Source organism: Ornithorhynchus anatinus, chromosome 15, assembly GCF_004115215.2.
Source record: "Ornithorhynchus anatinus isolate Pmale09 chromosome 15, mOrnAna1.pri.v4, whole genome shotgun sequence".
Classification (NCBI taxonomy): domain Eukaryota; kingdom Metazoa; phylum Chordata; class Mammalia; order Monotremata; family Ornithorhynchidae; genus Ornithorhynchus; species Ornithorhynchus anatinus.
Window position 1 is genome coordinate 9,423,979 of NC_041742.1, and position 509,690 is coordinate 9,933,668.

The 509,690-nt window shown below is 46.4% G+C and overlaps 3 protein-coding genes, 2 long non-coding RNA genes and 1 other non-coding gene across 12 annotated transcripts; 2 read left to right on the forward strand and 4 right to left on the reverse strand.

Moving 5' to 3' along the window:
* Positions 1-3,560: 3,560 nt before the first annotated feature.
* On the forward strand, positions 3,561-211,224 carry TBCD (tubulin folding cofactor D). The gene is made up of 40 exons (XM_029080077.1): positions 3,561-3,636; positions 5,931-6,167; positions 9,524-9,574; positions 10,168-10,265; positions 12,716-12,817; positions 13,580-13,726; positions 14,576-14,631; positions 19,245-19,377; positions 37,822-37,867; positions 39,866-39,998; positions 43,446-43,582; positions 44,941-45,001; positions 45,659-45,733; positions 57,468-57,562; positions 112,820-112,976; positions 131,407-131,464; positions 141,504-141,533; positions 148,735-148,820; positions 157,781-157,861; positions 163,083-163,156; positions 163,625-163,742; positions 164,986-165,046; positions 166,230-166,252; positions 176,498-176,529; positions 178,876-178,938; positions 180,253-180,329; positions 183,398-183,479; positions 185,656-185,774; positions 188,487-188,578; positions 189,608-189,748; positions 198,619-198,702; positions 198,896-199,054; positions 199,161-199,299; positions 201,304-201,425; positions 202,797-202,874; positions 204,275-204,364; positions 206,524-206,611; positions 208,016-208,125; positions 210,174-210,258; positions 210,938-211,224. Exons 2-40 carry the CDS (start codon positions 5,975-5,977, stop codon positions 210,950-210,952), a joined length of 3,591 nt encoding a protein of 1,196 aa, XP_028935910.1. The 5' UTR covers positions 3,561-3,636; positions 5,931-5,974; the 3' UTR covers positions 210,953-211,224.
* On the reverse strand, positions 61,128-71,341 carry ZNF750 (zinc finger protein 750). Its single transcript, XM_007666499.4, has 3 exons — positions 71,145-71,341; positions 63,381-64,952; positions 61,128-62,689 (listed from the first exon to the last, which is right to left on the reverse strand). The coding sequence occupies exons 2-3, from the start codon at positions 64,829-64,831 to the stop codon at positions 61,966-61,968; spliced, it is 2,175 nt and encodes a 724-aa protein (XP_007664689.2). The 5' UTR covers positions 64,832-64,952; positions 71,145-71,341; the 3' UTR covers positions 61,128-61,965.
* LOC114817101 lies at positions 84,304-84,441 on the reverse strand. The gene has a single exon (XR_003764951.1). It is a non-coding gene; the product is annotated as a small nucleolar RNA SNORA7 (small nucleolar RNA).
* Positions 204,358-213,444, reverse strand: LOC120638840. 2 transcript variants are annotated; one of them, XR_005660835.1, is made up of 7 exons: positions 212,459-213,444; positions 212,254-212,312; positions 211,407-211,558; positions 210,289-210,497; positions 209,275-209,430; positions 208,060-208,211; positions 204,358-205,243 (listed from the first exon to the last, which is right to left on the reverse strand). It is a non-coding gene; the product is annotated as an uncharacterized LOC120638840 (long non-coding RNA). The 2 variants fall into 2 exon arrangements; XR_005660834.1 differs by having other exon boundaries at positions 211,407-212,312.
* Positions 213,445-213,485: 41 nt separating this feature from the next.
* B3GNTL1 (UDP-GlcNAc:betaGal beta-1,3-N-acetylglucosaminyltransferase like 1) lies at positions 213,486-468,855 on the reverse strand. 6 transcript variants are annotated; one of them, XM_029080078.1, is made up of 13 exons: positions 468,825-468,855; positions 456,994-457,110; positions 456,785-456,884; positions 450,568-450,632; positions 435,042-435,107; positions 396,288-396,383; positions 265,182-265,277; positions 258,759-258,883; positions 237,393-237,528; positions 224,832-224,900; positions 223,812-223,886; positions 217,251-217,350; positions 213,486-214,116 (listed from the first exon to the last, which is right to left on the reverse strand). In XM_029080078.1, exons 1-12 carry the CDS (start codon positions 468,825-468,827, stop codon positions 217,270-217,272), a joined length of 1,029 nt encoding a protein of 342 aa, XP_028935911.1. In that variant the 5' UTR covers positions 468,828-468,855; the 3' UTR covers positions 213,486-214,116; positions 217,251-217,269. The 6 variants fall into 6 exon arrangements, with proteins under 6 accessions (XP_028935911.1, XP_028935912.1, XP_039770157.1 ...); XM_029080079.2 differs by lacking the exon at positions 213,486-214,116 and adding an exon at positions 215,090-215,107; XM_039914221.1 differs by lacking the exon at positions 213,486-214,116 and having other exon boundaries at positions 216,791-217,350.
* On the forward strand, positions 412,824-418,426 carry LOC120638858. The gene is made up of 2 exons (XR_005660865.1): positions 412,824-413,154; positions 418,350-418,426. It is a non-coding gene; the product is annotated as an uncharacterized LOC120638858 (long non-coding RNA).
* Positions 468,856-509,690: the final 40,835 nt, after the last annotated feature.

A 509,690-nucleotide genomic window follows, 5' to 3' on the forward strand; every position in this document is an offset into this window, starting at 1 on the left:
ATCATTATTATTATCATTATTACTCTTCCTGCTCAGGTGCTAGCAGTTTAGTCCATTGCCTGGCCCGCTGTAAGGGCTTAACAAATATTATCATTATTGTTATTGATAGTAATACTGGTTGTTGAGAGTAATCATGAATAAAGGTATTTATTGCATTTACCATGAATAGTAATAACTAATGAATACCATTATTATTTTCATTATTAGTGTTACTGTCTTCCTCCTCAGGTGGTAGTAGTTTAGTCCATTGCCTGGCGCCCAGTAAGGGCTAAACAAATATTATCATTATTGTTACTGATAGCAATACTGATTGTTCATAGTAATAATGATTAAATGTATTAATCGTTATTACCATGAATGGTAATAGCATTAATGAATACCATTATTATCATTATTATTATTATTACTGTCCTCCTGCTGAGGTGGTGGCAGCTTAGTCCAGTGCCTGGCTCGCAGTAAGCGCTTAACAAATAACATTATTATCATCATTTTCATTGATAGTAATTCTGGTTGTTCATAGTAATGATGAATAAAGGTTTTTATTGTTATTACCATGATTAGTAATAACTAATGAATACCATCATCATTTTTATTATCATTATTACCGTCTTCCTGCTCAGGTGGTAGCAGCTTAGTCCATTCATTGCCTGTCCCGCTATAAGCGCTTAACAAATAACATCATTATCATTATTGTTACTGATAGAAATACTGGTTTTGCATGGTAATAATAAATAATGGTATTTATTGTTATAACCATGAATGGCAATAACATTAATAAACATCATTATTATCATTATTATTGTTATTGTCTTCCTGCTGAGGTGTTTGTCAGCCAAGTCCAGTGCTGGCAAACAGTAAGCGCTTAAAAAATATCATCATCATTGTAATTGTAATTGATAGCAATACTGGTTGTTCATAGTAATAACAAATAAAGGCATTTATTGTTATTACCATGAATAGTAATGACTAATGAATACCATTATCATTTTCATTATTATTGTTACTATCCTCCTGCTCAGGTGGAAGCAGCTTAGTCTAGTGCCTGCCTGCAGTAACAAACATCATCATCATGATTGTTATTGATAGCAATACCTGTTGTTCATAGTGATAATGAAGGTATTTGTTGTTATTACCATGAATGATAAGAGCATTATTAAATACCATTATTATTATTATTATCACTATCACCATTATTACTGTCTTCCTGCTCAGGTGGTAGCAGCTTATTCCAGTGCCTGGCCCACAGTGAGCGATTAACAAATAACATTATTATCATTATTGTTGTTGATAATAATACTGGTTGTTTATAGTAATGATCAACAATGGTATTTATTGTTATTACCATGAATGGCAATAAATAATGAATACCAGCATCATTATTATTATCATTGCCTGGCCTGCTCTAAGGGCTTAACAAATATTATCATTATTGTTATTGATAGTAATACTGGTTGTTCAGAGAAATCATGAATAAAGGTATTTATTGTATTTACCATGACTAGTAATAACTAATGAATACCATTATTATTTTCATTATTAGTGTTACTGTCTTCCTGCTCAAGTGGTAGTAGCTTAGTCCGTTGCCTGGCCCCCTGTAATTGCTTAACAAATAATATCATTGTTATTGATAGTAATACTGGTTGTTCAGAGTAATCATAAATAAAGGTATTTATTGTATTTACCATGAATAGTAATAACTAATGAATGCCATTACTATTTTCATTATGATTGTTCCTGTCTTCCTGCTTAGGTGGTAGCAGTTTAGTCCATTGCCTGGCCCAAAGTAAGGGCTTAAGAAATATTATCATCATTGTTATTGATAGCAATTCTGGTTGTTCATAGTAATCATAAATAAAGGTATTCATTGTATTTACCTTGAATAGTAATAACTAATGAATACCATCATCATTTTCATTATCATTGTTACTGTCTTCCTGCTCAGGTGGTAGCAGCTTAGTCCATTGCCTGGCCCACTGTAAGAGCTTAACAAATATTATCATCATTGTTATTGATAGTAATACTGGTTGTTCACAGTTATCATAAATAAAGGTATTTATTGTATTTACCATGACTAGTAATAACTAATGAATACCATTATTATTTTTATTATTATTGTTACTGTCTTCCTGCTCAGGTGGTAGCAGTTTAGTCCATTGCTTGGCCCCCTGTAAGGGCTAAACATATATTATCATTATTGTTATTGATAGCAATACTGGTTGTTCATAGTAATAATGATTAAATGTATTTATCGTTATTACCATGAATAGTAATAGCATTAATGAATACCATTATTATTATTATTACTGTCCTCTTGCTGAGGTGGTGGCAGCTTAGTCCAGGGCCTGGCCCGCAGTAAGCGCTTAATAAATAACATCATTATCGTCATTGCTATTGATAGTAATACTGGTTGTTCACAGTAATGATAAATAAAGGTATTTATTGTTATTACCCTGAATAGTAATAACTAATGAATACCATTATTATTTTTATTATCATTATTACTGTCTTCCTGCTCAGGTGGTAGCAGCTTAGTCCATTGCTTGGCCCGCTGTAAGGACTTAACAAATATCATCATTATTGTTATTGATAGTAATACTGGTTGTTCAGAGTAATCATAAATAATGGTATTTGTTGTATTTACCATGAATAGTAATAACTAATGAATGCCATTACTATTTTTATTATCATTGTTATTGTCTTCCTGCTCAGGTGGTAGTAGTTTAGTCCATTGCCTGGTCCCCTTTAAGGGCTTAACAAATATTATCATCATTGTTATTGATAGCAATACTGGTTGTTCATAGTAATCATAAATAAAGGTATTTATTATTACCATATATAGTAATAACTAATAAATACCATTATCATTTTCATTAGTACTGTTACTGTCTTCGTGCTCAGGTGGTAGCAGCTTAGTCTAGTGCCTGCCTGCAGTACAAACATCATCATCATCATTATTGTTATTGATAGCAATACTTGTTGTTCATAGTGATAATAAAGGTATTTATTGTTATTACCATGAATGGTAACAACATTAATCAATACCATTATTATTATTATTATTATTATTATTACCCCTCTCTTCCTGCTCAGGTGGTAGCAGTTTAGTACATTGGCTGCCCCGCTGTAAGCGCTTAACAAATAACATCATTATCACTGTAATTGTAATTGATAGCAATCCTGGTTTTTCATAGTGATAATAAAGGTTTTTATGGTTATTACCATGAATAATAAGAACATTAATCATCGCCCTTATTGTTGTTGTTTGTGGTGGTGGTGACTCTCGCCCTCCTCAAGTGTCGGGCAGTCTAGTCCATAGTCGTGATGATGGTTATTGGGAATATAATAAATAAAGAATAACCGGCGGGGCGGTCCTTCCTGTCACCATGGCGATGGGCGGGGCAGTGGGACGGTCCGGTGTCGTGGTTTGTCTCCGGCGGCGGTCCGTAGCGGGGTTGCGAGCGCGTTTTGGTCCCGGGGCGGGTGTTTTGTCCTTGTTGGCGGCCCGTAGCGGGGTGGGGGAGGCGGGGGCATGACCGGGGTCGATGTGACGTCATTCGAACGTCAGCGCCCCCAGGGCGGGGCCGGTGTGCGGGCAGTGGCGTGCTGGGCACCATCGCCGGGACCGTCGGCCTGCAGGTTGTAGCTCCGAGCGCTTAGTTCAGTGCTCTGCACATCGTGGGCCCCCCGCAGGACGATGGCAGGAGTGAATGCGTTAGGGGAGGGGGAGCTTTTGGGGGGTAGGGGGGCTGTTCATTCATGTATCCAACAATCGGCTTTCTTGGGCGCCTCCCATTCATTCATTCAGTGGTGCTGATGGAGCGCTGCCTGGTGCACAGCACTGCGCTAAGCGCTTGGAGCATGCGGGGGGTAACAGAGAGGGACCATCCCTCCTTCTGCTCTAAAAGGGGGGCTTAGGGGAGGGGGCGAGGCTGGGGGAGGGGGGAGCCACTGGGGAGGGGGCATAGCCGGGGGAGGGGGGATTAGAGGAGGGGGCACAGCTGGGGAGGAGGATCCATGGAGGAGGTGGGATTAGGGGAGGGGGTACATCTGGGGCGGGGGGGGGGATTGGAGAGGGGGGATTAGAGGAGGGGGCACAGCTGGGGGAGGAGGTCCATTGGGGGGGGATTGGGGAGGGGGATTGGGGAGGGGGCACAGCTATGGGAGGGGGGTTGGGGAGGGGGCACAGCTGGGGGAGGGGGCACATTTTGGGGAGGAAAATCTATGGAGGAGGGGGGATTAGGGAAGGGGGCACAGCTGGGTGAGGATGATCCATGGGGAAGGGGGGGGTTAGAGGAGGGAGCACAACTGGGGGAGGAGGATCCATGGGGGAGGGGGGATTAGAGGATGGGGCACAGTTGGGGAAGGGAGATCCATTGGGGGGGATTGGGGAGGGAGATCCATGGAAGAGGGGGGATTAGGGGAGTGAGCTAGGCTGGGGGAGGGGGGAATCTATGGAGTAGGGGAAATTAGGGGAGTGGGTGTGGCTGGGATAGGGGAGATTAGGGGAGGGGGATCAATGGCGAGGGGGGATTGGGGAGGAGGCACAGCTGGGGGAGAGGGGATTCATAGGGAGGGGGGATTGGGGAGGGGGCACATCTGAGGGAGGGGGGATCCATGGGGGCAGGGTGGATTAGGGGAGGAGGTGCGGCTGGCCGGGGTAAGTAGGTTTAGGGAAGGGGTTGTGGCTGGGAAAAGGGGGATTTCTGGGGAAGGGGGTGTTTGGGGAGGGAGCCGTCCCCAAGAGTGGGATTGTGACGGGGATCCTGGGTGGGGAGATGATTTCACGGGAGGGGCTCGCCCTAAGGGTGAGAGGTGCATCTGGGGGATGAGGGGGCCCCATGGGGGTTAGGGCTGCAAGGCTAGGGTCATAGTTGCGGGATCCCGGAGGGGGGCTGGGCAGGGGGCTGCCCCCATATGGGGCTCATGGCCTGAGGATGGGAGGGGGCTAGGGAATGGGCTGCCCCAAAAGGCAGGGGTCCTGGGAGGCTGGGGGACTAGGGGAGAGGTCACCCCCTGAAGTTAGAGCCACAGCTGGGGATCCCAGCGGGGGTTGGGGGAGGGGGCTGCCCCCCATGATGGGGTCTTGTTGGGGGATTCCCGGGAGGTGACTTGGAGGATGGGGGACACCGCTCCCCCACTTCAGAAACCCACCAGCAGGGCCCCAAGAAATAGGGAGGGGGAGCCCCAAGGGACAGGTCAGCCCCAGAGCTGCTGGGGACGGTTCTAGGCCCTGCAGTAGATTCCATCATCATCAGGTTGGATCTAGTCCGTGTCCCACATGGGGCTCCTGGTTTTAATTGCCATTTTACAGATGAGGGAACTGAGGCCTATTGAAGGCATTTGCCCAAGGTCTCATAGCACACAGGTCGCAGAACTGGGATTAGAACCCAGGTCCTTCAGACTCCTAGGCCCGGTGCTTTAGTGCAAATGTGATGGGTCCTGAAAAAACGAGGCTCTGGATAACGGAGTGTCAAGGTCTATCTCCTCCAGGAGGCCTTCCCTGACTAAGCCCTCCTTTCCTCTTCTTCCACTCCCTTCTGCCTTGCCCTGACTTGCCCCCTTTATTTATCGCCCCCCTGCCAGCCCCCACAGCACTTATGTCCAGCTCTATCATTTATCGATTTATATTAATGCCTCTCTCCCCCTTTAGACTGGAAACTCGTTGTGGTCAGGGAATGTCTGTTTATTGTTCTATTGTACTCTTCCAAGTGCTAAGTACAGTGCTCTGCAAATAGTAAGTGCTCAATAAATATGACTGAATGAATAAATATAACTGAATGAATGAGTGTGGGGGGTTCTTTTGCCCTCTTCCTAATGCCACCCACTGGGGTGGATCTCTGGGGCTAGGATTGAAGTCCCGGTTGAAGGAGGTGGCCTCATGAAGAAGGGGTGAGCAGCACATTTTTAGCAAACCTTTTCCTTCATTTCAGACCCTTCTGCCTGACTGGACGGCTGCTGCGTCTCCTCTTCAAAAATGGCTTTTAGCGACATGAACGGCGATGGCTCAGAGCCCGAGGAGGGAGCCACCGTGGAAGGCGAAGTCATCTCTGTGGGCAACATGTTGGAGACCTTTACTGAAAGCCAGCAAACCAGAGGGTTGATCGGCAACTTGAGAGATGCCTGCGGAGATCTGGTCACTCAGGAGGTTACCATTGAGAAATTCCTAGGTGAGTCACTTCTCTCGGCCTCAGTTCCCTCTTCTGTAAAGTGGGGGTTAAGACTTTGAGCCCCACGTGGGACGGGGACTGTTTTCCACCCTCTTGTCTTGTGTCTACCACTTTGAACTTGGGATACAGTAAGCGCCTAGCAGATGCCACAGTCATTATTAATTTCTTTTCACCAGGTGTTCTGCTGTTGGCTGAGGGAGGAAAAGAGAAGTAGCCTCAGGTGGAAACACTTGCCTTCCCTTGGATGGTGGTAATTAACCACCCTGTTGACTTCTAAAAAGTCATTAAAGATGCACTCCATTTGTGCTTGGGTGGTGTCCAGTCATGAGGATTTAAGGAGAGAGGGAACCCCTGGACACATGACTCCGTGGGGGACAAGGTGGTGTTTTTGGTTACAGGCAAAGCGACTCATTCAGTCTCTTTTAAAGACCCCCAGCCAGTAGAAAAGTACTTTGTGAAGTTAAGAGAAACGGAAGAGAGAAATGGTAACTGTTTTTTAGAGGAGAGGTTGGGTTTATTCCATGGAAACACTTAGCTCTAGGTAGGTCTGTCTTTGTGTTGTATTTTTTTTTCCATCATTAGCTCTTTCAAGGCCAAGTTGTGTTTTCCAGAAGAACTTCACAGGGGTGAAGTTGAGAAAATTCGAGACTGTCAAGCTGTCAGAAAGGGAGTGAGTTTTCTTGGAGAAGGAATGGGTGGATGAGTTTGCTAGCTGAAGGTGAGAGAGTGGACTCTTCCCATTTTACTTCTAGATCATTCAGTAGTATTTATTGAGTGCTTACTATGGGCAGAGCACTGTATTAAGTGCTTGGAATATACAATTTGGCCACAGAGAGAGACAATCCCTGCCCAATATCAGTAATAATGTTGGCATTTGCTAAGTGCTTACTATGTGCAGAGCACTGTTCTAAGCACTGGGGGAAATACAGGGTAATCAGGTGTTCCACATGAGGCTCACAGTCTTAATCCCTATTTTACAGATGAGGTAACTGAGGCCCAGAGAAGTGAAGTGACTTGCCCACAGTCACACAGCTGACAATGGCAGAGCTGGGATTCGAACCCATGACCTCTGACTCCCAAGCCCGGGCTCTTCCTGCTGAGCCATGCTGCTTCTCTTACTGTGAGCCCAATGATGGGCTTACAGTCTAATGCAGAGCAAAACAGAAGGAAATAAAATCAAGCCAAAGCTATTAGGATAAATAGAATCAAGGGGTTGTATACCTCATTAACAAAATAAATAGATTTTGCTCACTTACCTTGAGATCACTCATCTTGAGATGGTAGAAGGAAATTGTCCAGACAGGTGGCTAGGATTAAGCTTGATAAGGCTGATATTGTGCAGGTGTGGGGAACGCCCCCCCCCCCCCCCCCCCCCCCCCCCCCCCCCCGCTGTGCATTCTCTGAAAGAGTGGTTCACCTCGTGTTTTCCTCGTGCACCAGCTCTTCCAGTGGCTTGCCCGCAAATCCACACGGCAGAAAGGCAGAAGAAAGTGACTTGCCTTGGGCTACTGTTCCGGCCAGAGGGAGGCAAATCCCTTTGCACTTGGGAAATTGTTGATTGATTTTTCTCAGGACTTGGCTCTCTCTCCACCCCACTTTCTGCTCAAGCTTGTCCCTTTTTTATGCTATTTGTGTTTTGGTTTCTTTTGCGGTATTTAAGTACGTGATATGCGCCAGGCGTGGGGGTAGGTACATGCTCATCAGTTGGACACAGTCCCTGTCCCCCATGGGGCTTGCAGTCTTAATCCCCATTTGGCAGATGAGGGAACAGTGGCACGGGAAGGGAAGGGCTTGCCCAAGGTCACAGCAGACAAGTGGCGGAGCTGAAGTTGGAACCCAGGTCCATCTGACTCCCAGGCCTGTGCTCTCTCCACTGGGCCACACTGCTTCATGAGGCTCTTCTTGTTCCCGCTGAATGCTGTCTGTAAGTAGCTGGTCTCCAGGACTCCTTGCTAATGCCCCCTCACCTTTCTTCCTTTCTGTGTAATCTTTCCTGCCCCCAGGCTACAGTCCTAAGCGCTTAGTATAGTGCTTTGTACACAGTAAATGCTCAGTAAATACGATTGAATGAATGCCCCCTTCTTGCTTCCAGCCTATTCCCTTATACATGGAGTGCGAGCCCCATGTGGGACAGGGATTGTGACCAACCTAATTAATTTATGTCTACCCCAGTACTTAGCATAAAGTAAGTGCTTAGCAAGTATCACAATCAAGTGTTGGGGGCCTGAGGGTTGAAGTGACTATCATGATGCTTGAGAGGTACAGATCTAGTGGCTTCAGTGATGCGGAGAGGAGGGGGGAAAGGGGAGAAGAAGACTTAGGGAAGGCCTCTCGGAGGAGGTGTGATTTGGGGAGGGCTTTGAAAGTGGGGAAAGTGGTGGTATGTTGGAAATGAAGGGGCAGGGAGTGCCAGGCTAGAGGGAGGATGTGAGTAAGGGGTTGGCAAGGGGCTAGATGAGCCTGAAGTACAGAGACCAGGTTGGCTCTGAGCTTGTGAGGCTGTGTCGGGGAGGGGGAAGAGACCCCTCAGGCTGAGCCTGGTTGGATGGTTACCACGGATAATCCTTCTTACAACCCTCCCCCTTGTGAGGTTTGGTGCCTGGAGGGGCCACAGCCCTGCCATGCTTGGGCACGAGTTGTTATCCCTGGGCTAGTGGAACTAAACTCCCAGAAACCGCTGTGGTACGGCCCAAATCTACTTGTGGTTCACTCCGGGTCCTTTTCTGGCCTGGGGTACCAGTCAGATAGTACAATCTATGGATCAAGCTCAGGTCCAGCTGGTCCAGGCTTGGCCACGCAGGCCGGTATAGGAGCTATTTAGGGGTGCTAAGTACAGTGCTGTGCACTCAGTGGGCCCCCTCCCCTCCATTACCTGGGGACTTTTTCCTTTTGCTGTTATGTTAAGAAGCAAGAGTTTCCTTGCATTACTGGCCCTTGTGTTGGATTTTTATGCATTTCTCATGAGTGTTCCCATTCCCTTTCCAATGTTGCGAGGCCTAGTGGGTAGAGCACAGGCCTGGGAGTCACAGGGCCTGGGATCTAACTGTGGTTCCCCCACTTGTTTGCCGTGTGACCTAGGGCAAGTCACTTTACTTCTTTGGGCACTCAGTTCCCTCATCTGTAAAATGGGGATTAAGACAATGAGCCCCACATGGGACATGCACTGTGTCCAGCTTGATTAGCTTATATCTACCCCAGCACTTAGTACAGTGCCTGGCAGATAGTAAATGTTGAACAAATACTATTAAAAAAACCCAAAAAAACACGATGGCTAAACTTTCCTTTAGCAGAGTTGGAATTCTAGTGCTGCGGTTGATATTCCTCATTTGAGTCTTTTTTTTGTGTGTCTTTTTCAGTGATTATGGACAAGTACCAGGAGCAGCCTCACCTACTGGACCCTCATCTAGGTAGGCTTTCCCCCCACCCAATCTCCCGATGTCATTGTCAGACGTGTTTATTGATCTCTTTCTGTGTGCACAGCACTGTACTAAGCTCTGGGGAGAGTGCTATCCGATAACTGAATTGAAAGGAGCTCTCTGGGTCAGTAATCTCGGCATTGTTTGCCTGAGTTTCAAAATTGAGAGTTAAGGGGCTGTGAAGTATCTCACCCTGGAGACTTTTGGGGAAACGCATATCAAAAGAAGTCAGAGTGTGTGTGGGTGTGTGTGTCTGTCCATGTCTTGTATGCATAGTGTTCCTGTCTGGGAGTAGACTAACTTGCCATGGACCTGGCCTCTAGTTATCAGGTATTTGTGGTGTTTTATCCTGTTTTCCAAGGGCTTAGTACGGTGCTCGGCACTCAGTAAGCGCTGGGTAAATACCAGTGATTATTTCAAAAGTGGTGATTGCTTTCTGCTTTGCATCCCCTAATCTCCCAACGCCAGGCTGAACGGTGCCCTTGGTGATCTCCACACGCCATTTCTTTAACCTTCACCCCGGGCAAAGTTGCGTTGTTTGGAAACGCTCATGCCTGGTGTGGGCCCTCTCTCCTTCCTTCTAGAGTGGATGATGAACCTGCTGCTGGAGATCGTGAGGGATAGAGCCTCTCCTCCTGTCCTGGTGCACCTGGCTTTTAAATTTCTCTACATCATTACCAAGGTAGGTTCAGTTTTAACTGTGTTTTTCTCGTCCGTGTCTTCTGCTGTGAAAAAGAGGCTGGGCATGGTCTAAAGGAAAGAGCGCGGGCCTGGGAGTCAGAGGACCTGGGTTCTAATCCCGGCTCCGCCGCTTGTCTGTTGGGTGGCCTTGGGCAAGTCACTTTGCCTCTCTGTTCTTCTGTTCCCTCATCTGCAGAATGGTGATTGAATATTTGTCTTCTGTCGTATTTGGACTGTGAGACCCATGTGGGATGGGGACAGTGTCCAATATGATCGGCTTGTGTCTGCGGGCAGGGAATGTGTCCGTTTATAGTTGTATCATACTCTTCCAAGCGCATAGTACAGTGCTGTGCACACAGTAAGCGCTCAATAAATCCAACTGAGTGAATGAATGACTACCCCAGTGCTTAGAATAGTGTGTGTCACAAAGTAAGCGCTTAACAGATGCCATAAGAAAAAAAAACACAATGGCAGCTGGAGGCCCAGACGACTGTAGGAGGGGATGCGTGCGGTCAGGGAGGGCAGAGCAGAAGCTGAGAGACGGTCTGACACTGGGTGAAATAACAGTAGCAGGAGCGCAAGGATGAGGGGTGACTCTCTTAGAGCAGAGACTTCCAGAAAACCCTGACAACAAGACCCCCATTTGGGTTTTGCAAGGCGCAGCAAGTGAAGCCCAAGATTCTGTTTAAGGAAGGTAAGAAGCACGCATGATATTCTCCTCTAGACTGTTAGCTCGTGTCTCCACCTCTTTTGTAGTCTCTCAATCGCTTAGTACAGTGCTCTGTGCATTGTAAGCGTTCAGTAATACCACTCATTCAGCCCCATCTGCACAGGCACCGCTGGTGGGGCTGTCTTTGAGGAGGAAGATCCTCTCTGTTGCTCTCTGGAGGTGTGAGAATGACTCAGTTAATAGTAGTAATAATGATTGTAGTATTTGTTAAATGCTTACTACAGTGCCAGGCACTTTACTAAGCTCTGGGGTGGATGCAAGAAAATCAGGTTGGACAAAGAACTTGTCCTATGGGGGACTAACAGTCTCAATCAATCAGTCTCAGATAATAATAATTATGGTACTTGTTAAGTGCTTACTATGTGCCGACCACTGTTCTAAGCTCTACTGGAGTAGATACAGGGTAACAGGTTGCCCCACGGGGGCTCACTTTTTAAAAATTTTAAAACATGAATTTAATTGGATTGAAATGCAGGTCTGGCCACTGATTCAGTCAATCGGTGGATTTATTGAGCGCTTGCTATTTGCAGCACACCGTACTAAGCGCACGGGAGAGTACAGTATAACAGAGTTGGCAGACATGTTCCCTGCCCACAAGGAGCTTACAGTCTAGAGGCAGAGACAGTCCTTAAAGTAAATAATAGATATGTCCATAAGTACTCTGGGTGAATAAGCGGTACAAATCCAAGTGCAGAGGTGACCGCAAAAGGGAGAAGGAGTAGAGGAAATGAGGGCTTAGTAGGAGAAGTCCTCTGGGAAGAGATGCCATTTTAAAATCGGACTTTGAAGGTGGGGAGACTGATAGTCTGTCAGATATGAGGGGGAGGGATTTCAGGCCAGAGGCAGGACACAGGCAAGGGGTTGGCTTGGTGGCGAGATAGATGAGATTGGAGGTAAATTGGTGTTAGAGTGAAGTGTGTGAGCTGGGTTGGAGTAGGAAACCAATGAAATAAGTTAGAAGGGGCCAAGGGGGGTATTTTAAAGCCATGGGTAAGGAGTTTCTGCTTGATGCCAGACCCATTGGAGGTTCTTGAGGAGTGGCGAAACATGGACTGAACAATTTCTTAGAATAGTGATCCAAGCAGCAGAGTGAAGTAGGACTGCAGTGGTGAAAGACAGGAAGCAGGGAGACTGATGCAGTTGTCAAGGTGGGATAGGATAAGTGGTTGGATCAGCTTGGTAGTTTTGGAAGGAGAGGTAAGTGTGGATTTTAGCAATATCATGAAGGTAGAACCTACAGACGCTGGTGACAGGTTGTTTGTGTTCTAATCCCAGGCAAGTCACTTGACTTCTCTGTACCACATTCGTCTCATCTGTGAAATGGGGATTAAGGCTGTGAGCCCCTCATGGGTAATGGATTGGGTCCAACCTTTTTATTTCATATCTACCCCAGCACTTAGTACAATGTCCGGCACATAGTAAGCGCTTAACAAATGCCATTAAAAATGTGGATTATCTGCCAAGAAATCTTGACTCTCTTGGGTACCACAGAGAGAGTCAGGATTGTACTTGCAGGTAGGCTACATAGAGAAAATCTCCTGACACTTGAAGAAATAACTTAGTTTCATCTGGGGTCGTTTCTATAATGTGATGACCACGCTATTTGGGGGAGGGGAAGGTGACTTGATTCAGTACCCCGAGTGGAGGAAAATTAACATGAGTTCTGTGTGGTCTCTAACTTTGGTTTTCAATTGATTTATTTTTTTTTGGGGGGGGGGTAGGTACGAGGATATAAGATCTTTCTTCGTTTGTTTCCTCACGAAGTCACCGACGTCCAGCCCGTCTTAGATATGCTTGCAAGCCAAAATCCTAGAGACTATAAAGTGAGTATTTTTTGACCTCTGTCAATCAGTTGTATTTATTGAGCTCTGACTGTGTGCAGAGCACTGTACTAATAATTGCTGTCTGTAAGTGCTTACAATGTGTCAAGCACTGTACTAAACTCTGGGGTTGATATAAGATGATCAGGTCACATGGGGCTCCCCATCTAAATTGGAGGGAGAACAAGTATTGAAGTCCTGTTTTGCAGATGAGGACACTGAGGCCCAGAGAAATAAAGTAACTCACCCAAGGGCGCACAGCAGACAAGTGGCAGAGTTGTGATTAGAACCCAGGTCCTCTGACTCAAGGCCCATGCCCTTTCCATTAGGGCAAGCTGCTTCTTCCTTCCTCAGGCAAACCGATTCAGTCCTCTGTTATCTCTCCCACCTCCAAACCCTTGTTTTTGTCTTGCCTCCTGCCTGCAGATCACCCACACTTCAAATCTGTAGCATGGGGATTCAATACCTATTCTCCTTCCTTAACTTCTCCGTGCCTAAATTATCTCAGCTGTAAAATGGGGATTAAGACTGAGCCCCGTATGGGACAGGGACTTTGTCTAACCTGATGTGCTTGTACAGTGCCTGACGTTTAACAGATATCCCAATTAAGACAACACTGCCAGGGATCCTAGAAATCGCTCCCTCCATTCAACTGAGGCGATCCAGTGCCGTCGGCTCTTTTCCCGGATTCTCGTTTTCACTCCTCTACTTCTTCGTTGTCAGCACCTGCTGCTTCCTGATGGTTTAATTGCGATTTCTCCCTAGACCTGGGAAACACGTTACATGCTCTTGCTGTGGCTCTCCGTGACCTGCTTGATCCCCTTCGATTTTTCTCGCCTCGACGGCAACCTCAGCTCGGAAGAAGGGCAAACCCGAATGTCCATAATGGATCGCATCCTCCACGTGGCAGAGGTAACCAGCTTTTTCTGAAGTTCTGTCCCTCTCGCTCGTGAGATCGGGGAACCCACATGCCAATGAAGGCAGTGAGGCCTGGTGGGAAGAGTATGGGAGATCCAGACATTTTGCCCAGTTCGGTTATTGGTCTTCTGCGTGACCATGGGCAGGTCACCTAACTGCCCTGCACCTCAGTTTCCTCATCCATAAAATGGGCTGAAGGTCTCTACTCTCCCTCTAGATGAGCTTGTATCCACTCCAGTGGTCTGCATAGCACCTTATTTTTTTAGTGTTATTTGTTAAGCACTTAGCAAGTGCCAGGCACTGTTTTAAACAGTTATATTTATTGAGCGCTGACTTGTCTTACACTGAGTTGTCTCCGACCCATAGCCATTCTGTGGACACATCTCTCCCAGAAAGCTCCACCTCCATCTGAAGCACTGGGAGCCACAGCATGCTGAATATTAAGGGCTTAATACATACCACAAATATTGTTATCATTAATAATATAATAATAGTGGTATTTAAGCACTTACTATGTGCTAGGCGCTGTGGTAGATACAAGATATTATTACAGGTCCTAAAGGCGTCAAAACAGCCAAAGATAGCGTGGAGATATGAGGGAATAGAGGAAGGAAGGAGGGTCTCCTAGGGGGCCCTCTCCCACAAAAGCAGGTCCTCTGTCCCAGGACCCAGGGAGACTGGTTATGCTGTCGGGGTGGTGCGGAGGGCCCGGGCTTTGAAGAGCGGTCAAGCGGCCTCCTGCCGTGGGCCGGGCTTTCCGGCTGTACCTCCGGCTCCTCCCCTTCGTCCGGCCAACCCGTTACCGCTGTCCTTTGTCATTGCCGCCGTCCTTTGTCATTGCAGACCTACCTGGTGGTCAGCGACAAGGCTCGTGATGCAGCTGCCGTGCTCGTTTCCAAGTAAGTAATAATGGTGATGTTTGTTAAGCGCTTAAAGTGTGCCAGGCACTGTGCTAAGCACTGGGGTGGATCCAAGCAAATCGGATTGGACACAGTCCCTGTCCCAGGTGGGGCTCACAGTCTCATTCCTCATTTTAGAGATGAAGTACCTGAGGCACAGAGAAGCGAAGGGACATGCCCAGGGTCACACAGCAGACAAGGGGCAGAGCTGAGATTAGAACCCCTGACCTTCTGACTCCCAGGGCCATGCTCTAGCCAGCTGCTCGTTGGCCCCGACATGGCCAGTGACCTCACCTACCGGGGAGTGAGTCAGTCGTATTTATTAATAATAATGATAATAATAATGTTGATATTTGTTAAGCGCTTACTATCTGCCGAGCACTGTTCTAAGCGCTACGGTAGACACGGGAATCAGGTTGCCCACGTGGGGCTCACAGTCTTAATCCCCATTTTACAGATGAGGTAACTGAGGCCCAGAGAAGTGAAGTGACTTGCCCACAGTCACACAGCTGACAAGTGGCAGAGCTGGGATTCGAACCCATGACCTCTGACTCCAAAGCCCGGGCTCTTTTCACTGAGCCACACTGCTTCTCTTTGTGCAGAGCACTGTACTAACCACTTCGGAGAGGACTCTATAACAATAGAACAGACACATTCCTTGCCCACAATGAGTCTAGAGTTGGTGAGACAGACATTAATAGAGACCTGGTCTTGTTGGTTGCTTCTTGACCTCTCCCCATCAGACCTTGAATTGTGAAAAGAAAATTCTCGCCTCCTTGCCTGGGAGGGCAAAATAGGGAAGATCTGGCTTGGGCCTAAGTTTTAGGACTCAGGTCTGACAGGAAGCTGGTGCCGGCTTCTGGCAAGCTGCAAAAGATTGGGCCGGGATGTTGGCCCACTGAGGTTTGCTTGGTACGGCGGGGACAAGGAGTGGGGTGAAGAGAGGTTTGTGGGTTAGCAGGGACTTGACTTGGGCTTTACTGGAGGAAAAGAGTCACCCTCTATGGAAGCCAGGCCCTATGCAACCCTTGACCTCTCCAACTTGCGGCAACCGGGGGGCATCTGAGGGCTTCCATCCCAACTTTTTCTCATTGTAAACAAGGCCCTCCTAAAATCACACCTCCTCCAAGAGGTCATCCCTGACTATGCCCTCATTTTCCCCAACTGCCTTCTCCTCTATGTCTGTACACTTGGCAGTGTATCCGTAAAGTACTTTGATACTCACACCAGCCCCATAGCACTTAAATAAATATCTTCAAGCTCTGCTATTTCTCCTATCCATAATTTATTTTAATAATGGATTAAATCTCCCCCCTTGGATTATAATAATTGTGGCATTTTAAGTGCTATCATGCCAAGCATGTATAAAGGCCTGGGGTAGGGTAGGTCACAAGATAGGTCCCACAAGGGGAGGGAGAACAGGTATTGAATCCCTATTTTACAGGAACTGAAGCACAGAAAAGTGAATTGACTAGCCCAAGGTCACCAAGCAGATGCGTGTTGGAGGGAGAACAGATATCAAATCCCTACTTTCCGGGAACTGAGGCACAGAGAAGTGAAGTGACTAGCCCAGGGTCACCAAGCTGATACGTGGCGGAGGGAGAACAGGTATCGAATCCCTATGTTACGGGAACTGAGGCACGTAGAAGTGAATAGCTCAGGGTCACACAGCAGATGCGTGGCGGAGGCAGAAATAGAACCCAAGTCCTTGTGACTCCCGGACCACCAGGCCTCCCTGCTCCTCTAGCCGCCCCTCCTAAGGCCATGACTAGCCACTGGCCTCCGAGATCCGAAGGTAGAGGAGAAGAGCGGCATTTCCAGCTATGGGTCCCTTGAGTTGGAGAGTGAGCGGAGAGTTTCTCGGCACAGATGTTTATTTGTAGAGTTGGTTTATTGTGGAAGGGGGGCCTCGGTGAGATGGGGCGCAGGAGAAAGTGTCGTGGTGCCATCTAGTGGAACGGTGAGTTTGCTCACTGAGCTGATGACTCTCCAAAGCTTGTACATAGAACAGGGGCTGGAACTCTTTTTTTTTAAATAGTATTTGTCAGCCACTCATATTTATTGAGCACTTACTGCATGTGGAGCACAGTACTAAGCACTTGGGAGAGCACAGTGCAACAGTAAACGGACGCATTGCCTGCCCGCAATGAGCTAGACACTGTATTAAGTGCTGGGGTAGATACAAGTTAAGTGGGTTGGTCACAGTCCATATTTCATTCATTCAATAGGATTTATTGAGTGCTTACTATGTGTAGAGCACTCTACTAGGCGCTTGGAATGTACAAATCGGTAACAGAGACAGTCCCTGCCCTTTGACGGGCTTACAGTCTAATCGGGGGAGAACAGGTAATGAATCCTTATTTTACAGGAACTGAAGCACAGAAAAGCAGCCATATCCTGCGTGGGGCTCATAGTCTTCATCCCTAGTTTGTAGATGAGTTAACTGAAGGCCCAGAGAAGTGAAGTGATCCGCCCAAGTTGACACAGCAGGCGAGTGGCGGAGCCAGGACTAGAACTCAGGTCTTTCTGACTTCCAGGCCTGTGCTCTATCCACTAGGCCGTGCTCTTGAGTGGGGTTTGCAAGCAGAAGAGGATTTTTCTGCCCCTTCTTTCTGACCTTTTCAGATACCCAAAGTATCTTGGAGTCCAGAATAGCTCTGGTCCTGAACGTTTTGGAAATGCCTCTAAGGGTTTGCAGTATGCTTTGCATCTAATGTATCCCATCAGTCAGTTGTATTTATTGAACGCTTAATGTATGCAGAGCACCGTCCTAAGTGCTCGGTAGAGTATGATGGAACTGAGTTAGTGGAAACATTCCCTTCCCACAAGAGGCTCACATTCTAATGTGTTAATTTCTGAAATTCTGAGTTTTCAAACTGATCAAAATTTGGATGAAAGCTGGGCAAAAAACAAAACATGCATGCTACTTTGAGTAATACCTGCTAAAGGGGGTTTGTTTGGTTCCAACAAGAGATGGAAATTCAGCTGCAGCATAAAGAAATTCAGTGTTTGAGCATTGTTTGGTTTCTTTAGGTTTGGGTTTTCTAGTTGGGTCTGTACATGCTCTGTGAAATAAGATTTTTTTCTGATTCAAAGGGGCCTTTTTTTTGGCATTGGAAGAGGCCAAAATCTTCTTGCCTTTTTAGTTTTAGAATTTAAATCCATTAATCAGTGGTATTTGAGTGCCTTTTTAAAAATATTTGTTAAGCGCTTAATAGCTCTCTCTACATAAGCCAGGCCCTATGCAAGCCTTGGTCTTTCCAACTTGTGGCAACTGGGGGAGGCACCTGAGGGCTTCCTCAACCTTTTTTTCATAGTAGACGTGGCCCTGCTAAAATCACACCTCCTCCAAGAGGTCATCCCTGTACTAAGCACTCTCCTAAGTGCTGGGATAGATACAAGCCAATTAGATGTGGACACAATCCCTGCACAAGGGACTATGCAGTTGTAAACCCCATTTTAGAGACAAGGTAACTGAGGCACAAAGAAGTGAAGTGATTGGCCCAAGGTCACTCAGCAGACAGGTGGCAAAGATGGGATTAGAACCCAAGTCCCTCTGACTCTCAGGCCTGTGCTCTATTCACATTAGGGCATACTGCTTCATTTGTGCAGAACACTGTTATACACGTTTGGGAGAGTATAATGCAATGGAGTTGATAGACTTGTTTCCAGCTGACAAGGAGCTTGCAGTCTAGAGGGGGAGATAGGCGTTGAAATAATTTCCAGATAGGGGAACTAGTGGGCTATAAGGGTGTTTTTATCTTTGTTTAGAGCCCAGAGGCTTGACTTAAGCAACCTTTAAGCATCTGTCCAAGTTGTGGTGGCCATTTAATACTGTCCTCTTTGCTTGGAATTTTTTCAGATCTCTTAGCTATAAAAGGGGCTTTGGGTCGAGATCCAAGAAGTAATTGCACATTTCCATTTTATCATTCGATGTAAATGGTAAAATTCACTGTAGGCCAGTGTGTGAACCCGACAATTCCCTGAACTGAGAATTACACTTTTAAAATCTTTAGAAGTGAAATAATTTAGCGAGGCATGTGTTAAAATGAGGCTTGACCTCATTTTTTTTGTTTCACTGAGTATAAGGAGCTCTTGTGAGCTTGCTATAGCATTGACTAGATTGTCTCCTCATCAAACTGCCTCCTTTTTTTTAGATTTAGTTTTGTGTGGGGTGTTTTTGTTTCACAGAAATTCATTTTGTGATTCTTGGCACAGTCTAGTCTAACAGATCAGAGGTGTATCTGGATCTTTTTATCATGAAGTCTAAGGGATTCCTGTGATGTTTAATTGGCTGCATTAAAAAGATGGTGTGGGTATAAGGAGTACTTGAACCCTTAGCCATCTGTCTGTTTTTCTGTTTCAGAGATTAGGATAATTGTTAGGCGAATTTTAGTTTCTACCTGGTGGGTTGGGAATGAAAGAATATCGTTTGGGGTCATGACCCTTCTTATGAACCCTAAGTCAGAGGCCAACGACTGGAATGTTCCCACACCAATTTGGACAGTCTCTATTGGACTCTCGTTTCAGGAATACCAGTCATTCTGAGAAGATCAAGCCCAAACCTGATCCTCTGCTGAATAAATAACCTGAAATGTTATTTTCCGTGACAGGTTCATTACCCGTCCTGATGTCAAACAGAAGAAGATGGCCGACTTCTTGGACTGGACCCTCTCTACACTCTCCAAAACTTCTTTTCAGACCATGGAGGGGACCATTATAATGGATGGCATGCTTCAGGCCCTGGTAAGTACATTTCTCAACTTCAAAAACCATGTGCTACATTTAACAACCAGCAGTTTGTCACCATCTTACTTTTCTGACTCTATTAGTGAGGTTTAGACCCTTGAAGGAGGCTATCTGTACTTTTGCCTGCGAGATTTGCAGGTGATAGGTTGTTGTTTTTAAAAAAAAAAAAAAACAAAAAAAAACCAAGTGTTCAAACCTGGGAAAGGGGAATAGGGGTGGGAATTGAGGCGATAGATGCGGTCACTTAGAGAGCAGGTGTTGGAGACTTGAGGCCTTAATGCAAAGAGGAAAGCCTAGCACTGGTAATCAGTAAATGGTATTTATTGAGCACTCGCTAGGTGTGCAGAGCATTGTACTAACCACTTGGGAGAATGCAGACAACAGAATTGGTAGATGTGTTCCCTGTCCACGAGGAGCTTCCTGTCTTGGGTGGGGGGGTGTCTTTTGGTCTGAGGGGGCGGAAGGTGTTTACATAACTGGGGGTAACCGATAAAGTCACTCGGAGAGGAGCTGTTGGAGCTGCTCTGTGAGGCCCTAGTCCAGTGAGCGAGCCTAGCGTCGCCAAGAGCCGAATAAGAAACCATCAGAAAGGTCACTGGGCATCAGCTTTTATTCAGTTATTCTCAGCCTGTCAACGAGGCCAGTCCTTGATCCTAGTCCAAAACTTGAGTCCTACAAAAGTCTTTGGACAATGGAGATCACAGCTGATCCGAGCCAGAGAGGCCCCAGCGATTGGAATTTGTCCCTGGATTAGCCCACCTAGCTTTAGGTGATTTGATTGGAAATTTACCGTCTGAGAGAGAGAGAGGCTCCATTCAGTGTGTGTGTCTACTTTGATCATTCTCTGGAGACCTGGCAGGCTTGGGTAGTGAATGGAATTGCCGTCTTCATTCTGGTTGCTTCCTTAATTTTTTTTTTTTTGGTGGTATTTGTTAAGTGCTTATTATGTGGCAGGCACTGAACTAAGCCCTGGGGTAGATTCAAGGTTGGACACTGTGCATGTCCCATGTGGGGCTCAAGTCTTAATCCTCGTTTTACCGGTGAAGGAACTGAGGCACAGAGAAGTGAAGGGTCTTGCCCAAGGGCGCATAACCTACAAGTGGCAGAGCCAGGATGAGAACCCAGCTCCTTTTGACTCCCAGGTCTGGGCTTTTTCCACTAGGCCACAAACCCGAAGAGAGAAAATGAGGCAGAGACTACCTGCAGGAATTGGGATTGTCATAGAGGACAGCCCCCTAGGGCCTCAATTTAGCCAGGTGTTTGAAGAACTGTGAACTGTGGGATCCTGAGTCTGGCTGAATAAATTCTTCATGTGGGAACACCTCCTTCTCCCAGCCATGGTTAGCATGAACAGTGAACGAGTCATTCAGTGATATTTATTGAGAGCTTACTATGTGCAGAGCACTGTGATAAGCACTTGGGCATGCAGTGCAGCAGAACTAGCGGACACATTCCCTGCCCATCCCCGTTGTCCGGAGTCTCCCCTCAGCCTCCCCCTCCACTTTTGAGCAAAGAGATTCCATTCATGAGGGCCTGCCAAAGAAGATAAATGACTGTTGCCAAAGGCCTAGAGAAGCAGCGTGGCCTAGTGGAAAGAGCTGGGCCTGGGAGTCAGAGGACCTCGGTTCTAATCCTGGCTCTGTTCTTGTCTGCTGTGTTACCTTGGGTAAGTCATGTAACTTCTTTATGCCTCAGTTCTCCTGTTCTCCCTCCTACTTAGACTTGGGAGCACCATGTGGGACAGGGACTGTGTCCGACCTGATTAACTTGTATCTACCCCAGCCCTTAGAACAGTGTTTGACACATAGTAACTACTTAACAAATACTATAAAAATAATATTAATTGTGATATTTGTTAAGCACTTACCGTGTACCCAGCACTCTTCTAAGCGCTGGTAGATACAAACTGATTTGGTTGAATGTAGTCCCTGTCCCACATGGGGCTCACCCTCTTAATCCCCATTTTGTAGATGAGGAAACTAGGCCCAGAGAAGTGCAGTGACTTCCCCAGGGTCACACAGGGACAAGTGGCAGAGCCAGGATTAGAACCTAAGTCCTTCTGCTTCCCAGGCCCTGCTCTATTTACTAAGCCATGTTGCCTCCTCCAGAGCATCTCTGGGATTCCTTCATCTTTCCTCCTCCATCTCCACCTCTTCTTCTCTCCTGGCCCCCCTCCCCCCCCGAGACCTTGATTTCCCGGCGTCTTTCCTGGCTGTGTGGTCAGGAGGAGTCAGAAGCCATGGAATGCTTCATGGACATTGGAGTGGGCTGAGCCACGTGGCTACTGTTGAAGACTCCTGGGGATCCCTGGGGCCTCTTGCCGCCCTGTTTCACATTTTTGGGTCCCCTATGGTTGGGGGCACAGGTCCCAAGAAGAACTTACTTGTCTGCCTCCCAAGGGACTTCTGCCCTTGAGACTCTTAAGTACCAAACTCATTCCGAGGGTCAAGTCGTGGGGTGTTGATACAGGTTGCTTTGTCAATCATGGGAGTCTTGATAAGGGACGCTATGTTTTGGACGGGGGTTGGAGGTTATAAATAGGCACAAGGCATATTGGACCCGTCACGAAAGGGTTGGCCTGGGTCTGGAAGCATCTTCATGTCCTGACTTTCAGGATCAGTTCTGGCGCACTCACTTGTCTGCTGTATGATAAAGCAGCCTGGCATAGTAGATAGAGTACGGTCTTGGGAGTCAGAAGGTCATGCGTTCTAATCCCAACTCTGCCACTTGTCTGCTGTGTGACCTTCGGCAAGTCACTTTACTTCTCTGGGCCTCAGTTACCTCATCTGTAAAATGGGGATTGAGATTGTGAGCCCCATTTGGGACAGGGACTATGTCGAACCCCATCTGCTTGTATCCACCCCAGCACTTAGTATAGTGCCTGACACATAGTTAAGTGCTTAACAAATACTATAGTTATTATTATTAGAGGAAATGCCATCTGCGGAGCTCACACCCTGTACAGTTAATGTCTCTATTCTCTTAGGCTTTAGAGGCAGCAGAGAGCAGGGACACCATTAAGCAATCGATCAATGGTATTTATTGAGTGTTTAGTATGTGCAGAGCTCTGATCTCAGTGCTTCCTCTCTTTCATTTCCAGTGGGTCAAAAAATGACAAGTTTTTTTTCTATAAGGCATTTAATCCCTTACTATGTGCCAGGCATGGTACTAAGCGCTGGGGTGGATACATGCTTATCATGTTGGACACAGTCCCTGTCCCACATGGGGCTCAACGGTTTTATTCCCCACTTTTACAGATGAGGTAACCGAGGCGCAGAGAAGTGAAGCGACTTGCCCCAGGTCCCACAGCAGACAAGTGGCGGAGCCGGGATTAGAACCCGGGTCATTTTGGCTCTATCCACTAGGCCACGCTGCTGCTTCCGAAGTGAAAATTCTGCTCCCTTGATCCAAAGTTTCCGGCCTGAGTCAAACCCGGAAATCTTCCCTTGGTCAGGAGCCAGGCCCGGTTGTTCCAGTGCCCTCTACTGGAACACATTTCCATAAACGATTCTGGAAGCTTCATGCTCCCTCTCTTGGCTGTGGCATTCCTGCCCCATTCCCTTCCCAGTGTTTGGTTTTCCAATCCAGGTTCCCTTGTCGGGCCTTGTCCTGATGCCCCTGAATTACATCATGCTCAAGGCCGGTTGTAGGAGCGGGCTTCTGAGCACTTGGTCCAGCCCCCTGTCGCCAGGCCCGTCTACCCCTCAGCACCTGTAAACGGGGTTGTCTGTACTTCGAATGGGAGGGAAAATAGGGGTTTCGGCTTGTTCCGTGAGATATTTTCTGACCTGGATCATGGAATGAAAACTGTGGGGCTTGAAGTGGGAGGGGAGAGGGGAAAGAGAAGAAGAGGGGCTGAGAATGGGAAGGGGATGAGGAAGGGGGCAGACAAAGAGAGGGAGGGGGTGGGCAAGGGGGAGAGGGGCAGAGAAGGGGGAAAGGGTAGAGGAGGGGAAGAGGGAGAGGAGTAGAGAAGGGGCAGAGAAGAAGGGGGAGGAGAGGGGAAGGAGGAGAGGCAGGTGCAGAGGGAAGACAGAGGGAGGGAGGGGAAGGGGGTGTGGGGAGAGAGAGAAGAGTGCCCTAGAGGAAGCTAAGCCACACGCCCAGCCCCGCTTGGGGCATCCTCACCGAGGTCTCCTCGGCGGGCAGTCTGGCACCAAGGTAGCTGGAGAAAGCCCGGAGGCAGCTGAGTCCCCGGGGCAGGCGCCAGCACGCGTCCTCTCGGCTGGATGCGGGACCTCCTCCAGCTTTCTCTCCGGCTCCAGAGCTCCCAGCCACCTGGGAGGTTTCGGCCTTTCCAAGTCATCACCCGAATTCCCGAAAGAGGGCATTTCAGCTCCACCCGAGAGCGTCCTGGCCTCCGCCGCCTCGACCGAGGCGAGAGGAAGTCGTGGGCTCCCCGGGCCGCGGCGGGGCCTCCCTAGCCGGAGAGCGGGAGTTTCGTCAGCGCCTTGTCAGATCTGGAAAAGCCAAGTCTTGGTTGGAGTAACCCTCCTTGCGTGATGAAACTTGCCGGGGTATTTTACATGTGGATTTTGTCATTTTCCTTTGATGCCCTTGGCTTGGTTTTTATCCACCTGTTCATTAGTGTGGGTTAAGTGAAACAGGTGAACACTTAACAAGTTACATCGAAACCAGAGTGATTTCCCCCCCCCCCCACCCTTCTCCCTTTGGTGCGGGGTCTTTTCACCCCCTCCCCCCTGCATTCAGGCAGCGATCCCCTCCCTCCAGGCGGGAGAGAGGGCGGGGAAACATGTATTTGGCTAACTTTTCTTCATGAAAATCTCCCCCTAGACAGACAGCAGCCCTCTCAAACACCCCTTCAGCTCTTTCCTCCTTTGAGGATTAAAAGGATTGGTATAATTTACAGCAACAAGGCAGGTGGAATTAAAGGAAGAAGGAAAGCTCGTTTGGAAAAGGTAGCCTGGGCCCAGGAGTCAGAGGACCAAGTTCTAAATCCGGCTCCACCACTTGGGCTGTGTGACCTCAGGTAGGTCACTTCACTTCTCTTGGCCTCAGTCCCCTCATCTGTGAAATGGGGATTAACACTGTGAGCCCCATATGGGACAGGGACTGAATTCAGCCTGATGAGCTTGTATTTACCCCAGCACATAAAACAGTGCTTGGCATTTAGTAAGAACATAACAAATTCCACAATTATTTTTTCTAATCCAATCTGCCCAGGAGGAAACGGAATGAGCCACAGTTCTGTATTGGGCAGCTGTCTCTGAGAGAGGAACCTGAGCTCCGCTCCTAAAAGAGCAGGTGGGCTTGTCTTCCTTTTGGAGCGGCAAATCCCCCATTTGCTCTCCGTCTTCTCCATCAGGTAGTTGACACCATCTTCCCCACTCCGCGGCCTGAGGCAGGGAGGAGAAGTGTTCTGTTTGTCCCAGCTGAAAAAACAAAAATACAAAACCCTCAAGGGGTGAAGATTAATCAGGGTTTGTGGGACTCTTTGAAGATGGAAAGAAGTACAGGTTACCAGATTCACCCTAAACGTTTCTCAACCGGCCTTGGGCTTGCTGCAGCCTCTCTGGAGAGCCTTAGCAATCCATTCATTCCCTCACATTTATGGAGTGCATACTGCCTGCAGAGCACTGTACTAAACGCTTGGGAGAGTACAGTAGAACAGTAGACACCTTCCCCACCCACAACGAGCTGACAGTCTAGGGGTATCGATCAGTGGTATTTATTGAGCGTTTAATATGTCCAGAGCTTGGTACTGAGGGCTCGTAACGGAGTTGGTAGACACATTCCCTTCCTGCAAGGAGCTTACGCCTAATATTTTGTCTACTAACTGTTTAGGAATAATTGCTCCTTTCAGGAGAAAAACCTCAGGGAAGAGGGAGAAGGTTATGGAGTTTGTAACTTCCCACACACACATCTGGAGGCACAGTGTTATAGTGGAGGTAAAAATGGGTGGTTTTAATTATTGCTGCCCAGTTTCTCCCTCCGTTTAAAGGCACATTAAGCAACGCGACATGATACTGTTTTAATTTCACCCAACTCAGCAGTTCATACGGAGCAGGTAGCGATATGTCACGAGTCTTGTCGAAACATGCCCTGTGCATTACACATCTCAATGCCATCGAAGGGCTGGGTTTTTCCACCTGTTTATGGTAACGCATCCTCCCCAGCAGGTGCGTGTTAGCAGGTAGCTCATCTTTTCGCTGTCGCCGGGGTTCGGATCGAGTTTTGCAGAGCAGGTTGCTGTGTTCCCTGTGGCTTTTTCAAACCGCGTTCGTTTGGCATCTGCTTCCAGGGTGTTTCGGGGCGGGAATCTTTCTTTCCCCAGGGTGGGATTGGAGGTATGTCAGGGGCTCTGACTGTAATATGGCGCAACATCCGTCTTCCCTGCTAGACTGGAAGCTCCTTGAGGGCAGGGATCGGTTCTAGCGAGTCTGTCGTTCCTTCCCCAGTGCTTAGTGCAGTCCTTGGCACGTGGAAAGCACTAAGTAAATGAAATTGGTCCCTCCTCTGATCAACAGTAATAATAATACTTTTGGTATATGTTAAGCACTTACTGTGTGCTAAGCACTTGTCTTCCACACCTCCAAACCAGTTCCAGGTAGCTATAGACCAGTTAGGTTCCCCCAACCCCTGTGGCAGGAAATCAGCCTCCAGGCCCTTCCACATTAGGCCTTATTATGATTATGATGATGATAATACTTGTTGAGCGTTTACTATGTGTCAAGCACTGCTCTCAGTGCTGGGCTAGATACAAATTAATCAGATTGGACACAATCCCTGTCCCGTATGGGGCTCACACTCTCAATCCCCATTTTACAGATGAGGTACTGAGGCCCAGTGAAGTGACTTGCCCAAGGTCACATAGCAGTCATGGCAGAGCCAGAATTAGAAGCCAGGTCCTTCTGACTCCCTGGCCCGGGCTCTATCCATTAAGCCACACTGCTTCTCATGGGAACGGTTCGGGTCTCACCTGCCTCCTGCTGTTGAAGCCTCAAGAGCCGCCGACAGTGGGGGTTGGCGCGGGAGAGCTAGGTGCTCTTCCCTCCCCCGTTCCCAACTATGAAATTCCATGCTGCTCGAGGTTCCCGACTGCCCCCGTTTCCCCGGCTGTCGGGCAGCGGCCTCCTCGGAGTAACAATGACCCTCCCTGTTCTTGCGTGACCGGGATGGCGTCATATTCAAGTAGCCCGGGGCCCTCAAACTCATCCGAGTCAAACGTTAGGAAGGTCTAATAAGAGACCTAATGTGCAAATGACTTTAAAGCCAACCCCGCAGTGGCCGCTCAAAGCAGCCAAATCCTCATTGATGGGGAAAATAAAGGTTGGCATTAATGGGGCATTTCTCTGAACTCCCCTGAAGGAGGTTTAGCAATAGTCGTGCATGAATCATGCCTCGGGGAAGCTGGAGAGAAGGCAGCCTCGGCCAAGGAATTGCTGGAGCCAGAGGCAGAGAAACAGACCTCTTCAGGATGAATGGGGGCCTATTCTTGCTTTGGCACGGTGGTAAAATTAAGGACCCGGGACCCCATGTCTCTCCCTGCTTCCTCCTCCTCCTCCTGGGAAGAATCCATTTAAGTTAGGACCTACTGGACAAGAAACACTCTGTGCCAACAAATGCAAATTTCTTTTATGTTCACTCCGTCCTGTACCTTTTGTTTAAACGGTTGAATTTTGTGTTCTTTCTCCTCGTCGCCGCGGCCCCCTGTGTAACAAGCTGTTTGGTCAGCCCGACTCCCATGGGGATTACTTCCGGGGGCCCCACCCGGCCGGTCCGAAAGCTGCATGGTTGGTTCCTCCCAGGAGCGGGAAAATAACTCCCGGTGGCATTCTTTTGGCCCTTTGGAAGTGGGCCACTTGCATGTTTCCTTTCCAGCTCCATTTGGGTTGACCGGGCCTCTGTATTGGGCAACTCCAGGATGAGCCCAGCTTGGCTGGCCCTCCCCTCTGTAGACTGGAAGCTCATTGTGGGCAGAGAACATGTCTACCAACTCTTATTTTGTATTCTCCCAAGCTCTGAATACAGTGCTATGCCCCCAGTAAGAGCTCACTAACTGGCTAGAGCATGGGCCTGGGAGTTAGAAGGACCTGGCTTCTAATCCTGACACTGCCACTTGTCTGCTCTGTGACGTTGAGCAAGTCACTTCATTTCTCTGTGCCTCCATTACGCCAAGTGTAAAATGGGGATTAAGAATGTGAGCCCCATGTGGGACATGGATTGTGTCCAAACTTGTATCTACCGTAGTGCTTAGTTCAGGGCCTGGAACAAATATCATAAAAAATTACCATTAATTGATGCGAAGCTTCAGGTGGGGTTTTCCTTCATAGAGCTCTGGAGTCTTCTGCACATGGTGGACAACTTCACCGTGCTTTTCTGGGTGCAGTCCTTGGGGCTTTTTTTTTCTTCTATTTAAGCTCTTACTATGTGCCAGGCATTGTACTAAATTCAGGGGTAGATACAAGCTAATCAGTTTGGACACATTCCCTGTCCCAGTAGGGCTCACAATCTTAATCTCCATTTTCCAGATGAGGGAACCGAGGCACAGAGAAGTGAAGTGACTTGCCCAGTGTCCCCCAGCAGACAAGTGGAGAAGGTGGGATTAGAAGCCCGATCCTTCTGACTCTGAGGTGCAGTTTGTATCCATTAGGCCAAGCTGCTTTACTTTTTATGTCAGCCTTCCCGAAGCAAATGGGGCTCTTATTTCTTCTGAGTTTTTCATCTGTCCACTCTTTTCCTGTCTTTTATTCCTCCATTATTTGCCTAAAATAAGGGCAGAAGAAAGGGAAGCGAAATTCCTTGGGAGTTTCTTCAGAAGTCCCGATGTGACTTCAGTGAATATTGGCTTGCCTGTTGTTGGGTGAAAATTTAGCAAGTTCTCCATGAAATGTGCCAAAGTGTTAAGGCTTTGGAAGCTGTAGTGTTCCAAAGGGCTATTTTGACTGGTTTCCCAGTGCCTCTCTTTTAGGGGAGTCATTGCAAAGTAATAATAATAATTCTAATAATAATAATTGATAATTGAGATATTGGTTTAGTGATTTTAGGATAATGAGGTCCTCGGAACCATCAAGTTGTTCAACAGTCTTAGTTGAAATAAGTAGGTCTTGACAGCAGGACAGCAGGCACATTGGATCTGCCCAGAGAGTAGAATGACATGCATATTTTATCAATTTGTGGTATTTGAACGCTTGCTATGTGCAGGGCACTCTACTAAGCGCTCGGAAGGGTACGATGAAATCTCTTTCCTTCGAAGCCTGTCTCCAGACTGTCACCCTGACACTGATCCACTTGGTCACCTAGGGCAAGTCATTTAATTTCTCCGGCCCTCAGTTTCCTCATCTCTAAAATGTGGATCCAATACCTGTTCTCTTTTCCCCATCGGATTCCATCTTGTACCAAATGAGCCAGTCCCGAAGTGAGCAGATGAGTCCAGATCTGGGTGGTAGGAACACCAGCCTGACTCTGACACTGACTCTTGGCTCCTAGCCTTGGGCTACTCTCTGCGTCTCAGTTGCCCAAACTTTAAAAGGAGGAGGGTAATGATAATACTTACCTCACAGGGCTGTTGAGAGCATAATTAGAGTTTGAAAAAGCCATCCAGGAGAATCTCTCCGCATTGTTGTTCCTGACAGCGTGGCCTAGTGGATAGAGCATGGACCTGGGAGTCAGAAGGACCTGGGTTCTAATCCCGGCTCTACCACTTATCCGCTGTGTGACCTTGGGCAAGTCATTTCAGTTCCCTGGGCCTTAATTTCCTCGGTAAAATGGGGATTCAATGCCTCTTCGTAGACTGGGTGCTTCTTAATTGGGCGGGTTCTGTGTCTGATCTGAGTGCATCGTTTCTCCCCTGTGTTTAGCACAGTCCTTGACCCCTAGTTCAGGTTGAATAAATACGCTGATTGTGACAGTCACCGTTGGCAGCTGAGGGAACTGAGGCCCAAAGAAGTGAAGTGACCTGCCCAAAGTCCCACACCAGACAAGTCCTCCCGACTCCCAGTCCTGGGTTCTATTCATTAGGCCGTGCCGTGCTTAGCGCTGGGGTAGATGTGTGGTGATCAGGCCGGGCATAGTCCCTGACCGCCCGGCTGCCCGTCTGGCAGAGAGAGCCCTTTCCCCCACATCGCCAAGACCTCCCACCTCCGTGACCTCGGCCTTGCTGGGCATGGCCTTGCCTCGTCAGTGCCTCCAGGTGGCCTGAAAGGAACGTCTCCGGCCTGGCTAAGTAGCCGGAAGCGTCTGGTGGGAAGCGGGCCGGGCGGCCCACATGACGAGGATTTCCGTAGCTTGGGGAACGAGCCCCCGGGGCGGGGGGTGAAGCGGGTTGGCCCAGGCCCCAGAGGCTAAGCCTGGGTGGGTCGGTCGGGAAGATTGGGAGGTGCGGCAGCTGTGGCACGATGACTGAGAAACTCGTTCTGGTTGCGCCGGGCACCGTGTTATTTTTCCAAAATGATCCAACCGGTCCGGACCGTCGGGTGGCATTAAGCTTCCCCGGCATTGGTTGGCTGGACTGGGTAGGTGGTCTACTTCTATTTAAGCCCCTTGGGGCATCTGATTGGAATGGAAGGAAGGCCATTGGGCTTTTGCCAATCTCAAGGTGGCCAGAAAAATCCATCTCCCCTCCCTCGCCTCCCACCTCTTGCCTGCTGTGTGATCTTGGGCAAGCCACTTCACTTCTCTGTGCTTCAGATCCCCGCGCTGTGAAATGGGTGTTAAGTGGCTGTTCTTCCCTCTGAAGACTCCCCTTGACACATAGGAAGCACTGAAGAAATCCCATGATTGTTACTGTTATCGGTTACTGTTATCTTCACTTGCTGCTGGGTGACAGGCTTCGGCTGCAGAGTGTGAAGCTTGAGGAACCCATCCTACTGTCTCAGAAAACCCCTAGAGCCAAATGGGGCCCTGCCTAGGGTTTGTTTTCCTGCTTCTGCCCAGTGAAGAAAACCCCCTTTTCCTATTTGTTTAATCTGCTTTGTCTCTCCAGCTGTACCCTTCCTGCATTCCCCTCCCACCCATTCTGAGAGATTCTCCAGGTCTTTCTCTCTTTCTCTGGGATTCTCTCTGGGTCTCTGCATCTGTCTATGGGACTCTCTTTTTCTGGGTCTCTTTCTCTGGGACTCTTTCTATGGGACAGACTCTCTCTGGGCCTCCGCATCTCTCTCTGGTCTTCTCTCTCTGGGTCTACCTTTCCCTGGGTCTCTTTCTCTTTCTCTGGGATTCTGTCTGGGGCTCTTTGAGGATCAGTCTCTCCCTGTAGGTCTGTCTCTCTCCATCTGGGTGTGTCTTCCTCTGGATCTATCTCCCCCTCTTTCTCTATCTCTCTGGGTCTCTCTTTCTGTCTCTGAGTCTCTCTCTCTGGTTCTCTTTCTCTTTGGATGATTCTGTGGGTCTCATGCTCTCCCTCATGCTCTCTCTCTGCCTGTCTCTGCCTCCCCCGGACTCCATCAACCTCTTCCTCTTTCTGGTTGTGTGGTGAGGCAGCCTGTGGAGCCTAGCAGGAAAGCCTTTGACCCCGAGGCAGATTTTCCCTCCCCGGGTTCAGTGTCAGGGACTCAGAGTGTGTATCTGCTGGAAAGTAGAAATCTAAAGCAAACAGAAAGAAGGACTTAATCTCCTGCAACAAAGAAACAGGGTGTTAGCCCTTAGCCCCGAATCCTGGCCAGCGGCCTGACCTCATTCCTCAGCCCTTTCCACTTGTGTGGGTGGGGGCTGCCACAGGCTCAGCCTGGGAGTTTCCGGAGCCTCTGTGTTGTCCCATAATCCTCTCCTCCAGAAACTGTCCCACGCCCCTCGTCAGAGGCCGGGCCTTGACTGGAGAGGGCACTTTATGGCTCCTGGCCCCTACTATTCTCAGCGTCTTATTTTCTCATCTTGAGTGATTGGCCGTATTACATTTCACGGAGTTAAAGGAAGGGATGTGCCTGTGCTTCGTTTAAGGGAGATCTTAAAAATCTCTCCTAGGTCAGCAGAGGACTTCGAAAGATCTGTGACTCACAGAACTTTTGAGATGTCAGATCAGCCCAAACGGGTTGAATTTCAGCATGGATTTGTTTGGTTAAACTGGGATTTTATTGGGTATTTATAATTATCCTAGTGATTTTCTAAAGTTATGGGAATACCAGGCCCGTGCTCTGTCCACCAGGCCATGCAAACACTGTCCCTGTGCCACAGACTAAGGGAAAGGGACAACAGGTATTTAGTCTTCATGGGAGTCAGAAAGCATGGGAGTATGAAATCATTTCTGTGTCCAACCTGATTTGTTGGTATCCACCCCAGCGCTTAGTATGGTGCTTGGCATATAAGTGCTGAACAGTTAATATCATTTAATGAATGCTTACTGCATGTAGAGCACTGTATTAAGCTCTAGGAAGAAAATACCACAGAGTTGGTAGACATGGTCCCTGCCCACAGTGATCCAGTGGAAGACTTTGTCCTGGAAGTTGGCGTGGGTTGTTTGGATCTTCACTCCCCAAATCCACCCTCTGTCCCCTCTGATCCACCCAATCCCCGCCGGTGTGGATATCCCAGATGATGGATATCCCAGATGGACCTGCTTTGGACGTTTCGAACGTCGGTTGGCCATTGACTACCCACAGGAATGTTACTGCCTCTTCTCCTGTGATGTCATGTTTGGCGAGAGAATCTTGTTTTTCTTAGGATTAAAGTGTCCATTGCAGAGCACTGTACTAAGCGCCTGGGAGAGGACAACATAATAAACAGATACATTCCCTGCCCACAACAAGCTTACAGTTTAGAGAGGACAGACATTAATATAAAGAAATAAATGACAGATATGGACATAAGTGTCATGGGGCTGGGAGGAGGGACGAATCAAAGGAGCAAGTCAGGGTGATGCAGAAGGGAGAGGGAAAAGAGGCTGTTGGGGGAGGCCTCTGGGAGGAGTTGTATCTTCAATAAGGCTTTGAAGGAGGCGAGGGGGAGAGTTATTGTCTGTCAGATCCAAGGGGTGAGAGTTGCAGGGTGAGGGTGAACCCTGGACCCCCGACTCCTTGGAACCCTAGTATTCCAAATGTGTCAGTAAACCTTTGCCCCTGAACAAGACTGGCCCGGAGCGGAGACCTCTTTGAGCTTCTCCCCCAGGATAGTGGATAGCCTCCTTGTGGGTAGAGAACATGTCTACCAAGTGTTTTCTACCAAGAGAAGCAGCAATGCTTAGTGGCAAGAGCCCGGGCTTGGGAGTCAGAGGTCGTGGGTTCTAATCCCAGCTCTGTCACTTATCAACTTGTGTGAAGTTGGGCGAGTCACTTAACTTACCTGGGCTTCAGTTCCCTCTTCTTTAAAATGGGGAATAAGACTGTGAGCATCTTGTAGATTACCTTGTATCTACCCCAGCACCTAGAACAGTGCTTGGCACATAGTAAGCGCTTAACAAATGCCATCATCATCAACTCTACTGTATTATATTCCCCCAAGTGCTTAGTACAGAGCTCCTCCTCTAGGTTGTAGCCCCTTGTGGGCAGGGAACGTGTCTACCAACTCTACTGCATTGTACTCTCCCAAGCGCTTGGTACAGAGCTCCACCTTTAGCCTGTAAGCTCCTTTTGGGCAAGGATCGTGCCTGCCAATTCTTTTGCATTGAACTCTCCCAAGCAGTTAATATGGTGGCATTCACACAGGAATCGCTCAATAAATAGCACTCATTGATTGAGACGATCCTCCCAGGGCCATTTCTTTTGACTCCAGAAGGATGCCCCAAAATCCAGGGCCGGGAGATGAGATTTTTATACCAAGAGGGGGAAGAAAAAAAATACAGGTGCATAGCTCGAGGGCATTTTGTTGCTTTTAATCCCCGAAATGACACGGTCCTGCAAATTGCCATGGATGGGGAAATGGAGGTGTGGGCGGGGTCGGTGGCGGTCCCCGAACTTGAACTCGAGTCTCTCCCGTGTCTGACGAGGCTGGCGTCCTAAGCAGGATGGAGGAGGCCTCTCCCCTTTCGTGCCTTAATCTCTTGTAGCTCTCTAAGTGCTTTCTCGGCTGTGCGCATCAGGGTTTCTTCTTGGGACCCTACCAAGGCGGAAAAAAGGCCATGCCAGGTTCATCTAGACTGTAAGCCCAATGCGAGTACTGATTGATGTATTCCACTGGAAGACTTCCGGGGGTTCCCAAAGAGTACCTGAGTCATCCTCTTAAAAAGAAAGTCAAAAAGTATGGCATCAAAACTTTCAGGAATTTCATGACAAGCTCGAGTGTGTGTGTGTGTGTGTGCATGTGTGCGCGCATCCCCGCACGTGCGCTTGTGTTAAGGGTACACACCAAACCGGTTGAGTTTGCCTCAGGACAAAATAAAAATTCTCCCCGGTTTTAGTGCCCACACAGTAAAAGCCAGCTGGTGGCATCCAAGCCGGTTCCTCTGTCACACCGGATTGCCGCGTAGACCTCACCCGGGTTATGGAGCCCGGGATTAGGGCAAGTTTGTCATCAGCGAAATGGCTTTGGGTCTTGGCGTGGAATCTTGTTTTTCTTAGGATTAAAGTGTCCATTTCAGACCAAGATCCCTATTATGAAGGGGGAGGAAGGACCGGGGAAAAAAAAGTCAGTCTTCCCCGCTCCAGATCGGTGAAAATCAGTATTTCCTGCAAACGCTAGCGAATGTGTCCCGCCTCCAATTTGTCAAACCCCTCTTGGGGTTAGGAACTCTTAGCCTCCAAACTCTAGATGTAATGGAAAAGTACAAGTGGTAGATGAATAAGTGGGGATATGTTATTTTAGAGGTAATGCTCCTAAATCAAGCCTACCATAGCCTGAAAGCTCCCAGTATTTTGATGGTTCAAAAGGAGAAATGATTTCATACTCCCATGCTTTCTGACTCCCATGAAGACTAAATACCTGTTGTCCCTTTCCCTTAGTCTGTGGCACAGGGACAGTGTTTGCATGGCCTGGTGGACAGAGCACGGGCCTGGTATGCAGAAGGACCTGGGTTCCAATCCCAGCTCTGCCTCTTGTTTGCTGTGTGACCTTAAGGCAAGTCACTCCACTTCTCTGAGCCTCAGTTCCTGTAAAATAGGGATTAAGGCTCTGAGCCCTAAGTGGGACAGGGACTGTGTCCAATCCGATTATCTTGCATCTACCCCAGTTTTAGAATAGTGCCTGGCACATAGTAAGCACTTAAATATCACTATTATTATTATTCTTTCTACCCCAGCGTGGAGGACATTGCTTGGCACATAGTGAGCATGCAACAAAAATATGAGGATGATGATGATGAAGATTGATCTGTGGGACAGAGCTGGGTCTGGGGGAGTGGGCCATCAGCCACAACAGCTCAATGTGTGATCTGCTGTTTGAGGTAGGGGCCGTAGTTGAGCAGTTGGGGCTAGTGCTAGGGTCAGTAATCCGATGCACTGCACATTGTAAAAGCTCAATAAATCCCATTGATTGACTGATGGATGGGTGGGCTGAGCCGAGCTCAGATGCGCACTTCGCTCCTCTAATGCCAACCTCAATCTCATCTGTCTTGCCGCCGACCCCTCGCCCACATCCTACCTCTGGTCTGGATTGCCCTCCCTCCTCATATCCGACAGACACTTCTTCTCCCCCTTCAAAACTTTATTGAAGGCCTATCTCCTCCAAAAGGCCTTCCCTGACTAAGCGCTCCTCTCCTCTTCTCCCTCTCCCTTCTGCGTCGCCCTGACTTGCTCCCTTCGTTCATCCCCGCTCCCCACCCCCCAGTCCCCATAGCACTTTGGTACATATCTGTCATTTATTGGTTTAGATTAAGCTCACTGTGGGTGGGAATTTGTCGGTTTATTGTTGTATCATACTCTCCCAAGAGCTTAGTGTAGTGTTTGGCACAAAGTAAGGGCTCAGTAAATGCGAATGAATGAATGACGCTGTGACAAAGCCAGGCCAACCCCACAGCTGCTTTCCCTTAGCCTGTGCCAGAATGGGAGGAGGCCAAGAAACAAACACGACTTCCTTCACCCAGATCGGGCTGACTTTTTCCTCCCAACCGGCTTTGACGGACCTCAGGCACGGAATTTTCCCCGCCCAGTGGGAGAAGGGAAGAGCTGATCTACAGGAGCCAGCCTGGGAGGGAGTCGAATTCGGATCGCCTAGCATTTTGTTTTCCACTCACTCGGCCTCCTCTCGATTCCTGTCTCCTGGGCAAGACTTAAGCTCTAGCTACCAACCATTTATTTTCCTAGCCACGCCGGGGTGTTTTCCCAGTGAGTAAGGGCGGTAGGACCAGGTTGCGGCCCGGCCGGCCGGCACTCCCTGAAAGCTCGTAATTGCCCTTCCCCACTTAGCCCGAGGGGCTACCAGAGAGCCACTGAGTCACTCCTTCCTGGAGCCCAACACGCTTTCCCCACAGCACTGGTTCCTGCTTCTGCCCTCGCTCCCGGCCCAGGGCGTGAAAGGGGAGATAGGATCAAACGTCACAGCCTCCCATCTTGGTCATTCAGTCGTATGTATTGAGCGTTCACTGAGTACAAAGCACTGTACGATGTGCTGGGGAGAGTACAATACAACAGCAGACATATTCCCTGCCCACAGAGCGTAGTCTTTGTCCCAACCAGCGTGTTGATTAATGGGGTCCCTGAAGGTTGTTGCCCGCCATTTTGTTGTCAGTTGGTAGGGTTGATTGAGCACTGAATGTGTGTAGAGCAACATACGGCGCCCTTAGGAGAATACAATAGAGTCTTGCATCAAGATCTCTGCCCTCAAGAAGCATACAATTGAATCAATGTCAGGGATGTTTATCGAGTGCTCGTTGTGGGTGGAGCACTGTGTTAAGCACTTGGGAGAATACAAGAGAGTTAGTAGACACAACCCCTGCCCTTAAGGAGCTGAGTGGCTTAGTGCATAGAGCAAGGGCCAGGGAGTCAGAAGGACCTGGGTTCTAATGTCAGCTCTGCCACTTGTCTGCTGTGTAACCTTGGGAAAGTCACTTAACTTCTTGGTGCTTCAGTTCCCTCATCTGCAGAATGGGGATTAAGACTGTGAGCTCCATGTGGGACATGGACTGTGTCCAACCTGATTACCTTGGATCTACCTCAGTGCTTAGAACAGTGCCTGGCACCTAGTAAGCGCTTTACAAGTAACATTAAAAAAAAAACCTACCTAGGGTGAGGGACATGAAAAGAAATTACAAGCGAAGGAAACAATGTATGTACATAAGGGCTAGGAGTTGGGGTGGGGTGAATTACCGGTGTACTTAGGGAGTGAGGACTCAAGGAGGTGACACAGAAGGGAGGGAAAAATAAGGTGGGGAGATGAGAGCTTAGGGAAGACTTCCCAGAGGAGATAGGATTTTTCAAGGGGCTTTGAAGTTGGGGAGAGGGGCGAGGGCATTCCAGGCAGGAGGGAGGGCGTGAGCAAGAGGTCAGTGGTGAGAGAGATGCCACTGAGGCACAGTGAGTTGGTTGTGTTGGAGGAGCAGAGTGTGCAAGCTGGGTGTAGTAGAGGGAAGCGACGATAAATAAGAGGGGGAGAGCTGATGGAACTCCTTAAAACGGACAGAGAGGAGTTTCTGCTTGATGTGGAGTTGGATGGGCAACTCCTGGAAGTAGATGAAGCATGGGGAGTTTTGTGTGTTTTTTTTAATGGTACTATGTGCCAGGCACTATACTAAGTCCTGGGGCAAATACAAGTCATGTCCCATGTGGGGCTCACATTAATCTCCATTTTACAGATCCAGTAACGGAAGCACAGAGAAGCAAAGTGATTTGCCCAAGGTCACAGCAGACGAGGAGTGGAGAGGGGATTAGAGCCTGGGTCCTCTTATTCCCAGGCTTGCGGTCTTTCCACTCGGCCAGATAGTGGTTTCCATATGTGTGTGGAACAAATCTTTAGGAAAATGACCTGGGCAGCAGAGTGAAGTGGGGACCGGAGAGGGGAGAGTCTGGAGGCAGGGGGTCAAGGAGGAGGCTGATGCAAAAGTCGAGATGGGATATCGGAAGGGTCTTTGCTTTAGGGGAAGGGGACGTGTCTTCTGCAAGACGAAGACCCCATTAGGGGGTCCTTGGGCAATATTCCTTGATGAAAGTGAGGGTCTCCCTCTCCCACAGTGGAGCTTTCTGCCCTTCGAAAAGTGTCCATTTCTTCTAGACATTCATATTGATGTCGGTCTCCCCCTCTAGAGTGTAAGCTCATCGTGGGCAGGAAATGTGTACCCTAATTTTGTTATATTGTACGCCCCCAAGTACTTAGTTCAGTGATCTGCACATAGTAAGCACTCAAAAGATATGATTGCCTGATTTAGCCTGCCACCTTTAGAAGTGGGAATATTCAAGTACAGGGAAATGAAATCAAGAAGCTTGGGCCTTCCCCCAGCTTCTTCAGAGCCTCAGTGGATGAGAGCTACTTGTCTTTTTTATTTAAAAAAATAGTGCTTGGGAAGGAAGCCTTTCAGGCATTTCCCACCAGGTTCAATGTGCCAAATTATGTTAGCAATTTGTTCTCAGGGTTTGAAAAATGTACCTGTAATATTATAAAAGGAAATCTTTTCCCCTTTAGGCACAAATGTTCAAACATGGAAAAAGAGATGACTACTTGCCCTATGGTAAGATTAATCTTTGGAGATCTTTCAAGTATTGGGGGACATTCACCCCCTCACCCCGCTCCCCTCTTCCCCTACCCAGGGCTGGCTGGCAGTTTTGATTAGAATAGAAAGCTAAGAGTTTTAAGTATTTGGGATTTTGGGTCCCGTAGACCTTCAGCTCTGTGTATCTAAAGTGTTTCCCGATGCTTTTTGACTAGAGGAACCCAGATTCAATATTTGCATCCCCACTATTTTGGCAGCTTAGCCAAGCATTGGTTCAGTGTGGCAAACTTGGGATGAAAATAAACGGGAATCCCTATAACACTGAAGTAATGTGAATTGTTAATGTCTGCTGACCTAGATTTTTCAGAGGTAACTTCTAAGACCAAATTCCAAGAACAGGAGTTTTAGAAAGAGGCAGATAATAATACAACTAATAATAATGGTAGTGGTATTCTGTTAAGCCCTTACTGTGTGCCAAGCACTGTTCTAAGGAGATATAAGATAATCAGGTTGGACCCAATCCATGTTTTACCAGGAGATCACAGTCTAAATAGGAGGGAGAAGAGGTATTGAATCTCCGTCTTAGAGATGAGGAAACTGAAGCAGAGAAGTGAAGGGATTTACCCAAGGTCATACAGCAGGCAAGGGTCAGAGCTGGGATTAGAACTCATGTCCTCTGACTCCCGAGCCTGTATTCTTTCAACTATACCACCCTGCTTCTCTTGTTAGAGACTTTTCGGTATTTTTACAATGGGTGTCCGTTCTCTGACAGTGGCACTAAAGGATTTTCTGGAGGATGGTCACCTTGTCTTTATTTTAAAATTATAGTATTTGTTAAGCACTTACTATGTGCCAGGCACTGTTCTAAGCGCTGGGGTAGGTGCAAGGTAATCAAGTTGGAGAGAGTCCCTGACCCACATGGGGCTCACAGTCATAATCCCCATTTTACAGTTGAGGTGATGGGCGCACAGAACTGATTTGCCCAAGGTCACAGTAAAGTGATGAAGCTGGAATTCGAACCCACATCCTTCTGACTTGCTGCCATGCTGCTGGACTCATAGTCCAAGGGAGGTGGTAGAATCCTCCTTTTATTCATTCAGTTGCATGTATTGAGCACTTACTGTGTGCAGAGCACTGTATTAAGCGTTTAGAAGAGAACAGTACAACAATAAGCAGATGCATTCCCTACACACAGTGCGCCTACAGTCTGGGGGGAGCCAGACATTAATATAAATAAATTACAGATGAGGAAACAGAGGCACAGGAAAGTTAAGTGACTTGGCCAAGGTCACAGAGGAGGTAAGCGTCAGAGCCGGGATTAAAGCCCAGTTTTCAGGGCTCCAAATCCTGTGCATTTTCCACTAGTCCATGGTGCTTCTCTGTGCTGTATGCTCCTTCACTCCACACGGGTGCCAGGATTGAACCGTTCAGAGTGAACTTCTTTGCCAGAAGTTTTGTCGGAGCTGCTATTTTGGCTCAGAGCACTGCTGGCTTTGATTAGCTCCCTTCCTTCCAAAAAATGAAGCAGTTCTCCTTAAGAACAAGGTGTCTGATGGGAATTCCAGGAAATGGGTGAAATTTTTTTTATCCTTGATGGAGGCAAACATGTGGAGTTGATCACTTCCAGTCTTCTGTGAGCATAGTCTCTTCAAATTTAAGATAGTGAAGTTGGAAGGTCCCATTCGTGGTCATCAGTTCTAATCCTGCTCTGCCACTTGTCTGCTGTGTGGCCTTGCAGTTGGAACAGTGCTTGACACATGGTAAGCCTTTAAGAAATATCATCGTTATTATCATTTATTATTCTCTGTGCCTCAGTTAACCTTATCTGTAAAATGGGGATTGGGATTGTGAGCCCTGTATAGGACAGGGACTATGTCCATCCCTATTTGCTTGTATCCACCCCAGCACTGAGTATAGTGCCTGGTACTTAGTAAGTCCTTAACAAATATCATAAATATAATTATTAAACATTTATGTTGTATAAAAATGGTTTTTTTAATTCTTTTTCTCATGCAGCTTCTGTGGTACTTACGTGTCTGGATAACTGCAGACTCTCCGAGAGTAACCACACCCTTCTCCGCAAACTCGGGGTGAAACTGGTCCAGAGATTGGGTTTGACCTTTCTGAAGCCCAAGGTAGCCATGTGGAGGTAGGTAACTGAGTCCAGCCTGGCATTCTTTTATTTTAACCTGGTTGAGATTGAAACGGTTGAGACCCTTTGAAGATTGCAAGCTCATTGAGGGCAGGGATCATATCGAATAGCTCTGTTTTAGTGTCCTGAGTGCTTAGTACAGAGCTCTGCACACTGTAATAATAATAATAATAATGGTATTTAAGTCCTTACTGTGTGTCAAGCACTGTAGTAAACTCTCGAGTGGATACGGGTAATTTGAGTTGGACACAGTCTCTGTCCTACGTGGGGCTCACAGTCTCAATCTCCATTTTACACGGTAACTGAGGCCTAGAGAGTGAGTTGCCCAAGGTCACCCAGCAGACATGTGGCAGAGCTGGGATTAGAACCCATGACCTTCTGAATCCCAGGCCTGTGCTTTATCCAACTATGCCATACTGCTTCTCTAATGAGCTGTTGTACTCTCCCAGGAGCTTAGTACACAGTAAGTTTCTTAGGGCAAAGGATCACGTCTACCAACTCTGTCAAACTCTGCCAAGTTTCTTGTAATCACCCCAGCACTTAATACAGTGCCTGGCACATAGTAACCACTTAACCAATACCATAATTATCATTATGATTATTATTTAGTACACAGGAAACTGTAAGCTCCTTGGAGGTAGGGATCCTGTCTACTATCTCAATTATACTCTCCTAAGTGCTTAGTACAGTGATCTCCGCAGAGGAAATGCTCAATAAATTAAGCACTCAATAAATACAGTTGATTGACATTTTTGTACTTTAAAGAAGCAAGGCAGCCTAGTGGAATGATCATGGTCCTGGGAGTCAGAGGGCTTGAGTTTGTCACCCACCTTTTATTCATTCAATCATATTTATTGAGCGCTTACCTGCTGGGTGTGTGACCTTGGGGAAATCACTTCACTTGGTGCCTAAATTCTCTCATGTATAAAATGGGGATTTAAGATTGTGAGCCTCATGTGGGACATGGACTGTGTTCGGGCTGATGATTTTGTATCTCTTCCAGTGCCTAGTACAGTGCCTGGCTCATAGTAGGTGCTTAACAAATACCATTAAAAAAAAGTCAGCCCTGTGAGTCAGGGAAGAGTCATGTGTATGTTCCAGGGTAGGGGAAAATAAGGAATTTAATTTGACATTGGCAGTTTAGACTGTGAGCCCCATGTGGGGCAGGGACTGTGTCCAACCTGATTAGCTTGTATCCAACCCAGTGCTTAAAACAGTGCTTGACACAGAGTAAGTGCTTAAATAAAAACAACAAAAAAAAAAACCCTAAATTCACTCTTCCTTGTCCCACTCAAAATACATTTTCAGAACTCTTTACAACAGTGCTTGATACATTGTAAGCATTTAACAAATACTATAAAACCCCATGAAACTAAGCCCATTCTTCCTTGTCCCACTCAGAATACATTTTTCAGAGCCCTTTGTCCAAAAGTTAGTTTTACCTTTCCCCTTGGTTTAGCTTTACTCTGTGCCTCAGGGCAAACCCTTTTGGAGATTTCTCTTGCTGATATATGCCAGTGTCGCTCTCACAAGTGTGCACTCTCTCCCTCTTTTTCTTTTTCTCTCTCTCTCCCCTGAAGGCTCTCCCATCATGGAAACACTTCTTTTTGTCCTGCCAGTCAGAATTTTTCTGGCTCCAAAACTCATCTCAGTTCCTCCTGTCCGGGCTCTCTTCCTTGCCGAATGAGGCTGAGGAAGAGCCAGAATCCTTTTTGTCTGGTTTGGTACAGTCAGCCTCTTCCTTATTATTGTCTCGTCTCTTGCCTTTGTTCTTTTTTTTTTTCCTTTAATGGTATTTGATAAGTGTTTACTATGTGCCAGGCACTATACTAAATTCTGAGGGAAAGACAAACTAATCAGGTAGGACACAGTCCGTGTCCCACATGGACCTTAACCTCCACTTTACAGATGGGGTAACTGAGGCCCAGTGAAGTGACTTGCCCAAGGTCACACAGCAGACAAGTGGCGGAGGAGGAGGGATTAGAACCCAGGTCCTTCTGAGTCCCAGGCCCACGCTCCTTCCAGTAGGCTGTGCCGGTCTAGTCTTTGCACTTTGAAAAATAACAAATGTGATATTCGTTCAACGTTTACTACGTATTAAGAGCTGGGGTTGGTTCTGTTGTTTTCCTCAAATGCTTAGTCTGGTGATCCTGACTCAATTGACTCTGGACTGTAAGCTCGTTGTGGGCAGGGACTGTGTCAGTTTATCACTGTATTGTACTCTCCCAAGCACTTAATACAGTGCTCTGCACACTGTAAATGCTCAATAAATACAATTGAATAGAATTAGCTCTCAGGAAATATCTTGGATAGATATTTGTGGTTTTGATGGATATTATGAGTATGATTTATGGATGAAGGATAAGCCAGCATATGTATCAATTACTCTTGTTTATTGAGCGCATACTATGTGCAGAACACCATACTAAGCAATTGGGAGAGTACAGTACCATGAATTAGCAGACACATTCTAGAGGGGGTATCCCATGAGATAGTCTCTTCAGCCTAAGGGCTGTGTTCAAATATGAGAAGCAGCCTGGCCTAGTGGAAAGAATGTGGGCCTGGGAGTCAGAAGGACCTGAGTTCTAATCCAGGCTCTGCCACTTGTCTGCTGTGGGACCTTCGGCAAGTCACTTCACTTCTCTGGGCCTCAGTTCTCTCATCTGTAAAATGGGGATTAAGACTGTGAGCCCCATGCGGGGTAAGGACTCTGTCCAACCTGATTAGCTTGTATCTGCCTCAGTGTTTAGAACTATGCCTCTCACATAGCGCTTAACAAATGCCACAATTATGATTCTTATTATTACTAAGCGCTTGGGAGGGGACAACAGAATTAGCAGATACATTCCCTACCTAATGAGCTGACAGTCTAAAGGGAATATCCCATGGGATCAAGTCTCATCAGCCTAAGGGTTGGGTTCAAAACTGAAAAACCGCCCTGGTTCAGGCCTTCTTGTGTGAGTGTACCCCAGAGGTCATTTGGTGTGGGCCTGACTGACCAACCGGTCTTCAGGATGGCAGCACAACACACCAGAAACCAGAAGAGAGGGTTGCCATCCTGAAGTCACCCTCTGTCATTTTTCCTCTTTCTGGCGATTCCTGGATAAACTCTTCTGCTGGACTCTCAGCTCTCGGAGGGCAGTGATAATGTCCATTCATTCCGTCGTGTTTAGGACAGTGCTCGGCCCATTCACTCATTCATTCAGTCGTATTTGTTTAGCTCTTACTGTGTGCAGAGGACTGTGTGCTTGGGAGAGTACAACAGAACAATATCACAGACACACTCCCCGCCCACAACGAACTCTCAGGCTAGAGGCCCCAAAGAGGTGCTCATTAAATGCTGCCGACCGATTGCTCACGGGAATTGAGAGTGGGACAGAATGGAGATCTCCTCCTCCCCGGTTCCCCTGTCGAGAGTATGAATTCTGGGATGCTTTCTTTCAGGTATCAGCGAGGTTGCCGCTCTCTAGCCGCCAACCTGCAGCTCTCTTCCAAGGGCAACAAGCCTCCTTCCATGGGCAATGTGGCCGCCAACAGCGAGGAAGACTACGATGTCCCAGAGGAAGTGGAGAATGTGATTGGTGCGTTGAGGGCCTGTTTCTGGCTGGGTGGGGTTTCTCCTTGGGGCTTCCATGGGGAGAGGGTAAGACGTCCCTACCACCCACTCTTATGGAACAGGAAATAGCTGGACCTTGTATAATAATAATAATAAGGATGATAATTATAATTATGTCAATCGTGTTTATTGAGCGCTTCCTGTGTGCAGAGTCCCTTAACAGCTCTGTGCCTCAGTTTCCTCACCTTCAGGGTAAAGGAGGGTGGGGATTTAGTATTCTATACAGTACTTTCTAGATTGTAAGCTCATTGTGGACAGGGAACTTGCCTGTTATAACGTACTCTCCTAAGCGCTTAATAGAGTGCTCTACGCGCAGTAAACGCTTAATAAATAAGATTGATTGCCTGTGAATCCCATGTGACACAAGGATGGTATCCAATCTGATTATCATATCTACTTCAGCCTTCCTACAGTGCTTGGCACATAGTAAGCACTTAACTAGTATCGTAATTCTAATAATAATAACTGTGGTATTGGTTAAGCGCTTACCTGGTAAGCACTGGAGTCGAAACAAGATAATTAGGTCAGACGAGGTCTTTGTCTCGCATGGGGCTTTCGGTTTTGGGGGAAGGAGAACAGATTGAATCTTCATTTTCCAGATGGGGAAACTGAGACCCAGAAAAGTGACTTACCCAAGGTCACACACAGCAGGCAAGTGGTGGAGCTGGGAATAGAATCCAGGGCTGCTCTCAGCTCTGTGCTTTATCCAGGAGGCCCTGTTGCTTCTCGAAGGGAAAGGGAATAAAGGCAGGGAAAAGAAGGGTAAAGAGGAAGAAAGAATAAAAGGGAAGGGTTGAGGGAGGCCAAGAAGAGGAGGCGGAAGGGGACAGGCAGTCTTGGTTGTTGGACCTCCGCCTTTTCCTCTTCTACCCCCGCCCTTTCCCTCTCCTCACATTTTTCCTCTTCCACTGTCCCACCAGCCAAACGGCAGCAGCTTATAGAGTCTGGATGGGTGGCCTACCATCACCAGCCCTGCCCTATGAAACAAAGCCATTAGCTTGGTACCAAGTCCATGGGGATAAGGGTCCCACTTCCCCCTTCAACTTGACAGGTGACTGCGACCCCTTCAAAAACAATGTGAGGATTTTGTTTTCTTGTTGGTTTCTCAAAGAAGCCCTCCCATCCCTACAGAGGAGGCTTCAGCGGGATGTGGGCGAGTGTGTTTTCCTGAAATATATATGTTAAGTCCAGAGCAATTCAATCCAACCACGTTTACAAACCTTCCGCGGGAGATGGTTTCAGAATGGAAAAGCAAGAATTGGACACTGTAGAAAAATAGTTGAGAACTGGCTGTGAAATGTTCTTGTCTTGTGTTGTTTGTAGAGCAGTTGCTGGTTGGATTGAAAGACAAAGACACAATCGTCCGGTGGTCTGCAGCCAAAGGGTAAGTTGCTTGTGGTGTTCCTCACAGGGAACATGAGAATTTTGGGTAGCCACTATGACACACTTACCCTGATTCTCCCGTATGGAGATACAATTCCCCCGATTTGGGAGAGGAGACCCACAGGAAGTCACACAGCAGACACATGGCGGAGCAGGGATTAGAATCCTGGTCCTTTGGACTCCTGGGCCCTGTACTCTATTCATTATGCCACCCTGTTTTTTCTGGGCTCTCCCTTTCTCCAGGTTGGGAGTTGGTTATTTGAATCCTTATCTGTCTCCTTAATAGGAAACCACTGTGATTCTTGGATCAGAGTAAGATTTTGCCTCTCCCGGGGTAGGTTCAGAAATAAAAGTAGCCCTATCACCCCAGGATTAGGGTATCCAAAAGGTATACACTCCCCCGGAAGCTGGGTAATCTGGAAACACGAGCAGCTTTGGACAAATCGGGAACTAAGCGGTTTCCTTCTCAGTCACCAGAGGACGCATTAGGGATGGCCTTCGGAGAGTTGGGGTCGGAAGTCGTTGGAGAGTCTGGTTCTGCACTGTGAGATGAGACCTCCATTGTTAAAAGCTGAGCCCAGGTAGAGCTCAAAAAAGGCATCCCTTTAATGTTCACAGTTCAACGTCCTTTTCTGAAACGTTGGGTCTTCTCTTGCAGGATCGGCAGACTAACTGGAAGACTTCCAAAGGAGCTGGCAGATGACGTGGTCGGTTCTGTGTTGGATTGTTTCAGGTAAACCTTTAATCTGAAACCTGAAAGAGACTTGGTCTGGGTACTCTTAGCGGCTGACTTTTTTTTTTATTGTTGTTGACCCAATTTCCTTAGCCCAACAGAACAGCTTTAGTCCTGCTGTTTACTCTTTATGGATCAGAGGTGGTTGGATTTGAGATTTTTTTTCCGTCAAGGGGTTTCTTTAGAGATATGGCTTATGAGCTGGTCAGTGGGTTTGCCATGTTTTGCATATGGTATTTAAGTGCTCCTGAAGTCTTAGCAGTGCACTGAGTTTACCAATTGTAATTTCCTTTCATTTTTTTTTTTGTGTGTGTGTCCGTGTAAGAGTTTTGGGAAGAGGTCACTAGAATCTCTGGAGGGAGAAGAGAGGATTTTTAGGGCAAGGCCCTTAGGGGTCCAGGATGCAGATTAATTTGAATGTGCTGATCACTGTCAGGTGCTTTTGGGTAGAGTTTTCAAGATCAGACAGTGAGCATGGAAACCCTAGGAGAAACTGTAAGCTCACTGTGGGCAGGGAACGTGTCTACTAACTCTCTTGTAGTGAGGTAATGATGATGGTATTTGTTAAGCACTTACTGTGTGTCAAACACGGCTGGGGTAGATAGAAGCTAATCAGGTTGGACACAGTCCCTTTCCCATATGGGGCTTACTGTCTTAATTTCTGTTTGACAGATGAGGTTACTGAAGCCCAGAGAAGTGAAGTGACTTGCCCAAGGTCACACAAGTCAAGTGGCAGAGCCTGGATTAGAACCCAGATCCTTCTAACTCCCAGGCCTTTGTTCTGTCCACTAGGCCATGCTGCTTCCCTACATGTCTTTATACTATATAAAATATATATATTATTCAGATTAATACCTGTCATACCCTATAAGCCAATTTGTGTGTGTCGTACGCTCCCAAGCATTTAGTACAGTGCCCTGCGCCTAAGAAGTACTCAATAAAAACCATTGATTGATTATTAAGTAGGACATAAAGAAGACTGGTCATCCCATAAGTGTGTATTGAAGACCAAGGGAGCTCTCAGATGTTTTTACCACTCAGACTAAGTGGGAATATATTTTACCATAGCACATGATTTCAGGGCAGTCGTTTGGGTCAGCAGTAGTTCATATCAACAGCTTCCAGGATAATTGGCTTAGAAAGAGTAATTAGAGAAAGGAGATTTTACAATCCCCCTCAAAGGCTCCAGAAGTCTCCTCGGGCCCAGTAGTTTAAGGGAGGAAAATGGAGACACCATAGGTGTAAAAGGTAATAAATAATAATAATTGTGGTATCTTTTAAGTGCTTCCTATGTGTCAAGCACTGTGCTGAGCTCATGGGTAGACACAAGATAATTGGGGCTCACAGTCTGAGGAGAACAAGTATTGACTCCCCATTTTTCAGATGGGGTACTGAGGCACAGAGAAGTTGTGACTTTCCAAGATCACATAAGTACGTGGTGGTGGCAGGATTAGACCCCAGGGCCTCTGACTCTTAGGTCCATGCTCTTTCCAGTAGGCCACATTGGTTCTCAAGACTGACATTGCTTGAGGATACCCAAAGCTCATTCTCTAGACTGTAAACTCGTCGGCAGGGAATGAATCTGATCTGTTATTGTATTGTACTCTCCCAAGCACTTAGTGCAGTGTTCAACACACAGTAAGTTCTGAATAAATAAGATTGACTAACTGACCCCACTGAGGGTCATCTTTGCTCCTCTGACATCTGCTCTGTGGACTTTTCATTGGAGGAATCACTTTCCTTGAGAGGCTGTCGGGAGTCCAAACCTAAAACCTTTTTAAAGCAATTTATTATCTTCTTGGTTAGCTTTGCTCCAAGCAGATTCTTCTGCTGCTTCCTCTAGGGGCCCGGCTTGTTGGGTGAAGCAGATGGTTTAGAGAAAGCAAACCTGAGGTAAGGTGAGGGCAGAGGAGTTGGGAGCTGAGGGGGAGGCCGAATGAAACTGTAGTAGGCCTGAAGAGGGGTAGAATTAAAGGGTCTGGAAGGGCCCTTCATTCGGTCATATTTATTCAGCACTTACTATGTGCAGACCACTGTACTAAGCACTTGGGAGAGTACAATGCAACAATAAACAGACACATTCCCTGCACATTGTGAGCTTATAGTCACTGCTCTCCTCCCTTCGGGGCAGAAACAGGTGGAAACAGCACAGGTCTCTAGTCCCTGTTCTGCCACTGGCCTGCTGGGTGGCCTCGGGCCAATCACTTAACCTCTCTGTGCCTTAGTTACCTCATGTGGAAAATAGTTCTACTAATCTCTATCTCCCCTTGCCTCCCAGCGATTTTGTGAGGGCAAAATGAGATCATTAATGTGAAAGCGCTTTGGGGAAAAATGAAAAGCACTCTGCAGAATCAAGCTCATTGTGATTTGGTGGTGGCATGATGAAAAACCTCCAAAGAGATTTTACATCTTCCCTGAGTAACTCTGGCCAAGGTTCAGTCTGCACCTCTTCCCCCCCATCCTTTTCTCTCTCTATCCCCCTCTCTCCCTCTGTTCCTCTCTCTCTCTCTCTGTCCCTCTTTCTCTCTCTCCCCTCTCCCCTTTTCTCTCCCCCATTTTCCCTCCTCTTTCCCCCTCCCCTCTCTCTCCCCCTCATCTCCTCTTCCCTCCTTCCCCCCTTCCCCCTCTCTCCTCCTTGCTCTTTCCCTTTCACTCTCCCTCGCACTATCTCCTTTCCCCCTTTCTCCCTCCCTCTCCCCACTCTCTCTTTCTCCCTCTCCCCTCACTCTCTCCCCCTCTCTGTTTCTCCCCCTTCTCTCGCCTCACTCTCCCTCCCCTTCTCTGCTTTTCCTCCCCACCCTCCTCCCTCTCGCCTCCTGCACACTACCAGCTCCCCCCCCATCTTTTAATCTGAGTTCCCTGTGCTGCAGTGTTGTTCTTTCTGACTTTATTGGAGATGGAGTGTGGCTGCTGGGGTCCTCCCTTCTGGGTGAGAATCTGTCTTGGGTCTATGGTGAACCGATTAATGGTATTTATTGAGCTCTTACTCTGTGCAGAGCACCTTAATAAGCATTTGGGACAGTGATGAAGACCATGCAGTTGCCTGGACACCCTTTTCCTCTTCTTTCTCCAACTGCTCCTGAATGCCAGTATCATTCTGTCTCCCTGAAAGTGGTTTTCTGACCCCCCAACTTGGGCTCTCTCTTCTGAAATCCAGCCCTTTGCCCGCCCGGCTTGCAAGAATCAGGTGCCCCTGAGGCTTCCTCTGCCTCGGTACCAAATGATGGTGTGCACTGCAGAACCCGTTTGGCAGGCTGGAACCTGCTAGTCGAGTCGTCAGGCAATGTACTGGTTCTTCGAGTCCCGGTCAGCACAGTCCCAGACCCCACAGCTGGAGAGAACAGCCCTGGACTTCTCTTCCCCTCCACTGGGCTCTAAAAAATCCTTGCTGGGAGATTTCCCCCTCCCTCTTTTCCTCATTCCACCTAACTCAGAAACTTTGGAGCTAGAATGAACTTCCTTCTTGGATCTGGTGGGGCACAGCTGATCGCTAAATTAATGCTAGTAAGAAGAATTATGGTATTTGTTAAGCACTTACTTTGTGCCAGGCACTGTACTAAGAGTAGGGATGTATAGAAGCAGTAGTTGTGGTAATAATTATTGTTGTGGTATTTGGCAAGTGCTTACACTGACCTAAGCGCTGGGGTAGATACAAAGTAATCAGGTGGGACAAGGTCCCTTCTCCCACATCGGGCTCACAACCTAAGTGGAGAGGGACTAGTAGGAGTAATTTTGGTTCCCGGCACCGGGATAGATAGGAGATAATTGGTTTGGACACAGTCTCTGTCCCATATAGGGCTCACAGTCTAAGTCGAAGGGAGGAGAATTGAATTCTCATTTTCCAGGTGATTTTGAGGTCTGTCCTCATCCTGGAACTAATAGGTGCAGTCCTTCCCCTCAAAGAGCTTCCAGTCTAGCAGGAGAGCAGGCACTAAAATAAACTGCAAGTAGGAGGAAGCAACTGATTATCAAGGTAGCTACATAAGTGCTGAGGGATGAGGGGTGGAGTTAGCTTGACAGGAGCCAGATGTGAGGCTGTGGGATTTGGGCATCCTTTAAGTCATTTGGCTCTTTTTTGGATGTACTTTACTTTTTTAAATGTTATTTAAGCACTTACCGTGTACCGCAGGTACAGTACTAAGCTCTGGGATGGTTATAAGGTAATCAGGTTGAACACAGTCCCTGTCCCACTTAGGGCTCATGGTCTTATTCCCCATTTTCCAGCTGAGGTAAATGAGGCCCAGAGAAGTGAAGGGACTTGTCCAAGGTCATACAACAGAAGAAGTGGCAGAGCCAGGAATAGAAGCCAGGTCTTCTAACTCGCAGGCTCGGACTCTTTCCACTTGGCCGCCACTGCTTCTTGCAAAGCTAGATTCTACCCTAAACCTGTGGAGCAAAGAGAACAGCTCCGCCCTTTCTCGCTCCAATATGTACCCGTTGAGGGCAGTGGCTTCCTCAGTTGGCTTTTTCCCCAGGCAACTGAGAAGAATGCAAAGCCGGGAGCTGGCTTGGCTTCAGGCTGTCTGATGCCTTACCCAGGGGGTAGCGTTCCCCGGGGAGTTGTGCCTTCGCCAAACTGAATATATGAGGAAGTAGGGGGAAAAAAATATTTCATCATACTGACTATCGATCAATAGAAAGCGACTTCCTGGAGTCTCACCTTAAGGGTTGTAGGAGATAGAGGGACAGGACTGGGATTTCCTTGTTCCACTTTAGAAGAGAACACAATACGATACTCTTTAAGTAGTCGTGGGCACGGTAACGTGCCTACCAACTCTGTTCATTCGGGTGTATTGAGTGCTTACTGTGTGCGGAGCACTGTACTAAGCGCTTGGGAGAGTACAGTACAACAATAAACAGACATATTGCCTGCCCATTCTAAGTTTACAGTCTGGATTCTAGAGTCTTCAGTCTAGAGTCTCTGTTATATTGTACTCTCCTAAGCGCTTAGTACAGTGCTCTGCACTCAGTAAGCACTCAATAAATACGATTGTTGGATTGATTAATGTCAGAGAAGCTTGTTTTTCAGAGAAGCAGAGCTGGGATTAGAGCTCAGGTCCTCTGACTCCTAGGCCCGTGCCCTTTCCATTAGACCGTGCTGCTTCCAGCTGAATGGTTTATGCGTGTCCTGAAAGTGGAAGCAACTTAAAACATTTACCTGAGTTCAGTTAGTGCAGTAAAAATATGGAAAAGCAGTGTGGCCCAGGGAATAGAGCAGAGGATTGGAAGTCTGACGAAATGGATTGTAATCCTGCCTCCACCTCTCTCCCCAGGTCACCCAGCAGGCAAATCACTTGACTTCTGTGCCTCAGTTTCCTTATCTGTAAAATGGCAATTCAGTACCTGTTCTCTGTTCCAGACTGAGAGTCCCAAGTGAGACAGAGAATATGACCAATCTGTATTCTATCCCAGTACTTAGTACAGTGCTTGGCACATAGTAGGCACTTAAGTATCGATATTATTATTATTATTGTTATGGGACTCACTGTTTTAATCTCCATATTACAGATGAGGTAACTGAGGTTCAGAGAAGAGTGATTTGCTCAAGGTCACACAGTGAGCAAGTGGTGGATCAGGATTAGAACCCAGGTCCTTCTGACCCCCAGGCCTGACTGTGTCCCTAGGCCACGCTGCTCGTTGTGTGCAGGGAACTTGTCTACCAACTCTGCTACACTGTACTCTTCCAAGTGCTTTGCACAATGCCCGGCAAAACAGTAAGCGCTCAGTAAATGTAATTGATTGAGCCCTATCTGGGACATGGATTTTGTCCAAGCTGATTAGCTTGTATCTACCCCAGTGCTTAGTACAGTGCCTGCACACAGGGAGTGCTTAACAAATGCCATATAAAAAATTGACTGTATGTCAAGAATATTGCTGTGTGAGGTGGTCATTCCAAAGGCTTTCCACTTGGACTCTGGGGAATTAGTAATCAACTTTGAGACCCTGTCTGCTCAGGAACAGTTTGGAATCAGATAGGCTAGTCTGTCAGTCACTCATATTTATTGAGCACTTACGTAGTAAGCGCTAGGGAGAGTATGATATACTACTAAGCAGTCACATTCCCCACCCACAATGAGTTTATAGCCAGGGAGACATGCAAGTAAATAAATTACAGATGTAACAAATTGCAGATATAATAAATTACCCTGTATCTATTCCAGCGCTTAGAACAGTGTTTAGCACATAGTGCTTAACAAATGCCACAATTATTGTTACTATTAAATTACTGATAGAGTAAATAAACTACAGATATTTGGCAGTGAGTCAGCAGCTTCCCAGCCGTTGCAGTGACCAGAATCCACTGGAGCATCAGCTCAAGAAAAAGTACCTCTGGCCCTTTCTCCTTGGGCAGTGACCTGCACTTGGCCATGGGTCTAGTTGGGGCAGTTACCTCCTGAGACCCCACACCCCCAAACCTGTCTGATGTCGGAGACTGGGTTTGAGGCCTGAGCATGGTTGGGGTGTGGAGGTCCATTTTCTGGGAGCGTTGGGGCCGGGAGGCTGGAGGCAGTACACTCTCTAGGGGACCCTAGAAGACTCCCCTTTCTTGGTGAGCTGCTGTGCTGTCGGAGAGAGGGGCTGGGTGATCTCAGCAACTGCGCCCCAAGTTGTGTGAGGGACGCAAGGTTGGGGGCAACAGCGGCACAGGAGACAACCTCCTGGGCCGGATGGTGGGGGGAAGATAAATGAGGAAAAGTCGCCTCCCCTTTGACCCTCTCCAAGCGGGGTCCACGCTGGCCTAGAGGTGCCTGGAACACCGAACCCTGTGACCATGGCTCCCCTTGTCCACTAGATCTAATCTCCAAAAGGCGGGGCTGGATTCAGGCCCAGAAGAGCCTGCAATAGGTAACGTGGGTGGCCGGGTGAGGAGACCGGGGAGAGGAGGAACGAGAATTGATACATCCCCCCTGACACCGTGTTGTCAGCATATCACCCCCAACCAAATGGCCGCAGCTACCTTGTTGGCCCAGGGGTGTCCGATTCAGCTAGGACTGTTGTCGCGGGGAGACTGTGAGCTCAGTGTGGGCAGGGAATGTGTCTGTTATTGATTCATTCAGTCATATTTACTGAGCACTTTTTGTGTGCAGAGCACAGTACTGTGCACTTGGAAAAGTACAATATAACAGTCAACAGTGACGTTTCTTGCCCACATTGAGCTCACAGTCTAGTTGGGGAGATAGACATCACTACAAATAAAATTACAGATATATATCTAAATGTTTTTGAGCTGGGAGAGGGGAAGAGCAAAGGGATAAATAAAATTGCAGATATGTACATAAGCGCTTTGGGGCTGGGAGTGGGGAAGAGCAAAGTCCTCTCCCGTGCACTTAGTTCAGTGCTTTGCATACAGTTAGCACTTGGTAAATGCCATTGAATGAATGAATGAGGCATACACTCGTACTTGGATTTGCTCCCTTTTTCCACCCCGCCCTCAGCCTCCCACAGCACTTATGTATGTGTCCGCAACTTGCATTAATGTCCGTCTCCCCCTCTAGTCCATAAACTCCTTGTGTGCAGGGACCCTGTCGGTCAACTCTGTTGTATTCTATTTTCCCAAGCGCTTAGTATAATGCTTTGCAAAATACCATTGATTGATGGAAAAGAAAGAGGGAGGGGATTCTGATCTTGCAAGCAACATTGTGGCTCTCCAGACTGGCAGGAAGGTAGCCAGACAGAGACAAAGAGGTAGCCCCTGAACTGGACCCACTGGCCCTGGGGGCCGGATTGGAGAGAAACCACTCGGATTCTGGAGGGCCGGGAACAGGATGTGCAGTTAATGCTTGGCTGTCAGGTGATAGTAGGTCAATCATTTATTGAGCGCTTACTGTGTGCAGAGTACTGTAATAAGTGCTTGGGAGAGTTCAGTATAACAGACACATTCCCTGCCCACAAAAAGCTTACGGTCTGGAGGGGGAGACAGATGTTAATATAAATGACAGATTTGGACATAAAGTGCTGTGGGGCTGGGAAGGGGGATGAGTAAAGGGAGCAAGTCAGGGCAACACAGAAGGGATTTGAAGGAAAGGAAAAGTGGGTTTAGTCAGGGAAGGCCTCTTGGACATGTGCCTGATGTCTGTCAATCAGTCAATTTTAATGAGTGCGTACTGTGTGCAGAGCACTGTACTAAGCACTTGGGAAAGCATAATAGAACAATACCCAAACACATTTCCTGCATACAGTGATATAGCAGTCTTGCCAGTTGAAGCCTAAAATGCTGAGATTGGGGTGAGGTCCCTGACCTCCCTGGAGCATGGATTTCATTTCCCACAATAATAATAATGATGGTATTTGTGAAGCACTTACTATGTACCAAGCACTGTTCTAAGAGCTGGGGTAGATACAAGGTAAACAGGTTGTCCCATTTGGGGCTCACAGTCTTAATCCCCATTTTACAGATGAGGTCACTGAGGCACAGAGAAGTGAAGTGACTTGCCCAGAGTCACACAGCTGACAAGCAGAGCCCGGATTAGAATTCCCGACTTCCCCAAACCTGTGCTCTTGCCACTAAGCCATGCTGCTTCTCACTAAGCCATGCTACACAGTGAACTGGTGTCCCCGCCCCCCCCCTTTTTTTTTAAATGGTATTTAAGCACTTACTTTGTACCAGGCATTGTACTAAGCACTGGGGTAGGTAGAAGCTAATAAGGTTGGACACAGTCCCTCTCCCATTTAAAGCTCAGTCTTAATCCCCATTTTACAGATGAGGTAACTGAGGCACAAAGAAGTGAAGCAACCTGCCCAAGGTTAGACAAGTGGCCAAGCCGGAATTAGAACCCACATGTCACATTAGAACCCACAGGCCGCTTCTCTATCAAGTAGGCCATGCTGCTTTTCCCGCCGCCCATGATGGAGAAAGCCCCACGCCCAGAGGGGACCAAGGTTCATGTCTCCCAGCCCCCTCTCTTTACCAAGAATTCTCACCAAAGAGGGGAAATTTCTCCTGGCACCGAATCAGCCGCCAATGGAGAAGTCCCTACCCAGGAGGTGCCTGCCTAAGCTAGAATGGATTTTTCCCAGGGTGGTTTGGCTCCAGGCCATGGGAGCTGGAAAGTATAGGAGCATCTTACCTGAATCATTGTTTTTTTAGGCAGAGATCTGCTTGAATTATCCATCGGCCCAGAAGCAGCATGGTTCTACTGGATAGAGCACTTGTTATGGGCAGCGAATATGTCTGCTAATTCTCTTGCATTGGACTCTACTATGTGCTTAGTTCAGTGCTTTGCACATCATAAGCGCTCAGTAAATGCCATTGATTGATAGAGCACGACCCTGAGATGCAAAAAGCCCTGGTTTCTAATCGTGGCTCTGCCATTTGCCTGCTGTGTGTCCTGGGGCAAGTCACTGAACTGCTTTGTGCTTCACTTTATCTCATTTGTACAGTGGAGGTGGAGATTGTGAACCCCAGGTGGGACAGGGACTGTGTCCAACTCGATTAGCTTGCATCTACTCCAGTGCTTAGTACAGTGCCTGGAACCTAGTAAGTGCTTAATAAATACTGCAAAAAAAAAAAAAGTCTGTTAGAAATACTGATTCTTAGTTGTTAAAACCATAAAATGGCATCTTTTTGGTTGGAGGAAACTCTTTTTAGTGAGTTTTCTTAATCCTGGAATATTTGATATATTGCTTCACTTATAATGTCTGATGTGTTATCTGCGTGGTATGTGTATTATATATGAAGTATATAATATCTATTACATGCTTTATAATGTCTGATAGTGAGATTCTGTTAAAGACATTTGGGGTGAATCCTTTAAAGGTCATGGATATATACATGCTTTTTTAATTAAAGGGAAAATAAACTCTTGTAGGAATTTGATCATGAAAAAATGAACACTACTTCTCTCACTTCCTACTATGTATAGTAATCATATTTGTGGTATTTATGTGCTTACTATGTGCCAAGGCATCAGGTTAGATACAAGATAATGGGGTCCGCATTGGAGGGAAAACAGGTATTGAATCTCCATTCTGCTGAGGAGGGATGTGGGTCACAGAGATGTTAAAATAGCAGACAGTGGGCCCAGCTGGGATTAGAACCTAAGTCCTCTGACTCCCAGGCCTCTTCTCTTTTCATTAGAGACGAGAATTAGATTAGTCTCCGATGCTTCTATATTCGTATTCACTTAATAGTTTGACATGAAATACTTTTCCTAGCAAGTCCTAGAGCATGCCATGTCACCTCTTTGCATGGGTCTTCATATTTTACAAGGCAATTTATGGAATGGGTAGCCTCGAGAAGATAGATTTTATTTTTTCCAGTGAGAATCAATGGATGGTTTGTGAGTGCTTACGTGGGCACACCCTGCCTAGCGCATGGGAGAGTACAATAGAGATCTCAGTGAGATATCTAGATTCAGGCAGGCTTCGAGTCCAATGTTGTTACGATGATGATGGTATTTGTTAAGCGCTTACTATGTGCCTTGCACTGTTCTAAGTGCTGGGATAGATACAGGTTGTCCCACATGGGGCTCACAGACTTAATCCCAATTTTACAGATGAGGTGATTGAGGCACAGAGAAGTGAAGTGACTTGCCTGAAGTCACACAGCTGATAAGTGGCGGAGCTGTGATAAGAACCCACGACCTCTGACTCCCTAGCCCAGGCTCTTTCCTTTAAGCCACACTGCTTCTGTGGCTTCCCCACGGTCACACAGCAGGCAAGTGGGGGAGTCAGGAGTAGAACTCAGGGCCTTTGACTTCCAGGCCCGTGCTCTTTCTAGTAAGGCTAAGCCAACTCCCCCAGTCCATGTGGTTAGAAACCAGGAAGTTAGAGTGCTATCGTTGCTGCTATTAAATACCTGAGAAAAGTTTATAGCGTGAATCTAACCCCTCAAGTTCCCTGACCTCTAATTTAACCATCCTCTTCACCCTCCCTTTTGATTCATTCATGCACTTGGGAGTGTATCCTTTAAGCGCTTTTCTACTCACCCCACCCCCAGCCCCATGGTACTTAGGAACATAGCCTTGTGCTGTGCCGCTTCCCTTAATCTGTGATTTGCTTTAGTATCTGTATCCCCCACTAGATTGAAGGCAGGGATCGTGTCTTCCAACCGGTATTTTGCCTCCTACCTTACTTCCCTGATTTCCTACTAGTGCCAGCCTACTCCCTGTACCCAGATCTCGTCTATCTTGCCGCCGACCCCTCACCCACATCCTTCCTCTGGCCTGGTGCGCTCTCGCACTTCGTAGCTGACAGATGATCACTCTCCCCACCTTCAGAGCCTTATTAAAAGCACATCTCTAAGTGGCTTTTCCCGACTAAGCCTTCATTTCCTCTTCTCCTACTTCTCTGTTGCTTTTGCTCTTGGATTTGTACCCTTTATTCACCACCCTTTAACACTGATGTACGTATATGTAATTTATTTATTTGTATTAATGTTTGCCTCCCCCTCTAGACTTTAAGATCACTGTGGGCAGGGAACGTGTCTACCAACCCTATAATTTTTAATGGTATTTAAGTGCTTACTATGTGCCTGGAACTGTACTAAGCACTGGGGTAGATTCAGGCTAATCAGGTTGGACACAATCCCTGTCCCACATAAGGCTCACAGTCTTAATCCCCATTTTACAAACTGTAATGCGGTATTCTCCCAAGCACTTAGTGCAGTGCTTTGCACACAGTAAACACTCAATAAATACCCCCAAGCGCTTGGTACAGAACTCTGCACGCAGTTAGTGCTCAAGAAACACCACTGATGGATTGATTGGTGAATTGACTTTCTGCACGTTGTTAGTTTTCAGGAAACGGACAACGCATGGCACGGCGGATGCCTGGCTTTAGCTGAACTAGGCCGGCGAGGATTACTTCTGCCCTCTCGACTCTCAGACGGTGAGTACCGCCGCGTTTATCGGTTGATTTGGGCAGCCCGGGAAATTGGGTGTGGAATATTCCAGCTCATCCGGCTGCAGGCTTTGGACGGGAGTAGCAGCTCTGAAACCCCGGTCGTGAGATTCAGAGTAACCTAGTTGGACTTTGTCATACCCCGTCCAGTTTTCACCTCCGTGCTCTGGGAACCCGCAGCTGACCCCATACGAGCGGTTGGGTGGCGTCATTGTGTTTTAAGCTAGTTGTGTCATGTAGGCGGATATTTGCCCTTGAAGTTGAACCTACCAGTTGTATTTATCGAGTGCTTTCTGCGCGCGGAGCACTGTACTAAGCGCTTGGCAGAGGGCAGTACAAGAGAGTTGGTAGGAACGTTCCCTGCCTACGATGAGCTCTAAGTCCAGAAGGGGCTACTCTTAGCTCTAGATGGATCCCTAATCTTAGGCCCCTTCCAGGGCATGGTTCAGTTGCTGTTATACTTTCAGGTTCTACCCCTCTAGACTGCGAGCTCGTGGCAGGCAGAGAATATATCCGTCATATTGTCATATCTTACTCTCCCAAGCCCTCCGAACAGTGCTCTGCACAGGGTAAGCGCTCAATAAGTACAATCGAATGACCGACTGACTTGAAATGTAAAATGTGTTCCGTGATCCAGTGAGAGATGAAACAGTGCGGCAGGCGGAGGAAGGAAAAAAACAGAGGCAAGTTGCCTCAAGATGAAGGAAAATCCTGGGAATGATGGGATTTGAGAGGCTTTTTTGCTATATCACCTAGGACCCTCCCTACTTCCAGTCAATCCATCGATTGAGGGTATATATTGAGTGCTAACTTCTGTGTCATCTGTGCATTTGAATCTGTGACCTTTGGACTCTTGATATTTGTCCCAACCACAACCCCACAGCACTTGCAGTGTGGCTCAGTTGAAAGAGCATGGGCTTGGGAGGGTCATGGGTTCTAATCCTGGCTCTGCCACTTGTCTGCTGCATGACCTTGGGCAAGCCACTTCACTTCTCTGTGCCTCAGTTACCCTTTGGAGTCAGGGCTCATGAGTTCGAATCCCAGCTCTGCCACTTGTCAGCTGTGTGACTGTGGGCAAGTCACTTAACTTCTCTGGGCCTCAGTTCCCTCATCTGTAAAATGGGGATTAAGACTGTGAGCCCCACGTGGGACAACCTGATTCCCCTATGTCTACCCCAGCGCTTAGAACAGTGCTCGGCACATAGTAAGCGCTTAACAAATACCAACATTACATTACTCATCTGTCAAATGGGATTAAGGCCTGTGAGCTCCACATGGGGCAGCTAAAGTACCTTGTATCAACTTCAGTGCTTAGAACAGTCCTTGGCACATAGTAAGCACTTAATAAATATCATCATTATTATCTCTTTAAATTATACATTACAAACTGTATTAGTGTCTGTCTCCCCTTCTAGACTGTAAACTCATTATGGGCAGGGAATGGGTCTGCTAATTCTGTTAGTCCAGTAGTTTGCATACAGTTAGCACTCAAATACCATTGACTATGTGCAGAGCACTGTACTAAACACAGTACAAGTCACCCTGAGTAAAGGAAGAGCCACAGGATTTTTAAGCTATACCTGGCACCAGAGTCTCCATCTCTCTCTGGTATTTTATCACTGATGTTTGTGGGCTATAGGTTCCCCAGTTAACCTAAGCAACTCCCAGACCCATGCCATTTGTGACATATGGCTTATATATTGGCATGCAGTCTCCCCATCAGAAGCTTCAAATTTGGAGAAGAAGCTTGGCCTAGTGGAAAGAGCACAGGCCTGAGAGTCAGAGGGACCTGGATTCCGATCCAGGCTCCGCCACATCCGCGTGACCTCGGGCAAGTCACTTCACTTGTCTGTGCCTGGTGCCCCATCTGCAAAATGGAGATTAAACCTCTGAGCCCCATGTGGTACAGGGACTGTGTCCAACCTGATTATCTCATATTTACCCCAGCGCTTAGTCCAAGTGCTTGCCCCCTAATAAGTGCTTAACAAATGCCATTAGAAAAAATGCAAAGGGCAGTGTTCTGTCTCTAATTCAGGACAGATCCCACCTGCTGGACCTCATCCGAGATGCCCTCATTGTAGAACCCACCCAGCACAGAGTAAGGGGCAGGATTGCTAGACTTATTCAGGTGCCTTAATTTCTGCAGAAACCAGAAATTCCCTCTTGCACACCCGACCGCTGCTCTGGCTTTTGAGAAGGGGAACTGAGCCCTTCTCCTTTTTTGCAGTTGTTTCAAAGTGAGTAGAATTATAGCTCCCCAGATCTTTCTGGATGTCCTTAAATGGGAACGATAAAAATCGTGAGTTGAAAGCGAGACCTGGAAGAGAAGTGGCCAGTCCACTCCAAACTGAAGAGAAGGCGAGGGTCATTTTGATGAGCGGCCAGGGTTGAGACTGGAAAGAGGTGTGGAGGAGGCGACCTGAGGAGTGTGGTTGATAAAGAAATTTATGAAGCAGAGAAATCGGAAAAGTTCAAATACTAGCTGCCTGAGGCCAGGCAAGGGGCTCCCTCATTCTCCCCATTCAAAAGTGATCAGAAAAAGTGGCCAAGTTGAAAAGGGAAGTCGGATGGTCTCGTGGATGCCCATACCATGCTCTCCCTCCTACTTAGACTGTGAGCCCCATGCCAGACAGGGACTGTGTCCAACCCAATTGGCTGGAACCTGCCCCAACTCTTAGAACCATGTTTGACACACAGTGCTTGACAAATATCATTTAAAAAAAAAAAAGACTGGAGAGACATTCTTGTAAGCACAGTGGGACATCAAAACGAGGGTTAAGTTCCTTGTGTTGCCTTCCATTTTGCTTCAAGGTTGGGAAGAAATCCACCTCCTCCCCCTCAACCCCCAGGGCCTCATATTGCACAATTAATCATACAATAGATACCTCGCCTCATTTCCGACCACCTTGTCTTCCCCACAATTTGAGCCTGTGGAGGCCGGAAAGGCCGAGTGAGCCCTTTTGCAGTGGTGGTTGCCATGGGCTGCCTGGTTAGGGGGACATTTGTCATTTGTGAAGATATGGGACCGTTCTCTGCAATTGACTGTGAATCGTCACACTACCCAGGTGGTGGACTCTGTAATGAACATCCTTTTTTTTTTCATGATTAGAAACCATCTTTATGTCGAGGAAGTGCTGTGTGTGTGTGTGTGTGTTTTTTGGAGTTTTTCAAACTAATGGGGCGTTTTCCGCAAACATAGACTGGTGTTAGAAAACCAATGAAATAAATGGATTTTGTACAAGTTCGAACAGGACGGTGTGTGAATAACAATGGAAAATGCATGGGGCTAAATATTCTAAGCCTTGCCAAGTTGCCAGTCTCAGGTGGGAGTTGAAGGAACTGTCTCCATTTCCCCCCCTCCGAATTCATTGTGACCGAGAGCGGATTCATTTGTCTCAGCTTTCCGGAGCAGGAAACTTTTTGAGGTAACAGGTGGCTTTGAACTGTAACCTTGGGCTCCTTTAAAGTTCTGTCTTGGTGGCTGGGCTTCTTTTAATCTCACCCAGATTTGATTTGAGTAAAAGTTACAAAATCAAATGCAACAAGCGTCTACTTAATGTAATCATTTTATATATCCATAAGTAGAGTACACAACTTTACTTGAAAAACGAACAAGTAGGACCGATAGGCTGAGGAATTAGAAAACAAGATGGAAGGCACTGCAAAACATTGAAGCGTTATAGCGAAAGAAATGTTCCCAATTCACATTGCTGAAATTATGCCATCACCAACGATGCTTTTCCCTTGAGAAATAAATTATTTATATAAATATCCTTTTGATATTTGTGGATTGTCTCCAGTAAAACAAATCCCAGTATTTTCACATTCCATACAGAAAGAAGCTTTTAAACAGATGTCTACATTTTTTTTTTCTTTTTTTTGCTGATGGTGATTTTTTTCCTCTACACCTAAAGTAAATCATCTGCAAGACATGAACACCTAGTTTTAATGAATTCTGAAATTCAAGTCCACAGTATCTTACAGTATCTTACAGCCACTAGAAACAGTGAATTCTTTCTGAAGCAAACAATGTGGTAGTAAAAGCATATATATAAATGGCCACCACATGGCTTACACCTAAAACATCCATCTTTACGCACTTTCACCAGCTTCTGTTTTGAATGCAAACGTTGATGCTTTGTACAGCGGAAACCGATCGTTCTAAAACGTCTAGTACAAAATTAGAAGCACCTTTAATATTAACACTTTCTATTTACAACATCAAAGCGAGGGGCCGCTTTCTGGAGTCCCAGAAAGCCACACGAGACAGCCGGCCAACCAGAGAGCAAAGGATGTCAGGTCTGGAGAATTGCCAAGGCCGTGGAAGGTGAGGCATAGTGGGTGAGCTGACTGGATATTGCCCTCTCGATAGCACCCGAGAAAGTTCAGCGTTAAGACAGCCGCGTTCTCTTTCTTAGAGTAAACACTCTGCCACTGTCATTCGGTTTCCCTTTCTTAGCCCCGGACTGAGATTTCGCTGCTTCTTTTTGATTCGTCCTTTTGGGGGCTTTTGTTTTGGGGAGACTTGGACTCTCCTGAGCGTCTGAGGATCCGACAGGGGCTTCCCCCGCCTGTGAGGCAGGGTCCCGACAGTCTGCCTCTTCACTCTCGCCTCTCCCCTTGGCGGGGCTGTAGGCGGCCAGCTGACACAAAGCCACCGCCGCCGTCTGCTTCTGGTCGTCGGTGCTGTCCACGATCCTCAGATCGTGGGCTTCGGACGGAGGGGCCGGGTGTGAGGGGTCACCACAGTCACTGTTCCGCTGGGGGTGGCTGGGCGGGTGGCACTCGGCTTCACAGCTCCCACCCCCGGCCTTTTGATGAGCGGCGGCCTCGGCCTCTCGCGGCGGGCTGTGGAGCGGGGGCTGCAGCCTGGCGGAGTTACAGGAGTCCCTCACCGAGAGGTTCAGAGGCACATCCTGCAGGACCATGAAGTCCCGGCTCTCCAGGGGAGCGGTGCTTTTATACCCCCGGTCCTGGATGCCTTTGGCGGACGGCTTCTTTGAAAGGTTGAGTGGCGTTATCCCGGGCTCGTCTTCCGTGTTCAAAGAGGAGTCCTCGGGAACGTCAGAGGGGCTTCCAGACTCAAGGTGCCCACCCTCGTCGGTGACGTTAATGCTAGGGGGGAAAAGCAGAGACTGGTTAAATTCCTAGTCCCTCTGGGAGAAGAAAATGAACGGAAGTTGGTTGGGAACTGGAGTGCTTTTCAGGGCACATCAGATGTGGCTCAGCTGTGCAAACAAGTTTCTATGTAGTTATCACTGTGATATTTGTTAAGTGTCTATTATGTGCCCAACTCTGTACTAAACTCTGGGGTAGCTGCAATAGAAGCAGGTCAGATCCAGTCCCTGTTCCACATGGGACTCAGTCTAAGGGAAAGGGAGAATGGGGATTGAGCCCCTTCTTCTTAGACTATGAGCCCCTTGTCTAATCTGATTAACTTGTATTTACCCCAGTGCTCAAAACAGTGCTTGACACATAGTAAGCGCTTAACGAATATCATTTAAAAAGTGCTATAGTTATTATCGTGCCTTCATTTTACAGATGAGGAAACTGAAACCCAGAGGAGTCAAGCGACTTGCCCAGGTTCATACAGCGGGCAAGTGCCGGAGCTGGGATTCGAACCCAGATTCCCCTACTCCCAGGCCCCTTCCTTTTTCCACCAGCCCCTGCTGCTTCTCTTGAAAATCAGTGCCATCCGGAAGTGATAAATTGGCCTTTGGGAATGAGCTCAAGTCACTGGAAAGTTCTTTGGGTCCGTCCTGCCTCCCCCGAGGAATTGATTGTTACGTCCCAGAGAGGGTCTTACCTTTCGGGAGAGGCCTCTCTACAGGGCTGCATCTCGGGGTTCGGGGGCTCCACGCTCCTCCTCAGGGGCTTGCAGGCCACAAAGGTTTCTTCAGCCTGAGGCGGCTTTCCAAGGGGGCCGGAAGAGGGTTTACTGGAGAGATCAAAGAGCCCTTCACAAGCGTGGCTCGTCTGAGGGAAGTTGGTGGGGCTAGGTCTTCCCGGAGAGCCGGTGGCCGCAGTCCCCGCCCGTGGGCTCATCTTGGCCCCTTCCCTTTCATTCTGCTCGTCTTTGGCAAGGTCTTTGGCGGGGAGCAGCGGGTTTTCCTTCTCATAGTCGGCCGGCCTCTTGTGGGAGGCCAAGGGGTGCGGTCTGGATGGGCTGGAAGAAGCTGGGTAGAGCAAGGTCGTCTCCTCGAGCAGGTGAGAACTTTGCTCCCTGGTGATACTGGCTACGTGAGGAAGTTTGAGGCTGTAGGAGGAAAAGGCGGTCTCTGTTGGTCTATAAAATCCATATGGCATTGGGAGATTAGAGTGATATTGCTGGAAAAACCTGTAGTGCTCATAAGTGGCCGGGGATGGATTTAAGGTTTTAGGGAGAGGCCCGGGGTGAGGGAGAAAGTGCCTTTGGTCGTGGGCACCGTAGACGGAGAGAAGCGAGTTTTCACACTCCGGCGAGTTCCCTGGAAGCAGATACGGCGAGTAAAGAGTGGCCAGTCCGTGCTCCGTGTAGAAGTGGGGCGGGTATTCTGGGATCATCGGCTGAATGTAAGGGGGGACGGAGCCGAAGCCTTTGGCCGAGGGAATCTTCGGTGGGAACTCTGGAGGGAGAAAAGTCGAGCCGGGTTTCCACGGGTGACCAGGAGCATGAAACGCCGACTTGGCATGAAAAGACGAGCTTTTGGAAGCGGAGTTGGATGCTGACAGCATTTCGGACACGTCGTGGCCTTCCGGACCCTTGAGCCTGTGCTCTCCGACGGGAATAAACGCCGAAGGGCGGACCACCCCTTCCAAGACAGGCTGGATGATGCCGCCGTTGATGGCGCCTTCTGGCCCGGGGGGTGCTATGTCCTTTGGAGGGCCAGCCTTCTGCTCGGGGGCCTTCTTGCTCACATGATTTTGGAATTCCAAGTTCTCTTTGACGTCCTCTTTGGCAAAGCCCGGGGGAAGCTTGGAATCCAGACTCGATAGTCCATTGGGGGTCGACTTGGAAGCGGTTGGCTTGACCAGAGCTTCTATTTGGTTCGTCTGTTTCGGCTCCAGAGAGTTGGACTTGGAGCATTTGGGGCCCCGGTCCTGCTCAGACACGAGGGTGATGGAGTTCTTACACAGCCCGTACTTCATGTGGTTGAAGAGGTGGGACTTCTCGTTGCACGTGAAGGGACACTGAAAACACTTGTATTTGAAGGGCTTGCCTGGCGGCCGGGGGATGTAATGAGGTTTCTTCGGTTTTCGTTCCTTGAGGAGACTCATGTTTCCGCCTCGTAACTTATGTCTGGGGAAACAGCCTTCTAAGCGTTCTGCTCCAAATCTTCCACCTTGGGGTCCAGCTTCGGCCGGGTTTGAAGAAGGGAGGGCCTCGCTCTCAATCGGGCTGGAACAGAAGAGCGAATTCATGAGTGTGGGGTACCTCCTCCTCAGTCACGCCCACGCCCACACAGACGCACAGATCCATGCACGAGCACACAACTCCTATCATATAGTCCTGAGACTTAAATAAGTCTCTGGGCCGGAGAGAATCTTTCGGAATCGCCCGTAACTTTCATGTTATTCCTCGCTCCCTCCGAGTGCCGCTACCTGGTGCCGGGATGACACCAGCCGTGCCCATTCCGATACCTCCCTCACCCCCAGAAGGATCCAAAGTGCCAATCCTGTTAGAGAGAGAGGAAATTGACCAACTTCATCGTGGGCTGCTGAGTTAAGAAGATCTTAGGTTCTGTGAGCTGTGGCGACTACCATTGTAGAACCCCTGGACCAGACTCCCAGCTATGATTTTGGAACATCCCCACCCTCACTGGGTTGAATCTAGTGGCCCCGGAGGAGCCTCCGGAGGCTGTTAAAGAAACATCCCCGATCAAATACAGGTCCCGGTAGAATGTGGAACTGTAAAGCAAATCCTGTATTCCTACCTCAAGTGTGGGAACACTGGCAAGAGATTTTTCCCCCTGCCCCAGGGAACCTTTTAAGGAAAGGGTAAAAGGTCGCTAGGTGAGGTTGGGGGGAACAAGTTGGTTTCAGAAGAGAAGGGATTTCCGTGAATCCTTTATTGTTTCCTTCTAATAACAGGACATGGATCTCTGTAATCAGACATGCTCACGGATACAATTTTCAAGACCTCAAAACTGTATCCAAAGAGTAAGTTCTAGTAACAAGCAGGATGGTGGTGTCCATTACAAGATATTTTTAAAAAAATCATGCCTTGGTTTAATTACTACTGCTATTAAAATTTTGCAGGTGGAAATTTTAAAGAAAAGCAGACCAAAGTCTTGGCTCCGTTTTACTGCATTCAAACCAATAAAATGAGCAAGGTAAAAGGAGAGTCATCTCACCAGTACTAACTTTGCACTTACAGGATGGCTGTTTTTCATCTGTAACCCTCAAAGCACTTTATAAACATTCTTAGGGATTAGGTCACTTTTTTCCCCCCCTGCCTTTCTGGAAGAAAACGAGGCTGGCGAGGAAAGGACTTGCCTGAGGCCGTCTGGGGGAAGACAGAGAGAGATAATGAGAGAGAGAGCATGAGTGCATGTGTGTGTGCACACGTATATGTGCACATACGCATTCTTGTTCATATATATGTGTAAAATCATATATATATATATCTATATATATCTATAGATATATATATCTATAATCATATTTATGATTACAATTTTCATCTTCAGGCTTTCCACCCTGGGCCCAGTTCCTCTGAAAGTAGCGCCTAAAAGGAAAGAGGGTGCCGGAGGGGCAATGGAGGAGTAAGGCTGAGGTTAGGTATTTGTGTTGGATTGCAAATATCTTGAATGGGAATGTAAGGGAGCGGGTCCGCTAATTCTGCTGTATTGTACTCTCCCAATTGAATGCCATCAATTTGATCGATTGAAACAAGAGCAGCGTGCAGTTCAATAATGGCTGTGAATCAACCCTCTTGGATGAGAATCTCATTCAGTCATTTCTTGAGCGCTTACTCGGTGCAGAGCACTGTACCAAGCACTAAGGAGAGTACAATAGAACAATAAACACTTGGGCAGGCACCTTGAGTCCCTTCCCTTAAGATGGCAATGACTCTTTGCTACCTGGGGGGCTTCTCTGAGGCTGAAGATTCAGGCCGGTGAGCCCCCCCCCTCCCCCCCGGGGGGTTGGTCTCTCTCCCGTAGTTCACCGAGGCAGACTGAGGCAGAAGGAGCGTTACGTGGTTTGCCCAAGGTTCCCAGGGTGAGTCAGGGCTGGGATCGTCAGTCAAACTCCCGTTCCCATGTATGCCGTCCCAACTCGATTATGTCGGCTTGGCTCTCCCCGCCCCCAGGACCCCTCTCCTCACTTCTTGCAAAACTTTGGAAGTGTTTCCCCAGAGAACGTAGAAATCTAAGCAAGCAGCCCGTCGCAAAGTCCAGCCGGTTGGAAAGCCTCGGTTCCCCTTCCGATCTCTCTTCTGCCTCTCCTCCGTCAATCCCAACCGGCTCCCTAGGTCGGTTTTATCTAACACACGTTCAGCTTGCAGAGTACGGCGGGCTGTCCGTCCCACCCCCACCCCGATCTCTGAAATTGCAACTCCCGTGCCTCGTTTCAGGAAGCCGAGGGAGACGCGGATGCATTATCCAGCCTGATGGTTGGCTGGGTAGATAAGTCAGTGGGGCTTGTATCGGCTTGTCCCATTATGCTCACTGATTCTGAAGGCGTGAGAACCTCTTCAAGTGCAGTTCCCATGATTGTATAGGATGTGTTATGGCAGAGATCTAAAAACTGATGATTTCATCACTAGCTATAAGCATCATGATCAAAATGATGACTGTTGCTAAACATTTATCAATTGTGTGTCCCGAAACTCTAGCGATACTCATTGTGAAAGTGAATAGAATACCTTGTGCCTTTTTCTCCAGAGGCCTTTTTGTTACTTTGAACAGTGAGAGGTTTGTGGGCTTTTAGGACTGGTTATTCTCCGATTCCCCTTCCTAAGAGCATTGTTAACATTTCAAATTACAGGTGTTTGGCTAAACCGACAAACTCTCTCCTGCCTTTTATTGTTTGTTTTACGGTCTTTTACATCGGATCTTTTTTTTTAAATAGGTGTGACCCGAGGGTTTTTTCTTTCTGGAGAGGGGATTAATTATGTGTAAATCGCTATTTTATCGAGGAGAGAATTGTCATTTGTCAGCAGGTTCGTTTCAGTTAAGGGTAGCGTAGAAATTGGACTATTGTTCTCTGCGGGTGCCTACCGAGCGAGGCGAGGTTCTGAAAACCTTGGAAAGGAATATTTTAGGGGAAAAAAGAGTCAAGCCCTCCAATTTGCTTCATGAGAGAGCATTCTAGGATTTAATTGTCTTAAGCGAAGCCAAAGATGTGGTTAAAAGTTTGAGCAACTGCAGGTAAACTGGCCTCCCCTTCGTGCTGGCTAATTAAAACCCAAACTTGCCAAACTCTTTCTGGGTCAGATGGCTGATGGGTACCGTACACTCCTGCAGTTGCACAAACGAGGCACTACTGTGGAAATTCCATTCGGCAAGCACTTGTTTTCCCTGCTTTTGCTGCAAGATTGGATTCTTTGGGGACCCCAGCAGCCGACTTAGTGGGGCTTGGTAGTCCCAGAAGTCTGTGTGGACAAGGGCCACTTGAGAAAAGGGTATTAGAGCATGTGTGTGCGTGTGGGGGTGTTTCTCTCCCCTCCTCCCCCCCCCCCCCCCCCCCCCCCCCGACACTTCACCTGTAGGTGAAAGTGAAATCAAACTTACTGCCGGGATTCTCAGTCACGATACTGGGACAGAAGCAGAAGCCTTGTAATAGCCATGGTCGGTCAGTTTATTCCTGTTGCACTTCGTACTGTCTTGAAAGTGCCAGTGCTAATTACTCTGGAAAAAAGCAGCTGTTGCCAAAACAAAGCAATCCTTGCCTCTCTCTGTCTTAACTGTGTACGACAGCCCTTTGCATTCAGTGGCAGAGATTCTTCCTCCAGATAGCGAGAATTATTGTATCCCTTGTTTTTTCCTCACTCTACTGTAATTCATTTCAATTTTAGTCCCACTGCTCCTGGGCAGTGATAAAAGAGAATCTCAAGTTGTTTTTGGGGATTTTGGGTGGGGATATGCATTAAGTATTATTAGGAAGGCACATTTGAATGGAGGTTACTAATCACAAACTTATTTTCATTTATTCTTTCTGCTTTCAATTTGCCTAAGCAGTGGTCAAGAGCAGAGTGCTTCTCTCTTCATCTGACTTTGTCCCAGGACACAGGTTGAATTAGTAGCCTTAGTACTGTGGCACAGCAGGTGGGGAAAGTTTGATTTTTTTTTCTCCCCCCCCCCCCCCCCCCCATTGCATTTTCATCTGCTTTAGGTCAGCTTTCCCCATGCACTCCCTTCCCCTCCTCTGCCTTTCTTTCTCACTTTTCAGACATTTCACATTTCTTCACATTTTCGCTCTCCCCACCAAATTGATGACAGGTTCTATTTCTAAAAGAGAGAGACTCTATTTTGCATTCACTGCAAAGGCACGCTACAAATCCAGATTTCGTCCACTCCCCTACTCATTTTTTCCCGTCAGACTGCTTATGTGACATGTCAATGGGATTAGGAGATTGATTTCTCCAGCTAAAATTTCCAATTTTAGGATTGGTAGGGTCCAGCTTAATTTTATGTCCTTACAAAAGTGGACTGTAAATATATTAAGAGCGTTTATGCCGACTTGAACTTTAAGTGCAACTCCAGATTGCTAACAAAAAAAGAGAAACTAAATTTGGGAGGTGTTGGCAAGAGAGCTCCATCAGTTTCAATTTTCTATAAGGAAATGGAACAGGGTGGCCATCAGAAAGTAGCACTAGGAGTTCTGAAGTTGGGTTGGAGCATTACAGCAAGACCCAGTATCGAAGGAGCGTTACAGCAAGACCCAGTATCGAATGAGCGTTCCCTAAGGAACCGGAATTAGATTTGGAAAACAAACCTGGAAGTGATATTGAGGTTGAGGTTCACGGTTGGAGATTCCAGGGTACGTGAACGAGAAGTTCATTTAATTCAGAGGGCCGGAGATGATCTTAAATTGACTGCCTGGATCCCTCCCTGCAGGACTCTTGTTCACGTTGAACCCAACCGTGTCACCTTGGCAAAACAACCCACGCAGGTCTCTGCGTCAGTGTGTGTGGTTTCGGTTGGCCACAGGCTTATTGTTTGTCTTGTTCAGAAGCCCTGAGTTGCCGGCGGAGCCCAACAAGCATTAAAGCCCCAAACGTTGGCCGATTCGTCGGGCTAGCTTGGGCGATGGAGTTTAAAAAATGTTTCTGAAGAGTCCAAGCTCTGGGCAGGTCCCGTGAAGGAGTAGCTTTTAGACTGGACTTTGATAGTTGAGGGTGGAGGGACGGATAATTATAGTTTAACTTTATGGGACACTGCTGTGACAGGCTAGGTAACTATGTTTGTCATGCACATTAACCTCTGTACTAAAGTAATGTTCCAGTATCCTTTGGTGGGGTCCAGCTGGCCGGCGAGCAGTTTGAAGGGCATACTATAATTAAAATATTGTGATGTGGCATGATTGCGTAACTCAAGGACGTGCCACTGTCGCTACCAATCGGGGTGTTGCAAGAACGAGATCTGTGGGTTTTATTCTAGTTGAGTTTTTCCAGTGATTAAGCGCCTCTCCCTCTTAGTCTCTCGGCCCTTTAACGAAAGATAAACTTGAGCGGGGCGGTAACCCGACAGAAGGGAAACCCACTTTGCCGGGTGAAAATGTGGAGTGAAAAAGGAGCGAGGAAATCATCTTGACCTTTCCCAAAGACCCATGGATTTTTTGGACAGGTCAGGGTAAAGTGAGAGAACCTGTAAGCATCTGACTATAAATGCTCAGGTTCATTAAGAGTTTACGCGGAAGATCACCTACACCTAGGGAGAGATTTTTTTTTTTTCTTTTTGCTCTTATTTTTCCTTAAGCGCCTATCAGTTTAATCTTTGTTACATTTTTGTCATTGATAATCAGTGAAAAGATGTTAATAAGTGGAGAAAAGTGGTAGAAACATGATTCCCAATTTTTAAAATTCTCTCATAACCAGATCCTTCGTGTGCTTGTCAAAGAAAAGTTGAATATTGTGGTTTAGATTTTTTTAAAAATAAGCTTTTGGTTTGACATATGTTTAAAGTGGCTATTGTCTTTCTGACTTGAAAGGCATCTCTCAGAAATAAAAGCTCTAGAAACCAAAATAGTAATATGGGGTCCTGCCAATATTCTCTGTGAGTCGATGCTTTAATATGAAAAGTCCACTGTAGTTTAAAATTTTTAAAAATCAGGGAGGGACAGGTGGTTAAGGTAAAAATTTCTTAGAGGAAAGTTAAATTTTCATAAGGAAAAGAGCAGAGGGGATTTAAGTTCCAATAAAACCCCATTCTGAAAATAAAACCCCAATCTTGTTAAAACTTTTATAATAATGGCTCTCCCCCGAGCTTTGCACCTGCTAGGTTAGAGTAGTTTTCAGAGAAGAGGGAAGAGCAGAGGGAAAAACAGCTGGCAAGGCGTTCACTTCATTCAGTCGGCTGCTTCAGGAAATCTCTGAAGGCAAGTACGAAAGAAAACTTGCAGTTGAAAAATATCTTAAGGTACTTACCAGAAAAGAGGATGTGCTGATCTGGAGCAGTTGGTCTCAGGCTGTTCAACTGCAGCTTGTCAGTGCCCAGAAAGAAGTACCTGTTCTCACTCTGATTGCTAGGTGAAACTGAAGGCGGCTGTTTCAGTGGGAGGGATTTAAAGAGTAGGAGTTGAGCCCTCAGGGTGTAGCGATGCCCCTGATATTATTCCTGCCTGGAGCTACGATTCATGTGTTTGCATCCACTGTACTGTTTTAGTTCAGTATTACCTCAGCACCTGATCTATCAAACAAAACTTATCACTCCCTCCCCCCCCCCCCCCCCCCCGCGTGGTCTTCAAACAAGCAAACGGTTTCAAGTTTTACTAGGAAGATCCTGGGAGCCACCAAGAGAACGCGGGTGTCAGAGTTGCAGCGGGTTGGGGGGCTTTTTTGGAGTGTTTTCAGTTTCGGACCTTGTAATCCAAATGGGTTCCGGGAGGTGGTTTTGGCCTTTCAGTCCGGGGTCTGTGAGACTTTGCTTCAGAGGAAGCTCAGTAGTGGGACCGAGTTGGGGATTAACCAAATTATTGTGAAACAAATGGCACTGCCCATTTGCTTCACTGCTTGCTGGGGAATTTGCTTGAGGGTTGTCCTAGGTTTTTATCCGCCACCAATTCTCAAGTCTGCGTCTTTCCTTTCCCCCTGGACTCCATCCTCATCCTTTACCACTCTTCACTGGGAAAGGCAGAACAGAAATCTTCCCCGGGCCCTACTTGCCAAGGAACCTGCCAAAGCATGTCTCTTAATCAGCCGCCAGGGCACAGGTACTGTAAAGGAAAAAGAGTCACCTCCTAAGGAAATTGATTATAACATCTCACATTCACTACTTTCTGTAGCTTCAATTTTATAGCTGTTGAGCAAACGAAATTACAAGCCACTTAGTCCAAACTCTACCTGCTGAATTTACATTAGGCAGGTTCTTAAACAGCACACGTTTGAGAATACAGGCAGCAAGATTTTTTTTTAAATGCCCTCCTCCACCCAAATGGAGAGACGTAAAGCAATGCATTGTTGATTACAAATGATTCCTTTTCAGTGGCTTCTTTCACAGTTCTTATACCAAGTTGTCTCGGGATTTGTCGAATTTGGATGAAGCCACCGATGGCTGTTCTTTTGATTTAATTAAGATCGTTGTGGGCAGGGAATGTGCCTACCAGCTCTGTTATTTTGTGTTCTCTCAAGCGCTTAGTACAGTGCTCTGCGCCGAGCACTAGATAAATACTACTGATTGATCGACTGATTATGGTAGGCTACCATGTTGCAGTCAGTTCTCCTGGAACTCAGGGGTTCAGACTACACTCAGACCAGACTAAAGTCTTGTCAAAACCCGTGTGAGAGAACATGGGCCCTGGCCAGTGCCATGCACATCAATCAACCAATCAGTTATGGTTCTAACCCCAGTGCTGCCACTTGTCTGCTGCATGACCTTGGGCAAGTCACTTCACTTCTCTGTGCCTCAACTCTCTCATCTGTAAAATGGGGGTCGACTCTAAGCCCCACATGGGACAGGGACTGTGTCCAATTCGATTTGCTGGGACCTATCCCAGCACTTAGTACTGTACCTGGCACATAGTAAGTGCTTAACAAATGCCATCATTATTATTATTTACTGAGCACTTCCACAGCACTGTACTAAGCACTTGGGAGAGTACAGTAAAAGGGAGTCATTAGACACGTTCCCTGCCCACAAGTAATTTACAAATTTAGAGGGGAAGACTGATGTTGGTGTAAATCAGTAAATTCTGAGTATGTTGGTAAGGGCTATGGGGATTATTCTGGGTAGTGCACCGTCCGGGTCTAACGCACACTGTCTGAGGAATGTTCCCAAATTCCTTAATAGCATCCCATCGTAACAAGTGGGGAAAACGCACTGTAGGAGAAAACTGACCGATCAGTGGTATTTATTGAGCATTTACCACCTGCAGAGCACCGTACAATACCACAGAATTAGCAGACACATCCTCGGCCCAGAACGAGCTACCAGGCTAGAGGCCCATAGTAACCAGTGGAGTCAAATAATCTGTAAGCTCCCTCTAGACTGTAAACGTCTTATCGGCCAGGAATATTTCTACCAACTCTGTTATATTGTACTCTTCCAAATGCTCAGTGCAGTGCTCTGCACACAGCAAGCACTCAGTAAATATATGTGATTGGGTGTGGTCTCCATTAAGTTTCAGAGACTGAGCTAAGGATAGAATTGGGGAGTCCACTTAGTACATGATGGAGTTGATCCCTCCTTCCCAGGCCCATCCTATTCCACGTGAAGATGTTTATCACAGTTACCGGACAGTTAGGACTTTGGGTGGGAGGTGAGTTTCACCTTTATTTGAGAGGCCTGTTGATAGATGGTTGGGCATTTAGGTTAATCCAGTGATGCAGGAGTCTGCTGCAGAGGAAAAATATTTAAGCCAAGCGCTTGCCTCCAGGAGAGATCCGCAAAACAGCCAGGGTAGATCAGGGCTATCGAGATCCCAGGATTCATGATAAAGTTGAATTAATCGCATTCCCCCCTTCCAGCCCCACAGCACTTATATCCTCAACTGTAAGTTATTTATATCAATGTCTGTCTCCCCCTCTAGAGTGTAAGGTCGTTGTGGGTGGGGAATGTATCTGTTTATAGCTACTCTACCAAACGCTTAATCAGTTTTCTGCATAAAGTAAATGCTCAGTAAATACTGACGGACTGACTGGACTTTTTCGTAGGACAGATGGTCAGACTGTGGATGATTTTAGAGAACTGATTTTAGTGGAATATTAGGTGCTCCCCAAGAAATTGGATATTTTTAGCTCTCCGAGGCAGCTACCTCCTCTCTGTGTGCACCACGGATGGGGTCTGATCCGATTCTCTCGTTTCTTCTCCAAAGCTGAGCACATCCAGAAGGCCCTCGATGAAAACCATACTTGTATTTATTAGCTAGATTTCCTCAATTGACCGATCTTTTGAGCTTACAGTGTGCAGAGCACTGTACCAAGCTCTTGGGAGTATAACAGAATTGGTAGGTATGTACCCTGCCCGCAAGGAGCTAAAGGCTAGAGTGAGAGAGCTCATTGAGGAACTTAATGACCTGATGGCATCCAGACAGATTCATGTCCATTTTCTGAGATTGGTGATAGTGATAGTTGGTGATCTTGAGTTGTCTTTTATTGGGAAGCAGCATGACCTAATGGAAAAAGCATGGCCCTGAGAGTCAGAGGACCTGGGTTCCAGTCCCGGCTCCACCAATTGTCTGCTGTGTGACCCTGGCTAACTCACTTCACTTTTCTGTGCTTCAGTTACCCCATCTGTAAAACGGAGATTAAGACTGTGAGCCCTCTTTGCGACAGGGACTCTGTCCAACCCGATTTGCTTGTATATACCCTAGCGCTTAGTACAGTGCCTGGCATATAGTAAGCGCTTGACACATACCATAATAAAATAAACAAGACTGTGAACTGGACCAAGCAGAGGCCCTGTAGAGACAAAGAAAATTGGCAGGAGCAGTTAACCATTCAGTGACATTCATTGAGCACTCACTGTTTGCAGAGCATTGTGCTAAGCACTTGGGAGTACAATAGAACTAGTAGAAATGACGCCTGCTCTCAAAAGAGTTTGCAATCTAGTGGGAGAGATGGATACTAAAAGAAATTACAGTTCAGAGCTAAAAGGATAAGGGGATATGTATGTTAATTAGTTTTTAAGTACTTGCATATATAAGATACGTAGAAAAGCGTGATGAGGGATTGAGTACTTACATGCTTAGATACCACAGAAATGCTTGAAATGCAGTTAGTGTGTTACAAGCAAGAGAAATTGGAAATTAATCAGGGCATGTGTCTTGGAGGAGATGTGATTTTTCGGTGGTTTTAAAAATGGAGAGGGATCTCGTCCAAAGAGGGAGAGATGTGGAGTCCAGAAATTGGACACGGCTTGTTTCTCTGTCTCCCTCCCTGACTATTCCTTGTGTCCAAGGACAGGTCACCTCCCTGACCTCATTTTCTCGGCCTGTGAAAATGAGATTATTAAGTGCTTACTTCATTCTTGGGGGCGGTTGAAGGCACTGAATAGGTTCCCTGAAAATTTTTGGGTCCCCTTGTGTGAAATAAGATGTTCATTGGGTTCTTTCAGGAGAGGATGGATTTGGTGGCAAGAGGTCTGTTTTCTAATCACAGTACTTGTGCTATTTGTTAAGCGCCGACTATGTGCCACACATTATGCTTAACGCTGAGGTTGATACAAGCTAATCAGGTTGGACACAGACCCCGTCCCAAATGAGGCTCTCAATCTAAGGAAGAGGGAGAAGAAGTATTGAATCCTCATTTTAGATTGAGGAAACTGAGGCACAGAGATGTTAACTGACTTGCCAAGGTCACCCGGCAGGCAAGTAATAATAATATTGAAAATAATAATAATGATTATTAAAACAGTGGTATTTGTTAAGTTCTTGCTTCGTGCCCGGCACTGAACTAAGCACTGGGTAGAGACAAAAATAACCAGATTTGACATAGTCCCTGTCTTATGCAGGACTCACAGTCGAAGTAGAAGGTAGTGATTAGGTATGATATCCCCATTTTATAGCGGAGACAGTTTGAGGCGCAGGGAAGTGAAACGACTTGCCCAAGGTCCCAGAGGCAGGACTAGAACCCAGGACCGCTGACTCCCAGTCCTGGTGCTCATCCCACCAGGCCACGCTGCTTCTCGAGCCGGTCCTCAGAGCTGTGGACCCTGATCCGGACCGCAGCCATAGCAAGGCTGTCTGATCTACTGAAGTGAGCCGACAGGGTGGCTAGACGAGGGGTATTGACTGAGGAGCTGTGCTTGGCAGAGTCTGAAGGCAGGGCCTCAAAGAGCTTTTGCTCTATTCCCCCCCCCCCCACCCCACTGCACTTGTGTATATATGTACATATCTATAATTCTGTTTATTTACATTAATGCCTATTTACTTTTGATGTGTATATATCTATAATTCTATTTATATTGCTATTTTTATTGGTGCTATTGATGCCATTTTGCTGTTTTGATGTCTCTCTTCCCCCTTCTAGACTGTAAACCTGTTGTGGGCAGGGATTCTCTCTCTCTATTGCTGAATTGTCCTTTCCAGGCGCTTAGTAAAGTGCTCTGCACACAGTAAGCACTCAATAAATATGATCGAATGAATGAATGAAGGAAGAACCTGCCAGGAAACAATCATTCAGTTCTATTTATTGAGTGCTTACTGTGTGCAAAGCACTGTACTAAGTGCTTAGAAGAGCACACTGTAACAATAAACAGACACATTCCCTGCCCACAGCGAACATACAGGCTCCGTGGTATTATTTATTAAGCATGTGTGCAGTGCTGTGTCCTAAGCACTAGGGAGAGTCCAATACAATAGAGTTGACAGATGTATTCCCTGACCACAACAAGCTCACAGTCTAAAGGGAGCAGGAGGGAAATAACCAGCTCTATGGTATTTATTATTATAATTAATATTTGTGGTATTTGTTAAGCACTTAGTATGTTCCAGGCGCTGGGGTAAATACAAGCTAATCAGGTTACACACAGTCCCTGTCCCACATGGGGCTCACAGTCTTTATCCCCATTTTCCAGGGAACTGAGGCCCAGAAAAGTGAAGTGACATGCCCAAGATCACCCAGCAGACAAGGGGCGGAGCTGGGATTAGGACTCAGGCCCTTCCGACTCCCAGGCTACAGTCTTAGAAGCGCTTAGCAAATAGATATCATTTAAAAAACTATATACAGCAAACAGGAATGCCTGGAATGAAATTCTTTCTCCTCTCAGGAGTGGAGGTTCTCGCAGGGATTTTCCTGGGTCCTCCTCTTTGATCAGAAAGGCAAAACAAGTCCAGCTTTTCCCTTCCCACCAACCCCCCTCCCTCTCACCAGCCACTCTGGGCCTGGAGTCGGGTGTGGGCAATTTCAGCTAAGGATAATGGTACTTTGCAAGTGCTTACTGTGTTCCAAGCAGTGTACTAAGCCCTGGGATAGAATACAAGATAGTCGGTTCTCCCCGTCCCAGAGTCTAAGGGGGAGAGGGGAACAGGTATTGCATCCCCATTTGACAGGTAATGGAACTGAGGCCCAGAGAAGTCGTGACTTGGCCGAGGTCACCCAGCAGGCAAGTGATGAAACTGGTCCCCTGACTCGCAGGGTTGAGCTGTTTTCACAAGATCACATCACTCACCCCAAACTGTTCTTTGAGATGGGAAGTCTCCTCAGGCGGTCAGAATAGGGGCTCAGGGGGCAAATGAGCCTCTTATTTAGCACCAGTAAGGCTTTCCATTGTTCCATTGGGTGTATATGGTATCATTTGGGCATTCTAATCTTTCATTCCCACAGAGAGAGCAGTCCAGACTGAGTTCTTAAGTTATAAAAATGGCTGTATCTGGCCCACTTAGCTGTGGGATCCGTGTAGGACAGAGTCCATGTTCATTATACTTTTATTCCATGTTTCAGTATTTACTACAGTGCTTGGCAAGTAGTAAGTATCCAATCCTAGAAATAATAATTTCGTTACTGGCGGTGGTGATTTTGATGCCACTGAACCTTCTCTGGGTAGCATTTGCCTGATGAAAACACTGAATGAGAATCGTTTGTACTTATTGAATGCTTACTGTGTGCAGAGCAGTATACTAAGCACTTGGAAGAATCCAGTAAAGCAGATCTGGTGAAAACGTTTCCTGTCTACAACGACCTGACAGTCTAGAGATTGTAGAGTCTAGAGAGGCCAGCCGTTCTCTCTGGGGCCCGCCCCGGGGGACTCTGTGTTTTTTTTACATGTCTCTAGATCCTAAGCTCCTTGTGGGCAGGAAATGGAAGCACTTAATCGGTACCATTGATTGATTGATTGAGAGGCCTCCCCGTTGATTGTGAGTTGCATCTAGTGGTTTCCCTCTCTTGAGAGGCCCGGCCATTTGAGGGTTGGGGGAGAGACAATGGGGTCTCTCCCCTTCTTTCACCCCCACCCCCAACAACCCAGGGCTCCAGGCTCACGAGCTGCAGGGACAATTTTCAGACCCATCTCTTGGGACCAAATGGAAACCAAGAAGCCCCAGGGTGAGATGATTTGGGTTGACGAACTTCGCCTCACCTCTCCCACCCTCAGTGCCATCTTTGGCTCAGCCTTAGGGCTGTGGTCTCGCCAAGTAGACTCAAGGGCAGAAGACCTTGACCACCTGAGGGACTTAAGGCTGCTCTAGGGTGAGGTTTGGCCTTGGGTCTCCCTGAAGTTGACTCAACCCACTGGATCGGTTCCAGGAATTTCCCAGGATCCTCTGAGAGAGGCCAACCCCTCAAGTCTCTCTCTCTCCATGGCTTTTGTTAAGCACGTGCTATTTGCCAGGCACTGTACTAAGTGCCGGGGTAGATAGAAGCTAATCAGGTTGGACACAGTCCATGACCCACATGAGGCTCACAATCTTAATCCCTCTTTTATGATCGATGGAACTGAGGCACAGAGAGATGAAGTGTCTTGCCCAAGGTCACAGAGCAGACCAGTGTTGGGGCTGGGATTAGAACCTAGGTCCTTCTGACTTCCCAAGCATGTGCTCTATCCACTAGGCCACACAGCTGGACTCTGTCTCTGGTAGCGTTTCTGTCTTCCTCTCTTCACCCCCTGCTCCTGAGATGACTCTGGACCGGAGCAGCCTCCCTGACCTGGGCCTCAGTTGAGCCAGGAAGCAGACCGGAAGCCAGGCAGGGCGTAAGAGAGGAAGGGAGAGGCCGGTGGTTGTCATCACTCCTCTCCTCAGCCTTCAAGAGCTGGCCACATAGATGGCTTGATTTCCGGGCTGGGGACAAGTGCACGCGTTTGATGAAGCCAGGTGTCCAGTAGAGCCAAGCGGAGACCGAGTCCCAGCTGCCCTGGGACTTGGGGACCCCCACACTCCTCCCTCAGCCTGATCTCCCAGTTCAGAAAATGGGAATGGCAGCATTTGTTACCACTGTTCCCTCGCCCCCCCCTCCCGGGAATCGTGAGGGTTAATGAGATTGTGTTTCCAAAACGCTCTGCCCGCCTCAGAAGAAAAGTGCTATGTAAACAGAGAGCATTATGATGATGCCGATGACTAAGTCCAGAAATGGAACCCTTGGCACCGAGAGCATTACGCAGCGACCCACCTCAGCACCTACCTCAGGGAGCAGATTTAGTTTCCACATAGGGGCGGGCCTCTGATCCACAGGTTTTAGCCTGGGGCACCCGTGGGCAACAGCCTCCTGTCGCATGAAGCGCACTACCGGCCGAGTGAGATTTTTGGGTTTCGCCGGCTCCGCCGCTTGCCGCGGGGCGGGGAGCCGCGTGAAAGAGGCCAGCGCGCCCAGGCGCGGACGGCCAGAGGCCGGCGGCCGAGGAGCCGGACGCCCTCGGAGCTCCCGCCCTAAGTGGGAAAATTGAAACCCGGCTCCAGGGAGCCGCTGGAATGCTGGGGGAGAGCCAGAGCCGCTCTTCCGGTTCTCCGGAGCCGTGCCCGTTTGGGCCGAGGAGTTCGGGTCCCGCTTGACTCATTTTTGGGGCACAGGCTACTCCTTTCGGCTCGGGCGGGTCAAAGGCGGCCCGTCCCCGCGGCCTGCTTCGGGGCTGGGCGGGAGCGGGCTGCCCTGGCGGGTGGGAAGCAGAAGCCAAGAACCTGTTTGCTCCGGGGAGCTGGGCTCCAGAGAAGGTGCTGCAGTGTGGGAGGACTGAGTAGCTCTAGGTTTCAGGGTGTGTGTGTGCGCCTGTGTCTGTCTGTGTGCGTGCAGTGTGTGCACACAGGTGCCTTCCTGTCTCCCGCTTGTGTGTTGGGAGCAGAAGTAATACAGGGAACGTGTCTACCAATTCTGTGCTCTCCCAAGGGCTTAGTATGGTGCTTTCACGTAGTAAGTACCCAATAAATACCACCGATGGTGGTGATGAGAGAAGCAGCGTGGCCCAGTGGATAGAGCCCGGGCCTGGGAGTCAGAAGGAACTGGGTTCTAATCCTGACTCTGCCACTTGTCTACCGGGTGACCTTCACTGGGCCTCAGTTACTTCATCTGAAAAATGGGTATTAAGACTGCGAGCCCCATTTGGGACAGGGACTGCGTCGAACCCGATAATCTTGTATCTATCCCAGCTCTTAGTACGATGCCTGGCACAAGGTAAACACTTAACAAATACCATAATATAAAGTCCCAGGAAAGAGAAACAGGTGGGAATTAGCCCTAGTCCCTGGCTCTCGCGACTCTCACAAGCTAAAAATGAAAAGAAGAGGGAACTGGTAACATTCATAAGGAGAGATGGAATCGAACACTAAGACACCCCAGAGAGGAAAACAAAGTTCTAGGGGGTGCAGTAGCCACAGGAGCAGAATTTCAGGCCCTTCACAGCTCCGAATCTACAGTCACAAACCCGGCCACTTTGGTTCCCTGGCTCCCAGCAGGCAGCTGCCACCATGGTCACTCCTGAGGTTTTGTGGACGCGGCTCCAGGTTGTGGTTGCTGCTTCCCACCAGGGAGGTGCGGGGAAGGTCAGGACGGTGGTTCCCCGAGGACGAGTCAAGTCCGTACTTCGCTCTGCTGCCTGGATCATTTTTCTACAAAAATGTTCTGGTCACTTCACCCCACTCCTCAAAAAATTCCAGTCGTTGCCCATCCACCTCCATATCAAAGAACTCCTCTGTTGGCTTTAAAGCAGTCCATCACCTCGCCCCCCTTCTACCTCACCTTGCTTCTCACCCAGCCTGCACACTTCACTTCTCTATTGTTCACCTTCTCACTGTGCCTCCATCTCGCCTGTCTTGCTGCCGACCCTAGCCCATGTCCTGCCTCTGATTTGGAATGCCCTCCCTCCCTCTAATCTGACAGACAACCGATTTAAAGCCTTACTGAAGGCACATCTCCAAGAGGCCTTCCCAGACTTAGCCCCACTTTTCCTCATCTCCCACTCCCTTCTGCGTCACCCTGACTTATTCCCTTTGCTCATCCCCCACCCGTCCCCCCCAGCCCTAAATCACTTATGTACATATCTGTAATTTTACTTCTTTGTATTGCTGTCTGTCTCCCCTCTCTAGACTGTGAGCTCGATGTGGGCAGGGAATGCCACTGTTTATTGTTGCATTGTGCTTTCCCAAGTGCTTAGTGCAGTGCTGTGCACACAGTAAGTGCTCAATACATGCGATTGAATGAATGAGGTGGGGAGCCGGGGCAGGATCTGCAAAGGCAGTGTGGCGGTCCAGGAGTTCGGAGTGAGATTTCTTTCAGCCCCTCGATCTGCGTCCTGTGTAATGGGCTGAGCGATGGGAATGAGCGTCCCCACTTGGGCCTGAGGGCAGGAAGCAGCGTGGCCTACTGGATAGAGCCCTGGCCTGGGCGTCAGAAGGACCTGTGTTCTTATCCTGGTTCAGCCACTTGTCCCCTGTGTGACTTCAGGCAAGTCACTTCACTTCTCTGGGCCTCAGTTCCCTCATCTGGAAAATGGAGATTAAGACCATGAGCCCAATATGGGACACAGTCTGTCTCCAACCCAATTACCTTGTATCTACCTCAGCTCTTAATATAATGCCCGGCACATAGCAGTTAACAAATGCCACAGTTATTATTATCATTATCATTATTATTAAGAAGTAAGGGGTCCCCGAGGTTGAAAGCCTCAGGGCCTGCGTCCCTGCCTCAGGCCATAGCCCTGGCTACCTCATCCTGTACCCCCAACTCCTTCACTCCATAGCCCTTGGCTCCACAGTTTTCTCCTCTGTCAAACCTGAAACTAAGCAGCTGGTTTGTTTTTGGCTCTGATTGGGAAGCAAAAAAAAAAAAAAAAAAACTTCACCCCGGGGAGATCCAGGGCCTAATTTGAGGAATTCCTACATCCTTTTTTCCCCAGTCCCCTTCAGCTTGAAATCTTCTTTCCTCAAGAGTCAAGCAGGCTTCTTCACTTCAGTAGTTCTGCCTTGGGTCTCTCCCTGAGATCCTGCCACAGGACTTGCCTTTTATTTTCCCAGCGCAGTATCCCTTCCATCTCATTTTTCTCTTAAAGTAACCCTCCAGGTGGGGGGTCAAGGGCACCACATCCCAAGCACCTCGAGCAGGTGTCAGAAAATCTCCCCTGAACCTTCGGGGCCATTCATGAAAAGAAGAAAACACGGACACCACCCACGAAGGAGGAAGCTGGGTTTTGCCTCCTGCCTTGAAGGCAGTCCCGCTCTGAGGCGGGGGAGTTCCCCACTGGAGAAGCCTCCCCGGGAAACGTGGCACCTCTGGTTCCCCAAGTTTTAAAGCTCAGCTGTACGAGGCGGGCTGGGGCCGCTTTGGAGCCTCCTAATTGCCTTAATGGCAGAGGAGGAGAGGCCGGTCCCTCAGGTGACCAGGCTCCGGCCACCCAGGAAAGGAAGGATAAAGACGGTCCTTTAGTAGGGGCGAGGCTGGGGTGAGGCAGCTTGTTGAGGGAGAGCCAAGGTGTAGCGTGTGGGTTACATGAAATGGTAAGATGTAAGCTCCTTGAGGGCAGGGAACGTGTGCTTTACTGCTGCCGAACTCTCCCAAGAGCTTAGCTGTGGCACTCAATCAGCTCGTCCCCTTCTGCCTCACCTCACCAATGGGCTACTGCCCAGCCCGCACACTCCTCTCCTCTAGTGCCACCTTACACATAATGCCCCGATCTCATCTATCTCACCGCCAACCCTTTTCCCACTTTCTCTCCCTGGTCTGGAACTGCCCCCCGACCATATATACCAGATCAGCACTCTCTCCACCATCAAAGCATTATTAAGGTCACCTTATTCAAGAGGTCTTCCCCGATAAAGCCCTCTCTTCTCCCCACTTGCTCTCCCTTCTGTGTCATTTAGCCACTTGGATTTGTGATCTTTAGACATTTGATATTCACCCCACCCCAACCCCACAGCACTTATGTATGTATATTTAAGTGGCATAATATAATTTATGTATTCATATTAATGTCTTTTTTCCCCTCTAGACTGTAAGCACATTATGGGCAGGGGATGTGACTGCTAATTCTGTTCTATGTCCCAAGCGCTTAGTACAGTGCTGTGCAAAACAGTAAGCCCTCACTGATTGTGATTGATGGATTGGTTGACCAGTCTTAGCTGGTGTTGCCTCCGTAGTCCTCTGGGAAATGTTGTGGGGAATAAAAAATACATTTTATTCCTTAACACCTTGCAAGGGTTCACAGCCTCATCGCTAAGGCCCGAAAACATATCTACCAATTAATCAGTGATATTCATTGAGCATTTATTGTGTGCAAGGCACTGTGCCGAGTGCCTCAGTACAGTGCCCTAGAATTGGTAGATACGATCCATCCCCTCAAGGAGTTTATAGGCTAGAGGAGTCAGATGTTAAAATCAATTACATATAGAGGAAGCAGCGGAACGCAAAGATAGGTACACAAGGGCCATGGACTTGGGATACATATTAAAACGCATAAGGAGAATACACTCAGGTGCACAGACAGTGACGAAGGGAGGGCGGGTAGGGTGGAGAGATGAGGTGAGTCAGGGAAGGCTACCTGGAGGAGATATGATTTTATTAAGGCTATGAAGATGGTCTGTTGAGTATGAAAGAGTTCTAGGTTGGGGAGGAGAGGAGCAAGGGATCACAATGGAAGAGGTGAGATCGAGGTGCAGAAAGTAGGTTGGTGTTTGAGAAATATGGTGCCCTTTTTGGTTTGTTTTTTTTTAATGGCATCTGTTAAGCACTTCCTATGTGCCAGGCATTTTATTAAAAGGGTGGGCTAGATTCAAGGTAATCAGGTTGGACACAGTCAGTGTTCTACATGGGGCTCAGAGTCTAAATCTCCATTTTACAGGTGAGGGAACTGAGGCCCAGAGAAGTGAAGTGATTTATCCAAGCTCACACAGCAGACAAGTGGAGGAGCTGGGATTAGAATCCAGGTCCTTATGACTCCCGGGCCAGTACCCGTACTCTAGCCACTAGGCCACACTGGGTCGTAATGGGAGATGGTTGTTGTTATTGTCTTATGTTATCGAATCGTGTCTGACCGATAATGATGCCATGGACATACCTCTCCAGATTTCCCCACCTCCATCTGCAGTTGTTCCCTTAGTGGATCCAGAGGGTTTTTTTGATAAAAAATATGGAAACGATTTACCATTGGCTCATTGTTCTGTACATTAAACCCCAGTCTCCACCCTCGATTCTCTCTCATGCCACTGCTGCCCAGCACAGGGGAATCTTGACTTGTAGCAGATTGCCTTCTACTCGGTAGCCACTGCCCAAGCTAAGAATGGAGTGGACAGGCCTCTGCTTGATTCTCCCTCCCATAGTCGAGGCTGGTAGAGTACTGGAAACTCTCCAGGTGCGACCCTGAGAGGTGGTAATGGGAGATGAGTGAGGTTAATTAGGAGGGAAGAGCTGATTGAGTGCCCAGAGCCAGAGTATCTTAACCATGACAGCTAGACATTGCAGAGAACGATCATCTTCCCTTTTGGAGCTTGGGGTACATTGCTTGTCATTCATTCATGCATTCAGTCGTATTTATTGAGCGTTTACTGTGTGCCGAGCACTGTACTAAGTGCTTGGGAGAGTACAGTATAGCCATAACAATACAACAGTAAACAGACACATTCCCTGCCCACAATGAGCTTACGGTCTACAACGGAGCACCGTATGACTTGGCTCCAGTCGGTCGAAGGGGATAAATCTAACTAAGCATATGAAGAACAGGGATGGCAGAAGAGTAGTTTTCATTGTACGGCTTCTAGCAAAGAGCCCTCCTTTACAGGTGGCTTGATTTGGTACGTAGTTCCAATTTGGGATGGAGAAAGAAGGTTTAGTTTCCAGCGAAAAACTTGATAGAAGGTTAAGAATGGTGTTTGAATTAATCAGTGGTATTCAGTGAGAGCTTACTATGTGCAGAACACTGTTCTAAGCATTTGGGAGAGTACAATACACCAGAATTAGCTGACACATTCCCTGACCACAGTGAGCTGACATGTGTATGTAAGGTTAGGTGTTTAACAGGAAATCACCCTCCTAGTCTGAAATTGGCTTGCTATTACAAACATCAATCATTGTTATTTATGGAGCATTTAATGTGTGCAGAGCACTGCACCAAACGTTTGGGAGAGGACCATTCAGTAGCGTTGACAGACATGATCCTGCCCTCAAAGAGCTTACAGCCTAGGGAGTGGAGACATATATTACAATAAATTACAGATTATGTGGGAGTCAGGAGGACCTGGGTTCTAACCCTGGATCTGCCACTTGTCTGCTGTGACCTTGGGCAATTCACTTGACTTCTCTGTCCCTCAGTTCCCTCGTCTGTAAAATGTGGATTAAGACTGTGTTCCCCACATGGGACATGGTTAGCCTGATTAGCTTGTATCTACCCCAGTGCTTACCACAGTCCCTGTCACACATTAAGCGCTTAATGAATACCAGGTAAATAGAAAAGCGGCAGAGTATGAGGATATGTGCATAAGTGTGATGTTGGTCTTCTAACTGTGATTTCCAGATGAGAACCCAGCATGGCATAGTGGATAGAGCTGGGAGTCTGAAGGATCTGAGTTCTAATGCCATTTCTCTGCTGTGTGACCTCGGGCAAGTCACTTGCTTCTCTGTGCCTCTTAAATGGGGATTAAGACTGTGTCCCCCAAGTGAGACAGGGACCGTGTCCAACCCAATTTGCTTGTATCCACTCCAGTGCTTAGTACTGTGCCTAGCACATAGTAAGCACTTAACAAATACCAGTTATTAAATGCCCCCATTTCCACAATCTGACACACTTGTTGTTCTGATTTTTGACTTTTTCCAATCAAGCCCTCTCTGTTGCCTGCCTTGGGAAAGACCAGGGCAGTGGAATGTGCAGTTTCCCTTCCCATAGTGGCAGCCCCTGGACACAGACCTCTTGACTATATGCCCTTTGTGGATAGGGAATGTGTCCGTTTATTGTTGCATTGGATTCTCCCAAGTCCTTAGTAGAGTGCTCTGCTCACAGTAAGCGCTCAATAAATGCCATCGAGAAGCAGTGTGGTTTAGTGGATAGAACCCGGGCCTGGGAGTCAGAAGGACCTGGGTTCTAATGCCAGCTCTGACACGTTTCTGTGGGCAAGTCACTTCACTTCTCTGGGCCTCAGTTCCCTCATCTGGAAAATGGGAATTAAGAACAGGAGCCCTGCATGGAACATGGACTGTGTCTGGCCTGATTAACTTGTATCTCCCCCAGTGCTTAGAGCAGTGCTTGGCACATAGTAAGTGCTTAACAAGTACCTCAGTTATTGATTTCTAGGCACAGGATGACACTTGCGTCGCCAGGGTGTGGAGCCCGAATAACAATGATGGTATTTGTTAAGCCCTTACTATGTGTCGAGCACTGTTCTATGGTTTTCAGGGCAGGGGTCCGCTCGGCCCGCATCCTGGCCTGGGGCCTCCACTGGCCAGGGAGAAGTTGTCCGGTGGTCGATGTGGCAGTTGGGCCTCGTGGTCCGGGCCCGAGACGGTGTTGGGTGTGGAAAGGCTCTCTGCTTTCTGGGACTACAAGTCCCAGCAGCCCACTAGGACAACCTGGCATGCAGCGCCACATGCAGGGCTGAGTTCGCCAAGACTTCCCGCCGGGGTATGGCTGCCCATCCTGGCACTTGGCCTAGGGCTGGGCTGGGCCCAAGGAAGAAGGATTGAGTCAGCCAACATGCATTTTTGCTAGTCTTCTGGAGAAGGCCTCTATCTGGGCACCGAAGAAACCTTTTTTTAATGCTGTTTGTGTTTACTGTGGTATCCTAACACCTGTGAGCTTTTTCTTTCCAGTATTTGCTAAGTGCTTACTGTGTGCCAGGTACTGTCCTAAGCACTGGGGTAGATACAGGATAAGCAGGTTGGATGCAGCCCCCCGGGGAGCTCACGGTCTTAATCTCCATTTGATAGATGGGGGAAGTGACTTGTCCAAGGTTACACAGCAGACAAGTGCTAAAGCCGGGATGAGAACCCAGGTCCTTTTGACGCCCAGGCCCTTGCTTTATCCACTAGGCCTCGCTGTTTCTTGCAGACATATTTATGTCTGCTCAGCTTCTTTTTGTTCATTTTACTTGTCAATCTATTTCTGTCTCCCCTGCTGAGATCCCCGAAGGCAGAGAGTACGTCTCCCTGCATCATTTTATGCTTCCCAAGCATCCAGTACAGTGCACCACACCAAGTGGATGTTCAACAGATGCCGCTGCTACGTCTCTCCTGCTGGCTCAGCTGCACTCTCCCAAGCCGCCTTTTACTGTCCAGGGCCAGTTGAGGAGAATTATCCACATGAAAACAAAAACACTGACCCTTCCCAAGAAGCCAAGGCAGGGTTGAAGTCTGCTCAAGACTCAAATGGGTTAAGATAACAGCCCTTCCTTGGCGATTTCTGGTCAGATTTGCAAAGATCCCTCTCAATCGCTCAGTGGTATTGGAGTGCTCACTGTGTGACTGTAAGCTCGTTATGGGCAGGGAACTTTAAGTTTGCTGTGTCCTCTACCAATCGTTTAGTTCAGGGCTCTGCACAGAGTAAGTGCTCAGTAAAAAGCACTGATTAGTTGTTCAGAGACCACTGTAGTCAACACTGGGGAGAGAACCGTAGGAAAGAGAGGGTTGATGGGTTTGTGGCGCTCTAAGAGCTTCCAGTCCAGCTGGATCTCCAGTCTGGCTTTCTTTTGTGGCTATGGCGGTTCATCCAATTTCCTACTGGATGGTCCTGCATGGCATAATGGATAGAGCACGGGCCTGGGAGTCATACGGTCATGGATTCTAATCCCAGCTCCCACCACTTGTCTGCTGTGTGGCCTCGGGTGAGTCACTTTACTTCTCTGAGCCTCAGTTCCCTCATCTGTAAAACGGGGATTGAGACCGTGAGCCCCATGTGAGACAGGGACTGCGACTTACCTGATTTGCTTGTATCCACCCCTATGCTCAGTACAGTCCCTGGTATATAGTAAGCACTTAAAATATCTTTTCAGTTTTGTGTCCTCTATCTGTCCCTGTTAGGCTGAGCTTCCATCTTAGTGGGGGCTCCAGCCTGGCCTTCTCATGTGGCTAGAGTGGTCTTTCATTCTGTTCCACACTGGGTAGCCCTGTTTTCAGCTTTGTTTCCCCAGCCTGGCCCTGACAGGACACCGAAACCCTTTATGTCCGGCAATTGTTTTTTATTTCAGTGCCACTCTATAGGCTCCACATATTTCTGTCACCAAGTTTTTCGAGTGTGACCTTACGAAGTCTTTACACATGTTAACATGTTTCATCTTTTGCTTGCACTCCGATCCAACAAGAGCCGTAGATTTCCTATCCACTGTGAAACAAACCCTTCACTCCATCGGTCATATTTATTGGGAGAAGCAGCTCTCCTATGTCATCGTCTAGAGCATAGAGTATTAGCTGGGGAAGGCTTCTTGGCGGTTATGTTTTAGTTTTGCTTTTTCAAAAGACTTTGTAGATGGGTAGGGGTGTGGTCTGGCAGACTTGTAGGAGGGAAAGAAATTCTCTCTGAAGAATAATAATAATAAATTGTGGTATTTATTATTATTAATAATAATGGCATTTGTTAAGCACTTACTATGTGCCAGGCACTGTATTAAGTGCTGGGATAGATCCAGGTAAATCAGGTTGGGCAAAGTCCCTGTCCCATGTGGCGCTCACAGTCTCGAGCCCCATTTTACAGATGAGGTAACTGAGGCCCAGAGATATGAAGTGAATTGCCCAAGGTCACACAGCAGACAAGCAACGGAGCCAGGATTAGAACCCATAACATTGACTCCCAGGCCTGTGCTCTATCCACTACGCCATGCTGTGCAAGGCACCCTTCTAGATTTTGGGGTGGATACAGGATAATCAGGTTGGACACAGGCCCTGTGCCCTAAACCATAGGGCTTTGTACAGTGCTTGGAACAAAGTAAACTCTTAAAAGCATTTATTGAGTGCTTACAGAGGGCAGAGTGTGGGAGAGTACACTAGATCAGAGTTGGTTTAACAAATCCTACACTTATTTGCATCCTTATCACGGTTGAAATTGCATAGCATTAAAGCTCTTGAAAATAAATGAATGACGTGTATTGGTATGGCCTTGAGATCGTCTCTTTAAAGAGGGGAAATACATCCCAGTTCAACCCAACCCAAAACCAAGTTCGTTCATTTATTCATTCAATTGTATTTATTGAACACAAATACTGCGTGCAAAGCCCTGTACTAAATGCTTGGGAGAGTACAGTATAACAATAAGCAGCCACATTCCCCGCCCACAACGAGCTTACAGTCTAGAGGGAGAGAAACGTACGAAAGTGTGAAAATCCTGTTGTGTGGCCCTAGTGAGAGAAAAACATTAAAAAAAAAAACAAAACACCCCAAATGGTTAAGCCTTCAAAAATGTCATAAAGGGAGGAGTGGATGGGTCCTTAAGGGGTGGAACGCCTGTCATTATTCTCTTTCCAACAACCTGTTTTGTGCCGAGGCCAAGACAAACCTCTCCCAGAATATCAGTCAATCGGTGGTATTTATTGAGCGCTTCCTGTGGGCAGAGCACTGTACTGAGCGCTTGGGAGAGTCCAGTATGACAGAGTTGATCGGATCCGTCCCCTGCCCACGACGAGAACCCTCCGACCCGCCGGGAAGCGTCGCCCCATGGTTTTCTATGTCCTCGGCCTCGCTGGAGTCTTGTCTCTCGGCCGGCTCTCGGTCTCCTCTCCAGTTTAGCCCACGGGTCGGTTCATGTGGGCAGGGAGGCGTGTCACGAAAGCCAGCAGGAGAATCCCAGTTTACTTGAATTTCAGGTTTGCTTGTGAAAGTGCATTATTAAAATATCTCCCGATGACAGCAGCGCATGAACTGTCTAGTTAGTTAGGTGTGTCAGATTTAGGAGTCTGAAACTACCCAGGCCTTTCTTAATGCGCCCAAGGAGAGATGTTAAAAAAAAAAAAAAAAAGAAAAAGTTTGCATTGTGCCCTGTCTTCAAACTCCCTTGACCCCCTGGGCCGATTCAAAATCATCTCAGGAAGTGTGAAGGAGATTTTTGATGTTTGTAGATAATTTTAATAAGCACACTCCCCTGCAGTGAAACAGGGATGTGTTCTCTGGGTGATTGTTTCACATTTTGGGAATCAGAGACAATGAGCTTTGGGCGGGGAAGGAGAGACAGAAGCCTCTCCGATTTTACACAGTTGAACCTTGCTATAAGATTGATGGTTCTCTGGCTTACCTGCCACCTGGAAAAACGTTGTCCCCGTCAGATTTCTTTGTGTTGCCATCTTGCAGCCGAACTTCAGAACTACAGATGGACTGCGTGGTAATTGGCCATTTTGCTGCATGTTAAAAGCCTGTTTGCCCACTCCAGTTTCTCACAATGTATATTGGAGGTAGATTGTAGGAGTCATTGCAGGACTGTGTAGATGAGAATGAATGTCTCCTTCCCCAACTTCTCGTCACACTGCCACTTTGGACTAAGATTTCTCAACCAATCCATGGCATTTATTAAGCGCATACTGTGTGGAGAGCACTGTACTACTCTTTTTTTTTTTTTAAGGTATTAAGCACTTACTATGTGCCAGGCACTGTACTAAACACTGGGGTAGAAACAAGCTAATCAGGTTGGACGGAGTCCCTATCCCACGTGGGGCTCAGTCTTAATTCCCACATTCCGGATGAGGAAACGAGACACCGAGAAATAAAGTGACTTGCCCAAGGTCACAGAGAAGATGTATGGCGGAGCCAGGATTAGAACCCAAGTCCTCTGACTCCCAGGCCCGTGTTTTATCCACTAAGCCATGCCGCTTCCCACTCCTGCCCTGGCAGGCTTCACAGGACAGCCCCGGAATGTAGGCCAACTGGCAGGAAGTGAAGGAACAACCCAGAATAGTAGGCGCCTGTAGGTGACAGCTGTCCACCGTGCAGATTCCGGGACCAGTGAAGAGGCCCGCACAAGGAAACACTCTTATGGCCAAACCACTGTATCAGTCCCCGCTCAGACACTCAGGCAAGCAGCCAGTGGTATTTGCTGAACACTAAAGCACTGTACAAAGCGCTCGGGAGAGTACAGTAGAACAGAGCTGGTAGACACATTCCCTGTCCGGCTTACAGTTTGGAGTCTCCCTTTGCTGACTTGCGACCAAAAATACTAGTACTTTGAGATCCCCCTAACGTGTGCCTACCCTGCTTGTTAGAGAAGCAGCGTGGCTCAGTGGAAAGAGCCTGGACTTGGGAGTCAGAGGTCGTGGGTTCGAATCCCCAGTCCGCCGTTGGCCAACTGTGTGACTTTGGGCCACACACTTAACTTCTCTGGGCCTCAGTTACCTTATCTGTAAAATGGGGATTAAAAACTGAGCCCCATGCGGGGCGACCTCATCAACTTGTATCCCCCCAGCGCTTAGAACAGTGCTTTACACATAGTAAGCACTTAACAAATACCACATTATTATTATTATTTGGGTAGAAAGTTGTTGAGGAATTTGGAAACGTTCTTCTTTGCCCATGTGTACCTGTTGGGATTCATGGGCTAGTGGGGAGGGAGCGCAGGCCTGGGACTCAGAAGTTTGTGGCTTCTAATCCCGGCTCCATAACGTATCTCCTGGGTGGCTTTGGGCAAATCATTTCATTTCTCTGTGCTTCAGTTACCTCAGCTGTAAAATGGTGACTGAGATCGGGAGTCCAGTGTGGGACAGGGACTCTATCCAACACGATTTGCTTGTATCCACCTCAGTGTTTAGGACAGTGCCTGGCAGGCAGTAAGCACTTAACAAATACAATTATTATTATTATTATTATTGTTATTGTACAATTTTGTTGGGAGTAGTTTGTATCAGAGTGCATTAGAGAAGCAGCGTGGCCTAGTGGATAGTGCCTGGTCCTGAGAGTCAGAAGGGCCTGGGTTCTAATTTCAGCTTCACCACTTGTCTGGCCTCAGTTACCTCATCTGGAAAATGGGAATTGAGACTGTGAGTCCCATGTAGGGCATGGAATGTGTCCAACCTGATTAACTGTGTCTACCCCAGCGCTTAGTATAGTGCCAGCACATAGTGAGCACTTAAATACCGTAAGAAATTGGTGAGAACCATCAGTCAATCAGTGGTATTTCTTGAGTGCTTACTGTGTGCAGAACAATCAATTTATTAAGTCCGTCAGTAAATACTGCGTGCAGAGCAATTAACTAAGCACTTGAGAGGGTACAATACTACAGAGTTGGTAGACACGTTGCCTGCTCACAAGGAGCTTACAGTCAAGAGGGGGAGATAGACATTAATAGAAATAAATTAAGGATATGCTCATAAGTGCTGTTGACGTGAAGCAGGGAGGGGGTCATGAAAAGCAGGTAAAAATTAGGAAACTATTAGAAGCACCATGGCCAAATAATTATGGGATTCGTTAAGCTCTTACTGTGTGTCAGGCAATGTCATGGGCACGGGAGAAAGTACAGATTTTCCTAAACTTGAGGCTTAGCCAAAATGTAACTCCTGCGTTAGAGAAGTGAGGGCATTAAAAGACTGTAGTGAAAGCAGCCTACTGGTCTCATATTGTCGGTGAAAGGGCGATCCAATAAATATTTTCCACCTTCTATTAAATTAGTCTCAGGGCTTGCCCCATGATGTGAATGCTTTCTGGGCATAATATCTCCCACGCCACTCACTCTCCATTATTCAGAGGATGATTATTCAAATTGTGGATCATCCAGGCCCTTTATTTCCACCCCCTCTTTATCTCTGGCTGCTCCTGAAACTTGAAGTTCATTTTCTTTTCCCCAGTTTCTAACCATTCTAATGAAAGTTTGGGTGGAGGAAGAGGTCATCAGTATAGGGTGAAGCAAGGTGTTGAGACCATCGGTGGATTCAGTTCTCCAGGCTAGAGGAGCACGGATAATTGAGGGTCTGCAAGATGGGTATGTGTTGTTTTAACCAGTGGCAGGTAAGGGAGGTAGCCAATTTTGCCACCCTGGCATTCACTACTCAATCGATCAATCAATCAATCGTATTTTTTGAGCCCTTACTGTGTGCAGAGCATGGTATTAAGGCGTTGGGAGAGTTCAGTATAACAGAGTTGGTAGAAGCAGCGTGACCTAGTGGCAAGAGCGCAGGCTTGGGAGTCAGAAGACGCAGGTTCTAATCCCGGCTCCATCACTTGTCCGCTGTGTGACCTTGGGCAAGTCACTTTATTTTTCTGTGCCTCAGTTACCTCCTCTGTAAAAAGGAGATTAAAACTGTGAGCCCTGTGTGAGACAGGAACTGTGCCCAGTCTGATTAGCTTGTACCTACCCTAGCGTTTAGAACAGTGCTTGGCACATAGAAAGTGCTTGACAAATGCCATTATTATTGCAGTCCCTGTCCACAGTGAGGTCAGCGATATTTATTAAGCGCTAAGTATCATAACCCTGCACCATCTCGTCCAATGCTGCATCATGTCGTGCACAGACAAGTGAACCGTGCCAGAGGAACATTCCCTAATCCTGGCATCACGTTCTCGCCAAAATGCATAGCACAGAAGTGCATTATGGCAGCATTCGGTGGGTAAGCGTAGTACCCAAGGGAGATAACTAAAATGCTCCTTTACTCCCCATATCACTACCATGTGGCGGTCGGAAAGTTGCAACCCCCAGAGTTGAGGATAAGGGAACACCCCTGATTCTATTTATTGCTATTGTTTTTGTCTGTCTCCCCCGATTAGACTGTAGCCCCACCAGTGGGCAGGGACTGTCTCTATCTGTTGCCGATTTGTACATACCAAGCGCTTAGTACAGTGCTCTGCACATAGTAAACACTCAATAAATACTAAATACTATTGAATAAATGTTTGTCTTGTCACCTGACAGTTCTGCAGGTCTCTGGAGTTTATTGTCACACAATGATCCAATCCCCAGGCTCTTGGACCCATTCAGGGTGGGAGTGTGGTGGGGGGGGGGATATGAAAGGGTTTTGCAAATGGGTTCAAACCAAGCCTGTGTAAATATTGACCCAGTTGACGCTTGAGGGTATCTCTGGATAGGGTTTTGAAGGAGAGTGGGGGAGCCCCAGTATCACCTAAATAGTTGGTGCCACTTTTCAGTTTACCCATCGTTGCCATTCATTGAGTACCTTTTGAGTACCAAGCACTACTCGTCTCCCTCTAGGCTGTCAGCTCTTTGTGGGCAGGGAACGCGTTTGCCAACTCTGTTATATTGTACTCTCCCAGGCACTTAGTACAGAGAAGCAGCGTGACCTAGAAGATAGAGCACGGGCCTGAGAGTCAGTAGGACCTGAATTCTAATCCCGGCTCTGCTGTCTTTTCTGTGACCTTGGGCAAGTCACTTCACTTCCCTGTGCCTCAGGTACTTCTGGAAAATGGGGATTAAGACCGTGAGCCCTGTGTGGGGCAAGGACTGTGTCCAACCCAATTACCTTGTGTCTACCCTAGTGCTTAGTATGGTGCCTGGCACTTTGTCACTTCACAAAAATCACAGTTATTATTAATATATCTGATTGATCAATACCCTAAGCATTTAGAAGAGAACACCTCACACCTTCGGTTCTTTACGACATCGCTAGAATCCCCCCTTTCCACATCATCCAAACCGCTACTGTGCTGATCCAAGCACTTATATCTGATCTACTGGATCACCTTCCTCTTGCACTTCCCTTTCTTCCATCTCTCCCCCCTCCAGTCCATACTTCAGTTTCCTACCTGGATCATTTTTCTAAAAAGGTGTTCAGATCGCATCTCCCCACTCCTTAAGAATCTCCAGGCTTTGTCCATCCTCTTCCGCATCAAACAGAAACTCCTTACCTCTAGCTTTAAAATGCTCAATCAATTCCCCCGCTCCTTCCCAACCTCCCTGATCTCCTGCTAAAGCCCAGCCCACACACTCAGCTCCTTTAGCTTGGTCAATGTTTCCTGAACTCATCAAACTCAACACTGACCACCTCCTCTATGACCTGGAACTGTCTTCCATCGTGCATATGTGACAGACCATCACTTTCCCCACCCTCAAAACCTTATTAAAATCACATTTCCTCCAAGAAACCTTCCCTGATTAAAACTTTTCCCCTACTCCTTTCCATTTCTCTGTCATCTATGCACTTATATCTGTACTCTTTAAGCACTTGATTTCTCCTCACTCTCAGTCCCATAGCACTCTGTCCATCAAGCACTTAGTACAGTGCTCTGCACACAGTAAGAGCTCAATAAATGTGATTGAATGATTATTTGTAATGTCTGTCTGTCTCCTCTAGACTGTAAGGTCCTCATGGGTAGGAATGTGTCTACTCCCTCTTTTGTATTGTACTCTCCCAAGCATGTAGGACAGTGCTGTGCACACTGTAGGTGCTCAAACAATATCATTGATTGATTCCCTGCCCTCCAGGAGTATACAATCTAAAGTTTTCCATTAATGATTGCTGTTGAATGTGACTTGAAGTGTGGAGAGGGTAAAAGATTACGCCTCACCAGCGGCCAAGGATTTTAATTGGAAAACATGGACTTGGTTGTACCGAATTCTGCCACGTTAGTTTTAGCAAGACAAGCTTCTCTCCTGGACGGCAGAGTATGAGTAGACTGAGGGCCTGTTTTCTCTCGCCACTTCTAAGGGCTAGTCAGTCGTTCTTATTTTTTGAACGATTACTGTGTACAGAGTACTGTACCGAGGACTTGGGAGAGTACAGTATGAAATTATAACCGACACATTCTCTGCCCACAGTGAGCTTACAGTCTAGAGGGAAAGACAGACAGTAATATAAATAAATAAATGGCAGATAAGTGCCTAAGTGCTGTGGGCCTCGGAAGGGGGATGAATAAAGCGAGCAAGTGGGGGCAGTGCGGAAAGGAGTGGGAGAAGAGGAAAAGAGGGCTTAATCAGGGAAGGCCTCCTGGAGGAGGCGAGGTGCTAAAGAGGCTAAAGCTGGGGGTGGGTTTTGGTCGCGGTGGAGTAGCTTAGCCCTGAATGGAGAAAGGCCTCGCTTCTCAGACAGACTGGCCTCATACACCCTATTATGGTGTTACGTGAGTTGTGCTGTGGAGAGGCCCCCAAGCAATTATTTTCAAAAGGCAGCCAAAATTGTGTGTGTGTGTGTGTGTGTGTGTGTGTGTGTGTGTGTGTGTTGGAGGAGGTGGTCCTTCTTGCCCACCTTCATTCCCCGTTAGGCTCTGGTTCTGCATCCTTCACCCAACAGCCCAAGCAGGGAGTTAAACTCATCTTGGAAAAGACCGGAGAAACTCAGTTCAAAACAAAGTAGGTGGCAGCCTTCTCATTAGCAATAACAATAATAATATCCTGTGGTCGCGGTGCCTCTTTGATCTTGGGAGCTCAAAAGATTACTCTAGGGCAAGTCGCATTCTCCACCTTTTAACAGGTGGAGAAACTGAGGCACAGTAAGGTTATGTGGCTTGCCCAAGGGTCACCTAAGCATGTGAGTCAGCGGCAGAACTTGTCTCCTGACTTCCTGTCTAGGTCTCTCCTGCTACCGAAAGCTGCCTTGCCAAGTCTCCCCTTGATCATTAGCCGTGGGTGTTGAAAATGTCCAAACTGTATCATTAAAGGGCTGAGCAAAGGGAACAGGAGGGTTGGTTTTCTGCAGGAGTTAATATGTAGTGGGTTTTTTCCTTTTTAATATGATATATTTGCTAAAGCTCTTACTGTGTGCCAAGCTTTGGGGCACATAAAAATTAATCAGGTTGGACCCAGTCCCTGTCCCATGATGGGGCTCACAGCCTTAAGGGGGCTAATGGGTGGGTCAAACTAAGAGATTTTCTGAACCGGATGATAGAGGCAGAGTGCCTGGTCAGTGGCTTTGCCGTATTGGACCCTTCTGGACTGAGGAATCCCCGATTGCTCCCAGCATTGTTTAAAAAAAAAAAAAAAGAAGGAAAGGAGACATTGAGGGCAGCATGATCCCTCTTCCTGACCCCTGATGAAAATCGATCAGTCGGTGGTATTTATCGAGCGCTTACTCTGTGGAGAAAAATGGATTAGGGCTGCCCACCTGCCTGGTTTTTGGGAAATGGGGATACTCTCTTTCTTCTTCAAAGAGCAGATGTTCAGGGGTGCTCGCCGGAAAGCCATTAAGGGGACAGAAGAAAACAATATCAGATTTGGCACCTGCTTCATGAATGAATCAGCATCCACATGGGTGACTCACTGGAGCCTGAGAGCCCGAATCTGAAACCGAAAGGGAAGGCGGGTACGGTCACCCGCCTGGCATGGCGCAGAGCTCTGTTCACATCACACCGTGTATGAGGCACAGATCCTGAAGGGAACAGCAACTCCATAAGAAGAACCCATCCGAGGGGAAATGGAGAAGTGGCGTGGACTAGCGGAAAGAGCCCCGGGCCCGGGAGAGGACCTGGGTTCTAAATCCGGCTCCGCCATTTGTCTGCTGTGTGGCCTTTGGCAAGTCACTTCACTCCTCAGTGCCTCATTTCCCTCATCTGCACGATGGGGATTCAAAACCTGTTCTCCCTCCTATTTAGACTGAGCCCCCTGTGGGACTAGATGATCTTCTATCTACCCTAGCGATTAGTAGAGTGCTTGGCACATAGTAAATCCTGAACAAATAGCACAATTATTAAGAGTAATAATAATGGTATTTGTTAAACGTTTACTATGTGCCAAGTACTGTACTAAGCGCTGGGGTGAATACAAGCAAATTCAGTTGGGTACAGTCCCTGTCTCACATGGAGCTCACAGTCTCAATCCCCATTTTACAGATGAGGTAACTGAGGCCCAGAGAAGTTAAGTGATTTGCCCAAGGCCACATAGCAAACAGGTGATGGAGCCGGGACTAAAACCCTTGACCTTCCGGCTCCCAGTACCGTGCTCCATCCACTATGCCATGCCATTATTGTAAAAGGACCCCTGCCTGAGCAAATCTAACAGAGTTGTAGTACGGCTTTTGGGTTTCCCAGAGTGCCATGGGAAAAGCCCCCAAATCCAGCCCCGTGAAGCTTCTGGCTTGTCAGAAGTGGGCTGCACTCTGTTGCGTCCTAGTGCAATCTGTGGCCCCAGGAAAGTCCCGAATGCTGTTCCTCTCTAGAAACCTGTGGTCCTTTCCCATTTGGTTCATCATCCTCTTTTTATTTTTGAGGTAACTGTTGACCGCTTTCTACTTGTCAAAGTAGACCAATCAATCTTGACCGATCTAAGCACTTGGGGTAGATAGAAGTGAATCAGGTTGGACCCAGTCCCTGTCAGGCATTGGCCTCACCATCTAAGTTGGAGGGAGAACAGGAGAACCGAGGCACAGAGAATAATAATAAATGTGGTATTTGCTAAGCGCTTAAGGTGTGCCAGGCACCGTATTAAGCGCTGGGATGGATACAAGGTGATCAGGTTGTCCCACGTGGGGCTCACCTTACCTTACCTTACCTTCTACCTTATGTCCCTTCTAACTTACAGCCCTGGTTATGTGCTACAACCCCTCCAGCACACTTCACTCTAATGCCAACCTAATAATAATAATAATAATGTTGGTATTTGTTAAGCGCTTACTATGTGCTGAGCACTGTTCTAAGCGCTGGGGTAGACACAGGGGAATCAGGTTGTCCCACGTGGGGCTCACAGTCTTAATCCCCATTTTACAGATGAGGCAACTGAGGCACCGAGAAGTTAAGTGACTTGCCCAAAGTCACACAGCTGACAAGTGGCCGAGCCGGGATTTGAACCCATGACCTCTGACTCCAAAGCCCGTGCTCTTTCCACTGAGCCATGCTGCTTCCCAACCTACTCACTGTACCTCGATCTCTTCTATCTCGCCACTGACCCCTTGCCCACGTCCCTCCTCTGGCTTGGATCTCGCCCCCTCCCTCCTCATATCCGACAATCATTCCCTGTCCCAACTTTCAAAGCCCTATTAAAGACACATCTCTTCCAAGAGGCCCTCCCTGACTAAGCCTCATTTCCTCTTCTCCCACTCCTTTCTCTGTCACTGTGGTGCTAGAATTTGGTCCCTTTTTTCACCCCTCCCTCAGCCCCACAGCACTTACGCCCATATCCTTGATTTATTTCTATTAATGTCTGTCTCCTCCTTTTGACTCTAAGCTTGTTTTGGGCGGAGAATGTGTCTACCACTTCTGTTGTATTGTGCCCTCCCAAGTTCACAGTACAGTGCTCTACACATGGTAAGCGCTCAATAAATAGCATGGATGATCTGTTGGCGGCCCAAAGTCCTAAGGGGCTCATTCATGCCTGATTTGAGCCGTCATCCATTTCATTGGGGCGGACTGCCTTGGACTCCCTGAGACGGGCTGTTGTTAAATTAGATGCAATGTGTAGGTCAGCATCAGCGGAGAGGGGAGGAAGATCTCTTCTGGCATTGCTCCAGGCACGGAGGCAGCAGTGTATCTGCCGATGTCTCTAAAATAATAGCCCCATCCTCTTCTCTCCCCTCCACAATCAATTTATTCTGGTGCTCCAATTCAGCTGGAAGTGTCAAGAAACCTATCTGTTTAAGTAAGGTCACTGTCAAAGTCTGTCATGGAACAAGGGAAAACATAAGCCATGTGGAAAACTTTTCCCCTTATTATAACCCAGGTTACGAACTCCCGTATTAATGAAATTCTTTATCGTGGACGGTTTTTCTTCTTAAAGAGGCTTCGTTACACTTAGGACCTAGAGCGGCGATCAGCAGTTGCCCACAAGAGTCCAGGAGTGTCCTGTTGAATAAAGTCTTTCTTAAGTTCTGAATGTTGCCAGGAAAGCAAACTCGTACAGCTGCAATCTGACTTTTTTCTTTCCTGTGTAAGATTTCAAAATTAAGGCCGGTCAGGCCAGCCATGTGAGGGGAACCCCTTACCCAGATCCTGCCTCTGGCTTGGAACTCCCTCCCCTCTCATATCCGACAGACCTCCCCGCTCCCCACCTTCAAAGCCTTATTAAAATCACATCTCTTTGAAGAGACCTTCCCCGAGTAAGCCTATTTCCCCTACTTCCTCTCCGTTCTGTGTCGCCCTTAGACTTGGATCTTCACCCTTCATTTACCTCTTCCTCAGCCTCACAGAACTTATGTGCATGACTGGAATTTATTTTAGACTGTAAGCACCTTGGGGGCAGGGAACCTATCTACCAACTCTGTTGGACTCTCCCAAGTGGTTAGTACAGTGTTCTGAGCATAGTAAATGCTTAATAATACCATTGATTGTGGGAACTATAGGTTCTTTAGTGGAATTACAATCCATTTCCTGAGAAAAGGCATCCAGTTTTTTGTTATGGTTTTTGTTAGCACTTTCTATTGGCCAGGCATTGGACTAAACACTGGTGTAGATAGAAGCTAATCAGGTGGGACACAGTCCATGGCCCACATGGGGCTCACCGTCTTAATCCCCATTTTACAGATGAGGTAACTGAGGCCTGGAGAAGAGCAGCGACTTGCCCAAGGTCACAACACAGCAGACAGGTGGCAGAGCCAGGATAAGAACCCCGGTCCTTCTGACTCCGAGGCCTGTGTTCTCTCCACTAGGCCACACTGGTTTGAATTGAAATTGAGAAAGGAAAAAAAAGGCTTTCATAACCCTTTGGTGGCAATATTTGGGTTAAGTGGGTCCCTTTCCAAGGACTTTTCCCAGGAAATGGTATTAACTGTAAGCTTCTTGAGGACTCTAGTTGTACACTCCCAAAGGCAGATTCAGTGCTTCATGTGCAGTAAGGCCCCTGTACAGTCTTCCGTACCTAGTGTTCTCTACACAGGTGTCCAGTATAGTACTCTGCACAGAGTAGGTGCTTGATAAATATCTTTGATTATAATGTGCACTTTGTATGAGGTCTTCTCCAACAATATCCCCCGTTTCCTCTTTTCCCATTCCCTTCTGCAGCTCCCTTACACTTGAATTTGCTCGCTTTATTCATCCCACCCTCTGCCCCACAACACTTTCATACATACCCATAATTTATTTATACTAATGTCTGTCTACCCCTCGAGAGCTCCTTGGGGTCAGGGAATGTGTCTGCCAACTCTTTTAGATTGCACTCTCCGTGTGCTCGGTACAGTGCTCTGCACACAGTAAGCACTCAATACGATAGATTGATTTGTAATCAAGAGAGTCTCTAGAGCACGATTTTCACCGTCCCCCTCATTTAACAGAGGTGCTGAGACCTTTGGACCTGGTTCACTATGGGATTTAAGGCTAACAATCGTCAGCGGGGTACGCTATACCTGGACTTAGTGGCAACTTTGCAACTTTGGCAAAGTTGAACATTTTGTTTCAAATGGAATCTTTGGCCCTTCATATAGGTCCATGACTATGAAACCTAGAAGTCAACATTTTCATCCGTAATTGTTGACAGTCATGTGGTGGTTTCAAGGCTCTTTCCCTCCCACTCTGAGTGTAACATACTGTTGACTTTTTCCCAAAATGCTCAGCATAACAGGTCCTATATCTGTGGGGCCCTGAGAACTGCCAAAGTTGAGACACCTGTGAAAATGTACAGTGTGCAGTTTGGCTCACTTTTCTTCAGGGAATCAATCCATTGGTGGTATTGATTGAGCCCTGATTGTGTGCAGAGCACTATACTAAGCACTTGGGAGAGTCCAGTACAACAGAGTTGGTAAAACTGTTCTTGCTTACAGCTCCCCTAAGTAAGTGGTTTCAATGTTTGCTCGCGCAGGGAACTGTATTTGGTCTGCTCAGACAGTCTAGATAATATTTGGAGCCTGTGTGTAACGTGACTTGTAGGATGAGAAGCAGCGTGGCCTAGTAGAAAGAGCAGAAGCCTGGGAGTCAGAGGACTTAAGAACTAATCTTGATTCTGCACTTGAGCCGGTCACTTCTCGGTGCCTCAGTTTCCTCATTTGTAAAATGGGGATTCAGTACCTTCTCTCCCTTCTCCTCAGACTGTGAGCCCCATCTGGGACAGGGACTGTGTCCGACCTGATTATCTTGTGTCTCTCCCAGCACTGAGTTCAGTGCTCGGCACATAAGAAATGCTTAATAAGTGTCATAATCATTGTTCTTTTATAAACGTTCCTCTTTGCTTCCAGGCTCTTTGATAATGAACTAGAAAACCTTGAACTCCCAACCCCTCTCCCCCCACGGCACTTTATATACATACCTTTAAGTTTGGTTGTGTCTCTTACCTGTAATTTATTTTAATGACTGTCTCTTCAGCTGTATTGTAAGCTCCTTCAAGGTAGGGATCATATCTACTTACTCTACTGAATTCTTCCCAAGCTCCGCGTACAGTGTTCTGCACATAGTAATCGCTCAATAAATACCACCAATTAATTGTACTTTTAGGTGATGTAAAATGACTGAGAAGCCAAGTTTTGCCAAGTATTCCCAAATCAATCAGTGGTATTTACTGAGGTCTTAATATGTCTAGACTACTGTACTGAACGCTTTGGAGAAAACCCTACAACAGAGATGGTAGATGTTTTGGTCCATAATTGTTGACAGACATGTGTTGGTTTCAAGGCTATTTTCCTCCCACTCTGAGTGTTTCATCCGATTGACTTTTTCCAAAAATGTTCAGCATAACAGGTCTATGTCTACGGGGCCCTGGGAAATGTGGAAATGCACAGTACAGTGTTCCCTCCCCTTAAGGAGCTTACAGTCTGGGGGGGGGGGCAGACATTAAAATAAATTATGGCCCTGTACCTAAATGTTGAGGGGAGTATCTGCTACTTAAGTTTCTTATCTCCTGTTTTTCTGCTAAGCTCGTGAGTGGTGTTGATTTCCTCCACTTCACAGGAAAGAGCTCTGAGATCCAGAAATGTTGAGTCTTCCTTGTCCTCACACAGCTCAGTTGCATTTGCCACCCTCTCAGTACTTCAGACGCAGTCGAGAAGTAGGATGACCTAGTGGATAGAGCACGGGTCTGGTAATCAGAAGAGCTGGGTTCTCATCCTGGCTCCATCACTTGTCTGCTCTGTGACCTTGGGCTTTGGTTTTTTCAGGTAGACTTTGGCATGTTTTCCACAGAGAACCCTCTATATCAGAATACACTAACTGGAGGGTTTCATTGATGTCTAGTTCAGTGGAATTGAGGCTGTGGACAGTCTCTTCTTATCCCTCCAACTTTTAATGGGTTTAGCTCTGGATCTTGGCGTTTGTGACTGGGGTGGCCAAACTCATCTGATGTTTCCCAGGTAGATAATAGTACCCCAGGGGTCCGGGCCCGTGCAGAAAGCTGACCCCATGGCTTATAGCAGAACAGATGCTGGAGAAGCCGAGTGCCAAGTTTTCTTTAGGAAAATAGTGCTCTCTAATAGAAAATATTTTTAGGGTTCAAGACTCAGTTTCTCCTAAAAATCATCAGAAGTTTTAGACGTCATGTTTCCCTCAAAAGATTTTGGGTTTGGTCTTTCTATGCAAAGTGAGTTGCTTAATATTTGCATGGCAGGAAGGCCTTGGGCCTTTTTGGAGGGTGAAAGGATCAGGAAGTGATGTTCCTAGGTAAATGGGTAAAATCTCCTTGCTGGTTAGCTTGTTATGTGGCCTCAGGCAGAGCTCAAGGACTGTTCAACTTCCCCGCTCTGAAAACAAACAGAATGGAAAGATTTATCCACCTTGGAGTCAGAAAAGGAGCAATCTTCCATTTTGGGGAATTCAACCAGTGGTGTTTATTAATAATAATAATTGTGGTATTTAAGTGCTTACCCTGTGTCAGGCATGGTACTAAGCGCTGGGGTGGATACAAGCAAGTCGGGTTGGACCCAATCCCTGTCCCATGTGGGGCTCACAGTCTCAATCCTCTTTTTACAGATGAGGTAACTGAGGTCCAGAAAAGCGAAGTGACTTGCCAAAGGTCACACAGCAGGCAAGTGGCGGAGCCAGGATTAGAAACCACTACCGTCTCACTTCCAGGCCCCTGCTCTATTCATTCATTCATTCAATAGTATTTATTGAGCACTTACTATGTGCAGAGCACTGTACTAAGCACTTGGGATGAACAAGTCGGCAACAGATAGAGACAGTCCCTGCCGTTTGACGGGCTTACAGTGCTTGCTGAGCACTTACTGTATGCAGAGCACTGTACCAAGCACTTGGGGAGAATACAGTTCAACTAATTTGGTGGGTGTGTTCCCTGCCCCCAATAAGCTTACAGTCTCAAGAAAGGTCTGCTGACCTCAAAAACAGCTTATTCCTTGAAGCTTTGGGGCCCCACTGGAGCTTAAAAAGCTCTGGAAACCAGAGATCTTGGAGGAGAGGTTCACACTGCAACTGTCAAAGAGCCCACTTGGAAATGAGGATTCTTCCCCACATCCATGCATTTTAGACCTCTTGAAAGACATTCAATTAGATCTTTATAGCATAGGAAGCAGCGTGGCCTAAGGGAAAGACCACAGGCCTGGGAGCCAGAGGACCTGGGTTCTAATCCAGATCCGTCACTGGTCTGCTGTGGGGCCTTGGGCAAGTCACTTACCTTCTCTGTGCTTTTATCTACCCCAGCACTTACTACAGTGGCTGGCACATAGCGCTTAACCAGTACATTTAAAAAAAAAAAAAAATGTTTCCACCTGAAAGGAGATTTCTCAGGTTGCTAGGGTGCCACTCTGGAAATGGCACCCTCAGGGTACTAAACCGTAGCGACCTGGAAGAATGAATAAACTTCCCAAAACGTTGGACTGACATCCACAGGACAACTCCCCATCTGGAAGAACTGGCCAGATGGTAAATGAAGATCATCTTGTGGGCAGGGGGCCGAGGTAGAGGGCAGCCAGCCGAAGAGGAGAAGCTTCTAGACAGGCTGGGAACATCAGAATCATTCAGGCAATATGTCTACCAACTCTGTTGGATTGTATTCACCCAAGGGCTTAGTACAGTCCTCTGCATACAGTAAGCACTCAATAAATGCTGTTGATTGATTGGTAATAATCATGGTATGTTAAGTGGTAATCATGGTAGGGAAGCAGCATGGTAGGGAAGAGCACGGGCTTGGGAGTCAGAGAACGTGAGTTCTAATCCCGGCTCCACCTCATGTCTGCTGTGTGACCTCGGGCAAGTCACTTCACTTCTTTGAGCCTCAGTTACCTCATCTGGAAAATGGGGATTAAGACTGTGAGTCCCCATGTGGGATGACGACTGTGTCCAACCTGATTATCTTGTATCTCCCCAGAGCTTAGAACAGTGTTTGTCACAAATACCACAATTAATATTATTAAGTGCTTTCTTTGTGCCAAGCACGGAGCTAATCCCTGGGGTAGATAGAAGATAATCAGGTCAGACACAGTCCCTGTGTCTTGTGGCAGGCTCGTCTAAGAGAGAGGGAAATCAGCCATTCTTTCCCCGAAGGTTAGATATTCACCCCCTGTATGCACGAGGCTTTTAAACCTTTTGGGGGCTTTGGGAGCCTCGGATGATTCTGAAGCAGATGGAGAGATTGGGCCATGTGGTCAGCATGCCCCGGAGAGGGCAGTGAGGAACGTCAAAGCCTGACCTTGATTGCCACCTTCTGTTCTGTTTCCTCAGGCTATTAGTCTGTCTGGGCCTCAGTGGCCTCACCAGTAAGATGGGCTACTAACACCTACCTCAGGGCCATCGGGGAAATTAATGAATGCTTACGGGGAGCTCTGAGATCTTAGGGTGAGAGGCTTGGAGCACTGTGTTATTACAATTATCATTTTAATGTGCTTTACTTGGAGCCAGACGCTCTTCCTCGTGTCCTTCCTTTTTCCAAACCTCGAGAACAGAGTCAACTTCAGGGCATAAGAGACGTCCACAGCACAGCTTTGATCTAGGGCATGGCTTTGTTGAGAAATTTGAAATGGGAATTAATAGGGACTTTGGCACCGGTTTCAGATTTCTTTGTATTTGGTCAAAAAAGCATCCTCTTCTAGGTCCTTGTAGTCTGTGTATTCTCTTTAAAAGACACTTGCTATATAAAATGGGAAAGGCCAGATCTATCCTTAAATTTCATTTCATTATGATACTTATTAAGGACTTACTATGTGCCCAAGGTCCCAGAGCAGATGTGGTGAAGGTAGGATTAGAACCCAGGTCCTTCAGACTCCCAGGTCCCTGCCCTTTCCACTAAGCCACGCTGTTTTTGATTTCAGGAGTGGGCTAGCTCGTTAGTATTCCATTTGAGGAGTTTCCCACAGAGGTATGAGCCTTTGAATCAGGTGACCTGGGTTCTAATTCAGACTCCGCCACTTGTCTGCTGTGGGGCCTTGGGCTAGTCACTTAATTTCTCTGGGCCTCAGTTACTGCATCTGAAAAAAAAAAAAAAAGGAGATTAAGACTGAGGGACTCCTTGTGAGATATAGACTGTGTCCAACCTGATTAGTCTCTATCTAACCCATTGCTTAGTATGGTGGCTGGTATATAGTAAGCACTTAACAAACATCAAAGTACCAACACAAAAAGCAAACAGACCAAAAAAAAAAATCTTCCCTCTGACAGTTATTGACTAAATTTGCTCACCCCCCTCTTGAGAGGAGACTTGATCTACAGGATACATTCAGAAATTCAAGAGAATGCTGAATTATAATGATGCAGGGGACATAGACGATTCCGAGGTTAATGCAGCAAATAAGGCCATTCATTGACATTTATAGAGGACTTACTGGTTGCAGAGCGTGTACTAAGGACTTGGGAGAATACAGCATAACAGTAGGTAGACGTGTTCCCCTCCCACAAAGAGCTTACATATAGGGGTCTTGACTAATGCCCGTATTTAGGTATCTCGCTGAGCCAGAAACATAAGATTCTAAGAATATTTGGCACCCTTTCCTTAAAGAAAGCACCTGAAGTGTTTTTCTAGTCTCTGAACACAGTGCACTGTGGGTAAAGAGAAGGAAAGAGTCCTTTTTCTGTTTTCCCAAGGCTTGGTGAAGTGTTGTGTTGCAACCTGCAGTTACGTTGTTAAGTCAGGTAGGGTGGAGTGTAACAGGTGCTTATTAATACCTCTAGGCTACAGCTAAAGTCGATTGAATTTTTTTGGTCGACAGTTCAGGGAACCGAATCCAGCACTGACTCTCTGCCATTCAGGAAAGTATGATTTTAAAGTAAGTACTTGCGCTGATTTACATAAGAGTTCAGTACTGGATCTGGAAAACTGCCTTTGAATTATTTTATTGATCAAGTTAACCCACATTTTTTTGGCAGGGGGGAGGGTGTTCACTTAATTTTTTAAAGGAAAAAATCTGCCCTTCCAATGTCTTCAAATCTAATGAAATGGTTCCTTACTTTTTCTTTTTTAAAACTTTATATTCCTTCCCCTCCCCTTTTTGATCAAACTTAAAAGTCTATTACCTCCCTCAAAAGTCCCCTACTTGACTGTGGTGATGGCATTTTAGTAAGGAAAATAAATAACAAATTATGATTACTTCGTGGATCACAGACAAAAGCTTATTGTTAACAATTGACATCCTCTGATTCTAATTGCCAGGAGACAATCATGACTGACTCCCCAAGTCTGATCTCCGTGCCCGACTAAGAGAGTCGCACAGCACGGACATGTGAGCAAGGAATGTGTCTACCGACTCTGCCCTATTGTAGTCTCCCAAGCGTTTAGGGCACTGCTCTGCACACAGTAAGTGCTCCATAAGTGTGATTGATTGAGAGCAGAATCTACTGGGTGATTATTTAAGAAAGCACGTGGTACGTTGGACCGAAAGGTGTGTAATAGAAGGCCTTGTTAATGAGATTGGGAATTGTCTGGTCTCAGCATGGAAATGAAAGAGATGCACAGGTAGAGGTAGAGAAGCAGTTGGGCCTATTGAGTAGAGATGGGCCAGGGAGTCCGAAGGATCAGGATTCTAATCCCGACACTGCTGCTTGTCTTCTGGGGTGACCCTGAGCAAGTCACTTCACTTCTCTGTGCCTCAGTTACCTCATCTGTATGATGGGGATTAAGACTGTGAGCCCCATATGGGGCAGGGACTATGTCTAACCTGATTAGCTTGTATCGACCCCAGGGCTTGACACATAGTAAGCACTTAATAGATACCATCATTCTTATTATTAATAGAGTTATTGAAAACAGGACAAAGTGGAAAAATGCCACTTTCAAATCAGGATGGGTGGTTATAAGGTCAACTGTGTTATGAGGACTTTAAACGAGCTTCGAGAAATGGACATCTTTCAGGTGGCCTCTTCGTGGGATCCGATTGGTTCCCCGGGGGGCATCTGGTCATTGGCCCGAAGGACTGAAACTCCGGATGGTGCCATTAATCTACTCCTTCCTTTCTAAACTGGTCCCCCATTGGCCATTACCCCTGTCCCAGCTCTAAGGCCCCAAGCTCCTTTATGTTCGTCCAACCCACATTTCTACTTTTCCCTGGTAAGCAAGCCATATAAGTGACTTAAAAAGGAGCACGGTCAAACTCCCCTTGCCATTTGAAGACCTAGAGCTACAAACGCTGAGCCTGCATCTAGGCAACAAGCAAAAACACACATCCGCTGGGTGGATTTGTGTCTCCGTTAAACAGTGTCAAGCTGAGGACTCTGAAAACTGTTGCCTCAAAGGTGATTACTGAAATGCCCTTTAGCTTGGGTGTGGGCAGGATCACTGCGATACTGCAGTCACTTTCCAAGAACAAGCCTCTATCGATCAGTGGTATTTATTGAGCGCTCCAGTGTGCAGAGCATTTTACTAGGTGCTTAGAAGAGTACAAAACAACAGAATTAGCAGGCAAGTTCCCTGCCCGGAATGAGTGTAGAATCTAGAGGTAGGGGACAGAGATTAGTATAAATGAATAATAAATTTATAATGCACAATTTAAAGATATGTAGACAAGTGCCATGCCGTGGGGTTAGGATTTGGGGCGAATATCCAATACCATTGGTCACATATCTAAGTATGTTAGCTTCTGTGAATTAACATAATTTCATACCTTTTCTTTCTTAAATTGGAAATGATCAGGATCTGGATGATTGAATATTTCTAGAAGGGTAGGGTTTTTTGTTCCTTAACTTTGCATCGTGATATTAGCATATTGCGGCACACCGTAGTATATATCTGGAACAAATAATGAATCTGAGCAAGGACCCATGTACTCATTATCTTGTCCTGGTTTAAACAAAGCATAGAGAAAGAGTCGAACCTCATTCCTTGGGCCTCCACTGATCCAGTTTTCTAGTTAAACCCGAAGTCCTGATCTCCCGCCTTGTATCACTGGGCATTAGACCTGTTAGAGTAATAATGCCAATAGTAGAATTTATTAAATGATTACTATATGTGCCAGTGTAGTCTATATCTAACCCTCATGTATATAATGTTTTGAGGGTAGAGACATTCCAGTCACGTCGGCAACCTTCCCTGTCCCACGTGGGACTCAGTCTAAGACAGAGAAAGAACAGAGAAGCAGTGTGGTTAAGTGAATAAAGCATGGGCCTGGGAGCCAGAGGTGTTGGGTTCTAATCTCGGCTCTTCCTGTGACCTTGGGTATGTCACTTCACTTCCTCTGTGCCTCCATTTTCTCAGCTGCAAAATGAGGACTCAATACCTGTTCTAGACTGTCTTCTAGACTGTAAATTCATTGTGGGCAGGGAATGTGTCTGTGTAAGCTGTCAATAAATGCCATTGATTTAGGCTTTGAGGCATAGAGAATGTCGAGAGGGGAGAGCTGGAGATATCAATGTCATAGAGCAGAGTCCTCGAGGTGCAGCCCAAGGCTTAAATGGCAAGAAAGAGAACTGAAAGGCCATTGTAACCATTTAAAATAGGTTCCTTTTTATTTGAAGTTCATTTTCTTCTTGCATAGGAGCCATTCAGAATGATCTTTGTTTCTCAGTCCATGCCGTCTCTAACTTCTGTTCCCCACCTCACACTCCATCCTCTGCGTGGCATGAGAGGGGAGATTGGTTCCTCAAGAATGTTACATTAGAGAAGGCCAGGTTCAATTCAGTTCATTCATATTTCCTGAGCGCTTACTCTGTGCTCGGGAGATATAGCTCTGCACTTTGGGAGCCAGTTGGTCTGCCTTTTTTGTGGACTCCTGATTTGGGGGGGGGTTGAAAAAGAAAATTTTGCAAATGACAGATACTTGTGGTTCCTGTGAAGTTGGGTATTTGCGGAGCTGGTCAGACCCGGGAGCTTGACGGAGCGCTTAGAAGGGGTTGTATTGGCTGGTTTGCTCTGCCCTCTCAGCAAGCTCAGTTGCTGAAGGAAGTTGAACATTCAACTCGCGGGGTTTCCTGGCACCTCAGACCTGTTTTAACTTGAAGCAACTGACAGAAACCAAACTTCCGTGTGTTGGAATTGTAGGGATTTTCAGAGGTTGGTGATTATTACCTTGGTACCTGTTAAGAGCTCACCATGTGCTAAGCACTCTACTAAGCGCTGAGGTAGTTAAAAGAACATTAGATTGGATGTAATCCTTGTCCCCCATGGGGCCTACAGTCTTAAGTAGGAGAGAGTAGGTTTAAATCTCCATTTTACAGATTAGGTAACTGAGGCCCAGGGAAGTGAAGGGATTGAGCAGGAGCACACAGCAGACACGTGAAAGAGCTGGGATTAGAACCCAGGTCCTCTGACTCTCAGGTCTGTGCGCTGTGCTGCTTTTCAAATGAGAGGCATTACTTTTCAGCCATTTGGTGCGTTCCTTGGGTCAGGAATCGAGGAAGCCTAGTCTCTGTGAAAATCTCACTCCCGGATACTTCTGGGTCAGCAGGAGACTGGCATATGTGGAATAGTGCTGCCCTAAAAGGCGAATGGAGATTTCAGAGTTAAGCGACTTCTGTTTCACCTGGAGGCTGTTGTTTCTGTAGGCAATTGGATCTGAATAAATGACATGCTGTCTGGAGAGGAGTGTGTTTAAATTATATTGCTGGTCTTCCAGTTGCCAAAAGGAAGCCCTCTGGGGAATCTTCTCTATGTGACACGCATTTGGAGGGTGTAATTGGAATCATGTGAAAGGTTCCTGTTCAGAGCTCTCTCTGGGCCGGAGTCCTTATCTCCGAAAGCTGCTGAATTGGGATCTGGGTGCTGTTCATTTCTGCACCATTTCCCGATCTGAATTTTCCAGGGTTGGCAGAAGGTGGCACCTGCTTTTCCTTAATTTTCTAATCCCAACTCTGCCATTCGCTTCCTATGACCTTGAGCAAGTTTCTTAACTTGTCTGGGCTTCAGTTTCCTCCTCTGAAAAATGGGGAGAAAATACCTGTTGTCCCTCCCCCTTAAACTGAGAATCCCACAAGGAAGAGAGACTGTGTCTAACTGGACAGATCCCTTATATCTACCCGAAGACTTAGTCCAATGCTATGCACATTGTGATCACTTAAATACCACAAATTATTATTATTACTATTACTATAAACAGAAGTGATAAGGAGCAGCATAGCAGAGTGGAAAGAGTACGGGCCTGGAAGTCAGAGAAACTGTGTTCTAATCCTGGCTCTGCCATGTGCCCACTCTGTGGCCTTGGGCAAGTCACTTAACTTCTCTGTGCCTCAGTTATCCCATCTGTAAAATGATGATTCAGTACCTGTCCTCCCTCCTATTTGTGGGACAGGCTCTGTGTGTAACCTGATGATCTCATATCTTTCCCAAAGCTTCAAGCAGGCTTGACACGCAGTAAGCTCTAAACAAATTCCACAATTAGAAGCCCCTCAGCCTAGTCAGGCAGAGCTTCCTGTTTATTGTCCTAAGGGGTTGCGCCATTCTTGGCTTTTCCAGAAATGTTCTGTGAAGGGGGCGGCTGTCTGGGAAATGGAATTGCTCCCTGTATGTTCAAGCTCATGTTTTTTTCGTTGTGGTGGTGGTGCGAGAGCACTCCCATGACCAGGCCGCAGGTGCCCACGGTCACTTGTGCTTGAGGGCAAAGTATCCGCTGTCTACCCAGCGGTCTCTCTTCTCTCATTCCCCCTCCCCAGACCAACTGGTGAGTTGCCACAGGCTCTGACGGAGGTTCTGCTGATCTGATTTTGGGGTTCAAAAATGGCAGCCCCAGATCCCAGTGAAGTGAGCCACAGCGGGGGCTCCCTCACTCTCTCTGGCTGAGGCTCGAGGCCACAGGCTGCACCCTGGAGGGCCGGAGTCCAGTTGCAGGACTGTGAGGAAGCCACTTCTACTGTGTTGGTGAGGCGATTCTAGGGACACTGCATTTCAGCTGCCTGCTGGAGGCCTAAACTCGGTAAAAGCAGGCCCTCCTTTAGTTGTGGTATTTGTTAAGGGCTTACTATGTGCCAGGCACTGTAGTAAGAGCTCGGGTAGATCCAAGATCATCAGGTCTCACATGGGAGTCAGAGTCTAAGTAAGAGGGAGAACAGGTATGCAATCCCTTGTTACAGATGAAGTAACTGAAGCATAGAGAAATGAAGTGACTTCACCAAGCTCACCCAGCAGACAGGTGGCACAGTCAGGATTAGAATGCAGGTCCTCTGACTCCCTGGCCCGTGTTCTTTCCACTAGGCCACGCTAACATTAAGGTGGGCTCACAAAATTATTCTCCTGTGGTTTCAGAGGGACTCCCCCAGATATTCTTTTAATTTGACTTGATTACTCTTCATGTGGATGGATAATTATAAGAATGGTGGTATTTGTTAAATGGTATTTTGTGTGCCAAGCTTGGATAGATACAAGATAATCAGATTAGAGTCCACATGGGGCTTACAGTTTAAGTAGGAGGGAGAGCAGGTTTCAACACACATTTTACCAATGAGGCAGAGACCTGGTAAAGTCAAGTGACTTGCCCAAGGTCACACAGCAAAGTGGCAGATCTGGGGTTACAGATTACCTGTGTGGGAAAGAGACTGTGTCCAACCTGATTTGCCTCTCTCCGCCCCAGCACTTAATACAGTGCCTGGCACATAGTAAAAGCTTAACAAATACCACTGTTATTCTTATTAATAAAGCCACTTTCTGTCAGTGCATTCATGAATCTAACGTGTTTTTTTCCCTCTTTCTCCAGTGGTTCCTGTGATCCTGAAAGCGCTGACGTATGATGAGAAGAGGGGCGCCTGCAGCGTAGGTTCCAACGTGCGAGATGCCGCCTGTTATGTCTGCTGGGCCTTTGCTCGAGCCTACGAGCCTGAAGAATTGAGGCCCTTTGTTCATCAGATTGCCAGGTAAAGACTTGGGAGCAATCTAAAACCATGAAGTAATAATAATGATGATGGTATTTGTTAAGCACTTACTATGTGTCAGCCACTGTTGTAAGCGCTGAGGTAGATAAAAGATAATAGGGGTGGACAGAGTCCCTGTCGCACCTAGGAAGAATCCCGTCATGCTTCACCATAGGGCCTTGTCGTTCTAAGCCTGGGAAAGAGAGTTGGTGATTGTAGTAGCTCTCATAGTGATTAGAACTCAGCGGATGTTCACTAATAGAGCAAAGGTCTGATTTTTCTTTTTCATTTTAAAGAACCCAAACTGTTAATCGATGGTAGGCAGATGGGTTTTGGAGAGGCGGTCATAGGGCATTTTCCAAGGAGGCAGGAGCGGGAGAAATCTGGACGGTGACCTCCTGGTTTCTCATTCAATCAGTGGTATTTATCGAGCCCTGTGTGCAGGGCACTGTACTATGCTCTTTGGAGAGTATATTACAAGAGAGTTGGTAGGTGTGTTCCTTGTGCTCAGTGGGCTTCCAATCTAGTGGGGGAGATGGACAGTAATAAAAATAAATATATTTATATCGAGATTTGAATGGCTCAGAGGGCATAGGAGGTGGTTTTGCCAACCACTCCACTTACTTGTTTGAAAGGTGAGATTGTCACCCTGCGTTCTGGTCCTCCTCTGCCCGCCCCGGGCAGAGTTCTGATGATAAAACGATAGATCAGAAATGACCAGGTAAAAGGGTATCTGTTTTTTCTTTAATGAGGATTGCCTTATGCACAGACTAGACTTATCTGATTTGGAGGATAAGGGTTTGACTGTGGTTGGCTCTACCAAGAAGGATTCTTTAGAAACATGAAGCAGAAAAACACCTTCATTTGGGTCTGAGCTGTTACTATAAAGTGTATCCCAGCCCAAGTGCTGATATTGCCCTCTCTATCCTCTGCTTCTAATTCTGACCTTCATGCTCAAGTGCTCAATAAGTACCTTCGATGGATTGATTGATCGCTAGAAACAATTCCTTCCCCCAATTTTGATTCCTGAAGTGTCAGGGAGGTCGTTCCGTCTCATTTGATGGGGGCAGGGAGGGGACTCTAGCAGTTGCCATCACCGTTGAGTTATGACATTTAGACTGTAGCCGTGTCAGGTGACTCAGGTTGTAGTAATGGAAAGGGCTCAGCAGAGACCCCCAGAGATCCAACACTGAGCTTCGAAGCTCTGAAGGGATCCCGTTTCTGACTACATCTCTGGGAGCGGTGATCCTACCTGGTCTTCCGTCTCCAGGTTTTCAGGATTGGGTTTCAGGCCTGAAATTGGGGCCAGTTCAGTTAGCCCCAAGAAGAGGGGCTGCCAGGTTTCAGTCCGCTTTTTCCCAAACGCTTGTTTTCTGGGACTTTTAAAAATCCAGTTAATCGCCTTTCAACATAGTAATGTTTTATTTACACTTAAAGTATCCGAGAAACAGAGTTGGTGAATTAGGATCTTGTCTCTTTTCTGCTGATGGCATTTGCTTCATCAGTCAATCAGTTGAATTGATTGCATGCTTACTGTGTGCAGAGCACTGTATGAGGCGCTTGAGACACTACAACATAGCCATCTCTGCCCACAACGAGCTCCTTTGGATTCATCAGGAATCAGGATAATTGGGTTCTACTCCTGGCTCTGCCCCTTGCCTGCTGTTTGGCCCTGGGCAAGTCATTTTGTTTTTCTGCACCTCAGTGTCCTCATCTGTAAAATGGCAACTAAATCCTGTTCTCCTCCTCCTTAGCCTGCTAGCCCCATGTTGGACAGGGCCTATATCCGATGTGATTGTACTGTAGCTTAGCACAGCCTTGGTAAATGCTGAGTGCTTAAGAAATGCCTCAGTTCTTCTTTTTTTAATGGTATTGGTTTAACTCTTACTATATTCCAGGCAACATACTAAGCGCTGGGGTAGATTCAAGCTAATCAGGTTGAGCACAGTCCCTGTCTCACTTGGGGCTCACAGTCTTAATCCCCATTTTTTAGATGAAGTGACTGAAGCACAGAGAAGTGAAGTGACTTGCCCAAGATCACACAGCAGACAAATGGCGGAGTTACAGGATTAAAACCCAGGTCCTTCTGATGCCCGGGCCTGTGATCTATCCACTAGGCTATGTTGCTTCTCCTTATTTATTGAGCATCAACTGAGTGCAAAGCATCGCAGAAAGCTTGCCATTTTAGCTATCTCGGCACAGCTAGTTTTTTCTTTCAGGGTTTGTGTCCCCATCAGCTAACCCCTCTTCTGCCAGAGTAGCTATCCCCCTGCGGTGCATCTAAGGACCTGACAGGGTTCATATGAATACTCCCCCTCCCACCCCCTACCGCCATTGATGACCCCTGCTCTAGGAAAGGGCCTTCTGGAATTAACCTTTGTGCCACACAAGCAGTTGCTGCATCCACTGGGCTCTGGGCTCTCTAGACCGGCACTTGAGCAGCACTTTTAATCTTCAAAGTCCTTGACACACATTAATGCGGTCTTTGATCAATCCTTTTGGCCGCCTTCTGAGAAGTGGGGAAGCGTGTGTCTCATTATCCAGATTTACAGAGGGAAAAATTGAAATGGGCCCTCAGGGTCGAGCTCGGGCCGCCGGAAGAGTCGTGGCCAGGGCCGGGCCACCAACTTGTAGCTCGCCGGAAACCCTGGGCCCCAGGGAGAGGACAGGGGAGCCCCCCCAAATCCGAAAGCGGCCATCCTGTGATTCATTTCCAGGCCAACGTGATTCCTGGAGCGTGGCTAGCCGGGCCCTCTGCCTGAAGTGGCCTATCTTTGGGCTTCGGTTTGGTTTCCTTGTCCCAGAACAGTTCTGGTTTGGAGTCATGGCCTCTTTCTGGGAGTTCGAGGAAAAGGCAGCCTAGCTCCGCTAAATTACAGAGCCCCTTTTCATTTCTTTTCTTTTCGGCTCAGTTGCGAACCATCCTCATTGGTGGAGAGACTTGGAGGCCTCCTTCTATACCTAGATCATGTTTTGGCATCCGAGTAGCTCCAAAGAGAGAAGCAGCAAGACCTAGTGGATTATAGAGCACTGGTCTGGGAGTCAGAAGGAGCTGGTTTCTAATCCTGCCTCTGCCACTTGTTTACGGTGTGATCTTGAATAAGTCACTCTTCCTCTCTGTGCTTCCGTTACCTCACCTGTAAAATGGGGATTAAGACTGTAAGCCCTATGTGGAACAGGGATGGTATGCAACCTGATTAGCTTGTATCTACCCTGGTGCTTAGTACCCTAGCACATAGTAAGTGCTCAACAAATGTAATTTTTATTTTTAAAAAAGGGGGTGGTGGGTCCTCGGTCTCTCTAGTCCCTGGTTACTGGTGAAGGTGATGATGTTCAGAAACAACACATTATATGGCTAGTAACAGATATTGAAAACATTTCACCTTTCAGTAAAGGAGCGTTGTTGCTGTTGTGAGGTAGAGAAAGGGAGCCTTCTCAATCCATCACTTCTCTCTCCACCACGCCATTTCTTAGACTTGTTTGATGTCAAACAGCAAAGAAATGACTTCTGTGACTGTGGAAAATGGACTCCTCAGACTGTTTTAAGTAAGTCAGAGCAGGATTGAGCGATAGAGCATTTCCTTCAACTCATCCTATCCCAGCTTGCCTACTGCATCAGCCTTTCTGCTGACCTCCTTGAGTCCTACCTCTCCCCACTCCAGTCCACAATTCTCTCTGCTGCCTGCATCATTTTTCTTCCAAAAATGTTAAGTCCATATTTCCCCCCTTCTCCAGAACCTCCAAAGGTTGCCCCTTAAGACAGAAACTCATTACAATCAGCTTTAAAGCACTCATTCATCTCACGCCCTCTAAACTCACCTCCCAGCTTTCCAACTACAACCCAGGCTGCACACTTCACTCCTCTAATGCCACCCTACTCACTGGACCTCGATTTTGTCTATCTCACCACCAATCTCTCGCCCCCATCCTGCCTCTGGCCTGGAGCACCCTCGTTCTTCATATCCAACAGATGATCACTTTCCCCATCTTCAAAGCCTCACTGAAGATACCATTTCCCCCGAGAAGTCCTCCCTGACTAGGCCCTCCTTTCCTCTTTTCCCAATGCCTTCTGCAAACCTTCCTAAGAAGTTGCCTTGACTGCGAATCATTCAGCAGATACAACCCAACCCATGTAAGACGCCTAAAGGGGAGGGAAGATTCCAGCCTATGCCCAGAAAACTCTAAACAGAGACAGAGATTATCGCTGGCATTTCAGAAGTTGTTGCCATTACTGAATTCTATTGCCCGGGAGACACTGCATCCCATAGATGAAGAAATCATGAATTGGCTCCAGAAGACCAGCATGAGTTTTGGCAGTTAGGTGGACAAAGCTTGGTGACAGCAGTAATAAGCTCCATATCAAGCAAAAGATCTCCAAAGTTGTCGTGAGTGTCTGGTCTTTTATACATACTAGGTACTTGTTAAGTGCTTACTATGTGCCAAGCACTGTTCTGAGCACTGGGGTAGTTACAAGTTAATCAGGTTGGATGCAGTTGCTGTCCCACATGGGGTCACACTCTTAATCACCATTTTACAGATGAGGTAAGTGAAGCCCAGAGCAATTAAGTGACTTGCCCAAGATCACACAGCAGACATTTGGCAGCACCTATGGGGGTGACATCTGGACCTACCGCAGAAACCACATCCACCAACACCACCTGTGGGCTGTATCAAATGGCAGAACAAGACCTTCAATCAGTAGCACTTAGTACAGTGCCCGGCACATAGTAAACGCTTAGCAAATACCATAATTATTATTCTTAGCATTTATTGAGTGCCTACTGTATGCACAGTATGCATAATGGAGTCATAGGCTCTTATTCCGGCTTTGCCACTTGCCTGCCGCATGGCCTTGGGAAAATCGCTTCACTTCTCTGGGCCTCAGTTCCTTCATCTGTAAAATGGGGAATGAGACTGTGAGCCCCACGTGGGCAGGACTATACGTCCAATCCGTTTAGCTCGTATCCATCCCAGCGCTCAGTATAGTGCCTGGCACTTAGTAAGCACTTAACAGACGCCATGGTTATCGTTATTACCGTGTGACGATTGGAATCCCAACTGTTAGAGACAAAGGCGACGGCTCAGTAAAGCACTATGTTTATGATGAGGATGGTATTGGTTAAGCGCTCACTATGTGCCAGGGACCATACTGAGCTCCGGATATGTGCGTATGCACAACGTGGAAGGGAATATTGTTCGCCCTCTGCCTTTTCAGCCCCACTCTGGGCCTCCCTGATGGGAGGTGTCATCCTCATAATTGAAGGCCTGCGATCTCTCTGCATCTAGATATCCACCTCCCCACATATTTCCGTATATTTCCGTGGTTCTATTTTAGAAGGAGCCTTTCATCTCCCAGCTGGCCCCACCCAGTTGTGTGACCAATGCAGTTTGCCTGCTCCGAAGGAGACTTGCTGAATTTGCATGCTTGTGGTTACTTGCAACAACGATAAAGAGCCCTTTAGGGTCAGGACGGCTTTGTGCTCTGGGGTTGAGGAAGCCTTTCAGCCAGGTACGTTTCGGCTGCAATAAATTTCTCGCAAAGGCTCCTGCTCATCAGATTATGGACCTCGTTTCCTTCCCTGGCCGTAACGACTTAGCTGGAGGCCCTGGAGATCAAGTTGCTGCCTTAGAGAGAGAAAGCAGGTAAAATACAATAGGCAAACAGAACTCAACACACAATTTCATATGGTGTGTCAGCAAATATTGGTGGAGGGCCAGAGCGGTGATCATGTGATAGGGCTTTTTTTTTAAATCTAGCCTTAGGTGTGTCGCTTCTTCACTTCATGAAGAGTCATAATTTTAGCCACAAGCAAATTGTTCCTGCCTTTTGAAAATGCAGAACTCAGCAGCATGAAGCAAAGCAGTAAAACCTCAATTTGCGAAGAAAGCAAACTGGGCATAAATAGAAATGTCACATTGGCGTTTTTGGCCGGAGTTGAAGCATTCTGGGTAGTGAGGGACATGGTTGCGGGGTGGTTAAGGCTGTTTTTCCAAGCATCCCTCAGGCTGGGCCTTTTGGGTACCCTGCTGACCTTTTTTAATCTTTCTGCTACTGAATTTGCACAGGGCTGGATCTCTTCTTTGGCCTTGGGAGTAACTCCCGACCCTTCTAAGGGACTCATTAGTTGTCAGTGATTATCCAATCCTGAATGCAGGGGAGCGGGGGCGCGGAGTTTGTTGTCCTTGCTGCTCAGAAAACCCAGAGAATCCCACCAACTTTTAAACCAGAAATTCCTCTTTCACATCTTATGCAATTCTGTCTGTAAAGGAAAGGCTGACTGGAAGTTTTAGGTGTTCCTCGGGCATATTCCTTCACTCATATCCACCCCAGGGCTAAGCACAGTGCCTGGCACATAGTAAGCACTTAACAAATACCACCATTATTGTTATGACTAGTTAGAGGAGATCTTGATTCATCCTTGGCGTTTAAGGGGCAAGTGTCAGTTCAATCAGTAGTATTTATGCAGTGCTTACTTTGTACTAAGCACCTGGGCAAGTACAGTTGAGGTAGTAGACCCGTGATCCAGACCCCTGAGGAGCTTACAGTCCAACAGGGGAGACAGTAAAAATAAATTAGGGGATGGAAAAAAAACAAGTGTAAAAATATGTATAGAAGCGCTGTGGGGAGAAGGGGTAGGTGAGTATCTAAGTCCTTAGGGGATGAGGACTCAAGTTCCTTGGTGACACATAAGAGGGAAAATAGGGTGGGGAGATGAGAGATTAGTCATGGAAGGCTTCCTGGAGAAGATATGATTTCGTAAGGCCTTTGACGATCGGTAGAGTGATGGTCTTCCGGGTGTGAAGAATGGAAAGCGTTCCAGGTAGGAGGGAGACCTCTTGTGAGCAACAGTTTCCCGGCAAGAGAGACGAGAGAGAAGCAGTGTTGCCTAGTGGAAAGAGCCCAGGCCTGGGAGTCCGAGGACCTGGGTTCTAATCCTGGCTCCACCACTTGCCTGCTGAGGGATTTTGGTCAAATCACTTAATTTTCCTGTGCCTCAGTTACCTCATCTGTTAAATGGGGGTTAAGACTATCCAGCCCGATTAGCTTGTATCCACCTCAGTGCTTAGTACAGTGGCTAGCTCATAGTAAGGGCATAAGAAATACCATGAGAAAAAAAAAGAGCGAGATACAGTTGTAGACTCATTCCCAATAGACAACCTGGTCCAATTAAGGCAAAGAGCAGCCGAGCGGAGAAAGAGGATAGGATCGAAGTTGGGCCCCTCCAAACCATCATGGATGCCCTTCCGGCTCTTGCGGAGGCCAGAGGTGGAGCTGGAGAAGGAGGTGACCGCAGCACTGCCCCCCACCAAAAAAACCTAGGACTCAGATTCCTGAGCGATCACTCTGCCCTTCACCCTTCAAGCAATTTGCACTTCACCTGCCTCCGTTTAGTTAAAAGGTGGGAGAGTTGGAGGGGAAACCTTATAGGCCCATGTGTTTTGGCTTTGGGAGCACCCCTGAAGGCTACTCCTACTTGACTTCGCAGCTCCCTGCGTTCAGATAGATTTCCCTATCCAACAAGAGTGGCTACCTACATCCCTCCCGCCGGGATCGTCTTCCCTAATTAGTAATCTGAATGGGCTAGAGGATTAACATCCTCTCGGCTTGAGAAATGCGTCCTTCTCCCTTCCGGAGGGATGTGACCTCCCCGTTCTGGGCGTCCCAGTTTGGCGATCCGACCCCACGCAGGCGTTGTTTGCAGCGGGGCTGGTGATTCTCTTGGGTCCAGTCTAACTGGTTTCTTAGCGGCGCTGGTTCTACCCTCCCTGTCCCATCCCAACTGCAACACCACATTCCGTTCCAAAAAAGTTGGCAAAGTGGGTCATTCAGAGTTAGGTAAACCCCCGAGGCTGATGCTGGCACGATGGGCCAGCCCTCCCCGAGAGCACCTTCATTCAAGTATCCCGTGGGGAGCGTACTTTGCGGGTGACTTTTTTTTTTTCTAATATGGTCTTTGTTAAGAGGTTTTTATTTACCAGGCCCTCGGGTAGGTACAAGATAATCAGGTTGGACACAGTCCCTGTCCCCCATAAGGCTCATGGTCTTAATCCCAACTTTACAAAGGAGGGAACTGAGGCCCAGAGAAGTCAAGTGACTTACTCAAGGTCACACAGCAGACAAGTGGGGGAGCTGGGATTAGAACACAGGTCCTCTGACTCATCTTCTATCCACTAGGCCAAACTGCTTCTTGAACCTGTTGATAATAAGCTATCCGTTCTCGCTGGGAAGGGGAGCCTTTCCGTCAAGTTTGAGTTTTCCTTTCTGCAGCCTTTGGGGTGTATTAGGTCAAATAGAAGAAGTGACCAGAGAGCACCTTAATTTTTTTGTTTTGTTTTTTATTTTGAGTTTTTTGTCCTTGCCTTCTACGGTGCTTTAGTGTTCTTTTGTTTCACCGCTCCTTCTGTGTCTGGTGACAGTCTCCTCTTCCTGTTTGGTATTCTTAGATTGTTCACTCGGGAGGGCTAATGGCCATGTCTGATTCTTTGCCAGCGTTTAGTAAACTGTTCTGCTCCCGAGAAGCGCTTAGTAAATACTATTACTGTTTCTCCTACCACCTCGACATTGACCCCCTTTTTATATTTTATTATTTTTAATGGTGTTTGTTAAACGCTTACTATGTGCCAGGCACTGGACTAAGAGCTGGGATAGATAGATAAAAGCTAATCAGGTTGGGCACAGTCCCTGTCCCACGTAGGGCTCATAATCTTAATCCCCATGTTGCAGATGAGGCAACTGAAGCACAGAGAAGTGAAGTGACTTGTCCAAGTTCACACAGCAGGTAAGTGGCAGAGCCACAGGTTCTCTGACTCCCAGGCCTGTGCTGTATCCACCAGGCCATGCTGCTACTCCTGACAATGTAGCCTGCTGCCTCATCAGTCCATCAGTGGCATTAATCGAGTGCTTACTGTGTGCAGAGCGCTGTACTAAGAGCTTGGGAGAGGTCAGTGTAACAGAGTTGATAGAGATGTTCCTTTCCCAGAAGGAGCTCCCAGCCTAGAGGAACGTAAGCTCGTTGTGAGCAGGGAATGTGTCCGCTTATTATTAAATTATACTCTTCCAAGTGCCTGGTTCAGTGCTTTGCACACAGTAAATGCTCAGTAAACACAATTGAATGAATGAAACTGCTGACTAGTCTAAGTAGTTGGAAATTGGGCCTGAAATTTTGTAGTGAAAATTCAAGAGCCGGGTGAAACCGAGATTGGGATTGAAGCTGTTTTTTTCAAACCTACCTCAATCTCTGAGCTTTCATGCCCGCTCTGCCGTTAATCTGAATTTAATCTCTTGGGCCTTCCTTCCTTTGGCCAGCTGGGAAAAAGATTTTCCAACATGCCCAGTGTGATAAAGCTTTGCCTGCCCATGCCCCAACTCGTTAACTTTCAACCCCCCAGGGAGTCTAATTTTCACTTGTCTCCTCTCCCAGCCCTTAGTACAGTGCCCTGCACCCAGTAGGTGCTTAATAAATATCCCTACTACCAGAATGGGGCCTGTTGGGGGAGGGGCTTTTTTTCCCCTGTCGGACCCCCACCTTCGCTCTACCAGTTGAATATAGAGGATTCGTTCAGTTCATTCAGTTGTATTTATTGAGCACTTACTGTGTGTAGAGCACCGTATTAAGCACTTGGGAGAGTACAGTATAACTGTAAATAGACACAATTCCTGCCCACAGCAAGTTTACAGTCTAGAGGAGGAGACATATATTACTATAAAAAAAATTACTGCAATAAGTGTATACTTCAGTTAGAGTGAGGGAAATTTAGATGTGTTTTTTGGCAGTAAGAACTCCCCACAGAATGTAGAACTAGTACCTGTTCTCTCAAAAGGTTGGGGGCAAAGTCTGGAGTGGGAGAAAGCGGTGATATGGCAGAAATTCCATATCAGTGCCTTGGTTTCTCCATGGGGTTATTCTGTTTTTGTCACAAACTACCTACAGCGTGGCATGGTGGATAGAACACAGGCCCGAAAGCCAGAAGGACTTAGGTTCTAATCTCGGCTCTCCCCTTTGTCAGTTGTGTGACCCGGGGCAAGTCACTCTGCTTCTCATTGCCTCAGCTCTCTCATCTGTAAAATGGGGATGAAGACTGTGAGTCCCACATGGGACAGGGACTGGATCCCACCTGATAACCTTGTATCTACCCAGTGGTTAGAACAGTGCTTGGCATATAGTAAGCACTTAACAGATTCCATAATTATTATTACCGGAGATGGACCTACATAGTAAGTGCTCAATAATTACTGTTGATTGATTGATGTCCGTACTAGGACATTTTGCATTTATAAAAGTAGAAGCTCCTGGAAGGCAGAGTCAATGCATTTTCTGAAGTCCTAGACAACAACTCACTTTCTGTAATTCTTCAATGGCATTTAAGTGCTTACTGTATGTGCCAGGCACTGCCCTAAATACTGAAATAGGTACAGAATACCCTTTTGGATGCAGTCCATTTCCCACATGGGACTCACAGTCTTAATCCCCATTTTACAGATGAGGAAACTGAGGCCCAGAGCAGTGAAGTGGCTTGCCCAAATTCACACGGCAACTGGGATTAGAACCCAGGTCCTCTGACTCCCAAGCCTAGGCTCTTTCCAGTAGGCCACACTGCTTTTCCCTTTTCCATTTGGTTGGACACCCACAGTCTTCCTCTACAACAAGCACTGGTGCCTCAGTGTGAGGAATAATGATTTCATTGAAGAGGACCTGTTCTTTGCTGAGAGCAGTGTGTAATTTAGAAACAATGAGGCACTTAAAGTTCCTTCCCACCTACTCTAAACACCTGTTCCAAGTGGAAATGAATTCAAAGGAGTATTTGGCAAGAAGTCCCCGTGCATCACAACTGTAGATATTCAGTCAGAATATCCCAGAGCCATTTTGCAAAACGGCAAAGAAAAACACAGCGCTCCAGATTGAGGTTGCTAAATTGGGCTTCAGTGTCACCTCTGAAGTAGATTTCATCACCTGAAACTGTCAGGTAATAATCCGGTTGCTCTTGCCACCCCTGCAAGGAAAGCGAAGGAAACGCCAGGATACTCATCTTTCATTCATTCATTCAATAATAATGATAGTGGTAATTGTTAAGCACTTAATATGTGCCAGCCACTGCATTGAGCGCTGGGGTCGATACAGTCCCTGTGGGCTCAGTCTCAATCCCCAGTTTACAGATGAGGTAACTGAGGCACAGAGAAATAAAGTGACTTGCCCAAGACTACACAGGCGGCAAGTGGTATTTATTGAGCACTTACTGTGCGCAAAGCACTGTACTGAGTGCTTGGGAGAGTACAACACAGTGATAAACAGCCTTGACACCCGCTCGTGCTCCCATGAGGAAAAGGCTGGCAGTGGGGTTTTCCTCCTGCTCGGTCCCACTGAGGACACACAGCGCATGCTGTGTGGGAGTGCGGGCAGCTTCCCCCTCCCTGGGGTGGTGCCCTGTTTGTGCCAAGGAGAAGGAGTGGGTGTGGCGGTCGGTTCAACCCAGAGATCTTCGCTGCAGGGCAAGAGTGGCTTGCCGAATCCGGAGCCGTGGAGCGTGGCTCAGAGCTACGTCTTATTCTCCACATTACTTTGTGGCACGGCCGACACGGGTGAAAAGAAATCCTTTCGCGGGTGGAACTCGGGCGTTCAGTACATCCCGGTTGCTGATGTGGGCCAAGCCCAGAGACTTTACTGTACCCCGTTTCCGGGGCACGAGTGCTATCTCCTCAGCTTTTTTGGGGGTGCCGCTTCCAGGGGTTGGCAGCTCCGGTCCCGTCCCCCACCACGTTCTCCTTAGAAAGCCACAGATCTCGTATCCCATCCCAAATTCATGGAGCCGGCAGGAATGGATGATTCTAAGGCTAGACGCTAAAGATGAAGTAAAGATTCCCTGGGAGAAAGGCCTGACCTATCCAGGGAAGTTCGTAGCTGAAAAACTGGAACAAGTCCTGGTAAACTGGGGAGGCAATGCAGTGGACGTTTTGTTGAACGAAACTACCGACGAAAGCTTTGAAAAGCGGGCTGATGGGTTATTCTTCTTCAGACCCAGCTGCAGATCAGGCCGTGTGAGCCACAAGCAAGTTGAGGCATGTGCCTTCATTTGACTTTAACCAAAAATCCTCCTAGAGTTTGACACAAACTGTTCCTCTCTGTTAGGAAATCCTGGTGGAGTATCACATAAACTCCTCCAGCGAAAGCAAACAGGTGAAGACGCCTTAAACACGTTTCGGCTTACACCAACGTCGCTTTCATGGCGAGCCTGCCGGATTACCGCCTTTTAAGTGTGAAACGAACCCAAATGATTCACCAGCAGGTTGGGTTTTTAATCTTTGGGTTTCCAACTTTAGAGGGTAAATGTGACACCGGGGTTGCTTTGTGGGTGCAGCCGAACCGGAGCGAAATTGTCAAGCGCTGCCACGTCCTGGTTTAATCAAGGTTTGGGGAACCTGGGTGCGCTAAACATAGAGCGGGGGCAGAGTTCAGAAACCCGACAGCCGGCGATTAGGGAGTCACGTTGGCAGCAGTTTGGCAAGTATGGGACTCCAGGAGATTACAAATAGTCTAAAGCAAGACAATGTTGGTGGCCTGATGGCCTCTTATGGGCACGGGCCTGGGCGTTGGAGGACCTGGGTTCTAATCCCGCTCTTCCCCTTGGCTGCCGTGTGACTTTGGAAGTCACTTGACTTTTCCGTGCCTCAGTTCCCTCGTCTGTGAAATAGGCATTAGGACTGTGAGTCCCGTGTGGGGCAGGGTCTGTGTTCAGCATGATAAACTGCTGTCTACTCCAACGCTTAGGATGGCGCTTGACACAAGAAGCGGCATGGCCTAGTGGAAAGAGCCCGGGTGTGGGAGTCAGAGGCCATGGATTCCAATCCCAGCTCCACCACTTGTCAGTTGTGTGACTTTGGGCAAGTCACTTCACTTCTCTGGTCCTCAGTTACCTCATCTGTAAAATGGGGATTAAGACTGAGCCCCTTACATGGGAGAACCTGATAACCTTCTATCTATCCCAGCACTTAGAACAGTGCCTGGCACATAGTAAGCGCTTAACAAATACCGTCATCATCATAGTGGGTTCTTAAATTCAGTAATACTGATAATAAGAGCTCAGAGGGACACCTGCAGGCAGGGAATAGGAGGCAGAAGAAAAACCAGTGAAAGAATCCGAGCAGATAAGGGGAGAAGCAGGAGAGAAAGGTGCTAGTAAAGCCGAGGTTAGTATATTCAGGAGAAGGGAGTGATTCACAGTGTCAAAGGCTACTGAGAGGTCATGGTAGATAGGATAGAATCAACTTATTTGAAAATTCATTTTAGATGAGTTGGCTCTTTAAAGCCTTGAAGCCTAAATTTGTCTCTTTAAAGAAACATACCATAGTTAGTCTCATAATTGCCTTGAGTGCATAATTGTCTCCCTCCCCCTTGATTTTTCGGGGGGAAATAAACGATTATTTTTATAAGCAGTGATAGCACTGAATGCTTGAATAGGAAGAGAAGAGTCAGAATACACTGGGTTGCACTAACTCCCTATAAACTGTGAGCTTCTTGTGGGCAAAGAATGTATCTCCTAACTTGGTTATAGTGCACGCTTCCAAGCTCTGCAGGCAGTCAGCATCCAACAATTAGGATTGATTGACTGATTGGCAGTGAAGGGGCGGGACTTGCTTCACTGAAAAGGCAAATTCTAGGGAAGGAAAACAAGAAGGGTGGGGTATTGCTAAAATTCACTGAGTGCCTACTGTATGTAGCACTTGGGAGAAGGGAAGAGAGATTTATCCTCAAGACCTCTCTTGCCTTACTTTTCCATTTCCCTTCCTTTCTTTCCCCTTTTCTTTTTTTCTCCTGCTTCCCTTATTGCTAGATTTAATTCTTTTCTGAGTTAAATGTAATAGCCCCTCCCCTATTTGGTTTCAAAAAGTGGGGTAGTTATGCCAGTGAATATGGTATCTTTCCATCTTTGGGGGGAGTCTGCTCATCAGTCCATTGTATTTAGCTTGTGCTTACTGTATGCTGAGCACGTTACCAAACACTAGGGAGAGTACAGTATAACAGAGTTGGAAGAACATGTTTCATGCCCACAATAAGGTTACAGTCTGCAGTGAGGGGCAGACAGTAATATAAATAAATAGTAATGCTCATAATAATGATAATGCTCATAATAGTAATGACAGTATTTATTAAGCACTTACTCTATGGTAAACACGGAAGATAATATTATTAGATCAGACGTAGTCCCTGCCCTATATGGGGTTTGCAATCTTCCCAGCAAGTACTCTGTCCCGTTTTACAGATAAGGAAACTGAAGCACTCAGGGTTAAAGTGACTTGCCCATGGTCCTGCGGCAGGCAAATCAGCAGGCAGGTAGCAGGACTGGGACTAGAACCCAGGTCCCCCGACTCCGAGTCCCCTGGTATTTTCCCGAGGCAATTGTGCTCATGATTTTTGGACTTGCCATGAATTTCTTGAAATAGACTTGTGTCTACCAACTTAATGCCATGCCCACAGTACCATGCTCAATACCATCGATAGAAAAAACAACCAAAAATGTTAAGTGCTAGGGTAAGCACCACAAAAAACAGGAGACCCATCTTTGGCCTAGGGAGAGCTCACCCTGTAATAGGAGATGGAGTTTGAAACAGCAGAGTTAGCTGATGTTTGGGTGTGACTCAAGAGTCTGGGAGTTAAACAGAGAAGGCTCAGAGGTGGCAGGACTTTGGGGGGACTTGCCTGAAGGGAGCTGTGGTCTGTTAGATTGGGCGGAAGTTAATTTCAGGTGGTGGTGGAGGGGATGGCTAAGAAAGTTGGCTTCAGAGGAGCCATGAAAGCAAGCTTAGGAGTAGTGGATGTGTGGAGCTGATGCGTGAGGTGGGGGCGGGTCGATGCAGAGCCCGGCGCTTAGGTGATCGTGTGGAGATTTGGCTTGATGCTGAGGGAAATCGGGAGGCTGGCCCTCTGGAGTTACGTCAGCCCGCTGGGGCTAGGCCAGCGGTGGTATGGGTTTCTGATCGGACACCCACCTAGAGTGTCTTGTGAGTTAGTCCTGGGAAGGAGGAGGAGGCCAGTGAAAGAAGGTGATGCAGAGGACAGTGGCTGCCGGATCACAGTGTTGGTGCTAGGCCATGGTCACTTGGCCCACAGATGAATCCTGTACTTAAAAATCAAACCTTTGTGTGGACTTGGCAGTGTGCTCACCCCTGACTCTGTATCTGTTATGCTCCTCCCCTGCAAGAGTAGGACAGGCGGGGAAGAAAGAGTGAATGGCAATAATACAAACTACCCGGCTATAATCATTCATAGTAGCATAATAACTGTGGCATGTGATAAGTGCTTTCTCAGTGCTAGGTGCTGTACTAAGTCCTGGGTTGGATACAAGATTCTCACATCAGACATAGTCCCTGCCCCAAATGGAGCACAGTCCAAACCCACATGGATGTCGCAGAGAAGCAGGGTGCCCTAGTGGTTGGATCACGGGCCTGGGAGTCAGAAGGACCTGGGTTCTAATCCCAGCTCTGCCACTTGCCTGCTTTGTGACCTTCGTCAACTCACTTAACTTCTCTCTGCCTCAGTTCCCTCATCTGTAAAATGGGGTTTAAGATTATGAGCCCCACAGCCTGGTGTGTGCTTAACAAACACCATTAAAAGAAAAAAAAATGGGAGAACAGGTATATAATCCCCACTTTACAGATGAGGAAACTGAGTCACAGAGAATAATTATGCTACTTATTAAGTACTTAATAATAATGATGATGATGGTATTTGTGAAGCACTTACTATGTGCCAAGCACTGTTCTAAGCACTGGGGTAGATATAAGGTAATCAGGTTCTCCCACGTGGGGCTCAGAGATGAGGTAACTGAGGCACAGAGAAGTGAAGTGATTTGCCCAAAGTCACACGACTGATAAGTGGCCGAGCTGTAATTAGAACCCATAACCTCTGACTCCCACGCCTGTGCTCCTGCCACTAAGCCACACTGCTTCTCAAGTGCTAAGTGCTGGAATGGATACAAGCAAATCAGGGTGGATACAGTCCCTGTCCCAGGCAGTTGTCCCAGGAACTGTCCCTGTTCCATGTGTCAGGAATTCTGCGTAACTGATTCAGGCAAAATGGTGATACATCTTGAGGAGGGTTGAGGAATGTCACTGGTAGGTTTCTAGTGAAGCAGCAGGGCTTAATCGGAAAGAACCTGGGCCTGGCATTCAGAGGACCTAGGTTCTGATCTAATATAATGGGATTGGGCTATGGGGTGAGATCCAGCGGTCCCATTTAAAGGAGCATTTATCAGTAGGACTGACTCCCATCCAGGGGATTGCTTATGGTACCTGCTCTCCACCCCAGAAGGAATCCATTTCCTTCCAGTTTCTGGTTACCGGATGATCCCATCTTTAAAAATTTGGTATTGTATTTTCTGAAACAGTCCCTCAGTCACTCCTCACCTACTGAAATGCTGCTCAGCTGGTCCCAAGGCAGATGAGGCAGGCTGTTCTGCTCAAGCCTCCAACCTGCCATATTAAAATGATTAAAACATTTCTGTTATGAAATCCGAAGCCCTTCCCACAACTCCTCCTTCCGCCCTCTTATCCCAAGCTGGGTGGTTTTTCCACTCCATCCGCCACTGATTTTGTGCTTGAGGGTATTTAAGAGACACGTCAGTGGGCCACTTGGCTTCTGCTGGATCATTTGAGATGAATTCTCTCTTGGTTCAGTGTCTGATTCTTGCCTGTGCCACGGGGATGGTGATTAGTTTTATAAAAGAAAAGACCGCCACCTTAAAGACTTACCTCTGACCCCCAAATCAGAAAGCAGTAAAAGAGAAATACCAGGTCACCAGCTCTGAAAATCCCCATGCAGGTTGTGCAAATCCATCTTTTCCCTCAGTGGATTTTCACCCTCTGCCTTTGGATCTCAGCTCTTCCTTTCCCTCCCCGACACCAGATCTATTGGGCTGGGCTCATGCCCACGATCAGGACGTTCAAACCGTGCTGCCCCGAAGAGTGCAGACCTATCCTTTAAATGGAATTCAGCTTCCCCAAGCCCCATCGCCATCGTCTGACATGAACCAATCTCCACCTGGCTCGGACATATTTATTTGGGGGGAACTTAAAGCCCCTCTCACCCCTTCTGGGCCACACGGAGCTCCGGTAGGCCCACACCCCAACATGTAGGGGTTGGCAGGAATTTCAGTGGTGATGATGACCCTGCAGACTGTGAGCTGGGTTTGGGCAGGGAACGTGTCTGACAACTCTGTTGTACTCTCTCAAGCATCTCATATGGTGCTCTGCACACAGTAAGCGCTCAATAAATAGGATTTGATTGATACCTCTGTGGATTTGTGGCCCCTGAAGTATTGCCCCAACGTGTCAAGCGGGCCCTTGGTTGCTTTTGAGGGTGCCAGGCACAGGGAAGGAAAGGTTTTCTTTGGTCTGTGCTGCTCATGGCACATTGTGCAACTCTCTTCTTTTGAATAGACCTTTGTGCTTCTGAGTGGGTTTTATTTTCTCCACCTGCATGCTCAACTGGCCATATTTATTGTTAATAATAAACAGAGAACAAAAAGGACTTATTTTAGATTTGGATCTTCTAGGAGCGGATTGGCGGCAGGAGTAGGTGAATGGTGCTTTTCTATTTTTTTATTATTATTTTTTATTTCTTTCTCACTGCAATAGCTGGAGGACAGACCTTCTCAACCTACAAAAAGCAGGGTGTCAAAAGAGACACAGGCATTCTGCATCTCCTCTCATTTGAGAAACAGCGGTGTGAGCTCCTAGGCTGAAAGTTCTTTGTGGGCAGGGAATGCGTCTGTTATATTGTTATGGTGTCCTCTCCCAAGCACTCAGTGCAGTGCTCTGCACACAGGAAGCGCTCAGTAAATACCATTAATTGATGGATTGATTGGGGAGAGTCAAATACATTTGGTGGTCCTGTCCTCACTGTCTCATAATAATTTTGTAATATTAAGGATCACCTCAAACATTGCTCAGTATGCACTGACAAAGAATGATGATAATTATGGTACTTATTAAGTGCTTGCTATGTGCCAAGCACTGTTCTAAGCACTGGGGTAGATACAGGTTAATTAAGTTGGACACAGCCCCTCTCCCACATGAGGCTCACACTTAGTCCCCATTTTGCAGATGAGGTCACTGAGGCCCAGAAAAGTGAAGTGACTTGTCCAAAGTCACAAAGCAGACATGTGGCGGAGCTGGGATTAGAACCCAGATCCTTCTGATACGTAGGCCCGTGCTCTATCCACTGAGCCACGCTGCATCTGCTTTTAATATCTCTCCTACAAAATATTAAAATGAGTATATTTCTTCACTCTTGCCGGTCAGTACATTTCCCTACGCTTGCCAAATGATTGGGAAGCTGTTCCCTCAGGGGAAATACACTATTTGGTTACGTTCGTTCGGGCCCACACTATGCATTTCTAAAGTGCTTTTAAGTTTACGATGTCTTTTTCTCCTTTCTAGCGCTCTGGTGATAGCTGCGGTATTTGATCGGGATATCAACTGCCGAAGAGCTGCCTCTGTAAGTCCCTTCACGTTCAAATTTCATTTACCTTCAACAAACAGTTTTCCTTCCGTCTTCTGCCCTGGTTCGAGGAGCAAGAAGGCCTAGCAGAAAGAGCCTGGGTCTGGGAGTCAGGTGACTTGGGTTCTAATCCCGGCTCCACCACTTGCCTGCTGGGTGACTTTGGACAAATCACTTTGCTTTTCTGGGCCTCAGTCTTCTCATCCGTAAAATGGGGAGTCAGTACCTAGTCTCTCTTCCCCTTAGACAGTGAGTCCCATCTGCGTAGACGGGCTCTACCTCCTGCGATTGGTACAGGGTGTGTGGCACCTAGTATGCACTTAACAAGTACCACAATTTTTGCTATTGATCATTGGCGAGATGAAGTTGATGGTAGGTTTTGGATTTCCAGTCGACACTAAGGACGACTGTATCATCGTCATTACAGCATCATTAATAAGGGGGACTGTTGGGACCGGTCACTTCTGGCTCCTGGCTTGATCCTTGATGTCCAGTTCTATCGCCCCGGGCGTTTGGATACCTGTCCAGCCCTAAATGGGCAGCCTGGGCTATTCACAGATGACTTCTCAGTGCACGAGAGTGTCCATGGTCTACCAACTCTGTTGTGTTGTGCTTTCCCAAGTGCTTATTACGTGCTTCTCCCACAATAAGCACTCAGCCAATATCATTGGTTGAATGATAATCTTTTGGAGCTCCCTGGGAAACAGCCCTCCCTTCTAATAGGGCCTTGGGTGGGAAACCAAATTGTATGCCAACCCGTCTGATGAATAGTAATAGTAATAATGATGATATTTGCTTACTGTGTGCAGATACAAGCTAACCAGGTTGAACATAGTCCCTGTCCCACTTGTGGTTCACAGTCTAAATCCTCCTTTTACTTCTAAGGTAATTGATCTATAGAGAAATGAAGTGACTTAACTGATCTATAGAGAAGTGAAATGACTTGTCCAAGGTCACACTGACAAGTGGCAGAGCCGGGATTGAAACCCAGGTCCTTCTGACTCCCAGGCCTGGGCTTTATCGACTAAGTCATGCCACCTCACTGTATTGAATTAATACAATACCTGTTCTTATTCCCCCTTAGAATCAATCAATCAATTGTATTTATTGAGCACTTACAGTGTGCAGAGCACTGTACTAAGCGGTTGGGAGAGTCCAACAGAACAATAAACAGATACATTCCCTGCCCACAACGAGCTTACGAGACCCACCGTCTCCCTCTCTTGGCTCTGCCCCGTGCCCTTTTGCCTTGACTGTGGCCTTGACTCTGCCCCAAGGAGAAGGTGGCAGGATAGGCAAAGTGGCTGCCTGTGCCCTGCAAGATGGAAGTGGTGATGAGGGGGAGATATCTAAGTGGATGGGCGTCCAGCCCATCATGCTGGAAGGGACGCTCAGTCTACCCCACAGGTACCTTTAGCCAAGTTGAGGCAGTGGACGTAGTAACTGTAGAGTGTCAGTCCATCATATTTATTGAGCGCTTACTGTGTGCAGCACACGGTACTCAGCTGTCCTCCAAGAGTACAATTGAACAATAAACAGACACGTTCCCTGCCCACAATGAGCTGAATATCTAGGGGACTGGTAACCCTCCTAAGCTGCTGTTTTAGATAAACCTTGAGCCATTTTACCTGGGGAAACTTTAATCTGCTCCTTGGCACCAGGTAGGGTTTTCGAGGGCAAACTTTAGGAGACATTCCCGGCCTTTTCCGGCACTTCCTCTCAGCCATCTTGGCCACAGATGAGGATGGAAAATGGCAGTCTTTGGAGGAGCCAGAAGCGTCGGAATATTCTGATCAGTAAATAGTCCTGCAGGCTGTATTCTCGTCATAGCTTCAGGCTAACCTTGCATACACCAGACCTTTTAGGGCCAGCCTTAATTGCATTCTTCTGCTTGTTGATGAAAACCTACAAGAGGAAGTGGCATCTATTCAAGGAAGAATGAGGAAAACCCAGGGAGACCTTCTGTAATTATGTTTGGAATCAGGCAGACCCTAAATCAGATGGGAAGCAGCCTGGCCTAGAGGAAAGAGCACAGGCCTGGGAGTCAGAGGACCTGGGTTCTAATCCTGGCTCCACTGCTTGTCTGCTGTGTGACCTTGGACAAGTCTCTTCACTTCTCTGGGCTTCAGTTTCCTCATCTGTAAAATGGGGATTCAGTCTGAGCCCTGTGTGGGACAGGGACTGTGCTCAATCTGATTGTTTTGTATTTAGCCCCATCCCTTAATTCAGTGCTTAGCAAATAGTGAGTGCAAAATAAGTACCATGAAACCAGAAAGAATAGGGAACCAAACCTTAGATGGATAGTATTGATTGAAGGTGGGCATGCTCTGAACAGCTCAAGGTCCTGTGGCTGGCTGTGGATTTGCACATGTCCACGGTTTTTTATGGTATTTGTTAAGCTTTTACCATGTGCTAGGCACTTTCAGCGTGGGTTAGATACAAGGTAATCAAGTTGGACACAGTCCCTGTTCCACATGGGGCTCAGTCTTAATTTCCATTTTCCAGATGAGGTAACAGAGGAACAGAGAAGTTAAGTGACTTGATGGAGGTTACACAGCAGACATCTGGAAAATGGGGACTAAGACTGTGAGCCCCGTGTGGAATGGGGACTCTGCTAACACAGTAAGAGCTCAAATACCATTGATTAATTTTGAGGATATTATTTTGTTATATCGGCCCAACAGTTCTTCAGTAAAGTCTCATGGTGACTATTTGGAAGAGTTGTTAAATCTGGATTTGTTAATTAATATTGACCTGTTTGACTTCTCTGTCTCCTTTTTGTTCTGGACTGTAAACTCCCTATGGGCAAGGTTTGTCTCTACCAGTCACTCTCCCAAACACTTAGCACTGTGCTCCACACACAGTAAGACCTCAGTAAATGCCATCAATAGATTGATGACAGGAGAAAACAGAATCTCATATGGAGCACTAATAAAATCAAAGCATATAGGAGAGTCAGAGTGTAGGGAATAAACTAATCAAATAGCTTTTTCTTTTAATTTTAAGGAAAGAAATGGTCCTTTCTTTTGCAAAAGTAGGTAGAAACAGTATAAAAAGTCAGAAAATCAGTGCCTGTTTTCTGTCCTTGCTTCTTGGAATATATGGTTTCAAATTAGAACTTCTTTGTGGAAAAGCTTGTAATAATCTATAATTTTGGCATTTATTAAGCACTTATTATATGTCAAGCACTGTTCTAAGCTCTAGAATAGGTACAGGTTTATCAGATGAATTGATATCGCATTACCTAACATAATTGAACTACCGACTCTGCTTAGAATTCTTTTTTTCTTTTTTTTTTTCAAAGGGCATATGACTTGCTAGATCTCAGTTTAAGAATATACTAAAACTTGGGGCTGTCTTTGTGGTTTATGCTGAGTAATATTTAAAATAAAAACTAGCTTTTATTTTTTTCTGGTTCTAGTAAAACTAGTTCCTTCCTAAAATACCTTTCAATCAGTCATGGGTTCTTTCACTTTGAAGTGAACCTAGTGAGAATATTCAGTCTTTAGAATTGGACAAGCACTCCTCAGAGTTAGGGATCAGTATTTCTGGGGAAATAAAAAAGGAGGATTTAGAACCCATTTAAAAAACCCAAAAAACAAACCTGTGCTCATTTGTCAAATAGTCTTTTCAGCTTGTTGTGGCTTTGGTATGGTGGAAAAAAAATGCAACCCTGTCTGGAAGGTATCCAAATGGCTGTGAAGGTGTCAGGAAATCTGAATAAAATGTTTGCCCATTCCTTAAACCTGGTGGCTGACTGAAAAGTCACAGACTTTTGCTGGTCTGGGTTGCTGTCTGATAATAACGGGAAGTCCGACATTCTTCATGTGGCATAGAAATCCAAACCCTGTGGGCTGGTTTTACGCTGAAGAGCTCAAATCTAGATATTGTGTGGTTCAAAGTTCAGTCAGCTACAGATGAGGTAGCTGAGGCACAGGGAAGTTAAGCCACTTGTCCAAGGTCAAGCAGTAGACAGGTGGCAGAGGCAGGATTAGAAGCCGCGTCTACTGACTCCCAGACCCATGCTCTTTCCATTAGGCCAGCTTGCTTCTCCCAAGTGCGTAGTATAGTGCTCTGCCCATAGCAAGCGCTCACCAAATATGATTGATTGGCTGATTGAAATTCTTGAAAAAACAAAGGAGAAAAAAACAGTAACACCTCCAAAGGTAAACACCTGGAACTCTTTGATGTCATGCCCGTAGAATGCCACCACCCTCAGGGCAGGGAGGATTTTGTTTGTATCCTCCGTTCCCTGTGGTCTAGGACTGGGCAGGTATATCGAGAATGGTCGGGGATTGGTGATAGGGGTGATGGTGACGAAATGCCCCGAGTTCAGGTAATTCCGTCCCCAAGTCAGGTTCAGAATCTCACCCCACCGACTCGGGCGCTTCAGCCTAGACACACCCTGTCCTAGTTGTTTTAGAGACTCAAGTGTCCCTGAAGGGTGCATTGAGCAGACCCAAGGGAGAAATCAAGACTTGGCGTCTGAGAATCCTTTCCCCTCCTCTTGGTTTCCCTGCAGGGCCCCCACATGGCAGAGAACTTTGGTTCTGAGCGTGGACACCTCCAGAATCTGCAGAGCATCACGGCCTGGTGGAAAGGGCATGAGACTGGGGGTCAGGAGACCTGGGTTCTAATGCCTACTCTTAGCAGGTCACGTAACCTCTCTGAGCCTTGGTTTCCTGATCTTTAACTCATAGTCTGTGGGCCCTGTGGAGAATAGCGGTGTATTCCACCTATTCATCTTGCAGCTACCCCAGGGCTTAACATGGGGGTTGGCATATAATTGACTTTTAAAAAATTCTGCTAGGGTCATTGTCCTTATTCTTACTGTAGCACTTTTAGGGATTTAGGGAGCAATAGGAACCCGTGTAGCTTGAGCACAACTGTGTCAGAAGGAATGCATGCCTGCCAGGGGTCTTGTCTTATGCCGTTCCCGACCCATAGCGACACCACGGACACCTCTCTCCCAGAACGCTCCGCTCTCCATCTGCAATCATTTTGGTTGTGGATCCACTCCCTCCTCACGCAAGTTCACTAGTCCACAGGTCTCCCCATCTTCGAAACACACCTAAAATCCCACTGCCTCCAGGAAGCCTTCCTGATGAATCCACAAAACCACAGGTGCACTCTGACATCCACCATGCATTATTATAAAACTTTGTGAACAGGGAACGTGTTTACCACCTCTGTTATATCATACTAGCCCAACCACTTTGTACAGTGCTCTGTGCACAGTAAGCACTCAATAAGTATGTTGTATTATTATTATTATTATGGTGTTTGTTAATCACCTACTACATGACAAGCACTGTTCTAGGACCTAGGGTCGATTGAATTTAATTGGGTTGGATACAGTCTCTGTCCAACATGATGGTCACAGTCTAAGCAGGAGGAAGAGTGAGGTTTTTTTATATATATTGTTTAGGATATTTGCTAAGTGCTTACCATGTGCCAGACACTCTACTAAGCGCTTGAGTAAATACAAGCTAGTCAGGTTGGACACAGTCCTTGTCCCACATGGGGCTCACAGTCTTAATCCCCATTTTCCAGGTGAGGAAACTGAGGCCCATAGAAGTGAAGTGCTTTGCCCAAGATCGCATAACAGAGAAGGGGCAGGCCACCACCAATAGAAGACAGGTCCACTGACTCCCTGGCCTGGGTTCTTTCCACTAGGCCACGCTGCTCTTCATCTAAGTCTTTTTTCCCCTATCCACAAGGCTCATGTTCATATGCAGATTGTATTCGTTCGTGTATTCATTTATACATTCAAGTATTCAGATATTTGTCCTACTTTCTGCTATGTTATCAGTATTATGATAGTGTTTGTTAAATGCTTGCTCTGTGTCAAGCACTGATCTAAGCACCAGGGTGGGTAGAAGTTAATCAGGCTCGAAACATTCCCTCTCCCACATCGAGCTCACAGCCAAGTCAGATATTGCATCCCCATTTTACAGATGAGGAAACTGAGACACAAATAAGTTAAGTGACTAACCCAAGGTCACATAGAAGACAGGTGGCAGAGTGGGGATTAGAACCCAGGTCCTCTGGCTCTCAGGCAGGCCTGTGCTTTATCCATTAGGCCAAGATGCTTCTAGCTGTTGGATGTGGAGGTGGATGGGCAACCACCAGAGGTTCTTGAGGAGTGGGGAAACATGGACTCACGTTTAGGAAGTTATTTCAATGGATCAATGGTATTTATTTAGCACATGTTGTGTGCAGATCACAGTACTAAGCACAGGGGAGAGTACAATAGACACAATACCCGCCCTTGAGGAGTCTAGGTAAGGCGGGGGAGATGGACATTAAAAAAAATTGCAGTAAAGAGATGGAAGTAAGTGCTGTGGGAAGAGGGGGTGGAGATCCAAGGGCAGAGGGCAGAGGAAGTAGGGTGGGGAGATGAGGGATTAGTCAGGGAAGGTCTCCTGGAGGAGATGTGAATTCAGGAGGCCTTTGAATCAATCAGTGGTATTTATTGAGTGCTTAATGGGCGCAGAGCACAGCACTAAACACTTGGGAGAGTTGGTAGATCCGTTCTCTGCCCAAATGAGTTTACCCTCTAGAGGGGAGACAGACATTAAAGATGAGGAAAGGAGTGTTCTGCTGGATTCTAAGAAGAGGGAGCTTGTGGCAGAATGAATGAATTGACCACAGTTATTGAGTGTTTTCTGTGTGCAGAGCACTGTACTAAGTGTTTGAGAGTACAGCACAGTATAGCAGGCACATTTACTATCCATAGTAGACTAGCTTATAGTCTACGGGGGCAAACAGACATTAATATAAATAAATTACGGATATGTATGTAAGTGTTGTGGGCTGAGTGAGGGTGAATAAAGGGATCAGGTCAGGGTGACAAAGAAGGGAAGGAGAGGAAAGGAAACGAGGTCTTAGCAGGGAAGTCTTCTTGGAGGAGCTGTGCTTTCAAACAAGGCTTTGAAGATGGGGAGAGTAATTGTCTGTCAGATATGAAGAGGGAGGGCATTCCAGGCCAGAGGTAGGTCATGGGCAAGAGGTTGGCAGCAAGATAGATGAGATAGAGATATAGTCAATAAGTTGGGATTAAATGAGCTAAGTGTGTGGGCTGGGTTCTAGTAGGAGAGCAGCAAGGTGAGGTAGGAAGGGGCAAGGCGATGGACTGCTTTAAGGTCGACGGTAAGGAGTTTCTGTTTGATGCAGAGGCAGTTGGGCAACCACTGGAGGTTCTTGAGGAGTGGGGCAACAAGGACTGAACGTTTTGGTAGAAAAGTGATCTGAGCAGCAGAGTGAAGTATGGACTGGAATAGAGACAGGAGCCAGGGAAGTCAGCGAGGAGGTTGATGCAGTAATCAAGGCGGGATTGGGGTAAGTGCTTGGGTTAAAATGGTAGCAGTTTGGATTGAGAGAAAAGGGTGGATTTTAGAGAATGGAGGCAGAAGGGCGGGAGTGAGTGAGAGGTCGCTTTTTATGGGAGGCTCATAAACCTCGTCAAGTTATTAAAGCTTTGAGGAGGCCGCTGATCGAATAAACCGAGGATTGAGTAACTGCACCAGCACCAGTTAGATTCAGGGGGCACATCGAAGGAGTCATTCAGAGCGATCGAATGTGCATCAAGACAGTGACCAAGGCCTCCCACCTCTGCTTTGCTCTTTCCATTCATCCCAGTGGTATCTATTGAGTGCCTATTATGTACCGAGCACTGTGTTGAGTGCTTGGGAGAGTACAGTCCAACAGAGTTGGCAGACATGTTCCCTGCCCACAGTGAGTTTACAGCTTAGAGAGGGAGACTGTAGGGTTTTTTTCTGACTTTACCTTCTTCTCAACTCAAAGAATTAGTACGGATTTTGAGGCCCAACAAATTATAGGGACAGTGTCCCCAGTGACCCTAGTTTAAACAGGAAATGCCTCTAATTACAGATGCCTGAGTGACACTGTAATTTTCAACCCGGTTGGACAGCCACCATTCTAATCTGGGAGACCTATTTGAGTAGTTTTGCTTTGGTTTAGTTGGGAACACATCGCCATGTTTCAGACATGAAGGTGGGAAGTCTGGCAAATCCTTATTTTCACTTGTCCAACCAGAGCATCAGGCTTAGACATGTTTTTTGGGGGGAGAGAAGGACCTTCCAAAGAAGAACTTAAGAGGGATTGGTCAAGAATGACTTGGCTTTATTGGGATATTTTGCAGCGGGGGCGGGGGAGAGTGGTTCAGTTGTCCTAATAATATGTCATTCTTTCATTCATTCAGTCATATTTATTGAGCACTTTCTGGGTACACATAATCTCTGTTGTGTTGTACTTTCTCGCAATCAGTCAGTGATATTTATTGAGCACTTACTGTGTGCCCAGCACTATACCAAGCTCTTGGTAGGGTACAATACGACAGAGCTGGTAGACACATTCCCTGTCCACAACATGCTTACAGTCGTATTTATCAAGCGCTTACTGTGTGCAGAGCACTGTACTAAGCACTTGTGAAAGGACAATATAATCGAGTTGATAGACACATTCCCTACCCAAAAGGAGCTTCTGGTCCAGAGGGGAGAAACAGACATGAAGTAAATAAATAAATTATGGCTATGTCGGTAAGTACTGTGGGGCTATGGGAGGGGTGAATAAAGGATGCAGATCTAAGTGCAAGGGTCATGTGGAAGGGCGTGGTACAAGAGGAAATGAGGGCTTAGTCAGGGAAGGCCTCTCAGAGAAGAAGTGCATTTACTCAGGCTTTGAAAGTGGGGAGAGTGATCTTCAGTTGGATATGAAGAGGGAGGGAGTTCCAGACCAGAGGCAGGAAGTGGGCAAGGGGATGGTGGCAAAATAGATGAGATCAAGGTACAATGAATAGGCTGACATTAGAGAAGTGAAGAGGACGGGCTGGGTTGTAGTAGGAAATCAGAGAGGAAGGATCGGAGGGGGCCTATGTAAGGAGTTTATTTTTGATGTAAAGGTGGGTGGGCAACCACTGGAGGTTCTTGAGGAGAAGGGAAACTTGGAATGAACAGTTTTCTATAAGAGTGATCCGGGCAGCAAAGTGAAGTATGAACTGGAGTGGGAAGAGGCAGGAAGCAGGAAGAAGGCTGATGCAGTAATCAAGGAAGGACAGGGCGGATTTCTCTTTTATACTTTCCCATGTGCTTATTACTGTGCTCGGCACACAGAAAGTGCTCAATAAATATCACTGACTGAATGATGATAATTGTGAAGGGCTTACTATGTGCCAGGCACTATATTGTGAGGTAAAGAGGTAGAAAATGAGCAGATCAGACCCACTCACTGCCTTCCATGGGGCTCGCAGTCCAAGGGAGAGAGAATGAATATCCCCATTTTTACGGATGAGGAATGCAAGGCACGAGCTAATGATTTGCCCAAAGTCATTGAACAGGCCAGGGAGGGACTGGGTTTAGAACCCAGAACTTCCATGCCCTGGGCTCATGCCCTTTTCACTAGGCCACACAGCTTCTTCTGTCATAAGTGGTTGACACTGACATTGCTTCCTGGCAAAATTGTCCATTGATAGGACACTTTATTAGCCGGAGCAATTCCAGTCCAACTCAGGGATGCCATGGACGTGGAAGACACTAAGGAAGGAGACATTAAAAACACAAATCTGTCGGGGATAAAAGGGGGAATGGAAAAACATATTCTCAAATTTGAAAATGGCAGACCCTCCAGAAAGTTCTCCCCACCCTCCACCACCCTTGTCAAGCAGCCAAAGCAAAGAAACCTCTCTCAATTTGGTCATCTGAGGGCATCAACTTTGCTGGTGTATATCCTGGTCGGAACAATCAACAGCGACTCTCTCCGGGCGCGTCTGTTTGAATCAACTTGAATTCTCAAACTGCTGTCTTGCAGCAGACTCATTTTAGAACGCATTAGGACATAAAACAGCAGTGACAAACAACCCCCGGGGCCCTGTTCCCCGAACAATGCGGACTTTATTTCGAAAAGTAAAGCCATGGGTCATTTATACTGCCATATGTTTGTTTTGAATTTATCTTCTGATGTTTAGCAAAAAGCAAGCCTGACTCATTTTGCCCTGTTTGTTCTCTCTGTCCTTTAGGCTGCCTTCCAAGAGAATGTGGGGAGACAGGTAAGTCCACTTTGAACCTTCATTCATCCAGCTTCCTGTAAACCTAGTTTGGAGTGCTTAAGCTCGTCCCCCTCTACCATCCGAATGGGGCGAATGGATTTTTGTGTCCAGGGAGGAACTCTTCCAAAAACACTGTTTTAGCCATGTCAGCCCGTGAGGTTTTCAGCTTTGAAGAAGGAGAAAATGTCAGGTTGTTGAAAATGTCCCAGAAGTAAACTGGTCTCGGAAGCCACGCTGCATCCCTGAACTCCCTTTTAATCAGACGCACCTTTTTAGAGAAGGTGCGAAGAACAGGTAGCATCATTCTGCATTGGGTCTTTGACTCAGTTTCCCACCTCCTCTTCTCCTTCCAGGGCGAATTTATCAAACAGACCCCACACATAGCTGAGCAAAAGAGCTGGTCATTCTTGGTGGCTAGAAAGAGCTCAAGGAAGCCTTTGGGGTTTCTCGAAGCGAGGATTAAAGACGCAGATCCCAAACAGTTTATACGGTTTGGGATTGAAATGTTTGCATCTAAAGTGATGGCAACTAAATACTAGTTTTCCATTTTGTAACCCAGGAGAGTTCCTGAATAATCTGTGTGTGGAGAAGCTTCTAATTCAAGAGATTCACTCTCACAGGGAATGAATTATCCTTCTTATTTGAGCAGCATCTCACAGTGCGTGGGGGTCAGATAGTGATCTCCTAGTGTCTCTTTGTGCTTTTTGTAGGAGTACTGAATCTAAGAGTCGGGGGATTCATACACTCAGTCATATTTATTGAGCTCTTAGTGCGGGCAGAGCACTGTACTAAGCACTTGGGAAGTACAATTCAGCAAGAAATAGAGACAATCCCTGCCCACTACAAGCTCACAAGTCTAGAAGGGGGTTACTGGCAACTCTTTCCATTAGGCCACAAGCAGCAGGGTGGCTTAGTGGAAAGATCATGGGCCTGGGAGTCAGAGGACTTGAGTTCAAATCCGTGCCCTGCCTCGTGTCTGCTGAATGACCTTGGGCAAGTCACTTCACTTCTGTGGGCCTCAGTTACCTCATCTGTAAAAATGGGAATTAAGAAGACTGAAACGCCCCATTTGGGACATGGATTGGGTCCAACCTGATTATTTTATATTTACCCCAGCGCTTAGTACAGTGTCCGGCACATAGTAAGTGCTTAACAAATACCATTTTTTTTAAAGTTCCGTTCTAGCTGTAGGGCAGCAGGCAGCTTCTTGAGTAACCTTGAGTGAGTCTTTTCAGGGTTTCATTGGGAATCAGATTGCTTTTGAAAATTGTAGTATTAGCCAAAACCTAATTGGGCTGAGCAGGATGCAGGAGTAGTTGGGGGCTGCTGTCACATGGAACCCCAAGAGAGAGCTACAGTAATGGTCCAAGGGGTGAGAAACGGGGGTCCAGACTCACAGAGATTCGCAACACATTGCAAGAGGCCGCTGGACACAGTCGCAAAGGGCGCATTGCTAAATGATAACAACAACAACAGTGGGGTTTATTAAGTGCATATTATATGCCAAGTAGTGTACTAAGCGCTAGGGTAATGCAAGATAATCAGGTTGGGACACAGTTCCCTGTCCCACGTGGGGCTCTCAGTCTAAATAAGAGGGAGAACAGGATTTGGATCCCCATTTTACAGATGAGGAAACATAGAAGTGAAGTAATTTGCCCATGGGCAACTCAGAAGAAAAGTGGCGGAGCTGGGATTAGACCACGGGTCCTCCGACTCCCAGAACCCGGCCCTTCCAGTCAGTCAGTCAGTCACTCAGTTGTATTCATCGAGCACTTACTGCTTGCAGAACACTGTATTATGCTCCAGGAAGGGTACAATACAACAATAAACAGACGCGTTCTCAGCCCTCAAGAGCTTCCCTGTAAGCCACAAGATTGTAACCACCTTGGAGTGCTCACCATCTCTGCAGTGAGGGAGAAACGTGCTCTGAGAGCACTGTTGTGTAAGTCACAAGCAAACCCTGCCACGTTTCCAGGTTCATTATCCATCCTATGCTTTAATTCTAGTCTTTTTGGAAAAAAAAAAGGGGGGGGTGGTGGGGGGGCGTGGAGAATAAAGCTTATCCATATAATGAAATCATTCCATTTCCCTCTGGAAGAAGCTTTTACTGTTTATGGTAATTACCATTCCGGCAGCATCCTTCTCCCAGAGACCTCAAAGTGCTTTTTGTCCTTTAAGCTGTGGAGCTAGAGGGTGGATGAGCGGAGATCTCATCACTCCACACTCAAGGGTCCTCTCCTCATGGTGTTATTTGGTTGCTCTTGAACAGAGCCCAGTGGCCTCACAAAGGGTTTGGGAGTCGGCTTGATTGTGGAGCTGTAGAGCAGGGCGTTTTGACCTGCTTTTGGGAAAGGATCCTAGGGGACAATTTTAACATAAAAGGAACAGCAACAAGCGTGGAACTGGAGAGGGAAAGAAAAGTGGGGAAAGCAAATGGAGAGAAGAGGAGAGAGAGAGGGGAGGCAGCATGGCCTAGTGGAAAGAGCCCGGGGTTGGTAGTCCGAAGACCTGAGTTTTAATCCAGGCTCTGCTGCTGGCCTGCTGTATGTCCTTGGGTAAGTCACTTAATTTCTCAGTTTCCTCATTTGTAAAATGGAGAGCTAATACCTGTTCTCCCTCCCCCTTGGATTGGGTGTCCAATGAAGGACAGGAACTCTGTTTGACCTGCTTCTCTTGTACCTACCCTAATTTAGTACAGTGCATGGTACATTGTAAACGCTTAACGGATACCACAGTTTTTGGCAGTTATCATTATTATCATTATAATGCCAGACCAAAATTGGAACTGGCCCATCCTGGGATGCTGCTAATCTTCCGATATTCCCAGCAGTCGGAACCTGCGATGGTCATCTTGACCTCCACCAACAGAGCTTTTTTCCATCCATGATTTCTCTTTGGATGGTGGGAAGGGTTTGTTTGTTTCATGGTACTTGTTAAGTGCTTACTCTGTCAAACACTGGGGTAGGAACGAGTCAATTAGGTAGGACATGGGGACTCACAGTTTTAAGTAGGAGGGAGAACAGGTCTAGAATCTCCATTTTCCAGCTGAGGAAACTGAGCCCTGGAGAAGTTAAGGGACTTGTCCAAGGCGACGTAGCAAGCAAGTGGCAGAGCTGGGATTAGAACTCAGGTCCTCTGACTCCCAGGCCTGTGCTCTTTCCACGAGGCCACGCTGCTTCTCTAAAGGTAATGCGAGCACTGTTTCACCACCTGGAGTCAGACGCCTCTGAGCACGGGTGGAGCCTGCTTGGGCGGCTGGAGCTTCTCCAGTTGCCCTGGCTCCGGGCATAGGGAGCTAAGCTTTCTTCTCCTGTCTGGAGGGCGTCTTGCCCTGTACCATCTCGAATCTGGGTCAGCCAGTCAGAACGCAGCAGCGTTGACCCTTGGTGGAGCCATCAGGGCCAGGCTGTGTTTCTGGTCAGTCGCTGCTCACCTCAAGTGGGGTTACAAAGCCAAAAAGTTAGAAACCAGGTGACTAGTCATTCAATCAGTTAATCATATTTATTGAACACTTACTCTGTGCGGTGCCCTGTACTAAGTGCTTGGAAGAGTACCCTATAGCATTATGACAGATACATTCCCTGCCCACAATGAGCTTACAGTGTAGAGGGGGAGACAGACAACATAAATAAATAAAATGACAGATATGTGCATAAGTGGTGTGAGGCTGAGAGGGGGGATGAATAAAGGGAGCAGGTCAGGTCAATGCAAAAGGGGGAGGGAGAAGAAGAAAAAAAGGCTTAGTTGGGGAAGGCCTGTTGGAGGAGATGTGCCTTCGATAAGGCTATGAAGCCGGGGAGAGTAATTGTCTGAAGGATAAAAGGAGGAAGGGCATTCCAGGCTAGAGGCAGGACGTGGGCGAGAGGTTGGCGGTGAGATAGTTGTGATTGAGGTACAGTGAGAAGGTTGGCATTAGAGGAGTGGAGTGTGCTGACTGGGTTGTAGTAGGAGAGTAGTGAGGTGAGGTAGGAGGGGGTAAGGTGATTGAGGGCTTTAAAGCCAATGCTGAGGGGTAGCCAGAGGTGAGGGAGGAGTCTTTGGGCTTATATAAAGGCAGTTGCCTCTGAAAAGTTGTAGTTGAAAAGCCCCAGTGGTTTCCTGTCACTTGCAAAGATCAGACTCTGTCCAAAGATCCAAGAGAGTCTCTTATTTAATGACAGATAAAAACCTACCTCTTTGGACTGTAACAATTAAACTCATACCCTGGCTTAATCCATCAGAAATGCTTGTGACTCATTTTGTAATTGGTTGCAATGAGGAACTCTCTGCTCTTAGCCTATGGACTTGGCTGATCAGTCAGTGGCATTTATTGGGAGCTTACTGTGTGAAGAACACTCCACTATGCACTTGGGAGAGCACAGTAGCTGAGGGCTTTTTAAAATTTGCCTTGAAAACATCTGCCCATTTTCTAGAAGTGCCTAGATTCTCTGATCCTCAGACCACGTTCACAGTCCTGGAAATTGTGCTCTTCCAAGCGCTTAGTGCAGCGCTGTGCACGCAGGAAGGGCTCAGGAAATACAAATGATTGATTGTGAACAATGCTTCTTTCAATAATGTTAGTAAGTTATCGGATTTATCAAGCACGGACTCTGTGCCGAATACCGTGCTAAACTCTCCGGTGGATTAAAAACATATCAGGCCATGTCCCTTCTGGGGTTCACAGTCCAGGGACATGATAGACTGTAAGCTCACTATGGTCAGGAAATGTGTCTGTTACATTGGACTCTCCAAAGGGCTTAGTACAGTGCTCTGAACTCCGGAAATAAATACAGTTGATTGACTGAGTGATGAAGATAATGATAACGATGGGCCACAACTACAAGCAGCAACCAAATCAGGATGAACAAGGTGGTGGAAAGGGCGGATCTCGGAGATGGACATCCTCAAGCAATCAATCAATCTTATTTATCGAGCACTTAGTGTGTGCAGAGCACTGTACTAAGCATTTGGGAGATTTGGTAGTCATGTTCCCTGCCCACAAAAACCTCACAGCACCAATTAAATACCCATTCCCCTTCCCATTTAGACTGAGTCCCAACTGAAACGGGGACTGTGTCCAACCTGATTAACTTGCGCTTAGATCAGTGCTGAAGAAATATTAAGCATTTAGCAGTTATTACAATAGTAATAATAATAGTATTACTAACTAAAACAGCATTAGCTTCCCAGTCTCCCCATCCCCAGGGGACATCAGTAAGCACCCTCTCTAAGGAAAAAACTAATGAAGTGGTTGAAATGGTTCTCAGAGAGCTTAGTGAGCTGACGGTGGGTTTCTCTAGTGCCAGATCAAGGTCGTCGGAATTACAAAACCTTCTTGGAAGAAGAGACGACCCCAAGTTGCTGGGAAGTTTCTGTATATATCTAAAAAAGATGTAATTGTTGCAGGTGAAGACAGAGTAGGCAGTTGTGTTTAGACATGACTGGTTACAAAGGGAATCTGTTGCAATGTGAAATTGTGGGTATAGGTCAACCTAGAAAACAGTAATGGCGTTAAAGTAGATTGAAACCCAGGGAGAAAATACCAGATATTACCATCAGAGTTGATGCCTGAAGGTTTCCAAACTCGTTTGCATTGAGCCTGACTCACCCTACTATGTTCAGAGAGAGGGCACTTAGGTGCTTACTGAGGGAGAGCACCATCTTGGTTGGGCCACATTAAAAGGGGTCACCGTGGGCATGCAGGGCAGCGGTGGAATGTGAAACCGCTCTTTCTTTGCCCAGCCAAGGACATTTAGAGTTGCTCTGAATGCAACTCTAGACCGTAAACCCGTTGTGGGCAAGGAACATGTCTACCTACTCACTTGTACTGTACTGTCTCAAACGCTTAAGACAGTGCTCTGCACAGAGTGAGTGCTCTGTAAATACCATTGGTTGATTGCTCTGGTACTGGGTGTTGCCCCTGTGCCACCTGGGCCTTCCGTGCTGGGTGCGGGAAATGGCAGCTGACAGGAACCAGCAGGCATTTTACCACTCCCTCCAGCCCTGTCTGAGAGAGTCACTTTAAAGGGGGTGGCAGGCAGCAGAATGAATCCGTAGTATTTTTGGCGCACTCGGTATGGGCAGAGCACTCTACTAAGCACTTGGGAGAGTACTATGCAACAGAGTTGGCAGGCATATTCCCACAGAAGTCAGTCATACTTATGGAGCATTATATTTGCAGAGCACTGTACTAAGCACTTGAGAGAGTACAGTATAGCAGAACTGGTAGATGTGTTCCCTGCCCAAACTGAGCTTTCAGTTTAGAAGGGGAGATAGAACAGAATGATCAGTCAGAAGCTAGAAGAGGAGAATAAGGATTCTCTTCCCCTCTTTGGGCCTCTGACAGGAGACTTATGTTCAGTCTTAATAACTGGAGAGGAACTTAAGTGATTACTATGTGTCCAATACTGTCCATCCACTGAAGTTGTGTGCCCACCTCCTCTGTCCAAGAGCATGGGCATAGGACAAGCTGTGCCAGCCAGCCTCATAGGTCAGATTGCATGTGCCATGCCCGGACTTAGAGAGTTGATTCCTTTCCATTGATAGATTTTTATGTCCAGTGTCTGACAAATAATAAGTGCTTAACCAATACCATTATTATCATGTCCCCTTTTCCACTAGACTCTACGTTTGTTGTGGGCAGGGATGTGCTAGCTACCTTTGGTGTATTGTACTCTCCCAAGCACTTAGTACGGTGCTCTGCACACAGTAAGTGCTCAATAAATATTATTGATGGATTGAGTTCCCTGAATTTTGGCTTCCAAACATACATTTCATTGTCAGCAGGCAGATGACATTACTCTTCTTAGAACGTTACATATGATTTTTGAATCATATGTAAAAAGCAAAAGTTTTAAAGTTTTAAAAAGCAAAATCCAGTTGGTGTACGTATTCATTCAGTCGTATTTATTGAGCTCTTACTTTGTGCAGAGCACTGTACTAAGCACCAGGGACAGCACAATATAACAATAAACAGACACGATCCCTGCCCACAACGTGCTTACAGTCTGCGGAGGAGACAGACATTAATATAAGTAAACAAATGACAGATCTGAACATAAGTGCTGTGGGGCTGGGAGGGGGAACTGAATAAAGCAAGTCAGGACAACGTAGAAGGGAGTGGGAGAAGAGAAAAGGAGGGCTTAGTCAGGGAAGGTTTTCTGACATTGCTTCTGAGAATTATCCTTCCTCAGTCATTTTTCTCCTTTCCCCCCACCTCCAGGGCACCTTCCCCCATGGCATCGACATCCTGACTGAGGCTGACTATTTCGCCGTTGGTAACAAAGCTAATTGTTTCCTCAGCATAAGGTGAGTTTCCATCTTTGCCATTTCCAACTGTGAAACTTGGGCTTCAGGACAGGGCCTGCCAAATTTCCTGCATTTCCTGCTTGCTGGGAAATGCCCAAGCATCAGCACGATGAACATTGGAAAAGTTAAGAACAGAAGTTGAAGCTGTTCCTGGCCACTCCACCTCAGGTTTCTTAATAATAATAATTGTGGTGTTTGTTGAGTGCTTACTTTGTGGTGGCTCTGCATTTAGCATTTGGGTAGATATAAGATAATCAGTTTGGACATAATCCATGTCCCACATGGGGCTCGCAGTCTAGGTAAGAGGGAGAACAGGAGAAGTGAGACAAAGAGAAGTTAAGTGAGTTGCCCAAAGTCATACAGCAAGCAATTGGCAGAGCTAAGATTAGAACCCAGATCCTCTGACTCCCAGGCCTGTGGGGCTCCCAGTCAAGGTAGCAGGGAAGCGGCATGGCCTAGTGGAGAGAGCACGGACCTGGGTTCTAATCCCGGTTCTGTCATTTTTCTTCTGTCTGAGGCACTTTTTGGAGCCTCAGTTCCTTCAGGTGTAAAATGAAAATTAAGACAGGGACTGTGTCCAATCTGATGAACTTCTACCCCAGTGCTTAGAACAGGGCCCATCACAAAGTAGGCACTTAACAAATACCATTAAAAAGTTGGGGAGGTTAGTTAGGTTCTGTTTGTGCTTCTTCTGACACTAATGACCCCAGCTGGGGCCAAGGCTGCAGGTGAGATGAGGGAGCCCCTCTTACCCTTATAGCAAAAGGCCTCTCTTCCCAAAGACCCTGAGATGGGCCTAGTGGGAAGGGAGCAGGTGAACGTTCTGTCATTCTGTTCTTACCAGAAGGAACAAGTCATTGGCTCTGAGCTGCCCAGACAGGCCAGAAACCTGGGCCTTTCATCATTAGTGTCCCCTTTTTTGTATTGTATATGTTGAGCACTTACTGTACGTCAAACACTTTTCTAAACTCTGAGGTAGATGCAGGTGAATTAGGTTGGGACACGGTCCCTGTCCTATATGGGGCTCACAGTCAAAGTAGGAGGGTCAGCAGAAGAATTGAGGCAAAAAGATTAAGTGACTTGCTCCAAGTCACACAGCAGATAATAATAATGAGATGGTATTTGTTAAGCACTTACTATGTGCCAAGCACTGTTCTAAGCCCTGGGATAGATACCGTTTATCAGGTTGGATGCAGGCCCTGTCCCACGTGGGCCTCACAGTCTTAATCACCATTTTACATGAGGGAACTGAGGCACAGAGAAGTTAAGAAAGTTGCCCAAGGTCACCCCGCAGACAACTGGCAGAGCTGGGATTAGAACCCAGGTCCTCCGACTCCTGGGACCATGCTCTTTCCACTGGGCCATGTTGCTTCCCTAATGAAAAAATTTTCAAACGACTTAATTTTTTCATATATATTTATGAAGCCCTAGTATTGGTTTTTAAGCTCCACTTTTCTGCGCTAGAGCCATCCTGTGAGTTAAAGGCATTTCACAGCCCAAAACCGAAATTCTTTCCCTGCGGGATACGATGGTTTCTGCTGGCTAGTGGTTACTTGACTTTGAATCCCAAATGAATTCTAAGAGGAAGGGAAGAGTAGCATTTTTTGTTGCAAAGAGTTCTCTCCCATGCCTCTGCAGATAGTTTGGGAGAAACGTGAAAGAGATGGATGTTGAGTGGTGAGTGAGAAACCTGGAGTCAAGGAATTAACAAGCACCGTTTGACATGCATCTTTTTTCACCTGATCTAGAAATCGGGGCAAGAGAGCTATTTCTGTTATTTCAGTTTTGTCCATGGTTCTTTATGTACCTGTTCTGAGTGGGTGGCTTCAGCAGAAAGTGCGTAGGTCCATTCATTCATTCAGTCATATTCATTGAGTGCTTACTGAGTTCACAGCACTGTACTAAGCTCTTGGGACCTTACAATAGAACATTAAACAGCCTAGCCCACAACAGAATCACAGTCTAGGTGACCAGAAGTCAGGGCTTTTAATAATGATTGTGGTGTTTGTTAAGAGCTATGTGCCAAGCACTGTACTAAGCACTCGGGTAGAGAGAAGATAATCAGACCCAAGTTGTATTCCCAGTGCTGCTACGGCCTGGTTATGGGCATGGCACTTAGCCTTTCTGGAGCTCAGTTTCCTCGCCCAGGGTAAGGGTGAGACACACTGCACTCTCTGCGATTGGGTCCTGTTTATCTAACTTTTCAGGACTCCGCCCAGGGTTGTATCCATTGCTGGGCACACGATAAAGGCAAGGGTTATTTATTTCAGGAGGGATGAATGTTAAACTTTAGACTCTTTCATTTGAACTCAGTTGAACCAAAGATCTACTTCGGAGGATCATTTTATCTAGGCTGTTTGAAGGATTGAGAAGCAGCGTGGCCTAGTGGAAAGAACGTGAGCCTCAGAGTCAGGGGACCTGGGTTCTAATCCCAGCTCCACCACTTGCCTGCTGAGACTCCTTGGGCACTTAATTCCCTTTCCTTTCCATCCAAACAGCTACCTTGTTGATCCAGACACTTATCCTATCCTGGCTTGGCTATTGCATCTGCCTCCTCACTCACCTACCTGCCTTCTGTCTCCAATGCATACTTCAGTCTGCTGCCTGGATCATCCTTCTACAAAACCATTCAGTCCACATTTCTCTCTTCCTCAGAAACCTCCAGTGGTTGCCCATCCACCTCTGCATCAAGCAGAAACTCCTTGCCATCTCCTTATCACCTTACCCCCTCCTATCTTACCTCACCGATTTTCTACTACAGCCCAGGCCGCACACTTCACTCCTCTAATACCAACCCACTCACTGTACCACATTCTAATCTATCTCGCTGCCAACCCCTTGCCTATGTCTTGCCTCTGGCCTGGAACTCCCTGCTTCATGTTTGAGAGACAGTCACTCTCTCCACCTTCAAAGCATTATTAAAAATCACATTTCCTCCAAGAAGGCTCCCTGACTTAACCCTCTTTTACCCTATTCCCTCTCTCTCCCTTTTGAATCGCCCTTGCATTTGAATTTGTGCCCTTTATTCGCCCCATCCTCAGCCCCACAGTCTTCTTTATATTAATTTGTCCCCCTCTCTAGACTATAAGCTCATTGTCAACAGGGAATGTGTGTGGGATATTGTTAAACTGTACTCTTCCAAGCGCTCAGTACAGCACATGGAACAAAGTAAGCGCTCAATAAATACAATTGATTGATTGTAAAATGAGGTTTAGATAGTAATTCTCCCTCCTATTTAAACTGGGAGCCCCATGTGGGACAGGGGACTGTTTTTGATCTGATTTTCCAATATCTTCTACCCCAATACTTCGTGCAGTGTTCAGTTTAACAGATACCAAAATTATTAATGATGTTATTTGTTAAGCGCTTACTGTGTGCCAGCCACTGTTCTAAGCACTGGGGTAGATACAAACTAATGAGGTTGGACACAGTCCCTTCCCACCGAGGGTTCAAAGTCTTAATCTCCATTTTACGAATGAGGGAACCGAGGCACAGAGAAGTTAGACATCTTGCCCAAGATTGCACAGCAGACAAGTATTATCATTAGTGTTATCATCATTATCATCTATGGGTAAAAACCTGGTTTTTATTTGTAGGCAATATGGAAATAAATGAATTGGGAAAGCTAGACATATAAACTGGCACGAGATCATGCCAAGACATGTGAGGCTGAAGTTAAATGTTTGTGGAAAACGAACCAAACCTGACATACAGGATCAAGGCCCTGCAGTGGCATTGAAGGGGCAGTGTTTGTACTTTGGCTAACTCCCTTCCCGAACAATGCACACTAATAATCAGTGCCTAAAGGGACAACCAGTGTTTAAATGTGACTCAGTGCAGCCACACTAGCATAGAACCGGAACGGATACAAGACTTTGGTTTGTGGAAAATAGAGCATTTGGAGAAGGACAGTTTATATCAGAATCACCAGGGCGGTTTTGGCACGTTTCTTGAATTTCTGGTATTTTGTCAGCATGTAGCCACCTTCTGGGTGAGAGGTGTTCACTTGTATTTTTGAACCCTTCAGATACATTTCTAGAGAAAGTAATAGCAATGGCGATATGTCAAGTGCTTATGAGGGTGGATAAAAGATAATCTGATAGGACACAGTCCCTGTCCCACATGGGGGTCACAGTATAAAGGGAAGAGAGAACTTTCCTATGTGTTCCAACTGCCCTATGTGTAAGGAGTCAAATTCTTACAACTAGTGGAGGTTGAAAATTCTGCTAGCCTTATGCCGATGGCCAGTAGTAAGGACCGGTTGCAAATTGTGGTGGGCTTTTTTATCAGAATTTCAGTGTGGTTATTTGTAGCCCATTTACAACATGGAGCACTGTGGTCTAGTGGAAAGAGCACAGGCCTGGGAATCAGAGGACCTGGATTCTAGTCACGGCTCTGCCACCTGCCTGCTATGTGACCTTGGGCGAATCACTTGCTTTTCTGTGCCTCAGTTGTCTCATCTGTAAAATGGGGATTAAGGCTGTGAACCGATGTGGGTCAGGGGCTGTGTCCAACCTGATTAGATTGTTTCTACCCCAGTGCTTAGAACAGTGATTGACACATTTGCACTTCACAAATACTATCCTCATCATCATCGACAAATACGAGAACAACATTAGTAATAATAATAATCTACATTGAAAATGGGAGGTTTCTCGGCAGGAAGGTACGTTAGACCTAATGGATTCTAGGCAGTTGTCTGGGGGTTATCCAAAGTAAATTGACTAGCTTATTCAGGGAGCCCAATTTTGAGACGTGTGTATTTTCTATAATCACCTAGAGGGCAGGGAATGTGTCTGTTACACTATTGTATTGCACTCTCCCAAATGCTTAGTATAGTGCTTTGCACACAGTAAGAGCTCAATAAATATGATTGACTTCCAAAGTTTTGGACTGTCCAGGCAAAATCAGGTCTAATTTTGGCTCCTATGCTCTTTCCACTAGGCTACCCTGCTTCTCCTGCTTCTTCATAGCCCCTCAGCTGTGGGTTGAGTCTGTGCCTGGTTGGCACAGTCTTTTTTTTTTTTTTTGCACAGTAGATAGTAATTATAATTATGGGATTTGTTAAGTGTTTACTATGTGCAAGGCACTGTACAAAGTGCTGGGGTAGATACAAGCAAATCAGGTTGGACACAATCCCTGTCCCAAGTGGGGCTCACAATTTCAGTCCCCGTTTTACAGATAAGGTAACTGAGGCCCAGAGCAGTAAAGTAACTTGGCCAAGGTCACAGTGGCGGAACCAGGGTTAGAACCCATGACCTTCTGACTCCCAGGCCCGTGCTCTATCCAGTACATGATTTAGTCAACTGGAGCAGCTAAATACCATACACAGGCTGTCTTTTTCTTTTCTCAAAACCAAGCCCCTTTTTCTCGATTTCCCATCCTTTTACTGTCTTGGCTATTCCTTCCTTTAATCGGTGGACTAACTTATTTGCCATCTCCCTCTGCAAACAAGACCTGGCATTAAATAGCTCAAATTTCAGTTGTCATCAATTCTGTCGGTGGGTTCAGTGGCAAGAGACGTGACGTGGGTGTAGAAACAGCTAATTTGATGCCCGTGACCATATTAGAGCCTGCCACCCCAGCGTTCTGTTATTAATAATGACAGTGATGGTACTTGTTAAGTGCTTCCTATGTGCCAGGCACTGTACTAAGTGCTGGTTGTAGATAGTGCTCTTGAGCACCGTTATTTTAAAACAGCATCAACCTGCTCCCTGCTATTCCCCACCTCCAGGAAATGATATCCAGGTTCCTAATGGCACTTGGCTTGAAGGAGATATTGCTCTCTGCCTCTCGGTTAATGGAGCCTTTCCTTTGAGATTCCCGGAGGGAGTTTGGTATTTGGAGAGTGTCGCCTTCTCAGACAAACTGGTCTTTTCAAGTGGTAAATGACCAGAAATCAGTATTTATTGAGCACTTTTTGTGTACAGTCCATCAATCCATGGTATTTATTGAACACTTATTGTGTACAGAGCGCTGTATTAAGTACTTGGGAGAATACAGTTGCCCATCTGCATCGACATCAAACAGAAACTCCTCATCACTGGGTTTAAAGCACTCAATCACCTCACTACTCTCCTTCTACAGCACACCTCTCTTCTCTAATGCTAACCTTCTCACTGTACCTCGATCTTATCCATCTCGCAACTGACCCTTTGCCCACATCCTGCTTCTGGCCTGAAACGCCCTCCCTCCTCGTATCTGATGGACAATTACTCTCCTTCACTTCAAAGCCTTATTGAAGGCATATCTCCTCCAAGAGGCCTTCCCTGACTAAGACCTCCTTTCCTCTTCCCCCCACTCCCTTCTGTGTCACCCTGACTTTCTCCCTTTATTCATCTCCCCTCCCAGCCCTATAGCAGTTATGTCCATATCTGTAATTTATTTAGTTTTATTAATGTCTGTCTCCCCCTCCAGACCCTAAGCTTGCTGTGGGCAGGGGATGGGTCTGTTTATTGTTGTGTCGTACTATCCCAAGAACTTAATATTGTGCTTTGCACACAGTAAGTGCTCAATAAATGCAGTTGACTGCTTGGCTGACTTGAGTTTGTAGACACATTCTCTGCCCACAGTGTGCTTCTGGGGAAGGGTGCCCAAAGGAGAAGCAGTGTAGCCTAGTGCGTAGAGCACAGTTCTGGGAGTCTGAAGGACCTGGGTTCTAATACCAACTTCGCCACTTGTCCATTGTGTGACCTTGGGCCTGTCACTTAACTTCTCTGTGCCTGTTACCTCATTAGACAATGGGGATTAAGACTGTGAGTCCCATATTGGACATGGATTGTGTCCAACCTGATTATCTTATACCCAGAGCCTAATACAGTGCCTGGCATATAGTAAGTACTTAACAAACACCATTTAAAAAAGAAGGCAGCCACTTTGAAAAGCAATACCCATTGAATTTCAGCTAGAGAACTGCACCAGTGATGGAAAATCTTGACCAGTTGTCAAGGTACCGTGGGTTTGTTTGTGTGTACCTGCAGGGGAAGGCGGCGGTGAGATAACTTTGAGATCTTGGCCTCCTTTTGGCAATACTCAATTCCGAAAAAACACATGGGAGCGTGCTAGTGAGTGTGACTCACCTCACCCTTCCTTCAGAGCAGGTAAATCCAGGCCGAGATAGATCAGCGGGTGGAAATATTTGCTATCATCCCTGCGAATCCAAGGGCGTTTCAGCTCTGCAGTTTTTTGTGGTATAGGTTATTCTCTTATTATTTGCCAGGCACTGTACTAAGTGCTAGGGTAGATATAAGATAATCAGGTTGGACACAGTCCTTGAGCCACATGGAGCTCACATGCTTTATCTCTCTTTTACAGACGAGGACAGTGAGGCACAGAGAAGCTAAGTGATTTGCCTGGGGTCCCAAAGCAGAGAAGTGGCGAAGCTGGGATTATTTATATGAATGTCTGTCTCCTCCTCTAGACTGTAAACTCATTATGGATGGGAAATGTATCCACTAATTCTGTTGTACTCTCCTAAGCACTTAGTATAGTACTCTGCACATTAGTAAGCACTCAATAAATACCATTAATTGATTGATTAATTTCCATATCACTTTACTTCTCTGTGTCTCAGTTCCTTCATCTGTAAAATGGGGATGAAGACTGCAAGCCCTATGAGGGACAACCTGATTACCTTGTATCCACTCCAGTGCTTAGAACAGTGCTTGGCACATAGTAAGTGCTTAACAAATACTATCATTATTATCATTATTACTATTATTTGCTAGGTGTTCACTATATGTCAAACACCAGAGTAACTGGAGTAGTTAAAAGACAATCAGGTTGGACACTGTCTCTGTCCACATGGGCCTCACAATCTAAGTAGGAAGGACAACAGTTATTGAATCCCCATTTTACAGATGAGGAAACTGAGGCACTGAGAAGTGAAGTGACTTTCCCAAGGTCATACAGCAGGACCTGGGATTAGAACCCAGCTCCTCTGACTTCCCAGGCCAGTCTTCTTTCCATGCTGCTACTCAGCTTATGGATACATGTTTATTCAGTTGTATATTACTTTATCTATTTGGTTTTGTGCCTTTTCTTTGCTCATTGTGTTTATTGTTTCTATTTCATCACTTTTGTTATTATCTTGTTTTATATGGTTTCCTCTTTTTAAAAGTATTTACATACCTGCCTCCCCATTAGGGTGTAATCTCTTTGACTAGCTAGTTGGACACACCTCTCCCATACAGAGCTCACAGTCTTAATCCCTAGCTGGCAGTTGAAGGAACTGAGACCCAGAGAAGTGAAATGTCTTGCCCAGGGTCACACAGTAGACAAGTGGCAGAGCCAGGATTGGAATCCAGGTCCTTCTGACTCCCAAGCCTGGGCTCTTTCCATTGGGCCATACTGCTTAAGCCATTCATTTATTCAGTTGTGTTTATTGAGTGCTTACTGTGTGCAGAACACTGTACTAAGCGCTTGGAAAGTACAGTTCAGCAACAAAGAGGGACAGTCCCCGTCCACAATGGACTTATATCACAACAGAAAAATTAGGGAATATCCTTCCTACAACACCTGCCTGGGCTGGTACAACATGATCCATGGGTCGAAACAAGGAGATTTGGGGTGAGACGAAGCAGGAATGTAGATGGATGCAGCATTAATCGAGGCCTTCTGCCTCCACCGTACTGTCCAATATTTCGCATTTCTTCATTCTTTTGCAACGTTATAAAGCTTTGTAATAGTGCTGGACCCATCAGTCAGGCAATCATTGGCATTCGTTGAGCGCTTACCGTGTCCCAGGTACTGTACTAAGCACTTGGGACAGTACGATACAACAGCGCTGGTAGCCACATTCTCTTCCCACAGTGAGCTTTTATCTAAACACTTTGTCTCTCACAACGGCAGGGGCGGTTGAATCTCGGCACCATCTAAGGGTTACAGGAATGCAGTTTTCTCTCCCAAGCAGCCGGCTCCGGCTTTGCACCAGAAATAACCGTATCCGCTTTCCGTTTCAGCGTTTACATTGCCGGCTTCCCCGAGTACACCCAGCCCATGATTGATCACCTCATCAGCATGAAGATCAACCACTGGGATGGGTATGTTCATCGTGGAGGGGGGCGTTCGTTAATCAGTCAATCGGTGGTATTTATTGAGCACTTACTATGAGCAGAGCACAGTACTTAGCTCTTGGGGGATTACAGTATGTGCCAGGCACTGTACTAAGCGCTGGGGTGGATACAAACAAATCAGGATGGGCACAGTTCCTGTCCAGCATGGGCTTACTCTTTCTCAGGCAGCAGTTGGTTCTCACCCCCCTGACAGCCTGCAAACCAATATCTTCTTGTTCTTCCCCTTTATGAGGGAATGAATCTGATCGGGTATCAGGAGCTCTGACTGCATCACTCTTGCTCCCTTACATTCTTGGTGTACTTTCATTTTCATTTTTTGTTATGGTATTCAGCACTTAGTAGGTGCCAGGCACTATTCTAATGCTGGGGTAGATGCAAGGTAATGAGGTTGGATTCAGTCCCTATCCCAAGTGGGGCTCACCATCTTAATCCCCATTTGACAGATGAGAGAACTGAGGTCCAGAGAAGTGACTTGACCAAGGCCACAAAGCAGACAAGTGGAGGAACTGGAACTAGAATTCAAGTCCTTCTGACTCCTAGGCCCAGGCTTTATCCATTAGACCCCGCTCCTTCTTTGGTATTTGTTAAACACTTACTACGCTCCAGGCACTGTACTAAATGATACACTAAACTTCCTAAAACCCCTAGTCATCTGCCACACTTGCAAAAGCTTGTTTGAGGGTAGGGTTTCAAGTTTGATCTTTTTTTAAAAGAAAATTATTTTCATGGTATTAGTTAAGCCTTACTATGTGCCAAGCACTGCTCTAAGCACTGGGGTAGGTACAAATTGATACAAATTGTCAATCAAGAGGCTCACAGTCTAAATCTAGAGAAGCAGCATGGCTTAGGGGATAGAGCATAGGCCTGGGAGTCAGAAGAACCCAGGTTCTAATCCCAGCTCCCCCACATGTCTGCTGTGTGACCTCTGTGCCTCTGTTCCCTCATCTGTAAAATGGGGATTAAGACTGTGAGCCCCATCTGGGACATGGACTGTGGCCAACCTGATTACCTTATGTCTTCCTCAGCACTTAGTACAGTGCCCGGCACATAGTAAGCGTTTAACCCATGCCATTTTTAAAACAATCGTTTTTATTGAATGCTTACTGTGTGCAGAGCCATGCGCAAAGCACTGGGGAGAGTACAACCCACCAATCTAGCAGTCAGATTCCCTGCCCGCATAAGTGGGAGAACAGGACTCAGTGGGCTGGCACACAGGTTGCAGAGACGGCCTCCCTGCCAGGGCCCAAAATTCAGTCTTTTCTCGTAATGACGTGAAGGCAGTGGTCTTGTCAAAGGATGGCCGCCCACATTGTCCAGGGAGACCTGAGGCACACACACGACGTGTAGTGTACATCATCCAAGCTGCTGTGACAGCCATCCTCCGTCAAGCTGTGTCAGAGCAAGATAAGCAGGCTCTTAAAGCCATTTCGCTAATTACAGTAGCAGTCCGAAGGTAGCTCAGCCCTTCGGAGGCAATTAAACCCAGCACTTCAAAGGGAGAGCGTAGAGTGTCTAATCCAGAACACAGCCAGGGTGTTAGCGAGGGCTGCCAACCGTGAACACAGCCAGAGTTGGGTCAGATTTTCTCCTGACGAAGCAAGTCAGACCCTCTGGCCATCCAGCCAGACGGCCTGTTCAGCCATTCATTCGCTCGGTCAGTTGTATTTAGGGAGCGCTTACTGTGTGCAGAACACTATACCAAGCGCTTGGGAGAGTACAGTGTAACACTAGACAGACACGTTCCCTGCCCACAGTGAGCTTACGGTCTAAAGGGGAGTTACAGCCACAACTCTCAACGTGGAGAGAGTGGTGGCAGATCAGCAACGGGGCAGAGGGTGGAAGCTGGGGATCAATGGCATTGATTATCAATCATTCAGTGGTGCAGAGCATTGTACTATGTGTAGAACACTGTGTTATGTACTTGGGGTATAGGACAAAAGTAATAATTTTGGTGTCTGCCAAGCACTGTTCTAAGCTCTAGGGTAGATACAAGTTAATCAGGTAGGACACAGTCCCTGTTCCACAAGAGGCTCACACTCTTAATACTGAGGTCCAGAGAAGTGAAGCGACTAGCCCAGGGTCACGCAGCAGACATGCCAGAGCTGGGATTAGAACTCAGGCTTTTCTGAGGCCCAGGCCCGGGCTCTATCCACTAAGCCAAGCTGCTTCTCAGTAGAATTGCCAGAGACCATCCCTGTCCCGAGGGAGCTTACAGTCTAGTTGGGGAGACATAAAAATACATTTCAGCTAGGGGAAAAGGCAGAGTATAAAGATAAGTCCTGTGTGGTCAGGGGTGGGGTGATCGGCAAAGTACTTAGGTGCCTAGGCAACTCCAAGGGAGTGTGTATAAGGTGCGGAAATGAGAGATTAAGTCAGGGAAGGCTTCTTGGAGGAGGTGTGATTTTTAGTAGGGCTTCAAACACTGGGTGAGTGGCTAGTGTCTTTGTTGTCCCATCCTCGGGAGAGCTGGCTTGTTTTTCTTCTGCTTATCCTTGGCCTCAAGTTGGAGTTAAAATTGCCAGTCAAATGAGGATGGGCTCAAAAGGAAGGAAGCACAAAGTAAGCTGCTGTGGGACAGTCTGCTGGGGGACAAGGAATAATTGAAATAACATGGAAATTCAGCCCACCTCATAGCCCTGATAGGAAAGTGCCTGTGCTATCCCAGGCAGCGGGTGAGACATGCCCAGACACACTCTTTGATCAATCAGTGGTATTTGTTGAGCGCTTATTGTGTGCAGAGCACTGTACTATGTACTTGGGAGCGTACAATACAACGAAGTTGATAGACACCTTCCTTGCCCACAAGGAGCTTACAGTGTAGAGAGGGAGACAGACATTAATATAAACAAAGAGGTTATGGATATGGACATAAGTGCTGAGGTGACTAAGGAATGCAGTTCTAAGTCTCAGAGCAGCATGGATCCTGACGGGCAATAGAACCCAACTCCCGGCCTCTCCTCAGGGCCTCACCTGAACCATTCGCAGCTCAGAATTCTCTTCCCAAGGATCTCCAGGAAAATATGCTCCATATTCTCACAGTAACCCTTCTCTTGCTAGGTGAGACCACCATTCTCAAATTTCCATGCTTCCTGTTGGTAACGTTACAGTGACGAGGAAGCTTACCACTCAGTCACGGCCCAAAAGAAATGGTTTTTCGTCAAGTTGGTGCCGTGCCAAATAAATGAATGGTCTTTATTGGGTGCTTACTAAGTGTGGAGCACTGTACTAAGCGTTTGAGAGAGTGCAGTAGAAATGACAGGAAAAGCATCAACAAGATTTCCAAGATATTGTGTTCCAGAGGCCAGTGGTGGTCGCCCAAGCCAGTTTCCATAATAATAATAATGACAATAGTATTGATGGTATTTTTTAAGCACTTACTATGTGCCAAGCACTGGGTTAGGTGCGAGGTGATCAGGTTGTCCCACGTGGGGCTCACAATCTCAATCCCCATTTTCCAGAGAAGAAAAATGACTTGCCCAAGGTCGCACAGCAGTGGAGTGGCAGGTCTCGGATTAGAACCCATGTCCTTCTGATCCCCGGCCTGTGCTCTTTCCATTAGGCCATGCTGCTTCTAGGGTTGGGGAATGACAGTAGCAAGAATCGTGTTTGAAGTTGTAGAAACCTTAGCAGGCGTCCATAATCTTGGGAATTGTTGACAAAAGGTGCTTTTCCCAAATTATAGTCTGACCAGGCTCTTGATGGTCTGGTCCCATCCATCGTGGCTTGTTCCATACTTTTGGTTTAAACATCCTTTTTTGGTGTGTTAGTTTGTAATCTAAGGATCCTGGTTCCCAAATCTGCTGTTAGGCATCGAAGAAAAGCCACTCTTACCTAATGCAGCACATGTATTGGAGGGTAAACATCGCCCCCATATAATTATCTTTAATTAAATGGCGCATACCCATGAAGGATCAGGACCATAATTGTGTCATGTACAGATTAAATGTGATCAGGTATTCCAGAAGATGATCCTATCATTTACTTTGTTCTCTGAGTCTTTTCTTTCTACCATCCTCTCGGCTCTAACAGGCTAGGTTCTCCACTCTCTCCCCTCAAGAATTCTCCCAAAGTTTCAAAGAATGGAAATTTGATTTTCTATTTGGGTAGCTAATAATTGTGTCTGGAGTACCCTCTGGCCTTTGGGATATTTTCCCAGAGGGAATTGATTCTCTGTCATAGTCGGTGAGTTCCCTACCTCACATCATTCAGCAGGTAAAAGGTTCATAAAATGAGCTTTCTAGGAAGAGGATCAATTTTCTCCATGTTGAAATTCTCATGATTGAGCTTATCATCGCTTTGATGTTCTGCCACTTTTCTATATTGTTAATTTTTTTATTATTTTATTTTTTTGGAAAGCTCCATCTCAGCCTAGAAATGCTTTTGAGAAAGAATGTTCGAAGGTTTAGGTCTCTCAGTGACACCCAAGAGAAGACTTTTCATTGTGTTTGCCCAGAAGTCAGGACGAGGCAGGTTCACCCAGTCCCCCTTCAGTGGGAGACTTGGCTTCTGGGAAAATGTGCTATTCTGAGAAGCAGCACGGCCTAGTGGAAGGAGCATGGGCTTGGGGGTCAGAGGACCTGGTTGCTAATCCTGGCTCTGCCAATTGCTTTCTCTCAGAGACCTATGCACATTCCCTCAGAGTTTGGCATGATGGAACGAGCCCAGGCCCTGGACTCAGAAGTACATGGGTTCTAATCCTAGCTCTGCCACTTTCCTGCTGTGTGATCTTGGGCAAGTCGCTTGACTTCTCTGGGCCTCAGTTTCCTCATCCATACAATAGGGATTCAATACCCATTCTCCCTCCTATTTAAATTGCGAGCCCCATGTGAGACCTGAACATTTTAGTCCAATACTCTGCATATAGTAAGCACTCCATAAATACCATTGATTATCCCATTGCCTAGTATAGTGCTTGGCAATAGATTCTATTATTATTATTACAGTGCTCTGCACACAATAATTGCCCAGTAAATGCAGTTTATTGTTTGACTGATCATTTTTTCCTTCCCTTTGTTCATGTGTCTGGGAGAATAAGTGGTTGCTTATTTTTCCAGACTGTAAAAAGAAGCTAAGGGGCTCGTTCTCGTACTCTCCCGAGGCACTTCATTCCCTACAGTCTCTTTGCTGTTCCTGGGGATCTTTCACCAGAAAGTCAGTTGGGACTATAGGAATATTTTCTACCTTACAGGGTCATCCGAGAACTGGCCACCAAGGCTCTGCATAATCTCACCAAGCAGGCTCCAGAGTACATGATCCACAGCGGTGAGTAGCCAGTCCTTGTTTTCAGAGAAGCGGTACGGCCTAGCAGCAAGACCATGGGGCCGGGAACCGAGAGACCCGAGTTCCAGCCACTGGCCGGCCGTGAGACCTCGGGCAAGACACTTCACTTCTCCGGGCCTGAGGTTCCTCATCTGTAAAACGGGGATTCAGTCCCTCTTCTCTCTCCCCCTCCCTCAGCCCCACAGTACTTAAGTACACATCTGTAATTTATTTTTATGTCTGTCCCTCCCTCTAGATGCTATGCTCCTTATGGGCAGGGAACGTGTCTACCAACTCCTTTGTACTCTAGTCTCCTGAGTGCTTAGTACTGTGCTCTGCACGTAGGAAGTGCTCAACAAGTGCCAATAAGTGGTATGGCTTAGTGGTTTCGAGCCCCGAAGGAGGGGCCGGTTGGGTTTGCTGTATGCGTTGTTCTTGCCAGGTGCGTGATGGGCCACACATGTTTTCCAGTGTTCCCCAGGCTTCTGCCCTCAGCCGTGGGTCCAGACCTACATACTCGCCATGGGGCCATCCTCGCCTGCGCTGAGATCACCTATGCGCTCTACAAGCTGGCGGCCGAGAACAAGAGGTATCAAGGCGAGATTACACGCCGAACAGGGTCCTTTCGTATGCAAGCTGTCCTAGGAACCCCTCTGTGTAATTAGGAAGATCTCATGTTTGGGGAACATTTTAGCCATCATAATTTGTGTTTATTTGTATCAGTGATGTAAGGTTTTCGAGTTCCTACAATTGCCTGGTAACATTTCTGTATCCCAGTTTTCTCTTTCAGACATTCATCCTCATTGTCTGTCTCTGTCTCTCTCTCTCTTTCCCTCTTTCCCTTTTTGTTTCCTTTCTTCCCCATCTTCCTTCTCTCCCCCTTCCCTCTTGTTCTTCCTCTCTACCTTCCTCTCTTCTTTTCGTCTTCCTTCCCTCTCTTTTATCTTCCTCTCTGCCTTTCTTCCTTTCTCTCTCTTTCTCTTCTCCTCCCCCCCTTCCTCCTTTCCTCTCTCTCTTCATTCTTTGCTCCGTTTCTTTCTTCTTTCTTTCCTTTGTCCTCCTTCCTTCTTGTCCTTCCTTCTTCCTCCCTCCTTCTCTCCTTTTCTTGTTCCTTCTCTTCCTTTTTTTTTCCTTCCTCCTTTCCTCTCTTCCTGCCTTCATTTCTTCTTTTCTCCCTCTCTTCATTCTCTTCCTCTCTTCTTTCTCCCTCCATCCATTCTTTCCTTTTGGGATCATTGTACTAAGCGCTTGGGAGCATACGGTACAGATGCTAGGCCCTGCTTCCTCCTCTTATGCAGTCTAACGGGGGAGGCAGACATTAAAATAAGTTGCAGGTAAGGGAAGCCACTGAGTATAAGGCTATGGACGTAAATGCCCAGAACGATGAGAACTGCAACAAGTTCCCCTCCTCCTCCCCCCATCTCAGAGCTCCCATTTCCTGATGAGATTCTCCTCTTCAGGCAGTGGGAAGCATAAACACTTGTCTTCCCAGCCGGATCCCCTGGTCTTTTGGGCAAGAAGAAGGAAGAGAGTTTCTCCTCTCCTTTCACTGGACAAGCAGCATGGCCTGTCTGAGAAACCACCTGGACAGGAAGCCTGATGTTCATGCTGCTGTTTGTTTTTAACCAGCTAAATCTAGCTCCTCAGCTATTGGGCTTCGGTCACGCTGGGTCTGGAATGGTTCGGCAACATTCTGGCCATTTTGAGTGTGTCTCCCCAGATGTGACGTTCCCATTGCCGTTGGCTAACCCGTTGGCCCAGGGTGGGATGGAGCAGTGGGTATGGCCATAGGGGCAGGGCTCACAGCCTCACGCTCTTTTGTACTCCCACAGACCAATCACGGACTATTTGGACCAAGCGACGTTGGAGGGCCTTAAACAGATCCACCAGAAGGTGCGTGTATCTTCACGATCCACGTCAGGCCCGCGATATCCCCTCCTTGCCCTGAGGCTGGGGGAAGGGGAGGTGTTGCTCCTGTCAGAGTTTTCAGGGCCTGAGAGAGGCCTCGCCCAGAAACCTCAAACACTCACCCCATGTGAACTCTGCTTCAGCCACAGCCGGGAGGCAACTCCTTACCATATTTTTTTTTAAAAAAAAGGTCCATCTCCCCACATCTGGTCAGGCTGAACTGTGGTTTAGCTGTGCTGAGACCCATGGGTCAATCCATCCTATTTACTGAGCGCTTACTGTGTGCACAGCACTGTACTCAGTGCTTGAGAAAGTACAGTAAATCAATAATAGAACAGACACATTCCCTTCCTACAATGAGCTTACAGTCTGGGCGGGATGGGGGAGAGAGAGAGAGAAAGAGAATACACAATTCAGGTTACTGAAGGGTTTAAAGACACAAACAAATTAGTACTGCAAATTTAGTGGTCGTTTGGGAAATGACGACAGGTCACCCTGCCATCTTCCCCATGGAGCAGCAAGGCGCTGGCCAGTGTGGGAAGAAATGGACACAGGCGGGGGCTGAGGGGCGGGAGGCAAAGAGAGGCAGCAGCGGTGATGCTGTGATTGATTCGTGTGGGGCAGCATCCTCCAACCTTACCTCCACCCATCTTCCCCAGACCAGGGCCCAAAGCTCCCATCCAACCCCCGACGCTGGCGTGGGTGCCTGGGGGTCGGACCGGATCAGGTCGGGTCCATCATGACTCACGCAGCCACGCCTCGCTTTCACCCAGGCCTCTGTCTCAGTCACAGGCCACCAACACCCACATACATATCCCTTCCCTACACACACTTTCCCTTCACATACCTCTCTCCCTCCCCCACTCCCCTCTTCCTCTCTCATGCACCTTTCATACTCTGTCACATACACTGCTCTCAATGACACACACCCCTCTTTCTCCTACATAACATAGAGGTTAGTGTGGTTTATGTGGAAGGAGCACTGGCTTAGGAGTCAGAGAACATGGGTTCCAATCCCCGCTCCGCTACTTGTCTGCTGTGTGACCTAGGGCAAGGCACAGAGCAGAGTCCAGCTCTTTGGAGTGAAAACTAATGGTTGGAAAATGTTGGTGGGGAACAGGAAAGTGTCTGATGTAAATACTAAAATCCTTTCACTATTTTCTTTCAGCTCAGTGATCACCAGCTCTACAGGTAAGAGGATGTCACAGATCCTAGTTGTAATTTGGTTTTTTTCTGTGCCACATTTGAATTATTTTACAGTAAGTGCTCGGTAAATACCATTGTGGGTGGAGAACGTGCCTCCCGGCTCTGTTTTATTGTACTCTCCCAAGCACTTAATACAGTTCTCTGCACATAGTAAGTGTTCAATAGATACCATTGAAAATGGTGATTTATTGATTTGCTGCCCTGCAGAGTCCATTTGGGAAAGAAACGAAAGTGGCTTACTATTGCCTTCTTCTGGCTTAATGCCTGTGAAATGAAGAGGCTACTGACATCGTGTTTCAACCTATAAAGCTTACTCCCCTCCAGAGCAGAACCAGAGTCCAGCAGAGAATAGGAAGCATTTTGTGGCCGAGTTAATAATAATAAGAAGAATAATAATAATGTTGGTATTTGTTAAGCACTTACTATGTGCAGAGCACTGTTCTAAGTGCTGGGGTAGACACAGGGGAATCAGGTTGTCCCACGTGTGGCTCACAGTCTTAATCCCCATTTTACAGATGAGGTAACTGAGGCACAGAGAAGTTAAGTGACTTGCCCACAATCACACAGCTGACAAGGTAAAGAGAAAGGAAAAAAAAAACGTGGCAAAGCATATTTTCTCAATCAGAAGGGAGCTGTCAGCCAATGGTCTTTATTCAGAGGTTACTGTGTGCGGAGCCCTGCACTGGGAAGCAGGATGCCCTAGTGAATAGAGCTGGGGCCTGGAAGTCAGAAGGGTCTGGGTTCTAATCCCGGCTCCACCACTTGTCTGCTGTGTGAACTTGGGCAAGTCACTTCTTTTCTGTGCCTCATTTACCGCACCTGTAAAATGGGGATTAAAACTGTTAGCCCCCATGTGGGACAGGGACTGTGTCCTACCCAATCACCTTGCATCTACCCCTGCACTTAGTTCAGTGCCTGGCACATAGTAAGTGCTTAACAAACCATGCAGTTGTTATTATTACTGCTAAGCATTTGGAAGAGGAGCTTACAGTCTACTGAAATGTTTTCACAAAAGGTCTAAGTTGTTCACCCTAGCTGGATGTTTGTGGCTGCACTTTGAGACTTGGAATCGGGGCTTATTACAGAATAGCCAGTAGGTTTGGGTGGCTCTGACCGTTTTGTCTCTTGAACCTGGAAATTGAATAATAATAGTTGTGGTATTTGTTCAGCGCTTATGTGCCAAGCACCGTACTAAGGTCTGGTGGTGGATACAAGAAAACCATGTCAGACACAGTCCCTTGTCTTATGTAGGGCTCCAAGTCTAGGGGGGATAACGGGTACTTAGTTCCCATTTTACAGATGAGGAAACTGAGGCCCAGAGAAGGGAAATGACTTTCCCAAATTTTCCCAGCAGAAAAGTGATAGATCTGGGATTAGAACCCAGATCCTCTGATTCCCAGTTCCTTGCTCTTTCCACTAGGCAGTGTTGCCTAAACAGGAAAATGAGCTCTATATTTTACAGTCGGTCACAAACCGGTGATTTGGATTGAACTGAATTTGGGTTCACCTTGTTCTTTTCAATTTGGGAGTCAGTCACAGGTTATTAATGCACATTTCCTGTCCCATATATTTCGGTAAATGCCTACAAAAACAAAGATCCAATTAGCCAGGGTGAAACGTTGGGGAAACGGCTTTATAAAAGGGTGAGTGAAGAAACCAGTGATTGGAACTGTGTTCAGCCATTGGATAATTAATATAGAGGCAGCAAAGGTGCAGTATTTCTGTCATTGATGGGTTTTTTGTGGAAGCTACCTGGAGTAGGAAGCACATAGGTCTCATTAACACCTTAAATTGTCAAGGCCAAAAGTCTCGACAGGTTCTAGAAGGGTTTGGAAAGGTCCATGGGTGAGCAGGCCATACCAGGACCCAGAGGAAAAGATCAGGAGGGGAGATTGGATATTGGGCAGTACTTCTCTCACTGTTTATATAAACATCTGTCTCCCTGTCTAGACCAGAAGTGCGTTGTGGGCAGGGAATGTGCCTACCAATTCTGTTGCATGGTAATCTCCCAAGTGCTCATTACAGTGCTCTGAGCACAGCAAACATTCACCCAGTACCACTGATGATGATAGGATGGGAGTCTGGGGGGACAGCTAGAATATATATAGGGTGGAGACTCAAGTTTACTGCACAGAAGGAGGCAATGGTAAACTGCTTCCAAATTATTACCAAGAAAGCTCTGTGGATCCCACTAACAGAACGATTGCAGATGGAATTGGAACGTTTTGGGAGGGATGTATCCATGGTGTCGCTATGGATCGGAGACGACTCATCTGTATAAGACAAAACGCTTAACAAATACAATGAAACAAACAACCAAACTTCCTCCCTGTTAATGTCTGTCTCCCCCTCTAGTCATAAATTTGTCATGGGCAGGGAGCGATTCTGCTAATGCTGTTGTAGTGTACTCTCCCATGCACTTAGTACAGTGCTTTGTACATAGAAAGCGCTCAATAAATATGATTGATTGCATGCTGATCTCTAGGGCGGGCTGCGGGTTTGAGTCCAACCTTTCCAATGAGGGAGAGAGGGTTGCCATTAATGGGGTACAGTGGATAATGGTGGTTGTCCCCGTGTCCAGAGACGCACCTCTTGTATGCCCGAAATGTAAAAGAAGAAAGCTTCACTATCCGTTGTTTGGGGTCCCTCCGAAAATAAAGGAGGAATCGAAGGCAGAGAAGTGTGGAGACTTTGACCCATGCTGGTCTCTTCACTCAATCAGTTGTATTTACTGAGCGCTTACTGTGTGTAGAGTATGGTACTAAGCTCTTGGGAGAGTAAAATATTGCAGAGTTACATATTGTGGATATATATGTGTGTGTGTGTGTGTGTGTGTGTGTTTATATATATATATATATATATATATATATATATATATATATATATATATGTATAAGCACTGTTGGGCTGGGGTGAATAAAGGGTGCCAGTTCAAGTAGAAGGGTGAGAAAGAAGTGAATAGGAGTGGGGAAATAAGGGCTTAGGAAAGGTCTCTTGGACAAAATATTTTAATAAGGCTTTGATAAGTCTGGCAGATGTGAAGGGGGAGGGAATTCCAGGACAGAAGCAGGACTTGGGTGAGGGGCCGGAGGGGAGATAGATGAGATCGAGGTACAGAGAGTAGGTTGGCATTAGAGGAACAAAGTGTGTGAGCTGGGTTGTAGTAGGAAATCAGCGAGATAAGGTAGGAGCAGGTACGGTGATAGAGTGCTTTAAAGCCGATGATAAGAAGTTTGTTTGATGTGGAGGTGGATGGGCAACCACTGGAGATTCTTGAGGAGTGCAGAGACTGGACTGGACAATCTTGTAGCTTAGTGGATAGAGCATGGGCCTGGGAGTCAGAAGGACTTGTCTGCTGTGTGACCTTGGGTAAGTCATTTAACATCTCTGGGCCTCAGTTACCTCCCCTGTAAAATGGGGACTAAGACTGTGAGCCCCACATGGGACAGGGACTGTGTCCAACCCGATTTGCTTGTATCCACCCCAGTGCTTAGTTCAGCATCTGGCACCAAATACCACTATTATTATAATTATTATATCCATGAACCGGGAATGAGAATGAAGTATGGACTGGAGTGAGGAGAGACAGGAGGCAGGAAGGTCAGCAAGGAGGCTGTTGGAGTAATCAAGGTGGAACAGGATAGAAGCTTGGTTCAACATAGTAGCCGGTTGTATGCAGAGGAAGGGGTGGATTTTAGCGACTTTATGAAGGTTGAACTTTACCATGGGGGTTAAGTGTGTTTACTTCAAACTTCCGATCCACCAGGTACCTACTGTGGGTGCGGGACTTAACGCACCTCGGTTGAGAAAGATGACATCATGTACACACCGTGGCTCTGTGGGTGGCTGCCTTGGCTGGTGGAGATTCGGTTAAGGGCAGGGTGGAGCTTGGGGTGTAATCCTGTTTTTGTCTTAAAGTGCAACTCTTGCATATGCCGGTATTATGCGCTGCTGTTAAAGTGCCGGCATGAGAGATAAAGACTTCTAAATTTGACTCATTGTCTAAAGGTCTCTTCATCTGTCGGCTTGCCTTAAGGCACTTTGTGGGGGGAAAAAAAATCACTGAGAAAGAAGACGACTCTCATTTAGGCAAATCTTTAAATAACGATGATCTCCATGCAGCCAAATGTCCTGAAACTGGGCTAGAATAATTACCCACCAGGGAAGATTAAGTAAAGCAAGCTAACAATTTGACTTTTCAGGCGAGCAATCTGTAGAACAAGCTGAACTCGTTTTACAGTGAGCAACAGCAACATTCATAGAGTCCAGGATTTGCATCGGACCGAGAGCTCTGTGGAATCTTAAGGGTGCTAACCCGATCCCTTGAGAATGTAGAAAGCCAAGTGTGTATGTGTGGTCTCCATCTCAATACAGTTTTGTATCGCTAAAGCGAGTTAACAGAATCCCATTAGATAGGTCAGCCCCAACAGTAACCATGAGGATTCCTCCGAGAGAAGCAGCGGGGCCTAATGGTTATGCCCCATGTGGGACATAGACCGCGTCCAACCTGATTATCTCATATCTACCTGAGAATTCAATTCAGTGCCCGGCACATCATAAGCACTTAACAAATAGCATTAAAAAAAAATCAGGGTGAATATGAACAAGCTAATTTAGCCATATGCCTTTGCTGGCTTGCCAGAGGGCCAGAAGAGTTCTGTAAGAGTTGGGCGTACAAATAATCACCAGAGGTCAAAAGGCAGGGCTTAATTGGGTCAGATCAAATGGTCCATCCAATCCCGTATTCCAGCTGCTTAGTAGAAGGAAGTGACGGATTGCCTTCCCTGATTTCCTTCCTCGTGGTTAGGGATGAACACCCAGTTGTCCTATAGCCTGCAGTGGAGGTGGGGTTACGTTCTTGACTAACACCACACTAAGAAATAGTCAGGTTACAGTGGGTATAGTGGAAACACGTTACACCCATGGTTCTAGCTAAATCCTAGCTCTTCCTTCTGTCGTCACTAACCCTTCCCCCTCAAGAAGGTCATCATGAGGCCAACACCCACGATTCTAGCAAAGCCCTTCTCAAACTTTGTAAAAACCGGACCTTTTTCTCCAACTGATATGAGTGGAGTTGACTGGGATCCTTGCTTTCAAATGTCCCTCAATAATTGGTGAAAACCAAGTTCTTCCACTCTTCCCTCGTTCTATTGTATTGTGCCCTTCCAAGCAATTAGTACAGTGCTCTGCACATAGTAAGAGCTCAGTAGATACGACTGATTGATTCCTTCGATAGAATCCACGTGGTAGAGAATTGTGAGCTCAATAATAATGTTGGCATTTGTTAAGCGCTTACTGTGTGCAGAGCACTGTTGTAAGCACTGGGGGAGATACAGGGTAATCAGGTTGTCCCACGTGAGGCTCACAGTCTTCATCTCCATTTTACAGATGAGGTAACTGAGGCACAGAGAAGTGAAGTGACTCGTCCACAGTCACACAGCTGACAAGTGGCAGAGCCGGGATTCGAAACCATGACCTCTGACTCCCAAGCCCAGGCTTTTTCCACTGAGCCATGCTGCTTCCCTACTTCTGCCAATACTTCTGCCTAGCAACATTGGATTAAAGTCATTCTTTTTATTACCATGATTTTTAGTCCTAAGCACGGAGGAGAGCAAACAGATGTAGATTTAACTTCGTGGTCTTCCCAATTTAGAACTTTAAGGGCTGTTTTTTCATTTTGTTTTTATGATGGTATTTGTAAAGTGCTGCATGCCAGGCACTGTACATGCCTCTGAGGTAGATACTAGCTAATCAGGTTGGACACAGTTCGGGTCCCACATGGGGCTCACAGTCTTAATTCCCCATTTTACAGATGAGGTAACTGAGGCCCAGAGAAGTGAAGTAACTTGCCCAAGGTCCCACCGCAGACAAGTGGCACAGCCAGAATTAGAACCCAGGTCCTTCTGACTCCCAGGCCCATGCTCTATCCATCAGGCCACGCTACCTCTCAGGCTAAGGCATTGATTTCCAATGTCAATTCTCTGTGTGTATTATGGAAGAACTAGGTTCAGGCCTATTTTTGCTTCTCCATTTTCCTCACTCCCCCAGGCACCTGCTTTACAGTATTGCTGCCTGCCGTGGGTGGGCCAGAGGGTAGAGCGAGGGAGCGGAAAAGGAAAGTCTTCTCCCCTCCAATAGCCCTTGGGCAACTATTACCTGAATAGGCTGACTAAGCCCGCTTGCCAGGGTAAGGGCCATGGGAAGGATGTCAGATTTTCTGGTTCCAACATGATCTGTCATGGCGATGGCATGGCTCCATGAGCAGCAGGCCTGAAGGGTCATGAAAACTCTGTGGTTTCGGGCCAGGTAGCAGTATTCATGCAGCCCGTTGTTGGCTTTGAGGGAGACCAGTTCCAACTTGGCAAAAAAAAGACATCCTTGCAAACGACTCTCTCCTGTTCCCCGCGGCCCACAGGAGCGATAGTTCTGCTGTCACCGGGCTTTTGCATCACGGGAGGCAGTCCAGTAATGGTATTTATTGAGCGCTTACTGTGTGCAGAGCTTTGGATGATGTGTTCGGAAAACTACGAGGCAGTAGAGTAGGAGAAGCAGCAAGATCTAGTGGATAGAGCACAGCTCTGGGAGTCGGGAGGACTGGGTTCTAATCCTGGCCCCACCACTTGTCTGCTGTGTGACCTTGGGCAAGTCACTTCACTTCTCTGAGCTTCAGTTCCCTCATCTGGAGAATGGGGATTGAGACTGTGAGACAGCGACTGTGTCCAACCTGATTTGCTTGTATCCACCCTGGCACTTAGTACAGTGCCTGGCCCGCAGTAAGCGCTTAACAAATACCACAATTATTATAATTATGAATTCACTTACCCCAAGCCCGCCTGAATAGACAGTGCTCTGCCTTCAATAAGCGCTCAATAATTATGATTGAAGGAATGAGTATACAAGTCAGTCCGCTGGCTAGGTAAGGAGAAGGAAGGTCTCTAATAACATAGCCTGAAGTCACAGCAGAGTCAGCCAGTTTTGCTGAAGTGTATAGGACTGAGGGTGATGGCGTGTTTTATAAAGTTGGAAATCAAAGGGGTGTGTGTGTGTTGTGGAGGAAGGGAGAGCCTGGAGTCCCTGCAGCTTTTGGGTGTAGGGAATGCATGGCCAGACTTGTTTAATAGTTGACATTATACCGAGACTGCTTAAATTACCATTAAACCAAGACTAATGCTCAATACTGTGTGTCAGCAGCGGCTCTTACCTTTCTGGAGAACTTCCAGGAGGAATATCTTTTGACACCCGAGTCTATGGTAAGCTTTATTGCTCGGGATGGCCCAGTGCCAAATCCCCATTCGGCACCGAAACTCTCCACCTGACAGTGCTCTCGCAAAGCGAAGGAAGTAGCTCGCTCCTCGCAAGAACGGGCCAGTTGTCTCAGAACGAAAAGAGACAAGCCCTGAATGGAGCTGCCACTGTAGTAAAAAGCCTCTGCTGTAAACTTTGGAACAGGTGAAAGGCTCTTGAAAGGCAGGGTCAGAGCCTCCAAAAGGAAGGTGGGCCTTGGTACAGTGCTCTGCACATAGTAAGTGCTCAGTAAATGCCACCGATGGATTGAACTGTAAGTAAGAACACAGAGGCTGGTGATGGAATTTGCTGAGTGCAGTTCATGGAGGGAGATAAAGACCAGAGAGTGAATTAAGCAGGTGGTCAGGTTTTGGTTTGTTTTTGTTGGGGTGGGGGGATTTGTCAGTCAGTCAATCAGTGCTATTTATTGATCATTTAGTGTGTGCAGAGCGTTGTAATAAGCGCTTGGGAGAATACTATTTAACAGAGTTGGTAGAAACATTCCCTGCCCACAATGATCTTACAGTCTAGAGTGTGCTCACTGTTATCAGGTTGGACACATTCCCTGTCCCACATGGAGCACAGGCATTGATTTCTCATTTTACAGATAAGGAAGCTGGTACATAGAGAAGTTAAGTGATGTGCCCTTCTCTGGCAGGTTTCCACTGGGTAAGTAGATGGCCAGAGGTGGAACCTCTGAACATGCCTTGGAGAAGCAGTGTTGCCTAGTGAATAGGCCTTGGGCCTGGGAGTCAATAGGACCTGGGTTCTAATCCTGGCTCCTCCACTTGTCTGCTGTGTGACCTTGGGCAAGACACTTCTCTTCTCTGGGCCTCAGTTACCTCATCTGTAAACTGGCAATTAAGGCTGTGAACCCCATGTGGGATCAGGGACTATATCTGGCCTGATTATCTTGTATCTACCCCAGTGATCAGTTCAGTGTCTGGCACATAGTAAGTGCCCCACCAAAATCAATTAAAAAACATGAATTTGGGCTGTTAGAAAGTTTGAGAATTCTTAGCATAGCCTTCTTCCACTGAAGTACACCCAGCTGAAAACTAGGGTCACCTTCCCTCCTGGTTTCAGTGACTGTTAATAATAATAATAATGTTGGTATTTGTTAAGCGCTTACTATGTGCCAAGCACTGTTCTAAGCGCTGGGGTGGATACAAGGTAATTAGGTTGTCCCACATGAGGTTCTTAGTCTTAATCCCCATTTTACAGATGAGGGAACTGAGGCACCGAGATCTCCTTGATCTAAGAAGTTTTTTTTAAGGTGTCAGTCCTTCAACTGATGGTATTTATTGAGCGCTTATCAGGTGCAGAGCATTGTATTAAGCCCCTGGGAAAGTAGGATACAACAGAGTTGGTGTCCTTTGTGTTTGAGAAGTAGCAAGGCCTAGTGGAAAGAGCCGGGGCCTGGGAGTCAGAAAATACGATTCTGATGCTGGCTCTGCCACTTGCCCCTCTGTGACCTTGGACAAATCATTTCACTTCTTTGTGCCTCAGTTTTCCTTATCTTTCAAATAGGGATCAGTACCTGTTCTCCCTCCTACTTAGGCTGAGCACCCCATGTGGGACAAGGATTATATCTATCTGCATCTACCCCAGCGCTTCATTTAGTGTGGAGCACATAGTGAGTGCTTAAGAAATATCACAATTAAATGTGCCTACTACCTTTTCTGATTGGGCTGGCGACCATGTGTTGGCAGTTGATTTCTCAGGTCTATTCTCCAGGGATTCATCTTTCCAGCACCTCAAGTTCCTTTACTTTTTTTTAGAAAGCACTAGAGTTGGCAAATAGAGCACAAGTCTTGGACAGCCTCTGCCCACGTATTCTGTTAGAAACAAGTTTCTGCCACAGAAGCCACCTGGGTTCTAATCCCAACTTGCCTGCTACATAACCTTGAGCAAGTCACATAACTTCTCCGTGCCTCAGGTTTGGGGATTCAATTCCTCTTTTCCCTCCTACTTAGATTGTGAACTCCCTGTGGGACAGAGACTGTGTCCAACCTCATCACCTTGTTTTTCCACAGCACTTAGGGCAGTGCGTGTCACTTAGTAAAAGCCTCACAAAGCCACAATTATTATTAACAGTAGTAGAAATGGTATTTACTGAGCACCTTCTAAGTGTAGGTCCCTGAGCTAAGCTGATTGATGAGATGGACAGAAAATGTCTACTAATTCTGCTTTACTGTACTCTCCAAAGTGCTTAGTACAGTGCTTTGCACATAGTAAGCGCTCAATAAATTCCATTGATTGTTTAACAAATAGAATAATAATAATAGTAAAGATGGGAATGAATAAATATGTGCTAGAGGTGGCTGTTGGGTTGCTGGGGCTCAGGATGTAGGGAATTAAACAGGGAAGGCTTGTTGGAGGAGGTGGAATCATAGGAGGGCTTTGACCTTGGAGAGTTCTGTGGTCTGTTAGCTGAGGGAAATCCAGACCTGGGGAGCAGCCTGGGTGAGAAAACCATTCATTCATTCTGTTGTATTTATTGAGCACTTACTATGTGGAAAGCAGTGTATTAAACACTTGAGAGAGTACAGTATAACAATAAACAGACACATTCCCTGCCCACAACTATTTCACAGTCTGGAGGGGTACCAAGGCAGGAGAGGCGAGAATCAGTTAGTCAAGGGGATCTACTGAGTGCTTATTGTGTGGGGAGCACTTATTAAGCACCTGGGAAAGAATAATGTTAGTAGATGTGATCCCCACCAGTTAGGAGCTTATCACGTACCCCTCGAAGTTGGTGTAGGGAGGAGTGATGAGAGTGAGTCGGGAAGTAGTGGCTGGAGAGAGCAGAGAGGTAAGATGGAGTGAGTTGGTGAAGATCCTTGAGTAATTTTCCAGAATGAGTGGTTTGGAGTTGCACTTTTATTGCTCTGCTGTAATTCAAAAAAGGATTAACCATGGTTCTACTGATTGATTGTTTTGCAGAGGATTGGGTGGTGAACTCATGAGGCAAGCAGGTAAGTCCGAGCATGGAGATTGGGTGGGGGCTGCATTTCGATGAAAAGAACAACCCCCGGGAGTATTTTTTTACCACATTTACTTTTCTTACCTCAGTCAATCAAATGGTGGTATTTATTGAGTGCTGACTCTTTGCAGTCCCCTCTCAGGTTTGCAACCTGGAGGGAGAGTCAAGCAGACGCCTATCCATTCCATTCCTAGCTTGGCCAGTGGCTAGCAAGTGGGAGGCAATCTGCTACGAGTCAAAACTGACCCGTGCTGGAGGCAGTGGCGTGGAAGAGAGTCGAGGGCGGAGAATTGAGTTTACTGCGCAGAAGGCGGCAATGGTAAACCACTTCTCTATTTTTACCAAGACCAGATACACGACCAGAACAATTGCAGATGGACAGCGGGGCGTTCTGGGAGAGATATGTCCGTGGTGTCACTATGGGTCGGAAATGACTTGACGGCATAAGACAAGACTCTGTGCAGAATGCTGTACTAAGTGCTTAGGAGAGTACAAGGAATTAGTTGACACATTCCCTGCCCAGAAGGAGTTTATGGTTTAGAGATCTGTACTTACCTGCCCACTTTCTGTCACTCCTCTATTCCACTGATCTGCTCCACCTCACCTCCCCAACTCAGCAACTTAGATACACACTCGATCTCATCATCTCTAATCACTGTATGATTCCTATCCCCACTAACTCCGAAATCCCTCTATCCAGTCACAATCTCCTCACCTTCCTTCTCCCCACACACCTCCTCCCTGCAAATCTGTCGTGATCCCTCACAGAGACCTCTGGTCTTGGACCCCATCCAATTTTCTCAAGTCATCATACCCCATTTTGTCTCCTTACGCAGACTACCTTCCCTTGATGATCAAACTGACACTGTCAAATTTACTGTCTCTACTGAGCTCAATTCACTCGTTCCCCTATCCCTTCATCGATCTCGTACCACTAACCCATAACCCTGGATCCACCTCCACAGTCCGCTTTTTTTCTCTCCTGCGTACGATCCACTCCCCACTCCAATCCATACTTCACTCTGCTTCCCAAATCATTTTTCTACAAAAAAGTTCAGTCCATGTTTTCCCGCTCCTCAAAAACCTCCAGTGATTACCCATCCACCTCTGTAAAACAGAAACTCTTTACCAATCATTCAATCACCTTTTCCCCTTTTCTTACTTCCCCAATTTCCTATTCATTCAATCGTATTTATTGAATGCTTACTGTGTGTAAAGCACTGTACTAAGAGCTTGGGAGAGGACAGTATAACAATAAGCAGACACATTCCCAAGCCATACACTTCTGTTCCTCTAATGCCAACCTACTCACTGTACCTAAGTCTTGAATATCTCACCACAGACCTCTCGCCCACATCCTGCCTCTGTCCTAGTACACCCTCCCTCTTCATATCCAGCAGATGATCACCCTCTACACGTTCAAAGCCTTATTGAAAGCACATCTCCTCCACAAGGCCTTTCCTGACTAGGCCCTCATTTCCTCCTCTTCCCATCCCTTTTGTGTCACACTTGCACTGGATTTGCACCCTTTATTCACCTCTGCCTTAGCCCCATAGCACTATGTACAGATCCATAATTCATTCATTTACATTAACATGTCTTCCTCTCTAGACTGTAAGTTTACTGAGGGCAGGGAATGTATCTACTAACTCTGTTATAGTATAAACTCCCAAGTGCTTACCACAGTGCTCTGTATATAGTTTGTGCTTAATAAGTACGATTAATTGACTGAAACCGTTTGTTCCCTGACACGGAGTCTTAGAAGTCTCAGCATCAGGCAGCCAAGTAGGTGACGTGAAAACCCCAGCCATAGTTTTCAAGAGAAGCAGGGTGGCTTAGTGAATAGAACACGGCCCTGGGAGTCTGAAGGTTCTGGGTTTTAATGCTGGCTCTGCCAGTTGCCTGCTGGGTGACGTTGGGCAAGTCACTTCACTTCTCTGTGCTTCATTTCCCTCATCTACAAAATGGGGATTCAATGCCTGTTCTCCCTCCTACTTCAATTTCGAGCCCCATTTGAGACCTGATTATCTTGTATGTATCCCAGTGCTTATTGCAGTGCTTGGCTCATAATAAGCACTTAACAAATACCACATTAAGCACTCAATAAATACCATCAATTGATTGATTACTAGTAGTATTATCATCATCATCTCTGGAAGCTGCCTAGGCAAAAAAAAAGCTGAATCTTAACCTCTCTGCAGGGTTCTTTTTAGCCAGAACCTTGGAATTAGTTACTCTGATTCTGCCTTTGGTTACTTTGACCTTAAGTAATTGCTAGCTGTTTTTTTCTGTAGGGTTTTTCAGGAATGCTCAAATAGATTTATCTTTTCCTTTGCAGTGTGCACTTTAATAGAGAAGTTGTCACTTTCAAAAATGCCTTTCAGAAATGATCCAGTAATAGGTTTGTAATATTTTCTGTGATTCGCCTCGTCCTGTGGTGGTTTGCTGGGATAATTTTTCCTCTTAGTTTACTGGGCTTTGAGAACTGGAATGAGTTGATTTGCTCGAGTGAGTCTGAATCTTGGAGTTGGACAGTAGATAGAGAGGAAGGCCTGCAGCCCTGAAGAATGGATTTCAGGTTCTGCTTCTTTGTCAGGATGAACAACTTTAGGAAGCTGCCCCATAGACCAGGAAATGTGCAATGACTTCAAATATGACACCTAAATGAAAATGATTTTCTTTGGAAGACTGTATTAGTGTCAAGGAGGGCTCATTTAATGGGCTATTTCAAATTTCCCCCAACTGGAGGTACCTCTGAGGTTCTTCCCTGCCACCTCACTTCTCTTTTCCCCTCTACCTCTCTCCTTTCCCCAACTCCCCTTCCTCCCCATGCCAACCCTTCCTAAAATCTTCACTCTTCTCCTTCCCTCTCCCCTCCTCTTCCTTCCCCTCCTCCCCTCTTCCCTCTCCTTCCTTCCCCTTCTCTCTTCTTACACCATCCCCCTTCTCTCCCTTCCTCTTCCCCCTCCTCTTCTCCTTCACTCCTTCTTCCCCTTCTCCTTTCTCTCCTCCAACCCTGCCTTTCACCTCCTCTTCCCTCTCCCCACCACCCCCAGCTCCAAGATGCCTTGTGGAAATCAGTAGCACACAAATAACGTTCAAATGGGAGGAGCTGATTAGCCTTCATTTCAGCACTGCCCTGCACCTGCCTTGTTTCAGATTCAAGAGCTGAGCCCCAAGGTTATCTCCATTCGCTGTCCCAAGATCTGAGCCTGTGGGTTTGTCTCTTTCTTAACACTCCTGGGGCAGGAGAATAGGGATGAGTCTGAGTGGAAAGCATATATTTTCTCAGGAAAGTGGGTGTCTTCCATTCCAACCCCAAATCCTACCTTGCTGTCACCCTGCTGACCGAAGAACCAGTTTCCGGAGAAATGTTCAAGTTTGCCACTGCCACCCTGCTGACCGGAGAACCAGTTTCTGGAGAAATGTTCAATTTTGCCAAGTGTGCTTTTTAAGAACAAAACCAAAGTGGTCATTGGAGTACAGCATACACCTGACTGGATTTTCCCAAGCCTGTTGTACCTCAGTTTGGGGGGGCAAGGGGCGGGGTTCAACGTCACATATGAAGAAACCAGACATAAAATCCGTAGGCCGGTAAAATTGGCTTGACCGCAACTTGAGAACCAAGAAATAAGCGGGGAGATTTCTTCAAGAAAAATGATTGTGATGCAGGTTATTTTCCGAGTTAATCTGAATTCATGTCGTGCTCCGACAGGTAGCTGGCAGTGCCTGATTAATGACAGTTTAAAAAGTCTCCACCTGATTTCCAGCAGTGCAAGACAGCAGATCAAGGTACAGTGCTGTTGACCCCTCTTGTTGTTTGATTGCAGTAAGCAGGTACATGACGGCAAACAGGCCTAGTTGTTTTCTCTTGGGTTCCTCTCCACATAGCATGATCCCCTGGACTTCTAGGGAAATGATGTGCTCTTTTGGGAGTGGCGGGAAGTGAGCTTTGGCTTGGAATTTTTGATCCTCTGTGTTGCCGCTGCAGATGTCCCAACACAGCCAATATATCAACATCAGTCAGTCAGCCGATGGATAGGATTTTTTGAGGGTCTGTGGTCTTCAAGGTACCAAACTAAACTCAGGGGAGAGAATGTTACAGGTAGATGTCACAATCCCTTTCCTCAAGGAACATGCAGTCTATCCATCATGTCAGATAGGAGCCTGGGAATCTGAAGGCCTGGGTTCTAATCCCGGATCCATCACTTGTCTGCTGGGTGACCTTGGTCTGGTCACTTTACTTCTCTTGGCCTCATTTACCTCATCTATAAAAGGGGGATTAAGACTCTGAGCCTATGTAGGACATGAACTGTGTCCAATCTGATTAGCTTGTATCTACTCCGGCGCTTAGTACAGTGCCTGACCTGACAGAGAGTAAGCGCAGAACAAAGACCATAAAAACAGTTACACGTATATAAACTGACTACAGTTCCTCAGCTAAAAAAGGCATGGTTTCGGATTTGTTTCTGTTGCCTGAGCTGAAACCTCTGCTCTCTTCCTTTTTGGGTCTGGGGTTACTCGTCATGGCTGCTTGACTCCTCCATGTTCCAGAGTAGCACCGCCTGTTTATCAGTGGGCTGTTTATAGGATGACCCCCGCCCCCCAGAATTTGGCTCTTCCACTGTGGCATTGGGTAAACCAGTGAAATAAGCAGGGCCGGTTACTGGAGCCTGAGCTTTCATTCTGCTGTTCCCATCACAGTCCCAGCGACTGTGCGAGCTCCTAGGACAACCGGAGATCAGGCCTCAAGATGAAAGAGCCGGCGGGAATTTTCCTCCCAGCCTGCAAACTCTTCACCTCTTCCCGAACCTGCCACGGCCCTGGCGATGATGCATCTGCCAGCAATGAACACCCGTCGCCCGAAGAATTACAGTGTCGCTGCTGGGAGCCATAAATTACATTTTTACGATCACTCTTGATTGCCTGGAGCCCGATTTATTTCTTTAATTATCATTAAGAGGGAGCCCTGCTCCTTTCTTCCTTCTCCCCTGTGAGGATTTATAGTGTTTCACAACCCAGAGGTGGGACACGGTGCCCTGAGGTCTGATGGGTCGTTCTACATTTAACACTCTTCCTCTCAACCTCCCCCACAGCCCTGCCCCCTTGCCATCCCAGGGTCCAAGATTTGGGGGCCGAGATCAATTTAACTCATGGCCTGTAGGAATTTTTCAGTCAGTCACCTTACGCTGCCTGGACCGGAAACCCGTCGTGGGCAGGGAATGTGTCTGTTTATTCTTATAGTGTGCTCTCCCAAGCTCTTAGTGCAGTGCTCTGCACACAGTGGGCGCTCAATAAATAACCAGTTTTCCCCCAGCAAAGTCATGTAGAAGTGAGGACCTCCACCCCACTGCCCCTCCCATACTCCTGGACAGTAAACTGAAGTCGGACATCAAGCAGAAACATAGCACCGCAGTTCGGCCTAGAGGAAAGATCTCAGGATCCAGGAGAGCTGAGAGTCAGAAGACCTGGATTCTCATCCAGCTCTGCCAATTCTTGGCTTGCTGTGTGGCTTGGGTCATGTCACTTCACTTCTCTGGGCTTCAGTTTCCTCATCTGGAAAATGGGGATTCAGTTCCGACTGTGAGTCACGTGTGGGACCGGGACCGAGCCTAACCCAGTGCGTGGCACCTGGAAAGCGCTTAACCACAATTATTACTGTTTTCAAGTTTGCGCCCCAAGGGGCAGAATTTTTTAAGTGGACTTTTGGACTGTGAGCTCGTTATGGATAAGGAACACGTCTGCCAATCCCATTGTGTTTTTCCCTCCGAAGCACTTAATACAATGCTCTGTGCAAAGTGATCAATAAATACCAATGATTGATTGATTCTGCGTAGACTCTGCAGATGCTACAGTGCTGTTTTTTGAGCTAGTAGTAAGTAATTGTTTAGAGGTATTCATTAAGCACTTAGTGGTTGCAGAACACAGCAGAAGTGGTGGAGTGGAAGAAAGCTGGATTGGTATACAGGCAGCCTCTACTTTTAAAGGTATAGTGAATGGCAATGACTGCCTTTTTTAATTTACATACTGTTTCAGTCACTAATATTTATTGAGCACTTAATGTGTGCAGAGCACTGTATTAAGCGCTTGAGAGAGCACAACGTAATATAACAGACACATTCCATGCCTACAACGGATGTCAGATTTACCACACTGGCCTCCTTCATGGCACTATGTCTTGGAGAGCAAATGGTAGGAGGAGGCGTCTGAGATGGGCAGATCAATCTGCCGATCTACCAGTGGTATTTTTTGATCACTTACAGTGTGCAGAACAGTGTACTAAGCCCTTGGGAGAGTATAGTCCAACAGAGTCAGTAGTCATAGTGTCCCCGCCACCCCCCCCAACAAGGAGCTTAACCTTGGACTTCCAAGGAAATAAAAATGGGTTGCCCCTTCGTGAAACTTCTTTGCTCATTGTAAATATATTGATGTAGGTGAATTATTCCTCTGTGATTTGTTGAGTAAACAATTCTGGATCATTTTGGTGAAAATGCAGTAACCCACCTCGGATCAGGAACAAATCACCCATCTGTAGCTTGCTTCTTGGAGAAAATTCGACCCAGCCGACGTCACTTCCCTTTGACCCAGTTTTCAGGGACCAAGTAGACTGTGTCCAACCCAATTGTATCGTATCTATCCCAGCAGTCAGTACAGTGTCTGGCACATAGTAAGCGCTTAACAAAGACCACAGTTATTATTATTATTGTAATAATAATAACTGGGTCGAAAGTCCAAGGACATAAAAAGGAATGACCTCACACATGGTAGGCCCATGTCATTTCATCTTTCCAGTGAAATCACCGTGCCTGAAGCCCGGTGAAGTCAGCTTTATTAAGCTCACAGTCTTGCCTTTATTTTAGGAAGCCGCTGTGTCAGCTCTGACCGCCTTGTGCAACGAATATTACCTGAGTGAACAGGGAGCAGCAGATCCGGCCATCCAGGGTGAGTGACTCACGCCTGCCTGTTTCCTTTCATGAGCACCACTGGTCGTTCACTATGGTCATTCAGTTCGGAAAGACCCAGAAAAGGCAGACAGATTCCTCCAGCTTCCCCATCGCGAATGGGCCGATCCCCAGCCCTGCCTGAGTGCGGTATACTGAGTCATATATCAGATGCACACCCTTAGATGACGATCAACATTTCCTCCTGGTCAAAAGAAGGCCCCGAAGGGATGGAAGGAGCATCTTTTTAGGGTGTCTCCATCGGCTACTGTTGAATTAGGGCCCCACTTTTAGTCCGTCCCGTCATCGCCATGGACAGTAAGATCCTCTCTAGACTGTAAACCTGTCTACCAAGTCTCTTGTATTGTGCTCTCCCAAGCATTTAATATAGTGATCTGCACACAGTAAGCACTCAATCAGCTGACCAAGGTCCCTCAGCTGATCAGTGGCATAGCCGTGGTCTTTCTGACTCCCAGACTTGTGCTCTGTCCACTAGGTCACGCTGCTCCCTTACCCCTCTCCCCTCCCCGGCTTTCTGTGTCTGTGGGCAAGAGCATTTCAGGGAAGCTGGAGGGACGGGACACGGCTTGGCAGGTGGGAAGCTTCGTGCCGCTCGGATTGGCGGCCAGATGCACCTGAGGGAGGGAGATGTGGGAGCGAGGGCGGGTCCGGGGCGGAGACGGCACCGGTTTCTCCAGTTCCGTGTGCTGATTTTGCCATCCGCCGTGCAGACCTGCTAGTCGTCCCTCCCGGCCTGGCGTGGGGTGCCAAGTCATCTCCCGAGAAGGCAAGCCGCACCCGCAGCCGCTGGCCACCCCAGGAGCACTGATTTAGCCACCCCTGCCCAGGGGGCCCAGGACGCTAGGCAGTGCTGGGGTGGGGGACCATTTCCCCATGCAGTCTTACCCAACTTGGTTTTCTCTACCACCTGCCTTTCTTTTTTTTTAATGGTATTTGTTAAGTGTTTGCTCTATATTAAGCACTGGGTAATCATAATAATAAATATGGTATTTGTTAAGCACTTTGTGCCAGTCACTGCACCTAGCGCTGACACAAAGTAATCAGATTGCACGTAGTCCCTGACCCTCATGGGGCTCATTGTCTTAATCCCCATTTTACAGATGAGGTAACTGAAGCACAGAGAAGGGAAGAGACTTGCCCGAGGTCACACAGCAAGACAAGTGGTGGAGATGGGATTAGAGTCCAGACCTTTCTGACTCCCAGGCCTGTGCTCTGTCAACTAGGCTGTGCTGCTGCTTCTCTTTCCTTTTTTTCCTCCTCTTTTTCTTCCTGCCTCCTCTTCGTCGTCTTTCTTCATTCGTCTGTACAGCTTTGGGTGCCCTAGCTCCCTTTGAGGCCAGATTAGTTGGAGATAAGCCTTTCAATCCATCAGTGCTATTTTTTGAGCTTTAGTGTGTGCGGAGCACTGTGCTCTACACTTGGAAGAGTACAGTGGGGTCAGTAGGCACAACCCCTGCCCTCGGATCTTGCAGGCTACTGTGTGCAGAGCATCATGTTGAGCGTTTTAGAGAGTATAACACCACCCCTGCCTCTAGACTGTAAGCTCCTTATGAGAAGCAGCATGGCCTAGTGGCAAGAGTACAGGCTTAGGAGTCAAAGGACATGGGTTCTAATACCAGCTCTGCCACTTGTCTGCTGTGTGACCTTGGAAAGTCACTTAATTGTTTTGTGCCTCAGTTCCCTCATCTGTAAAATGGGGATTAAGACTGTGAGCCCCATGAAGGACAGGGACTGTGTCCAACATGATTAGTTTGTATCTACCCCAGTGCTTAGAACAGTGCTTGGCACATAGCAAGCACTTGACAAATACCATAATTATTATTAAGGGCAGGGAATGTGTCTGCTAATTCTGTTGTATTATGCTCTGCATTGCTTAGTACAGTGCTCTGCACGTAGTAAGCTCTCATAAATCCCATCGATTGTTTGATTGCCCGTTGGGAGCTTCCAGTCTACTGCATGCAGAGCGCTGTATTGAGTGTAACCTTCTCACATTGCAAATGGTCTGTAGAATCCATGTCATTTATTGGAGATGCCCCTTTAAGAACAGCCAAACGGGTGATCTCTCCTGTGCTGAGTCCAAGGGGGTTCTGGACCATTTCCCCAGTTCAGGGCCAAGCCCATGTTTACAAGTTTTTGGGGCGATCGCTTCGTTCCAGATGAGCTGGTGCAGCATTTCCTCTCCGAACTTCAGAGTGCCGAGGAGATGACTCGCTGTGGATTTTCACTGGCCTTGGGAGCCCTCCCCGGACCCCTCTTTCGAGGTCGGCTCCAACAGGTAAGCGAGCACCCATCGCGATGATGTTTGAGGAAGGTGACAGGCCTCCACCCCTCCCGCCCCCCAAAACCACCCAGACCCAGGTGGCGGCAGACTCCAGGTTAGGGGGAGGATGGACGGATTACATGAGGATAATCCCAACAGGCCTTACAGGTTGGGGTTCTTCTGCAGAGTCATTAAAGGGAGAGGGGAGGGGAGTGAGGGGTGGGAGATGGAGTGAGAGAGAGAGGGGAGGGCAGTGGCAAAGAGAGTGAGAGGGAAGGAGATTAGTGATAGGAGAAATGGGGGTGAGGGGGATGGGAGGGAGAGCAGAGAAATGAAGGGAGGGAGAGCAGGGAAATGATGGGAGAGAGAGTCAAGGAGAAGAGAAGAATGCGTGTGTCTGAGAAATTATTTTTACCTCTCCTGTGGAGAAGTTATTTCTAGTTGGGGTTTGAGGCATCGAAAATGAGGTGGCGAGAGGAGGGCGGGAGCACAAAGTTGGTGGAGAGAAATCTGACCGTGCCAGGAAAGAGCATCGGCCCAGAACGGTCGAGTCCAGTGGTTTTCCTCTGTCCCCTGAAAGTCGGTTCTGCTGCTGGTGGGGTGATCAGCCTTACTTCATCAGAAACCACCCCAGCTCTGCCCCCCAGCTCATTTTCTCATGGTTCCTAGATAATAACGAAGATCTGGGATTAGACGAGTGAGGACTTGCCCGATCCTGTCAGGTTCGTTGCCCCGAGCTGGGTGCTGATGGCCAAAGAGGAGGCCTGGTTTGAGCGGTGCTTTCACTCCCCCAGGCCACCTCTCCCCGAGGAGCCCCAGGTGCCCAACTCACCCAGCCACCCCCAGGAAGAGCTCCACCTGAGAAGGAATGTGGCCTAGTGGCTAGAGCACAGGCCAGGGAGTCAGAAGAACCTGGGTTTTCAACTCGGCTCGGCAACTTATCTCCTCTGTGCTCTTTGGCAGGTCACTCTGCTTCTCTGGGCCTCAGTGACCTCATCTGTCAAATGGGGGTTAAGACTGTGAGCCCCACGAGGGACAGGGAATGTGTCCAGCCTGATTAGCTTGTATCTACCCTAGGGCTTAGTACAGTGCCTGGCACGTAGTAAGCACTTAAGGATTACCACTCGAAACAAAATCACCAAGAGTATCGCCAAGCTCAGCAAGGCCTGAGGGGTCCCTGATACCTCAGGGTGAAAGGGGAGACTTTCCTCTCCTCCATCGCTCCCCATCCCATGGCATCAGGTTCCCTACTTCGGGTAAAGGGGCCATGTGTCCCAGAGGCCAGCATGTAGTCAGGCAGCCATATTTATTGAGTGCTTACTGTGTGCGAAGCACTCTACTAAACACTTGGGAGAGTACAGTATAGCATTAGACATACTCTCTGCTCACAACGAGCTTACAGTCTATAGAGGGAGACTAATGGAAATAAATAAATTACAGTTATGGACAAAAGTGCCGTGGGGCTGAGAGGGGAGTTGAATAAAGGGAAGCAAGCCAGGTTGATACAGAAGGGAGTGGGAGAAGAGAAACAGAGGGCTTAGGCAGGGTAGGCCTCTTGGAGGAGATGGGCCTTCAGTAAGGCTTTATTGAAGCCCAGGGAAGGACGAGCTGGGCGGGGGAGGCTGTGGAGAGAAAGCCCTCTTGCCCAGGATGGCTGAGGCTCGCCAACAGAAGTCTCAACCACAGCATGGGTGTTGCGGCCCAGAGAGGGTCTTGGAGACCCTCTCCCCTCCATAGCAGCAACCGAAGCAGTTGTTTCCCTGGCCTCACAGTGCCCCCAACACCAGTTAGCTCGGAGCAAAGCAGTGCAGATGAGGGCCTCGGGTTCTCTCACCCCTGCGTGCCAGGAGGAGTTCTTGAGAGGAATGCAGTGGCCACTTTGGGGAAGGGGTCTTCAGGCCTTTAAGGTGGCCACCAGTCCCTCGAGGCTGGACCATTCTGAGGCTACTAAGTTGTCCTGGTGCCATCTGCCTTCTGAGTTAGAGCGCATCCCCATTCCATCGTTCAAGACAGCAGTGTTGGCATACGTTTATCCCAGTATCTGTCGGAGTCTTCAGTCAGACAGTCTTATTTATTGAGAGCTTACTGTGTGCAGAGCACTGTTTTAAATGCCAGGGAGAGTACAATATAACAGACACATTTCCTGCCCACAGTGAGCTTGCAATGCAGATGGGGAGACACACATTAATGTAAACAAGTAAACAATAATATGGACCTAAGTTCTGTGCAACTGGGTGGAGGGGATGAATAAAGGGAACAAGTCAGGGCAATGCAGAAGGGATTGGGAAAAGAAGAGGGTTTAGTCAGGGAAGGCCTTTTGGAGGAGATGTGCCTTCAATAAGGCTTTGAAGGGAGAGTAATTAGCTGTCAGATATGAGGAGGGAGGCCGTTCCAAGCCAGAGGCAAGACATGGGAAAGAGGTCAGCAGTAAGGTAGACAAGATAGAGGTTCAGTGAGAAGGTTAGCATTAGAGGAGCAAGGTGTACGGGCTGAGTTGTCGTAGGAGAGCAGCGAGGTGAGGTGGGGGTAAGGCCATTGAGTGCTTTAAATTCTTGATGGCGAGGTTCTACCCACGGGTGGGGCAAGACCTGGGCACTGCCAACATTCAACTGAGGGCATGAGAACCCCATCCTCGTGCTCTGGTGCCTGCCTCTTGCCCATTGCTTGTTCACTGTGCGATCTTTCCCACTTTGTAATCACACCGGTGCCTTTCCTATTGCATTTCAGGTGATTGAAGGCTTAAAGAAAGTCACCCACATCTCTCCCAAGAACGTGAGCTTTGCTGAAGCCCGAAGAGATGCCCTCAAAGCCATTGCCAAGTAAGTCTAAGTCACCAGTTCTCAAATGTCTGAAAAGGGGAGAGCTCTCCCGCCCCTCCAGAAAGAGTGATGCCAGCAGGTGAGGCTCAGAGTAAAGCAACATGGCTTAATGGAAGGAGCACAGGCTTGGGAGTCAGAGGACGTGGGTTCTAATCCCCGCTCCGCCACTTGTCTGCTCTGTGACCTGGGCAAGCCACTTCACTAAGAACCTAGGTCCTGGTGTCTCCCAGGCCCATGCTCTTTCCTCTAGTCCTCGCTGCTTCTCTGTTGTATCGTGCTCTCCCACACACTTAAACTAGTGATGTGCACATAGAAACTGCTCAGTAGCTGCCAATGATTTTTTTTTAATGGCATTTGATAAGCACTTACTGTGCACCAAGCACTCTTCTAAGTGCTGAGGTTGATACCAGGTAATAACAATAATCGTGGTATTTATTAAGTACTTACTGTGTGCCAGGCACTATACTAAGTCCTGGAGTGGATGCAAGCAAATCGAGTTGGATAAAGTCCCTGTTCCACATGGGGCTCACAGTCTTAATCCCCATTTTACAGATGAGGTAACTGAGGCCTAGAGAAGTGAAGTGACTTGCCCAAGGTCACAGAGCAGACGAGTGGCATAGCTGGGATTAGAACCAGGTCCTTCTAATTCCCAGGCCCGTGCCCTATCTATTAGGCCGTGCTGCTTCTCACTTGACTGATTAACTCAGCAGCGGCAGCCTCTAGTTCCTTCTTGTAACCACAGGCCTGTTGGACCAGAGCACAGCGGAAAGCCACGTTTCAAGCCCTTTGGTCATTTTTACTGACCCTGACCCTGGACTCTGACCATCTTCCCCTCCCCATGAGCCTAAAAGAGTTTCAAGGACCATTTTTATGAGAAAAACCAAGAGGGGAGATGTGGAAGGACAGGAATATGATGGCTCACCCTCTGGGGAGGATCCCAGTGCCCCAATGCTCTGTGGGGTGGATAGGTGTGGGCTAGCAGCCGGATGCGGTCTCCGCTGATTCCTGCCCCTCCCTTTTCTCTTTCAGGGTCTGTCGGTCGGTCGGCGTAAAGGCAGACGGCTCCCCGGCTGAAGTTGTGTGCGCAGAAAATGTGGCCCTGATCTATTCCACACTGCTCGGCTGCATGAACGATTACACCACGGACAGCAGAGGGGACGTCGGAGCATGGTAAGGCAGCGGGCTGGTGGGTGGATACTGTGGATGTTATATTCATTCATTCAGTCGTGTTTATTAAGCGTTTATTGTGTGCAGAGCACTGTACTAAGCTCTTGGGAAAGTACAGTACAGCAATGAAGAGTGACAATCCCTGCCCACAACGAGCTCACAGTCTAGAGGAGGGGAAATAGACATCAGTACAACTATATGGATATATACCATCGAGATATGTGTATAAGTACACACGCATGTACATATTTTATAGTAGTTGTGAAGGGTTTACGGTGTACCAGCCATTGTACTAAACACTGGTGGATACAAAGTTGCCAGATTGGATACAGTCCCTGTCCTGAACGGGGCTCACAGTCTTAGTCCCCATTTTACAGAGGAGGTAACTGAGGTCCAGAGAAGTGACATGCCCAAAGTCACACGGCAGACAAGTAGCAGAACTCAGGTGCTTCAGACTCCCCGGCCTGTGCTCGTCTGCTAGACCACACTATATGCTGTAAATATATGTAGTATTTATTGAACACCCGCTGAATACAAGGAACTATACCAAATACTTGGGATGGTTGAGCAAAAGTCAGGCGGAGCACGCATTCCTGGCCCTTACGTAACCTACAATCTACTGGGAAGACAGACAAAATGATTTACAAATGGCATGAACAGAAAGGAAAACTAAGACCGTAATGGATAGTTTTTACAAATATGACAGGTTGTAAGAGCTGAGTGTATAATTGCAAATACGTGTGTGCCGAAGAGGTAAAGATGGGACTGTGCTATGTAAATCTAAAGGTGGAGTTTATGGGTTGGTTGATGTCATTTGGGATGTGTGACTTAATAGGGGAAGACTCCCTGGAAGAGGTGGGCTTTTAGGGGAAAGCAGAAAGTCATGGGCTGGTGGATTTGGTTGATGTGTTTTAGGGTATGTGAATTACTTAGGGAAGGCTCCTTGGAAAAGGTGGACTTTTAGGGGAAGTTGGGAAGGTGGGAAGCTGTGGATTTGGTAGGTGAAGAATTTTCAGGCTGGGGGAACGGTATGAGGGTTAGGCAAGCAAGGTTTCAGGAAGATGATCCAGGCAACAGCTTGGAGCATTAGTCAGTCAGTCAATCAGTGGTATTTACTGCACGCTTATTAGTGCAGAGCACCTTATTAGCACTTGGGAGAGTATAATACAACAGAACTCATCCCGTTCCCTACCCATAGTGAGCCTTCACTGAGGGAGAGGAAGTCTCTTTGTCCTTATGACTTCAAAGATAATCCCTGCTTGCTGATGGTTTCTGTTGGGAGACTTTTTAAAGTACTTTGTCTTCAGCCTTTCCACTTCTCAGTGACGTGCGTTGTTCCAGGCGTTGGAGGGCTCGCAATCCCTCAACCTCAAAGAAAAACAATATCTTCTAATACTTCCCTGGAGCGGGAGCCTTGTTGAAAATGCACACGGGGGAGGAATTAAGGGGAAAGGAAATTGAGATCTGGATCCGGGCAGGGTTAAAGAAATAGAAATAGATGACCTCATCCCCTGCCTCTGGGACTAGCTAATTAATGTTTATGTAGGTCTTTGAAGATGAAACACTTGAAAGGACCGGTCTGTTTTTGCTAATGATCCTGCTATCGTCTCTCCCTATCTCCAGAGGAGGGCAGCAGGGTGAAGTCTAAGGGAATTTCTCTGGCGGGTGGCGTGAGGGCAAAGTACTGTTCAGGCCACTCTGGCGTTGAGTTTGTTTCTCGGACTCAGTCTCTGCTCTTGAATAAACATTCCTTTCGAGGCTATGGATGTGTTTAGTTAAATCCCTCTCCCCCCTTTCCAGCAGGGGTAGTAGTTGGATAGATTTCCATTTGGGAGGAGCAGCCTGGCGCAGTGGATGAACCTCGGGCCTGCCAGTCAGAAGGTCGGGGGTTCTAAGCCCAGCTCCGCCACATGTCTGAAGTCAGGGGTTCTAATCCCAGCTCCGCCACATGTGTGCTGTGTGACCTTGGGCAAGTCGCTTCACTTCTCTGGCCCTCAGTTACCTCTTCTGTAAAATGAGGATTAAGACCGTGAGCCCCACGTGGGACAGAGAAACCCAATTTGCTTGAATCCATCCAGCACTTACCACGGTGCTTGGCGCACAGTAAGCTCTTAATAAGCACCACACATTATTAGTAGTATTAGTAGTAGTAGTAGTTATCTTAATCCCCTTTTTCCAGATGAGGTAACTGAGGCCCAGAGAAGGGAAGTGACTTACCCAAGATCACACAGCAGACAAGTGGCAGAGCCGGGGTTAGGACTTACTCCCAGGCCCAGGCTCTATCCTCTAGGCCACTCTGCTTCTGTAAAGCAAATCGATTTTGCCATTTCACAGTCCGACACTGAAAAATGTTTGGGATTCAAAAACGTACGTGCTACGGTTTCTCAGTCAGTTGTATTTATTGAGTGCTTACTATGTGCAGAGCATTGTACTAAGCGCTTGGGAGAGTACATTATGACAATCTAACAGACACATTCCCTGCCCACAACAAGCTTACAGTCTGGAGTGGGAAACAGGCATTCATATAAATATCAGGTGCTTCTTGGAGAGTTTTCCAAATGCCCTGGCCAACTGGGTGAGTCAGAACTGGCCTCAAATTTAGGTGGATTTTCAGATCAACTCTGGGCTGTCTTCCCACCCCTGGTTAAGTATTGTTCTTTCTAGCAATAAAACAGTGAGGAGGTGTCCTCATTTTCCCCCAAAGCCCAGCCGCAAATGAAATAGGGAATCTCTGAGTTCATAATTTGTCTTAGGAGTCATTACCCCTCTGCCTCATTAAAGGTGCCAGATGATGCTGCGTGATTGGCAGAAACCAAACTGTTGGAGTTTAGGGCAGAAGGGACTGTGAGGAGACACTATTTTATTGGGCGTCCGCTCAGGAGGAAGGGACGGTCTGTTCTGTTCCTTCGGGCCACGGGAGGGCCCGGCAGTTTTACTGCTGTGCTAATTAAAGGCCTCAGATGGTGGTGGGAGTGGATAGATGTGCGCTTCCAGAAGAGGGCCCAGCCCAACCTGGTAGTCAAAGAAAACTTGAAACCTCGAGGATCTTGTGTCGGCGATTCCCGAGCCAGAGCGGGATGTAGGGAAATTCAGGGAATTTGGGAGAGATCTGGAGGCGGGTTGGGTAGGGGGAGGTGGGACCTGGAGCTCCGCTTTCACGTTGGGGTGACGGGAGGCTCAGAAAGGAGCAGAGGTTCAACCCTGCCCTGAAGAAAACGAGCCCACGTCACAGCTTAGGAACATGGAATGTGTGGGCTGGAAAGCCCTCTTTGGTCGAGACTTCATTCTAGCAAAATGATAATTATGGTATTTGTTAAGCGTTTTACTATGTGCTAAGCTCTGTCCCGAGCCTTAGGGTTGACACAAGTTAATCAGGTCTCGCATGGGGGACCCAGTCCAAGTGGGAGGGGGAACGGGAAGTTGGATTGTCTGTTCCTTGGGGCACGAACCACCTCTTCTGCTTTTTCGGTCTGTTCTTCAGTGTCTGATATCAGTGCTCCACATGTATGAAACACACAATCAGCACTCTCTCAGGGAGTAGAGCTACCCCCAGAAGAGGCTTCTAAGGTAACATCTAAATGTGTGAACTTTGGAGAAGCCATTCAATAATATTTATTGGGCGTTTGCTTTGGGCTGAGCACTGCACTGAGCCCTGGGGAGAGTACAGTAGAGCCGGTAGATGTGATATCTGCCCTGAAGAAGCTTTTAACCAGAAGGAGTCAGGCACTAAAATAAATTACAGGTAGGGGGAAGGAGTAGGGTGTAAAGATACAGGCATAACTGCTGTGGGGAGAGTACTCAACTACTTTGGTGACACAGAAGCTTGTCTTATTTAAGCATTTTCCGTTTGTCAGATACTGAATTAAATGCTGGGATAGATACAAGCTACTCAGGTGAGACACAGTCCATGGCCCACATGGAGCCCACAGTCTTAATCTTCATTTTAAGCTTGAGGTAACTGGGGCGCTGAGAAGGGAGGGGACTTGCCCGAGTTCACACAGCAGACAAGTGGCAGAAGCCATGTCCTCTGGCTCCCAGGCCTGTGCTCTATCCAGTAGGAAAGTGAGAGACTAAGCTTCGTATACCTTTTTTATTTTCACCTTCCTACTCGTAGAGTCTGTGTTACTAGCTCATAAACCTGGGAAAGAAGCAGCATGGGAAAGAGCCCAGTCCTGGGAATTGGAGGGCCTGTGTTCTAATCCTGGCTTGGCCACTTGCCTGCTGTGAGACCGTGGACAAGCCACTTCATGTCTCTGCGCCTCATTTTCCTCAACTGTACAAGGTGGGGCGTTAAACACCTGTTCTCCTTTCTATTTAGACTCTGAGCCCAGGGTGCAAAATGGACTGTGTCCAATCTGATTAACGTTTGTGTAACTTGCGCTTATTACAGTGCTCGACGCAGAGTAAGCACTTAACAAATACATTATTATTATTATCGTTATTATCATTGCGTGTTGCCTCACGATAGAGCAAGTTGCTGCTTCAGATGAGAAGAGCGGTGAATCATAGGTTCCCCAATCCGGTGCCATTGTCACTGAGAGGGCAGGCGTCATGGCCGAGACCGAATGAGCCGTCTCTTCGGGTCTTTGGCCGAGAATTTTTCCATGCTTTACCGTGGACAGAGCCCAAGCTGGGCCGGATCCATCTTTTCAGAAACAACCTGTTTAAAGAGTTAAGGCAGACTTCCAAATTCCTTCTCATCTCATGGTTGTTTCAGGGAGTGACCACGGGGTCTACTCTGGTGAGACAGACGCCATCAGCACGTTGTTTATCACCAAACTGGGTGGAGCCTCCTGATTCTGCCCCCGACCTTGATCCTCGGTCTACCCCGTGGAGCGGAAAGGCCGAGAGAATCCCCAGGGTTCAGGAGAGCGTCGGCATTTTGATGAAGGGAGAGGAAGGAGATCGAGACATCAGATTGAGCCGGGCCCCTTGTCCCTGGTTAGTGGACACGTGCTTAACTAATACCACACTGAGCACATTTTTATTTTTGGTAAGCGCTTACTATGTGGTAGGCACTGTTCTGAGCCCTGGGTGAATACAAGATAATCAGGTCGGACACAGTCCACTTCCCACGTGGGACCCACGGTCTTAATCTCCATTTTACAGATGAGGTTATGAAGGCACAGGGAAGTGAAGTGATTTGTCCAAAGGCACACGGGCAGACAAGCGGCAGAGCAGGAATTAGAACCCATCTCCTTCCAATTCTCAAGCCTGTGCTGTATCCACTAGGCTATGTTGCTTCTCTCCATTTATTATTAAACAAAGGTTCATCCAGTCTCGGCGCTCCAGAAGGGAAGATGAAGTAGCTTTCAGTGCATTGGTCGGGAAGTGCTAAGCGGTAACCCAGATCAGCCAGCGTTCAAGCCGAAAGTGAGGTTCAGAAGTCTTGTCTCCTTCTGACACTGTCCCCTTTCATTGAGCCGGACGTCTTCGGGTTCACCGATGTTTGTTGTTGAAAGCCCTCTCCCCCTCCCTCCGCACCCGCACTGGGGCTGGGGCGTGGGTGGCCTGCTCTAGCCTGAAGGCATTTCTGCCCCTCCTCTCCCTCACCGACCCGTCAAGGTTTCCAGACCCTGTCGCACAATTCATCCGTCCAAGACGGAGGCGTCTGTGAGGTCATCTGCTCCCGCTGACCCTTGGTGACCTGCAAGCTCTCCTGCTCCTCAAGTCAGCATTAGGCTCTGATGATTTTGGGGTGGTGGGAACGCAGCCGGTTATAGTTCTAGCGTGAAAAAGACTTCTGCTTCTGAGAAGCAGCATGGCCTAGAGGATAGAGCAAGGGCCTGGTAGTTGGAAGGACCTCGGTTCTAATCCTGGTACCGCCACTTGTCTGCTCTGTGACCTTGGGCAAGTCACTCCACTTGTGTGGGCCTCTGTTGCCTCATCTGAAAATGGGGATAGAGACAGTGAGCCCTGTGTAGGACAGGGACTGTGTCCAACCTGATTATTTTGTATCTACCCCTGTGCTTAGTACAGTGCTTGGTATGTAGTAAGTGCTTAAATACCATAAAAACAAAAACGAGAGCAGAAGCTTATCAAGGTGTCATCTGGACTGTCGGTTTTGTGTAGGAATGAACAAGTCAATCATCATCGTGGTATTTCTGAAGCGCTTATTATGAGCCGAGCTCCGTGCTGAGTGCTCAGGCCGTAAGCTCATTGTGGCCGGGGATTGGGTCTGTTTATTGTTATACTGTATTGTCCCAAGTGCTTAGTACAGTGCTCTTCACACAGCAAGTGCTCAATAAATATGTTTGAATGAATGAGTGAATACTAAGATTATCAGATGGGATAAAGTCCTTGTCTCACATGGGACTCCTAGTCATAGAGGAAGAGAAGGGGAGTATTTTATCCCTATTTTACAGGTGAAGTCACTGAGGCTGAGCAGTTAAGTGACGGGTCCAAGGTCACCCAGCGGCAGTGACCGAGCCTGAATTAGAACCCAGGGCTCCTGACTCCCAAGTCCGTGGTCTTTTGACTTAGTTACTCCAATCCCTGGAGATTTCCCTGGGGTCTCCTTTTCAAATGGTTTAAGCAGAGAACAAGAAACCCTGTGTCCTGGGCAAAATACCAACTGATGCATGACTGCTTTGGGGTCTGGAGGCAGTGGGGTCAGAAAGATCTGGGTTGTAATCCCAGCTTCTCCACTGGTCTGCTGTGGGACCATGGGCAAGTCACTTCACTTCTCTGGGCCTCAGTCCCCTTGTCTGTAAAGTGGGGATTAAACCTGGGAGCCCCTTTGGAGACACGGGCTGGGTCCAAATTGATTTACTTGAATCTATTTCAGTGCCTAGAACAGTGCCTGGTACATAGTAAGTGCTTAGTAGGTATCATAAAAAAAAAAACTTGTTTGGTCACCAACGTGGGAATCAGGCTTTCGTCCTGGTAGCATTATTCTGTTGGGTTCCCCAAGCGGAACAGGGATTGTGTCCAATCTCGTAACCTTGTATCTATCTCAGGGTTTAGAACAGTGCTTAGCGTGTAGTAAGTGTTTAGCAAATATAAAAAAACCGATGCCAACCTACTCACTGTACCTCACTCTGGCTCTCCCCATCCCAGCAGGAAGCAGGTGACTTTCCCCTGCGGTCCAACAGCTCTCGTTTGCTTTGGGTGGGTTTCTGTTTGCCTTTTTTTGCAAATGAAAGTTGATTCTGTGGGGGAAATACTCCTGAAAGACAGGGAAAATGGCCTGGGAAACCTTCACCCTCTAGTTTGTTCGGTCGAAAGAGTCCTACCTGTTTCACTCCGGGATTTACGAGAAATGTGTGTGTCTCCTCCCATCAAAACACAGAGGGCAACAAAGTCAAACCTCGCGTTCTAAAGCTAGACGATCAAGTCACTAAGACTCAAAGAAAGGCAGCTCTCCTCAGCTCAGGAAGTAATCTCCAATGTGAAGGGTCTTGTAAGCAGGCTTTAGAGCCTTTAAATCTGTATGTCACAAAGATTTACCTTCCCACCGAATTGTCAATAGGCCAGGGAGTTAGAGTACTCTCCTAGTTTTCAACCTCTCTAGGTGAACCTTAAAATCCTACCCTCTGAGTGAGACTTTTGTCAGCTTAAAATAAAAGAAATAGATTCCCGCCCCCTTCCCTCATCCACCTTGATGTCGAAACAGGCGACATCCGGACTCACTAGACTGTCAGCTCCTTGAGAGCAGGGATTGTGTCCCCCAGCGTTACTATCTTGTTCTCTCCTCAGTGCGTAGGGAAGCAGTGGGGTCTGATAGAGCACATGGAAGTGGAGAAAGACCTGGGTTCTAATCCCAGCTCCACCCATTGTCTGCTGTGTTTCCTTGGGCAAGTCTATTCACTTCCCTGTGCCTCCGTTACCTCATCTGTAAAATGGGGTTTAAGACTGTGAGCCCCACGTGGGACAAGCTGATAACCCTGTATCTACGCCAGTGCTTAGAACGGTGCTTGGCACATAGTAAGAAGCGCTTAACAAATACCATCACTATCATCACTTAGTACAGTGCCTGGCACACAGTAAGTGCTAAACAAATACCACAATGATTGTTTTCATCATTATCAATACCTCCTTCAGACACCCACTGCTGTCTCTGAATTGGCTTCCTCGGGGCTGCGGGGAGAGTGCAGGAATGTGCTGGCCTTTTGGCCACAATCCATTATGGGTTTTTGGTTCCTTCTAGGTCATTCTATCAACTAATCACATTTATTGAGAGGTTACTGTGTGAAGAGTGCCATTATAAGTGGTTGGGAGAGTACATTGCAACAGAGTTAGTAGGTGCTTTCTCTGCCCACAACCATCTGGGATCTTTCCACAAAGCAATTCCACTGACGTGGGCAGGCTTGGACTTTCCCAGGAAGGCTGGCCTGGACCACCCCTGGCCCTAGGGAGTTTGACTGAAGGATTTTTAGCATCTGTCTGTCTCTCTTGACTGCACATTCCTTGTAGGCAAGGATAGTGTCTAGGAACAGTTCCTGGCAAATAGTAAGCGCTTAACAAATATCATAATTATTATACCATACTCTCCCAGGGTCTAAGTACAGTCTGTGCACATAAAAAGCGCTCGGTAAATACTGTCGTTATGTGAATTTTATTTTTGATGGTACTTATTAAGCTCTTGCTATGTGCCAAGGACTGTACTAAGCACTGGGATAGATTCAAGATAATTCATATGTATGTCTCCCCCTCTAGACTGTAAACTCGCCCTGGGCAAGGAATGTGTCTGTTAAACTGTTATAATGTATTCTCCCAAGTGCTTAGTCTGGTGCTCTGCACCCAGTAAGTGCTCAAAAAAGACGACTGGCTGACCGACTGATTAACAGTCTGAGTTTCTGTCAGGGTCCAGTCTGGGAAAGGAGGCAGAGTGTCTGTGCTCCTCTCCCAAGACTGCTCCTCTCTGCCCTCAGGGTCCGGGAAGCCGCGATGACCAGCCTCACGGACCTCACATTGCTGCTGGGAAAGGCACAGCCGGAGCTGATCGAGGCCGACGTGTAAGTCTCGAAACCCGCCCCGCTTCCATCTTCTAATGACGAGTATTCCCTCCGGCTCCCCCTCCTAACCCCCGCAGACAGAAGGCTCACCTTTAGAGCCCGGGGGTGAGCCGGTGGTGACCGGAGGATCCCCAGGGGTGCGGGTCCTGGGCCTCCTCGGGGCGAAGGGTGAAAACGGGTCCTTGTGTTGCAGGTGCCAGCGCCTTCTCTGCTGCGTGGCCCAGCAGGCCAGTGAAAAGATCGACCGATTCCGCGCTCACGCCGGGTCCGTGTTCCTGACGCTGCTGCACTTCGACAACCCCCCGATCCCCCACGTCCCCCACAGGGAAGAGCTGGAGAGGATCTTCCCCAGGTAACTGGAGGCGGGATTGCTGTCCTCCCCTTCTCCCACACGGGTCCCCTCTTCCCCGTTCCTGCAGCAGTGGGAGAGGCTGAGCCCTCATTGTCTGCCTTTCCAGGTCGGAAGCAGCTACGCTGAGCTGGAAAGCCCCTTCCCAGGCCTATCCCTACATCACACAGCTCCTGGACCTGCCGACCTACCGCTATCACGTGCTCCTGGGCCTGGTGGTCTCCGTCGGCGGCTTGACCGAGTCCACGGTAAGAAAGTGGCGGGCGTCGATCGGTCGGAACCAGGGGCTATGCACACCCTATTGAGATCTGGGGGTGGAGCGAGACAGAAGCCCCAGAGGGGCTTTGCCTTTTGTTTTTTATGGTGTTTGTTAAGCGCTTAGTATTTGCCAGGCTCTGTTCTAAGCACTGGGATAGGTACAAGGTTGGACACAGTCCATGTCCCACGTGGGGCTCACAGTCTCAACCCCAATTTTACAGATGAAGTCACTGAGGCACAGAGAAGTGAAGTGACTTGCCCGAGGTCTAACAGCAGGCAAGTGGCAGAGTCAGGATTAGAACCCAGGTCCTGGGCTTGTGCTGTATCCACCAGGCCGTGTTGCTTCTCCTCTTGACTCCAACCTGGCCTCAGCCCCTGTGGGGGTTCCCTGTCAATGAGCATAATCTCTCACTTGCCTAGTGATTAGAGCATGGGCCTTCTGGGAATCTAAAGGATCTAGGTTCTAATCTCAGCTCCACCACATGTCTGCTCTGTGACCTTGGGCAAGTCACTTTGCTTCTCTGTAAAATGGGGATTAAGACTGTGACCACTGTGTGGGACAGGGATTGTGTCCAACCTGATCATCTTGTATCCACCCTAGGATTTAGAACAGCTTGTGACACATAGTGCTCAACAAATACCATAAGAAAAAAACCAATCTGGGCTGCTGCCTATCTGAATGCTGTCACTCCAGGACTCAGTTTCCCTCCCCCGTTTCCTTTTTTTCTCTCCTGAGCCACCTCAGAGATCCGTTTTGCGGCCCAAAGATCCACTTTGATGTCAGATGCTCAGTGTTTGGGGCGTTGAGGTTTTATGGTCAGGAGCGGGTGGGATTTTCAATGACTGGTTTCCTCGAGGAGGATGCGTTTCTGGGAGAGGGGCAGCGACTGAATCGGCCCTCTTTAGCTCTCCAGGAATCCAGCCAGCAAAGAGGCACGGGAGGCCGAGGTGACAATAAGGGATTTCACAGATCCGTTTCCAAAATGTTTAATAGGCGCCGTCTTTGAAGTCCACTGAAAACTTTAAATGTCTCTAAGCGACATCTGACTGAGAGGCAGAAAGAAGCTGGAAAGGGTTTGTGGATTGGGTTCATTTTATTTAAGGAAGGAAAGCAGCACAGTTTCTTTTTGCAGAAAATGGCTGGAAAGAGTCTGTAATTGAATTACTAGTTCTCGAGACAAGTTTGCGTTCCGTGATTGAGTCCTGAATGTACATTTCTTCTCTGGGTCTCTGACCAAGCCCCGTTGAGATGTTGACAGGCAGTGAACAATTTTTTTAATTATCGGAAAATAACAGATTAAATCACCCTATCCTTTGGTGACCGTGGAATTAAATTCATTATCTCCTTCAGCCTTCATGTGGCCTAACTGGAAAAGAGCACAGGACTGGAAGTCAGAAGACCTGATTCTAGTCTCATGCCACTGGCCCACTCTGTGTCCCCTAAGCAAGTCACTTAACCTCTCTGTGCCTCAATTTCCCCATCTGTAAAATGGGGATAAAATATCTATTCCCCTTTAGATCGACAGTAATAATAACTGTGGTGTTCGTTAAGCGCTTACTATGTGCCAGGCACTGTGTTAAGCACTGGGGGTGGAGACAAGCAAATCGGGCTGGAAATAATCCCTGCCCCACATGGGGCTCACAGTCGTAATCCCTGTTTTACAGATGAGGTAACTGAGGCATGGGGAAGTGAAGTGTCTTGCCCAAGGTCACACAGCAGGTGAGCGGCAGAGGCAGGATTAGAACCCAGATCCTTCTGAATCCTAGGCCCATACTTTATCCACTGGGCCGCACTCCTTCTAGATTCTTGAGGGTTTGGGTCTTCTTCCTCTATTTTACTCTCCCAAGCTCCTCCTAGAGAAAATAAATATATATGGTCCAACCCATTGAGGAACTCAAAAGGTGGTCCTAACCATCTGCCCAGCCCGGCGGGCTTGGCTTCTAACCTCCCGCCAGCCCCACATGTCTCACCTACATGTCTCTGTCTCTCCTAGGTCAGATATTCAACTCAGAGTCTGTTTGAGTACATGAAGAAGATCCAGAACGACTTGCCGGCTCTGGACAACTTCTGCGGGACCCTGCTGCAGGTGTTTGAGGCCAACCTCCTGAATCCCAGGTAATAATAATAATGTTGGTATTTGTTAAGCACTTACTATGTGCAGAGCACTGTTCTAAATGCTGGGGTAGATACAGGGCAATCAGGTTGTCCCACGTGAGGCTCACAGTTAATGCCCATTTGACAGATGAGGTAACTGAGGGACAGAGAACTTAAGTGACTTGCCCACAGTCACATGGCTGACATGTGGCAGAGCCAGGATTTGAACTCATGACCTCTGACTCCCAAGCCTGGGCTCTTTCCTCTGAGCCATGCTGTTTCTCTAAGATAAGGGACCGCCCTTCGCGTGGGCTGAAGCCAGGGCCAGGGCGGCCATTGTCTCCTCCAAATGCCAACATCAAGGCCCACTGGAGACGGACGGATGGGGCAGGAGGGGTGAGGCGGAGACATCCCCATAAGGAGAAGGCTTTGGTTTCAATCGATTTGGAGAAACAGCATAGCCTAGCAGAAGGAGCCCAGGCCTGGTCAGGGGGCCTCAGTTCTAATCCCGGCTCTGCCACGTGTCTGCTATGGGACCTCGGGCAAGTCACTTCACTTCTCTTGGCGTCAGTTTCCTCATCTCCTGGTCCTTAGGCCCTCCGAGCTGAAAGTTCATGAAACCATTTGGTTTCCTCAGTTTCCACATTTCTGAGGCAAGCACCTTTCTACCTGGTCCCTTACCAGTCCGGCTGGAGTGGGAATCAGGATCTCATCCAAACCACGGGACAGAAGCGGGGTGGTGGAGATGAGTTGTGTCCGGGCTTTGTGGATAGAGGCCCAGAGGCCCAACCACTCCCCCTGCCTAGCCAGTGCTCATTCCCTGCTCCCAAGGATGCTATTAGGCTGACTCCCTCTCTACTGAGAAGTGGCATGGCCTAGCAGAAAGAGCACGGGCCTGGGAGAGAAGAGATCCGGATTCAAATCCCAGATTCACCCTGCTGAGTGACCTTCAAAAAGTCACTTAACATTTTAGTGTCTCAGTCTCCTTTTCTGTAAAATGGTGATTAAATACCCGTTCTTCCTCTCCCTAGACTGACAGCCCCATGAGGGATAGGGAAGGGGTTTGGTCTGATTGCATTCTATGTACCCCAGCGTTTAGCAAAATACCTAACCCAGAGTAAGTGCTTATCAAGTACTATAGTTATCATTAACCGGGGAATTCATCCAGACCTATTCTAAGCCTGGGACTTGATTTCAATCAGTCAACCAATGGTATTTGAGTGCTTATCTGTACTAAGTGCTTAGGAGAGTACAGTACAACAGAATTGGTAGACATTGTCCTTACCCACAAGAAACTTACATTCCAGAGCTGGGAGAACTCTCAACAAATGTAGAAAAGGGAAAAATTTCTGTCCAACACCATCCTCACCTTGTCTCTTTCTCTCCCTGTAGGGTCTCTGTCCCACTCCTGAAAATGCTGGATCAGATGCTGGCTAATGGCTGTTTTGACATCCTGACGGCTGAAGAGAAGTAAGTAGGGGAATGGTGTTTCGGCGGAGGGCTCATTTTTACAGTCAGAAACTTCCATCCCGTCCTGCCGCGGCCAGTGGCTCACATTTCCAAGGGCCAGCAGGCCAGGGAGCCCACCGTCCGGGGAAGCGGTCTCGGGGTCTGACCCCCAGGGTGACCTGTGGTCCCGGGGTATGGCCATCACCGGCCTAGTCAGGAGGGTGGGCCCGTGCCCTGTCGCCGGCCACCTGGACCAGGTGGGAAACCTCTCCGGGTGCCCAGGCTCCCAATGAACCACCTGCTCACCCGCCAGCCAACGATGGAGACGTTCCCTGGGGGACTCTCTAGGGCTCGGTTCACCGAGGGTGGCCAGGCTTTTGAAACGGCATACGGTTCACAAACGTTCCCTGTCATTTCCTCATTTTTCCACGCTTTTCCGACAGACAGCGGACGACAGGTGGGCCCGGGTCGGGAGGGTCTGGTTGGGAGCGGCAGGCCAGAGACGGAAAGGGGATGGTAAACATCCCGGCCTCCCCGCTCCGCGTGGAGCGGTAAATCGGAGTTACCCGGGGCCGGCGGCCCCCCGGCTGCTTCCGTCTGGGCCGTGGGAAAGTGTCGGGGGCGGCGAGCAGGCGGCTCCCGCCATCCACCCGGGCATGGGTGAAGGATTGGTGAGGAAGCGTGAGCCACAGCCGTCTGGAGGCCGTTCTCCGAGATAGTCACGGAGGTAGGGCGGGATGAGCTCTGCAGGGTCAGCATAGCTGAGGGAAAGGAAGCAGCAAAACCACCTCCTGTGGAAGCCCAGGAGAGAAAGGACCGACTCAGACCCGGGAGACCTTGTTGGAGAGTCTTTATTGAATCTATCAGATGAGGCCTGCCCATTTTGCCGCCATCCCGGACGTTTTCCAGCCCCCTCTCCCTGCCCTCTAGGACCTTCTTCTCCGAAACGGACATTGCTCGTTCCTGTCGCATCCAGGAAAGCGCTGGGTACGCGTAGGTATAACCGGGTTTCACCGTCCTCTTGGGACGTCACCCGTGGGGAATTTCCCCATTTCCCACCACTCCGAAGTGGCAATTACAAGGCCACAGAGGTAAAGCCGTGGGAGCCTTCACCCGTTGCTCTGTCCAGAGGTGTGTAGGCTTGTGGTTCTCGGCTCATCACTCGCCCCTTGCCCTGGGCCCAGTGAACAGGCCGTGGGGCTGGCAGCCAGAAAGACCAGGTTGTCCCCACAAGTTCCCAGTGGAAGCATCTGAGTGAGCAACAGGACAGAGTGTATCAGGATAAATAGATAAATTAGTAAGTGTAAGGTAAGTTAATCTGCGTAAGTGGGTGTGAGGTGTGGAGAGAAGGTGCCCAAGTGATTAGACCTCAGGGGGAAGAGGAATGTCTTGTTACTAAGCTAATTGTTTTTTCCTTTCAGCCACCCTTTTCCCCTGAAACTGCTGTCCCTGTGCAAAGAAGAAATCAAGAAGTCCAAAGACATCCAGAAACTTCGCTCCAGCATTGCCGTGTGAGTCTGAAACTTTATTTCTTTTGTGCCAGAAGAATCTGTAGAGGGCATAAATGCCCCAGAGTCTCCACAGGTCAATTACACAGCATCCACAGGAAGGTCAGAGAGGCTGACCTTATTAGAGCCATTTGACAGATGGGACAACTGAGGCACCGAGCAGGTAAGTGACTTGCATGAGGTCACAGAGATGGGGCAAAGCTGAAACTAGAACCCAGGCCTCATGATTCCCAGGTCTGGGTTCTTCCCATTTGGCCACACCGCCTCATGGGGATTTGAAGTGGACTCAAGATAGTGGATTTTTTATTAGACACTGGGATTTTCAATATTATTATTACAGCATTTGTTAAGAACTTAGGTTGGACACAATCCCTGTCCCACCTGGGGCTCACAGTGAGGAGAGACTGTAAGCTGGAAATGTCTCTATCAACATTCTGTTGTATTGTACTCTCTCGCAAGTGCTTAGTACAGTGCTTTGCTCACAATAAGCACTCAATAAATACCATTGGTGATGGAGAGGGTTGTTCTTATTGGAACACAAAAAAAGCATGTCCTACCTTCATATTGCAATCAGTCCACTGGTGGGATTTATTGAGGGCTTACTGGGTGCAGAGCACTGTACTAAGCGCTTGGGAGAGTCACTGTAATAGAGTTGGCAGACTGGATTCCTGCCCAGCAGAAGCTTCCAGAGTAGAGCAGGAGACAGTAAAAGGAATTACAGATGGACCTGTAGTGGGGGTGCAGAAACCAGGGGAAAGAGTTTCAGGTGTCAGCAGAGGTTTCCGAGTGTTGTCTCAGCTTCTTTCTTTCCAGTGTCCAGAGGAAGTCCACTTGGCTGGCTCACGCAGGTAGAGTTGGGAATCCAGGAGAGGAAGGCCAGTCCTAATGATGATAATAGTAATGATGGTGTTTATTAAGCAATTACTCTGTGCCAGGCGCTGTTCTAAGTGCTGGGGTGGATACAAGCAAATCGAGTTGGACACAGTTCCTGTCCCGTTTAGGACTCACAGTCTCAATCCCCAAGCGCTTAGTACAGTGCTTTGCATGCGGTGAGCTCTCAATAAATACGATTGATTGAATGAATAAATGCATTTGTGGAGCCCAGAGAATGCACAGCAACCAAGTAAGTCACCAGGGTTACCGCCTCTCCTCACCTGGACAAGACATCGACTCTCGCATTTCAAAACCGGGGGCTCGTTCAATCAGTCAGTCGTATTTATAGTGGGCCTACTGTGTGCAGAACATTGTACTGAGCACTTGGGAGAGGATGAGATAACAGAGTTGGTAGACACATTCCCATACCATAATAATAATAATGAAAATCCCAGTCTCTGCTATATATCCGTAAACTCAAGTCCACTTCATCCCTCCTAATCCCCGTGAGGTGGTGTGGCCAAATGGAAAGAGCCTGGGTCTGGGAATCATTCATTGAATCATATTTGTTGAGCACTCACTGTGTGCAAAGCACTGGACTAAGTGCTTGGGAGAGTACAATAGAACAGTAAACAGGCAGGCACATTTCCTGCCCGCAACCAGCTCAGTGTAGAGGGAATGAGGGAGTGTTCTAGTTCCACCTTTGCCCCACCTCTGGGAAAGTCACTTACCTGTCCCCAGCAGTCTAGAGAAGTAATGAAAAGTCAGTTCCATTTACAAGATACAGAGGACACTGGGACCAGAAGTCACAGCGGAAGCACGACAACTTTACACGTAAGACGCTCGGGGTTCCAGCCTCCTGGGGATGCCAGGAGGAGAGGATTCAAGGTTATATGCAGGCCAGCTAGACAGATAGGTAGCCCGGAGCAAAGTTCACAGCCTCTCCTAAGATGGAGATCTGGTTTCACTTTGGGGGAACCGCCTGTCGCCAGCTCCCAGGTCCGTGGCACCCTCTCTGTCGACCAAGCGTGTCATGGCGGTATCAAAGCATTGTTTGCCTCTCTTTATTGAGATTGTCTCTGCTTTCCCTTGATGTTTGCTTTCCCACAGCCCTTCAGAAAAGGAGACACGGCCAATGCATTGTGGGTTCACCCGTTATTTGCCCCGATAAATCCTGGCTTCTCGGGACTCCCACAAAGGGGTCTAAAACGTTGCTTGGAAATTCTCAGTTGACAAGCCCTATGGTGTTATTGTTTAATTACCGATCGTCCGGAGTCTTGTTTTTCCAGGTTCTGTGGGATGATTCAATTTCAAGGGGAGCTGAGAAAGAAAGTGTTCTTCCAGCTGTTTCTTCTTCTCTGCCACCCATTCCCTATTGTGAGTAGTGCGGGGCATTCCGGGAATCAAGGAATTTGTAAAACTGGCTCCTCAGTGTACACAAGTTGGTTGGAATGACTATCACTCTGTGTCCGTTTTCAAAGCGGGAGTTCAATTGAGCCCAACCTCAGGATCCAGAGCTGACGGGGGCCTGAAGATGTCATTTAAGCCAGCCCCCTGCCTCCAGGAGGGATGGGATCAAACGGTGTTTGACTCTCATCAATCAAATTTCTCCTGCAGTGCTTGAAATAAGAATAGCGGTGTTTGTTGTGCACTTACTATGTGATAAGCGCTGGAGAAGATACATTGCAATCAGATGTCTCACAGTCTAAGTGGGGGAGAGAACAGGTATTCGGTCCCCATTTTACTACTAATAATAACTGTGGTATGTACTAAGCATTTACTGTGTGTCTAACACTGTTAAGCCCAAAGGTGGATACGATACGATCGGACACTATCCCCTTCCCATTTGGTGCGCACAATCTAAGCATGTAGCAGGAAGCTGAAGGCCAGAGAAGTGAAATGGTCACACATCTGGCTAGTGGTGGAGCCAGGATTAGAACCTCGATCTCTTGGCTTCTAAGTTCATGCCTTTTCTACTAGGCCGTGCTGCTTCAATCAAAATTCCTGGTATTTATTGGGCATTTACTATGTGCAGAGCACTGTACTAAGCATTTGGGAAAGTATAATGCAATAGAGCTGGTAGACCTGATCTTTCCCTCCAAGCAGCATGGCCTAGAAGAAAGAGCAGGGGCCTGGAAGTCAGAGCACTTAGGTTCAGATTCAGCCTCCACCACTTTGCTGCTTCTCAGTTCCCTCATCAACAAAATGGGGATTCAAATCCTGTTCTCCCGCCTACTTAGACTGTGAGCCAGCCCTTGTGGGACCTGATTATCTTGTGTCTACCTTAGGGCTTGACACATAGTAAGTGCTGAACACTTACTGCATGCAGAGCATTGTATTAAGCACTTAGGAGCGTACGATATAACAGAGTTGGTAGACACCTTCCCGGCTCACAATGCACTAAGAGTCTGGAGAAGCAGCATGGCTTAGTGGCAAGCGCCCGGGCTTGGGAATCAGAGGACTTGGGTTCTAATCCTGGCTCCGCCATCTGTCTACTCTGTGACTTTGGGCAAGCCACTTAACTTCTCTGCGCCTCAGTTACAGTCTTAAACCCCATTTTACAGATGAGGTGAGTCCCATGTGGGACAACCTGATTACCTTGTATCTACTCCAGTGCTTAGAACAATGCTTGACACATAGTAAGCGCTTAACAAATACCATTATTATTATTACTACAATGAAGGAAGACATGTGGGAAACCAAATTCCCTGCCGCGGGCCACCCGGGGATGTAGGAGGGAAAGGCCCTGCTCAGCCGGGTAATCGACCCTTCACCTTCTAGATCCGGATGGCGACCGCCAGCCAAGTGTACGAGACAGTACTGACCTACAGCGACGTCGTGGACGCAGCCGTCGCGGACGAAGTCATGGCGGTGCTCAGCGACACAGCCTGGTAAGGAGGCGTCTCCGGGAGCCGGATAGGAAGCGGCGGTGCAAACAGGTAGACACCTCATCCGATGATTCCCTCCTGGGCCAGTCCTGTGGAGAGAGGAGGCGGTCGGCCTTGAGATACAGTTGTCCGGGAGTATTTTCCGTTCTCGGGGAGCGGCCAACTCCTGCGGGGTCCTTGAGCAAGGAAACCCCTTGGCCACTATGTTGTCTTTGGCAGGAAGCGTCCTGGAAAACTCAGTCTCCCCCGACAGCTCCGGTCAAAGCAGTTGGGGTTGAAAGTCATGGCCAGATTAGGGAGGATTTACCAGTGCTTCAGCTTTGCTCGTCATGCCTCATCCCTCCCTCCGTCCCCCGGCAACCCGGGCTGGGATTTGCGAATCGTGCGTCTACCCACTCCACTGTATTCTGTACTCTCCCACGTGCTCTGCATACAGTAAGCACTCAATAATTCCCATTGATGGGTTGGTTGGTGATGGCAGAGCTCTGTACTAAGCACCTGGAAGAGTACAGTGCTTTGATGAGCAAAAGACGGAGATAGTCAAAAACAAATAGCTTTATCTAGTGGCTAGGCCTCAACTGGCCAACCAATGAATCCTGTTTGAGTGCATACTATGTGCAGCGCACTGTACTAAGCACTTGGGAGATTACAAGAGAGTGAGTACTAGAGTTTACTCACAGTCTAGCTGGGGAAGGCCGACATCAAAATTGTAGCCAGGAGGAAGTAAAAGAAATGTACAGACATGCTATGGTATACTTAGGAAGCACTGAAGTGTTAGAGTGATGGTAAGTAGGAGATAGAAGAGGGCAAGATTAGAAGTGATACAGGAGAGGCCAGTTGAATAATTGTGATTTCAGAAGGGCTTTGAAGATAGGGTGAGCTATGATGTGCAGGCGGTGAATTGGGAGGAAGTTCCCAGCAAGGGAGCTGGTGGGAGTAAGAGGCCAGCAGCAGGAAAGAAGAGCAGTGGGAAGTGGGAAGGAGATGGAGTGGTCCATCAGGATCACCAGTGGACTGTTTGGAAGCCCCCATTGATCAGGAGTTTCTGCTCCGAGAGGAAGAGGCAACCACCAGAGGCTTTTGAGCATCTAAGTGAGGTATGCAAAACAATGTTACAGAAAAATCGATCCAGGTAGTAGAGTCAGGTATTACCTGGAGAAGGGAGAGGCTGGAAACCAGGAGGTCAGCGAGGAGGCCGATTCAGCGGTACAGGCCAGCCTGGTCCTCTCAAGCGAGGTTCCGGTCCCTCCGTCCAGGCTCGATCCTCTGGGTTTAAAGATTCGGAGGATGCAGTCGGTAGGTGCGTCACTGTGTTGGGGTAGAAGATCAGAGCTTTGAGGGGGAGATGGCGTCAGTTCCCCCTTCAGCCCCTCTCTGGCTCAGAATAAACTCTGGGGGGGTCGCGGGTCGGAGGGGGTAAGCAGCAGGCGCTCGACCAATCTCAAATATTTGGTCCCGGGATACACATTTTTGAGATGTTTTCTCTGTGGGAGCTACTGTGAGTTTTAGGGCTGGAAGGATTACTTTGGCCGGGACAAAGAGCCTTTGTTGCTCAGACAGGCCCAGGGAAAGGTTGCCGAATAAACTGCCAAGTCTCTTCCAGAGCCAGCTCCCCTGAGCGTGAGAGCCACCAGGCTCTGGGCAATGCCCTCAGAGACCCCCGGCGTTGGAACCGGTCCTGGGAGCGAGGGGGGCAACCTGGGTGCATGTTGGTGAGGGAGGGGGAAGGTGGAACGTTCCACCCCTCTGTCCACGGCCGACAGGAGTGATCCCCCACTGGAAGCGTGCCAGCCGAAGCTCTCGCATGACCTTGGCATGAAATCTCTGAACGAGTATTTCCCCCTCTTGAGCTTCTGGGAGACAAAAAGAAGAGCCTCAGAGAGGGGAGATTTAACTAGGGATCCGAACAGCCAAGCCCGCTCTCCACCGGGAGGACTAGACGTGCTGAGGCAATTGAAATTGGCTCCGCTTGCGTTTTCAGCCACTATCAGCCTCTCCCTTGCCTTCTCACAGTGGGGACACTTAACAGCTCTGCCTTCTCCCCCACACAGGGACGCCGAGCTGCAGGTCGTGAGGGGGCCCCGAAACTACCTGTGTGACCTCCTGCAGGTGCCCAAGCCCCAGCTGGTGTCCAAGGTGAGCCCCCAAAGGCAAACCCAGGCCTACCTTTGTCCCGGCGGGCGGTCATTTCCACATCCCCGCTGGACTGTTTCCAGTTGTGTTGCCTTGCCCGAGCCGGGGGCAGGTAGTCCTCCTGCCTGTTCCGGGCTACAAATGGGCATGTTCAGCCGCTACACCTGAGTCCCCGGCCAAAGGTCTTTTCTCACTCTTCTTTGGGTGGCAGCTGTCGTGCTGGAGGTGCCGGCTCCGATGACCTTGGGGTGAAAAAAGGGAGAAATACATTAGACGCTTGATTGCCAGATCCATTTGCAGAGACAGCAGGGGGAAAGCGGGGTTCTAACCCCGGCTCCCCTGCTTGTCCGCTGCGTGACCTCAGGCAAGTCACTTCACCTCTCTGGGCCTCAGTTCCTGCACCTGTAAAATGGGGATTAAGATGGTGAGCCCCATGTAGGACAGGGACTGTGTCCAACCCAATCATCTACCCCAGAGCCCTTATCGAATCAAGGCTGAGCCTACTTGCCACTTTCCCAGGACGACTCCCGAGACCGTGGACCTGAACGTTCACTCCAAAATCCGGCCCCTACTCGTTCCCAATCCTGGGGGAAGAAAGGGGATTTAGGGGTGGGCATGCGGGGGATGAGTCCCCCTTCAAGAAGGGAAGCTCTTTGACTCTTTGTCTCTCCATCTCTCCCAGCCTTCATCTGGTTGAAGCCCCCTTTCTGGAAGCAGGGAGATGACTTCCCTAAAGCTCACGGAGCCACATGGACCACCAGAAGCAGCCACCGGGAAAATGGTCTTTCCTGCACTCTAGGTCCAGGGTGAAAAAGGCCATCTGTCTGTTCTGTGACCTTCGAAACTGAGCGTCTGTAGCCACAAGATGGCAGTTTGTCTTCATGGTCTTGGTGTTAGGGTGAAGGGCTCACGCTTTGCTTGTCTGCTGAAAACGTGGAGGAGAAAGCCCTATAAAATCTTCTAGCTGATGTTTGCATGTTGCTGTCCTTTGCTGGCCAGGAGGTAGGGGAGGGAGAAGCAATGAGGGGAACCAGCTGGGGAGGGATGGAGTTGGTCTTTCCAGCTTAGAGAAAGAGGAGACGCTTATTCTACATCACTCAGGAGCACCTGCTCACTCTGAGGCAGAGGGGAGGAAAAAAAGAAAGTCTGACCTTATTTTGTTTTTTCAAAAACAAGTGCAAAAGCAACATCTTGACAGGAGCCCCGGTCATCCCGCGAGAGGAGTGTCAGATCCCCGGTCCTGGTGGAAGCTGGGTATTTTCTGGTCTGACCCATGACATCTCTGAGCTGGAGAGTTCATCATCTAAAGGGGGAAAGTGCTGAAGGTTTCTGAGCTTTCCCCCTCCCGGCTTCACCTGACTCAGAAGTAAAAAAGGCCAGGCGATGGGATCTTCTCATTCAGAAAAAGGAAAACAAAGCCAGGGCAGCATCTGAACCAACTGCTAATTGGTAACAGGCCTGGTGAGGAGGGTGGGGGATGCCAACTCAGGATTCTGGGCTCTGCTGCCAGTCCCTAACGAGCAGCCCCAGCCTCAGGGGATTACTCATCTTCCAAAGTTTTTCAGAACAGGCTTCCTAAAGAAGCTTGGTACTGTAATTCAGATTCCTCCCAGGGATCTACTGCTTGAATACTTGAGGTCATGAGGAGGAAAGGGGTGGAGTGGAGGGAGAGAGCTGTTTCCAGGGCCAGTTTTCATCCCTCCCCACACATCAACTGAGTGGCATGACACCCTTAAAGTCTAACACTGTGACCAGGCCCCAGAGTAAAGATGCAAAATTTGGGCCTTTTGTCAAACACACACACTGAAAACCAACAATGGCTACAGGTAAGGAAAGAAAACAGGAACATAATATCATAGACACAAAATTTGAATAAGGCAAACACATCTCTCCAACCAGACTGTCACTTCTTCTCCCCTGACATTCCCCCCCAACACACCCCACAGCTCTCTCCATCCTCAAAACCCTCCTGGAAAAATGAAACAACCATATGCCTACCTCCTTCGGGGCTCCGGGCACTGCAGCAGTGGCTCAGGTAGCAGGAAACCAGGAGGGCTCTTGAGGACGCAGCGGGGGTGGGAGGGAGCACAGGCCAGCGCTTAGTATAGTGCTCTGCTCACAGTAAGTACTCAATAAATACGATGGATTGAAGCACATGTTCTAGTGGCAGGACTTCCTCCAAGAAGTAATGTTAAAATCAAACCTGTGGGAGAATCTGGGAGGACGGAGGCTTTTTCAACCGATGATCCAGAATGTCGGGAGAGCCATCCCGGGTCGTCCATCAGAGGGGCTGAGCTCAGTCGACGTCGCCAGAGCGTTGTCCGTGACCCTCGGCCCCGGAAACGGAGGGTCACTCTGGGGTTAGAGCCTTTGGTGCTTTTCGGGACACACACATGAACACACAATCCCAGCCAGGATTCCGCATCTGCCCCTTTGACCCAGTGTGATGTGGAACGGCAACAACGACCAAGCAGCAGCCATCAGAAATGCTGCCGGCCCTTACTTTTACTCCAGAGAGATTCTTGTTTAAGACCCTTTTCTGCCCTTTCCCCCCTGAGCACGTGGGGTCAGAAGACAGGCCTCCTCGGCCCGTCAGAGGCCCTGTAGAGAGAGAGAAGGCCCAGCGGGGAGAGGGACATCCAGAAAGGCTTACCTCATGCCAAGTCTCTCAGAACGACCAGCAGCGGGCATGGACCGGGACCCGGATGAGTGGATCGGCCTAAGATGGAAACCTGTAATGTCCTCTCCCAGACCCTTTCCTCCACTTACTTCTTTCAAATGGCCAGTGCTGAAGGCCCGCTTGAAAAACCGGAGAGTTCTTCAACACAGACTGGGGAGAGAGGCAAGTCAAGTCTCCTACCCTGCTAGTCGTACATTAAAAACATCAGGCCCGCTGGCAATGTTTTAGTACCAATTTCAACCCAGTCTCATCTACCTCATCCCTGTCCTCTGAGCTTGAGGGAGATTTCCTCTGACGCAGAACTCCTTCTCCCTCCACAGCTGAGAGACCACCACCACTCTCCCCTCCTTCACAACCTTATTAAAATCACATCTCCAAGAAGACCTTCCCCTATGAAACCCTCTTTTCCCTTGTCACCTATGCACCTCTAAGCATTCAATATTCACTTCACCCTCAGCCCCACAGCACTTATGTACATATAAGTAATTTATTGACAGTAATGCCTGTCTCCCCCTTTGCACTATAAGCTCCAATTCTACCAATTCTATCATTTTGTTCTCTCCCAAGCACTCGGTACAGTGCTCTGCACACAGTAAGTGCTCAGTAAATACCATCGATGGGTTAGAACCGGGAAAGGTAGAGCTCCTAGTGGAAGGGGAGTGTTCAGACAGCTTTCCTCCTCTAGTGGTACATTCCAGACACGGTACACAGCCAAACCTGAGAAATCCACTACAGTGTTGGCTGTCCTACAGGAAGTAATCCATAATATAACAATCATCATCATCATGGTGGTGGTATCTGTCACTTACTCGGTGCCAAATGCTGTGCTCAGCCCCGGGGTAGCTACAATACCAACCGTTCACTTTGATTGGTGTTGAAGAAAGCCTAAAGTCTGCTCTGTCGTTCGAAGTGCTACAGCCAGGAGTCCAGAAAATCTCAATGAGGGAGTCGTACCCTGAAGCAAAAGGCCTGGAACAAAACTGAGGGTGGAGAAATGGGGGCAAGCAGACCTGTCCCCCTCCCCCAGTGAGGCCACCGGCCAGCCACAAAGGGATTTAAGTCAGAGGAGCGGTTGAATGCCTGGCCCTTGAGCCTGCTGTCTTCATCTCATCGAGAGGACCGGGCCCATGGTCAGGAAGTCTCGCTCCTACGGTCCTGGTGCTCTGCGGTGACAGCCCTGCCTGTGAAAATGGGCCTGGGAGTCAGAAGGACCTTAGTTTAAATCCCTGCTCTGCCACTTGCCTGCCGTGTGACCACGGGCAAGTCACTTAACTTCTCTGGGCCTCAGTTACTTCACCTGTCAAATGGGGATTAAGACCGTGAGACCCGGGTGGGATATGAACTGTTCCAACCTGTTTAGCTTGTATCTACCCCAGCGCTTGGTACAATGCCTGGCACATATTAATTACTTAGCAAATATTAAAAAAAACAAATTCAGAGACAGGAAGACAGATTCTGGCTGGCTACAGAACTCCCCCAAATCTCCGGCCACCACCTGGGCCCTGCTCCTACTGCCTTTTCCTGTGTCCCTTTACAATAGTAACTGTGGTACTTAATCCTTCTCCATGTGCTGGGCACTGTACTAAGCGCTGGGGTAGATACAGTACATATCAGGTCAGACACTCCCTATTGTCCCATGTGAGACTCACAATCTAAGAAGGAGGGAGGATAGATATTTTATCCCCAATTTAGAGATGAGGAAACTGAGGCACAGAGAAGTCAAATGACTTGAGTAAGGTCACACAGCAGGCAAGCAGCAAAGCCGGGATGAGGACCCAAGTCCTCTGACTCCGGCCTGGGCTCTATCCGCTAGGTCAAGTTGCTTCACTTTACCTGTTTTTAGCCTCTTGGACAGACTTGGAAATTGTGATCTGCCCATTGGGAACTACTCAATTCGATGTTAATCTTTTATCTGTTTCTTTCCTGAGAAACTTTAATTTGAGGTGATCTGTGTTTAGAAATTTCCTGGCGCCGAGGACTGCTCTGTAAGCAGAGGTGTGACCCAGGGAGTCTGGACTGGAAATGGAAACCAGAAGAGAAGCAGTGTGGCCTAATGGATAGAACGTGGGCCTGGGTGTCAGAAGGACCTTGGTTTAAATCCCAGCTCTGCTACTTGCCTGCTGTGTGACCAAGGGCAAGTCACTTCACTTCTCTGGTCCTCAGTTACCTCACCTGTCAAATGGGGATTAAGACTGTGAGACCCGGGAGGGACACGGACTCTGTCCAACCTGTTTAGCTTGTAACTACTCCACTGCTTAGTACAATACCTGGCACATAGTAATTATTTAACCAATACCATTAAGAAAAAGACAAAAAAACTCAGATATAGGAAGGCTGGCTACAGAACTCCCCCAAATCTCAGCGTACCTCTCTGATCCACCCACCTTCCCCCAACCTCTTCATTAACTCTCTCATCTTTACCTATATCACAAGAGATCTTTTCAAAATCTATTCCCATCACCTGCTCCTCCGAGTCCATCCTTTCACACCTTATTAAAGTAGACTAGACTGTCAGCTCGCTAGGGGCAGGGAATGCGTCCACTAATTCTGTTATATTGCACTCTTCCAATCTTAATACGGTGCTCTCCACATAGTAAGCACTCGATAAATATTACTGATTGATCCAAACTACTACCACTCCATCTTGACTACTGCCTTAGCCTCCTCAATGATCTCTCTGCCTTCAGTCTCTCCCAACTCCAGTCCATACTTGACGCTACTGCCCCCGTTTTGCTAAAAGTCTGTTCTGCATATGTCTCCCCACTCCTTAAAAACCTCGAATGGGTGTCCATTTAGATTCCAAATCAAGCAGATACTTCTCACCACTAGCTGCAAGGCATTCACCTGCTCACTGGCCTGAGTTCTTGTCACAGCCCGTCTTGACTACTGCAACGGTCTCCTTGTTGACCTCCCCGTGTCCAGCCTTTTCCGCTCCCAGATGCTGGGCATGCTGTACTGCCCAGACCATTTTTCAACAAAAATGAAAAAACATTCCGTACCTGCCTCCCAGTGCCTCAAACACCTCAAATGGATACCCACCATATCAACAGAATACTTTCAAAAAGTAGTGTGGCAGAGCACGGGCCTGGGAGTCCGAGGAACTGGGTTCTACTCTTGTCTGCTATGTCAACTTCTCTTTTTCTCACTTACCTCATCTGTAAAATGGGGATTAAGGCTGGAAGCCCTATGTAGCACAGGGACTGTGTCCAAACCAATTACCTTGAACCTACCCCAGTGCTTAGTACAGTGCCCGGCACATAGTAAGCGCTTAACACATACCATTAAAAAATAACAGTCATATCTTCTGCTGCTTCCCCTATGATTTATTTTATTGTCAGCCTCCTCCATTAGACTAAGCACACTCCGAATTGCTTAGTACAGTGCCCGGCACATAGTAAGCGCTTAACACATACCATTAAAAAATTACAGTCATATCTTCTGCTGCTTCCCCTATGATTTATTTTATTGTCAGCCTCCTCCATTAGACTAAGCACACTCCGAATTGCTTAGTACAGTGCCCGGCACATAGTAAGCGCTTAACACATACCATTAAAAAATAACAGTCATATCTTCTGCTGCTTCCCCTATGATTTATTTTATTGTCAGCCTCCTCCATTAGACTAAGCACACTCCGAATTGCTTAGTACAGTGCCCGGCACATAGTAAGCGCTTAACACATACCATTAAAAAATTACAGTCATATCTTCTGCTGCTTCCCCTATGATTTATTTTATTGTCAGCCTCCTCCATTAGACTAAGCACACTCCGAATTGCTTAGTACAGTGCCCGGCACATAGTAAGCGCTTAACACATACCATTAAAAAATTACAGTCATATCTTCTGCTGCTTCCCCTATAATTTATTTTATTGTCAGCCTCCTCCATTAGACTAAGCACACTCCGAATTGCTTAGTACAGTACTCGGCACACACTAAGTGCTCAATCAATACCACTTATTAATTGATAGATTGCTCTTTTGGCCAGCTTAGAAGGAGGGTCCAAGGAACCCCCTTGGAAAAGCCGGCTTCCAAGGGACCTTAGAATCCCCCTGCCCCCTAAGCCCCACAGGAATTATTCTGTCCCAGAAAGCCCTGCCAGCCAATGGCTAATCAGTTGACCAAGCAATCAGAACCAGTCCCAGCAGCCCTGCAATAGACTGGGCTAATTAATCTGTGGCCTGCTCATTTCTCGATGAGAAACCAGCTCCCGATGCCTCCTTTTTTCCCGCCCTCTCAGAGATCGGTGATAACAGAGCCTCATTTGTTTTCGGCGAATGACCTCTAGGATGGATCCCGCGGAGCGTCCGGCTGACTGACCGGTAGCCCCTGGTGGTTCTCAGCTGAAATGGTGGTAATCCAGTCCTTCCTGCAGGCACAGTGTCTTCAGGTTGTCCTCAAACTCTCCTCCGGTCAGGTCCTGGTGGGGGAAGAGACCTGGGGGTTACATCGCATGACCAAACTCATCCTGACTGCCCTCCACCCCGGGAAACCTGCAGGGACCCATTAGGAGCCTGAAGGGTTACTGACTTTACCAAGGCAAGCCCAAGGCAAGTTCTGTTCCCCACTCTCACTTTCTGGTCAGGAGGGCTCACCCTAGCCCCAGTTCACTAGTCCAGAGTCACTTGGCCTGTGCAGATGGAACCCTATTACTTGACTATTGCCTTTATTCCTAATTCACTTGAATGTCTGTCTCCCTGTATAGATTGTAAGTTCCTTGCGGGCGGGGACTGTGTCTACCAACTCTATTGTGGTGTATTCTTCCAAGCCCTTAGTACAGTACTCCACAATAATAATAAATTGTGGCATTTGTTAAGCGCTTACCATGCATCAGGCACTGTACTAATCGTTGGTGTGGATACACACAAATTGGGGTGGATAAAGTTCTTGTCCTACATGGGACTCCGTCTCAATCCCCATTTTGCAGGTGATATAACTGAGGTCCAGAGAAGTGAAGTGACTTGCCCAAGGTCACCCAGCAGACAAGTGGCAGAGCTGGGATTAGAACCCACAACCTTCTGACTCCCAGGCCCGTGCTCTATCCACTGCACCATGCTGCTGAGCGCTTGATATTACTGATTGACCCCAGTGAGAATGCTACCTACTTTCTCCAAAGTTGAGGGGGGTCCTTCAATCAAGCCAAGGCAACAGGGTGGTCTCCCAGGAATAGTAATTCCAAGCCATTCTGGGATCTGAGGCAGTCTTAATCCCTGTTTGACAGATGAAGCAACTGAGGCCCAGAGAAGTGAAGTGACTTGCCTAAGATCACACAGCAGGGAATGTGTGTTATATCGTAGTCTCCCAAGCACTTAGTCAACTGCATTTATTGAGCACTTACTGTGTGCAGAATACTGTACTGACTGTCAAGTGGCAGTGTCAAGATTAGAACCCAGGTCCTTCTGACTCCCAGGCCTGTGCACTATCCCTCTGCGCCCATCTTCAGTTGGTCACCAAATCCCGCCAGTTCTTTCTTCGTACCATCTCCACAACTCACTCCGTCCTCTCCTCCCAAACTGCCACCACACTGGCCCAACTCCTTGTCAAATCCGGTCTCTACTATTACAATGGTCTCCTCATTGACTTCCCTGCCTCCAGCTTCTCCCCGCTCCAGCCCATACTGTACTGTCCAGATCATTTTTAAAAATGAACAAAAGTATTCTGTGCCTCCTCCAAACTCCTCAAATACCTCCAATGGATGTCCATCCACAGCCCTATCGACAGAAACACCTCACCATTAGCTTTAAGGCACTCAATCGGCTCTCTCCCCAATTCTTATCCTGGCTCTGTTCCCTGCACATTCATTCAGTAGTATTTATTGAGCGCTTACTATGTGCGGAGCACTGTACTAAGCGCTTGGAATGTACAAATCGGTAACAGAGACAGTCCCTGCCCTTTTCCGGGCTTACAAGCTTACATACATTATTTCCTCCCAAGCCAACCTATTCTCTGGACCTCACTCTCATCTCTCTCACCTTTGACCTCATGCCCTACTAATAATTACATCTCCTCCAGGAAGCCTTCCCTGGCTCAACTCTGATTTCCCCCCAATCCTATTTGCCGCGATACTACCACATCGCTAAAGCACTTGAGTCCTCACTCCCATCCCTCACTCCACTTTTGAACTGATTTTTTCTCTTTGTTGCTTCTCCCTGCCTGAAATGTATTTCAGTCCGTCTCCTCCTGCTAAAATACACACTCCTGAAAGTCAGGGATTTTGACTATTGACTCTACTGTATTTTCCCAGAGTAAGTGCTCAAGAAATAATACTGATTGATTGATTTTTGAGGGGCAGAAAGGGGGAGGTACTCCTAAAATGAACCCCTGGCTGCTGGGAGGGTCAAGGTGCTGGGTGGAAGGGAGTGGAAGTTGGCAGGGAGTGAGAGGGTACTTTGGGAGAGGAAAAGAATTGGTTTTACAGGTTTCTGCAAAGTAAAATGCCCAAAGCCCTTGAACTCAAACTCTGCTGGGAGAGGGTGAGGGGGTTAAATTACAGCTAGGGGAAGTAGCACAGCCTAAAGGATACCACACAGGTTTGGGAGTCAGAAGGACCTGGGTTCTAAACTTGACACTACCACTTGGCAGTCAGTCAATCGCATTTATTGAGTGCTTACTTTGTGCAGAACACTATACTAAGTGCTTGGGAACCTACAATATAACCGACACATTCCCTGCGGTGTGATCTTGGGCAAATCACTTTCCTTCTCTGGGCCTCAGTTACCACATCTGTCAAACAGGGTTTAAGACTTTGAGCCCCATGTGGGACAGGGACTGTGTCCAACCTGATTAGCTTGTATCTGCCACAGCACTTAGTACAGCGCCTGGCACATAGTAAGCATTTAATGAATACCATTAAAAGAAAGTGCTGCCGGGGGGCATGCATGCCCAAGCCCTTAGGGAATATACTAGTAGGTACGTGTTACGGCAGTGCTAAAGTGGCATTTAATGGGAGCTATCAGGGAAGGCTTCTTGGAGGAGAAAGTCACCCTGTAAAGGTGAAACTGATGCCTCTGTCTCCTCAGTGTTTTGGGCAGATGAAGCTAGCTTGCTTGCCAGGGGTCTCCTCTTCAACTTACATATCTATTTATAGCCACCCTCAGCATGCGAGTGTGTGTGTGGTTTGCATTCGCTTATTTTTGATTACTCTGTAAATACTTTCATATCTTTTTCCCCTGTTAGAGTGCACGCTTCCTGTGGCTCTCGGGGTTCTGTTGTACCGCACCGAGCTGTGAGTTTGGTAAGTCACACCCAGCGTAAGCGTCCCGATTACCTCCTAACTAGATGCCCAGCCAGGTGGCATTCCTAGAAGCCCCTGGGAGAGAGATCTAGGTCCCTTTGCCACGCCCAATTTGAGAAGAGACTTCCTTCTCCAGCCCCCATTCCCTGACTTCCCTCAGGTGGAGAGGAGGATGGAAGAGCCAGGATAACTAGTGAATAGAGCTGAGGCCTGGGTTCTAATTTCAGCTCTGCCACTTGTCTGCTGCGTGACCTTGGGCAAATCACTTCAGTTCTCCATGCCTCAGTTCCTCCTCTGTAAAATGGGGATGAAGACTGTGAACCCCACATGGGACATGGACTGTGTCCAGCACGATTAGCTTGCCTCTACCCCAGCGCTTAGAACGGTGCCGGGCACATAGTAAGTGCTTAACAAATACCATTAAAAAAACCCTTCTGGGATGCGGCTGATTCTCCCCATGACCGGAGCAAGCAGTCCCAGGTCAGGGATGAGGCGGGCTGGAAGGGAAGGCTCCTGGAGTAGGAGCGGGCAAATCTCAGCCTTGTAGGATGGTCTAGCCTCAGCTCACACCCAAAGAGAACCTCCGTGTTGGAATGTAGCGGTCCAATCTGGGCTCTCATCCACAAGCATGTGCTCGAGATCTGCAATGGGATTTATTAGCCGGCTTGTTCTGTTCCCGGGCTTGGCTAGGAGCCCTTTCGTGAAAACGATGTTGAGTTTGAGCATTCTGGGCTGAATCTGCTAGGCAGTCCACGGCTCCTCCCTTTGCCTCTCGGCAGATTTCTTACTTTCAGGATTGCCTGAGGACTTCATCCTGCCAAGTTCCAGGGGTGTGGTTATCATTATTAATAATAAATAAAAAGAATAATAATAATGGTATTTGCAAAGTGCTTACTATGTGCCAGGCACTGTACTAAGCACTGGGGTGGATATAGGCAAATTGGGTTGGACACAGTCCCTGTCCCTCTTGGGGCTCACCACCTCAATCCTTATTCTACAGATGAGGTAACTGGGGACCAGAGAAGTGAAGCGATTTGCCCAAGGTCACAGAGCAGACAGGTGGCGGAGCCAGGATTAGAACCCATGACCTTCTGAGTCCCAGGGCCGTGCTGCTTCATGCTGGTTCTCACATAGGCAGTCCTGTGGACTCTGGCTTGGCCTAGAGCAACTACCTTCCACACAGCCCCGACCCTACCAGTCCATGAGGAAGGGTCTTGGCGGAAAGACTCCCATGAAGCCCCCCAACTCTCACTTTCCTCAAACCCCACCAGTGATCCCTCAGGACCCCTCTAGACTGTCTGATGCATAGTGAGTGCTTAACAAGTACCATCAAACAAAACGAGCTTACACTGTTCTAAGCACTGGGGTAGGTACAAGTTCATTAGGTCGGACATAATCCCTGTCCCCCATGGGGACTCACAGTCTTAAGTAGGAGGGAGAAGGCATCTTAGAGTTGAGGAAACTGAGGCCCAGAGAAGTAAAGTGACTTTCAGAAGGGTCATACTGCAAGCAATTGGCAGCGCTGGGATTAGAACCTTGGTCCTCTGAGTCTCAAGTCCGTGGTCTTTCTACCAGACCACGGTGCTGCTCTTTGTGGGCAGGGAACATGTCAACCAACTCTGTTTTGGTTCGCACACAGTAAGTGCTCAATAAATGCTACTGACTGATTGATTGACTGAAGTACTTAAACTGGACGGGTACCTGCCTCAAGGCCCAGCGCAGATTTAGACTGAGTGAGAAATGCCCCCTCCATCACCAGCCTCTGGAAGACGAGGTGTGCTTTTAATAAATGGCTGCTGCATGGGGAATTCTCCCATTTGGCTTTTTCAGCAGCTTTCTGCCACCCAGAGCTTCCTAACCGAGGGAAAAGACAACTCCATCTGGGCATGCCCTTTTGGGAAAATGGCTTTCTGAGAAAACCGCACTTGGAAGGAGCTGTGAATTCCTCCTCTCCGGGGGCTAGATCCAACAGGGGCAAGCCCTGGCAGGATGGAGGCGGGAGAGGGGAAACATGGCGGTCGTGCTGCCGGCCAAGCCCAGGGCATGGAGCTTTGGGCTCTGGGCTGGGTCATCTCCCAGGAAGCCCCAGTTCAAGGTGATTGTTCAGGCCATGTTTCCCCACTCCTCGAGAACCTCCAGTGGTTGCCCATCCATCTCTGCATCCACCAGAAACTCCTTATCATTGGCTTTAAAACCCTCTTGCCCCTTCCTACCTCACCTCGCTACTCTCCTACTCCAACTCAGCCCACACACTTCGCTCCCCTAATCCTAACCTACTCACTATACCTTGATTTCATCTCTCACTGCCGACCTCTCGTCCACTTCCTGCCACTGGCCTGGAACTCCCTCTCTCCCTCCTCACAACCGACAATTACTTTCCCCTGACACTTCAAAGCCTTACTGAAGGCACATCTTCTCCAAGAGGCTTCCCTAAGCCCTCCTTTCCTCTTCCACTCCCTTCTGTGTCACCCTAACTTGCTCCCTTTATTCATCCCCCGCTTCCCGGACTCCCTGCACCTATCTCCATATCTGTAATGTATGTATTTATATCCATATCTGTCTTCCCCGCTAGACTGTAAGCTCGTTGTGGGCAGGAAATATGTCTTTTTTTTTGTTATACTGGACTCTCTTAAGTGCTTAGTACAGTGCTTTGCACACAGTAAGCAACTGAATGAGTGAATGAACTGAACTCGGCCTTCCCACTGCACGGGGAGGAGGATGAGAAGCCCAGGGAAAGAAAGATCAGATCCGAGAGGCCGAAAGCCTGCCTGGGAGAGAGGTGGGATGACCAGAGCCCAGGATGGCCGGATCCCGGTCCAATTTCCCATTCTGCCATGAACAATAAGTAAACACATGAAGTAAAGAAACACGAGAGCCGCTTGGGACAAAGGATCTCAGCCAAAAGCGACTCCTGACAAAAAGCAGGCTGGGGAGTATTTGGAAAATGTGACTATGTCCAAAGGAGCAGATCTAGGAGAGACATTCCAGGGACAAGGGAGAAGGCTAGCAGTGACCTCGGCCTGCAGAATCAGCTTGGCGGCAGATGATGGAGAAGGCTTTGCCCCAGGCTTTGTGATCAAAATTCAGCTCTGTGGACTATGGCTACCTACATTTCAAGCAGCGTAGCTTCACAGAAACAGCACAGTCCTGAGAGTTGGAGGCCCTGGGTTCTAATTCCAGCTCCGCCACTTAATGCTGGGTGATCCTGGGCAAGTCACGTAACTCTGTGTGTCTCAGTTCCCTCATCTGCCAAATGGGAATTCGATACCTGTTCTTCCTATGAGCCCCATGTGGGACCTGATTATCCTGTCTCTACCCTCTGCTTAGTACAGTGCTTGGCGTATTGTAAGTGCTTACCACAGTTATTAGTCAACCTTCAGAGTCACTTCCCGCTCCAGTCAGGGGGCTATTTCTGACAGTCCCCACTGCTCCCCCTCCACTTATTTCCTGTTTGGGGGCCCTCAGAATTCAGTCACATCATGGACACAGTGGACTGGGGGTTTTCCCTGTGGCTGAAGAGTTATGCAACACACTACGGGGTTGGGTTGGCTTCCTAAATGTCCCCAAATCGCCCTTGACATCATTTCCACCTGCCAGGACAGCCTGCATATCCCGTGCTGAGCAGTCGAAGAATTACGCCGACTTACCAACTTAACGCAGATCACAAAAGGAGGCTTGGCATCTTGGAAATGCAGTATTGGTATCTTGGGTTTGGGTCTCTCCTGTAGGAAATAAATAAAGGAGAATTCAGTTAACGGTCACCTGCCCGGTTCTCTAATACAGGTAGGTGCTTGCTGGCAGTTATAGCCAAAGGGAAAAACATTTTCAGCATACCAGTGCATTAGGAGAGGGTGACAATCAATATCTCTCTCTATATGTCTTCTCTCTATCTTCCAGCTAACTCACTGAGAGCTGACAAGGCTAAAATATAGAGAAAGGCTATAGAGAGGAGACTACTGAAGGATTTCAGCTGAGACAGCTGTTCATTCATTCAGTAGTATTTACTGAGCGCTTACTGTGTGGAAAACATTGTACAAGCGGTTGAGAGAATATGCTATAACAGTAAACAGACGCATTCCCTGTCCACAGTGGGCTCAACAAATAGGGGATATTTGGCAAAGGGCCAAGGGGAAGGAGAAGGGTCACCTTAAGGTGGGATGAGGAAGTGGTGGTGAATGGAAAGCGAGGGTGGGAATGAGCTGTGTTGGTGAAGAGGGACTCGGGGTGGCCCAGTGGATAGAGCATGGGCCTGGGAGTCAGCAGGACCCAGTTCTAGTCCCGGCTTCTCTGTGCCTCAGTTACCTCATCTGTAAAATGGAAATTAACACTGTGAGCTCCATGTGGGACTTGGACTGTGCCCAACCTGATTCACCGTTATCTATCCCACTGCTTAGAACAGTGCCTGGTGGGACATAGTAAGTGCTTAACAAATGCCATTAATAAAAATAATAAATCGCTAAGGCAGGGCCTTGGCAACCAGGTCTCCCTTGGGGGCATTTCTTGGGGGTTGGAAGAGCGGCAGCAAAGTATGAGAGACCTGAAGAGCCTGGAGAAATGTTTGCCCCTCCTCCTTCTCCCCAGTGCTGCATGGGTGAGGGGGATCTGGTGGTCATCTACCCCCTCGCCCCCATGGACTGCAGAGGGGATCTGAGAGAGAGATCGCAAACCTGGCAGTCCTCGTAGGTGTACCATCCTTTCGCTATCTTCTTTTCGTCCACGTCGCAAAGGGCAACGACCTGAAACCACAAAACAACACGGTGATTCTGTCTGGCGGCCAGACCCCAACTCCTCCAGGAAGCCTTCCCCAACTGACCTTTTCTCTCCCCACCCTCCTTCCTGCCACCTCAGAACTTCTGTGTTACCTCAACTCTCGGGAAGTAGCAACAGTAGTTAGCAGTGAGCTTAAACAAGTCACTTGACTTCTCTGTGTCTCAGTTTCTTCCTCTGTAAAATGGGGATTAGAACCCTGATCACCCTTCTATTTAGACTGTGAGCTTTCTGTGGAGGGGTGGACTGTGTTTGACATGATTAACCTGTAACAACCCCAGCACATAGAACAGTGCTTGACGCATAGTATTTAACATATACGACAATTATTACAGTAATAGTAATATGTGCTTACTGTGTACAGAACACTCTATTAGGAACCGGGAGACAGTATGCAGGTGGGAATTAGATATGACCCTTGCCCTCTCACACCCCACTCCATAGCTCTTCTGTATATTTCTCTATACTCTTTTACTCCCTCCCTTTTTACAGATGAGGGCACTTGAGGCATAGAGACAAGAAAATGACCTCCCCAAGGCCATACAGCAGTCAAGTGGCATAGCGAATTCGAACCCAAGCCCTTCTGACTCCTAGGCCTGTGCTATACCCACTAGGCGACGCTGCCTCCCTGATCTTACAGTCTAGAGGGGAGACTGACAATATAAAAAGTTATGGATATGTACAGAAGTGCTGTGAGGTAAGCTCTGGGACGTAAGCTCATTGTGGTCAGGGAATGTGTCTGTTACATTGTGCTCTGTCAAGCGCTTAGTACCAGTGCTCTGCACACAGTAAGTGCTCAGTAAAATTGACTGACTGTTGAGGGCCTGGAGGAGATGCAAATATAAGGGAGCACAAGGGCAATGCAGAAGAAGGTGGGAGAAGAGGAAATAAGGACTTAGGGAAGGCCTCTTGGAGGAGATGTGCCTTCAATATGCGGGCGGCAGAGGAGGGAGAGGGAACCGTCTGCCAAGTCGGAAGGGGACAAAACCCTGCTGGGTGTCGGGAGAGGTTGGATTAAACAAATCGACACGTGTGGTCGATATGAAAGAAAGGATGGGATCTGGAAATGTAAGCAACTGAGATCGCTCCTCCCTTCCGGGTTATCACTCTGGGCTGTCTGTGTGGTCGCTGCCAACAGAATCACGTTAGGTTTATTGACGAGCTTTCAAACCCTCTTGCTCACGGGAGTTCAAATCTCCAGCGACTGCTCATTATACCAAGCCCCGGCATAATGAAACCAAGCTTTCCAAGGCAAAAGGGTGTGTCTTTATTGGCAATAAATTCTAGCACTGGGAACACAAACATCGGGGAATTCTCTTCCAGCCTGTCTGCCCCTCTCCCAGGGCAGGGGGATACCTATACCGCGCATACCCAGAATAATCAGCAACGTTCACTGTGGAAATGGGAAAACAAATGGGGTCTATACCTTAGAGAAGCAGCGGGGTCTAGTCGACACAGCATAGGCCTGGGAGCTGGGGGACCTGGGTTCTAATCCCACCTCCGCCGCTTACCTGCTGGGTAATTTTGGGCAAGTCATTTAGCTTCTCCGTACCTCAGTTTCCTCATCTGTAAAATGGGGATTAAATACCTGTTGTCCCTTCCTCCTCAGTCTGTAGCCCTGTGTGGGACAGGGACCCAATTTTCTGGAATCTACCCTGGAGCGTGGCACTACTGTAATCGCTTAGGAAATTGCACAGTTACTATCATCGTTCATTCTAATTACTGACCAGTGGGAAAATCTATTGAAGGTGCTTCCTCTCTCTTTTGCCATGATGTAAAAAGGGCCCAGTCCCTGAGATGATAGGCTCCCAACACTAGTATATTTTTGACATGTACTATTGAGAAGAAAAAACAAACAAAAACTCTGTGAATGGGTAGCTTCAGCCTAGTGATTAGGGCACGGGCTCTCTGATAGAAGGACCTGGGTTCTAATCTCAGCTCTGCCACTTGTCTGTCATGTGACCCTGGGCAAATCGCTTCACTTCTCTGGGCCTCGGTTCCCTCACCTATAAAATGGGGATTAAGACTGTGAGCCCCAACTGGGACAGGGGCTACATCCAACCCAATTTGCTTGCATCTACCCCAGCGCTTAGTACAGTGCCAGGCACATCGTAAGTGCTTAACAAATGACTCCATTTTCCACTCAGGCACATTTGTCTAGGACCTCTCTGTCTGTACCGGGAGTGGCGTCTCTGAGAAGAAGTGGGGCCCTCCCACCTCAATCACCCATCCGCTGCCACAAGCTACAACGATTTACCCTCATGTTCTTTCTTGGAAAGTGCAGCCAAGCACGCGAAACACATGCGATTACAAACCAAAAGTGATGGCAGGTAAATCAGGGAAACAAATTGCCCTGGATGACAGGGGCGGCTGGATCCAAGAATTTTGTTTAAACAGAGCTGGGTGCTACAGATGGAGACAATCTTCCTGTGTGCTTTCTACAGGCCAGAGGCAGCTTAAGACTGAATTTAGGAGATAATTAGCCCCTGAGAGGTTTTCACTCCAAGTCGTGGATGGGGGTGTGGCCCCAGGAGCACTTCATTCTGTTTTTTTTTCTTTTTCATTGCTGTTTATTTTTGAACATTTTTGAAAGTGTGAGTGTCCGGAAACCAGACCCTACTGTTTCTGCAAAACTCACCAGTCAAGGATCAGGTTTACTCATTTGTTTACTTTGGGCTTTAGGCCTTGACCTAGTATTTCTTATTTATCTCCCCTGGAGCAGTCAGCTACATCTTGTGTCTTTAATGACAGAGAGAGAGAGAGATAATATGTATGTGTGTTTGTGTGCAACCTCAGATGCGAAATTCTGAATCCCTCTAGACAGCTCGCTGTGGGCAGGGATCATGTCTACCAACTCTGTTGTATAGGACTTTCCCAAGCTTTTAGGACAGTGCTCTGCACAAGGTAAGTGCTCACTAAATACCATTGATTATCCCATAGAAAAAGACCTAGGGATTGCAAATGATCTTAACGATGGCTGAACCTGTGCTCTCATCTCGCCAAAGAGAACTGAGCGTTTGGAAAGTCAACAAGGAAGTTATTTATAGGTTGCTTTCAATTAATTCCTAATCCTGAACCAGACTGGTTCTAAGCACTCCTTGGGAGATGCGAAGCCTGTCATAAGCAAGATTCTTGTACGGACCTCTGGGCGCGGCAAGCCTGTTTTCTAAGGAGCCGGCTGAAGCATGCTACACCCCCACAGAGAGAAGCAGCGTGGCCCAGTGGATAGAGCACAGGCCTGGGAGTCAGAAGGATTAGGGCTTTAATCCCTGCTCCACCTCTTATCTGCTGTGTGACCTAAGTCATGTCCACTTCACTTTTCTGTGCCTCAATTACCTCATCTATAAAATGGGGATTAAGACTTTGGGCCCCTTGTGAGACATGGATTGTGTCCAACCTGATTAGCTTGTATCTACCCCAGTGCTTAGTACAGTGCCTGGAACATAGTAAGAGCTTAACATATACCATATAAAAATGCCAAGTATGATACTGTGAGCCCCTCTAGTTTCTACATGTATTTGGTTCAACTTGGAAGACACACCTTTAATCCCAGGTAGGGAATGGAAGTTATAATAATAAGGATTATTGTTATCATATCCATTAAGCATTTACTAAGTGCCAAGCACTGAACTAAGACTGCAGCAGATTGGAGCAGAGAAGAGATTATTATTATTGTTATTACTATGGTAGAGGTTAAGCGCTTACTATATGTCAAATAATTATAATTGTGGTATTTGTTAAGCACTTACTGTGTGCCAGGGACTGTCCTAAGTGCTGGGGTGGATACAAGGAAATAGGGTTGGACACAGTCTCTTCTCAGCATGGGACTTCATTACAGATGAAGTAACTGAGGCACAGAGAAGTGAAATGATTTGCCCAAGGCCACATAGACAAGTGGCAGAGCCAGGATTAGAACCCATGACTTTCAGACTCACAGGACCATGCTCTATCCACTATGCCAGGTGTGAGAGACAGGAGAGTGAGAGGAAGGAGGAAGAGGGAAAAGGATTTGATGAGAAAAATAAGAGAGAAGGAGAGGCTTAGAGAGAGGGATCAGGAAAGGGAGAGAAAGAGAGAGAATGAGAGACAGAGAGAGGGACAGGAAGGGAGAGAGAAAGAAAGAAAGAAAAACTCATGCAGGGGAGAAAGAGGGAGGGACAGAGGAATGAGAGAAACAGAGGGAACGAGAGAGAAAGACTGAGGGAGGGACAGGAAAGAGGAGAGAAAGAGAAACTGAGGCAGGGGGAGAGAAAGAGAGACTGAGGGAGGGACAGAGAGGGGGAGAAAGAAAGAGATGGGGGCAGGTGTTGCCAAGGGAGCCCCAAGGAGGAAGTGATGAAAAGGGAGTAATTTTAAAGGTAAAGGCAGTCAGAATGGGTGACCCAGCAAAAGGGGGCAGAGAGGTCGGTGGATGACAATGGCAGACCGGAGGCACGTGAGAGCCAGATGAGGAGGGCCAGAGGAGGAATTACCAAAAAAAAAAAAAAAAAAAAAGGCCGAGGGAAGAAGTGCCAGAAGACAGTTTGGAGAAAAAGGCAGAAAGGAGACTACGTCAAGAGACGGGCCACGGAGAAAACAACACGGATGCTTAGTTTTTTGGTCTCTGTTGTACGGTTCAAAATAACTGGAAAATCCCCTCACCGCTTCTCACCATCCTCTAGCTGCACAATTCCGTTCAATGTTTCAGCACCGGGAAGGTTCATATTCTAAATTGTGGTATTTAAATGCTGTGCTATGTTCCAAGCCCTGTACTGAGCACTGGAGTAGATAAAAGATAGAAAACTACTATTATCCCTACCTCACAAAACCATAACCTTGTCACTGTCCTCAACTCATCTCTCATTCCACCCACCTATTCAACCTGTCACCAAATCCTGTTGCTAAAATCCACCCTTTCCTCTCCATCCGAACTGCTACCATGATGATAATCCAAGCACTTATCCTATCCTGGCTTGACTACTTCATCTGCCTCTTTGTTGACCTCCCGGCCTCTTGTCTCTCTCCACTCGAATCAATGCTTCACTCTGCTGTTCGGATCATTTATCTAAAAGACAGTCCATCCATGTCTCCCCACTCCTCAATAACCTCCAGTGGTTGCCCTGGCACAGAGAAGTGAAGCGACCTGCCCAAGATCACATAGAAGACACGTGGCGGAGCCGGAATTAGAACCCAGGTCCTCGGACTCCCAGGCCCAGGATCGCTCCTTCCACTAGGCCACGCAACTTCTCATAGGTAGAGTCTACATATCCAACTGCAATATGCCCTCAGCCTGTTCCAGAGTGACAAGATGCACGCACTCTTAGGTATCTAGGACACAGACTGCAAAGGCCAACGAGACTCGACTTGTTCTTTTTCATTGGGAAAATGGCCAGTTGTTTCAAGCTGTTAGACGTTTAGTCTGTGATTTCACCGAGAATGGTGGACCCTTTTAGATCTTCTTCCCCGCCCCCTCCATTCCAATATCCACATCCTAAACTGGTAGGGGTCCCCAGTGATGTCAGCAACGCTGACTTCATTTCAATAAGGAAAAAAAAACTGTCCCATTGGGAGAGTGTAGTATAAGACAACAACATTGATAGCTTCTTAACTGACCAGAGCCTGGGCCTGAACTGATTAATCTTTCCTCACACTGAATTTGCTAAAGAGGAGGAAAAACCCCCAGTAGATGTGTGTTAGATTTGTTTCCTGCTGAAAGATCTGCATCTTGCTGTCAGTTTTAACCCAGAAAACCAAAGCAGGGCCCATTTGCCACTAGAAAGGACAGATATTAATTCGATCCTCTTTGGGTCTAACAGTTCTCGAGGACCAAGAGTTACTATCTAGTGTGTCCTCCTATCAATCAATCAGACAATGACATTTATTGATCACCTACTGTGTGCTCTGTACTAAGCACTTTAAAGAATACCATACAACAAAGGTGGCAGATGCATTCTCTACTCACAACAAGCTTAGAGTCTAGAGGGGGATAGAGACATTAATATAAATAAATTTATAATGTATAATTTATAGATGCAATATCTTTACAAATGCAAAATCTTTCCAGCATATCTCCTTCTTCCCAGTTCTCAAGTGTCACATAAATCCTTGATTTCCTTTTGAGTTCATTTTAAAAACAACAAAATACACTCCCAAAAATGATCCCAAAGCCATATGGTAAAACAGGGAAGTGCTTTATATCACTTCCTGGTCCCTGACACTCAGCCACCCAAACAGGTCTCAGGTTGAATTACAGCCCTCATGGAAGTATTTTTTTACGTAATCTCAGGATTGGTGCGGAACATTTCATCAAAATCTGTGATCCTATTAGTATGCCTGTTCCTCAGTGGGGAAGCAGGATGGTCTAGTGGAAAGAGCATGGGCCTGGGGCTCAGAGGACCTGGGTTCTCATCCTGGCTCCGTCACTTGTCTGCTGTGTCACCTTGGGCATGATAATTCACTTCTCTATGCCTCAGTTCCCTCAGCCGTAAAAATGGGGATGTCCTTACATGGGATAGGGGACTGTGTCTGACCTGATTATCTTGTACCTACTCCAGCGTTTAGTACAGTGCCTCGCATGTAGGAAGCACTTAACAAGTTACATTAAACAAAATATTTTGGAACAGGAACTACCTTGACTCGAACCAGACAGTGGCTCAGGAGAAGGCTAAGAAGTCTTTCAACAAAGACTAGTGGTCAGGGAATAACGACGCTCCAGCTTTGTAATATGTTTTGTCAGTCTCTGCTCTCTTTCTTCCCTAATAATCATAACTGTAGTTTCTGTAAAGTACTTACAATGTGCTAGGCACTGGGGCAGATTCAAGTTAAACTGATCAGACACAGTCCCTGCCCTTCATGGGGCTCGCCATCTAAGGGGAAGGGAGAACAGGTACTGAACTCCCATTCTCCAGATGAGGAAACTGAGGCCCAGAGAAGTGAAATGACTAGCCCAAGGTCATGCAGCAGGCAAGTGGCAGAGCTGGGAATTAGAACCCAGGTTCCCTGACTCCCAGCCCTGTGGTCTGTCCACAAGACCACACCACTTCTGCACAGAGCTCTAGACACAGGCAGCAACCAGAGAACATTTGGTTTCCATCTTCAGCTACAAACGGAAGAAAACGGTTTGTTTAAAATCAGGGGGCAAAGGTCTGTTCAGCTTCACGCCTGCAGAGAAAAACACCACTTCATGATCAACTGTCAGACTCAAGAAGGGTGTAGTGCTAGGAGAAAATTTCTGTAGGACACAAAACCTGTGACGGAAGCAGTGTGGCTCAGTGGAAAGAGCCCGGGCTTGGGAGTCAGAGGTCATGGGTTCTAATATGGGCTCTGCCGCTTGTCAGCTGTGTGACCTTGGGCAAATCACTTAACTTCTCTGTGCCTCAGTTACCTCATCTGTAAAATGGGGATGAGGACTGTGAGCCCTATCTGGGACAACCTGATTACCTTGTATCTACCCCAGCGCTTAGAACGGTGCTTGGCACATAGTAAGCACTTAACAAATACCAACATTATTACTAGGTCTCGCGACCTCCTGTGGCACTTTTAGTACCCGTCTTGTGATACCTTACAAACTCCCTTCCTCCTACTTGCCGACAGGTATTTGTCCCCATTGTTGGCCTGAAAAGTCCCTGAGGACATGGATTGTGCCTGTTACTCCACCACCTGTCTGCTGTATGACCTTGAGCAAGTTACTTAACTTCTCTGTGCCTCAGTTTCCTCATCTGTAAAATGGGAATTAACTCCTACTCCCTCTGCTTAGACTGTGAGCCCTATGAGAGGTCGGGCCTAACCTGAATATCTTCTATCTGCCCTGGGTTTAAAACAATGTTTGGCACATAAGAAGGACATTGTCCTGTACATAGTGCACAGTAGATCTGAACATAATAGGTACTCAATGAATGAATGAAATCTATTTCAATAAAATAGTGCTGGTCGTAGGAATGTCACTGGCCAGGGGGATCTGGAATTCTTTAGCTCTTTCAGTGGCCACCCTAATCCCGACTACAACCTGCAAATGGGAAACATAGATAAGGTGGCTGAAAATAAGAACTTAAAGAGTAATGTGGATGGGCAAGGTACCTCGCCTAACAGTTCTATAACTCTCTACTAAAGGATCCCATTTTTAACATTTCCAAATATCAAAGCCGAAATCAGAATTCAATCAGTGGTCAATCAATGGTATTTACTGAGCACTTACTATGTGCAGAATACTATACTAAGCACTTGGGAGAGCGCCACATAAATACAACAGAATAAGCAGACCCGTTCCCTACCTGCAACAAGCTTACCATCTAGGGAGGGGTTAAACTGGGGGGACGGGAAGGAGATTCCAGGCTGCCCCTGAAGTCAGACAGATGAGCCTCTCATGGCTCTTAAAGCTGGGGAGGAAGGGGAGAGGGTCACCTGTCACAACGTTTCACAGTCCTTGGGTACAAGCAGATCTTTTCAGATCTGTTTGTCCATCTGTTCTGAGCCCAGTAAAGTTTTCACTATTGTTCTCAGTCTGCTGGGAAAAGAATGTCACAGTGAGTTATTGCCAATTAATACTGTGCCTCAAACCTGTCTATGGTGGTTCACACACCATGAACGCCGCAAAACAAAAAAAACAAAAAAAAAACCCAAAACACGCTAAAGACAAAATAACCACGCCGAACCGGCTTTCCTGTGTTTTGGCACAAGGAAGCAATGTGTGTTTTATGGATCATAAATTAAACTCTGGGCCATAAATTCTCCCGTCTGCTCTCACTTCTCCTCCACGATGAGAACCCCTGGAGGAAGAAGCCGATATCATCTTTCTTTCGGGTCTCGGTGGTGTAAACCAGCTACACTTGCTTGTCTACTCTGTGTGCACTGTACACTAAGGCCGGGAACGGCAATCTAAACTATACTAAATCTTTCAGATTAGTCTGTAAAGATAACGGATGAATCCCTTCTCCCAGCCTCCAAATAGCAGTTAATGAGTTTATGACTAGAACAGATGAAGCAAAAATTACTTGCAACTTGCGTTCACAGGGAAGTGTGGCTAAAAAGACAAACCGACTGAAGTTTGGAGATTAGCCGTTTCCAACCTGGCAGTTTCCACCGTAAAATTAAAATGAGTGCAAATAAAATTTAGTGCAGGGAAGCAATTTAGGAGACATGAGAAACTTTTATGCGTTAAATGTCTCCAACCTGACGATATGGTATCTGCCCCAGATTTTAGTACAGTGCTTAGCACCGAGTAAGCTCATAACAAGTCCCATAATTGGCATTCTAATTATTATTTATCCTTATACTGCCTGAGTTCTAAACCAGAACTTTTCCTGGGGACCATATCAGGGTTGGCAACCGAACTTACAGGCAAGGACTGGGGGTTGAATATGAATAACAACAACTGCGGAAACACATATTATACTCTCCCAAGTGCTTAGTATAGTGCTCTCTGCACAGTAAGTGCTCAAAAAATACCATTGATTGATTGTGATATTTTGCACTTCTATGATACTTCTCATCTCATTGCCTGCACGTTGTGAAAACAATACAATTCCATCTTGCCTGAGCCCTGAGAAGTAAAGATCATGCTGCCCCAGAGGCAGCATAGTCTAGTGGGTAGAGCACAGGCCTGGGAGTAGTAGGACCTGGGTTCTAATCCCAGATCCACCACTTGCCTGCTGGGTGACAATGGGCAAGTTGCTCTACTTCCCTGCACCTCATTTACTTTAATGGGGATTAAGACTGTGAGCAATATTTGGGACACTCACCGTATCCAACCTGATTATCTTGTATCTACCCCATCGCTTAATCCAGTATATGGCACAAAGTAAGGGCTTATCTAATATCATTTAAAAAAAACACACAAAAAAGGGGAGTCCAGTGAACTTGGATGGCCACTGTAAGTTGGAACGCTAATAGATACTAATTTATTTACATTAATGTCTCTCTCCCCCTCTGGACTGTAAACTCATGGTGGGCAAGAAACTATGCCTTGATATAGTGTTATACTTCACTATCCCAAGTACTCAGTACAGTAATCTGCACACAGTAGGTGCTCAATAACTCCCTCCACCTTCAAAGCATTATTAAGGTCACATCTTCTCCAAGAGGCCTTCCCTGATTAAGCCCTCTTTTCCCGGGCTTGTCTGTGTCTCCATCTGCTTTGTTTACGCACTTCTATCTGTGATGTCTGGACATTTGATATGCGCCCCACGCCCAACCCCACAGCACTTACGTACATATCTTTACATTTTATGCTCTAAATTACTTAGTCATATTAATGTCTGTCTCTTCCTCTAGACTGTAAGCTTGTTATGGGCAAGGAACATATCTGGTAATGCTGCGGTAATGAACTCTCCCACGCGCTAAGTAAGGGGTTCTGCACATAGCAAGCAATCGATCAGTGACGGCTGATGGATCGACTGATCAACAGACTGCCCCAGCACAGTTCTGCAGACCCCAGACTCTCAACTGAAGCCCGTCAGTCATATAACACGACCCCGGCTAGTTCAACCCATCCAGCCAGACGAAGCCTACCAGGCTGACTTTGCGGGGGCACCCCAAGTGTCTTGTTCAGTACTGAAAAGGCCAATGCTCCAAGCGGCATTTCTTCACTCCAATAAAACACACTGAAATACCCTTAATTGCATCCTTCTTAGAAGCAAGCGAATATCATGGCCCTCAGTCCCGCCCAAGCGAATGTTCTGTCAAGGTCATCTGGAAGGAATGCGTGCATTCCGACTAATTAGAAGCACGCTAGCGAAGCCAATTACAAGGGAGGGCAGAGCCGATCTGCTCTGTCAAAGGACGAGACCATTCCTCCATCCTCCGGCCAAAGGCAGTAGGTTACACCGCAAATAAGCCCTTTCCTACTTCCGCCTTCTGGGACAGAATGGAGCCTCCCTCTGCTGATGTGTTGTCTGGGGCACCGGATACGCGTCGGGAGAGGAATAACTGACACGAGCAGGTGGCTCTTGCAACATCAGAATAAGGATTTGTTCTCCAGACTCGTCAGTTGCCCTCGGATCGAGAGTAAAGAGCTAAAACGGCCGTGGATTACAATTGAGACACCACTAATGATTTGGGGATTTTCTATTTCAGATGTTCCTTCATATGTGATGTCAATATCTAATTAGGATTAGCCCCTACCCCCACCCCCATGCCCTCCTCCTTTCTTCCTCCTTTCCTCCACAGTCCTTTATGGCTAAGTAGGAGTAAAGGAGAATTGAGAAAACTCTTGGTCAAGGTTTGTCAAAGAAGGGAAACTCGGTAGAGTGCTGGGCCCCCAGAGGCCCTTTGCTTAAATTTGCTTAAATCCATCAGGGCCGAGGGATGCGGACTCAGCCGAGCTGAGGACCGCCAGAAAGACCCGAGATTTGCGGATGTGGTTATCGAGTTTATTGCTGACTAAAGAATGGAAGTCAGTCATCTATGCCTCACTGATATGTGAGAAATTTAGTTGGGCTTTTAAGACTAGCAGTCGACTTGATTGCCTCACTGACAGAGAGCAGTGTTGTCAAATGTTTTGTAGGAAGAGCAGGATGGCCTAGTGGAAAAAACACGGATCAGGCTGTCTTGGGTTCTAATCCTCACTCTCCCACTCAACTGCTGAGTGACCTTGGGTAAGTCCCTACTTCTCTGGGCCTCAGTTTCCTCATCTGTAAAAGAGGGATGAAAAACCTGTTCTCCACTGTGAGCCCCATGTGGAAGAGAGATTGTATCCAATCTGATTACCTAGTATCTACCCTGTCTCTTAGCACAGTGCTTGGCAGGTGGTAAGTGCTTACCAAGTAATAATAATAATGGTGATGAGAATAATAATAATGATAGTGAAAACTGAGGTATTTGTTAAGCGTGAAGTGCCAAGCACTGTACGAGGCCCTGGGGTAGGTAAAAGATAATCGGGCCCCACATGGGGCTCACAGTCTAAGTAGAAGGGAATACAGACTTTGAATCTCCAATTTGCAGATGAGGGAACTGCAGCCCAGAGCAGTGAAGTGATTTGCCCAATGTCACACAGCAGGCAACTGATGGAGACGGGCTTAGAGTCTAGATCCTTCTGACTCCCAGGCCTGTGCTCTTTCCACTAGTTTACGCTGCTTCTCTAGTCTTTTATTTGCCTTTATCAAAGCACTTCCACTTCTTGCCATGGATGGTGTCAACACTACCCTCTTGGGAATTGCTACTTTTCCTTCAGCCTTTCCCAAAGCCCCGAGACCAACAAAATCTCCACTTCCACCTCCACGGAGTTGGGATGAAATTAGCACATATCATGAGCAGCAATCTGGACAGCATTAAGTGCTTATTTCAGCCAGCCGTGCTTGAAATTTATGTTGTTGGGTTTTTTAAAAAAAATAATAGTGTAGGCTTACCTGCCTACCTATCAAAATAACAGCTAACCTGCTTACCAGAAAACCAGAGAAATGCTTGAAAATCATGAGGCTACACACTCACTAGAGCTTAAGGAGAACTACAAATAGACAATGGATTCCTCTCAGTTTCAGGGTTCCTACCTTCTTCTGGTTAGCTGGGGTCAGGCTTCGGTAGAGCTTCCTGCCTTGCTTGCCGGCATTCCAGATGGTGAAAGAAGGCCAGTGTCGAAGAGCTCTCTCTTCTAGAAACCGGACTCGGTGGTTCCAGATGGTGCGTCTGGAGAAAGGGGGAAAAAAAGGGTGAGTGTGGTGATCAAGATGCGCAAACTGACAATGGCAAAGCAAGGCTAGGGGATTTTGATGAAAAAAGGAGGTCAAAGGAAATTAATGTTGGTGTGTTGGATCCAGCTATTTGTGACCATAGAAACTGTCTGTTTATTCTTTTGCATTGTGCTCTTCCAAGCGCTTAGTACAGTGCTCTGCACATAGTAAGTGCTCCATATATACTGTTGATTGATTAGAAAGTGGGGCCTTTCTGGGACTGAGGGTTCTGGGTGAAATCATCTACTGTGTCTTCCCTATCCCACATAAGTGGTTTTGAGAATCCATCCACAGTGAAAATAGTCCCACAAAAGCAAGGGAAGCAGCGTGGTCTAGTGGATAGATCAAGGGCCTGAGAGTCAACCTGGGTTCTAATCCCAGCTCTGCCACTTGTCTGTTGTGTGACCTTGGGCAAGCCTCTTCATTTCTCTGGGCCTCAGTTCCCTTACGTGTAAAATGGGGATTAAGACTGGGAACCCCATGTGGAACAAGAATTGGGAGCAACCTAATTAGTGCAAGGCACATAGTAAGCACTTAATAAATATCATAAAAACAGCCTTTTTCAAAATCAATCTTTTTTATTGAGTGCTTATTATGTGCAGAGCACTGTACTAAGCACTTAGGAAAGTGCAATGCAACAATATACCAGATGCGTTCCCTACCCACAGCGAGCTTCCAGTCTATAGGGGGAGACAGGCACCAATATAAGCTTACTACACATTAAGTTCCCCCCAAACACCAAGCATCTGGGAACTCACCCACCCCCACCACCCTTGACCCCGATATCCTTACATTCAAGTTCCTTTCCCTTTCCATTTTTTTTGTGTCTGCCTCCTGCAGTAGAATGTAAGCTCCTTGAAAGTAGGGATTCTACCTACTTATTCATTCATGCAATCGTATTTATTGATTACTGTGTGCAGAGCATTGTACTAAGCACTTGGGAGAGTACAATACAACAATAAACGGACATATTCCCTGCCCACAATGAGCTTACAGTCTAGAGGAGAAGACGGACATTAATATGACTAAATATATTATAGATATAGCCATAAATGCTATGTGGATGGGATTCTACTTTATTGTTCTCTCCCAAGGGCTTAGGATAGCACTCTGCACAGAGTAAGCACTCAATAAATACTATCAATTGATTGAACTCTGCTACAGACTCAACAATCTCTACAATAGAAGAAGGTACTTTGTAGGTTAAGAGTAAGTGAAGTAAAACAAGTCCATTCACTACTATGAAAGGACAAAGACCACCATGTGATGTTTTTGATAACATCTGGGTACAAAATAGCTTTTTATAAATGCTATTATCACACAAAACCCACACAGGTCTACCTCTCGGATAAATGTTAATACAAGCTGACTCTCACTGCCTCCGCTGTCCTTTTGATCATTTCTCACATTTCCCTAACAGCACTATTCCCTAGCCTGGTCATTTCCCTCCCTCTCCACTCCTGCGTTGATAGCCATTAATCTAACTTGGAGAGCTGTTCTCCACCAGGAAACCAATAGCGTTGTATCTGCTTCTCCCATAATCCAGGTTCCTGCTCTCCGCCCACAACTGGAACTTTAAATATTAAAGAAATGCACGAAAATCTTAATCCACAAACCCTAAAGCCCTTAATACTTTCCTCCAGTCACCTGGTCCAGCTTAATTCCTCCCAGGTCTAAGAGGTCAGAGATAAAAGAGAAATTTCCCTTTGAAGAGCAGACCCTGGATGAACTTCTGCAACTTTAAATTTAATCCAATATCGCTGGGATGTTTTCAGAAACTGAGAAAGGTCACATTTTGGAGATGGTAAAAATGCTCCAACAGCTGGCTCTTGCTTCACTTGACTTTAGAAACAGCTGGTGCGCCTACAGTTTCATAATTGACCAATTTGGTTAACCCTAACAATAGCCTAATTAAAAGCACAATTTCTATACTCAAAATTCCAGGTTTTACGTTTTCAGATAACATTCTTTCCCCTGATATAAACAAATATGGAGCCAGCCGCCCTGCTTCACTGTTTGGAAAGGGAGTGAGAAGGGGAGAAAGTGCAGAGCAATTGTAGGGTAAGGCGGGAAGAGAGGACAGGGAAAGAAGAAGAAAAAAGAGGAATGCAAGAGATAAGGATGGAAGCAGAGCAGGGGAGAAGGGGAAAAGGGAGGGTGGAGAGAGGGCCATGATGAGTACTATTATTATTATTTTAATTGGTATTTAAGGGCTTACTATGTGCCAGGCACTGTTCTAAACTCTGGGGTAGATAAAAGATAATCAGCTAGGACTCAATCAGTGTCCCACATGGGGCTCCCAGTCTTAATCCCCACTTTACAGATGAAGGAACTGAGGCTCAGAGAAGTGAAGTGACTTGTCTAAGGTCCCACAACAGACAAGTGGCAGGGCTGGTATTAGAACCCAGGTCCTTCTGCCTCCCGGGCCCATGCTCTATCCACTAGGCCATGTTGCTTCTCCTTGGATTTGTTCATTTGATTTGTTAGACTGCAGACCAACTTGATGTTGGCAGGGAATGTGTCTACCAACTCTGGGATGCAGTACTCTCACCAGCACTTAGTTTCGTGTTCTGTACAAAGTAAGCACTCAGAAAATACCATTGATTGATTGACTGTTTGAGTGTTAAGGGCTTACTATGTGCCCAGCACCGTGTTAAGTGGTGGGATAGATACAAGATCAGGACGGACACAGTCCCTGTCCCACATGGGGCTCGCAGTCTAAGAGAGCGGTTACTGTGCACACTAAGAGTTCCTGACAGACATAGACGAGGACCGTGTCTGAGCTGCCCCCACTGTACCTACCCTAGCATTTAGCACAGTGCCCCTCAAAGTTTATGTGAATATCGTTATACTCTATATTTCCCCAATCTGTAAAATCTGTAATCTCTAAGGTCCTCACGAGGAGGGAACACATCCACCCGCTCTTGGCTCCTGAACAAAAATTTCTAATCAGTGTACAAACATTAATGAAAAGGGACACAAGTGGAAGAGAACTAAGAACTGTCATCTCCAACACAGATGGGAAATTGAGGCACAAACGGTTAAAGTGAATTGCCAAGATTCTAAAGCTAATCGGAATCAGAGTCTAGATTAAATCTTACAAACTTTGTACTTAAAATTTAGGTTGCAACTTCAGATAATAGGGCCTTGTCTTTGCATCAGACATACATATAATTACAATTTGGAGTTGCAGCTCTGTTTAATTCATGAGAGAAGGATGTATTTCCCAAGGGAAGATTTCCTTTTTGCCATGGTAACTCAGAGGACTGACAGCTTTAATAATAATAATAATAGTGATGGTATTTGTTAAGTACTTACTATGTGCCAAGCACTGTTCTAAGCACTGGAGTGAAATCACCATTCTGAGTGAAATGTGTTTGCCTCAGCTGTACTTTACCTTAAGCACTTATCCTTAGGAGTTTAGCCTTAGTTTTTTCTAACTAAAATGTGAGGAATACTCATCATCACCATTCCGCATGACAGGACTAGGAGAAGCAGCCGATCTAGTGGATAGAGCACGGACTTGGGAGTCAGAAGGACCTGGGTGCTAATCCAGCTCCTGAAATCGCTAATTCATTAAGACATCGGGTTATTAAAAGGCACTGCTGTTCTCAAAATTTGAAACCTAGAGTTTGGAGCCCTGGGAGATGGGAAATCCTGGAGAAGCTTCAAGCACTATAGAGACAAAGCTATTAGATCAGAGAGTTGGGAGAATTAATGAGTGCCCAAGGGGTTAGCAGTAAACCACTGGAGCAAAGGGAAGAGTCCAATGAGGGACAGAGACTGTGTCTGACCTGCTTTTCATTATGGCCAAAGTTAGCTGTTGTAAAAATCGAAAAAATCCTACACATCATAATCAGGATGGTAAATCGCGAACTATTAGGCAGGGAGTGTGTCTACCAACTGGAATGTGTCTACCAACTCTGTTATATTGTACTCTCTGAAATACTTAGTACAGTAAGCATTCGGTAAAAACAATGGATTGATTATTAAGGTACTGTCTGGGTGACTAGAGTCACTTTTTTAAAAGCACATAATTACACAAATGGAAAATAGCCTGGGCTCAGCACAAATAAAAAAAGAAATTAGCAGCATTGCCTACTGGAAATAGCACAGGCCTGGGAGTTAATCCATCAATCAATCCTACTTAGTGAGTGCTTACTTTATGCAGAGCAGTGTATTACGTACTTGAGAGAGTACAATATAACCATATAAAACACATTCCCTGCCCTCAGTGAGCTTATAGTCTAGAGGGGGAGGCAGATAATATAAATAAATAAATTACGGATATGTACATAAGAGCTGTGGGGCTGGTCGGGGGGAATGAGTAAAGGGAGCAAGTGAGGGCAACACGGAAGGGAGTGCAAGAAAAGGAATAGAGGACTAATCAGGGAAGCCTTCTTGGAGATGTGCCTTCAATAAGGCTTTGAAGCAGGGGAAAGTCATTGTTTGTGGGACTTAAAGAGGGAGGGCATGCCAGGCCAGTGGCAGGACAGGGGTGAGAGGTTGGTGGTGAGACAGACGAGATGGAGATATGGTGAGGTGGTTGGCATTAGAGGAGTGGAGTGTGCAGGCTGGGTTGTAGTAGGAGACGAGCAAGGTGAGGTAGGAGGGGGCAAGGTGACTGACTGCTTTAAAGCTGATGGTGAGGAGTCTTTGTGTGATAAGGAGGTGGATATGCAACCATTGGAAGTTGCCTTAGGACCTGGGTTCTAATCCTGGCTCTGCTGCTTGCCTGCTGTGTGACCTCAGACGAGTCACTTCCCTTCTCTGGCCCTCAGTTCCCTCATCTGGAAAATGGGGTTTATGACTGTGAGTCCCATGTGGGACAGAGACTGTGTCCAAATTGATGATCATGTATCTACCCCAGTGCTTAGTAAAGTGCCTGGCACATAGTAAGCATTTAACAAATACCATTAAAAATACAACAACTCTCTGCACATACAAATAGAGTAAGGAAGCTGCAAGACATCAAATTACCTTCCTCGGCCTTTCCCGTTTTTTTAAAAGCTGCTGCTTCAAACTGGTGAAAAGAAAAACAGCAAACTATCATGCAGCTGTCGGCCTTCCAAAGCAGTAGTATCTGGCATTAGGCTGGTGTTTGTCTGTCCATCTGATTTTCACAGATTACACGGCAGAAGAGAGGACTCCATTTCAAACACACAAATAGATTGTGACTTGGAACCATGGCCAGCTTGCTGGAATGATTTCCGAGGCCATTTTTTTTTTCTGGCTTTGCTCAGCCTTACAACTTTATATAAGATGATTTCCTCCTATCCCTTGAGTCCTTCCCCTGTTACTCATCATAGAGAAGTTTATGTTGTTTGGGGGCTGCTTTCTCTTCCTTGCTGCAGTACGAATGTTATCTGGAGAGCAAATGGATCCTTGTCCAGAAATAAAGCTGCTACTCCGAACATAAATACTCTAGGTCCTCAAGCTTCAGAGTACACTGCCCTTTGCGGTTCACTCTTTTGTATAAAGATTGAAGGGTTGATGATGAATGTTTTCACTATTCAGATAATTAGAACAGCCCAGGCTGTGATGATTCAAGCTTTCCTTCTCTCCATCTCTTTTTCCCCTCTCCTCTGTCACCTCCCTCTCTCCCTGCCTCCTTTCTCTTAATCACTCAATGATATTTATTGAGTTCTTATTGTGTGCAGAGCACTGGACTAAGTGCTTGGGATAATACAAGATGATAGAGCTGGTAGATATTTTGGCAGCCCACAGTGAGCTTACAATCTAGAGGGGAAGATAGACATTAATATCAATATACTACTTACGAAATCTACCCTTCTACCTTGCTTCACCTTGCCTCTTCTCCTCTTCCTGCCTTTCTCGTCTCTCCACTCAATCGTACACCTTCTCTGACCATTTTCAGACTAAGTTAAGTAAACGCCGTTTACTTAACAGTTGGATTTGCTCTCAGCCTGGGCTGGGTGTAATTTAGAAACTTCAAAGTCAAAGCACCATATATCCCTGTGCCATTCCTCTACACAGTTCTGATTCTTGGAAATCCAGTGGCAGATGCCAGAAGGAGAGGTAGGAATTTTGTCAGAGAGAAGTCAGACAAACAAGGCCTTCACTCCCAACCACTCAACAACCACCGTGTCCAGAGCCTTGTAATGGGAGCTGAGGGAAGGCAGAGAGGATCAACCTCACTTTGTGCCAAGCAATTGTATTTATTGAGCGCTTACTATGTGCAGATCATTGGGCTAAGCACTTTTTAAAAAAATAGTATTTGTTAAGTATTTACTATGTGCCAGGCACTGTTCTAAGCAGTGGGGTAGATACAAGCTAATCAGATTGGACACAGTCCCTGTCCCACTTGGGGCTCCTAATCTTAATCCCCATTTTACAGATGAGATAATTGAGGCACAGAGAAGTGAAGTGACTTGCCCAAGGTCACCCAGCAGACAAGTGGCAGAGCCGGGTCTGGAACCCAGGTCCTTGTGATTCCCAGGCCCAGGTTCTATCCACTAGGCTAGGCTGCTTCAAACTTGGAAGTCATTAGTCAGGATTCCTGTTTGATGTGGAAGGAGATGTGTACAAATTTATAATTCATTTATTTATATTAATGTCTGTCTCCCCCTCTAGACTATAAACTCACTATGGGCAGAGCATGTGACTTTCAACTCTGTTATACTATACTCTCCCAAGCACTTAGGATGGTGCTCTGCTCACCGTAAGCACTCAATAAATACAACTGATTGACTGGAAACCCTTGGAGGGTTTCGAGGAATGGAGAAGTATATGCTAATGATGCCTGAGAAAGATATCCGGGTAGCAGAGCATAGTATAGGCTGAAGACGGAAGAGGCTGGAGGCTGGGAGACTGGTGAGGAGGCTTACTCAGCCGGGAGCTGACGACGGGTTCGAGCGGGTTAATCATCATTTGTGGGGAGAGGATGGAGGTAGATTTGGGAAATACTGTGGAAGAAAAATCAGCAAGATTTAGTAACTGAATGTGAGGCTGAAGAGAGACAGCAGAGACAAAAATGCCCTTCTCTCCTTACCTCAACAGAGATACTGTGAGGAAAAGATCGGATAACTACCGTGAAAGTGCTTTGGTTTCTACAGTCATTTTAGTATTATTATTAATTCGTCTGGATTTTTTTATGGTACTTAAGTGTTTACTATGCTTCAGGTACTGTATTAAGCGCTAGGGGAGATACAAGCAGGTTGGACACAGTCTGAGCCCCTCACTGGGCTTATAGTCTCAATCACCATTTTACAGATGAGGGAACTGATGCCCAGAGAAGTGATGTGACTTGCCCAACATCACCCAGAAGATGACCGAGGGGGTGTTCTCCTCATCTTTTTGAGTCATGGCAGTTATTTGAGGTTTACATTAAGGCCCGGACAATCAGGGTAGCACGAGGTAAATCACACCACACAGAAACCTGGCCCAGGAACAAAATAAATCAACATATGAAAATGACTTCTGTTCAGACGGATGGAACAGCCAATCTGATTAGGAAAGTTTGTTCACCACGCAGAAGACAGGGTTTCCTGTTGGCATCATTGCTACCTCTTATCTTAGAAGTTGTCTAAAGCAAGAGATGTCAGAAAGTTCCAGGTCATAGGAAAAATAGTTGGCTACGGGTCACCCCAGTCAGCAACATTTCCAGGGAAAAGATCCGATTTTGCTGATCTGTGCCTCATGTGCGTATTTTTTAAAGGAAAAACAAACGATAAAATCAGGGCATTTCTAAAGAAAAAACAAAAACTTTTTTTTCTGGGTATTTCCCCCCAAATCCTAAAACCTGGTCCCAGCCCCACTGCATTTATGTACATATCTGTAATTTATTGATATTAATGTCTGTCCCCACCTCTGAATTGTAAGCTCTTTGTGGGCAGGGACTGTACCTGGTTATTGTTCTATTGTACTCTTCCAACCACTTAGTACAGTGCTTTGCACGCAGTACGCACTCAATAAATACAACTGAATGAACTAACTTGGTTTAGTTCAGCAGAGACTCGCGCAGAGATATTGACTGAGCACTTACTGTGTGCTCAGCACTGTACTAAGCATTTTGGAGAATGCACTACAACAGACTTGGTAGAAATACACAATATTGAGAGGATTCTCCCCCCAGGCCAGAAGAACCCTGGTTCATTTCACTTCTCCACCCACACTTAACTGCCATGGTAGAACAGGGTAATGCCGGGACAGTGGATTGATTGACAGGTGCCCCTGGGCTGGGTCGGGGGGTGGAGGGGAGAACAGGGTAGGGAGTTTGGACGTGGTGGTCCGGGGCTCTGCCCAAAGGGTCACGTCTAACTTCTGGCAATGAGGCCTCGCCAGTTAGCCCGGCTCCTTCTCCCTTCTGCGTTTACTGTGTGCTTTCATTCATTCAATCATACTTATTGAGCACTTACTGAGTGCAGAGCACTGTACTAAGCACTTGGGAGAGTACAATATAACAGAGTTGGAAGACACGTTCCCCGCCCACCACGATCTTACAGTCTAGAGAAGAAAAATTTAGCAGAGGAAGGTTCGGCAGTAGCAAGAAAACCGCTTTCTGACCTAAACTTACAGTCTAGTGGGGGAGACAGACAAAAACTATTTACAGATAATGAAAGCTGGAGGGAGAACAAGTATAAGCAGGAAGCATTATGAACACAGAACAGCTGAGCAAGGAATTGAATGTTTCATTGAGTGTATAAATAATATAAAAATAAGCATTTAGTACAGTACAGTGACCTGCACACAGAAAGCACTCTATAAATACCATTGACTGATCGATTGAAATAAAAATAAACATAGGTACATGAATGCTAAGGAAAGAATTAAATGATTTATGTGCCATGGGTGAGTGCTGGCTGTGGTATGAATGGGATATTGTGAATCAATCTCGGGAAGCTTGTTGGAGAAGGCGGAGGTTTTATGGGGGCCTTAAAGATGGGGAGAGCTGGGGTTGGGTGGAATTGCTGGGTGGAAGGGAGTTCAAGGCTTGGGAAACAGCATGATCTAGGTGTCAGATTATTATTATTATTTTTGTATTCATTAAGCACTTTCTATGTGTCAAGCACTGTGTGTTAAGCTCCGGGGTAGATTCCAATAAATCAGGTTGGACATGGTCCTTGTCCTACTTAAGTCTCACAATCTAAGGAGGAGGGAGGATGATTGAACCCCCATTTGACAGGTGGGGAAACTGAGGCCCTCCTACATACTCTGGGCATGGGCACTCCACAAAGGCCTTTACTAACCGGACTCCTTCCCTTGCTCACCCCAGGCCTTGGATAAGACTGGACAATGCCTTCAGTGGGGGTTTTCAGGCTCTGTTGTAGGGGATTCTCCCAGGGATTCAGGACAGTGCTCTGCACTCAATAAGCCCGCAGAAAACACCATCGACGATGATGATGCCGCTTTTGGAAACTAGCCAGTTCCCATCCTAGGTCCCTCCAAAAATCCCTGCTTCCTTCTCACCCCCACCTTCTGACCCTCATGCTCCGTGGGTGACCAGAACGAGGATATTTTCAACATCCAGTCCACGTTCAATTTGCTTTGAAAGGCTTTTGGCCACGATTCAGGGCCCTTCTGAAGCTGGTGGGGGTCTCTCATTTGTTTCAGGACCCAGGACCGGGAAATACCGCCTCCAATTTGGCTTGGGAATGCAATAAGTTGAGATATGTAAAAATTCTAAATGAACGGAAACTAGTAGCAGATGTTGCCTATTGGAAGGAGGCGAAAGATGCTTTCAACCTTAATAGTGGGAAAGACTTGTGACTCTACAACTCCTGTGTCAACATTCCCCAGTTCTAACCTGAGAAACTTCAAATTTGGAACAAATGTAGCCTCGGGCCACTCTAATTTCTCCCGGGGATGATTCTGCTGACAACAGAGGGCATATTTCTATTCTGTCTTCTGCGTCACTGAGTTTACCAGCCCCTTCTGCGTCAATTTAGCACATCATCATGGATGGATGGAAGTGTCATAACTTGGGAACACTTTATGAGCGCAAATAAAAAATATCTTAGCGGAACAGCCATTTCGCATGTGAGCAGAGCAACATCTGAGAGACTCAGGCGTAGAGCGAGGACCCAAATGAAAAACGAATGTTGGATTTGGGGCAGGGCTATTTTTAATAAAATCAGGCAGACACCAGAGTTTGGAATGGAGATCTTCAGGCATTAGGGCCACCTTTCATTTAGGATTTTTAAAATAATTGGAGGATGTGATAGTCCCCAAGTGGAGACTTGAGTAGTGAGAAATGTGGAATGTCTAAGTGCACTTAATCTTTTTCAAAAACACATTTAGAATTACTTGAAATATTCATCATTTATTCAATCCTCAAAATACTCAACCCTCAAATCAAAACTCAAGGGATCTGCCCTCATAAATAAATAATGAATTAGTCAACCTGATTCCCAGCATTATGGAATACTAATGGCAGTGGACCATTAAAGGCAGTGGATTGGTCATTAATAAAGAGGCTTAAAAGAGAGCTCATCGGGGGTTTCTTGCAAGGCAAAGAAACTTGTGGAGGTGGAAGTCATAGAGAAATGGATAATTCTGGAGAATCTGAATTATGGACCCAAATTCTACAAGACCCTGAGATGCACCAGCAACGCCTGCCCCCTAAATCCTATTTTTTGTTGTTTTTTTTCCCCATGGAATTTGTTAAGTGCTTACTATGTGCCAGGCACTGAGATAGCACTGGGGTAGACACAAGCCAATCAGGTTGGACACAGTCAATATCCCACATGGGGCTCCCTGTCTTTATCCCCATTTTACAGGTGAGGTAACTGAGGCCCAGAGAAGTGGAGTGATTTGCCCAAGGCCATCTATCAGATAAGTGATGGAGTCGGTATTAGAACTCAGGACTTTCTGACTGGCAGGCCCGGGCTCTAGCCACTAGGCCCCGCAGCTTCTCAGTTGAAATAGCCCCTGGAGATATTTGACATTGTGTTATTTAAGTGCTTACTATCTGCCAAATACTGTACTAAGCAAGCAGTAGAGAAGATTCAAGACAATCATATCCCACGTGAGGCTCGCAATCTAAGTAGGGGGAGAATAGGCACTGAGCCTTCTTTTAAAAATGAGAAAACTGGGGCACAGAGGAGGCAAGTGACTTGCTTAGGGTCAAATGGCAAACAAATGATGGAGCCAGGATTAGGACCCAGGTCCTCTGAGTTCCAGGCCCATAATCTTTCTACTAAGCCACACTGCTCATGCCTAGGTCTGCCTCCTGCTAGGAGCCCTGTCAGCAAAAAGCATTGTGGGGGAAGGCGGAAGCTAGTGGCAACCCTTAGGCCAAGTGCACGACGGGAAGGGATGCTATGCAGCTCCTCACATGAATAAGCAAGAGGCACCTCGGGGTGCACAAAGGGACAGGCCCCCTCGCCCCTACACTGGGGTGTGGACTGAGGTTTCCCCAGGAGGGAAATGAGAATGTTTCCTCCTCCTCAGGAGGGAGTTCTGTGTGATAAAGTTAATGATGCTAGAATTGTAATTACTTCAATTAGTGAGTTTTCAAACCCAGATAGGAGAGTGTCAGCCCTCCTGTCCAACTACAAAGGGCATAAAATTGGCCTGATTGCCAGGGAGGAAACACACACAAGCACATGAGATTTCCTCGGTTCCAATGAAATGGAAAAGAGGCAGCGCCAGCGAGGCAGTTTCGACCATCCCCACTGGGTTTTCGGTTCACCTGGGCCGCCTCTTTGGGGATGTTCCCAGAAAGCAGCTGGGATTTCTGCCCAGGGGCCCCAGGAAAGTGAGGGGGTAAAACTATGTTCCCAGACCTCAAGAGCCACACAGGTGTACCAGAACTGTAGCAACTTGCTGGCGATAGTGAAAGAGGTTGCTTGGAACAAGTGAAATGAAAAGCGTGTCTCTGAGTTGCACAACACCACCGCACCGTGAAGATTTTCACAGAGTTTTTCAACCTTCGCAACGTGGAGCATCCGTGCCCAGAGGGGACCACCCCCTCCTCCCCCATCACCCGAGGGATCATTCCTCTTGGCTTCTCTCGCCTCTCAGTTCCCTGTTTGTGCCCTCCTCGGCTCCCTGAGCCAGGCTCTGAATCTCTGGCCTAGTACCTACTGCCTACAAGGTCTTTCTCTTGGGGCTTTTCCTCAGCCTACCACTCCTCTCCTTGTTTGACTTCTGTTGGCTACCATAACCTTAGCCTCAATCGATCAGTCAGGGATATTTACTGAGCATTTTTTGTGTGCAGACCACTGTTCTGAGAGCTTAGCAGAGGACAGTACAACCCAGTTTTTCTATGGTATTTATTAAGCAATTTCTATGTGTCTGGTATTGTACTAAGCGGTAGGGTAGATTCATTCATTCAATCATATTTATTAAGTGCTTACTGTGTGCAGAGAACTATACTAAGCACTTGGGAAAGAAATATACAACAATAGAGACAATCCCTGCCCACAATAAGCACAAGCAAATCGGGTTGGACATGGTCCATATCCCTCATGGGGCTCCAGTCTTAATCCCCATTTTATAGATGAGGTAACTGAGGCCCAGAGAAGTCAAGTGACTTGCCCAAGGTCATACAGCAGACAAGTGGTGGAGCCCGGATTAGAACCCAGGTCCTCTTGACTCCCAGGACTGAGCTCTATCCACTAGGCCACACTGTTCTCTCTTGTCAGCTGTGTGACTGTGGGCAAGTCACTTCACTTCTCTGTGCCTCAGTTCCCTCATCTGTAAAATGGGGATGAAGACTGTGAGCCTCACGTGGGACAACCTCATTCCCCTGTATCTACCCCAGCGCTTAGAGCAGTGCTCTGCACGTAGTAAGCGCTTAACAAATACCAACATTATTATTATTATTACAAGGGGCATCCCTGCCAGTAAGGACCTCTAGACTGTAAGCTCATTGTGGGCAGGAAATGTGACTGTTATATTGTACCCTCCCAAGCACTTGCTCTGCACTAAGTGTTCGATAAATACAGTTGACTGGCTGTCAGTCTAGAGGAGAAGAGCCAGCAGTCTCATCCCTGGGAAAGGGACCTAAAGAGTCCAACTTAACTCCACTGTTTCAAGCAAAGCGTCAGAGAGCTGCGTGTTTCAAACTTCCTCTTAAATGGCCCTAATAGCGCACCCAAATTCAATCATTTCTGTGGCAGATTTTGCACAAATAACCAGGGCAACAAAGCCCTCGGCTGAGAGGGGCCTTGAGCCTTCAGGCAAAGCCCCCAATTATCCCGGGGGTTGGACATGTTTGTTTGTGTTTTGTTGCTCCGCTGAACTTTGTGTGAACTGAAGGCCTTGCTGGCGTCTCCTACCTCATTCAAGACGTCCATTTGTATTGATAATGAGCCCCATTACCCTGCTGAGTTCATTTTCGGGTCAGGGGGCAGAGGGTGGGAGGGGGCATATCTGGCACTGGGGCCTTTCTTTCATGAAAGGCTTATTAAGTGAAAACCCAGCTCATCAGATGTTAATGTCATCTGCTTCTCAAAACTTACATGAGGTCATCGGTTTCCAAGGTGACTGGAAGTGGAAGTTAAAGCTACAGTCTTTTTGGCCTTGCGTCAGCTCTCCTGTCCAGAAATCACTAATAATAATGATAATGGTATTTCTTAAGTGATTACTATATGCCAAGCGCTATACTAAGGGCTGGGGTAGATACGAGATAATCGGGTTAGACCCAAGCAATTTATTTATATTTATGTCTGTCTCCCCCTCCAGACTGTAAGCCTATTGCAGGCAGGAAATGGGTCTGTTAATTGTTACTCTGTACTCTCCCAACTGCTTAATACAGTGCTCCACACACAGTAAGTGCTCAATAAATATGACTGAATGAACACAGTTCATGTCCCACATCACCACTAAATCACCATTCTGCAGATGACTCACTGAGGCCCGGAGATTGCCCAGGGTCACCCGGCAGGCAAGGGGCAGAGCCGGGATTAGAACCCAGGTCTCCTGACTCCCAACTCTGTGCTCTTTCCACTAGACTCGGCCACTTCTCTCTTAAATAAGCACTTCATTGTGTGGCTTAGCATGTTGAATGCAACACTTACGTCATTTATACATTTTTACTGTCCGACAGCATTGGCTTCCTCTCATGGTTTCCATCGCCAAACTGAAAAAACCTGACAGTTGAGAGATCCTGTCTCAGAGCCACGGCAAAACTAAACCACCAAAATGTCCCTTCTAGCTGGAGGTTCAGGTTAGAGGTGGTTCCGAGAGCTTCTCTAGAGAACTCCACAGTTCTCCGATTAGGGCACGTGGGCTGTGTCGGCCTGGGGCCAATCAAGCTGCAGATGGAAAAAATATCTTGGAATCTATGGGTCGTCTCAGCACTAATGACTTCTGTCTCTCTAGCCAGAACTGAAAGTGGGACTATTTTTGTAAAAATCCAATTTATTAGAATGCAAAACACTGAGTTGAGCTGGGGCAGTAAAGGGTGATCACGTTTGGCAAAGGGACAGATCCTTTAAAAAGACAGACTTCAAAGTTTTACAAGATTTTTAAAATTGGAAACTAAAGAGCACAGGCCTCGAGGGTCAGAGGAACTGGGACAGAGAATCCCAGCTCAAGAATCCTTTGTCTTCATTTCTCTGCGCCTCATCTGTAAAATGGGGATTAAATACCTGGATTCCCCCCCAACTTAGATTGTGAGCCCCATAAGGGACAGGGACTGTGTCCAACCTGATTATCTTGTACCTACACTAGTGCTTAGCACAAATAAAGCACTTAAGTTCCATAAAAAGGTTCCTTTAAGTATTTCTTTTACAAAGCCTTACAAAGTGACTGTAGTGGTAGAACAACCAGAGGAGTACAAAGAAATGCCCCTAAGATGCGTGCTTACCCTTCACACACAACAATAATAATAATAATTTTGGTATTTGTAAAGCACTTACTATGGGCCAAGCACCGTATTAAGTACTGAGGTGGACACCAGCAAATCGTGTTGGACAAAGCACTGAACTAAGCGCTTGGGAGAGGACAGTTCCACAGACTTGGTAAGCCCGATCCCTGCCCTCAGAGAGCTGATGGACCACTAAGGGAGAGGAACACTAAAGTAATAATAATAATAATAACAACTGTCGTATTTGTTAAGCACTTACTATGTACCAGGCACTGTACTAAGCACTGGGGTAGATGCAAGATGATTGGGTTGGACACGGTCCCTGTCCCAATTGGGCTCTCAATCTTTCCAGGTAGGGCAGCACCCCAAAGTCTTGTAATAACCAAATCATTTAGTGGGGAGACGAATGGCAAATTATCAACACTTTAAAGGATTTACGAAAATAGAAAGATGGCTATGTGGTTGATTTCAGCAGTCCAGGGGTAGAATACACGTGCACAGTGGGATGTCTAGGAAGAGTGCCTTTTCTTTCTTTCTTTTTTTTTTTTTTTTAACAGTAGCTGAACGCTTACTCTGGGTCAAGACCTCTTCTAAGCATTGGGAACGATACAGGTTCATCAACTCAAACTCAATCCCTGTTCCACATGGGGCTCAAGGCCTTAGGAGGAGAAATAATGAGCATTGAATCCGTTCTTTACAGACATCAGGAAACTGTGGCCCAGAGGCGTCAAGTACCCGCCCGAGGCCACACAGCTGGCAGATGGAGGACACAGGATTGGAAGCCCAAGTCCTGCGACGCCCGGGATCTTTCCACTAGGCCATGCTCCTACCTGTGGCTTAGCGCTGAGCTGAGATTTGGAAGCAGATGACTTAGGGAGAGAAGAACATTAATCGAGGAAGACCTCCTGGAGGAAGCAGGATTTAAGAAGGGCTGGACAGTTGGGGAGAGTTGGAGACTGCTGGATTTGGGGGGGGGGGGGGGGCAGTCTTGTGCATTCCTCTTGAAAGCCTACCTTTATTCACTTCTACACAACACTGGCATTTCTCCCACAACCCTTATACAATCCCCCAACACATCCCCTCCTCTCCTCCTGCACTCCCCACGAACCCCTCTGGCCCTCCCTATCCCTTCCTCCTCCTCTCCTGGAAGCAAAATTAGAAATAATAATAAAAAAAAATAGAGGCTAAAACAGAATAGCAGGAACTGGGACTGTCACATTTTTGGAAAACCGGAAAATGAAATGTGCCAGATTAGATGCCCCCAGAGCGCAACATACCCAGCCTTCGGGCTCTGTGCATTTTCCGAGGATGCTGTAATGCGGCACGGCTGAGCCCCCCAAATTTGCAACACTGGGATCGGCAAGGGCCCGCTGTCAATTCAGACAGGCCCATTTCTCAGAAAAGCCATTTTCCCACAGCAACGGGATACACTCGTCCAAGAAGCTTTAACGTCCCGTGGTGCCGGGAAGAAAAGATGGCTAGTCTCTGCCAAAAACCGCTCCACGGAAATACAAAACCCTCCCACAGCCGCATAATGTTAAAGGGGCGCTCTCCCCTTTGCAAAGTTCATTAAATTCGTCTTAATGCAATTTCCCTTCAAGGCCAGCGCTTTCAATGCCCTTTCTATTTGACCTCTCTGGAAATTCAGCTGAGTTAGAATCCCCAAATTAACGTGCCAACCCACAATATCAAAACACACATATGGGCGAAAAATCAGTAGCAGCCAGTAAAGATTTTTGCCTACGAGGAATCATTAATATAAACTGTGGAATTTGATAAGCACTGTGTGTCGAGCACTCTGCCAAGCGCTCGGGTAGGGGCAATATAATCCGACACAGTCCCTGTCCCATATGGAGCTCCGAGTCTGAGGGGGAGGGGAAACAGGCATTTAATTAGACTGTCAGCCCCACGTGAGATTTTATTTTCTTTTACCTACCTCAGTGTTTGGCAAACGGTAGGTGCGGAAAAGCAGCATGGCCTAGTGGATAGGGCATGGGCCTGGGAGTCAAAATACCTGGGTTCTAAAACCGGATCCACCATTTGCCTGCTGCGTAACCTCGGGCAAGTCACTTCACTTCTCTAGGCCTCAGTCACCTGTTCTGTAAAATGGGGATTAGGGCTGTAAACCCGATGGGGGACATGGACTGGGTCCAACCTGACTGGCTTGTGTCCACCCCAGCGCTTAGCACTGTGCCTCCCACATAGTAAGCACTCAACCAATACCATATGTTTAAATAGTATAATTATTTAATCCCCATTCTATAGATGAGGATCCACTGGGCCAGGCAGCTTCTCTAGAACTATTAGCTCAGGTTAAAAAACACACACAACAAAACACTTGTCTGGTCAAACAAATTCAAGGTCATGATAATAGCCTGAGAAAGAATGGTGGTTTGGGGAAATTCGATAATCTGAGAGAATGGTAGTTGTTAATAAAAAATAGGTCATCAGGAACGTGCTTTTCTACAGAGGAAGGGGCTTTGATCCTGCCGCTCCACCCTCCCCAAATATGCCCAGGTAATAATAATAATGGTATTTTTTAAGCACTTACTATGTGCCAGGCACTGTACTGAGCGGTGGGGTGGACACAAGCAAATCATATTGGACACAGTTCCTGTCCCACATGGGGTTCACAATCCCAATCCCCTTTTTACAGATGCGGAAACTGAGGCCCAGAAAAGTGAAGTGACTTGCCCAAGGTCACACAGCAGAGAAGTATCAACGCCAGGATTAGAACCCATGACCTTGCTGACTCCCAGGCCCTTACTCTCTCCACTATGCCATGTTCAGATGCCGCAAGGGGTGAGCATCCTTATCGATACCATTTATTGAGTGCCATCTCGGGGCAGAGCCCTGTACTGAGCGCTTTGGAGGCTAGGCAGCCCTAGCCAAGCTGCTCTCTGTTCATGTTCTCGGAGCAGCCGAGGACCTTCCCATATAGATCCAACCAACAGCTCAGTCGGATCTGGGGACTTGCTGTCTTGCTTGGAAGTTTCCGCCCTCAAACCGAACAGGGAGAGTTTTTCTTGTCACCTGTTGTGGCAGCCACTGCCCTCTGCTTCGCTCCTCAGCAGAGTTTATGGGGAAGTGGGGAGGTGAGTGTGTGGAGCTACTTCAAGATAGGATCCATCAGCGGTACTTATGGAGCACTTACTGTGTGCAGAGAACTGCAATAAGCGCTTGGGACAGTACACTAGAATGGAGTTGGTAGGCACGTTCCCTGTCCACAAGGGAGATGGATAATAGAATAAATTACAGATATGGACATTAATACGTGTATGAGGTTGCGGAGCATGGTGGTCTGTCATAAACAAAGGGGGAGGGAGTTCTAGGCCAGAGGGAGGGCGTGGGTGAGGGGTTGGTGGTGAGATAGGGGAGATGGAGGTCCACTGAGTAGATTGGCTTTATAGGAGCAAAACGTGCGGTCTGGGTTACATAGGAAATCAAGAAGGTAAGGTAGGAGGGGGAAGGTGATAGGGAGCTTTAAAGCCGATGGTAAGGAGTTTCTCTTTAATATAATAATAATGTTGGTATTTATTAAGCGCTTACTATGTGCCGAGCACTGTTCTAAGTGCTGGGGTAGATACGGGGTAATCGGGTTGTCCCACATGAGGCTCACAGTCCTAATCCCCATTTTACAGATGAGATAACTGAAGCATCGAGAAGTTAAGTGACTGAAAGTGGACGGGCAACTCCTGGAGGTTCTTGAAGATTGGGGAGAGGAGAACTGAACTTTTTTAAGAACACTGACCATAAAGCTATCTGCTTTTTCCCCGAGAACAATGACTTTTTAAAAAAATGACAAAAATAGTACTCTGATGTGAGGCCCTGCGAGTCTGAGAAAGAGAAGAGGAGGAAAAGCCAGGGACCTTAAAGTGTAATGTGTCACTGGAGCCAAGGGACATTTAAGCACTTTTCCACGCTTCTTTGGATTACCCCCACTCTCCAAACTAGAGGGCTTGGAATGGTATTATAGCTGAACTTTCCCCAAGGACTAGCTTGGTTTCAGGTTGCTCTAACTCTGCTGCTTCCCATCCTTTTCCTGATCCCAGGAATCTCTTGTGCGAGGAGTTAACTCATTTGATTCCTCGGTTTCTATTCCCCCAATTCCTTTTTCCTGGATCTAAAAATCACGCTTTGGAGTTCGATTCTAGGCCTATCTTAGGGAAAGGTAGGGGTTTGCCCTGCAGGGAGGAAGGGGAAGCAACAAGGCGTAGTGATAGAGCACGGGCCTGGCAATCGTGAGGTCATGGGTCCTAATTCCGGCTCTGCCACTTGTCTGTGTGACCTTGGATAAGTCACTTCATTGGGCCTCAGTTCCCTCATCTGTAAAATGAGGATTGAAACTGTGAGCCCCATATAGGTCAGGGACCGTGACCAACCTAATTTGCCTGTATCCTCCCCAGTGCTTAGTTCAGTGCCTGACACAGGGCATGTGTTGTTAAATATAATTATTATTATTATTTTGGAGTGTCGACATGCTAGCTGTGTAGACACACCTCCCTGCACTGCTCACAGGACCAAGGGGAAGTGGGATCGGAGGTTAGGATGAGTTCCCCAAGCGACACCTTCCCAGCATCCAGCTCCCTCTCTGCTCCCCAAATATAGATGGAACAAAGGCTCTATGGACTCAACCAGGGTCCCAGGCTCAGGAGGTGTGTAGGTGTGGAACAGAATTCCGGCGAGAATAGGGACAGAAGGAAAAAAGGACCGTCCCATCCTTTCCAGAACCAGAATGGAAACCATCCATCTGCCTCCAACACCCCCAGTTCTTGATGTAGATTAGGGAGGGGCCACCCTTAGGATTGCATTAAATCTGGGGGGCCATGCCATCTGAGCCCCCATCAGGTTGCCGGCAGGGGTCTCTAAGGGTCTGAGTATTCAAGAACCAGACCCTGCTATACCCCTCCCCATTGTGAGGTCAGCTTCCAGGGGTCCAGTATCACTCCCCCTGCCCACCCAAAAGAGGGATTATGGCCACGGATTCCTCCGGCAGCTGGGCCACATCCCACCCCGCGATTCCCAGCAGCGATATGGCACTGGTGCCCCACCCCGGGATTCCCAGCATGATGATCCCGGGGAATCTGGGCTCCTGACTGCTCCCCTGCCCCATGCACCCTGCAATTCTGATGGCCAAGGAGACAGGCTGAACCCCCCGGGCCCATGAGCAGTCCGAGGGGCTTGAAAGCGAGCCAGAATGCCTGAATGGCAATGAGGATGACTATAAGCTTGTTGTGGGCGGAACATGTCTGTTATATTGGACTCTCCCAAGGGTTTAATACAGTGTGCTGCATACAGTAAGTAAGGGTCTGAGTATTCAAGAACCAGACCCTGCTATACCCCTCCCCATTGTGAGGTCAGCTTCCAGGGGTCCAGTATCACTCCCCCTGCCCACCCAAAAGAGGGATTATGGCCACGGATTCCTCCGGCAGCTGGGCCACATCCCACCCCGCGATTCCCAGCAGCGATATGGCACTGGTGCCCCACCCCGGGATTCCCAGCACGATGATCCCGGGGAATCTGGGCTCCTGACTGCTCCCCTGCCCCATGCACCCTGCAATTCTGATGGCCAAGGAGACAGGCTGAACCCCCCGGGCCCATGAGCAGTCCGAGGGGCTTGAAAGCGAGCCAGAATGCCTGAATGGCAACGAGGATGACTATAAGCTTGTTGTGGGCGGAACATGTCTGTTATATTGGACTCTCCCAAGGGTTTAATACAGTGTGCTGCACACAGTAAGTGCTCAATATGACTGACTGACGTACATCTCTAACATACCGGCAGCTTGACCTCAGGTCATTATGAATTCCATAAACCTCTCCAGATCCAGAATTATTATTATTATTATTATTATTAAGGTATTTGTTAGGGCCTTACTATGTGCCAAGCACTGCTCTAGGCACTCAAGTAGGTACAAGATAATCAGGTTGTCCCACCTGGGGTTCACAGTCTTTATCCGTATTTTATAGATGAGGTACCTGAGGCCCAGAGAAGTTAAGTGGCTTGCCCAAGGCAGACAAACGACGGAGCCGGGATTGGAACCCAGGTCCTCTGATTCCCAAGCCCGTGCTCTTGCCAGTAAGCCACATGCTTCTCTGAATTGGGTGGTAATAATAATAATAATGGTATTTGTTAAGTGCTTATGTTCCAAGCACTGTGCTAAGCACTGGGGTAGACACAAGATAATCAGGTCCCACACTGGGCTCACAGTCCAAGTAGGAGGGAGCACAGATATCGACGGAGCACAGTATACTATGCTTTGACTCAAAGCCAACAGAATCTGAGTTACCAAATGACAACCGGCACTGGATTTCCTGGCATCCCAGGGCAGTGGGGAGGTGCGGGTGACGGAGACCCTCTTTTGAGGGCGGCTGGTGGTATTTTCCAGTTAAAAAATAGCCAGACTACTTACTCCAACACAGAATGAGTCGCGGCCTGCGGATGGTAGCGGTAGAGGAGGAGGCATTGGTCTACGCGGTAGAGTCCACCGCCCTTCCGAAGGTGATCGTAAAAGAACAGCAAGTCTTCTGGGATGCCCTAGGAAACAGACACAAACAGTGAGAAAAGACAGAAGGCTCCTCCTTTCTGGGTGACCATCTGCAAGTCCCATTCACCTCTTTTTCTCCCCATTTTACATCTGCTTCGAAACAAGCCGGCACGCTGAAATCCTTAATGGCATTTATTAAGGCCTTACTTTGTGCCAGGCCCTGTACTGAGCACTTGGGGAAAATATAAGCTAATTAGGTTGGATGCAATCCGGGTCCTACATGGGGCTCACAGTCTTAATCCCCATTTTGCCGATGAGGCTACTGAGGTAAAAGAGAAATGAAGCGACTTGCCCAAGGTCACAAAGCAGACAAGGGGCAGAGCCAGGATTAGAATCCTCTGACTCCCAGGCCTGTGCTATTTCCACGAGGCCGCTCTGTCTTTCCTAGTCACGCTTGTGCAGCACAGCGACAAACCACAACAGAGTTTCCTCAAGGAAAAGTCAATTGTATTTATTGAATCCCCATTTTGCAGATGAGGAAACAAAGGCAGAGAGAAGTGAAGTGACTTGTCCAAGGTCCCACAGCAGACAAGTGGCAGAGAAGGGATTAGACCCCAGGGCCTCCTACTCCCAAGCCCAGGCTCCTTCCACTAGACCACGTTGCCTTCTCTCTGAAACAACCCATGACATTTACTGAGCGCTTACTTTGTGCAGAGCAGTGCACTTAGAAAAGGCATACTTGGCTGAATTTACCATAAAAGTCAACAACAATGTCCGGTTGCCTCTCCCATATCCACTAGGTCTGCTCAGCTCATCTGGCAGCATTCTCAGAGGTTTAGATCGAACCAAACTGAATTAAAAAGCAAGGGCCATTCCTTATGTAGTGGAGCACAGGACTTAACATTGCCTAGGGAAACACACACACACACACTCTGAGAAAATCTAGATACCATCATCTAAAATCTAATTGGTACCCTTTAGGGATTTGGGAGATGAATTAAATCAAGAATATTCTCAGTTTCCTTGTGACTAGCTTCAGAAAAATTCACAGTTGCAAAACTCCGGGAGACTTGAACTGTATGGAGATGGCTTAACACTCTGGAATTCACTGAAGGGAAAACAGAGAGAAGAGCGGTCATCATCAAGGCAATTCAATTTGCAAGGAAAAAAACTCAGTGTGGTTGAGGTTGGGAAGACAGAGAGGGAGACGGAGAGTTGGTACAAGATTTTGGCCCACAAGGACTTAGGGACTTAGAGCTCCCATTCAGCGGCTATCCGAATCTCCCGCTGACTTCTCTTCTCCTCCCACATCTCACCCTGGAGAGGTTTTCACCTGGAACCTCGCTATCTCATCTTTCTCCCGGTGCCCAGCTTAACCGAATCAGCACAAATTCAGAGCCAGTTTTAAGCCTCCTTCTGTTTCTTGTTTCACGCTCCAAGCTAAAGCAGGCCAGGGTGCATGTTTCTTATTAAATGCACCTTGTGTTTTGTTAATCCTCCGACTTGAGCCATTCCACCACCTTCTACTCCTAGGATTTTGAAATTACGTCTAGAAATGGGGACTTGAAGTCCCACTTTCATCCAGTTGTGGAACGGAAACAGCTGCGGCTCAAAACGCTCATTCCCATTTCATCTGGCACCCAACCGTTGCTCCTCTGGGTTTCCTTACAGCAAACACACGAAGGGCCAGAATTCCACTTTCCTGCCACTAATAGTAGTAATAATAATAACTGTGGCATTCGTTAAGCACCTACTATGTGTCAGGCATTTTACTAAATGCTGGGGTGGATATAGGCAAATCGGGGCTCACGGTCTTAATCCCCATTTTATAGATGAGGCGACTGAGGCCCAGAGAAGTAAAGTGGCTTGCAAGGTCACACTGCAGACAGGTGGAAGAGCTGGGATTAGAACCCAGGTCCTTCTGACTCCCAGACCCGTACTCTCTCCACTAGGCCTTGTAACTTCTCAGCATGCCCCTCTAGTGAGATTCCTGGCCTCAGGGAGAGGAAGGAAACAGCCCCATGGGGCTTGAAGACTTTTGTTTGGAGCCTTACTAAAGATGCTGTGCAGTTCAGTGCTCTGCATGCAGTAGGTGTTTAATAAATACCACCGCTTGATTGCTCGATCTATGATATGCTGCTTTCTCCATCTGTAATTTATTTCATCCATCTCCCCATGTACACTGTAAGCCCCTTGAGGAAGGGATCGTTGCCTTCCAACTCCACTGTACTTTACTCTCCCAAGCACACGATACTGCATCAATTGATCAGTAAAAGGGAAGCAGCATAGCCTAATGGGTAGAGCAGCAAGGGCCTGCAAGTCAAAAGGACCTGGGTTCTAATCCCAACTCTTCCACTTATCTGCTGTGCGACCTTGGGCAATCACTTCACTGTGTCTCAGTTCCCACTTCTGTACAATGGGGATTAAGACTGTGAGGGATTTTTTTTTCAGGTATTTGTTAAGCACTTACTATGTACCAGGCACTGTTTTAATCGCTGAGGTATATGCAAGATAATCATATACACAGTCCCTTATGTGCTAAGCACTGTACCAAGCACTGGGGTAGATCCAAGATAACCAAGGTCCCACATGGGGTTTGCAAAGTAAATGGAAGGAAGAACAGAATCTGAATCCCCATTTTGCAAGTGAGGAAACTGAAGGAAACTGAGGCACAGCATAGTAAAGTGATTCACCCAAGGTCATGCAGCAGACAAGGGGCAAAGCCAAGATGAGAACTCAGATTTTCTGACTCCCGGGTCCGAGCTCTTTCCACTAGTGAAAAGTGCCACTATTTGAGGAAAATAAAGTTGCTTTTTCCAACTATTTTCAAAGGATAATACATCATCAGCTCCCACCCTTTCTTTCCTTTTTGGACCATTCTCAAATCCTGGTCTCTGTTCGGTTTTCACATCCTCGGGCCAAGAATATCATTGCCTGCTTTCTGTACTGATTTCTCCCTAGAGCACCTCGACAGGTCATCTGACGGGGCTGATGATCTTCCAATTCAGGTTCCAAAAAAGAAACCAAAAAACACACCCACTTTCTACTTAACCTTTTACCTCCTGGGCTTCTCAGGATCAGTCTCCTCTCCTTCAGGGAATTTAGCTATCTTGCTTAGCTCAAGGAGAGGAAAAACATTCTGGCTTTACTTCTCCTGGCGAAGCCCCCGAGCCCGCCACACACCCCCTGGGTTCTGGGCGACACGAGGTTCAAACCACTCAGCCCATTACCCCTGCAATAGGATAGCTGGGATCAACCAGTGCTCCTCCTCCTCCTCACCGAACCCGGCACAAGATACTCGCCACCTGGAACTCATTTTAAGGACTTCGCCCTTCGATGAAGTTTTCAACAGATTTATTAAACGGGGTGGTTTATTTAATCACTCGAGTCTGGACACAACTTTTAAAGGAATGTTCAGTTTGGAGGAGGGATTCAGACTGGGTTTATCCATTTTTTCCATCCCCAACCTGCTCTATATGAGCACCAGAATCTCCGGATTTGGGGTCCACCTCTGGCAGGCCATTTCCCATAGGTACCGGGGTTTGGTTCTTCGCATTGAACTCCAACCGATAGAGGCAATAGGGAAATTGGAGAGTGTGGACCATAGCTGGGAAATCCAGAAAGAGGTGTAGGTTCCTCCGACTTGAAGCTTTAGATTAGCTGGGCCGGGGACTTGATGGTACGGCCTTGAGGAATGTGGACAGAGGAAGCAGAAAAGGTGGGGAAAGATGGGGCCTCTCTCAGAGAGTTCTCCCCTCTCCCCATACTGCCGTGGCCCCCAGTTGGTATGAATGTGGTCTTTTGTTAAGTGCTTACTATGTGCCGAGCGCTATACTGAGCACTGAGGTAGATATTAGATAAGCAGATCAGACACCACCCTGCTGAGTAGGAGGGAGAACCACTGTGAAATCCCCATTTTGCAGATGAGGGAACTGAGGCCCAGGGAAATGAAGTGACTTGCCCAAAGTCACGCAGCCGATGAGTGGCAGAGCCGGGATTAGAACCCAGATCTTGTGACGCCCAGGCTCTTTCCATTAGGTGGAAGAGTGCTGGGGTGGGTGTGGGTCTTATCTGCAAGAGCAGGAGGGCTCCTTTTGGGTGCAAACTTGATCCCAGGGCAAGGGAGAGAGGGGGGCACTTTCTCCAGAAGGCGGCAAATGCTTGGGGACGTTGCTATGGTGGGGAGTCCTGAACTCCATCAATACCGTGGGGTGGCTCTCAAGAAAGAACCATGAGGAAACTTGGGCTGTTTCCCTTATATGGCCCGCTTACAGGCTCTCTGGAGGAGCCAGAAGTCTGGAAAGAGATGAAACCATGGGTCCGCTGCTGAAAGAGAACAGACATGTCCTAAAACCCGACAGAAAACAGCCTATAGGCTTCATCCTTATAAAAATATTACTCCTCCCGGCCCCCCTCTCCAGCCTGGAGTTAGAGAATCACCCATGGGAGGGCTTCTTTATAGGGCCTACGTTCCGCTCACTTTGGCTGCCTTTTTTTTTCCCATACATTACTGTGAATAATTTATACTGCATAATTTATAAATATGCTCCTAAGTGACCTTGGGCAAGTCACTTCACTCTCTTTGCCTCAGGTACCTCATCTGTAAAATGGGAATTGAGACTGTGAGCCCCATGTGGGACTGGGACTGTGTCCAACCCAATTTATTTGTATCCACCCCAGCGCTCAGTACAGTGCCTGGCACACAGTAAGGGCTTAACAAATACCACAGTTACTACATAAGGGCGGTGGGGTTGAGATTGGGGGTGAATATCAAATACCCAAATGTCAGAGATTCAAGTGCACAAATGACACAGGAGAGAGGGGGAGCTGGGGGGAAAAAGAAGGGCTTAATCAGGGAAGGCTTCTTGGAGGAGATATGACCTTAATAAGGCTTTGAGGGTGGGTGACAGACTTTCAGTGCCTGAGATCTCCACAGTTCCCCATGGCCTGAACCCTTCAACCCTCTCCTCTCTACTTTCAGCCTAATTGCTGTTGCCTCCCCTGCTCTTGCAACACTTTCTACTGAAGAAATATGATCAGCAGGTGTCTGGGTTTTATTCCAAATGAGAAGAACAGCTTTTTGGCATGAAAAGACCGAGCTGTGGAAATTTTCCGGACTCGTTCAATGTTTATCGGCCATCATGGGGTCGCCTCAGACGCTGTGGTGTTGGAGATTCGCTCCCAGGGAGAATCCACGTCAAAGAATGGGTCTACCTTCCCGGGCCAGCTGTGGACCCAAACCGGTCACCCACCAAGTCCGGTGCCCCTTCAGCCCAAACCGCTGCCACACGGTTTGCACAAATCAGAGGGGGTCACTCATTCAAGAGTATTTTGAGACACAGAGGAACTGCACAGGTCTGGGACTTGGGAGATCTAGGTTCTAATTCCAACTCTGCCGCTTGTCTGCTAAGTGGGGCAAACCACTTACCTGCCCCTATCTAGTAAGCGCTTAAATACCACAGTTATTATTTTTTGAGATAGCACCTAGTGTGAGCAGAGCACTGAGCCCAATCCAGTTATCTTTTATCTACCAGTTAATCGTATATATTGAGTGCCTTTTGTGTGCAAAGCACTGTACCAAGCACTTGAAAGAGTACAATATAATAAAACAGACACATCCCTGCCCACAGTGAGCTTACAGCTTAGAGTGGCAGACAGACATTAATTTAAGGAAATTACAGATATGACCCTGGGGGGGGGGGGGAGCAGATGAATAACGGGAGCAAGTCAGGGCAACACAAAAGAGAGTGGAATAATAATAATAATAATTATTGTATATGTTAGGCACTTTCTATGTGCCAGGCACTCTTCTAAGCACTGGGATAAATACAAGATAATTGGGGACACAGTCCCAGTTCCACCTAAGGCTCACAGTCTTAATCCCCATTTTACAGATGAGGGAACTGAGGCACAGAGAAGTGAAATGACTTGCCCAAGACCACACAGCAGACAAGTGGCAGAAAAGAAAAGAAGGTTTAGTCTGGGAACCTCTTGGAGGAGATGTGCCTTCACTAAAGCAGTCAATCACCTTGCCCCCTCCTACCTCAACTGGCTACCCTTCTACTTCAACCCAGCCCACACACTTTGCTCCTCTTATTCTATTCTTCTCACTGTATCTAGATCTCGCATCTCGCTAAGGTTTTGAAGGCAGAGAAAGGAATCGTCTGTTGGATATGAGGAGTGAGGGCACTCCAGGCCAGAGGCAGGATTTCGGCGGCAAAATAGACGAGATTAGCAATAGAGGAGGGCCTAGAACCCATGCCCCCGATCTCAGGCCCATGCTGATGCCCCTCTGAACCAAACAGCATAAATGGATTAAGGAAGCCACTTTTCTTGTGGGAAACTCACCTTTCCCCCCTCGTTAAAGGAGCCCACGTGGCAGAACCATTCTCGGGCACAGAACCAGGTTGGCATGATGACTGTGGGCCCGTAGGCGGTATACACCTAAGGACAAAGAACACACAGAATCATTACAGAAGGCCATGGATGTCTTGCCTCCCTCAGAAATCAGCCTCCATTCCCACCCAAGACATACCCACAAATAATCATAATAATAACTGCTAATTTTGCTTAAATATCCAATTATTATAGTGCATTGCATACAGTAAGCACTCAATAAATACCATTGATTCAATCAGCAGCAGGCCTTCCATTAACTATGCTTTCACATTTCTCCCCTCATGTTGGATAAAACTTGCTATGGCTCCCTAAATTATGTATTGACGGAGGACCCAAGGGGAAGAACAAGGCAAAAGCAGGAAATGATACAAACACACCTGGATAAAATGGCTGAACTGTATGAATGTAAAGATCACTATATAAATATAAGTAGAAACATGGACACAAAGTGCAAAAAACAAGAATAAAATACATCCATGCTAAGGCTGGGTGTTGGACTGATGCAGCCAATTGAAATGGGTTATTCAAGCGCTTAATATAGTGCTCTGCATAGTAAGCGCTCAATAAATACTACTGAATGAATTCAGGGAAGGTTTCCCATCAAACCACAAATCCCATCTCCTCCAAAAGGCCTTTCTCGACTAAGCCCTCATTTTCCCAACTCCCACTCTTTTCTCTATTCTCTGTGCCTTGGCTCTGTTCCCTCTAAGCTCTTGATATTCACCCCACCCTCAGCTCCTTATGGGGCTTGATATGTGACTGTGATTGAGTTTGATATGGGATTGATATGAGGGAAGGAGGGTGTTCCAGGCCAGAGTCAGGATGAGGGTGAGAGGTCAGCGGCGAGATGCGAGATCTAGATACAGTGAGAAGGATAGAATAAGAGGAGCAAAGTGTGTGGGCTGGGTTGAAGTAGAAGGGTAGCCAGTTGAGGTAGGAGGGGGCAAGGTGATTGACTGCTTTAAAGCAGGTGGTGATGAGTTTCTGTATGATGAGGAGGTGGCTGGGCAACTAATGGAGTTTCTTGAGGGGTGGGGAAACATAGTCTGAACATTTTTGTAGGAAAATGATCCGGGCAGCAGAGTGAATATGGATGAAGTGGGGAGAGAAAGGAGGAAGGGAGGTCAGCAATAAAGCTGATATAGTGGACAAGGAATGTGTCTGTTATATTGTACTCAGTACAGTTCTCCCTAAAGTGCTCCCTGATTTGATTGTATCCACCCCAGCACTTAGTACAGCGCCTGCCACACAGCTTAACAAATACCTTTATTACTATTAAAGCTGTTGGGGGAGGATGTCGGGGGGCGGGGGTGTGTGTTAACAGTGCTCTGCCCACAGTAAGCGCTCAATAAATACGACTGAATGAATGAATGAACCAGCCTTCAGCATGTGGGAGAGTGTGGAAGCTCCCTGCAGGTTCTCAGCCACAGTCACACGCACACAAGTGCTCTCAAAGATGACAGGGGGCATCATCTCTGAAAAAGGACCCGTGGTGGTTGTTTTCCAGAAAGATGGCTAACTTTACCACTCTGTACTCTGAGATTTTCCTTCCTACAACTTCAGTTTTAAACATCTGGTCTCCCCGAGGCGCCTGGGCGGGGGGGGGGGGGGGGGGGGTGGCTCACCGGCCCCTCCCATTCTGAGTAATGTAATAAGATTAGGTCAAGTGTGCATGCGGTGGAATGTGACCACGTGCACAATCTGTGGCGGTCAGTTTGAAGAACCTCCTTCCTCATTTTCGCTCCCTCTCCAAGAAGACTGTGGTCTACTTGCTACTGTGCTGATGGAGTTGGAGGAAGGAGGGAGGGGCAAAAAACAAACACACTGTGATGAACAATGATATCAATACCAAACGTGGTATTTTTTTAAGTGTTTACTATGTACCAAGCACTGGGCTCAGTGGTGCATTCGATACAATATGAACAGAACAGATGCGGTTCCTGTCTCACATGGGATTCGTGGTCTAATTAGGAGGGAGAATAGGTTTGGAATCCCCATTATACAGATAAGGAAATTGAGGCTCTGTGGCGTTGGACCACTTGTCTGGGAGTCACACTACAATCAGGTGGCAGGGCTGGGATTAGAATCCTGGTTTCCTGTCTACCATCCCCATGTGCTTGTCATGAAGCTACACTGCTCCCACCCAATCGATCCTATTTATTGAGCACTTACTGAGCACAGGATACTGAATTAAGCCCCTGGGAAAGTACAATAGAACAGAGTTGCCACACAGAGGCCTGGCATTTGGAGAAAATGAGCCTCTTTTGGAAACACTAGGAGAAATCTTTCTAGCGTGATCATCACTGTGGATATGCTGCAAGAATATCCTCTAAGGAACACGGAAATATCAACTGCTAAATGAAAACATTTTTTCAGGACCATAAGGCAGATGGCTGGAGCAGATTTTACAAGCCGGTCAAAGGAAGGAGGCTTTGCAAATATCTCAGGCGCAGTTTCAAGCCAGTTACAAAACTCCCAAGGGGAAAAGTTTAGCTGTACTGCTATCTCCACAAGTTGAAAAATCTTCATCTTTACACTCCAAAAATGAAGGAGCGGGCAATAATCCTGAATTTACCAATGGACACAAAGCAGCCCCCACTCGGAAGATCCCAGATGAATTTTAAAAGAGCCAGAAAAGCGACTCCCAAAGCCGGGCCTTCTCCCCAATTCCCCCCTTTAAATCATCCCACATCTCTGAGTCATTTATGAACCACAATCTAAGGGCCCACCCAGACCTCTGAATCAAAATGACATCATCCTCTGATACCCCAGTAGGAAGTGAGAGAGGGGCCCATTTGTTTAGGGAGATTTACAGAGCTAAAACTGATGCCATCAAGCGCTCAAAGAGAGGATCAAAATCAAACACCTTCAGTTGCAGGTGAAACTACCAGGCTTTAACATATCCCACACAAGATTGCTCTTTATGGAAAACAATGCCAACATTCAAAGAAGGTGCTTTGGGAAATGGCACTGCTGGAGGCTTACGATGGGAGCGCAGGGTCACAGCTGGCTTAACATCAAGCACTTCTCCCGTCCCCCCACACCTCTCCCCCACCCACCGCCCCCAGGAGGGACTGCTTAACCTCCCCCGGCCTGTCGTGGCCACCTTAAATGAAAGGGAGGGGTTCCGTCAACCCAGCTGGCTGCCACCCTTGGTAAAGAAGCAGTGCATCCTAGTGGACAGAGCCCGGGCCTGGGAGTCAGAGGACCTGGGTTCTAATCCCAATTACTCCATCCCCATTTTACAGATGAGGAAACAGAGGCACAAAAAAGTCAAGTGACTTGCCCAAAGTCATCCAGTTGATCAACGGCAGAGCCAGGATTAGTACCCACAACCTCTGACTCCCAAGCCTGTGCTCTTTCCACTAAGCCATGCTGCTTCTATAGAGCGGGACCACAGTCATCACCATATCAATAGCGGCATTTGCCAAGTACTGGAAGAGACAGCAGCTTTCAGTCTATTCTTAAAGTCAGTCCATCGCATTTGAGTGCTCACTGTGCTCTAAGAACAGAGCTCGACAATATGCTCTGCCCAAGGAATTTCAGTTAGAGTATGAATGAGAGAAGGAGAGAGAAAGAGAGAAAGCATTTGAGACCTAAAGATTAAAATGAAACATCACTTCCTGAGGAGCTCTTGGGCTTCACACAGCATAAACTGGGTCCAGATTCCATTTTGTGCACATATGCCCTTAGAAGAGGAAACATCCTCTGATCTGCTCCCACACATCACTCCTTTTGCAGTGCTCTCCCACTCATGTGAAGTCATTCTTCAGGAAGACGATTAAGAAAGTAGGACGCAAGACTTGCCTGAGATAGATACAGCATTACTAGTTGATTTTCTTTTTTTGGTGGGGGGTGGGGGGACCTCTGTTAAGTGCTTACACTGTGTTGAGCACTTGTTTTAAGCACTGGGGTAGATAGAAGTTTATCAGGTTGGACTCAGTCTCTGTCCCGCATAGGGCTCACAGTCTATGTCACAGGGAGGAGGATTTAATTCCCATTTTACAGATGAGGTAATTGAGGTCCAGAGAAGTTTAGTGACTTGCCCGAGGTCGCCTAGCAGGCAAGTGGCAGAGTTGAGATTAGAACCCAGGACTTCTGACTCCCAGGCTCGTGCTCTTCCCACTAAGCTACGCTGCTTCTCAACCAACATACTGCTTCCAACCAACACCTCCCCCTCTCCATCCCCATCTCTCCCTCCAGTGATCCAGCAGTGATAGGACACCACGGATCTAACCAAATCACTCTGTAGCCTGCTTTGCTTTAGTTTTCTGATTTTCTGGACATTTGGCCTAAAATGGCCTTGGACAATTCACTTAACTAGGGAGTGTCTTGAACCTCATCCATAAAGTGGGAATAACACGGCTTCCAAGCAGGACAACTGGGGAAGGAGAATTTGCCTTTTTCTTGAAATCCGAGGTGGAAAGAGAGCAAGGGAAGGGAGAGATATCGCAAGCGGTGACAATAATCAATGGTATTTACTGAGTGCTTACTGTGTGCGGAGCCCTGTACTAAGCACTTGGGAGAGTCCGACAGTAACAGAGTTGGACATTACACGCATGGCAGTTTGCTGGAGGTGGCTTGAAGACCACAGTTATTTCCCTTCTCATCTCTGTCACTGCAGAACCTGGACTCTGTCCTTACAGGACCAGGGAGGCATTGGAAGGTAGAATCTACCTACTTCTACTCCACCCCGATCCCAGATGGAGCCCAAATTCTGCCCTCTGCCTGTATCATCTTTGAAAAGAAAAAAAAATTTGTGGTATTTGTTACTTATGTGGCAAACTATGTGTTTCAAGTGCTGAGGCAGGAACAAGTTAATTAGGTCCAAAACAGTCCCCCAAGGGGCTCACCGTCTGCAGGGAGACATCAGAAGCTGGGACCCATGGAAAAGCCTCCCTGCGACCATTCCTGCAGTGACACTGGGGGAGTCCAAACTAGCCACTGAATAATAATAATGGCATTTTTTAAGTTCTTACTACTTACCCAGCACTGTACTAAGCACCGGAGTCAATTCAGGATGACCAGGTCCCTCATGGGATTTGCAGACAAAGTAGGAGAGGGAACAGGTATTGAATCCCCATTTTGCTGAGGGAACAGAGGCTCAGAGAAGTGAAGTGACTTGCCCAGGGTCATCCAGCAGGCAAGTGGAGGAGCCGGGATTAGAACCCAGGTCCTCAGACTCCCAGACCCGGACTTTATCTACTAGGCCATGCTGTTTCCCATAGAAGGTGAAGGAGGCTGAGCCCTTCATTCCCATGGCCTGTGGTTCAGGAAGGAGGGGAACCTTAGAATTATCCCCCCCACCTCAACACACACATACACCTCGTACTGCCTGCTTACTCTCCTAATCGTCAACGGCTCAATGCTTTAAATGTTCCCATGGTCGGTAGCTTATTCCTATTTCCTGTGCATCTGTCTTCCGCCACCTATACTGTGAGCCCTTTGAGGGACTGGGACTGCGTCTGCTCTCGTTACCCTGAATGTACCTCACAGACTCCGAGCCCCCGCCTCACCGTGGGGTGAGGGGGAGAGCAAACAACCAGAAAAGAAGCAGCGTGGCCTAATGGGAGTCAGAGGACTCGGGTTCAAATCCCATCTCTGCCAACTGTTTGCTGTGTGACCAAGTCGCTTCATTTCTCCGGGCCTCTTTCCTCAGCTGTAAAATGGAGATTAAAAAATAATCATAATAATTGTGGTCATCGTTAAGCACTATGTGCCATGCTCTGTTCTAAGCGCTGGGATAGGTACAGGGTGATCAGGTTGGACACAGTCCCTGTCCCACGTAAGGCTCGCAGTCTTAATCCCCATTTTATAGAAGAGAACTGAGGTATGGAGAAATGAAGTGGCTTGCCCGAGGTCACACAGCAGACAAGTGGCAGAGCTAGGATTAGAACCCAGGTCCTCTGACTCCCAGACTCTTTCCACCAGGCCATGTTGCTCCTCTAGGTGCTCACAAGTCATGGAGGGGACAAGCTGAATGATTTCCAAATAGAGCAGGAGGAAGAGGGAAGTTATTATAAGTAAACACCAGGATTCAGTGAGGTTCAAGTGAATATACATAGATACGAGCCCTGAGGATGGGGATAAATGCTTACGAATGTCTGTTGAGAGCACATTGCTAATTGTTATATTTTATTCTCCCAAGCCGTTAGTACAGTGCTCTGCACACAGTAAGTGCTCAATAAACTGACTGAGCTCCCCTTTTCCCTCTGCTCCCTTTACCCCCCACTTCACCTCTCCGCAGCTAAACCCACTTCTCTCCCCTTTCCCTCTGCTCCTCCCCCTCTCCCATCCCATCCCCTCAGCACTGTACTCATCCGCTCGACTGTATATATCTTCATTACCCTATTTACTTTGTTAATGAGATGTACATCACCTTGATTCTATTTATTTGCTATTGTTTTAATGAGATGTTCTTCCCCTTGATTCTATTTATTGCCATTGTTCCTGTCTGTCTCCCCCGATTAGACTGTAAGACCGTCAAATAATGTTGGTATTTGTTAAGCGCTTACTATGTGCAGAGCACTGTTCTAAGCGCTGGGGTAGACACAGGGGAATCAGGTTGTCCCACGTAGGGCTCACAGTCTTAATCCCCATTTTACAGATGAGGGAACTGAGGCACAGAGAAGTTAAGTGACTTGCCCACAGTCACACAGCTGACAAGTGGCAGAGCCGGGATTCGAACTCATGAGCCCTGACTCCAAAGCCCGTGCTCTTTCCACTGCGCCACGTCAAAGGGCAAGGACCGTCTCTGTTACCGATTTGTACATTCCAAGCGCTTAGTACAGTGCTCGGCACAAAGTAAGCGCTCAATAAATACTACTGAATGAATGAATGAAGATGACTGACAACTTGGGGTGATTTGGCCTAATGGAAAGATCCCAGGCCCGGGCACTTGGGGGCAAGTCACTTCATTGCTCTGTGCCTCAGTTCCCTCATCTGTAAAAGGGGGATTCAGACTTCAGCCTCATGTGGAACAGGGACTGTGTCCAACCTGATTAGCTTTATCAACTTATTATATTCAATCATATTTGAGTGCTTATTGTGTGCAGAGCACCATACAGTGCTTGCAAAGGACAATATAGCCATAAAGGCAGACAAACCCTGCCCAGGACTGGCTTAATAAGGATGGTATTTCTTAGCACTTACTATGTGCCAAGCACCATTCTAAGCACTGGGGCAGATACAAAATTAGATTGTCCCACGTGGGGCTCACAGTTTTAATTCCCATTTTACAGATGAGGTGACAGGCAGAGAGAAATGTTTACTCTCCCAAGTGCTTAGAACAGTAAATTCTCAATCAATACCATTGATTGATTGAACCCAGTGCTTAGTACATTAATTTGGCACAGAGTAAGCACTTAACAAATACCATTTAAAAAAATTAGATAGGGAAGGCTTCCTAGAGGCACGATTTTTGGAGGTTTTTCTACTTCAGAAGCGAAACGATGAATATTCTTTAAGAAATCATTAATTCAGCCCAATTTTGCCACCTTCACTACTGGATACAGGAGAGCACTATTAGAAGTCCTGCCCCAGCCAGGAACTTGGATAGATTTTACCCAGAAGATAAGGAGGCCCAGTTGAATTTCAGTTTTGGGTGGAAGCATGGAAAATCAATCAGCCTTCGTTTCCCACCTTGGGAAGGTGCTAACTTGAGAAGATGCTCACGTTTTAGTGTTTTGTGTTTTTTTTTCCCAGTGTCATTTCCAACAAGATCCAACTTGAACGTGTTTTCAAACAAGTAATTTTAAATGATTTGTCATCGGCTGTAGCTTTTTTCCACCCCGCAAACTGTAATTTATTTGGATGTCAACTAATCCCGTGCTTTCATTTGTCGTTGTGAAAAGCTTAACGTGTCGAAGGCTCAAGTCCATTCATCATGCCCAGACCTGCCAGGTTTCTTACTCAACAGCGGCAGCACAAATTTGGTTCTTCCCCCCCGCGTACAGGTGTGTCACAACCTTTGGGAAAGTAAATAAGCTCCTGAAGGCTGGTTTCTCCTTGCCGAAACTCCTAAGGTGGTGATACTTGAAACACTAGACTACTAATAATAATAATTATGATACTTGTTAGCTCTTACTATGTGCCAAGCACTGTTCTAAGCTGTTCTAGGGTAGAGACAAGGTCATTAGGTTGGTCACAGTCCCTGTCCTGCATGGGGTTCACATTCTTAATCCCTATTTCACAGAGAAGGTAACAGACCCAGAGAAGTTATCATGACTTGCCCCAGGTCACACAGTAGCCAAGTGGCAGAGCTGGGATCAGAACCCAGGTCCTTCTGGCTTCCAGGCCCGTGCTCTCTTTACACAAGGAAGCATCTTCTCGACAACAAGTTCTGGCACTTGTAGGCTGTTGCCAGAGTCCTTCTGGGCTTTCATAACACCCAGTTTGACTGCTTGTCTGGACCACACCGGAACCTAGCCCAATGACTGAAGGTCAAGAACGCACCCCTGGCTGTCTCCTGATTTACTGGATCCCTGCATCGTCATAGGGTTTACATTCCAACTCTGAATCCTGAGGAGTGGGTGACCTTCCTTCTGAAAGGAAATGGTTGGATTTTCAATATTAAAGTCAAGTTTTTCCTCAAGTGACAACCATTAAAGCTGGCGGCGGGAAGGATGGGACTCAGGAAGAGGTGAGTGTCTCCCTCTAGACTGTAAACTCATTGAGGGAATGTGTCCATTTGTTATACTGTACTCTCTCAAGTGCTTAGTACAGTGCTCTGCAGAGTAAGTGCTCAATAATTATGATTGAATGAATGAAGCTAGTCATAGTACAAAACTAACAATTCTCCCCTAGTGAAATACTCTGATCAGGGAACATTGCCTCTCTCCCCATACACAGGATTACAAGGGCAGCAATCTTAGTCATATTTGTTGAGAGCTCATGCTTGCAGAGCACTGTACTAAGCACTTGGTAGAGTACAATATAACAATAAACAGACACATTCCCTAACCACAACAAGCTTACACTCAAGGGCTAGAAAACCGGATTGAGAAGCAGGTGTTGCCCAGTGGATAGAGCACAGGTCTGGGAGTCAGAAGGATATGGATTCTAAATCCGGCTCTGTTGCTTGCCTGCTGTTTGACTTTGGGCAAGTCACTTCACGTCTTTTGCCTCAGTTATCTCATTTGTAAAGTGGGGATTAAAACTGTGAACCCTATGTGGGACGGGGACGGTGTCCAACCTGATTACTTTGTATTTATCCTAGTTCTTACAACAGTGCCTGGCACACAGTAAGCACTTAACAAATACTTTAAAAAAACAGCAGGGCAGATATATAAAAGATTGGTTACTCAAGTGTCACAATGGCATTTATTGAGTGATTATTGTCATTGCATTTATTAAGCACTTATTATGTGCCAAACACTGAACTAAGCACTGGCGAAGGTAAGAGACAATCAGGATGGACACAGTCCCCAACCAAAATGGGACTCACCGTCTAAACAGGAGGGAGTACGATTTAATTCCCATTTCACAGATGAGGAAACGGAATCAGAGTGAAGTGACTTGATCAAGGTCACACAGCAGGCAAGTGGCAGAGCTGGGATTAGAACCAACCTCCTGACTCCCAGGCCTGTGTCCCTTCAACTAAGCCACATTGCTGCTCAAGCATTTACTAGGTACCAAGCCCTGAACTAAGCACTGGGGTAGATACAAAATAACCAGGACAAACACAGTCCCTATCCCACATGGGGTTCAGGGCCTGAGTAGGAGTGAGCTAGAGTATTGCATTTCCATTTTACAGATGAGAAAACTACGGCACTGGTAAAGCTAAGTAATTTGTCCAAGGGCACATAGCAGGCGACAGACTCAGAATTAGAACTCAGGCCTCCCGACTCCCAGGCCTGGCCTCTCTCTTTTTTTTTTTTTAAATGGTAACGTTAAGCACTTAGCATGTGCCAAACACTGTTCTAAGCACTGGGGTAGGTACAAGTGAATTAATTTGGACACAATTCCTGTCCCATTCACGGTCTAAATAGGAGGAAGAACAGGAGAAGTGAAGTGACTTGCCCCAGGTCACACAGCAAACATTTGGCAGAGCTGGAATTGGAATCCAGATCCTCTGACTCCCAGGCCCAGGCTCTGTCCACTAGACCAGCTGTTGTGAAGTTTATAAATCTCTCCAGGGAGACTCTCACTGGACAGTGGATTTCCAAACATTTTCAACCGAGGTATTAAAAACCCATGGGTGAAGAGGTCTGGGTTCTGGACACTCTAGGCCAGTGTCCATCAAGCAAGCCAAACCCACAAAGCTCTTTCTTCCTCCAGGACGGCACTGCTCCCCGAATGCTACTCCTTTCTTTTACAGATGTCGGGGGCTTGGTTTTAAGGTGGGGCCGTAAGAAAAAGCCCCGCTTTTTCTGGTAGTTTGTTTTCTATCTCCACAGTCTGCTCCCTGGCTGGTTGACCAGTTTGCCTCATCTTTTGGGCACCGTAGCAATAAGGTAGTGAGATCTTTCTGGAACTCTCCTGACACCGCCAGATGCTGAGGCCGCAGTCCAGGCTTTAGCAAAACAAATTATTCTGTGGCTTCTAAGGCGGGCATCTGCACAACGTTTCAGCCATTCCTGGGTTTTTGTATCCCTCTCGTGCTTAGGCTACCACAAGGCTTCATTTGCTGTTATTTACACCACGGGGCTGGGGTCTGTCAAACCTATAAATCAATTTCGTGCATTCCTCGCCAAAATGCTGCCTACACGCAGCAGATCGACCTCGGAAAGTGTGTGCTATTTGCCTCTTGGAAACTGAGTTTCCTCAGCTCTGCACTCTCCGGAATTTCCTGCACCTGATATCTGACCAGCTATAATTAAAAAGATTCCATCAACCACTGTAGCTCTTAGGAAGGGCCTACATTATCGACACAAGAATCTTTAAGGCTTCACTCTTGTCTTCAAACAACCACCCTACTGGAAAGGGAAAAAACAAGCTCTTTTTTGTGTGAACTTGCTCTCATTCTATTAGCTCTGTGAAAATTGCTAAATATTTTCTCCATTGCTCTGGAACTGGGGATGATGAGGTAATTACTCAACAACAACAACAAAAATAAACCAAACTGACCATGCCCACTTGGACCAGAGAGACATTTTTGCTAACACGTGTTTTCATTAGATGACTTTGTTAGAGCATGTGAGGGAAGGATAAGACTATCACCCAGTTGGGAATTGGCTATAAATCGCTTCTAACTCCACACAGCTCCTCCAGGACTGCTGTTTCAAACACATGACAGGATTTTATGGCTGCCCCGTTATCAGTCCTTCATCAACAACGCAGGCAGAACCTAGCCCTTAGTACAGTGCCTGGCACTTCAGAATAATAATAATAATGTTGGTATTTGTTAAGTGCTTACTATGTGCCGAGCACTGTTCTAAGCGCTGGGCGAGACACAGGGGAATCAAGGTGTCCCACGTGGGGCTCACAGTCTTAATCCCCATTTTACAGATGAGGTAACTGAGGCACCAAGAAGTTAAGTGACTTGCCAAAAGTCACAAAGCTGACAAGTGAAGAGAAGTGGTGTTGTCTAGTGGGAAGAGCATGGGTCTGGGACTCAATGACCCTGGGTTTCAATCCAAACTCCTCTGATGCTCTACTGCTCACTTCTCTGCACCTCAGTTACTTCATCTGTAAAATGGGGATTAAGACTGAGAGCCCCATGTGGGACAGGGACTGTGTCCAATCTGATTAACTTGTATCTACCCCAGCATTGAGTATAGGGCCTGGTGCATAGTAAGCACTTAAATACCATCTAAAGTACCATTAAAAATTTGTGACTTTGAAATTCAGTGTTTTTTTAGAAAGCTTGTAAGCAGTGCCAAGAAGTTCCCTATGAAGTGCTCACGACATCAATAAGTGTCAGATGAACATCAGAGAAATAAGTACAATAGCTCTAGCCTTTCAAAGTTGAAACAGGGCTTGCAATACACTTTATAAGATAAGGCTTTTTCATTTTCCACAGGTTCACATCCTTGTTTCCCAAATGAAACAGGGAATGGCATGCTGTTTTGGATAACACAGGGATTTAATGGAACACAACTATTCTATTAGAGGAGAGACATCTAAGATTTCAGTGACCAGAAAGGAAAAGAAAATCCGAGTGTGAAAAGTGTAATTCTGAAAGGGGAACCATGCCATCATGCCTTGAAAGTGGTTTTAACAGAGAAGGGAACTAGCATGAACCGAATAAAAATGAATGCCACAACACTGAAATACAGTAGAAGTCCCTTAGTGTGACTCATCCTACAGGTGAACCAGATATCGACACAGGTTAAATCACACCCCCTAATACCTTGGACTAATGTGGGTTGAACATGATTTCACCCAAACTCTATCTAGGCCTGTGGTTGACACGCTTGCAGTAACTGTACCCAGGACGAAAGACATGAGACTATTAGCTGGTTCCCTGCCTGATGTTTACCCACTGGGGAGAGGGGGGTTTGGGGTCTTGCACGGGACCCTCTGGTGAATTTGGGGAGTTCCCAGATACATGATCTAATTTGAGCCTGACACCCCTGCAGTGGGATTACCATTAGGTACAGTGATCCTGATTCTCAAATTCAGAAAAAAAAACCCTCCACTCCTACAATCTCTAACATGGAAGTGCTTCAGCAGCCACTCAGAAGATGAAAAAGTAAATTAATAAAACAGTGTCCAGGTTTCCTAGTGCCTGGTTCTAGGCTACTTGTAAGAGCCGTAATAGTATTTACTAAGCATTTACTTTGTGCAGAGCACTGTTCTAAGCTCTGAGTAACAAACCGCTCTCTATGATAAATGTGCTCTCAGAAGAAGGTTTAAAATAACTACAATACTTGAATATTGTGTACTGCTTTTATGTTTACAAAGTGCTTTCCCATCATATCTCATATTGTCCTCGTAACACTCCAGTGAGGTAGCATGAGGCAAGTATTATCCCCATTCTACATATGAGGAAACTGATCCCTCAGAATGTTAAATGACATGCCCAAGATCACACAGCAAAGGAAAAGATGGAATTAGAACCCAGGTCTCCTGAATCCCAGCCCCATCCCCTTTCCACTAAACCACACCCTTTCTCTCTCTTCCTAAATCCACAAGTGCCAGCTCTACTCTAATTACAAAATTTACAGCAGAGAAGCAGCCTGGCCTACTGTTTAAAACGCGGGGCTGGGAGTCAAGAGTTCCTGGGTTCTAATCCCAGCTCTACCACTTGACTGCTGTGTGACCTAGGGCTAGCCACTTCTCTGTGCCTCAGTTACCACATCTGTAAAATGGGGGTTAACACTCTCAGTCCCCTGTGAGACATGGGCCATGTCCAACTTGATGAGCTTGTATCTACCCCAGCATTTAATACAGTGTCTGACACAAAGTGCTTAACGAACACCATTTATTTAAAAACAAAAACAAAAACAAATGAAAAAAACCCCACAACTCAACAAAACCGCTTCCTGCCTATCAAGAAAACTCTATGGATGTAAGTCATGAACTTTTTATAAATCGGGAAAAGACTCGACGGCATTTGACAACAAGAAGAATTTATACTCCATTGAATTCAGTCTTGGGTTCGTTTTTTCAGTCAGTGTGGCCAGGACCTGGGGGGGAAGGGGATCCCATATTTCCCTGTCCAGGTACACACAAATCCATAAGGGATATCCTCTTTCAGTGGCATGGTCCTTGAGTTCCTTCCAGCATTGTGAATGTTCCAGAATCTGAGTGCTGCCTTTCATTCAAGTTAACAGGCAGTGCCAGGTCCCACAGTGGTCTCTGGAGGCAGTGGGAGTGCTAAGTCACTCCAAAAACGATGTTTTTGTCTTCTCAGCCTCCTTCCACTAACAGTAGGTTGACACCTTAATGCCAAGTTTTCTCTATGGGGAATCAAGAGAAACTGACAATTCTCTCCAGGTTGAATTCCTCTCAAAAAACACTTCTGCCCAGCCCCGTTTATTGATCAGCAATTGTTCGTTCTCTCGTTCTCTCTCTTTCACACACACAGAGACTCGGTGTACCTGTAGGAGTTTACCGTGTGTGTGTGTGACCGGGCCTCATTGCGGACCAGCCAGCTGCTGGATTGTACATGTGCCAGCTGCCTTGAAATTGCGAGATTTCTCTCATTTACCTGCCTTGCCCATTTTCTACTTTTTTTGAGGTGGGGAATGGGTGACGCATGTCCCTTTTGTATATGGATAACACCATCCTCGCCCCATCTCAGGAGAGGTTGAGGGTGGGAGGCAGACTGAGCCCCATGTTCTCTTCTCCTCAAAACCCCACCCCGCAGGCTTCCTATTTCCCACCAATCAACCAAAACTCCTGAGCCCAAGCTTCAAGTCTCTCCACCAACTTCCTCCAATTTACTTTTCTGCTCTTTCTCCTCTTGCTACCCCCTAGTTGCTCTCCACTTCTTTTTGTTTTAATAGTTTTTGTCAAGTGTTTACTACACGCCAGACACTATTCTAACCGCTATGGTAGATACAAGGTAATCAGGCTGGATGCAGTTCCTGTCCCACATGAGGCTCCCACTCAATCTCCATTTTACAGATGAGGTAACTGAGGGACAGAGAAGTTGAGAGACTTAACCAAGGTCCCACAGCAGACAGGTGGTAGAGCCGGGATTAGGAACCAGATCCTTCTGACTTCACAGCCCGACCCTCCGGCTGGTATCTCTTTCCTCCACTGTGCCACCTGCATCCTTTGGTTGATTCTGTTCCCCTGGCTTGGAACTCCTCGCCTCTCGCACATCCAAAAGACCACCGCTCTCCCCATATTCAAGAGCCCACCTCCTCCAGCAAGTTATACCAGGATTAACTCCCAGCCTGCTAAATCATGTAAACCAATCACCCATCTCTAGCGCTTTGGACCTCAAGACTGTAAGCTGATTATAGGCAGGGAACGGGTCTACTGCCCGTTATATTGTACTCTCCCAAGTGTTTAGTAACGATAAGAACTGGGATATTTGGGAAAGTGCTTATTATGTGCCCGGCATTTTATTAAGCACTGGGTAGATACAAGATAATGGGGCTCGCAACCTTAATCCCCATTTTACAGATAAGGTAACAGGCACAGAGAAGTAATGTGATTTGCCCAAGGTCACACAGCAGAAAAGTGACGGCACCGGGATTAGAACCCAGGTCTTTGCAACTCCCAGGCCCGTGCTCTATCCACTAGGCAAAACTGCTTCTCAGTGCTCTGCACATAGTAAGCCCTCAATAAATAACAGTCATGATTAAAAAATAACTGTGCTATTTGTTAAGAACTTCCAGATACCATATTCAGCCCTGGGGTAGAAACAAGCAAATCAGGTTGGACACAGTCCCTGTCCCACATGGCGCTCACAGTCTTAACCCCCATTTCACAAAAGAGATAACTGAGGCACAGAGAAATCAAGTGACTTGCCCAAGATCACACAGCAGACATGTAGCAGAGCCAGGACTAGCACCCAGGTCCTTCCAACTCCCAAGCCCATGCTCCGTCCACTAGGCTGTGCTGGTGATAAATACCACCGATTGCTGACCTCATTTTTACATATCCAAAACCCCTTTGAAAATATATTTATTCAAAAGGCCATTTGATTATTTCTTAACAAATCTATTCGTAAATATTTTTATGTGTTTCTCTTTTGAGTGTGTAAACTCCTCAAGTGCAAGGTACAAGTCGCTTGCTTTGCACTTCCCAATGGCTTAATACCACCTAATCCCGTAATATTCACCCCACTCTCAACCCCACAGCATTTAGGACATAGCCATAACTTATTTGACTGTCTCTCCCTCTAGACTGCAAGCTCCTTGTAGGCAGGGATCGTGTCCAGCAACTGTACTGCACTGTACTCCCCGAAATGCTTGGTGCAGAGCTCAGCACACAGTAAGCGCTCAACAAATACCATTGACCGATCTGTTGAGCACATTGTGCCAATGGGCCCTCAATATGTACTACTACAATAACAAGAAAAGGAATCTGGCAATCCTAAAATGCATGAGAGGCAGTGTTGGCCTTGTGGAAAGAGCACGGGCCTGGGAGTCAGAGGACCTGGGTTCTAATTCCACCTCCATTCCCCATCTGTAAAATGGGGATAAAGACTGTGAGCCCTGTATGGGACAGGGATTGTATCCAATGCAATGATCTTCTATCTACCCCAGCACTTTTGTGGTGCCTGGCACATAGTAAGTGTTTAACAAATACCACAGATATTATTATCATTATCAGAAGTAGTGATCATCTCAGTTGGGACTAAGCTCCTTATCCAGCATGGCAACACGAGGAAACTTTCTCGTTTGTTTTGGGTTGTTTTTTTTAAAAATACTGGTTTCCGATGGTTTCACCCATCAGTCAAAAATCGTTTTTCTAGGAATCCCACCTCCCATGGTAGTCGAGCCTTCTCTGACTCAGAGACCCACTGAGAGCAAACACTGGCCCCGATCCAGAAGACTTTGCTGGAAAAACAGCTGCCACACCCTTCCCACAAGATACTATCCGAGTCCCCTTCTACCGTCTAAAACCGCAGTCCATTAAACCCCTTAAGTCCGCACCTCCGGGTGTCCCCCGCAAACACACCATCTTTGGGGGCTGCTTTCCAATCGGGTCTCTGGCAAAAACGTGCACCTTTTACTTTTAGTTTCGACAGGGAAGAGAAAGCTCCCCCTCGCAGTTTTCCGGGTTCATATTTTAACACGCGCAAAGCAGATCTAAGCCAGCTGCCTGGAGGGGTTGTGCTGCATGAACTGCTCAGACAAATCCTCGGACTCCCCTGCACTTCCCATTCTAACTCTATTAGGCCGGGAGTGAGGGAAGGGGAAAGCATTTTGATTTAATGCTCTGATCAGTTCTCTTCTAGCTCAGTAGGGCTTGGCATTTGCTGGGCAGGGCACAGGTCAACCAGAAAACAAACATACAACAAAATTACTCAGAGCTCTGCTGGGTGTTTGGCCAAGAAATACTGTGCTTCCTTTGCTTGGAAAAGAATGCCCTCTTCCACTGAAATTTCACACTACTGCAACAATTCTGCAACAGTCCCCACTGAGCCCAATTCTCCTAGGGTCAATCAAGCAGTGGTACTTATTGAGTATTTACTAGGTGCACAGCACTGTATTAAGTGCTTGGGAGAGTCCAATGCAACAGAATCAGCAGATCCAAACCTCTTAGTTGGGATTCAGGCTAGGCACAGGACCAGGAGACCGGGTTTTAATCCCGGCTCTGCCATTTGCCTAGTTTGTGTTCTTGAACAAGTCACAACTTCCGTGCCTTAGTTTCCTCATTTGTAAAATGCAGATTAAATACCTATTCTCTCTCCCCATGAGATTTTGAGCCCCATGTGGGACAGGGACTGGGTACAATCTGATTATTTTGGATCCAATACAGTACACTCTGGTGTCCTGGAAGAGTTCAAACAGCTCTCAAAAGGACCAGGATGTGGCCTAATGGAATGAGCCCAGAACCTGGGAGTCAGGAGACCTGGGTTCTAATCCCAGCTCCGCAACATGTCTGAGGGACCTTGGGCAAGTCATTGCTCTGTACCTCAGTTCTCTTATCTGAAAAGTGAGGATTCAAAACGTGTTCTCCCTCTTAGGATGGGAGCTCTACGTAGGACGGGTGACTCTCTTGTATCTACTGCAGCACTTAAAGTTCTTGACACATAGTAAGTGCTTAGCAAATACCATAGTTATTATTGTTATTAATGGCAATAATAAGCACTTAATATGCACCAAGCACCATTCTAGACACTGGGATAGATACAGGATAATCACATTCTACATGGGACAATCTTAGGGGGCAGAAGAACAGGTATTGGCTTCTCATTTTACCGATGAAGAAAATGAGGCCCAGAGAATTTAAATGACTCATCCAGGGTCACACAGCGGACAAGTGGCAGAGCCAGGATTTGAACCCAGGTATCCGATTACCAGGCATGGGCTCCTAAGCCAAACTCCTTCTCCTGGAGTCAACCCAACCTGAATCAAATGCAATCGACGTTTCAAGGAGTCCTTGTCTCCGATGTCTTCCTGTTTCCATGGAACCACAGTTTTGTCCTAACGCAGAAGGAGTGAACTGCAAACTTAAGCACTATCATTCTCCCTGTCCAACTCATTGGAATTATCATTGCACGAGAGTTCGCCTTCATCAACTTCAGGTCAGTCAAACACCTTTTTAAGGAGGAAGGATATTGCACATAGGCAACTCAGTGTGGTACAGTCAGTTGGCTTGCAAAAAGTGCATCCAGGAGGACAACCAGGGCAAAGAAGTGATCATGTATTGCTTTACCCACTCACATTTTCAACAGATGGCACTACAGAGCAGGATAACACGGGCTGCTCCTTACCCGGGGGGAGGAAACGTGGACTGCGATTAACTCTTCAACCGCGAAGTCCGTCTTTTGCAACGCAGACCCTTGTCTGCAAAATTCATTCCATTTGTTCACAGACACACACCCTGCAATTTTCCACAGATTGAAGGAAAGAGGTTGGAAGTTAGGGTACTGAAAAGATTCCAGTGTTAGAATCCCCACTTTCTTGAGAATAGTGCTCTCTGATAAAATAGTGTCTCCTCTTTCTCATCTGTAAAGCTGCTAAAATTTTCCTCAGCACCTGAGGCCCTGCAGAGAGCATGTCCAACTGCTCCCAGCCTCAAATGGCTCCCACGTGGTCCAAATGGCTTTCGCCATCCTTGCAGGAAATAGCCACAGCACTGTTCTAAGGGTTCAGATGAGTCCAATATAACAGAGTTGGTACGCATGCTTCCTGCCCACAATGAGTTTACTGTCTAGAGAGGCCTAAATGACCACAGAGCAGTGTGGCCTGCTGGGAAGAGCACGGGCCTGGGAGCCAGAGGACCTGGGTTCTAATCCTAACTCCGCTATTTGTCTGCTGGGTGATCTTAAGTGAGTCACTTCACTGTCTGTGCCTCGGTGCCTTTACCTATAAAATGGGGAATAAGACTGTGAGCCCCGTGTGGGACATGAACTGTGTCCAACCTGATTACCTTGAATCTTTTCCAGGACGGAGTATAGTGCCAGGCACTTAAATACCACTATTAAAAAAAAAAAAAGCTCCTCAGGGCAGAATTCATGACTACTAATTCTCCTGTACTCTCTCAAACAGTGCAATGTTCTGCTCCCAGTAAGTGCTGGGTAAATACCACTGATAGCTTGATATGTGTGGAAGCTATGAGGAAAGAAAGTACCCAAGAGCCAGGAAGAGGGTAAGGAGGGTGGAATAATAATAATTGTGGTATTTGTTAAGTGCTTACTAGGGGCCAGGCACTGGACTAAGTGTTGGGGTGGATACGAGCAAATCGGGTTGGACATAGTCCCTGTCCCACGTGGGGCTCACAGTCTCAATCCCCATTTTCCAGATGAGGTGAGGCACAGAGAAGTAAAGTGACTTGCCCAAGGCCACACAGCAGACAAGACATGGAACTGGGATTAGAATCAAAGACCTTCTGACTCCCAAGCCTGTGCACTCTCCACTATGCCATGCTGCTGTGTAGTGGAAGTGGAAGTTAGCTTAGGGCACCCTGCCAACCTTTCCCACCCTCTCCATTCTGGGGAACCGGGGAGGGGGAAGCAGAGTTTGAGGGTTGTTGGTGACAAGGCTTATGAAGGAAGCACTGCTCGGTTACCTATTCTGGGATCTAGTTCTCCACAGCGGCAACCTAACGGTCTCATGGTCCGACATGGGGGAGTCAGCCAAAGGTAACTGAATCGAGCCACTGAAAAGCATGTGATAAATTCCAAGGCAGCTCACTCCGACAACCTGACTTCAGCTCTGATATTCAATTGGGCCAGATTCTTGGAATGCTAAATGATTCCCTAAGTAAGGGAGGTCCGTCTGGAGGCTTGCCTCAGTAACTCTTTCAGACTGCAAGGAAAAAATGAATCTTTAACTTGTTGCCATTTTATCGTGACAATAAAATCCTGACACCCCATGGATTGGTCTGCTTCAGAACTCTGATTGGCCAATTCACCGCAGCCAGGTTAACTGTTCTCCAAATAATAATTAGTAATAATAGTAATTTTGCTTTTTGTGATGCGCTTTCTATAAACCAAGCACTGTACTTGGAGTCGGGGCTCATGAGTTCGAATCCCAGCTCTGCCACTTGTCAGCTGTGTGACTGTGGGCAAGTCACTTAACTTCTCTGTGCCTCAGTTCCCTCATCTGTAAAATGGGGATTAAGACTGTGAGCCCCACATGGGACAACCTGATTCCCCTGTGTTTACCCCAGCGCTTAGAACAGTGCTCTGCACATAGTAAGCGCTTAACAAATACCAACATTAATTACTAAACACATAGGTAGATACATCACAGTCAGGTCCCACAAGCTCATTGTGGACAGGGAATAGGTCTGTTATATTGTTATTCTGTACTCTCCCAAGCAATTAGTACAGTGCTCTGCATACAGTAAGCACTCAATAAATATGATTGATTGTCATGGGATCACAGTCTTAGTAGGAAGTAGAACAGGTATCAAATCCTCATTTTGCAAATGAGGGAACTGAGGCACGGAGAAGTGAAGTGACCTACCCAAGATGGAGACCACCTCTCTCCAGTGTGACCAGTCATATTTACTGAGCACTTACTGTGTTTAAAGCATGTACTAAGCACTTGGGAGAGTACATTATAACAGAGAAGCAGTGGGGTGTAGTGGATAGAGTCCGGGATTAGGAGTCAGAAGGACCTGGGTTCTGTAAAATGGGGATTGAGACTGTGTGCTTTATGTGGGTCAGAGACTTTGTCCAACCTGATTAGCTTGTATTTAATCCCAGTGCTTAGTTGGTGCCTGTCAGTAAGATCTTAGATACCATTTTAAAAAAACAGTTGATGGACACATTCTCTGCCCTCGACAAGCTTTGAGATGAGGGGGGGATTCAGACATTAATATAAGTTACAAGTATGTACCAAGTGCTGGATAAGGGAATGATTAATAAAGAGTGCAAATCCCACTGCAAGTGATTCCCGCTAGCGTTAGACATTGTTTTTGTCTAACAGACAAGTGGCGGAGTTAGGATTAGACTGTGAGCCTATTGTTGGGCAGGGATTGTCTCTGTGGCCAAATTGTACATTCCAAGTGCTTCGAACAGTGCTCTGCACACAGTAAGCACTCAATAAATATGACTGAATGAATGAATGAATTGGAAACCAGGTCCTTGTGACTCCCAGGCCCTTGATTAAGTGGCTTGTCCAAGGTCACAGAGCAGACAAGTGGCGGAACCGGAATTCAAACCCAATTTGCAGTGTTTTGGTTTTTCCAGGTCCATTTCCCTTCCTAACACAAACCCAGATCTATATGAGAAGCTGTGTGGCTTGATGCAAAGAGCATAGGGCTGGTAGTCAGGAGACGTGGGTTCTAGCCCCACCTCTGACACTTGCCTGCAGTATGAACTTGGGCAAGCCACTTCGCTTCGCTCCTTAGTTTCCTCATCTGCAAATAGGGGATTCAATGCTGGCCCTCCCTCCCTTTAGACTGTGAGTCCTGTGTGGTTTAGGGACAGTGTCTCCCCCAATTAGACTGTAAGCCCATCAATGGGCAGAGATTGTCTCTATCTGTTGCCAAATTGTACATTCCAAGTGCTCAGTACAGTGCTCTTCACATAGTAAGCGCTCAATAAATACTACTGAATGAATGATTTATTGAATCCACCCTACTGTTTACTACAATGCCCGGCACATAGTAAGTGCTTAAAGCCACTATTATTATGATAAAGTCCTATTTACACATGCTTCTCCTCTCCCTGCTTCAGTTTTTTCTCCAGACAGCACAGAAGCTTCATCTATAACTTCCTATGGATTATTTTTCCTCATGCCTAATAATCCTTGATTTAATCTATCGCCCCAATTGTAGTTTAAACCTATGACTCTTGCTCCATCTATTTTAGTATAATTCATCAGTGATAACCCAAGTAGTCCCTGTATAACTGAACAACAAAGCTGCTTGCCTGTGTTCCCTGTGTCTCTGGAACTTTCCCTCAAAGATCCACTCTCCTAACATCCTGCCATCCACAACAACAGAACACATTCGATCTAAAATGAATAGTTTGAATGTCTAAGCTGGTTTCAATTATCTGTCTGAATTATCTCTGTTCAATTATCAGTTCTAAAGTACCTTCCCCATTCTCCTCTCTGCTGGTTGGTCTTCATCCTTCAGCTTTTTCCTGCGCTGGTATTTTAAAGGAGTCCCTTTCCCTTGTTGGGATCCAGTTTGCCCAGGTCAGGCATATTTTTTCCTTCCCCAGATTACACAGTTGAAATCTGCTTCTTATTCTCAGTCAATTGCATTTATAGAGTGCTTCCTATGTATTAGTTCCTATGGTATTAAGCGCTTGGGAGAGTACAAGACGACAGAATCAGCAGTCATATCCCCAGTCCATAATGACCTTCTCTTAAAACATAATCCACTCATGGGAGAGCACTCTCTTCTAACCTCTTATGCCAACTAGCTTTGAAAAACAAAATCCACTCATGGGAGAGCACTCTCTTCTAACCTCTTATGCCAACTAGCTTTGAAAACCGGGAAGCAGAGGCCTCTAGCTTTCTCCTCTGGAGCCTCAAATCTGGATGTTCTGTAAATTTTAACACAGCCGACGGGCTCTTTTGATGATGAAGAATTTCTGGGATGAACCCACGCCCAAACAGTGCTTCCAGACGCAAAGCAGCTATGGTGGGTGACCGGGACCCTGTGGGTGGCCCTGGCCCTGCCCTAGGGAAGTGAGACCACGTGAGGGTGATGCCAGGGTGTAAGGCTGAAAGCACAGAACCAGAAGTTGATGCTCTGATTCTGCATCACTTTTTTTTTTTTATAGTGTTTGCTGAGCACTTACTATGTGCCAGGCACTGTACTAAGTGCTGGGTAGAGCCAAAAAAATCAGGTTGGACACAGTTCCTGTCCCACATAGGGCTCACAGTCTTAATCCCCATTTGACAGATAGGGTAACTGAAGCCCAGAGAAGTGAAGTGACCTGCCCAACGTTACACAGCAGACAAGTGGCGGAGTTGGCATTAGAACCTGGGTCCCCCTGGACCCCACCCAGGCCCTGGTTCTAGCCACTAAGCCATGCTGCTGCTTCTTTCAGCAGGCCCAACTGGGACTTTTAATAAGACAGGCAGGATGGAGTCACAAGGCAGCTGGATGTCAGGGGAGAGCTTAGGACATCTTTGATACTCATCCCTCCCTTAATACCACGGCATCTCTGAATATACCCATAATTTCTTTTAATGTCCGTCTCCTCCACTTCTAGACAAGAATATTACTACCAACTCGGGTGTACTCTCTCAAGTGCTTAAGAATAGTGCTCCGCACAGTATGTGCTCAATGAATACCATCGATTGACTGATGTTAGTTTTGATTTCCCTTTCCTCTGCTCACTGAAAAGGAATGCACTGAGCACTGTCAGGTTTGATTTCTCCTTTTCCCTTTGAATTCTGACTCCTAAAGGAAACTTGCTCTCAGGCCTTGTTCAGGGTAGAGCAGAGGCATGGTATAGAAGTCCAGGGAGGAAAAGGAGACAGAAATGTGCTTAGTACAGTGTTGAGTACACTGAAAGCACTCAATAAATACTACTGATTGTAATTTAATGCCTGTCTTCCCACCCACCCTTCCACCCAGCAGCACTGCCTAAAGGAAAGAGCACAGGCCTGGGAATCAGAGGACACATTCTAATCCTAGATCTGCCACTTTCCTGCTGTGTGACCTTGGGCAAGTCACTTCACTTCTCTGTGCCTCACTTTCCTCATCTGTAAAATGGGGATGAGATACCTGATCTCCTTCCTATTCAGATCCTGAACCCTATGTGGGACAGGAACTATGTAATTCTGATTATCTCCTATCTACCCGAGGCACACAGTACGAGCTTAATGAATGCTTTGTTTTGGCATTTAAGAGCTTACTATGTGCCTAGCACTGTAATAAGCACTGGGTGAGATTCAAGATAATAAGATTGGACACGCCTATGCCCCGTGGGCTCACAGTCTAACAAGGTGGAAGTAGGATTTAATCCCCATTAAATGTCATCATTATTAGTTTGTAAATTCCTTGAGAGCAGTGATTGTGTTTACCCACTCCATTGTACTGTATTCTCTCCAGTGGTTAGTATAGTGCTATGCAGGCAGTAAATGCTCAATAAATACCATTGATTGCCTTAGAGTGAACCTCAAGGCACTTCCAGGTGCTGCCAAAGAAGCAAGGTAGTCACTAAGGGGAAATAAAATGGTACTCTGGGCCTTGAATGCACGTTAAAGAGCTTCAAGCAACATTTTCTAGAGTTATTACTCATATTGATTAATAGCAATATTATTAATAGTGGTATCTGTTAACTGCTGAGTACGTGCTAAGCATTATACTAAGCACTGGGGGGTGGAAACAAGATGATCAGGTCAGTCACCGTTCTACACAGGGCTCACAGGAAGTAAGAAGGAGAACAGATATTGAATCCCCAAATTAAGGAGAAGCACAGAGGATGAAATGATTTGACCAGGGTCACAGAGCAGACAAGTGGCAGAGCTGAGATTAGAACCCAAGTCCTCCACCTCCCAAGCCCAAACCCTTACCAAGAGACCTTGCTGCTTCCACAAGTTTCTTTAAGGCCCATCTATCTTCAGTGGCATTTATTGGGAGAATACAATACAGAGTTGGTTCCCTCACCACAATGAACCCCTCAAAAAAATATTTATAATTACATATACACATTTTTCTACATCCTGATTTTACTTCATTCATCATCCTTCACGGTGGTTTGGTTTTCATTTGAGGACCTCAAACATTTTGAGAAGTAGTGCGGTCCAAAGGACAGAGGAAAGGCCTGGGAGTCAAAAGGACTTGGGTTCTAGTCCTGGCTCTTCCACTTGTCTGCTGTGACCTTGGGCAGGTCACATTACTTCTCTGTGCCTCCGTTACCTAGTCTGTAAAATAGGGATTAAGACTGTGAACCCCATGTGGGACATGGACTGTACCCAACCTGATTCGCTTGTATCTACCCCAGTGTTTAGTACAGTGACTGGCATGTGGTAAGCACTTAACAAATACCATAAAAAAAAAAGACTATTTGCCACCCAGAGGCCCTGACTAATGATTCAGGGTCCCTCAGTGTATCAGGGAAGGAGCTCTGCTCCAATCTTCCTTTCTCTTTAGGAACCTCATTTACCCCTACTTCACTGCAGGCGACTCAATACCAGCCCCTCTCCCAAGTTTGGCAGCCCAAATTCTACTTATTAAGCCCTGAAAAAAAATCACCCTTGAGTCACTGCCAATCTTTAAAGTTCTATATTTTCTCCTCTAAAGAAACCTCAGGCAAGCCCTCGGTAACTTAGCGATTATCTTCCATCGTGGTGCTCAAAGTCCCTAAAGAAACCTGATTTCATACAGTGTATGAAAATACAGGGTAAAAATAGAGCTTCCTGTTTTCAGCCTGAACTTGCCAAAACCCAGGAATGTTTTCTGGCCAATTAATGTTTGTCAGAAACCTGATGTTTCAGCAATTTTACCACAGTGCATAGTGAGAGACTAGTGAACTCGGGAACTCTTTGAGCTCTGCAGTACTGCTACATGACTGATCTTGAACTAATTGTGAAACAATCAATCACTGGTCTTCATTTTTTTTCCCTCATATTTAAGCACTTACTTTGGGCCAGGCACTGTATTAAGCACAAGCTAATCTGTTGGACACAGTCCACTTCCCACATAAGGCTCACAGTCTCAATCTCCATTTTACAGATGAGGTAACAGGAACAGAGAAGTGAAGTGGCTTGCCCAAGGTCACACAGCAGAGAAGCGATGGACCCGGGATTAGATCCTTTTGACTCCCAGGCTCTTGCTCTACCCAAAAGACCATGCACTTTCCTTCACTGATCAATGACTGTGCGCAGAGCACTGTAGTAAGTGCTTAGGAGATTCCAATATAACAGAGTTAGTAGACCCAATCTTTTCCCTTAAGGAGCTTAGAATCCAGTCATTCTTTCCATCGCATAATTTAAAGCAGTGGAAACACCACCGGCATCTAAATGGCAAATACATGCCTGGCAGTCAATCAGTGATGGAACTCTTAGTGAGCTCGTTGATCTGGAAGCTGGTTGGGGAAGGCATAGTTTCAAACAGTGGAGGAAGGCAGTGAGGCAACCGACTGTGTGACAAATAGAGGTGCTAGGGCGGAGCGCTGACCAGGTGGAAAGAGAGAAAAGAGAGGGACAAAGAGGGATAGGCTAGGGAAAGGAGAAAGGAGGAATGAGGGAGAGAGAGGGAGAGAGCAAGAGAGACAGCATGTGCCAAAGAGAGGGAGATGGGGGAGACAGAGAGAAGGTGAGAGAGAAGGAAATAGACTGAAGGGAATGGGGAGGAGAGAGAGGAGAAGAAGAGAGGAGAATGAGGAGGGCAGAGAGAAGGGAGAAGGGCAGAGAGAAGGGAGAAGGGCAGAGAGAGAGAGGAGGCCAGAGAGAGAGAGGAGGCCAGAGAGAGAGAGGAGGCCAGAGAGAGAGAGGAGGCCAGAGAGAGAGAGGAGGCCAGAGAGAGGAGGCCAGAGAGAGGAGGCCGAATTGAGGATGAGAAAATGTTTTTCACCATTGCCTGCCATATCATCCCTGCCTCCTCCTCAGCTGCTGCTGTTGCTTCAGCCACCTACAGCTCTGGCCCAGACCCAGGCAGAACCAGTTAAGCCAGAATGGCAGCTCTGACAGCCAGCAGCTCGGGGCCAGCAAGCAGGCGGGCGGCCGTGCACCTGCCCCACCCGGAAGGATTCCCTCAGTCCCTCAGGCTCTCGGCAGATGAGACAGGCAGAGAGTTTACCCTCGTGGGGCCTGGGGTACAAGAAGAACCTGGCCCAGCCCCAGAGTCCTGTGAGGGGAAGAGAAACCGCGCAGGTGCTGAGGATAGGGACGGGGCAGTGGCCTGCCATTACGAGTCAAGAGATCTAATTTTTCTTATTAACAGTATTTAAGTGCTTACTATGTGCCAAGCAATGTACGAAGTGCTGGGGTAGATACAAGACAATCAGGTTGGACAAACTCCAGGTCCCACGTAGAGCTTACAGTCCTATTTCCCATTTTACAGATGTGGTAACTGAGGCATAAAGAAGCGACCTGCCCAAGGTCACACAGCAAACAAGTGGCGGCACCAGGATTATAACGCCGGCTCTATCTACTAGGACACCATTGCTTTTCACCTTGGCTTCCTCTGCAGTCCTTTCCTGGGTCAAGAGGCTGATGAGTGGGTCCACTGCGGCAGATCACCACACCAGAAGGCTTTGGGACCTGAGCCTCAATGCCAAGCCCAGGGGGGAAAAGGGTTCCCTCTACTTTTTCTTTTTTAAAAATGTTATTTGTTCAGTGCTTACTGTGTGCCAAGCACTGTTCTAAGTGCTGGGGTAGACACAAAGTAATGAGGTGGGGGTATAATCCCCGGGCTCACAGTCTTAATCCCCTCATTTTACAGGTGAGGGAACTGAGGCAGAGAGAAGTGAACTGAGTTGCCCAAAGTTACACAGCCGACAAGTGGCAGAGCCAGGATTAGAATCCAAGTCCATCTGAGTCCCAGGACTGTGCCCTATCTGCTATGCCATACTGCTTCTCTACTCAGTCGGCATCCAGGGGCAGAGCAGATGACCCGGAGGGGTGCCCTGGCAGATACTAGAGGCTCCAGAGTCCCAAGCAGGGCAATGGGGGTCAGTGGTCGGTCAGTCGATCATACTTACTGAGCATTTACTGTGTGCAGACCACTGTGCTAAGCTCTTGGGAGAGTACCATATAACAATGACCAGAAACATGCCCTGCACACAACAAATTTACAGTCTAGAGAAGCAGAGGTTCTTCCCCTGCTGCCACTAGCTGATTCCAGGTGGCATCAGTGTCTTTGATAGTTCCGTCCCCCTCTTCTCCCCAAAGGCCACAGCCGTGGAGTGGCGCACCCCATGCAGGCGCTGACTCACTGGGGTTTCAGCCATAAGGGGGACAAGCAGGGCGGCCCGAGGGAGGTGGAGCAGTGACCTCCCGACTTGAGAGACTGGTCAGGGAAAGGCCACCATTCACCCTCAGAGAGTTTCCAGCCCAACTCACAAGCAAAGACGGGGAGGTGCATCAAAGGGGAGGGAAACATTAATTTGAATAAATCAATTATGAACGTTTGTCTCTCCCTCTGGAATTACACTCAATGTGGACAGGGAATGGGCCTACCGATTCTGTACTGGAGGCTCCCAAGCACATAGTACAGTGCTCTGCATAAAGTAAGCACTCAAAAATGACTGTGATTGGAAATCTGCCAGAGAGAGTGGCTCCAGCCAACTCAATCTGGACTCCCCTAGGTCTTCTCTTTCCGATCTAAATGGGGTGACCCTCCCACCTCAGGGACTGGTCAGTGGTCAGGTGAAGCCTCCTCAGCTACCACCCATCCTGTTTCTTCAGAGAATTGGATCAGATAGTTCGGTCAACCCCTTGGGGTCCTTGGCCAAGGGAGAGGCCTCTCCCAGGTGGCTAGTGCCCTCACCCCAACCCTCCGTCTTCACAAGCCAAACGGCAACTGCGGCCAAGAGGCTACTTGCGGGAGGGGGAGGAGGCAGGGGGGCACAGTCAGGCTGGGTGGGGCTCTGCTCAGAGGTCACCAACGCCCTGCACATGGCCAAGGCGTGGGCTCGGAGCTGAAGCCAGCCCCATGGCATACTGAGAAATCCCCGTGAGTCAGTGCCTGCGTGGGCTGCTTGGCCTTCGTCTGCGGCCTTCGGAGAGAGGAGGGAGTCGGAGCCAGCTCGAGGCAGCGGGGGAACAACTTCTGCTTCTCGAGGGCCACTCCCTCGCCTAGGTTTCCTCAACCAGCCTGCCCCGGTCCTGATTAGAAACTGCAAATATCCATCCTCCACCCTCTTTGGCCTGTCTGGCCTGCAGCCGTTGGCCTTGAGGTAAGGGGGGCAAGTCAAGGCTCAGGGAAGCCTGGGAGGCAGAACTAGGTCCAGAAGAGAACCAAGAGCCTTTCCTGAGCTGCATCCAAGGGGTGGCAGGGGAATTTGTGAGACCAATTGATCCCTGAGACAGCCTGAAGTTAAGAAGACCATTAGTGTTCTGGTGGAGGATTTAGTAAGGACAGCACGACCTAGTGGAAAGACCACAGGCCCTGGAATCAGAGGCCCTGGGTTCTAATACCACCTCTGCTACTTGTCTGCTGTGTGACCTTGGGCAAATCACCTCAGTTCCCTCATCTGTAAAATAGGGATTCAATACCTTTCTCCTATTTACTCTGTGAGCCCAATGTAGAACTGGCTTATCCTTTATCTAGCCCAGCATTCAGTACAGTCAATTGTATTAAGCTCTTACTGTGTGCAGAGCAGTGAACTAAGTGCTTGGGAGAGCACAGCACACCAATATGACAGACAAAAGCCCTGCCCACAACCAGCTTATAGTCCTTGGCATATAGTAAGCAATTAACATGCCACTGTTATTATATACAACGTGGTCTGCTGGAAACCATTCATTCAATCATATTTACTGAGCACTTACTGTGTGCAAAGCACTGTACTGAGCACTTGGGAGATTACAGTAGAACACCAGACATATTCCGGCCAACAGTCTAAAGGAGGAGACAGACATTAATATAAGTAAATTACAGCTATATACTAGAAGTCAGGAGAACCAAGTTCTAACACTAGCTCAGCCACTCGCCTGGTGTGTGACTTTGGGCCAGTCGCTGACCTACTCTGGGCCTCAGTTTTCTCATTTGTAAAACAGGGATGAGATTTGATGAGATCATGGTTCTTCTTCCTTCTTAGACTGTGAGCCCCATATGGGTTTGGGATATATATATATTTTTAATGGCATTTGTTAAGCCATTACTGTGTGCCAAGCACTCTAAGTGCTGGGACAGTGGTCTGTACACAATAAATACACAGTAGCAGGCCAGGGAGGCAGAATACCACTGACTGATTGATTGGGAAGAGCAATGACTGCTCTCTTCTGGGCCTTTAACCCATTTCTGTGAGTGTCCCAGAGGCTGCAACTGGAGAGAGCCCGGCTGTGCAAGAAGCTAGTTTAATAAAGAGTTGATATAACAATGAAAAAAAATCATATTTCTTATGCACTATGTCCCAGGCACTGTGCTAAGTCCTGGAGGAGATACAAGACAATCAGGTTGGACACTGTCCAAGTCCCACACGGGGCTCACAGTCAATCTCCATTTTAAAGATGAGGCCTAGAGAAGTGATGGGACTTGCCCAAGGTCACGTAGCAGATAAGAGACAGAACCAGGATCCTTCTGACTCCCTGGTCCAGGATCTATCTACTAGGCCACACTGCATCTCCTTGAAAATGATGTTGGGTGCAGGGGAAGAGAGGGTAGAGCTCATTCGCTCATTCAATCATATTTATTAAGCACTTACTGTGTGCAGAGCACTGTACTAAGCACTTGTGGGCAACAGATTGTGGGCAGTGATTCTGATTACCAACTCTGTGGTATTATACTTTCTCAAGTGCTTGGTACAGTGCTCTGTACACATAAACTCTCAATAAATATCATGCATTGATTAACTGAGGGGTTGAGGAGGTGGATTTGGAGGTACGGGGTGGTTCAGAAGCTTTGGGGAACTGGCAAAATAATTTTAAAATCCACAATGAGGAGGTGGGATGGGAGAGGGTGGTTTGTGGGAGGGGGGAGGATCGAAAGCTGGGGATCAGGAAGGAAAGCAGCTTGAACCAGTGGATGATACATTATCCGGAGTCGGAAGGACCTGGGTTCTAATCCCAGCTCCACCACTTGTCTGCCGTGTGACCTTGGGTAAATCACTTAACTACTCTGTGCCTCAGTTACCTCATCTGTAAAATGAGGATTAAGACTGTGAGCCCCTTGTGGGACATGGACTATGTCCAACCTGATTATCCTGCATCTACTCCAGCACTCAGAAGTGTCCTTGGCACACAATAAGCGCTTAACAAATATTTTTTTAAAAAAACGATGACATGACACATTTTTCTTCCAGTGTAGTAAAAGTCCTCACACTGCTGTAGAGCTGAGAGGGCCAAATTAAAACCTGCTTTTTAGCGGGGGCTGTTAACCAGTGCCAAGATTGTTGGTCTGACAGACCCTAGCCAACATTCTACTTTAATCTGGGTTTCCTCTTTAAGAAAAACATTCCCCTCCCTGAGTTTGGTACTATGGGGAAGTGGTCCACTTTGGACATATACATATACATACACACATATACACACACACACACCCTAAGTCAGCCAATATGTGTGTGTGCTCTGGTGCTCTAAATCTTATAAGCCGCATCCTCTGACCCTGGAAGTCACTGAAGAGGAAAACACATGTGGAATGGAGTCATTAAGCTTTCCGCATTTTAATTCCACATCAAGAGGGTGGTGTGTTCCAAGTATGTAATCAAGCTTGTTCAAATTGACTTTGAGTTCTTTGATGGGGAGAGTCCTCTTCGGCACTGATGACGTTGAACAAAAACACATGCCACTTTTGAGGACACAAACACACACCTGACTTCAAACATTTATGCTAATTTGGAGTGTTTTCAAATGATATTTAGGCCTACGCCGTCCTTTCATTGGGGTTTTAGATTCCAGATGTGCAGGGATTCAAGAACAACTCTATCCAAGCCAGGTCTGTAAATCTATACATGCATGCCAGGATTTTTTTCATGGTATTTTTTAAGCACTTACTATGTGCCAGGCACTGTACTTATATGCTGGGGTAGATACAAGATCATCAGTTTGGACATAGTCCATGTCTCATGTGGGGCTCACAGTTTTAATCCCCATTTTACAGATGTGGTAACTGAGGCACAGAGAAGGTGACCCAGCAGACAAATGGCGGAGATGGGATTAGAAACCAGGTCCTTTTGACTGCCAGGCCCCTCCTCTATCCGCTAGGCCACGCTGCTTTATCAGTTTCTACTAAGGTCTACGCCATTCCACACAGCAAGATTTTCTTTCTAATCATAAAATTTCAAGCATAAAAACACAGCATAGCTTTTCCTTCAAAGGAAAGAATAAAAACATACGATTATAGGTATCCCTGGAGAAAGGAGTGGGACATTATTATCCATATTTTGAAGGAGAATTCATAATACTGAAAACACCATCTGGGACGTTTTACTTTCGGAATACCCATCTGATTCCTTCTCAGCCAGGAAAAGATTGGAAAAGAAAAAGTCAATATATTCTGAAAGCTCTCTGTTGGTCTCCATAAAGTTGATTCTTAATAATGATAACAGTAAACATGGTGAACCATTTCCCCTGAAAAGCTGGTGGTCGTAAACTTTCTTCAAGGGAATGGATGTCAGTCGATGAGTGGTATTTTTTGAGCATATAATGTGTCCAGATCACTGCACCAAGCATTTGGGAGAGTACCACATTAAGCCAATAGAAGTCTTCCCTGAATAAATTCTCTTTTCCCCCAGTTTATTTCCCTTCTGCATCGTCTGTCAACTTGAGTGTAAGTCCCATGTGAGACAAGGACTGTGTCCAACCTGATTAACTTGTATCTACCCCAGTGCTTACAACAATGCTTGGCACATAAGTGCTTAATAAGTAATATTATTACTTGGATCTGTGACCTTTTGGCATTTGATATTCACCCCATCCCCAGCCCCACAGGACTTATGTAACATATCTTTAAATAATATATATTATAAATTACCTATTTTTTCACATTTATGTCTGTCTCCCCCTCTAGACTTATCAGCTCATTATGAGCAGGGAATGCCTGCTAATTCTGTGGTACTGTACTCTCCCAAGAGCTCAGGACAGTGCTTTGCACATAGCAAGCTCTCAATAAATACCACTGATTGACTGACATGGTATCAGCTCTCAAGGAACTTCGATCTAATGGATATCCAGGTAACCTTAGCTGACACTTGACCTATTCCTCTCTGTTTTGCCAAGACAGTGAACATCAACTCAACCCCTGACATTTGCAGAGTTTTAAGGGCTAAAATTTAGTGCCAAAGGGCACTGTGGACAAGTTTAAGTTGGAAGAGCTTTTCAGAGGAGCAAGAAAAAAACAACTTATTGGGCAAACCAGAGGAGCTTGGTGGCTCTGGATAGGAACCAGGCATCAACCCTAATTATATTATGTGCAGAACATGGGGGAATCACGTGGGATGTGAAAATTAAAAATATCCATTCTTCATGGTATAAATCACCCCAGAAGCCACACAAGCTATGTTTTTCCCACACAGTTTCTGAAGCACTCATTAGAAGAGGTTAGGATTATTATTACTATTATTATGGCTAAGAGAAGAAAACCAAGTGAAAATCCATTTTTATATTTATTGTGAAATCCACCTTGGATAGGTGGTTTCTTACAAATGGCTTTTATGGGGTTTTGTGGCTTTTTTTTTTTGGTATTTGTTAAGCTTTTACTATGTGCCAGGCACTGTACTAAGCACTGGGGTAGATTCAAGTCCATCAGGTTGGATCCCATTCATGTCCCACATGGGACACACCGTCTTAACCCCCATTTTACAGATGAGGTAACTGAGGCCCAGAAAAGTCAAGCGATTTGCCCAAGGTCACAGAGTAGACAAGTGCCTGAGTCGAGATTAGAACTCACGTCCTCTGACTCCCAGACCTATGCTCTTTCCACTCAGCCACACTCTTTCCTGCTTAATACACTTACCCTCCATTCGATGCTCATCATAAATGTCTTTCTTTTGATAATCATCTTTTAAATTATTAAAAAAAATTCTCTCAAAGAAAGCTTAACGCGTATTTAATGCCATAGGTTCTCTGACATCTCCCTGCATTCTCCGCAAACTACTTTGTGAGAAAGGCACCACTAGAGAGGGAGCTTCGAAAGCCAGACCTACTTTTTTATGTTCCAAAGTATCGCCTCAGTGAATCACCAGAAGGGTCAATGACCGACCCCAGCAATGCTTCCTTTGTCGGGAGAGGGACAGACGCCCAAAGAATTCCATGGTGTTTGGCTTCATTTGACCATTGAAATAGGGCGTACAAGCTTTCCTTTTGGAATAATTTGCGCTTGTATAATGACGAGACAACACAGCCGACTGCTGTAGGGATTTAGAAGTGAAGGAGAAAAGAAAAGAAAAAAACCTAAGTCTGAATTTACCTGTACCATGGTTGGCTGAATGCTGACAGAGCTCACCACCATCTTTCCCATAGTCACCCTCACCTAGACCTTTAGGAGTTAGATGCCTGATTCCTCCACTTGGTCTTCTGATGTGACCGAGCTTTTTTCCTCTAGATATAAAGTGCTCAGAACCACTTAAGTTGGGCTATTTCAGAGAAGCAGGGCTTTGAAATAAAAGGTTGTTCTGTTTTGTCCCTTTCCTTATCATGGGCTGAGCATAAAAAGTACGGATCTGGGAGTCAGAAGATCTAGATTATAATCCCAGCTCCACTCCAGCCTGCTGTGTAACACTGGGCAGGTCACTTTGCTGTGCCTCAGTTTTCTCAACTGCAAAATGGGGATTCAATACATTCATTCATTCATTCAATATCTATTGAGCGCTTACTGCGTGCAGAGCATTGTACTAAGTGCTTGGGAGAGTACAGTATAACAACAGACATTCCCTAACAACAAACTTCCATTCTTTGTTCTATGTCAGTCTACGTTCTCCCTCCTTCCTAGATTGTGAGCCCTATGTGGGACAGGGACTGTATCCGGCCTGATTAACTTGTATCTATCCCAGTGCTTAGAACAGTGCTTGACGCATATATTAAGTGCTTTAACAAATGTCACTTAAAAAAAAGAATCTGGGTTCTAAGGCTGGCTCTGCCACTTATTTGCTCTGTGAGCTCCAAATCATTTAACTTTCTATACCTCAGTTTCCTCAGCTGTAAAATTGAGATAAAATTCCTTGCTCCTTCCTTCTTGCACTGCATGCCTCATATAGAACAGGGACTGTGTCCGATCTGACTTCTTATATCTACGTCAGTGCTTAGCACAAAAGTACTTAAACACCACTATTATACTTCTTACTGTTTTCTTCTCTAATGCCAACCTACTCACTGTATCTCGATCTCGTCTATCTCGTTGCAGACCTCTTGTCCACATCCTCCTCTGGCCTTGAACGCCCTCTGCTTTCATATCTGACAGATCATCACTCTCCCCACCTTCAAAGCCTTATTGAATGCACATCTCCTCCATGAGGTCTTCCCTATGCCCTCATTTCCTTTTTTCCCCACTTCCTTCTGCGTTGCCCTGATTTGCTCCCTTTATTCATTCCTCCTTCCTCAGTCCCACAGCACTTTTGTACTTATCCATAATTTGTTTATATTTTCCCCTCTAGACTATAAATTCTTTGTGGGCAGGAAATGTGTCTACCAACTTTGTTACAGTGGACTCTCCCATGTGCTTAGTACAGTGCTCAGCACACGGTAAGCACTCAAATTTGATTGATAGTATTATCTCCTCAGTGCTGCCACACAGGCTATTAGGTATTAATCCTTCCCCTCTTCTCTTCTCCTTTCCTGAACTCTGTGAACCCAACTCCTCAGTGGAAAGAGCCCGGGCTTGGGAGTCCGAGGTCATGGGTTCGAATCCCGCCCCTGCCACTTGTCAGCTGTGTGACTGTGGGCAAGTCACTTCACTTCTCTGGGCCTCCGTTACCTCATCTGTAAAATAGGGATTAACTGTGAGCCTCACGTGGGACAACCTGATTACCCTGTAACTACCCCAGCGCTTAGAACTAAATGAGAAGCAGCGTGGCTCAGTGGAAAGAGCACGGGCTTGGAAGTCAGAGGTCATGAGTTTGAATCTCAGCTCCGCCACTTGTCAGCTGTGTGACTGTGGGCAAGTCACTTAACTTCTCTGTGCCTCAGTTACCTCATCTGTAAAATGGGGATTAAGACTGTGAGCCCCATGTGGGACAACCTGATTCCCTTGTGTCTACCCCAGCGCTTAGAACAGTGCTCGGCACATAGTAAGCGCTTAACAAATACCAACATATAACTCCCACCCCCTGCCCACTCTGCTCCTCCTTCCCTCCGTTCTCTCCCTCCTCCTCAGCAGAATGACCTATTTCCACCACCTACTTTAGAATGTAAGCCCCGGGAAGGAAAACGGATTGTATCTAATTCTCCTGTGTGTATTCTCTTCCAACACCAAGGTCAGGGCTTTAATAAATTACTACTATTCGGAACCGAAAGGTGACTTGCAAGTTAAGAGGGGCAGTGTTCTAGGACCAAGCTAAAAAAAACAAAAAAAAACCCCAGATCTGCCAATTGGCCGGGTTTGAGTTTTGCCGCTCGTAGACCTCTGGGGTGAATACAACAGAACAACTGAAGATTTCCCCTACTGACAATATTGATGACCAACAAATTCCCTGGCTTGGACTTCAGCCCCTAATACCTTTGGCTTCTCTTAGACAGCAACACCTCTCCTCCAACCCTTCCCTTCCTAGTAACCCACTACCTTGGTGTCCTCTGAGTCTTCACTACGTTTCATACCCACGTCCAGCCTGCCGCTAAATCCCGCTGCTTTCTTTCCTCCAAATGGCCACTAAACTCATTCAGGCTCTCGCATCTTCATATTAGAACACAGCATCAGCCTCCTGACACCGTCAAACTAGGAAAACACCATAGCCATAGATAGGGAAAGATGCTCAGAAGTTTCTGGAACAAGGAAGCGGTGTGGCCTGGTGGAAGGCCCAGGCCTGCGAGTCAGAAGACCTAATCCTGACTCCACTACATGTCTGCTTTGTGATCTTGCAAGTCATTTCACTTCTCTGTTCCTCAGTTACCTCTCTGTAACTTATAAATTATATTTTCATATTAATGGATCTCCCCCCTAGACTGTAAATTTGCTATGGTCAGGGAAAGCTACTAATTCTTTATGTATTATACTCTCCCAAGTGCTTAGTAGAGTGCTCTGACACAGTAAGCACTCAATAAATTTCATTGAATGATTAAGGTTCCTCCAGTGTCCCAAAGCCCTTTTGAGGCTCTGATGAAAATATAATGAAAATTAGTACCATGCAATGAGAATTACTACCCGGGACATTTTTCTCACGAGACTCATACTCTAAAATGGGTGACCCACACAGTTGGCAAAAAAAAATTCCCTCTGAAACAACAGCTAAGGTAAATAATTTCCAAGCAATAACTCATCAAGGACATCAGAAACGGTTCTGTTCAAATAATCAACAGCCCCACCTGAGCAAATAATTTATATGTCATGATCATTTGACCCAACCGATCAACAGTACTTATTGAACGCTCACTCTATGTCGCTATGAATCAGAAATTATTTGACGGTACTTAATAATAATATTGTGTGGAGAGCACTGTACTAAGCTCTTGGGGTGAGTCAAATGCAGCACCCAATAGGCACTCAAATCTCAAATATGATGAAGACGTCTACCCAAACTAAAAGAACAATGATAATAACAGTCTTAAATTCTACCACAGTCCTCCACAATGAACTTTTAGCCAAGCTCCAAGCAAGGATGTGCTTGGGATTAGAGGCACATCATTTCTCCAGGGCAGAATTGCTTTTTGCAGGCTACTTCTAACAGTTCCTTTGGTCTGTCCTTGATCTGGAGAAAATACTGATTTCAAGAGCAGAGTATTAATAGCTACAGAGCGTGCCAGCACTCACCATCCCCTCCGATCGCTTTCCAGACCCAAGAAACTGGCCGGCCCATTAATGGAATCACCATGGCAAACAGCGGGGGGGTTAAATGGTATAAAATGTGGCTCTTTTCTGTTTTTGTTGTTCTTTGATTTCCACTTTATTATTTCACTTCTCCTCAGCCCCTCTTTCTTCTTTTATATCAAGTCCCCCAGGGTGCCCTTTTATAACCAGGGCCAGATCAAACATTGCGGGGGTGGAGGGAGGATGACTTTCCCCAACCAGGCCTAGCTCTCCTTCTCCCATCCGCCTGCAAACCCCACAGAGAGGTAGACCCCACCGCCAAGTTTGACATGAGCTCCTTTTGGGGGCTGGGCCTGTGTGTTTTTCTAAAGGTGTAGCTGAGAATAAAAAACAAAGAAAACATTCTGTTTCTGCCTTCCAGCTCTCTCAGAACCTGCCATCTGGCAGTAGGGGGGCGGGAAAAATGAAAGCAATTTAAAGCATTTAGTAATAAATTTGGAATTACTTTCTCCTCAGACATATTTGGATTGGAATCCAGGAAAGACCCATTAGAGAAGGCGGCAGCGGTAGGCTGGCAGTGAGGGGAAAGAGGCGGAGAGCACGGAGGTTAGAGAAGGGGTCACAAAGTCAGGCTTTGAAGCCCTCCCCCTGGCTTTTCCTGTCTCTACTGCTAGTTGGACAACGGAAAGAGAGAAGATGCTAAAGTGAATCATGGCAAGGGATTCTCAGCCAGCAGGGAAGCAATCTCAGTTTCAAAACATCTGGTTAATTCAGCCTTTAAAATAAGTGAAATTAATTTCACTTAAATCAAACAACCCTGGCTCCGCTACTTGCCTGCTGTTTGACCACAGGCAAGTCCTCTAACCACTCTATGCCTCACTTTCCTCACCTATAAAATGGAGGCTTATTACCTCTTCTTCCTCCTCTTAGGATAGTGTACCCAATGTTGGACAGGGACTGTGACAGGATGATATCTAGTCCAGTGCTTGATGCCTAAGAAGTGCTTAATACTACAATTATACAGTTCACACATCAATAAAAACGACACCTCCAGAATTCGGCTGCCCAATCTCTGTGTAGACCACAGTACTAAGTTCTTTGGAGAGTACAGTACAAAAGAGATGGTAGACATCTGCCCACAAGGAGCTGATGTCTACCTCGGATCATTCTAGACTACAAGCTCGTGTAGAGAAGAAACGTGTGTGAATTGTTATACTGTACTCTCCCAAGTGCTTGGTACGGTACCCTGTACCCAGCAAGTGCTCAATACCACTGTCTGATGGATTGATTAATAATAATAATGTTGGTATTTGTTAAGCGCTTACTATGTGCAGAGCACTGTTCTAAGCGCTGGGGGAGATACAGGGTAATCAGGTTGTCCTACGTGAGGCTCACAGTCTTCATCCCCATTTTACAGATGAGGTAACTGAGGCACAGAGAAGTTAAGTGACTTGCCCACAGTCACACAGCTAAGTGGCAGAGCTGGGATTCGAACCCATGACCTCTGACTCCCAAGCCCGGGCTTTTTCCACTGAGCCACACTGCTTCTCTTACCAACGCAGATATCCTCTCAGCACTTGGTTGATTTTCTTATTTGAATATGGGTCAAATTATGAATGATGAAGATGGGGAAACAGTTCAGAGCAAAACCAAAAGCTGCCTGTGAATATGAACACAATTGTGAATGTGTGCTTGTGAGTACATCCCGCATGGTCAGACTCTCTCTTTTAGAGAAATCTACACAGATTGATATAATGCGGGGCTATGGTCTAAGCTTCTAAGGAAGGGAGCTGGGAAATGGGAGGGAGAGTAGCGTGGCCTGGTGGATAGAGCACGGGCCTGGAAGTCAGAAGGACCTGGGATCTACTCCTAGTTCCGCTGCTTATCTAATAATGTAATGTTGGTATTTGTTAAGCGCTTACTATGTGCCGAGCACTGTTCTAAGTGCTGGATCTGCTTGTGTCACCTTGGGCAAATCACTTCACTTCTCTGGGACTCAGTTACCTTGTCTCTAAAATGGGGATCGAGGGAGGGAGGGAGGGGGGGAGAAGGTGGGGAAACAGGTGTGATGAAACCGAGAGAGAAAATGGGAGAACAGAGAGGTGTAGAGAGAGAAAGAAAGAGAGACAAGGAGGAAGGCGCTGATGTCTTCACCCAACTCCCACTTCCTCCCCTGACTGCCACTACTCAGTACTGGCCTCTGATATTGCCACTGTCACCACTCCTTGGTCACTTTGGAGGCCGGACGGCGCCAGTGCGACCACTGGCTCTCTCTGCTCAAGCCATGGCACAGAGGCCATTTCCTGGTGGTGGTTGGCAGTGGGGCCCGGAGGCGTGGAGAGACTCATCAGCCCGAAGACGCCAGAACCTCTGGGAATTGACCCTTGAGGGGGCATCTCAACTATCTCGCATCATGATGAAGAGGAAATGCACTGGAGGCTGGGCATCCTCCTCTTCTCTCAGCCGCTTCCCTGCCACTGCTGCCAAACTGCCAAATCCCCGCCCATCACCTCAGATGAAAAGCAGGACATTTCCTGCCAAAGCCTTTCTGGGTAACAAGCCAGACCCCAAACATGTGTGACCATCCTGCTTAGGGGAGGAAGTCAGGTCTCTTCACTCCCCTAGTCTCCTGCTCCACCATCCTCCCGCTTTCCCTCTCCCTAGCCCATGCTCAAAACCTGTTAAGTATAGTGTTTTGTACACAGTAAGCACTCAAATTCAACTGAATGAATGGCACATGACGTAGAATCAACTGTCTATTCCCAGTCCTCTTTTAGAGTGTGCCCAGAAACCCGAGCAAGGGGTGGCTAAAGGGGAAATTTGGTTCGGGGTTTGAAGAATACAAGCTTCAGAAAGGAAATAACTGTCACAGGCCCAGGAGATATGCTATTTGATTAAACCGCATGGAATCTGCAGAGTGACAAGCTGAGTAAAAAAACCGTCTGACCAAAACAGGATGAGATTCAATAGAGGGGAGGTAGAAGGCCAACGGATGAAAAACAAACCCAGGTTCAGCCTGGCAGGGCCCAGGGCAGAAAAGAAACACGTGGGGGGGGGGAGGGTCGGAGTTTAAAACAAGCCCTGTCCTAAGCACTTGGGAGAGCACAATATAACAGAGGTAGTAGACACGTTATATTTTCTTCCAATATAAGCCACAAGGAGATAATTTGTGGCATTTGTTTAGCACTTAACAATTAACATGGTGCTCATAGGCTAAGTAGAGGGGAGAACAGGCATTGAATCCCCATTGTATAGATGAGAAAACTGAGTCACAGAGTATTCAAGCACTTGCTACGTACCAAGCCCTGTTCCAGGAGCTGAGGTAGATGCAAGATAATCAGGTCAGATACAGTCCCTGTCCCAAATGGAACTTAAAGTCTAAGTAGGAGGAAATCCATGCATTTTCCAGGTAGGGAAACTGAGTCACAAAGGAACATGAATAACATGTCATATTGTACTCTCTCAAGTGCTTAGCACAGTGCTCGGCACACAGTAAGTGCTCAATATGACAGCATACAATATACCTGTCAATTGTATTTATTGAGCACTTACTGTGTGCAGAGCACTGTATTAAGCACTTGGAAGAGTACATTATAACAGACATATTCCCTGCCGACAATGAGCTTGCAAGTATCTCCACTCCCCGAGACTTCCTTCCTTAGTCCCAAATCACTTCATATCCACACAAGCTGCCGGAAGGGCTAAAAGAAAGAAGACACTGTAAACTCACCGAGGGCAGGGAATGTCTCTACTGACTCTGTCATTTTAGACTCTCTCAAGTATAATGCTTTGCCCACAATAAGCACTCAGTAATTAGCATTGATTGAGAACACCAGCTGGCGATTTTGAATCTGCTAGATTCCAGACCTTTAATAGGAGTCACCTGCCGAAGCACAATTCAATCCCAAACCCCAAATCCAGTGACCCCAAGAACCATTTTTCATGCCAAACGGGCTGAATTTTGTCCAAAACTGCCACAACTAATTCCTCTTATAATCACAGCAATAAATTCTTCATTCAAAAGAGCTTTTCAAGAAGTGTGTTGGTACTAAGCTGTTATCAGTAAAGCACAGTTTTCAAATTCAATGAAAATCTAGGATCTTCTCAAGTTAGCTAAATTCAGGTAGTAGCCTTTTGCCTATTGTCGGATGACCCTATTTTATTTTATAGGAAAACTGAATTGTGGGGTGAGGTCTCTGTCGGGGGTGGGGTCAGTCTCACACATACAACTGATCAATAGTTTTGAGAGTCTACAGTGTGACTATTCATTCAATCATTTATTGAGCGCTTACTGTGTGCAGAGCACTGTACTAAGCACTTGGAAAGTACAATTCAGCAACAGAGACAATCCCTGCCTACAATAGGCTCAGTCTAGAAGGGGGGAGACTGGCATCAAAATAAGTAAAAGGCATCAATATAAACAGAATTATAGATATATGCATCATTAATATAAATAAAATTATAAATATGTACATATATACACAAGTGCTGTGGGCAGAGGGGTAGAGATGGAGTCAGGGAGATGGGGAGGGGGAGTAGAGGAAAGTGGGGTTTAGTTTGGGAAGGCCTGGAGGAGGGGAGCCTTCAGGAGGGCTTTGAAGGGGGGAGACAACTGGGGAAACAAATGAAAAATAATTTATTAGTACTAGTAATAATAGCGGTTTGCTAAGTACTTCCTATTTGCCGAGCATTGTACGAAGCAGGGGAGAAGATACAAAGGCAATCAGTGCCACATAGAATTCACAGTCTCAGTAGGAGGAAGAAGAGGCATTCAATGCCATTTTGCAGATGAGGGAACTGAGGCACAGAGAAGTGTAGTTGCCCAAGGTCTCCCAGCAGACAACTGGTGGAGCTGGGATTAGAACTTGGGTCATCTGATTCTGAGGCCCATGTTCTCTCCCCTATGGCACGCTGCTTCACAATTTACAAGTGGGAGGAAGCTGTGCCCAAAGAAAATCAAAAAAGAATTTCTGGAGGACCCATGGCAGCCTCACAGAAGACTCACCTGGAAGTTTCCACTGCCTCTTCAGTCGCCCACACCAAAACTTCCGCTCTCGGCTGGGTCCCGGACAATACCACTGTGGTGGGAAGTGGCTCCGAGGGCCACCAAGGACCCCTCGAGGCACTGCCCGAGAAGAGAGAGGGCAGTGGAAGCAGCCACCAGGAAGGTCTTACTGGAGTCCTCTCCCTCTCTATGACTGCTGCACTCTCACAACTCTTCCCCACCAGCTTCCCCAGGTGAAACCTTTTTCGATGGAATGATGGAATCTTCACCTCCTCAGGGATCTACCACACCAGCTGCTCACAATTATCTTCTTTAATTGCTCAACTTGAGCACGTAGCTGGTAGGAAACTTCGTGGCAGTTTCTCCCCTCATTCATTCATTCAATAGTATATATTGTGCATTTATTGTGTGCAAAGCATCATACTAAGTGCTTGGGAAAGTACCCTAGAACAACAGACACAATCCTGCCCACAATGAGCTAATAATGTTGGTATTTGTTAAGCACTTACTGTGTGCAGAGCACTGTTCTAAGCGCTGGGGGGAGATACAGGGTAATCAGGTCGTCCCACGTGAGGCTCACAGTTAATCCCCATTTTAGAGATGAGGTAACTGAGGCACAGAGAAGTTAAGTGACTTGCCCACAGTCGCACAGCTCACGGTTTAGAGGGCAAGGCAGGCATTAATATCGATAAATAGGTTAAATAAATAAATTACAGATATTTAGAGGAAGTACTGTGGCTTAGAAGAAAGAGTCTGGGTTTGGAAGTCAGAGGAGGTGGGTTCTACTCCCAGCTCTGCCACTTGTCTGCTGTGTGACCTTGGGTAAGCCACTTAACTTCTCTGTGCCTCAGTTACCTCATCTGTCAAATGGGGATTAAGACTGTGAGCCCCACATGGGACAACCTGATTACTTTGTATTGTGCTTGGCATGTAGTAAGTGCTTGATAAATACTATTGTCATTATTATTACAGATATATACAGATGTTCTGTGGGAATGGGAGGGAGGGTGAATGAAGGAGTAAGAGTGGCTGAGAAGGGAGTGGCAGAAAAGGAGAGGAGGGCTGAGTCAGGGAAGGCTTCTTGGAGGAGACGTGCCTTTAATAAGGCTTTGAAGTGGGGGACAGTAAATTATCTGACAGGAGGGAGGGCATTCCCCTCTCCCCAGTGCACATCTGGCAGAGTTGGGGTGTGTGTGGGGGGCGGGCGGAAAGGAAAGGGGGGTTCGGGGAGAGGTGGACATGAGGTGTTTGTAATCAGTTCAAAGCCACAAGCAAAGCAGCAACAGTGAATAGAGTCTGAAAACAACTATGTTCAGAGGGCTGGGAGCAGATGGAGCTACTGTTCATTCATACCGATTTAGTGAGCACATACTGCAAAGCACTCCGCCAAGCCCGGAGAACACTGTGGGCAGGGAAGAAGTCTACCAGCTCTGTTATATTCTACTCTCCCAAGCAATTAGTACAATGCCCTGGGTACAGAAAGCACTCAGTAAGTACTACTGATTGATAAAGACTGTAAGCTCAGTGGGGACAGAGAATGTGTCCGTTATACTGTTGTGTTGAAGTGGGACTGGACAACGGAGAGCTTTAGGAATGAGCAAATTCAACTTTTTAATAGGAAGGAAGGTTCGTGAATGAATCCAGGATCCAACTTGGACAGAACTAATTCTGGCCAATTTGCCCAGGAGGATACTGGACTGATTCCTACTCTCCTGGAAAGCATCCCGCGATCTCTTTTGTGTCCGTGAAGAGTAAACAAGAGTTTCTGTTTTCAAGGTTCCATGCAGGGAACTCTTCACACAGTAAATGGCACGGAACTCAATTTATCTACTTCCGAAGAACAAAGGACTGGGTCGATCCATGCACAGCACAGCTCGAGCCTGTGGCTTCCTGACGTTTAGGCATTCTCCAGCCGAAATCAGACGAGGAAGCTGCCCCGATCAAATACACGAGATACGCACGACTTGCTTTGCACCGGAGAAACTCAAGGGGGGAGGGAAAAAAAAAGCAGGCTTTTTTATGTTCACAATATCAGGACTGACCAGAATTATTCTCCCTCCAAAAGGCACAAACTTTAGAGCTCCTGAATTGATATCTGAGATGCTAGGCAGAAAAGTGGACTGTCCTGTACCACAGTTTTACAAGATCCAGGAGAAAATGACCAAAATTCATGACCATTTACTCACATCTGTCTAAACTCTGCAGGGAAAATACAAGGGAACAGCCTTACTCCTGATACTGGCTGGAGTTTCCCATCTCAGCAAGTCGCCTAAGAAAGCCACAATGCACTTTAATGCCTTCATTACATTCCGAAGCCTCTTTGCCAAAGCCTAATTATTATGCACCCTATTCTGGATGGCGGGAACTGAAATTACATCTTACAAATTCTCCATAGTCATCTCCCAAATAAACCCATGTTGCTCATTGGAAGACAAATCATCAAAACCCTTAATAGTAACAATAATAATAGTTATATTGGTGTCTAGAATAATAATAATAATAATAAATTGTGGTATTTGTTAAATGTGTGCCAAGCACTGTATTAAGTAATCACTGGGTAGATACAAGATCATTAGGTCCCAAATGGGACCTAAACTAAGTAGGAGGGAGAACTGGTATTGAATCCGCATTTTGCAGATGAGGGAACTGAGGCACAGAGAAGCAAGTGACTTGACCAAGGTCACACAGAAAGCAGGTGGAAGGGTTGGGTTTAGAACCTGGGTCTCCTGATTCCCCTTCTTGCGCTTTTTCCATTATGCCTCTCCGCTTTCCTTGTGGAATAAAAATTCTTGTTCCAAAATAAATAAAATGTAATGTGCTCTAAAATGTCTTTATTATTATTATTATTATTATCAATAATCACTGTAGTATTTATTAAGCACTTACCGTATGCCAAACCCTACTTAGAGCTGGGGTAGATATGGGATAATACTCTTGGACATAGTTCCTAGTCTACAGTGGGATACAGCTATTAATCTCCATTTTTCAGCTGGGGTAACAGGCGCAAAAAGGAAACACAGAGAAGGTGAGAAGCAATGTTGTTTAGTGAATAGAACATGGACCTGGGAGACGGACAGACCTGGGTTCTAATCCCAGCTCTGCCACTGTGCTTCAGTGACTTCACCTGTAAAATGGGGATTAAGACCCTGAGTCCCTCCATGGGACATGCACTGTGTCCATCCTGATCAGTTTATATCTCCCCCAGTGCTTAGAACAGGGCCTGGCATACAGTTAGGGTTTAACAAATACCATAAAAAGTGACTTAAGCATGGTCACACTGTAGGCAAGTAGCAGAGTCAGGAATAGAATCCAAGGCCTTGAACCTTAAAGGTTCCAATAATAATGTGTAACACACTGCTAAATTTAAACGAGATTATAAAGTTGTTAGGGCAGGGAACATGGCTGCTAATTCTGCTTTACCGTGCTCTCCCAAGCGTTTAGTTCAATGCTCTGCATATAGTAAATGCTCCATAAATACCATTGATTGACTGATAAACATTGATTTTGTCAGCTTGTGAGTCAATCACTTAGAATGAAACATAGTGTTCCACTGGAGACTGGGCTAAAGACCCATCAAACGATGGGAGGAGTGTCGGATAGTTCTAAATTTTCAGAGTGAGTGGTGAAGAAGGCTACGGTCACCCCACAACCCCAAACACCTGAACCAGAAGTGACAGCTGGTCAAAGTTGAGGCTTCAGAGTTCTGAGAAATGCAATCCGAAGGACCCCCGATTTTTAAAATCTGCTGTGTTCCAGGGCCTAGGATCCAATCTAGATTGGATTCTTCATTTCCCAAGGAGCACAAGTTGGCCATTCCCTAGTCATTGATGCCTTCTCGATAGTTTACAGAGAAGATTAAATGCTTCAGCCTCATTCACGGCCTACCAATTTGCCCGGGGACAGGCTGGTCAGAAATTCCTTCTGTTTGTGTTTGTTTACTCCCTCACGGAAGCCTTCTATTGTTGCAGGAGAGCTACTAATCCAGCAAAATCCGGCACTCAAGTCTTTGCGTATTTGTTGCTGGCTATGTCCGTTCCTTTTCTCAATCCTATTGACATGAGGCGAACCACATCCTTGACTTGAATCGATCACCGCCCATCCATCAACTGGCAACATGTTAAAAACATCTCGACAGTCTTTACCATGAAAACAGGAGATTCTGTCGGTGCTTGGAGATCTTCAGTAGAGAGTGGGGATTGATTACTACTACCCTTCTGACTAGGATGGAATTTCCAACAGACAGGTGGCAAATGTTCAAACAGCACCTGTGTAAACGATGGGGCTGCTTGGGGAACCCTGACCCTAACTCAGCAGATGCAATGTCATCAACATCATAATAATAATTATGGTGTTTGTTCAATGCTTACTAAGTGCCAGGTACTGTACTAAGCGCTGGGGTAGATACAACTAAATTGGGTTGGACACAGTCCCTTGTCACTCATGCATTCATTCATTCAATCATATTTATTGAACGCTTATTGTGTGCAGGGCACTGTACTAAGCGCTTGGAAAGCACAATTCAGCAATAGAAAGAGACAAACCCTGCCCACACCAGGCTCACAGTCTGTCCCATGTGGGGCTCACAGTTTCAATCTCCATTTTACCGATGAGATAACTGAGGCACCAAGAAGTAAAGTGACTTGCCCAAGGTCACACAGCAGACAAGTGGCAAAGCTGGGATTAGAACCCATGACCTTCTGACTCCCAGGCCCATGCTCTATGCAGAAGAAAATGGGCTGGGCTAAGAAGAATGACATTTAGTGTCTTGCCTTTCCTGAACAAAAAAGTCCCGCTTCATTATGCTGTATCCCATCCATGGGGCCTCATGGAATATTTACTACTATAACTATGAATAATAATAACCATAATGATAACTGTGGTATTTGTTAAGCACTTACTCTGTGCCAGTGTTTACAAAACACTGGGGTAGATAGAAGATAATCAGTTTGGACACAGTTCCCGTCCTACAGTAGGTTTACCATCTTAATCCCCTCTTTACCATTGAGGTAGCTCAGGCCAAGAGAAGTGAAGTGACTTCCCCAAGGTCACCAAGCAGACAAGTGGCAGAGCCGGGATTAGAACCCAAGCCCATGTTCTTTCCATTAGACCATGGTGCTTTTCTACTTGCACTCAATAGGCACTCAATCAACCAAGCAATCATATTTATTGAGTGCCTACTGGATGCAGAGCACTGTGCTAAGCACTTGGGCAAGTACAACATGAGAGAGTCGGCAGGCACTTTCCCTGCCCAAAAGGAGTTTCAAGTCTAGAGTACAGCTCACAGTGTATACTCAGAGGCGGTGCGGAAGGGGCAAAGTGGAGAAGAAGCCTGGTGCTGTGGAGAGAGCAGGGGCCTGGGGCCTGACCTTCTGCCACAATGTAAGCACTTAACAAATGCCATTTAAAAAGAAAAGAGAGAGAGAGAATTATTTCACAAGCACAACTCTGCCCCTGAGCCTCAGAGACATCATATCTGGCGAAAAGAACACACCGAAAGGAGGTGTGCAATCATGCCTCCTCCAGGAAGCCTTCCCTGACCAATCTCTCATTTCCCCACACCGTTCACCCTCCCTTCTGCTTTGCGTATTCACTTGAATCTCTACCCAAGCACTCTGACACTCACTCCATGCCACCCCCACAGAATTTATGGAACATAACCTTATCCTTGGTTGCTCCACCTACCTTTAATTTATTTGAATGTTTGCTTCCCCCAGTATCAATAAATTTCATGTTATTTATTGAGTGCTTACTACGTGCAGAGCACTGTACTAAATGCTTGGGAGAGTACAATATAACTGAGCTGTTGACATGTTCTCTGCCCACAATTAGCTTGGGAAGCAGCGTGGCTCAGTGGAAAGAGCCTGGGTTTCAGAGTCAGAGGTCACGAGTTCGACTCCCGGCTCTGCCACTTGTCAGCTGCGTGACTGTGGGCAAGTCACTTCACTTCTCTGTGCCTCAGTTACCTCATCTGTAAAATGGGGATTAACTGTGAGCCTCACATGGGACAACCTGTTTACCCTGTATCTACCCCAGCGCTTAGAAGAGTGCTCTGCACATAGTAAGTCCTTAACAAATACCAACATTATTATTATTATTAAAGTCTAGAGGAGGAGACAGACATTCATGCGGATCAATTATAATCCCCAGGGGGGCAAGGATCTTCTCTAACAACTCTATTGGAGTCTCCCAAGCTCTCAGTACAGTGTTCTGCCCACGGTTAAGTGTTCAATAAATATCACTGATTAATTGATGGATTAACCTGACATCGTTATCTTGTGTTCTACAACACGTCCGGGAAATTTGGGTGTTTAGGCTAACTTGATTTTTACGGGTCTGCATTAATCGGGTTGTTCTGTGATAAGCTTTTTTTTTTTTTTACTAGGCACTTGACTGGATTGAAAAAAAAAGCATATCCTAGAAATCTCTTAAGTAATCTATTCATGAGAAATTGCCAGTCCAGCCCTTCAACCAAACAGCTGTGCCTAAACCCAGACCAATGTCTGAACATCAGAGCAATTACCAAAGACAAACTAAACTTTTGGAAGTTTGCCCGGGACCCATTTAAACTTTGATCTCAACTTAAAAAAAAAATCTAATTTCAACAATAGAAATTGATGATTAATGCACTCCTGGAATATCCCAATTTATCCCCACTGGGTTCAAAATGGCAGAGCAACTGGCTTTGTTATGAACTCAGAACTTCACAGGCCGAATATTGAGGCTCTGATCAAGATAGAAAGGGCTATGGATTAGCAATGATGAATTCTAAAACCCCTGTTTCCCTTTGGGGACTAAAAAGCTTTCATGCCTTCTGATGAGCATGAATTTGCTTGTGACGGCTGAATTTACCTCCATTCCCCCATTCATCGCCACAGTGGATTGAATTCTAATTGATAAATAAAATGGAAATGGCTCTCATGGCCTTTAGCGGCATTGTTGATTTAAGAAATCCAATCCTCCACCCCTTCATATTTTGGCCATTGTTGCTTCTCTCAATTATGCGGGGCTGAACTTGGAGCAAGTGGAAGGAACTGAGCCCTCCGAATTCCGATTCGGCCATAGCCCTCTGCCCTACCGGGAAGAGGCATCAGATTACAATATGAATGGAAATGGTTCATTCAAGAGAAACTGGAATGTTGCCAGTGGCTTCAATACATTCAGTGCCCAACAATATAATAAAATGACTTCCAGGGTGTTACTTAAAATGACAAAAGCTGTGATATTCAATGTCATTGCGGACAATGAACTTGTCATTTACAAAGCATTTGAGTCTCTGGCCGTCAAGGCAGCACCTCCACAGTTTACAGGGTGGAATTCAAGGCTAGGCGGCCACGGCTGCTGTTTTTCACGGAAACCTGGTAGCAGCCTAGCGATTCCACCCCCCGTTCATTCATTCGATCGTATTTATTGAGCCTTTACTGTGTGCAGAGAACTCTCCTAAGCGCTTGGGAGAGTACAATAGAACAATAAACAGACACGCTCCCTGCCCACAGAGAGCTTACAGTCTAGAGGGGGAGAACACAGCTGGGTGACAAGCAGCAAGGCCTAGTGGAACGAGCCGGGGCCGGCGAGTCAGAGGGCCTGGGTTCTAATACCGACTCCTCCTATCGTCTGCAGTGTGATCTTGGGCAAGTCATTTCGCTTCTCTCTCCTAATGTAGGAGAGGGACTGTGCCCGACCCAACTACATTGTATCTACCCCAGCACTTAGTACATTGCCTGGCACATAGTGCTTAATAAATACCACTATTGTTATTACTGTTAATAATAATATGAAACTGCCTTAGAGGCAAGAGACTATAAGGCAGGTAATATAACAAGGCTGGTGAGGTAGTCTGAGGCTTCTGCATAGAAGAGGTAGCTGAAGCTACGTGAACAGACGGGCCTCCCGGAAAAACTGTGAACTTCCCTGCTAGTTTTCCCTATTTATGCTATTGTACTTTCCCAAGGACTTAGCACAGTGCTCTGCATATGATAAGTGATCAGCAAATGCCCATCATTGATTGGTTGGTTCATTGATTCAACCAATTAATAATATTGCTGGTTTACTGTGTGCAGGGCACTCAACTAAGCACTTGGTAGAGTACAACACAAAAGAGTTGGTAGACACAGTCCCTGCCCACAACGAATGCTTCGACAGCCCTTAGTACAGTCCTCATCACATAGTAGCACTTAATAAATCCCATTAAAAACACTAAAACAACAACAAACTTACAGTATAGAGGGGGAAACTGACATTGATATAAATAGAGATTTGCTTGTAACCACTCCAGAGCTTAGTTAGTGCCTGGCACACAGTAAGTGCCTAACAAATATCATAATTATTATTATAAATAAATTAGAGATATGGACATAAGTGCTATGAGGCTGAGGGCAGTGAGAATAAAGGGTGCCAATCCAAGAGCACCCTTGCTTCACGTTTCTTTGAGGCTGGCTGGGAGCTCCCAGATCCGGGTTATTGCCCTGATGATCCGGCCTGGCTGGGATTTTTCATTTTGTGCGTAATCATTTCCGTTTCAGTACAAGCCGTCGGCCAAGTCTACGGCAAAACCGAAGCGAAACTAGCAGGATTTGGAAAAGTCTTCTTGCTTTTCTAGCGGGAGGGGGTTTCGCGGATTTATTCTGCATAAAGGATAAACAGCAGTCTTTCCTCTGGCTTACGCAACAACCTATTAATCTAAACTTCACCTTGGATCCCGCCTGTCTGTTTGGAAGATAACACGCCAGAGTAGACAATACAGGCGGAGGAAGTAGCTACTTCACTTAAATTCTCAAAGCAGCTTCATTTCATTCGGCCAAAAGACACAGCAGAGTTTCAAAAGGTTCACTCGGAAATACCCAAAACACAGGATAAAGAATCAGTGTTATTTTTAGAGTCCATGGGTTTGGAAAGAATATCTCACTAAACTAGACCATCTTAATCCCGAGAAATCCTTTACAATAGGCTCTGCCTCTCCGTAATGCAGTACAGCAAATTTTAAACCAGCAGTGTTAGGTGAGTCTGAATGAATGAATTTATGAATGAATGCCATTTTAGACCATGGGGAGGATATAAAATGTTCAACGCTTTGTGTTACTCATGCATTAATTTGAACGCATCTGATTTAATCGTTGCCCACATTGCTATAAATGGGGCTTGGCACATAGTAAGCGCTTAACAAATACCATCATTATTATTTATCCTATTCCGCCTTGATGCTTGGGTCAAAGCTCACCCTCGCTGGGCAGTAGCGGCACGGAAGGAGGCAGTGATAAACCACTCCCATCTTTTTACCAAGAAAACTCTCTGGATCCATTACCAGAACGATTGCAGATGGAGAGTGGGGCATTCTGGGAGAGATGTATCCGTGGTGTCGGTGTGGGTCGGAAACGACTCGACGGCATAAGACAAGGCCCCGGCACTTGGAACAGTGTTTGACACATAGTAAGCGCTTAACAAATACCATTATTATTACTATTATTGGGGCTAGGCTTGGGGTCCAAGACTCTGCCCTCTGCATAGCCCAGTGTCAAACAACTGCCACATGGGCCTTGGCTAAACTAAGCATTCCCTGACTAAGCTCTCATTTCCTCTTACTTCCTTTGGATTTGCCCTTTCGCTTAAATCTGCACCCTTTATTCACCCCGCCCATAGCCCTGTAGCAGTTCTATTATTGCTATTATATCTATTATTCCATCTCTATTAATGACTGTCTTTCCCTCTAGAATGTAATCTAGTTGTGGGCAGAGAATGTGTACAGCGGCTCTGTTCTATTGTACTCTCCCAAGTGCTCAGTGTTCTGCACACAATCAGTGCTTAGTTAAACACCATTAACTGATCAATAGTCTCTCACTGATCTGATACACCAGTTTGTACACAGCCTCATAGCTGTGAGGAGCAGGCTGGTGTAAAAACACCTCTTCCAGGTGCTTAGTACGGTACTCTGCAGTTGGTAAGTGCTCAATAAATACCATTGATTGATTAATTGATCTATGGAAATGCCCACACTGGCCCTTTCTGAAAAAGCTCCCGCCCAGCTAGGCAGCTCGGAATTCCGACGAAGGGCTGGCGAGAGAGAGCTATACCCATCCCTCCTCCCCCTCTGCATATCTTCCCTCCACTTCCCACTCCCTTCCTCCCTGCCAAGTTCCACACGGCAATTACTGTATTTACAAATTAGCCACACAATCAGCATGCCTTTGTTCAGAGCTTGAAAATAAATTCTTTCCTTAATATTTATGCCTTTCATTTTGGCAGGGCTTCCCTGTGTTTCTAGTAAAACTGGATCGACTCTGGCCTTCTGGTTGACTTGCTTGTGCTTTCATTATGGCTGATGATGCCAGTTTAGTTCGGTTTTTGTATATGCTGGGGGGATCTTTGTGTAAGGCCTTGGTATTGCCCGCCCCCCACCCCCCCCGCGACTGCACGCAGTCCATGTCCCTCACAGGGCTCACAGTATTAATCTCCATTTTCCAGATGAGGTAACTGAGAAGCAAAGTGACTTGCCCCAGGTCAAACGGCAGACAAGTGGTGGAGCTGGAATTAGAACCCAGGTCCTTTCAATCTTGAAGGCCAGGTACTAGTTTGGGCTAAACTGAAGCAAGGATTCTGTCCATAGGAGCCGCTGGCAGAGACCAGCAGAAAGCCCATCAAGGGCTGGGCATCACGACCCCTCACTAGATTGGAAGCTCGTTGTGGGCAGAGAACGTGTCTATAGAGAAGCAATGTGGCTCAATGGAAAGAGCATGGACATGGGAGTCAGAGGTGGTGGGTTATAATCCCGGCTCCGCCATTTGTCTGCTGTGTGACCTTGGGCAAGTTACTTAACTTCTCTGGGCCTCTGTTACCTCATCTGTAAAAATGGGGATTTAAAAAAAAATGTGAACCCCACGTGGGACAATCTGATTACCCTGTATCTACCCCAGCGCTTAGAACAGTGCTCTGCACATAGTGCTTAACAAATACCATAACCATTATTATTATTACTGATTCTGCTATACTGGACTCTCTCAAGCACTTTGTAGAGGGCACTGCACACAGTAAGTGCTCAATCAATACCACTGATTAAATGATTACCAACCGTTATACTGTACTCTCTCAAGTGCTTAGTACAATGTTCTGCATGCACTAAGCACTCAATAAATACCATTGATTGATCGATTGAATGGTTGACCTGGGTTTGGCTCCTGCATCTCTATTTGAGCAGATTTGGAAATCCCCCAAGTCTTCATTCTGGACTCAGAATGATTCTAGCCTCAGGACTTGATTTCTTTCAATAACCACACAAAACAGCTAGACCAACAGAACCGATTACTTTTTACATAGATATTTCTAGGAAGGACTGATGCTTGGAGTTTGGCCAGAATAGCCAGTCCCGAATGGAAACCGCCTTGGAAAAGGAGGTTGGCTTGAACTCTTTCCTTGATTGAAATTGAGGAAAGGCAGTCTAGAGCAGGAGACAGGCATTAATAGAAATAAATAAATCTGAAGTAGACCTGGGTTCTAATCCCCACTTGACCACTTGGCTGCTGTGAAACCTTGGGCTTAAGTTCCCTGTGCCCCATTGAGACAGGGCTCACTTTTGCCTACTATCCCAGTGCTTAGTACAGTGCTTAACACAGGGTAAACGCTTAACAAATACCACATTTAATTTCATCACCCTTGGCTCTTAGGTGTACAGCCTTGCAGAAGAGGTTTTTTTAAATGCTATTTGTTAAGCGCTTACCATGTGCCAGGCACTGTATTAAGCACTGGGGTAGACATACGCTACTAAGGTTGAACTCAGTCCATATTCCATTTGATGCTCGCTGTCTTAATCCCCATTTTACAGATGAGGTAACTGAGGCCCAGAGAAGGGAAGTAACTTGCTCCAGATCATACAGTTGACAGATGTCGGAGCCGGGATTACAATCCAAGTCCTTCTGACTCCAAGGCCCGTGCTCTAGGCACTACGCCACGTTGCTCCTCATAGTAATTGTAAATTCGGGGAGCTAACTCTGTCTTTGCACAAGTTGACAGGGGTTGCGATCCCCGTTTTGTCACAGGACATGTCTGGACAAGAAGGACGGAGACCCTGCTGGGAAAAGCCGGGGACAACCGCTTCCAGCCAGAGCCGGTGCTCTCCTCCGGACACAATGGAGGAGACAGTTTGCCGGGATAGATCTCTCATCGGCTGTTTTGTCGCTAACTCTCTCTATGCAAAGCATTTTTGCGGTCTCTCTGTGCCAGAGAGAGGCAATTGCCAGAAACAGAAAGGAAAGTCCTCTCCAGGCAGGCATCATTAAAAGACTTTAGTTTAGTCACTGCTGAACAAAACCCCAATTTCCCTCAGGAGGGGAAGTGGTGCTGGGTATACATAAACACATTTTTCTCCCCACGCCTTTTATCTGGCGAGCAGTGAAAATTTTGGGGCCTCATACTCATCCCCAAATTCCCAAAGCTACATGACTCCTCACCGCAAAGTGTTTCTTTCTCCATCACAAGACTTTTATTAACTTCGGCTCTGGTAGGTGGGACACCCAGCCTTGCAGAAGTTCAACCTGGATGATGAGATGGAGAATACTTTGCGGAAAAGATGAGTGTAGGTTTAACTAATGGAGCCCTTGCCGTGGTGGGACGATGAGAGAGGTGGAAGGAAGGAAAAGCCTGTTCACTGAGATCCTCTCACATGGAGGACAGGCTTGGGTGGGATACCGAAGGAAGCAGGCCGTCAGGGGCCAAGACTCCGGTGGCTACTAAGAAGGCAACCCTGGCCTCCACTTCCTAATCTATAAAGCAGCATAGCCTGGTGGAAAAGGCCCGGACCTGGGAGGACCTGGGTTCTAACCCTGACTTGCCTTCTGTGTGACCTTGGGCCAGTCACTTCACTGGGCCTCAGTTGCCTTATCTGTAAAATGGAGATGCAATACCCGTTCTCCCTCCTACTTAGACTGTGAACCCCACAAGGGGCAGGGACTGTGTCTGACCTAATTATCTTGTATCTAGCAACAGAGAGCCCCTGGGGGAAGTGAATTCTTCTGGATTTCCAACTCCCTTCTCTGTTCCTGGAGAAGTTCACTCTTCAGCAAAAGCCTGTTAGTTTGGCTGCCAAGAAGTTGCCCAAGTGAGGTGCTAAACAGAAATACCAAAGTGTTCTAGAAGCATCTAGGAGAAGAGGTCACATTGTCTACCTAGCTGGGGAGCCATGATGTAAGGGTCAGGGAATCCCAAGGGATTCTTGGCTCTCTGCATATCTATCTATCCATCTAAATGCTTGCCTGTGGCTTGCTTGATTTTATTTCTCTCACTGACACCTGGTATATTCTCTGTCCCCAAAACACATGGCTTATCTCGATATTCTCTGTCCCCAAAACACATGGCTTATCTCGCTCACCAAAAACAATTTTGTTTTTTCTCTCTCATCAATAAATGGTGTTTTTTTCTCTTTCCACCAATAATTAGTGTCTTTTCTCTTTCATCAATAACTGCTTGTTTTCTCTTTCCAAAAATAACTGGTGTCTTCTCTCTCTCATCAGTGACTCATATCTTTTCTCTTTCCACCAATAATTGGTGTATTTTCTCTTTCACCAATAACTGGTGTCTTTTCTCTTTCACCAGTAATGGGTGACTTCTCTTGCACTAATAATGGATGCCTTTTCTCTTTTAGCAATTTATTTCTTTTCTCCACCAACAACTTGGATCTCACCTACCACTGGTGTCTTTTTTCTCTTCACTAAAAACTGATGTCTTTTCTCTCTCATCAATAAATGGTGTCTTTTCTCTTTCACCATTAACGGGTGACTTTTCTTGCACCAACAGTGGATGCCTTTTCTCTTTCAGCAATGTGTTTCTTTTCTCCACCGGGAACAGGGATCTCACCGAGACTGGTGTCTTTTCTCTTCTCACTAACAACCGGTGCTCTTTTTCTATCACCAACAATTGGGGTCTTTTTTTTCCTCACTCCTTTTCTCCTTTAGCAATGACTGCTGTCTTTTCTCTTTGCAAATTTGGGAAGGTACACTCCCAAGATAATTAGTGGAGAAGATGATTTTCTTCTCTTTTCTTCATGACACTTCTCTGGGTCTTAGTTTCCTCACCTGGAAAATGGGGATTAAGACTATGAACCCCATGTGGGACATGGACCTGTTTACTTAGTACCTACTTCAGTGCTTAGAAAAGTGCCTCGCACATAGTAAGCACTTAACAAATACCATAAAAAACGCTTTGCTCTGCCATATCGCTAAAATATTAGAAGCTTGAAAAAAACCTGCTGATTGCTGGCATCTCATCCGTGGTATTTGGTGCTCAAAATGGCCAATGCACAATAATGTGCTTTCTCTGGCTGAAAAATAATCATAATAAAGATGTGGCATTTGTCAAGCACTTACTTACTATGTGTCGAGCATTGTCCTAAGTGCTAAGGCAGATACAATATATATGGATTGGACTCCATCCCTGTTCCACATGAGGCTCAGAATATAAGTAGGAGGAAGAACTGGGATTTAATCCTCATTTTATACATGTGGAAACCAAGACACAGATAAATTGAGTGACTCAGTCACATAGCAGAGAAGTGGTAGAATTAGAATCCAGGTTTTCTGACTCCCAGGCTTGTCCTCTTTCCATTAGGCCATTTTGCTTCTCAAAGAAACAAACCCCTTGCTTGGCTTAAGAAATCATGGCACTGAAAAGGAAGATGCTCTTAGGGAAAATCCAGCCATGTTCAACACTGAAAGGAGAATAAATTTGTGATCCTCGCATGGAACGTGGCTGGCTTGTTCTTGAATGATATGCGGGAATGTCACTACTTTCAACAGCAGCTTGGTTGCTTCTGATGCATTTATAGGAGAATGTCTCCCTGAATTTCATTCCACATGAAGAGTCCATGTTTACTTCATCTGCCATTTCTAAGAAACACAAACCAGGTTTATGGGGAGGCCCTGCCTGACAAATGGGAAATGTCAAAATTACATCAGTCTGTTAAACCAGCCGTTGTTTTCGGAGTTAGCCCTTGTATCTGGATTTTTTGATTTTCAATAGACTTGCTCAGCCTAGAAGAAAGAATCCAGAGCTTGAGGGTTCAGAGAAACCCATCTGCTAAGAGAATGGATGTGTCAAATGAGATCCTTCTCCAAAGAATGACAACGTCTGGATTGACTGGAACAAGATTTGTTAGATTAGGAAGTTTTAAAACTCAAGTAGTTGAGCTTTGCGCCCTACTAAGAAAATGGAGGCTGATGAGTAGTATACGGTGTTATGTTTGCTGTGACTGATCATGGTTTTTCTCTAGGGCAGTAGTGTCTGACCACACTCCTCCATAACCTGCTGCTACATTTTCCTGTTAACAAGTCAGCAATTCCAAAGTCAGGTGCTTGTTAACAACCTGTCTTTGGAAGTGGTGAAGTAGTCGATGTGTTTTGTATAGAGTGCAGCTGTTCAATAAATTCGAGAAGCAGCATGGCTCAGTAGAAAGAGCATGGGCTTGGGAGTCAGAGGTCATGAGTTCGAATCCCAGCTCCGCCGCTTGTCAGCTATGTGACTGTGGGCAAGTCACTTAACTTCTCTGTGCCTCAGTTACCTCATCTGGAAAATGGGGATTAAGACTGTGAGACTCATGTGGAACAACCAGATGACCCTGTATCTAACCCAGCGCTTAGAAAAGTGCTCTGAACAGAGTAAGCGCTTAACAAATACCAACATTATTATTATTATTAATAAATGCTCTTGATTGGTGAGTGACTGAATTACAGGTGAAATAAGGAAACTGCTCAAAAGCCAAGTGAGACATCTCTGGTCGGTTGAATTCTTATGTCCACTAAGAGATGGGAACACACTTATCTGTTCATCTTTACCCTGACCTAATAACATTTAATCATAATTATGGCATTTGTTAAGCCCTTACTATATACCAAGCACCATACTAAGTGCCAGGGTAGACACAAGTTAATCAGGATGGATGCAGCTCCTTCCCCGCATGGGGCTCACAGTCTAAGTAGGAGGAAGAACAGGTATCGAATTCCCCATTTGCAGATGAGGGAAGTGAGGCACAGAAAAACGACTTGTCCAAAGTCAACCAGCAAAGTATTGGCAGAGTGGGGATTAGAACCCAGGTCCTTTGCCTTCCAGGTCTGTGCTCTTTCCTCTGCTGCTTCTGATGTGTTAGGCCGAGTGGACATCCATGTCCTCTCAAGGAAAATACAGGCAATCCTGATTCAATTTTCTTTTTCTTTAGCTACTAGCGTGGTCTTTGCCAGAGAGATGACAAGAGAATAGAATTCAGGGATGGTTTTCAGTTCTCAATTCCCAGTGATGGTCTTTGGCTGAGCCGTGGGTGTGGAATGTTATATGATGTGTATATATATACTCTTATACATAAACACACACACACATAAATGTTCCCAAACAACAGGAAATACATAAAGTTAAAATTAATTCTGCAAAAGATTAGCCTTTGCTCCCTCCTTTATTTAAATCTTCATAAGGTCTCATCTCTAGATCATCCACTATAAACAGCAGCAAGCCTCTCTGCGGCCTTCCTCTGACCTCCAGTTTTTTGGGGTTTTTTTTATGGTATTTGTTAAGTACTTACTTTGTGCCAGGCACTGCACTAAGTGCTGGGGTATCTACAAGATTGGACACAGTCACGGTCCCACATAGGCCTCACATTCTTAATGCCCATTTTATAGATGAGGTAGCTGAAGCCCAGAGAAGTGAAATGACTTGCTCAAGGTCACACAGCAGACAATTGGCAGAGCTGGGATTAGAAGGCAGGTCCTTCCGACTCCCAGGCCCGAGCTCTAACCACTGGGCCATGCTGCTTCCAGTTGTCATGGACAGCACTCAGTTATTGTCTGGTAAGTCTGAAGCTTTTGCTTTTCCTGGATTTCATGAGAATCCAGGCATATTTCTCACAGTTGTTTCCAATGGCCCTTTGCTATTGCCTTTTTTTCTTCTTTTTCTCCCACTCCCCTTACTGTTAGACTTAATTCCTCGCATAATAGCCACTCCCCTGTTTTAGGGGTTGCAAGGAAATACAGTAGTTTCCCAACAATAACTCATCATGGGACAGTGATAATGATGCCCATGGAAAGGTTCTACACATGCACTCTTCAAGTTAAGTGACAAGTGTGATGAAGAACCCATAAGTAGTTACAGCAGGGGTCAGCAGTCCTTTGGGACTCAAGCAAAAATTCCTGCTCTTGGCATCCTTCGAGATTGTTCCTCAAACCAGTGGTGTTCTTTTCGTCAAATAGGAAAGCGAGTGAACCCACTGCAGCAGTGGGTTACCTTGCAGGATGGCCTAGTTCATTCAATCATATTTACTGAGCGCTTACTGTATGCAGAGAACTGTACTAATCGCTTGGAAAGTACAATAGTTGAGAGAGCACAAGCCTGCGACTTAGAAGGAACTAGCTGCTAATTCCGGCTCTGCCACAAACCTGCTGTATGGCCTTGGGCGAGTCACTTAGCTTCCTTGTGCCTCAGTTCCCTCATTTGCAAAATGGGGATTTAAGACGGCAAGCCTCTTGTGGGAGATGGGCAATGTCCAATCTGGCTAGCTTGTGTTTGCCTGGTACCTAGAAAAGGCTTAATAAACACCAATAAAAAAAAAACCAAAAAACATATTTCAGTTTGTGCCACTTAGGAATCATGAGCAAAGGCCAGCTAACTCAATGTGGGGCAGGGATTGGTTCTGCCCTAATTATCTTGTATCTACTCCAGCGCTCAGAACAGTTCTTGGCACCCGGAAAGTATGTATTTGCAAGAACATCCCGGTCAAAATGGGGTGTAAGGGCACCCTCATTTAGGGACAACTGGAGAGGACACATCAACTTGGAACAAAGAACGGTTACTTCTGTTTTGGCACACTGCTCAGAGCTTCCCTGGGCAGAGAAGCTTCTGTGCGACTAATAACTGCATACCCGAAAGGAAAGGCTGAGACTTAATATGCCTGAAAGCCTGATTCTATGATTTCGGAATCCTCCCTCTTTTCCCCAAACTTCCCACGCCTGGATCTTCCACAGAAATCAATCCAGGAGTCCTCTTTCCTCTGACACCCACACAGGACCCCGTTCTCACACACTCACTCACTCCCCCGGCAGTGAGATTACTAATCCCTGTTAAAGGGAGTGTTTTCTTGCTCATTCCAAGTTCCAAACACGCTCTTTCATCCTCTCCCGTCTTGGACCGAATGAAGGAAGGGTGCGGTTTTCCGTTGAGTTTGAGGGGACAGAGAAAATAAATAGGATGTCTCCTGAAAGGGAAAACGAAAAAGGAAAAGGAGAGGATGTATCGAAGAGGGGATAAGAACATGGAAATCCTCGGACTGTCTCGGCTGTCAGCACGGCCCTTGCTCTGCTGTTTGAGTTCTGTTGTGAGTGTTTCTGTTCAGATGTTTACAGAACAGTTAAACAGTTCAAAATAACAGAATGCATATGCATCAAGGCAACTGTGAGTCCTGGTTAATGTCAGTGCGCGAGTTGCTTGATTCCATTATGCAGAGCGGATGAATGACTCTTTGGGAATGAATTCACCCAGGTAAAAAGACAGCTAAGAGAAAGTGTCTTCAGCTCGGTGTCATGACCCCCAAAGCCGACTGTTCTGTGTCTCTGTTCTGCTACCTTAGAGTCTCTCGAGTGCTTACTGCAATGCTCTGCACACAGTAAATGCTCAATAGTGTTTAGCACATAGTAGGCACTTAAATACCACGATTACCAGTCATCCCTCTGCAGACAGTGCTGGGTGAGTCCACGTTCACCCAAGCACAGAGATGTTTTTGAGTTCTCCTCCTAAGAGTTATCATCTTGTATTTACCCCAGCAGTCAATACAGCTCCTGGCACATAGTAAGGGCTTAACAAATACCACAATTATTACTCTTCCCTCTTCAGACAGAGCTGAAGTGATTACACGTTTAGCCGAGCATGGAGATGTAAGCATTTGAGTTCCCTTCCTTAGAGGAGAAAGCTGAGAACACGAAGGATTGCTTCAGATCTGTATCAGTGACAGAATAGCCATAGGTGAAGAACTAAAGCAGTATGCCCTCCTCTAGACTGTAAGCTCACTGTGGGCAGGGAATGTGTCTGCTATATTGTGCGGTACTCTCCCAAGCACTTGGTACAGTACTCTGCGCACAGTAAGTGCTCCATAAATAGGGCTGACCGACTGACAATACGTTTATAAGCATTGGGCCATCTGGCTGATGGATTCGATCTTTAGCAAACATTCCATCTTACTTGCCCGTAGCAAATACAAACCGATACTGACACTGCCCTTGAGAGATCTATTTCTACTGTGGCAAAGGGCAGCACATCCTTGATTGGTGAGTGACTGAATTACAGGTGAAACAAGGAAACTGCTCAAAAGCCAAGTGAGACATCTCTGGTCGGTTGAATTCTTATGTCCACCAAGAGATGGGAACACACTTATCTGTTCATCTTTACCCTGACCTAATAACAATTAATCATTATTATGACATTTGTTAAGCCCTTACTATATACCAAGCACCATACTAAGTGCCAGGGTAGATACAAGTTAATCAGGATGGATGCAGCTCATCAGTTAGTTCCCTCATCTGTAAAAAGGGAATTGGCCTGTGAGTCCCCGGTGGGACATGGACTGGGTCCAACCTGATTAACTTCTATTGACCCCAGTGCTTAGTATAGTGCCTGGTTTACAGAAAGTGCTTAACTGATGCCATAAAAAAAAGAAAGCCTCAAAAACCAGGGACAAAGTCAGAGCCAAAGACACCCAGGTTTAATAACCCCAACATCCACTGTCCTTTAAAGGCTGCAAGCAGATTCCAGCAGGTTGCAAGGGAGCAATTTAGCAGATCAGGTGTGTTGCCAACTCGGGGAATTTTAAAGTTGCAAGAAGCCACAGCAGACTCCTTGGGCAGTGAGTGTCTGGCCATTCCTTATAGAGTTCCGTGTACGGAGACAACCAGGGAGTCCGCCTCCAGTGAACTGTCCTCTTGACAATCAAATTATTATTCCTAGAAACAGCGTGTCACAATGGAAAGAGCTCTGGCCTGGGAGTCAGAAGGATCTGCGTTCTAATCCTGACTCCCCTTGCATGCTGTGCGACCTTGGGCAACTCACTTGACTTCTCTGTGCCTCTTTTCCTCAACTGTAAAATAGAGATTAAATCCTACTCCTTCGTACCTACACTGTGAGGCCCATGTGATAACCTTGTAACTATCCCAGCTCTTAAAACAGTGCTTGGAACATAATAAATGCTCAACCAATGAAAAGCGTTATGGCCTAGAGGAAAGAACATGTGCCTGGAAGTCGGAGGACCTGGGTTCTAATCCTGACTCTGTCAAATGCTTGCTGGGTGGACTTCAGCAAGTCTCAACTTCTCTGGGCCTCAGTTTCCTCAACTGTAAAATGGGGATTAAATCTGCTCTCCTTCCTATTTAGACTGTGAGCCCATATTGGATAGAGACTGTGTCCAACCTAATTAACTTGTTCCTACCCCATCGCTTAGAGCTGTGTTTGATCTATAGTAAGCGCTTAACAGATACCATAAAAAGTATTCCAATTATTACTAATTATTACTATTCTTATTATCACAAGAATTTGCTAGTGGCTGTAAAGGAAAGTTTATAAGGGGTGGCTAAGCCTCATGATTCATTACATTCTCTTCCTTCACAACTTGTCCTGTTGGGCTAAGTCCACTGTCCTCCCTGCTATTTTCAGGGAATCGGAAAATAAATCAGCGTTTTTGGCCCTCGCCAATAGCAACCTAGCGGCAACTGGCGAGGAATCAAGAGGACAGAGGGAAAACGGAGGAGTTTTTTTTCTATGTTGGTGCTCTTCTACTCCACTGGCCATAGCTTTTGGAAAGCGAAAGGTCCAGGAGGTCAGGCTCCACGTCCCGTCTGTCTGCAGGGGACTCCCCACTTTGCAGATGAAGTGAAGGGACTTGACCATGGTCACACATCAGACAAAGGGCGGAGCAAAAACTCTCCCCTCCGCCCCCCCGTTCAAAGCTTTATTGAAGGCACATCTCCTCCAAGAGGGCTTCCCAGACTGAGCCCCACTTTTCCTTATCTCCCACTCCCTTCTGTGTCACCCTGACTTGCTACCTTTGATCTTCCCCCCTCTCCCAGCCCCACAGCACTTAAGTATATCTGTCATTTTATTTATTTGTATTGATGTCTGTATCCCACCTCTAGATTGTAAACTCGTTGTGGGCAGGGAATATGCCTGTTGATTGTTGTACTGTACTCTCCCGAGCACTTAGTATAGTGCTCTGAACACAGTAAACACTCAATAAATATGCCTGAATGAATGAATGAGACATGTGTTAGGCTTTGAGGTAAGGAACTTGGGCTTGGATTTTTCCAGATTAAAACTGACAATTTGCAGTGCCCTTAAGATTTAATGACAATAATAATAATTGTGGTATTTGTTAAGCAAGTACTATGCGTCAAGCACTGTCCTAAGAACTGGGGTAGATAAAAGCTAATCACTCACTGTCAACAGGCCATCTCTATTTTGAGGATCCATCACTGTTGGGTTTTTACTTTGCATTTTGGCGGACACCACATCATTTATCGTTGCTTCTTCTAGGGAGCTTTCAAAATGAACTATTTGGATGGCTTGGTTTCACTGGAACGAGGAAATGCAAAAACCTTAAATTTAAGGGTTTCGAAGTGTGGGCAGACAAAAATAGCTGAAGTCTGCCTGTCACAGTTTGCCTAGCAACGTGACTGAATTCAGAGCGCTCGTGGCTCGTCCTCCAGTACCCACCCCTCCTCTGAAACGTCAGCGGCACAGAGACTCCACTAACCCAGGCCCCTTCCGAGACAAAAGATGAGTGGGCTGAAGTTCCACGACGGCGTTCTCGCTGGGACTCTCACAGGAGGGGCCTCTGCTGGTTCTGGAAAATGGCTTTCACAGCCCCAGCCTCGAAGACTTAATCTGCATTCTTGAGTTCTCACAGAGGGTGGAGAAAAGAAACGCTTCAGGTTTGCCGGCCAAAATTGACCAACCCCGGATTAGAATATTTAAAATCAGATTCCTTGGCCTGTGGAGTTTTTCCAGATGACTTCTCCAATGGTTGCAGGGCCCGGGGAAAGGCTTCACTCTCTGATTGAGATTCTGGCTTCAAATTCTAGTCTCTGGGTCACTTAACTTCTCTGGGCCTCAGTCGGAAAGTCAGTCAATCGTATTTATTGAACGCTTACTGTATGCAGAGCAATGTACTAATCGTCTGGGAGGGTACTATATAACAATGTAACAGATACATTCCCTGCCCACATTGAGCTTACAACTGAGGACTGCCTCAGTTTCCTCGCCTGAAAAAATGGGAATTCAAAACCCATAAGGCATTTCTACCACCTCTGTCATATTCTACTCTCCTAAGTGCTTAGTACAGTGCTCTGCATACAGAAAGTGCTCAACAAATGTGATCGATTGACTGCTCTCTCTCTCCTACTTAGACTTTGAGCTCCATGTGGGACAGGTACTCTATCCAGCCTGGTTATCTGGTATCGAGTCCAGCACTTAGTACAGTGCTTGTCACATGGTAAATGCTCAACAAATACCACAGTTATTATGATGATGAAGATGGTCCAACGACTAGCGAGAAACCTATGTGACCTTCTTTCTGGTCTGGACATAGATCTGGGAAGGAGAAAGAGGCTGCAGGGGAAGTGACAGCTAGTAGAGAAATTTGGACAAGCCTCTGGCTTAGTAGCCCTGTTGGCAGAAACTGTAACCTAACTCTTGATTGGCCCTGTTGGCTCAAGGCCATTAAGAGTTGGAGCCTCGGCCTGACCCAACATCATTTTTCTTTCCCTTGCATTTCAATCTTACTGGAGGGAAGATTTGGAGAAGAAAGGGAATTTTTATTTTATAAAGGCATATGTTAAGTGCTTACTATGGTCCAAGCACTGTACTTAGAGCCGGGGTAGATACAAGCTAATCAGGTTGGGCATAGTCCATGCCCTACATGGGGCTCACAATCTTAATCCCCATTTTACAGAGGAGGCTACAGTGAAGTGACTTGCCCAAGGTCACACAGCAAACAAATGGCAGAGCCAGCATTAGAATCCAGGACCTACTGACTCCCAAACCCGTGCTCTATCCACTAAGCCACGATATTCTTGGCTGATATCACAGCCCCTGGGACTTACTCTTGAGATTTAGAGTTCTAGTTGGCTCACTCTGATTTTCTTATTTTCAAAATTCATTGTCACTGCCTGAGTCAAATGACTGGGCCTACCTGTTGGCAGTTTGGATGGAGAGGGAGGGCAGATACTGGAGCTGTTATGGAGGAAGAACCGGCAAGATTTGGTCGTATGTCCTCTTCCTCTCACAGACCATGGTTTCCACCAGGGACATGATGGGAGTCAGAGAAGACAGGAGGTTTCAACTCCAGGAAGAGAAGTGACTAGGATGGAGGGGAGTCTCTCCACCCCCAACTAATCGGAGAGTGAGCCCTCAAAATTTTCCCGTTTCCTGCCTGTCTCTTTGGGCGTAGAGGAACATACTTAGAGATAAATCACTCCATCAATCAATCACATTTATCGAGCCCTTACTGTGTGCGCAGCACTGTATAAAGTGCTTGGGAAAGTATGACACAAAAAATATAACAGACATTCCCTGCCCACACATGGGGAATAATATTAAGATAACAAGCACTCCACCTAAGTACCTTGTAGGGAATTTGTGCGATTGATGAATATGCTTCGGGGTGCTAGGAAGAAAGACCTTGTGAGTCTTTCATTTATTCATTCACTCAATCACATTTATTGAGTGCTTACTGTGTGCAGAGCACTGTACTAAGCGCTTGGGAGAAGACAATGTAACAATAAGCAAACACATTCCCTGCCCACAACAAGCTTACAGTCTAGAGGGGGAGACACATTAATCCCAAAAGTCAAGGACCATGTTTGAAAGATCAATTTGCACTTTTCCTAGCACTTAGTCTAGAGTTCTGCATTCAATCAATACTACTGAAAGAATGATAAAGAAAGATTAGAAATTACCACCACGATCATCATCATCACTACTTTTTATTTCTATAGTGTATTTCCATAAGTGCCCAAGCAGATTCATCAAGCAAAATAGTCACTAAATCCCTAGGAATAAAGCTTAATAAATGGAAAATGATTATAAAGTCTACAATAATATATAAGCCCACTAATGCTAGCACTTAACTCTGCGAGTAACTATCTGGGAAAGCATTACATATAATCTGATGTTTTGCTTTTGGCTGTTCACATGAATTTGCTTCTGTTGAATACTTAGTCTGGGAATCCCATGTGGGACTGGGATTGTGCCTGTCCTGATTAACCTGTATCTACCCCAGTGGTTAGAACAATGCTTGACACACAGTAAATGCTTAATAAATGTAAATATAATAATACCACACCATATGTTCTACAAAAAAGCGACTATATGTATTGTCAAACTCAGAGTTGTAAAGCAGCTTGAAATTCAAATTATCTTCATCATAGCATTCAATCACTCTATCAGTCATTTTACTGAGTGCTTACTCCATGAAGAGTACTATACTAAGCACTTGGGAGAGTACAATAGGCTAAGTAGATAAGATCACTGAAAATTATGGAAATGAACCGTTTTACATCCTTCTTATTATAGATATCAAAATGAAACTTCTCTCAAGGTCGTCACCTTGGGAGTTCCATAGTTACAGGAAAACAAGCACCAACAGATCTGTCCAAGCAGGTTAAAACTTTACCACAAGTTTTAGTTCGATATTTTCTACTTCATGGGTTTTCAAATGTTTTTCGTTACGCTCTAATGCTGAAGATGGCAATGCCTTTTCTGGACTAAAACACTAATTGCAAATCCCCAAAGAGAAAAACAAATTCAAGATTGCTACGATCGTTTTAGGGAAATTCCCTCTCACGAAGGTAACACTGTCAGATCTCAGTTTTGCGGGAATGGCTTTACTCTGGTTCTCCTCTTACCTCCCTGACCTCTTCTTCTCCTGTTGGCTTCTCTGGCTCCTCTTCCACCTTCAGCTCCTAGATGGGGATGACCCAACAAACATCACTTCCCTTCTTGTTCAACTCACATTCTCTTGGGGAGTTTATCCAATTGTGCATGCTCAAGAAATAATAATTCTATTATTAGTCCATTAGCGGTATTTGTTGTACCCTTACTGTGCACAGAGATCTGTACTAAGCATTCACATCAATGAGTCCTTACTGAGCACTTGCTGAGTGCAGAGAACTGTTCTAACTGCTTGGAAGAGTACATTATAACAATAAAAGTGACAAATTCCTTGATTGCAATGGGCATACAGTCTAGAGGGGGAGATGGACATTAAAATAAATAAATTACGGATATGTACATAAGTGCTTTGGGGTTGAAGAGGAGTGATTAAAGGGAGCAAATCACTTAGGATATAGTATTTGTTAAGCGCTTCCTATAAACCAGGCATTGTACTAAATGCTGGGGTTAGATACAAGCTAATCAAGTTGGACACAGTCCATATCCCACATGGGGCTCACAGTCTTAATCCCCATGTCACATATGAAGAAACCGAGAGAAGTTAAGTGACTTGCTCAAGGTCATACAGTGGACAAGTGGAGGAGCTGGGATTAGAGTTGGTAGATGTGACCCCTGGCCTCAGGGAGCTACCAAGCTGCCAATTCAGGGGGAGAAACTAGGTCGTAAGGTGGTACCATTACCATGGGCTGTTGAAGACACCAGTCATGAGGAAGGAAAAGACGGGGATGGAGGCCCGAGGGAGAAGGATATAAAGTGTGAGGAGGAAAAAGGAGAAAATGACAAAAATGATGCCTCGAGTAAATATGTTAGTCAAGGAATGGGGAGGAATAAGACTTCATTCCCTTCCAAACACTGTCTATCACAAGTGACTAATACGGTTAACTCCACTTAAAACAGCCTGGGGCTTTCGAATTCAAAATGGCCCAAGATATTAGCAACCAAGACTAATTACTTGTCATGGGGGTGCGGGGTGGGGGCGGAGACACCTTAATTTGTGCAGATTCATATCTCTTCTCTAGTTGCAATTATAAATCAATCCCTGTATATTTAACTCAGATCCATAGAGTCTTCTTTAAAAAAAAAAAAAGTGAATATAAAGGGGGAAGCAGATTTTTAAGCCACGTTGACTCGTTCTGAAATTCTACTCAAAACAGATGTTGTACCTTGAAAAGTTACAGTTCCACTTCAAGAAATTAGATACACAATTTACCAATTGCTTTGCGGCATATAAGTTGAAGAGTTCACATCTAGCTCTGCCCGGGTCATCTCAAAAGTATGATGTCCTTAGTAACCAGCTCAGTGTTATGGGCGTAAACTGTACGTTTTGGCAGCTTTGGGGAATGAAGTACCATTTGAAAGTACTACATCTCATCCAGAATTCCGACAGGAGAACAGATTAGAAATGAAAATCCTGCTCAAACTTGATATTTATGCCAGACCTACCAAGCTGCCTAGAAAAAAGCATTATTCAGGGAGCTAAAGCCTCTTTGTTATGCAGCTTTGGACATATTTTGTTGAGCTGTGGGAACTTCCCCTCACTCCCCACCCTTAACAAGGACTTTATGAACCAGAAGCTGATTCCGAACTCCAAAACGCGACTAAACATTGAGGCCTTTTTTTTTATGGTATTTAAGTGCTTATTATGGGCCAGGCCCTGTACTAAGCGTTGGGGCTGAAACAAGTCAATCAGTTTGGACACAGTCCCTGTCCCACATGGGGTTCACGGTCTTTACAGATGAGGTAACTGAGGCCCAGACAAGTGAAGTGACTTGCCCAAGGCCCCACCAGGTGACGAATGGCAGAGCTGGGATTAGTACCTAGGTCCTACTGACTCCCAGGCCCGGGCTCTATCCATTAGGCAACACTGCTTCTCACTAGGCCAGTCTGCTTCTCCATCCAGCACAGAATTTGGCATAACAGGTTTCCCTTCCTCGCAAGCACAGGTGGCTGGATGGCAGAGAATGCATGCAAACCCATTTATTTCCATATCCTAAGCATTGCGTAATGGTTCAAATTTCCACTGCCTATGCCTCTCCTACAATTTACCACTATGTCAAGTTGGGCCAGGCGTTCTTCTTATCAATCTTTTTCTTGACCTTAAAAATCTGAATCTATTTTGAAGGGATCGGTACCCAGGAAAAAAAAAGCAGGTTCCCATTTGAAAAACTTGCCGCAGGTACATATTTCACATGATCTTCAAAATCCTTGTGGATTTACTCTTTGCAGCCACCTCATGGAAATGTGAAACTCAATTCTGTTTCCTTGTCTTTTTTTTTTATGGTATCTGTTAAGCGCTCACTATGTGCCAGGCACTGTACTAAGAGCTGGGTGGATACGAGGTTGACAGATTGGATGGAGTCAGTAAATAGATTCTTTCTTTGAGTTCCCAACTAGGCTTTTTCACTATAGGGTTTTCCACAGGCGCTAGTTGTTGGGGATCGCTGTGGGGGATCAATGGGATGAGGGGGAGAATCAAGAATTATAGCCCTCCACCCTCCAGACTGTAAGTTCTTTGTGGGCAGCGAACATGTCTGCCAACTCTGACATACTGCCCTCTCCCTAGCGCTTAGTACAGTGCTCTGCACACAGTAAACGCTCAATAAATATGAATGAATGAATTTACAGGAAGTCAAAGAGAAAGGAAAAATGCACATGTAGTTTAAGTAAATTCTTAAACAGTAGAATACAAACATCAATTTGTACAAAAATGCTAGGGGTGCATAAATGCATAATTGGCCAGGGAGTCCTGAGGTAATAGAAGAAAAATGAGTTGGGAAAATGTTATTTCAGAAAAGGAAAAGCTGTAGACTGGAGGGATTTGAAGGAGGACTGAATTCCGAGCAGGAAGTAGGGTGTGAGGAAGGCAGGAGAGTCAAGAATGAGGCAGTGAGTAGGTTGGCTTGAGATAAGAATGTAAATTGGGTGTAGTGGGAAAGGGAATAAGAGGGAGTTGACTCCAATGGCTGGGAGTTTTGGCTTGATGCAGAACCGGAGAAAGTTTTGGAGGAAGATGTGAGTAGAATGTTTTTAAAAAATGATACGAGCACCAACATGAAATATGAACTGGAGCGGGGAAAGACTAGAAAGCAAGCCAGGATATGACGATTGTCTAAACCAAGGTGGTAGGTACCCTGGCAGTAGCTGTCAGTTAAGAAGAGTGGAAAAAAGCACAGGCTTTGGACTCAGAGGATCTGCATTCTAATCCTAGCCCTACCCCTTGTGACCTTGGGTAAATCACTTCAATTCTCTGTGCCTCAGTTCCCTCATCAGTAAAAATGCGGATTAAGACTGTAAGCCCCTTACGGGACGGGGATTGAGTCCAACCTGATTATCTTGCCAGACACCAGTGCTTAACGAACACCATTTTTAAAAAGTCGGGAGGGCTTTGAGGGAAGTTTGGAGGTATCCCTGGGCAAGTAATCCACAAGAAAAAAGACCTGCAATGCAAGCTCAGCAATTCCTCACAGTATCAGGATGAACTGCGAATGAAGAGGAGCTTCTATTGAAGGTGGCCCTCAAGTTAAACAGTACTCATTGTCATGATGATGCCCATGGAATCGAGGAACGTTTTCAGCCTGTACAGTTACAAGCCACTGGCTGCACCCAAGTGGATATTTTGGCTAGCAGTCTTGGCATGGCTCCATTAGTGACTACATTAGCAAGATCCCCGCCAAGATTCCTTTTTTTTCATGGTTTGTGTTAAATTCTTACTATGTACCAGGCACCGTACTAAGCACTGGGGTTGTCTGTGGTTGGGGCTCAGCTCCACTGAGCATTTCTCTCAGAGGACTAGGTATCACTTAACTATTTTGAGGGCTTCTTCCTTTGTCTCGGCTGGTCTGACCCTGTTGTCACTGTTCAAGAACCGACTGGGGTTCAAGTACCCTGAAAAATCTGCAGTCCCCCACCACCACCTCCATTCGGTTACCTTTTCCTGAATCCAATCAAACAATAGTATTTACTGAGCGCTTCCTGGATGCAGAGCACTGTACTGGATGCAGAGCACTGGACAATAATAGAGTTGATAGACATGATCCCTGCTCACAAGGAGTCTGTAAGCCCATCAAAGGGCAGGGACTGTCTCTATCTGTTACCAATTTGTACATTCCAAGTGCTTAGTACAGTGCTCTGCACATAGTAATCGCTCGATAAATACTATTGACTGAATGAATGAAAAGGAGTCTACAGTCTAGTGTAAGACTCAAAGGATTTCTGACCCCAACGGCCCTAAACTCCTTAAGGAGGAGTAGGGGAGGGGTTGACAATGGGTAGAATAGTGGTGAGGTGGAAGGGCGGGGGTCCCAGGTTGGCAGTACTGTTGGTCTATTGGTCTGCTTCTGTTTGTTGTTTCTGCTGCGGGACCCTGGGCAAGTCGCTTAACTACTCTGTGCCTCAGTTACCTCACCTGTAAAATGGGGATTAAGACTGTGAACCCTACATGGGACAAGGACTATTTCCAACCTGATAACCTTGTATTGACCTCACCATTCAGTTCAGTGCTCTGCACCCAATCAGCATTCAATACATACCTGCTTGATTGAATTCAGAAAAAGGCAACTGGGCGTAGTGGGGTGATTTTTTTTAAGGATATTTAAACCCCAGGCAGCTCTTGAGCAGTGACAACAGGGTGAGATCATCCAAGAGGAAGGGAGAAGTCGTCAAAATAGGTAAGTGGTAGTAATAATAATAATAATAATGATGGCATTTTTAAGCTCTTACTATGTGCCAAGCACTGTTTTAAGTGCTGGGTTCCGACCTCTCTGAAAGAAAGCCATAATTATTATTATATACCTCCTCTTTCTCCCCCTGCTTCCTTGCTAAAGGTGAGGCAGGATTAAGGGTGGATTCTCCTGTGGGGCTGATAGGAAAGTAATGACAGTCCTGTCTCTATTCCTGGTCCCCTCCTTATCCCCAGCATAAATATGTGGGATCTCCCCACAAAAAAAACAACACCCCAAAACTAAGGGATTTGAAAACCACACACCAACAATTAATTGTCCAAAAGAGATGAAGAATGAAGGAAAGGAAAGATGAAATCCTCCTCTTCCCTCCTGTTCACCTTAGATGTCAGGGAAGGTGTCTATCAACTCTGTTATAATGTACTCTCCCAAGCGTTTAGTACAGTGCTCTGCACACAGTAAGCGCTCAATAAATACCACAGATCGATTCAAAAATCGAGCTGTGCGTTTCTGGCCGAAAATGGGACTGCAGTTTTGTTGGGACAACAAAGAAGACGGGGCTTCCAGTTGCTTGCGAACTCTTTCTCGGTTGGTGAATTCATACAGCTCAGGTTTCTCCGATGCATCTAACGGAGCCATGGCACAACACTACCACTTGTTAATGGCCCGAAGAACAAAGGATTAATGGTCCGGTTCATTCAGGTAGCCTGACGGGAGCTGTCAGCGGGGAGAAGGCCCCTGAATGAATTCGGATTCCTTTACTTGATTAAAAGCTCCTAATGACACAATTATGGCTTGTTAGAACAAGTACCCTATAAAGTTTCTGTCAACAGCAGATAATCAGCTTTGCCCACCTGAAAACTGGATGTCATCCTGACATGACAAGGGAGTGATGAGCCCTAGATTGTCTTTTGTCTCTGATGCTCAAGTGCTGGCACCCAGAAGATAGTTTTCTCTCAACTCCTGGGACATGCTTTCCTCTACCTGCAGTGTCTTCGCCATTTTCCTTTACGATTTCTCCTTCAAGATGCAAATCCGTATAAAACCAGTCCTTATCAAACTCCTGTTGTTGGTTTCTTTCATGATAATTTGCTAAGCGCTTGCTATGTGCCAGGCACTGTACTAAGTGCTGAGGTGTGGATTCTGATTTCGGCTTGCTTACCATGTGCCTCCTCAGAAGAGCACATTAGGCCCTGAATGTGCTTTTCAGATGTTGTTTGTATCATGACTAGCACCGAATGTAATGGAAAACCAGATATTTAGAGGATATGGATTTCTCATTTTCCAAGGGGTTTCTCAGCGCATTCTTCATTCATCCGGAGCCCAACAGCTGTCTGCTGACATCTCGGATCCAGAGCTAAAACAATATTTCTCTTTCCGAAAATATGAAAAAGGAAACTTATCGGGGGTATATCCAAGTTTTGGTTAAACACTTGAGGATGGTCAGGTGAACTTTCTTTATAATTCATTAGCGTAACAATAAGTGGTAGCAAATAGGGTCAGGAGGGCCAGTGCTGCTTTGAGAGCAAACTGTGACATCCTACAGCATTTAACACTGTGGGAAGGATAAACACTCTTTGCTCCCTTTGAGGCCTCTGTGATGTCCGCTCCAGGGAGAACCACTTTCACTCCCAAAAATGTTTTCAGAAAGGTTGGAACGAAACTGATTTTTTTTTTCGAAAGTCACTGTTGCAAATTTGCTGGGTAGCTTAAACTGAAAGAAAAAACAAAGCTACCCGCTTTCCTAGGTCATAAAGTGAAAGTACATGTTTGTCAAGAAAGCCAAAGAACAGATAGTGCAATTGACATACCTAGAGTATGAGCAGCCTTAAATCCAAATTCACTTTTGGAGGACTGGCAAATTTAAGGACCGCCAGAACTTCCAAAGTTAAAATTGGGGTGTACAGCTGTTACTAGAAAACCCACTCTTTGGGGGTGGGGGCGATGGGGTCTCTGCTCAAAGATGGCTCTAGCTAGTTTAACTCTTCCTGCCACCTCCAAACTAGCTCTGCCCCCTGACCATTACCAAATGAATACGGCAAAGGAACAGAGAAGGACAATCAAGTGTAAGCTCTCCCTTTAGACTGAAAGCTCCTTTTGGGGAGGAACAGGCATATGAGATCAGAGCACTTAGTAGAGTGCTCTGCACAAAGGAAACAATCAAAAACACCGACTGATTCCCCTACCCTTTATCTATTGTAATGTCTGTCTCACCGTGGAGACTGTAAGCTCCTTGTCCACAGGGATGGCAACTATGGATTCTGTTGGGCTGTACTTTCTCAAGAGCTTCACAGAGTGCTCTGAACGCAGTTCAGCGCTCAATAAATACCACCGACTGATTGACTGATGACAGAAATATGAGTGTGTGGGCAGGGTGAACCCAGTCAAGGGCCTCCCACCCCGACACACGATGGGAGTCCCATGTGTCACAGGCACTGTGTCTGTTTGGATTATATCATCTTCCCCAGTGTTTAGCACATGGTAAGGGCTTCAATACCACAGTATTACCATTACTAGCTGGCAGTTTGACTGTTTCTCAGGGTAGCAAAGCCTATGTGAATGCCATGAGATCACGGATCCCAGAGAGGATTTAGAAAGATCTCACGACCCTGTTAAAGCACTGCAATGATGCTTTCTCCCTCATTCCTTCACTTTGGGGAGGTCAGAAATGGTGAGGGGGGGTAGTAAGTGAAGCTCATAGAACTGAAGTGACTTGCCCAAGGTCACACAGCAGACAAGTGGCGGGTCCGGGGTTGGAATTTAGGTCTGTTCCAATTGTTTGGAAAGTACAATACAGCAATACAGAGAACACAGATTCTCCGAATTCGGGCCAGTGGCCATATACAAACTACTCAGCTAAGTTGTTTCCCAGAAATTATGAAATTTCAAAATCTAAAAACCAGACTAAGATGAAGAAAAAAAAAGGTATTTTTAAACTCAGGAATATTTTACATTAGGAAAAAAAACCCTGTTCCAGACACAGCAAGTATCTACTAAATGAAATGGTCTTCCAAATCGATAGGCTATCCAAATGGTAATTACAGTTGATTTCTCTCCAAGTAAAATGAAAACATACTGACAGACTGAAATGTCTAGTGCTGCCTTATAGGTTAACACGAGACCCAGAGAGAAGGCAGATAAGGGAATTCCCCCTCCCGCCCCCCCCCCAAAATGAGAATAAAATATCCTTCGGTGAATGTTTTCTTTTCAATTATCTTGCTTTCCGTCTCATACCCCTTAGAGTCTAAAGTACTATCAAAAGAAAGCGCTAATTGAAATTTTGAGATCCTGCCAAAATTTAAATCAGGTTCTGTACAACTCAACTACGTTATTGTGCACAGTGGGCATCTGTGATTTATCAAAGTCTGCGTTCGGTTTTTTTTATCTCTCCAAACTTTTCAACATCCTCTCTGAATTGAAAATATTATGAATACCTCGTTTTCCTACCACCATTTATTAAACTGTAGTCGCTCCAGACCTCAAGAGCAGGAAATTTACATGTTAAAATGATTTGCAGCGGCAAAGATCCCAGACTGGTCGATGCGCACTCGGGAAATGATGCCAGCTCAGGGAAAATGAAGATCACAAAGGATCAAGGATCAAGTGTCAATACCGTCGGCAATGTACTGATGGTGAGAGCCTCGAGTCCGTAAGCTCACCGTGGGCAGGGAACAGGTCCCTTAGTTCTGATATACTGTACAAGGAGGCAAAGGTAAACCAATTCTGGATTTTTACTAAGACAACTCTATCAGAACGACTGCAGATTCTAGGAGAGATGTGTCCATGGAGTCTCTATGGGTCAGAGCTAACTTGATGGCATAAGACAAGAAGTGCTTAGTACAGTGCTCTGAACATAGTAAGCACTCAACAGATACCATTGGTTGACGCCATTGACTGAATACCAATTGAAGCTACTTCCTTAGAAGAAAGTTAGCAACTATTAAGACAAACCCTTCAAGGAATCCTGTTGAAAGTGAGTTCACTATCAGTGCTTTGCTTGTGGGGTGAGTGTAACATTGTACTTACAGAAATAGTCTAAAGGGTGCAGTTTTACAAGTCATTTTTCAACAAAAATCTTCAGTCCGTGTCTCCCCACTCCTCCAGAGCCTCCAATGGTTGCCCATCCACCTCCGCATCAAACAGAAATATTGGCTTTAAAAGCACTCATTCAACTTGAGATTTGAGAGTGACTAGGAGGTGTCAAGAATGAAACCAAGCGTGTGAGATTTCATTTATGGTATTTGTTAAGTACTTACTGTGTGCCTGGAACTGTACTAAGCCCTGGAGTAGATACAAGTTAATGGAGTTGAAATCATTCCCTGCTCCACATGAGGCTCACAGTCTTAATCCCCATTTTCCAGATGAGGTAACTGAAGCACAGAGAAGTGAAATGAGTTGCCCATGGTCACACAGCAGATTAGTGGCAAAGCCAGGATTAGACCCCAGGTCCTTCTAACACTCCCAGTCCTGTGCTCCGACTGTGAGAGTCAGAAGTCGTGGGTTTTAATCCTGACTCCGCCACTTCTCAGCTGTGTGATTTTGGGCAAACCACTTAATTTGAGAAGCAGCGTGGCTCAGTGGAAAGAGCCCGGGCTTGGGAGTCAGGGGTCATGGGTTCAAATCCAGATCTGCCACTTGTCAGCTGTGTGACTGTGGGCAAGTCACTTCACTTCTCTGTGCCTCAGTGACCTCATCTGTAAAATCGGGATGAACACTGTGAGCCTCACCTGGGACAACCTGATTACCCTGTATCTCTCCCAGCGCTTAGAACAGTGTTCTGCACATAGTAAGCGCTTAACAAATACCAACATTATTATTATTATTATTAATTTCTCTGTGCCTCAGTCACTTCATCTGTAAAATGGGGATTAAGACTGGTTGCCCCTCATGGGACAACCTGATTACCTTGTATCAACTCCAGCAGTTAGAACAATGCTTGGCACATAGAAAGTGTTTAATACCATTATTATTATTAAGCCATTTTGCTTTGGAACTAGGGAAGATAGGCTAGTTTGGAAGTGTATCCAGGACCATTTCATTCTGGGCAATGTTTCCTATTTGCCAACGACTCCTCTGCTTGGATGGAGTTCACTCTCTGGGAAAGGAAGAGAGGTCCAGCTCTGCGTGTGTGTGTGCGTGCGTGCGCGTGCATGAGTGTGGGGGGAGATGGGAGGCTAGTACTGAACGAGAGAACACTGACAAACTCTCCGATTCACTGTCCGTTCAGGTTGGAACTTGGCACAGCCGAATCTCCCGGCAGAGGGGACGTTTCCTGAAGTTGGATTTCCTCCTCGTAAATTTCAATTTTTTGGAAAAGGAAACACCTGGTCGTGGGGAACGGACATTTGGGAGAATAGGTCCATTTTCTGGACGAAGCAGCTTTCGAGGTCAGGACCTTGGATCCCCAGGGCAGTTCTGAAGCTCCCAACTGCTCTGGAAACCAGAGTGAGCCATTCAAGCCTTCAGTTCCAATTTCACAGATAGCAATCAACCAAAGGCATTTGTTGAGTGCTTACTCTGTTCAGAAGACTGCCCTAAGCGCTTGGGAGAGTACAATACAGCGGAGTTGGTAGACACGTTCCCTGCCCTCAAAGAGCTTACAGTCTAGAGGGGGAGAGAAACATTTAAAGAAATAAACAAATTAAGGATATGTACGTAAGTGCTGTGCCCCCCCAAACTGTGACATTACTCCAGAGTCCCCTGTCTCAAAAATCCCACAAAATGTGTTCTGTGGCAACAAAACATGAATTTACCCATCTCCTTTCGTGAACCACTCAGAAAGCATTCAGGGTCCATCACAGATTCTTGTCATTTCCTAAAACTGCCACCACTCTATCCTCTGGGAGAGATTCACCCCTCCTTCAAAGCCATATTGAAGGCACATCTCCTCCAAGAGGCCTACTCTAATTGAGCCCTTCTTTCCTCCTTTCCCACTCCCTTCTTCATCCCCTGACTTGCTCCCTTTATTCATCAACCGTTCCCAGCCCCAAGACACTTGTGTACGTATCTGTAATTTATTTATATATTTATATTAATGTCTATCTCCCCTTCTAGACTGTAAGCTTGTTGTGGGCAGGGGATGTGTCTATTTATTGTGTCATTTTACTATTTCCAAGGGCTTAGTACAGTGCTTTGCAAACAGTAAGCGCTCAATAAGTATGATTGAATCAATGAACGAATGAGAGATAGAATTTGGGCTAAACCCTGGAGCCTGGCCAAGATCAAACCCAGGGTCTCCAGGGAACACCTGGACCATGGAAAGTTGCATCTCATTAGTTCAGGATGTTGACTTGGTTTGGGTGAGTGGGGAGGTACGTTTGAGACTGCTCTCAATACTGGGTCTTTGGGTGAATTTTGAAGTCTGAAACAAAAAAGCAACTTTCAGGACGGGGAGGAAAATGAGAATGGGGCCATTTGTTTTACAGGTTGGATTCAAAATACTGGCGGTGTCAAATCAACTCAGGTATTTTATTTTTAGAACTAGCATTAGGAAGAAAGACCACTCTATACATGTTTAGCCTTTCCTACGGGGAAGAGAAAGAGGAGTCTCTGATCTGTTTTGCTCTGCACAAATCAAGGGGAAAATTACTTGCCACTGATACACCAAATTTCCCTCCATAGAGAGAATGCTTTTCAAAGTCAACAGGAATTCATTAGAGGGGGTTTTACTATAACTTTTTGTTTCCAATGAAGGGCCTCTGACATTCTTTTCCATCTGAAGTGAAACACGGGCAAAATTAAATAAAAACAAACAGCTCAAAGGCCTGAATCAGAAAAGCTAAACAATCTGAAAGAGGATCACCGTTTCCCATTAAGGTCCTTCACAAAAAGGGGGAAAGGAGAAATTAAAATCAGCACCACAAGCCTCCCAAGTGGGGAGAGACAAATGGAATGACACTGGTATTTGGTGGAAACGTGCCTTAAAATGAGGAATATTGATTTCACTTGGATAAACAAATAGTGCTCAAGGATGCTTGTTGTAAAATGAAGCATGTTCTTTGTTTCTCTTTTTCTCTATGCTCTTAAGATCCCAGAACAAGACAGGGCCAGTGTTGTAAATATTGGTTGTTTTGATCGGTACATAATTTCACCTCTGATGAACACTGCTATCAAGGGGAAGGCATTTCAGGCCTTCAGTGTTTCTAAAAGTACTTAGAGATAAAATGGCAATATTCACTTCCACGGGACATTTCTCTCAATTTGATTGCTATGCACACAGTAAACGCTTAATAAATACGGCTGACTGACTGCTTCATCCAAATCGACACTGTTTCGATTGTCTGCCTGTTAGACCTATTGCTCAAGCCCCTTGGCAGTTTGGCCCTGGAGTTCTAAGAAAACCGGGCAAATTCCCATGCAGTTTCCCCTAGCAGTTTGGTAGCAAGTCCTTGTGGTTTTATATCTCCTCACATTTCTTACACTGTGAGCCCTATATGGGACAGGGACTGTGTCCAACCTGATGATTTTGGATTTACCTCAGTGCATAACACAGTGACTGGCATATACTAAGTGCTGAACAAATACCATTAAAAAAAAATCCACTATGTTGTAAATTCTTTGGGGGGCAGGGATCTTATCTACCCTGCCCACAACGAGCTAAAAGTCTACAAGGGATTAGGAATAATTCTAATGGAAACTGTTCTTTTCTCTTAATGAGGTGGGTTTATTTCCAACTACCAGGCCTGTGCTCTATCCACTAGGTCCCGCTGTTTCTTGCTTCTAGAATGGGTCACTGCACCGGTCTCATTTGCTCACAGGACCTCAGGTAACACCTACCGGGGGTTGACCATCGAGTCTTCAATTGGCTCCTCAGTTCTCTAAGTGTACAAGCCTCTCTTCTGTGCCTTCAAAGTCTGATATAAACCATAATCCAATGCGGCTCCCTCCAAGATCTAGTCCAAGTTGAATGCTTAATCCCCTCAGCCCAGGTCGGGAGAGGGTGGGAGGGCCTGATTTACTTGAAATCCTCAATCGGGACAACAGGATGGTTGAGTTTTGCCTGAGGTAAGGCAACGAACAATAGACACCGCATTCTGGGGCAGTTATAACGAGGGATGGTGTGTGTGGGGGTGTTATAATTCGGAGTAACAATGCCAACAATCCTACATTTATGGGAACCTGATTTGCTCACAGTCCAAGTAGGAGGGAGAACATGTATCTGAATCATCATTTTGCCGGCGCCAAAACTGAGGCACAGAAAAGTGAAGTGACTTGCCTAAAGTCACAAAGCAGGAAAGCGGTAAAGCCAGAATTGGAACCCAGGTCCTCTGACTCCCAGGGCCTGGCTCTTTCCACTAGGCCACGTGCTGCCCAGATTTCAACGCTCCAGTTGCCGGGGCTGTTGAAACAGGGAAGGAAGTCATCAGATCCCTTGGGAGTGAAAATCCAAATATTGGTGGTCTACTTCTGCTTAGTGAATGAATGCAGTTCAGTAAATAAACAAACAGTTTGGCCCTCAAAACATCATCCAGAGCTCTAAGGGCTTTTGGTTTCTTTCCAAAATGCTTCCACCGAGCTGGGCCCCAAACTGAAAGAGGTCGATGTGTGCCTGTCCTCCAAACTAACGGCTGTGCAGTTGCCAAGGCTGGCAACACAAGGAGGAAGATAGCAGCTTTTCTGATAATAAGAGTTGAAAAAAAGCCCCAAATCCTCAGAAGATGGGAGGGGCTTTTTTACTGGTACTTGTTAAGTGCTTACTATGTGACCACCCCTGTCCTAAGAGCTGGGGTAGGTAGAAGTTAATTAGGTTGGACACAGTCCCTATCCCATGAGGGGCTCAATGGCTAGGTAGGAGAGAGAACAGAGTTGAGGAAACTGAGGCACAGAGAAGTTCAGTGACTTGCCCAAGATCACAAGCAACCCAGATCCTCTGACTCCTAACCCCAGACTCTCTTCACTAGGTCACGCTACCTCTTAAGGAGATGAAATGTACCAACCGTGAACTACCACGGGACTTGGCCAGGACTTACTTTAAATGTGTCATTTTCCCCCCAAATGTTTGCAGTTAAGATTTTATATTAACTGCCCACACCCCCGCCATCAAGATAACTCAGATGACAAGACAAGAAAATGAACAGATCTTTCCATGTGCTCACTAAATGAGTCAGCCTCTATATTTAAACCCTTTCATATCAAGACAATGAAATCAACATGTTTCTTAATGCAAAGACCACCGCAGACTGATACCAAAGACAATTCTGTTTATCCTACCCTTGGTCTCCTCAAGGCAGGCTGAAGTCTGGTGAAAATGGGGATGAGGGATACAGTCACTTTGTGGAAGACACACTAAAGGGGGGAGATGGGTTGGGATTTAGTGGTGTGAGAGGGGCATTCCAGATATCATCATCATCAATGGTATTTATTGAGCGCTTGCTATGTGCAGAACACTGTTCTACGTGCTTGGTAGATGTGCTCCCTGCCCTGAATGAGCTTACAGTCTAGAAGTGGAGGCAGACATTAATATAAATAAATACAATTACAGATCTGTATAAAAGTGCTGCGGGGCTGATGGAGGGGTGAATAAAGGGTGCAAATCCAAGTGCGAGGAAGTGGGAGAAGAGGAAATGGCTTAGTTGGGGAAAGCCTCTTGGAGGAGATGTGCTTTTAATAAGGCTATTATTATTATTGTTACTGTTATTATGATTATTTCTGCTATTATCATTGTTTCTGCTCCAGTTCTAAGTTTGACAGTTTGGAGAGTGGGTTTTGCTTTAGTAATTTCAATGGGGAATTCATTTTCAGCATTATCATCAACTATAAGCAATACCGAATCTCTACCAAAACAGAAACTGTCCCTTTAAATGACAATGACATGAATTAAGCCAAGCCATAGCCCGGGAAGCTTTTGAACATAAAAATGTCTTCTTGAAACTGGGCAATTGATGATTAGGAGAGCAAGATACAAGATACAGAACACTCAGATACTTCACAGAGATCCAGCTGTAGTGAAGAATTCCAGCCTCAAGGAATAGAGAAGAAGCTTTTCTACCATCACAGAGTGCCAAGCCAGAAAGATTTCAAGTATTCCAGCTTCAAAGAATAGCGAAGAAGCCTTTCAAAGATTTCAAACAGCAACATCTATCAGAGGAATCCGACAAGCAGCAGGTCAAGGGAGTTCTGCCTACCCGTCTAGGCTGACAGACGATCGCTCTCCTCGCCTTCCAACCTTATTAAAAGCACTTCTGGGATGGGCCTCAGATCGCAGCTTCCCCTTCTCCCTGCAGTGGTCACTCTCCTTACTCCATGAGCACTCTTCCTGCCCACCACATCTGGGTTTTATTCGGTGTGACACACAGCATGGTGGAGGTAATCGATCAATCATTCGATGAGAAGTACCTTGGCCTACTGGATAGAACAAGGCCCTGGGAGTCAGAAGTAAATGGGGAGTCAATCCCAGCTCTGCCGCTTCTCTGCTGCGTGACCTTGGGCAAGTCACTTCACTTCTCTCTGCCTCAATTACCTCATCTTTAAAATGGGCCCTATGTGGGTTATGAACAGTGACCAACTTGATTAGCTTGTATCTACCCCAGTGTTTAATTTCAAATCGAAACCAATTAATCATTTAATCATACTCATTGAGCGCTTGCTGTTTCCAGAGCGCTAAACTAAGTGCTTGGGAGAGTCAATATAATGGTGTTGGTAGATGTGTTCCCCATCCAGAGTGAACTTATAGTGTAGAGGGGGAGACAGATATTAATATAAATAAATATATTACAGATATGTACAGAATGGCTGTGGGGCTGAGGGAGGGATGAACAAAGGGAGCAAATCCAAGTTCAAGGTTGATTCAGAAGGAAGTAGGAGAAGAGGAAATGAGGGCTTAGCCGGGGAAGGCCTCTTGGAGGGGATGTGCTTTTAATAAGGCTTTGAAGGCGGGGAGGGTGATCTCTGTAGGATTTGAAGAGGGAGGGCATTTCAGGTCAGAGGCAGGACATGGGCAGTAAGATAGACAAGATGGAGACTGATTCCTGGGGGTCATTACATGGCTCTACAACTGCTATTGTTAGACTGGGGCTGGGTCCCAAGCAAAAAAGCAGCAGAGGCAACATTTTCAAAGAGACATTCATCTCCCCAGGTGCATTTGGTAGGAATCGGTAATTCTCTATTGCCCTCAGAGTTCAAGACCAATAAATCCCTGAAAACAGAGGGGAAGTTTTGTTTTTATAATGGTATTTAAGCGCTTACTTACTATAATAATAATGTTGGTATTTGTTAAGTGCTTACTATGTGCAGAGCACTGTTCTAAGCACTAGGGTAGATACAGGGTAATCAGGTTGCCCCATATGAGGCTCACAGTTAATTCCCATTTTACAGATGAGGTAACTGAGGCACAGAGAAGTGAAGTGACTTGGCCACAGTCACACAACTGACAAGTGGCAGAGCCGGAATTCGAACCCATGACCTCTGACTCCCAAGCCCGGCCTCCTTCCACTGAGCCACGCTGCTTCTCTACGTGCCAAGCACTGTACTTAGCACTGAGGTAGATACAAATTAATCAGTTTGGACACAGTCCCTGTCCCATATGGGGTTCACGGTCTTGGTCCTCATTTTATAGATGAGGTAACAGGCGCATAGAATTGAAATGGCTTGCACAGTTGAAGTGTCTGCCACAGCAGACAAGTGGCAGAAGTTGGGATTAGAACCCAGGTCTTTTGACTCCAAGGCCCATTCTCTAACCACTAGATGATGCTCTTTGTTTTAGCCTTGCCTTTTTCAGCTTCCTTCCTGTACAACACTTTGCTCTGACTGGAAATCATCAAAGACTCAAACTTTTCTTCAGGGTCAGCAGGAGGTCTAAGGACCTTGATAGAAATGTCAATCTCCTCACTCCAACACCTTTCATTTCCTTTCCCTTCGCTCAGAGCAGTGACAGATGCACACTAGGCAAAGCAGGAAAGTATGACTTCCCTGCCTCCTGTCTCTCGCCACTCCAGTCCATACTTCACTCTGCTGCCTGGATCATTTTTCTTCAAAAAACCCTCTGCATCAAAACCCTCTGCATAAAACTGAAACTCCTCCCATCTGCTTTAGAGCACTCAACCACCTTGCCCCCTCCTACCACATCTCGCTACTCTCCTACTACAACGCAGCCTGCACACTTCACTCTTCTAATGCCAACCTACTCACTGCACCTCCATCTCGTCTCTCTCACCACTGACCTCTCGCCCACATCATGCCTCTGGCCTGGAATGTCCTCCCTCTTCATATCCGATCGACAATCGCTCTCCTCACCTTCAAAGCCTTATTGAAGGCACACCTCCTCCAAGAGGCCTTCCCTGATCAAGTCCTCCTTTCCCCTTCTCCCACTCCCTTCTGCAGCACCTTGACTTGCTCCGTTTATTCATCCTCACTCCCAGCTCTACAGCATTTATGTACATATCTGTAATTTTATTTATTTATGTTAAGGCCTGTCTCCCCTTCTAGTCTGTAAGCTTGTTGTGGGCAGGAAATGCGTCTGTTATATTGTGGTATTGTACTCTCTCGAGCACTTAGTACAGTGCTCTGCACATAGTAAGTGCTCCATAAATACCCCTGACTGACGAAAGCACTGACTCTCTCCCAACAAAAGACCTTGGTTGAGCTGCTTTGGGCAGCTTCTTGCCTGTAGGGTGTGTCTACTTACTCTCTTTTCGTCTCCCAAGTGTTGAGTACAGTGCTTAAACAACATGTGACTGGGTGAGATCACTAGATCTTCCTGTTAAGAGTCTCTTCAATGAGACAGAAAAGCTGCTTGAATTCCTTATAAGCACGCGGGAAATTAATTCCATTTAAATTCATATGTAGGGAAACCAGACGTTCAGAGATGCTAAGGTGATTACAGAAGAAGCAACAATTTGAGATGCAAAAAAATTAATCAGATGTGATTGTTTCCAATTTTCTCCCCTGGCTGTTTGCCTCCAAGCTAAATTGTACTTAGCCCTGCTCTACTGACCTCTGCTAGACTCTAAGCTCCTTGTGGGCAGGGAACTGCTACCAATTCTCTTCTACTGTACCCTCCCAAGTGCTTAGTAAAGTACTCTGCTCAGAGTAAGCGCTCAATAAATACCACCAATTGATTGCTATGGGACAATCGAGTCACCATAGTGTTTCTTTCCCTCTTGAAAGTGGGAGGAAAGAACTCCCATTCCCTTTCCGCATCTTTGAAAGAAAAGAAAAAACAAAAGAATACAGATTTGAGAGGAAAACTCATTTGTATGGGTCCTAAGTGTTTAGAGTTTGTTTTATTCCACTTTATCTTGAAGTTATTCTGCACATTTTTCTGGCTCTGCATCTAACTCTCAATTTGAGGTTTTTTCCTGTGGGTCATAGGCAGGAGCAGACCCAGATCCTGTGTTCCATGTGGAAGGAAAATGTGTTGATTTGGTGCTCAATGCAAATGGTTTAAGCCCCTCAGCATTCTCATAAACCTTAATAAATCAATAGTATCTATTGAGCACTTTCTCAATATTTAATGGTAATTACTAAGTGCTTACTGTGGGCAGAGCACTGTACTAAGGGCCTGCACAAGCCTGGGAGTCAGAAGGTCATGGTTCTATTTCCGACTCCGGCACTTGCCGCTGTGTGACTTTGGGTAAGTCACTTCACTTCTCCGTGCTTCAGTTACTTCATCTGTAAAATGGGGACTGAGGCTTTGAGCTCCACATGGACAGGGACTGTGACCAACTCGATCTGTTTGTATCCACTCCAGCACTTAGTACAGTGCCTAGTACAAAGTAAGTGCTTAACAAATACCATCATTATTATTTAGCATATTATTCAATGGGATTTACTGAGTTCTTACTGTGTGGAGAGCACTGTACTAAAGGGTGGGTCTTAATTATTTAATGGTACTTACTGGGTCCTTACGGCGTGCAAAAGCACTATACTAAAAGCCGGGTCAATCAAACAGTTGTACTTTCCTGAATACTTACCGTGTGTTGAGCAACTGTACTGAGGGCTAGGTCTATATCAATCAATCATTCAATGGTATTTACTGTACTATGGGCTAAGTCTATGCCAATCAATCATTCAGTGGTATTTGCTGAGCACTTACTGTGTGCAAAGCCCTGTACTAAGACCTTGGGAGAGCACCCTAGGGTAGCGTTGGTAGACATGTTCTCTGCCCACAAGGAGTTTACAGTCGAGAGGGGATGGATTGGGCAATACATGCATCCAGAGCTGCCTCGCTGAGTTCCCTGCCAAAACTGACAATCTAAACAATAGTAGGACAGAGCACAGAGGAGACCAGACAAAACTCCAGCCAATTTGGCCTCTGAGCAATAGTCAATCATCCTAAAGTCTGCAGTGTTCTGAAGTGCTTATTCTCTGTGTCCAAATAAACTATTTTGATGAGCCACTGCCCTTTTCCTTCTCCTCTTCCTCCTCCCTCCAACATCACAATAGAATACTTCAGAGCATTATTAATTGTGCTATTTTTTCATTCACTCTGAAGCCTTCCAGATAGTGATATCTGTTATGCATTTAGTATGTGCCAAGCACTTTGCTAAGCCGTGGAGGAGATACCTGATAATCAACCCTGTCCCAAATAGGGTTCACAATATAAGATGAGAGGGAGGGTGAAGAGGTATTTCATCCCCATTTCACAACTGGGGAAACTGAAGGCACTAAGAAGTTAAGTGACTTGCCTGAGGTCATAGAGCAGGAAGGTGGAGAGTAGGAATTAGAACCCTGGTAATCATGATGATGTTGACAATAACAATAATAATAGTAGTAAAATAATAATTGCAATGTGGACAGGGAACGTTTCTACCAACTCTGTTATACTGTACTCTCCCAAATGCTCAGTTCAGCGTTCTGCACATGGTAAATGCTCAATAAGGGATAAAGCCTAAGAGGGTATTTAACTCCCATTTTACAGGTAAGGAAACTGAGGCAGAGAAGTCAAACGACTTGATCAAGAACACCCAGCAGGCAAATGGGAGAGTCAGGATTAGAAGCCACGTCTTCTCCCTCCCAGTCTAGTGCCCTTTCCACACAGAGAACTGATCCTTAACCTAACCCTCTGAGATTGGTAGGCTAAAAATTCACTGAGAAAGAAACAATCTCTGAAGGCCAGATGCTTCCGAGCAGGCTCCGGCTTTAATCACAGTTGTTAGTTTCTTTGTCAGCTTCTGCTAACTACCACACACATCTGCAACAACTGTGGAAACCTAGTCCGAGATTTTTTTTCCAGTGATATTATAGTCTTTGTTAAACGTGGGGCTCACAGTCTAAATTGGATGGAGGAGGACTGAATCCCTGTTTTACCAGTGAGGTAAATGAAGCCCAGAGAAGTGAAGTGGTTTGCCCAAAGCAGCGTGGCTCAGTGGAAAGAGTCTGGGCTTCGGAGTCAGAGCTCATGGGTTCCCTCCCAGCTCTGCTACTTGTCAGCTGTGTGACTATGGGCAAGTCACTTAACTTCTCTGTGCCTCAGTTGCCTCATCTGTAAAATGGGGATTAACTGTGAGCCTCACATGGGACAACCTGATTACCCTGTATCTACCCCAGCGCTTAGAACAGTGCTCTGCACATAGTAAGTGAGAAGCAGCGTGGCTCACTGGAAAGAGCACGGGCTTTGGAGTCAGAGGTCATGGGTTCGAACCCCGGCTCTGCCACTTGCCAGCTGTGTGACTTTGGGCAAGTCACTTAACTTCTCGGTGCCTCAGTTCCCTCATCTGTAAAATGGGGATTAAGACTGTGAGCCCCACGTGGGACAACCTGATTCCCCTATGTCTACCCCAGCGCTTAGAACAGTGCTCGGCACACAGTAAGCGCTTAACAAATACCAACATTATTATTATTATTAAGTGCTTAACAAATACCAACATTATATCAGACAACTGGGGAGATAGGGAATGAACCTTTTTTTTTTTTTTTGAGAAAACTGAGGCAGGCCTTTAGGGTCACAGGCATGGCTAAGGCAACAGGGAATGAGTTGGAAAGGGGAAGATGGAGAGAGAAAGTGTTGAAGGGAAACTTTTGTACAGGGCTACAAAACTAATCTAGATGCCAGTTAATGGAACGGGGGTCTGAGAACTCCTAGAATTGGCCAAGAAAGTGATGAAATGTGAAGTGAGACGTGATCATTTTGGGCACCACCGATTTTCCAAATCTACAAGTGGTGGAGAGTAATGTTCCTCTCTGTTTGCAGTAAGCAAATGACTAACGTTTAGTCACTGGAAAAGGTGGTCCTTTAGAGAAACGGTGGATCTTTCGGGTCAGCCTAAATCGCATACCTTGGCAAATTTTCCTTTACCCTGATCCAACTTTTCCTTTCCAAAGGACGGAAAACCCTTTTAAGCAAAGTACTGGGGAAATGATGAAAGTTTCACTTCTGAAACTGTGCTCATCTTACCCTGACGATGATTTTCACAGTTTGAAAGCTGTTCCCCAACTCACATAAGCCAAATGGAATCTGCAGAAACTAAGCAGGGCTTCAAATTGATGATTTGAAGTTTCCTTTGCTTCCTCACCAGAAAAAAGTGTATGTGGAGGACGGGGGTGGGGGGGACGGGGGAGACGCGGTTAACAAGTCACAATTGAAAAATGATCAGGAGAACAGAAACAATCAAGAAAAAAACCAAAGAACAGAGGAGGTATGAATACATAATTCAACTGAGGTCAACAGAGACTAGTTCTAAGAAATGAGGTCTGGAGTACTAGAAGATGTTAACTCCTATGATTAGCACACATGTCCTTTGCCCTAATTTCCATTAAATTAAGTGAAAAAGGCAGAACCCCTCAGGGATGTCCCTTACTAGCACTATATGGTGCAACTGACATATCGCCTTTGCCAGAAAACAAATTTTAATTAATGTCCTTCCCCACTGCCCAACTCAGGGATTTTCCAGAATGGCCAGAGTTGACAAACCCTTAGGGTGAGCTCCCAAATTAATAAAGTTGCTCTGTTTTACACTTTTACTGAATAGCTGGTGGGCAGAGCATTAAGTGGGAACCCCCTCCTTCCCCCCACCCCCGACACACTATTTAATGATCAGTGTCGCTATATACAAAGCCAAAATCTCTGATGCCTTCAAATCTGCCTTAAAGTCAGCTCAGTACCCAATAAATACCTATGAAAGATTTAGTCTACTGACTCAACAGCTGACAGACTTTCGAAACTCTTCTTAATGCTAGTGACTGATGAGTGAAAGAAGCATGGCTGATCTTGTTACCTAAGGGATGGAGTATTTCCTCAGGAAGTTCTCAACTTTTGAGCCTATCTCTTCCACACTGTGCCATAACGTGGCGCAGTGGAAAGAGCCCGGACTTGGGAGTCAGAGGTCATAGGTTCAAATCCCCGCTCTGCCAGTTGTCTGCTTTGTGACTGTGGGCAAGTCATTTCACTTCTCTGGGCCTCAGTTACCTCATCTGTAAAATGGGGATTAAGACTGTGAGCCTCACGTGGGACAACCTGATTACCCTGTATCTACCCCAGCACTTAGAACAGTGCTCTGCACATAGTAAATGCTTAACAAATGCCAACATTATTATTATTATTATAAAGACTTTTAAAATCAATGGGGTAGAAAAAAGCTACCTTGAAAACTGTCAGTGCATATAGCTCAGAGGGTAGGTATGCTCCTCAGTTTGTTTTTTAATTATATTTGCTAAGCGCTTACCGTGTGCCAGGCACTGTTCTAAGTGCTGGGGTAGATACAAGGTTGGGCACATTTATGGGGCTCACAGTCTCATTTCTCATTTTACAGATGAAGTAACTGAAGTGCAGAGACGATAAGCGACTTGTCCAAAGTCACACTTGTCACAAAGACAAGTATCTGACCTAATTAACTTGTACCTACCCCAGTGCTCAGAACAGTGTTTGATACCTAATCAGCCTTTGACAAATTACCATAAAATAAATAAGTGGTGGAGCCGGGATTAGAACCCAGGTCCTAGTGAATCCCAGGTCCATGCTCACTCCACTAGGCCAGCCTGCTTCTCTTCAGTGGACACCTTAAGATGGATCCTCTCTCAGGCAAATACCTGACTGGAGGACTTTGAAAAGCTGATGAGGGGCAAGGGTTAAACATGAGCAAGAGCCGAATAAAGGAACAGCAGAGAGCAGGCCGCCTCCTTTCTCCTCCTCCTCCTCCTGGACAGCCTTATTACTTTTCGAAACACAAGCAGGGATAAATTCTAGCGCCTCTCTGCTTCTTTCTTTTGTTACAGATGGTCTTCCCTGGGCCCCAGTTGCAAAGCAAGCCCTGCTCACTATATTAAAGAGTGGAGGAGGGAAATCAAGTGTGCGACTACTTGGAATGTTACAAGTACAGTTTGTATGATCCCCATAAGGGCAAATGAATTACCGAGAAAACCCAAATTTATTAAGAGAGTGTTTTTGCCCCCGCTTATTTCTCCAGACAGAGGCGCGCCGGAGTCTGGATGAAAATAGTTTTCCTTGGCAAAAGTGGACTGCATAAATTGGCCCGACGATGTCTCGGAGATTTCCTTGTTATTGAGAGAATGGGGCTGGAAGTGACTGACCCGGGCAAGTCGGATGGAAGCCGTGAAAGCCTCCCAAAGGCGCTCGTGGTTGACTAATCCTTTCGACTGGGATCATCCTCTGTTGCTAAGGAGGGAAAGTGTGACTACGCATCCCACGAGAAGATCATTAATCATCATTGGAGCAGAGAAAAGAAGGCCAAATGTCAATTGACTCTGGACCAGAAATTCTGTGAGGGGACACTGAAATCAAAATTCTCGTTCCCCTCCGCAACCCACGCATCTTTTTCCACACCCTAAATTCCCTTTGAAATCCTCCAGCGCTCCGGATGCTAGAGACATATGGGGGGAACAGAATCTGACCTAGTAATTATTCAGGATTGCATGAGATCCAAAACGTTGGCTGAAGCCCTGACTTATATTCGATCTGTATTCCACATTGCAGGTGACTGATTGCAGCCTCCTTAAATCCTTCCCCTAAATCCAAGTGCCTCTCACGGGGCTCCTATTCATTCATTCATTTGATAGTGTTTATTGAGCACTTACTATGTGCAGAGCACTGTACTACGCTCTTGGCAATTCGGCAAAAGATAGAGACAAACCCTGCCCAATGACGGGCTCACTGTCTAATTAGGGGAGACAGACGGCAGAGCAGAACAGAACGAAACAAAAACAAGACAACATTAGCACGAACTGTTACTGTTTAGAGCACTTCCTGGGCACAGAGCACTGAAATGCTACTGTTTTGCACACCCGCTATGAGTGGAGAATGGAATTATTACTGTTTTGAGCACCCGCTATGAGTAGAACATGGAATTGTTACTGTTTTAAGCAACTACTGTGGGAAGAACACTGAATTGTTACTGTTCTGAACAACTACTGCAGAGCGCTGAACTGTCAATTTTTTCCTTCGGTCACTCTCCTCTTCCTTTTCAATTGTGATTTCTTTATGGACCAGGAACACTTATGATGAACACACTCATTTTTTGCTATGGTATTTGTTAAATGCTTACTCTATGGCAGGCACTGTACTAAGCGCTGGGCTAAATACATGATAATCACAATAGACATATTTGCTATCCCACTCACAGTCTTAATCCCCATTTTGCAGGTGAGATAACTGAGGCACAGAGAAGTTAAGTGATCTGCCCAAGGTCGCAATCAGGCAAGTGGTGGAGCTGGGATTAAAACCCACGTCCTTTGACGACCAGGCCTGGGATCTTTCCACTAGGCCATCCTGCTTCTCTGCTTCTGAAGCTTCTTTTGAGAAGCAGCATGGCAGACTGGATAGACCTGGGAGTCAGAAGGACATGGTTCTAATCCTGGCTCTGCCGCTTGTCTGCTGGGTGACGTTGGGCAAATCATTGTCTTCTCTGTGCCTCAACTACCTCATCTGTAAAATAGGGATAGAGACTGTGAGCCCCATGTGGGACAGGGACTGTGTCCAACCTGATTTGCTTATATCCACCCCAGTGCTTAGAACAGTGCCTGGTACATATAAGCACTTAACATATACCATAATTACTATTATTATTCTGACTAATGTACTCTGTATTGGTGCTTTGTGCATTGCAGCTATCTGGAAAATGCTCTCACTACCACCCAGAAAAAGCAACCAAGCAATAAAAGCAATGATTCGGAAAACTCTTGCTGGACTTAATCTGATTCTCTCCCTCTCCCTCCCTCCACTGCTTTCTACATTAGATGACCTGATCGGCAATTGAGCACATCTCTATCTGTTGATTTGGATGAACGTGTAATTAAGGCAATATACATGCATTACACGCAGAGGAACTTAACGAATACTGATATGACCAGCTGTTCACCAGAGTGGTGACACTAGACGGGTAACTTCTTCTCTTCCTGCAAAACAAACATTCCGAAGGAAAGAGTTTCCTTTGGAATAAATCTGATTTCACCTCTGACACACAGATTGCATCCCAGCTCCAAGATCATGCTATCTGGCCCTCATCGATTCCGAATGGAAAACATGCCCTTTGTCAATCACAATGTACAACAGAGTTTTGGAGAAATAATGGTGAACAACTGAGATGATTACTTGAATGAATCAGCTCTTCTATAAACTGTGCAGAGCACTGTACTAAAGACTTGGGGGAGAGTACATCACAGTTAGTAGGCATGAAACTTGTTCTCAATTACAAAGACACACACTAAGGGGCAGAGAATGTAATAATAATAATAATAATGGTATTTGTTAAGCACTTATGTGTCAAGCACTTTTTTAAGCCTGGGGTGGATACAAGATAATGAGGGTATCCCAGGTGGAGCTCACAGTCTTAATCCCTATTTTTCAGATGAGATAACTGAGGCACAGAGAAATCACACCGCTGACAAGTGGCAGAGTCGGGATTAGAACCCATGACCTCTGAATCCCAAGCCCTTGCTCTTTCCACTAAGCCATGCTGTTTCTCTGTTATAATGTTATATTTTCCTCTCCCAAGCGAGTGCCCTGCACACCATAAGCTCTCAATATAGGAATGTGTCTGTTCTGTTGTTGTGGTGTACCCTTCCAAGTGCTTAGTACAGTGCTCTGCACACAGTAAATACTCAACAAATAGGACTGATTGTTTGATAAGTATGATTGATTGCAGGTAGAAGACAATCGAGTATAGCAGAAATGTGAGTTGACGAGAACAACCTTGAGAATTTCAAGTTCTTTATGGTATCTTCATTCAAGGCAGTTTAGGGTAAATAGATTGGAGAAGGAATGTGGCCTAGTGGGAGTCAGAAGGACTTGGGTTCTAATCCCGTATCCACCCCTTGTCTGCTGTGTGACCTTGAGCGATTCACTTCACATCTCTGGGCTTCAGTTCCTTCCTTAAATACTACTACTAATAATAATGGTAATTGCTAAGCCCTTACTATGTGCCAGGCACTATGCTAAATGCTGAGACATGTAAAAAATGGGGATTAAGGCTTTGAGCCCCATGTGGGACATGGACTGGGTCCAACCTGATGAGCTTGTACCTTCCACAGTTCTTACCACAGTGCCTGGTGCGTAGTAAGCACTTAACCAATATCATAAAAAACAAAAACCCAAAAGAAAAAACAAGATTCTCTGTTGGCTAACTCCACTTTACCTTAAGGGTTAGAAGAAGCCCCTCCAACTCAGACAAGATTAAGGATACCTCCTCAGACTGGTCTGACAAACCTCCCAGCCCGGTAAAACTGGTTTGAAGGCAGCAGAATACAAAGCTTCTGTCAGCATTCTTATCAGTGGCTTTATCAGAAGCTTTCATTCATTCATTCAATCGTATTTATTGAGTGCTTATTGTGTGCAAAGCACTATACTAGGCACTTGGGAGAGAACAACAACCAAGACACATTCCCTGTCCACAACAAGCTCACAGTCTAGAGGGAGAGAGAGACATTAATATAAGTAAATAAATAAAAAAATAAATGGATTGATGGATGGATGAAAGATACATACATATGTGCTCTGGGGTTGGGAGGGAAGAAGGATGAAGAGAGCAAGTCAGGGCGACACAGAAGGGAGTGGGAGAAGAGGAGAGGAGGACTTAAGGAAGCCTTCTTGGAGGAGACAGGCCTTCAATAAGGCTCTGAAGTGGGGAAGAGCGATTATCTGTCTGATATGAGATTATCTGTCTGACATGAGGACGTAGAGCGTACCAGGCCAGATGTAGGATGTGGGCGAGAGGTCGGCGGTGAGGTAGACGAGATCGAGGTACAGTGAGAAGGTTAGTATTAGAAGCTGCCTAAATTCTACACGTACAATAAAAGTCACACTGGCCTGTGGGCCAGCAGTAGCAAATTTGGCTCTAGGGGAAGTGTCTACCATCATACCGTTGCTTCTCGTCAGAATGTCGTCAGGATTTTGGATAATGATAATGATCAAGTGGGACTTGTTAAGCATTCACTATGTGCCAGGCACTGGACCAAGCCCTGGAGTGGATACAAGCAAATCGAGTTGGACACAATCCCTGTCCCACATGGGGCTCACAGTCTTAATCCCCATTTTACAGGTGAGGGAACCGAGGCCCAGAGAAGCTAAGTGACTGGCCCAAGGTCCCACAGCAGACAAGTGGAGGAACTGGGATTGGAACCCAGCTGCTTCTGACTCCCAGGCCCATGCTCTATCCACTACATCATGTTGCCTCCCTCATTCCAAAGATAATAAGCGTGAGTAAGGCACATCATCCGTGGCGTCGCTATGGGTCAGACACGAATCGACAGCATAAGACAGCAACCACAAGGCACGTCGTACTAAAGCTCCTGGAGAGCTGTTTTTGGTACTCGGTAGGCACAGTACACAGTATGCTCCTTGAAGGCAGAGTCATGTCTTCCAACTGTACTGTAGTCTCTCAAGCACTCAGAGAAGTGCTCTAAACACAGTAAGCGCTTGATAAATAGCACTGACTGGAGAGTCACCTCACATTTTGGCTCATGGTAAAATAAACTCTAACATCCTATTTGGCTACCACTGGTAGCCTGTCCTAGCTAAATAATAATAATGACAATAATAATACTGATGGTATTTGTTAAAAGCTTACTATGTGTTCCAAGAGCTGGGGTAGATACAAGGTAACCAGGTTATCCCACATGGGGCTCTCAGTCTTAATCCCCATTTTATAGATGAGGGAACTGAGGCACCGAGAAGTTAAGTGACTTGCCCAAGGTCACCCAGCAGACAAGTGGCAGAGCCAGGATTAGAACCCATGACCTCTGACTCCCAAGACAGGGCTCTTTCCACTAAACCCCAATGCTAGGCATGAATCTGCCACTTTTCTGCTGTGGGACCTTGGGCAAGCTGCTTAGCTTCTCTGTGCCTCAGTTACCTCAATTGTAAAATGGGAATTAGGACTGCAAGAGCCCTGGGTGGGACAGGGACTGTGTCCATCTGGATTATCTTGTATCGCTCCAGCACTTAGTACAGTGCCTGGCACATTGTGAGAGCTTAACAAATACCACAATTATTATTATAATTAGTAGTAATAATAAGAGTCATATTAGGGGTACCTAGCAAGGGGTAAATTGGAGGGAATCTTACCTAGCAGTCACTGAATAGTTCTAAATTTCCTTAAGACCCTTCAGAGAAAGGCACAACCTCAAGCAAATGCCAAAGGATATGTCTAGATTACGGATCTAAAACCATGCCTCTTTGTAGTTGAAAGAGAAGCGGCGTTTAAGTCAAGGGAAAAGAATTACTAGGCATTTAATGAAAATTTCAGCTTTCACCATTTAATAACTTATCAGGAAAAGCTGTAGAATTTTCTTGAAGAACAGGACACTAAAAAAAGCAGACTCTACCAAACCTGCTCCGTATGACTCATTTCCAGATTCCTGTGGTTTATTATCCTGTTTTCTAAATTCTATTTTATTGGAAGTCTATTTTTTGGGCAGATCATAAATTTTCCAGTGCTCTAATATTTTTAACACCCACATAGCAACGAGAATAAAATATTAAGTGAAATTCAAAACCTGTGTCTTCTGGACTTAATAAATGAAGCATGACATAATAAAAACCTTCCTCTGTAAATAACTCATTTTCAAGAAAGTTGGTAGAGATCAGGTTTTTAAACACACTTAACAAAGCTGTATTTTTTTTATTCCAAATGGACCTCTCTGTGACAGATCCTACCGATAGGGCTGTGAAGTAGGCAAGCAGTTTCAATTACAACATTCACCATAAGCATTATATTCCTTTAGGGAAGTGGAAATCTTCAAAAAAAAATTCTAAGTGAAGGCTTACATGCAGAGAAAGGCTATTTATGAACTTCAGTTTAATGGATGTTAATGGTTACATTAAGTGCTTCTAGGGGGTTAACCTATGGGAAGGAGATCTTTCAAGGATAGGAAAACATTCTAGTATTGAGGAAAGTGTGAAAACATTTTACAGTCTGACTTTTGCTTGTGGATGATGTTCTAAACACAGAGGGCATTGCTGAACCTTGGAAATGCACTTTTATTTTACTGATCTGTGTTAAGCATTTACTAGGTATCAGTCACTGTATTAAGCACTGGGGTAGATACAACATAAGAGAGTTGGAAACAGACCATGTCCCATGTGGGGCTCACAGTCTTAATCCCCATTTTACAGATCAGGCAAATGAGGCACAGAGAAGTGAAATAATTTGCCCAAGATTACACAGCAGACAAGAGGAGGAGCCGGGATTAGAACCCAGGTCCTTCTGACTCCCCGGCCCAGGCTACGATTGAATGTAAAAATGAATAAGTGCTCAGTCAAATACGGCTAACTGATCGACTGATAGTAGAGCTGAGGGGGAGATTTGAAACCAATGGTAAGGAGTTTCTGCTTGACGGAGAGAGAAATGAACAGCCATTGAAGGTTTTTCAGGAGGAACAGATAAACTAAAAAATAGATCTGTCAGGGCCTTCTTAGAGAGATGACAGGGTATTAGAGTGTAAAGGAGAATGCTAATCAATCACTCAATGATATTTATTGAGTGCTTACTATGTGCAGAGAACTGTCCTAAGCACTTGGGAGAGTACAATACACCAGAATTGGCAGACTCAATCGGTGCCTATTATGCATTTAGAGTCTAGAGGATAATCTGATAATCTTGCATCTGAGCCAGAGATTAAAAGCATGGGTTAAATGCAGGAAGAGCTCTGTGTTTAAGAATCTAGTATTGACCAAGAACAGACTGACCATCACTGTGCTAAAATTCATTACACGTGGTCTTTAAACAAAGGAATCCAGCCACATGCAACTGGAAATCAACACCAGAACGGTTGTGTTCTGGAAAGATGATCAGATAAGCCTCTCACTTATTCTGTGTTATGGTCCATAGCAATCCTGACTCAGCTGGAGGATTTTCCAAGAATATGACAAGTCAGACATTGCGCTGCTTCACTGTCACAATGCCACAGTGTCTTCCCATCCCAAACTGATAATATGTTCTCAATTCATTTCAATGAACTAAAGAAAAAACTAAAATAATTCTTTGGCATTAATTTGTTACTTTAAGATGGGAAGGAAAGGGGGTAAAAATCTCCACTGTCTGTTTGTTGGCTTTATAATATTTGTTAAACACTTACTGTGTGTCAAGTACTGTTCTTAATGCTGGGGTAGATACAAGTTTATCAGATTGGACGGAGTCCCTGTCCCACATGGGGCTCATAGCCTAAGTAGGAGGGAGAAGGATTTAATCTGCATTTTACAGTTGAGGTAACTGAGGCACAGAGAAGTTAAGTGACTTGCCTACAGTCACACAACAAGCAATTAGCAGAACCAGATTAGAACCCAGGTCCTCTGACTCCTAGGACTGTGCTCTTTCTATTAGGCCATGCTGCTTTTCTTACATAGCTTATTAAAAAAAAGTCAACGGCTAGCCTTTATGTTTCTACCGTTTTTATTTCAAATCTCTTCATGAGGGATGCATTTTTGCCTACTCCTCATTCTGCTCTGCCACTTATCTGCTGTGTGACCTAGGGCAAGTCACTTCCCTTCTCTAGGCCTCCATTCCCTCATCTGTAAAATGGGGATAAAGACTGTGAGCCTCACGTAGGACATGGACTGCATCCAACCTGATTAGCTTGTATTTACCCTAGTACAGTGTCTGGCACATAGGAAGCACTTAACAAATACCGCTGGGGAAAAAAAAAGGGCACCAATAAAACGCTCCATTTCTGAGCAAGCCTCCTTGTATACTTTTCATATAATTCCAGGAGGTCATGCCGCCTTATTCCTTAGCTGCAGGCCGGAAGTCCTGCAAGGAAGCCCAGAAAAATCCTCAAGTTTTAGAACTGGCGGCTTAAGAGCAGGAAAAAAAAAGCAAACAAAGAGGCCGTTGGAAAACTAACTGGACGGCAACAAAAGCCCAAACAAAACCCACATGTGGCATGAAACATTCAAAGGGGAGAAATGAGACAGCTGGAATAATATTGTTTTGATTACGAACAGCATCTGGCTGGCAAGGAATTGACCCACGTATCATTCATTCATTCAATCATATTTATCAAGCACATACTGTGTGCAGGGCACTGTACTAAGTGCTTGGGAAAGTACGATGCAACAATAAACAGACACATTCCCTGTCCACAAGGATCTGAAAGCGCAGTGAATCGAAATCCCCATCGTCGATTTGCCTCTGCCGTTTTCTGGCTTCCAACTCGATGGTTCTCAATGGGAAAGGCGAGGAAAATAATTGGGTTCTGAGCAGGGCTGCCAACAGTTCATAAATCGGGTGTTTCCGTAGAGCCTGAGATATACTCGGATGTCTATATTCATTCAATCGTATTTATTGAGCGCTTACTGAAGGCAGAGCACTGTAACTAAGCACTTAATAATAATAATAATAATGTTGGTGTTTGTTAAGCGCTTACTATGTGCCGAGCACTGTTCTAAGCGCTGGGGTAAACACAGGGGAATCAGGCTGTCCCACGTGGGGCTCACAGTTAATCCCCATTTTACAGATGAGGGAACTGAGGCACAGAGAAGTTAAGTGACTTGCCCACAGTCACACAGCTGACAAGTGGCAGAGCTGGGATTCGAACTCATGAGCCCTGACTCCAAAGCCCGTGCTCTTTCCACTGCGCCACGCTGCTTCTCAGCGCCCACTTGGGATATGGGCACCGCTACCCTGGTTGTGGGGGGGGAGCAGGAGGAATCCCTATTGTGGGGAGGGAACTTGTCTACCAACTCGGCTGCACTGTTCTCACCCAAGCGCTTGGTACAGTGCTCTGAGCACAGAAAGCGCTCAATAAATACCACTGACTGATTTTCAAGTGGAAGGAGCCTGCGTGGGAGTTGATTGTGAGTTTGACCAGCTGCTCCCCTGTAGAGAGCCTAAAGAGTTGTCTCCTCCCTGCCCCCATATCTGTCCGTCCAAAAAGTTTGAAAGTCAGAAAGGTGATGATGAGGACGGTATTTGTTAAGCATGTACTATGTTCCAAGCACTGTTCTAAGCACTGGGGTAGATACAAGACTCTGAGGTTGGACGCAGTCCTTGTCCCACGTGGGGCTCGCAGTCTTTATCCCCATTCTCCAGATGACGTAACTAAGTGGCAGAGTTGGAATTGGAACTCAGGTCCTTCTGACTCCAAGGCCCAGGCTTCTACCTTTTGCCCAGAGTGCCTTAAAACCAACTGTCTAAGGATTCTGCTGGATGCAGAGAAGAATGGGAAAGCAATGTGGGTTTTTGAGGAGTTTTGAGGGTTTTAAAAGATAATTTGGGCAGCATAGGATAGCATGGACTGGAAAGTGGACAGATTAGATGCAGGGAGATCATTAAGGAGGCTGATGCAGTACTCAAGTCAATATATGACCATCCACCCACTGATCAACATATTTATTGAGCACTTGCAGCATGCAGATCTCTGTACTGAGTGCTTGAGAAAGTACAAGTGCCCAGAAGAATGTGGCGGCTGACTGGATGGAGAGGAAGGGGTGGATTCTGGAGACCTGGAGAATTTGGGAAAATACTATGGGGGAATCAAAGAGAGGGAGGAATCCAGAATTCAAAGGTTAAAGGCTGGAGAGGCGATGGGGATGGTGATTGTTCAACTGTGATGGAAATGTTAGGAGGAGGAGAGAAATTTGGAAGGGAAGAGTTGAGTAATTTTGGAAATATCAACCTTGAGGTGCTTACGGGCAGAGATATCCCGGGAAAGGAGGAAAGGTGAGATTGCAGAGGTGGAGAGAGGTCAGGGTTAGTGATGTAGAAGTGGTAGCATCTAGAGATGGACATTTTTATTTAAAAAAAGAACGATATTTGTTAAGCGTTTATTCTGTTTCAAGCACTGCTCTAAGTGCTGGGGTAAGTACAAATTTATCAGGTTGGACACAGTCCCTGTCCCACGCGGGGCTCACAGTCTAAGTTGGAGGGAGGAGGAATTAATCTTCATTTGACCTATTGAGGTATGTGAGACACAGAGAAGTGAAGGGACTTGCCCAAGGTCACACAGTAAGCAGTAGGCAGAGCCAGTATTAGAAGCCAATTCCTCTGACTCCCAGGCCCTTGCTCTTTCCACTAGGCCTTGCTGTTTCTTATCCGCTGTCATCGAAGCCACTGCAGCAGACTAATTCACCTATGCAGGTGCATATAATGTCTGAACTGTGCCCAATCAATCAATGGTACCATGTCTTAGGGGCAAGAGCCCGGGCTTGGGAGTCAGAAGACGTGGGTTCAAATCTCAGCTCCGCCATTTGTCTGCCGTGTGACCTTGGGCAAGCCACTTAAGTTCTCTGTGCCTCAGTTCCCTCATATGTAAGATGGGGATTAAGACTGTGAGTCCCATGTGGGACAACCTCATTACCTTGTATCTACCCTAGCGCTTAGAACAGTGCTTGGCACATAGTAAGCACTTAACAAATACCATCATCATTATTATTATTAACCAGACGGGAGAGCAATCTAAGGAAAAGAGGGCTTATTCCGGGAAGGCCGCTTGGAGGAGATGGGACCTGAAGGACAGAGAAGCAAAGGGAATAGGAAAATCCACAGAATGAATGCTCTACCCCTGATTTTTCAAGGTGGGAAGAGGGATGAAATGTCAAAAGCTCAAATTAAGAATCAAACTAGGATGTTTATCGAGTATTATCCTTGGATCTACATCCTGTTGTTTCTTTCCTCCAAAGGATAGAGAGGCACTTTCCATCTTTTAGCTTGTTTAGCCTCAGAACTTCCCTATGAAGGAAGCAGAGCAGATGCCAAGATCCCCACTGAGAGAAATGAAACACAGGATGAAAACTGGAAAAAAACAAAAAACCCACCCCTCTCCCTCCAACCCCATAAACCCAGGCCCGTTCTCTAAAAATCAAGCTACTCCACAGACATCATCCGCTTAAATGGGGTCTGGTGACAACTTGTAAATATGGCTCCTGAAAGGTTTGTCAAGATTCTAAGATTATTCTAAGATGACTTGGCTGGCTGAAGGGAGATGGGGAATCTACTTAAGTGGCAAGGACTGAAAAGCAGTGTTGCCTAGTAAGAAGAGGCATGGCCTAGTGGATAGAGCCTGGGCCTGGGAGTCAGAAGACCCGGGGTTCTAATCCCTCCTCTGCCAGTGGGCAAGTCACTTCACTTATCTGTGCTTCAGTTCCCTCATCGGTAAAAAAAGGGATAAAAACTGTGAGCCCCATGTGGGACAAGGACAGTGTCCAATCTGATTAGCTTCTATCCGCCCCATCACTTAATACAGTACCTGGCATAGAGTAAGATCTTAATAAATATCATAAACAAAAAACCTACCACCTTTTCTGAGGAAATGTGCCATCTTAAAGTTAAATTTAACTTAAACTTAACCTTAAGTCAGTTATTTCTCTGGTCTAACTACAAGCTCCTGTGGCTCATCAGAAAGGTACATCACAAGTCTCGAGAATTTTCCAGAAGCGCATTAGGTGCCTCTGTCGGCTCTCTGTGGGTGCTCAATAAATTCTGTTGACTGAGTAGCGGCTGCTGACTGAGTTGTATTGTCCCGGGATGTTAAAAAAATGAAAAAAAAAAAATCAAAGGGGAGCCAAGCACATGATTTCCAATTACGCAAAACTGCTGACAAAAGTGTGCTCTCCTGCTTGATTGCTATGGGCAGAAGGCAAACACACCATCTGGCTTACTGACTTAAGACTCCCAGGGATAAAATTGCTAAGAGGCAGCCAGCTAAGTTTCTGTACAATAATAGTAATTATGATGGTATTTGTTAGGCGCTTACTATGTGCCAGCCACATAGTAAGCGCTGGGGTGGTTACCAGACAATCAAGTTGGACCCAGTCCCTGTCCCATATGGGGCTCACAGTCTTAATCCCCACTTTACAGATGAGTAAGTGAGGCACAGAGAAGTGAAGTGTCTTGCCCAAGGTCCCACAGCAGATAAGTGGCAGAGTCAGGATTAGAACCCATGACCTTCTAGATTCCCAGTCTCGAGCTTTAGCCACTAGGCCACGCTGCTTCTGTTCCTGATGGGCTGATCCCTTCCCCTCTTACATCCTCCACTCTGTCTCCCCCTCCCCTTGCCCACTACCACTTTACTCCTCCCTAGATCAATCTAGGACATGGACTGGGACTCATTCTCGCCTCTCCCAGCTGCAGACCCCTGCCCAGGATGGAAGTTCCTTGTGGGCAGGGAACCCGCCTACCAATGTTACTGCACTGTACACTTCCGAGCGCTCAGTACAGTGCTCTGCACCCAGAAAGAGCTCAATAAATATGGTGGCTTGCCGGATTGCCGTGTGATTATCATTTTCAAATGACAAACCACTGTTCTCCCCATTTTCACAGCCAACCTGACATCTCGCCTCCTCTACGACGCCTTCCCATATTAATTTCTACTCTCTCCAAGTTGCCCCCTGAGCACCTGAACACTTACGAAATGCTACCGAAGACAGCCCAGCACTCACCAGCTTCAAAGCTCTCAATGTAATTATATTAATATCTGTCTCTCCCTGTAGACTCTAAGCCCCTTGTGAGCAGGGAATGTGTTTTATTGTTCTATTGTCTCTCCTAGGCCCTTACTACAGTGCTTTGCATACAATAACCACTCAATAAATATGATTGAATGAATCAGCTCACCTCCTCCTATCTTACCTCGCTGATTTCCTACTACAAGCCAGTCTACACTCTTTGTTCCTCGAGCACCAACTCACCCATCGTACTCCGATCTCCTCTGTCTCACCGCCAACCTCTCGCCCACATCCTCCCACTTACCTGGAACTCCCTCCCTGTTCACATCCGCCAGAGCGCCACTCTCTCCACCTTCAAAGCCTTATTAAAATCACATCTCCTCCAAGAGGTCTTCCCTGACTGGCCCCTCATTCCCCACCATTGCTCTCTACTCTGAATCACTTTTGCACTTAGGTGTGTACCCCATAACTCAATCTAAATCCAGCCACACCGCACTTCTGCACACATCCTGACACTCCCGTTTCTCCTTTCTGAAATTGATTTTTCTATCTGTCTTCGTCTCAAAACTGGAGGTTCCTTCAAATGGGGATCATGTCTACCAACTCCGTTGCTCTGTACTCTCCCAAGTAAGAGCTCAATAAATACCACTGATGATGATTCGGTATAGTACCCTTCATGCAGTAAGCACTCAATAAACACAATAAATTGATTAAATGAGTGCCTGTGTGGCTGGAAAGTGCTAACACATTCTATCAGCTGGCTCAAAATAAGGCCACTTGAAAAACAAGCTAAGGAAATAAAATAAACAAACGTTTCGGCTGACTCTTTCAAATGTTACTTTGACAACTCCCATCTCGAGTGTTTGAGGTTTTCAAAACAAAATAAGCCTTTCAATACTCTCTTCTGGATCTACCTGTCTTGCTTATCTACTGACTTTGTAAACAGTCTTTCAAACAAATCAGATCAGTCCTTTCTACCATGGTCAGTACTATGTACTATGATGATCTTACCAAGTAGACTTCATGAGTACTTACTTGGTAGTTGATGAGCATCGCCAAAACACTGGAATTGAACTTTGCTGCCCAATAATTTGTTTGTGCTAAATACAAATTCCTGTCTTCTTCCAATCAGTTTTTGAAAACTTCATATATCCCATTATTGCCCTTTATCACCTTAACAAAAAAGGCTGATTATTTTTGATGTCATTATTATCCATTAATAATCAATTAATTGCCCTCCTGCTCTTCCCTCATTTGGAGGTAGAATCAACCAATCAATCATATTTACTGATCGCTTACTGTGTGTAGAGCACTGTACTAAGTTCTTGGAAGGGGCCACTATAATAGAGTTGATAGACAAGTTCCCTGCTCACAAGGAGCTTACAGACTAGCACTGGAGAAACAAAAACCGGGCCAGAACAGAAAACTCAAGTGCCTCTAGCCTGAACCTTGTTATGAACAGGGAACGTGTCTGCTAATTCTGCAACACTGTCCTCTACCAAGCGCTTCGCGCAGTCCTCTGCACATAGTAAGGACTATAAATAGCACTGATCCACTGTCTGATCTGTGGAACACGTTTTCTAAACTTCACGCTTGTTATTAAGTTACATAAACCCCCTCTGTGCCTGACACTTCAAAGGGACAAAGAACAAAATCCAGGAAAATTCACTTCTCAGCAGCACACTCCATTCTTTAATGATTCTCTCACTTCCTCCCCATGATTCTACTCTGTGTGAGTTTAAGTATGTACTTCAAAGGGCTTCAGGAATATCTGAACCGCTCTTCGTTCACGTGCTTCTTTTCTATAACCCAATTCTTGGGACTTGGTTTGTTCACCAAATTAGGAAAGGTGACTTGCCTCAGGCAGTTTAAGGTAGGAGGTTGACCACATAAGGAGGCCAAAATTCAATTTTAGCAAGACGAGCCATCTCTCAATAATAATAATAATAATAATAATAATAATAACAGCAATCACAGCATTTGTTAAGCACTTACTATGTGCCAGATTCTGTACTAAGCACTGGGGTGGATACAAGCTAATCGTGTTGGACATAGTCCCTGTCCCATGTGGGGTTCGCAGTCTTCATCCCCATTTTAGAGATGAGGTGACTGAGGCCCAGGGAAGTGAAATGACTTGCCCAAAGCCACACGGCAGAGAAGCGGCAGAGCCGGGATTAGAACTCATGACCCTCTGACATCCAGACCTATCCACTACGCTATGCTGCTTCTCCCTAGACCCCGATAGCTCCAGCTTGAGGGGTGCAAACCTCCTGGATACGTGGCAGCCATGACTAAATATCAAAGCCAGAGAGTGCAACCCCGAAACATGGCTTTGATGGTTCTTACCTTTCCCCACAGACGGGTTTCAGCGGGGAACGTGAGGAGAATGATGGGGATGGAATACTGACCGAATCGACTTTCATTTCTCGATGCGTATTAGGGCTTATGAACTGAGTCATCTCCAGCCCAATACCAAAGCCGAGAATGAAAATCAGTATGCAAATCTGTGGCCCTGACCTCAAACCGCTTGAAATTCATGTTGTCCTCAACTCGGAGCCTCATCAAAACAATACGATCCTTTTTCGCCTTCGATAATATATAACTGCTTGAAAGCACAATCCGGCCCTTTTGCTCAGAAATGTGAAACAACATCCAGTCCCTGAAAAGTAATCATATTTTAGGCCTGCTGGGTGCTCACCCTTTAAAAGGGGACACTGAACCTTCCAGTTACTCTTCTCCTTGCAGCTATGAAACAGACCCAGAAGCTCACAAGAGTGACTTTGTGTGAGTGAACCGGGCTGTGGCCCACAAAATCTGCTATCGCTGTCGCCCGGCGTGCTGACAGGAAATAGCTGCTGCCTCGAGCCTTGATCTGCCCACGTGAAACGGAGCTTGCTGGCCGACCACAGACCCGCCTCTGTTCCCCTTATAATTGCCAACATCTGCTGGGCAGATCTATGAATAATTTTATGACCACCCCCTTCCCTCTACCTCCCCCCTAAAAAAAAAATCTCTTCTACTGACTCCAAAGCTTTCTGCACCCGTGTAATTTGAGGTGGGCCTTAAAAAGGAGATCTTGTTGGATCAGAAGTTTAGTTTGACTTTTCCCTTCCTGCCGCTTTTTAAAGCTTCTCAAAAACTGGGAGTTAAGGAGGGAAAATTAACTTTCCGGCTGCCGACTTTTTAAGTCTCAAGATAAATCAACAGGTACAGTAGCTCCAAAGGCCCTCGTGTCTGAGGCTGAAATCACCATAGAAATGAAATGCAGGCTATGTAAGTCGATCTGTTTTTTATTTCCAAGGCTTCTGCCCGATAGGGTTGAAACCTGATGATTAAAAATGAAGAATGATCAATGGAGAGCCTAGTCAGGGGTAGCAGAGGTGGTAATCTAAGCTAAAATATGGAAAATGGCTGACCACTTCTGGGACCAAAGAGTATTTATGATGGTATTTGTTAGACACTTACTATGTGCCAAGCACTCTTCTAAGCGCTGGGGTTGATGCAAGCTAATCAAATTGGACACAGTCCCTGTCCCACACGAGGGTTTACATTCTCAGTCCCGACGAGGGGTGCAAACCGAAAGAAGTGAAGTGACTGGCCCAAGGTCACACAGCAGATAAGCGGCAGAGCTGGGATTGGAAGCCAGGTGCTCCTGACTCCCAGACCTGTGCTCTATCCACTAGGTTACACAGCTTTGCTTTCCTTGATCACCTGTTCGGCTGGGCCCGGGGTCCTGCAGCCTGGCCCTGCCGCCCCCCTTTCCGTACACAGAGTTTAAGCCCTAGCTGGGACTCTTCGGGAGCTATCGGGATTTTGAAGAAACAGAGATAATTGGCAATGGAAAAAAAATGAAATAAAAATACATGGGTGGGGGGCATTTGGCAAAGGGGGCTCCTCTCTTTTGCGTGGGTTGGGGGTGGGAGGGGTTGGCAAGGGGATCCCTGTATTTGCCAGTGGCAATCAATGGTTTTATTGAGTGCTTACTGTTTGCAGAGCACTGAACTAAGTGCTTGGGAGAGTACAATCCAACAGAATTAGCAGATAGATTCCCTGCCCATAAGGCGCTTCCGATGCCAGCAGTGGCCACCCTCTGGCCAGATGCTGGGCCACTGGTTTAGGGTAACCGCTGTTGTGATCAGCAAACTCCAGAAGAGGGTATGCCACTTCTGCTTTTTTTTTCTTTTAATAGTATTTCCTAAGCTTTCACTCATGCCAGGCACTGTACTATGGCCTGAGCTCGATACAAGCTAAGCAGGTTGAACAAAGTCTATGTCCCACTTGGGGCTCACAGTCTTACTCCCCACTTTACAGATAGAGATAACAGGCAGAGAAAAGTTTTCTTTTTTTTTTTATGGAATTTCTTATACACTTAGTATGGACCAGGCACTAAGCAATGGGATAGATACAAGCTAATCAGGTTGGACACATTCCCTCCCTGTCACACTTTAGGCTCACAGACATACTCCCCATTTTACAAATAGAAATGACTGAGGCACAGGGAAGTTTGTTATTTTTTTAAGGGTATTTGTTAAGCACTTAATACGTACCAGGGACTGTATTATGCACTTGGATGGAAACAAGCAAATAGGCTTGGACACAGTTCTTGTCCTCAGAGGCGCTCACAGTCTTTATTCCCATTTTACAGATGAGGTAACCGACTCATAGGGAAGTGACGTGACTTGCCCAAGGTCACACAGCAGGTGAGTGGTGGAACCAAGACTAGAACCCGGGTCCTTCTGACTCCCGTGCCTGTGCTCTATCTACTAGGCTACACTGCTTCTTAAGCACTTACTTTGTGCCACGACCCAGTGTATCGAGGTCACTTGGGCTTCGGTCCTGAGGGCCAGGCGCCCAATGGTCTCAGCTGTGGTTTCTACCACCCCCGTCCCCCATCCCAAGCCAACTGGAAGGGGCTGCGAAGGAAACCCTCGTTCAAACCCCTCCAAAACCTCTCCTAACCAACCACATAGTAAAGGTAAGTCATCTGGTCTATGCTGGCTGCTGGGGAAAAGTCCATGAGAAGCAGCAGCCACACGGCTACCGCCTGCACCTTAAAATGGGGAAGAGCCAAACATGTAGGGAAAATCCACTTCTCCAAAATTATGGTCAACGCCCACCACTGCCACCATTGGATTAATAGAGAAAAACAGAAACCATTCCATTCAAACAATCAGGATGCCTCTCCGAACCAAACACTTCTTGCAAAATGTCAAAGGGTCTATTTTGGGACAAGACTGCAAATGGATAGGAGGTGGCATAGCCGTTCTTTGTCATTCTTCTCCCTATGGTTATAGAGATGGTAATAATAATAAGAATAATGGTACTTAAGAGCTTACTGTGTGCCTGGCACTGTACTAAGGACTGGGGTGGACACAAGCAAATCTGGTTGGACACAGTATCTGTTTCACATGAGGCTCACAGTCTTGATTCTTGATACCAATTTTAAAGATGAAAGAACTGAGGCCCAGAGAATAATAATAATGTTGGTATTTGTTAAGCGCTTACTATGTGCAGAGCACTGTTCTAAGCGCTGGGGTAGACACAGGGAAATCAGGTTGTCCCACGTGGGGCTCACAGTCTTCATCTCCATTTTACAGATGAGGGAACTGAGGCACAGAGAAGTGAAGTGACTTGCCCACAGTCACACAGCTGACAAGTGGCAGAGTGGGATTCGAACTCATGACCTCTGACTCCAAAGCCCGGGCTCTTTCCACTGAGCCACGCTGCTTTGCCCAAGGTCACAAAGCAGACAAGCGGTGAAGCCGGGATTTAAACCCAGGTCTTCTGACTCCCAGGCTCATGCTCTAACCACTAGGCAATGCCGCTTCTCTAAAGGTGCTATCTCCTTCCTTGGGTGGGGGGACTGAGGGGGTGGGTGGAGGGGGAACTGAGGGGAGCTGGGTTGATGATGATGATTACTAACATTATGGTAATTGTTAAGTACTTACTAGGTGTGAAATCCTGTTCTAAGCACTAGGGAAGATAGATGTTAATCACATGGGGCTCAAAGTATAAATAGGAGACGGGTATTGGATCTCCATTTCACAGATATGGAAACTGAGGCACAGACAAGTGAAGAAGTGACTTGCCCAAGGTCACACAGCACAGAACTGTACTAAGCACTTAGGAGAGTACAATGCAATAGACATATTCGCCACCCACGATGAGCTTACAGTCCAGAGGAGGAGACAGATGTTAATATAAATAAATTATGGATATTTACATAAATGCTTTGGAGCTGAGGGTGAATAAAGGGAGCAAATCAGGGCGATGAAGAAGGGAATGGAAGAAAAGGAAAAGGGGGTTTAGTCAGGGCAGCTTCTTGGAGGAGATAAAATTGTTGGATATGAACGGGCAGGCCAGAGGCAGGATGTGGGCAAAAGGTTAGTGACAAGATAAGACAGACAAGATAGACAAGATCAAGATACAGTGAGAAGGTTAGCATTAGTGGAACGAAATGTGTGGGCTGGGTTGTAGTAGGAGAGAAGAGAAGTGAGGTAGGAGACCTCAAGGTTATGGAGTGCTTGGAAGCCAATGATGAGGAGTCTCTGTATGATGCAGAAGTGGATGGGCAATCAGGGGAGTTTCTTGAGAAGTGGGGAAACATGGCCTTGAATGTTTTTATAGAAAAATGGTCCAGGCAGCAGAGTATGGACTAGAGTTAGGGAGAGACATGAGGCTGAGATGTTGATAGAGTAATAAAGGTGAGATCCGATAAATCCTTGGATTAATGTGGTAGCCGTTTGGATGGAGAGGAAAGGGCAGATTTTAGCGATATTGTGAAAGCTGGACCATCAGGATTTAGTAATAGATTGAATTCATTCACTCAATCATATTTATTGAGCGCTTACTGTGTGCAAAGCACACAGTGCTTGAAGATGAGGGTTGGATGAGAGAGATGAGTCAAGGATAATGTCAAGGTTACGGCCTTGTGAGAAGGAAGGATGGTGGCGCCGTCTAGAATGATGGGAAAGTCAGGGGAAGGATGGGGTTTGGGTGGGAAGATAGAGAGTTTTGTTTGGGACTTTTTAAGTTTGAGGTGATGGCAGGACATCTAAGTAGTGAAGGCAGAAGGAAATGCAAGACTGCAGAGAAGGAGAGAGATAGGGGCTGGAGATGTAGATTTGGGAATCATCTACATAGAGGTGGCAGTCGAAGCCATGGGAGCAAATCAGTTCTCCAAGGGAGTGGGGGTAGAAGGGAGAATAGAAGGGGTCCCAGAACTGAACCTTGAGGGACCCTCACAGTTAGGGGGTGGAGGGCAGAGGAGGAGCCCACCAAAAAGCCTGAGAAAGAACAGCCAGAGGGATAGGAGGAGAATGAGGAGAAGACAGTGTCAGTGAAGCCGAGGTAGGACAATGTTCCCAGGTGATGGGACTGGTCGACAGTGTCGAAGGCAGCTGAGAGATCAAGAAGGATTAGGATGGAGTAGAGGCCATTGGATTTGGCATGGAGGAGAGAGAGGGCGGTTTCTGGGAGTGAAGGGGACAGAAGCCAGATTGGAAGGGGTCCAGGAGAGAATTGGAGGAGAGGAACTAGAGACAGTGGGACAATTTAGTTAGGTAGTTTGGAGAAGAATGGTAAGAGAGAGATGGGGCAATAATTGAAAGGAGCTGCGGTGTCAAGCGAGGCGTTTTTTTGGATAAGGGAGACATAACCATGTTTGAAAACGGTGAGGGAGAAGTCAGTGGAGAGTGAACAGTTACAGATGGCAGTCAGGAAGGGAAGAAAGGAGGGAGAAAGTGCTTTGACACGGTGCAGAGGGATGGGTCAGCTGTGCAGGGGATGGATTTTAAGAGAAGGCAGGAGATCTCCTCTTGAGCTACTGCTGCGAAAGATGGGAGAGTTGAAGAAGGGGCAGGAGGGACTGAAGAGAAGCAGGGGAGATTTTAGGAAAATCATGCCTGATCGTTTCAATTTTTTCAAAAAGTAAATAGCCAAGTCACTGCGGGCAAGAGATGGGGGTGGAGGGGAGACAGGGAGTTTGAGGAGGGAGTTTAAATGTCTGGAACAACTGAGGGGGCAATGGGCATGGGTGTCAATAAAGATGGAGAAATCATTTTGCCAGGAAGAGTTAAAGCACGCAAGGATGAACTTGAGGTGGACGAGGGCGGCCTGATATCCAAACTTCCGCTAACCAAGCTCTGAGGCTCATACACAGGAGCGTATCAGTTATATTTAACACTCCTATATGCGGAGACCTGTACTAAGCACTTGGAAGAGTATGATACAACAGAATTAGCAGATATGTTCCCTGCCGGAATGAGGTTACATTCTAGAGTCCTCTACTAAAATGAATTGCGTTTTTCAATACGTGATGGGAAAACATGCATACTCGATCTAGATTTGAGGGCAGCCTGAAAATTTGAGTGAACCTTCATCAATCTTGGCCTAGTTTGAAAACCACAAGAAAATAAATATCATTCCAATCCCCAGGAAAATTCCAGCTTCTCTTGAGTGCGGTTGCAAACGGTTGCCAAGGAAACACAGCCCAAGTGCAGTAGGACTGCATGGGAGTTGAGCCTCCGGGCGCAGTCTATGCGGAGGAATGCTAACTGCGGTAAGCGGCTGAAGTACATTGGAAGGGGGCCCTGAAATGGCCAATACTTGCTGCCAGAGAGGGGGAGGGGTTTCTCTGGACTCCCTACAGGTGCCGTTTTTTTCTAAAGCATTTGTTTAGCACTTACTATGTGCCAGGCACTGTTCTAAACACTGCGGTAGATATGGAGTAATCAGGTTGGACACAGTCCACGTCCCACATGGGGCTCAGATTTTTAATCCCCATTTTACAGATGAGGGAACTGAGGCACAGAAGTGAAGTGACTTGTCCAAGGTCACACAACAGACAGGCGGCGGAGCTGGGATTAGAATTTAGAATCTTCTGGCTTCCAGGCCTGTGCTCTAGCCACCTGGCCACACTGCTTCTCAATTATGACAGGATAATTCAGTTTCCTGAGAATTACAGGAGTGTGGGACTTTGATCCCAATCATGTGTTAGTCAGTCAATCAATCATATTTGAGTGCTTATTGTGTGGAGAGCACTAGCCCACATGGGACTCACAGCCTAAGTAGGAAGGAGAACAGGTATTGAATGCCCATTTTACAGATAAATAAATACCAAAGCATAGAGAAGTTAAATTGCTTGCTCAAAGTCACACAGCTGGCAAGTGGAAGAGCGAGGATTAGGACTCAGGTTCTGGCTTCCAGGCCCGTGCTCTTTCTGCACTAGCACAGTCTAGTAGAAAGTGCATGGGTCTGGAAGTCAGAAAACCTGGGTTCTAGTCCCATCTCTTTGACTTGCCTGCTGTGCGATCTGGGGCAAGTCACTTCACTTCCCTGGGCCTCAGTTCCCTCATCTGTAAAATAATGGGGATGACACTGCTCACAACAAGTTTACAGTCTAGAGAGGGAGACAGGCATTAATATGAATAAATAAATTAGAGATATTTACATAAGTGCTGGGAGGGGGGATGAATAAAGGAAGTGAGTCAGGGCAACGCAGAAGGGAGTGGAAGGGGAAAGGAGGGCTTAGTCAGGGAAGGCTGCTTGGAGGAGATGTGCCTTCAATAACGCTTGGAATGGGAGGAGAGTAATTGTCTGTTGGATATGAGGAGGGAGGGCATTCCAAGCCAGAGGCAGGATGTGAGCAAAATAGACAAGATAGAGGTACAGTGAGAAGGTTAGCACCAAAAGAGCCAAGTGTGTGGGTTGGGTTGTAATTGGAGATTAACGAGATGAGGCAGGAGGAAGCAAGGTGATCGAGTGCTTTCAAGCCGATGGTAAAGAGTTTCTGTGTGATGTGGAGGAGAATGGGCAATCACTGGAGGTTCTTGAGGAGTGGGGAAACATAGCCTGGATATTTTTGTAGAAAAGTGATTGGGGCGGCAGAGTGAAATATGGACTGGAGCTGGGGAGAGGCAGAGAGGCTGGGACATCAGCAAGGAGGCTGATATAGTAATCAAGGAGGACTGGGCAAGTGACTGGAATAATGTTGTGGCAGTTTGGATGGAGAGGAAAGGGTATGTTTTAGCCATGATGTGAAGGTGAAACAGACAGGATTTAGTGATGGATTCAATACATGGGCTGAATGAGAGAGAAAAGTCAAGGATGTGGCAAGGGTTATGGGCTTGTGAGACAGGAAGGATGGTGGAGGTCCTCATGGGCAGGTTTACCTCAGGCTGAAAGCTTCAACTTATTCTGTTCTATTTAGTCCCAAACCGTCCCAACCAAATGGATACTAAGCGGTAAGATGTCGGTACTGGGAGGACTATGGAACTGGCCATGGCAAAAAAGGACACTTCACTCTCCCAAGTGCTCAGTACAGTGCTGTGCTTACAGAAAAAAAATACTACTGGTTAACTGATTGACCCTCAGTTGACAAATATTGGCCAGAAACCCTGTGATGACCACAGAAGAGAAAAAACCCAATGCCAATCCTGGCAATAAACCGCATCTCCTCTTCGTTGATTTGTGATTAGCCGGAAAGCTAGTGCACTTGCGCCCATCTCCACGCATCATTGCTGCTATTTCCTGAGTGCTTACTATTTGCAGGAGCTTGGGAGAGTACGATACAACAGAGTTGGCAGAGGAGTTCCCTGCCCGCAATAAGTCTACAGTGGCATGACCTTCTCTCCATCACTTTCCCGACTAAATCATCCTGCTCCTCCATTCCCAGAGACTTCTCTGCCCCTTCTATTTCCTCCTCCTGCTATCATGGCTCTTTCCTTCCTTAGTTCCTACTACCTATTCAATGTCCCTCTTGGATTTCCATGAGAAATAACTGCTAAGCCCTTATCTTCCCTACTCCCTTTCCCTTCTGCGTCACCTTCACTCTTGAATTTATACCCCTTAAGCACTTGATATTCACTCCCCACTCAGCCCCTCAGCACTTACGTACATATCTCTAACTTAATTTAGTGTCCATCTCCCAGTCAAGACCGTAAACAGAGCTCTATAAGACTGTAAGAATTCTATAAGTATCACTGACTGACTGCAGATTCAATCATTGGCATTGACTGAGCGCTTACTGTGTCCCGAGCACACCCCTGCATATAGAATAAGTGAGTGGGGAAAAATCATCTTCTCACCTCAGATTTCCCTAACCATTAGAGACATGGTTATAGGACTCTCTGGCTACATCCAAGCTACTGTCAAGTAGTTGCAGTATTTACTGAGTACTAAGCACTGGGGAAAGAAAACATTTCTACCCAAAGGGAGTTTACACTCTACCACAGGGAGAAAGACATCAAAATACTGGCTGAATAATCAAAATAAATAAGGAAATCTCCAAGTGAATGAGCATAAGTGCAATTTATACTGCCACATGTTGCTTCCTTTCCCCCTCCCCCGAAAATCTGTCCTTTCCTCTCCACATCCTTCAATAAAATCCAATTTTTAGCCAGTCTTTTCCAGTCTATTGCAGATTTCTGCTTGTTCATCTCTCTTCCTGATGGCTCTCCTCTCAAAACTATGAAATATGTCTTTTACTAAAGGGTTGTCAAACAATCTATAGTATTTATTTACGGTCTACTGAGCTCAGAGCCCACAACGAAGCATTTAGAAGAGCCATCAATCAATGATATTGACTAAGCGCTTACCGCGGGCCCAGCAATGAGTACACAGGAATTTTGTAGACCTGATCCTTGCCCTCAAACCTTCTCATCTTGTCATTCCAATTTGCCAGTGTCCATGTTGGCTCCCTGCTTTAGATAGCATCCACCTTAAGACTATCTTCACTCCCAACAATAGGGATAATAATAATAGTGATGCTTGTTAAAGCACCTACTACGGGCAAAGCACTGTACTAAACCCAGGGAAAGATACAAGCTAATCAGGCCAGACACCATCCCTAGCCCACATGGGACTCACAGCCTAAATAGGAAGGAGAACAGGTATTGAATGCCCATTTTACAGATAAATACCAAAGCACAGAGAAGTTAAATTACTTGCTCAAAGTCACACAAGCTGGCAAGTGGAAGAGCGAGGATTAGGACTCAGGTTCTGGCTTCCAGGCCTGTGCTCTTTCTGCACTAGCATAGTCTAGTAGAAAGTACATGGGTCTGGAAGTCAGAAAACCTGGGTTCTAGTCCCATCTCTTTGACTTGTCTGCTGTGCGATCTGGGGCAAGTCACTTCACTTCCCTGGGCCACAGTTCCCTCATCGGTAAAATAATGGGGATGAAGACTGTGAGCCCCAGGTGGGACAGGGACTGTGTCCAGAGCTGATTAGCTTGAATTTTCCCCAGGGCAGAGTACAGTGCCTGGCATATAGTATGTGCTTAACAAATACCCCTTGAAAAATATATCCATGTCCTCCTTGGTTCATTTTCTCCAGTTCCCCATCTCTCTCTCTTCCTTTTGCTAGCTGTGAGGATGATCCGAGCTATCGGGGCCCTCTGGTCCTTTCGGGTCACCCTACTGTGACCTCTCACCACTAGGAGCTTCCCCTAAACAAGCTTGACTGAGGAAGTAATTGGAAAGGAGAAGAACAAAATGCTAAGTGCTCACATTCTTTTTCTGTGCTTGTTGGTTTTCAGAGCTTGCATCTCTTCGGCTTTCAGAATGGAGTCTACAGAGGTCTCCCCAGCTGCTACTTATAATCTCGGACATGCAGCTCGGAGCCTTTACGGAGGAGGCTGCTGTTAATTATCAATCAGCCAATGGTATTTTTTGAGCACTCACTGTACTAGCAGCGTGGCCTGGTGGAGAAAGCACCTGGGTTCTAATTCCACCTCTGCCATTTATCTGCTGCGTGACCCTGGGCAAATTACTTCACTTCTCTGGGCCTCAGTTCCCTTATCTGTAAAATGGGGTTGAAGACTGTGAACCCCATGTGGGACAGGGACTGTGTTTGACCCAATCACCTTGTATCTAACCCAGCACTTAGAACAGCGCTTGACACATAGTGAGCGCTTAACAAATACCACGATGATTATTATTTTTCTTAAACCAGCCCCTCCTCCTCTTCTTTCTCCCCTTTTTCTGCCAGGCTTCTCTGCATAGGGGTCACCTCGATCCAGCTGTTCTGTTTCTTTCGGCCTACAAATCCCACTGTTCTCTCTTTGCCCTTTTCCTCCTCTCCCTTCCTCTCCTTTCAATCCGATCTTTGGTTCTAAAACTCCCTCTTTCCCTACATCCCTCCCCGTCCCCACCCCCACCCACGTTCATCCCCTCCCTCAACGTTGCACTGACACCCCCCACCACAAAGAGAAAAATAACGAGCTTTCCATCGGCTGCAATTAAAGTTCCCGTAAATATGTACCCTTAACCTTCGACCTCGGGCTTGGAAATCTCAAGATCAAAAGAATCCTAAGCCCTAAGACAGAGACTTCCAATAAGGGAGTCCGCTGTCTTAGGGCAGTGCTGGCCTAGGATTTTTAGTGAGGGAGAAGGGAACCCGGCCTGCCAAACAATAGGGATGAAATTCAAATCAGGCTCCCATTTCCTCTTAGGTGCGCTTCACTCCGATAGATCGGGCTGAAATTCTTCTCCTCTAACCACATGCACCCTTCTCATCTTGATTGTTTTTCTTTGGCCCTAGCGTTTCATTTCACCTCGTTCTTATGTGTCTACCGCCAGCCTCCTCTCTGCCTTTCGATTTTAGGATTTGCGAGTCCACTTGAGGGATGAGAACCAGGTCTAAATCCTACATATGCACTTTCTCCCAGCTCTGAACAGGGTGCTCTGCATGCAGTGAGCACTGAATGCATACTGAAATACTTAGTCACATGGCCCGACTCTACCATTAGAGAAGGAGTGGACCAAATCAGTTCTGTTTCTCTAAATGGGACAGAATCCCAAACATTTTGCTGACTTTTTTCCCTTTTTAATGGTATTTGTTAGATGTTTCCTTTGTGCTGGGAACTGTACTATGCACTGGAGTAGAAACAAGCCGATAAGGTTAGACACATTTTACAGATGAGGAAACTGGGGCCCAGAGAAGTGAAGTGACTTGCCCAAGGTTACACAGGAGCCAGGATTAGAACTCAGATCCTCTGACTCCTAGGCCTGTGGGTTTGATTTCTAGCCTTCAAGTGAAGGGATGGACTGCAGCTGAGGGTTTGCTTGGATCCATTCATTCAATCATATTTATTGAGCACTTACTATGTGCAGAGCACTGTACTAAGCGTTTGGAATTTACAATTTGGCAACAGTTAGAGACAATTCCTGCCCAACAACAGGCTCACAGTCTAATCAGGGGAGGTAGACAACAAAACAAGTAGGCGTCAATACCATCAAGATTAAATAGAATCATAGATATATACACATCATTAATAAAATAAAGAGTAATAAATAATATATAGAAATATGCACAAGTGCTGTGGGGAGGGGAAGGGGGAAGAGCAGAGGGAGGGAGGAGGGGGAATGGGGAAAGGGAAGGCTCAGTCTGGGAAGGCCTACTGGAGGAGGTGAGCTCTCAGTAGGGCTTTGAAGAGGGGAAGATTTAGTTCTTCATTTCTCTAGGCCTTCATTTCCTCATCTATAAGATTTACTTCTTTATACTAATGTCTGTCCCCCACCTGCCCACCCAACCCCCCGCCCCTACCCTCTGCAATCTCAATATGGGCAAGGAATGTATCTACTGACTCTGTTGTATTGTCCTCTCCCAAGTGCTTAATACAGTGCTCTGCACACAGTAAGTGCTCAATAAATACCATTGATTGATTAATTATCTCTTATCTACCCCATCCTTTGGGACAATGTTGGCAGGCAGTAATCCCTTAACAAATACCACAGCGATCATTACTGGTATTATTATCAGTACTCATGGTCATGCAGTGTTCTAGTCAGGTAAGGGTATAAAGTGGAAGAGACACTTGTAGATAGTTCATTCATTCATTCATTCGACTTCATTTATCTGTGTGCGAAGCACTGTACTAAGCAGTTGGGAGAGTGCAATATAACAATAAATGGACAAATTCCCTGCCCATGATAAGCTTACAGTCTCGAGGGGAAGACAGACATTAATGTACATAAATAGACAGTGAGAAATTGGGCTGGAAAAAGTTGAAAGCCTACACTCTAGTGATAATAATAATTATGGTATTTGTTAAGTGCTTATTATGTGTCAAGCAACGTACTAACCGCTGAGGTTGATATGAGATAAACCCTGTCCCATGTGGGGCTCACAGTCTAAACCACAGAGGGAATCAGATAACAAATCCCCATTTTACAGCTGAAGGAACTGAGGCTTAAAGAAGTAAAGTGCCTTGCCCGAGGTCACCCAGCAGACAAGTAGCAGAGCTGGGATTAGAACCCAGATCTTCTGACTCTGAGACGCATGCTCTTTTGACTAGGCCATGCTTCTTCGCTACACCAAGGGAGCCAGAAGCCAGGTTCCCCGTCTCACAGAGCCCCACCTTTTCTGTGTCAGGCCGGTGAAATATCAGAGAGAGAGAGAAAGGGCTCACCCTGTTTACTGCCCTCCTGCTGCCTGGATCCAAATTTTGTTGGCTTCGATAACATCAGAGATCACACTAATACTGAAAATAGCAACAGTTGAGCCTATGTGAAAGGATTTATCTGCTAACAAGGTTGTGAAAAAAAAAAAGATATACATATAATAGGTATAATTTTGGCTTTCTGGGAAGCCACAACAAGAACCAAGATGCAGCACTGCAGGCATAAACTAACACCTTACTATTGTTTATTTTGGGTGATAAGATCAGAGTTTACAGTAAAAAAAAAATTCTAAACTGAAAGTATTTTCTTAAAGTTTATATTCTTTGGGGGAATTTGCACCAGGACTAAATGACCTCTTTATTCTGAAGTTGTCCTAAGTCTTGGGATTTCACTGCAACACAAGAAAAGATAGATTTCTCTTCCTCCCAAAAGGCTTCCTAAAATTAACATTGTTAAACCATAAGGACACTTCCGAGGGGTTCATTAACTTATTCATTCCATCGTATGGTTTGAGTGCTTACTGTGTGCAGGGCACTGTACTCAGCCCTTGGGAGAGTACAAGTAACACCTTAATGGAAAATGAGATTGTTGATTCCTTCCTCGCAAAAACATAACAAAGAACTTTTCTTTTTAATAAAAGAGTCGTCCTTTGACCATTAGCTCATAAGAAAATACATGCATCAATTTTTCTTTTCAATTACCCAACAAGGAAGAAACTTCCTAATTTGCAGCTTTAAAGAATACACCTGGATGAAAAGAGTGGTTTAGACAAGGCAGTCCATAAATCTGAGGCTGGGAATCTGATTTTCCAAGTAGGTGACTCTTCCCGAAAACCAAGTCTGAGAAATTTAACTATTGGATGTCCCCAAATGAATCTGAAATATGGGCCTGGGGAATATAATATCCTCTCTTACATTACGGCACGGCAAGGCTCGAAGATAATCATTTACATATTTCCTTCCAACACGCGGGGTAGGATTTGGGGAGAGAAAAAAGTAGGTTGCAGCAAAATCCGGTCTTCATCTACACTCTAGTGTCAGAGACTTTTTTTTTTTTTACACTAGGAACAAAACGATAAACGCATGCAGTAAGTGACCATTATTCTATTATGCAAAGATCGAATCGCCAGTTGGCCAGCAGGCAGGTGTGCGGGGAGACTAATTTCTTGGGCCAAAACTTTCCCCACATCAGGGTCTTTCAAATCACTTTGAAAAAAAAAAAGTGTGGTCTATCCTCTGACAGGTGCCTTTTATGTTCAGTATGGGGAGTTCACTGGGTCCCAGAGCTCTAGCACATGGAAAATGATTCAAAATATTCCAGCCCGGTGCATTCGGAAAGCCCGCGGTTAGGATAAAAAATCCTGCTTCAGTGGTTATTCTGCTCGCTGAGGGGTTCCCTGCTCTAAATGTGGCCGGAATCTTGAATTCATTAAAAGTTGGCAGGGTCGGGGGGACTATATCCTTTGGAAGAATCGTTCCGATTCTGTTCATTTCCCTGGGGCTCTGGTCTCGGAGCCTGTCAGAGGAGGCTCCTCAGAGCAGAGAGGTACTAAAGGGCCCAGGTTCCAGCAGCAGCAGCAGCCAGATGCAGATTGCTTCCTTCCTCATTACACCCACCCCCTGGCCCGTTCCTCCCCTCCGCCCCCGCTCCAGCCCCGGCCTTCCAACCGCTCCGATTTCCGGTTGGCCCCAGCCGTGACTATCATTTAATTAACCGCAGGGGCGCGTGCCCACCAGGCCTCTTCATCCATGTGATCATCCCTTCCTCTTGCACGAGACCCAAATGGCCTATCAAGCTGCTCTGGACAGACCCCGGATCTTTCAAATCAAAAACCGCCTGTCCCGTTAGCCAGAGACTTAGCAGCGACCCTGGCCCCAGACTTCTAATATTCGTTCGCTTGACTGGATTTATCGAGCTCTCACTGTGTGCAGAGCACTGTACTAAGCGCTTGGGAGAGGACACTATAACAAACAGACACATTCTCTGCCCACAGCGAGCTTACAGTTTAGAGGGATAATGATGGGGCCATGTATTGAGTGCTTATAGTGATCCAAGGACTGTACTAAGTGCTGGTGTAGATACCAGTTAATCAGGTCGGGCATATTTCCCATCCCACGTGGTGCTAGCAGTCTAATTAGGAGGCAGGCACTGGAGTACCATTTTATCCCAGCTCCACAGCTTGTCTACTGTGTGACCTTGGGTAAGTCACTTCTCTGTGCCTTAGTTACCTCATCTGTAAAATGGGGACTGAGACTGTGAGCCCCATGTGGTACAGGGACTGTGTCCAACCTGATTTGTTTGTATGCACTGCAGCGCTTAGGCCAGTGCTCGGCACACAGTAAGTGCTTAACAAATACCATCATTATTATTTTAAGGATATGGAAACTGAGGCACTATGTGTTTTACGAGATGTTCTTCCCCTTGACTCTATTTATTGCCATTGTTCTTGTCTGTCCGTCTCCCCCGATTAGACTGTAAGCCCGTCAAACGGCAGGGACTGTCTCTATCTGTTGCCGACTTGTTCATTCCAAGCGCTTAGTACAGTGCTCTGCACATAGTAAGCGCTCAATAAATACTATTGAATACGTGTCAAGCACTGGGGTAGACATAAGATATAAATTCCTGTCCTACCCGGGGCCCTCAGTTTAAACAGGAGACAGGTACTGAATCCCCATCCCCATAAGTACCACTGATAGACTGATCGAAAAGTTGGGAGAGAAGAAGATGCTGGTGAGGGGAACGAAGGGGATAAGTTCTATAGTTTATACACCCTCGATGCTAAAATATCCTCTTAATGTAAACATTACACTCCTCGTTAACTGGGGACAATTACTGATTTGCAGTTTTAAGGTATTTTATGCTTACTGCTGTAGTAGATGCTAAAAAAAAACTGTGCAGTGAGTGGAGATGAAAGACAGCTGAGGTGTCCTAGACAATGAAGTCTTTTCAATAAGCCAAGAAGCTTATCAAAAGGGATAAGAACAACTCATCATGCACTGGGACCTAGTGGGAAGAGAACAGGAGTAGAACTCATGAGACCTAGATTAGAATAATAATAATAATAATAATACGGTACTTGGTAATGTGCCAGGCACTGTATTGAGCACTGAGGTAGAAACAAGATAATTGGGTTGGACCCCGTCCCTGTCCCACATGGGGCTCATGGTCTTAATCCCCATTTTACAGATGAGGTAACTGAGGTACAGAGAAGTGAAGTGACTTGACCAAGGTCACACAGCAGACAACTGGCAGAGCTGGAATTAGAACCCAGGTCCTTTGACTCCCAGGCCCGAGAACTTTCCAGTAGGCCATGCTGATTCTATTACTGTTAAATATAATTAACTGATTCTCTGTGGCTCAGGAAAATTTAGAGAGAAGCTAGCAAGGAGAATAAAACGAACTCTGGCAGCATCTCATTCAGAAACAGAAACAAAATCACAGCTATCTGACCTTTACACTGAAGAAGCCCTAAAATAGTTGCAGAAACCAGATTTATTAACTCAAGCCTAGAATCATGAATATTTTCTCTTTTTAGAGTAGGCCCAATACATTAAGCAAGAAAACACATTATACTACCCTAGATCCTGCGTGTTTTCTAATTAGTGTGGGCCCAAGGACAAAATTAGTACGTCTGTAAAATTAAGGGAGAAAATGCCTCGCATTTCTGTGGAATCAGCATTTTAACCGACAAAGCCCTGAAGAAAGCCAATTACAGGAAGCTTAGGGTGTTTCTGTTTTGTGCTCTTTCATATATTACTTAAAGGGAACCTAAACGCCTACTGATATTTTTGGCAATTTTTTAAAAATTCTGAATAACTTAATCTTCAAGGGAGTGCAAGTGTTTGGGCTGTTCTAATACGATAGCCATCTCTTGAGGAAAACCTTTTTTTTTCTTTTTGAAAGTCACAGATCATTTGCCATCCATATTGAAACTCCTCCTTCCCCCTCCACTCCTCCCTTCCGCTCCCCCTACTCCCCCACTAGCTCCCCGATTAACCATAAGGACAAAGGGGCAAAAGGGGATTAAAAAGATTTGTTACTGTTTATTCTTTGAGGAGATATACCAAAATGACTCAGGGCTCACTGAGATCAAACAATTGTAAACCAGTGAAGGGGAACAATTCTAAATGTTTGAGAAGCAGTAATTCAGCCCAGGCTCCATAATGCCCATGACATCCCCCAGTCCTCCAGTTAGAAATGAGCCAATCTCACAGAGAGAGCCGTTGCTGAGATTGAGTTTTCTTTTTCCCCGGAATAGAATTCGACCTATCATCGTTTCTGGGCGGTCCTCAAGCCTCATTTTTAAGAGATTTGAAAGAAGCTAGTGTCATAGATATTAGAGAGAAGGGGTTTACTAATTAAACGCAAAGCGTGTCCATTTTAAATGACTGCGTTGACTGTCAAGGTCTATGGATGGGAGCTATCGATGATAAAACCCGAAGCATTTAAGGAGACAGGTGATGAAAACTAACAATAGAGTCAGATTAGGCCGAACTATCAGACTCCAAGGATGGACTAAAGTGGGACAGGGCCAGTAACAATCTTCCACCAAAAGAAAGCTGATAACCCTCCTCTGATCCCTGAGGGATCCTATATATATCTTCAGTTTACGATTAGCTGGACCTATATTTCAGAGTCACTCATTGGGGTACCAAATAACGATGATGATGATGAAAATACTAATAACAATAATGACATTTGCTAAGTGCTTACTATATGCCAATCCCTGTACCAAGCACTAGGGTAGAAACAAGATAATCAGGTTGGACGCACAGTTCCAGTCCCGCGTGGGACTCACAGTCTTAATACCCATTTTACAGATGAGGGAACTGAGGCCCAGAGAAGTGATTTGCCCAAGGTCACACAGCAGGCAAGTGGAGGAGATGGGATTAGAACCCAGGACCTCTGACTCCCAGGCCCGTGTTCTTTCCACTAGGCCATGCTGCTTCCCATAATAGCTCTAGTCAGAGTTCTAACAACCACTTCACTAAGTTCTCAGCACGGGGCTGGGAGCTTTGACCCCAAAGCTGTGCCCAAACTGTTGGATCTGGCGGGGGCGGGGTGAGCTGCCATGGCTCGCTGTCCTCTTTGCCAGCAGGCCTGGCATTGGCTGCCAATCCTGTTCCAGCCGGGATGGATGGCCCCACAGGTCTGGGCCGACCCCCAGCACCGCCTGCCCCAAATAGGCCTCAGCCCCCGGCTCCAGAGCTGCCGGGACCCACTGGACAGATGCTGACCATTTCTGCGGGCACGGAAGGCCCGTGGCAGACTGATCTTATTGTGACCAGGATCTGCAGCCACACAGTTCTGCAGCGACCTCTCACACCTGCTCCAAATCAGCCCCGGCTCTAGATCTACCTTCGGGCGGGCCTCAGGAAACAAAGACCAATGGTTTCTGTGGCCTCAGATGGCAATGAAGTGGGCAAATCCTATTCTGACCAGGGAGGTGCATGTTGGGGTGGCCCAAGACCCACCACTAGTGTTCGTGTCCTATCCGGAGGTCTGGGCGTCTCTGGGCTGGGGCGGACTGGAAATGTATCCGTCGACGGTTTTATTGTACTCTCCCAAGTGCTCAGGACACTTCTCTGCACCCGTTAAGTGCTCAATAAATATAACTGAATGAGTGAATGGATTCCCAAACCACTGTGACACGGGCTACTTTCAGGCCGGAACTGCCTTGTGGCAAAGGCTGAGAAATGTTCCTTATGACAACAGTGTGAAGAGAAGTTGCATGGCCTAATGGGTAGAGCAAGGGCCTGGGAGTCAGAAAGATCTGGGTTCTAATCCTGGCTCCGTCACTTGTCTGGTGGCTGACCTGGGGCAAGTCACTTCACTTCTCTGAGCCTCTTCTGTAAAATGAGGATTAAGACTGTGAGCTTCATGTGGGACACGGACTATGTCCAAACTGATTAGCTTGTATCTATCCCAACACTTAGTACAGTGCTTGGAACAGAGTAACAGCTTAAATATCATTTTTTAAAAAGTCATTTCACTTCTCTGGGACTCAGTTACCTCAAATGTAAAATGGGGGTGAAGAGTGGGTGGGACACAGACTACGTCCAACCTGAGAAGCTAGTATCTACCCCAGCACTTAGTACAGTGCCTGGAGCATAGTAAGTGCTTAACAAATACCATTTTTAAAAAGGACATTATGATACAGAAATGTGACAGGAAAGCAGAATGCAAGGGCAGTGTCGGGTGAGGGGATAGAAGAGGAGCAGCTAGTCAGGCTTCGTCTCTGAGCAGGCAAAGGCCTGAGAAGCCAAGTATGAAGGGTGCAGTGGGATTAAAATGGAGTACTTAATGTCCACAAAATAGAATGAGACCATTTTTCAAACTGAAAAACAGGCCCATTTCCTGCCATTGTGCTCCACCTGTCTTCACGGTTCCCTAAATCTGGTTTGGCGCAGTGAACACAAAGGAAGGAATAAAGCAGAACAACTGTTCCTTAAAACTGATATTAAATTCCTTTGTTTTTCCAGTCCTCACATCGAAGATGGATTTGTCTTCTGCCTGTTCACCGAAAGCTTTGCGATCGGTCCAAAAGCCTGGGCCTTTTTTCACGGTTGTCGTTCCACGTCACCCAAGTAAACCCCAAGGACAAATAGCCTCAGCCTTCTGGTTCAGAGTGATTTTTAAGCTGTGGTTTCAGGAAAGGCCAAGAAAGGAGAATTAACACAATTTTAAAGAACCAAAAGAACATTTAAACTTTCAAACTCTAAGAGAGCAGCTCTCATGAATGATACGTTCAGTTCGCAGATGTAGTCACATTTTGTTATGGTTTGACTAAAGTCAATCGATGGATGGCATTTATCGAGCCTTTACTGTACTAAGCGCTTGGGAGAGAAACAGCATGGCCAAATGGAAAGAGCCCAGATCTGGGAGTCAGAGGACCTAATCCCAACTCCACTACTTGTCTGCTGTGTGGCCTTGGGAAAGTCACTTTACTTCTCTGTGTCTCAGTTACCTCAACTGTAAAACAGGGATGAAGACCGTAAACCCCCACGTGAGACAGACACTGTGTCCAGCCTGGTTATTTTGAATCTACCCCAGCGTTTAGTATAGTGCCTGGCACATAGAAAGCACTTTACAAATACCATTAAAGAACACAGAGTTGGTAGACACGTGTTCGCTCGGAAGACCTTTGCCGCACCCTTGAAAGGAAATGTAAAACTCTTTAAACATCTTGCATCATTCTGCATCATATTCCAAAACGGGGAAGGAAGATAGTCCCCAGATAAACCCAACTAAATGAAACAATCCATTCAGTGTGCAATGCCCGGTGTATTTTACCAAGGATCGCTCTATCTACCCAGGCAAGCGCTTCAGCTATGTGATTTTCCTCAGAACAGAATCCAAGGGCCTTCACTGTGAATCAGTGTTTCCATCCCATGGGTTCAACACACAACAAACCACACGTGTTTCCCGGCCAATCTTTCCTATCATCCTGGGGCCAAAGTCACAACACTTGTGAAATCGGCCTTTAGGCCATGACTCAGCTCTTCTCCCAAGAGAAGCCTCCTTGGCTTCGTTTTCAAGAGTATCTTCGTTAATCTCAAGAGATTAGTTTCAAGACGAGAAGTCTGTCTCCCCAAATGAGGGCACCCACTTTCTCAGCTGTTGGCTGCGGATCCGCAGCAATGCGAGGCAGTAAGTGGTTAATCTTTTCCTGTCACTTCACAAGCGAAAGGCCTGTGAGTTTAAAGTATATTGCCGATCAAAGCTAAGGTTCTGAGTGTGGAAAAACGACGCACTGTGGATTAAGCGGCTAAAAGAACGGCCACTTCACTTAACGACAATCCCGGGACATGGAGGGGGATTTATAACCTTCAGGAATATTTCTCTCTGTTCTTCACCAAGGAAGAATGTAAGAAAAACAGGAGAATGCTGAGACTATGTGTCAGAGGCTAAGAGTCACGCTGAAGTCCATTAATGCCTCAAGAGAAAACTGCACTCAAGACTCTCTTTATCCCACTCCTCCGGTGTCAGAGGATTTGAAAATAGTAGGACCTGGTGCTTTCATGTGTTTAAAAACGGTGAAGCCTCTTTCATCTTTCATCAAATGGTCAGCCATGTAAGAAAACCTCCTACACCAGGAAACGGGAGGATAGGGAGAGAGGGGGGAGCCACCCTCATTGGAGAGCCAGAATGAAGCAACACAATTTAGCAAGGGAACTACAGATTAAGTCCTATAATTTACTGACTCAATGAAGTGGGAATTACAAATGCTTTCAAAGAGCCTCTTCAGGGCTGATCGAATGTTTCTCACAGGTTGACGTTTAGGTGAACAATCTCAAATGTTTTGTTGTTTTTTTTCTACCATTTGTTAAATGTTTACTCTGCGGCAGGCATCGTACTAAGTGCGTGGATAGATACAAGCTAATCAGATTGGACACAATCCCTGTCCCACATGGGCATTTTACATTACAGCCATTTTACAGATGAGGGAACTGAGGCACAGAGAAGTGACTTGCGCAAGGCCACACGGCGGATAAATGGCAGAGCCAGGATTAGAACTCTGGATCTTTCGACCCCCAGGCCCGTGTTATGGGTTCCTCGGGTAAGTAGGGCACCCTTGAGCCTAGTTGAGGAAACTCACTCGTCTGTCTTACATAACGTTCTTCATTAGAGGGGAACTTTAAGTATCTTCAGATCACGAGTCTACAAAAGTCAATCAGTGTGAGATTAAAATCGAAAACAGTAAAAATGGCCATTCTAGACAGTCAGTGATTTAAAACACATTACCATGTATTGAATGGCACTGGTTACATTTCCACATACTTCTTACTTCACTAAGTTTCGCACAAATTGTTAAATTATTTGGAAGAGGAGCAGAAATTTTGGAAAGGTACCAATGTTACAAAATTTTACTGCAGCGGTCAGGCTTCTGAATGTAAAACACGTGTGAAAAATATAATATAGTCCCTTCTTCTTTTAAAGAAATGCAAACTCAAATAACAAGAGAAACAGGACTTGCTGACGTGGACAGTAACGTGAAAGCAGCCAATAGCAGAAGGCGAGATTGTTTTCTTATATCAAAGAAGAGTTGATCTGTTCATTTCTTTCTCACTAATTCCCTGCCCTTGCCCTCCAAATAAATTAACTTTACCAGGAGACAGTTGGCTAGAGAAGTATCAAGACTCTTATCCCTTTTCTAGACGACACTCCCAAGTACTAAGAAACCAGTAACAAAATGACAACCTTATACAAAAGCAGGACAGACCCTTCATCCACACAACCCCAGCTCTTTGATCACAGGTTGACCAGAAATGCCATTTGTCTAAATTAGGCAAATCGAGATTCCTTAATCAAACATCTGCCAGAATCTATTTTCAACTGTACATTGGGCAATATGAAGTAGAAAGGTCAATTACTTTCCAATCCAAAGCTATTTTATAAAGGACATGAAGGCAATGCAGAAGGCATTCATCACTTATAGTCAGGGTCTGGATGACTCCATTTTATGTTGGCAGGTTTTATTTCCCAACTGAAATCAAAGTGTCTACCACAAGATAATAGAAGCAGAAAAAAATGAAATGCACTTTAGAGGGGAGAAAACAAGTATTATTTTTCCCGAATTCCCTAAATTGCTTCTTAGGTCATGGAGATATCACATTTAACACTCTAAATCCTCCAACAGTAACTTATTCGTTCATTCATTCAATAGTATTTATTGAGCGCTTACTATGTGCAGAGCACTGTACTAAGCGCTTGGGATGAACAAGTCGGCAACAGATAGAGACAGTCCCTGCCGTTTGACGGGTTTACAGTCTAATCGGGGGAGACGGACAGACAAGAACAGCACAGCATAACTCAATGAATATTTTTCTTGCCTCAACATCTATTAAAAAAAATGCTATACTAATGAAAAAATCCTCCCACACAATTTTAAAAGATGGTAAAATTAATTAGCAAACATGGTAGCGTAAGAGAACTAAGAGAACTAGGTGATTTTGGGGGATTTCCATTTTTAAACCTAAACTGAACTTTTAAATTTGGTTTCAGGATTTCATTTCAAAAGATATATGCATAAAAAAGCTTTAGGGAAGCAGCGTGGCCTTGTAGAAAGAGGCCTGGGTTCTAATCCCAGCTCTGCCAGTTGTCTGCAGAGTGACCTTGGGCAAGTCACTTCACTTCTCTGTGCCTCAGTTACCTCATCTATAAAATGGGGATTAAATCTTCCTCCTTTCAACGTAGGTTTTGAGCCATATGTAGGATAGGGACTGTGTCCAATCTTGTACCTTCCTTAGTGGTTAGTACAGTGGCTGGCACTAGTTAAGCGCTTTATAAGTATCATTTTAAAATTTAATAACAACAAAGCCCTAGGCATTCTCCTTGGCAGTTGTTTGGTGCACCCTAAAATTATATCCTAAGATTTTTGTCAAAAATACTGTGATTACCAGGTTTTTTTCACATTTATTCATCAACCATTGGGAATAACACCACCTGAGATTTATATTCCACCACTGATTACTCTGGGCATTTTCTCATGAATTTCAGGATCTTAGTTTAGCACTTATTATTATTATGATATTTGTTAAGTACTTAAATTTGTTAAGCAATACAATTGTCCCTCAAGTAGAGAGAGGCAGATATTCTTCTTCTCACTTTACAAATAAGAAAATGAAGCCAGCCTGACTTTCCTCAGGTCACACAGTCAGTAATGGTGCTCAGACGGAATAGGCAAATTTGTGCCCTGCATTCACCCTACCCTCCGCCCCACAGCACTTATGTCCATTTTCGTAATTTATTTTAAAGACCGTCTCCCACTCTAGACTGTAAGCTCCTGGTGGGCTGGGAATGTATCAACAAACTCTTTTGTACTGTACTATCCCAAGCTGCCTAGTGCAGTGCTCTGCACATAGTAAGCGCTCAATACTTACCACTGATTGATTGATAGTGCCTAAAAATCTTATGAAGTCTTTTGTGGTGGAAAGCGTTGCTCAGAAAAGGGCCTGTCAAAGAGCACACATAATAACACTAATTCTTTACAGAGTGCCAAGGGAATCGTGGATATTTCTTTAAAGATCGTCATCATTCCCCTTTGAGACAGACAGGAGTAATTGGTTTCTGTCGCTAATTGTCAAGTGACCTGCTAAAAGGGGAGTGAAATCCTCTAGACTTGTAAGCTCGTTGTGGGCAGGGAATGTGTCTGTTATATTGTTGCGTTGTACTCTCCCAAGCATTTTGTAAAGTTTGCCCTGCACACAATAAGGGCTCAGTAAATACAACTGCAGTAAACAAAGTTTCACAATGAGTCAGTGTTGGAAAAGGGACAGAACTCAGATCTCCTGACTCTTCAGCCTGGCCTCAATTTGGTAATCGAGCAGCCTGCCTTTTTTAATTTTTTGTGTTTGTGTGTGTGTAGTATTTAGTAAGTGCTTACTTAATACCATCTAAACGCTTGTGCAGATGCAAGCTAATCAGGGTGGACACCGTCTTTGTCACACAATGGGCTTGCTGTCTTAATCCCCATTTGACAAATGAGGTAGTAGAGGACCAGAGAAGCCAGGTGACTTGCCCAAGGTCCCCAGGCAGACAAGAGGCAGAGCCAGAATTTGAACTGGGGTCATTCTAACTCCCAAGCCCCTACTCTCTCCACTCATTGTGCTCCTCTCCTTCCTCCGCGGCTCTTCCAAAATCGAGCTGAGCTGACCCAGATAACTCTTTCAACCCGCTGATGTAAGACATTCCAGCCCTTTCTTTCACAAAGGCCTTTCAGAATGGTGTACGCGGCGCTGTTCCCTAAGTCCCTGGCGCTGATTATTTATTATTGTTCCCTTCCACGGGGTCTCCCCACTGCTAGCTAGGTTATGCTGACCACACCGGGGTATAAAAACATAGCTCAAGCCAAGACGACAGCAAGAAATGTTGCATAGGAAGGAGTAGATTGTATGAAGTCGAACGAGCAGGAATCTATGCCACTCTTGGCCCATTTAAAACTGGCAAAATGAAAACCAAATGTCTTCCGGGCTCAAAGCACAAAAGCCACTTGATATGTGCATTTCGGCAGACACCAGGAGAGTCCTACACGGATTTTTTTCTGCCTTAATATTCACTTGGAATCTGAGTTTCTTACATGTATGAAGGGGGTGGGTACACATAAGTACGGATAAGCCTCTCGTGGATTGGACAACGCCGCTCGACGTTGAATTTGTTTTTGCCAGAGCTCCGCTAGCTTAACATTGGCTGCCTGCCTGAGGGAAACAATCTTTCCTTTTAGGCCAAGTTGGCGGGTTCGGTTGCACAAGACGTATCCTACTTAGGAAACCAACAGAGAATGTGACTTGCCTCTAAGCTCTGAACTACCACCGCTTTGAAGAATTCCACCAAGTTTGCTTGACAAATATATAAATAGAATAGTGAGTAATTAGTCTGCCATAAAGCAGAATAAGAGTCCGTTCGATTTGATTTTGCTTTTTCACCTAAAAGACCCATCATCGTTAATGGGATTCATCGAGCGGTTACTGCACTGTACAAAGCATTTGGGAGAGTACAGGACAGGAGAGTTGGTAGGCGTGTTTCCTGCCCACTATGAGCTTCCAGTCTAGATATGATGGGGTGTTGAGTTAACCGCTACGTCACACCCAGAGCTGCTAACAACTTCGCCTTGAGAGAAATGGCTGGCAATCCTGTAAAATAACAGCCACCGGACTGCAAACCTCCTTGGGCTAAGGTCGCCATTCACCGGATCACTGCAAATCCCAAAGTAACTCTTTTAGCTGCTGTGATTAGGCGCGAAAGAAGGGAAACGGAAAATACCTGGGTGACCAGCTGTTCAGGGGTGAGGTGATTGATCCAACGAGTGTAACGTTCTGTAGAGTCCTGGGGTTCTCGAGTCACCTGGCAGCCAATAATCTACCAAAACAATTTAGTAAAAGTTTATACCGATATATTTTATATACTCGCCGATGCACATAGCTAAAGCAGTAATGGGGTTTGGGATGTGTTCTCAGCTTTTCCGGAGTTCCCCACTACTTTATCGGGGTATAAGACCGTGGCCTTTTTACTAATAATGATGGTGAAGATGATGATTATGGTACTTGTTAAGCACTTACTAGGTGCCAAGCACTGTTCTAAAAGAGCTGGGGTAGATACAAGTCAATCAGGTTGCCAGATAGGGCTCACACTCTTAATCCTCATTTTACAGATGAGGGAATCGAGGCCCAGAGAAGTTAAGTGACTTGCCCAAGGTCACACAGTAGGCTTGTGGTAGAGCCAGGATAGTAAAATAGCAAAATAACTTGCTGCAAGCCCATCATTGGACAGGGATTGTCTCTATCTGTTGCCGAACTGTACATTCCAAGCGCTTAGTAAAGTGTTCTGCACATAGTAAGCGCTCAGAAAATACTAGTGAATGAATGAATAATGAAAAATTAGCAGGAGTTCTTTCAATAGTATTTATAGAGCGCTTACTATGTGCAGAGCACTGTACTAAGGTTGATTTCTGTTGCTACTGAGAGACAAATCCAAAGTTCAAACAGAACATAAACGTTGTGGGCAGGGAACATGTCCACCATCTCTGTTGTACTGGACTCTCCCGAGCACTTAGTACAGTGCTCTGCACAATAGTAAGCACTTAAGCTATACCATTAAAAATAAATAAATAAAACGTCTCTCATCACACAGAAGGTCGGCTCCTTGTGGGCAGGGAATCCATCTACCAGCTCAGAATGGCATAGTGGATAGAGAACGGGCCTGTGAGTCAGAAAGTTCCGGGTTCTAATCCCAGCTCTGCCACTTGTCTCCTGGGTGACCTTGGTCAAGTCGCTTTACTTGATTTTTAGGAGGTGATTGAGTAATATGCTTGAATGGAACAAGCATAGTGGCCAGAATACACATAGTACCTATAGGAAGGATTTTTTTTAATATGCACTATGTTACAGTCTGATAACACGTGGAAAGTGCACGTGCTTGGGGAGTCAGAGGTCATGGGTTCTAATTCATGCTCTGCCACTTAGCTGTGTGACTTTGGGCAAGTCACTTAACTTCTCTGTGCCTCAGTTTCCTCATCTGTAAGATGGGGATTAAGACTGTGAGCCCCACGAGGGACAACCTGATTACCTTGTATCTCCCCCAGTGCTTAGAACAGAGCTTGGCACATAGTAAGCACTAACAGATACCATCATTATTGTTATTATTATTGCAGGTACCAGAACCTTAAAAGGAAGGGAACATCTTGGATCAAATTCTACAAATAGCCAACATTTCATGTGTCGTAATCAACTGTTTTCCCTAACTTCTTTTTTTTCAGCTGCTACAGCTGAAAGGTTTCTTTTAGAATATTTTCAATGGAATTTTCCACATAAGCTTGCAGGGAACACCTGTGAAACCGAATGCCGAAGCAGGGGCAGACAAGGCCCCGTACAAATACCCTGACTCTTTCTTTGCCCACACCTAAATCCTGACCTACAGCATTCTTCTGTTTTAGTTCCGGTCATCTCAGATCAAAGATTGACAGTCCTTTTCAGCTCTGTCAAATGATTCTTGTCTTGAGGAGAAAAAAAAAAAATCCTCCAACCCATATACCACTGACATGGATTTCCCAGGGATGTAACGAATTGTCCCAGGCAATGGCAGATTACCTTCCACTGGCCTTGGTCAGCCACAGACGAGGACTCTAATTGCATGGGGGTTTTGTGTGTTTTTTGTATTTAGAGTTAATTTTCAGGGATTTTCCCTGCAATAACACAGCTTCATGAGAACCCAAGAATTAACTTTAACTTCCAACTTCCCCTCTCCCCTCCCTTTCTCCCCAACCGTGGTTGAAAGTACTGACAGCTCTCTCCCCATCCCAGAGTGGCAGAGTGGTTCAGTGGATAGGGCACGGGCCTGGAAGTCAGAGGACCTGGGTTCTAATTCTGGCTCGGCCACTTGTCCGCTGTAGGACCTTGGCAAGTCAACTTACTTGTCTGTGCCTCAGTTACCTCACCTGCAAAATGGGGATTAAGACTGTAAACCCCATGTGGGACAAGGACTTTATCTATTGCGATTAGTTTGTATCTACCCCAGCTCTTAGTACAGTGCCTGGCACATAGTAAGTGCTTAACAAATACCATAACTATCAGTGGTATTATTATTATTATTATCCAAAGGTAACAGAATACAGGCGTCTGCTGCCTGGGTCACAATTTTCAGGGCTCAAATCGGATTTCCCACCTAAGCACTTCAACTGAGCCCATTTATCTCAAACTACAGCCTCGTGGTAGTTATCTCATGGGACAGGGGAACATTTCTCGACAGGGAACAAACATCTCCATTCTGAAACAACAATGACAGCAGACTGAGCCCAATCGTCCTCTGCTGGGAAGGGCTCGGCACAAGTTCAAGTTGAAAAGTTGTTGAAAATTCATAGAAGTCATCACAATTTGTTCAATAAGAATCAGTCAATCGGATTTCTAACCACTGTGGTATTTGTTCATTCAGTCAATAGTATTTACTGAGCACTTACTATGTGCAGAGCACTGTACTAAACACTTGGAACGTACAATTCGATTTGTTAAGCGCTTACTCTGTACCAGGCACTGGGGTAGATACAAGCAAACTGGGTTGGACACAGAGCCTATCCCAGGTGGGGCTCACAGTCTTAATCCTCATTTTACAAGTGGCCCAGAGAAGTAAAGTGACTTGCCCAAGGTCACACAGCAGACAAGTGGAGGAGCCAGGAATTAGAACCCATGACCTTAGGACTCCCAAGCCCATGCTCTATCCACTCCATCATGCTGCTTCTTCATGGAATCCCATGGAATGCTCTGTTTTCTGTACTGTATTTTGGCCGTGCAGAAATTTCCTCCAACTTGGACCTGCTGTCACGCTCCCATGTTGCAAGCCTAAATGAACCAGCCTGGCTTTTCTTTCCAGCGGGGTTTACCAGCTAATTATTAATTCCACATGAAATTAGAGACATTGGATATTACACAAGGTTCAAAACTGAACTGATTGTGCTAGCCTTCCCCTTCTTGAATGTGGCGGGGGCTGTTTCTATGTTTATGGAATCTTCAGCGGGGGCCGGGCACTTTTTCCAGCCCATTTCTTAAACTTCTCGGAGCTCCCTAATTGCACCACATTGACTTGGGTCAAATTACAGAAAAGAAAGGATTTGGGGGGTGGGGAAGGGGGGAGGGAGAGAGAGAGAGAGAGAGAGAAAAACTAAAAAAATAGATAGAGTGTTGTACAATCCTCCCAGTCTGAAAGGTATTCCCAAACACAAAGATAAAGAAGCTTAACTTCTCTACACAAACACAGCAATCTTAAACTCTGCAAATACAAGTTAATGAACAGCTGCCATGAGGTGAAAGATTAGTGTGAGTGCATCAAACTCATGTCCTAAGAGTCTCATTTCCAATTAGAGAGGAGCAAAGAGCTGTGTCCAGCTCCAGCCTCTCTCCTGACAGATTTGTTAGTTTCTTTTATTTGCCATTCCTTCCCTAACCCCTCCATCTACAGATTCATTTCCTGGCTTATATTTGCTGTTGCTGAAAGCTGGGCCCAATTTAGAGGTAGGTGCTAACTTCCAGGGGACAGAATAGAAGTGTCACATTATTACTATTGCTAATAATAATAATGGTATTTTGTTAAGTAAATAAAAATAAATGTTGGTATTTGTTAAGCGCTTACTATGTGCAGAGCACTGTTCTAAGCGCTGGGGTAAACACAGGGGAATCAGGTTGTCCCACGTGGGGCTCACAGTCTTAATCCCCATTTTACAGATGAGGGAACTGAGGCACAGAGAAGTTAAGTGACTTGCCCAGAGTCACACAGCTGACAAGTGGCAGAGCTGGGATTTGGGATTTGGGATTTAAGTGTTTACTATGTGCCAGGTACTGAACTAAACACTGGGATAGATACAAGTCAATCGGGTTGGACATAGTCCCTCTCCCACATGGGGATCACAGTCTCAATCCCCATTTTACAGATGATGTAATGGAGGCACAGAGAAGTAAAACGACTTGCCCAAGGTCACACAGCAGACAAGTGGTGGAGCCAGAATTAGAACCCAGGACCTTCTAACTCCCAGCCCAGGGCTCTATTGTCATTATTATTATTATCATTATTATATTTAAGTGCTTACTATGTGTCAAGCACTGTTCTAAACGCTGGGGTAGATTCGAATTAATCAGGTTGGACACTGCCCCTGTCGCACTTGGGATCCTATTCTTAATAAGAGGGAGAACAGATGCTTAATCCCCATTTAACAGTTGAACAAACTGAGGCACAGAGAAGTAAAGTGACTTCCTTAATGTCACAAAGCAAGCGATTGGCAGAGCTGATATTAGAACCCAGGTTCGCTGATTCCCAGCCTGGGCTCTTTCCACCAAGCCACGCTGCTTCTCTGAGCTCCAACTTCTATATCAGATGAAAATTGAGTTGCAGGGTTGATACTGTATTTATTTGCATAACTGCCCCACTCTGGGGCAAGATTTTTGCAATGGGATGAAGGCTGGGGCATCTGAGTGTGGGAGGGAAGCTCCAGGGAAGAGGGAGAGAGAGACAGCAGTGATGGCAGAGTCGGAAGCGAGGTAATAATAACTGTATTTTTTTAAGTGCTTCCTATGTACTGTACTTCCTTCCACTGTACTAAGCCCTGGGGCAGATATAAGCAAATCAGGTTGGATACAATCCCTGTCCCACATGAGGAAGAGTTATGAGTGTGGCTTGGGAGGTGAAAACCGGCTTGTGCTGGGAGGGAAGTGCAGAAGGGAGACAACAAGACAGCTTTGAAAGCGATGGTCAGGAAATGGGCAACCACTGGAGGATTGTGAGCACTGGGGGAGGAGAAGGGGGAGGAAGATGGGGGGGTAGGAGAAAGAGGAGGAGGAGGAAGATGAGGAGATTGAGGAGGAGGAGGAAGAGGAGGAAGAGAAGGAGAAGGAAAAAGGAGGTAAAGGAGAATGAGGAAGAGAAAGAGGAGGAAGAGGAGGATGAGGAGAAGGAGGAGGAAGAGAAGGAAGAGAAGGAGAAGGAAAAAGAGGAGGAAGAGGAGGATGAGGAGAAGGAGGAAGAGAAGGAAAAGAAGGAAAAGGAAAGAGAGGAGGAAGAGGAGGAGGAAAAGAGGGAAGAGAGGAAGAGAAGAAGGAAAAGAAGGAGGAGGAGAAGACAAGAATTGTGGTATTTGTTAAGTGCTTACTATGTGCCAGGCACTGTACTAAGCGTTGATATGAATACAAGCAAATTGAGTTGGGATCAGTCCCTGTCCCACTTAGGGCGTTCACAGTCTTAATCCCCATTTTACACATGAAGGAACCGAGACACAGAGAAGTGAAGTGACTTGGCCAAGATCACACTGCAGACAAACTCCTCACCTCCGCCAAACTGATTCTCTTTCCCTCTTCAAAACCCTACTTAAAAATCACCTCCTCCAAGAGGCGTTCCCAGACTGAGCTCCTCTTCCCCCTCTACTCCCTCTGCCATCCCCCCTTTACCTCTCCGCAGCTAAAGCCTCATTTTCCCCTTTTCCCTCTGCTCCTCCACCTCTCCCTTCCCATCCCCACAGCACTGTACTCGTCCGCTCAACTGTATATATTTTCGTTACCCTATTTATTTTGTTAATGACTTGTACATCGCCTCGATTCTATTTAGTTGCCATTGTTTTTACGAGATATTCTTCCCCTTGACGCTGTTTATTGCCATTGTTCTTGTCTGTCCGTCTCCCCCGATTAGACTGTAAGCCCGTCAAACGGCAGGGACTGTCTCTATCTGTTGCCGACTTGTTCATCCCAAGCGCTTAGTACAGTGCTCTGCACATAGTAAGCGCTCAATAAATACTATTGAATGAATGACAAATGGTGGAGCCGGAGTTAGAACCCAGGTCCATGCCCTATCCACTAGGCCATGCTGCTTCTCAATCCCTGCGGTAGATGCAAGGGAGAAGGGTCCCACGATTCACTCTAATAGGAGGGAGAACGAGGTATTGAATCCCCATTTTGCAGATGAGGGAACTAAGGCCCAGAAAAATGGAGCAAATTGCCCAAGGTCACACAGCAGGCAGGTGGCAGAGCTGCGATCAGAACCTGGGTCCTCTAACTTCCAGGCCTGGGCTCTTTCCACTAGGCCACATACTGGAGGAAGGGGAGAAAAGTGAAGGTGGGGAAATGGGGAGAAGGAAGTGGGGCAAGAGGAGGAAATGAGGTCAAAAGTAGGACTAAGGACGGGCCAGAAGTGGGACACGGAGCTTCTGGGAGATGGGATATCACAAGCACCGTCATTCAGCAGGTGGAGGCACAAAATGGTATTTCGGGACTCCTAAATTCACCACTGCTGCCTTGATCCCAAAACTGGGACTCCATCTCGCTCACTGTTGGAAGGCTTGGAATCAAAATGCACTCTCTCAGGGGCATTAAATGAAAACAGGGTGAAAACACCCCAATATATTATCTATTCGTCTCAGATTTTCCAATAATAATAATGTTGGTATTTGTTAAGCGCTTACTATGTGCCGAGCACTGTTCTGAGCGCTGGGGTTGACACAGGGGAATCAGATTGTCCCACGTGGGGCTCACAGTCTTAATCCCCATTTTACAGATGAGGTAACTGAGGCACCAAGAAGAGTTAAGTGACTTGCCCAAAGTCACACAACTGACAAGTGGCCGAGCCGGGATTTGAACCCATGACCTCTGACTCCAAAGCCCGTGCTCTTTCCACTGAGCCACGCTGCTTCTCAATCTCATCTCAAAGGTGCTGCATTCACTTGAAAGCGTCTAACCAAAAGTCTACCCACGGATTTCATAATCGTCACCATCCCTTTAAGTGAATACAAGATTTCACAATGTCATCATCCCAGTGATTAAATACGACTTCTTTTCTTAATCAGACCACAGATCAGCTGACCTACAACTCAGCCATTTCCTTGCTATGTCATATGCAACTTTTTCAGGGAACTGGACAATATTTCCTAGTGAAACCGGACATTGCTGAAGCTTATTATGATTAAAAGGAAAACGGAGGGCTCTAGGACTTGCTAGTCCATAGCCCGGTGATGGCGTATGACACTTTGCGATGACAATCTTCTTCATCTTCAATCCTACAAAAAGAACCCCCACCCCCGACCATCTCCTCTCTCACTGTACCTTGAGTTAATGTGTGTGTGTTAACTGCTATTTCTTAAGCGCTTTCTATGTGCCAGGCACTGTACTAAGCACTGGGGTAGGTACAAGTTGATCACTCGGATATAGTCCCTGTCCCACATGGGGCTCACAGTCTTAATCCCCATTTTACAGATGAGGGAACCAAGGCACAGCAAAGTGAAGTGACTTGACCAAGGTCACACAGCAGACCAGTGGCGGAGCCAGGATTAGAACCTAAGTTTTCCGACTCCCAGGTTCGTGCTCTATCCACTAGGCCATGCTTTTCTTTCCCTAACCTCTGACAAGGAGCCACGCTACTTCATTACAATATTGCACAGTGGCAGCCTCGACTCAGTTGTCATTACCTTGTATCTACTTCAGTGCTTAGAAGAGTGCTTGGCACATTGTAAGCGCTTAACAAAAACCATTATTATGGGGAGAGTTCATTAGAGCTAAAATATACAAGTCCACCCCTCCAAAGTGAGAGACTCCCACCTTATTCAATGAATCGGTGGTATGTACTGAGCACTTATTGTGTGCAGAACACTGTACTAAACCCTTGGGAGAGTACAATAGAGCTGCTAGCCTTCTCTTTGGCATTACCTAGGCACTTGAGCCTAGAGCCCAGAGCTGAAAGTCACCCCCTACTCACAATACTTATGTGTCTATCTTTATACTTATAATGCCATTTTTACTTATAAATACCAAAATCAATCCGTTACCACTGAGTGATTATATCTGGTTCAATCAATCAGTGGTATTTATTGAGTACTTACTGTGTGGAGGGCAGTGTATTAAGAGCATGGGATAGTACAGTATAAGAGAGATGATAAGACACATTGCCTGCCCATGAGCTTGCAGTCTAGAGGGGGAGAAAGACAATTAATAGAAATAAATAAATTAGGGACATAAGTGCTGTGGAGCTGAGGGAGGGGTGAATAAAGGGAGCAAATCCAAGGGCTAGGGGATGCAGATGAGAGTGGGAGAAGAGGAAAGGAGGGCTTAGTCAGGGAAGGCTTTTTGGAGGAGATGTGCCTTCAAGAAGGCTTTGAAGGCCGGGGAGAGTCGTCGTCTGTCGGATATGAAGAGGGAGGGTGTTCCAGGCCAGAGGCAGGATGTGGGCGAGCCGTCGGTGGTGAGATAGATGAGATCGAGGAACAGTGAGAAGGTGGGCATTAGAGGAGACAAGTGTGCGGGTGGGGTTGGAGTAGGAGAGCAGCAAAGTGAGGTAGGAGCGGGCAAGGTGATTGACTGCTTTCATTTTCTAATGCCTATCTTCCTCGCTAGATTGTAAGTGTCTCGATGGCAGAGGTGTTGCCCACTGTGTACCCACTACTGTGCTTAGTACAGTGCTCTGCAGGTAATAAGTGCTTAACAAATACCAGTGATTGCCTGATGACTAATGTTAACCATCTCACAGTACCGCGATCTCATCTATCACATTGCCAACCTCTTGCCCACGTCCTGCCTCTAGCTTGGAACGCCCTCCCTATTCATATCTAACAAAAAGCTCTTTTCCTCCCCTTCAAAGCCCGACTGAAGGCACATCTCCTCCAGGAGGCCTTCCCTGACTAAGCCCTCCTTTCCTCTTCTCCCACTCCCTTCTGCATCGCCCTGACTTGCTCCCTTCATTCATCCCTCCTCCCAGCCGCACAGCACTTATGTCCGTATCTGTCATTTATTTATTTATATTTAACGTCCATCTCCTCTTCTAGACTGTCAGCTCGTTGCGGGCAGGGCAGCAAAATAGATAAAGAGAATTATAGAATTCTCTGTGCCCGTGTTAAACAGTGAGCAGGCAGTAAACCTAACTCTAAGCACCAAGCTAATGTTGGCAAGGATTTCACCACTTGAACAAGATGAATATTGCCGCAAGGAGTTCCCGCCTCTTCTGAGCTTGTCTGGTTGTCGTGTGGTTAATTAGCTAAAAGTGGCATATGTTGAGCGTTTACTAAGTGCCAAGCCCTACTAAGCACTGGAATAGATAAGAGATGAACGGGTCAGACGGGGTCCCGATCTCACATGGGGCTCACAGTCTAAGGGGAGGATGATGAGCAGGTATTGCCCATTTTCCAGATGTGAAAGCTGAGGCACGACAAGGCTAAGTGACACATGCCAGAGGTCATGTGGCCGCCAAATGATGGAGCTGAGTTTAGAACCATTTCTTCCAGCTCCCAGGCGCGGGCTCTTGCCGCTAGGCCTCACTGCTCTTTAGTTCCTCCAAAGGAGTGAAAGAAATTCAAGAAAAGCGGCATGGCCTAGTACATAGAGCATGGGCCTGGGAGTCACAAGGACCGGAGTTTTAACCCCGGCTCTATCACTTGTCTGCTGTGCGACCTTGGGCCAGTCACTTCACTCGCTCTGTGCCTCACTTCCCTCGCTCTGTGCCTCACTTCCCTCATCTGTAAATGGGGATGAAGACTGTGAGCCCCAGGTGAGACATGGACTCTGTCCCATCTAGTTATCTTGTATCTAGCCCAGAGGTGAACAAATACCACTGAAAAACAAAAACCAACAAGAATGTAGGTAGTTGTTTCTGTGGCATGGAAAAAATGAGCTTTTCTCAATCCATGCCAGTGCTTAGTAGAGTGCCTGGCACACAGTAAGCGCTTAACAAATACCAAAATTACTATTATCATTATTATAAATGACAAATTATAGAGAAGCAGCATGGTCTAGTATATGGAGCAAGGGACTGGGAGTCAGAAGGTAATGGGTTCTAATCCCAGCACTGCCACTTGTCTGCTGTGTTACCTCAGGCAAATCACTCCACTCTCCCAGGCCTCAGTTGCCTCATCTGTAAAATGGGGATTAAAACTGTGAGCCCTATGTGGGATAGGGACCATGTCCAGCTCGATTTTCTTATCTCCCCCAATGCTTGGAACAGTGCCTGGCACATAGTAAGTGCTTAGTAAATACCATAATCATTATTATTATTATTAAATAAACCTGGGAATATTTTGTCTCGCCTTCCGGTTGGAGACAAACCAGCCTTCGGCCTCACATAAACCCGATGCTCGTTGAGTCGACAACTGAGCCTCTCTCATAGCAGGGTCCCAGTGGGCAGAGATCAGCGGCGGAAAACTTTTCTGTCACCACCTGGGCAGCTGCAGCGGGTACATCCGCATCACATCCGTTTTCCCCCCTCCCCTCAAGACCCCTGGGCCCTGAAATTCAAAGATTGCTTTGGAGACTGGAGTGACTCAAAGGCCAAGGCGCCTCCTCCTTTCGAAAAGAATCCCCTTAAACAGGGTTCTGACCACATCACGGCTTGAAGACCGCAAAGCCACAGGAGAGGAACTCTGCAAAGCGGCCGCTCTTGTGTCCCCCACACCCTTCGATCACGTGTCAGCGAGTCGCTGGGTGCTCTGCAGCCGAGGCGAGGGCAGGCCCTGTCCCGCCGTCCTTTATTCCGGTGGACGGCCCATCTGCCCAGGCTGGCTGGACGTCCTAAACTGAGACAACATTTCAGCTGATTCTAAGGTGGATTTCCCATCTTCCTCTGGCCACTTATACTCAAATACCCCTTTCACCTATAAGCAAGAGTTGGACTGGTGAAAAGAACCGGGCCTGGGAGTCAGAGGATCTGGATTCTAATCCCCACTCTGTCACTAGTCTGCTGTGTGACTTTGGACAAATCATTTTGCTTCTGTGGGCCTCGGTTACCTCATCGGTAAAATGGGGATGAGGACTGTGAGCCCCAGGTGGGACGTGGACTGTGTCCGACCTGATTATCTTCCATCTAGCCCAGAGCTGAACAAAAACCACTGAAAAACATAAACCAAAAAGAGTGAAGGTTCTCACTTCCGTAGCTGGACCCCCTTAACTTTTCTTAATATTTCAAACTGCTTTTAAGGGTCTGGCATTTTCGCCTCTGCCTTTAGAAATTATGGAGAAGGCTAGAGTCCCGAATTGGATAGAGCCCCTAAGCACTTACATAACAATTCTTATATTACCTGCAATTGATTTTATTTATCCATTCATTCATGCATGCATTCAATCCTAGTTTTTGGGCGCTTCCTGGGTGTAAAGCACTGTACTAAGCACTTGGAAGAGTACTATGTAACAATAAAGACACAATCCCTGCCTAGAACAAGCTTACAGTCTAGAGGGGAAGATAGACATGAAAAGACATAAATAAATAAATGACTTTAGTGTCTGCCTGGTGTCCTTTTATGTGTAAGCTCCTTGAGGTCAGGGATCATATCTACTTACTCTATTTTACTCTCTCAAGTGCTTTTTCCACTAGGCCACGCTGCTTCCCATACTTACCATCCAAAGGACTTGGATGTTGTACTGGTTCAAAGTCCATTTTCCCTCATCTCAAACCATCAGTCGAGGGTATTTATTGAGTGCTTACTGTGCGCAGAGCACTGTAATCAACTGAAACAACATCCCCATCTAACTTCCCACCTTCGCTGTGGGTCCAGAGAGATTATAAACGCAAGGTTTCTTTCAGGAAATGTTTTTCTTCCTGATCTGGCCTGGCTGTGTTGAATTTTCACAGAGGCGGGAAGGGAGAGGGGGCCGCTCGATGACCTCTGATTTTCAGGTTTCCCAGCCCCCATCGGCTCCACCCCATCCCCCCATCCACCCCTTTCTTGGTTTCCTGTGATGGGAGTTATAGCTGTGGGGGTGGTTGCCCGCCTCTCGCCACTCAGCCGGTTGGCAGTTGCCAGTTGGCTTCCCCTCAGTGCTCCTGGGCAGTCAGGGCATGGAGCTGGGCTGGCTTTGAGGTTGTTGTTGATATATGTGAAGTGATTACTGTGTGCCAGGTACTGTACTAATCACTGAGGTAGATATTAGCTAATCAGGATGGACACAGTCCCTGTCCCACGTGGGGCTCACAGTCTCAATCCCCAATTTATAGATGAGAGAACTGAGGCCCGGAGAAGTGAAGTGACTCACCCAAGGTCACATAACAGACAAGTGGTGGAGCTGGAATTAGAACCCATAACTTTCTGACTCCCAGGCCTGTGGTCTATCCACTACACCATGCCCCTTCTCAATTGAACGACTGAATAAATGATGAATTAGTCTGCTGAGCCCTAACTAACTTTAGAAGGGAGTGAAAGGCTCAGTGAGGGAGGAAAAGGCCTGGTTTTCGGAGACGAGACCCCTGGCCGGAAGCTCGTTGTGGGCAGGGGATATGTCTACCATCTCTGCTGCATTGGAATCCCCCAAGTGCTTAGTACAGTGCTCTCTGCAGACAGTAAGCACTCAACATATACCATTGATTGACTCATTGATTAAAAGTTAACTAGTTTGGTAGGAGGAAGTTCAGAACTAAACTGGTTCCAATTGGGATTCGGGGGGGGGGGGGATGTTATCAGAGGAAGGAGGAGAGGAAGCGGTCCCCTCTACCCCTAAGATGGAAGCAGTCCCAGGAAACTGACGTGCTGGAAACAATGAAACTTCCCCTTCAGAATCTCCCCCCAGACTGTATCCTCAACTGTAAAATGGGGATTCTCCATCTGCCTTAGACTGTGAGCCTCATGTCCAAGGTAATTAACCATGTCCAAAGTAATTAACGCTTAGAACAGTGTTTGACACATAGTAAGCACTTAACAAATACCACAAAAAAGGAACATGTCTACTAACTCTGGTTTTTTTGGGGGCGTGGTTGCGGTGGTGATATTTCTTAAGAACTTACTATGTACCAAGCACTATTATAAGCACACTGTTACATACACGTTTATCAGGTCGGACACAGTTCCTGGCCCACACGGGGCTCACAGTCATAATAGGAGGGAGTAGGATTTAATCTCCCTTTTACAGTGGAGGAAACTGAGGAACAGAGAAGTTAATGACTTGCCCAATGTTACATAGCAAGCAATTGGCAGAGCCAGGATTAGAACCCTGTTGTGTGGTACTCTCCCAAGCGCTTAGTACAATGTTCTGCAGAACAGTAAGCATTCAATAAATACCACTGATTGATAATAATTACGGTATTTGTTTAGCCCTTACTATGTGCCAACACTGGAACAGATACAAGATAATTTATTCAATTATCTTTATTGAGCGCTTACTGTGTGCAAAGCAGGTGGGACACAGCTCCTGTCCCACATGGGGCTCACAGTCTGAGGAGGAGGAAGGATGGCTATTTAATCCCCATTTTACAGATGAGGAAACTGTGGCCTTAAACGGCTAAGTGCCTTTCCTCCCAATCCAAGTCTAAATTCCCACACCAAAGCCCATAGCAGAGTCAAGTTTCCTACCATTGCCAAGACAAACTGCAGTGGGGAAAGAAAATTGAAGACTGTCCTTAGAAATCATCTATGTCCAGTAACCCTCCTTTTGATAACACATCATTGATTAGAGGCTGTCACCAACTAGACTTAGTAGACCATCGAGCTAAAAATAATCATAAAACTTTTTGAACCCCAAACATTACAAAGATGATTACTTTGGGTCTAATCCACGGTCTTTCTGGCTCCAAAGAAAATGGACCCACAGTGAAGGGAGTCAAAGACAATGAATCACAATCAAGGGCAAGTCAACCCCAAAAGAAAAGATGGTAAATGAATTCATTTGAAGGAGAAGTACGTAAAAAATGCACTAGTTTAGATGAAGGCCTAGTTTCTTGGAGAAAACTAACCAATGAATTACACGTCGACCAGCGGTAAAGTTTTTGATTTCTGCACAATCTGATTTAAGGTTGTTTGTTTAGGCCAAATGAGAACTGTAGGAATCCATTTCAAAGCACTGAAAAATATGCTCACAAGCGCATACTACACATAGTAATTACTGGTAACAATAACAACAATAATTGTGGTGTTTGTTAAGGTCTTAGTCTGCGCCAAGCACTCTATTAAGCACTGGGGTAGATACAAGATAATCAGCTCCTACATGGGACTCACAGTCTAAGTAGGAGGGAGAACAGGGGCTGAATCCCCATTTTGCAGATGAAGGAACTGAGGCACAGAGAAGTTAAATGACTTGCCCAAGGTCACGCAGCAGGTAAGCAGTGGAGCCAGGATGAGAGCCCTGGTCCTCTGACGCCTAATTATTGCTAAGTAATGTCAGCAATAGTGCCTGTTACTCTACACCAAAATTGTTAGATTGAGTTTTCCTCTGTATTTTGAAGCAAAGCATTATACAATCTCAGAAATCCCTACTGCCTGAAATTACTATTGCATTAGTCTTGGTGTTGAAATCACATTTCTTGTGACTTCTGACGGGGCCAGAATCCGTCAGGCATAATAAATCGGGGTATCTGCTGAAATGGTTTTCGGCTGGGAATTTTTCGCTTTTGCTCGGAGGCCAAAAAGGCCAATAAATTTCTCGTTTTTAAAACCTGAGAACTTTAGGCCTTTCACGATCATTTCGTGCTCTGAGAGCACTTGCGAATCATAAGCACAGAACGTATAGGACGTCGTTGGGCATTTGGGCTGGGGCCAGGTGCTTTGATTTACTCTGGCTCCGTAAAAGGTTACTGCCCCTTCTTCGCGAGACATGAATTCTTAGCATGCTTCTAAGCCCCCCTTTAGTGACTCAGCCCCGATTGGTGGGGGACGGGGTGACCCATCTCATATAACATAGGATGCCACCTTGGCTAGTGCCTAAATGGCCCAGAAAAAAAACCCTGGCTAAAGGAGTCTTTCAATCAGTGCTTCTTATTGAGCTCTCACTGTATGCACAACACTGGACCAAGCATTTGGCCGTTTATAATGAGTACTATTTACTGTTGAAATGAGACTTCATTGGTTTCCAAATGAAATCAGAAAAATCCCTGAGATAGTCATTTGTGCAGTAAAAAAGGAATATTAATCATCCACAAGCATTTGAAAAAATGTCAAAATAAAGACTGAGCCCTGTAAGATAGAAACTGCTTTAAAAAGACGCATTAGCTCATACTTCCATCGCTCTTGACCAGTTATTTCTCTGGTTGTGAATAGAAAAAAAGAATATGGCTAACGGAAATAGCACAGGTGTGGGAGTCATTGGACCTGGGTTACAACAGTAGTTCTAACACTTGCCTACTCTGTGACCTGGTTCAAGTCACTTCACTTCTCTGTGCCTCTGTTTACTTCTCTGTAAAATGGGAATTCAACACCTCGCCTCCCTCCTTCTAAGACGGTGAACCAACAGATTATCTTGTACTTAGTCCAGTTGAATGCCCAACATTAAGCACGTGAGAGTGTACGACAGAAGATACATGTTACCCGCTTGCAAGGAGCTGAGGATCCAATAAGGCCACAGTGTGTTTTTGCCAAAGTTTATATCATTTTACCTCATAACACCATCATCGTCAGTGGTATTTATTGAGCACTTGCTAAATACAAAGCACTGAATAGGCGCTTGGGAGTGTAATAATAATGTTGGTATTTGTTAAGCGCTTACTATGTGCAGAGCACTGTTCTAAGCGATACAACAGCCCCAAATTAAGGAGAATCCTAGAAATAGTTGTAGGATCGGGGCCTCCAAGAAGCTGGAATTTCAGCAATTTCAACAGGGAGTCATGCTGATGTTAGGATTAACTATGGCTGCTCTACTTTTCTCCAGGGGGCCAAAGGGAAAAAGGAATGGATTTATTTCCCCTTGGCTACAACACTTGCCTTTAACGTGCTATACGCTAATAGGCTTAGATGACTGATGACACCCAGATTCATTTAGCCTTCAAGGGTTGCATTTGATTTGCGAATATTTGAATTCGGTTGAAAAGCTGCTTCTGATTTTCACCAGATTGCTTTTTGGGCATGGGGGAGGAAAGGGGGTATTCTTTCTTGGCAATCATGTGCAAAAAAATCAAACACAGAATAATAGGAAACACATGACATAATGCTGAGAACACTGCAACAATTAAAGACATTTTGAAGCTGCAGATAAACTCATCTAACATTACTACCATGTGGGGTTCAGATGTACATGATTTTCAAATCAGGTTTATTTGGGTTTGTATTTAAGTTAAGCACTGTACTAAGCGCTGGGGTAGATATTGAGATAACCAGATTGGACACGGTGCTCATCCCACCCGGGCTCACAGTCTTAATGCCCATTTTAAAGATGAGGCCACTGAGGCCCAGAGAGGTTAAGGGACTTGCCCAAGCTCTCACTGCAGACAAGTGGTGGGGTCGGTTTTAGAACCCAGGTCCCACTGACTTCCAGACCTGTGATCTATCCACTAGGCCATGCTGCTTCTCATTAAGCGCTAGGAGAGAAGATGCAGGTAGGAATTATTCATTCATTCACTCAACTGTATTTATTGAACGCTTACTGTGTGCAAAGCACTGTACTAAGCGCTTGGGAGAGTACAGACCTGGCTTGGCTTCTACAACACCTGAAGTTTTGTCTAAACTCTGCCTCTTAGACTTGTGATCTGCTTTCATGCCTTTGTTCGGGGTCGAAGCCCGATTCAAACAAGAGAAAAAGAAACATCTTCAACCCTAACAGCACATGACGCTATTCTAAACACTGCACAAACTTATCTCCTCCCAGGATCTTCGGATCTAGAGGGCCCGCTATTGATGAAACCAAAGCTGTTCCAGGGCATATCAAACACTGGACTTTGGGAACAAAAATGAAATGGATATGGAGAAATATTAATCACACGTGCAAGACAAAGGGTAAATACATACTGTAGAGTGCTGCTGGGACTTCCTTATGTGTATAGGGTGGGGTCACATGGAATTCATTATCTCTCTTTCGAGCAGTCGTAAGTTTAATCGTGGAAGGAGAAATAAAATGCTTTTCTCACCAGTTCTGAACAGGCTAGATAAGAGGATATGTTCCCCCAGATGTTTATATTAGAGATAGGCACGATACTCGGATTTTACCAATGCTGAGGCGGGGGCACGCTGCCTTCAAGTCAATTCCATTGGAAAATTTAGATGTGGATCGGGAACCGTCATTCCCATCTTCCCCGAGGCAGATCTGGAATTGTCATTCAGACATTCCCGTGGCTTGGTGGGCGAAGGCTGTTGAAAATTTTCGGTGATGTCGATTACCGTTAATGGAACAGTCACTTTTCAAGTTCTATTTCATTAAAGTATTATCTCGTAGTCCGGCAGAAACGAATAACCTCAACCCAAAGACCTAACACTGTCAGAGAAAAACTTATTTTCCCATCTTGCCGAGCAATGCAGTAGATGAGTAATTATGGACAGAAACAAGTTTATTTGGCCTCAGATTATGCATCTGAAAGGAAATGGAGCACAGGCGCTCGTGGATTCTATGCTGAGGAGGACGCGAGTATTTAGTAAGCACTTATGTGGGTCAGGCACTCTGATCAATGTTAGGGAAAAAGAAAGCTACACAAATCGGACAGAGTCCCTGCTCCACAAAGTATTCCATCCCCTTCCACGTCAAGGAGAAGCAACATGGTCTAATGGAAAGATCACAGGCCTGGGAGTTGGAAGGACCCGGTTCTAATCCCGGCTCTGCCACTAATCTGCGGTGTGACCTTGGGTGAGTCACTTTACTTCTCTGCTTCTTGGTGCCTCAGTTCCCTCATCTGTAAAATGGGGATTAAGACTGTGAGCCCAATGTGGGACACAGACTCTAACCAACCTGATTATATTGTATCTGCCCCAGTACAGAGTAAACGTTTTACAAATACCATTAAAAAAAGCTGCTGTGATTTCACTACAGCAGATGCGATGCTAATTAGGCTTATTCAGTCAACCAATCGAGCATATTTACTGAGTGCTTACTATGTGCAGAGCACTTGGGAGAGTTCAATATAAGACACGTGCCCTGCCACAAGGAGCTTGCAGGGTACAGGAATAGGTTGCAGGCTTAAATCATTATCAGTGGTACGTATTGAGTGCTTACTGTATACAGAGCACTGTATTAAGTGGTTGGGGAATATCCCGTGAATGAAGATGCTCAAATCTGTGTGGCCTAGTGGAGGGAAGCAAGGGCCTGGAGTCAGAAGGACCTAGGTTCTAACCCCAGCTCTGCCGCTTTTCTGCTATGTAACCTTAGGCAAGTCACTTCTCTGGGCCTCAGTTACCTCATCTGTAAAATGGGGATTGAGAGTGTGAGCCCCATGTGGGCCAGGGACTGTATCCAAACTGATTATCTTCTATCTACCCCAGGGCTTACATCAGTGCTTGGCACATAGTAAGCTCTTAAGACATACCATAATTATTATTAGTAGTAGTAGTAGAGGCAAAAATAACTGTGCAAGAAACGATTCCCGCCCCTGTCACCTTCTTTTATTTACGCTGAAACAGGTTCATTGTAAAGTCACACGCAGTTCATTGGGACAAATGGGAACACCTTATCAGATCACTGACCATTTTTTTTTCCTTCCCTTTTTTCATTCCTTCCTCATTCTGAGTAATTGCATTTTAGCTTCTGTTGACAGAAATTCTCTTTGCACAGGGCAAGCCTTCCTCATTTGTCCCCCAGAACCACCTCTCTCTGCATCAGTACCAGGCTAATCACGGCTAATGAGGTGCAATTTAGAACGTGAGATTATTGGAGCACCTCAGATTCAGCCTACGATATGCCTTCTCCCTATCTCCAGCCTGGCGAGATAGCGTTTGGAGGAAGCTCTCCTGCCGTGGCATATGTTGTCTCGGCACCCAGAGATCCACCCTACCCCGTTTTCTAGACGGTGGGAAACTAAAAGCATCCCTCCTGATGGAGGGATTTTTTTTTTCTTCTTCGGGGAGAAAGATGATATTTAACCCTGGTGATCATGAAGGCACAGTGGAGGTTGTGTTGGGAAATACAATCACATGCTTTGAACAAAGCGTGACCCCCCCCCCCAACGGCAGAGAGTTCTGGAGGGCCTTACTAAGATTATAAACCGAATCTTGGTATTAGAAAAGGACAAGGAAAAGATCATTTTTCAGTACTATCTTCTGGCAGGCGTACATCTTGTCATGCAATAGCTCTGCTGCCATTCCACAGCCATGACTCACAAAGGGACATCAGGTAACCCAAAGTTATCATCGCCCATAAACTCGGCTTTAGGCCAGAGCTGCCCTCAAGACTGCGTTCTTCAAAGTCGCAATCGAAAAGGATGCCAAAACTCTGTTGAAAAACCTTGTGCTGATATAACCTCGTCAGCCACCTCTTTTTTTGACCCTGGCAGAAGCTGAGGCGGTAGAGTGAAGCTCTAGTGGAAAGAGCCCGGGACTGGGATTCAGAGGATGAGGGTTCTAGTCCCGGCTCTGCCACGTGTCTGCTTTGTGACCTTGGGCAAGGCACTTCACTTCTCTGGGCCTCAGTTACCTCATATGTAAAATGGGGATTAACTGTGAGCCTCACATGGGGCAACCTGATGAGCCTGTATCTACCCCAGCGCTTAGAACAGTGCTCTGCACATAGTAAGCACTTAAATACCAACATTATTATTCTCTGGGCCTCAGTTACCTCATCTGGAAAATGGGGATCGAGACTGGGAGCCCCAAGTGGGACAGAGAATGTAGCCAACCTGATTACCTTGTATCTACCCCAGAGCTGAGAACAGTGCTTAGCACGTAGTAAGCACTTAACAAATACCATGATTATTATGATTAAGATGTAGACTGCAAGGTCGTTGACAGCAGGGTATGTACCTACCAACTCCGTTGTACTGGACTCTGCCGAGCTCTTAGTACACAGTAAGTGCTCAATGAATACCACTGATTGATTAGATGGGAGGCTTGGAATTGTTGTGGAATTGGAATAGACTCTATCCCCTTCTAGACTGTAAGCTGGCTGTGGGCAGGGAACGTGTCGGCTACCTCTGTTGTACTCTCCCAAGGGCTTAGTTCAGCTCTCTGCATATAGTAAGCGCTCAATAAATATCATTAATTGATTGAGGAACAGGGAACAGGGTCCAATTCCCAATGGAATCTTATTTCTAGGGCTTAGAACAGTTCCCTGCACACAGTAAGTGCTTAATAAATGCTATTACTACGCTCCTTCAGGGCAGGGATCATTTCTACCAACTCTTTTGTACTGAACTCCATCGAGCACTCAGTACACAGCAAGCACTCAAGAAACACCATTAACTGACAGATTGGATTTGTTCAATTTCATGGATGTTTTAGGCTCTTTCTGTCATGGTAGTTCAAAGGTAGGTTTCATTGTAAAATGTGTAATTTCATCAGCAAATACTTACAAAGAATGCTTATTTTCCCTCATTGTGGCACAAAATCCATTAGCTTTATTTACCCTGGAGGCAGTCAAAGGATTTTTGCTCCTATATTCTTAGGCCAGCTCCCATTTATCCTTCGCTTTAGGGAATATTATGGCTTTTCCCAATCTCACGATGGCTGCTTAATGTAAAGAGCCTCAAAAACCAGCAGAATCCACGCTAGAGACTTCAAAAATACTTTCCTGAAAAATGGACTAAGTTCAAAAGCACCTGGAAACGAAAACAGAAGCACAGCACCTTTTTCCCTGCCCACGAGAAACTTCCATTCCAATAGGGGAGATAAGCATGAAAAATAATTTATAAACAGTAGAATCAGAATACACCAATAAACATGTATACCAAAGAGTTACAGATGAGTATAAATAAGTATATAAGTACTAGAAATAGTTGTTGGGTCGAAACACCTTGGGCTGTTGGGAATTGGTGGGGAAGGCTTACTGGGATTTTAGGAGGGTTTCGAAGAGGGGAGAGCTGGGGTCTGGCAGATTTGGGAAGGAAAAGTGTTTCAGGGCAGGGGAGGGACAAAGAGAGCAAGGGAATGGAGATTCGATGAGAGCAGGATGGTCCTGTAGTTTAAAATATTCATTATGGCAGTGTTTTACGTCCCTAGATGTTGACAAATTTCCCAGTCCAAACAAAATGGCCTCAGGACACACTCGACCGTGCCGAACTTGAAATCCAATTTAACTGAGAAGAAACTGGAGGCAGAGTTGATACCTTTCTTCCCAAACTGTCACATGGGCAGAACTCACTTAAGGTTAATTATGTGCATGCCAGAGATACGAAAGAAAGGGATTAAATCCTAAAAGTGCAGCTTTGTAGGAGTCTCCAGTTATCTTTTTTTAACAGGATTGGTTAAGGGCTTACTTTGTTCCAGACTGGGATAGAAACAACTTCATCAGGTTGGACACAGTTCATGTCCCACATGGGTCTCACAGTCTCAATCCCCCATTTTACAGATGAGGGAAATGAGACCCAGAGAAATTAAGTGACTTGCCCGAGGTCACACAGCAGACAAGTGGCAGAGCCGGGATTACAACTCATGACCCTTCCATCAGGCCATGCTGCTTCTCTTATCCTTCCATCCCTTCTCTTATTCTTCGTTCCCTCTGTCAAAACACCTCGGCTGGTAGGTAGAGGGGCAACATCAACACTAGAACCATCAAACTGTGTTCCACTGGTAATGTTGCAATGTTCTATTATTCTGAAGGCCCCTTGCCTTCCGGAACAGAATGACTCCGTGAAAAAGTGAAGAGTAACGTCACTTCTGAGTCAATTAGGAGAGAAACAGGAATTTTGCAATAAAGGGATACTGAAGGGAAGTGTCAAGAAAGATTGGGTTGGTTGTCCCAAGAGCTCAAAAATATAGAAATCAAGCAATGGCTGGAGCCGATGGGCAGAAGAGCCAGTGGAAGCTTCAATTCAGAAATAAGCCGCCTTCAACGGAAGCCACAAGGGAGGTGTGCCAAGATAGTCTGTGACCAAAGTACAAGATGGCGACCTTCCTGGGTGGGTCCACTGAACTTCCTCTTAGAGTACTCTGGATGTGAAAAATTACTCCAAGCCAACCTAAATCGAACGACATCAGTAATTGTGCTTCATATCTCAGTATGCCGTGGTTTGTCGTGGGTTTGTGTTTTTAACGTTCTACTTTGCTTTTTTAAGATCAGTGAAGGGAAGTGATGGAGTGCCCTGGAGGACAAGGCCAAATCTCTCAATAAAAGGCTGTTCAAGATCTTCACCAGAGTTTAGAATAGTGCTCGACACATAGTAATTCCTTAACATACACCGCAATAACCATACCTAACCATTATTATTTCAGAAGTGGAACCAAGGATAACATTGTCCAGGAGATATGAGAACGAGGCCTGGTCTAGGGGGTCAATTCAGATTTTCTAGCTACAGATCCACCAATCCTAAAATTATATAATAATTATTATGGCATTTGTTAAGTGCTTACTATGTGCCAGGCACTGTAGTAAGCACTGGCCGGGGGGAATACAAGCAAATTGGGCTGGACACAGTCCCCGTCCCACATGGGGTTCACAGTCTTAATCCCCATTTTACAGATGAGGGAATTGAGGCCGAAAGAAGTAAAGTGACTTGGCCAAGTTCACGCAGCATCGCTGGGATTAGGACCCAGGTCCTTCTGACTCCTGGTCCCAGGCTCTATCCGCTACGCCAGGCTGCTTCTCCTCACATACCTCACAAGATGAAGACAGTGATATATGGAATAGTTGGGTGCGTTCGCCAGAGTCAATGGTGGTTGAAAAGCTGGTGAGTAGGAGGTACGATATTCCTTGACTGCTTGAGACCCAACCCAATTTCCTCAGGTATGAAGTGAGTGTCACCATATGTTGACTAAAAGACACTGGCCCCATACTTTCATTTCTCGTGGAACACGTAATCTTGGAGTTTTAAAACTATAAGCTCCTTGTGGGCAGAGGACGTATCTACTCCATTGTTCTCTCCTAAGATAATTATACTGTTTTCTCGAGAAGCAACGCGGCCTAGTGGATACAGTACGGGCCTGAAAGTCGGAGGACCTGGGTTCTAATCCCGACTCCACCACTCGTCTGTTGTGTGACCTGGGGCAAATCACTTCACATCTCTGGTCCTCAGCTACCTCATCTGTAAAACGGGGATTAAGACTGTGAGCCCCATGTGAGACATAGTCTGTGTCCAGCCTGATTAGCTTGTATCTACCCCAGATTTCACGACAGTGCTTGCCACATAGTATGCGCTTAACAAACACTGTTGGAAAGAAAAAAGCAATCATGCTAGACCCACAGAGGATGTTTCAGATGTGGTCGAGAGCATGTGGAGGCCAAGCCAAAAACACATTTAATTACCAAGATGTATAGCAGGAATGGTTTTGCGTCTGTAAAGGTCTATTAAATATGGAACATGTTTGAATTAATACGAGCTTTGAAAATCTTTTGCGGTTCTTTGGAAAGACTAAAGTCTGAAGAAGGTCTTTGGGGCTACCAAAGGGGAACAAAGGAGCGAATGAAGGAGAATGTATTCCTGGAGATTTATAGGCAAAGCTGGCGTAAGAAAAGATCCCTTCTTTGGCAAGATGGTTTTTCCTATAAGAGACCTTTACAATTCAACCCATCTTCAACAAACTTAGTAAAAACGCACTCCTGTCTTTGTCTTTTATACTTGCTCGTGGTAGGCGGGGGACTCTATCATAGCGTCCTCTGCCAAGCACCTAGTACAGCACTCTGTCATCAGTACGCACTCCAAAAATACCAATGAGCAACTGACAGACTGGTCAGCTTTGGAGCTAGAGATTGTGAATGCTAGGACCACCGCAAAGTCTCCAACCCACAACTGCAAATTAAGATTTCTGAAAGTCACATGCTTTAAAAATAATCCACTACCCATCCCTGAACCACTTTTTGAAAGCCGATTTTGTCCTGGTGGAACACACCTATTTGTTCCAGCGTGGTTTAGCGGACAGAGCCCGGTTCTGGGAGTCAGAAGGACCTGCGTTCTAATCCTGGCTCCACCGCATGTCTGCTGTGTGACCTTGGGCAAATCACTTCACTTCTCCATGTCCTAGTTACCTCATCTCTAAAATGGGGATAAGAGTGTGAGTCCCATAAGGGACAGGGACTGTGTCAGACCTGACTAACTTGTATCTATCCCAGAACTTGGAACAGTGCTTGGCACATAATAAGCGCTTATCAAGTACCGTAATTATTATTATTTTGTGAATCCCAAACCAGACGACCTTCATTTACGAGGAATAGCCCAAACGATTTCTTGGAGTTGCATACTTGACAGAGAGAGGCATGTTCAACAGGGAAGTAAGAGAACCTTTTTCTGTCTCTGGGGCATGTTAGAAAAGACTCCTGTGAGAATTTAATTAGGGACTAGTAGGGAAAGTCCTAACTTAGGCACCTTTACAAAAATGCAAATCAGGATGGGTTTGCTTCAGAGGAGAGCTGACCCAGTTTGCGTTTTTTTCCCCAAATTCTTTATGAAGCAATAGTTACGGCTGTTCCGTTGAACTTATGCCATGGAGAGCTGCCAACGTTAACTTCATCGCTGAAGCCGACTGTCACCCTCTTTCACTTTGCAAAAGGGGAAGGGACTAGAAAGAGTCACGGCGTGGCTGAAGTAATCCTCTCCACCCAAAGTGAAATAGGCTCTGACGCTAAGAGCCTTTCAAGTATTTACATCTTTTAATGCACAATCGGGAGCTTGTGGGTTTTCAAGTTCAACCGGAAGTGGGGCATTTTGGTAGCTCAATGGGTCATGGAATGGCGCAAACTAAGTGTTTTCCCCTCACGTTACTGGGTTCAGAATTTGCTCAATTTTTCAGTTACGCAAGGATGCACACGTTTTGGCCGCAGTAGGTAGGGCAGAGCGACCTGGCTCGAGTGGTTTGCCTCGGGTTCCGAAGCCAATATTGAAACTACGGAAAAACTGTCTTGCATCACGGTCTTGCGGCCCAAGGGAGAAATAATTCCATTTCTCACTAACACCAATGGGAATTGGCATCATCGCCCAGAACTGTGGAGGAGAGTACGTGGAGGACAGCAGAGAGTGGAATGTCGGTGCTTAGAACAGTGCTTGGCTCATAGTGAGCACTTAAATATCGTTATCATTAATCCAGGCTCAAACCAGCCCAAGGACCTGATAGGCTCAGAATTTAGCCAGTCAGAGGACCTGAGTTCTAGCACCGGCTCTGCCACTTGCCTGCTGTATGATCTGGGGCAAGTCACTTCACTTCTCTGGGCCTGTTACCTCATCTATAAAATTGGGAATCAATCCCTGTTCTTCCTCCCAGTTAGACTGTGACCCTCATGTGGTACAGGGACTGTGTCTAACTTGATTAACTTGTATCTACCCCAGAGCTTAGTACAGTGCTTGACACATGGGAAGCTCTTAAGGAATCCAAAAATAAAAGAGAGACATATCCTGGAAAAGCCCTGACCCAACTTCTTCCATGTGTTCTCCCTCTCCCTTAGAATGGGAGTCCTGTGTGGAACAGGGACTGTGCACTGTATAAGTGGTTGGTACCTAGTAACTGTGAGTCTCACGTGGGACAACCTGATTACCCTGTATCTACCCCAGTGCTAAGAACAGTGCTCTGCATATAGTAAGCGCTTAACGAATACCAATACCAATATTATTATTAGACTGTAAGCTCATTACGGGCAGGGAACATGTCTGTTGTATTGGACTCTCCCAAGCGCTTACTACAGTGCTCTAGATATGCCTTGTCTTATGCCGTCGAGTCATCTCTGACCCATCGCGACTTCATGGACACATCTCCCCCAGAACACCCCACCTCTATCTGCAATCTTTCTGGTAATGTATCCATAGAGTTTTCTTGGTGAAAATCCCGAAGTGGTTTACCACTGCCTTCTTTCACACAGCCAACTTGAGTCTCTACCCTCGACACTCTCCCGTGCAGCTGCTGCACAGCTCAGGTGAGTTTTGACTTGTAGCTGATTGCCTTCCACTGGCTAGCCACGGCCCAAGCTAGGAATGGAATGGGTAGGCCTCTGCTTGACCCTCCCTCCCGTAGCCGAGACTGGACTCCCCTACCCATTCTTTCATCTTATTAGTCTTCTGAGAAGAGAAAAATAATATTTTCTTTTACCACGGCTTTTTCGTCACACTTCTACCAACCTTTGCCTGAAAGTGAACATGGTTGAGAAGAAGGTTGGGTCCTGGGGACAGAGAAAGAGACAGAGAAACAGAGACACACAGAGAGAGAGAGAGAGAAAGAGAAAGAGGGACAAAGAGACAGAAAGACAGAGATACAGGGTGGCAGGGAACAGGCTTCAAGATTGGCAACTGCTGGCATTTGAATAAGAAATTCCAGAAAAGACCGGTTTGGTAGACGACTAATTTCCTAAGTTTCTCTATGACTCAAAGTGATTTGTCAAGACATCCTAGAACATGATTAGGAATGACTCTACAGATGCTCATCACCCCGATCAGGCTTTCGGCTCCTTCGGGCTATGCGCTGAAGCAGGACAACAGAAACTGCAGTGACAGCCCACTCCCTCTGCCACCCGAGTAGCGTGGCCTAGCGGAAAGAGCCCTGGACCTGGCCATCGAAAGACCTGGGTTCTAACCCCGGCTCTGCCACTTACTTGCTGAGAGTCCTTGGGCAAGTCACTTCACTGCCCTGTGCCTCAGTTACCTGATCTGCAAAATGGGGATTTCATGCCTGTCCTCTCTCCTGCTTGGATTGTGAACCCTGTGTGAGACAGGGATTGGGTCTTTTCTGATACCCTTGTATCATTCCCAGCGCTTAGAACAGGATTAATATTATTAGAACATTATCATCATCACGGGAGCATGGCGGTCTCCTGCCCCAGAGAGAGGACCACCCCCTCGGTCCCCCAACCTTGCCTTATTCCCTGACATCAACCGAGCGGTCCCGGCCCAACCCACCTCAGCCCACTGGGGTAGCCACACCTTACAAACATTCACATCAAGGGTGGCCACGTATTCATTCATTCACTCATTCAATCGTATTTATTAAGTGCTTACTGTGTGCAGAGCATTGTACTAAGCGCTTGGGAAAGTACAATATGACAATAAACAGTGACATTCCCTGCCCACAGCGAGCTCACAGCCTAGAGCAGGGGGCTCTTCTGAGCTTAGTGCACACAGAGCACTGTACTGAGCAGTTGGGAGAAAGCCACAGAGTCGAAAACCACGATCCTTGCCCTCGAAGCGTTCGCCGTCTCGAGCGGAGACAGACAAAAAGATAAATGCCAGAGGGTTGTGGCTCCAGCCTCATGGGAGGGTCTGGGGAGGGCAAGTAGTCCCGCCCACTTTGCCTCAGCGCCGTCGCTACTTCCTGCCCTGGAACCACAGGCCAAGGTTAACGTGTGAGCAGCCGTGGCTTTGGCCGCCGGAGCCGCTAATGCCGCAGTTGCGGGCCGCTGAGGCTCCGGGGCGGGAAGGAATCTGGACACCGCCTGGCCCCACAGGGCTTAAATGGCTGCTGCTGCGGCTTTCCCACAGCTCAGACCCCCCCTTCCCCCCCCCCCCCCCCCCCCCCCCCCCCGACCTCATCCCCTCAGAAAGCCCCCGGGCTATGTGGATGGAGTTGTGGGGAGATGGATGTATTGGTCGTTCTCTTGCGGTTCCATGACTAGGGGCAAGAAGGGCCTCTGGGGCAGCCTTGGAGCCGGAACCTAGGAGAGGTGGTAGTGATGGTGTGAAGGAAGAGGAGGAGAAGGAGGATGAGGAGGATGAGAAGGACGAGAGATTAAGGAGGATGAGGAAAAGAAGGACACGAGGTAGAGGAAGACAAGGAGGATGATGAGGTGGAGGAGGACAAGGAGGAGGACGAGGATGAGGAAATGAAGAATGATGAGGTGGACGAGGACAAAGAGGATGATGAGGAGAAAGACAAGGAGGAGGAAAAGAAGGATGATGAGGTGGAGGAGGACGAGAAGGGGGAAGAGAATGAGGACGAAGCGGTGTTGGCAGCAAAATGTAGCCCAGAGAAAAAGAACCAATGCCTTCCTCTCCACATTTCTCCTTTATCCTAGTCCTCGTCTCCCCTCCACTCCTACTCTGCTTCCTCCTTTACCTTTCTCCCTTCTCCTTGTCTACTCCTCCTACCGTCAAAGCCCTGCCCCGACGCACCTCACCCCAGCCGAAAATCCATCCCTCAGACAGTCTGCTCCAACTCCCCCACGCACCGGACCCGAGGGGTAGTGCCCCTGGCTTAGCCTCCCAACAATATCCCTGAGTCCATCTAGCGGCCTTCTGCCCAGCCCTCAAGGTCAAATCATCATTACTGAAGGGCAAGAGCTAGGGACCGAGTTTAATTTCCATCTTTGTATTCTCTTCCAGCATTTACTTTTCTTTTGTTGGTGGTGTTGGGGTCGTTTATGGTATTTGTTAAGCACTTATTATGCTTAGCGTTGGGAGAGATACAAGCTAATCAATTTGGACACAGTACCCGTCCCACATGGGGTTTACAGTCTTAATCCCCATTTTACAGATTGGGGAACTGAGGCACAGTGAAGTCAAGTGACTCAGAGCAGAAAAAATGCAGAGTCGAAATCAGAACCCAGGTCTTTCTGACTCCCAGACCCGTGCTCTATCCACTAGGCAAAGTTACTTCTCTAGTTCGGGGCTCTGTGCCAAGTAAGCACTTATATACTATTACTAGTAGTACTCCTGGGGGACACCGATATTAGCTCATCTCCAGGCTGTAAACTCACTATAGGCAATGAATATGTCTGTTGGATTGTTATATTGTACTCTTCCAAACACTTAGTACAGTGCTCTGCACACAGTAAGCGCTCAAAAATTACGACCGACAGACTGACTGGCTAAAATCAATTACAGGTAGGAGAAGCAACCATATATAAGGCTATGTACAAAAGTGTCAGGCGGAGGATGTGAGTATTGAAGTCGGAAGCGGGAACAGAAATATGGTGGGGAGGTGAGAGGTTAGTCAGGGAGGGCTTCCTGGAGGAGATGTGATTTTTTAGGACTTTGAAGCTGGGGAGAAGAGTGGTCGGTCAGATACAAAGGCGGAGGGAGCGCCGGGGAGGAGGGAGGGCATAAACAAGGAGTCGACAATGAGAGAGATGAGATAGAGTCCCAGTAGTGAAGTGTGTGGGAGGGGAGCAAGGCTTGGTAGCCAGGAGAGAGTTTATTCAGCCCCTTAAGGGAATGGTGACCTCCGCTTGAAACACATTAGCAGAGTCTGTCTGTTCAAAGAAAACCAACTAAAGAATGACCTAGAGGCAAAAGCACGGGCCTGGGAGTCTGAGGAAATGGGTTCTAATCCCGGTTCCGCCACTTATCTGCTGTGTGACCTTGGGTAAGTCACATCACTAGTCTGGGCCTCAGTTACCTCCTTCATAAAATGGGGATTAAGACTGTGAGCCCCATGTAGGACAGGGACTACGTTTAATCTGATTACCTTGAATCCACTCCGGCACTTAGAACAGTGCTTGGCACACAATAGGTGCTTAACAAATACAATTAGTAGTCTTCTAGCAGTATCTAGAAGATTACAATCTTTACACAGACTTTCCTATAAAAGGGGAGCAAACTGGTTCTTTGTCATTCTCAACTACGTGGTCGCTCATCTGGGGGGGCATTGGCAAAATGGCTTAAAGCTGGCTCACAGAGCACTTCAGAAGAAGAAGAAGATGTTATTAAGGAAAGGAAACAGCAGCTCCAGAAGACACAAATCTCCCCACATAGCCGCCTCCAACCACACTGAGACAAGTCTACCTTGTTTGAGAGACTTTTTTGGCAAATGCCTGCTTTGGGGTCACGGATTTCTGGAGGCTGAAATAGCTGCCCCGGCCCCCACAAGAAAGAACGGATGAGGGGGAGCGTGGTTGGGAAGGCAGAATGGAATTCAGTGCGGAGGGGCGCTCTGTATTTACCTAAATGGTCCTGCACCCCAGGGACACCACGGCCTGGCCAGCGAAAGCCTTTCCAAACTGTGACCAGAGAGACAACAGACTTCCTTGGCCCGCTCAATGCCGTTATTAAAGTCCCATCGTGGCTGCCCACATGCTCAGCCCGTCCTTTGGCTCCTCTCTGGCGCTCGGTTCGCCGACAACATTTTTGGCCCCGTGAAGCATTCGATCATTCATTCAATTGTATTTAGCACTTGGGAGAGTATGATGCAACAATAAACAGACATTTTCCCTGCCCACAAGGAGCTTACTGTCTAGAGGGGGAGATGGACAACTAATAGAAATAAATGACAGATATGGGCGTAAGTGCTGTGGGGCTGGGACGGGGAGTAAGTAAAGGGAAAAGTCAGGGCGATGCAGAAGGAGGTGGCAGACGATGTCCTTGAGCCAAATGTAAAAAGTACAGAGAGGCTGCATCAAGTCTCTATTTATTGAGCGCTTATTGTGTGTAGAACTCCTCCACTAGACTGTAACTCACTTTGTGCAGGGTGTTTGTCTGTTTATTGTTGCACTGTAGTCTCCCAAGTGTTTAGTACAGTGCTGTCTTCATACGATAAGCACTCAATTAATGATTGACTGATGGACAGATTGAGCGCTTGGGAGAGAAGCAGTGTGGCCTACTGGAAAGAGCACAGGCCTGGGAGTCAGAAGAACTGAGTTCTAATTCAGCTCTGCTGCTGGTCTGCTGTGTGACCTTAGGCAAGTCACTTTGCTTCTCTAGCCTCAGGTTCCTCACGTGGGACAGGGACTGTGTCCAACCTGACTGTCTTATATCTATCCCAGCACTTAGTAAAGTCCCTGGCACAGAGTAAGGACTTAACAAATACCATTAAAAAAAAAAAGAGAATGTAAGGATATGGACTGTAAACTCACTGTGAGCACTGAATCAATCATATTTATTGAGTTCTTACTGTGGAACGGACTCACCAACTCCACTGCATTGTTGTAGTGTACTCTCCCAAGTGTTTGTACAGTGCTCTGCACCCAATAAGTGCTCAATAAATACAATGGATTGATATAAATGCTGTGGGGTGGATCTCAAGAGTTAAAGAGGTGTAGGTCCAAGTGCCTAAGCAATTCAGAGGGCAAATAGGGTAATACGCTGAGCTCCACGGTGAGATGACAGGTCATTTCCTCGCTCAACGGAGAGTTTACCAAGGCAAGCCAGTTGATATCTGTATAAATATTGATGTTGGAATCACTATCGCACTTCAAAATGCTCGTGCATTTATACTCACTCAACACCGAGGGCCTTGCACTCAGGGAGAAGGAGAAGTAAATGGGGATTCTGGAGCCACTGGTAAACTCCCTAAAGTCTAAACACAGTTCTAAGGCTGTCCCTGACCAACAAGCACTTTGACATTCTCCATTCATTCAGTCAATCGTATTTATTAAGCGCTCACCGTGTGCAGAGCACTGCACTGAGCACTTGGGAGAGTACAATACAACAATAAACAGATCATCTTTCGGAAACGTTACTCAGCACCGGTTTCCCTTCTCCTTAAACTGTCCAATGGGAGGCCCATCGCCCTTTGAATCGGAAATGTCTTTATCTTAGCTTCACGATCCTCACCAGCTTCCTATGTCTTGCATACCGCTTCTTCTAGCCCACTAATTCCCCAGCTGGCACTCTCCACTCAGTCAGTCAGACAGTCAGTCAGTCAGTCGTATTTACTGAGCACTTACTATGCACAGAACACTGGGCTAAGCCCTTGGGAGAGGATAATAGAACAATCTAAAAGACATCTTCTCTGCCCACAGTGAGCTGACAGTCTTCTCAAGACTCCCTCCCAACTGTATTCTACTCTTAACTGACCCACCTCTGACCCCTTGTTGATGCTCCCTATGAGTTCTAGAACCCCCTTCACCCTGCTCCCCCGAATCCCAGCTCTTCCCATCTTCAAAGCCTCCTAAAATCCCACCTCCTTCCGGATCCTTCCCCAATTAATTCCAACACCCCCAAGCTGTATGGACCCATCAGCTGCCTCTAGCCCTTACAGATCTATTTGTACAGCACCTGAATATGTCTCTACCATCGAACATTCACTTGACTTGTTCTGATTCCAAAGTTTAGTGAATACTTTTATTTCTGTCTCCTCAATTAGAGTCTAAACATCTGTAGGCAAAGAAGCACAAGTCTTGTACTCCAGGGGAACTTCCCTGAGTACATAATACAGTACACTGCACTTAATAAATACCATTACTGCTCCTTTTTTTTTTTTGGCATGGTATTGGTTAAGCATTTACTACGTGCCAGGGACTGTACTAAGCACTGGATTGGGTTCAAGTCAGTCAGTCAAGCGTATTCATTGAGTGCACACTGTTTGCAGAGCACTGGACTAAGCCCTCGGGACAGTATAACAACATAACAGACACATTCCCTCCCCACAGTGAATTTACAGACTAGAGGACTACAAACTAATCAGATTGGACACAGTCCATGCCCCACATGGAGCTCACGGAACTGAGGCACTGAGGAGTGAGGTGTCCTGCCTAAGGTCACACAGCAGACAATTGGCGGAGCCGGGATTAGAACCCAGGTCCTTCTGAATCCCAGGCCCGGGCTCTATCCATTAGACCACGCTACTTCTCAGTGAATGTCCCCGCCCCTCCAAACTGCCCTCTTCAAAGCCCTCCTGAGGGAATCCAGGGAAATCTCAGTCCCCGGTAACGAGGTACGACTGCCCACAGATGCGGATATCAATTACTTGTCCCTCCAAGAGAAGCTAATGCTCACCATATGGCAGATCCATCCATAGCCACTACAGTTGTAGCCTCCTATTAAAGTTTACCATTAACAACCAATTAATATAATGAAGAGGTGGCCATTTGAGAAAGGTTTTCGCTTTACGTTGGCTCTATTTGCATCATAAAATGCAGCCTAAAGGAGGAGGTCCCAATAACTACCAGAACACTGGCCTATCTAGTCTAGACGATGAACATAAAAGGAACTTTTACAGGTAATAAGCAATCAGAGCAGTGGCTTAGCATTTTTACTGAGCTGGGACAGAGCGGGCCAAAAATACCTCTTCAACAGGACAGAAGCTTTTCATCTCTGTCAAAAAGCCCGTGTTACTATTGACAGCCCATTATATGCATGGAGGAGCTTCCACAATGATGCGGTGGAAACGAGGAGCTGTGAAAATCATTCCTCCCTGCAGATACTAAAAGGAGCTAGCCCCTGAGGGTTTCCATGGGGACCGGGGTTTTCTTATGGACTCTACCACGGTCCTTCAAGTTGCAAGATGGCCAAACGGCCAGTGAGACGTTCTCAATGCGTGCGGGCGTGGCGAACAAGATCAGCGGGCGACTGGCAATCCCTCGCGCATCTTGGCAGGCGGAGATTGCCCCTGGCTGCGCTGTCGCATTTTTTTTTGAGGGCAGAAGATTAGGATAGGGCAGCTTGCCGTTCGCTTTGGCAAAGTCGGGCTGGTGGGCAGCCTCGGGAGAGAGCCGTCTCGGTGGAAGGAAAAGGCAGTCGATCGATCAGCGGAATTTATTGAGCGCTTACTGTATGCAGAGTGCGGTCCTAAGTTATTGGGAGTGGACAATAATAATAATGATAATAATAACGATGGTTTTTGTTAACTGCTTATGATGGGCCCAGAACTGTTCTAATCGCTGGGGTAGATACAAGGTAATCAGGCTGTCCCATGTGGGGCTCAGTCTTAATTCCCATTTTACAGATGAGGAGACTGAGGTACAGAGAAGTTAAGTGGCTTGCCCATGATCACGCAACCGACGGTGGCGGAGCCGGGATTAGAACCCACGTCCTCTGATTCCCAAGCCCGGGCTCTTTCCACTAAGCCATTCTGCTTCTCTAATACTGACAATGCAATACTTGGTAAACATGATCTCCTTACTCAACTCTACTGTACCGTACGTTTCTGTTATACTGTTAAACTGTACTCTCCCGAGTGCTTAGTACAGTGCTCTGCACACTGTAAGCACTCAATAAATACAACTGACTGCCTTTACTTTCCCAGCACTTAGTCCAGCGCTCTGCCCAAAGTAAACACTTGGCAAATATGATTGATTGATTACTAGCTGTGCAAAAAAGGAAGGGGCTCTGACTGTCAGTTCCTTGCGAGCAGGGATCGTGTCCTATCTTACCGTGCTCTCCCAAGGGCTTAGCACAGTGCTCGGCACCCAATCAGTGCTCGATAAATACCCTTGACTGACGACTGAGAATAAACTTCCAACTGCGGCTCAGCTGCATCTCATGAATCCATAATAGTTTCCGATACGGAAATAAAGTGGGGAGAAAGGGACCGGGGGTTCGTCTCAAAGAAAATGTCTCACGCCCACGCTATACAGTAAGTTGTAATTCAATTCCATCATCGGTCTTTCACGCGACTCCTTTCAGCGAAGACACTTCGCCGAATTGCCTGTGGTAATGTTGTGGTGTGGGCATATGCCTACGAGAATTAAGCTCAGACGACTCTATTCATTCCATTGACTGCATGGAGCGAGGTTTGGTTTACAGCTTCACTGAGGTAAAGTCTGTCCAATCATCTAGCTACTTCAAAGTGACATCCAAGCTTCACACAACCAACTAGCTGAGGTTCACGAAAAGACATCTACTGTGACTGAATTGTGAAATAATAGCTTGAGGCGTGTCGAATTTTGACCACGATCCAAAACTGCCGTTATCAGCCAAACTTCCTTCGTGTGAGCAAAATATTTTTCTGTGCTGTTCTTTTGTGAGGGGAAAAAGACACTCTACCCTTTGTTTCCCCAAGTTTTTTCATTTCTTTTTAAGGTATTTGTTAAGCACTTATTATGTGTCAAACAGTGTTCTCAGCGCTTGGGTAGGTATGAGTTAATCAACTCAGACACAGTCTCTGTCCCACATGGCGTTCCCAGTCTAACCAGGAGGGAGAACAGGTATTTAATCACCATTTTACAGCTGAGGAAACTTGAGGAACACAGGAATTAAGTGACTTGCCCAGGGTGACACAGCAAGGAATTGGCAGAGCTGGGATCAGAAACCAGGTCCTTGAACTCCCAGGCCCAAGCCCTTTCCACTAAGCCATGTTTGATTCACAGAGCTGCTACAAACAAGTGATAGTTCACTGTACTTAATTGATTTGTTAATATCTTTAAAATAATAAAATGGTAATGTGGCTTAGTGGAAAGAGCACGGCACTGAGATAAGAAACCTGGGTTTTCTTCCAGGCTCTGCCACCTGCCTGCTGTGTGACCTTGGGCAAGTCACTTCACATCTCTCTGTCTGTTTTCTCTGTGTCTGTTTCCCCATCTCCAAATGAGGATTCAATATATGTTCTCCCTCCCTCCCTCTGAGCCCTATGAGGAGCAGAGAGCGCTTAGTACAGTGCTTTGCAAACAGTGAGCTCCCTGTGGGACAGAGACTGTGTCTGACCTGAATATCTTGTATCTACCCCAGCATTCAGTACAGTGTTTGGCCCACAGTAAGCACTTAACAGATATTACTCATATTGGGATGTCTCTCCACTCAAACTACTCTGTCCAGATTTTGAGAAGTGGATAGAGTCAGAGCATCAGAAGCTCGTGGGTTCTAATCCCGGCTCTGCCATTTGTCTGCTGTGTGAACTCGGCAATTCACTTCACTTCTCTGGGCCTCAGTTATCTCATCTGTAAAATGGGGATTAAGACTGTGAGCCTTATGTGGGAGAGGGACTATGTCCAAGCTAATTGTCCTGTGCTTAGGACAGTGTTTGGCACCCAGACTTATTCCCCATTTTACAGATGAGGCAACTGAGGCACAGAGAAGTTGAAGTGACTTGCCCGAGGTCACACAGCAGACAAGTGGCGGATCTGGGATTAAAACCCGGATTCTGAATCCCAGGCCCATGTTCTGTCCACTAGGCCATGCTGCTTCAGTAATGCCCAGATCACATTTCTAAAATGTCACCCAATGCAAGTCTTTCTGCTCCCCAAAAACACCTTCCTCCACAGCCAACAGAAGGGCCTGACTGGTGAAGTGACAGTTGTGACCCTCGAATATCTGAACAATGGCATATTTTTCTGACGCACAATGTTTTCAGGGGCACAACAGTCGACTTCCTCCCTTCCCTGCAGGGCAAGACATGAAGTGGGGATATGTTTAAAAATAACCTACTGCCCTCTGGAGTCCCAGGCTGCAGGGAGGGGAGGGGATGCCTGGGTCCCATTTATGAAGGCCCTTCATCCCAGGATTGCACTGCCAAATCAGAAATGGAACTGGGGCATCTCCTCTCAGATACAAAGAATAAAAGGACAAAAATCAGTTATATGCCATGGTCAGTACTGATCCTTTCTGGGGACAGGGGAGAGGAAGGGAGAGAGACAGAGAGAGAGAGAGAGAAAGATAGAGAGAAAGAGTGGAGATAGAGAAAGAAAGAGAAAGAAAAGAAAAGGTAAGCGAAAGAAAGAGAGACAGAGAGAGAGAAAGAGAAAGACAGAGAGAGAGAGAGAGAAAGAAAGAAAGAGAAAGAAAGAGAAAAAGAGAAAGAGAAAAAAGAGAAAGAGAGAGAGAGAGAAAGAGAGAGAGAGAGAGAAAGAGATAGAAAGTAATAGAGAGAGAAAAAGGGAGGAGAGAAGGAAACAAGAGAAAGAGAGGAAGGAAGGAAAAGGGAGAAGGCAGGTGTGTCTCTGTCCCCTCCATACAGTCAAGAATCTAACAGAACCCTAAACCTACTCAATAGTGTTCTTCTGCTTCCACCACACAAGGCCAAAGTACCGCGTTCGCTTGGTTTGGCCACTTCAAAATCGTTCGTAGGTCCAGAGCAGGCCGACCTAATTTCCTACGTCACGGTCTCAGGAGTGAGTCTTGAATTGTGCGTGACAATGTGGGTCGGAAAGAAACGTCCCCCTCTTTCCCCAGCAGTCCGCTTCCATTTCCTGAGCATAACAGGAGGTAACAACACACCATCAATCCCGACCCTTAAGCTGGCCTCGTCTGGGCCGCCCTCCCAGAGATGGCGGAAGGATCGATGAGGGTCGCCCTGGTCCGTCGACACATATGTTTCCACTCTACCTTTTGGTCTCTCCAGTTGTTAGGGAATTAGGGAACATTCGTCAGATACCTGAGCCCTTTAAAAGTCAGTGTGCCTGGGGAATCTGAAGCAAAGCCTTTGCAGGGTCTGAATGAGTTCAGCCAGAACCGAAGACCACCATACGTGGGGCTTTGTGAGCGTGGGACAGAACTCAGTTTCCCCAGATCTTAACAGTGGAGAAGCAGCGTGGCCTAGTGAAAGGAGCAGGGGCCTGGGAGGCAGAGGCCCTAAATTCTAATCCTGCCTCTGGATGGCTTGCTGGGCAAGCCACTTCGCTTCTCTGGCTTCAGTTTCCTCAACTCCAAAATGGAGATTCAATGCTACCCCCTCCTACTTAGACTATGAGCCCCATGTGGGTCAGAGACTGTGTCCAACCTAATAAATTTGAGTCAACCCCAGTGCTTACAACAGTGAGTGACACATAGTAAGCGCTTAAACAAATACCCTAAAACAAATGGAGCTGATCACATTGTGCTGAATTCCAGGGTCTCTAGTTCTTAGAGGTGAAACTTAAGGACAATCATTTTGCCCCAAGGCTATCTGCTTTTATTTACACTCCACCCACCTCATTCTAAGTCTGAGAAGTCTTCACCAGACATTCAATACTTCTTAGTCTGCAGAAAACAATTCAAGGAGCCCTGAAACACCCAGGTGTGTTGAAGACAGAAGCAGTGGATAGAGCCGGGCCTGGGAGGCAGGACTGAGGTTTGAATCCCGCTCCGCCAACTCATCTGCTGTGTGACCTTGGACAAATTGCTTCACTTCTCCAAGCCTCAGTTACCACATCTATAAAATGGGGATTAAGACTGTGAGCCCCATGTGGGAAAGGGTCTGTGTCCAAACTGCTATGCTTCTATCTCCCCCATACCAACATTATTATTATTATTAGTACATAGTAAGCGCTTAACAAATATAACAATAGCAAAAAAAGAATACACTCCAAATATTCCTGAGCCAAACAGAGCGTTTAGACTCTCATAAGTTGGTTTTGTTTCAAAGCCCCTAGCTTCTGGGCCAGATAAAGTCAAATGGCCTTGGGTTTTTAAGAAAACTCTGCGTGCCATCAGGAATTTTATCTTTTGGAAGCCTGTGTCACTTCTGAGTCCATTTTGCGAAGCCATTTATCACACAGTGATTCAACAGAAAAGGAAACTTCCTAAGTTAGTCATAACACCTTGGACAAAATTGGTGTTTTTCATCAGAGTTGTTTCTCCACGCTCCAAAATAAAGGGGCCCCAGATCTAAGAAAGAACCCACAATCCTTGTGATGACCTTCATTGCTTTAATGCATGTACATTGGTAGTCACCCCGTAGCTTAAAAAACCATGAATTTGGCTCAATAGATACATTTATAGCAATGGAATAAAGGATACTTGTTCTAGTGAAGACTACTTTCCCTCAGAGCCAATTACGACAAAAACAAATGTCAAATTTAATCACAGGCTTGAGCAATCGTTTTTGTAATAAGCCGTGGGTTCTGCCGCTTGAAGTATAATAAACACTGAATGCAGTTATTTCAACCCTGCTGTTAAATGGTAGTGTAGAACCTGGTATCTCTAGACCTTTTCACTCCACGGAGCATATTTCATTCCGAGTATTCTAGTTCCAAACGACCTGCTCCAAAGCTACCTTCGAGGCCACCTTGGAACCTATTTGGAACCAAGTAAACCTGGGCCCCAAAGGATCAAAAGTTTTCTTTTCCAAGGAGAAAGTCGAAACAAAGAAATGGCTTCAGGCCCATCTTAAGGAAGTCAAATTTCACAAAAGAAACTCTTCCGCTACATTGCCCGGACCAGCCCTGCGTGGAAACGTTCTGATCTCCTCAGAGGAACGTAATCGAAAATCTTGACGGAAGGAAAATCCAGGGTCCGGTAGGGGAGGAGGGGAGAGAGAGTACTCACGCTGTTTGGGTGCTGGATGGCAGCTTCGTGCTGTAATCTGACTCTCTGAGGCAGCATCACGTCATCCTGCAATCAAACGGACACCGTTAGTGCCCATGGAAAGAAGTCGGGTAACTACTCTTTGACACCACCAGCTCCGCCCGCCTGATGAACTACTATTTCTCTGGACGCTTACAGAAGTCTCAAAGGATTCGAAGCCAATGTTGCAAATTCATTCAACATTCAATCGTATTTATTGAGTGCTTACTGTGTGCAGAGCACTGTACTACATGCTTGGAAAGTACAATTCCGAATAGGGAAAGTCCTTGGGGTCCTGTCTTTTGACGGGGATGGGAATCTGGAGACCCGAGTCCTGATCCCAACCCTGTCCCCTTGCCTGCTGTGTGACCTTGGCAAGCCACTTGTTTTCTCTGGACCTCAGTTTCTTCATCTGTAAAGCGAGGATGAAATACCCGTTCACCCCTCCCTCTTAGACCATGACCCCCACCCAGGATAGGGTCTGTGTCGGGTAGAAATGTATTTACCCCTGGGTTTAGCACATGCTGAGTGCTTAACAAATATCAAAATTATGATTATTACTGCCCTCTGATTACAAAATAGGCAACACGGTGAGAAGCAGTGTGGTCTAGTTGAAAGAACCCAGGCCTGGGAGTCAGTGGACATGGGTTCTAATTCCAGGTTCTCCATTTGTCTGCTGTGTGACCTCGAGCAAGTCGCTTCACTTCTCTGTGCCTCAGTTACTTCATCTATAAAATGGGGATAAAGACTGTGAGCCCTATGGGGGCAGGGAGCTGTGTCCAGCTCGATTATCTTGTATCTACCCCAGTGCTTAGTACAGTGCCTGGACAGGTAAGTGCTTAATCAACATGACCCCCCAAAAAATTTTTAATAATCCACTTCAGAGGTTCAAAGGTGATGATGATGGTACTCATTAGGCACTTCCTACGTGCCAAGCACTGTTCTAAGCAGTGGGGTCGGTACAAGTTAATCAGGTCGGACGCAGTCCCTGACCCACATGGGGCTCACAGTCTAAGCAAAAAGAATAAGAATGTGTCATCTTCCCGCTCTACCAATCTGACCCTGTAAGATGGGAATGGACTATTCATAAATCCTGTTTGCTACAACCTTCAGAGACAAGGATTCCTAAAAAACATGTTTAACCGCTGTGATCAAAGACCTCCTTCCACCAATTGAAGCTAAGACAGCCCAAGGCTGGCGAAACCCAATGCTTGTATTTGTTTTTAAAGTGTCATTTGACTGCAAGTGAAGCAGTGTATCAGCCCTTAATTGTGAAGAAAATTAGATGTAAGATCCAGTGTCAATAGTGTATATATCACATTGCTAGACCCAATAAACAGCGGTTGAAAGCTGTTTTCCGGCCAGGGTGAATGACGGTGGAAAATCCAACTTCTTGAAAGAGTTTCAAAATCTTCCAGAGAGTAAGCTTCAAAATTAAAAGGGTAAACATTCCACAGGTGGTGGATTAGTAGTATTAATAGTATTTATTAAACACCGACTGGGCGTGTTTTACTATACGCTATACTAAGTTCGGGCGGGGGAAAGAAATACGACTGAGGAGAGGGGTTCAGGGTCTAAAGAAAAACGGGGAGAGGTCTGGCAGAATTGCTAAAACACTGAAATCTCTACAAATGACAAGGACAAAGATAAATTCAAAAAGGAGCAATAGCAGATGGTGTGACGAGAGGAGAAGATATTCAGGCATCTTCTACTTCAAGGGGCAGAAAAGTTTGAGGGCAGAAGAGTCAAACACAATGAAACCTCTAAACCGTTGGCAATACCACCACCAATAACCAAGCAATCAAATCAAAGGTATTTATTGAGCGCTGACTGGGTGCAGAGCACTGAACTAAGCACTTGGAAGAGTCCAAGCCATCAGAGCTGGTAGATAAAATCTCTGTCCACGAGAAGCTTAGTCTAAAGGAGAGTCAGACATTAATATAAATCCAAAATAAGGAAAATGGGAGAAAAGAGAGACCTGTGTGGTACAGGGATTGAGTCCAATCTGCTTATCTTGTATCCATCCCAGCGCTTAGTACACAGTGCTTAAGAAATACCACAGTTATTATTATCATTATTTTAATTTTCATTATGTACATAAGAGCTGTGGGGCTGGAACTAGGACAGATATCAAGTGTTTCAATGTATGAATGATTCAGTATAGGTTCTCTCTCCCCTATAGACCACGAGCCCAAGGTAGTATCTGGTACATGTCCGGTCTACCTGGTATCTACCCCAATGCTCAAAATACAATGCTTGGCACATAAAAAGCACTTAACAGATACCACGATCATTATTATTAGGCGCTGCTCTTCCTCCATCTGTTCCTCTCCTACCTGGCTGGCTCCAAGCAAGAGTGTGTTGACTCCACACTCCAAGCCAGTGAGGAGACAGTGAGAAACCATCCAAGGTGTCCCAAGTTGCCCCTCGTGGGCACCAAACAACTGGAGTTTTCCCAGAAACCCGAGGGGCTGGTGCTGCCTTCAGTCCAAGAGCTTCTGCTGCTGTTACTTTGAACAAACAACCCCGTATCTCCGATCCCATCTGAGAAGTAATAAATCTTCCAGGATCCAAGCCTCTTGCCAAGCTTGATCCTATCAAACCGCAAACCCCAGACTCAATCACATGGGCTTTTGAAAGACCAACTATTTATCTCTACCACGAAACCTAATTAACCTTTGAACAGTCACCATGGGTTAATAAATATAAGGCCGAATGGTGATACCGATCATCTAACTCCAATGATCCACTAGTTAGAATTTCCCACACGGGGGGCTTGGCGTCAAAATATAGTCAAGAACCATATGGTACCAACAAGCCCAACTCTCAGGGCCCAAAGCCCTGTGAAGAAGAAAGAAGAATTGCTCACCTCCAGAAGATATCTGTAAACCCAGAGAGCAGTTTGGCCTAGCAGACAGAGCCCAGGCCCGAGAGTCAGAAAGACATGAGTTCTAATCCCGACTCCTCCACTTGTCTCCTGTGTGACCTGGAGTAACTCACTTCACTTCTCTGATCCTCAGTTGCCTCATCTGGAAAATGGGGATTAAGGCCATGAGCCCCAAGTGACACATGGACTGTATCCAACCTGATTACCTCGTATCTGCTCCAAGGCTTAATTCGGTGCCTGGAACATTATAACGATAATAATAATGATGGCATTTGTTAAGTGCTTACTATAGAGAAGCAGCATGGCTCAGTGGAAAGAGCTCAGGCTTGGGAGTCAGAGGTCATGGGTTTGACTCCCGGCTCTGCCACGTCTCAGTTGTGTGACTGTGGGCAAGTCACTTAAATTTTCTGTGCCTCTGTTACCTCATCTGTAAAATGGGGATTAACTGTTCACGTGGGACAACCTGATTACCCTGTATCTACCCCAGTGCTCAAAACAGTGCTCTGCACATAGTAAGTGCTTAACAAATACCAACATTATTATTTATTATATGCCAAGCATTGTTCTTAACGATGGGATAGATACAAGGTTTATCAAGTTGTCCCACCTGGGGCTCTCAGTCTTAATCCCCATTTTACAGATGAGGTCAGAGGCACAGAAAAGTGAAGTGACTTGCCCAGAGTCACACAGCTGATAAGTGGCGGAGCCGGGATTAGAATCCACAATTTCCCAGGCTCTCTCCACTAAACCACGCTGCTTCTCAAACATAGTAGCGCTTAACAAATACTATAAAAAAGGCAAACAAACAAAAACAAAGATAATTCCTAGAGAACTTTGCCAGCCTGTTTATAATTTCCAGGACCATGAGAGTAGTAGTAATTGCATTTATTAAGCGCTTTAGAATTCAGAGCCCTGTTTTAAGCACTGGGAGAAAATACATTATTGAGAATTAGATCCAGTTTCTGTCCCTCAGGGGCTCACAATCCCAGAATAAGTCCCCTTCTCTCTGCTCCCGCCTCTTCCCTTCCTATCGCCATGACTCGCTCCCTTTGCTCTACCCCCTCCCCACCCCACAGCACTTGTATATATATGTATATATTTATACTTATAATTCTATTATTAATGATGTGGAGACATCTATAATTCTATTTATTTATAATGATGCTACCGACACTTGTTCACTTGTTTTGATGTCTGTCTCCCCGCTTCTAGACTGTGAGCCCATTACAGGCAGGGATTGTCTCTATTTCTTGCTGAATTGTACTTACCAAGCGCTTAGTACACTGCTCTGCACACAGGAAGTGCTCAATAAATACAACTGAATGAATGAAGACAAAGGGTCTTCCCACTCTTCCATGACAAGCACAGCTCAGATAAGGCATTGAGATTCTGCTGAGCCCCAGCAATTCTAACAGATAACTATCATTTTCAACAAGTTTCTTGAAACAAAACCGTGATTGAGGAATTCCAGAAAATGCTTCTGAGCCAATCCTACATGCATTCTTTAGCTTAAATGACCACATATTTAACAGCTACTTTGCTTTAGTTTGGTTACAATAACTACAGTGTTCAGAAAGATTTTTTTTTAAAACAAAAAGGCAATGATTTTAAAGGCTGACATGAAGAAGAGATCCTGCTCTTGCCAGATAATTCTATTTTAAATCTCCCATTTCACCAGCCTTTTCTGCAAAGATTTGACAAGGAAAAATCTAAAACAAAGCTGATTTTAAGATGTTACCAGACTGTAAGCTTCCTGGGGGCAGGAAACACTCCGAGTGGCTTACCACAGTGCTCTGCACACAATTAATATGATTGAATGATTAGCATTTAAAGCTCAGCTTCCCAATTTGGAAGGAGCATGGCTCAGTGGAAAGAGCACAGGCTTGGGAGTCAGAGGACGTGGGTTCTAATCCTGACTCCGCCTCTTGTCTGCTGTGTGACCTTGGGAAAGCCACTTAACTTCTGTGTGCTTCAGTCACCTCCTCTGTAAAATGGGGATTAAGACCGTGAGCCCCATGTGGGACAAGCTGATTGCCTGGTATCTACCCAGCGCTTAGAAAAGGGCTTGGCACATAGTAAGCGCATAACAAATACCATCATTATTATTATTTCAAAGAGTTCAAATCCCTTACTAAAATTAAATTTTTGAAAGTACACTGCGATACTGCCCGCTTGCACAAAGTTAGAATAAACTGCATTCTTTTCGCCTTTCCCGTGAGCTGTGAAGAGAAGCTATCAGTCAATTACTGTGCTCCTTCTCCGGACAAAGCACTGAACTAAACACTGGGGCCACTACTGCTCCATTATCTACCACAGCACTTACTAGTGCTTAACAAATACCACAGTAATAATAAAAATGGTAATTATTATTGGTAATAACTGATGTCGATGACATGCCCATAATGAAAGCTCTCCCTTCCATGACTCAACCGAGAAAATGACTGACAATCTTTCCACTGACAAACTCAAGAAAAGCAGAGCAGCTATTAATAGTCTGCTTTAGAGGTGCCAAGGCACCTCTGATGCAAACACATTAAACAGTAATACGCAAACTATCCATCCAAAACTAGAACATTATAATAGGCGTTCAATATAACCAGTATTTAGGGATTATGTACGATACACATAACTTCCCGAAAACATTTTTTCCTTTATCTGTAAGAAGGGGATTCAATCTCTGTCCCCCTCATACTTAGAGTGTGAGCCCTGTGTGGGACAGGGACTGTGTCTGGCCGGATAACCTGTATCTTCCCCAGTGCACAATACAGGCTTTGAGGCAGAGTAAACGTTTAACAAATACCTCAATTATTACTTGTCCTAATAATCCCAAATTCATTTGAATTGTGGAAACTATGTGCTAAAAGATGGAAGAATAAAGAGGTCCTCTATTCCACCCAGAAAGTCAACAGGGAGCTCTAAGCATGGCTTAGTAGAAGGAGTGTGGGCTTGGGAGTCAGAGGACCTGGTTCTAATCCCCGCTCTGCCACTTGTCTGCTGGGTGACCTTGGGCAAGTCACTTAACTTCTCTGTGCCTCAGTTCCCTCATCTGGAAAATGGGGATTAAGACTGTGAGCCCCTCGTGGAACTATCTGAGCTAAGGTAGGAGGGGCTGAGCTGATTGAGTACTTTAAAGCCAATGGTGACGTGATTCTGTTTGATGCGGAGGTGGATGGTCAGCCTTTGGAGGTTCTTGAGGAGTGGGGAGATATGGACTGAACGCTTTTGTACAAAAATAATCCAGGCAGCAGAGTGAAGTAGGGGAAAGAAGTGGGGAGAGGCAGGAGGTTGACAGAGTCATCAGGGTGGGATAGGATAAGTGGTTGGAACAGTGTCGTAGCAGTTTGGATGGAGAAGAAAGGGCAGGTTTTAGCCATGTTGTGAGTGTACATGTGGTGAAGGAAAGGGAAAGAGAGAAGTATGGAAGAGGGAGAAAAGGAGAAAGAGAGAGGGTGACAGAAGGAGAGAGATATTAAAGTACAAAGTCTACATTCCAAGAGGTTATCCCAAGGTGGATCTGTTTCAGCAATCTTTTCTTCCACAACTAGGGTGGGTTCAAAATTCACCAGCATTTATTGGCCCTAATTTAGCCAGTCTTCTTGGGCCGGCCCAAATTCCATGATAATAACCGCTTAAAAATCCTGCCTGGCTTCCTAAAAACCAAGTCCAAATAGTAACCTATTAAAGGCAAATCATTCTTTCCTTTTGGATCAGAGATCATTTCTGAATGTAGAAGGTCTTGTTCTCTTAGGGTAGAGTATTCAAAATTGAACTGCAGAGATACACAATCGTTTTCTTAGCCGTTTGACATTTTACACCTGATTTTCAAATTGTGTGATTGGTCGAGAAGCAAGGGGACTTCCATTTTGTTATGAGGGAGAAAGGGGAAAAAGCTGTTCAGTAATCTCTCAGCTAATCTTTGAACACTGAAATTCCTTGAGGGGATTCTATTATGTTTTCTCAAGTGTTCGTTACAGAGCTCTGCACACAGAAGAAGCCAAAGAAATGTGATGGATTGATTGGCTTTATTTTTTCTAATGGTGTTTGTTAAGCACTTATTATGTGATAAGCACTGGGATAGATATAAACTATTCAGGTTGGACACACTCTCTATCTCACAAGGGGCTCACAGTCTTAATCCCCAATTCACAGATGAGGTAACTGAGGCCCAGAGACATTAAGTGCCGGGCACATAAGAGGTGCTTTTTAAAAATGCCATTTTTAAAAAAGGGGACTCCTTTCTTTATAATATTCAGAAAACATTCAAATGAAATTTGAAAATTTAAAAAGCATACTGTGTTTTTTCAAGGTGGGGTTGGGGGTGGAGAAGGAACTTAAAACTCAAGTTCTAACTATTTTAGGTCTTACCCTGGAAACTTATTTCCTCCCAAGTTACCAAAGGCTTGGGCTCACCTTGAATAACATTCCGCAGTGCTCACTCTTCCCGGATTTTCAGCGGGATAGCCTCAAGTTCAATGTGACTGAGTGTAAATCACTGTCAAATGGATCTCAAAGTCAGGAAGGTCAACCCCTTCCTTCAGATTTCGAGGCTTGAAAGAGTGAAAATATTTTATAGCTCATTAACACCTTGAGCCCTAGCCCCATTAAAAGAAAAGGCCTCCCTTTTAATGGCAGTTAAAGAGGAACTGGGCTGGCCAAAAATAACAAGTTACGAGGACTGTAAAAAATAAAAAAAAAACAAATGGCTGCTGTGTGCTTAATTGAAAACTAACTTTAAGGCTGGAAAGTCAAAAGCACTCCATCAAACACAGAGAGCTCAGAGTCTCATGCCCTCTACCCAGAGCCCAGATTAGGCTTCATTGTGATATTCGCGTTGTTCGGAATTCAAGAAGAAACAACCACAACGTTCACGGAAACTTGAGGGTCCACTCCGTGTCTAACAGAAATGGGAATGTGGTGTATTTTTTTTAAGCTGAAAGGAAGGAGGTTCTTCGCTTTTTGGTGAGGCTTTAGTTGTTGGAAGCGACGTGCCGACTGGAGGTGAAAGTCAAGGTGTCAAAACCCACAGAACCAACGTTCGGCAAGATCTTCCACTTATAACCTCACCTGCTTTGCCTATAAAATGGGGTTGGGACTCCCAACCCATTTGTTAGGTGCTTTATGATACCTAGATGAAAAGTGGGGTGTAATTAAAGGGGAAATCAGCTGAGGCCCATGAAACTTTCATAGACTTTCTGGATCCCTCCCTGCCTGCCCTGTTCCCTCCTGGGTTTTGATTTTTTGGTTTCTTTGTAATGGCATTTGTTAAGCGCTTACTATGTGCCAGGCACTGTTTTAAGCGCTGGGGTAGATGCACTTAATCAGGTCAGACAGAGTCCCTCTCTCACGTAGGGTTCAGAGACATTCATTCAATCATATTTATTGAGCGCTTACTGTGTGCAGAGCACTGTATTAAACGCTTGGAAAGTACAATTCAGCTATAAGGAGGGATGATCCCTGCCCACACCTTCCCACAGCTATTAACTATCGAGTCTGACTTAACAAGGCAAGGGATTCTTCAAACCGTCTGTGGACGCTAACCCTGTGGTTCATTCAATATTTATTTATTGAGCGCTTACTGTGTGTAGAGCACTGTATTGAGTGCCTGGGAGAGTATGACAGAACAATAAACAGAAGCAGCGTGGCTCAGTGGAAAGAGGCAGGGCTTCGGAGTCAGAGGTCATGAGTTCGACTCCCGGCTCTGCCACTTGTCAGCTATGTGACTCTGGGCAAGTCACTTAACTTCTCTGTGTCTCAGTTACCTCATCTGTAAAATGGGGATTAACTGTGAGCCTCACCTAGGACAACCTGATTACCCTCTATCTCTCCCAGCGCTTAGAACAGTGCTCTGCACATACTAAGCGCTTAACAAATACCAAAACATTATTATTAATTCCCACCCTATCTCTGCCAAAGCAGAGGTGGCAATGAGCAATCAACTAAATAATAATACTAATAACAGTGGTATTGGTTAAGCACTTACTATGCGTCAAGCATTGTACTTAGCAATGGGGCAGATACAAGATTATCAGGTCCCACATGGGGCTCACACTGCAAGTAGGAGAGAGAAGAGGTATTGAATCCCCACTTCACAGATTAAGGAAAATGAAGCACAGAGAAGTGAAGTGACTGGCCCAAGGTCACTCAGCAGGGGAGTAGCAGAGGCGGAATTAGAACCCAGGTCCTGACTCTGGGCCCGTGCCCTTTCCACACTGCTTCTCTTTGCATTGTACTCTGATTCATTCATTCAGTCATATTTATTGAGCACTCACTGTGTGCAGAGCCCTGTACTTAGCACTTAGAAAGTACAATTCGGCAATAGAGATAATCCCTGCCCACAATGGGCTTACTGTCTAGAGGTCACTTAGTACAGTGCTCTGCACACAGCAGGCACTCAATAAATACTGTGGATTAAATGATCAAGTGAAACCTTCTCTGGGATCTACAAACAAGTTGAAAAGCAACGCAGCCATCTCGCATGCTACCCACACTCCTCCTTAAAATACCCCAAGCTACACCACTTGTAGCCACATGACCAAGAGAAGCCACCCAGCCGGGCTGGTACATGACTCTAGCCCTTAACTGAAGGTTCGCTCGTTCATTCAATCGTATTTTTTTGAACTTCCTGTGTGCAGAGCACTATGCTAAGTGCTTGGGAAGGTACAATACCAAGTTGGCAGACAGGTTGCCTTTCTACAACAAGTTTACAGTCTAGAGGGGGAGAGAGACACTAATATAATGTCTTACTACAGTGCTTCGCTCACCATAAGTGCTTAGTAAACACGACTGAATTAATAAATTACAGATAAGGACATAAGTGCTGTGGGGCTGAGATGGGGGTAAATAAAGGCAACAAATCCAAGTGAAAGGTCTCACAGCAGACAAGTGGCAGGGCTGGGATTAGAACCCAGGTCCTCTGACTCCCAGGGCCAGGCTCTTTCCACTAAGGCACTCTTCTCTAAATACTGAGTTAAATCTAAGAATTTAGGAGCATCTGGGAAAGGGAGGAAAGGCAAACTCCTTAGACCCAGCTGGCAACACCTCTTTTGAAGAAATCTCTGTACTGTGTTTAATAAGGTTCAAACCCCAACCCAAAGGATGATCCTTTGTGGTAGCCAATGCAGTTATTACACCTTTTAAGGTCAATTAATCTGCCGCAAAAAAAAAAAAAATGATCAAAACGTGAGGCGTCAAGGTTGATTTAACGAGTCTGACTTAACAAGGCAAGGGATTCCTCGAACCGTCTGTCGACACTAACCCTGTGGTTCATTCAGTATTTATTTATTGAGCGCTTACTGTGTGTAGAGGACTATACTGAGTGCCTGGGAGAGTATGACAGAACAATAAACAGACACATTCCCTGCCCACAATGAGCGTACAGTCTAGAGAGGGAGACCGACATTAATGTAAATAAAGAAATTACAGAAATATTTACCTGTTGAACTCAAGCAACAGTTTCTCTAAGCCTCGTAGGCTGGGCTCTGAGCAAGATTCTCCCTCTCACAGCTGCAGCCTGCATATGTTCCTCCCAGAATTCCCAATTTTTTTTAATGGTATCTCTTAAGCGCTTACTGTGTGCCAGGCACTGTACACGAAATAGCTGAAGGGAAAGGCTTAGCAGCTGAGATAGAAAAGGCCTTGGTCCACTTTGAAATTAAAGGAGCACTAGCAGTTAAGCGTGAGAGGAAACTTGGTTATAAAAACAGAAAGAGAGTCTCCTTCAAAGAAAAGGACCAGGGACCCTAGAAATAAATGTGACAAATACGTTTGATCACACACCAAAGGGCAAAATTATTTCATTTTGGTTCACTCTGGTGGAGGAAATTCCTCAGAAAAACCAAGGTGGAACTTCCTGGAAATATCTTTAAGTAAATATACAAGTGACTCTTCCAGGTGTTAATGAATATAATATTGGTACTTGTTAAGTGATTACTGTGTGTCAAGCACTCCTCTGAGCACTGAGGTAGATAAATTAAGCATGGGGATCACACCCTTAATCCCCATTTTCCATCTGAGGTAAATGAAGCCCAAAGAAGCCCATGGTCACACAGCAGATGAGTGGAGGTAGGATTACAACCCAGGTCCTTCTGACTCCAGGCCCATGCTCTATCCATTAAGCTACACTGTTTCCCCTGTACTGAAACGGTCCTTAGTTTAGAAAAAGTACACGTTGAGAAATACAGGGATAGATATTTTTCCCTGAAGCAATGAAATCAGTTTAGCATGGCATTACCCTGGGGTCACATTCTTGAGTCCCTTGTGTGGCTCCCATTTGGGTTTCTCTGAGTCATAACCGCTACAGCTCAATGCCCTAGAATTTCCCTAAATGCATACAAATTAAATGTTTCCATGGGGTCCAGTTCCAGCTCCAAAATGCTATGGCTACACTCCTCTCCTATTCGGTAGAACCCTGTAATTTTCTTGCCTACTGTACACTTGCCTATAATAGTCACCTCCCAGAATCCTCCGAGCAACTCAGAACAGTTGTCCAAATGTTCTCTTGATTTGCTTCATGACTTTCTGGGAAGCAATGTGCCCCATTGGAAAGATCCCGGGCCAGGAAGGCAGAGGACCTGGGTTCTAATCCCAGCGCCGCCGCTTGTCTGCTGTGTGACCTCAGGCAAGTCACTTTACTTCCCTGGGCCTCAGCTCCCTCATCTGTAAAATGGGGATAAAGACTATGAGTCCCACGTGGGATAGGGACTGTGTCCAACCTGATTACCTTGTCTCTATCCCAGCGCTTAGAACAGTGCCTGCACACAGTAAGCGATTAATACCTTATATGTTTTAGACCGGGAGCCCCAAGTGGGTCAGGGACAGTATCCAACCTGACTATCTGGAATCTACCCCAATGCTTAGTACAGTGCTGGGCACATAGTAAGCACTTGACAAATACCACAATTATCATTATTACATCTCTTTACAGAAGTTGAGCTACTTGAGATGAAAATAAATTTAAGATACTTGCTGTTCTTATCTGAGTTCCTACTCAACAGATTATTGTGCCTGAGCTTTTTGTATTCTTTCAGAACAGGTTTTTCTCCCATAAAACTTTTTCACTGGGGCAGGAGGAATTGGTAGAGTTACCAAAGCAGTTGTCAGTTTATCAATAAATATATTTGGGGGAAAATGATGATCTGATTGGAAGGGTCTTTGATGCAGTGACTTCATTTGCTAAATTCCATTATTTATTACCTTGATGGAACACTATCCAGTGAGATGATCCATTTGCCAAACATACGGAAACAATGGTTTGGAGTATGCTTTGCACTTGATGTATTTCCTCAATGTCGCCTTACATAAACCCTCCAAAGTCGAGCTACCGGCTGAAGGTTATAGCTTTCGACATCTAATTCTCTTTGGCTATTACTTCATGCTTTGGTCTTGCAAGAGTCATCGCCCTTGGGGACTTCAGTTTCCTTAGCGATAAGTCAAAGTTGTGTGCTTCCTGCTGACCTCAATTCTAACTGCTCAACTAATTGTGCATTTAAGAGTACTGGGTTTCTATGTCTTGTGAATCACTCCTTTCTCTTTCACTTACCATTTGAGTGAAAAGCACCTCAATTCACGAGGAAATATATACAACTGAATTGACTGAGTATCTTTCTATAACAGTAATGATAATTCAATTATTACTTTTATTAGTAATAATCACAACAGTTGTGGTATTTTTTAAGTGCTTACTATGTGCCAGACACCGTACTAAGTGCTGGGGTAGATACAACATAATCAGGTCCCACATGGAGCTCACAGTCTAAGTACGAGGGAGCACAGGTTAGGCAGATATTATGCAGTGAGGAAACTTTGCTCCTCTGTCGTCAACCTCAATCTCACCACTGAGCCCTCGCCAAGTCCTCTTTCTAGCCTGGAACGCTCTCCCCATTCACATATGAGAGAGCACCAATTTCCCCACCTTCAAAGCCTTATTAATATCACCCTCTTTTCCCTACTCCCTCTCTGTGGTTGGATCTACTGCATCAGCCTCCTTTCTGACCTCCCAACCTCCTTTTTCTCTCCACTTCAGTCCACGTTTCATTCTGCTGTCCGGATTATCTTTTTACAGAAATATCACCCCCGTCCTCAAAAATCTCCAGTGGTTGCCTATCAATCTCCTTATCAAGCAAAACCTCCTATCGGCTTCAAAGCTGTCCATCACCTTCCCCCTCCCACCACACCTCCCTTCTTTCCTTCTACTGCCCAGACCGCACACTCCGCTCCTCTGCCGCTAACCTCCTCTCTGGGCCTCCATTTCACCTGTCCCGCCATCGACCCCTAGCCCACATCCTACTTCTTGACCTTGGGCAAGTCTATTTGCTTTTCTGGGTCTCAGTTATCTCATCTCTAAAAGGAAGATTAAGACTGTGAGCCCCATGTGGGGCAGGGACTGGATTCAACTTAACTTGTACCTCCCTCAGTGTTTAGTACAGTGCCTAGCACATAGTAGGTGCTTAACAAATACCATTTAAAAAAAAAAATGGGAGATTAGATTAGAGTCCAGATCCTCTGATTCCCGCCACTCTGTTCTGTCCATTAAACCAAACTCGGCAACCTAGCTCAGGCATCCAGATGTCAAAAGATGGGGGCTAGTTCAGATCAGCATCTGAACATCACAGGCCACACACTCTGCTCCGTCCTTGCACTGCTTGCGTTTCTTCCAAGTAAAGTGTCAATGGGGAAAGCCCAAGCCCTCTGACTTCCCCACAGAATCTACCCAACGACCCACCTATCGTATCTTCAGATGGTATATTGCCTGACAGCCTCGAGCCTGAGGACCGACACAGGGAAAAATCCCACCCAGAGAAGATTCTTTAGCGTGGGGCCGCAACCTCTCAGTCGCAAGACACATCCCCACAAAGATGTGGGCTAGTTCAAATCAATACCTGACGAGTGTTTGGCAGTGGGTTAAGTTGCCCCCTTCAAGCTGTTCAACTGAGAAAGCCTGTCCAGGTTGTGTGAAAGAGGTCACACATGCAAGGACTTGGGCAACAAGGAGTAGTGTGCTCTGGGCGTTGGGTCGGGGGGACTCGGATTGTCACTTCTGGAATCCCAGTGTGACATTTACCACCCACCCTAAAATGCCACTTCCCCCTCCCACACATCACTGAAAAGGTTAGGCAAGAACAGAGCGTTACTCCATCTACCCGCTACAGAGAAACCACGTGTAATTCTACCTAACAAGCAACATGGCCTAGTGGAAAGAGCCCGGGCCTGGGAGGCAGATGGACCTAGGTTCTAATCCCAGCTCTGCCGACTTCCTGCTGTGTGACCTTGGCCAAGACATTTAACTTCTCTGGGCCTCAGTTCCCTCACCTGCAAAATGGGGATTTAATACCTGCTCTCTTTGCCTTGGCTTCTTTCAGTAGTGTGGCAAGTGCCAAGAGATTAAGTTAGGAGTCTGATCTATTCTTTGTTCTGTCTCTTCTCGATGTGGCCAAAGAGCTGTTTGTGAGCCACGAACTACTCTCCGGCTATGCTGTGGGACTCATGACGCCCAGGTTGCTCACAGAAAAGGCAGTTCTTTGATCTAAACCATCAGGCCTCACAGTGAGGTAACGGAATTTGTCACCTGAGGCCACGAACGATCGAATATCTAAGCTCGCTATGGGCAGGAAATTATGGACAGGGAATGTGTCTGTGAATTCTGTTGTACGAGGATAGCAGCAGGAGGAAGGAGGAGGGGAGGAGCTCTGGGGGTGGAGGAGTGGGCTCAATAAACACCACTGATTGACTGATTGATTGGTCTTGCCAAGTCACTTGGTTCCATGTAAAAAAACTCGCCTGGTTTTATGTTTCTCTCCCTTCCCTCTTTCCCTTTCCAGACTGCAAGTATGGGTCTGCCTTCATTCGACTTTCTGTGTAGACTCCAAAATACCTTAGGCACTATCAATGTTTTTCCAGCAATCCCTCCATCGATCCGTCAATAGCATTTTTGGAGCACTTACTATGTGCTGAGCACTTGCACTAAGCGCTTGGGAGAGTACAATACAATGGAGTTGGTAGCCCCGTGGCCTGCCCACAGGGACCTTACAGTCTAGAGGAAGACACAGTCATTAATATAAATAAAGGATAGGAACATAAATGCTGTAGGTTTTGAAAGGGATGTCTTTGATAGTGCGATTACTTCCTGTGGGAACCTGACCCACAATTATCTGCCTGGCCCACAGAGTCCCAAATAATAATAATAATAGTATTTGGTAAGCACTTACTAAGTGCCAAGCACTGTTCTAAGCACTGAGGCAAATATAAGCTAATCAGGTTGTCCCACGTGGGGCTCACAATCATGGCTTCCCTATGATGGATGAAAATCTCAAAGCTTTGGCACTTTTTTGTTTTTTCATTATTTCAAATTGGCTCAGCTGAGGGAACAAAGAGCTGTGAGGGCAATAACAATAATTATTATTTATAATGATGATGATGATGATAATTGTTAAGCACTTACATTACGGAGCAGAACATCTCCCTCAGTTGCATGTTAACTAAAGCTAACCCACTGGCTGCCAAACAAATATAAATGAATCAGGAGTGAACAGACCATCTGGAATTAAGGAGAGACTAAGACAGCAGAATTCAGTGATGACAAACAATTCAACTACTGAATCAAAAAAGTAATAGATGGCTACTTACTGAATCCAGAAAGCACAGGTAAGTCCCCGAACTCTGTTTTATTGCTTGATTTTTAGCATATCCAACTGCAAAAAAAGACAGGGGCGGGGAGGGGGGAGAGTACTATTATTATATTCCTAAAATATGCATGTTTTTCGGGGTGGGGGGGTCTTTATGTAAGACTTCTGTGTTGTGGTTCTGCTGGGTGGAGGGGGTGTTGGTAAGCTGGTCCTTGAAATGGGGATAATGTCAAAGTATTAGTAAAGAATTAATAATTATAAAATTCAGAAAAATCCCCTACCCACTCTCCCACCCACCAACTTTCAAACCCACTCTCTCCATTCCATCCATTAGTCCATACGTTCTCTCAAAGCTTGGTTCCCTCCCTTTTTTATGGTATTTATTAAGTGCTTACTATACGCCAGGCACTGTATTAAGTGCTGGGGTAGGTACAAGCTAATCAGGTTGGACACAGTTCCTGTCCACATGGGGCTCACAGTCTTAATCCCCATATTTCAGATGAGGAACGGAGGTACCCGGAAGTTAAGTGACTTGCCCAGGGTCACAGAGCAGAGCTGGGATTAGAACCCAGGTCCTCTGACTCCCAGGCCCATGGTTCTTTCCAATAGGCCAAGCTGCTTCCCTATTCCTGTCTTTTCAGACAAACCCCTCTATTCAGGATTTCTTTCCTGTTTTTCTTTGGTTTCTACCCTTCCACTGTAATTTACCTCTTAATCTCCTTTGTCTTGGGTCCTGTTCCCTACCATGTTTCCTTACCCTGTTATCTTTCTCTACTTTTGTTGTTTTTCCCTTTTATTCTCCTTGTCGACTCAGTTTATTTTGGCACCTCCATTTTTTTGTTTCTTTCTCTCCTCTCTCCTGAATTTTCCCTTTCCTGCCCTTTGTCCTCCCCCTCCTTTTCTCTTTCTTGAGCTGATTTTTTTTTCATTTCCCTCACTCCCTGTTGTTCATTTTGAGAGGCTGAGACTTCCTAGCACCCCATTCCACCACGAAGCCCCTGGGGACTTTTTGTTTTTAACCAAGAGCTGGTCCCGGGGATAGCGGAGAAGGGGCTTTGTCTGTCCTTATCCAGAGGTCATAATAATATTTGACCAAATCCCGTGTTTCCTACATAGCATCTCCAGAATCTATGACTTCCTCTCCATCCAAGCACTGGTCATATCCCCACTTGACTTCTGCACAGCCTCCTCGCAAACCTCCCTGCCTTGCCCCTCTCCCCGCTCGGGTCCACACTTCACTCAGCTGCCTGAAAATTCTTCTCAAACACTGCTTCGCACACATCTCCCTTCTGCTCAAAATTATTACTGTTATATTTATTAAGCGCTTTGCTATGTGCCAGACACTGTACTAAGCGCTGGGGTGGATACAGACAAATCGGGTTGGATTCAGCCCCCGTCCCACGTGGGGCTCATTGTCTGAGCCCAGTTAAACCCCTTCTCTACCCCTCCGCTCTTCCCACATGGCCTTAGTTGGTGTAATGGATAGAGCCCGAGCCTGGGCGCCAGAAGATCATGGGTTCTAATCCCGACCACCACTTGTGTGACCTTGGGCAAGTCACTTCACCTCTCTGTGCCTCAGTTACCTCATCTGTAAAATGAGGATTGAGACTGTGAGCCCCACGTGGGTCAGGGGTGACGTCCAAACTGATTTGCTTGTATCCACCTCAACGCTTAGTACTGTGCCTGGCACACAGCAAGCACTTAACAAATGCCATAATTATTATTCATTACTATTAAAACATACCCCTCGTGCCCTGCCCAGAGTGACTTTTCCATTTTATGTCCCCTTTTCCATCGTTCCCATCTGCAGTTCCCCTCAAGTCTCTCCATTCCCCAACGAGGCTCCCCCCTTCCCTTCCCTCTCCCTCAGAACCACTTTTTCATTTGTTTTTTGGGGGTTTTTTTAACGTCTGCCACAGCTGGCTCCTTCTCTGGGATGGATCGAAGCGGGATGGGGGAGGGCATGGGGGGCGTTTACTCCCAGGCCTCCTCCTACCCCCCGCCCCAGTCTCGACTGGTCCCTGTAGCTCTGGTCGTCCCAGAGGCCAAGGCCCAAGTCAGGGAGGAGGCCAGCTGTGGCCCAAAAAACCAACCAAAAAAAAAGAGGAAAAAGTGGTGCCGTGAGATGGGAGAGAAAGACGAGAGGACCATGGGGATGGCGAGGAGGTTGGAAGTTGGAGTGCGTGGAAAATGGGGGGAGAAAATGTAAAAAACTGCATCGGGGGAGTTTTGAAGTTCTGAAGAGCAGCACTTGGAAGGAGAGAGTTAGTGCCCAAGAGGATGGGAGGAGGGGGAGCTTAGAATTTACCTGATCATCGCCCCCCTGCCCCCAAAGATGCCATTATGGCACCGTCACAATTTTACTCGGTGTATAAGGAAAAATCCGCCTCACTGGGGTGGAACTGATGGATTATCCACTGCAACAGAAACAGCTGCAACTAAGTCTGCATCCTCAATGACATCAATGAGAAGCAAAGCAAACATAAGGAAGGAGGAGCCAATCAAAAGATGACTATGCTTGTAAAAAAAAAAATTTGCAGGAGTAAGTGAAAAGAGACTAAAATATTCCCACTTCTGTCCTTAAAACCTACCTTTTTCGAAAGGAAACTGGCCAAGCTTTTGATTCCCCGGCCCCCAGATTCCATAACTTGCACAAGATTTTGGATCAGAAGTTGTTTATGATCATCATGTTTGAGGAGGAAAAAATAAATACATTAATTTGTAGAATTACAAGAGATTTTGCTCACTATGGAAACTAGACATTAAAAGGGGGCTTCTCACAATGCATCTTGTGTTTAGCAAAGGCAAAGAATCTGCTTTAATATTATTGTATGGAGGGAAGTCAAATGTTTGTGCCAGAGCTCAGTGTTTGGTGAGACCTTCTCCCTTTGTGAAGAAAGCCCGTCACCATGGTCACAGCAGTAAAAACTTAAGCCTCAGTGAGATATTAACATTCCTCACTCTTGGACAGAAGAGGAGGGTTTGGGTTTTTTTGTTGGTTTTTTTTGGGGGGGTTGGGGGCAGTGGGAGAGAGCAAGTGACCCTTCCTTTTCTGCTTTCTTTCCTTTTTCATGATCGAAAAGCATCATCAATAAATCCTAATCCCGTTTAAATAGCCTAGCACTCTTGAAAATGGATACAGTTAGATTTCCATCATGAACCAAAGCAGCTCCTCATCTTTAATAGCTGCTGCTTTTCTGGAGGCATAATTTCTTCCCAGGGGTTTCCAATTATACATCGATTATATATTATATAAATGAATCCATAACATAAGGTTCTGATCAACGACTATCCAAATTTAAGAGACTAGAAATGTCCCTGTTTGGGAAAAACTTCAACGTTGTTCATACAATAACCCATTTCTCAAAACAAATGATTTTCTTTTGTTATAAATTGCCAGGATTATAAACCCAATCTGGCTCAAGTTCAGTTTGAGTCCAGGGAAACTTTTTGTGACAGCTACAGTGGAAAGAACACCAGTCTGGGAGTCAGAGGACCTGGATTCTAATCCTGGCTCTGCTACTTGGCTTCTCTGTGACCTTGAGCCCCATGTGGGACATGGACTGTGTCCAACCTGATTACCTTATATCTACTCCGACGCTTATAACAGTGCTAGGAACACTCGCTAGCCACTGCCTAAGGTAGGCATGGAGTAGGTGTGCCTCTGTTTCACTCTCCCTACCACAGCCGAGACTGGTAGAAAATAATAATCATGGTATTCGTTTAGTGCTTACTAAGATAACTGGGTTGGACACAGTCCCTGTCCCACGAGGGGCTGACTGTCTCAATCCCCATTTTACAGATGAGGTAACTGAGGCACAGAGAAGTAAAATGACTTGCCCAAGGTCACACAGCAGACAAGCAGCAGAGCTGAGATTAGAACCCATGACCTTCTGACTCTCAGGCTCCGGCTCTATCCACTAAGCCATGCTGTTTCTTTATCCCTATCATTATCGTTACTATTATTGCATCTGTTAAGCACTTAGTATGTGCCAAGCACTATTCTAAGCACAGGGAGAGATACAAGTTCAACAGATCAGACACAATCCCTATGCCACATGGGGTTCACACTGTAAGTGGGAGAGAACAGGCATAGAATCCCCTATTTACTGATGACGAAACTGAAGCACAGAGTAGTTAAGAGACTTGCCCGAGGTCAAACAGCAGGCAACTGGCCGCGCCGGGATTAGAACCCAGGTCCTCTGACTCCCAATCAAAGGGCACTGCTGACGATATCGTTGGTAACTCGCCCAGCAGCGTAGACAAAGCAGTCAGGCCCGCAGTCTTTTTCTAAGGCTTGTACCGACTGCCTGGACGTAATGAGGTCAAATTCACTTCCAGGTCACTGGGAACAACAATACTGTTTTTCTCCTTTCGCTCCCTACCAAACCCTACTCAATTCCCAGGATAGTTGTTAGGATCAGATGTCTGAGAGCCCCTTAAATCTTGAGGCAAGATTAGACTTAAAAGACAGAATAATGCCCATAGGACAAAGAAACCTGCTTACTATGCATATGGCAGAGGCTAATTTCTACCTTTCCATTTGTTAGCTGAGAACTGCCCTCAGGTGAAATCTAGAGAAGCTCTAATTCGTTTTCCTTTTACAAAAGGAATGAAAGAAAGGCTAGTAACTCACTTCAGTGCTTGCTGTAAATTAATTTGGAGCCTTTTAATTTCCAACTAGAAAAAGAGAGCGAACAGAGAGTCCTACATCGGTATTTTAACAGCACAAAGGACGTTAGAACAGAACTTCTTCACCAACTGTCCTTTAGAGACACGTGTCTGAAAGATTTAAACAATGGACCACAGGAAAACCCTAATCTTTTCCAGCAAAGATTAAACAATTGCTGTCAGTGAAACTTCAACGATGTCCAGTAGCCTGGAAGGAGTTGGGAAATGAATAACCGCATTGTGGATTTAGTCCTAAACGTATTACAAGTTCAGAAATTTGAAATATCTCAGATTTATTTCCAGTTACCACCAACTGCCGTTACACAAGGGTTGTTGTTTCTTTCTTATTTTGACATTTGTTCTGGGCTTACTATGTGCTAGCCACAGTAATAAGCGCTAGGATACAGACAAGGTAATTAGGTTGGACACAGTCCCTGTCTCTCATGGGGCTCACAGGTTTAATACTCCTTTTGCAGATGAGGTAATTGTGAACATTCTTCCTGAAAAAGCAAGTTTCCCCAGCTGAAAAACATCAACGGGAAGCAGCAGAGCCTGGTGGAAAGGACACTTGGGCCCAGGAGTCGGGGGACCTGGGTTCCAAGCCCGGCTCAACCACTGACCTGCTATTTGTGACCTTGGTCGAGTCACCTCACTTCTCCGGGCTTCAATTTCCTCTTCTGAAAAATGGGGGTTCAATACCTGTACCCCCTCTGCCTTAGGCTGTAGGTGAGGGACAGGGACTGTGTCTGACTCGATGAGTTTACATCTACCCCAGCACTTTGTGCAGTTCCTGGAACATAGTAAGTGCTTAACAAATACTATAATTCCTATAACTTGGGAAAAGTAACCTGAACATCAAAATGCCTACTATACAACAATTTAGTCTATCTTTACAAGATTATAAAGTGAAAATCACCATATACTTTTCCTTTCATTCATTCATTCCATCGTATTTACGAGTGTTTACTGTGTGCAAAGCACTGTATTAAGCACTCTAACTAAAGCCGCTCCAGAGCCACCTCTATCGGGGTTTTCATTACATTTGATCATCCTGTGAAATTTGGTTCAACAGGCCTGTCATTTTCCTACCTTACTTCTCAGAGGAAAACACAGAACTAAAAGATTCCAACTAGCACCTGGACAAGTGGTAAAATTAACTCCACGGAACCCAGAAAAACCAGAAATTGCAGAGTTTGCCGAAAATAACTGGCTGTGGTCTCCTTTTCTTTTCACTGCCAAAGTCCCACTGGGACAAACACCTCGACGCTAGCTTCCAGATTCTGAGGATTTGACTCGGTGCATTGGGCTAAAATCAACTTTTATATGCAGTAAAATACAAATGAGATTCAGGGAATGGGAAACTTTCATAATATAACCCACAAATGTTTTTCCAGGAGAGCAAACACCCACACGTACACACACACACACACACAGAGCACAGGCAACAGGAAAACCTAACTGTTGACTCCTATCATTCTTCAAAATGAATTGCTCTCAAAATCATGAACCACAATTAATCCATGAGGTATTTCAGCACCGCTACATACCTCCTTTGGGAGACGGAGAGTTATGTCCACCGATAATCACTCGGATACCCAGGTCTTCGAGCCGATCCTTCCATTTTTCAATTATGTTTATTGAATTGTCCTGAGAAAGAGAAGAAACTGGTAAAATTTAGGGGGAAGCTTTAGAAGTAATCAGTAAAAGAAAGTTAGAAGCAGAGTTTTAAAACAATCAGAGAGAAATGCATAAATACCTGGCTGGCATCATTAAAAATGGATAGCTCCAGAGTGCCTTGAAAGTCTTGCTCTAAAATGGAATTCAAACACTCTGGCAACCAAGCTTCGGCATTGTAAACTGGGAGGATGATGGACTGCAATTGAAAAAGAATAGAATCAAAAAGAGACAAGGGCATCAACTAAACCTCCTCCCCGCCGCTCCGGGTATTTCTCCATTTTTCCTTAACCCCACGGCTCCTTCCAGTTATCGTCCCACCTCCCTCCTACCATTCCTCCGCAAACTCCTTGAGCGAATTGTCCACACCCGCTGTCTCCACTTCCTGACCTCCACTGCTCTCCTAGACCCCTACAATCTGGCTTCGGTCCCCTTCACTCCAAAGAAACTGCCACAGAAACACCAAAGAAACTCTCTATGCTTACCAATGATCTCCTTGACAAATCCTACGGCCTCTATTCCATCCTAATCCTCCTCGACCTCTCAGCTGCCTTTGACACTGTCGACCACCCCCTTCTCCTGAAAACTTTATCCAACCTCGGCTTCACTGATACTGTCCTCTTCTGGTTCTCCTCCTATCTCCCTGGCTGCTCATTCTCTGTCTCTTTGGGGGGCTCCTCCTCTGCCTCCTACCCCCTAAATGTGTAGGTCTCCCAAGGTTCAATTCTGGGTCCTCTTCTTTGTCTCTCTCTATCCACTTCCTTGGAGAACTTATTCGCTCCCATGGCTTCAACTACCACCTCAATGAAGATGATGCCCTAATCTACATCTCCAGCCCTGATCTCTCTTCCTCTCTGCAGTCTCGCATTTCTCCCTGACTTCAACACCTACTTGGATGTCCTCCCGTCACCTCGAACGTAACATGTCTAAAACAGAACTTCTTCTCTTCCTACCCACACCCTGTCCTCCCCCTGACTTTCCCATCACGGTAAAAGTCACCACCATCCTCCCTGTCTCAGGAATCCATAACCTTGGTCGTATCCTCGATTCATCTCTCTCATTCAATTCACATATTCGATCTATCTCCAAATCCTGTCAGTTCTACCTTCACGATATCACTCAAATTCACCTTTTCCTCTCCATCCAAAGTGCTACTATGTTAATCCAAGCACTTATTCCAGCCTGCCTTGATTATTGCATCAGCTTCCTTACTGACCTCCATGCCTCCTCTCTCTCTCCATTCGAGGTCATGCTTCACTCTGCTGCCCGGATCATTTTTCTAAAAAAACAATCAGCCCATGTTTCCCCACTCTTCAAGAACCTCCAATGATTGCCTATTCACCTCTGCCTCAAACAGAAACTCCTTACCATTGATTTAAAAGCACTCAATCACTTTGCCCCTCTTATCTCACCTCGCTGATTTACCACTACAGCCCAGAATGGTCACTTTTCTCCTGTTATGCCAACCCCCTCACTGTATCTCGATCTCATCTATCTCCCTGCAGACACCCGCCCTGCATCCTGCCTCTGGCCTGGATCTCCCTCCCCCTTCATAGCTGACGGACTCTTCCCACCTTCGAGGCCTTATTAAAATCACATCTTTTCCAAGAGTCTTTCCCCCAACTAGGCCCTCATTTCCTCTTCTCCCAATCCCTTTCGCATCACCCTCGCACTTGGATTTGTACCCTATATTCACCCCCTCCCTCAGCCCCACAGCACTTAAGTACACATCTGTAATTTCTTTTCAGGTCTGTCGCCCCCACTAAGCCGTGAACCTCTTGTGGGCCGGAAACACATCTACCAACTCTGCTATAATGTGCTCTCCCAAGTGGTTTTTACAGTACTCTGCATCCAGTAATCCAGTAAGTGCTCAATAAATGCAACTAAATGATTTCCCCAGTAGAACACTAGTTTTCAGAGAGCAAGTTATGGCTTGTCCAACGACCCGTTTGCAAGATTTCTGGGGAGAGAATTCTTTCTTCCATAAATGCCAACTGCCCTTAGCACTCTTTGGCTCTGCACGAAGGATGATGTTCTGGCTTCTCTGGAATCAGTTGCCCTGATCTTTCTTTGAGAAACTAATACAAATAACACCTACAGGGTACTGGTTGTTTTCTGAAATCAATGCTAACTTGATGACTATCTCCAATTCCCAAGCCAGCAACATCTTCCCTCTGTTCCAGCCGGGTAACTCCACTCCTCTGAAGACCACAGACGGAAACGATTGGTTGAACCCCTCCTTGGCAGGGCCAGCAGTTCAGGTGAACCACGAAGGAGAGGCGGGAATCAAGTAATCACTTCAAACATCCCACAGATAAAATGCTTTGGTAATGATGGTTCAGTCACACAGCCAAGGGAATCTCAAAGGCCTCTCTGCTGGCCCCGGCAAAATCCACTCCTCTCTTCCCAAAACCACTAACATTCGGGGAGTTGGAAATTATGCTTATTCCTTTTCCTTTAGACATTGCAAAATGGAATAAATTATTTATGAGGCAAGAGGGGCGAGGATCAATGAAACCAATCTGTGAAAGTCACTGAGCAGCCAAGACTATGAAAATCAAATATTTGAACAATTAGAACCCCAAATATCTTAGGTTAACTGCCAAATCTGTTCCATTTTTCTTCACCATCAACTTATTTTGCAATGGCATTTAAAGAGAAAGATTATAATTGGTGACTTCATTATGTAAACATAGTTAAAAGACTCCATTTTTAATAGTTTTCATTTTCTCCTACTCTCCATTACTTTAAAGTATCCTTTTAGAAGTTTGTAAATGGCAGTTCTTTTCTTGGCCAAACTGATTTTTTTTTTCTTCCAAGTCCCTAATGAAGCCTGAACTTCACTTGGCATTATTTTTGTAACTTCCTCATTTGAACATCAACCTCATTAAAAATGTTGGCAAAGCTCAGAACATAGGATGTGTTAACTAACAAGGACAGGCGACCATCAGGCTGTGATAAAAACAGCTCACATTTATGAAGCACCCTCCTTAAAAGCCAATGGGGAAGATCAAATTAAAATAAAATCCACTTTCTGAATTTTTCTTTGAAAATGGTCAAAAGCTCACATTCAACTGAGAATAAAGCAGGACATCTGGAAATAAGCTGAAAGCAAATTCCACAACTGGGAAATATGACTTCTAAAACCTATAGTTCCGAAGAGATTTAAAATAAAGTTTTCGACATTCTAAATACGGTGCTCTTCGGGATTTTAATGAGGGAGGAAGACATAAAATAATAACCTTGCTATCTTTTCACAGGGCCCAGATAGAAAGCTCAAAACTCGAAAACTCAAGCAAATCTAAGCCCATTAAAAAAAGGCATTTTAAAAAATTTTAGAATCTCAAAACAGTGTTTGAATTGGAAATTCCTTGTTTCTAATTAGGTCAACGCTACATAGGAACCTCCCCTCATTAAGACGCTGAACATCCCCATACTCCTGACTAGAGCCAATTACGATTACGATCAATCAATTGTATTTACTGAGTGCTTACCATGTGCAGAGCACTGTACTAAGCACTTGGGAGAGTACAGTAGATCACAGTTGGTACACACATACCCTGTTATGAGCTCGCAGTGGGCAGGGAGTGTGTCTATTGTTGTATTGTATTCTCCTAAGCGCTAAGTACAGGCTTTGCACACAGTAAGTGCTCAATAATTACGATTGAATGAATGAAAGGTTTGGTGGACATTCTTCCTGTCCACAAGAAGCTTGCAGTTTAGAAGGGGAGAAAGAGAAGCAGTGGGGCCTAGTGGAAACAGCAGGGGGCTGAAAGAAGACCTGGGTTCTAATTCTGGCTCTGCCGCTTGCCTGCTGTGTGACTGTGGGCAAGTCACTTCACTTCCCTGGTTCTCAGCTCGCTCATCTTGTAAAATGGGGATTAAAACTGTGAGCCCCATGTGGGACAGGGACTGTGTCCAACCTGATTTATTTATATACACCTTGGCGCTTAGTACAGTGCCCGGTATGTAGTAAGCACTTGACAAATGCCACAATTATTATTATTAATTTACCACACCTGTGGGTCTCAGCTTCACCATCCGCAAAATGGGGATAAGATAGCTGCCTCTTTCTCCTTCTTAGATTGGGAGTCTCAGGTGGCGCAGGGACTCTGATTATCTCAACACAGTGCTTGGCACATAGGAAGCAATTAACAGTGCCGGGAACAGACGCTTGAAGGCAGAAGCCAACAGAAAGCCCCCAGGAGGAGGAGGGATGTAGGGAACAAAGCATGTCAGGTTTAGGGACGATATAGGTGAGCCTGTTTTGGCAGGGAACGTGTCTATAAACTCTGTTGTAATGTAATCCAACTGTCTCCTGGACCCTCTCCAATCTGGCTTCCGTCCCCTCTACTCCACTGAAACTGCCCTCTCAAAGGTCACCGATGACCTCCTTCATGCCAAATCCAATGGCTCCTACTCCATTCTAATCCTCCCCGACCTCTCAGCTGCTCTGACCATCCCCTTCTCCTCAACACGTTATCCAATTTTGGCTTCACGGACTCCGTCCTCTCCTGGTTTCCCTCTTATGTCTCTGGCCGTTCATTCTCAGTTCTCTCGTTCTTTTCACGGGTTATTCTCCATCTACACTCACTCCCTCGGTGAATTTATTCGCTCCCACGGCTTCAAATATCATCCCTGCATGAATGATACCCAAATCTACATCTCCTTCCCTGTTCTCTCTCCCTCCCTCCAGGCTTGCATCTCCTCCTGCTTTCAGGACATCTCCACCTGGATGTCCTCCCGCCACTCAACATGTCCAAGCAGAGCTCCTTATCTTCCCTCTCAAACCCTGTTCTCTCCCTGACTTTCTCATCACTGTGGATGGCACAACCATCCACACAAGCCCACGACCTTGATGTCATCCTTGACTCCGCTCTCTCATTCACCCCACACATCCAATCCATCACCAAAACCTGCGTGTGTCACCTTCACAACATCGCCAAGATCCGCCCTTTCCTCTCCATCCAAACTGCTACCATGTTAATACAAACAGTCATCATATCCCGACTGGATGACTGCATCAGCATCCTTTCTGACCTCCCAACCTCCTGCCTCTCCCCACTTCAGTCCATACTTCACTCTGTTGCCCGGATTACCTTTTTACAGAAATGCTCTGGATATGTCACCCTCAACTCCTCAAAAATCCCCAGTGGTTGCCTATCAGCCTCCATATCAAGCAAAAACTCCTCACTATTGGCTTCAAAGCTGTCCATCACCTGGCCTCCTCCTACCTCACCTCCCTTCTCTCCTTCTACAGCCCAGCCCGCACACTACGCTCCTCTGTTGCTAACCTCCTCACCGGCCCTCGTTTTCACCTATCCCGCTGTCGACCCCTGGCCCACGTCCTATCTCTGGTTTGTAACGCCCTCCCTCCTCACAACCACCATGCAACTGCATTTCCCCCCTTCAAAGTCCTACTGAAGGCTCACCTCCTCCAAGAGGCCTTCCCAGACTAAGCCCCCCTTTTCCTCAGCCTCCCTGCCCCATCACCCCGACTTGCTCCCTTTGCTCTCCCTCAACCCCACTTGTATATATATATGTACATATCTATAATTCTATTTATTTATATTGATGCTACTGATGTCTCTTTACTTGTTTTGATGTCTGCCTCCCCCTTCTAGACTGTGAGCCCATTGTGGGCAGGGACTGTCTCTCTTTATTGCTGAATTGTACTTTCCAAGCACTTAGTACAGTGCTCAGCACACAAGCGCTCAATAAATACGACTGAATGAATGAATGAAAAATGTATTCTCCCAGCTGCTCAGTACAGTGCTCGGCACACAGGAAGCTCACAAAAAATAGCAGAGATTGATCAGCAGTTCTGCGTGGATTAAAGCTCTTCATCGTGTACCCAACCATTTTGATATTATGAGAATTTCTGCACATCTTGGAACAGAACCGACATTATTTGAACACAGTGCCTCGCTCAAAAGGTCCTCTGTTAATCAACCTGCCTCAGTTACCCCACGTGCAAATCACAATGGAGCATAACTGTGCTGAGTCGGTCAGACTGACCATTAAACTCTAGTTTATGCACCACCAGCCCTTCAACATATCATAGCTGGGACAAGCGGTCAATCAAATCCACACCCCAAACAACAATGGAATCTACCGAAGCACGGAGGTGGAGTGATCATTTTCTGTTTTGAAAAGTAAATGTCATAGCGGCATTCCAAAAACCTCAGAAGGAGAAACCCGATGCAGCTTTTGAAGCAAGCTTGTGTACCGTGGAGAACAATGCTGGAGTCTGACTTTGGCATGTTAACTTCCCTGGAGATTTTAATCCTTCACGCCCTTTACAAAACAAAGTAGCGACTAAATGCTCCTACACTGAGAGGGATGTCAAGCCAACATTATTACAGAGATTTAAAAAATCCCTACCCCGAAATCATTACAGATGGCCTTTGGGGTTATCAACATTCTGTTGTGTTTCCCATCTGAAGTGTTGGATTAATGGCGGTTACACGGCTAACGACTCTGTTGGATTGTATTCTCCCAAGCGTTTACTGCACAGAGAAAGCACCCAACAAATACCATCGATGGGGATATTTAATTCAGTTCAATCGTATTTCCTGAACATTTACCGCATGCAAAGCACTGTGCTAAGCCCTTCGGAGAGTACAATATCGCAATCAACTGACACGTTCCCTGCCCGCAGTGAGCGTAGAGTCTAGAAATTAATGGGTTCGACCGGTTGAAAGAGCAGGCAACTTTGATCCTAAGACATCTCACCACTGAATCCCATTACTTTAAATGAAAACCTCATGGTAACGGCAGCTGAATAGCTGGTTTCTCCTTCATTGATTCTGTGGTATTTATTGTGTGCAGAGCCCTGTACTAAGCGCTTGGGAGCGTCCGATACAACCGAGTTGGCAGACATGTTCCCCGCCCACAACGAGTTTAGTCGCCAAAGAAACACCTGAACCGTGATATTTTCCCCACTCCCTTTTAACTCCAGCTGCTAAAAGGATTAAGAAACATTGAAAGTTGCGGTGAAATTTCTAGAGAAGCTGAAACTAGAGTTTTTTGTTGTTGTTTTTACTATTAGCATACCCTTTCATGTATCTGTTTTTTGTTGTATTGGATGCGCCCAAGCGCTTAGTACAGGGCTCTGCACAGAGTAAGCACTCAATAAATACGATTAAATGAATGTTCCCCCTATTTGACCAGGGGGGCTCTTTAACATATTAGGTCCATTTCCAAAGTAAGCAGCCTGGCCTAGTGGAAATAGTCAGCTAGGCCCTGCATGCTGATCACGGCTATGCCATTTGTCTGCTGTGTGACCTTGCCGAGTCACTTAACTTCTCTGTCTCTCAATTACCTTTATCTGAGAAATGTGGATTTAGTCTGTGAGCTCCATGTGGGGGAGGGACTGTGCCCAAACTAATTAACTTGTATCTAGCCCAGCACTTAGTATAGTGCCTGGCACATAATAACCACATAAATACCATTAAATGAGGACTTTTCCCATTCCTTTTTTCTAGACTCACTTTAAAGAGTAATTCCACCCACCACCAAAGTGTTAACCCTTCTGAGTACTCATCTCTTCAGGGATCTTAAGTGCAAACACCTTCATCTCATCCACCCTTTACTCCTCCCCCATCCCTCTCCTGTGCTGGAACAGGAGAAGGATTCAAAAACAAAAATCCCTCCCTCTAAAACAACACGACGGGGCATAAATATGAAGTCCAAAGGCAGAGCGAGGAAGCTGAACACAAGGGAATGGATTTTTTTTTTCCATAGGTCAACATGATTTTGTTTTGCAGCCGTAGCCCAACTTCCTGCTCAGACCTTTTTACTGCCCTTTACTTCTGGCCAAAAGCAATTTCTCTGGCACACAGTGCACGAGGGAGGAATTTTGATGTAATAGTAGAGTTTCGGTGTCCAATATGGACAGGTTTGGGGCTAACCATATGGCTCTTTCCCCCTCCCTAAAAGGGGGACCACCCATCTCCCCGCTTTCCAAGGTTTATTAAAAACACATCACCTCCAAGGGCCCAATCCCAAATAAGCATTCATTTCCCCTTCTCCCTCACCTTTCTGTGTCACCTGTGTAACTTGGATCTGTATCTTTAAGTACTTGATATTCGGCCCACCCTCCGCCCCACGGCACCTGTGTACATATTTTTTTTCAGAGCATGGTTCTGGTAGTCAGAGGACCTGGGTTCTAATTCCAGCTCCTCCACTTACCTGCTGTGTGACCTTGGGCAAAGCACGTCGCTTCTCTGTGCCTCTGTTCCCTCATCTGCAAAATGGGGATTCAATTCCTGTGCTCCCTCCTTCTTAGGCTGTGAGTTCCATGTGGGACCTGATGATCTTTTATCTACCCCAGCGCTTAGTACAGTGTTTGGCACACAGTAAACACTGAAATACCACCATTATTATTGTTATTCTGGTATTTGTTAAGCACTTACTTTATGCCAGTCACTATACTGAGCGCTGGGGTAGATCCAAGATAATCAGGTTGGACACAGTTCCTATCCCACGTGGGGCTCACAGTCTAACCTCCATTTGGTGGAGGAGGTCACTGAGGCCCAGAGATGAGAAGCAACTTGCCCAAGGTTACACAGCAGACGAGTGGAGGGGTCAGGATTAGAAGCCAGGGCCTTCTGTCACCCGGACCCGAGCTCTATCCCCTGGGTCACGCTGCTTCTCTATTTCACGTTGCTTGCCTTGGGGATGTAACAAGAGATCTGGAAGTTGGGTTCAATGGGTGCTTCTAAGCCAACAGGAAGCTCTCCCAGCAGAAGAGGCTACAATCCTCCTCAAAAACCCTTAAGACATTACTTCAGGAAATGTTCCGTGTACTTATGTTGCTCTTGAGGTCTGGCGCATGGCTGATCTCCCAGTACAACCCTGCCAGCACCCTTTGCTGGTTTAATCCGAATAAGAACAATAACAGTAATCACCGAAATGGTATTTGTTAAGCCCTTACAGGTGCCAGGCTCTGTACTAAGTGCTGGGGCAGATAACCAGATAATCAGGTCCCACATGGGGCTCACAGTCTAAGTAGGAGGGAGAACAAATACTGAATCCCCATTTTGTAGGCGAGGGAACTGAGGCACAGTGAGGTTAGGCCACTTGGCCAAGGTCACACAGCAGATAGGTGGAGGAGCCGGAGTTAGAACCCGGGTTTTCCGACTCCCAAGCCTGTGCTCTTTTCACTAGGCCTCTCTGCTTTAATGCCCACTGTTTATTGTAGCTTGATCTCATCTGTCTGAGGGCTGACCCCTTGGCCACACACTCCCTCTGGCCTGGAACTCCCTCCCCCATTGCATCTGACACAGCACCATTCCTTCCTCCTGCAGAGTCCTTCTAAAATCACATCTCCTCAGCCCCCTTTCCCCTATTCTGCTCTCCCTTCTACATCACCTATCCACTTGGAGATAAGCCGCATGGCCTTGGGGTTAGAGCCCGGTCCTGGGCGGAGGGAGGACCTGGGTTCTAATCCCCTCTCCACCACTTGTCTTCTGCATCACCTGGGGCAGTCATCTCACTTCTCTGGGCCTCAGTTATCTCATCTCTAAAATGGGGATTGAGACTGTGAGCCCCACGTTGGGATTATGTCCAACCCGATTTGCTTGTATCCACTCCCGCGCTTAGTACAGTGCCTGGCACATAGTAAGCACTTAACGAATACCATAATTATTATTATCTTCCTGAAGCATCTCTCAGTCTCCCATCTTTCCTCTCCTCAAAACCCTTCTGGATCTCATCACACTTAAAACTTCTCACAATCACCTTCCCACCTCTCCCCGATACAATAAGGGACAAGTCACCATTCCTCAAGTGGTGGTTTGCCCAGGACCCTATTTCTGAAGACGCCCACCTAAATCAATTAAAATCTACCTTTCCAATGTGGGAGCAATGAATACCCTAACTTGTATCATGCATAAAGAAAAACGTTTATACATCCATAAAGTTTGCTTAATGCTCTCGCTGCTGGCAGTTATTAACCCCGCTATCCGTTCTTTCGCCCCAAATGATATTAGCAAAACACATCAAAATCCTTACATCTCAAAATGAAACCTGCCTTCTGGTGTTGCAAACATCGTTGTTTTTCTCCCCTACACCTTCACCTGATTTTGCGATGGTGCCAAGAAAAACAACTCCAACTAACACCAAAACAAACATGTGAGTCTAGAATACATTTTCACGCTTAGTGGGAAAGATTCCCATCGTCACAGAATACAATAAATACTGGAGGAAAAAGGACATTTTGCACCCTTAAATTGTAGGTGGTGAATATATCCTGAGTAGTTCTAATCTTTAAAAGGAAAATATACTTTCACTGAGCATCATAAAACAAAGAGGCAATAACATAAGCTGTGCTAATTGCTGCAAACAGCCAACGAGCCCATTGCAGAATAAGGAACAGTCTTTATTGTGTACAAATGTGGTTAGGACAGTGGGTGCTGCCTTGAGCTATTTTTCAGTCACACACCACCCACATAAGTGAATTTCATGGTGAGGGGTGAATTTGAGTACAAAGGACCACTCTATATAAAGGCAGGCGTATATATAATGCGCGTATCTGTGCGGATGCAGACACATAAAAAGTCACACATCACTTAGAAACTTGCTTTGTCAATAGTCCAGCTGATTAAGGGTATGATTTATTCTTATTGGAAACCACTTGGTTATAAAAGGCTACTTTTTAATAGCTACTTTGTGCATAAATGGATTTAAAAGATGTTCAGAGAAGCCTGTAGCTTATGGATTAATGATACCTATTGAGCTCTTACTAGAATTATATCTATATTTCTATTTCTATTGATGCTACTGATGCCTGTCTACCTGTTTGGTTTTGTTGTCTGTCTCCCCCCTCCTAGACTGTGAGCCCGTTGTTGAGTAGGGATTTTCTCTATCTGTTGCCAAATTGTACTTTCCAAGCGCTTAGTCCAGGATTCTGCACCCAGTAAGTGCTCGATAAATATGACTGAATGGATGAATATGTGCGGAGCACTGGGCTAAGCACACGGGACTGGAAAACTCGACTCCCAAACCCGTGCTCTTTCCACGCTGCTTCTCTTGATTGAGACTGTGAAGGCCCACGTGGGACAGGGACTGTGTCTAACCCCATTTGCTTGTCTCCACCCCAGCGCTTAGTATAGTGACTGGCACATAAGCACTTAATATCAGAATTATTGTTATCATTATCCTCATAATAATGGCAAGGGCTTAGTACAGTGCTCTGAACACAGTAAGCACTCAATAAATACGACTGAATGAATATTTGTTAAGCACTATGTGCCAGGCATTGTACTAAGCACTAGGCCTTAACTTCTCTGTGCCTCAGTTCCTGTGCCTGCAAAGTGGGGATTCATTACCGTCATCATCATTATTATCTGTAAAATGGGGATAAAATGGGGATGAGCCCCACGTGGGACAGCCTGATGACCTTGTGCTCAGAACCCCAGTGCTCAGAACAGTGCTTCGCACATAGTAAGAGCTTAAAAAACACCGCCATCATCATCATTAGAAGCAAATGGGGTTGGATCCAATCCTTTTTCCACGTGGGGCTTAACAGTCCCCAACTCCATTTTCCAGATGAGGGAACCGAGACCCAGAGAAGTGAAGAGACTCGCCCAGGGTCACACACCAGACAACTGGCGGATGCGGGATTGGAGCCCAGGTCCTCTACCCACTAATACTAATAATAATAATAATGACATTTGTTAGGCGCTTACCATGTGCAAAGCACTGTTCTAAGTGCTGGGGAGGAGACAAGGTGATGAGATTGACCCACGTGGGGCTCCCAGTCTTCATCCCCATTTTACCGAGGAGGTCACTGAGGCCTAGAAAAGAGAAGTGACTCACCCAAGGTCACACAGCAGACAACTGATGGAGGCGGGATTGGAGCCCAGGTCCTCTACCCACTAATAATAATAATATTTGTTAGGCGCTTACCATGTGCAAAGCACTGTTCTAAACGCTGGGGAGGAGACAAGGGGATGAGGTTGTCCCACCTGGGGCTCCCTGTCTACATCTCCATTTTACCGAGGCGGTCACCAGAAAAGTGAAGTGACTCACCCAAGGTCACGCAGCTGACAGGGGGCAGAGTCAAGATGTGAACCCACGACTCCCCAGCCCGGACTCTTTGCACTGAGGCCCTGAGAAGTGAAGTCTATCCTTCACTCCGCTGCCCGGCTCATCTTCCTGCAGAAACGCTCTGGGCCTGTCACTCCCCTTCTGAAAATCCTCCAGTGGTTGCCTCTCGACCTCCGCACGAAACAAAAACTTCTCACTCTAGGCTTCGAGGCTCTCCGTCACCTCGCCCCCTCCTACCTCTCCTCCCTTGTCTCTTTCTACCGCCCACCCCGCACGCTCCGCTCCTCCACCGCCCACCTCCTCACCGTCCCCCGTTCTCACCCGTCCCGCCGTCGACCCCTGGCCCACGTCCTCCCGCCGTCCCGGAACGCTCTCCCTCCTCACCTCCATCAAACTAACTCTCTCCCCCTCTTCAAAACCCTACTTAGAGCTCACCTCCTCCAAGAGGCCTTCCCACACTGAGCTGCCCCTTTTTTCCTTCTGCTCCCTCTACTCCCCCCCTTCACCTCTCCGCAGCTAAATCCTCTTCTCCCCCCTTTCCCTCTGCTCCTCCCCCTCCCATCCCACCCCATCAGCACTGTACTCGTCCACTCAACTGTATATATCTTCATCACCCTATTTATTTGTTTAATGAGATGTACATCACCCTGATTCTATTTACTTGCCACTGTTTTAATGAGATGTTCTTCCCCTTGACTCTATTTATTGCCACTGTTTTTGTCTGCCTGTCTCCCCCCATTAGACTGTAAAGCCCATCAAAGGGCATGGACTGTCTCTATCTGTTACCGATCTGTCTATTCCAAGCGCTTAGTCCAGTGCTCTGCACCTAGTAAGCGCTCAATAAATACTATTGAATGAATGAATGAATGCATAGTGCTCGGCACAGAGTAAGCGCTTAACAAATACCAACATTATTATCTCCCCCAGCGCTCAGAACAGTACTCTGCACTTAGAAAGCGCTTAACAAATACCAACATTATGATAGTAAGCGCTCGATAAATAGGAATGCACGAGCTCAGACCCTCTGCCTCCCGCCTGCGCCCGGCCGATGGCAATGACCGGTGCAAGGTGACGCTGCAACCACGTGGCGCGGCCGGTCCTGAGCTCCGGCCGGTCCTGAGCTCCGGGAGGCTCAGCTCCCCGGGCCCGAGCGCTCGCCACTGGGCCACTCCGCCTCCCATCCCGAGCCCGGGAGCAGCAGGACCCGCAGCGCGCACCGCAGCAACGACCTACCACGTGCGGGGAAGGGGCGGGGGCCGCACGCTCCGAGAACGCCAGCGCGCCCGCTACAACGCGGGCCGCCCCCACCGGGAGCCGCCGTTGCCATGGGAACGCGCGGCCGGCCCCGCCCCCCGCCGTCCCGCCCTCGCCTCCCATTGGCTGTAGGTGACGTCACCCCCGCGGAGGACGGAGGAGTCGAGAGGGGCGGCTAGAAGGGCCGGAAGTGTGGCCCGGCTGGGGGCGGCGCTCGGGCTTCTGCCACCTCTCGCCTCTCCTGCAGCCCGAAAGGGCCATGTGGGGATGGGGGAGCCTCTCCTCTATGATGCGGATAATATTCTTGATTCTACTTATTTGCTCTTGATTCTAGTTATTTGCTATTGTTTTAATGACATGTTCACCTCCTTGATTCTATTGATTGGCTATTGTTTTAATGACATGTTCACCCCCTTGATTCTATTGATTTTAATGAGATTCTATTGATTTGCTGTTGTTTTAATGAGATGTTCATCCCCTTGATTCTATTTATTTTAATGAGATGTTCTTCCCCTTGATTCTATTTAATTGCTATTGTTTTAATGAGATGTTCATCCCCTTGATTCTGTTTATTTGCTATTTTTTAATGAGATGTTCATCCCCTTGATTCTATTTATTTTAAGGAGATGTTCTTCCCCTCGATTCTATTTATCTGCTATTGTTTTAATGAGATGTTCATCCCCTTGATTCTGTTTATTTGCTATTTTAATAAGATGTTCATCCCCTCGATTCTATTGATTTGCTATTGTTTTAATGAGATGTTCATCCCCTCGATTCTATTGATTTGCTATTGTTTTAATGAGATGTTCACCCCCCTTGATTCTACTTATTGCTATTGTGTTTGTCTGTCTCCCCCGATTAGACTGTAAGCCCGTCCATGGGCAGGGACTGTCTCTATCTGTTACCGATTTGTCCATTCCAAGCACTTAGTACAGTGCTCTACACATAGTAAGCACTCAATAAGTACTACTGAATGAATGAATGAATGAATAATAATAAAACAATCATTATTAGGGTGTGGATCAGGTGCTGACTATGTGCCAGACAATGTTCTGAACACTGGGGGGGATCCAAGCTTACCTCATCTGTAAAATGGGGATTAACTGTGAGCCTCATGTGGGACAACCTGATTCCCCTGTATCTCCCCCAGTGCTTAGAACAGTGCTCTGCACATAGTAAGTGCTTAACAAATACCAACATCATAATAATAATAATGTTGGTATTAAGTGCCTACTATGTGCCGAGCACTGTTCTAAGCACTGGGGTAGATACAGCGTAATCAGGTTGTCCCACGTGAGGCTCACAGTCTTCATCCCCATTTTCCAGGTGAGGGAACTGAGGCACAGAGAAGTTAAGTGACTTGCCCAAAGTCACACAGCTGACGAGTGGCAGAGCAGGGATTCGAACCCATGACCTCTAACTTCCAAGCCCGTGCTCTTTCCAATGAGCCACGCTGCTTCTCTGCTAAGCCATGGGGTGGATTCAAGCTAATCATGTTGGACACGGTGCATTTCCCACATTCAATCATATTTATTGAGCATTTTCTGTGCACAGACTACTGTAGTAAGCGCTTGGAAAGTATAATTCAGCAATAGAGACAATCCCTGCCCACATTGGGCTTACAGACTAACGTCACAGTAGCCTTTTTTATGTCCTCTGCATGGAGTAAGGGTAAGAGTAAGAGAAGCAGCATGGCTCAGTGGAAAGAGCACGGGCTTTGGAGTCAGAGGTCATGAGTTTGAATCCCAGCTCTGCCACTTGTCAGCTGTGTGACTGTGGGCAAGTCACTTAACTTCTCTGTGCCTCAGTTCCCTCATCTGTAAAATGGGGATGAAGACTGTGAGCCCCACGTGGGACAACCTGATTCCCCTGTGTCTACTCCAGCGCTTAGAACAGTGCTCGGCACATAGTAAGCGCTTAACAAATACCAACATTATTAATTCATGTTGGCTACTAGCACCATCTTAATAAATGATCCAGAAAAGCAGAGGGACAAGGACTGGACTACCAAAGCAGCCTTTCCGGACCGGTCCTCCTGCTGTTTTAGGAGAAACGAATATCAACTCTGTCTTTTTTCGAGTGATCCACGGGTCTAAATAATCATCAACTGGGCCCCAAAACAAGGAAGCCACTCTCTAAATTGCTGAGGGATGCTTGAAAGAAATTTGGGGGAGAGGGAGGCCGGGGCAAGCAGCACCTCTCCTTTACACTGAACTGTTTCTTGCCCGGCTCCTTGATGAGCGTAAACTTTCACAGAGCCCGGCGAGTAGCAACGAAGGAGCAAGAAAGAAGAGAAATGGCTCCTGCTGCAGTCTTCAGTCCTTTGCATGTAAAAAAAAAGCAGGTATGAGTAGGGATTTCTTGTCTCTAAATGACTGAAAGCCCCGCTGGTAACTCTACAACTTTCTGTTGCTTTAAATGCCTGATCCAAATTTGCATCTTCATCCTTCCATATCCTTAGAAACTTGTCATCGTGAACAGTGGGCTCACAGTCTTCATCTCCATTTTAGAGAAGAGGTAACTGAGGCCCAGAGAAGTTAAGTGATTTAGCCAGGGTGATACAAGAGGCACGTGGCAGAACCAGAATTAATCAGTCATATTTGTTGAATGCATACTGTGTGCGGGGCACAGTACTAAGCGATTGGTAGAGTACAATACACCAATATCACAGACACATTCCCTGCCCATAGTGATCTTACAGCCTAGAACGGACTCAGATATAAATATAATTACAGATCTGTACACACACATGCCAGAACTTCCTTCTCTTTCAAATCCACCAGACCACAGCTCTCCCCATATACGTTTCTCGTGAAGTCCTGAAGCCTTTCCTGATTAATTACCACCATCTCACAATGCATCACCCCAACAGTCACCCTTAGAACTAATCTAATATACATTTCAGACTGTCCATCCACATACATTCAGTCACTATAAGAGCTAGCGGACCCAAATTCTAACCTGGCTTCCTTTGCATTCAGGGACAGGTTTTTGGTTCATTTCAGGCTGGAATAGTTTGACCCATGACTCAAAACTGACCTCTTCAAATGTCTTTCAAGTGCTGCTAAACTTCTTTATTTTTTTGGGGGGGACAACCAGATTTGACAGAGCTCCCTGACCCCTAGGAAAAGGGTCTAGGCTACTTTCAGACTGGAAATGTTTGACACAAGACGCGAATTGACCTCTTTGTGTACTGCTGACCTGCTTTATGCTTTTTTTTTTTCCACAGAACACTTAGTTGTTTGTGTGTCTGTCAGTCCTCTTATGTCCTGTGGGATCTAGAGCAATCAAACTTCCCTTGGGTCTAGGATCAGGTTTTAAGCTACTTTCAGACATTCATGGGAAAATCACTTTGTTCTTGGCCAGTGTTGCATATTCACGAGTTGAGGCCAGGAAAAATCATTTTTTTCTTTGCACCCTCGGGGAAAATGAAAAACATTGTTTCGAACTGATAATCTGGTACCCACCCCATTGTTTAGTGTAGTGCATAGTAAATGCCTAAGGAAGAAGGCAATTATTTGCCAGGTTGTTTTGAAAAAAAAAATAAAGTGTCATTTTTATAGCATTCAGTGCAAGGATTCCACTTGAAGCACTTAATATTCACTCCACCCTCAGACCCACAGCACTTATGTACAGATCTGTAATTTATTTTAGGGTCTGTTTCCTCCCAGCACTAGATTGTAAACTCTCTGTGGGCGGGGAATGTGTCTACCGACTTTGCTGTATTGTCCTCTCCCAAGCTCTTAGGATAGTGCTTTGTGCTGAGTAAAACCGTCAATAAACATCATTGATCGACTAATCGGAGTTTTACTATACACTCTACCATATGCTTGCAACTTATTCCGTTTGTTCTTGGAAATAATTCATGACTACCTCAACCTCCTACTAAATTACTAGATGGTTGAGGGGAGGGAATGTGTCTTTCCCAGCTAGGGCTGTACTCTGTCTAAGCGCTTAAAACAGTGTTCTGCACTCAGTATTTGCACCATAAATTGATTGGCTTGTCCATTCTAGGAAAATTCTGGTCATGACTGCTCTGTGACCATGGGCAAGTTCGTAGTGATTTCTTCGTTTGTTTTATGGTACTTGTCAAGTGCTTACTGTATGTTGAACCCTGTTCTAAGTACTGGGGTAGGTACAAGTTAATTATGTCAGACACAGTCCCGCATGGGGGCTCACAATCTTAAGTAGGAGGGAGAACAAGTATTGAATCCCCATTTTTCAGTTGAGGAAACCGAGGCACAGAGAAATTGAGTGAGTTGCCCATCGTCACACAGCGATCAATTGGCAGAGCAATTGCAGAGGTCCTCTGACTCCCAGCCCAGTGGTCTTTCCACTAGACCACACTGCTTCCCAAGTCACTTAAGTTCTCTGGGCCTCAGTTACCTCCTCTGTAAAATGAAAGCTGTGAGCCCCATGTAGAACGTGGACTATGTCCAACTTGATTATCTTCTATCTACCCCAGTGATCAGTACAACGCCTGGCACAGAGTAAGCACTTAATAAATGCCTTAAAAAAAGTTGTTTTATACTGGAGGGTCCCAACCCCCAATGGCAGATTCAGATTTTCTACAGAAGCAGGAAGGGGAGAGTCCCTGTTTCTCCCAGCTGAAATGGAACAGTCGTAGGATTGAGCAACCAGGAAAGAGAGTTCTCTGGTAGATTTGAAGAAGTTGAAGTGAGGGAGTCATAATTATCTAACTCTTGGAGTATTGGGTGGGCCTTGAAAAATGGGTTGTGAGCCCATTGGTGAACTGGGATTGTCTCTGTTGCTGAATTGTACTTTCCAAGTGCTTAGTACAGTGCTCTGCGCACCATAAGCACTCAATAAATACGAGTGAATGAATGAGTAGGGCAGATATAAAAATATAAGGCAAATTCACCCAGTTGACCCATTTCCTTGGGATAGAGACCCAAAGATGCCCAGCTGGGATTTCAAAGGCAGATAACTTAGATTGCTTGGTCTATCAAATTAGCAAATTATCTAACAAATTAGTGCCGCTGTGTGAAGTGATTCCCTTTTAATAATAATAATAGTGGAATTTGTTAAGTGCTTACTATGTGCCAGGCGCTACTCTAAGCACTGGAGTAGATACAAGATAATTAGATTGGACACAGTCCCTTTCCCATATAGGGCTCACAGTCTTAATCCTCATTTCAAAAAGGAGGGAATTGAGGCACAGAAAAGTTAAGTCATTTGCCCAAGGTCAGACAGCAGACAAGTGAAGGAGCTGGGATTAGAACCCAGGTCCTTCTGACTCCCAGACCTGTGCTCGCTCCACCAGGCCATGCTGCTTTTAGTGGGGAAATAGGTCATTCGTGCAACCTGTCTGGTCTCTTCTTCTTTGCTGTCCACAATCATAAAAACACGTATTAAAGTATTGAAGTGTCAAGGGGATAATCACATAAGGTCTTTACCTGTGCCTCACTTACCTCATCTATAAAATGGCGATGAAGACTGTGAGCCCCACACGGGACAACCCGATTACCTTGTATCCCTCCTAGCGCTTAGAACAGTACTTGGCACATAGTAAGCGCTTAAATACTATCATTATTTTTATTATTACCTCAGTCTTTTCAAGCTTATGTAGCAATGTCAGATACAATGTGCTTAATTGTGGAAAACTTGGGAGTTACTGATTTTTAGTTACACTTCTATTAAAATGTTTTCAAAACTACCCAACAGATCCTTCTGGCGTAAGGTTTATGGGTCTCGTGGGTTGCTGGTTACAACGGTGTTAATGGTTTTATTTTCCACTTGTACATGAATATCACTGCTATCATCTGAAAGCTAAAAAGGCCAATTCACATTTGCAGCTGACACTTTACTGACAGTTCCTAGAATATATTCTAGGTCGGCCATCCAAGACCATCATCGATTATGGAGGAAAAGTTAAAACTTTTTTTTGAAGTTTTAAGGTTTTAATTTTAATCATTTCCTTAGCTTTGTCACTTATCTGTAAGATGTGTATTTTACTTGTAAATGTCTATTTTTCAACTCACTGAAAGACAATTGTTTAGTTAGCTAAGTGTAATACTTAGTATTTGTTTTCAAAAGCATAATATTCTCAAGTACGAAGCCACTCAGAGTAAGATTTGCTTCATTTCTAATGATGCACAAAGGGAGAAAATAGTCCAGGCACATTAACTTCGACTAGCACAATATATTTCTCTTTCTGAAAGAAAGAAATCCTGTTTGAGTTCTGGTAATACCAGTTTGATAAGGCTACAGCGAGCACAAGGAGAGCCAGTGTGTTAACGAATACGAAGCGATTTAGTCCTTGGCCCACCTGAATCAAGATGTTGTTCTAACTTCAGTGCACCAAGAAAACACAGAGTCCAAAGTCTGTGCAAGTTTAAGGAGGAATCAGAGTGAGGATGGAGAGATGCTAAACTGACTGTAAATTCCTACTCTAGAGAAACAACATGGCCTAGTGGATAGATCCCGTGCCTGGGAATCAGAAGGACCTGGGTTCTAATTCTGACTTTGCCGCTTGTCTGCTGGGTGACCTTGAGCAAGTCACTTCACTTTTCTGGGCCTCAGTTCCCTCATCTGTAAAATGGGGATTAAGACTGTGAGTGTCCTGTGGGACAGGGACCGTGTCCACCCTGATTAACTTTTATCTCCCCCAGTGCTTAGAACAGTGCTGGACACACAGAAAGTGCTTACAAGTACCATAATTATTATCATTAGGCTGTAAGCTCATTTTGGGCAGGAATCACATCTACCAACTCTGTCGTACTGTACTCCCCCAAGCACTTAACACAGTCAGCACTCAATAAATACCAGTGATTGATTGAGAACTCATTTTTCCTAAGTTTATTTGTTAGGATGTGGAGGGGAAATCAAAAGCTGGGAAGAGTGACATTACCTCTGGGAAATGTTGTCCTCTTGGCTACCTTTATTGTTTATTTTTTTTTTAATGGTATTTGTTAAGCTCTTACTGTGTGTCAGCCACCGTTCTAAGCACCGGGGAAGATACAAGCTAATCAGCTTGGACACAGTCCCTGTTCCACATGGGGTTCACAGTCTTAATCTCCACTTTACAGACGAGGTAACTGAAGCACAGAGAAGAGAAATGATTTGTCCCAGGTCCCAGCAGACAAGTGGCAGAGCCAGGAATTCATTCATTCAATCGTAGTTATTGAGAGCTTACTGTGTGCAGAGCACTGTACTAAGCGCTTGGATAGAACCCAGCCCCTTCTGACTCCCAAACCTGTGCTGTAACCACTGAGCCATGCTGCTTCTCGATCAATCCTCAGGACACTGGGGTCTCCAGGTGACTTTTGTTCTCGCAGTTAATTTCCAGAGACCCCTGGGAGAAGGAGAGAAGAATGGGGAGAGGTGATTATCCTCGGACACACAGCAGCAGGATTCATGCAAGGTTTTATAACTCTGGAGTTACTAGGATAATACCTCCATTTGTTGCTTTCATCTTCCATTCATTCATATTCATCTTATGCACATCTTTAAAGCTATCAATCAGAAAAACCACTTTTTGAAAAGTTCCCTTATTTGCAATTCCTTAATAGAAGAAAAAAATCTGATTCATATTCATACTCCTTTGGATCACTGTGGCGTTTTCCATCCTGGGAACTCTTTCGGATTGGAACTTTAATTAGATTTAGTGCAAATATTCCTACTTTGCCCATGAGGTATCACAAGTCTGCTATGGCTACTTGGGTAAAAGTCTGAGCAAACAGAAAGTTCTTACAGTGTGTACAGAAGGCAAGCAAGTGTGGCCTTTGTTAGATAAATCCTAAATCTCTAAACCCTCCCACTGGAGTTCCCTCCCCACTGGGAATTTAGCAAGTACACAACAGTTAAGCTCAGTGCTGAAAGTAAAAAAATACAGATATAGATTTTCACAAAATCAATCAATGGGATTTAGTGAGTACTTACTATGCCCGGAGCCATATACTAAGGGCTTGGGAGAACACAACACTGTTGGAAGACTCTTTCTTCCTCTTTCCCACTCCCAACTCCCACCCTCCACTACCCTCTTACCTCTCCCCTCCCTTGGTCCCCAACACCCTAGATCATTTGCTGTAGGGCTTTTTCTCAAACTGGAGTTAAATTCAGGCCTTCTCCAGCTAACTTCTCCTCTTCAGACAGAAACTCTCCCCATCAAACAGAAACTCCTCACCATCGGCTTTAAAGCAGTCAATCGCCTTGCCCCCTCCTACCTCACCTCGCTTTTCTTCTACTCTAACCCTCCTGCACACTTGCTCCTCTAATACCAACCTACCCACTGTGCCTCCATCTCATCTTTCTTGCCCTCGACCTCTCGCTCACATCCTACCTCTGGCCTGGGATGCCCTCCACCTTCATAACCAACAGACAATTACTTTCCCCACCTTCAAAGCCTTATTGAAGGCACATCTCCTCGAAGAGGCCTTCTCTGACTAATAATAATTATGGCATTTGTTAAGCACTTACTATGTGTCAGGAACTATAATAAGCACTGGGGTAGATTCAAGCAAAGCGGGTTGGACACAGTCCCTGTCCCGTGGCGGGGCTCACCGTCTCAATCCCCATTTTACAGATGAGGTACCTGAGGCAGAGAGAAGTAAGTGACTTGCCCAAGGTCACACAACAGACAAGTGCTGGAGCCAGGATTAGAACCTTTGACCTTCTGACTTCTGAGCCTGTGCTCTATCCACTATACCATGTTGCTTCTCTAAGCCCTCATTTCCTCTTCTCCCACTCCCTTCTGCATCGCCTTGACTTGCTCCCTTTATTCATCTTCCCTCTCAGCCCCACAGCACTTATGTACGTATCTGTCATTTTATTTTTTCTATTAATGTCTGCCTTCCCCTTTAGACTGTAAAACTCATTGTGGCCAGGGAATATGTCTGTTATATTGTTAAATTGCACTCTCCCAGCACTTAGTACAGTGCTCTGTACACAGTAAGGGCTCAATAAATATGATTGATAGACTGACTGACTGGATTAGAACCCAGCTCCTTCTGGCTCCCAAGTCCAGGCTCTTTCCACTAGGCCACACGGCTTCTTGTGATTCTATCCAATTGAAAATACCTTCAATACCTTCCACTTCCCGAGTGGGCTGTGCCTGAAAGCCCTTCAGCCCTTGAAGCTAGAGGAAACCCTTCTCTGGGTCTCCCTGGCCCTTCAATGACCTTTCTGAAAATGAGGTTCAATCCAACAGCCAAGTTTCTTTTCCTCCCTTCAGCGTAATGGGAAAATCTAGGCTCAGGCCCCTGTACTGCCAAGGCATGAGGCGGGGACCCAAGAGACTTCTTGAAAGTTGGTGATCATTTCCAGACTGCAACAAAATATATTTCGCCAAGCTTCGGTTCTTGTATCCGACTCTGCCTCCCGCTTGGTCTGGCGACGGGGTGGTTTAAGGAGGTGGTCTTTTCACTCTTCAACACCCCGGAACACAGCTTGGGACACCAAAGGGCATTGTCTTAATACAGGCAACCAGGGTGGGGAGGAGCAAGGCGGGAAGATCTCTAACAGCATCTCCATTTTGGGGGGCTCTGCTGCTCAAAGAGAGGGGGTAAGAACTGGAATCGGCCACCCTGGTATTTTAATGGTAATTGTTAAATGCTTACTAATACTAGGTACTGTACTAAGCACTGGGGTTGATACAAGTTAATTAGGCTGGACACAATCCCTGTCCCACAAAGGGCTCACAGTCTTAGTCCCCATTTTACAGATGAGGGAACTGAGGTAGAGAAGTTAAGTGATTTGCCTCGGGTCACATAGCAGACAAGTGGCAAATCAGGATTAGAACCCAAGTTAATGAATCAATCAGATGCATTTACTGAACGCAGAGGAACAGATGAATTTACTGAACTCTATCCGCTAGGCCTCGCTGCTTCCTTTCGGCAGCCAGAGGCTTTTTACACGGGGCCCAGGGACTCCCTCAGGACTGAGATGCCTCTGATCCCCACCAGACCCCTCTGCCTTCCTCCCTCCCACCCTTCCTCTCCTAAATCACCAACCAATCCTGAAACACTGAAGGAGGGAGTTGTGGACATAAGCTGTTCTGACCATAGTGGGATGTAACCGTGTTTAAAATGCAAGAGCTGACTTTTTTCTCTGGCATTCCCAAGCTGTGGAGTTCCTGGCTTTTTCTCTCTAAGGGGAGTTTTAGTTGCTGGATTTAGTTTTAGTGTCCTATTGGTATTTCGTGCACGTATCCTAAACACCCCCCCACCCCCACCCAAGGCAAGAACGCATGATTGTAACTGATCAAATTAATAAATAAATACAAATCATTGTGGAAAAATACAAGCCCTATTATGAACAGGGCATACTGTCCTGAACAATCCCCCCCTCCGTTTAATGCATAGTGTACAAGAATGGAAACAAATCAGCAGCAAAGCTGGGTTACCACCAAGTAGTGGAAGAAAGAAACGTTTGTCTTTAAACACTGTGGCTTTTGCCTGTTTTTGTGGTGGGCCTTAAAGATTTCTGCTCTAATTACCAGTTCTCTAAATAACAAGCTTTATATTCACTGGATTCTCAATCAATGATATTTAATTGAGCGCTTTATTCTGCCCAGCACTTAAGTCCATATCTGTAATTTATTTTAATGTCTGCCTCCCCCTCAAGGATGTAAGCTCCTTGTGGGCAGGGAATGTGTCTCCCAACTCTATTGTACTCTCCCAAGCGTTCAGTTCAGTGTTCTGCACCCAGTAAGCTCTCAATGAACACGGCCAAAGGATTGATTACAGAACACTCTATTAAGTGCTTGGGAAAGTACAAGCGATTCGGTAGATATGCCCCTTCCCCGTAAGGGACTTACAGCCTGCTTTCCATCGACCTGGGGGTCTTCTCACTCTTTCCACTGTCCCAACCCTAAGATTGGCTGCGGGAAAATATTCAGGTTTAAAGTATTGCTTTCCCAGCTCTAGAAATGAGCAAGAGATACTTTGCTGACTCCGAGAGATGGACACTTCAGCCTTTGGGTGTGTTTCTTCAAGCGCCCTTCAGAACCAGATCGATTTTCTCTGGGGAGCAACATCTGACCGATTCACTGTTTCTAACTCAGGTATACCCTTTTATTTCAGCTCTAGATTTCTTCCCTTCCCTGTCCCTCCATTTCATCTACTCGAGGAGGGTTTCTGACTTGCACCTTATGTTCAGAAAGTCCACCTCTTGAGACCAGGGAAAGTGGTCTACTGAGTTTGGAAAAAAAAAGGTGTCAGAGTCATATTTAGGACCCAGACTTCCTGATTCCCAGTCCCGTGCTGTCCCCACTAGGCCACGCTGCTTCTCTTTCTGAGCGCTATACCCCTGAGCATTCTAGTGAATCAAACCATACTCATTATCCCTCCAGGTATCACATACTTCCTAAGACACCAGGATGTTTGTTCCAAACCGTGACCTGAGTCTCAACAAACCTGTTTTCTGACCTCCTTAATCCATCTTCAAGCTGCCTGACTCTGACCCTGTCTGGCTGCTATGCCCTCCGCCCTCCTGGCTCTCCTCTTAATGGGGTCTTGGGGATAAGGAGCCTGGTAACTGATGGAGCTGGTGGCCCTAAATGCTTGCTTGGGGCACTGGCATTTGCGGGAGGAGAATTTGTCCGCAGGAAAATCTGGCTTGGGCACAATCTGTTGCACCCACTCAGTGCCAGTTTAGGGCATTTTAAGCCAGTGTCCACAGAGCCATTCTCAAGAAATGATAGTAGAAATAGCCAGAAGAGGAGGGAGAGGAAAAGCAGTAGTAAGAAAATTAGTAGCAATCGTAATATTTATCGAGTTCTCACCTGGTTCAGGGCACTGGATTAGTACATGAGAAATTCAAACTAAAGAAGGATCCATTCCCTGCTCACTGCTAGTGAATAATCTTTTGTCGTACTGGAAGGTCTTTCATACCAAAACAGATATAGGTATGTGTATTCTTAATCCTAGACATCCTAAGGCATTGTTGCATATCATTATCCTATTTACTGATGGAGAAACTTGAGGCAAGGAGCAGATAGGTCACAGCTAGGTATCCTAGGCTTTAATTGGATATCTGGGCACACCACCCAGGACGAATGTGTGCTTCAAGTCTTTGTCACTGGCGAAGGGTCTGAGTTTATAGGTTGGAAACTTTGTGCATCAGCCATCTGTGGTAAGTTTGTGGAGGCGGGGGAGAGGGAGGTTATTAAGCAATCACTGCTAGGCAAGCTGAAGTAAAAGTGGCCAACAGCCTTCTCCCCGAATATCTTCGACAACTGGGATCTCGGGGAACATTCTGCTTACAAAGCAGAGCAACCCAAGGCAGACTGTCCGTGGTTATATTTTTTTACCTCGATACCCTCTCTGTCTCCTACCTCTTCGCGGGTCTTTGGATCCAAATTTACCTCAGAAAATTCATTGGAAAATGAAGTTTGAGGTTTCCTTTCTCAAAGCCTACACTCTTTTGATCTCCTTAATGATCCGAGTGCAAAGCCCTCGTAAAAGAAAATTATGCTGCTGAGTTGAGGAAGAGGGGCGGTAGTCAGCGCCTCCCAAACATTGACCTCTCTCTTTACGACTTCTTGATTCATTGGTAAGCGGGGTGGAGGACAAGCCACATTTTTGCTGAACCTCATCACCATCGGGAGGCTCAACATTTTCGCATTCAAGTACAGGAAACATCTGAGGTTTTGAGATGGGAAAGTGCCTAAAAGCAATCAGAACCCTTACAGAAGAGCAACCACAAAACAAGGAAGCAGCATGGTCTACTGAAAAGAACCCGAGCCTGGGAGCCAGAGGACCCGGGTTCTAATCCCTTCTTTGCACTGGCCTGCTGTCTGACGTTGGGCAAGTCACTGAACTTGTCTGAGCCTCAGTTTCCTCAACTGCAAAGTGGGGATTCAATACCTGTTCTCCCTCCTTTTTAGAGTGTGAGCCCCATGTGAGACAGGGACTGTGTTCATCCTGATTATCTTGTATCTATCCCAGCGCTTAGAACCATTCTTGACATATCTCCCTCAACTAAGCCCTCCCCCAACTAAGCCCTTATTTCCTTTTTCGCATTCCCTTCTGCCTCATCCTCACACTTGGATTTGCACTCTTTATTCACCCCTCCCTCTGCCCCACAGCACTTACGTACACAGCCAGAGTTTATTTTTTTTTATAAATGCCTGTCTCCCCCTCTAGACTATAATAATAATGTTGGTATTTGTTAAGCGCTTACTATGTGCCGAGCACTGTTCTAAGCGCTGGGGTAGACACAGGGGAATCAGGTTGTCCCACGTGGGGCTCACAGTCTTCATCCCCATTTTACAGATGAGGTAACTGAGGCACCAAGAAGTTAAGTGACTTGCCCACAGTCACACAGCTGACAAGTGGCAAAGCCAGGGTTCGAACCCATGACCTCTGACTCCCAAGCCCGGGCTCTTTCCACTGAGCCACCCTGCTTCTCTGTAAGTGCTTAACAAATATCATCATCATTATTATTATTAACTCACTGTTCTAAGCGCTGGGCTAGAAACAGGATAATCAGGTTGTCCCACGTGAGGCTCACAGTCTTAATCCCCATTTTACAGATGAGGGAACTGAGGCACAGAGAAGTAAAGTGACTTGCCCACAGTCAGCTGATAAGTGGCAGATCCAGGATTCGAACCCATGACCTCTAACTGTCAAGCCCGTACTCTTTCCACTGAGCTAAGCTGCCTTTATTCATCCCTCTTCCCAGCCCCAAAGGACTTATGTACATATCTGTAATTTTATTTACTTATATTAATGTCTGTCTCCCCCTCTAGACTATAAGCTTGTTGTAAGCAGAGAATGTGACTGTTACATTGCTATATTGTACTCTCCCAAGTGCTTAGTACAGAGCTCTGCGCACAATAAGTGCTCAGCGTGACCTAATAGAGAGAACACGGGCCTGGGAATCTGAGGACCTGGGTGATTGTCCGGCCTCTACCACATCTGCCGGGTGACCTTGGGAAACTCATTTAACTTCTCTGTGCCTCAGTTCCCTGATCTGCAAAATAAGGATTAAGACTGTGAGCCCCATGTGGGACAAGGACTGTGTCTGACCCGATTACCTTGTATCTACCCCAGCACTTAGAAAAGTGCTTGACACATATAAGCGCTCAACAAATACCACAATCAAAAATACAATTGACTGACTGACAATTAAAAAAAAAATTGGACCCTCACTCCTCCAGAGCAACACAGAAGGATTAATCTACTGGTGCACTCTGTCACTTCCAAAGAGCCAATGAATTACGGGGTGGGGTAAAAACTCCTCTCCGTCTGCTTCTCTATCGAAAAATACGTCAGCGTCCAGAGAGCTTGTTAGCCCTCTCTCCCTGCCTCTTTCATCAGAGAGGAAACTACCCAGCAAAGGAGCTGCAGTTTATCTACAATCATGTTGTTCAGGAAACCGTGTCGAATGTGTGTGCCTCCTGCAGCCGACGAAGTTGACAAGCCAACTCAGGGGGAGTGTGGGTAGAACCGAGAAAGGAACACGAGTCAGTTTACGTTTCCCGGCAGAGGGGGCGGAGAGAAAATTTTGAGTAAGCCTAGTCCCCGGAGGAGGCCTTTCTGCATGTCACCTCCTGGGTCACACTCTGACATCTGACCCTCTCTCCTGCCGCAAATGTAAACTCAGAGCTATCCTTCCCCCTCCCCGGGACCTTCTTCTGACCAAGAGCTCACTGGACAGAATCCCGGTTGGGGATGTGGATGGGTCTCAGCCCGGGGTGGAAGTAAAGGATGATTGCTGGTGGTCAATCGATCAATCATTGCTTTTATTGTGTGCTTACTGTGAATGGAGCACTGTACTAAACACTCTGGAAAGTAGAATACAACCGAGTTGGTAGACACGTTCCCTGCCCACAAGGAGCTGACAGACTAGAAAGTAAGAGTGACATTAAATTATGGATTTGTAGATACTGTTGGTGATGGTGGAGTGAATATCAGGTGCTTAAAGGGTATAGATCCAAGTGCACAGATGATGCAGAAGGGAGAAGGAGTAGGGGAAATGAGGGTTTCCTCAGGGAAGGCCTCTCGAAGGAGATTTTTGAGGGGCAGGGAGTTGTGGTGTGCTATATGTGTCGGTTACATTTTACACTGTGCTCTCCCAAGCGCTTAGAACAGTGCTCTGCACAGAGTAAAAGCTCAATAAACAGGATTGACTGACTGACTGAGTTGCGGTGGGACGAGAGCTGTCCCAGCAGCCCACTGAGGATCGCGGGAACCTCACAGAGTCCAGACAGGGCAGAGCCTGCATCCTATCAGCTGGAAGTGGATGGAGGATGATATAGACTAATAAAACGTGATCCAGAGCCAGCAGTCAGGCCCACCCGAGGGCCGGGACCTCTCCAAGTCACTCACCCTCTCTGGGCCTCAGTTTCCTCACCTGTAAATTGGAGGGATTTTCTCCTCCCTTCACCTCCATCTTGAAGCTGCTGGGAGTTCCAGTGAGCAGGGTGAGGGGATGGGGGTTTGGGGCAGTGTAGGAGGGAGGCCTGAACCTGGGCATCCCTGAATCTACTCAGAGCCATAGCAGAGAAAGAGGTGCCCCTGGTAGCCGGAGAAAGAGGTGCCCCTGGTAGCCCGCTGCTTGGCAAATTGCAGCTCAGCCCTGCTCCGTGGCCTTGAGCAGGGGTCGGTACCTTGTCAGGGCCATGTCCACCTTGAAACCCACCAACTATAGAAGCCCCCAAACCCGTGAGGAGAGCCTGGCCCCCGCGACCCCGGACTACCGACCCCCAGCCCCCAGTCAAAACCGCCAGCCCCGTCCTGAGCCACGGTGGTAGAGGGAGGCTTGTCACTGAAGGAAAAAAGAAGCATCCACTGAGGAAATTGTTCCTATATGAACAGCAGCCCTAGCACTTGGTGTTTTATTAGCTTGGCAATGTGGGCTACTTCTGCTTTCTCACCTCTTTGAAGGTGGGGACTTGGGGAGGTGAAATCTCTGGGTTTGGGGTACATTCCCGGGGAAGGGGAAATGGATTTGAAATGTGGGAAGAGGCCAAGGGATGAGGTTTTTTTTTTTTTTTTTTAATGGCATTTGTTAAGCTCTTTCTGTGTGCCAGGCACTGTTCTAAGCGCCGGGGTAGATAAAAAAAAGTAATCTAGTCAGAAACAGTCCACGTCCTACAAGGGGCTCACAGTCTTAATCCCCATTTTAAAAATGAGGTAACTGAGGTCCAGAGAAGTGAAGTGACTTCCCGACGTCACACAGCAGACAAGTGGCAGAGCCGGGATTAAAATCCATGTCCTTCTGACTCCCAGGTTATTGCTCTATCTGCAAGGCCATGCTGCTTCGACAGGTTGGGGGGACAATATAATCATAACCAGGTGGGGACTTCACCTAGTTTGACTGGAAAGCATTTGACGTAGCACCATGGAGGTTCCCAAGAGAGAGAAAATCAATCCCCTGACAGATAACTAATAGGCCCACTTCAAACCACCCAACTGCCTAATTCAGACCCCTAATCATAGTAATGAATGACTGTGGGATTTTTTAGTGCTTACTATGTGCCAAGCACTATACCAATGACAAGTAACCCTTAAGAGCTTACTATGTTCAAAGCATTCTATTAAGCTCTGGAGCAGATGAGAGATAGGTCAAATACAGTCTCTGACCTATAAGGGGCTCACAGTCTAGGTAGGAGAGAGAATGGGTGTTGAATCCCCATTTTACAGATGAGGAAACTGAGGCCCAGAGAAGTTAGGTGGCTTACCAAAGTCACACAGCACTAGGCTCAGGACCACAACATTTCTTTTTGCATATCTGGCCCGGCCCCCTCTTCAATTCCCTCAAACATTTCCCATCCAACCTTCCTTTGTCTCAATTCCCTCATCTGTAAAATGGGAATTAAGACTGTGAGCCCCAAGTGGGACATGGACTGTGTCCAACCCGATTAGCTTGCAACAATTCCAGTGCTAAATACAGTGCCTGGCACAAGGTGAGCACTTAACAAATACCATAAAAAAAGTTTCAGTCTATCGGGGAGGTGGAACAGGAATAATTATTGTGATATCTGTTATTAAGCACTTACTCTGTGCCAAGCACTGTATTAAGTGCTAGAGTAGATACAAGATAATCAGGTCCCACATGGGTCTCACAGAATAGGTAAGTGGGAGAAGAGGGATAGAATCCCTCATTCAGTAACCTCAGAAACCTGAACACTTGTTTGTTCTGGAAAGGGGCCGCTGTGGTATTTGTTATTAAGCACTTACTCTATGCCAAGCGCTATACTAAGCACTGGAGGAGACACAAGATTCAAGATAATCAGGTCCCACATGGGCCTCACAGAGTAGGGAGGAGGGAGAACATGGATGGAATCTTCCATTCGATAACCTCAGAAACACGAACACTTGTTTGTTCTGGCAAGGATCTGCTTTCTCCAGAACGCTGATGAAATTTGGGACCAGAACCCTGATGAAATTAGGGAGTATAAATTTTGAAGTGGAAAATGGGCAAAGGGTTCTGTTTTCAGCCATTTGTCAATATGGGTGCAGGCAGGAAGGACGGCCATCGGATCGATGGAATCCTGCTTGAGGCTCTAGGAATCTTTCCAAGAGGCCCAGATGGCTAGGGCTGCTACAGGTTGGATCGGGAGTGTGTTTGAAGGCACTCAGGAAAAGGGAAAGTAAAGCCAGCCAAGAGCACAGTAGTAACCAAAATAAATATCTTTCTACCAGCGGCATAAATTACATCTTATAAAACAGGAAATTAATGTGCATTTTTCAGCAGAAGCTTTTAAATGAAAGGCCATTTTTCTTGAGCAGGGGGTTTTCCTAAAGCTACTCTGACTAATAATTTGGAGATTAGGCCTTTGTGAAATTAAAGGAAACCACTGATCTTTGGCATGGCCCCGGCCCACAGCATGGCTCTTGACAAGATGAACTGATGTGGGTTCAAGCAGAAAGTTCACACCATCACTGGGATGGTAGTGAAAAGTTGCCATGTTCTCATCAGAAGGCTGTTTTCCCTCCCTTGGAGAGTTGGGAACCCCATATGGGTCAGGGACTGGGTCCAGTCTATCTTGTACTCAAACCCAGGGTTTAGCATGGTGTTTGGCACATAGTAAGTGCTTGATGAGTGCCACAGATATTGTTATTACTATCAAGCACAGTGAGGCACAATGAACTGACACTTGCTCCAGTAAAAGGAGCAAATTAGGGATTCAATACCTGTTGAGTCCTGTGTGAGATCTGATTATCTTATATCTACTCCAGCACTTAATATAATAATAATAATGATGGTATTTGTCAAACACTTACTTTGTGCCAATCACTGTTCTAAGCGCTGGGTTAGACACGAAGTAATCAGGTTGTCCCACATGGGGCTCACAGCCTTAATCCCCATTTTACAGATGAGGTAACAGGCACAGAGAACTTAAGTGACTCGCCCAAAGTCACACAGCTGACAAGTGGCGAAGCCGGAATTAGAACCCTCAACCTCTGACTCCCAAGCCCCTGCTCTTTCCACTAAGCCATGCTGCTTGGCACACAGTAAGTACCTAAAAAAGAGTCCCACAACTAATTCTGCTTATGGTCAAAAAACGTGTCTACCAATTCGTTTGAACAGTACTCTTCCAAGTGCTTAAAACAGTGGTCCGCACAAGTGCTCAAGAACACTGTACGAGAGCTTGGCACTTTGACACTAATTGATAAATATTATTGATTGACTGTGTTATAGTAATAGTCATAATATTGCCAGTAAGTAGTAACAGCAGTAATAGTAACCATAGTAATGTTATGGTAGGGTGCACTGTTCTAGGTACTTAGGAAGTACAGAGAAGAGACACAGTTCATTCATTCACCTGTATTTATTGAGCGCTCACTGTGTGCCAAGCACTGTACTAAGCGGTTATGCTTTCTTGCCTGCAAGGAGCAAACACGGAAACCGAGAAGGCAAACAAAGAGATTTTCAATTGAGCAGCAGGCAGAGAAATAATTGAGTTTACAGATATAGAGAAGGGAGAAGGTGGGGGAAATAGTTCCTAAGTCCTGGAGTTGTCTGAATATGACTCAGGGGACTGGGAATTCACTCTCTAGCGACTGAATCAACTTGCTGGGAATTGCTCTTGGTGGACTTATGCATGTCCTGATTCATTCATTCATTCAGTCATATTTATTGAGCGCTTACTGTGTGCAGAGCACACAAGTGCACTAAGCGCTGGGGAGAGGACAATACAACAATAAATGAGCACATTCCCTGCCCACAGCAAGCTTGCAGTCCAAAGGGGAAGACTGACGGACTTCTGCCTCTTCCTCAGGATGAGGCTTGTGCTCAATCAATCAACCAATGCATCAGTGGAAATTATAGAGCACTCATTAAGTGCAGGGCACTGTATGAAGCGTTTGGGGGAGTACAGTAGAACAGAGTTGGTAGACAAGTTCCCTGCCCACAATTTATGGTCTATGGGGGAGATGGACATTAATAGAAATAAATAATTTATAAAATATAATTTATGGATATGCACGGAAGTGCTGTGGGGCTGAGGGTGGGGAGGATACCAAAAGCTCAAAGGCCACAGATTCAAATGCAAAGATGATGCAGAAGGGAGGGGAAGCTGGAGAAAAGAAGATTTAAGCAGGGAAGACCTCTTGGAGGAGATGTGAGATGTGGACTGAACTTTTTTTTTGTTTAGAAAATGATCCGGGAAGCAAAGTGAACTGCTGCCAGGATGTGCTCTGGGCAGGCGGGAGGGGAGATCCAGAAACTCCAACTCCATTTGTCACTTCTCCAGATCCCCTGAGACTTCCTTTGTGAGCCTGACCAATTTTGAGTTTCCTAATCCTAGAAGACAGAAAGGCTGTGACGGATACACTGAAGGGTGGATTATCGTAACCATAGATGGACACTGGAGCCGAGGGTAGCAAGTTACATCAGATAGTGATTCTACAGCACTCATCGTTCGAAATCACTGCTGGTGAGGCAGCACAGTTCATTTGGGTCAGTAAAATCGGGATTTTTCCCCCCCATTTTTATCTCAGGATTCTTATAATCTTTACTGACCTTTTGCGAGAACGCAGTGATGAACGATATGGTCTGGCAGAGACCTAGATTGCGGAAAGACATGGTTGTGGGCAGGGAATGTGTCTGTTTATTGTTTTATTGTGCTCTCCCAAGTGCTTAGTACAGTGCTCTGTGCACAGTAAGCGCTCAATAAACGCTATTGATTGATTCCTCTTCTAGATTCTGGGAAGAGCCACCATCTTCCCTACCCTCTCAGCCTCCTCCTCCTCAACCCATCCCACCCCCTCACCACCTGCGGTTGGGGGCGGGGGGGCGAAGCGCATGGCATAGTGGCAAGAGCACGGGCTTGAGAGTCAGAGGACCTGGATTCTAATCTCGGGTCTGCCACTTGTCTGCTGCGTGACCCTGGGCAAGCCACTTAACTTCTCTGTGCCTCAGTTACCTCACCTGTAAAAAGGGAATTAAGACTGGGAGCCCCATACAGGACAGCCTGATTATCTGGTAACTTCCCCAGCAATTAGAACAGTAGGAATTACACCAGTGGGAATTAGTCTCTTGGGAAGGCTCAAAAATCTCTAGACTTTAAGATCAATGTGGGCAGGGAAAGTGTCTTTTTATTGTTGTAAAATAAATATGATTGACAATTGGCTCACTCCTCCGCCTACCTCTTTCCCTAATTCTCTAATCACATCTCCCTGCTTGCCACCCTTGAGGCGGGTGGGAGGGGTAGGACTCCCCTCCTTTGCCTTTTCCACTTCCTCCCACCCCATTTCTGTCTTCCACCCCTTCCCAGTTCTAACACCGGCTTCCCTAACCCCCTCACACCCATTCACCCCCCAAAGACAAGCTTTCCTCTCCACCTCATCCAACTCTTCTCCCTCCCTGCCCAATCCCTTCTCTGTCCTGGTAAAATGGAGGTCTGGAGGGTGAGGCTTGGACAAAGGCAAGAAACCTCCTCCTCCTCCTCCATAACCAAAGCAGAGTCATCATGATGATGATGAGGAGGAGGAGGAGGAAGATGTGATCCTGGCATCATAGGACTCCACCCAGCCCAGCTATTCATTACAGGGGCTGATGCGTTTTTATAGCTACCCCTGGAGCAGTAGCCAGAGTGAGGCCTCCCTGAGGCATCCCCATTATAAAACTTGCCCAGCTCCGAAAAGGAAGCACGCGGTGCCCTTTCCGCTCAACACATTATTAATTTCCAGGTAAAGGGCGAAGCGATTCCGTGATGTCTGTGTCAACACATCTGACTCAGGGTGATGGGTATCGGGGCAAAAACAGTGAGGGGAAGTTGTCAAAGCCAGACATAGATTTTAGGGTGCCTCAAATCCAACAGAGATTCTGGGGTGAGAGATATCTTTCCGTGTAAACTGGGCAGAGGGGGAGTGAGTGCTTAGTGTCAAATTCCACTTCGTGCTTGATCTTCATTCTAGAAATGAAAATGGCCCACATCCAACGCTCCAAGTTTTCACTCCGAATGGCATAAAGACCCCTCTGTGGTTTCTGAGTGCAGGGCTGATTTTTAGGTGTCACTGATGGGCAGAGTGTGCACTTGGAATCGTGGGCCCCAATTCTGATTCCAAACCTTGGGGTGAATGGGAAGAAACGGAGATTTCTGAAATTATTTTATTCTCTAAATAATATATTATTGGAAGGTCACAGGAATTTAAGGATTTGGGCTCTGGATAAATCCAAAGCATGCACAAACACCCACCCACACATACACATACAGCCCCCTGCCCCGACACGCGGAGAACAGATTTAGGAGTCAGCAGGTCATGGGTTCTAATCCCAGCTCTACCACTTCTCTGCTGTGTGGCATCACTTCACTTCTCTGTGCCTCAGTTACCTCATCTGTAATATGGGGATTGAGACTGCGAACCCCACGTGGGACAGGGATTGGGTCCAACCTGATTTGCTTGTATCAACCCAGCGCTTAGTACAGTGCCTGGCACATAGTAAATGCTTAACAAACACACACACAAACACACAGTCAAGGGGCAGCTCACTGGGCTTCTGGGAAAATGGTGTGTGTCTGTCTGTTTATGTGAGTGCATGTGTAAATGGGTGTGTGCATACTTTGGGTTTGCTCAGAATCCAAGCCCTTAAATTCCTCAGACCTTCCAACAATGGGCAGAGAGCGTGTCAACTAATTCTGTTGTATTGTTCTCTCCCAAGTGCTTAGTACAGTGCTCTGCACCTATTAAGTACTCAATAAATACCATTGATTGACTGATTGATTGTTTATTTACCTACTCTTAGAACTTAAGCATATTCGTGACTTCCATTAACTTCCACTCATTTATTTATCTCTTTAGCCTAACCTAGTCCTGTTATCAGCCGTTGCAGGATTGTTTCTTTCTCCTCCTCTAACGATCTGATAATAACTTGTGTCTGTCAGTGTCCTTTCCACCTTCCTCTGTGAGCTCTCCGAGGACAGGAACCGAGTATATATTCAATTCTATCATCCCTAGTGCTTAGTACAGAGAAGCAGCGTGATCTAGTGGAAAGAGCAATCGGTCAGTCGTATTTATTGAGTGTTTACTGCATGCAGAGCACTGTGTGAGTTAAGTTTAACTTCTCTGTGCCTCAGTTCCCCCATCTGTATAATGGGGATTAAATGTGAGTCCTATGTGGGGTAGGGACTGTGTCTAACCCGATTAGCTTGTAATAATAATAATAATAATGATATTTGGGAAGCAACTTGCTATGTACCAGGCACTTTACAAAGTGCTGGGGTGGATACAAGATAATCGGGTTGGACACAGTCCCTGTCCCACATGGGGCTCACAGTCTTAACCCCCATTTTACAGATGAGGAAACTGGGAAATTAATAGCAATAATTATTATTATGATCTTTGTTAAGTGCTTCCAGTGGGCCAAGCACTGTTCTAAGAACTGGTAATCAGGTTGTCCCACGTGGGCTCACAGCCTTAATCCCCATTTTACAGATGAGGTAACTGAGGCACAGAGAAGTGAAGTGGCTTGCCCAAGGTCACATAGCAGATGAGTGGGGGAGCTGAGATTAGAACCCACATCCTCTGACTCCAAAGCCCGTGCTCTTGGCACTGGGCCACGCTGCTTCATGAGCTCCCTGTCGACAGGACCCATGACCAATTCTGTTGTATAGTGTCCTGCAAACAGTAAGTGTTCGATCAATGATAAGTAGTAAAATTAATTGAGGAAGGCTTCCTGGAAGAGGTGGGATTCTAAAAGGGTTTTGGAAATAGGGAGAGCAGTCTTTTGAATTTGAAAAGAGAGGTAGCTGGCTAGTGGGTAGAGCATGGTCCTGGGAGTCCAACGGACCTGGGTTCTAATCCCTGCTCCACATTTGTCTGCTGTGTGATTTTGGACAAATCGCTTCACTTCTCTGTTCCTCAGTAACCCCATCTGTAAAACGGGGGTTAAGTCCCCTGTGGGACATGGACTGGATCCAACCTGTTTAGCTTGTATCTACTCCAGTGCTTAGTACAATGCTTGGCACATAGTAAGCACTTAATAAATGGGATTATTTTTTTTTAAAATAGGGAGTTCCAGGCAGGAGGGAGGGTGTCAGTGAGAAGTCAGCGGTGAGAGAGAGGATAATGGACATTAGCTGGATTTTTCAAATGGAAGCTAGTTTAAGAGAAACATCTAGAAAAAATGAATAAATCTCCCACAGTATGCAGCATTAAGTGAAATTTAAAAATGGTGGAAAAGCTTGAGTCTTCTTTTGGAGTTAAAAACCCACAGGGAAAATAGGGAGCTCTGTCAACTGGTAGTTTGGCTCCCTTATAACTGATAAACAGTTTCTGCTATTTTAAAAACTCACACCGAAAAGGTTTCATTGCCATCAGAAGCTTAAATCTTTCAGTTTGTCCCCACAACTCAGCCAAAAGCCTTCTATGAAGTAGCGGAGGGCCGGAAGAGTATTCTGGCCATTGATATGCAAATAAGCACTTCAAGCATTTCACTCTGCTGAGGAATTTTTCTATCCAGTCCTGTCTATAGCTTTTGAACTGGGGAAAAAAAAAAAAAATTCCCTCCCCCTCTCCCCAGTCCAAGCCTACAGGCCTTGAATGAGGTTTGGCTAGTTCCTTGGCTCTTCTTCCTCAGCCTTTTAGAACAGCCTGATTTTGAGGAGCCGTGCGGCCGAAGTTCCGGATGAGGTCCAACTCAGATCATCCAACGAGGACGGGGACAGTCGTATTGGTTGAGCACTCCCTGTCCCCCGAGCACTGTGCTAAGCACTTGGGAGAGTAGACCACAAAAGACACGTTTAATGGACTTTAAAGGACATGCTCCTAATTGGAGAGCTCAAGAATATCCGTCTCTGCGTCAATTTGCCGGGGTTGAATTCATTTAGATAGGCGGCTATCAATATTGATTGACAATATGACATTTATTAAGTATTTAGGATTAAATACTAAGCGCTTATCTTCCTTAGCTTCCCACCCAAATCCCATCTTCCCCATCACTGTAGACAGCATAACCATCCTCAATGCTCAGTTGATGCATTCTGGGGGAGAACCATGCTTAAAGAAGGGGTGGTAACAAACTGCAAAATTATCTCCTTTTCCTTCTCACATCCTTTGGTTGTGATGCTGATGAACAGGGAAGCAGAAAAGGACATGGGTTCTAAACACACAGAAGTAAATTTTAAATTACATCCTTAGACAGCAGGCTTGACTGGGTATTTAGCTATTAAGAGCGAGTTCATCATCCAAAAACCTGTGGCACAAGGTCCAGATGGCAAATTGATTTTGTCAATTCCGAGTTACCCACGTCAATGTGGGAGAGGACTAGCATTGATAAAGGAAACTTCCCTCAAGTCCAAAAGCTTAGTTATTATTATTAATCCTTCCTGTCTCACAAACCCGTAACCTTGGCGTTATCCTTGACTCCTCTCTCTCATTCAACCCACATATTCAATCCGTCACCAAATCCTGTCTGTCTCGCCTTCACGACATCACTAAAATCCGCCTTTTCCTCTCCATTCAAACTGCTACCCCGTTAATACAATCACTCATCCTATCTCTCCTGGATTACTGCATCAGTCTCCTTGCAGACCTCCCACTCCTGTCTCTCCCCACTCCAATCCATACTTCACTCTGCTGCTCAGATCATTTTTATACAAAAACCTTCAGGACATGTCACCCCCCCCTTCTGAAAAAACACCAGTGGTTGACCATCCACCTCTGTATCAAACAAAAACTCCTCACCATTGGCTTTAAAGCAGTCCATCACCTTGCCCCCTCCTACTTCACCACGCTTCTCTCCTACAACTCAGCCCCCACACTTCGCTCCCCTAGTGCTAACCTTCTTTGCCTCCATCTCAGCCGCCTTGCCGCTGACCCCTAGCCCATGTCCTGCCTCTGGCCTGGAACGCCCTCCCTCCTCAAATTCTTGTCTGTGTCCCCCGATTGGACTGTAAGCCTGTCAAAGGGCAGGGACTGTCTCTATCTGTTACCGATTTGTACATTACAAGCGCTCAGTACAGTGCTCTGCACATAGTAAGTGCTTGAATGAATGAATGAATGAATGAATGAATGAATGAATGAATGAATTCCACAGATAATTACAATCCCCTCCCCTTCAAAGCCTCACTGAAGGCACATCTCCTCCAAGAGACCTTCCCAGACTAAGCCCACCTCATCTCCCACTCCCTTCTTCATCACTCTGACTTGCTCCCTTTGCTCTTCCTCCCTCCCAGCCCCACAACACTTACGAACATATCTGTCATTTTATTTATCTGTATTGATGTCTGTTTCCTCCTCTTTAGGTTTTAAGCTCTTTGCTGGCAGGGAATATCACCATTTATTTTTGTATTGCTCTGCCACTTGTCAGCTGTGTGACTGTGGGCGAGTCACTTCACTTCTCTGTGCCTCAGTTACCTCATCTGTAAAATGGGGATTAAAACTGTGAGCCCCATGTGGGACAACCTGATTCCCTTGTGTCTACCCCAGCGCTTAGAACAGTGCTCTGCACATAGTAAGTGCTTAACAAATACCAACATTATTGTACTTTCTCAAGAGCTTAGTACAGTGCTCAGCACCCAGTAAGCACTCAATAAATACGATTGAATGAATGAATGGAGTATTTATTGCTGTATTTTGGTAGATGCTTATTTAAGCATAAGGAGATAATTGAATGCAGTCTTTACCACACAGTTAGTCAATCAATAGAAGTGCACTGTACTAAGCACTTGGGAGAGTATCTTAGAATTATTATAATAACAATCGTATTTTTAAGCACCATGTGTCAGGCACTGTACTAAACGCTGGGGTGGAGACAAGCAAATAGGATTAGACAAGAGTCCCTGTCCCACATGAGATTCACAGTCTCAATCCCCATTTTACAGATGAGGTAACTGAGGCCCAGAGAAGTGTAGTGAGTTGCCCAAAGTCATACAGCAGGCAAATGGGGGACCCGGGATTAGAACCAGCGTGGCTCAGTGGAAAGAGCACGGGCTTTGGAGTCAGACGTCATGAGTTCGAATCCCAGCTCCACCACTTGTCAGCTGTGTGACTGTGGGCAAGTCACTTAACTTCTCTGTGCCTCAGTTACCTCATCTGTAAAATGGGCTTTAAGACTGTGAGCCCCACGTGGGACAACCTGATTCCCTTGTGTCTACCCCAGCGCTTAGAACAGTGCTCTGCACATAGTAAGCGCCTAACAAATACTTTTTTAGAGAAGCAGCGTGGCTTAGTGGAAAGAGCACGGGCTTGGGAGTCAGAGGTCATGGGTTCTAATCCCGCCTCCGCCACTTGTCTGCTGTGTGACCTTGGGCAAGTCACTTTACTTCTCTGTTACCTCAGTTACCTCATCTGTAAAAATGGGGATTAAAAAATGTGAGCCCCACGTGGGACAATCTAATTACCCTATACCTGCCCCAGCGCTTAGAACAGTGCTCAGCACATAGTAAGAGCTTAATAAATACCATTATTATTATTATTATTAACCATCCCTGCCCTCAAGGAATTTACAATCTAGCAAAGGGGTAGGGAGGTGCGGGAGGGGGAGAGAGGGAGAGAGAGAGTCAGGCATAAAAATAAATTACAGATAAAGGGAAGCACATGTGATCTCCTCATGGGGCTCACAAACTAAGGGGACATCATCCCCATTTTACAGATGGGGAAACAAGACATGAAGTATAACCAATCGGTCAATCGCATTTACTGAGCATTACTATGTGCAGAGCACTGTACTAAGCCCTTGGGAGAGTTCAGTTCGACAGAATTAGCAGACACCTTCCCTATCCATAAGGAGTTTACAGTCTAGAAGGACTTGCCCAAGGTCACCTAGCAGGGTAATGGCAGAGCGGGGATTAGAACCTAATTAGAACTCCTCCTTCTCTCCCTGTCTATGCTTTCCATTACCTAAATCTTTGTAACCCTTGGTGATCCTGTCAAAGCAAAGGGATTTTAGGAAATAGATGAGAAAATTAGCTTTATAGATTGACGGGTGGGGTTATGGCCATGTAGCACATTAAGCAAAGTGACATCGTTAAATGAAATAATTATACTGCTCACAGTTGTCCCTGAATGTAAATTACACACATTTATAAGAGGTTGCATCACTGGAAGTAATTAAATTACTTATGTCGCTCCTCGATAATCAGCAAAATTGACCTTAGAAAGTTACCTCACCTTAAAAGCTATCAGGAAAGACATTAAGGCTGCAAAACCTAATTATAGATGCAAGTAATCTAGTTGTATACAGAAGACTAGCAAATTATAGCTATGCTAACAAAGCAGATCTTATTTACAAAACGTCTTGAGTATTTTATGCATTTTACAAAGAGGTTTGAATGGAGAGCAAGTCTGAAGAACATGCTGGCATTTTGGGAAACCAAGAAAAAAGCATGGAATTACACAGACTTTTCACTTTATCAGGAGAGGGACAAAAATCAGCCTGTCCTAAGTTTCCGTACATTTTTGTCTGTGAAATTAGGGCTGCCTCTGGATTTGAAAATGATTTCATAATATGCCAACGGGTACTTTAAGTACCTGTGCCCTTTTGGAGAAAAAATCCCAGGAAAATTAATCTGTGTCTGGTTTAGAGCCTTTGAATCAATGCCAGCAACTGTGACACAACTGCAAAATTTCATTCAAATGAATATGCACAGCTGAAAAGCTAACCAGGGTGTGGTTCAGGGGACCAAAGGGGTTAAAGCTGAAAGGTTTATAAAAGTTTTGATATTTGTTAGGCACTTACAATAGACCAAGAAGCACTCTACTAAATGCTGGAGTAGATACGATATAAACAGATTGGACATAGGTCCCTGTCCTATATGGGGCTCACAGTCTAAGGAGGAGCAGAATAGATTTTTCCAGATGAGGAAACTGAGGCTCGGAGAAATTATGTGTCTTGCCCAAGGACACACAGGAGGTCATTGGCGGAGGTGGGATTAAAACCCAGGTCCTCTGACTGTTATTTTTCATGATTATTTGGTATTTGTTAAGAGCTTACTATGAGTCAAGGGCTATTCTAAGTGCCAGAGAAGATACAAGTTAATCTGGTTGGACCCATTCCCTGTCCCACATGGAGCTCGAAGTCTAAGTAGGAGGGAGAACAGGTTTTGAATCTTCATTTTACAGTAGTTCATTTCAATAAGATGGACTGATTCTCCTAAAAGCTTGGACAGATCTGAAAACTCCTCAAGTTTTGGGAAGCTTTTCTAATGTAGCTCCATCTCCCCGCCCCACCAACTTCAACCCTCCCTGATTTTGTTGTAGGGTTCTTATGAAATTTTGAGTAAGACTTTCAAAAAAAAAAAAAAAAACGGGACAAGGAGAGAAAAGTGAGATGTCTGCTTCCCCTGTCTCTAGACTATAAGTCATTGTGGGCCGGGAACTCGTCTGTTTATTGTTGCATTGCTATGGTTCTATTGTACTCTCCCAAGTGCTAAGTACGGTGCTTTGCACACAGTAAGCGCTCAATAAATACCACTGAATGAATGAATGGATGAATGGGAGGGGAGGGAAGATACAACCTGATTAACTTGTACCTATCCCGGGGCTTAGTACAATGCCTGGCACATAATAAGCGCCTAAGAAATACCATTTAAAAAAAAGATAATCAGGTCCACTAAGCTCTGGAGTACATACAAAATAATCAGGCCCCACATGGGACTCACTTGGGACTACTTAGGTAGGAGGGAGAACAGATACCGAAACCTCACTTTGCAGATGGGGAAACTGAGACACAGTGAAGTGACTTGCCCAAGGTCACTCAGCGGGTCACTGACGAAACCCAGGTCCTCTGACTTCCAGGCCCATGCTCTGTCGACTAGGCCATGTTGCTCCTCAGCCAGTTAACAATTCATTCAATAGTATTTATTGAGCACTTACTATGTGCAGAGCACTGTACTAAGCGATTGGAATGTACAAATCGGTAACAGATAGAAACAGTCCCTGCCCTTGTCGGGCTTACAGTCTAATAATTATGGTATTTGTTAAGCGCTTACTATGTGCCAAGCACTATTCTAAGCGCTGGGGTAGATACAAGCTAATCATGTTGTCCCATCTAGGGTTCACGGTCTTAATCCTCATTTTACTGATGAGGGACCTGAGGCCCAGAGAAGTGAGGTGACTTGCCCAAAGTCACACAGCTGACAAGTGGAGAAGCCAGGCTCTTAACTACTGCACAGTCATCTCTGAGATCTGTTCAGATCTCAGGATGATTCTCTCAGGATGATTCTGCTCTCAGGATGATTCCACAAGCTGCATCTCTTCTCCCTCCCAGTCACCTCCCCATAATGGATTGCTGGAGAGTGTGGATGGCTCAGTGCAAACCATCACCACTACTGCCCAAGCAACTCAGACACATCTTTTTCCCTCTGAACCAATGGGGTCCAAGTAGTGCCCACCGAGAATGGGAAGGGAGGCCAAAAAGTGCTATTTTCAAGGGTATAGTGGGCAATCAGTGATATTTATGAAACACAGTGATATTTATGGTGTACTGAGCACTGCACTAAGCTCTTGGGACAGTAACAATAATAATCAATAATAATGAATTGATAATAATAATGATGAGTTCAAATCCCGGCTCTGCCACTTGCCAGCTGTGTGACTGTGGGCAAGTCGCTTCACTTCTCTTTGCCTCAGTTACCTCATCTGTAAAATGGGGATGAAGTCTGTGAGCCCCACGTGGGACAACCTGATTCCCCTGTGTCTACCCCAGCGCTTAGAACAGTGCTCTGCACATAGTAAGCGCTTAACAAATACCATTATTATTATTATTATTATTAGAGATGAGACTAGACTCCCTTCTGACCCCAGGCCAGTGTTCTATCCACTAGGCCACTTTGTTTAGCATGGCTTAGTGGAAAGAGCATGGGCTTGGAAGTCAGAGGTCGTGAGTTCTAATCACGGCTCCATCACTTGCCATCTGCGTGACTTTGGGAATGTCACTTAACTTCTCTGTGCCTCAGTTATCTCATCTGCAAAATGGGGATTAAATCTGTGGGCCCCACGTGGGACAACCTGATAGCCTCGTATCTATCCCAGCACTTAGAACAGTGCTTGACACATAGTAAGTGCTTAACAAATGCCATCATCATTATTATTATTATTAAATCAATAGATTTGGTAGACACAATTTCTGCCTATAAGGAGCTTACAGCCTAGTCAGGGAGACAGGCATTAAAATGAATTACAGCTAGGAGAAATGATATGTACCTAGGAGCCTTCGGGCTGAGGGTGGGTGAGTATCACTAGGCTTAAGAAGTAGAGACTCAAGTGATACAAAAGGGAAAAGGAGTAGAAAAATCAGGGAAGACCTTTTGTTTGTTTTGTGGTATTCACTAAGTGCTTACTCTGTGTCAAGCTCTGCTCTCAGCCCCGGGGTAAATACAAGTTTATTCAATAGTATTTATTCAATAGTATTTATTGAGCGCTTACTATGTGCAGAGCACTGTACTAAGCGCTTGGGATGAACAAGTCGGCAACAGATAGAGACAGTCCCTGCCGTTTGACGGGCTTACGGTCTAATCGGGGGAGACGGACAGACAAGAACAATGGCACTAAACAGCGTCAAGGGGAAGAACATCTCGTAAAAACAATGGCAACTAAATAGAATCGAGGCGATGTACAATTCATTAACAAAATAAATAGGGTAACGAAAATATATACAGTTGAGCGGACGAGTACAGTGCTGTGGGGATGGGAAGGGAGAGGTGGAGGAGCAGAGGGAAAAGGGGAAAATGAGGCTTTAGCTGCGGAGAGGTAAAGGGGGGATGGCAGAGGGAGTAGAGGGGGAAGAGGAGCTCAGTCTGGGAACGCCTCTTGGAGGAGGTGATTTTTAAGTAAGGTTTTGAAGAGGGAAAGAGAATCAGTTTGGCGGAGGTGAGGAGGGAGGGCGTTCCGGGACCGCGGGAGGACGTGACCCAGGGGTCGACGGCGGGATAGGCGAGACCGAGGGACGGCGAGGAGGTGGGCGGCGGAGGAGCGGAGCGTGCGGGGTGGGTGGTAGAAAGAGAGAAGGGAGGAGAGGTAGGAAGGGGCAAGGTGATGGAGAGCCTTGAAGCCTAGAGTGAGGAGTTTTTGTTTGGAGCGGAGGTCGATAGGCAACCACTGGAGTTGTTTAAGAAGGGGAGTGACATGCCCAGATCGTTTCTGCAGGAAGATGAGCCGGGCAGCGGAGTGAAGAATAGACCGGAGCGGGGCGAGAGAGGAAGAAGGGAGGTCAGAGAGAAGGCTGACACAGTAGTCTAGCCGGGATATAACGAGAGTTTATCAGGTTGGACCCAATCCCTGTCTCACATGAGGCTCAGAGTCTAAGTAGGAGGGAGGAGGATTGAATCCCCAGTTTACAGTTGAGGAAAATAAGACACAGAGAAGTTAAGTGACATGCCAAAGTCACATAGCAAGCAATTGGCAGAGCCGGAATTAAAACCCAGGTCCTTTGACTCCCAGGCCCGGGCTCTTTCCACTATGTCATGCTGCTTCTCAGGCAGTGTAATTGGTGGGGCCTTATAGATATGACAACTCTTTCTCTCATATGCCACTTTCTCCTACCACAGCCCAGGGGACTGGACTCTGGGGGAGCTTGGTGGAGATATGATTTTAGTAAGGCTTTGAGGGTGGGGAGAATGGTGATCTTTGGGATATGAAAGAGGAGGGAGTTCCAGGCCAGAAGGAAGACATGAGCTAAGGGTTGTCACAGAGACAGACGAGATGGAGGTACAATGAGTAGGTTGGCATTAGAGGAGTGGAGTGTGCGGGCTGGGTTGGAGTAGGAAATCAGTTGGGTCAGGTAGGAGCGGGGAAGGTAACTGAGTGCTTTAAATTCATTCATTCTATCACATTCATTGAGCGCTTACTGTGTGCAGAACATTGTACTAAGCGTTTAGAAAGTACAATTTGGCAACAGATAGAGAAAATCCCTTCCCATCAACGGGCTCACAGTCTAGAAGGGGGGAGACAGACAACAAAACAAAAACAAGTAATAAATAGAATTATAGATATATACACAGCACCATCCTGCTCTTCAGAGTTTTAGTCACAGAACCAACCCAGAGATCAACCAGTGACATCATCAGGGCAGGGTGACAGCTTGCCCTTAATCTCGAAAGCCCAGGTTTCACTAGCCCACTTGCCCCTTTGCTTTCTTTCTTTTAATTGCATTTGTGGGGCGCTTACTATGTGCCAGGTCACTGTTCTAAGTACTGGGGTAGAACCAAGTTAATCAGTTTGGACACGGTCCGTGTCCCACAAATGGGCTCACAGTCTTAATCCCCATTTTACAGATGAGAGAACTGAGGCACAGCAAAGTTAAGTGCCTTGTCCAGTGTCACATAGACAGAGGGTGGAGCGGGAATTGCGTGGCTCAGAGGAAAGAGCCTGGGCTTCGGAGTCAGAGGTCATGAGTTCGACTCCCGGCTCTGCCGCTTGTCAGCTGTGTGACTGTGGGCAAGTCACTTAACTTCTCTGTGCCTCAGTTACCTCATCTGTAAAATGGGGATTAACTGTGAGCCTCACGTGGGACAACCTGATTACCCTGTATCTACCCCAGCGCTTAGAACAGTGCTCTGCACATAGTAAGCGCTTAACAAATACCAACATTAATTAGAACCAGGTCCTTTGGACTCCCAGGCTCATGCTCTAAGCACTATCAGTCAATCAATCAATCAACTGTATTTATCAAGGGCTTACTGTATGCAGAGCATGCACTAAGTGCTGAGGAGAGTAAGATACAACAGAATTGGTAGACATATTCCCTGCCCACATCGAGCTCACAATCAAAAGGGGGAGACAAACATTAATATTAATAAATAAATGGCAGATATGGATATGAGGGCTTGGGGGGCTGAGTGGGGGATGATTAAGGGAGCAAATCAGGATGACACAGAAGGGAGTGGGTGAAGAGGAAAGCCTTACTCATGGAAGGCCTCTTGAAGGAGATGTGCCTTCAGTAAAACTTGTTTAGGTGGGGCGAGTAATTGTCAGATATGAAGAGGGAGGGCGTTCCAGGCTACAGGCAGGACGTGAGCGAGAGATGGGCGGTGAGATAGACGAGATAGAGGTACACTGAGTAGGTTGGCATTAGAGAAGCGAAGTGTGTGGGCTGGGTTGTTGTAGGAGAGCTTGGGTGAGGTGAGGTAGGAGGGGGAAAAGTGATGGAGTGGTTTAAATCTGAGGGTAAGGAATTTCTGTTTTGCTGTGGAGGTGGGATGGGCAACAACTAGATGTTCTTGAGGAGAAGGGAAACATAAACTGAATGTTTTTGTAGAAAAAAAGATTCAGGCAGGGGAGTGAAGTGTGTAGACTGGAGTGGGGAGATCACTCAGTGGGGATCAGGAAGCAGGGAGATCAGCAAGGAGGCTGATACAGTAATATAGGTGGGATAGGTTAAGTGCTTGGATGAATGGGGTAGTAGTTTAGAAGGAAAGGAAAATGCGGAGTTTAGAGATGTTGTTAAATTTGAACCCACAGGACTTAGTAATAGATTATGTGGGTTAAATGAGAGACATGAGTCAAAGGTAACGCCGACGTTATGGGCTTGTGAGACAGGAAGGATGGTGGTACTGTCTACAGTGATGGAAAAATCAAGGATAGGACAGGGTTTGAGTGGGAAGATAAAGAGTTTTCTAAGCCACATTGCTTCTTCTGCTTCTCCTTCTCTTCCGCAACACTGGGTGATTTGGGCCTGATTCCCCAGCTTGGATTTTGCCCTCAAGGGTCAGCAATTCTGCATTCAAGAGAGTCCAATACCCACAGACTGGGAAAGTCTTCGTGGACTCCAGCTCTGTCTTACCCTGAGTGTTTCGTTTCGGGTTTTAAATTATTTTGACTAATGCCGTGGAAGGCCGGAGTAGCACTGAATTGAGGTCGTGCAGACAGGATGCTTATTCAGAAAGATCACATCCTCGACAGTGCCTCTTACTTAGGTGAGGAATCCACTGGTTGACAGTGCTGTGCTGGGCTAAGCGCTTGACAGAGTACAATACCATAGAATTGGTAGATATATTCCCTGCCCGCAATGAGTTTACATCTTAGAAGGGATAGCGGAGCCATCTGGGACTGATGTCAGGAATTGAAAAATCCCAACATGCTCTTTATCAACCGTGTAGGAGAGTTGATTTCAGGGCCAGTGAAAGCTTCCGAGGTGCGTATCTCTAAAATTGTCTATGTTAGTTCTGCTAACATTTGATCAGTGCGTAATGAGAGTAATAGTACTTTTTTTAAAAAATGGCATTTAAGTGCTTACTGTGTGTCAGGCACTTTTCTAAGCTCTGTCATTGTTGCAAGGTGATCAGATTGGGCACAGCAACTGTCTCACACTCTAAGTAGGAGGGAAAGCAGGCTTGAAACCCTATTTTACAGATGAGGTAACTGAAGCACAGAGAAGTTATTTGCTCAGAGTCACACAGGAGAAAGTGGCAGAGCTGGGATTAGAATCCAGGTGTGTGTTTTTTCCCCCTAGACCATGCTGCTTCTGTTGGGAGGATCCCTCGAGGGATCCAGGTTCAAGACCCACTGGCCTACTATGTGACCTTGGGTGAGTCACTTAACCTCTTTGGGCCTCAGTGTCCTCATCTGCCAAATGGGGATATGGCAGCACCTGTCCTTACATTTTTTTAAATGGTATTTTTAAGCACTTACTCTGTGCCAGTCACTGTACTGAATGCTGGGGTAGGCACGGGCCAATCAGATCGAACATAATCCACGTCCCACAAACCCCAGTTATCCAGTCCAGGGTTTAGCCTGTAGTAAACAGTTAACAAATACCATTATTAAAAGTGACCGAGGAGGTCAGAACATGTGGTTGTTGAGTCATCAATCAATCTTGACCTTAAAAGTGGATTAAAAATAAACTCCATAGCTATTATGCTACCAGTACGAATAAATCTTTCCCCTGTTGAGTCCGGAGTCCAGTGGCTTTCAGGCAAGTTTTTGAAAAGTGAAAAAAACTTTCTCAAATCAGAAAATTAAGGCAGGCTGCCTGCTCACACAGAACACTTGGTTTTCAGTGTGGCAGAAATCCTAAGGGTTGGAGCTGCGTTGACTGGACTGGGGAAATCATGAATTAATCTGGAAAGACTTCGTGGAGGAGGCAAAACCATAGGAGGACACTGAAGATGAGAAGAGGTGCCTTTTAGCCGATTGTGGTGACAGGAAGGGAGCGAACTTGTCCTGGAAACGCAGGTCCAAATCTCTGTGTCCCTCAGGGAGGGTGGCCAGAACGTGTCTCGTTTCCCCAGGCCGAGCAGGTCTGATGTGGGGAGGGCGGGAGGCGCTGGCGGAGTGGGGCTCGGGGCCCTAGTGAATACAGCACCAGCCTGGGAGTTAGAAGGTCGTGTGTTCTAATCCTTCTCGTCTCACAAGCCCACAACCTTGGTGTCATCCTTGACTCCACTCTCTCATTCACCCCACACATCCAGTCCGTCACCAAAACCTGCCGGTCTCACCTTCACGGCATCGCCAAGATCCGCCCTTTCCTCTCCGTCCAAACTACTACCACGTTAGCACAGATCGGTCATCGTATCCCAACTGGATGACTGCATCAGCCTCTTTTCTGACCTCCCAACCTTCTGTCTCTCCCCACTTCAGTCTATGCTTCGCTCTGCTGCCCGGATGATCTTTCTACAGAAACGCTGTGGGTATGTCACCCCCCTCCTCAAAAACCTCCAGTGGTTGCCTATTAACCTCTGTGTCAAGCAAAAACTCCTCACTCTTGGCTTCAAAGCTGTCCATCCCCTTGCCCCCTCCTACCTCACCTCTCTTCTCTCCTTCTACATCCAAGACCGCACACTCCGCTCCTCTGGTGCGGCTAACCTTCTCACTGGGCCTCGTTCTCCCCTGTCCGGCCGGGACCCCTGGCCCACGTCCTACATCTGTCCTAGAACGCCCTCCCTCCTCAAATCTGTCAAAACAATCCCATTTGCCCTCTTCAAAGCCCTACTGAAAGCTCACCTCCTCCAAGAGCTTAGAATTCCTTAACTCCCATTCTCTCCTGGACCCCCTCCAATCTGGCTTCCGTCCCCTCCACTCTACCGAGACTGCTCTCTCTAAGGTCACCCGTGACCTCCTTCTTGCCAAATCCGATGGCTCCTACTCCATTCTGATCCTCCTTGACCTCTCTGCTGCCTTTGACACTGTCGACCATCCCCTCCTCCTCCATACCTTATCTCACCTTGGCTTCACGGACTCCGTCCTCTCCCCGGTCTCCTCTTATCTCTCTGGCCGGTCATTCTCGGTCTCCTTCGCTGGAGCCTCCCCCCCTCCCATCCTTTAACTGTTGGAGTTCCTCAAGGGTCAGTTCTTGGCCTTCTTCTGTTCTCCATTTACACTCACTCCCTCGGTGAACTCGTTCGCTCTCACGGCTTTGACTACCATCTCTACGCAGATGACACGCAGATCTACATCTCCACCCCGTCCTCTCCCCCTCCCTTCAGGCTCGCATCTCCTCCCGCCTCCGGGACATCTCCGCCTGGATGTCGGCCCGCCACCTAAAACTCAACATGAGCGAGACTGAGCTCCTCATCTTCCCTCCCGAACCCGGTCCTCTCCCGGACTCCCCTATCACCGTGGATGGCACGACCATCCTTCCCGTCTCTCGGGCCCGCGATCTCGGTGTCATCCTCGACTCGTCTCTCTCGTTCACCCATGCATCCTAACCATTACCGAGACCTGCCGGTTTCACCTTTACAATATCGCCAAGATCCGCCCTTTCCTCTCCACCCAGACGGCTACCTTACTGCTACGGGCTCTCGATATATCCCGGCTAGACTACCGTGTCGGCCTTCTCTCCTATCTCCCTTCGTCCTCTCTCGCCCCGCTCCGGTCTATTCTTCACTCCGCCGCCCGGCTCATCTTCCCGCAGAAACGATCTGGGCACGTCACTCCCCTTCTTAAACACCTCCGGTGGTGGCCTATCGACCTCCGCTCCAAACAAAAACTCCTCACTCTAGACTTCGAGGCTCTACGTCACCTTGCCCCTTCCCACCTCTCCTCCCTTCTCTCTTTCCACCGCCCACCCCGCACGCTCCGCTCCTCCGCCGCCCACCTCCTCGCCATCCCTCGGTCTCGCCCGTCCCGCCGTCGACCCCCGGGCCACGTCCTCCCGCGGTCCCGGAACGTCCTCCCTCCTCACCTCCGCCAAACTGATTCTCTTCCCCTCTTCAAAACCCTACTTAAAACTCACCTCCTCCGAGAGGCCTTCCCAGACTGAGCTCCCCTTCTCCCTCTACTCCCTCTACCACCCCCCCTTCCCCTCTCCGCAGCTTAACCCTCTTTTCCCCCCATCTCCCTCTGCTTCTCCCCCTCTCCCTTCCCCTCCCCTCGGCACCGTACTCGTCCGCTCGACTGTATATATTTTCATCACCCTATTTATTTTGTTAATGAAATGTACATCGCCTCGATTCTATTTAGTCGCCATTGTTTTTACGAGACGTTCTTCCCCTCGACTCCATTTACTGCCATCGTTCTCGTCTGTCCGTCTCCCCCGATCAGACCGTGAGCCCGTCGAACGGCAGGGACCGTCTCTATCTGTTGCCGACTTGTTCATTCCAAGTGGTTAGTACAGTGCTCTGCACATAGTAAGCGCTCAATAAATACTACTGAATGAATGAAAAGAGGACTTCCCAGACCGAGCCCTCCTTTTCCTCAGCCTCCCCTCCCCTCTCCATCTCCCCAACTTGCTCCCTTTGCTCTTCTCTCCTCCCCACCCCACAACACCTGTGTGGATCTGTCCATATCTGTAATTCTATTTATCATGTTAATGCCTGTTTACTTGTTCTGATGTTTATATAGCTAGAATTCTATTTATTTATGTTAATACCCCTTTACTTGTGCGGACCCTCCATTATCTATAATTCTATTTATGTTAACACATGTTTACTTGTACTGATTGTCCATATCTAAAATTCTATTTATTTATGTTAATGCATGTTTACTTGTTTTGAAGATGTATATATCTGTAATTCTATTTTTTACTTCTTTTGATGTCTACCTCCCCACATCAAAACCCTAAGTCTGCGCTGGGCAGGGATCTTCTCTCTTTATTTCTGAATTGTACTTTCCAATCACTTGATGGTATTGATGCCTGACTACTTGTTTTGTTTTGTTGCCTGTCGCCCCCGTTTAGTCTGTGAGCCCCTTGCTGGGCAGGGAACATCTCTATCTGTTGCCGAATTGTACATTCCAATAGTTTAGTCCAGTGCTCTGCACATAGTAAGCGCTCAATAAATGCGACTGAATGAATGAGATGAATGAATCATTCAGGACAGTGCTCTGCCTACACTAAGCGCTCAATAAATAGTAAGCGCTAGAGAAGCAGTGTGGCTCAGTGGAAAGAGCTCGGGCTTGGGAGTCAAAGGTCATGGGTTCGAATGCAGCTCTGCCACTTGTCAGCCGTGTGACTGTGGGCAAGTCATTTCTCTGTGCCTCAGTTACCTCATCTGTAAAATGGGGATTAAGACCGTGAGCCTCACGTAGGACAACCCGATTACCCTGTTTCTACCCCAGCGCTTAGAACAGTGCTCTGCACATAGTAAGCGCTTACCAAATACCAACATTATTATTATTATTGTTATAGATAGGATTGAATGAGTGAGCGAATGACAGGGACTGTGTCCAACCCGATTTGCTTGTATGTCCCGTCCCCGCTCCAGTGTTTAGGACAGTGCCTGACTATAGTAAGCGCTTAACAAATACTTTTATTCATTCATTCATTCAATAGTATTTATTGAGCGCTTACTATGTGCAGAGCACTGCGCTTGGAATGTACAAATGGGTAACAGATAGAGACAGTCCCTGCCCTCTGACGGGCTATACAGTCTAATCGGGGGAGACGGACAGACACGGAGACATGGAGCCAGCGTGGCTCAGTGGAAAGAGCCCGGGCTTTGGAGTCAGAGGTCACGGGTTCGAATCCCGCCTCTGCCACTTGTCAGCCGTGTGACTCTGGGCAAGTCACTTCACTTCTCTGTGCCTCAGTGACCTCATTTGTAAAATGGGGATTAAGACTGTGAGCCCCACGTGGGACAACCTGATTCCCCTGTGTCTAACCCAGCGCTTAGAACAGTGCTCTGCACATAGTAAGCGCTTAACAAACACCAACATTATTACAAGAACAATGGCAATAAGT

Bases quoted from the DNA above. Each gene is read 5' to 3' on its own strand.
- ZNF750 (XM_007666499.4), bottom strand. From the start codon at position 64,831: ATGAGTCTCCTCAAGGAACGAAAACCGAAGAAACCTCATTACATCCCC. The intron at 62,690-63,380 runs GTAAGACCCTCT...TTTCCCCCCTAG, and splicing joins AGAGAGGCCTCTCCCGAAAG to CATTAACGTCACCGACGAGG.
- TBCD (XM_029080077.1), top strand. From the start codon at position 5,975: ATGGCTTTTAGCGACATGAACGGCGATGGCTCAGAGCCCGAGGAGGGA. The intron at 141,534-148,734 runs GTAAGTCCACTT...CCCCACCTCCAG, and splicing joins AAGAGAATGTGGGGAGACAG to GGCACCTTCCCCCATGGCAT. The intron at 201,426-202,796 runs GTAATAATAATA...CTCTCCCTGTAG, and splicing joins GCCAACCTCCTGAATCCCAG to GGTCTCTGTCCCACTCCTGA.
- B3GNTL1 (XM_029080078.1), bottom strand. The intron at 450,633-456,784 runs GTATGTAGCGGT...CTTTTTTTGCAG, and splicing joins CTCTCCGTCTCCCAAAGGAG to TTGGATATGCTAAAAATCAA. The intron at 223,887-224,831 runs GTTTGCGATCTC...TATTTCCTACAG, and splicing joins ACACCTACGAGGACTGCCAG to GAGAGACCCAAACCCAAGAT.